At 39.9% G+C, this 576,716-nt stretch overlaps 1 protein-coding gene and 1 long non-coding RNA gene across 2 annotated transcripts; both read left to right on the top strand.

Moving 5' to 3' along the window:
* Positions 1 to 11,294: 11,294 nt before the first annotated feature.
* OTUD1 (OTU deubiquitinase 1) lies at positions 11,295 to 14,032 on the top strand. The gene has a single exon (XM_049881835.1). It carries the CDS (start codon positions 11,392 to 11,394, stop codon positions 12,826 to 12,828), a length of 1,437 nt encoding a protein of 478 aa, XP_049737792.1. The 5' UTR covers positions 11,295 to 11,391; the 3' UTR covers positions 12,829 to 14,032.
* Positions 14,033 to 246,688: 232,656 nt separating this feature from the next.
* LOC126074921 (uncharacterized) lies at positions 246,689 to 571,112 on the top strand. Its single transcript, XR_007517066.1, has 4 exons — positions 246,689 to 247,221; positions 349,805 to 349,861; positions 557,023 to 557,182; positions 571,011 to 571,112. It is a non-coding gene; the product is annotated as an uncharacterized LOC126074921 (long non-coding RNA).
* Positions 571,113 to 576,716: the final 5,604 nt, after the last annotated feature.

Genomic DNA, 576,716 nt, shown 5'->3' with positions numbered 1-576,716 from the left:
ACATTTTATACATATATCTTATACTTTAAGTTTGGTTAGTTCTATCCATGAGTAAGCTGGGATATACTCCCACATGCTTTGGGCGTAGTAGTGCTCAATAAGTGTTCGTTGAACAGAATGCTATTTTTTTTTTTTTTTAATACCATGAAGCACAAATTTTGCTGTAGCTCCCTTAGTAAATATGCATGGAAGGTTATGCACTGTGATTCACTTGATACTCTGTTTGCAAAGTACCTTAATTTCAGTAATTATTTTAACAAGTTCTCATCTTGGGGGGTAGGTAGCATCACGACCTTCACCTGATACATGACAAAAACAGGGACAAATGTTATTATTTTAATAGCTGGGGGCAGGGCATGTTTTTGAGAAAATATCTTGGTAAGCCAGTTGAGGTTTATGTTGAAATCTGGGAGCCTTGATGGTGTGCAGTGGTTAAGAGCCCAGCTGCTAACCAAAAGGTTGGCAATTCGAATACAACAGCCACTCCTTGGAAACTCTGTGTGGCAGTTCTACTTGGTATAGAGTCGCTATGAGTTGGAATTGACCCTACAGCAACAGGTTTGAGTTTGCGTGTGTGTGTGTGTGTGAAATCTGGGGACGTAGGTGCTGCCCAGAGCCCAGGCAACAGAAAGAGATGGTTAAACTAGTTTGCCTGAGAAAAACGAAAACATGATGTCTTAGTTACCTAGTGCTGCTATAACAGAAATACCACAAGTGGATGACTTTAACATACAAAAATTTACTTTTGCACAGATTAGGAAGCTGAGAGTCCAAATTCATGGCACCGACTCTAGGGGAAGGCTCTCTCTCTCTGTGGGCTTTGGCACAAGGTCCTTGTCTCTGTTCAGCTTCTGTTGCTTGGTTCCTTGGTGATCTTTATGTGGCCTGGCATCTATCTTACCCCATCTCCACTTACTTCTCTGTGCCCGATCTGCTCTTTTTATATCTCAAAGGTGACTGCCATTTGACACACCCTACACTGATAAGGCCTCATTAACACAATAAAGAAAAGCTAGTCCCAAATGGGATAATATTCCCTAGTATAAACCCACTGCCTTGGAGTCAATTCCAACACTTAATGAGCCTATACCAAAAATGAAAAAGAAAAAAAAACTAAACTCGTTGCCATCAAGTTGACTTACGGCAACCCTATAAAAAATTTTTTTAAAATTTTTATTTAAAAAAAAAAAAACAAACCCTATAGGAGAGATTAAAATTACCCTGTAGGGTTTCCAAGAAGCAGCTGGTGGATTCGAGCTGCTGACCTTTTGGTTAGCAGCCAAGTGCTTAACCACTATACCACCAGGGCTCCAATGACCCCATAGAATAGAGTAGAAGTGCCCCACAACAGTGTATAACTGCCCCCACAGGGCTTCCAAGGCTGTACGAAAGCAGACTGCCACATCTTCTTTCCTCAGAGTGGCCGATGGGTTTGAATCTCAGACCTTTCAATTAGCAGCTGAGTGCTTAACCACTTTGTCACCTGGGCTACCTCCACAAATGTAGGGGAGGAGCATTTACAACATATTTTTTGAGGGAACATAATGCAACCCATAACAGATGAGAAGAGTGGGGGAAGAGAAACTAGAAGAGAGGGAAGAAAGCAAGAGGGAGGAATGAGAGAGATACCTTTAATAAGGTGGGAGGATGGGCACTGGGTAGTGAAGGACCAGTGAGAAGCCCTGGGGTGGACAGGCCAAAGGATTTTTAAGAACAGGAATGTCTAATATGCAAGCTTAGGTGTGGTGTGATGTGAGGTACATAATGTAACTACTTTCTTATTATCTCCAAATCTTCAGTGAAGTCCATTATCCTAATCAATGCTTAGGAGGGAGCGGGGTCTTCTGTGTGCACAGGACATTGAGAAATAGACTAAATTCTATGTCTAAGTCAAGGTAGGGTAGGACAGAGTCTGAAAGTATGGTGGAAAGAAGAATATAGCATTTTTATAAATTTAGAGGAATATTGAGAAGAGCCTTGACCTTCCAATAAAGTCTGAAGTAAGGATTTAAGCTGAGCTTTCCTAGACCTCAAAGGCCTAAAGACCAGCTGACCTCTGTTTTCTCTGTCAACCCAACTTAATGCAGTCCCCACTCATTCTCTCCAAATCACCCTACTTTATTTCCTCCACAGCACCTAACATCATCTGATATTGCAGTGTCATTAGCTTACTTGTTTATTTGGTAACTCACCTCTCATCCCCAAACCCTATCCCATTAAGCTCCATGAGAACTGGGGTCTTATCTCTTTTTCACTGGCACTTAGTAGATGCTCAGTAATTATTTGAATTCACATAGATATAATCAGCCCTGTCACTAGCCCAATTGGTGCCTGTGTGAAAATCAGAAAAAGCCACCCCTTCCCCAAGATACCTTAGCATCATCGGCCAGAAAATTGTAGAAATAAACATACAATACTGTGATACTAAGAATGTGAAAGGGACTTAGGTGGTACAAGCGGTCTGCAATGGGCTGCTAACCTAATTGTTGGCGGTTGGAACCCACCCGGAGCAAGTGCAGAAGACAAGCCTAGCCATCCGCTTCTGTAAAGATTACAGTCAAGAAAACTCTACTCTGTAATACACGGGGGTTGCTGTGACTGGGGCGCCGACTGGCTGGCAGGTAACAATAAGAATGTGAATGGTATCCTTAGAGTTGTGTAGTGGTCCTAGATATGATAATGTATAAGGCTTTTTTTTTTTTCCATCTTCATGACCTGAATAAGGAGAAAATAGGTGTGATTCTAGTAGAACCTAACATTGTTTTGGGATACCTCTTCAAGTTTTCCAGAGACATTATTATTATATTACTACTAGATATAGTATCTACATCGTGGTAATGTTTTAGTACTTACCCAGTGCGGTCGAGCCGTTTCCACTCAGAGCGACCCTGTAGGACAGAGTAGAACTACCCCATAGAGTTTCCAAGTAGCGCCTAGTGGATTGGTACTGCCGACCCTTTGGTTAGCAGCTGTAGCACTTAACCACTAAGCCACCAGGGTTTCTGTTTTAGTACTTAGCATCCTGAAATTTGAAGAGAATGAAATTATTGATATAAAAATTTTAAGAAAAAAATTATAAATTTAAATATCATTTCAATAGCCCCGCTCCTCAAATATCCCTTTCATATGGGCATAAACAAACGATTTCATTAAGCGTCAACTCCTTTATATCATTTTAACAATTCCATTTTAGCTGCCACATGGAGTATCATAAATTTGTCAAGAAAATCACTAAGGTGCATAAAATGTCCATGATTTATGATATAATGTCACAAAGTAAGTGTTGTTGCTGCTGAGATATTTAAAGATAATACATAATCATCTTTTTAACTCAAGCACATAGCACAGTACCCAGTTCATATTTTTTAACAGCTTTATTGAGATATAATTCACATGCATGAAATTCACCTTTAAGAAGTGCACAATTCAGAGGGTTTTAGTATATTCAGAATTGTAAAGTCATCACCGCTATCTAATTTTAAAACATTTTTATCATCCCATTGGCTGTTGTTCTCCATTCCTCTCCCCTCCTCAGCTCCTGACATTTTACTAAGCTATTTTCTGTCTCTGGAAACCCTGGTGGCGTAGTGGTTAAGTGCTATAGCTGCTAACCCAAGGGTCGGCAGTTCAAATCAACCAGGCGCTCCTTGGAAACTCTACGGGGCTGTTCCACTCTGTCCTATAGGGTCGCTATGAGTCGGAATCGACTTGATGGCACTGGATTTGGTTATTTTCTGTCTCTATGAATTTTGCCTATTCTGGACATTTTCTTTTGTGTCTCACTTTTAGCATAATGTTTTTAAGATTCACTCATGTCATAGCATGAATCAGTATAGTACTTCATTCCTTTTGATGGCTGAATAATATTCTACTGAATGAATCGATCATATTTTGTTTATCCATTCATTGGTCGACGGATATTTGGGTTGTTTCCTTGTTTTGGCTATTGTGACTAATGCTGCTGTGAACAATGATAAACACCTGTGTTTTCATTTCTCTGGGGTATATACCTAGGATTGGAAATGCCATTTGGACGAACTGCAAAACTGTTTTCCAAAGGGGATGCACCAATTTACAATTCCACCTGCAAGGTATGAGGGTTCTAATTTCTCCCATCCTTGCCAAAGCTTGTTATTGTCTGATTTTTTTATTTTATCAGATGTGAATTAGGAAACTGGGTGGTACAAGTAGTTTTGATTGGCTGCTAACCTAAGGTTTGCATTTTGAACCCATTCAGCAGCTCCTTGGAAGAAAGGCCTGGCGATCTGCTTCAGTAAAGATTATAGCCAAGAAAACCCTAAGGAGAAGTTCTACTGTATAACACGTGGGGTTTCCATGAGCTGGGGGCCAACACAGCAGCAGCTGACAACAACAGTGAATGTGAAGTGGTATCTCCTTGTGGTTTTGATTTGCATTTCCCTACTGATTAATGAAGGCGCTCTGGTGGCACAATGGTTAAGTGCTCAGGCGCTAACAGAAAGGTCATTGGCTTGAACCCACTAGTGGCTCTGAGGGAGAAGAGATCTGATGATCTGCTCCCATAAAGATTTCAGCCTAGAAAATCCTATGGGGCAGTACTATTCTGTCCTCGGGGATCGGTATGGGTCAGAGTTGACTTGATGGCACACAACGACAGTGACTAATGATGTTACGCAGCTTTTAATGTGCTTACTAGCCATTTGTATATCTTCTTTGGAGAAGTAACTACTCAAATTGCTTGCCCTTTTTTAATTGGATTATTTGTCTCTATTACTGAATATTAAGACTTTTTATAGATTCTGGATAAAAATCCCTTAGATGTATATTTTGCATTTATTTTATTTTCTTCCGTTCTATGAGTTGTCTTTCCCCCTCTTTGATATCATTTGAAACACAAAATGTCTATTTTTGATAAAGTCCCATTTATCTATTTTGTTGTTGTTGTTGCTTGTGGTTTTGGTGTCGTATCTAAGAAACCATTACTTAACCCAAGGCCGTGATGATTTCTGCATGTATTTTCTTCTAAGATTTTTAGAGTTTTAGCTTTTGCATTTAGGTCTTTGATCCATTTTGAGTGAATTTTTGCAAATGGCTTAAGAAAGGGGTCAAACTTCACTCTATTGCATGTGGATGTTTGTTATCTCAGTACCATTTTTTGAAAAAACTGTTCTTTCTTCATTGTATTGTCTTGGCTCCCTTGTCGAAAATCAATTGACTATAGATGTATGAATTTATTTCTGGGCTTTCAGTACTGTTTCATTGATCTATATGTCTGTCCTCATTCCAGTACCACATTGTCTTGATTTCCATAGCCTGGTAATAAATTCTGAAATTGGAAGTGTGAGTCCTCTAACTTTGTTTTCCTTTTCCCCAAGATTGTTTTCATAGTAGGTTTATAAATAAATGATTATCGAATGAGTGAATAAATGGATGAATATTTGAGTTTTTTTTAATGTTATTTTGGTTGGGAGTGTGATTGAGTAAGAACAAATACTCTGTCAAAAATAAGAGCAAAGAGACTTATTGAAGGCTCAAGACGCTTCTAACCCGGAACACATCTGATCTCACAAAGTGAAACCAAACGCTCTAACATGGCAGAATTACAGAGGCATTTTTATGACGTTAAATACAACATTCTGACAGGAAGTTGCAATAACAGGAAAGGAGGAGTTGGGACAGCTCGGAGCAGGGGCTTTATAGCCAGTGGTTGAAGCAACACGAGGGCTCTTTACAGTGATTGGTTGGAAACACAAATGTGGGCTATTTGGATTGGTTACTTTAAATACATGACTAAGGGGGTTTTGCAGGGTGGTACTAAGGGTTTGATGGTTGTAGAGGGAATCCTTTGTTATGTAGTTAAGTCTGAGTAAAGTTTTGCAGGTTGCAGGGGAAATAAAAGCTGGAGTTGGGGTTCAGACCTGAGCCGATAATTCTGATATGAGTCAAGTGCCTTACTTTTGGAATTTTCACAGGACAGAAAGACCTTGGGAATTTTATTATCTTTAAAGGCATATAGCTAAGAGATGATGGTATTTAGGTCTGTGAGCAGCCCTGATGGTGCAGGGGTTAAGTGCTCCGCTGCTAACCTAAACGCTGGCAATTCAAACCTACCAGCGCTTGCTCAGGGGAAGGATGTGCCTGTCTACTTTTGTAAGGAGTACAGCCTTGGAAACCCTATGCAGCAGTTCTACTCTGTCCTATAGGGTCACTATGAGTTGGAATTGACTTGACACCAATGAACCAAAAAAAAAAAAAAAAAGACTGTTGCCCTCGAGTCAATTAGACAATGGGCTTTTTTCTTTTTTTTTTTTGATTCATTGCCATTAAGTTGATTATGACTTGTAGTGACCCTACAGGACAGAGTAGAACTGCCCCATAGGGTTTCCAAGGCTGTAAATCTTTATGCAAGCTGATTGCCACATCTTTCTCCCCTAGAGCACCTGGTAGCTTCAAATGCCCTACCTTTTGCTTTTCAGCCGAGCTCTTAGCCACTGTGCCATCAGAGATCGTTACTGACAGCAATGGGTTATCTTTAAAATACATGCCAAGATTGGCCCTATCTTATAAAGATGCTCTTGGTACCTAGGTTTCTGCTGCCTATGCTGAATCCTCTGTAATTGGCATCATGCTGGGGGCATGGCAGGTGCTCAACAAATACTCATTAATTAGTACCTTGTCCTTTTTGTTTTAACCTATTTGTTATCTATCGGCTACCCTATGATCAGCTGTTACTGTTCTTTCCTGTTTTTCTAGCCTATTCATTAACGACACATTGCATGGGGCAAATCTTGCTGCAAGAGATCTCTTTACAGTGTTAAAAAGCAAAGATGTCACTGTGAGGACTAAGGTGCGCCTGACCCAAACCATGGTGTTTTCAATCGCCACATATGCATATGAAAGCTGGACAATGAATAAGAAAGACCTAAGAAGAATTAATGCCTTTGAATTATCGTGTTGGCAAAAAATATTGAATATAGTGTGGACTGCCAAAATGAAAAAAATCTGTCTTGGAAGAAGTACAGCCAGAATGCTCATTAGAAGCAAGAATGGTGAGACTTTGTCTCACATACTTTGGACATGTTGTCAGGAGGGTCTGTTCCCTGAAGAAGGACATTGTGCTTGATAAAATACAGGGTCAGCACAAAAGAGGGAGACCCTCAACAAGATGGACTGACACAGTGGCTTCAACAATGGGCCCAAACATAGCAACGACTGCGAGGATGGCACAGAAGTGGGCAGTGTTTTGTTCTGTTGTACGTAGGGTCGCTATGAGTTGGAATCAACTCCATAGCACCTAAAAACAACAACATTCATTTACTATGCAATTATCATTTAGTATTCTATAAACTTCCACCAAATTTTTGCACAGTACTAAAATACGCTGGACAAATGATTCTCCAGAATGGAATCATTAGTAATTCTCTTCAGATGGAATAATGAGGAGATTGTTTAGGAATCATATTCGTCTCCCTTTCTTTTCCACTCTTTACTATCACTTGCAAGACCTTGCTTTCTCTTAGCTTCCAAAGGTGCGAAACAATCTCCTGTTTCCAAGGTTGGCAATGATTCCTACTCTGAAGGTTTCCTGAAGTATCACCTCCTTCTGGAAACTTTCCTGATTTAGATATAGAGTGAATACTGACTGCCAGAGTGAATATGCATTGTTGCACAACCTACCCCCCCCACACTAACTAAAAAGGAAAAAAAAAAGAAGCCTTTATGTATTTTAGAGTTTTGAATCTTCCCATCTTCGTTTAAATGCTGTTTCTAATTTAGCATATCATACTTAGCTTGGCTTCTGTGTACCTTGTCGTTAGGTGCCGGCGAGTCAGCTCTGACTCAACAATCGTTGCTATGCTTGAGCCCATCATTGCAGCCACTGTGTTAATCCATCTCATTGAGGGTCTTCCTATCTTTCATTGATATTGTTCTCCAGGGAATGGTCCCTCCTGATAACATGTCCAAATTATGCTGAGACAAAGCCTCGCCATCCTGGCTTCTAAGGAGCATTCTTCCAAGACAGATTTGTTCATTCTTCTGGCAGTCCACGTTATATTCAATATTCTTTGCCAACACCATGATTCAAAGGCATCAATTCTTCTTTGGTCTTCCTTATTCATTGCCTAGCTTTCACATGCATGTGAGGCAACTGAAAACACCATGGCTTGGGTCAGGTGTGCCTTAGTCCTCTCACAGTGACATCTTTACTTTTTAACACTTGAAATAGGTCTTTTGCAACAGATTTGCCCAATGCAATACGTCATTTGATTTTTGACCGCTGCTTCCATGGGTGTTGATTGTGGATTCAAATAAAATGAAATCCTTGAAAACTTCAATTTTTTCTCTGTTTATTCTGATGTTGCTTATTGGTCGAGTTGTGAGGATTTTTTTTTTTTATGTTGAGGCGTAATCCATACTAAAGGTTGTGTTATTTTTTTCCGTGTTTATCCCAACCTGTTAAAACACATTCTTGCTTTAGGGATTTAAAGCCTCCTGTTGTGCAAGCTGTGCTATGTACACAATGAGTACTCAGTAAATAGTATTTGAGGATTATCTTATTGTTATTAGTATTGTCTTCTGTTTTAGTACATTGGCTATGGCTACAGGTGGAGTTCAGTTTGAAGAGCTTACTGCACAGAAAAAAAAAAAAAAAACTGCACAGAGCAACAGATAATCAACAAACCCGTGATGGAATCTAAGTAAATTCCCTTTTCTAGTTAGCGATGGGACTGACTACGGGCTTCCAGTGGGGTTAGTCACCAAAACTTGAAAAGGTGGTTGGACAGTTGTTTTGCCTTCTCTTGAGTTGATTTACCTACAAGGTTGGAGTGACCTGAGCAAACCGCTGTTGCCGGGATCCTGCCAATCCTACCTCCCATAGCAAATAGAAAGCCCTGGTAGGGTGGTAGACTTGGATTGTAGTTCTGGCTTCCCCACTAACAGAAGTCTTGCGAAACTAGGTTCCCATTTATTCAGTAAATATTAATGAACTCCAACTATGTGCCAGGCACTGTGCTCAGGGATGAAAATGTAATAGTGGACAAGAGAAGGTATTTCTGCTCGTGGAATTTACATTCTAGCAGAAGGGCGTGGGGAGAGGGACCCATACCATGACCTACAGGCTCAGTTTCTTCTTCATCTCTAAAATGGTGGGACAGAGTCCATGGGTGGTGCAATCAATTAACAAGTCAGCTGCTAACTGAACGGTTGGAGGTTCAAGCTCACGCAGAGGAGCCTGGGAAAAAAAGGCCTGGTGATCTACTTAAAAAACATTTAAGAAAAATACAAATTGAAGTAAGAGGTTTTAATTCTTCTTGTTGAATATAAGGGAAGAGGTTCCCGTCCTCCCTCATTCTCCCAGAATTTACTTTAGATAAATCGTAAATTCTTTCTTTGTCTCTTTGAAAAGTATGTAAACCTGCCTCCTCCAGGATCTGGCAGCTACCTCTCTGAATTATAACTGCAGGTGATCCTTCCCTAGCAGCCTGTTTCCTGGAAGGAGATTAACATTAAATTACCTCAGGTGGCCCAGCCCCAAACTGCAAATCTCTGTCCTGTCATGAAGAGACTAGAAAATTAACAAAGTTATCTTGAAAACATATATGCAATGAGTTGCATCCGCTTAGCTATATAAAGGGCCAGATTCCTTTCCGTCTTTGCAATCTCTTTAGCAGATTGCTTGTGATGATCACATTGTGGTGTAATGCTTATTCAACAATAAAACTTGTCTATTTCTAGTTTTGTGGAAAGGTTTTCTGGGTTGGGAGTTGATATTATTTTTCAGTAGCTTTTACCGAACATGAAAAATCAGCCATTGAAAGCCCTATGGAGTACAGGTCCACTCTGACATACATGAGGTCGCCAGAAATTGGTGTGGGCTCCACTGAGATCTTTTTTTTCTTTTTTTGATGGTGACATAATCTCCAGGTCCAATTTGAACTTTTTAGACCCTGCTGATTTAACATTTGGAAATCCTGGTGGCATGGTGGTTAACTGCTTTGGCTGCTACCCAAAAGGCTGGCAGTTCAAATTCACCAGGCAGCCCTTGGAAACTCCATGGGGCAGTTCTACTCTGTCCTATAGGGCCGCTGTGAAGTCGGAATCCACTGGAGGGTACCGGGTTTTTTTTTTTTTTTTATTTAGCATTTGGTCAAAGCTTTGAAAATATGAATATTCTTTTACAAAGAGGGCAATACTAAGATAGTTCAGTAAAAATGTTTTCAATATCCTACTGTTTTTTTTTCCGGGTACTCCCTCTTCAGGATCCAATTCACGACTCACTCTACCCGTCCATAACCTATGAGTGCGACTGCACACTTTAAAAAGATTAAAAGAAAGGCTGTTTTAAGGGCTTCCTTTCGACCAAAGAACGCGCCAGCTGACTGGTAGGAGTTAGACAAGCCGCAAAGTTAGTTTCGTTTCTGCAGGGCAGAAACACCCTAGGCGGGCGGGGGGAACCACGAGGCTTTAGCGTTTTTACCCAAGAAACTAGGTCAAAAAGACGACAGTGGTGAACGCAAGCAGGAGTGATAGCCCAGGAACCTGCAGGGGACAAACACGTTTAAGGCAGCTCTGTCCTCCACACCGAGTTCGGAAGCCTCTCCGAAAAGCACGCTTTCAAAGCACTCTAGCTTGCCCCAGACAGCGCCTATCCCGCCAGTCCGCCGAGAGCGGTACAGCGCGGAAACCTGTGGCTGTGGCAGGCGAAGCGCTCCGCAGCAGTCACCCGGGCTCCGACCAGGAAGCCCACGGCCGAGCAGGCCATTAAGCCTTAGCGCTCCCCCGCCCGAGGCCCCGCGCGCGCGCCCGCCACCCGGCCCGCCAGAGCGCGGCGAGCTCAGCCGGCCACGCCCGTGACGTACGCCCAGCGGCAGGCGGGCGCGGGCCGGAGGGGGCGGGGCGAACCCTAGCGAGTGAATGGGGCGCAGCGACGAGCCGCACATTCCAGCGGGGCCACGTGACCCGGCCGCGCGGTCTGAGGTAAACAAGCCGCGGCTCCGCCCCCGGCCCCCTCCGCGCGCCCTGCACTGCTTCTCGCCAGCGGGACGCGCTCCAGCGGGGCGGGCGGCTTCCTCCGACAGTCCCCAGCGCCCGCCGCGGGCCGGAGCGAGGGGAGCGGGCACGGTGCCCCGGGTCTGCGGGCCGAGTGCGCCGGCAGGGGTCGAGCGCGCGTCGCCTCCCCGCCCCCACCGCACGCTGTGGCGCAGCAGGAATTTGGCGGGGACCCGGGCGCTATTTGCGGTTCTTGACGCTCTGCAGGAGGCTGCTGGTGGCCCTTCGCTCATCGCTATTCTCGGGGCACTGGGTCATAGCTCTCGGCCGGCAGCGACCGGCCCCCTCCCCCTGGCCCGGAGGGTGTGTCCCCGCACGGGGGCTCGCTGCGCCTATAAGGGTTGAGCGGCGGGTAGGGAGATGCAGCTCTACAGCAGCGTCTGCACCCACTACCCAGCCGGGGCACCGGGTCCCACGGCCGCAGCCGCCGCCGCGCCCGCCGCCGCCGCCCCCTTCAAGGTCTCCTTGCAGCCGCCGGGACCCGCCAGCAGCGCGCCAGAGCCCGAGACCGGTGAGTGCCAGCCCGCCGCGGCCGCCGAGCCCAGGGAAGCCGCCGCCGCCGCCGCCGCCGCCAAGATGCCCGCCTTCTCCTCCTGCTTCGAGATGGTGTCCGGGGCCGCCGCCCCCGCCTCGGCCGTCGCCGCCAGCCCGGCCGGCGGGTCCTGCAAGCCGCCGCTGCCGCCGCACTACACGTCCACGGCGCAGATCACCGTGCGGGCCCTCGGCGCCGACAGGCTGCTTCTGCACGGGCCCGAGCCCGGCGCCCCGGCGCCCGCCGCCGCCCCGCGCGGCCGCTGCCTCCTGCTGGCCCCGACGCCCGGCGCCCCGGTCCCGCCGCGCCGGGGCTCCTCCGCCTGGCTGCTGGAGGAGCTGCTGAGGCCCGACGGCCCCGAGCCCGCCGGCCTGGACGCGGCCCGGGACGGGCCCGACAGAAACTTCCGACTGAGCGAGCACCGCCAGGCCCTGGCGGCCGCCAAGCACCGAGGCCCCGGGCCGCCCCCGGGGAGCCCGGAGCCTGGCCCCGGCTTGTGGAGCGAGGAGCACCCGGCGGAGAGGAGCCCCCGGGGCTGGGAGACGGGCGGCGACTCTGCGGGCGCGGACGAGGCGCGGCGGCCCGACCCGGAGGCCGAGGCGCCCCCCACGAGGGGCGGCGAGGGCGCCCAGAGAAGCGCGGCGGAGGCGGGAATCGTCGCCAGGTCGGATCCCAGAGACGAGAAACTGGCCCTGTACCTGGCGGAGGTGGAGAAGCAGGACAAGTACCTGCGACAGAGGAATAAGTACCGATTTCACATCATTCCCGACGGCAATTGCCTCTACCGAGCGGTCAGCAAGACGGTGTACGGAAACCAGAGCCTGCACCGGGAGCTGAGGGAACAGACGGTGCACTACATCGCTGATCATCTCGACCACTTCAGCCCCCTGATCGAGGGGGACGTGGGGGAGTTTCTCATCGCCGCGGCCCAAGACGGGGCGTGGGCCGGGTACCCCGAACTGCTGGCGATGGGACAGATGCTGAATGTGAATATACATTTAACGACAGGAGGGAGGTTGGAGAGCCCCACCGTGTCTACCATGATCCACTATTTGGGCCCCGAGGATTCCCTAAGGCCTAGTATTTGGCTCAGTTGGCTCAGCAATGGACACTATGATGCGGTATTTGATCACTCATACCCTAACCCGGAGTATGACAATTGGTGCAAACAAACTCAAGTGCAAAGAAAACGCGATGAAGAGCTTGCCAAATCCATGGCAATATCTCTATCCAAAATGTATATTGAACAAAATGCATGCTCTTGAAATGTTTGAAAACCAACACCCTGGGAAAATTGCCTAAGTAGCTTGTGTTTGGAGAATTACACGAACTCAGAGTAATAGCACTTTTAAACTTCCTCGTAGATGTACTGTAGATGTAATGCCTTAATCTTGGTTTTTTTTTTTTTTTTTCCTGTTTTCTCCCCAGAGCTGAAGATTGCTGGGCACCTAAATGATGTTTTATGAGAGCTTTGGGTAATCCTACTGCTATTTATAATTTGCTGTATAAAGTTAGCACTACTTGATTTGCAAGCTAATTTCTCACAGTGTAAATTCGTTCATTCCTGGCAGTCTATTTTCTATAAAAATGTATTTTTGCACAACACTTTTAAAAATTGGTGTACCTTCATCTGTGACGTGTTCCGTTTTGACAAACAGCTTTCAGGCATAATTCCAGAGAAGTGCTTTATATGAAGTCTATCGTTTTGAACAGAGTTTGTGATTTAATAGTTATTTTATGTTGTTGAAATTTGGATTTTACAATTCTTAGATAATTATTTCAGATAGGTATCGATGAGTTCATGTTATCAGATTATTGGCCCATTCCATTTTGTTTAAACGGAAACAGATTTGTCGTTTTGGGATCTTTATTTTTCTAGAAATGGTCAGTCTTTTAAAGAAGTACTTAAGGGAACGTTGCGGGGAGATTTTTTTTTTTTTTTTTTTAGGGGTAGTACCAGCACTTACTTGAATGAGAGTCAGAGATTTGCAGATGGCAGAGTGATTCTTCTGTACTCTGGTTGATGTTTAAGTAGATTGTCTGGTGCTCTCAGTTTGTATTTGTCATTTTGTTATAGAAGGATTTTCACATGGTATAAAACTTTGTGACAAGATAAGCCTCCTGCTTTGTATAGCTACTTGGATTCACCCAAGGTATTTAAAAACTAATAGCATAAATGCCTCCAACTTTGGCAGTTATTTTATAGCAGGAGAATATTGTCTTAATATTCTCAAGGCAAAATAGGATTGCCCTGTATTATATAAAAATGTTTGTAAGCAGAGCTTATATGGTTTGCTGGGTCAAACAATGTTACCAACCTGAAATCTATCTCATTTCCACATTAACTATTTTGGTCATATTTATTAAGTAATGCAGTTTGTACTTTTTTATTTTGTAACATTTTGTGATTTTTGTACATTTCTGTATTTGTACAATAGATCAATTCTCAGCTGATGGAATGAATGAATAAAATGCATAATTTTACTTTTAAATGCCTTTTTGGATAAAGTGATTTTAAAATGATATGTCTTCTGTTAGGAACCTTTCTTACATGCACACTGTTTGCTTTTTTTTCCATGTGTGAAGTTGCCCCAGAGTAATGAGAGCGTTTTTCTAAAGCTTCAATGAACAGGATTGGGTAATCGTTACCAATTTCAAAAGGATAAATCTCACAGTGAAGTGTAGTTTAAAGGTGGAGTAACTAAAGAAATTGCTTTCATTACTTCTAATTATCATGCCTATCTAAAATTATAAATGCACCTATTGGCTATTGAACAGGGAAGTGCAAGTATTTTGTTAAGCAGCACAATGTCTGATTAAACGTCACAGGTTTGTGTTCCACGCACTCTCAGCATAGATTTAATGTTTTAAAGAGTAACTACAACCAGTGTCCTAAGTTTTATCTAGTCTGGTCTTTTGGGACCATATGAATCTATTAATTTTGAGATGTTTTAGCAGGTTTAGTTGAAAAAATGCACGTGTGTACGTAATGCTGCGTGTGTCTTCTAGTATTGCAGAATAAAAACAGCTACATTGGAATTTTTATTTTTGAGTCGGTTGTTTAGACGGGATGGCATAGACACACCTGAGCTGGAGTTCGTTGTTGAACTTCATCTTTGGAAGAATGGCCTTGGTTATCAAGGAAAGATACTTCTCAAAGGTTTAAATGTTAACCAGTCATGGATCTATTTTTTGTTTAAGGGAAGATAAGTTTTGCATCATGACTTTACTAATTAAGGTAATTTGAGGAGAAAAATACATTTATTTGAATTATGTGACTACTAAATATGGTTATCTTTTTCACTAGAGCTGTCAGATTTGGGAATTCTTAATATTTACAGAATGAAAGATGTGTTAGGTGTAAGTTCCTCAAAAGCATTAATATTTCTGTGAGCCCGTTACTATTTTAAGCGGGTTCTGTTGTGTTGCTCTGTTTCATTTTCAAATGAAAATCTCGAGTCCTTGATTTTGATTTCTTCCGGGAAGTTCCTTGTAAGGCAGGAGTGGAAGGATTTTAACTGAAATGTGATTTTTAAAAAAATAATTTATTTTTTTTGTTGAAAATACACAGCAGAACACATACCAATTCAGTTTCTACATGTACGATTCATTAACATTTATTACATTCTTTGAGTTGTGCAACCATTCTCAACCTCCGTTTCCTAGTTGTTCTTCCCCTAGTGACAAATTCATTGCCCCCTAAGTTTCCTGTCTAACCTTCTTAGTTTCTGTTGTCAGTATGATCCCATATACATAGTTCTTTAAAATAGCACAATGCTCAGGGCAGATATTCTTTACTAATTAAGCAAAATTATTGTTTGGTTTAAGGAAGACTTCAGGAGATAGTGTAAGGTTTAAGACCCATAAGTTTTTTTTTTTTTTTTAAATGTAGGTGAAAATTTACATAGCAAATTAGGTTCTCATTTAACAATTTTAAACGTTCTATTTTTTTTTATGGCATTGGTTACAATTTTCATAATATATCAGCATTCTCATTTCCATTCTGTTTATTCTGTTTCCATTGATCCAGCTTCCCTTCCCCTTCTCACCTTCTTATCTTTGTTTTTGGGTAAATCTTGACTGTTTGGTCTCATATAGTTGATTGTTTAAGGAAGCACATTACTCGCGGGTGTTACTGTTTATTTTATAAGCCAACCTATTATTTGGCTGAACGGTGACCTCCAGGAGTAGCTTCAGTGCAAAGTTGAAAGGGTATCTTGGATCAATAGTCTGAGGGGTTTCTCTAGTCTCTATTGGTCTAGTAAGTCTGGCCTTATTTAGGAATTTGAATTTTGTTCTACATTTTTTCTCCCATTCTATCTGAGACTTTCTATTATATCCCTGGTTAAAACAGTTGGTAGTGGTAGCCAGGTACCATCTAGTTCTTCTGGTCTCACGTTAGAAATGGCCGTGGTTCGTGTGGGATAGTTGTGCGGACTGGTTTCCTTAAGTCTTTGGTTTCCCTCCTTCTTTTTTGCTCCAGATGAATAGAGACCAATAGTCGTATCTTAGATGGCAGCTCCCAAGCTTGTAAGATCGCAGACGCTATTCACCAAACTAGGGTGTAGAACGTTCTTTTTATGAACTATGTTATGCCAGTTGACAAAGTTGTCCCATGAGACTATGGTCGTAATAAACCTTTAAACCTAGTAAACCAGTCTCGTGAGTTGTTTGGATGTATCTAGGAAGTCACCGTAACTGTGTTCCCCATGTGCTTTATTATATATATGGGTGTATATGCAGCACACACAAACATATATAGTATGTACATATGCCTAAAGATACACCTATGCATGCACGTGCATGTACTCACATATACCTTCCTATACACATACGTGCATGCATACCTACCTATGTAACCACACACATTGTTTTTGGTCGTTATTACTGTTGTTTGAAGTTTAATGTATTTAAATTAAATGGGTCCTAAAATCTTACTGCAGGGCAGCATGTTTTTTAGCTGTCTGGCCTAGAAGGTCTGTGTATTTCTTTCTGTGGCTTGGTTTTTGAAGAGGAAATGTAGGATTCAGTGCTCCCTTATACTCAACACTTATTCTCTACTGCCACACCAGTTTTGTTTGTTAGCAGCAGCAGTCCTGGATCACTGAAGACTGAGCAGTTAAAAGAGTTGGACATGTGGTTAGCTTTTATTTACTTTTAGCAAACATTTATTAAATAGTTAATTCCTTCAGTTACTCTTATAAAGCAGCTAAGAGGCTTAAAATTCTGAAGGGAACAGTTGATGGTCTGAGCTGAAGTTTCTTTAGTGTTTATTCTTCTCCATAAAATGGGGTAGGATAAAATCTGTAATGCCAACTGGTGTTTTCAGGCAAATCAGAATGAAAGGCATACTATTAAATTTTACTAAAGTAGTGCATAAATTAAAAGCTATGATACAACTGGCTATTAGTGTGGTTTTTCAACTAGTTACATTTAAAAACTAAAATGGCCTAGTACTTTAATATTTTGGCAGAAACCTAATTCCTGAACTTTTTTGTTCATTTTCCACTCAATTTGTTTTCTCTAAGACATTAAAAAAAACAGTATGTTTAATTGGACTGAGTATTAAATCATTCTTGATTAATGGCAAAAGGGTGTGTACATGTGATACATTAATTACATTTTTTTCTAAACCTGTGATCCAGTGCCTAATGGTGTAGAATTTTCATTGAGTATCAAGCCTTTTCTCGGAAACCACATTTTATAGAGAGGAAGAAATGCCTTAGCTCCCCTGAACTTCAGGATTGGTTAGTCTCAACTTATGTAAATATTTTCTCAAAAGGATCTTGAGATATTTTCACTATTTAAATTGATATGTTTTTCCTTATTTCCTAAAAGATGAGAAAGTGGAACTCTAAAATCTTAGCGTGGCGTTCAGCGTGGTAATACAGAGAAAAGGCATTAGACGAGAAACAGGTTTTAAACTTTCGGGACATCTGGTAACCTGATACGTAGGTAAGTGTACAGAACAAATTAAAAAATGTGTACTTAAAATATGAAACATGTTCACATTTGACAGCTATTTGTCACAGGAAATTGTAAGTCTAGACCTTAACTTTTTTTTTTTTTTTACATCGCTAGACTGTCAATGAGTGGAGCAAGTGGTTTGTGATAGACTGCTAACCTAAAAGTTGGTGGTTCAAACTCACCCACAGGCACCTTGGAAGAAAGGCTTGGTGATCTGCTTTCATTAAAAATTACAGCCAAGGAAACCCTATGGAGCAGTTTTGCTCATAACACACGGGGTTGTCATGAGTCACAATAGACTCAATGGCAACAGGTTTGGTATTTTTTTTTTAGAATGTCAGTCACTATCTCAAAGAGACACTGAGAAACTAGATGGCATTTAATTCAGTTTCATTCCCCAGATGTACTGAGTTCAACAGCCATGGACTGTGTTATGTTCCCTGTTGAATCCCTGGCTTCTGATGTAGTACCTAGCAGACCAGGTTATCAGTAAATATATTTGTGAAATGGAGAAATGAATTGGAGGGAAATGGGAGTTTTGGGAAATGGTGGGTGGATATGAAATTAACAATGATTTGACTCAAAGTACTGGGAGTTATCACTAATAAAGTAATTCTGGGCATTTTAAAAAAGAAATAGGGTTATAAGAAGATGTTAAAGTATTGCATTCCATAGTGGACGAAATAGTTTTTGAAACCAAAAATCAAGATTTATTGACTTTATCGTTGTGTCATCTTTTAAACCTTTTGAAAAGCTGAACAAAGGGAACTTATTTCAAAGTAGAACTTCAGTTCATCTGAAGCAATTTCGAAGGTGTTGCCTTGTCTACCAGAGGTGTTGCTCTGGCTTACTTTTAGGGGTTACACCTGTCCCAAAGTCCAGTCTATAGCAATTCCTAGTTGTGCTATGTTTTCTTCCTGTAGCCATTTGAAAAGGAGACGTTGGGCAGATTGCAAGCATACTTTGGACTACTGTGTCCAATACCTACTGACTGCATGCTTATTCTATCAGTCAGTGGAGCCTGGGCAAGTCGCATGAATTGGATCAGAACAGACCCACGGGGGGATAAAAATCAGTGTATTTCCTTCTACTACAAATTGAGTCCTGGCAATTATCCTACAAGTAGAGGTCAGAGAGAGAGTTCCCTACCATCAGATTTCTTGTAGTAAAACCTTATCTACCCTTGTTTCACCAATAAAACCAAACCCAGTGCTGTCGAGTCAATTCCGACTCATAGCGACCCTATAGGACAGAGTAGAACTGCCCCACAGAGCTTCCAAGGAGTGCCTGGCAGACTCAAACTGCCAACCCTTTGGTTAGCAGCTGTAGCACTTAACTACTATGCCACCAGCGTTTCCATTTCACCAATACATTTTCTAAATAATTGAACGGCCCATTTATGCATAAAATATAAAATAAAACAAAAAAAAAATTATTGTACTTTAGATGAAGGTTTACAAAGCAAACTAGTTTCTCATTAAACAGTTGGTATACATACTGTTTTATGACATTGGTTAACAACCCCATGACATGTCAACACTCTCCCTTCTCAACTTTGGGTTCCCTATCACCAGCATTCCTGTTCTCTCCTGCCTTCTAGTCCTTGCCCCAGGGCTGGTGTGCCTCTTTCGTCTTGTTTGGTTTTATGGGCCTGTTCAATCTTTGCTGACGGGTGAACCTCAGGAGTGACTTCATTACTGAGCTGAAAGTGTGTCTGGGGCCCATACTCTCAGGGTTTTTTCAGTGTCTGTCAGGCCAGCAAGCCTGATCTTTCTTAACAAAAAATAATTTGATAAAATCCTTTAATCTATGGTACATGTACGTATTTGTTTTTGCAAACTAACTGAATATAATTTAATCTTCCCATAATGACTTAAGACTCTAATGAAGGAGTGGGAGAAGTCCCTGGGTGGTACAAATGTTAACAAGCTTGGCTGCTAACCAAGCGGATTGAGATTTGAGTTCACCCAGAGACACCTCGGAAGAAAGCCCTGGCAGGTTGATTCCACAACTGCCTTGGTTCTTTTGGATGGAGTGTGATGCAGGGAAGCCTGGGGAGATCTCTGAGGTGTGACAATCTGTTGGTACTTTAAAGGATCTCGAGTGCTGGGGCTTTTGTCTACATTTTATACATTTCCTTACATTCTGATTGTTCCTTTTCACCATCGTCACCTTCCAGCCCTAATATCCCATTATGATTCCCTGAGCTTAATTAGAGAAACCAACAAACATGTTTGTTAGAATTGACTCTAGCATAGGTTTCTAATTTTGAACCAGGGTGCTCTGCTATGAGTGATATGCTAAAGATTTAGCTTTTGGTCAGCCAGAGAGCATTTTGCTTTCTTCTTTGTGTTCTTTTTTTGTGTTCTTTGGTGGTATCCTGGAAGTGCTGAATTTGTCAGATTAAGGGACTTCTGAATGTGTGCAGTGGCATATTAAAAAAGAAAACAAAACAAAACTTTCAGGGTTAGCTCTCCTAATCCTCAAAGTTGGGGCTGATTTGTCATTGCTTGGCTGATACTCTCCTTCCTCTCTACGTTGTAACCCATTATGGTATCTACCTGACATTGTCTTCCTTTTGTTTCTGCATTTTTGTGTTTAATTTTCTAGTCTACCAAGCTGTGCTAATTAAGGTCCTCTCCCTAATACCGTATGTCTGTATTAAGCTTACATGGATAAATAAGCCAGTCTTCCTCATCATGGCCTTCCATTTCCATCAGGGCAAAATATTTTTTCTCATATTGAGTAGAATGGGTGAATAAGTAGAGTGAGCACCCTGCATGATATGCTGACAAGTAGAACTTAGACAATGACAATTTGAAAAAAGGAAAAGATGAATTAATTCCAGTGGGGAATGTGTAGTTTATATTTTAAAGAAGTTAAGGTGGGGGAGGGGAAAAAAAAAAAAACCCACGGCATTTTATGTTCTATTGAACTGAAATGATTTTAGGGAGTGATGATACCAAGTAGATTGGTAGTGTATAGAGATAGCCCCAGTGATGTAATGCTTGTGGTAGTGATTGAGTCTAAACAAATACGCCACTGAGATTAGAAGTTCTCGGAATAATTTAAGGGATAGACGGGTGGTTGCATTTCTTAGCTAATCATGGTATAGAAAGGTGGTGTGCAGAACAGGTAAGTGTGAAGGGAATTTACACCAGTGTACCATGTAACACCTGTGGAGATGGTTTGTAAAACAAACTCAAATAAGGCTTTCAGTTCTAAAGATAAACAGGAAACATTCACACTATTTGCTTCTTAACAGTACAATATGAGCTATACAGCAATGAATGAAGAAGGAAATGCCACAAGTTAAATGGAAGAATACAGTCAGGAAATCCTTAGTTAGCTGTCACTTCACTGCCTTTGCCCCTTGCTGAAAAGTGCCAGACCTAAAGGGGGTAAGCAACTTAGGTTTTTAATTTAAATCTAAACAATGCTCATGTCTCAATAAACAGTAGATGCTTGAAACAGAAACCTCAGTAATTCCAGGCCAAAAAAGGCAGAGATTTAAGATGTATGTTGAATTTTTTGATATAAAATAATTCTCCGACAGATTTTTTCATTACCTTTTCTTTTATTGATAGTGGCTGTTGAGAGAAACCAGTACTACACAGAATAGCAGCCATTTGCAAAGTGGTGGTTATACTGATTTAGAAGGCAACTTGACACTATGAGAATAGATAGTGCAGTTGTATTAGTTAGGCCAAGATGTTGTAACAAAAAGTTTCTCTCTCGCTTAACTGTCTCAAAGGGCGTGGTCCAGGTTGGCAGGGCAGCTCTGCTCCGTACAGTCATTCCCCGGGGCACTTGCACTGTTGGCATGATCTAAGCCACAGGGCCACCTCCATGTCTGGATTTTAGCTGGTGACAAGGAGAGAGAGCACGTGGAGGAGGGACGGCCTGAGGCGGGGTACTTCATGTCTACTCTCCTCCATTGGTGAGAACTTAGTCACACAGCCACTCTGACCAGGAAACACCATTGAGACTGTTCCGAGGAAGAAGAGGAAATAGATTTTGGCAGAAAAATAGCAATCTTTTCCAAATCTTTATTTATTAGTTAATAGTATAGGTTTTAAATGTCTTTAAGAAGAAAATTATATATAATATTGAAATATCCTGGGAATAAAGTCAATAAAATGCACATTAACGTGTTTCACATTACAAAAATATGAAAGTGGAATTAACTGTTGCCATAATATCGGGTTCCTTGTCAGCTCCTCAACATGGCATTTGGCACAGATTAAATAAATGCACATGCAAAGCCTTCCATGTTTTGAGAAGGCTGCCTTTTTCTCTTTCCTTTCGATTCTGAATTGTTCTTTAGTATGTTAGAAATATCCTGGAAATCTGACCTCGAATGCAAGCCCGGGTTGTCTTCAGAGAGAACAATAAATAAAACTTTTTCTTCTTTAAGCTTTTACAGATCTCGCTTCTTTAGAACACTGCTGATTTTACTTCTCCTCCTTTCTCTATTTTCTTCTTTTTTATTGACCTGCTGCGTTTTCCTTTAAAATAGTTCGATGTGATTTGCTCTGCTTAAAGTTAGGTGGGTCTTTACTTTTTTTTCTCATTAAAAGGAGAAAATGAAGGTAAAGGCAGAAAATGAGGAGAGGAAAGAAAACGACTAAATCCCGCCCTACCCCCAAAAAGGAAAAGAAATCATTAATGGTTTCTTACTGACTAGCGGCTGTGGATAAAGATCATACTTAGATTTTAAGGATGAGGCTTATGCTCTGAAATTCAAGTTAATAAGAATCATAAATGGGTCAGAGAAGCCAACTGTAAAGGTAACCCAGCAAAGAGATTATTAGTAAAGTTGCTCCCAGTCTAGTCAGGGCAGCTGTGCTACACAAGCATCTCCTTGTTGTTAGTTGCGATCATGTTGGCTCCAACCTATGGTGACTCCATGTACAGCAGAACGGGACATTTCCTGGTCCTTTGCCATCTTTGTGATTATTGCTCGAGTCTATTATTTCTGAGGCTACCAAACTAGAGGGCTCATCTTCCAGCACTATATCGGACAGTACTCTGTTGTGATCCATAGGGTATTCACTGGCTAATTTTCAGAAGTAGATCACTGTAGGCCTTTCTTCCTAGACTGTCTTAGTTTTTAAGCTCTGCTGAAACCTGTCCACCATGAGTGACCCTGCTGGTGTTTGAAATACCAGTGGCACAACTTCCAGTATCATAGCAACACGCAAGCCACCACAGCACGATAAACTGACAGCTGGATGGTGGAAGCGTCTCCTTAGCAGGTACAAATGAAAAGTAATTGTGCAAAGAAAGCTGTAACTGACTCAGATATTTTCTAGTACTACTGTAGTAATGTATTGTCGGGAGGGACAGCTGGTAGTCTGTATGAAGCCTTGAGAAAGGAGAGCCAAGAAACAAATTGGTCAGTGTGTCTCTCATTTTATCTAGGTGAGAGGGTGCTCTGGGCCAGCCAAACTAATATGCTGAATTGATAAAAAGGAAAATACTTTTTTTAGAAATAGGAATATTTATTTAACAAATACTGATTTCCAGGAGGGTAGTAGGCCCTATGCTAAGTACTGTGTAGTCTCACAGACCATATATAAAAAAAAAAACTAAACCAAACTCATTGCTATTGAGTCGATTCCTACTCATAGTGACCCTATAGCAAAGAGGAGAACTGCCCCATAGGGTTTCCAAAGAGCGGCTGGTGATTCGAACTGCCGACCTTTTGATTAGTAGCCCAATGCTTAACCAGTGTGCCACCAGGGCTCACAGGTCTTTTGGTAATATAGATAATAATTGGACACTATAATAATCATACCAGTTGTCATCGAGTCACTTCCAACTCATGATGACCCCATGTGTGTCAGAGTAGAACTGTGCTCTGTAGGGTTTTCAATGGCTGGTGTTTTGCAAGTCGATTGCCAGAATTTTCTTCTGAGGCACCTCTGTGTAGACTGAAATACGCTCAGCTGCTAACGAAAAGGTCGGTGGTTTGTGTTCACTCAGAGACACCTCAGAGGAAGGGCCTGTTGATATACTCCTGGAGTACAAGTCTACTGACATAAATCGACTCGATGGCACTGGTTATAATAATTTTATCTTCTTATTTTGCTTATGAGGGTGGTCCTTGGAGTCAGGTCGGGTTGGGTTCAAGTTGTGGCTGTATCACTTACTATAAGGATGGCCATTGGTAAGTCAGTTGACCTCTTTAACCCTATTTCATCATTTTATAATGGAAAAGTAATTGTATCTATTTCAGAGGCCTGTTCTGAGGGGTAAATGCGAAATAATATGTAATGTATGTATCTCAAGAATAGAGTAAGCATTTAATGAACATTAGCTATAATTATTTAGAATCACAGAACTGGCTTATTTATACACATTGAATCTGGTTTATAGCTTTGCCTTTAAGTTTAATCCTGAATTTCTATTTTATGCTTACTCCATTTTAAGATTATTTTTTAATATTGATTGCTAGACTGATATTATTTCATTATTATTAATAGATTTTTGCCTTTATTCATGTATTTTATATTAATATTTTTATATCAGCATGTTTAAATATTAATTTCAAAACATGAAAATTATAAGTGCTTTTGAAAATAGTGAATATTGGCCAGGTTTCATTTTATTTGACTTTTTTTTTACACTTTCATATAGTTGGCATCTGTTGATAGCTTCAATTTGCTTTAAAAATCAAAACTGTTTGGAATGGACAATTTTTTTTTTTTGACTGGGAAATTTTAAATGGAATTTTGGTCATCTCTAGCACATGTATTTAAGAATTATGGGATTCTTTCCTTTGATACAATATTCTGCTTTAGTTGCCTCTTCTTTAGTATAGTGTGTCATTCACCAAATTTAATCTTATATTTGGGAAGTACCACTTAACGTTTTCAGATTCATGAATTTCATTTTATCTTCACCAACTTGCGTGAAGGAAGAAATGTGGTTCTCTCTGATTTAAAGAAGATGAAATTGAAACAGAAGTCAAGCTTTCATAGTGGTACTATGGGAGTAGTGCCCAGGCCTCTTTATTTTAGACCAGGAATGTGTTAGGTTTCAGCATATGTGTCTTTCCCAATTGATTGGTAGCAGCTGCCAGGAGCTCTGTCTGTGTTGAGAGTCACATGCAGGCTCTGTGGGAGAGTCCATAATCAGGAGTGGATTATCCAATAAGCAAGGTAAGCACGGTGCCTATCTTGTTTACCAGATGACCTGCAGTGGACACTTTCACTACAGATTAGCATGTAAGCACAAGTAAGCCTGTGCTTACTTTGTTTACTGGGTCATTGTCCCCATCAGGGATTGTAAATTTAAAAAAAAAAAGGAGGCTTTGATTCTGTCTGGAGGAAGGTGCTGTGGGCTGGGAGAGACAGATGCCAGCCATACCTAGAAGCAGAATCTTTGATGTGGTGAAAAAACGTGAAATTGTTCACTACAGATGAACTGGTACGGTGCTTACCTTGCCTATTGGATAATCCGCCCCTGTCCATAATCCATGGAAACAGAAGCAGGAAGCGGCAGTCCACGTGCTGGGTATTTGCCGTTTGTGTGTTAGACTGTGTTGTCTAATGGCCTTTTTGTGGATGCTTTGCAGAGCTGAGGAGAGCTTTATTTATAATTATTTCCTATGAAAACCCAACCCATTTAATTTTGTTACTCTTAAGAAAAATAAATATTCATGGTTCAAATTTCACTGTTAGGAGGGAGCACACAATGAAATTCTTGGCTTTAAGAAATCATTACAATTTTCAGGGCAATGCAAAGCCACAGGGGGGGATCATCAGTTTCCCCAGAGGATGGATATGTGTGTATATTATATCTTCATATGCATGTATACATGTATGCACATACATATATGTATGTATGTTGTTTGGTGCCATTGAGTCACTTCCAATTCATAGTGACCCCGTGTGACAGAGTAGAATTGCCCCATAGGGTTTCCTAGGCTGTAATCTTTACAGAAGCAGATTGCCAGGTATTTGTTCCTTGGAGCCACTAGGTGGGTTCAAACCACCAACCTTTTGGTTAATAGCCCAGAGCTTAACCATTGTGCCACCAGGGCTCCTTAGGTATGTATATATGCATTTATTATACCCATACATATATACACATGGAGCCCTGGTGGAATAGTGGTTAAGAACTCAGCTGTTAGCCAAAAAGGTCAGCAGCTCAAATTTGCCAACCACTCCTTGGAAGCCCTATGGGGCAGTTCTACTCTGTCCTATAGGGTTGCTGTAAGTCAGAATTGACTCAACAGCACCCAATAATAACAACATATACATATGTATACATGTATACAATATATGAGGTATATCTATAAACGTATATACATATACAGTGGAACCTATGAGAGCCGGCACTTGACAGTACTGCCTTGTTTTTCCAGGTCCAGCAGATTTTCAGGGTGCCATCTTTTATCTTATCACTTTTCTGTCGCTCATTTTAGTGGAAAATATTTGAGTTTTCCTTCTCTGTCAGGCTTCTGCCTTACATAGGTTCTGGCTTTTGTAGGTTTTATAGTATATTTATATACATAAATATATGCATGCACACACACAGACACAGATTAGTAGGTCTGGAATAGGGCATGAGCATTACATGTTTAAAAATCTCCCCAGATGATTTTGATGATCAGCTAGGTTTAGAAACCTTAGAATTACAGGAAGACCTTGTGGGTCTCACTCAGTGAGTGAACAAATGCTCTGTGAAATTTAGATTCGGAAAAATAAGATGAATAATTAGAGTATGATTAATTAGAAATAAAAAGGAGTATGGTGAAAACCCATAAAAAAATCATGAATAGAATCAATATGGATGTGTTCATCAGATCCTAAAATATCAGAGAGGAAAATTTATTCTGGTATATGTAAATATGCCCATATTTCTACCTGTCTGTGTAAGCGGAACAGACACTGAATTCTGAGCATTATAGAATCCTTCAGGGTAGAGCCGGTTACTAGGGGCTGATAGCTTGCCTTCTTGGGAGCTGCCCTTTGCCATCACTTCCATGCCACTGTAGACAGTGAGCAGGGGAAGTCGGGTTCACTCTTCTTCTTAAAGAGGGAGGGTGGGGTATTAGTCAGGATTCCAGAAACTTGATTCAAACTGGCTTGAGAAAAAAGGGAGGAGAGATTGATTGGTCCAGTTTGCTGAGCAGGACCCTGGCACAGCTCACACAGTTGAAGAGAAAGCTACAGGAACCAGTTCCTCAGGGTTTGGAATCAGGTTTTTTTCTCTACTTCTCATCTCCACAAGTCTCTACTTTTATTCAAACATTGGCTTATATCTTCCCTATTACATATACACAGTTCTACTCTGTCGTGCAGGGTTGCTGTGAGTTGGAATCGACTCGACAGCAGCGGGTTTGGTTTTTGTTTATTACATATACACAAGATATATCCAGTGACTTAGGGTGGCCTCTATTTAGCAACCTCAGTGAAGGAGTCCATTTCCTTGTCTCAGTGACCCTCAAACTTTAGTGGGCATCCGAATCACCTGGAGAGCTTGTGAAAGTACAGATTGCTGGGCCTGTCAGATGCAGTAGGTCTAGGGTGGGGCTCTATAATTTGCATTTTTAAGAAGGTCCCAAGTGATGTTGATGCTCCTGGTCCCAGGACAGACTTCGAGAACCACTGTACTATATTATAGGAGCCCTGGTAGCACAGTGGCTAAAGCGATCAACTGCCAACTGAAAGGTCAGCAGTTCAAAACCACCAATGGCTCCGTGGAAGAAAAATGTGGCAGTCTGCTTCTGTAGAGATCTACAACCTTGGAAACCCTATGGGGTCACTATGAGTTGGAATTGACTTGATGGCACTGGGTTTGGTTTGGCTGTATGTTAATCCCAGAAAGGAACTTTCACTGTCCTCTGAGCTTTGCACATGCTGCTTTGCTATGTCTTATTGGTCTCCTTTGTTTTCACAGTTACAGTAGTTGAACTAAGTGTTTTGCCTGCTTGTATTTATTTAATCCTCAGGACAATCTCAAGAGGTAGGTATTATTGTTACCTCTAAGTGAAGAGGAGGAGAGATTAAGTGTCTGGTAAATGTTGGCCTCTCATAAGTGTTTCACAGTATAGAGGGAATATTAGGTTTAAAAAAAAAAGGTTTTTTTCAGCATAGATCTTCCACCTCTCCCCCCTAAAATGCTTCCCCCAAAATGATGGAAAATATCATAATCCCACAAGGACAAAGAAATGGGAAAGGAGGTGGCAATAATAAAATAAAGTATGGAAACTGGGGTAGTCAATGATTTAGAAGACCAGATAGCTGAAAATTTCACCAGACTCTGGACAAGCCCAGAAGCAGGCTAGCTCTCTGGAATCTCAGAGAGAAGAAAGAATTGGAGGCACCTGGTTACCATTGATGGTGAGCATACAGGTGGCATAAAAACAGGGGTTTGGAGATGTGGCTAAGCCCTTGGATACCTTTACCAGTTCGCACAGCTGGGTGACAACCTCCTCCCTATCCTGGCAGAAACACAGGCTCTGACCTCAAGGGCCCTGGGTGCAGAGTCAAGGATGTAGGGAAATGGAGCATTAAGTGGAAAATCTACATGTTGAAAGGTGAGACCCAGCCCAGCCCCCAGTCTGAGAACGCTGGCTGCCAGTTTTACATTCATCCCCTAACACCACAGCTTCACCCCAGGCAGATTGCTTTCTGAGGCAATAGACCAGACCAGGACAAAAGACCCACAGTGATTCTCAGTTGGGATCTTAAGTAAACCAGCCCAGCCTGACCATTTTCAATGAAACCGCCAGTGGAGAAGCACTGCCTGCGCTCACAGATTGCAATTAGCTTTTTAGTGCCTCCCTCTAAAAACGTCAGTGCCAGGAATCATGAGCCCTTTTACAGTCTTTACAATGAAAGGCCACCACCTGTCTGTCAGTTTGTCATATTGCAGTGGCTTGCGTATTGCTGTGATACTAGAAGTTTTGTTAGCAATATTTCAAACACCAGCAGGGACACGCATGATGGACAGGTTTCAGCAGAGCTTCCAAACTAAGGCAGACTAGGAAGAAAACTTGTCAATGAAAACCCTATGGAGCACAGGATATTGTCTGAAATGTCATCTTACTTACTTTGGACGTGTCATCAAGGGGAACTAATCACTGGAGAAGGACATGTTCGGTGGGGTGGAGGACTGGCAAGGGTTGGGGAGACCGTCAGTGAGCTGGATTGCCAGAGTGGACGCAGCAGCGGACTCAGATGTGTGCAGTCAGGGGCTGGGCAGCATTTTGTTCTGTTGTGCATAGGGTCGCCATGATTAAAAAAAAAAAATTTTTTTTTTTTTTTTTTGAGCAGATAAAAACAAATGACAGTGAAATGAGGCTAGATTCATGTGTCTTCTACATAGGTCAGAAAATAAATTCAGGATTTAAGAGTAAATGAAACAACTAAAAAAAATGACGCGAGGAGAAAAGGGAGCAGAATACTAAGAAGGAAAGAAAATTTAAAATAAGGAGAAAAGAAAAAAAAAGTACAATTGATATCTCCAGAGAGATAAGAGAAGATCTTGGATCCTGGAGAACAAAATGCTATTTTTGAAAAGAGCTTTTACAAATTAAAAATAGCATAGCTGAAGTTAAATATTCAGTAGAAGGTTAGAAGATAAAGTTGAGGAAATCTCTCAGAAAGTAGAACAAAGAGAACAGAAAATAGAGACAAAATAAGAAAATGAGAAGGTTAATCTTGGAGGCCCAATATTTGACTAATAGGTGTTCCAGAGATAGAACAAAGAAAATGGTGGAAAGGAAAGATTATACCAAAGAACTCAAGTACAGTAGTCTCCAGATTATAAGGTCCCATGGAGTGTCAACAGGGCAGTTGTGGACAGCCATACAGGTTGTGTCCATAGACTAACGTGCCTGGTGTCTCCTAGAGTGGTACGGTGCACAACCTGTACAACTGTGTGGCCGCACAGTAACTGCAAAAAGACCCATAATGCACCATTTTCACTAGACATTTCAGGATATTAGGGATAAAAAGAATAGTCTCACCGCCTTCTGAAAGGAAAAACCAAGTCGTATCTAGAAATGTAGGAAAAAGAAAGGCATTAGACATCTCAAGAACACCATAACCAGAAGACCATGGAACAGTGCTTTCCAAATTCTGAGGGAATTCTGAATCTACAATTCTATACCCAGCTCTATCACTTAGTATTCTCAATTGCAAACAGTGGAATCCATATAGTCAGATTAAGCAGTTATTTATCAACTTTAGGTTGCTTAGGTTGCACATGGACTACTCTGCTGAGCCAGAGAACACAGGGTTGTATGCTACATTCTACCACCCATCTGTCAGTTTGCCATACTGTGGTGGCTTGTGCATTGCTGTGATGCTAGAAGCTCTGCCACTGACCAGCAAGCTCACCCATAGTGGGCAGGTTTCAGTGGCACTTCCAGACTAAGCGACTAGGAAGAAAGGCCTGGCTATCTACTTCTGAAAATTAGCCAGTGAAAACCCCATGGATCACAACAGAATTGATACAGAACTGGAAGATGAGCCCCTTAGGTTTTAACCCCATGGATCACAGCAGAATTGATACAGAACTGGAAGATGAGCCCCTTAGGTTTTTTTTTTTTTAAAAAAAAAAAAAAGGTTTTAAGGCACTACAAAATGGCCACAACAATGGACTCAAGCATAGCAGTGATCGTGGGGATGGCGTGGGACTGGGCAATGTTTCACTATGTCATACATAAGGTTGCCATGAGTCAGGGCTCACTCACAACTAAGAACAACAGCATGCCTCATTGCCAGGATCTACATTCAAACTGCTACTGTGGGGGCTGCTCTAATGAAAACATCTCTGCTATTCCCACCCAGCACAGACATCACAGCTGGCAGCAGTGATGAAGCAGCTTTACTTCTGCAGCCATCCCTCCTCTCCGGAGTAGGATGTCTCTATTTCCATTGTTCACCAAAAAGATAGATTCTGATTGCAAACAGATACTTTCTCATGTTGTTTACTTCTGAATAGAAGTCTCATACAGGTGTGTGTCACTGGAAGAGTTTAGGTCATATACCTCCTTCCCCTACTAGATGCAAGAGCACATTCTAGATTCTACCTCAAAAAAGTGAGACTCAAAATGTGGGAAATCTACCAAAGAAGAGGTGATCAAAAGATCTGGGATGTCACCAAAAATTCAAAAAAAAAAAAAAAAAAAATTACTATAATAGCAAACTGTTAAGAGTGAAGGCAGAATGAACACATTTTCAGACACATGAGGATGTAAACCAAGAAAAATTAAGTAGATCTCTCAGAAGAGACACAAGTGGAATCTCCATAATGGCAATTAAAGGAGCCTCTAGGGAGCAGCCAGTTCAGCCTGGAGCAGGAAGACAAGGGGCTTCCGGAGGGCTGGTTCCCAGGAGACAGATCACCTAATAAATTGGAATGTTATGAGACAAATTTGACACTTTGTTGAATAGTTTTGGGCTAGATTAGTGATGGATGTTATAGCTGTCAAGTAGGTTCTGACTCACAGCGAGCTCCTAAATAATAGAATAAAACAATGCCTAGTCTTGAACCACCCCTGTGATTGTTGGAATGTTTCAGTCCATTGGACAGTGTCCTATAGTGATCCACAGAGTTTTTATTGGCTAAATTTCAGAAGTAGGTCTTCAGGCCTTTCTTTCTAGACTGTCTTAGTCTGGAAGCTTCACTGAAATTTGTCCACCATGGGTAACCTTTTTGGTATTTGAAGTACCGGTAGCTTAGCTTCCAACATCATAGCTACAGGCCAGCCACCACGGTAATGACAAATTGAGACACAGATGGTGCTGATTAGTGCTAGAACATAGAAGACTAAGCAAATGGACAAACCAAAAAAAAAAAAACAAAACAAAACACCAAACCCATTGCCATCCAGTTGATTCCAACTCATAATGACCCTGTAGGACAGAGTAGAACTGTCCCATAGGGTTTCCAAGGAGCACCTGGTGGATTTGAACTGCTGACCTTTTGGTTAGCAGCTGTAGCTCTTAAGCACTATGGTTTCCAAAAGGACAAAAGGAGACAATTATTAATTTTAGGAAGAACAAAAATGTTGCACAAGGAAATATAACCAAAATGTACTAAATGGCTCAGCTTTAAAAGGTAATTACATAATCATAAAATATATACACTGAAATGAAATGTGTAATTATATTGGGAGGATGAGGGAGGGAAGTATATTTACGTGTGTGGGGGATGTAAGGAAGTTAAATTCGTATCCTCCGTAATAGAAAATAAATATATAACTTCTAAAAGTGAAAATTAAGAAATAGCGTGAGCATATTATTTTAATAAAATATGCAGGCAAACACCAGAGTAAAGGTTAAAGGAGTAAAACTGGTTCCATTGGGGAGAGGGAGGGTTATAGCAGAGTGCTATTGTTTTTTATTTTGAACTTTATAAAATATGAATATGCATAACTTAAAAGTAATTACAAATTAATAATAATAAAAATACAAATTAAGAAATTTGAATGTTTCAGCTTGAGAGTAAAATAAAAATGATGAAGAATTAAAAAACCAAAAACTAAACCCATTGCCATCGAGTTGATTCTGATTCATAGTGACCCTAAAGGACAGAGTAGAACTGCCCCATTGGGTTTCCAAGGAGCGCTTGGTGGATTTGAACTGCTGACCTTTTGACCAATAGCTGTAGCTCTTAACCACTACACCACCAGGGCTTCCGATGAAGCATTAAGATGGTCTTAATGTTCATACTCATTTCAGGTTTGTGGCATGCTCTAAATCCCAGGGATGCATTTCTTTGGTTGGGATTCTTGCAGTTGTTGTTGTTAAGGGCCGTTGAGTTGGTTCTGACTCAAAGAGACCCTACATACAACAGAACAAAATAATACCTGGTCCTGCGCCATCCTTACAATCCTTGCTATGCTTGTTTTATTTTGCTTTTTAGTGCCCATCTAAGATACAACTATTGGTCTTTATTTGTCGAGAACAAAAGAAAAAAAAAAAAGGAAACTGAAAAATCAGAAAAGGAACTGGACTACAGAACTAATTGTCTCCAAGAACCACTGCCTACTCTACCTTGAGACCAGAAGAACTAGATGGTACCCGGCAGGGCTGAATTAATCAGTAAGCACAATATGTACCGGTTTGCAGTAAGCAAGGTACTCATGGGCTTAGTTGTGTTTTCTTACTAATCTGTAGTGCACATAATTGTGTTTACTTACTAATCTGTGGTGCACAGTTTTACACAGGTGAAATTGTGCACTACAGACTAGTAAATAAACACAAGTAAGCCCATAGGTACCTTGTTTATTGGGTAATCCTTCCCTGGTGCCCTGCTACCCTTTCTGAATGTTCTGATCAGGGACATAATATACAAATCCTGATACAAAGGGAGAGAAATGTGGAACAGAACTTCAAATTCCTAAAGGATCCGGACTTACTGGACCTGTCGAGGCCGGAGTCCTTGAGACTATGGCCCAGAGTTGCTCTTCAAACTTAGAATTGAAACTACTCCCTGAAGTCACCTATAAACTGAGTAACCGTTTAGCTCAAAGAGTAAAGATGGTCAGCCTTGAGTATTGTGGTATTTTTTTTTTCTTTTTTAAAATTATGTATATAAGACCAAAGGGTTAACAGCTATTTTAAAGCAGAGATGAGAAGGTTGGGGGGCAGGGAGTTTAAATGAAAGTGAAACAACTAGAATGAAAATAACAGGAAGGTTGATAATACTTGAATGTCACCCATGTCATTGATCATTATGTCTAGAAATTGTGGAATGGGAGCCGGTTTTGCTGTGTATATTTTCACCCCAAAATAAAATTAAATATTAAAAAATAATAAGAGGTATATTTAAAAACAAAAACACTCAGTTTTAATTTGTTTTTTGCACACCCTCACCCCATTCCCCGCCGCTGGCTCTGACAGGTTCACATACCCTGGCACACAAGAACCACAGGATTCCTCTACTTCCATGACCGTCTTCCCGCAGCCTCACCACCCCAGTCGGCCTACACTCACCTCGCTAACTGCACTATTAAAATACCGCTGTGCATATATGCTTACCAAATAAACACATTCGCCAATTTAAAAGAAATAATAGAGAAAGTGACTAAACCTCTTTTCCTCCTTGGGAGTTATTTTATTTTGATTTGAAATAAATCTTAGTGGTGATTTCTTTATAGTGGTTAACGTTAAGCTTGGTTTAAAAAATAAATTAACGCTCATTAAAGACAGAGGGTTATGTTAAAGCTGTTGGTTCACATAAAACAGTTTGAACCAGCGTGTGATTGCATTAGGTACCAATAGTTTCTTTCTGTTCCTTTTTTCAAATTCATTAATTGAATTTGGGAAGAAAGAAAAGGCTCTTCTAAGCCACTTGTATTGAATTTTCTTTAAGTTCCAACATATTAATGCTGTAAACACAACACAGAATGAATTTTGGAGAAAAAGAAATTGCAACATTATGAGAGAAACTCAATTGACACAGCTTTCTCCTTTATGTCCAAGGTGTATTGTGACCCTTTGAGGTAAAGAAAATACATTAGAGCAATTTACCCCCTATGAGAGAGCATTGTATTTGAGCAGCCTGTGTGTTAATTTTTATAAACTACTTAATTTGTGCCCGTTTCTTGTAAATATATTACATCCTTTTATTTCTTTATGTTATTTTCAGTCAGTTAGAAAAGATTTTGAACTGGAAAATAAGCTTTTTCTTAATAAATAAGCCATGGACAAAGGTATCAATGAGCCCAGTCTGATGTCTGAGCTTTCCTTTAATTCTAGGCGTTCTTGACTGGTGTGCATTTTCTGGGCTTATTAGAGCGTGTAAAGTCTTATGACTCTCAGCTGATATAATGAAACCCATTAATTTCTCTTATTGTTCTGGGTGTGTTTGCTGATTCCGCATACTTGAGTCATTTGATCTAGATTCAACAGATTATATTTTGAAGGTAAGGAATCAAATGATCCTTTTCTAATTAAGTTAAAATATTTAAGCATTTTAAACATTTGGAATTACTTCCTGTTTATTAAAGATCTCTGGGAAACAGGACTGAATACACTTTTGTTTTCATTTGCCTTTGAGAGATAATCTAGCTGTCTACTAATATATGTGAAAGTGGAGTTTCAGGCTGAATGGGAAGTAGTGAGATTTGGGTTAGTCTAGTAAACAAAATGAGAATGAAGGACATTGTGGATTATTGTTCTTACTGGGTTCATGAAAACGTATCACTGGTCTGATTAAGTAAGAGCTCAGTTTGAGCCTTTAAGCTCGATTTGAAGAGTCCGTTTCTAGAGTCCAGATAACTTTCACATGCCTGACCTAGTTTCAACAGATATTTGTTAAGGAAGTGGTAGGCAAGAGAATCATAATCTATAAAGATAGTCTATGTTTTTGGAATGAATTTTATATTTTTACTTGAAATATTTTGCCTTTCTAAATGTAAACTTAAATAACAACCTAGGTTACCTTATTCTCGGATTTGCTCAAGTATGCCTTTTCAAATGGAGACTATTAAAATTGAGAGCTTTATCTGCAGTCTATTTCTGTATCATGATAATTTATCCATTGGAAAGAAGCAAGTTTGACATTTTGCGAGTGAAGCAGTGTCTTCTAATGAGGAATCCCAGAATAGAATCAGCATATTAATAAACCCGCCTATCATCCACCTGAAATCGACTGACTGATGTTTGTCAGCTCTTCTCGGATCCTGAGTGTATTGACAGTTCTCTTCTTGGTCTTTTAATTTGATTAACTGCTGGCTACTGACTTCATTAGGTGCTGTTAGGTCAAAAAGTAGTGAGCTTAGCAGAATGATAAGTGATGGTGGTTTTCTTAAATTCTAAAAATGAAGACTTAAAAATACTCTTTGTATGAATTTTAAAGAATCTCTGAAATAACGATCAATCAACAATCAAATGTCATAACCAGAACAGCTAATACTACTTGATGGATTTTTAACTAATCAGCCAACTAATGATCCTTAGCACAAATATGATGTCGCCGTAGATTATACTGTTCATCCATTCCTTCCATAGTTGAGTAACTGAACAGAATGGTACTATAGGGCATGCAAAACAGACAACTGGACATATAGACCCATTAAATATCAAACAATGGTGTCCTGACGTATGTTTATTAAGTTCCAAGTGAGTAATTTTCACAGTATAGAGCAAGGGAAAGCTTTCCCTGTGTTGAATGATTCAAGATAATCATCGGTAAGAACACAGGTCCCATATGCCCTTAGTTTTTATATCTATTGAATGGAGATGCATAATATAAAGTAGATTGCACAGTGTATGATATCTCCAGAAACAAATGAGGTTGATACTGCCTAAGCAGAAGTCCTTCTTATAGTCCATCAAATAATTTATGATTCTGGTGTAAGAATTCTGAAATGTCAGTTTGGTTGGTGAGGTTTTTGAGTTGGAGATTTCAGGAGATGATTTAGTGATGTTGGTTTGGCCTCTAGGTTCTTATTGGAGGAGGTACAGGGTTGGGGGAGAGAAGCCATAGCTTGTTTTATGAAGTCCTTACTGAGTGCTTGGAGTCCCTGGGTGTCGCAGATGGTTAACATGCTCCACTGCTAACTGAAAGACTGGAAGTTCAAGTCCACCCAGAGGTGCTTGGAAGAAAGGCCTGGTGATCTACTTCTGAAAAGTCAGCCATTGAAAACCCAACGGAGCACAACTCTACTCTTACACACGTGGGGTCCTCATGAGTCAGAACCAACTCAGTGGCCACCAGATTCTGAGTACAAAGTGCAGCACCGGTACAAAGACGGACAACACACCATTTGTAAATATGTTTTTTCATCTACATGAAGAGATAACATATAAAGATGCCAAACGTGAGCAAAATAATTTGAATATTGAGTATTACAGTATAGTGGAAAGAGTATGGACTTTGGAGTGAGACTTAGCTTCAAATCATACGTCTCCCTTGTACCAACTGTGTAACTTTAAGCCAATTGCTTTACCTCACTGAGTCTCCTCATTTTGTTTTTGTCTGAGGTAAGAATGAAGATGTTAATACCTATTTTTTTCAGCTTGTAAGAAACAGAAAAACCTGAACTACAGTAGGCACTTAATATATGTTTTAAGATTTCAGAAAGAGATTTTTAATTTTTAGAGCAAGGAAAGGCCTTCTCCATATCGAGGGAGTTAAGATAACTGTTGATAAGAAAACAGTCATTATATCCGTTTGTACTAATGGTCCCATGAATGGAGGGGAGGGAAACAAAGCTTGGAAGCATTAGCTTTCATGTTATTGAATAGTCAGAGACTAGAAAAGTATAAAATGTGCAAACTGTGAGTACAGGCAAGTGTAAAAGGAATTAGAAAGGGATAGATGAAGATGGGCTTTTAGTAAACTGGAAACGATTAGTCTCAGAAGGCTGATGAGAATGTGGATAAGCACATGGGAGGGGGTGTGACAGGAAACTGGAAATATCCATTACCTTTCTCATATGAACTGGAATTCTCTTCCCCTGCCAGGGTCGGGCCTCGGAGAGCCAGCCAAACCAGATGATCTTTCTGTTTTCCTTTTCCTAGTTCAATTTCTGCTGGACTCTGACTCTCAGCCAGAGTAACTCAAAAGGTCTCTGCTTCCAGCATCCGGCTCCTCTGCCAACTTCTGTCTCCACATCTTCAAAATCAAGGTAGAATGGTACATGTCAAATGCAGTGGGGAGCCCTGGTGGCGCAGTGGCTAAGAGCTCCACTGCTAACTGAAAGGTCAGCAGTTCAAATCTACTAGGCACTCCTTGGAAACCCAAGGGGCAGTTCTACTCTGTCCTACAGTGTCACTATGACTCGGAATCAACTCGATGGCAACGGGTTTTATTTTCCGCTTGTTTAAATGCACTGGACAAACAGCAGACTGATCCTTCGATTTCTTAGAAACAACGGTACGTGCTAAGATCGTATTTTATGCAAAGAATGTCGTGGTGTGCTGTGTAAATTGCAGAGAAGTATATAAATCGCTGTTTAATCTCAAGGAGCATAGAAAGCTCAGAATTTAAAAGACTATGTATATATGAAATGGGATTGCCCTGAGATTCAAATGATGAAATCGACCCTCAGTAGATTGGTTAAGAGAGAGGCAGTTACTCTGTGTAATGGCGATGACACAGTGCTGCACGAGGTTGTTAGGAGAAATCAATAAAAGCAAGTGAAAACGCTTAAAATAGTACCCGCCCTCAGTGTATGTGCGCTCAGTAAATGTGATCTATCGTTGCCTTTGAAGCAATAACTTGCCTAGCGATAAAAATCACCTGGGCACTTGCTAAATCTAAAGATTCCCAGACCCCTCCCCTGAAGATTCTAGTTCAATGGGCTTAAAAGGGGTGGGGGTGGGGAGGGGAACTTGAAACTGTATGTTTACCAAGGGTCCCAGACTTCTTTAGATTTCTCAAGTTTAGAAAAACACCACCTGAAAGCAGTTGTTTTCAAGTTTTAGGTACTTCAGAGTCCCCTGGGTAGCCTTCTGCTCCTTAAGTGTCCTGGGTTCGGGGTGGAACAAGTGTCCAGGGTAATTCTGATATTGGTCGTGATGGAAAAGGGTTTTATTACAGTTGAAATAAATGTCCCTTTAAAGTGATTCATTAATGTCTCGTGAACTACCCCCAGATATCAGCTCTTGGTCCAAATACCAAAATTATGGGGGGCGGGGGGACGCATGTGGATGCTTTAAAATTCAGATTAACCAGGCTTTTCCGGCCGAGATTTTGAATGAATAGATCTAGGGGGAGGGAGGTGACCCGAACATCTGCATATTTTAAGTTTCCCAGACATTTCCGTTGAGCACCCTGGTTCAGGAACCATTAGATCCTACCCCAGAACAAGGCCACTTGGTTTGTATTAACACTTCTTAGGAAAGAATGCGTTGGCTGAGAACAGGATTGGTCCCTGGAGAAGCTCAGGAAAAAAGAGATGCCAAGAGCAAGTGAAGAGCCCCAGGGCTCCTGTTCCTTCACTCTTCCTTCAAGACCTGCCCCTTAGTACCGCTTTTGGCATCAGCCAGCCCAGGAAAAAGACCATGGCCACACAGGGCATTGCTTGGCCTTCTTTCCAGGCCATAGCCCTACCGCATACCTAAGAAGTCCTTCCTGCAGGTGCCCACTGTTAGGGGTGTACCCACTAGGCTTCATACCCTGTTCACGTTGTCCTGTACCTAAATTGCAGCTCTTGTAGTAACCCCCCATCTCCCTTCTCACCCCCTCATTGCTCCACACATCTTCTGCCTGGTCCAACATGCCTCCTTTATTCCTTCCAGTCTTTCCTGTGTCCTCCAGAGCTCACATTCTGTGATCAACACATTCCTTCGGCCTCGAACTGTCTTCTAATGTTGCCTTCACCCTCTTGGCTCAACTGAAGCCCTCTCAAGTGGGGACTATTTATTCCTTCCTCTCCAAATACCCCAATGCTCTTTCTGGTCCCTTCTGGTTTCCAAAGACTTTTCGAAGTCATGACTACTCAGTGGAAGGAAAAATCATCTTTTTCCTGGTCCTTATTCACATTGCAACTTAGGAGGCTTCAGGTACATCTCATGACACATCCACCCCCCAGCCTCTTGGGTCCTTGGTAGGGTGGACATTGTTTTGTGTGTCTGAGCACACTCAGTGTTCCTAATGTGTCCAGTGGGAGGATAAAAGGGGCCAAAGGGGAGGAGGTGATGATTGGGATGATTGAATGAGCAGTACCGAAAAATCCAGAATGGGGTAAAGAGAGACATGCCTTAAACCTTTTTCTGGGAGCATTTATTCATATTAAGAAGCCAGCAAGTATTAGCAACCTCATATTTAGCTTAGGAATTGCTCTAAAATTTACATATATGCTGTGAAAGAAGTTACATTTTTAGCTATCCTTGCAGCTTTCTCCCTAAGAGGAGCCCTGGTAGTGCAGTGGTTAAAGTGCTCGGCTACTTGCTGAAAGATCAGTGGTTTAAACCCATTAGCTGTTCCGTGGAAAAAGGATGTGGCAGCCTGATTCTACAAAGATTACGGCCTTGGAAACCCTACGGGGGCATTTCTACTGTGTCCTATAGGGTCACTATGAGTTGGAATCTACTCTACAGCCATGGGTATCCCAACTAAGAGGGCGTTGGTGGGAATGATCAGCCCTGGATGCAGACAGAATGGGATGCATTGAATTAGAGAATTTAAAAACAATAATCAAACTAACCAAAAACACATGTGCCTTTTATTGTCATGTGTTGGCAATTCTAAACTATGTCAGTGAGAAAATACCCCCCCCCCCACTAAAAAAATCAATTCTAGACAGTGGCCGTGGTTACTGTTGAGTTTACTATTGAGTAAGCTTCAAATGAGCACATTTTAATTACTTTTCCTTTAATAAACAGTATCTTCTAAATGAAAGTTAATTTGGAGGACTTCCAGTTATGCTAATTCAGTAGACTCATCTACACGTGGTCATGCCCAGAGTAAGTTTGTAAAGGTTCGGTATCCCTGGAGCTTGCTTCGAAGGCAATTTCCAACCTCTGTGGCATACTACGTTTTCTCGCATTTACCCGTGAAATACGCTGTGATAACACAGGGATTGCAAAGATGAAGAAACAACTTAAGTTACTTCCTGTCTGTCATTCTATGTAACCACTCGGAGTTCCTATATGTGTTTAAAATTTAGAAGAGTGTGAATTGCAAGGTGTAAAAATAAAAGAGAAATTTCTCTTGTCCTGATTAATGTGTTCTGTGGTAGTTGAAACCAACAGTGGTAGTTTGAGGAACCGGTGATGCACCTAGCCTATCTAGCATATTTGCCCATCAGAATAGATCTTTTTTTAAAAAAAAAATTTATTGTGCTTTAGGTGAAAGTTTACAGCACAAATTAGTTTCTCATTCAAGAATTTATACACAAATTGTTTTGTGACATTGGTTGCAATCCCTGCAACTCTCTGCCTTTCCACCTGGTTTCCCCGATATCCATTTGTCCAGTTTTCCTGTCCCTGCCTGCCTTCGCTTCTTTGTTTTTGGTTACTACGTTTTAGTTACTACATTTACTACATTTTTATATAGTGAGTGCAAATTTTTACTACATAAAAATGTAGTGAGTGCAAATGTTACTACATTTACTACGCTTTTATGTAGTAAGTGCAAATTTTAGTTCATACAGGGAATATTTAATAACATTTGAATATCTTTAACATTGAAATGTCTTTTTTATTTTTAATCATAAATTATTTTAAAACCAAAGAACAAGACAAGAAATAATGATTATTAGCGATTATTGCATGATTATTTTTATCATACAAGAAGGCAAGCCCCAGTGTTGTTGAGTCGATGTGGACTCATAGCAACCCTATAGGACAGAGTAGAACTACCCCACAGAGTTTCCAAGGAGCGCCTGGTGGATTTGAAGAAGAGGGTGTTAAAAATGACCTACTCTGAGCTTGCAAGAGGCCATCTAAAATATATCTATTGGTCCCATCTCATTTGGAGCAAAGGAGAATAAAGAAAACCAAAAACACAAGGAAAATATTATCCAGTGAGCTAATAGACCACATGGACCACAGCCTCCACCAGCCTGAGCCCACAAGAACTAGATGGTGCCTGGCTGCCACCACCAACTGCTCTGACAGGGTCCCAGGAGAGCAGGAGAAAAATGTAGAACAAATTCAAATTCACACACACACACACACACACACACACACACACACACAAAGACCAGACTTACTGGTCTAACAGAGAGTGGAGGAACCCCTGAGACTATGACCCCTGGACACCCTGCTAACTCAGAGCTGAAGCCACTCCTGAAGTCCACCTTTCAGCCAAAGATTAGATAGGCGTATAAAACAAATAATAACAAGTGAGGAACATGCTTCTTAGTTCAATCAAGTATATGTGACTAAATGGACAACACCTGCTCCAAAACAAAGACGTGAAGGCAGGCAGGGACAGGAAAACTGGCCAATAGATACTGGGGAAACTGAGGGGAAATGGAGACAGTTGCAGGGGTTGCAACCGATGTCAAAAAACAATCCGTGTATAAATTCTTAAATGAGAAACTAATTTGTGCTGTAAACTCCCACCTAAAACACAATAAAATTAAAAAAAAAAAATCTATCCTGATGGCCAAATATGCTAGATAGGCTAAGTGCATCAGTGGTTCCTCAGATTACCAATGTTGGTTTCAACTACCATGTTGTTGTTGCTGTTGTTAGGTGCCGTCGAGTTGGTTCCGACTCATAGCGACCCCATGCACAACAGAACGAAACACTGCCCGGTCCTGCGCCATCCTCACAATCGTTGTTATGCTTGAGCCCGTCGTTGCAGCCACTGTGTCAATCCACCTCGTTGAGGATCTTCCTCTTTTCCGCTGACCCTGTACTCTGCCAAGCATGATGTCCTTCTCCAGGGACTGATCCCTCCTGACAACATGTCCAAAGTATGTAAGACGCAGTCTCACCACCCTTGCTTCTAAGGAGCATTCTGGTTGTACTTCTTCTAAGGCAGGTTTGTTCGTTCCTTTGGTAGTCCATGGTATATTCAATATTCTTCGCCAACAACACAATTCAAAGGCGTCAACTCTTCTTCGGTCTTCCTTATTCATTGCTCAGCTTTCACATGTATATGATGCAATTGAAAATACCATGGCTTGGGTCAGGCACACCTTAGTCTTCAAGGTGACATCTTTGCTCTTCAATACTTTGAAGAGGTCCTTTGCAGCAGATTTGCCCAATGCAATGCATCTTTAGATTTCTTGACTGCTGCTTCCATGGCTGTTGATTGTGGATCCAAGTAAAATGAAATCCTTGACAACTTCAATCTACTACCATAGAACACATTAATCAGGACAGAGAGAACATGGACTTTATCATCAATGTTTAGTCTCCTTTAACCCCCATAATAATTCAGGAAAAATCAAGGAACTCATTAAGACATCTGAGTATGCTTTGGTTTTTGACTTTCATAAACATTTGGCTTATGATCAGAGGACTTAATTTTTGAGTGGCATTTCAAGTTTGTTTATGTCTGCTCTATGGTAATTTTGGGGGTAGTTGGCTTTTAAATATGGTAAAATGTTGAAAAATATTTTAAACCTGTTGGTTATCTATCATCTTGTAATTTTTAAATGGTGATACATTCTTTGCATGGTACAGTTTAGAAAGCTGTGTAAGCTATGTCACCAAGTTTAAATAGTGAAGTGTCTTGAAAGCTGTTTTAATGACAATACTTACATGAAGGATGCAGATAGTGAAAGTTACTTTTGGAAATTTTTTTCAAAGAGTTTTTTGTGAATCTCTGTATCTCAGGTTGACAAGGAGTATTGTCTCACGTTAGTCAAGTTCTTGTTCCTTAAGTACTGTTTGACCTCCTGTGCACACACTATGCAGGCTCTGGTCACCTGCACTGTTTGAAATGTTCTTCTCTTTTTCCTCCTCCCCCTCCTTGCCCTTCTGTCCTCTTCTCTCTGCTTTTCTTCATGCCAAAGGCTTATGGTTAAATTCCCTTGAGTTACATTCCCACAAATTAATCTGGGTACAATGCAACTCCACAGTATTTGGCAAGTTGTGGTTTTGGCTTCTGTCTTCATTTCACTGGCATCAGAAATTAATCCAAGAAGCACAGAATGTAGGATTAAGATAAGCACAAATAACAGGGTTCAGGGTTCGTTATGTGCATGTTTTTGCAAAATAATCTCACCTGAAATGGCAATTGCTGTAGATCCTTGCCAAAACCAGGGATGAAGAATTTCTCTTAAAAAGCATAATTTGATTCTCTAATGTTTGCCAAGAACAGGACTCGCAGGGCACCAAAAGCAATGATTACTCAGAGTTTTTCGCTGTCCTCTTTGTTTTCTACCCAAGACCAAGTTAAGCAATACTTAGATATTCCCCTCATTATTTTTTGTGCATTCTACAATGAAATATTTCTTTTATGTACTTGGTTAGAGGTGAACTTGCAGCAATTGGCCTGCAGCTGACAGCTGGGTTCTGTGGACCTGAGTGGGTGTCAGCTCCAAAGGGCAGCCAAGCTCTGCCCTTTACCATCTCCGCAGAATAGAAAAGATAGGTGAGAGGATGTTTAATCACCACTGTGTCACCCCATGTGTGACATGTCCACTGGACAGATTTTCTTTAATAACTACTGTAACTGGAAAGGGCACACACATTTTGAACAGAGAGCACATTCTCACGGACATTTTGCAAACGTGACATGTTCTTCCCTTGTTACAGTATTTGTCTTCTGGGAAAGGAAATACAGAGCCTTGTGGTAAGTTGCTTAATTAATAGCCATAGCTTGAACAAGCCATCTTTTTTTTTTTTCTCCTAAAAAAGAGGGGAAAAAAATAATTGGTGAATACCAGGGTCCCTAGGCTCATTCAGGGGAATAGGACCAAAGGTCTCCCAGAATAGTAATGCTTTATTCTAAAATCAAGAATTAGCTTCCCAGAGCAAGAATCTTACCTGGAGTCTACGGCCCTTAGGGGAGTCCTTGGCTGGGCTGAAGGTTGCTGTAGACCCCTCTGGAAAAGGCTGCACTATATTTCCCGTATGTACATTTCATCAGTTTTTCAATAGCATCTCTGACTTTCTAAATGATCTTCATTTGCAACATTCTGGAAGGTAAGATCCCAGAAAAACCCAGTACCGTAGAGTCGATTCCGACTCATAGCGATCCTATAGGACAGAATAGAACTGCCCCATAGAGTTTCCAAGGAGCGCCTGGCGGATTCGAACTGCCGACCCTCTAGTTAGCAGCCGTAGCACTTAACCACTACGCCACCAGGGTTTCTGGGAAGGTAAGATAGTCAGCTCAAATTATACTAAAATTAATCCTTAAGTGAAACTTACAGGCCATTACCCAATTCTATTTTTCAGAGTGTTAAATAAAACAAATACTAAAGAGATAAGAGCAGTACTAGAATATGCCTGAAGCTTCTTCTTGCTTTTAATTTAGTGGAACTATATTGATTCCAAGAGCATTGCACTTAAACATATTGAAGTGCTCCTAACTGAAAAGAAAGGTAGCTACTTTGAATAAATGAATGGTAGTACACTGGCTAAGGCTCTTGGTTGTCAAATACGATGAAAATTATTTGCAGTGTTGTTGTTGTTAGGTGCCATTGAGTCGGTTCTGACTCATAGAGACCTTATAGGATAGAGTAGAACTGTACCACAGGGTTTCCAAGGAGCAGCTGGTGGGTTCAAACTGCTGACCTATTTCATTAGCATCTGTAGCTTGACTTAGCTCTTAGCCACTGCACCACCAGGGCTTCTTTGCAATGTTACCCCAAAAAACCCAAACCCAGTGCCGTCGAGTTGATTCCAACTCATAGTGACGCTATAGGACAGAGTAGAACTGTCCCATAGAGTTTCCAAGGAGAGCCTGGAGGATTCAAACTGCTGACCCTTTGGTTAGCATCTGTAGCGCTTAACCGTTATGCCACCAGGGTTTCCTTTGCAATGTTAGGTGATATGAAATAAATACTTTAGGGCAATGAGTTTATAAATGTTGATAACATTTATTTCTGTGTAGAGTGATTGAAGTTATTTTTTACTTTCTTTATCAAGTTTTTCTATATGGATTAAATTTTTTAGAATACATATTTATCTAATAAAGTATTTTAAAAGAAAACAATAAATAAAAGTGGTAGGTAATCTCTTTATTCGTATAAAACCATTGCCGTCGAGCTGGTTCCAACTCATAGTGACCGTACAGGACAAAGTAGAACTGCCCCAATGGGTTTCCAAGAAGTGACTGGTGGATTCAAACTGTCCACCTTGTGATTAGCAGCTGAGCTCTTACCCACTATGTCACCAGGGCTCCTTGTTCATATAAAAGAAACCCAATTTAAGCATTGTTAATAAATTAATATTGCTATGATGTCATTTGTAACAATAATTCCACCGCAAGTTGTGAAGTGAAAGATTCTGAAATACTAGGTAATGTTGGATCTTTAATTAGTAATTTTATAACGTTTGGGAAAATCGACACGGTGCTTGCTAGTTTAATGGGAGTTTGATAGCTGGTCTCTTTGTAAGTTTCGTATACCTCTTGAACGTAGGTTTAACTTGCTGTCACTTCTTTTAAACTAAAAGCATTTGTAAGTCACTCAAAGAGCTTGGTAGGAATCATTCCTATAATTCAATATACTGGTTTGTTTTTCTGTGGTTCCATAATAATAGTGCAATATACTGAGCACTTCCTAGAAGCTAAGCACTGTGTATGCTAAATGGTATATGAGGATTTTCTCATGCAAGCCCCTCAGCAGCCCATGGGAATTAGTATTTTCATCCCTGTTTTACAGGTAAGAAACTGAGGGGTGAAAAGGAAACCCTGGGATTCAAGAGCCTGCACTCTTTTCCATGGCACTAAACTTATTTTCAGTAAAATTAGAGAAACTCAGACTAGATTTGAGTAGTCTTCGAGTCCCAGGACTTGCGAGGGAGTCTGACTTTTTTCTTTAGGATCTCTAAGGTTTTGGACAGATGAATTTTCATGATATATTTATAATGGTGGTGCTGGTGATGATCATTATCAGGATTATAGCTAGTAGGTATTGAGCACTTACTCTGTGCCAGACTCTGGGCCAATCTTATTATTTCCTATCATCCTTATGAGAACCCTACGTGGTACCATGATTATTACAACTGAGATGCGTAGTAAGTGCCTTGTCTATAGTCACTAGCGGGGTAGTGGTAAAGCCCAAAATTTAACCCAGTCCTTGAGTGGTGCAAAATGTTAAGAACTTGGCTACTAGCCAAAAGGCTGGTGGTTTGAATGAAAGCAGTGTTTTAAGATTACTGCTGTTGCAAAAGCAGAGTGGGTTGACAGCTGAGAGCTTAGAACAGTGGTGCCGAGTGTAATCTGTGAAATTCTCCTTTTGGAGGGATGTTACTAGGTGTCCTCTTGGAAAAGGGGCTTTCTGGTCAGTGCCCAGGACATTAGCATATTAAAGACCCAAGTACTACTGGGAATTCTATTGTTACTGTTACCATTACACACTTAGCATGTCTTTTATACTTCCTATGTGCCAAGAACTGGGCTGAACACTTTAATTTACCTCACTGAATCCTTTAAGAGGTTTACATTATCATATGCTCTATTTTGCAAAAGAGAGAACTGAGATTTAGAACCTTTTATTAAGAAAAATCAGTTTAACAAGGTTTAACTTGTTTTTCTTTATTTTTTGCTTTTAAATTTTTTTTCTTTTCATTTGTGGTTTATTGATTTATTTTTACTTCTGTTTTTCATACATGTATGTCAGAGTAGAATTGCCTCATAGGGTTTTCTTGATTGTAATCTTTATGGAAGTAGGCTGCCAGACCTTTCTTCTGATAGTAGTTGAGTGCAAACCATTGGCTGTGGTTGTTTTGTCCTATTATTATTATTTTTTCAACCCACACAACATCTCAAGGGTCCAGTTCAGTGGAAAAAACTATTAGGGACATGGTAATTGAGGGGAGAACTTATTCAGGACAGATTTCCCATTGACTTTAAAGAGAATTAATTTTTTTATTATGGAAATTTCCAAACATATAGAAGAGTTGAAAGATTTCTATAGGGCCATCATGTACCCACCACCCAGCTTCAACAATGAGCAACACATGGTCAATATTTTTTTCTCTCTATCCTCTACCTCTTGTCCCCCCTTCATTGTAAAGCAAGCCCTAAGCCAAAACCAAAACCAAACCCATTGCCATCGAGTCAATTCCTCCTCATGGCAACCCCATGCGTATCAGAGGAGAACTGTCTTCCTGACTGTGATCTTTATGGAAGTACACCACCACGCCTTTCTTCGGAGGTGCTGCTCGGTCACCTTGAATGGCCAATCTTTTCATTAGTAGTTGAGCGCAAATCATTTTGCATCACCCAGGGACCTTAAGCAAGTCCCAGACATCACATTAATTCATTAAAGGAAATTTTAAAATAAATGATAACTTATCTGGATGAGAGTTATGATCCCATGCTACGTAAATATTAACAGTATCTTGGCACTTTAAAAATATACGTATCATCGCGTTTAAATCTCATAAAAACCTTTGAATTGGTAATATTTATTCACATGTTAGAAATGAGAGAACTGACTTTGAGAGGGGCCGCCGTGTCCCCCTAATTATAAAACTAGTAATGACAGAGTTGGGGCTGAAATTTAGGCCATCTGAGTCTTAACCTCCCCCCCCCACACCACAGTAACTTTACAGTTGTCAAAGAGAGAGATTTACAGTAGATATCTAGCTTTGATTTGGGGATTTTCTTACCCATGAAACCAAATATTCACTTTAAAGATATCCCTGACCAAAATTAATCCACCACCAGCCTTTCTTTTACTCAAAATTACAAATCCTTCCTTTTCTGTTCTAAAAAACCAGATTTACTAAATTTGAATTTCAAAAGATAGGGCTGGGTGGAGGGCCAGAAACCATCTTGTGACCTGATATCCTTTGATCTCAGTAAAAGGGGGAGGGCAGGGTTCAATGAATCATGTTGAGATTAGCCAATGATTGATCTTCTATATTTCCCCATCCTCTTTATAAGCTTCATTGTACTTAGCTTCTTTGAGCCATTTGCTTTTGCTGGAATCAAAATGATCTCCCTGTATGCATATAGCATAATTGCTTAGAATAAAACTTATGTTCAAATTTTGTTGACCTATGATTATTTTTAACAGTTTGTTGGTTACGATTGACCTTCAGCCACATCACTATGTGGCAAGCATGTAGGGAAAAACATCACAAAGTTTAGTAAGGCAAAAAGAGTTTTATTCGGCATATATTCAAAAAGACAAAAGTTGAGAAGTGGACAAGCATGCTTTCAGGGCGAATGTCTGCCCAAGTCCAGGGAATATTACAGAATAGACAGAAGTGGGAAAACAGAAAAACGTGCTGCCACAGCCAGGTCTACCCCAGTCCAAGGAACATTACAGAGTCATCAGTATATATTAACATTACAAACGGGCAAAACCTGTGAAAGCTTCACCTTTTCACAGACTGGCTAGAAACTGTCATTCTATGTTTTGAATTGTCTTTCTTAATGATCACTGGTACAGGTTTCAGTAACTACGGTCAGGAGGGTCTTCACTGGTCCAATAAATTTCTGTTCACTGTATGTTAATAGAAAAAGATGAAGAGTGGAAAGTCTTTTGTGTTCTGGCTTATGTGAAAGGTTCCCTAAAAGATGTTTTCCAAGATTATTCTACCCATTGTCTTTATACCTCAGGGCCCAGTTGATGTGTTCTTGTGAATCTTGTTGAGATCTTGTGAGTCCAACTCCAGCTAAGTCACATTCTCTATGTGCAAGGACAGAGAATAATGACTCCAGTATTATTTCCTAAATCTCAAGTGATAGAAAGGAACTTTAAAGTGGCTCACTCATTTTACAACCTCGTCTTCCATTCTTGGTGGGACTTCTGGAGTTTACCATCCCATCCTCAGAGCAGTAACTATACATAGTGCTGTGTTGGGAAATCAGACTATGAAACCCTCTAGGAGACTCATTCTAGTAGGAATAAGGCACTGAGTTTGGATTAGGTTAATAGGTGATGAATATATTCTTGTCCAGATTAAGTTGGTTCACTTTTTTTGTGTTACAGATAGAATTGACTCTGTGACTCATTTCCTGAATGTTGTGTTACTTTTGTGCTTAAATGTGCAATGTTTTAAGGGAGTACAAAGGTGAATCAAACATATTTTGGCCACAAGAAACTTAAAATCTAATGATAGGGATAAAATATGTACATAAACAATCATTCTACAAAGAAGAAAGTGATATATATCAAGGTCACGTAGAGATATGTTTAGAAATTCAGAATATAATAAAAATATCTACCATTTTTGAAGGTTTTCGCTGGCTAATGCTTTTCAGAAGTAGACTGCTGGGTCCTTCTTCCTGAAGATTCACAGGATGGCTGCAGAAGACAAATTAAAGTATTATCATGACATGTACAAAGAGCTGGAGATGGAAAACCAAAAGGGGACACCCTCAGCATTTCTCAAGCTGAAAGAACTGAAAAAAACTTCAAGCCTCGAGTTGCAATAGTGAAGGATTCTATGGGGAAAATATTAAACAACACAGGAAGCACGAAAAGAAGATGGAAGGAATACACAGAGTCATTATACCAAAAAGAATTAGTCCATGTTCAACCATTTCAAGAGGTAGCATATGATCAGGAACTGATGGTACTAAAGGAAGGAGTCCAAGCTGCTCTGAAGGCATTGGTGAAAAACAAGGCTCCAGGAATTGAGGGAATATCAACTGAGATGTTTCAACAAACAGATGTAGGGCTGGAGGTGCTCATTCGTCTATGCCAAGAAATATGGGACACAGCTTCCTGGCCAACTGACAGGAAGAGATCCATATATATGCCTATTCCCAAGAAAGGTGATCCCGATCAAATGTGGAAATTATAGAACAATATCACTAATATCACACACAAGCAAAATTTTGCTGAAGATCATTCAAAAACGGCTACAGCAATATATTGACAGGGAACTGCCAGAAATTCAGGCTGGTTTCAGAAGAGGACGTGGAACCAGGGATATCATTGCTGATGTCAGATAGATCCTGGCTGAAAGCAGAGAGTACCAGAAGGATGTTTACCTGTGTTTTATTGATTATGCAAAGGCATTCGACTATGTGGATCATAAAAAATTACGGATAGCATTGCGAAGAATGGGAATTCCAGAACACTTAATTGTGCTCATGGGGAAACTTTACATGGATCAAGAGGCAGTTGTTCAGACAGAACAAGGGAATACTGATTGGTTTAAAGTCAGGAAAGGTGTGCGTCATGGTTGTGTTCTTTCACCATACCTATTCAATCTATATGCTGAGCAAATAATCCAAGAAGCTGGACTATATGAAGAAGAACGGGGCATCAGGTTTGGAGGAAGACTCATTAACAACCTGCGTTATGCAGATGACACAACCTTGCTTGCTGAAAGTGAAAAGGACTTGAAGCACTGACTAATGAAGATCAAAGACCATAGCCTTCAGTATGGATTGCACTTCAACATAAAGAAAACAAAAATCCTCAGAACTGGACCAATGAACAACATCATGATAGACGGAGAAAAGACTGAAGTTGTCAAGGGCTTCATTTTACTTGGATCCACAATCAGCACCCATGGAAGCCGCAGTCAAGAAATCAAAAGACACATTGTATTAGGTAAATCTGCTGGAAAGGACCTCTTTAAAATCCTGAAGAGCAAAGATGTCACCTTGAAGACTAAGGTACGCCTGACCCAAGCCATGGTATTTTCAATCGCATCACATGCATGTGAAAGCCGGACAATGGATAAGGAAGACCGAAGAAGAATTGATGCCTTTGAACTATGTTGCTGGCGAAGAATATTGAATATACCATGGACTGCCAAAAGAACGAACAAATCTGTCTTACAAGAAGTACAACCAGAATGCTCCTTAGAAGTAAGGATGGTGAGACTGCGTCTTACATACTTTGGACATGTTGTCAGGAGGGATCAGTCCCTGGAGAAGGACATCATGCTTGGCAAAGTACAGGGTCAGTGGAAAAGAGGAAGACCCTCAACGAGGTGGATTGACACAGTGGCTGCAACAATGAGCTCAAGCATAACAATGATTGTAAGGATGGCGCAGGACCAGGCAGTGTTTTGTTCTGTGGTGCGTAGGGTTGCTATGAGTCGGAACTGACTCGAAGGCACCTAACAATAACAACAACCATTTCTGAATGACTTTGCTGTTAGGCAAGGAGCCCTGGTGGTGCAGTGGTTAAAATGATCGACTGCTAATCAAAAGTTTGGCTGTTTGAAACCAGCAGCAGCAACTTGGGAGAAAGATGTGGCAGTCTGCTTGCATAGATATTTATAAGCCTTGGAAGCCCTATGGGGTTGCTATGAGCCGGAATTGACTTGATGGCAGTGGGTTTGGATTTTGGGTTGCTGTTAGGCCAACATTTTGAGTAGGTACGTGTGTGCTATTTAATGCTTCAATCCACCTTAACAGGCTAGTACTGTCAACACTGGGTCCCTGGGTGGGGCAAACTGTTAAGGTGCTTGGCTGCTAACTGAAATGTTGGAGGTTTGAGTCCACCCAGAGTCACCGCAGAAGAAAGGCCTGGAGATTGCTGGAGAAAAGTGACTAAAAACTAAATCTATTCCCAACTCAGAAAACTCCTCCATATGAATAAAACCCATTGCTGTAGAATCAATTTTGACTCATGGCAACCCTATAGGACAGAATGGAACTGAAAGAAGAATTTTCTTATTGAATAAGTATTGAACCATAACATGATGCATCATAAGCAGTCAGGGAGATTGCAAAGACAGAAAAGAACCTGACCCTCGATATAGCTGAGTGGCTACAACCCATTCCATTAATGTGTTCAAGATAAAACTGCTAATCTCCTAGTATCTTTATGGCCTAGATAGTTTTGCAATTGGAAGCCTAGGTCACCTAAGGTTATGCTAATCTCTTTCCTGAAGCTGGAAGGTAGGGGAGAATTACTTGAAGTTACACGTAAAAGAGGTAACTGCCAAGACCTTGAAGAAACACTTTAGATTTACACACTTTTCAAAGAGATAAAGAATTTACAATGGACTTGTTGAAAACAGGCTTGGACAAAGAAGGGCAGGCTTTGGGGAGAGCCTCTTACCTTATTTTTTCAATTTGTATTTGGCCTTACACATGCTATTTCTGAAAAGCCAGCCAGTGAAAACCCTGTGGAGTGCAGTTCTACTCTGACACACATGGGGTCACCAGGAGTTGGAGTCAACTCCATGGCAACTAATTGACTTGTTGGTTAGGTTATTAACTCCAGCTACAAAATGATGAAGCCGAGTCTCAGGTGGAAGAGGCCAATTGAATTGGCCTTGAGAAATAGATTGGATTTGTACGTCTGGTGATTGGGATAGCCACAAAGCAGCACCGAAAGAGACAGGGTTTGGGAAGCAGAGAGACAACGCATGTTCAGGGATAAGGGAATAGTGAATGGAAAGGTCAAAAGCATATTCAGGACCTTTTTCTGAAATGATAAGGAAAGACACTGAGTGGAAATCTGTTGTCATGTGTATGTTGAACAAGGAACTCGCATTAGAGGCCTTAGAATGTACAAATCTATCTGGTTTGTCCTTTCTATTTTACCCATGGTTCTTACTCTTTTTCACTCTAGACAGTCTGATCAGGTTTCTACTATAAGCAATTTGCTAGCAGCTGAGCTTAAGTTAAGACCTTGCAAACCAACTATGTAATTATCTTAAAAAAAAAAAAACAAAAAAACCCCCCCCAAAACAAGCCTGTTGCCGTTGAGTGGATTCCTACTCATAGCGACCCTATAGGACAGAGCAGAATTGCCCCATAGGGTCTCCAAGGAGTGGCTGGTGGATTAGAATTTGACAGTGAGTTAGACCAACAAAGACATTTTTAATTTTATATTTAATCTTCTCTGTTTCATTTGTCTACTTTTTTCTTATTTAAGTTTGCTTGGTAAATTTTCTAACTTAAAAATTAATAGAAGTAGAGAGCTGGTAAAAGCCTGAAGCCTTCTATCTAGGTAGTTTCAGGGGGGAACTCAGAAGCTGAAGGTAAAAGGTGGTACTGTGTCTTTAGCACAACCGGGGGGCAGTGGACAACCTTTGGTTCTTCCAGCTGCAAGACAGGAGGTGTCTGAGTTACCTAGTCCTGCAGGAGCAGAAATACCACAAGTGACTGGCTTTACAAAACAGAAGTTTATTTTCTCACAGTCCTGGAGGCTAAAAGTCCAAATCAGGGTCTCAGCTGTGTTGATTTCTTCTGTGAACCTCTCAGTTTCTGGTGTTCGTTGCATCTTGGTGTTTCTTTGCTTGTAGACAGGTCCTTACGTGTAAGAAATGGAGTTTAACTCTCTTGGAATTCAGATTTCCAAGTCCATGCAGTTGGGGTAATTCACCTAGGCCATTGCCCTGAGATCTTCTTTTGACCCTGAGCCTTGAGAAAACCGGTTTCCTAAAGTCACCTTTAAGCAGGGGCAGATTACCCAATAAGCAGGATACTCAGGGGCTTACTTGTGTTTATTTACTAATCCGTGGTGCACAATTTCACCTGGTGAACAACAGGTGAGATCTTGCACTACAGATTAGTAAGCACAAGTAAGCCCATGCTTAGCTTGCTTGTCAGGTAATCTGTCCCTGCCTTTAAGTCAAACAATAGCCTAGTAAGTAGTTTAGTAAGGTCATTTTAGGAGCTCTAGTTTTTTTTAGTGGTGCAGTGATTACAGCACTTGGTGTTAAGTGAAAAGTTGGCAATTCAAACCCATCAGCTGCTCTGCTCCTCGGGAGAGAGGTGGCAGTCTGCTTCTGTAAAGATTACAGCCTTGGAAACCCTATCCCGTGGTGCTACTGTGTCCTACAGGGTCTCTGTGAGTCAGAATGGACTCAAAGGCAGTGGAGTTTAAGGTCATTTTGCCTTAGGCATTGTGCTCTTTTGAAGAATTTTTATGGGCAATCAGTTCTGAGAAGCGGAAACTCCAAGGTCAGACTGGAATCTAGTGTTTTAGGGTAAATTGTTATTATATAAGCACACCATTCTGGCCCCGTTTCCAGGGCAATGTCAATAACAGGGGGTATGAGAAGCTTTGGAAGTTCTTTCATCTTTGAGACATTTTTGCCTCCCTACTTGAAATGTTACCCTGATTTGCAAATCGTATATTAAATAAACTCCAATCAAAAATTTTTTTGGCTTAATATGGCACACATCATCTATCATCCCCCTGTGTGTAGTCAGTTATGGATTGAACTGTGTCCCCCCAAAATGTGTATCAAACTTGGGTAGGTCATGATTCCCAGTATTGTGTGGTTGTCCAGCATTTCATGATCTGATGTGATTTCCCTATGTATACCTCTGTGATGTTAATGAGGCAGGATAGAGGCAGTTATGTTAACGAGGCAGAACTCAATCTACAAGATTAGGTTGTATGTTGAGTCAATCTCATTTGAGATATAAAAGAGAGAAGTGAGCAGAGGAGTAGGACCTCATACCACCAAGAAAGAAGTGCCAGGAGTGGAGTGCATCCTTTGGACCTGGGGTGTCAGCATGGAGAAGACCAGGGGAAGGTGGATGACAAGGACCTTCCCTCAGAACTGGCAATACCTTCCCCTGGAGCTGGTGCCCTGAAATTGGACTTCTAGACTCCCAAACAGTGAGAGAATACATTTCTGTTTGTTAAAGCAATCCACTTGTGGTATTTCTGTTATAGCAGCACTAGATAACTAAGAGAGTGTCACTGTGTCCATTCTGGTCTTCTTATAACTCAGAAGTGATATTGCTTCATTAACATAGCAAAAGAAACCCCTATTTCCAAACTGGATCACATCCGTAGGTAAAAGCCAAAACCAAACCCATTGCCGTCTAGCTGATCCCAACTCAAAGCGACCCTACAGGACAGAGTAGAATTGCCCCATAGGGATTCCAAGGAGTGGCTGGTAGATTCGAACTGCCAACCTTTTAGTTAGAAGCCCAGCTCTTAAACATTGCGCCACCAGGGCTCCAGCCATAGGTATAAGACCAGGAGTTCAACACATACTTTTAGGGGATACAATTCAACCCATAACTGGAGGCAAAAGATTCCTTAGAAGTAATAGGCCCTCTTGGGGTATGAGAAGAGACAGCAATCAGGACATGACAAAGGAGAGATCTGAAAGTCAGAAAAACTGTTATAGAATTCTGAAAGTGCAGCGTTCATTGTACACCTGTCCTGTAGTGATACAGGCTGGGCCACCTTTTATCCCTTGCTTTCCTAAAACCCTTTGAGTGGGTGTCTTCCCTTGAGAATGCATCTTGATTTTGTAATGGAAGTTGGCTTTTAGACTATTTTTCTTTTTTACTTTACAATTTAAGACACAAAGGAAAACATATATACCTAATCTGTCAAACCTGAATATAGCTCTATATATTGTGGTCAGGTCTCTCTCTCTTAATTTTTGTTTAGGAAGTTATAACTGTGAAATATTTATCCCTGGCATATACAGACATGCTCTTCTGCTCTCAGAATGCCTGTGTGACTTAAACATTCTTTGCCATCACTTAGTCTGTCTTTAAACTCATTTGTTTTGAAACCTTTTTTTATTTTCACTGCATATGTTCTTTTGGGTCTTAGTATTAAAAGCTAAAATGTGAAAAAAATCCTGAAAATAGTAACAGTGTATTGGGACTTGGAGCCAAGTTTCTTTGATATTCATATATTACTGGTTTTTGAAGGCCTTACTCTCCCTGGTCTTGCATACCTTCATTGGCCACAGACACATTTATGTTTGATTAGGGGCCTGATTGCTGCTGAACCAATAATTTCATTTCTTTAAAGAACTATATGACTTGTCTATATGACATGAAATTGCAGGAAGAGACTAAATGAATCCCGAAATGAGGACTCCCGGTCAATCCTTCAGTGAGTGTTCTGTGGTGTCTGGTGAAATCAACTAAATCCTCTTTCCATAAGTCTTATCATAAACCTAGAGTCACTCATATGAATCTTATTGATGAGCAGGAAGGAAAATTGACTCTGCTTGAAGGGGGGGAAGTAATTAAATATCTTGGATTCAGCTCTTGTACTTTTGACAGAACTAACAAATATTTATTGTAGAATGTTTTCTTTTCTTAAAAAAAACTTTTTTCTTGCAATCTCTTCGTGTTGAAATATATTATCTCTCCAGAGAAGATATAGCTGCAGATTTTTTTCTTGCTTTGCAGTCTACCAACCTCAGAGAAATTCAGTGAATGTCTAAGAAACTGTGTAAGAAATTTGTCCTTGAATTCTTTTACTTTGAGCATACTATTTTATCTTTTCCATGCTCCTTAAAAAGTCTACGATATCTCTGTCTGAAGACCTTTTGTTTGTTGCATAATCGTGTGACTTCCAGTTGGTGTTAATCTATTTGCAAGCGTTTATTCTGTTCAAATTGAACATCCTGGAATTTCCTGACAGACTTAAATACTACATAGTTCTTTGGCTATTTAAGAGATTATTATTTGTCTCTAAAATGATTGTTTATAAATTAATTGTAGATTTTAAGTTAATTTTTCAGTTAGTTTTCTAAAGTTGCTTTCTTCGAAAGATATTATTTGACCTATTTTTTCTGGAAATCAGTAATGTGTCCTATAAATGCTTACATATATACTATCAATAAATGTTGAGTTGGCCCACTCAGTTATTTGTAGGGATAATATGCAACATATTTAACAATCTGTAGGGCATGGTCTTGGTGATAGAGAAGATTGCTGGATCACAAGGAGGGGGCTGCTGGGAGAGAGGCTGGGCTAGCTGCAAGAACAGGGAATGGGCAGGAATGAGGCGCTCAGGGGGCTGTGGAATGGAAGTGTCCCAATATTTTAACAACGACATGGTTATACCAGAGAAACCCAGCCAGTCAACAGTTCTGTTGTTCGAAGAGCTTGCTGAGAAAGCCAAGACTCTAGATTCCAACTCAGTATAGGCCATTTGACAAGATACGGCAATTTACAATACATTCTCATAAAGCAGTATGACATTGAGGAAAGGGCATGGACTTTGGAGTCAGATGGGCTGAGTTTGAATCCTGCCTCTATGGCTTACTATCTGTGTGACCCTGGGCAATGTTTTTATCTACTATGAATACCAATTTCCTTTTCTATAAAAGTGTATAGCAATGTCATTCTTGTAGTGTTGCTATGATGGTTACAGGTAATATGGTAAAACACCTGACACGTTACCTGGCCTGTCTCCACTGCAGTTGAGTTGATTCTGACTCATAGTGACCCCACAGGACAGAGTAGAACTGCCCCATAGGGTTTCCAAAGTGGTAAACCTTTACAAAAGCAGACTGCAACATCTGTCTCCCAATCTGGCCGATAAGATGTGTGCAATCACTGAGAATGGTTGCCGTTATTCCCTTCATTTTTGTGACCCTGTTTTATTGGGTTGCTCTTTCCTTTCTGGTCACCTTTTCTTGGGCTCTCATTTTCTGTGGATGCCATATCCATTGCTGCTTTCCTGGATTCCTTTCCACAACTGTCTTTTGTTCTCTTTCTGTATGCTCTTACAACCCTGACTTCTGCCATGACCTTTGGCAATGACTTCCCAATCTGAATCACTGTTCAGGTATTTCTCCTGAGCTCCAAATCCAACTTCTTACAAGTAATCTCTCCTTGAGTATCCTGCAGACACCTCCAACTCCACAAGTCTGGAGTTGAGCTCATCATCTTCCCCATCAACCTGACTCTTCCCAGCCTCTTCTACGTCACACCATTTATTTATTTTCTTAAACCAGAAATCTGAGGGTCATTTTGAACATTCACTACCATTCTTATACCCAGCTAAAGCATCCATTCTTGTCGATGTTACTTCTTAAAAATCTATCCATCCCTACTGTCTTAGATCAGGTTCCTGTTCTTTTTCTACCAGTAACTAGCCTTCCCTGTCTTCAGCATCAACTCCCTCCAGAATATCCTATGTACATAGTCAAGAGAGCAACTTTTTTCTTTTCGATATTACTTTCTTTTGAAATATTTATTACCCAAATAATAACTATGTATTGTAAAAAGATAAAAAATACAGATAAATAAGAATAAGAAATAAAATCTATCTATAATCCACTAACTAGATGAAAACAACTGCTAAATTTTGGTATATATTCTTTTAGACTATTTTAAACATAAATGCCAGGTAAGGTAGAACTTTAACACTTTTTGAATTCTTGATTAGGTGATATTGAAAATAAATAGAATTAGGATTGCAATTTGACCTGCACTGGGCAATTGATGGTGCATGTAAGAGCTACGGCTGCTAACCAAAAGGTCAGCAGTTCAAATCTACCAGGAGCCCCTTGGAAACCCTATGGGGCAGTTCTACTCTGTCCTATAGGGTCACTATGAGTCAGAATCAACTCTACGGCAGTGGGTTTGGTTTTTTATTGTGCTGATGTATTAAAGGCAGACTATTGATTGTTGATTGATTATTGGTTGATTTTATTTTAAGGACCACATGACCAAATCAGACACCTTTGTTGAGTTGAAGATGTGGTTTCTCCTAAAATAAATAGATGTCCTTGCTATCAATTATCCTAAACCAAAACCAAACCAAACCCATTGCCCTTGAGTCAATTCTGACTCAGTGACCCTACGGGACAGAGTAGAACTGCCCCCTAGGGTTTCCAAGACTGTAATCTTTAGAGAAGCAGATTGCCACATCTTTCTCCTGTGGAGTGGTTGGTGAATTTGAACTGCTGACCTTTAGGCCAAGCACTTAATCACTGCGCCACCAGATCTCCTTTAAATCATCCTACCTGTTGTCGTCACATCAATTCCAACTCATAGCAACCCTATAGGACAGAGTAGAACTTCCCCATAGGGTTTCCAAGGTGTGGCTGGTGGATTTGAACTGCTGACCTTTTGGTTAGCAGCCCTAGCTCTTAACCACTGTGCCACCAGGGCTCCTTAAAATCATTCTAGGAAGTGGTTAATCCTGGAGCATAAAGTTTGGAAGGCAAGCTGGGGTGAAGTAAAAGGTTTTTTTCTTTCTAACCCAGGAAGCTCTTTTTGTCCAAACTCAGGAATAAGATTCCAGGAGCATTTCCAGTGAAGTAACAGATATGGCTCCATGGAGGAAGCTGGGAACAGATAAGCATTAGAAGAAAGGACGAAGGATATGCCCCGGGCATAAGCAGTGTAAACTTGGAGTTACTCTGCCTGTGGTACTTCCTTCCCAGTATTCTCAAAACTACAGTGAGTCACAAGGAAAGTTGTAGCTACTTCCTGCTGAGCTGTGGGAATTCAAGAAAAGGGTCTGCTCAAAATCTGGGACAAAATTAAACAACTAATAAAGACAACGAGAAAGGCTAGACAGAGCAAAGATAATCCATAAGTAAATGCCATTGAAATATATTTGGCATCTGGTCAGTGACTTAAATTCAGTAGTAACAGAAATTGAGTAGACTTAGTAGATAATTGGCATATTCTCAGAACTTGTGTTACTTAATTTATTTGCACTATACGTTTTATGTTTTATAATCCTGTGTGTGGCAATAACTTACCTGAATGACCTTTAAAAGGTAAAATCTTCTTGAGGTATTTAGTTTTTATCTAGGTGATAATCCTTTGTAAAAACAAGCCTTCCTAAACAATAAAAACAATAGGGAGCCATATTTACCTTTTTTTTTATTTCATTGCTCTGAAACTCTTTGTTGTTGACTGTCATTCAGTAGGTCATTCAGTAGGTCATTTCTGTGGTTACTGGGTTCACACACAATATTTCTGTGTTGCCTTCACTGATGATGTTGCTTTGACTCTTATAGTATGATCTATTATCTTGTGAAGGATCTTGAAGCTCTCCAATTTAACTTTATCTTGTTAATGCCTCCTTGTTCTACTAGTAGAAAACAGATCTGCCATTTCCTAAGTCTCAAAAGGCATTCTTTTTCTTTTATTGTTGTACTGTAGATGAAGGTTTACAGAACAAACTAGCTTCTCATTAAACAATTAGTACACATATTGTTTTGTGACAATGGTTAACAATCCCATGACATGTCAACACTCTCCCTTCTCGATCTTGGGTTCCCTATTACCAGCTTTCCTGTCCACTCCTGCCTTCTAGTCTTTGCCCCAGGACTGGTGTGCCCCTTTAGTCTCATTTTGTTTTACGGGCCTGTCTAATCATTGGCTTAAGGTGAATCTCGGGAGTGACTTCAGTACTGAGCTAAAAGGGTGTCTGGAGGCCATACTCTCAGAGTTTCTCCAGTCTCTGCCAGGCTGGCAAGTTTGGTCTTTTTTTTTTTTTTTCTGTGAGTTAGAATTTTGTTCTACATTTTTTTCCAGCTCTGTCTGGGACCCTCTATTACGATCCCTGTCAGAGCAATCAATGGTGGTAGCCAGCTACTATCTAGTTGTACTGGACTCAGTCTGGTAGAAGCTATGGTAGTTGTGGTCCATTAGTTCTCTGGACTAATCTTTCCCTTGTGTCTTTTGTTTTTTCATTCTCTCTTGCTCCAGATGGGGTGAGACCAGTAGAATATCTTAGATGGTCACTCACAGGCTTTTAAGACCCAGATGCTACTCACCAAAGTAGAATGTAGAACATTTTCTTTATAAGATATGTTATGCCAATTGAGTTAGATGTTCCCTGAGACCATGGTCCCCAGCCCTCAACCCAGTAATTTGGTCCCTCAGGGAGTTTGGATGCGTCTATGGAGCTTCCATGACCTTGCCTTGGCCAAGTTGTGCTGGCTTCCCCAGTACTGTGTATTATCTTACCCTCCACAAAAGTTACCACTTATCTATTGTCTATTTAGTGTTTCAAAAGGCATTCTTAGGTGCCAATTATTTTGAAGAGAACAATTATATTTAAATGGCTAATTTTTTCTTCTACTTATGCTGGCCTCTGAAATGACACTGATCACGTGTACTGCATCCTACTTAGATCATGGGGAGGAGGTATTTCAAATTAACACAAAAACAAATTCAGCCATGCCATTGCTAAAAGCTAGTTTTTATTTTTTCAGGTAGGAATCTGTTATGTAAGTTACCTTTTGTTGCTTAAGAATACTCTTTTTCAAAGAGTTAAGATGAGCACTTTTCTAGCCTTTTTCTAAATCTTTTGCATTCATGACTATGAAATGGAAATGTTTTTAGTTTTCATAACACCAAGATCATGTTTGAGCTTTCTGTAATGGAATCAAATACACCAAAGGTAATTATAAATTGTTTAATGCTGATAGGATTAAATTACATGTTCATGTATATTAATATTTAAATATTTGTCCTGTCCTTCGGCCTAAGATAGCTGATTGAAGATGGATTTGTTTAAGCTAGTGGCACTCTGACTTTAGCATGCATCCAAATTGCTTGGTGAGCCTGTCAAAACACAGGTTGCTGGGTGCCACCCTGAGTTTCTGATTCAACAGGTCTAGGGACAGCTGAGAAACTGACTTTCTCCGAAGTTCTTAGGTTGACATTTCTGTTCTGCGGACCCCAGTTTGAGAACCTCTGGTTTAAACACTCAGAGGGATGCTCTTCACAGGGCTTGTGCAGGCACTGGACATCTCTGTGGCTAATGCCCACATACAGGAGAACCCCATGATTTTTCTAATGCTGATCTTTGCTCTTGTATATCCATTTAGTTTCATGGCCTTTGGAATTCTGACCCAGATGTTGGGGAGAGGGCTGATGCCATCAGCCCCAAATCAATTGTTCAGGACGTAGAGGCAGAGATAGAAGAGTTTGTCAGTTTAGTTTTATATAAATTAACTTCAAAGTCCAAGTAGAGGCATGCTGAAGGCAAATAGAATTTATACACCAGCACTCAGGAGCAAAAACAGGGGTATAGAGAGAAGGAGATCTAATAACTTACTAACTACCGAATGATAAAAACAAAACAAAACAAAGAAACAATTGTCAAGTTGATTCCAACTCATGGCAACCCAACGTGTGTCAGAGTAGAACTGTGCTCTGTAGGATTTTCTTGTTTTAGTAATTTTAAAAAATCTTTCTTATTGTTGTCGAGCCATAGGGTTTTCAATCGCTGATTTTTTTTGGAAGTAGGTCACCAGACTTTCTTCTGAGGCACGTCTGGGTGCTAATTTTTTGGTTAGCAACCGAGTGTGTTAACCATTTGCACCACCCAGGGACTACATAATGATAGATGCCTTTATTGACTCTTTTAATTGAATCCACACAGCAAGTCTCTTGAGCTTAGGTAGTAGTCTTCTCATTTCTATAGATAAAGAAGAAAACTGAGATTCAGAAATGTTAAGTATCGTGCTCCAGGCCACTCACAGCTTGTAATTGTCTGGAGTCTGAATTTGAATGTCAGTTGGGTTGTTTCTAAACTCTGTTTTCTATCTATAGATGAAAGAGTTTGAGAAGGGAAGGTAGGCATAGTGACACACACTGTAAAGAGAGCGGGTAGGATGAAGACTGAGAAAAGGAGGATTGGATTTGCTGTCTGAAAAGAGACCCTTCAGTATTTGGTTGAGGGTGTAAGTGCCTCAGCTGCAGAAGCAAGGAAGGAGAGGCAATAAGTGAAGACTGGTATTTTGAAAAGACTGGTTTCAAGAGGGAAAGACAAAGAATGTTATCTTGAGGATTAAGGTTTCCCTAATACAGGCACCCACACGAATTGGTGGATTATGTATTCAGACCTGGCCTAGTAAAAGGTTGCTCCAAGATTTTTGAATACATTGAATTGGTGTCTCTTCATGTTTTTTTCTTCTCCTGTTCTATTGGAACACTTACAAACCAGCAGGGTATTCCAGTCTTGCCAGACGTCTCCTGGCCAAATATGCTTAATTATGTAACTGGGTGAGGTGTATATTGCCTCTTATATAAGAACCGGTTTTTCTGTCATTTCTCAAGCTGGATTGGGGCTACGTTTCTTTTGCTTCTGTGCACGTGATACGTGGGGTGGGAAAGGGGGTGTTAAAAGCATTACGTGAATGGCTTTCAGTTTTAGTTTGAACTTTAGCGCTGATTAGCACTAAACTCTTAAAAAAAAAAAACCCACTTAGCACTGAGGAAATCAGCTCCGTTTTATTAAAGTGTTTGAAGGATTTAGAGAGGTATCCAAAATAAATGAAATATCAAGTTATGGATTCATATGGGTCAGTCTCTTCATAGTAAAAGTAGTGTAAAATGTTAATTTTTATTTCTGCTATGAACTCATTATTTTATCTTTTGACTTTGAAGTTACAGTGGAGCTAACTTATAAATGACTATAGATTTTTTTTCCTGCAGCAAGACTAAAAGGATCCTTAGTTGATTTATTGCTGAACTCCCAAATATTTAACAGGTAGAGCCAAGGGAATGAATAGCATATTAAATATGAAGCCAGTGTGGCTTAAATTCTTTTTAGAACCAGGCAGGTTATAAAGTAATTAATATATTATATATATTATAATATTATATATATATAAAGATACTAATTACTATCCTGGAGAAAACGATATTGCTGACATTACATGATTTCTGTGAATTGAGAGAGGTTTTGGAAAAGATTTGTGTGTTTTTTTTTTATCTGAAGCACATTCTAGTTAAGGTCACAAAACTGCTAGGAATTCTCTCTGAGGATAAATGTGAAGAGTGTGGGTGTATGTGTGTGTGGGTGCATGCATGTGTGCATGTGTGTGTGTGAAGCTGCACTCTTCTTATTCCTCCACAATATGAGGACTCAAGTGTAGACACTAAAAACTCCCCCAAGATCAGTCCTGTGTGTAGGTGAAATGAACAGCTATCCATGCAAGATTAGAGCACCAGTCACAGTTTCTAATATTTTTTTCTTTTACAAACCTATTGTGGCACTATCCTTGTCCCTCTAAGTCACCTGAAAAACTCCCAAACATTAGAACATTGCTTTGGGTTTTTTTTTTTTTTGGGGTTAGGCACCAGACAGATGACTTACCCCTAGACCACTTGAATCTATTACTAAAATATGTATATGGTACCGTAAACTCCCTGTGTCTTAATTTCCTCATCTGTAAAATGGGGCTAATAGTAGTGCCAACCTTGTTGGTAGTGTTATGAGGATTAAATATTAATACATGTAAAGCCCTTAGAACAAGACCTGGCTTAGAGTTGTTGCTGGGTGCCATTGAGCCGACTCCAACCCATAGCAACCCCATGTGACAGAGTAGAAGTCTCCATAGGTTTTTCTTGGCTGTAATCTTTATGGAAGCAGATTGCTGGGTTGTTCTCCCACGGAGCTGCTGGAGGTGTGTGAACCGCCAGCCTTTTAGTTAGCAGCCAAATGCTTAGCCATTTGTGCCACCCAGGGTTCCTTGCCTTAGAGTAAGCCTCCAATTAAAAGCATATTCTGTGAAGCTACCAGCAACGAATGACTGAGAAGAAATCAGATGCATCTTTCAATGAAGAGGCAAATTAGATAATATTGGGGTAAAAGAAGCTTGCCATGAGGGGCATATCATAATTTTGATTTATCCAGTTTGCTCAGGAGGGTATTTCTAGTGGAGACAGTGTCTCCCAATGTCCTGCCGGGGTAAAGCAGGGCCAATCCTCCGAATTACTTCTATGGGAGAGACTGTTGTCTCTGAGCACAAGCCCCAAAATTCACAGCCTTTCAGGAATACCTCTTTCTTCCACTCACGACTCAGGGTCCACCGAGAAGTTAAAGGGGGTCAGCTCCTTTCCCATGCCCTCCAGTCTTCTCCCCATATGAGAAAAAGCATGTTGTTGACCTATTAAAGCATGCATGGACAAATACTTAACTGACCTCTCACAATTAGACTATCAAAGCCACCTCCAGATATATATTTGGAAACGTTGCCATGGTCACTGTTTCCAGTTTGGGCATCTGTCGTTTGGCTGTTGCAACATGTGGGTGAGACTCTTCCAATGCCACCTTCTACCACGTTTGGACCAGCATGGTGGTGGGGAATGAGGAGCCAGGAAGAGCCTGTTATTGCTATCAGCATCCTTGCTGACTGCTTTATGATTTTAGTGTAACTGGGCAAGTCACTCGGCATCCCTGTGGCTCCATTCCCGCCTTTGTAAAATGAGGACATTGGACAAACCTCTAGAACTCCTTCAAGCTCTGATGTCATATATTCGTTTGATGACCCTGGTCACAGAGAAGTTGGCTGACTTTAGGGCTGCTATTGTATTTCTTACATATAGATGATGCAAGATTTTCGACAGAAACCCCTTCTATGCAATAACGATCTCAATTAGATTGGATCTCATGACTCTGAAGGCACTATTATAATTGACCTTCCCCTGGGCTCCATTTGTTTTAGTTTCATCCCACCCTGATCATGGCAGGTTTTGCTTTATTAATTTCCTGGAAGCACCCAAAGTTCAAACCAGTTAATCATAAATTTTTGGGGTCATAAAACTTCATGGAAGTGAGTGGTTTTAATTTCATCCAATGTAGGCTCCAAACTAAAACCAAACTGGTTGTCAGAGTAGAACTGTGTTCCATAGGGTTTTCAGTGGCTGATTTTTCAGAAGCAGATTGCCAGGTTTTTCTTTCAGGGCACCTCTGAGTGAACTTGAACCCCTCACCCTACAGTTAGCAGCCAAGTGTGTTAACTGTCTGCATCATTCAGGGACTCCATGTAGGACCAGGGTGAGACTTTTCTAAGAGGTATTGTTAAGGGTTCTTCTGTCATTGACAATTGCTTATATGGTTAATGACTTTCCAATAATCCTTTGAAGAGGGTTATTTTCCACACATGATCATGTTAAAATTTTTCTAGGCATCTGAGCAACATTGCCTCATGAAGTTTATTAGCAAATTGTCTAGCAACCATGAACAGAGGGTAGGCAAGGAAAATTACTAATATGGGACTGAGGTTGCTGTGAAATGGCAAAATTGGATTTTTTATGTATTTTGGAGATCACAAAATGGCCAACAAGAAAGGTTAATGCTGACCTCATCAGGGACTGGGGAAACTCTAAGGCGAGTATAAATGAGCTCATGGGTATTATGTTGAGCACTGATAGGAAGGAGGTTTGCTACTTGCATATTTCTAGCACTCATCAGCTTAAGTATCCTGATAGTCTCTGTAGGAAGAGCATGAGCTTGTCATTTTTTTTTGGTTATAACAAAAAACAGTCTAGTAGTTTACAAGTCCAAATTCAGGGCATGGGCTCCATGGGAAGGCTTTCTCTCTGTTGGCTCTGGAAGAAGGTCCTTGTCCTCAATCTTCCCCTGGCTGAGGAGCTTCTGGGACACAGGGACCCCATGTCCAAAGGACGCACTCTGCCCCTGGTGCTGCTTTCTTGGTGGTATGATGTCCCCGGAACTTGTCATGTTTGGATCAAAGGTTTTTTTTTTTTTTTTTCCTTTGGTAGAATAGACATTTTTATAATGTTGTCTTCCTATCCATGAGCAAGGTGTTTTTCCACTTATGTAGGTCTCTTTTGGTTTCTTGCAGAAGTGCTTTGTAGTTTTCTTTGTATAAGTCTTTTACATCTCTGGTAAGATTTATTCCTAAGTATTTTATCTTCTTGGGGGCTACTGTAAATGGCATTAATTTGGTGATTTCCTCTTCGATGTTCTTTTTGTTGGTGTAGAGGAATCCAACTGATTTTTGTATGTTTATCTTGTATCCCGATACTCTGCTGAACTCTTCTATTAGTTTCAGTAGTTTTCTGGAGGGTTCCTTAGGGCTTTCTGTATATAAAATCATGTCATCTGCAAATAGAGATACTTCTACTTCTTCTTTGTCAGTTTGGATGCCCTTTATTTCTTTGTCTAGCCTAATTGCTCTGGCTAGGACCTCCAGCACAATGATGAATAAGAGTGGTGATAAAGGGCATCCTTGTCTGGTTGCCGTTCTCAAGCAGAATGCTTTCAGGCTGTCTCCATTTAGGATGATGTTGGCTGTTGGCTTTGTATAAATGCCCTTTATAATGTTGAGGAATTTTCCTTCTATTCCTATTTTGCTGAGAGTTTTTATCATGAATGGGTGTTGGACTTTGTCAAATGCCTTTTCTGCATCAATTGATAAAATCATGTGATTCTTGTCTTTTGTTTTCTTTATATGATGGATTACATTGATTGTTTTTCTAATGTTGAACCATTCCTGCATACCTGGTATGAATCCGACTTGGTCATGGTGAATTATTTTTTTGATAGGTTGTTGAATTCAATTGGTTAGAATTTTGTTGAGGATTTTTGCATCCGTGTTCATGAGGAATATAGGTGTGTAATTTTCTTTTTTTGTGGTATGGATCAAAGGTTTTGTAGATTATTTTTGTAAACTTTTTGTGGGTAAGTATTATCTAACATACTGTCTTACCCCAAGTACCCAACTGTATTATATTCGTAATACAGGTTCAGCTACATCAAAAAAATGCTTTTTAGGGTAAAGAGAGAATTAATTTCAGCCAATGTCAGATCCAAATGAAAACCAGACCAGTTGCTGTTGAGTTGACTCCAGCTCATGGTGACCCCATCTGTTTATATATTTATAAATTATATAGTGTGTTCAATAAATATTTCAAATAAAAACCTATTCCCCTTGTCTATGAAAGAAGCCTGTATAGGTAGCTTTGAGCAACTTCATTTAAAAATTTCCATTTCCATTTTATCATTATTGTTTGGGGGCCTGGAAGACTTAAGTCATATCAAAATGCATACAACAAGAAATTTTCTTCATGCAGCTAACATCTTTCCCCCAGCTTATTAGATCTGAATACCGTCAGGGAAAGTTAAAATATAAAATGATTTCAAAAACTGTATTTGATGTAAAATGATTTGAGGTCAGTAATAGTTCTTTTGGAGTCTCTGGGTGGAGCAAACGGTTAAATGTTTGGCTACTAACCAAAAGGCCAGCAGTTTGAATTCACTCAGGGTGCCTCAGAAGAAAGGCTTGGCATTACTTCTGAAAAATCAGCCATTGAAAACCTTATAGAGTACAGTTCTACTCTGACACACTTGGAGTAGCCTTGAGTAGGAATCGACTCTATGGCTGCTTTTTTTTTTTTTTTTTTTTTAATGGTTCATTTACTACTAAACCAAACAGTTGCAGGTATGCTGCTTTCTCTCTTCCTAGGACCTCCACAAGACACAGGAATACAAACCAGCCTGTTTCTCAGTACTATTCAAAAATTGTTTCAAAAGTAATTAAAAAACTCCCAACAAAGAAAAACCCTGGTCCTGCAGCTTTGCTGGAGAATTCTACCAAACTTTCAGAGAAGAGTTAACATCACTACTACTAAACTTATTTCAGAACATAGAAAAGGATGGAACACTCCCAAACTTATTCTATGAAGCCAGCATAACCCTGATACCAAAACCAGGTAAAGACTCCACAAAAAAAGAAAATTACAGGTGAATATCCCTCATGAACTTAGATGCAAAAATCTTCAACAAAATTCTAGCCAATAGAATTCAACAACGTATCAAAAAAGTAATTCACCATGACCAAGTTGGATTCATACCAGGTATGCAGGAATGGTTCAACATTAGAAAAACAATCAATGTAATCCATCATATAAAGAAAACAAAAGACAATAACCACATGATTTTATCAATTGATGCAGAAAAGGCATTTGACAAAGTCCAACACCCATTCACGATAAAAACTCTCAGCAAAATAGGAATAGAAGGAAAATTCCTCAACATTATAAAGGGCATTTATACAGCCAACATCATCCTAAACAGAGAGAGACCGAAAGCATTCCTCTTGAGAACGGGAACCAGACAAGGATGCCCTTTATCACCACTCTTATTCAACATTGTGCTGGAGGTCCTAGCCAGAGCAATTAGGCTAGATAAAGAAATAAAGGGCATCCAAACTGACAAAGAAGAAGTAGAAGTATCTCTATTTGCAGATGACATGATCTTATACACAGAAAGCCCTAAGGAATCCTCCAGAAAACTACTGAAACTAATAGAAGAGTTTAGTAGAGTATCAGGAAACAAGATAAACATACAAAAATCAGTTGGATTCCTCTACACCAAAAAAGAGAGCATATAAGAGGAAATTACCAAATGAATACCATTTACAATACCCCTAAGAAAATAAAATACTTAGGAATAAATCTAATCAGCCATGTAAAAACCTGTACAAAGAAAACTGTAAGACACTACTGCAAGAAACCAAAAGAAACCTACGTAACTGGAAAAACATACCTTGTTCATGGATGGGAAGACTCAACATTGTAAACATGTCTATTCTGCCCTAAGCAATCTATATACACAATGTGATCCCGATCCAAATACCATTGAAATTTTTTAATGAGATGGAGAAACAAATCACCAACTTCATATTGAAGGGAAAGAGGCCCTGAATAAGTAAAGCATTACTTAAAAAGAAGAACAAAGTGGGAGGCCTCACACTACCTGATTTTAGAACCTATTATACTGCTACAGTGGTCAAAACAACCTGATAATGGTACTACAACAGATACATAGGCCAATGGAACAGAATTGACAATCCAGCCATAAATCCATCCACCTATGAGCAGCTGATATTTGACAAAGGCTCAAAATCTGTTAAATGGGGAAAAGACAGTCTCTTCAACAAATGGTGCTGGCATAACTGGATATCCATCTGCAAAAACATGACACAAAACCCATACCTCACACCATGCACAAAAACCAACTCAAAATGGATCAAAGACCTAAACATAAAATCTAAAATGATAAAGATCATGGAAGAAAAAATAAGGACAATGCTAGGAGCCCTAATACATGGCATAAAGAGTATACGAAACATTACTAACATTGTACAAACACCAGCAGAGAAATGAGATAACCAGGAGCTCCTAAAAGTCAAACACCTATGCTCATCCAAAGACTTAATCAAAAGAGTAAAAAGATTATCTACAAACTGGGAAAAAGTTTTTAGCCATGACATTTCTGATCAGCGCCTGATCTCTAAAATCTACATGATACTGTAAAACCTCAGCAACAGAAACACAAATAACCCAATTAAAAAATGGGCAAAGGATATGAATAGGCAATTCATGAAAGAAGACATTCAGGTAGCTAACAGATACATGAAGAAATGCTCATGATCATTAGCCATTAGAGAAATGCAAATCAAGACTACAATGAGATTCCATCTCACTCCAACAAGGCTAGCATTAATCCAAAAAACACAAATTAATAAATGTTGGAGAGGTTGTGGAGAGATTAGAACATTTATACACTGCTGGTGGGAAAGTAAAATGGTTGTAACCACTTTGGAAATCAATTTAGCACTGCCTGAAAAACCTAGAAATAGAACTACCTTACAATCCAGCAATCTCACTCCTTGAAATATATCCTAGAGAAATAAGAGCCTTTACATGAACAGATATATGCACACCCATGTTCATTGCAACACTGTTTACAATAGCAAAATGATGGAAGCAACCAGGGTGTCCATCAATGGATGAATGGATAAATAAATTATGGTATATTCACAAAATGGAATGCTATGCATTGATAAAGAACAGTGAGGAATCTGTGAAACATTTCATAACATGGAGGAATCTGGAAGGCATTATGCTGAGTGACATTAGTGATTTGCAAAAGGACAGATATTATATGAAAGCACTATTATAAGAACTTGAGAAATAGTTAAACAGAGAAGAAAATATTCTTTGATGGTTACAAGATGAGGGAGGGAGGGAGGGAGGGAGGGAGGGAGGGAGGGAGGGAGGGAGGGAGGGAGGGAGGGAGGGGGGATTCACTAATTAGATAGTAGACAAGAACTAATTTAGGTGAAGGGAAAGACAACACACAATACAGGAGAGGTCAGCACAACTGAACTAAATCAAAAGCAAAGCAGTTTCCTGAGTAAACTGAATGTTTCGAAGGGCAGCATAGCAGAGACGGGGGTTTGGGGACCATGGTTTCAGGGGACATCTAGGTCACTTGGCATAATAAAATCTGTTAAGAAAACATTCTGCATCCCATTTTGGAAAGTGGCGTCTGGGGCCTTAAACACTAGGAAGTGGCCATCTAAGATACATCAATTTGTCTCAACCCACCTGGAGCAGAGATTGAAGAACACCAAAGACACAAGGTAATTATGAGCCCAAGAGACAGAAAGGGCCATATAAATCAGAGACTACATCAGCCTGCCCCCACCTGTCTATCACTTTGTCGTACTCTGGGGCTTGTGTGTTGCTGTGATGCTGGGAGCTATGCCACCAGTATTCAGATACCATCAGGGTCACCCATGGAAGATAGGTTTCGGCTGAGCTTCGAGACTGAGACAGACCAGGAAGAAGGACTGAACTTCTGAAAAAAATTAGCCAGTGAAAACCTTATGAATTGCAGCAGAACATTGTCTGATATACTGTGGAAGATTAGCCACCCAGGTTGGAAGACTCTCAAAAGATGACTGAGGAAGAGCTGCCTCCTCAGAGTTGACCTTAATGATGTGAATGGATTAAAGCTTTCGGGACCTTCATTTGCTGATGTAGCACGACTCAAAATGAGAAGAAATTACTGCAAACATCCATTAATAATGGGAACCTGGAATGCACAAAATATGAATCTAGGAAAATTGGAAATTTTAAAAAATGAAATGGAATGCATAAACACAGATATCCTAGGCATTAGTGAGCTGAAATGGACTGGTATTGGCCATTTTGAATAGGACAATCATATAGTCTACTATGCTGGGAATGACAACTTGAAGAGGAATGGTATTGCATTCATGGTCAAAAAGAACATTTCGAGACCTATCCTGAAGTACAACGCTGTCAGTGATAGGATAATATCTGTACACCTACAAGGAATACCAGTTAATACGACTATTATTCAAATTTATGCACCAACCACTAAGGCCAAAGATGAACGTGCAATCAGGATGCATTGATAATTACTGGTGATTGGAATGCGAAAGTTGGAAACAAAGAAGAAGGATCGGTAGTTGGAAAATATGGCCTTGGTGATAGAAACAATGCAGGAGATTGAATGATAGAATTTTGCAAGACCAATGACTTCTTCACTGCAAACACCTTCTTTCACCAACATAAACAGCGACTATACACATGGACCTCGCCAGATGGAACAGACAGGAGTCCAACTGACTACATCTGTGGAAAGAGATGATGGAAACCTCAATATCACCAGTCAAAACAAGGCTAGGGGCCAGCTGTGGAACAGACTATCAATTGCTCATTTGCAAGTTCAAGCTGAAACTGAAGAAAATCAGAGCAAGTCCCCAAGAGCCAAAATATGACCTTGAGTATATCCCACCTGAATTTAGAGACCATCTCAAGAATAGATTTGATGCATTGAACACTAGTGACCGAAGAGCAGAGAAGTTGTGAGATGACATCAAAGACGTCACACATGAAGAAAGCAAGAGGTCATTGAAAAGACATGAAAGAGAGAAAAGACCAAGATGGATGTCAGAGGAGACTCTGAAATTTGCTCACGAATGTCAAGCAGCTAAAGCAAAAGGAAGAATTGATGAAGTAAAAGAACTGAACAGAAGATTTCAAAGGGTGGCTCGAGAAGACAAAGTAAAGCAGTATAATGACATGTGCAAAGAGCTGGAGATGGAAGACCAAAAGGGAAGAAAGGGCTCAGTGTTTCTCAAGCTGAAAGAACTGAAGAAAAATTCAAGTCTTGAGCTGCAATGGTGAAGGATTCTATGGGGAAAATATTAAATGATGCAGGAAGCATCAAAAGAAGATGGAAGGAATACACAGAGTCATTATACCAAAAAGAGTTAGTTGATGTTCAACCATTTCAAGAGGCAGCATATGATCAGGAACTGATGGTACTAAAGCAAGAAGCCCAACCAGCTCTGAAGGCATTGTTGAAAAACAAGGCTCCAGGAATTGAGGGAATATCAACTGAGATGTTTCAACAAACGGGTGTAGCTCTGGAGGTACTCACTCGTCTATGCCAAGAAATATGAAAGACAGCTTCCTGGCCAACTGACTGGAAGAGACCCATATTTATGCCTATTCCCAAGAAAGGTGATCAGGCTGAAGGAGGAAATTATAGAACAGTATCATTAATATCACATGCAAGCAAAATTTTGCTGAAGATCATTCAAAAACGGCTGCAGCAATATATCGACAGGAAACTGCCAGAAATTCAGGCTGGTTTCAGAAGAGGACGTGGAACCAGGGATGTCATTGCTGATGTCAGATGGATCCTGGCTGAAAGCAGAGAGTACCAGAAGGATGTTTACCTGTGTTTTATTGACTATACAAAGGCATTCGACTGTGTGGATAATAACAAATAATGGACAACATTGCGAAGAATGGGAATTTCAGAACACTCAATTGTGCTCATGAGGAAACTTTACATAGATCAAGAGGCAGCTGTTCAGACAGAACAAGGGGATACTGACTGGCTTAAAGTCAGGAAAGGTATGCGTCAGGGTTGTATCCTTTCACTATACCTATTTGATCTGTAGGCTGAGCAAATAATCTGAGAAGTTGGACTCTATGAAGAAGAAAGGGGCATCAAGATTGGAGGAAGACTCATTAACAACCTGTGTTATGCAGATGACACAACCTTGCTTTCTGAAAGTGAAGAGGACTTGAAGCACTTACTAATGAAGATCATAGAACACAGAGGTGTTGGATTGCGCCTCAACATAAAGAGAACAAAAACCCTCACAACTGGACGAATAAGCAACATCATGATAAATAGAGAAAAGATTGAGGTTGTCAAGGGTTTCATTTTACTTGGATTCACAATCAACAGCCATGGAAACAGCAGTCAAGAAATCAAAAGATGCATTGCATTGGGTAAATCTGCAAAGCACCTCTTTAAAGTGTTAAAAAGCAAGGATGTCACCTTGAAGACTAAGGTGCGGCTGACCCAAGCCATGGTATTTTCAATCGCATCATATGCATGTGAAAGCTGGGCAATGAATAAGGAAGACCGAAGAATTGATGCCTTAGAGTTGTGGTGTTGGAGAAGAATGTTGAATATAGCATGTACTGCCAAAAGAACGAACAAGTCTGTCTTAGAAGAAGTGCAACCATAATGCTCCTTAGAAGCAAGGATGGCGAGACTGCATCTTACATATTTTGGACATGTTGTCAGGAGGGATCAGTCCCTGGAGAAGGGCATCATCCTTGGCAAAGTACAGGGTCAGTGTAAAAGAGGAAGTCCCGCAGTGAGGTGGATTGACAGAGTGGGTGCAACAATGAGCTCAAGCATAACAACGATTGTAAGGATGACACAGGACCGGGCAGTGTTTCGTTCTGTGGTGCATAGGGTCGCTATGAGTAGGAACTGACTCAAAAGCACCTGATAATACATCAGCCTGAGACCGGAAGAACTAGATGGTGCCTGGTTACAACTGATGATTGCCATGACAGGGAATACAACAGAGAATCCCTGATGGAGCAGGAGAACAGTGGGATGCAGACCTCAAATTCTTATAAAAAGTCCAGACTTAATGGTACGACTGAGGCTAGAAGGACCTTGGAGGTCATGGTCCCCAGACCTTCTGTTAGCCCAAGACAGGAACCATTCCCAAAGCCAACTCTTGAGACAGCAATTGGACTGGATTATATAAGATAGAAAATGATACTGGTGAGGAGTGAGCATCTTGGCTCAGGTAGACACATGAGACTATGTGGGCAGCTCCTGTCTGGAGGGGCAATGTGAAGGACAAAGGGGACAGTAGCTGGCTGAATGGACACAGAAATACAGGGTGGAGAGAAGGAGTGTGCTGTTTCGTTAGGGGGAGAGCAACCAGGAGTACATAGTAGGGTATGTATGAGTTTTTATATGAGACTGACTTAATCTGTAAACTTTCACTTAAAGCACAATAAAAAGTAAAAAAAAAAAATTGTTTCAAGCTTTCAGCATGAAGTGTATTGGGTATCTGAAAGTTTTTGCATTATTTTTAAAATTAGGAAATAGACATAAAAACTGTAGACGATGGTACATATAATTAATACCCAATGTACTGACCGCCTGGTTTAGGAAGATTACAGATGAAATTGAAGCACCCTTTGAAATCCTGAAGAGCCCTGGTGGCGCAGTGGTTAAAGCACTTGGCTACTAACCAAAAGGTGGGTGGTTCAATCCTACCAGCTGCTCCGCGGGAGAAAGATGTGGCAGTCTGCTTCCATAAAGATTTACAGCCTTGCAAACCCTATGGGGCAGTTCTGCACTGTTCTACAGGGTCGCTAAGAATTGGAATCTACCTGATGACAGTGGTTTATTTAGGTGAAACCCTACCACCCCACCATCCCTTCCTCACTCCCCAGTTTATATATAATTTTACTACATACACATACAAATATAGCCCTAAAAATATGAGATTGATAGATTAAGAGTCTAATCTCTAAAATTTATTGAATATTTCAATACCTCAACAACAAAAAGACGAACAACCCAACTGAAAAATGGGCAAAGGATATGAAGAGACATTTCACCAAAGAAAAATTCAGGCAGCTAACAAACAGAAAAAAAAAACTTTATCTTGACCATTTTTATTCTTTCCACGGGTCTGCTATCTGCGTGATGGCACACTCTGCAGTGCAGACTCAAGTGTGTTGACTACCGCCGTATTTCTCTCTCGGCCAAAGGTAAACAGACAAAACCATGTTTGAATCAGAAAAATGACAACCAATGCTATGCAGACCTTTCATGTGCAAAATGTCCTTAAAACAAAACAAAATAGAGATTAAATGGTGCTGTAATTTTGACACCGTCATCATGAACTGCTGCCCATTGAAAGCGATTAACCCTGTTGTTCTTCAGTAACTGGACATGCAGCTCAATGGAACACAAAGGGCTCACAATCTGAATCTGATTTTATCTCTTTTTACCAGTAATTATTACTCAAGGGAAGAGTCAATAGATGTATCTGTAATTATACATATACATATGTATTTTTTTTTTTATATGTCCATTTTGCTCTCTTAGAAACCGTATCCTATTACTGGCACCAATCTTCCAGTAAACTAACTTTTCTAGTTCTGCAAGCTTGGTTTACCTGGCAAAAGAATGCATGAGGGCACCAGCTCACATCTATTGATTTGAAAGAGAGATCAAGCAAGAGTACTGTAGGTGATGCCCTTCATACAGGTGCACCTTTCCTGACAGGTCACCACAAATGGGTTTGGAACCTGATTATTCTTTAAAAAAAAAAGTCAGAACTGATGAAAGAATTCAACTCTTACAGCTATGCCAGAAAGTTTCCATGCCAATAAATGGCTAAGGGACCTCTAGGCATAAGGATCGAACAACAATAATTATTCCTTGAGCCAATGTAGATCATAGGATGTCTTCTTCAAGGTTGCTGTGACTTTGAAATGAGGAGCTCAGGTGACCTCCATATTGCTCTTCTCATGGCTCCAAACTACTGCAAGGTGGCTCAGGAACCACAAGGGTCTCTGCGGGGGTATGGAGAGAGAATGGCAAATGTCCATTATTGCGTCGTTGTGGCATCTCTTACATTTCTCTCACTAATGCCTAAGATGCATGTAAGAATGGTAGAGTGTGATGGGAAGAGTCCTATGGGACTCTTGAATCTCCCCTGGTTAAGTAGTTGACTAGCAGGGCCACTCATCCTAGAACTAAATTTATTATTTCTTTGACCCATAAATGATGAATCCATAAATGATTCATTTAAAAACAATGAGGGTCTGCTAGGTGCTTGAGATGACGTGACAGAGGCAATTAAGAAATGGTTCTTGCCCTTAAGGAATTCACAGTTTGCAGGAGACAATAAGTCAGTTTAGGTGGAATATGAGGAGGGCGGTGATGACAGAGGAAGGGCGCATATTCCATTTCAGGAGGGTGGGGAGAGGATTAGGAAGGGATTCTTGGAAGAGGAGACCTCTGGCTTGAATAAGAAGGGGTGTGTATGTGTGTTTGCCAAGTGAAGGCTCCTCCTCAACCGTAAGAGAAAGCACAGGTAATCTTTGGTTAGGAACACGGCAGGCGTGGCTGTATCTTAGTAACTGTTCCATTTGATTATCTCGGCTTTTATTTCATTTTATTACCGCGATAACTTTGCCTCTACTAGTGTGTACAGTGTTATTTTCAGAAGCAAAACAATTTCACTTTCTGAATAGCTTGCATGTTGTGTATCCCAGTGGACACGTAGGGTGTGTCCTCTGCATCACACTGTTGGACGGTGGCTCACTTGCCAGGAAGGAGATGTCATAAGGGGGTGACAGTGGACGTTTGTGTTCAGTTTAACTACTCTTAGATAACACATCAACTGGGGGAGACTTACACTGGCTGTAGTGTATCGGGTGATCCCAGAGACGTCAGTGTGAAACTCAGCGCACGTTATGACTGTAGTGATTTGAACAAAGTTCTATTTGTACTCGACACTGTGGGGAAGTAAAGGAAAGCAAACAATGCAAAGGCTTGAAATGAAGAAGGGCAGCCTTAGGATGGAGGCATGGCAAAGAGATGGCACACTCTGAGGGGCCCGGGGGGTAAAGGGCTATTGATCAGCATTTCAATGAATTGACAATTTCCCACAAGCAATTTTGAAAACTCTGTTTTTCATTGTTGAAAGGGAACAATTTAATTCAACATGAATTCATCGAATGCTGACTCTTGTGCAGCTACTATAATGATTGCTAGTTTTACGTGTTTGCCTCAAGTTGCTAGCAATGTAGACAGGCTCTTAAGCAGAAAGGCACATGCAATGATAGAGCAGATTTGGCTAATTGGTGAAAAGATTCTGTCCCTGCGATGTTAGTACCACTAATTTCCCAACTCAGCATGACAGAGTGAGGGGGGATAGCCAGACTCCTTCTCTGGATAAGGTTCACCACTTAACCCTGATGTACCCAGAGCTACCCATAGTTTTATCTTCATCTCATACCTCCGGTCCTGATTAATAATGCCTATCGATCTACCTCACTGCTTTTGTGATCTTGCTCAGCTGTATACAAACTCACTTCTGTATCTTATAGAACTGGGCTCTGTCTTCAAACTACCGCTGTCTCCTAACCCTCTGTCTCTCCTTTTTCCAGCTTGGTGATTCTCCGTCCTAATATTAACCTCTGCCCGATTTATCCTCAGTCCTTGGTCTTGTCCTCTTTCCCCCATTCAAAATCATCTGCTCATGTCCTGCAGTTCTTGAACCCCTATGGGTTTTGGCAAGACGTAGCTAAAATAAAGAATGAGAAAGCCCTGGTTTAGGAAGCAGTGAGTATTTGTTTATGGTGAGGGGACATTTGGCAATGATTACGGGTGATGGTTGCACAAAACGATTAATGTAACTGTTACCATTAAATTATACACCTGAGAATTGTTGAATTGGCAAATTGTGTTACACAGTAAAACCTGTGACAGCTGGGACCTGTGTAAGGTGGAAACCTGTCCGAGAGGGAAAACACAGATATTTTCCACCGAAACAAGTGGTTGAAAAGTGGTAAGACTGCACCGTGTCAAAGGTGGAAAACTTGCCAGACCTGGAAAAACAGTCAGTCCTGTCGAGTTCCGGCTCTCGCAGGTTTCGTTGTGTGTGTGTGTATGTATCTATAAACAACAATTAAAAAATATATATAAAAAATGGGGAAACAACTCACAGGAGTTGCAACTTTGTGTAGTTTAAGTTCATTAGAGCAATTTGGAAGATTACAGCCAGAATCTTGAAAGAACTGAAGGTGGCAGCAGAGGAACAAGCATCCTTCCTGGTCCCGGTGCTGATTAAAGCCAGATACAGGAATTACAGTTCCACTCAGTTTTTTCTCACATATGTATTATTTCTCTTCATTTTTCCATTTCTCTTATTTTTATCCCTTTCTAGTCCAGTCTTTTCTCTCTGAGTCTCTTTCTCCACATGCTCCCAATCACCTTTGAAGGCTCCGTGCAAGCAGTGATGGTGTTTCTTAGGTTATTTTTTCCTACCTATCAAGAAATACCAAATCTGGAATCTTGTACCTTTCTATCCTTTAAGCTTGATTTATTTGTCACAAATAAATGGACTTTAAGGACTGATACAACAAAGTACAATCTCTTTAATAGTTACGAAACTTATAGAAATTACTTTGGGTGGGTAAAATGATCAAAGATATGATCTTATGCAACTGCCTATAGAATTTTTTACCAAGTGATTAAACAGCTTGTCTCTCAATAATACTCTAGATTGAGATGGGCAAACTATAGGCCGTGGGCCAAACTTGGTCTGCTGCTGCCTGTTTTTGTAAATAAAGTTTTATTGGAACACAGCCTTTCTTATATGGTTACGTATTGTCTATGACTTTTCACAATACAATGGCAGAGTTGAGTAGATGTGACAGAGACTGTATGGCCTGCAAAACTTGAAATATTTTCTTTCTGGCTTTTTACAGAAACAGTTTGCCGACTGTTGTTCTAGGTGCCTGTGTTAGTCCACTGAGGCTAAGTCGTGCTGCTATAGCATGTAACTGCACAGCCTCAGTGGCTAATAACAAAGGCCTATTTTTCACTCACATTACATTCCTTTGAGGGTCAACTTTGAGGCTTCACTTCAGGATGCAGGCTGAAGGAGCAGGCCCTATCTGGAGTATTGCTAACTTGGGAAAGAGAAAAAGAGAGAAGGCAGAATCCTGGCAATAGCTATTAAAACTTCTCATGAAAGTGGCACATGCGATTTCCACTCACATTTCATAGGCCAGAGCAAGTTGCAAGGTCAAACCTGGGGAAGGAAATTTAATTCTTCTGCAGGGACTTCTGGTGGAGAGGGGCCTGGTTAGGGAGTTCCAGAGAAACATTTGTCAATAATACAATCTATTAATGTGCCTATTCAGTGTTTGTTAAGGATTATAAATAAATAAATAAATAAAGATGAAAACTTCTGCTAGGTCTTGGAACAGAAAGCCTAATTTTTATCGTCTCTTCCCTCATAGCATATCAGAGTCCTATGATGAGCATGGCCTCAGAATCCCATGTGTTCTGGGGGGAAAGGTGACTCTCTGAGTTTGTGAATTCCTGGTAAGACTCCTCCTTCCACTTGCCTTGCTTTTTCCCTGCCTAATACTCCCAGCCTCTCCCTCACTACGTGCTGTGAGAGTCTCAGGAGTAATTTCATCATGTCCTTATCCCTGCAAGTCAGGTCCTCTGGGAAGGTGATTTGAGCACAGGTGTTTCACTGGGAGTGCTCTCTGAATCCACACCTGTTGGGAGAAGGGAAGAAAGCCCAGTGGGGCAGAGGCTGGCAGTCACAGCAGAGGCCTCAACCGATCCTGTAGTGCTCTGAGGAGCTCTGAAGCTTTGATGGTCCTTCAGAGTGGCCACAAGTGAGCCAGGCCAAGGGGCCAAGCCTTCATACCCCTGTACTGACCAATCATTGAGTGGGACTGAGCCCAGAAAAGGATGTGCCATTGGTCAAAGTGGCTCTCTTTAGCCATGACCGATTTCTGGAGAAGGACTCAGCTTGGAGCTGTTAGCACCAGCACTCACAGCAGCTGGGACATGAGTGCTTCAGGCCTGGACGGTGATGGGGTGACCTGGTGGAGCACTACAAGATATCCTACACCTGCCTGCTCCAATCACTGGTAGGAGCGCAGGACTCAGGGCTCCCAGGTAATCCCCATCCCCTGGATTCTCATCCCCATTCGGCTTTGCATATGCCCTTTTCTGTCCCCATCACCTACTCCTCCCAAATTCCTGGCATTTCTGCTTTGCCCCCTTAAATTCAGAGTCTCCAGCAAATTCTCTACATCTGCAAATTCTCCTCTAATCATTTTCTTCATCTTGCTCTAAAGGAAACCTCACTTTCCCCTGAGGACACTGCTTTCCCAGCAGATCTCTCGGAGGGCACTGTTGTCTTGCCCGCACCCCATATACCATTGGGCAGGAAGGTGGGAGAGGCCTTCCTGTTCCCCACATTGCCACTTTCCTCCTCCCTAATAACCCCAGCTCTGAATCTCATATCAAGAGGCTATACCCCACCCACCATATTTCCTTGTTTTGGTTATTGGCAGAACAGTGGGTCATTCCCACTCATTTCCTTGAAGATTTTAGTTCCTGACTCACTGTGATTCTTTTCAACACTATTTCTGTCATAATTCTTGTGATATAAATACTCACATAGAGAATACTTTTAACACATTGGCCTCCCAGTTTGTTAACCTCCTCTCCCCTGGTGACCTTGGGCTCCACCCTTCCTCAGCCACACTCCTCCTGAATGTGTTATTATCAATAATTACACCATCCAAAACTCCAGTTCCAAGCGTCTAACCATCAGCTTCTATATTGCTAGCTCACTTCCTCTTGGATCCCAACTCCAACAACCCTTTGGCCCCATTGGGACCTCTAGTACCAGCTCTTCTCTGTCTTACACTGTTCCACTTTACCAGGCTGAGATGCCATAGTTGGTCATGACTATACTGTCAACTAATGGAAACCCTGGTGGCATAGTGGTCAAGAGCTATGGCTGATAACCAAAAGGTCAGCAGTTTGAATGCACCAGGTGCTCCTTGGAAACTCTCTGGGGACAGTTCTACCCTGTCCTATTGGGTTGCTATGAGTCAGAATCAACTTGATGGCAACGGGTTTATACTGTCGACTGCCTTGCTCTCCTTCCCCCTCCCCCGAGCCATACTCAACAGTCAGAAAGTCCAACCCTCTATATATTCCATGCTTGCACCTAGGCAACTGGACCTGGTTTGAGAAAACCGTGTGCTTTTAATTCACTGAGCTTATGTGAAGTCTTAGGTCTGTAGGTCTGAACTACCACAGTTAGTTTGTCTGTTTCCTCTCTGATTCTCCTAGATAATGCTTCCACATTTCTCCTTTCTCCTCAAACTCCCAACACCTTCTCATTCTCAGTTAGTGAGTTTGCTTCATACCTACTGAAGCAAACAGAAGATCCTTTCCACATGTTCCCACTTATCTGCATCTGTGTCCATACAGCCTGCTTTCTGTCTTGATCCTGTGAAAGAACCATCTTTGTTCCTGTCTAAATCCAACCAGCCCCCCACCTACACTTCTGCAGTAGATTCTTTCCCTTCCTACCCATTCGAGGACACTCTTCCAGTGCTTGTCTATCGCCCTTTCCTGGGAATTATTCTTATTGACTGTATTAACAGCAGTAAATAAGCATGCTACAATTCCTTTCATCTTAAAATGCTTCTCTTGACTCCATACCTTTTTGGTAACTGCCCTATTTCTCTGCTCCTCTGAATAGCAAATGCCTCAGGAGAGCTGTCTATGCTCACTGTTCGCCTTTCTAGTCCTTCATCTCACCCTTCAACCTGATGCAGTCAGGCTTTCGCTCCTTTCCCCACCAATTCACTAAAGGGGCTTCCATATTGCCAATCTAATGGTCAATTATCCTTCCTTATTTGACTTGACCCTTCAGCAGCATTTGACACAGCTGACCACTTGGTTTTTCTTGAAATATATTCTTCTCTTAGTTTCCATAGTCTCCTGGTTTTCTTTCTTTCAATCTTGCTGGCTGGTCCCTCTTGGTCTCCTTTGCATTTTCCTTCTCATCCTCCAGACTGTTAAGTGTTGCAGTGCCTCAGTGATTATTCTCAGACTTGTTCTCTTCTCTGACTAGGTGATCTCATCCAGTTTCGTGGCTTTAAATACCATGTATAGTCTGACAAATTTATTTCCACAGGCTGGACCTCTGCCCTGATCCCCAGACTCATATATCCAGTTGGCCACTTGACACTTAGATGTCTCACAAGGCAGCTCAAACTTAACATGTCTCATACCCGATCATAGCTGTCATGTGGCTGCTCTGGGGATCAAGTGAAGCAATGTGCATATTTCATATTAGACTGCATATCGTGGTAAGTGCTCAAGAAATAAGAGATATTATTATAATTGCCATTGAGTAGGTACTTAATAAATATTTGTGGAATAAATGAATATTACAGTAAATCACTAGGCTGCTAATATGTTGCCTTAAGTAATCAGTGATAATAAGCATATGTTTGTGGTACAGAGAATTTGTAATATCCTTTATTTATTTGTTCATAAATATTTATTTAATGTCTATTATCTACCAGACATGGGGAGCATTGGTGGTCCAGTGGTAAAATTCTCACCTTCTACGCAGGAGACATGGGTTCGAATCTCAGCCAATGCACTTTATGTGCAGCCACCTGTCCATCACTGGAGGCTTGTGTGCTGCCATGACACTGACAAGGTTTCAGTGGAGCTTCCAGACTAAGATGAACTAGGAAGAAAGGCCTGGCGATCTACTTGTGGATCCAAGTAAAATGAAATCCTTGACAACTTCTATCTTTTCTCCAAGTATCATGATATTGCTTATTGGTCCAGTCACGAAGATTATTGTTTTCTTTATGTGGAGGTGTAATCCAAACTGAAAGCTGTGGTCTTTGCTTCAAGTCCTTTTCACTTTCAGCAAGCAAGGTTGTATCATCTGCATATGACAGGTTGTTAATGAGTCTTCCTCCAGTCCTGATGCTGTGTTCTTCTTCATATAGTCTACCTTCTCAGATTATTTGCTGGGCATACAGATTGAATAAGTATGATGAAAGGATACAACCATGACACATACTTTTCCTGATTTTAAACCATGTAATATCCTCTTGCTCTGTTTGAGCATCTGCCTCTTGATCTATGTACAGGCTCTAAAAAAAAAAAATGAGCTCAGTTAAGTGTCCTAGAATTCCTATTCTTCACAGTCTTATCCATAATTTGTTATGGTCCACACAGTCAAATGCATTTGCATAATCAATAAAACACAGGTAAACATCCTTCTGGTATTCTCTGCTTTCAGCCAGGGTCCATCTGACATCAGCAATGATATCCCTCATTCCATGTCGTCTTCTGAATCTGGCTTGAATTTCTGGCAGTTCCCTGTCAATGTACAGCTGCAACTGCTTCATAAGGTTTTCACTGGCCAATTTTTTTTTTTTTTAATAATTTTTATTGAGCTTTAAGTGAACGTTTACAAATCAAGTCAGTCTGTCACATATAAGCTTATATACACCTTACTCCATACTCCCACTTACTCTCCCCCTAATGAGTCAGCCCACTCCCTCCTTCCAGTCTCTCCTATCGTGACAATTTTGTCAGTTTCTAACTCTCTCTATCCTCCCATCCCCCCTCCAGACAGGAGATGCCAACACAGTCTCAAGTGTCCACCTGATACAAGTAGCTCACTCTTCATCAGCATCTCTCTCCAACCCATTGTCCAGTCCCTTCCATGTCTGATGAGTTGTCTTTGGGAATGGTTCCTGTCCTGGGCCAACAGAAGGTTTGGGGACCATGACCGCCGGGATTCCTCTAGTCTCAGTCAGACCATTAAGTCTGGTCTTTTTATGAGAATTTGGGGTCTGCATCCCACTGTTCTCCTGCTCCCTCAGGGGTCCTCTGTTGTGCTCCCTGTCAGGGCAGTCATCGGTTGTGGCCGGGCACCATCTAGTTCTTCTGGTCTCAAGATGATGTAAGTCTCTGGTTCATGTGGCCCTTTCTGTCTCTTGGGCTCTTAGTTATCGTGTGACCTTGGTGTTCTTCATTCTCCTTTGCTCCAGGTGGGTTGAGACCAATTGATGCATCTTAGATGGCTGCTTTTTAGCATTTAAGACCCCAGATGCCACATTTCAAAGTGGAATGCAGAATGTTTTCAGAATAGAATTATTTTGACTGGCCAATTTTTTGAGAAGTAGATCACCAGGTTCTTCTTCCTAGTCTGTCTTAGTCTGGAAGCTCTGCCAAAACCTGTGCACTATAGGTGACCCTGATAATATTTGAAATACTGGTGTCATAACTCCCAGCATCACAGCAAAATGCAAGCTACCACAGTACGACAAACTGACAAAGTGGCGGATAATATATATATCAAAAAAAACCCCAAAAAACCCAAACCCATTGCCTTCAAGTCAATTCCAACTCATAGTGACCCTATAGGACAGAACAGAACTGCTCCATAGGATTTCCAGCGATGGGCTGCTGGACTCAAACTGCAAACCTTTTGGTTAGGAGCTGAGCTCTTAACCACTGTGCCACCAGGAATATATAATATTATACATTATACATAAGTATGTATAATATATACCATATATGTATAATTAAGTGATAAGAAACCAGAAGATGTAAAGTCAGGGAAAGATGCTCTGAAAAGATGACGTATGAGCTAGAACTTGAATGAAATGAGGAGCTTGCCGCGTAGCTATTTAGAAGATGGGATGTCCAGGCAACAGAAAAAATTAAATGCAAAGGCTCTGAAGTAAGAGAGTGATCAGTGAATTTGAAGAATAGCGAGGGGGTCAACGATGAATCAGAGTGAGAGAGTCAGCTAAAGTTAGATGATAAGTCAGAGAGGTAGCTAGGGACCAGATCATGCTGAAGCATGGAAGTCGTTTTAAAGACTTCAGATTTTACTCTGAGTGATATGGGAAGCCATTGAAGAGGTTCCAGAAGAGTGACACAACCCAACCATGTTTTAAATGGCTTATTCTGGTTTTTCTGTGAAGAATAAATTGTACGGAGGCAAGAGTGGAAGCAGAAGAATAGTTAAGGTCCAGGCTTGAAGGTGTGTAGTAGAACTGGTGGTGACAGAGATTGATAGAATTCTGCGTATGTTTTGAAAATAGAGTCAATAAGATTTGATTATAGATTGGATGTGGCTTCAGTGAGAGAAGGAAACAAGTCACAAATAATTCCTAGGGTTTGGCCTGAACAACTGGATGAACAAAGTTGGCATTACTGAGATGGCAAAAAAGGGGAGAGATTTATTTGTGGGAAAGGTGAAAGTTCTGTTTTGTACAGCTTAAGTTAACTTCCAAATAGAATTGTAGGTTAGATACATGTGTAGAGAGTTCAAGGAAGAAGCCAAAGCTAGATGTATAACTTAATAAGTCATTAGCATATAGATGGCATTTAAAGCCAATAGACCGAGATTACAAAAGGGGTGAAGGAAGAAAGAGTGGAGGTTCAAGAACCAAGCCCCACATGCTCCAACATTGAGAAGTTGGCAAGATGAAGAAGATTCATCAAAGAGATGGAGGCTGAGTAGCTAGGGACGACAGAGGAGAACAAAGATATGTTGTCTGGAAACCAAGAGAAGAACTGTTCCAAGAAGGAAGGAATGGTTAAATGTGTCAAATCCTGCTGATAAGTAAGAGGAAGACTGAAATTGATCATTGGATTTGGCAATGTGGGGGTTATAAATGCCTTTGATAAGATCAGAAAAGAGCGTTTCATTAATAGGGAGCAGAGAAATGGGGTAGTATCTAGAGGGGAATGTGGGACTGATAGAGATATTTTAAGATGGATGTGTAAATGGTGATGGAAACAATGCAGCAGAGAGTAAAAAGTTGTTGATGCAGCAGAGAGGGGGTATTTATAGAATTTAAATTATTGACTAGTTAGGAGGGAGTGGTCTAAAGTACAAGTGGAGTAGCTGATTCTACATAGGACCAAGTTCATTGTATGTGTGTGTGTGTGTGTGTGTATACTTACATACATACATACATATATATGTCTACAGGTGCAAGAAGTTAGTAGCTTTATTGGTAGGGATTATCTTTTTTTCTCGTTGAAATAAGAGGCAAAGTAATCAGCTGAGCTTGAGGAGTGGAAGGGATTTTTTGAACTTCAAGAAGAGGGAAGAAGGTGTGAAGTAGTTGTTTAGGAGAGTAGTCTTGTGTACAAAGAGTGGCAGGCACTACTGAGGGCCTGCCTGTTGTTTGTGCTCGTGATTTTAAAGAGGGCCCAGTCATCAGGGTTGTGTTTTTCTCTAGCCACATCCAGTTGCACAGGTGCAGGTAAGGAGTGGGTACAGACAGTCAGTTTGGTCACGGTTCGGTTGGGGTTTTGTCAGGCAAGTATGACTAAAGGAGAGGTGGAAATGGAATTGAGGATGTCTGCAAGGGAGTGTTTATAATGTTGACCATGCAATTTGGGCTGAGTGTGAAGAGAAGTGAGCATGTGAGTGAGGGAAATGAACAGTGAAAACAAGGTGCCAGTAGCATCAAAAATTGTTGAAGTTAGGGCATAAGAGGGAGTGAGCTGGTGATAGGGGAGTGGGATGCTTGAAAGTGGATTTTAGATTGGAGGCTTTGTTGGTAATGATTAGGACAAGGACATGACCATGGAGGTGTGTGGCTGAGGCGATAAAGGACAAAGTCCTGGCTGGCAAGGAAGTCAATGACTGACAGGCTAGTGAGTTGGGTGGGCTATAAAAGTCCCCAAGAATTATGCCAGGAATAAGGTTGGAGAGAGGCAGTGAGTTGGATCTAAAATCTTCAGTGAACGTGAGTTATGTAGAAGACTGCAAAAAATTGAGGTAGCAGGTATCTTCTAATGTTAATTTTACGAGCTTGGCTATTTCATTCAATCACTAAAGGCCTCAGTTTCTTTGACTTAAATAAGGAAGTTGGCCTATGTCATTTCCAAGGCCCCTTTTTGTTCTAAAAGTCTATTATTTGAAAAAATGTTACAACCATCTTTAAAACTCATCTCTTAACTAGAGAACAATTTAAGAGTAAATATTTCGAGTTTCCTGGCCATCTAAGGAAATCTATTTATTTCAAGCTGTAATGTATGATTGTGTTAACTTGCAAGGGCATTTTCTTATCACCAAGATAACCTAGGAAACCCTGGTGGAATAGTGGTTAAGTGCTAGGGCTGCTAACCAAGAGGTCGGCAGTTCAAATCCACCAGGCGCTCCTTGGAAACTCTATGGTGCAGTTCTACTCTGTCCTATAGGGTCACTATGAGTTGGAATCCACTTGACGGCAGTGGGTTTGGTTTGTTTTTTTTTTTGTAAGACAAACTAAGGGCCTTGCTGGGTTAAAAGAGGTGGAAGATCAGGGAAGGAGAGGCAAGATTCAATTCTACGAGTGTTTATTAAGTACCAACAAGGGAAATTTGGAGTTAATGTTGTTGGAGGTTTCACCTTTAAAGAGAGAAAATTGTATAACTGTTAGCTTATGAAATGAGACAACAGGAAGTGTTTGGCACCAGAATCCTAACTGAATGAACACCCTGCCATATCTGAGAGGACCCCCTCACTCCTCCATTCTCCTTTAACTCTGTACTCATACCTCTACTAGACCATTTCTTTCATTGTAACATAGTAATTACTTTTTTCTCTACTACCCTGCTGGGAATTTGAGCTTCATGAGTAGCGCCACGTTTTTTGATCATCTTGGCACTCATCTTCAAGCTCAGGGCCTGAAATATAATAGTCACTTGATAAATATCTACTCAGTGTAGGGCTGAATGATTGAATACATGGATGAAAGCAGCCACTCATTATTTAGTTTGAAATGACGACAACAAAAACAGTTGCCCTTGAGTTGATTCTGACTCATGGCGATCCCACGTGTCTCAGAGTGGAACTGTGCACCGTGTGGTTTTCAATGCCTAATTATTGGAAGTAGGTAACTAGGCCTTCCCTCCAAGGTGCTTCTTGGTGGACTTGAACCTACAATCTTTTGGTTAGCAGCCAAGCTCATTAACCATTTGCATTACTCAGGGACTCCTTATTTACTTTAGCCTCTGTTAAACAATGACCATTTTGTAAGCTGTAGTTAACTGTATGACTTAGGTGATTATAACTGTTTGATGTGTAAATTTGGACTAGCACATGAGAAAGCCATATGACCAGGCATTTGATGGGATTGCTGATTTCCACCGAATGCCATCCCTTCTTCATCCTGGGATTCTTTGTACCTTATACATCTGTATGGCAACAATTAGTCTCCTTGTACAAATTCCTGATTTGAGCTTGCACCATATCAGCAGTGTTTTTAGTAATCTAGATCTTTTGGAAACTCTGGTGCCAAGAGTCCTCAAAAGACCTAAAGGGAGAGTTTTGAGCAATTCAGCCCCTCATCGGCTGTCCCTTGCAGAGGTGCTGGACCGTGATTCAGATCTCCCACATTGGACAGTAGTGTGTCAGAGCAAAGTGTGAGTGGATGGAGCCTCACCAGTTCTTTATTTCTAACTGGTAGTTGTCAAGGAACCAGCTGAAACAGCCCTGGCAATACTCCGATGATGCTTTGACATAAACTTTAAGGTAGTCCTTGGTTTCTCAAGAAAAAGTCTCTCTCTTCTGACACAGCAAACCTATTCTTCGTGCCTGGGTTGGATAAGTTGGCCTCCAACACGTGGACCAGTTGTGGACTCACCTGAGGGATGAAATCATCCATTGCCTCACCTTTGCCACTCGTTGTTCTTCCAGCTGTAAGTGAGCCCTGCCCAGCTACTCCCTTCTCTTCAAGAGATGATATTTTAGTTGTACTCTTACCCAGTCTCCACCTTAGTCCTACAGCTTTTATATTTCACATCAGTGTTTTCCTGTTCACATCATACCTGGGTTGGTTTACAACCAGAAAGTGGAAATCAATTCAGTGTACATTTACTTAGGTATTAATGTGAGCCACACACTGCGGATATAGACTGGAAAAGAAAGGCTCTCTCCCCAAGGATTGCATGATCTGACAGAAATGTTACTTAGCTTCATCACCACAGATTCCATTGCCTTTTTCTTCCATCCTGAGAATTTAAAAAAGAATTTGAGGAAGTTACCGTAAGTAGCTATAAATACAGTCATGACCCTTTTTTATTTCTTTAGAACAAAGACAATATATTTTCCTATCTGATATTAATTTGGTTGGGCTGGCAATTTAGTTTTGCAGAAGAATTGTTATATTTCTGTGACTTAATTAACAGAGGGGAAAGCTTCAAGTAAAAAGCAGGGTGTTCACAGCTCTGGCAACTCAGAGTTGGAAGGAAAGCAGGCCAAACGAGCCTTGATGAAGAAAGGGAGTTGTCTACTTGGATGGTCTACAAGGTGCCATAATTAACAGAGGGGAAAGCTTCAAGTAAAAAGCAGGGTGTTCACAGCTCTGGCAACTCAGAGTTGGAAGGAAAGCAGGCCAAACGAGCCTTGATGAAGAAAGGGAGTTGTCTGCTTGGATGGTCTACAAGGTGCCATAGCTCCCTCTAATGGTCATAGTTATTGAATTACTTTGTGTACATAAAAGGTCTTTGTAACAGGTCTTCGAACTGGTTCTGCCTGGTTCAGTCATGGCTGATGAAGCAAAATCCGAATTGATGGGAATTTTTAAAATGTGAGTGAAGTGGAATGATAAGCAGAACGGGAAAAATTACGGGTAGAAGCCTTGCTAGAAACTTACTCTCCCTCTTAGAAAACAAGGGCAACATGCATGCTGCATAGCAACCAAATCTCTTAACTGGCGAAGTCAGAAACAGTGGTGCCCCACTCAAAGATGGTGGCCAACCATGCCCCTGTGAGTGTCTGTCATGCTTCATGGTGCTGGCAATAATCCAGTCTCCCACAGCAGGCCCTTAAAAGGACTCACCATGCCTCTTCTGAGTCTCCCATTCCAGGGGTTCGATCCATAATTTTATCCATTCCACTTATCATTCTGCCTCACCCGTATTTAAAAAATTTGGGATCTCTTCCAGTTTTCCTTTGTTGGCTGTGATTGAACTGGTCGAATCAGTTCGAAGTCTTGCTGGAAAATCAAAATTTTTAGCTACATTTCTGCTCCAAGAAAATAAACTCTATTTAGAAGAAAGGAAAGCTGTCTACTCCCATTGTTAGAAAGAGCTGAACCAGGGTGGGGGCTGGGAACGGTAGTTTCCTAGGTTCCACAGTGAGGTTCATTTTATGACCTGGTGTCAGCCACAGAATACAGGGTTCTCATGTGCTTAACTACAAGCACAAAAAACTTCCAAGGAGAAATTTCAGGGACTTTTGGATGATTCTCACCTCTACTCCACTCCAGTATCTTAAATAGTAGAGAGTTGATCACATTACATTTGACCAAATTTATAGCTGAAACTTGATTGGTTGCTTCTTGTTGTTTTTCACACTTTTATTGTTCTGATTATAAATTATTATTTTCCTTGATTATTAATGAAAGACTATCCAGAAAAATAGTATCAACTTCGACATAAATTATTATTTTCCTTGATTATTAATGAAAGACTATCCAGAAAAATAGTATCAACTTCACATAGGATGTGAAAAACACTAGAAGATATGTTTGCTATTAAAGAACATTTAATAAGAAAAAATGTCATTTTAGGAAACACATCTTTTTTTTGTAATTTATCCCATCTGTCTTTCACCACCATCGCTAAGCTCTTATTTCCTCTCCTAAACTGCCAACTCTTTGAAAGCGAAGCATCATTTTGCTCACTTTTGTGTTCTTCCCAATTTTTTCAACATGCCTCACACAAAGGAGGGTTTTATAAATGCTTGATTTAATGCAGTAGGTATGAAGGAAAACCCTATGAAATAAGCAATTAAGCAAATCATTGACCCACTTGTTACTTGGTGAGAAAAGTCAAATAACTTGCTAGTAAGTGGTAGAACTTGGATGCAAACTCAGGCAGTACCCCATACATACAGCCAGCTGTATGTATTAGTAGCCAGCCTTTCCCCCAACTGATATCTTTCCCCTTAGAAGTAGCCCTGTTTTTTCCACACCTTCTGCATAAAGCCCTTTTGCTGCAAGGAGCTGACTCCATTCCTGCATGCAGAAATGGGACATGCAGCTTGGGCCCATACTAATGGATATTGCCATTCCTTAGCAGAGATTATGCATCAGGGGTGGGCAGTGAGTCTCAGAGCACCTTTCCTGAGAAGTATCTGGGAAAGAAATGTCCCCACTTTTTTCTTTGGGAAACTACCTTCTTTCTCTATTCTTAGAAATGAATGGAAGCACAGCCTAGGAAACTGTGGGCAACCCAAATAGGACCAGTGGTATTGGGGTTAACCTTGCCAAGGGCAGAGAGACACAGAAGTAAACCTGGTCTTGGATGACATTGATGAGCAACTGAATAAGACCAATCCTGAATGCCACCCTTCCTCTAGCATTGAGTCAAGTGAGTTACCAAATCTCTTATTGCTTAAGCCACTTTGAGGCTTTTTGGGTTTTTTTTGGCCACTCAGTGGAAACTATTCGAGGCCACAGTTTGGGAATGTAAGATTGTATCCCCTTTCTCAAAATCTAGCTGGTTAGAGCTTTGACCATGTATAGTTGTTATGTTTGGAGAGAACTAATGAGATCTGGGTATTTAAAAGCTATGAGATAGCTGGTTCGTGTTATGTTTACAACTCTATATTCAAATAAAACCCAAATGTCAGATGCCTGAATATGAATATAAAAATACCAGGACCTGCTGTGACTGCAGCTGAAACAGAATTATGGTTCCCTTAGGGAGAATCAATACTTTTCTTTTAAGCCAAACTCAGATTCCTAAATGTACTTCCAAATGACAAATAATAAAGGGCCACTGAACATATTTTTAAAAAATACCTCTACAGAGGAAAAACAATTAGAAAATAATGCTCCTTCTCTGTTAGGAGAGTCAGAAAAAATAATCCCTCAAGCTCCTCCTATAAAGGACTTTGTTTTTCCCTTAATGTAGAGATAATTAACTTTTAGGGTGGAAAATTCGATTTGGAGATTTTTCATCAAATTTTTAAGTTGGTGATTACAAAACAAATAAAGCAAGGATAAAACCATCACCTTGAAAGAGATTTTCTTTAAGATTTCAATGATCCTAAGCTTTAGACAAGGAGCCCTAGTGGCACAGCTGTTAAAGCACTCGGCTGCTAACCAAAAAGGTCATGGTTTGAACCCACTAGCTGCTCTATGGGAGAAAGATGTGGCAGTCTGGTTCCGTAAAGATTTACAGCCTTGGAAATCCTATGGGGCAGTTCTACTCTGTCCCATAGGGTTGCTATGAGTTGAAGTCCACTTGATGGCAATGAGTTTGGTTTTATTTAAGGGCTTAATATTTTCCTTTTCAGTTTGGAGAGGACCGGACCTCTTCTTTCATCTCCTGGTACTGCATCTTGAATAATCAGATAGAATTATAAGATGCTTGTTAAAGCTGGGAATAAAATAATCATTTTCTGCTTTTGCTTTACTTGTATCAGAAAGAATAAATGGTTTCAAGCCAACCAGTGTACCTGGAGTCTCTGGAGAGTCCCGCATTTCAATAACTTACTCAAAGGAAGAATGGTTTGATTTTCAAGGTCTCTGGCCTACAGAGCACTGGAGCACTGAGCGCTGGCTGGAAGTCACTGGCCTCTAAGAAACATACATAACCACAACTCCCAGAAAATACAGCAGGTAACCTCTGAAAATGTCTGGATCAATTAAAATGAAATACAACCCAAGACTCTGATTCTTTAGACCCCATTGAATACTTGTTTTCAGTCAGCTGGTAAGATGTTAACTTATTTTATTATTGCATTTTTTTATGACAAAATGTAACATAACTCATTTGTTTTGCCTGTTAATCCCCTCTCTTTCATATGTGCTATCATGTGTAGTGTTACAGTGATACATGCATGGTATGAAAGTTTGTAGAAAATTAAAGTATAAAACATGTAATAGCAGACAGAGATATACATTTTTAAATATTTTAATTTTTTCTGTCCATGTATTGAATTAGTCTTTTAGCCATTTGAGCCACCTAGTGGTAATATACATGAAATATGATTTTTTTAAATACTGAATAATAATGTGTAAGCTTTAACAGTTTCCAATTTAATGCAAATGAACTAAGTAAAGTGAATCATAACCATATATACATTCAAGCTTTTGAATTAGTATTTGTTTAATGGCAGAAGATTGAGAGTCTTGGTTATCTAGTGCTGCTATAACAGAAATATCACAAGTGGGTGGCTTTAACAAAGAGAAATTTATTTTCTCACAGTCTAGCAGGTTACAAGTCCAAATTCAGGATGTTGGCTCCAGGGGAAGGCTTTCTTTCTCTGTCAGCTCTGGAGGAAGGTCCTTGTCCTCGATCTTCTCCTGGTTGAGGAGCTTCTCAGGCATAGGGGCCCTGGGTCCAAAGGATGTGCTCCACTCCTGGTGCTGCTTTCTTGGTGGTCTGAGGTCCCCAATTCCCTGCTTGTTTTTCTTTCCTTGTATCTCTTGAGAGATAAAAGATAGTACAGGCCACACCCAGGGAAACCCCCTTTACCTTGGATGAGGGAGGTGACTTGAGTAAGGGTTGTGTTACAATCCCACCCTAATCCTCTCAACATAAAATTACAATCACAAAATGGAGGACAACCACACAATACTGGGAATCATGGCCTAACCAAGCTGATACACACATTTTTGGGGGGACATAATTCAGTCCATGACATTAAGTATTATAAAATAGATTGTAAATATATAGCTTTTTATTTTTTTTTAATCTACTAGAGGTCACATAGCCAAGAAAATTGTAATGCATTGAAGTGTATATATTAACAATTAAAAAAAAAATTTTTTTAATTAGCAAGGCAAAAATTGTAATAATAATTAATGAAAGAGAAGCTTTCAATATGTGTAATAAGAAATGGCTATAAAATATTTAATAGAATAAAATAAATAATATGCTTTAGAACTTCTTTTAGAGTTCTCATTTCTAGCCTTGGATAAAATTATAGGCATAGAAACTAGTTTTGTATTCAAACATAACCTTCAAGAAGTGAACTGGGGTGTAGCCATGTTTTTCAAACCTGTTTTCAAGGCAATCTTCAGTCTCATGTTCTCTTATATCCAAAGATCCAATGTTAATCATTAATCTACTCAGTGACCCATTAAAAATACTCAATACTGATTACACTCTGGCTAATTTTAGATTTAACTGGGAACTGTAGATCAAACTACGTTTCCATTTTGGCTCTGTTCTGGTGTAATAATTTCTGGCAGAACCCAGTCACCAGATACTCACTGCTAATCTCACTTGTTAGAATCCACAGTAAGAAGCGTTTGCCTCATCAGCTTTTAAGGAGCCTTTTTTTCCATTTGTTCTTCCAAGAATGTCAGATTCTTTGCTTTCCTGCTTTCTTAAATTGCCATATGTCTCTAAATAGGCTTCTTTGAAATCCGAATTAGCACAGAGAAATGATAGATTTGTCTTTGAATTTATCAACCTCCCTACTTGATAGGATTGCAATGCCAGTTTATGAAACCAGCAGTGAGAATATTCTCTTTTTAATATTGTAACCCTGCTTGTCTGAGCTCTGACCTTTTCCCTTCTCATCTATGGTTTAATCAGGTGAACAGAAGACAGGTAATTTTTACAAGTGATTCCTGGAAGCAAAGGTTTCTAAAGAAGTTTAGAAGAGCAAAGTCAGTCAATCTGAGAGCAGACAAGACTGAGGAGTGATTGAGCAGAAGAAAAAAGGAATAGGCTCTAAAAGAGGAAAAGCTTCCCTGATATTTTATGGCTTTTCCTCCCTCTCCAGCATGACCTTCAGCCAGTCCCTTCCTAACACTCAACATCCACGCCATGCTGGTTGCACCCTGGTTGTGCTGTGCTAGTGCCTGTCTCAGTGGACGTGATGCTTCTTCTAGGAGCATTGTTCCCACCACCTCCACCTGGACAGCTTCACTACAGCTTAGGTGCTACTTCTTCACAAAGCCTTCCTTAGCCTTCTTACTCCATGGATACTTCTACCACAGCACTTTCTGTTGCTGTCTTGCCGCTGTCTGTTGACTTTTCCATCTTTCCAAAGTGTGCTGTAAACTCGAAGCTAAAACCAGCATCTGGATTTTGAATGAACAGAGTCTTTTATTCAACTAGTAAGCTCAAAGATTAATAAAACTATAAACTATTTTCTAATTATGCTGTTTGGAACTTATACTCTGGGCAATACCAATTCCAAAACAATAAATAAGAAAAACAAAGATGGTAGTGCTGTATTGGTATTGGTATTGGTAAAAGACACTGCAAAGGAGGAACCTCCTGCAATTATCTGCCCACTTGTAGCAGAACAGATTAATGGGTGAGAGGAATGAAATAGAAACTTAAAAAAAAAAAAAAAAAATTTTTTTTTTTTTTTTTAAGGTGAGAGGAAGACACTCATTTTATTCTGGTAGAATAACACTTGGGTAGAGACTTTGGCTCATTGTTCACTTCTAAGCAGCTGTAATAAACCTTGGCAGGCATCAGTATGAACAACTTTGATTTTCCATAAAAGACTGAAAAAGTTCTTTCCAGAAGAAAGGGAGTAGTGAATCCTACGACGACTCAAACCAAAGAGTGGATACAATGGATTTGTCCAGGTAGATCTTTTCCGTTTGTTTCCTGTTATTTTATCTGTTGGGGCTGTTTCTATCTCAATAACATTTAGCAGTTAGCTAGCAAAATATCCTTTGCTTTTCGTTTTAAAGCCAATTAAATTAGTTCTCAGGATCTCTGCACCCTGACCAGCTGAGTGACCCTCTGGAGATACACTTGCCTTTACCCTCCACAGAGGGGCGCTAGAGACACACGCTGAGGGACATCAAACTAGGGATCAAATTTTCAGCAGCATTTACTCAGCACCAACTCAGAAATTGTTCCAAAATTTCTGCAAAAAAGGCAATTAGGGGCAGCAATTTGTTTGAGAAGAGAGATGAGGACAGACTTTGTAGAGAATTCAGAAAATGTCAAGTCACTGAATCTAAGAGTTGTGAGGGTGGGGTCAATCTAAACACCTCCTGAACTCCTTTTTGGGTTGTCATGGTCCTTATTTTCTTGTTACAATATGTTGAGACATTATGGGAGATTATCAAAACAAAACAAAACAAAAACTTGGTTAAGATGAGACCTGTCCTCAAGGAAATTAGAGTCAGGGGGACAAAAACAAACAAAACAGGTTTAAGAGGCTATTAATCAACCTAGAACAATTTTCTGAGGACAACTGAAGTACATACAGTAAAGCTCTATCATAAAGTGATAAATGAGGGTCCCAAAACTCCGATAGTGTGAACATAGAATCAATGTTATTGCAAGATAAATGAAATAACAAGAAGAATTTGTACAAGATAGTTGACCAGCAATTCCAGAGTCTGGCTGCACAATTTAAATCTTTCCTGGTCTAGATGCAATTTGGTACCACTTGGTGGCCATTGTGTCCTCTGGTTAAATATCAAAGGGGATGATTCTGAGTCGTGGGTTTGGCTGGACTTTCAGGGCAGTTGTAGGGATTCTAGAAATCTCTGGGTCACTTGGTGCCCCATTCTTCAGCCCAGTGGGAGGAAATTAGGCAGAGAGATTACTAGGGTTACGGAAATGCCCCTTTCACTTCCATTTCCTAAGACAGGGTTGCCTACTATCTTTCCACCCAATCTTGCCCACTCATCCCGTGTGTCTCTCCTCCAGGAAACGAGACTTTCACCTGCCTTGTTTCCTTCTCCCTTGGACAGTGGGCTTGGGCACAGAAGAAGGCAACTGCCGATTTCCAATTGTATTTGCATTATCATGGGGCATGGTCATCAAGGGGTTTTCCTGTAACAAAATTTTCTTCCAGTTGAAAGAAATAAGAGTACTGCCCTGAGTACACAGAGACTGTTCTAAACAATTTATTTGTAATATCTCATTATTCTAATACAAGTATAGCACTAATATCATCTTCATTTTTCTTATTTATTGTTCCAATACAAATAATTATCAATATCAGTATAGCACTACCGTCTTCATTTTTCTTATTTATTGTTTCAGAATTGAGGAGAAAGAATTAAGAGATAATTGTACACTGGAGATATTTGTAAATAATAATAAGTAATGCTTATTAAATCCTTATTATATGCCAGGCAACAGTTCTAAGCAATTTATTTGTTCTATCTCATTTATTCCTTACAGTGACCCTATGAGGTCTGTACTATAATCATCTCCACTCTAAAATGTGGAAATTTAGGTGTACTACAATAAAGTAATTTTCCCAAGAGCATGTAGCTAGTAAGTGACAAAGTTGGGGACAGAAACAGCCTGTTTTATCCTAAAGACCATGCTTTTAACCATGATGTTGTTTTTAAGTGAAAGAATATAGGTTGCCAATTTTTTTTCTTTTTTTAAACTAGCTCAAATTCACAGCTGGACCATAATAATTAAAATCTCAATTGCTAGCTTTGTTATAAACGAAGAAAGAATATTAGGGTGGAAAAACCTTGTAAACACTCGGAATTTTGGTTTCTCATTTCCAAGGAAATTCTGACTTGATTTCTAATTCTACGCTCTTATCTTTTCCCAGCAACATCTTGCTAATTTACTTTTCTTTCTCTAGGATGTTCTGTTTCTCTCTCTCTCGATTCATTCCTCTTTCCCTTTAAATATGTCCGTGCCTACTCCATCTTTAGAGAAACCATAGCGCCACCTGCTCTTGGCTGTAACTGCTTCCTCTGGTTTTTTAAAAAGAACTATTCCTTCCTTAGACTTCTACCACTTCCTCAAGGAGTCTTCTCTGGAAGGCCCAAATAACCCCCTTGTGAAGTTCAAAGACATTTCTCATTTTCCTTGCTTCTTGCTCCGTTATCTTCTATAATACCATGAGTTCCAGGTCTTCTGCTGCTTTTTCTTTTTTTCACCTCTCATCTTCCTCCTACCCACTGACTCTGGGTTTTTCCCAGTGTTTATTTCTTAAAACCCTGCTATTCTTTTGATGCATTCTTCCTTTTGAAAAGCTCATCCATTTTCAAGGTTTCATCTCTGGCGTAGTGGTTAAGAGCTAGGCTGCTAACGAAAAGGTTGGCAGTTCAAATCCACCGGCCACTCCTTGGAAACTCTATGGGGCAGTTCTCCTCTGTCCTATAGGGTCGCTATGAGTCATAATCGACTTGATGGCAACGGGCTTGGTTTTTGGTTTTTATCTTATGTCTATTTATACTTTCATAATTTCCTCTTATTTGAATGGCAGTATTTATTTCCAAGTGTTTTCTGGAAATTTCCATTTAAGTATTTGCTGTCACCATTAAACTGAAAATGTACAAGGCTTAATTCAGTATTTCCCACATGGGTTCTCATGATATTAGTACTACTACTAATTATAGTATTAAAAACACTTATACAGCATGTACACTAAGCCTGGCACCATTCTAAGCACTTTGTATGTATTAATTCATTTAATCCTTAAAACAATTATTATCCTTACTTTACAGATGATGAAACTCAAAGCTAGAAAGCTCAAGCAATATGCACCCAACTGATGTCACACAGGCACTAAGAGGAGGAGCCAACATGAGTCCTAGGCAGGGTGGATCTAGAGGCCTTAGTCTTAACCCATACTCTATATTTCTGTGCCATGTTTTCTAATTACCCATGCTCAAAACTTTAGTCATCAATTTTCTTTTTCCTTCCAGTCCCATTCATAACTTCTTTCCTTTTCTTTCAAAATGACTTTGTTGTTTGTACCAGTCAGGGCCTGAAAAGAAACAGATGGCCCATTCAAATAGGACACAGAGTATGGTTAAGGAAACCAGACAAATGCTGCCTTGGTCATCTAGCGCTGCTATAACAGAAATACCACAAGTGGATGGCTTTTCAACAAAGAGAAATTTATTTTTTCACAGCCTAGGAGGCTAGAAGTCCAAATTCAGGGTGCCACCTCCAGGGGAAGGCTTTCTCTTTCTGTTGGCTCAGGGAAAGGCCCTTGTGATCAGTCTTCTCAGTTCAGGGACCCCAGGTCCAAAGGGTGTGCTATTTTCCTGGTTCTTGTTTCCTGGTGGTATGAGGTCCCTATGTCTATTTGTTTCCTTCTTTTATATCTCAAAGAGATTGACTTAAAATACAACCTAATCTTGTAGATTAGTCCTGCCTCATTAACATAACTACCTCTAATCCTGCCTCATTAACATCATAGAGGCAGGATTTACAACATAGAGGAAAATCCCATCAGATGACAAAATGGTGGACAATCGCACAATACCGGGAATCATGGTCTAACCAAGTTGACACATATTTTGGGAGGACACAATTCAATCCATGACAGATGCTGTTACCACTCCTAGTTTCGAAGGGGCAAAGAGAAGACACAGTGCTGCGGAAGTACAGGGAAAGCTGGATCTGTGAAGTAGGACCTCTCTCTCCTCATGCTCCCTGCTGGTTTTCATTACATCACACCTGGATTATTATTACTGCCTCCTCAGTGATCTTACTTCACTCCCCTCCATTTCATCCTGGGGCGCTATTACCATACCAGTCTCTCTAAGATGTTGTGTTCATTATGCCATTTTTCTTCTCATAACCTTCAAAGGCTTGCCATTGCTCCTCAGCCAGTTGGTGGTAATCTTTTAAAATCGTGGGTCCAATCTCTCTTTCAAATGCTATGTTCTGCAACTTTCCTAGCCCTTTGTTCCAATTGACCTCATTATCATCCCCCTTCCCACAAATATTCCACTTTTATATCTACATTGAATTCTACTGCTGCTTGAAGCACTCCAGATCGAGTGTCCAGGGTCTTTCCTGCTGTGCTCCGTCCTTGCTTCTGTAGGCTGCAGGCTTTACTGTAATAGGTCTTTGAGATTTATCATTGCTCTGTAGACACCCTTCAACTTTCTTACTGGGGACTGTTCATTTCCACGATGCATTCTTCTTACTCTTAGTGGTGCAACCCATCCTGTTTACTAAGACTTACCTGCTGGGATGGGATTATTCGGAGTATAGCACAGGTTTACATCCCCAAAAGATCTCACTCGACTGCCCTTAGTTAGTGCCTCTGGCTTCAGCTAGTCCACCTCAACTCTCCCTCCATCTAGGGCAATGCCTGAAAGATGGTCTTCACTTCTATTCTTTGCTCAAGAATGTCAGTGCTGGAGATGTCTGTAAGCTCTGTCCAGTTGGAAACCCTCTATGACATGCTTGAACACACTTGAATTCCCCTAACTAGCATGAAAACTGGTTCTCACAGGACTCCTGTCATCTCTCGTTTGTCATGATATTTACATATACATACATATTACCATTATTATTATCTTTCTTTTGAAGATGCTTTGGCGTATGAAAACAATTCTGTTTTAGCAACTGAAGAGAATAATTTTTGGTTCCTTTAATCCTGTGACTTTGGGAATTTTAGATGTAGTAATTCGTGGAGGGCTCTTTCCTGTCCTTTTTGCCTCACTTAAGTACAGCCGCCCTCCATGCCTCTGTTGAAACACCATTTCCCTCAGGATCCTTGAACTAGAGTAGATAATCCCCTTTTCTTTCACAGCCCTTACCACAATCCATAATTAGGTGTTTTTTTGTGTGTCATTTTTTGTTTAATATATCAGCTGTATAATTCTCAAAAAGTGAAAAACATGACTTTTGTCCAAATGTATTGTGATCACATGTCAAGGATTTACCTAACTTATGAAACTAACAGGATGATTAGGTTGGCTCAGAGCATTTGAGGAACATTTATATAGCCAGTTGCAAAAGTTATACTGAAGCAAATTTGCTATATTACGGACAAAATTGGATAATGTCCTACAGGGCAATAAAACCATAACCTTTGGGGTTTTCGTTTGTACTAGATGAAAATCATTTGCATCTATACAAGATAATCTGTAACTTCACAGAGGGTAGGCCCTAATCAATGGTAAATAATAAGTCAAATAAAGATACATTCTGCTAGAGAATTAAATAATCCCTGGGGTGGGGGTCTCGACAGCACACAACAACAGGTTAGGGGTAGGGGGCTGTTAACTAAAACTTCAGTATGACTTTGAAAAGATACGCAGCTACCCTTATGCCTTTTTTCCAAATTTTGGATTATTTTTCTTAACAAATGTCTGTCTCCTCAAGCAGAATGTAAGCTTCGTGGTGTTGAGAACCTTGTGTTCCCAAACCTTGCACAGTGCCTAGCCCAGTATTGACTCTTGTCTAAACCAAGCCCTCTGGTTTAGGGATGTGGTCTGTGATGTCTTTGTTGCAATGTCTGGTTGCTCATGTCCTCCGGGGTGAGTTTGGCTCCCTAATTGGATCTAGTCCCTGATGCACAGTTGGTCCTCCAAGGTTACCTTTGTGTCCTCCATTTTATTTTGGATTAAAAAAAAAAAAAACTATCGTGCTTTAGGTGAAAGTTTACAGCACAAATTAGTTTCTCATTCAAAAATTTATACACAAATTGTTTTGTGACATTGGTTGCAACCCCCACATTGTATTAGCACCCTCCCCCTTTCCCTTTCCACTCTGTGTCCCCCTTGTCCATTTGTCCCGTTTTCCTGTCCCGGCCTTCTTGTCTTTACTTTTGGGCAGATGTTGCCCATTTGGTCTCGTATACTTGATTGAACAAAGAAGCATGTTCCTCATGTGTGTTATTGTTTGTTTTATAGGCCTGTCTAATCTGGCTGAAAGGTGGACTTCAGGAGTGGCTTCAGTTTGGAGTTAGCAGGGTGTCCAGGGGTCACAGTCTTGAGGGCTCCTCCAGCCTCTGGAGATCAGACCAGTCAGATCTTTTTTGCATGTGTGTGAATTTGAATTTTGTTCTACCTTTTTCTCCGCTCTTTCCGGGACCCTCTACTGTGATCCCTGTCAGAGAGGTCAGTGGTGGTAGCTGGGCACCATCTAGTTCTGGGCTCAGGCTGGTGGAGGCTGTGATTCATGCGGTCCATTAGTCTTTTGGACTAATATTTTCCTTGTGTTTTTTGTTATCTTCATTCTCCTTTGCCCTGGACAGGATGGGACCAATAGATGTATCTTAGATGGCCTTTTGCAAAATTTTAAGACCCTGGATGCTACTCACCAAAGTAGATGTAATATATTGATTTTTTTCTTCCCATTTCCAAGGCACACCCATTAAGATGCTAGAATCACTTCCAGTGTTGCTAAGACGGCTTAAAAGTCAACCTTTGAACAGTTAGGTAGAGACAGGATGAGTTAGAGAAAATAGACAGACTCATTACATTGGTCATTTGGATGGTTTCTCTGGCCTTATGTCTAACAGCTTTTCTCATCTTCTTGTATTTTTCTACCCTGTATTTTTCAATAAATGCACCTTAACGTGACAGGTTTTCCAGTAGCTTACTCTGAGCTTGAGGAGTTTTAAGATCCATTCCTAAGGAAGGTTAAAGTATTTGAGGGAGGAAGAACGTGCATGGTGAAATCTATTGATAGTGAATACCCTTGGACCTTCTGAATTACCTGTGCACAGTTTTAAAAAGATTCTTTGTGCCTACTAATTTTGGAGAAAAGAAATGCAACTTTCACCCTTTTCTGTCTACTATGGTTTGTAATTAGGTGATGAAACGTACCACTTCCCAAATTCGGCAGAAATTTGCTACCTAAATGTTTCTTCCTATGTTGCTTTTTGCAGATATGATCCTAGAAATGAAAAACATCAACAGACAAGCTAAATAAAGACACAGGGAATGGAGCGGGTGGGGGAAGAACCATTTAAAAAGGAAATTGAGTCTACACAAGAACCTTCGTCTCTGAAGGCTTAGGCGTCATGCAGGAACTTATTTATCTGTCTACCTCAACTGTCATAGAACGGTGTGATGTGAAAGAGGAAGCCAGTGCTAGATGGGAGCAGAGGAGGGCTGGGTAATTTCCTTTCGCAAACACAAAGACCTTTTGTAGGAATGGAAAAGAAAAAAAAAAACCCAGAAACTGAACTTGGTGGGTTTAAGGGCTTATAAATGCAACCAGCTGAAACTTTGTAAACACTTAGCATAAAACTCATTTTTAATCTCATAAACTGAATTTTTTCCCCTAGCATATGGGATGCATAAAAAGGATATAAAACTTTAGTAAATTGAGCCTTACTTGTGCTTTATAAAAAAGAAATTGAATTGCTCTAATGGCAGCTGCAGCTGGCTTTCAGCTTCAAACAACCAGTGTAAATCTAGTTTTAGTGCTTGATTTAGTAAACACTCAGCTGCAAGCAGGCTGCGAAAAATCGCTCAGAAGGCAGAGTTTCCGTAAAGGGAGTTATGTAACCTCTGTGTATTTTGCTTTAAAACTACGTGAAGAACAGCGGAAACCCTGATTGAGATATCTTACAATTATCCTTTACTCTCTACTTAAATCTGCATAGAGTTTGCTACTCATTATACAGAGAGCTAGCACAAATGGATCCTAATAGGCCAGGAATTTAAATTTATGGGGAATACTCATTAAAAATTACAAAAAAAGAAAAAAAAATCACCGTCCTAATAACCAGTTAGGAAACCATAGTTAAGTTGGACACATTGTTTGGTTACCTCCAAGTGATAATCACAGCTTGTTTTTGATCCTGCCCTTTTCTGAGCCTTCTGTCCTGCTCCCACGCACTGAGGAGCCACCAGAAATCCTGGTTCCTACTCTGTTTAGCAAAGGCTGCACGTGCCCAGCTTGCAAGCTTTGCTAAAAATAGGGAGAAAATCTTGTTCCTGATGAACAAGATGAAATATTAAACTGCGTTTAGATATGCAAAGTAACTTTTAAGATCAGAACACTAGTGGGTCCCGAGATTTCTCAGTGACCTGGACTCAGTGGGGATTTTTGTTGTTGTTGTCATTGCTCCAATCACTCTATATATTCACTGGTGAACAAAATGAGAGTTCGCACCTTATTGCATTGCCGCTAAAGGAATCATTGAAAATAATTCTGGATAGGATGGCCAAGGTTAACCCTGGGAGCAATTCTGAATTAGGGTAAATTGGTTCCTCTCTATTCCTTCCTTAAGCCTCTTCCAATATCTCTGGCTCCTTTTTTAGCTGTCTGTCGACCAGTTCTGCCTAAGGCATTAATTGATAAGTGTTAAGATACTCTATTTCTCAGGGCTATTTCCAATTGTAAGAAAGACTCCTGAATGTGGAACAGTTTTAAGAAATGAAATTTGTATTGCTTGAATGACAGGTTCTGGGGTTAATCTTCTTGGGCAGAGGGCAACTGTTTTTCCTTTTTGCATATACTGTCAGGCTGGCTCTGGCCACAGTGTTTGGGGCTTAGACAAGTAAATTCACGTACATCCTCTCTCTTTTCCCACCATCTGGCTGCTCGGCTGCCAGCAATTGGAACCATTAAACAAATGGAGGCTTTATGAAATTTGACAAAAAGCCTGCTGCGCAGTACGGTAGGCAGAGAGAGTCACAAGCGGATGGTACTGCTCTTGCCGGCTGTTACCAGCTGAGTAACCTTTGAGAAGTCGTTTCAACTCTCTGGGCTTCTGTTTGGCTTACCTTTCAGAACTGTTGCAGGATCAAATAAAAAACATGAGAAAGCACTTTGAAAACTGTAAACTGCTATACAAGGTACTTATATTGTTCAATGTGAGTTGTTGTTGTTAGTTGGTGTTGAGTGGGTTCTGATTCCTGGCCACCCCACGTACAACAGAACAAAATATTGCCCAGTCCTGCACCATCTTCATGATCATTGGTATCCTTGAGTCCACTGTTGCAGCCACTGTGTATTTTCAGTGTCTTCCAACCTAGGGGCTCATCTTCCAGCCCTGTATCAAATAGCATTATGTTGTGATCCTTAAGATTTTCATTGGCTAATTTTTGGAAGTAGATCACCCGGCCTTTCTTCCTAGAATATCTTAGTCGGGAAGCTCCACTGAAACCTGTCTACCATGAAATACTGGTGGCATAGCTTCCAGCATTGTAACAATACGTAAGCTACCATAGTATGACAAGCTGCCAGAGGGGTGGTGGATATAGTGAGTACCCCACAAAACAAAACAAAACAATTCACTGCTGTTGAGTCAATTCTGATTCATAGTGACCCTATAGGACAGAGTAGAACTGCCCCATAGGATTCCAAGGCTGTAAATCTTTATGGAAGCACACTCCCACATCTTTCTTCTACAGTATAGCTGGTCGGTACGAACCTCTGATCTTTTGGTTAGTAGCGGAGCACTTTAACCACTGTGCCACCAGGGTTCCTGACATCGTGAGTAGTACCTTCTTATTCTCTAAAACAAAAAAAAAAAACAAATCCATTTACTGCTGAGTCAATTCTGACTCATAGCAACCCTATAGGATAGAGTAGAACTGCCCCATAGCGTTGCCAAGGCTGTAAATCTTTATGGAAGCAGACTGCTACATCTTTCTCCTGTAGAGTGGTTGGTGGGTTACCAACCTTTAGGTTAGCATCTGAGTGCTTAACCACTCCACCGCCAGGGTTCCTTTCTTATTCCCTGAAGGTACTTATCAGCTGTACCAGTGTGTTTCAGAGAAATAATGCGATCAAGTAATAAGTCCTGTTACAACTGTGGAGGAATTTCTGGATCCTGGAGAAGATTAGATCACTGATTTTTCAGACAACTTAAAAGGATGAAAACCCTGTAGAAGTTCAGGTGAAAACAGCTGGAATATTTCAGGTGTGATCTGTATTAGTCTTCTCCCAATCAGGAAGGAGGGTTCAAATAATACCACACCTCTTTTTAATATTCAAGCAAATCACCTGAGCGCCACCTGGAAGTCCAGCATTTTTCCTGTCTTTAGTTTTATTTTTAAATTTTCAATAAAAATTTTACATGCATATAGTTTAAGAAGTCAAATAGTAGTAAGAGATCTATTACAAAATTTAACTGTCTCTTGATTCACCCCTTTGCATTTCTCCCAGTTCTCTTCCCAGAGGCAACCACTTTAAACTCCTTTAAAGATCCTTCTGGCATTTATACAGCACCAAGGTTCTAAAAAATATACGTATTTAGCTATCTCTTGATTTGTCAATTTTAGACATCTTCTACTGAATTCCTATTGTGGAAGATATAGCTAGCTCTCTACACTACTGTCATTTTACTCCCCCTTTCGTATCCTCCCAATATAGTTCTATTACAATTTTGGTTAAATCAGTTTTATAATTATTCTATTATTCTTTATAACTAATAATTGTGGTATACTATGATTATTTTTCCTTAAAATTAACAATGCCTGTTTTTCCATTTGCTTGCTTACTTCTTTGTAGCTTTTTTTTTAATTATTTCTATTTCTTTCAATGACATTTTAGTAAAACTTTCCACAAGATCAACCACATCAGCTAATCTAGCAATTCTTGCTTCTATTTTCTGAGAAACTTCTCCCTAAAGACCTTTCTTCTTTTTCTTACCTAATTTTTGTCTAGGCTGGCTGAAGAGTAGTCATCCTTGGATTATTTTTGTCCCTATTCTAGGCTTGGGTGGGCCTTCTGAATTCATATCTTGCTCTTATTCCTTTTTTTTTTTTTTAACTAGAGCACATACTGTAGTAGTTTCATCTAGGTTAAAAGGATGTTATAAAACCCTCATTCACTGCTGGTGGGAATGCAAAAAATGGTACAGTCACTTTGGAAGGCAGTCTGGCAGTTTCCTACAAAACTAAACATAGGCTTACCATTCAATCCAGCAATCATGCTCCTAGGTATTTACCTAAATGAGTTGAAAATGTATGTCCACATAAAAACCTACACACAAATATTTACAGACGCTTTATTCATAATCGCAAACACATCGAAAGCAACCAAGATGTCCTTCAGTAGGTAAATGGGTAAATATACTGTGATACATTCATACAATGAAGGCTTATTCAGCAATAAAAAGAAATGATCTATCAAGCTACAAACAGACCTGGAGGAATCTTAAGTGCATATTGCTAAGTGAAAGAAGCCAGGCTGAAAAAGCTACCCACTATATGATTACATATATGACATTCTGAAAAAGGCAAATCTATAGAGACAATAAAAAGGTCAGTGGTTTCCTGGGGTTCAAGGGGAGTGTAGAAGGGGTGACAAGGTGGAATACAGGGCATTTTGGGGCAGTAAAACTATTCTATATGATACTATACTTGTGACACATAACATTAAGCATTTGTCAAAACCTATCAAACTGTATAGTGAGCCCTAATGTAAACTATGAACTTAGTTATTAATAATGAATCAATATTGGTCCATCAATTGGAACAAATGTACCACAGGAATGCAAGCTGTTAATAATTGGAGAAACTGTGTGCAAAAGGGGAGTGTATGGAAACTCCGTACTTTCTGTGCAATTTTTATGTAAGCCTAAAACTGCCCTAAAAAATAAAATCTGTTACATTTATAATAGCAGAGGGAATCATGAAGAGTTATGACCATGCCAATCTCTTATATCACACTATGTCGTTCATTCTCTATGCTCAGTGCCCAGTTATCATTAGGAATTTCTCTTCACCATCATCTTGAAAACTGCCCCCCCCTTTTTCTTTTTTAAATCTCTTCTTTTGCATCTTCTGTTGCCTGCATTCCATATTTTCTTTCTTGGCTTACTCTCTCATTCAGATGGAGGGCATCTTCTAATAGTTTCCTAAAAAGGGTGCTTGGAAAGCAATTTTTTAGAGACTTACATTTCTGAAAATGTTTTAATTTCAACTTACTTGTCATTTATGGCTGAGTATTGAAATCTAAGTTGAAAGTAATTTTCCTGCAGGACTTTGAAGGCATTGCTGCGTTGCCTTCTGGTTTCCAATGTTGCTTTTGAGAAGTCCAAAGCCATTTTGAATCTTGACTCTTTGAATGTGGTCATTTTTTCCCCTCTCCCTCAAACTCGGAGGGCCTTTTCTTTGTCTGCAGTATTTTGAACTGATGTGCCCGGGGTAAGTTGATTTTTTTCCACTGTGCTGGGCACTTAAGTGGGCCTTTTTTTTTTCAATCTGGTCACTATGAGTAGGAATCAACTTGACTGCAGTGGTTTTTTTTTTTTTTCTATCTGGAAACATGTATTAGTTCTAGAACAATTTGCATATAATTCCCTCCTCTCTGTTTTCTCTGTTCTTTTTGGTAATCCTGTAATTCTGATGTTAGACTTCTTGGACCTGTTTTCTTATTTCCCTAGTTGTCCTTCTGTTTGTCTTTTTTTGTCTATTTTCTAGGTTATCCAATTCTTACATTATATTTTTCATTTCTGTAATCATTTTTCTAATTTTCAAAAACACTTTTTGTTCTCTGAATGTTCTTTTTTGGAGCATTCTGTTCTTGCTTCATGGATGCAATATTTTTTCTCATGTCTCTGAGGATATTAATTACAGTTTTTCTTTTTCTTTTTTAAAGTATTCTATACCTTGCATTATTTTAGTCTTCTCCAAGTTGCTCTTTTCTGCTTACTTCGATCTTTATCTTCTAAGCTAGAGGGTTTTCTCATATGTCTGGTAGCCCGTGGCTGAATGATCAAGATTATGGGACTAAGAAGCTGATTAGAAGCTTTGCTAACATGGTTGGGTCTTGTTAACTTTGAGCTTCTCTGTAAGAGCATCTTCCCTTGGATCATTGCTGGTGTGCCCCCAGTGTTAGTATCTTGAAATCTTTCTCTTTTTTTCTTACTATTTTGCTATTCTTGAAGAATATTTTTTGGCTAAAATTTCAGGAACTACTAATAGCATGCACTGCAGTATCTTATTATAAAGCTGTGCCTTTGAGTAACTTTTGTTGTTGAGTAAGACATTTGTGAATCTTGTTTCTTTTGTCTTTTATTCACCTTGTAATTTATTTAACTACAAATTGTGGCTTATCACATAACGTCTCTTGGTATTGTATTCTTTCTGAAAAAGAGATTTTTCCATTGCAAATAAGACAGAGTTGTCTTTAAAACAAAGGAAATATTTCCCAGTCCCTTTACTTTCTAACACATGATTTTCATCAGCTGTTTTTCCTTCCTTGGCAGCAGCCTATAAGAAAATGACAGACTCCATTCACACCATCACCATCCATTCTGCCTCCAAAGGCTTTCCTCCCAAGCTAGCAGAGACATACCTCGACCTACCAGGCACATCCAATCAATTGATTTGCCTTCAACGGTCAGACCCAGCTTGTGGTACATCTCTCAGCCAAGGCTTTGAACTATTTCAAACTGGTTCAGTCATGGTGACAAAGCGAAACTGGAACAGACTCGAATTTTTACAATTTGGGTGATCTGGAATGATAACTGGAATGGGAAAAATTATGGGTTGAAGTGCTGGAATGAGACACTTAGAAGAGGCTTAAGGAGCCCTTTCTGGAGCCTGATGTGTGAGACTGGATTATTGCAGGACTATGGCGAGTGACACACATTCCAAACTGCGTATTTGCCGCCATCTTTGAGTGGGGCACCGCTGTTTCCCACTCTACTCAAAATCTGACAGGCGACAGGTTTGGTTGCTATGAAATGCATACGCTGCCCTTATTTTCTAAGAGGAAGACTAGGATTCTAGCACAGCTTCACCCTGTAATTTTTTCCATTACGGTTATCTTTCTGGATTACCCAAATTTTAAAAATTTGGATCCGTTCTGGTTTTGCCATGACTGAACTGGGAAGAACCAGTTCGAAGCCCTGCTATGAGCACATGAGTTGCAGATGTCCAAGTACCTAACAAAGCTGAGGAGGTGCATCATCTCCCCACATGTTAAGTGAGAAGATTTCTGATATTAAACCTAAGACTGCCCTGCCTCTCTGAGCTTCCCTTTCCTCATTTCTAAAAGGAGGATGATAATACTCATTTGCAGAGTGGTCAGGAACATTAAAACTCATAATTAGTCTGGAAGCTTCTCCTCACAGCTTTAGGGCAATTTCAACATCTGAAAACCCTATGCTCCATATTGCTTCCTTTTCCAGGCCAAGCTTTGAAATCTCCTCATGCCTTGGTGGGGAAAAGAGTCTGCCAAGAGCAAGGGCGGGACAAGGGCACCATCATTAGTCACCCCCTTTCTAAAGTGGCCTCACACGTTAGGAAGAGGAAGGTCTTATGATTATCCTTTGTGAAACGTTCTCAGTAACTCCCTATTAGGCGGTATTAGGCAGCTGTGGGGCTTAGAACAGAATACCCGTCAATCAATAAATTCTTTATTAAATATCTATAAGAATATGTGTGGAATGGAGAAGTAGTTAGCGATTAAAAGCACAAACCAAAAAAAAAAAAAAAGCACAAACTTTGAAGTTAGAAAAATTTAGATTTTAAATCCATCACTTACTGGTTGTGGGGCCTTAGGTAAATCTATCAATTCCTTATCTAAAAAATCGAGAGAATAATAATTCTTGATTTACACAGTAATGAAGATCAAATGAAATAATGAACATACATTACTTAACATAGTCTCTGAAACATTAAATTTTTAATAAAGAAGTTTAAATATTTTTATAATTTTAATTATCATAGCAACATTTGATTAAACCTCTCTTGAGATACCTCATTTATGTAAATTCATAAAAATAGGGAAAACAATTTTTTTACATTAATGGGATCAAATTATAGATGCTATCCTGTTACCTGATTTTTCACTCAACTACATGTTGTAGCTATTTGTCAAGTCAAAAAATTAAAATTTACATCATCTTTTTAAATGGCTATAGAGAATTTTATTATATAACCATCCTTTCACATGTGGATCTTTAATTTTCATCCAGTATTTTTATCATTATTATTATTATTAAAAAACTCTGGAACGGATAGTCTTATAGATACATCTTTTTGTACAAGTGCATTTTTCTCCACAAGGTAAATTCCAAGAAGTTGCTTTATGGGTCAGAAGGTCCTTAAACATTCTTATTTTAACTGAATTGGTTCTTTTAAAAATAATTTGTCATCTTTGCTTAAGAGGAATAGAAATTGTGGCCTTAATAATTTTCTCAAGATGTTACTTGTTAACAACACATTCTTGTTTTCATTTATTTGTAATGATGTAAATCCATATAGGTATAACTCTGATGACACCAAACCCCTAAAAAACAAAAACAAACAAACTCAGTACCCATCCCAAAGATAACCACTGGTACATGGTTACATAGATATGCCATGATTTAGCTGTGATCCAATTTATGGACTTTTAAAATGTTTTCAAATATTTAACATTGCAAGTAATTCTCTAATTCAAATTCTTTTATATGCTTCTTACGTACATGTATGAAATGTCTGTAGAACAGATAACTAGAGAGGATTGCTGGGCTAAATAGTATGCATAATTAAAATTTTAATAGATCCTGTACAACTACTCTCCAACAAGTTTTAAAAACTCATAATCTTACAACAATATGTGAGAACCTTCATTTTCTCACACCCTTGCCTATAGGATACTATCAGATTAAAGTAATTTTTGGTAATTTGATGGGTTAAAAAAACACACGTAAATATATTTTTAATTAATAATGAGATTGAAGGTATTTTTTTATTAACTTTTATTGAGCTTCAAGTGAACGTTTACAAATCAAGTCAGACTGTCACATATAAGTTTATATACATCTTACTCCGTACTCCCACTTGCTCTCCCCCTAATAAGTCAGCCCTTCCAGTCTCTCCTTTCGTGACAATTTTGCCAGCTTCCAACTCTCTCTATCCTCCCATCCCCCCTCCAGACAGGAGATGCCAACACAGTCTCATGTGTCCACCCGATAATCATTAGCTCACTCTTCATCAGCGTCTCTCTCCTACCCACTGTCCAGTCCCTTTCATGTCTGATGGGTTGTCTTCGGGGATGGTTCCTGTCCTGTGCCACCAGACGGTTTGGGGACCATGACCGCCGGGATTCCTCTAGTCTCAGTCAGACCATTAAGTCTGGTCTTTTTATGAGAATTTGAGGTCTGCATCCCACTGATCTCCTGCTCCCTCAGGGGTCCTCTGTTGTGCTCCCTGTCAGGGCAGTCATCGATTGTGGCCGGGCACCAACTAGTTCTTCTGGTCTCAGGATGATGTAGGTCTCTGGTTCATGTGGCCCTTTCTGTCTCTTGGGTTCTTAGTTGTCGTGTGACCTTGGTGTTCTTCATTCTCCTTTGCTCCGGGTGGGTTGAGACCGATTGATGCATCTTAGATGGCTGCTTGTTAGCATTTAAGACCCCAGACGCCACATTTCAAAGTGGGATGCAGAATGTTTTCATAATAGAATTATTTTGCCAAATGACTTAGAAGTCCCCTTAAACCATGGTCCCCAAACCCCCGCCCTTGCTCCGCTGACCTTTGAAGCATTCATTTTATCCTGGAAACTTCTTTGCTTTTGGTCCAGTCCAATTGAGCTGACCTTCCATGTATTGAGTGTTGTTCCTTCCCTTCACCTAAAGCAGTTCTTATCTACTAATTCATCAGTAAAAAACCCTCTCCCTTCCTCCCTCCCCCCTCGTAACCACAAAAGTATGTGTTCTTCTCAGTTTTTACTATTTCTCAAGATCTTATAATAGTGGTCTTATACAGTATTTGTCCTTTTGCCTCTGACTCATTTCGCTCAGCATAATGCCTTCCAGGTTCCTCCATGTTATGAAATGTTTCACAGATTCGTCACTGTTCTTTATCGATGCGTAGTATTCCATTGTGTGAATATACCAGGGTTTATTTAACCATTCATCCGTTGATGGACACCTTGGTTGCTTCCTGCTTTTTGCTATTGTAAACAGAGCTGCAATAAACATGGGTGTGCATATATCTGTTTGTGTGAAGGCTCTTGTTTCTCTAGGGTATATTCCGAGGAGTGGGATTTCTGGGTTGTATGGTAGTTCTATTTCTAACTGTTTAAGATAACACCAGATAGATTTCCAAAGTGGTTGTACCATTTGACATTCCCACCAGCAGTGTATAAGAGTTCCAATCTCTCCGCAGCCTCTCCAACATTTATTATTTTGTGTTTTTTGGATTAATGCCAGCCTTGTTGGAGTGAGATGGAATCTCATCGTGGTTTTAATTTGCATCTCTCTAATGGCTAATGATCGAGAGCATTTTCTCATGTATCTGTTAGCTGCCTGAATATCTTCTTTAGTGAAGTGTGTGTTCATATCCTTTGCCCACTTTTTGATTGGGTTGTTTGTCTTTTTGTGGTTGAGTTTTGACAGAATCATATAGATTTTAGAGATCAGGCGCTGGTCGGAGATGTCATAGCTGAAAATTCTTTCCCAGTCTGTAGGTGGTCTTTTTACTCTTTTGGTGAAGTCTTTAGATGAGCATAGGTGTTTGATTTTTAGGAGCTCCCAGTTATCTGGTTTCTCTTTGTCGTTTTTGGTAATGTTTTGTATTCTGTTTATGCCTTGTATTAGGGCTCCTAAGGTTGTCCCTATTTTTTCTTCCATGATCTTTATTGTTTTAGTCTTTATGTTTAGGTCTTTGATCCACTTGGAGTTAGTTTTTGTGCTTGGTGTGAGGTATGGGTCCTGTTTCATTTTTTTGCAAATGGATATCCAGTTATGCCAGCACCATTTGTTAAAAAGACTATATTTTCCCCAATTAACTGACACTGGGCCTTTGTCAAATATCAGCTGCTCATATGTGGATGGATTTATATCTGGGTTCTCAATTCTGTTCCACTGGTCTATGTGCCTGTTGTTGTACCAATACCAGGCTGTTTTGACTACTGTGGCTGTATAATAGGTTCTGAAATCAGCTAGAGTGAAGCCTCCCATTTTCTTCTTCTTTTTCAGTAATGCTTTGTTTATCCGAGGCTTCTTTCCCTTCCATATGAAGTTGGTGATTTGTTTCTCTATCACCTTAAAAAATGACATTGGAATTTGGATCGGAAGTGCATTGTATGTATAGATGGCTTTTGGTAGAATAGACATTTTTACTATGTTAAGTCTTCCTATCCATGAGCAAGGTATGTTTTTCCACTTGAGTATGTGCTTTTTAATTTCTTGTAGTAGAGCTTTGTAGTTTTCTTTGTATAGGTCTTTTACATCCTTGGTAAGATTTATTCCTAAGTATTTTATCTGAGATTGAAGGTATTTTTGAACACTAATGGCCTATTCATAACTCTTATCATTTTTTTATTAAGCTGTTTGCCTTTTACTTATTGATTTATAGTTTATTTTACATGTATGTTATATATATGAATGTGAGTTTCATATATTAATTATTTTTGTTTTATATGTGTTATGAATATTTTTTCTAGTTGTCTAATTTTTAACTTTGTTTATATGGTCTTTTCTTGTATAGTTTTCCAGCTTTTATGTAGTAAAATTTAAAATATTTTCTTCCTTTGGACTTTTGTGATCCTTGTGTCTTGTGAATGCGTTTTCTAGCATGAGGCTATAAACATATTTGTATATTATATATATAAATTCAGCTTTATATATTTTAACAGCTTTATTGAGATATAATTCACATACCATACAATTCACCCATTTGAAATGTACAATTCAATAGTTTTTAGTATATTCCCAGTTATGCAGCTATCACCACAATCAACTTTAGAACATTTTAATCACCCCCATAAGAAACTCCACATCCATTAGCAGTTACTTCTCATTCCCCCCACCCCAGTCTCAGCAACTACTAATTTACTCTCTGTCTCTAGATTTGCCTATTCTGAATATTTTATATAAATGCAGTCATAAAACATGTGGTCTTTTGTAACTCACTTCTTTCACTTAGCTTAGTATTTCCAAGGTTCATCCATGTTGTAGCTTAATGTATTTATAATTAGATCTTTAATTTACTGACTTGTGTAATAAGGGAAATAATTAGACATTACCTTATGTTTTAAAAAGGATATCCAGTTGTATCGATACTATTTACCGAAGAGTGCATCCTTTCTCACTAATCTAAACTGCCTCCGTCATCCATATGTATGAATCTGTTCATGGATTCCATTTGTTTATTCTTGAGTCTTTACCACACTGCTTTAAGGATTCTAACTTTATAGTATAGTTTTGCTATCTAGTAGGGCAAGTCTTTCCCTATTTTTTTTCCTAAAATTTTCTTAGTTATTCTTCCACATTTTCTTTTCCCTTTGAAGTTTAGAATTGGCTTGACAAGTTTTGTCAAAACCCTTTTAAAATTTTGATTTGAAGTTAATTTAAACAAAATAGTAGTTTTTGAAGAAATTTTATCTTTACAATATAAAAGTTTTTCTGTATTTTCATCAAATTTATAGATATATTCTTTATCTCCCTTATCAGGGGGATATTAGTTTTTAAATTGGTCATTGATATATGTTGTTGTTAGTTGCCATGGACTCAGCTTCCACTCATGGCAACTCCACGTGTGCAGAGTCGATCGTCTCCATAGGGTTTTCAAGACTAACCTTTCAGAAGCAGATCACCATGCCTGTCTTCTGAGGTGCCTCTAGGTGGGTTTGAACCACCAATCTTTTGGCTAGTAGTTGAGTGCTTAACCATCTGTGCCACCCAGTGAGTTCTATTGATTTATATAGGAAGGTCATTTACTGCTGAGGGGGGAATAGAGTTTAATAAAAAGATGAGTTCTGCTTGGACACATTCTGCTTGAGGTGTTTGTAACAGACAAAGATGGAGATAGGCACGCCAAAAATAGCACCATTAATTTCGATGAGATTTTTTGGAATCTCAGTGGGAAGTTGGGTTGTCCATAGTGTCTTTCAAAGAATATTGTTTCTGGACCAAAAATGTTTGAAACTATCTGATTTGAAAACAGTTCCTAATCTCTAGTTGCAAATCGCTTTTTTTTAAGAAGGAAGAAATCCCATAATTAACAATTTAATTTGACTTACCTCATGATAAGAGGCTGCTGGAATAAATATTATCAAATATCTGGCTGCTCATGCTCCCTACCTTCTTCCTTGGTTTCTCCAAAGTCTAGCTGCAATTGCATCCTTTAATTATTCTTGGTTTCAGTAAAGCAGTTTGTAACCTGGGTTTCCCAGGCAACCCAAGACTGGGGTTAAATGAAGGTGAAGGTAAGAGTAGACGGTGATATTTCGCTTTCTGAACACAGAAACTCTTGTAAAATCCCCAATTTCTCCATTTGAAGTCCTACTCCAATGCCTTAAGAGTCCCTGGGTGGTACAAACAGTTAATGCTGGACTATTAGCTGAAAGGTTGGAGGTACCTGGGAAGAAAGGTCTGGTGACCTACTTTGAAAAATCAGTTATTGAAAATTTTATGGAGCACAGTTCTACTCTGACACACATGAGTCTCCATGAGTTGAAGCTGACACAATGGCATTTTTTTTTTTTTTTTTTTTTACTGATTTCTAATACCTCAGGAAACCGTCAGAGCTGTCTTGGTGGGTTCTCAATCACAGTCCCCTTAGTTTTTCTGTAGAGTCTGCTATCACCCCATCTCTGGCTGAGCCTCCCGTGGTGATCTACTTCACTGGCCTCTGGTGCTCGCTGAAGCATTATGGAGGTGACTCACGGCCACTCATGGTGGCTTGTATTGTGTCCAGCACAGAGTCACACTGCTCTTCAGTTGAGTCACATGAAGTCTCTACATGTTGTGCCAAAGATGCCATGGCAAATGCACAGAACCAAAAACCCAAACCCATTGCTGTCGAGTGGATTCCTACTCATAGTGACCCTGTAGGACAGGTAGAACTGCCCCATTGGGTTTTCAAGGCTGTGAATCTTTATGGAAGCAGATTGCCACATCTTTCTACTGTGGAGCAGCTGGTGGGTTCAAATTGCTGACCTTTCAGGAAGCAGCCAAGTGCTTTAACCATTGCGCTACCAGGGCTCCTAAATGCATAGAAAAAGCATAGAAGCCCCGATTAATTCTTTGTCAACGTAGGGAAAATCTTTCCCTTCACTCCAAGCATCACATAACATCCTCCCATGGCCAGAGTCATGCCATGGTGATTTTGGCAAAACAACTGTCCACAAGGGATTGAGCAACAGGATGTGAGTGACAGCCTTATGCCCAACATCTGCCTTCCTGGCCTGTTGTCCAATTATGTGTGGGCATTGACATTGAACCAGGTTTGTATATCTGATTTCTACTCTCTTTGTCCTTGTTAGCTTCCATAAATAGACTTTTAGTGTCCCATTATTGATGCCTTCCAGATATAACCAGATGTCTGAATCCTAGGATGACTACAGGGTAGGGTCAAGCTGGAACCCCTTCTGCTCATCTAAGGAAATGATTCAGAATCATGCATTAAGCTTGGATCATGCTAGTAGGCCTGTGGCCATCTGCTCAGACTTTGTGAGGAAAGAAACAAATTATAGTTTCAAGCATATGGCTTTTGATACTAAACCTTATTGTCTTCTCTTAATAGTGAAAATGATACATTGTTTAAAACTAGGAATTGTGATAGCTTTTTGTGACTGAGCATAACAATGAAATACTATATGTTACATTTATAATTTGATGACCAAAGTCACGGAATAAATATGTGGACGGGAATGGATGGCTCATGGAGAACATTTTGGCCATGGATAAAAACAGATTGCCATTTCTTGACTCATCATTTTATTTTTATTTTTGGATTGGGTGTGGCAGGAAGTTGTCAGAGAAAATGTCTGGATAATTCTTACTCCCTTCACCCAGTACAAGTACTGATAACAATTCCTCCTGTATTTGTCTCTTTCTTTACTTCAAAGGGATGAAGATGGTTGGTGACCTCAGCCTGCCCCTAGCCTTCAGGGTCTGCTGCTGCTAATTCATTTTGACTTCTTGATTTTAAACCGATTTGAGCTTTTGGGAACATACAAAAATTAATTTTAGAGAACGCCATCTTGATGGTTTTAAAGAGTCTTACAATAAAAGGCAAAGCTAGAAAGGTGAACATCAGACATGAACTTAAGAAGCATGCTGCTCTGCTTTTAGAAGGGACTTCTAGACAGTTGTCAAACCCATCCTAATACATGTCTCAAAGGCGCCCATGGTTACATATCCTGGTGTCTCACAGGCATCATATTTAGGAAAACTTTCCAACTGTTGAAACTTAAGTAATTTATTCCTGTTCCATTTTCAGTGAAAATGGCAAATAGCTATTTAGTTCTCCTGCTCTAAATTGCATGGGGAATGGGATATAAAGGAAAGGACATAAGTGATGTTGTCAGACAAACTTGAGGTTAAATCCTGGCTTCACCACTTACTAGCTCTGTGACCTTGGGCAAGTTGCTTAACCTCTCTGAGTTTCACTTTCTTCATCTCTAAAGTCAAGATTTAATGCCCATTTCAGTAGGCAGTTACGTAAATTAAGTGAAATGATAGATAAGAACATGACTGGTATATTCCATGTGTTCAAGAAATGTTCTTCCCCTATGTGTTTATTTTCAGATGTGCCCTAAATCCAAGTCATTAGTTTGTATTGATTCCGTTGCTTATGTAGCAGATGACGTCAGCAAGGAAAGAGTTCATTACGATCGAGGAAGTCTTTAGAAACCCAGTTATAGCCTGAAGACTGGACTGACATCTAAGAGATGGAATTATTTTGCAACCTAAGACTAGTTCAGTGAGAAAGATAAATGAGTCACATTATACAATTGGCTCAAGCTAATGACAAATGAAAGTGTTCTGGTTCTTGGCTAGAGTTAATTTAATAAAATTTGTGCAACAACAGCATTAAATGCAGGGCCTTGTCTAGGGAGTTGGACTTTATCCAGAACTCACCTTTTAAAGGCAAGGTTATCCTTTCAAATCACAATCCAATTGATCTGCTTTGTGAGTGGCCCCCTTGGTGTGGTTCAGTTTCAGGGCTATTGAGAGCCCCTCTGAATTTGCAAATATTCGGCCCTTTCTCCTCCCTCCTCTGCTGTAATTATTGAGGTGATGGAAAGTTTCATCTATTTATTTCCCCTGATTAAGGTATCTGGAAAAATCACAGATTAAGCCAGAAGCAGCCACTGATACCTTAATTTGAGCTGATTTATCCAGTTAACCCTAGCAGAGACTACAGTGCTGAGGTAAATTGTGTTGTGGGAAGACAAGCGAGGCGGGAGACCTGGAGTGGGTTCCTTGAGCAGGATGCAGGAAACCTACAGGGGCTAAACTCTTAGTTGTGAGTTTTTACCCTGAGCTGCCAGGACACAGTGCTTATGTTTTAATTGGGTATTTAGATCAGTTTTGCCTTGTTCTTGAGTTCACTGTTTTCATGTTTCTGTCCTTCCCACTTGATTATAAAAATCTGAAGGGAAAGGAGCCTCCCTTTCGTAACTCAGAATTTCCCAGAGTACCTTGCACCTAGTCATTGTTGTTAGGTGCCATCCAGTTAGTTCTGACTCTTAGCCACCCTACGTACAACAGAACAAAATACTGCCCTGTCTTGCGCCATCCTCAAAATCATTGCTGTTTAAGGCCGTTGTTGCAGCCTCTGTTCTAATCTATCTCATTGATGTTCCTCCTCTTTTTTGCTGATCCTCTAACCTTACCAAGCATGATGTCCTTCACCAGAGACTGGTCCCTCCTGATAACTTGTCCAAAGGACATAGGATGAAGGCCCACCATCGTCAATTCTAAGGAGCATTCTGGCTTCACTTCTTCTGAGACAGATTTATTCATTCTTCTGGCAATCATGGTATATTCAATATTCTTTGCCAACACCATAATTCAAAGACATCAATTCTTCCTTATTCATTGTTCAGCTTTCACATGCATACGAGATGATTGAAAATACCATGGCTTGGGTCAGGTGCACCTTACCCCTCAAAGTGACATATTTGCTTTTTTAACACTTCAAAGAGGACTTCTGCAGCAAATTTGCCCAATGCAATATGTTGTTTGATTCCTTGACTGCTGTTTCTATGGGCATTGTCTTAGGCTAGGTTCTCTAGAGAAGCAAAACCAGTAAAGCATATAAATACAGACACACACACGCCCGCACACACACACACACACACACACACACACATATATCTACAGAGATTTATATCAAGGAAATGGCTCCTCACACAATTTTAGAAGCTAGAACATCCCAAGTCGGTGAATCAGAATAAAAGCTTCTCCTAATTCTCGTAGCCGCAGGGGCTGGCTAACCCAAGATCAGCAGGTCGGAGAGCAGGGCCCTTGCTCACAGGCTGTGAAGATGGACAGATCCCAAGATGGGCAGGTAAGCTGCTAGCTGAGTCTCAAGAACGGGAGGTCAGATGAACAGGAGTCAGTTGCAGTATCCACAGCAAGCAAAAGCCAGAATTTCCACTTATATTTGGGTGCAAGCCACATGACCAAGGAAACTCCCTTTCAACTGATGGGCTACTCACAGCAGATCCCATCGTGGGGGTGATTACATATAAACACTGAGAATCGTGGCCTAGCCAAGTCGATGCACAATCTTAACCATCACAGGCGTTGATAGTGGATCCAAGTAAAGTGATATCCTTGACAACTTCTACTTTTTCTTCATTTATCACGATGTTGCTTACTGGTCCAGTTGTGAGGATTTTTTTTTTTTTTTTACCTAGAAGCGTAATCCATACTGAAAGCTGTAGTCTTTGACCTTCATCAGTAAGTGCTTCAAGTCTTCTTCACTTTCATCAAGCAAGGTAGTGTCATCTGCATAATGCAGGTTGTTAATGAGCCTTTCTCCAATCCTGATGCTGCGTTCTTCACATCGTCCAGCTTCTCAGATTATATGCTGAGCATACCGATTGAATATGTATGGTGAAAAGATACAACCCTGATGCACACTTTTCCTGATTTTAAACCATGCCATACCCCCTTGTTCTATCTGAAATACTGATATCTTGGTTTATGTATAGGTTTTGCATGAGCATAAATAAGTGTTCTGGAATGCTAGTTCTTTGCAACGCTATCCATAATTTGTTATGATCCACACAGTCAAGTGCCTTTGCGTAGTCAATAAAACACAGGTAAATGTCTTTCTGGTATTCTCTGCTTTCAGCCAGGATCCATCTGACATCAGCAATGATATCCCTTGTTCGACATTCTCTTTTAATTCTGGCTTGGATTTCTGGCAGTTGCCTGTCAATGTACTGCTGCAACTGTATTTGAGTTATCTTTAGCATAATTTTGCTTGTGTGGATATTAATGATATTGTTGGATAATTGCTGCATTTTGTTGGATTAATTTTCTTTGGAATGGGTACAAATATGGATCTCTTCCTGTTGGTTGGCTAGGCACAAGGCTTCAAAATTTCTTGGCACAGATGAGTGAGTGCTTCCAACTTTGCATCCATTTGTTGAATCATCTCATTTGGTATTCTGTAAATTCTTGGAGCCTTGTTTTTCACCAATGCCTTCAGTACAGCTTGGACTTCTTCCTTCAAACCATCGGTTCTTGATCATATGCTACCTCCTGAAATGGATGAACTGAAATGCATCTAGCAGGTGCTCAATGAATGCCTGATGAATGAGCAAATAAGTCAGTGGAAGCAAAGAGGATACACAAAGTGGAATGAAGAGGCATTGAAGAAAATCTTTAGTATTTTTACCTAGAGCTGAACTTTAGAATTCCATTTTCATATAGCCGATCTTCTGTGAAATCTTTTCTATTTTCTATCTAGCTTTGGGCCTCTCTACCCCTTTCTTTTGAACTTCATGGCCGTTCGGTCATTACTTCCAATACATCTGGCCATGCTACCTCTCAGGTGAAGCAAGCAGCTTTCTGCCTTTTCCTTCTCACTGAACACTTGGCATCCAGCTGACCCTCAGAGCTATAGTAAGATATCCTCCATTTTCACTGAAATGTCACATGAGCAGGAAATAATCAGGGGTCACTGTGCTTTTGAAGTGCTGTCTCTTTAGGTTCACATTACTTGACAAAAATAAATTAATTCACTCATTAAGGTAAATGAATATTACTGAATACCAGCTATACGCAAAGACTGGAAACAGAGCGTTAAACAAGATAGATACTCCAGGAAACTACTGAAATTGATTTGTTAGCTACAACTTTGTTGCCCTGAACAATGGTTAAAATTTAATTTAGAACATCGGAATCATTTTATATTACAGAATATTTTTTTCTCAATTTTTTTTTCATTGCAATGGATTGCTTTGATTTATTCTCCTTTTTCTTATGGGAAAACCATATTCAGATATTTTTATAATTAAAATTATTTTGAGATAAACGTACACATACAGTTGTAAGAAATAATACAGAGAGATCCATATATCCTTTACCTGGTTTGCCCAGTGGTAACATCTTTCAAAACTATAAAAAAATAACACAACTGAATATTGATAGTGATGCAGTCAGGATACAGAACCTATGATCCCTCATGTCGTACTTTTATAGCCACACCTACTTCTTAACCTTCTGCTCACTCCCTTCTTAACTCCCGACAACCACTAATCTGTTCTCTATTTTTATGATTTTGTCATTTGAAGAATGTTATATAAACACTCATACAGTCTATAAACTTTTGTGATTTATTTTTTTGTTGTTCAGTATAATTCCTTGGAGATTCATCCAGGTGGTTGCATGTACTAATAGTTTATTCTTTTTATTACTGAATTGTATTCCATGGCAAGGATGTAATAAAATTTGTTTAACCATTCACCCATTTCCAGTTTTTTGCTATTACAAATAAAGCTACTATAAACATGCATGTATAGGTTTTGGTGTGAACATAAATCTTTATTTCTCTGGGATAAATGCCGAAGAGTGCAATTGCTGTGCTATATGGTAGATACATACTTAGTTTTTTTAAGACACTGCCAAACTGTTTTCTAGAGTGGTTGCACCATTTTATATTCCCACTAGCAATACATGAATAATCCAGTTTCTCAGTTTACTTTGGCAGCAGTTGGTGTTATTATTTTTTTACTTTAGCCATTCTGATTAAGGCGTAGGGGTATCTCACTGTGGTTTTAATTTGCATTTACCTAATGGCTAATGACATTGAGCATTTTTCATGTGCTTATTTACCATCTTCATATATTCTTAGGTGAACCATCTTTTTATGTCTTTTGCTTATGTTCTAATCTGATTGTTTTTATATATTCTAGATATGAATCCTTTGTCAAAGATGTGGTTTGCAAATATTTTTTTCCAGTCTGTAGCTTATCCTGTCATCCTCTTGGTAGGGTCTTTTGCAGAGAAAATTTTTTTAGTTTTTATGAAGTCCAGTTGATCAATTTTTACTTTTATGGATTATGCTTTTGGTGTCTAGCCTTAAATCCTGAAGAACTTCTATTTTTGTCTAAAATTTTCATAGTTTTACATTTAAGTTTGTGATAAAATTTGAATTAATTTTTGTTTAGAGTGTGAGACTTAGGTTGAAACTTTTTTTTTTTTGGTCTGCGGATGCCCAGTTGCTCCAATGTTATTTGTTGAAAAGGCTATCTTTTCTCCATTGAATTGCTCTTGTATCTTTGTTAAAAATCATTTGGGCATATTTATGTGACTATATTTCTGGGTTCTCTATTCTGTCCCATTGATCTATGTGTTTATCCCTCTGCCAATACACATAGTTTCGATTGCTGTAGCTCTATAGTAAGTCTTGTTCAGTATCCCCTTGTTCTGTCCAAACAACTGCCTCTTGATCTACGTACAGGTTCCTCATGAGCACAATTAAGTGTTCTGGAATTCTCATTCTTTGCAACATTATCCATAATTTGTTATGATCTACACAGTCGAATGTCTTTGCATGGTCAATAAAACACAGGTAAACATCTTTCTGGTATTCTCTGCTTTCAGCCAGGATCCATCTGACATCAGCAGTGGTATCCCTGGTTCCACATCCTCTTCTGAATCCGGACTGAATTTCTGGCAGTTCCCTGTTGATACACTGCTACAACTGCTTTTAAATGATCTTCAGCAAAATTTTGCTTGCATATGATATTAATGATGTTGTTCTATAATTTCCACATTCAGTTGGATCACCTTTCTTGGGAATAGGTATAAATATGGATCTCTTCCAGTCGATTGGCCAGGTAGCTGTCTTCCAAATTTCTTGGCATAGGAAAGTGAGCATTTCCAGTGCTGCATCCATTTGTTGAAACATCTCAATTGATACTCCACCAATTCTGGAGCCTTGTTTTTCACCAATGCCTTCAGTGCAGCTTGGACTTCTTCCTTCAGTACCATCAGTTCCTGATCATATGCCACCTCTTGAAATGGTTGAACATTGACTAACGCTTTTTGGTATAATGACTCTGTGTATTCCTTCCATCTTCCTGGTGATTCCTGCGTTGTTTAATATTTTCCCCATAGAATTCTTCACTATTGCAACTCGAGGCTTGAATTTTTTCTGCGGTTCTTTCAGCTTGAGAAATTGCCGAGCATGTTCTTCCCTTTTGGTTTTCTATCTCCAGCTCTTTGCACGTGTCATTATAGTACTTTACTTTGTCTTCTCAAGAGGCCCTTTGAAATCTTCTGTTCAAGTTCTTTTACTTCATCATTTCTTCCTCTTGTTTTAGCTGCTTGACCTTCAAGATCAAGTTCTAGAGTCTCCTCTGACATCCATCTTGGTCTTTTCTTTCTTTCCTGTCTTTTCAATGACCTCTTGCTTTCTTCATGTATGATGTCCTTGATGTCATTCCACAACTCATCTTGTCTTCGGTCATTTGTGTTCAATGCATCAAATCTATTCTTGAGATGGTCTCTAAATTCAGGTGGAATATACTGAAGGTTGTACTTTGGCTCTGGTGGACTTGCTCTGATTTTCTTCAGTTTCAACTTGAACTTGCTTAGGAGCAATTGATGGTCTGTACCACAGTCCGCCCCTGGCCTTGTTCTTACAGATGATAATGAGCTTTTCCATTGTCTCTTTCCACAGAGACAGTTGATTTGATTCCTGTGTACTCCATCTGGTGAGGTCCATGTGCATGTCACCATTTATATTGGTGAAAAAAGGTATTTGCAATGAAGAAGTTGTTGGTCTTGCAAAATTCTATCATTCAATCTCTGGCATTGTTTCTATCACCAAGGCCATATTTTCCATCTACCGATCCTTCTTCTTTGTTTCCAACTTTTGCATTCCAATCTCCGGTAATTTTCAATGCATCGTGATTGCATGTTTGATCAATTTCAGACTGCAGAAGATGGTTAAAATCTTCAATTTCTTCATGTTTGGCCTTAGTGGTTGGTGGGAAAATTTGAATAATAGTCATATTAACTGGTGTTCCTTGAAGGCATATGGATATTATCCTATCACTGACAGTGTTGTACTTCAGGATAGATCTTGAAATGTTCTTTTTGATGATGAATGCAATACAATTCCTCTTCAAGTTGTCATTCCCGGCATAGTAGATTATGTGATTGTGCTATTCAAAATGGCCAATACCAGTCCACTTTAGCTCACTAATGACTAGGATATCAATGTTTATGCATTCTATTTCATTTTTGACAGTTTCCAATTTTCCTAGGTTCATACTTTGTATACTCCAGGTTCTGATTACTAATAAATGTTTGCAGATCTTCCTTCTCATTTTGAGTCATGCCAACCTTGCTTCCTGAAAGTGAAGAGGACTTGAAGCACATTCTGATAAAGATCAAAGACCACAGCCTTCAGTATGGATCAACCATCAACATAAAGAAAACAAAAATCCTCGCAAGAGGACTAATAAGCCACATCATAATAATTGGAGAAAAGATAGAAGTTGTCAAGGATTTCATCTTACTTGGATCCACAATCAACACCCATGGAAGCAGCAGTCAAGAAATCAAAAGATACATTGTATTGGCAAACCTGCTGCAAAGGACCTCTTTAAAGCGTGGAAAAGCAAAGATATCACCTTAAGACTAAGGTGAGCCTGACCCAAGGTGTGGTATTTTCAATTGCATCATATGCATGTGAAAGCTGGACAATGAATAAGGAAGACTGAAGAAGAATTGACACCTTTGAGTTGTGGTGTTGGCAAAGAATATTGAATACGCCATGGACTGCCAAAAGAACAAACAAATCTGTCTTGGAAGAAGTGCAACCAGAGTGCTCCTTAGAAGCAAGGATGGCGAGACTGCATCTTACATACTTTGGATATGTTGTCAGGAGTGATCAGTCCCTGGGGAAGGACATCATGCTTGGCAAAGTACAGGGTCAGCAGAAAAGAGGGAAACCCTCAACAAGATGGATTGACACAGTGGCTGCAGCAATGGGCTCAAGCATAACAACGATTGTAATGATTGCACAGGACCGGGCAGTGTTTTGTTCTGTGGTACGCAGGGTCGCTATGAGTTGGAACTGACTGGATGGCACCTAACAACAACAATAGTAAGTCTTGAAACCAGGTAGACTGATTCCTCTCACTTTATTCTTCTTTTTCAAAATTGTTTTGGCTGTTCTCGTTTGTTTACCATTCCATATACATTTTAGCATAATCTTGTCTATGTCTACAAAAAAAATCTCACTGGGATTTTGATAATAATTACATTAAACCTGTGTATCAATCTGGGGAGAATTGACAACTATTACGTTGTCTTCCAATCTATGAACACGGTATATCTCTCCTTTCATTTATATTGTCTGTCTTCAGTGTTGTGTAGTTTTCATCATAAAAGTCCTGAACATGTTTTGTTAGATTTACACTTAAGTGTTTAGACTTTTGAGTGACTATAAATGATATTGCCTTTTAAAGTTAGGTATCCACGTGTTCATTAGACATGCAATTGATTTTTTAACGTGTATCTTGTACCATGTGACCTTGCTGAACTCATTTATTAGTTCTAGGAGGTATATTCCTTTGGATTTTTTACATGGACAATCGTGTCACCTGAAAATAGGGTCAGTTTTATTTATTCCTATCTAATCTGTATGCCTCTTTTCCTTTTCTTGCCTGATTGCACTAGCTAGAACTTCTAGCACTATGTTGAATAAGATTGATAAGTGTGAACATCCTTGCTTTTCTCTCAATATTGTGGAGAAAGCACTCAGTCTTTTACCATTAAGAATGTTAGGTGTAGGTTTTGTTTTGAATGCTCTTTATCAAGTTTAGGAAATTGTCCTCTATTTCTACTTTTGTGGGATTTTATCATGATCAGGTGTTAAATTTTGGCAAATGCTTTTCCTTCGTCAATTGTTTTGATCATGTATTTTCTTCTGTATTTTGCTAATATGGTAGAATACATTGATTGATTTTCAAATATTGAATCAGGCTTGCATCCCTGGAATCAACTCCAGTTTGTCATGTGTCTAATTCTTTTTATATATTACTATACATTCCCTTTGTTAAAATTTTATTAAAGGTTTTTTTTTTTTTTTTGCATTCATACTCATGAAAGATATTGGTCTGTAGTTTTATTTGTACTGTCTTTTCTGTTTATGGCATTAAGGCAATACTAGAAAATACTTAGTCTAATACTTTATGAGTAAATTGGGATGTGTTCTCACCTTTTCTATTTTCTTGAAGAGATTGTGTAGAACTGGCATTGATTTTTCTTTAAAATTTAGTAGAATTCTCCAGCAAAACCATTTGGGCCTGGAGATTTGTTTTTCGGCAGTTTTAAAATTATGAATTCAGTTTCCTTAATAGTTACCAGCTATTCAAAATTATGTATACCATATGGGGTGAGTTGCGATAGTTTGTGGTTTTCAATGAAGTGGTCCCTTTGTGTTTTTCAAGTTTATGTGTGTAGAGTTGTTTGTAGGGTTCCCATATTATCCTTTTCCTGTCTGCAAGGGCAGCAGTGATATCCTATGTTTCATTCCTATACATACTGGTAATGCTTTTTCTTTGTCGGTCTTGCTACAGGTTTGTCAATTTTATTGATCTTTTCAAAGACACCAGCTCTTTGTTTCACTGATTTTTTTCTATTGCTTTTTCTGTTTTCAATTCATTGATTCCTGTTCTTTATATTTCCTTCTATTTATTGCTTTGGGTTTATTTTGCACTTCTTTTTCTAGGTTCTTGAGGTAGAAGCTTAAATTATTGATTTGAGACTTTTCTTCTTTTCTAATGTATGTATTTGTGCTATAAAATTTCCTCTCAGCTCTGCTTTAGCTATGAACCACAGATTTTGGTGTTGCATTTTCATTTTAATTCAGTTCAATGTACATTTCCCTTGAGACTTCTTTTTTGACCCATGGATTATTTACAAGTGTGTTGTTTAGTTTCCAAGCATTAGAGATTTTCCTATTATCTTTCTGTTATTGATTTCTAGCTTGATTCCATTTTGGTTGGAGAACACACTCGGTAAGATATCAAATCTTTTCAATTTGTTGAGGTTTATTTTATGGCCCAGGATTTGGTCTATCTTGGTATATATTTCGTAGGCACTTGAAAATAATATGTATTCTTCTGCTTTTGGATGGAGCAGTCTATAAATTGCTGTTAGTTGATGGTGTTTAGTTCTTTTATATCCTTGATGATTTTCTGACTGGTTGTTCTATTAATTGTTAAGAGTGGAATATTGAAGTCTCTAAGTGTAATGCGAATTTGTCTATTTCTCCTTTCAGGTTTATCAGTTTTTGCTTCACATATTTTGCAGCTCTTGCTTGGCGTGTACTCATTTAGTGTTGTTATATCCTTTTGGTGGTGGTGGATTGACCCTTTTACTGTCATAGATAGATTTTATGTATATGTATAAGTTGTTGTTGTTAGTTGCTGCCGAGTTTATTCTGACTCATGGTGACCCCATATGTGCAGAGTAGAACTGCTCCATAGGGTTTTTAAGGCTGTGATCTTTCAAAAGCAGATCTCTGGGTCTGTCTTCCAAGGCACCTCTGTGTGGGTTCAAACCCCCAACTTTTTTTTATTGTACTTTAGAAGAAGGTTTATAGAGCAAATTAGTTTTTCATCAAACAATTAATACAAATATTGTTTTGTGACATTGGTTGCCAACCCCATGACATGACAACACTCTCCCCTTTTCAACCTTGGGTTCCCCATTACCAGCTTTCCTGTCCCCTCATGCCTTCTCATCCTTGCCCCTGTGCAACTGTGCCCATTTAGTCTCATTTTGTTTTATGGACCTGTCTAATCTTTGGCTGAAGGACAACCATCAGGAGTGACTTCAGTACTGAGCCAAAAGTGTGTCCAGAGGCCATGCTCTTGGGGTTTCTCCAGTCTCTATCAGACTAGTAAGTCTGGTCTTTATTTTTGTGAGTTAGAATTTTGTTCTACATTTTTCTCCAGCTCTCTCCAGGACCCTCTATTGTGATCCCTGTCAAAGAAGTCAGTGGTGATAGCTGGGCACACACTAGTTGTGCTGGACTCAGTCTGGTGGAAGCTGTGGTAGTTGTGGTCCATTAGTCCTTGGGACTAATCTTTCCCTTGTGTCTTTAGTTTTCTTCATTCTCCCTTGCTCCAGATGGGGTGAGACCAGTGGAGTATGTGAGATGGCTGCTCACAAGCTTTTAAGACCCCAGGTGCTACTCACCAAGGTAGAATGTAGAACATTTTCTTTACAAACTATGTTACACAAATTGAGCTAGATGTTCCCTGAGACCATGGTCCCCAGGCCTTAGCCCAGTAATTCAGTCCCTTAGGGAGTTTGGACATGTCTGTGGAGCTTCCACAACCTTGCCTTGGTCAAATTGTGCTGGCTTCCTCAGTATTGTGTACTGTCTTACCCTTCATCAAAGTTATCACTTGTCTATTCAGTGTTTTTCCCTCCCCATCTCTCCCTTCCCTCGTAACTGTCAAAGATTGTTGCTTTTTGTGTGTAACCCTTTTCATAAGTTTTTATAGTGGTAGTCTCATACAATATTTGTCCTTTTGTGATTGACTTATTTCACGCAGCATAATCCCCTCCAGATTCATTCAAGCTGTGAGATATTTTTCAGATTCATTATTGTTCTTTACCATTGCATAGTATTACATTGTGTGTATGGACCATAATTTGTTTATCCATTCATCCATTGATGGGCGCTTAGGTTGTTTCCATTTTTTGCTATTGTAAATAATTCTGCAATTTTAGGGTGTGCATATGTCCATTCGTGTGATGGCTCTTATTTTTCTAGTATATACTCCTAGGATAAGAATGCTGGATCATATAGTATTTCTATTTCTAGCTTTTTAAGGAAATGCCATATCATTTTCCAAAATGGTTGTACCATTTTGCATTCCCACCAGCAATGCATAAGAGTTCCAATCTCCCCACATCCTCTTCAACGTTTGTAATTTTCTGGCTTTTTTTTTTTTTTTGTGCCAGTATTGCCGGGGTGAGATGGTATCTCATTGTGGTTTTGATTTGCGTTTCTCTAATGGCTAGTGATCGCGAGCACTTCCTCCTTGTGTCTGCTAGCCACCTGAATGTCTTCTTTGGTGAAGCACATGTTCATATCCTTTGCCCATTTTTTAATTGGGCTATTTGTCTTTTTGTTGTAGAGGTGTTGGATTTTTCTGTAAATTTAGGAGATTAAACCTTTGTTGGTTTTGTCATAGCCCCCATTTTTTTTTTTCCCAGTCTGTAGTTTGCCTTTTTATTCTAGTGGTGAAGTCTTTTGATGAGCATAAGTGTTTAATTTTTAGAAGACCCCAGTTATCTGGCTTATCTTCTGGTATTTACATATTGTTAGTTATGGTTTGTATCCTGTTAATGCTGTGTATTAGGGCCTCTAGCATTGACCTTTCTTCTTCTATGATCTTTGTAGTTTTGGGTTTTATATTTAGGTCTTCGATCTGTTTTCAATTAGTTTTTGTGTATGGTGTGAGGTATGAGTCCTGTTTCATTTTTTTGAAGATGGGCATCCAGTTTTGCCAGCACCATTTGTTAAAAAGACTGTGTTTTATTCGCTAATTAGATAGGAGATAAGAACTACTTTAGGTGATGGGAAAGACAACACACAATACAGGCAAGGTCAGCACAATTGGACTAAACCAAAAGCAAAGAAGTTTCCTGAATAAACTGAATGCTTTGAAGGCCAGTGTAGCAGGGGCAGAGGTTTGGGGACCATGGTTTCAGGGGACATCTAAGTCAATTGGCATAATAAAATCTATTAAGAAAACATTCTGCATCCCACTTTGGAGAGCAGTGTCTTGGGTCTTAAACACAAGCAAGTGGCCATCTAAGATGCATCAATTGGTCTCAACCCACCTGGACCAAAGGAGAATGAAGAACACCAAGGACACAGGTAATTATGAGCCCAGGAGACAGAAAGGGCCACATAAACCAGAGACTACATCAGCCTGAGACCAGAAGAACTAGATGGTGCCTGGCCACAACCGATGACTGCTCTGACAGGGAACACAACAGAGAACCCCTGAGGGAGCAGGCGAACAGTGGGATGCAGACCCCAAATTCTCGTAAAAAGACCAGACTTAATGGTCTGACTGAGCCTAGAAGGACCTCAGTGGTCATGGCCCCCAGACCTTCTGTTGGCTCAGGACAGAAACCATTCCCAAAACCAACTCTTCAGACATGGATTGGACTGGACAATGGGTTGGAGAGGGATGCTGGTGAGGAGTGAGCTACTTGGATCAGGTGGACCCTTGAGACTATGTTGGCATCTCCTGCCTGGAGGGGAGATGAGAGGGTAGGGGGGGCTAGAAGCTGGCAAAATGGGCATGAAAAGAGAGAGTGGAAGGAGGGAGCAGGCTGTGTCATTAAGGGGAGAGCAATTGGGAGTATGTAGCAAGGTGTACATAAGTTTTTGTGAGAGACTGACTTGATTTGTAAACTTTCAATTAAAGCACAATAAAAATTAAAAAAAAAAGACTGTTTTTTCCCCATTTGATGGACTTTGAGCTTTTATCAAAGATCAGGCTACTGTAGGTGGATGGATTTACATCTGAGTTCTCAATTCAGTTTCATTGACCACCAATCAAAAGGTTGAGCTCTTAACCATTTGCACCACTCCGGGACTCCTTTATATATCTCTGATTCTGGTAATTTTCTTTGCTAAATCTACTTAATCTGATATTAATATAGTGACTCTTGCTTTCCTTTGATTATTGTTTACATGATATATCTTTTCCCATCCTTTTATGTTCAACATGCCTGTGTCATTATATTTGAAGTTGAATTTCTGAGAATCCCTTGATTTCCCCTTCCTTTTGAAAGATATTTTCACTGGGATTGTGGTTTGACAATTCTTTTCTTTCAGATCTTGGAAAAATTTGTGCCACTTTCTTCAGGCCTCCGTGGTGTCTGATGAGAAATCCACTGTCTTTGAAATTGTTTTTCCCGTATAGTATAGTTTTTCTTTGGCTTTTTTTCAAGATTTTTTCTTTGTATTTCATTTTCAGAAGTTTAATTTTGATGTGTCTTGATGTGGATTTCTTTGAGCTTATTCTATTTGGATTTTGATCAGGTTTTTTTAACTTGTAGGTTTTTGTCTCCTGCCAACTTGGGGAGTTTTCGGTAATCACTTCTTTGAGTAGTTTTTCAGCCCTGCCCTTTTTCTCCTCTCCTGGGATTCTGATGACACAAATATTAGATTGTTTCTTATAGTTTCACAGGTTCCTGTGTTGCTGTTTGTTTTTCTTCTCTGTTGCTCAGGTTGGGTAATTTCTATCCTATTTTCCAGTTCACTGGTTTTTCCTCTGTTCCTTCCATTCTGCTGTTGAGTCCACCACTGGACTTTTTATTTTGGTTATTGTATTTATAAGTTCTGAAATTTCCATGTGGTTCCTCTTTATTTTTTCTTCTATTTCTTTGCTGAGACTTTCTTTTTTTCCTTGTTGAGGTTTTCTGTTTTTTTTTTAATTTATTTCAAGTGTGTTCATAATTGATCTTGGAAGCATTTTTATCATGGTTTTTGTTAGATACTCCTAACATCTCTGTCGCTTGATGATGGAGTCTATTCATTATTGTTTTACATTCAGCTTGAGATCTTCCTTGTTCTTGGTATGATGAGTGATTTTTTTTTAATTGAAACCTGGACATTTTCATATTGCATTATGAGATTTAGGATCTTATTTAAATCTTCTGTTTTAGCTGGAAGTTTCTGACACCGCTCCATCAGGGGAACAAGGGGGTGGGGCTATCTTGTTACTACCAGTTGGAGGTAGCAGCCCAGGTTCCCCATTTGGCCTCTGTTGACACCTGAGGGCAGTTCCTCCTTGTTAGGGCTGGGCAGCACGGGAGTTTTAGCTTCCCACATGGTCTCCACTGATACCACAGTGGGGCTGGCCTTGTTACCTACTGGGTGATAGTGAAATTCTTGACTCTCCATGAGGCCTCCTCTGATACTGCCTCAGTGGAGTACATTCATATATTAAAAAAAAAAAAAAAGAATTCTTACTTATATCTAAGAAATAAAAAAAAAATAGATATAATTAAATTCCCTTAATGAACTTTTTAGTTTTTCATTTCTATCATCTCCCTGTTGATTAATTATTTTATTTACAGAATTCTCTTCATCTATCTGTGTCTGACAACTGCCCCAGTGCTTTTCCTTCACCCATGTTGAATTTTCATATGTGCTGCTACTATTTATATTTTCTCCCATCTTTATTCCAGTGTTTTTCTGCTTCTCCTTTGTTTTTTTTTTAAACCACAATTCACCTGCTCTGTGCCTTGCTTCCCTTTGTTTATTCCTTTTGAATGTTTGTTTGAATTCTGGGTGGTCTCTTCAGAGCATTTCACTTTTGAAATAAGCAACAATCAAAAAGGGGGTGAAGTTAAAGTGCTGAAAACAGAGGTCAGTGCATCTTGAGCTGCGGTTTCTCCTTCTGGGCCTCCCTCTGGTCCCCGGCCCATCTCAACTTGGCTGAGGAAGAGTCAATGGGACAGACGAGCTGAGGAACTAATTCGAAGACAAAACCTATTTCTTATGAGGAAGGCAAATAGTGCAAACCTCCTGGTGACGTAGTAGTTAAGTGCTACAGCTGCTAACCCAAGGGTCAGCAGTTCAAATCCACCAGGAGCTCCTTGGAAACTCTACAGGGCAGTTCCATTCTGTCCTATAGGGTAGCTATGAGTCAGAATCGACTCAATGGCACTGGTTTTTTTTTTTTTATTTTAGATCATATTTCCTTGTCTCAGTCACTTGGTTGTGTAGTGGCAAGCAGAAGCTATAAATAGATAAACTTTGCTAGAAGCATCTTAAGGAACCACCAGGAAATGGCTGGCCTTGTTCATGGTATTTTGGAAACTAGCATGTTATCAAGTGATAGTATTATCTCTAATTTCACTTTTCAAATATTGTTCACAGAAATTGTCACCTCTTTGCCAATCTCTGGGACTCTCCGAGGAATCCTTTCAGTTAATGCTTCAATCTCCTTGCTCCACACGCTCAAACTTGTGGATGGCCAAATAGGATTTAAGTGATTGATTAGCACATTTGGTTAATGATCATGATTAGATCTATTTGTTTTGTATGTAATTATCTTTTCTTGGTAATTAGAATTTAGTTACAGTAGTCATACTTGATGCAATTTTGGATAAAGATCACGGCAGTAAAATTCAGATATGTTTATAATTTTCAAGCAATTATAGAGCAATTTATCCATATCTAGAGTAGTTCTGTCTTCTGAGGGGAAAAATGTTTTTGTTATGTTTTATTTTAAAATGTGAAGTAATTTTCACTCATGAAAGAAAAGCTGATAACACCAAATGGGTGATGTTTTTAAAAAATAATGCTCCCCAACAAATTATTTGTTGGATAAAATTGATCTTAATCTAGGAAATTGTAACCTTTTCTTTGGGGAGGCATTTGAATGAGTTGGCCTTTTGGATCTATTTATTAGATTGATCTGTTTTTAGAATCCCAATTACATCATACCTGGTGTCTAACAATGAGTGTGGATATCCCTGTCCACCTGGGTTCTTAGGTTCTTAGACCCCAATAAATCATTATATTTTTGGCCTTTAGTATTCAGCTAGTGTCTGAGCAGGTATCCTTTGAGCCCCTTAGGGAAAATGCACAGTTACCTGGATTTATCCGGGTCAACTGCAGAGCCAGGGCTGAGCAGGGCTTTAGCTGCTCAATCTCTGAGTCCCTGGTCAGCCGTGTGACTCCCTGAGAACAGAAGCACCAGGCACCCAGGCCCTGGTGGTGTGAGGTGAATGATGATTCCTTCCAGGCCAACGTGGTGAAAATCATTTCCACACTTTTACCCATGTGCATCATGTCAGCGATGTTCTTCTGTATGTTCCCTTTTGGAGGAACTAGTGATGAGTGTGAGCTGCTTTTCACAACTGCTTTAAGGTCACCCTAATTGGATTGTGTGTGTGTGTGTGTGTGTGGCTATAAAGCCTTCCAAAGAAATTATTCTTTTACTCACAGCTGCATATTAATGATACTTCCTTTGGAATTTGATTAAAACAGCTTTAACTCCAATTTTTGTATGATTTGGTAGTAGTTACAGAATCATCTAAAACAAAGCTCCCAGCATGATTTGATTCTGCCAGCGACCCCGGGGGAACTTGGACACACAGAGTAACTCCCCTGGATGTGCTTTATTGGCCACCCGGCTGCTGTGAGTGGCAGCTTATAAGCAGGTGAAGGAGTCACTGCTGTGGTGGGAACTCATCAACGTCAGCACTAATGCTGCTGTCTAAACAGTTTAACTCCCTATGGCTTGGTTTTCCACAGACACTGCTGACTGTGACTGCTGGTAAGCCGAATAAAGCTGGAGGCCAACAATACAGAGACTGCTCTTAATTATTACAGGATCAACATGTCTTAAAACACATGTCCTTCTGTATTAGGGGCCAAACAACTGGACAGGGAGAGAAGTTTTTCCTTTCTCTTTAAATTAGCAAAAACAAACAAAGGATCAACAACAAAAGCAGAGCAGTTGTTGGGAGAGCTAAAGGACTTTCCCCATCTTCTAATTCTAAACTCACGGCTTAGAATCTTGAATAAGGATGAGGCTGTTAATTACTCCCCAGACTCAAGATTCTGTTTAATTGAGTCTCTCAGTCTATGAGATCCTCACTTAATCAATTGAACCTGGAATCAGCAAATAACTGGAGCACTGAGGAGACAGCAGCACAGAGCCTCATCAGTGTTTTGTGTGTCTGCCATGAATTAGCACCTTCCTTTTTATCCTAAATTAGACTCCTTAACATAATAATTATCTATCCCACACATTGAATCTATCACCAAGGTAAATGTTCTGCATGGCTAACGGCTGGTTCTCAGTACAAAAACGAGTCTTCCTTCTCCACCTTCTCTCTACCACTTCCACGTGCACATTGTACATCCTGGCCCATTGCTCTGTACTTAGGGCTGGGCTGTTACACAGGTTTTACTTTAGTGATTACATAAAGGAGTCCCAGGTGATGCAAATCATTAACACACTTGGCTGCTAACTGAAAGTTTGGAGGTTCGACTCCACCCAGAGATGCCTTGGAAAAAATCTGCCTCTGAAAGATCACGGCCATTGAAATCTACTACTCTGATATACACGGGGTCACCATGAATCGGAACCAACTTGATGGCAATTGGTAACTGTATACATTTAGATATTGTAGTGTTCCACACCAATAGCAGAAAGGAGAAAGAACAGAGAATTCAATCCGGAACAGCAATACAATAATATGGCCAATATAGATAGGAAAATGAGTTTAAATTAATAAGCCAAGAAATACAAATTAAAACTGTTTTTGTTTATCAAATTTGCAAATATGTAATAAACAGTAGGTGTTGAATGCCATTGGTGAAGGGTACTGGGGAGTTACTAGAGGCAGATAGGCTGGATCTGCATCTTAGCCCTTCTTCCTACTAGCCTGGGACCTTGGGCCAGTCATTTAATTTCTCTACAACTTTTTTTTTTTTTTAATTGTGCTTTAGGTGGAAGTTTACAGCTCAAGTAATCTCTCATGCAAAATTTTATACACATATTGTCGTGTGACAGTAGTTTCAATCCCTACAATGTGACAGCATGCTCCCCCTTTCCACCCCGGGTTTCCAATGTCCATCCAACCAGCTCCCATCCCTTTCTGCCTTCTCATCCTGCCTCCAGACAGGAGCCACCCATTTGGTCTCTTGTATCTGCTTGAACTAAGAAGCATACTCTTCAGGAGTATTATTTCATGTTTTATAGTCTAGTCTAATGTTTGAAGAGTGGGCTTCGGGAATGGTTTTAGTTCTGGGTTAACATAACGTCCAGGGGCCGTGGCTTCGGAGGTTCCTCCAGTCTCAGTCAGGCCATTAGGTCTGGCCTTTTTATGTGAATTTGAGTTCTAGTCCACACTTTTCTCCCGCTCCATCAGGGACTCTCTGTTGTGTTCCCTGTCAGGGCAATCATTGGTGGTAGCTGGGCACCATCTAGTTCTTCTGGTCTCAGGCTGATGGAGTCTCTTCTACCACTATTTCTCTCATCTGCAAAAATGGACATAATGTTAGAAAACAACCCCAGAGGGTTTTTGTGGAGATTAAGTAAAATAATGCTTATGAAGTGTCTAATTTATCATCTAGCACACTCAATTACACATTAGAATTGTGATTATTATTGGGAGCTTGAATCCAAATACACTGATGGAAGGAGGATAAACTAGTAAGAGCTTTCAGAATAAAAATTTGACATTATGTATTAATGCTTTAATGATGTATATCCATTTGACTTAATCATTCTACTTCTAGACATTTTTTCGGAGGAAACAGCACATAAAGATATGTTTCCAAGGGTGTCTTATGGTATCTGTTTATAATGACAAAAAAGGAAAACAATTTAAATATCTAAGGGTAAGGAAATGGTTAAAAATTATGGCTCTACCACCTAATAGAGTTTTACTACAAAGTGTGTTTTTGAAGATTACTTAATGGTTGACAAAAATGATAAAAAAAAAAAAATGATACTATATGAAAATTGTGGTTGTGTTTACCATACCACAATAGGGTTACCCATTATTTTGTATTTTTGTAATTAATACTTTTTTGTGATTTTAATTTTTCTGTAGTCATACAACAAAGTTTTTTGAACACCTTGTTTTGGTTTTTTGCTGTATTAGGCACTATGGGAGGTGCCATGGGTTTGAAGAAAAAAAAAAAAACCTATGACAGTTCCTCTTTTGAGCCACATAATAAAGAAACTTCAACAGGACATATTTAGCCCACCAGAAAGCTCTTTGGAAAGACCAAGAACATTTCCCCCCATTGAAAGCAGGTTTACTGGCACAGCATGGTCAGCTGAGGGAATTTCGGTTTAGGTTAAAATGATCTTAGATGGTCCTAAGTCAACTCTAGAAAACATTGACAATCTAGGGTTTCCACTACACTTCAAGTTTATTTCAGAGTAAGCTAGGGCTCCTGTCTGGACTAGGGCCCCTATCTTGGCCCAGAAACCAGCATTCCAGTGGAGCTCCCAGGAAGGACCTCCTAAGGTTGATGCTCCAGAATCTAAAGAGATTCTGATGCCTAGTATTAAAGTGAAATCCTTTGGGTGTGGCATGGGCCACGCATGGAGGATGACTCATTGGTGAACAGCAGCTGTGAAATGGTTATGTGACTCTATAAACTAGAAGCTTCTTTTATTATATAAAATCCAATTTTAGTTTCCTCAAAACATGATAAACAAAGGAGGACGTAGATGGTTGTTCTCAGCTGGAGAATTACCACAGTTTCGGATTAATGTAGAAATGAATATGAACATCAAGTTCAACCCCTTTTTTGAAAGATTGGGGAACCGGCCACAAAGACCACCTGAATTTGTCTCAGGTCACACATCTGATGAGGGGCAAAGCCTGATCTCAAGTTCAGGGATCCTGACCCTGGTCCAGTGTCATTTCCATGATGCTCCATGTGTGTGGAGGAAGCCTGTGTGGTGGAGGAAGCATTGGGTCTAGGAGGTAGGACTCCAGCTTTCCATCCCAGCTCTGCCACTAGGCAGCTGCAGAATGTTGGCCACCCTGAGTCCTCGCTCTGGTCTCCTGTTTGTTTTTTTCTTTAACCTTCCTTTAAAATAAAAGCAGCATAATACGGCTCTTCCCATCGCTAACATTCCACAGGTCTTTGGACGAGTGCCATTCATTCTATATTCAAGCAGGCAGAGTTGGCAGGTGGATGCAGATGTGTCTGGAGGAAACCGTTATGTAATGATGTCTTGCATATTAAAGACAAGCTCAATCAATGGCTTCAAGACTTCTCTAAAGAATTAATGAAGACTGAGGATCAAGAGGAAAAAAATTAACAAAAAGTGGAAAATGGTTGATAAAAGTTGCAATCCTGTGTTCACATCCACTTACATTAAAAAGTAAGCTACTACCTCACTACTCACACATTGGTTAAAATGCAGGTATCTAAACGTGCTTCCTCCGATTTCTGTAACATTATTTTTACATCTGTTTTCATTAACAGAATGAAAATCTTCATTCCGCTGTCTTCTGCTCTTGAAAAGCTAAGCTCCTGATTTTCCCAGTCCTGAGTGTCAAGAAAGGAGCCCTGGTGGCACAGTGGTTAAATGCTCATCTGCTAACTGAAAGGTTGGTGGTTCAAACCCACCAGCCGCTGTTTGGGAGAAAGATGTGACAGTCTGCTTCCGTAAAGATTTATAGCCCTGGAAACCCTATGGAGCAGTTCTACCCTGTCCTACAAGGTCGCTGTGCTTTGGAATCTACTTGATGGCATCAATGCGTTTGGGGTTAGGTAAGCATCAAGAAATTGATGAAAGGGATTTAAACTTTTCTTTTTGATTAGCCCTTTTTATTTTCTTCTTTCTTTTCTCCTTCACCTTCTCTTCCTTTTTCTGCATGTGATTCGGTTTGTTTCCAAAAGATGTTATAACCTTAGCAAAATTTTCATTAGCCTTCCCTGTGCATATTTTAATTAAAGGAAACTCATGTTTTGCATGAGTCACTGGGGATACGAAAGGCATCATGAAATGCTAGACATGCTTGTACTTTGCATTAATTTAACTGGACCCTATTTTTTTGATATAAGAACAAAAATAAGGCTATAGACTAACACCTACTCTCAGAGAAATTCCTAAGTGGCACAGTTCCAAGACTGTTTCCAATTATCTTGTGTCCTTTTGAGTTTTAAAGGACAAAGACCTAAATGAGGAATTGTACCTTCCTGTATGAAACAGAGCATTAATGGCTGACATTTTACATGCCATTAAAGAGCTGCATGCGAGGTATAATACATGCATTTCTACAAGGATCCTGCATCAATTGTATAATTTTTGCTTGGACTACTTGCATTAGTACTTTTACTAAATTGGTGCTGCTAATTTCAGACATCTTACAAAGGTTGAAATTGTAAACCAGCAGGCTTGTTCTCAAATATACAGAAACCTAATAGTCTACATTTTACTTGTCAAGCCATCTTTATCAAACATAGTGATTTGGGGAATAGGGGCCCTTGGAGTTTTCTGCTGCTTTGTTTTACCAACAAGGAAAGGCCATTTACTTTCTTTAAATGCCAGCTTCCACTTGCTATGATTTTAAATGCACGTAAAACCTTGATCTTGCGTGTCAGACCCAAGAGCCTATCTTTCTAGTGACCTTCACTTTGTTTTATTTACTTTTAAAAATCCTTCATTTTGGGGGATTTTTGGTCAGTGTGACTCAGAAATTACTCAGGTTGGTGATTTCTAAGCAGGGCTTCGAACTAGTTCATTTTGGTTCAAAGCCCTGCTGAGAACTTGCATTTCTACCCCAGATATACTGAATCAGAATCAACAGTTTAACAAGGTCCCCAGGTGATTCTTATGTATGATAAATTTTGAGAATCACTGCTCTAATAGTGGTTCTCAGAACTGGTCCCTGACCAGCAATATTAACATCACCTGGGAACTCGTTAGAAATGCAAATCCTCAGCTGGAGTTTGAACTGAAAGAACGGGTTCACAGCCCTCTTTCTAAGATAACTCCATGTGCCAAAGAACAAAATGTTACAAAAGCTGGTGGTATGTGCTGTGGTTCCTTGGTGAAGAACCCTGCACTAGCTAGGCATCCACAGATGAGCTGAAAAGAATTGATAGTTATAGGGTGTGGCCTGTGCTTCTGCTCGTAACTCCTTCTACCATCTGTTGGTGAGCTTGTTCCTGCAACTCCTGGGTGCTTAACCTGAGAAATAAAGTATGAGTGGTTCAAGTGCCCAAAGGGGAAAAATAGTGGGGGTGAACCATCACCTGATCAGTGCACACCATAACCTGAAGGTAGTTTATTAATTTACCATGAGAAATCACTGTTACAAAGTCCCTAGGTAGTGCAAGTGCTTTGTGATTGGCTGTTAACCTAAAGGTTGGGGATTCATACCTATCCAGCAGCTCTGCAGAAGAAAGGCCTGGCAAACTGCTTCCATAAAGATTAAAACCATAAAACATTATAGCCAAGAAAACCCTATGGAGCAGTTCTGCTCTGTAACACATGGGGTTGCCATGAGTTGAAATCGACTCAACCACAATGGGTTTCTTTGTTTGTTAATTATTGTCACAGAGACCTTAAGTACTCAGAATCTGCAGGTTATTCTCCATGTGGGCAGACTTAGGTACATGGGGAGCCAAAGAATAATAACAAAATTTCTACATAAGTATAAAAAAAAAAACCAGAAAATGGGAAGTTAATAGTATCCGCTTAAAAGCTGGATATATCCATTTCATAAAGGGGATGTTCTTACTAATGGGACCACAATATCTGCAGTCCATTAGCTAAACCCTTCATCCCTGGATGTGCTTGGGTAGGCACTCTTGCATTTACCTCAGTGACTCACCTTGTTCTATGTTTCTAAACCGACCAGCTCCTTTAATGATTGATACATTCTTTATTTAGAGATGTCAATACATTTAATCATATTATGGTCAAATTATCTGTGCCTGGAAGCCATTCTGTCTGTTTAAAATGATGGTCATTCATTCATCAAATATTTATTGTTTTCTACGTGGCAAGCCCTGTATTCTGCATTAGACACACAGCAGTGAGACAGACAAGATATACAGCCTAATGGGGGAAATAACAATGAAACAAGGAATTACAGTAAAGTGATAAGTGTTACAGAATGAAAAGAGAAGGAGCTATGGATCACATAATCCCTAGTCCAGTGGGAATCTAAGAAGGGCTTCTTGGAGAAAGGGATACCATATTTGAGACTCGAAGGATGAGTAGGAGCTAGCCAAACGATGTGGGCAGGGCAGGGATGAGAAGAGTTTTCTTGGTAAAAGGAATTTCATGTGTGAATGCCCAGAGCAGAGAGAGTGCAAGCTATCATCAGAGAACTGACAGGATTTCAGTGGGGCTGTAACACAGGGTGAAGGTGGTATTGCTGGTGAGCTCAGCAAGGACCAGACCATGAAGTGCCTTATTGCACCTGGTAAGGAAAGTGGATTCTAACCTAAAAGCAATGGGGAGACTCTAAAGAGCTTTAAGCAGTACAATAATGAGTAGATTTACAGCTCAGAGATCACTCTGCCTGTAGCTTGGAGAACAGATTTGAGAGAGAAAGATTAGAAAACATGAAGTCAATTAGGCAAACATGGCATTATTTCTGGCAAGAAGGGATGGTGGGTTGATAAGTTTAATCAGGGTAGTGGTAGTGAGAATGAATAAAAATAGTGTTTTGAGATATATTTATGAGGAAGAATAAATAGGATTTGATGATTAGTTGAATGTGAAAGGTAGAGGTAAGGAGGTAAGAAAACAGGAGAAATCCAGAATGGCTCCCAGGTTTTGCTGAGGTAGGTGATGCTATGGGAAGAGCAGGTGTGGGAAGCAGATGATAATTCAGGTTGGACCATGTTGAGTTTGAAGTGTTTATGAGACTGGAAGGCAATTGGATACATGAACCTGGAGCTTAGTGGAAAGGTCTGGGGCGGAGATAGATTTTGGAGTCTTAATCACAAGGACAGTCTTCAAAGCCATGAGGATAAATGGGGTCACCTGTGGAATTATGTAGAATATGAAAAGAGACCAGCATTAAATTCCAGCCTGCCTCTCAGACTGAAAAGGAACAGCCTGAGAGGTAGGAGGAGGAGGTTCAGATGAGTGGGCACTTCTACCTCCAAATCCTGTCCTGAGGATCTGTTTTCTAGAACCATTTCCTTGTTCCAAATTTCTCAGCCCAGGTTTCTCTAGAAAATATTTGGAAGCAAGGATTAAAGAAAGATTCGTGCTTCATATGGTATCTTCAAATCTAGGCAGCAAGGATGAGGAGCTATGGAAAAAAAGAAAGGAAAGATGTACCTCAATGCGAAGTGACATATTACCATGCTTGCTACCACTTCATAATGAGTGGGAAGGAGACCCAGAAGGTCACTCATAGGTGTGCGACTTCCCTGGATGGACTGCCATGCAGTACCACGACTCAGAGTAGTCTTTGGGAAATGAGAAAGTGGAGGAATTCATTTGCCTGCCCCTCTCTCATCTCCTGCTTCCCATTAGTAAAGGTCACCCCAAGTGTATCAGTCAGGTTCAACCAGAGAGGCAAAACCAATAGGAGATTATCTGTATGGACTTGTTATATGGAATTGGCTTATGCGATTGTGGTGGCTGTTAAGGAGTCTTTGTAAGGCTATGTCTCCACAACTAAAGCTGGAGCTTGAAGTCCACAGGGTGGACAGCCAGGAAGGGAAGAGTATGAGAAGTCTGGAAGTCCATGAGGATGTACTGAAACCTGCATCTGTTCTTGTTGCCTCTGACCTTGGCGAAGAGGGTGCCCTGCAGGAGCTGGGCTCTTCATCGTGAAGCTAAACACATACACCTGGCCCAAGAGCCAGGCCAGTGGAAGGAAGACCTAGGGAAGGTAGTGCAATTACAGGGCCAGATGCTGCTTCATGCCAATGGGGTGACTCAGCAGATCACTAACACCTACCAGCTACAAAATGGCTGCTTCCTTCCTTCTGCTTTTCAAATCTCAAAGAATCTCCCTTGTGGTCCATTGTGGGGCATGGCTTTTGGGATCCAGATCACCACCTAATTCTCCTCCAAGCTTCTTTCTTGGGTCAATTCTTGAAGCACAGGATCTGGTGGGAAATCAACTCCTCCTCAGTTTTGGATTGCATCATCTGGCCTCTCTCTAGTGTGGTCCTTCGTCCAAGTCTAGAAACAGTGGGAGAACACATAAACTTTGGGGAGCTGCTGATGGGGAGGACACTTCTAGAGAAAGTGCTTGCTTGGCCCTTAGCAGTAGGAGAAAGGTCTGGGAGGCAGGTGCACTGAGGAAGTCTGAGGAGGCACATCAGATCCAGCCATCTTTTGGACAATTTCAATAAAATTATACATACTAGTGCTTTTAAACCTGAGGGGAAAATGTTTTAAGATGGGGCCAAAAGATTTTGAAAGGCTTATTTTGGTTGTGTAAAAAGAAAAAATATTTCAGAGACCTGCCACTTGAAACTCACAGTTCTTCTTATGTGTTGACCCTCATATTCTTAGGGCAGTGTTCGCACAAAGTCAAGGCAGGTTTCATGCATAAACTATGCTGCTTCTACTTAGAAGTATTTGATATTAAGAAATTGTATTAATTTGTTAGATTTTATTTTTTCCATTTCAGAAACAAAACCATCCCATATAGAAAAATTTCATTGTAGAACAACTTCAAACATGGCTTAGTGGTGATAACAATGCTTTGCTCAGCATTAATAAAAAACACGAGGATCACTAGACTATTGAAAAACAGTTTTTAAAAATTGCCCCCTCTTCCCAGGCTTTGTACACACATCCTTGACCTTGTCTTTGCAGAAACACAGTAAGATACAATAGGAGACAGAGAGTCTTTGCCCTTGTAATAGCATTTCTGAGAGGCCTTCAGGTCAAGGCTATAGGTATATACAGATTTATTCTTTCTACCTAACTGTGGTTCCCTCTGATTTTCATTCTGAGTTACTACTTGTGACATATGATGTTTATATAAATAAAACTTTCTGTGGACCAAGATATTGGTAAGCTGTGTTGTGGCTTTTGTTCAATCCCGGCTTCCTGGCTGTGATACCATGTCCCTCTCTCCCACTCAATAAATTTTATCAGAATACATGTGAGTCAGAGTTATAACATGCATAAAGTACAACTATAATAATTTACTTAAAAAGTGAATAATTTGCACATTTTGGGACTTCACTGCTGAAGTGTATGTACATATACTTTAGCTATATATATATATATATACACACATACATGCATACATACGTACATGTACAGAGAGAAAGAGTGAACCCTGGTGGCACAATGGTTAAGCACTCGGCTGCTAACTAAAAGACTGACAGTTTTAACTCACTGAGTGGCTCCACGGGAGAAAAGACCTGGTGATCTTCTTCCGTAAAGATTATAGCCTAGAAAACCCTACGGAGTAGTTCTGCTCTGTCATACTGGGTCACTATGAGCCAAAAATCAACTCGATAGTATCTAATAGCAACAATAACATATACCCCACTGTTGTCAAGTGAATTCCGACTCATAGTGACCCTATAGCAATAGATTGCCAGGTCTTGTCTTCCGAGGATCGGCTGGTGGGCTCCAACTGCCAACTTTTTAGTTAGCAGCTGAGTTCTTAACTATTGTTCTACTAGTGCTTCTCTCACATATATACATATATAAATACATATGTACACATATATATTTTGCCAGAAATTAAAGCCAGATTCAGAAGAGGACATGAAATGAGGGATATCTCATTACTGATATGAGAAGGATCTTGGCTGAAAGCAGAGAATACCAGAAGTATGTTTACCTGTGTTTTATTGACTAGGCAAAGGCATTTGACTGTGGGGATCATAACAATTATGGATAACATTGCCAAGAATGAGAATTCCAGAATGCTTAATTGTGCTCATGTGTAATCTGCACATAGGCCCAGAGACAGTTATTCAAACAAAACAAGTGGTTACTGTGTGGTTTAAAATCAGAAACGGTGTGCATCAGGGTTATATTCAATTTGCATGGTAAGCAAATAATCTAAGAAGCGGGACTATATGAAGAAGAACATGGCATCAAGATTGGGGGAAGACTAAATAGTCTGTGATATGCAGATTACACAACCTTGCTTGCTGAAAGTGAAGAGGACTCGAAGCACTTACTGATGAAGATCAAAGACCAAGGCCTTCACTATGGATTACATCTCAACATAAGGAAAACAAAAATCCTCACAACTGGACCAATAACCAATATCATGATAAACAAAGAAAAGATAGAAGTTGTCAAGGATTTCATTTTACTTGGATTCACAATCAACATCCTTGGAAGCAGCAGTCAAGAAATCAAACTACGTATTGCACTGGGCAAATCTGCTGCAGAAGACCTCTTTAAAGTGTTAAAAAGCAAAGATGTCACTTTGAAGACTAAGGTGCACCTGACACAAGCCATGGTATTTTCAATTGCCTGATATGCATATGAAGGCTGGACAGTGAAAAAGAAAGACTGAAGAATCGACGCCTTAGAATTATGGTGTTGGTGAAGAATATTGAATATAGCATGGACTTCCAGAAGAACGAACAAATCTGTCTTGGAAAAAATACAGCCAGAATGTTCATTAGAGGTGAGGATGGTGAGATTTGTCTCATGTACTTTGGACCTGTTATCAGGAGGGACCAGTCCCTGGAGAAGGACATCAGGCTTGGTAAAGTAGAGGGTCAGCGAAAAACAGGAAGGCCCTCAATGAGATGGACTGATGGATGCAACAATGGGCTCAAACTTTGGAAAAATTATAAAGATGGCACAGGACGGGGCAGCATTTCATTCTGTTGCACATGGGGTCACTATGAGTCAGAAACAACTCAAGGACACCTAACAACAACAAACAACATACACACACACACAAGTTATATGTATATATTTTTTTATGATATATAGTTATGTATCACACATTTATGACATGGAATTGTGCCACAATAAGATATAGAACTAGAATTCTAAATCTTGTTTTGAATGAGAATACTCTTCGATTAAGCTTCTTTGTGTTAGGAACACACACACACACACACACACATATATAAAATATGTTGTCGTTAGGTGCCGCCGAGTCAGTTCCAGCTCACAGTGACCCTAGCACAACAGAATGAAATACTGCCAGGTCCTGCGCCATCCTTACAATTGTTGCTGTGCTCGAGCCCATTGTTGTAGCCACTGTGTCAATCCATCTCATTGAGGGTCTTCCCTTTTTTCGATGGCCCTCTACTTTACCAAGCATGCCTTTTATATATATCTATATAAAATCAATTATGATTATAGTGAGAAGTTATGGTTAGGAAGTAGTTTGAGGATTAAAAATTGACCACCAATATTCTTTTATGGTTTGATACAGTACATTATATTATTTTTAAAGTGTCAGACTATCATTTAGTCAACTGTCATGACTTTCTGGTGGGGTATAGATCAATTTTGTGCTTTGATTAACAGAACGAAAGCAAGTTCCATACTACTTTCTGAAAACCGGCAACAGCATGAATGATTGTAGGCAGCATCAGAAAGGAGTTGAAGGTTGTCTGTACCCATCTGTCATGGATTGAATTGTGCCCCCCCAAAATATGTGTAAACTTGGTTAGGCCATGATTTCCAGTATTGCGTGGTTTTCCTCCATTTTGTGATTTTCCTATGTGTTATAAGTCATAATCTTTGCCTGTGGCTAAAGAGGATTAGAGTGGGATGTAACACCCTTGCTCAGTTCACATCCCTGATTCAATATAAAGGGAGTTTCCCTGGGGTGTGGTCTGCACCACCTTTTATCTTACAGTAGATAAAAGGAAAGGAAGGCAAGCAGAGAGTTGGGAACCTCAAACCACCAAGAAAGCAGTGCCGGGAGCAGAGTGCATCCTTTGGACCCGGGGTTTCTGGGCGGAGAAGGTTCTAGTCCAGGGGAAGATTGATGACAAGGACCTTCCTCCATAACCAGTAGAGAAAGCCTTCTCTTGGAGCTGACCCCTTGAATTCGGACTTGTAGCCTACTAGACTATGAGAGAATAAATTTCTCTTCTTTAAAGCCATCCACTTGTGGTATTTCTGTTAAAGCAGCACTAGATAACTAAGACAGCATCCTTCTTGTCCATTTCTGTCCTCACAAAAATCTTTCAGGTTTTAGAGAAGGCTCTTTTGCTTGCAAGCAACAGAAACCTGACTTGGATTAGCTTAAGCAAAAAAAATGGATCTATCCGGTCTTTTTTATCAGGTCTTGTAACTGAAAAATCTAGAAGAATTCAGGTATGACTGCATTCAGAAATTCAAGTGACGTCATCAGATCTTGCTGTTTCTTTCTCTTGCTCTCATTTTCTCTGCTTTCACATACACACACACACACACACACACTTCCTACCAAAACACAGAATTAATGTAGGAAAGAAAGTTTACCTGATAGCTTTGGAAAAAAATGTCTCAGGGAAAATCTGATGACTCAACTTGGTGTGTGCTCAGTCCTGACCCAGTCACTGGGTGTAGTCAGAGGATGGGGTGTTCTGATTGACCAATTTGAGTCAGGTGGTTGGCAACCCCACTAATGGGGAAAAGGAGTTTCTGAAAAAAAAGTTCTGCGTAGATTAAAAAAACAAAAACAGAAGATGCCTATCTAATTCCTTTTTCAAGGCCATCCATGAGTCCTAGACATATGATGCCTGTAACAATGTGTCATGGCCACCAAGACCTTTCATGAAATGCTTACCAGACTTGTAACTTGGGGTAGCATTTTGCATTTTGTACCCTCCCTAGATACAAATGCGTGAAAAAAAAAATTGAGTTAACATGTTAATTGTTGGTAATGAATTAACATGCAAACTTTCTTCTAACATTTACATTCAAGCAACCTTTCATTTTTAAACCCAAAGCAGAGAGCATTCTAGAATATAAGCTTCACAAGGGCAGAAACCCTTGTCTGTTTTATTCCCTAATATATCTTCTCTGCCTAAAATAGTGCCAGGCACATAGACAGTGCTCAGTAAAATTGTTGTTTTCATAGTTGGTAATGTTGGTGGATCAGTAGGGCCACTCCAAATATACCAGAGACCATTCCATTAGCCAGAATGTTACCAAATATTAGAGCAGCTGGACATAACATTGATGGGCTCCAGCGACCCATCAGATGCCCTGTCCAACAAGGTCTCAAGCAGAACGAACACAGTGAACAACAGAGTTGTGGTATACACTTGGAAAGTAGATGAAGGAAAACAGCTGGCAAAGAAAAAAAGAAAGAGTAAGACAGGGAGAGAGGAAGGAAGGAAGAAAAAGTGAATGAATGAATGGTTTTAGGAGATCTGGGGAAGTGCCCTATTGTGCCAACTGTATGAAAATGTAGCTTTATAATTCTAAACTCTTGTCTGAGAAAAGTACATGAGGTTATAAAATTTATAACAATGCCACATACCCTCTGCCATTTGGCCTTTGGGCTCATTTACAATGTAATGGTCACAGGGCTCTTTGTTCCCCACAGGTTCCCCACAGGTCAGCGGAAGAAATACCTTCCTGTCTGATTATAGCATGTTCTTATTTAAGGAGGGGGCTCTACTGATCTTTGCATCCTGCTCCCAGATCTGGCCCTCCAATTTGTGTATTTGCTCAAATTCAGAGCTATAACTCAGAGTTTTACTCCATAATGTGGGATGGCTTCAGCATTCAGTGTCCACTCCTTAAATTGAAAGAAAACTCTTATGCTGAGAGTTTCTTGCAAATTTGTATATTATTTCATTGCTTTATAAGTTATTGCCAGCAAGTTAAATCTTTGTATTCTATAAGCAATATGATGGAGTGTGATTTGTTTTTTTCTCTAACAGATTTGTTTTCAAAGAACAAAGTTTGGATTCAAACGTTCCAAACAGGGCTGCAAACTAGTGCCTTCTGGTTCAAACCCCTGCTGAGAACTTGCATTTCTAACTAGTTCCCAGGTGATGCTAATACTGCTGGTTAGGGACGATTTCTGCAAACCACTAGTAGAGCAATGGTTCTCAAAAATGATTATACATAAGAATCTCCTGGGGATCTTATTAAATTATTGATTCTGATTCAGTATACCTGGAGTTGAAGAGCTAGTTCTCAGCAGGGGTTCAAACCAAAATGAACTGTGCAAAGCCTTGATTCCAAAGATGTTTTCTATGATTTTGTGTTATTTAAAAATGATTCATTAAACATCTGATGAACAGCTCTATTACATTTTTTTAAGCTGATTAAATTCGCATTCTGGAAGGATGGAATTCATTACCACACAATGATGTGACTGCAATATATCTTTGTAGGTGTCCAGTGTTATATGGAATTAAGTCACAATTTGCTCTACAAATTGACAGACCAGCAATCATCATTTCTCATGTATAAGTAGGCGTCTATCTTTGATCTCATCATATTTTCGGTGGTGCCAGAGTTTTTTTTTTTTTTTTAGGAGATGGAGGTAGTAAAGCAGTATTATTTTTCCAGCACAGAAAACGATGCCACAAAATAAATCACGCACAAGGCTGTCGTAATGGCCGCAATGGTTATGACAGGAAAAAAGAATAGTTATAGCTACCCTTTGGTGCACAGCGAAATAGTGAACAATTTGTTAACTATCCCCAGAGTCAATTAAACTGGCAGATGATCAGTTTGGTAGCTGCCAAGCCTCAGTGGGAGCCAATTAGAATTCACCAAAATTGAAAATGGATTAATCTGGAAAAACACTGTTAGATCTATGGGAGACAGCAAACATGCTGTTGAGCCAAGAATAATCTTGGTGGGCATTCTTTAAAGGAGATTGGTAAATAGAGGGCTGTATAGTGGTACCATGTTCACAGTGTTAGGAATGTTTCTTCTGTAATATTTTAAGCCATTACCGCCAAAGAATTAAATTAGTTAGACTTAGCCTACACAACAGGAGAGAACCATTCTGCAAATTGCAGCCATTATTAATTTTGTTCCAGAAGCAGCCTTGCATGAAACATTAGAGTGATTTTCCTTTTCTTTTGGCATTTAAACTACAGATAAACACTACAGATTGCTGCCCATGAATGCTACCTACTGAAACACTGAAGAATGTACGACAACTCCTTTTAAAGTCAGATATTCAGTTGTGAAAGATGGTAGAACAACCTAATGATGGATGTTCGTTCGTCCAGTGCTGTCAGGACGAGTTACTGCTCCCCATCTCTGAAACTGATCATGTTTTTGCAGTCATGATTGAGTTGTTGAAGAAAAAAAAGCACTCTGCGGAGTTCCACCTAACTGTCCAAGCCAGCACCAACTTGACATATCATTGGCTTACTCAGCAGCAGCAAAACCCACAGAGCAAATAGGTTAGATCCACCCCAGAGACTTTCCTGCAGCAGTAAATGGATTTGCCCTCTTTAGAGCAGGGAGCACAGTTCCAACACAATTATTCTTATTGGAACAGACTAAGGAATTTACTTCAAATGAGGTTGCTGGTTGTCCTGTGGAAGCGGTGTCACAATAAATATTCAACTGCTCTTCAGAGGCATGATTTGTTCATTCTCCCATGAAACTTTTGTGACCCATGAACTGGATATAGTCAACTTTGCTTAGATGGAGGATACTTGTGTATCATTCAGGTAGGGTCCCATTTTAATGAAGACACTTTACCATCCAGTTTTTTGCAAAGGGACCATTTTTCATGTACCAGATGTCCTGAAGCAATAGCCCTTTATTACTTGTTTACAATAAATTTTATTAAGGGAAAAATTCCAAGTGACAGATGTTGCCAGTGAATGTCCACATCAGTTTAATGAAGACATGACTTTGAAATGTATCATCATTGGGTAGCTATTTAAATGCAAAGCCTAGGAAGTTACAACTTGATAAGATGCGGTGCTTTTCAGGTTGGCAGGCAGGCATTGCAAGTTCCACATGCAGCAGAGTGTACACTTTGTCCTTCGTGGTATCCAGCCTTCCCTGAACCCAGGAGAGTGCTTGAACATAGGAGATGCTCAGAAGATTCTTCACAAAGAAGTAGATGAGCACGATGACCTGGTGTTTTCTGTGGGGCACGTTGGCTGACTGAAGGCAAAAACTTGGGTGATTGGCATCTGTCATGAGACGTAGGGACAAAGCTGGAATCTCCTATAAGGAGCAACACTTTTTATGAAAATTCATTTTCTTCCTAAAAATAATGACAGAGTCCCTAAAAAAAAAAAAACCAAAACAAAACACCAAAACCAAACCTACTGCCATCGAGTCAATTTCAACTCACAGTGACCCTATAGGACAGAGTAGAACTACCCCTCAGGGGTTCCAAAGCTGTAATCTGTGAAAACAGATTGTCACATCTTTCTCCAACAAATAGAGTCCCTACTAGGTGCAAAATACTGGACTAGACATTTTAAGTGATGCCAAGTGTGCCATTATCACAGATAACACACTTAGCAATAATTTCTTTAATTTCGTTTAAACTCAGACAATATTCAAACTTCCCTGATTATCTCAGAAATGTTCTTTTATAGTTGGTTTGCTTTTATCAGGTTCCAAACAAGGTCCACACAATGTATTTAATTGCTATGTTAGTTTTTTTTAGTCTTATAACCACAAAAACAAAACAAAAAACAAACCCAAACCAGTTGCCATTTAGTCAATTCCGACTCATGGAGACCCCGTGTATGCCAGAATAGAACCGTGCTCCATAGGCATAGTTTCCAATTGCTGTGACCTTTCAGAAGTAGACTGCTAGGCCTTCTTCCAAGGTGCTTCTGGGTGGCCTCAAACCGCTGACTTTTGGGTTAGTAGTTTAACTGTTTGTGTTACTCAGGAACTCCTTCTTATAACCGCAGTCCTTTTCCATTCATGCCATTAGTTTGCTAGACAAACTGAATCATTTATCCCGTAGAAAATTTCACGTTCTGGATCTGGTCAATTGCTTGCTCATGGTGTCAATTAACTTACTCTTCATTCCTTTATGTTTCCTGTAACTGGAATTTACGTCTAAAAAATTGATTCGATTCAGGTTGAATTTTTTTTTAGACAAGCTGAATTCATAGTGGTGCATGGTACTTCCTACAGCATCATATACCGTTCATGATAACTGGCTGTACCAGTTATTTTAATAATGCTCAGACTGGTCAGTGTGTTCACTTATCTCCATTATAAAGTTTGCCACCAGCCTTCTCCAAAAGAATACTTTTTTAATTATATGTTTATTGACAATGAATTTATTGTCAATAACTAACATTCTTGAGCCCTTTTGACCCATGCTCATCCTTGGTTTTTACGTCACGCCTTATTCCTAGCTTTGACACCAATTTCATGCTTCAGAAAAGACACCTTTTAAAAAAACACTGTTCTTTATCCTCCATTTCTCCCAACATTTTTCAGATCTTTCTTTTTACAAATTCCTTATTTTTGTTTCTACTTCTCTTCTCTGGGGGAAGATTCCTTCTTTTACCTCCTTTATTTTCTTTAATTTTTTTTTTCTCTTTCAGTGATGTCCCATTTTTCATTCTTTGCTCATGTGTTTACGCAACCCTCTTTTCTACTGACAGACACTTTCTGCCTTCCGTTTCTTTCCAAATACAGATTCCTCAGTTCTTTAGGGATAGAGCCCTTAGTAAGGCCCAGGATGCACTTTAACATGCTCTCGGCTTTAAAACTGCACAATCGCAGTGTGACATTGAGCGTTGGATGTGTTCTGGTGGGCCTTCACCTGCATGGGCCTTCATCCATAGGTTCAAGTGGCTGCTTGGAGGAGCTGCAGTGATTTTTCAGTGTCCTAGTAATATGGAACCAGCTATAACTTTGCAGGTAATGTATGCTCTTGAATTAACAATTCCTAAAAAAGCAGAAACCCTGGTGGTGTACTGGTTAAGTGCTACGGCTGCTAACCAAAGGGTCGGCAGTTCGAATCTGCCAGGCGCTCCTTGGAAACTCTGTGGGGCAGTTCTACTCTGTCCTGTAGGGTCGCTACGAGTTGGAATCAACTCCGCGACACTGGGTTTGGGTTTAATTAAAAAGCAGAGATGTCTCTTTAATGACTAAGGTGTGTCTGACTCAAGTCAGGATCTTTTCAATAGCCTCATATAAATGCAAAAGCTGGCCTGTGAAAAAGGAATGCAGAAGAAGAATTGATGCATTAGAACTGTGGTGTTGCTGAAAAATATTGAATATACAGTGGACTTCTAGAAGAACAGACAAATCAGTCTTAGAAAAAATGCAACCAGAATGATCCTTAAAAGCGAGGATGGCGAGACTTTGACTTCCTTACTTTGGACACTTCACCAGAAAAGACCAACTACTAGAAAAGGACAACATGTTTGTTAAAAAAAGAAAGCAACAAAAATGAAGGAAACCTTCAATGAAGTGGATTGACACAAAAACCACAACAACGGACTCAAACGATCATGCAGACACCATGGGTCTGGGCAACGTTTCCTTCTGTTACACATAAGACCACCATGAGCTGGTGCCAACTCCATGCCAACTAACAACAGTGATTAATTTACTTGCATTTTTCAAATTTCCACTATTTTATGTTGTAAATAATAAATAGCATGCTTTCTCAGATAAACCAGTGAGCCCAACCTTGGGAGCAAGTGATCCCCATCCTATGGGAAGATATTTTGGTGGGAGACAGAGAACCATTAAAAAGAGGTTTCTGGGTAATAGAAAATATTCATTAGGCATTAACTGGACAGGATAGTTATTATTTTTCAGCTAAGCCCATAAGTTTCCATTAACCTCTGCCCACCTCTACATAAAGGAGCATTCTGAAGAAATAATAGTAACAGCTATCATTTCATGGGTGCTTATTGGGTGTCAGTCATGTATCAGACACCACAAGCTCTGAGGTTCTGAGAAATTGTATAATTTGCTCAGGATCACACAGCTAGTGACTGTCAGGATTCGTCTAAAACAGAGGTCCCTTATACATGATGCTACATTGCTCTCTGATGGAAAAAATCTGAGAAAAGCCACAATTTTGCAATGATTTATGCACTAGCCATTAGCAATAGTAAGAGTTCTGAAACTAGAAACTTGCACTCTAAGGGCTGAACTTTTGGCAAGTAAATAACGAGACCGAGGACACTTTACAATGACGTATTAATGACAGCTCTAGAAACCAGCACTCACCGATGAGAGTCCATGATTAGAGAAGAGTTGAAGATACAGCAGTTAGGTAAGGAAGTTTTTACATGAACTGAAAGTTTTGCAGTGTTTATGTTAATTCTTGAATTAACATAATCTGCCACACCTTTTGTGTGTGGCTCTAAAGCAGGTCTAACAGTTGGTTCTTGCAGACATTATCCCTATTTGGGAGCAATAGAAGCAGAAACAAAAAACCAAGTAAGTTCAGTGTGACACTGTTCTGGCCACACCATTTTCGGTCGAAGTCTTTACCAAGAGAGAACAGATTGGTGGATTATCCCACACCCATGCTGGACTACACTGTGTATTATTTATAATTTCCTCTATATTTGTTCATAAAATAATTTAGTTTTTTAAAAACGTAAGACAACTAAACCTTGTTTGTTTTTTTACATTTTCTAATTTGAAGACTTTCTTCAGTTATTACTAAGGGCAGTTACCTGGGTGTTTCAAATGGCTATTGTGCTCGGATGCTAACCAAAAGGTTGGGGGGGGGTCCAAGTCTACCCACAGGTGCCTTGGAAGAAAGGCCTGGTGGTCTATTTTTAACAAATCAGCCTTTGAAAACCCTATAGAACACAGTTCTACTCTGGCACACACGGGGTCACCATGAGTTGGGGTCAATTTGATAGCTACTGTTGGTACCTGGACCAGGCAGACTTGACTAACTTGTTGTCACCCTCTAGGTACTGTAATAAGTTAGATTATGTGGCAATTTCTCTTAAAAAATAGCTCCCAAGTAGGGATCATGTTTGTCAAATCAACTGTTACACCTGCATCAGACCACATACACAAGCTTTAGCAGATCTACATACAAATTCTTAGCACCAATAATCCACATTAAAAACCAAAAACCCACGGCCATCTAGTCTAACATGTAATTCATGTAAAACTTCCTCACCTAACTGCTACAACAAAGATAATCCTAACTACTTCTATTTTAAAAAAAAACCAATGTTTAATTGTACCTGGGATACACCGGTTCTCTCTCCGAAAAACCAAAACACTAGTGCCAGAGCAAAAATTCAGTGCTTATTCTTTAATTTATGGGGCTATAAAGTAATTCCTTCTGAACAGATCACCCCAGGTAAAGCCAGTAATTCAAACGAGCTGCTTTTTGCAGCCATTATAGGGTGGGGGTCTTAGACTGAGAAGATGTTGAGGGTGAATCATCTGGAGATTGCCCAATTTTCTGTTTGCCTCCCTGGGTAGCCTGGCCATGTGACTCGTTAGTTAGCAGCGCCCCTGTGGGGCCACACTAAAAGGAATGTTGGGGGTCACCTGGTTTGTAGCCTGTCTGGAATTGAGACCAGCAGGCATTGCACTTCTCGGGGGTTGTTGATGGCATATACTTAAAAAAAAAAAGACCAAGGAGATATTTTCTGCTTTTGTTTTTCTAAGATTGTTTCCCTTTCTGCAGATTCTGTACCTGAATACTTAAGGTGCCCACTCTATCATTTAAAACCCAGTAAAACTTTCTGTTTCATGATTCCAAAGGATGCTCTTAGCTTTGTTTTTGTTGTCTTTTTCTATAGTTTCCATTAAGTAGGCCTTTGAGAAGAAAAACAAATTAAAAACTGTTCTGAGAAATGAAGAATCTAGTGGCAATTTTTTTTTTCATATGGAAGAAGAATTGGGGATTTGAAGTTGCTTTCATTATTGCCCTTCGAAAATCACTGAATAGCTTTTTTTCTTTTTTCTTTCTTCTTTTTCAACAGTTCAGAAATCTTTATTTTAAAGTAACCTTCAGTTTAAAAAAAAAAAAGGGCAATGTAAAACTTCAGTATAAAAGAAATCTGGACAATGTTTTAGGGCAGTTTTTCCCAGAGGGGTTTGAAGAATGAGGTGAGGTCCTGTGTCAGAATTACTAGGGTTTTTTTTCAAACAAGATGGAATTGAGGGAGGTGGAGGTGGCAGAGGGAGGGCAGAGGCCCCTTTCCTATGGAAATTGACTTAAGCTCCATTTTGCACAAATTGCTGAGAGGCTCTGTGGAGATTCATCCATTCCAGATTCATTCCTTCCTCACCTTCCTTCCTCCTTCTTTCCTTTCTCTCTCTCCCTCCCTTCTTCCCTCTTTCTTTTTTTTCTTTTTGAAGAGATTCCATTGACTATCAGACCCTACCTGCCTCCCACCAAAGAAGCTGAAAGGCCAGGTACATGTCCCCATTGCCACCTCTCACCCGCCACTTCCCCACCCTACACCCTCCACTCCCGTCAAAGCATGAGAACATGGTTATACTCGACCACTCATGTGCTCTTGTTGGAATTTTGAATTTGGAGTAAGTGACACACAGAAGCAGGGCAGCTCCTGTTTCCAAAGGCACTGGTGCCACTGGTGTGCTCCTCGGCCAGCGCCGACATGGGGGTGGTAGCAGCAGGTGAGGCTGGACCTGGTTCTCCAGTCTGCTGGCCAATTTTATGCACTACCTCATGTGCTTTCGGTATGTCATTTTCTGCTTGTATGATTCAGAGTGTGTTTCCATTGCCCGCTAAGACCCCAGCTGATACAGGCTTTTTCTGATATCTGGACCTGAAGATCTAGAAGTCAACCTGACCACTCATTTGTGGAGTGGCCATTCTAAAGTTCTGGCCTGCCCCCGCTCACCCGATTTGTCTCAGGACACTTTCCTTGCCCAAATCAAACTCAGAAGGAGAATTACATAATCACCAACATCTCACAGAGAACAAAGTCAAAGAAACATAATTTCAAGAAATAGATTCATGCCGCTTTTCCTCATCTTTTCAAAATTGATTGAATTCTCATTCTGTCATGGAGAGCAGCAGCTCTAAAAAAGTCACTGGTGTCTTGAGGTACAGTATCAGAGTTTACTTAGCTAAGCCTTGTGGAGGACAAACTTGCCAGAGGCTGCCAGTTATCTTTTCCACTTGCCCACTAAATCCACTTACGGGTGGTGAAAGTAGCAACCCAGAGCTAAGGGTGGCTATTACCTGCTAAGACATCCTGATACATAGCCCCCGAAAATGAGAATATAATTTATCCAGCACTGTGTGTTCAATGATTCTGAAAGATCCGTATGTGCTTTGTTGCAGCCACTCTAATGAGAATGCGTCAACTTCAGTTATATTCTTCTATTATCAGGTTCATTCCTGACTAAACCAGAGTTGCTGCTTTCCAGAGAGAGAGGTTCTTACTGCAGGAATATGCTTACTTGGCAGAGAGGCCTTTCTTCCTCAGGCTGGAGCTTTGGGTTAGGACTGAGCCCCTATTAGGGTAATAATCGAATCAACATCAATAAAAATCCCCCTTTTTTAATTCTCTGTTCTGACACCAGCTCCATATACAGCATTCTTTCTCTGACCCTAGCCACCCGGAGCTTGGTCAGATCCCATAAATTAAAGGGCACAGTTCTCCAGGCTGCCATGTTGGCCCAAAACTCAGAAGCCAGCCACAAGCTTGGAAGTCCTCAGGGCACCCCTCATGCCTGACCAACTGGCTACAAATTCAGGGTTTTCCCATTACCCCTTCAGGCATGCCAGCCACCCTCGCTTGTAACCTGTTGGCTTCTACTATCCCCTCAGGACTGATAATTCACTGGAACAACTCACAGAATCATGGAAAACACCGTAATTATGATTACAGCTTTATTATAAAGGGTACAAATCAGGATCAGCATAAAGAAGAGACATGTAGGTGAGGTCTGGAAGGGTTCCCAGCATGGAGCTTCTGTGTCCTAGTAAGGGCGTGTCACCCTCCTGAGAGTAGATTTCTTCCATCAACCAGGAAGCTCATGGAGATTCAGTGTCTATAGATATATTGAGAAGTTTTACATGTCAGTGTAAGGTAGTCATTATGAGCGTGTATCACGAGGTGGGTCCCTTTGGCCATGTCATTATGAGGTAGTTTCATGAGGTGGGACCCTCAGCGTGGCCACCCCTCACCCAAGAGACACCTCAGCAGCACAATCTATTAGTTAGGTGTGGTCTGGAGTTTCCACAGAAGACACTTAAACCTTAAGGGAAATCCCAAGGTTTTAGAGATGATCCCCCAGGAACTGAGGACAAAGACCAAATTCTTTGCCTAAGGCTAAATTCTAAACCCCACAGCTTCCTTCAGTGATCAAAAACCAATATATTACTTCTCAAAGCAATCTGACAGCATTCCAGCATCATTATCCACCACTGATTTCAGAAAGAAAAGAAAAAGGTCTCAGGCAATAACTTCAAGTGTGACTTAGAGGAGTGCAGGAATGGGCTGGAGCCACAGGCTGACGCAGAACAAGATGTCACATTGTTTAACAGACCAAATGAAAATGACATTCTTTCCAATTCCCTGCTGAAACAAAGGTCAAGTCTTCCAGTTTGGAGACAACTGGTGTCCCAAGGGGCCAGACTATGTAACAATCATAGGAATGTGTTGCTTACCAAGAAATTGTGAAATACACGAATGGCCGAGGATTAGCATAAAGGTTCCACTGGAGGAAAATGAAGCGCACCCGAAACCAGCCAAACCCTTATGCTTTTGTATAGAAAGATGCTGAGGATAAAAATTGGAAGTTAGTGTGAAGCAAATATTCATCTTTTCTTTTTTGTTTTGTTTTGTCTTTTTCCGCTTCAATACCCCATCTGCCTTAAGGGAGAGAAACGCACAACAAACTCCAAAGATAGGAACTAAATAGAATTTTCTCCTTAAGTAACTGAATATGCTCTAGGTTAGATAATTAGTTTAATAATTTCTTGATGAGGATGACCGATTAAGGGCAGGGGGAATCCCTGGGTGGTGCAAATGATTAAGGCTCTTGGCTACCAACCGAAAAGCTGGATGTTTGAGTCCACCCTGAGATGCCTCAGAAGAAAGGCCTGGCAATCTACTTCTGATAAATCAACCACTGAAAACTCTGTGAAGCAGCGTTCTATTCTAACGCATGTGAGGTCGCCATGAGTTGGAGCGGAATCAGCAGCAATGAGCTGGTTATGCAGAAAACAGAAGACAAAGTAAACAGAGAGTGGTCCTTAGAATTTATTTCTGGACCATCGCTTTTTGGGTGTCTGAAACCAAAGTACTTTACCTTATGCCCTGGGCTAAGATTTTTATGTTGGTTTCTTCAACATTAAATTCTTCAAGTTACATTATACATGTTGCAATTCAAGACAAACCTTCACGAATTTGCTTTAATAATAATTTGCTTTATTTTACTATTGGGTGGATATCTCTAGAGCAGATGGGTAGGCCACGTCATCATTCTCTTAGGAAGCTTTCACAACAGTGTCAGCCCTTCTGATGAAAGGACAAGGGACAGCAAAAATTTTGAGTTCTCTTTGGGAAAAAAACCCTCACCCATTCTTGGATTACAATTCCGTTTGTAATTTACTTCCTCTGTCTGTCTACCTTGAATGAGGTCTGTGTTTTTATTGATGAGTTGATAGTGTTTGCAGTTTAATAATATCCCAAGGAAGTCTTGAAGTTGTTGATAGTTTTAGCAAATTACTGGAATTTTGATGTTCTTGTCACTCACTTTTTTATGTCCTAATAATAACAATAAAAAGTACTATTTATTGAATGCCTACTATGTGCCGAGCACCATGCTAGGTACTTCACATATATTATGTTGAACTTCTGTGAGCAGCTGAACTGTCATCTGCATTTTGAGGATGAGTATGGTACAGAGATGAGTTAAGTAATTCCTGGGCCAAACCAAAAACCAAGGCACCTGCCATTTAGTTGACTCTGACTCATGCCTACCCTGGGTATGTCAGAGTAGAACTGTCGTCCGTAGGGTTTTCAGTGGCTGATTTTTTGGGAAGTAAACCACCAGGCCTTTCTTCCAAGGCACCTCTAGGTAGATGTGAACCACCAAATTTTTGGTTAGTAGCTGAGTTTTTAATCATTTGTGCCAGCCACGGATTCAGGATTTCTAGACACTAGCTGCTTTCTTGTTCGAAGCTGTATTTCTGTTTTGTTTCATAGCACGTGTTCAGGGAGAGTCCTGCTGGCTCTGTGGGTTGATTAATGCATGTTCTGGAGGTTTCTCTTCTTCATGCACACTGTCCTGCCACGTCAGTAGCTCCTCATTCTACTTCGTAATTGTTCCTGGTCCTTTTCAAGTTAAAGCTGCTTAACTCCTCTTCAGCAGGGTGTCAAAGTCCACTGTTGGCGGTTGATAGGCATTATCAGAGGCTGCAGATCAGAAGAGGCCTCATCACAAAAAGTGTGCTCTGGCTCCCAGAGATCAAGCAGCTTGGGCATTTCTATCCATCATCGTGATGAAGCGTTAGTAAGAATGAACGAATTTGCTGTCTAAATGGGTGTCTTTGACTCAAAGCCTTAAAACTATGCTAATTTGGCCTTTTATCCATTGGAAACCTGGTATTGGAATTTCCAGAAACTCTAAAAGTGTGTTGTACTTTTCTAAGTGCTGGGTTAGTTAAGAGACAGATGCATGGTATATTAATGGGGTTTCTTTAATATTTACTAAGATTTATTCTGGAATTGTTATTTTTGCCCTTTCCAAAGCAAGCTTTGCTCTCCTTCTGCAGAACCCTAAGGGGGTCCAGAGGCCTTTGAATGGACAGCCAGCCACCACTGGGCCAGAGGATAAATGCTGCCCTGTGAATTCTGAAAAACCAGTTCACAGTGTGGCCGGGCTCACAGACCAGGAGTATGAAACCTGCAGCCTGCACCAGTGGGCCTCATTGCAGGAGACATAGACCAAGCTGCAGTGTAGAAAAGACTCTCGTTCAGGAAAACCCTCTGGACACAACTTAGAATAGGAAAGAGCTCTGGTCACTACTGTTGATATAAACACTGTTAGCAGAACTGCCTACCACCTGTCTGTGAGTTCGTTGTACTGTGGTAGTTTGCATGTTGCTATGATCCTGGAAGCTATGCCGACAGTATTTCAAATACCAGCAGGGTCACCCCCATGGTGGACAGGTTTCAACTGAGCTTCCAGACTAAGATATTCTAGGAGGAAAAGCCTGGTGATCTGCTTCTCAAAATTAGCCAGCGAAAACCCTATGGATCACAACAGAATATTGTCTGACATAGTGCTGGAAGATGAGTCCCCTAGGTTGGAAGGCACTCAAAATACACAGTGGCCACAACAATGAACCCAAGCATGCCAATGATTGTGAATATGGCATTAACTGGGCAATGTTTTGTTCTCTTGTACATGGCGGCGCCATGAGTCGGAGCCAACTTGATGGCAACTAACAGCAAAGGAATTGCACCCCTCCCGCTCCTTCCCCCTACCCGGCCATACGCATTCATACTTTGGTCTCAGGCTAGTTTGACACATTTTGCTGGTCTGAAGCTTGCTTTCTCAGGCTGGTAAAGAATTCACTCCTTGAATATAAGGAAGAGAAACAGATCAGTTACCTCAGGATGCTGTGATTACAGGGTAAGGTCAGAATGGCTCAGCCATCAGGTCTTTCTTGCTCCAGCCCGCTGGGGAAGGCATGGGGTTTTACACTTTGATGGGAGCTTACAGGCCACCTCCTCCAAACTTAGGTCTGCAGTAAGAACCTCCACCACAGCATCTCTGACAGCCTCCATGGGGGCCCTCTCAGTACTGGGGTCCCTTTTTGTGAGGAAGCACATTCCTTTTGAATAGTTATATTATAAATCAAGTTATTATTTAAAATCGTGAACTAAAGTCTACTTTTTTTTTTTTTTAACTGCTGCCTTTTGGTCCTAATTTCATCCTTTCCAACCATTATGCAAGTAATCAATATTATTTGGGGCATGATTTTTTTCATCCTATTTTATGTGTTAGTTCTTGGCTTTCTGTCATGTGAAAGTCAGCTTTAGCCTTCTGACCTGAGTGGAGGGATGAAGACTTGCCTCATGAACCAGACAGCGGGTGTTCTCCCTTCTTGTGGCCCTGTTACACTTTTCATCCCTCATCTAGCCCAGCGTCAAGGTGTGGCCTGGGCACTGATTAGTCGGAAGGACACCAGCCATGAACAATCACTGTTAAGTCTCTTCAAGCTGGGAGTCTGCATTGCTTTTTCCTATTCTGCCTCCTCCATAGATTTTTAAATCTTTTTTTCCCTCTTCCTAAATTTTTATTCTCTTATTTTTCCCTTTTTTTAAATTGTACTTTCAATGAAGGTTTACAGAACAAGCGAGCTTCTCATTAAACAGTTAGCATACGTATTCTTTTAAGACATTGGTTAACAACCCACGACATGTCAACACTCTCCCTTCTTGATCTTTGGTTCCCCATTACCAGCTTTTGTGTCCCCTCCTGCCTTCCAATCCTTGCCCCTGGGCTGGTGTGCCCCTTTAATCTCATTTTGTTTTATGGGCCTGTCTAATCTTTGGCTGAAGGGTGAACCTCAGGAGTGACCTCATCGCTGAGCTAAAAGGGTATCTGGGGACCATACTTTCGAGGTTTCTCTAGTCTCTGTCAGACCAGTAAGTCTAGTCTTTTTTTGTGAGTTAGAATTTTGTTCTACATTTTTCTCCAGCTATGTCTGGGACCCTCTATTGTGATCCATGTCAGAGCAGTCGATGGTGGTAGCCAGGTACCATCTAGCCGTACTGGACTTAGTCCGATGGAGGCTGTGATACTTGTGGTCCGTTAGTCCTTTGGACTAATCTTTCCCTTGTGTTTTTAGTTTTATTCATTTCTCCTTGCTCCCAAAGGGGTGAGACCAGTGAAGTAACTTAGATGGCCACTCATAGGCTTTTAAGACCCCAGACGCTATTCACCAATGTGGAATGTAGAACATTTTCTTTATAAACTATGTTATGCCAACTGAGCTAGATATTCCCTGAGACCATGGTCCCCACAGCGCTCAGCCCAGTAAACTGGTCCATCAGGAAGTTTGGATGAGTCTATGGAGCTTCCATGACCTTGACTGGTACAGGTGGTGCTGGCTTCCTCAGTATTGTGTACTGTTTTACCCTTCACCAAAGTTACCACTTATCTATTGTCTATTTAGTGTTTTTTCATCCCTACCTCATCCCCTCCCTCGTAATCATCAAAGATTGTTTCTTTTTGTGTGTAAACATTTTCATGAGTTTTTATAGTAGTGGTCTCACACATTTTTGTCCTTTTGTGATTGACTTATTTCATTCACCATAATGCCCTCCAGATTCATCCATGTTGTGAGATGCTTTGCAGATTCATCATTGTTCTTTATCATTGCATAGTACTCCATTGTGTGTATGTACCATAGTTTGTTTATCCACTCATCTGTTGATGGGCATCTAGGTCTCTTCCATTTTTTTCCTATTGTGAACAATGCTGCAATGAACATGGGTGTACATATGTCTATTCCTGTGACCACTCTTATTTCTCTAGGATTTAGTCCTAGGAGTGGGATTGCTGGATCATATGGTATTTCTATTTCTAGCTTTCTAAGGAAGTGCCATATCATTTTCCAAAATGGTTGTACCATTTTGTATTCCCATCAGCAGTGCATAAAGAGTTCCAATCTCCCCGCAGACTCTCCAACATTTGTTATTTTCTGTTTTTTTTAATTCACGCCAGTAATGCTGGGGACGAGATGGTATCTCATTGTGATTTTGATTTGCATTTCTCTAATCACTTCCTTATGTGTCTGTTGGCCGTTTGAATGTCTTCTCTGGAGAAGTGTATGTTCATTTCCTTTGCCTACTTTTTAATTGGATTATTTGTCTTTTTGTCATAGAGGTGCTGGATTTTCCTGTAGATTTAGGGATTAGAGCGTTGTCTGATTTGTCATAGCCTAATTTTTTTTCCCAGTCTGTGGGTTCTCTTTTTCCTCTTTTGGTGAAATCTTTTGATGAGCGTGTTTAATTTTTGGAAGATCCCAGTTATCTAGCTTATCTTCTGGAGTTTGTGTGTTGTTAGTTATGATTTGTATTCTGTTAATGCCGTGTATTAGGGCCTCTAGCATTGATCCTTTTTCTTCTTCTATGACCTTTATAGTTTTTGGTTTTATATTTAGGTTTTTGATCTATTTTGAATTAATTTTTGTGTATGGTTTGAGGTATGGGTCCTGTTACATTTTTTTGCAGAGGGACATCCAGTTTTGCCAGCACCATTTGTTAAAAAAGACTGTCTTTCTTCCATTTGATGGATTTTGGGCCCTTGTCGAAGATCAGGTGATAGTAGGTGGATGGATTTACGTCTGGGTTCTCAATTCTTTTCCATTGGTCAGTGTATCTGTCACTGTACCAGTACCAGGCTGTTTTGACTACCATAGCCATATAGTAGGCTCTGAGGTCAGGTAGTGCAATTTCTCCTACTTTATTTTTCTTCTTCTTTTACTTATCCAGGGACTCTTCCCTTTCCATATAAAGTTAATGATTACTTTTTCCATCTTTTTAAAGAATGTTGTTGGTATTTGGATTGGAATTGCCTCATATTTGTAAATTGCTTTGGATAGAATTGTCATTTTTACAATGTTGAGTCTACCTACCCATGAACGTGGTATGTTTTTTCCATTTATGTAGATCTCTTTTGGTTTCCTGCAGTAGCGTTTTGTAGCATTCCTTGTATAAGTCCTTTACTTCCCTGGTTAGATTTATTCCTAAACATTTTATTGTTTTAGGGGTTATTATAAAGGGTATGGTTTTCCTGATTTCCTTTTCATCATTCTCTTTATTAGTGTATAGGAATCCAACTGATTTTTGTATGTTTATCTTGCATCTTGCTCTGTGCAGATTTTAAAATTTTACTTTCCATATTCCAAGCACGCTTTTTTAAATTTTGTTTACCTTTTTCCTGATAATGATACTGTTAAATTCTCGTACTTTGTGACCTAAATAAGTTTGCGAGCAGGAATTCTTTTGCTTTGTAAACTTTCATGAGCATATATTTTACCCTGAAAATACTGCTGTAAGTTAAACAGCAATACCTTGTTTTAGCAAAATTGAGTGCAAATAAGGAGAATTAACCCTGTTTTAAAGATGAAGACTAAGACAGACTAAGAAGAAAGGCCTGGTGGTCCACTTCTAAAAATTAGCCAGTGAAAACCGTATGGATCACAGAATATTGTCCAAGACCAACTGGCTTACGTTGGACATGTTATGAGGAGGAACTGATTGCTGGAGAAGGATGTCATGTTTGGTAAAGTGGAGGGCCAGTGAAGGCAAGTGAAGCCATCCATGAGATGGACTGACTCAATGACTGCAACAATAGATTCAAACATACCAATGATGTTATAGGACAGGGCAATGTTTAGTTCTTTTGTATATGCGGTTACCATGAGTTGGAGCTGACTTGCCAGCAACTACCACAAACAACAAAGATGAGGAAGCTCATCTTAAAACTTTTTGCATAAGTACAATTGTTTGCGTCAGATATGCGACTTGGCTTTGAAAGATTTTCATGATTACATGTGATGCATCTTGGGTGGAACCTCCAAGACCTCTGATGCTGGGAGCAGAAGTCTGATAAAGATGCCTTGACATTACTTTTAAGAACTTTTAAGAAACATAGAGTAGTGACCTCCCTTTTATGACTGACAGACACCTGGAGCCACCTGCTGCCAAAATAAACTGAAACCCCCAAGATGGGGCAGGTTTAAAATAGCATCTCACTTGTAGAAGTGGTGTTTATAAAGTCTGTATAGGACTCTCTACAGATTCTGTTTGTCATTTTGCCTTCTTTAGCTTTAAAATTAGATGAGAAATTATAAATTCACTAATTATTGTTGGAATAGACAGGCTCCAAATTCAGGAAATTGTCAATCACTTTTAGTATTTTGTAAGATATTTTTAAATTGGAATCAACATTAGAAGAAATTCCTTTAGGACAGAAAGTATTTTGTATTCTCCTTTGCTTCCCAAGTCTCTAGCACCAAGTAAGTACTCAATAAATGCTGTCAAATCGAGGAATGTATACATATGAAATGTATGAACTGAGAATTTTAAAATATGGGTACAAAATGAGCAGTCTAGGAAGCACATGAGATAGTTACAAGATTTCCCAAAATACATTCCTTGGGAAACTAACTCCACAAGTTTGTTCCCTGAAGAAAAAAAAAGCAGTTAAGTAGTCAAATAAATTGGAGAGCATGTGCATATTTTATTCCACACTTGGGGAGTCACAATGCACATTAGCATGTTATACAATCTGAGACCCTCTGCCCGAAAGAATCTGTTTGTTTGTCTGTTTTTTAACCCTGTTGTTTTCCAAAAGTACTTGACCTTGGAAAATTTCATTGAGTAATACCTTTCCTTTAGATAGCTCATACATCACCCTTTAGGAAGCACTGGACATGAAAGGAAGGAGAGGCCTGTAAGTTCTTCAAAATGGAATCTTCTACCAGAGAGATTCTGAGAATGCCAAGTCCGGGTTACTGCAAGTACAAGCCTGTGAAAAGGCATTCTTGGACCTCCCGGTGGAGGTAAGCCTGCACTGATATCCAGCATGGTCAGCTCCAGCCACCTGCAAACAGTTTGGCATGTGATTCGGACCAGTTGCCCACTCTGGACCGCACTGTCTACAGTTGGAGAGTGGATCCCGGGTCTAAGCTCCTCCGCCATATACAAGACAGGGGAAGAGCCCTGTAAAAGCTGCGTAATCACCCCCTTATTTCTTTTTGTAAGCAATTTGGCACATCAGATTTTTTTTTTCCCAAAGTGAGTGACATGTATAAAACAAAACCAAATCCATTCCCATCGAGTCGATTCTGGCTCACGGTGACTCTACAGGACAGAGTAGAACTTCCCCATACAGTTTCCAAGGAGTGCCTGGTGGATTCCAACTGCCGACATTTTGGTTAGCAGCCATAGGACTTAACCGCTGGGCCACCAGGATTTCCACATATCTTTCTCTATGTCTATATATATTTTATGGGAAAATACTACTTTTGAGCATGCTATAAACAGTCTTGAGGTCAGTTTCTATGCCTCTAATCTCTTTGGACCTATAGACATGAAAAGAATTTGGATAGGTCGCTAGCTATTGCACTAAGTTTGATTTAAATATAAATATTGCACTTCATATCCTTATAGCTTTTCCACAATCTGTTATTATAACATTCTCAGGAACTATTCCAATCAGACCATGTCCCTTTAATCGTGACTAAGCCTACTCCAAGAAAGGTGCTGGTGTCAGTTTTCATTAGCACTTTTGCTTATAGAACAAGTCTCCAAATGGAAAATGTGACAGGGCAGAGTATAAGAAGGCTCTGCTGTCAATAAATCAACAAATGGAATTTTCAAAGAGATGGCGTGTTTTTCAGCTGTCCTTAAAGGGGGGAAACAGATCAGGACTTCATATGCTTAAATGCTTGTCCATGGCCTTTTGCCAGCTTCCTCACAGGGCCTTACCACAGTTTCCAGCGTTACCAGCACTCTTATCACGTGCCACCTCTGAAGTGGCCTTTCTAATCTGGACGACTACACTGTCCTCCTTATTGAAAGAGTCTGGAAGGATATTCATGGGCCTCTTGGAATCTCATTCAGCCTAATATACTTGGAAATGAATTCGCCTGCCAGAGAACAGCTGACAAAAAAAAGAAAAATCTCGATTAAATTTTGGCTCTAAAAAAAGCTGCTCTTAATCACTTCTTAAAATAGCAGCATGCTATTTCATCATCGAACCCACAAAAATGTGCAGGCCCGAAATTTGGTCAGCCTTGTTTCACAGATGTTCATGTGAAGTCTGTATAGTGCTTTGCCACCTATAACAAAACAAATCAAGCAAAAAATCCAAACAGATTAACCAGAAAAAAAATGTATTTTTTCATAAGTCTATTCCTACAATTCCTAGTACCATTCAGGAATAATATTAGCTTTCTTTCTGGTGAAAAGATGTTTTTAAGAATTTTATTTAGCAGTCAGTAAAATCTCCAACCCAAAGATAATCATGATTATGGTGTCATGTTTGTGTCTTCAAGTGGAAAGTCTTATTATTTTGGTGAAAATATACACACAAAACATTTCTACATGTACAAGTCCATGACTTTTTTACATCCTTCATGTTGTGCCACTTTTCTCAATATCCTTTTCCAAATTGTTTCACCTTCATCAACACAAACTTATAGCTCCTAACCTTCTCATCTAATCTTTTTAGTTGGGTTGTCAATTTGATCTCAAATAAATAATTCTTTAAAAGAACACAGTGCTCAAGGCAGACATCTTTTCTAATTAAGCTAAATGATTGTTTGGCTTAAAGATGGCTTTAGGGGGTAGTTTGAGTTTAAGGTTTAAAGAGTTCCTCAGGGCAATATTTTTGGGGGAGTCATCCAGCCTCAATGGTTCCAGAAAGTTTGGATTCCACGTGAATTTGAGGTTCGGTTCCACATTTTCCCTCCTTTAAATCAGAATTCTTTCTATAGTATCTTTGATTAAATCATTCCATATTAGTAGCTGGGCACCAACCAGTTCTTCTGGTCTCATGGCAAAGGAGGCAGTTGTTTAAGGAGGCAATCGGACATGTACTCCAGTTCCTTCTCCATTACCTGACCCTCTTTCTTCCTCCGTTGCTCCAGGCAAATAAAGATCAATTGTACATTGTACAGCTCTTGCAAGCTTTTAATACCGAGTGAGAAGCCTTATAAGACACTCATTAAATAGTTCTATCAGTGTACTGCCCCAGCCCAAGCCTGTTTCTACAGTCATTTCTACATGGTCAAGTAAATTGGTCACCTCAATGGCACCCAGTCTGTTTAGGAGGAAGTGACTAGAAATCTGCCAGTTAAGAGTAATAAAACTTGAGGGCAGTGGTGGTTTAGTGGTAGAATTGTTGCCTTCCATGTGGGAGGCCCAGGTTCAATTCCTGGCTAAGGCACCTCAAGTGCAGCCACCACCCACCTGTCAGCGGAGGCTTGTGTGTTGCTGCGATGTTGAACAGGGCTCAGTGGAGCTTCCAGACTCACACAGACTAGAAAGAAAAGTCTGGTAATCTACTTCCAAAATTCAACCAATGAAAGCCCTATGCACCACAATGGTCCAATCCAATTGTGCATGGGGGCCGACTCAGCTACCAATAACTACAGACATGAAAGAAGCTTGTTGCGAGTTGGGCTTCCTGGGAGCAGATGCAGAGATGGGGACTAGTCTGCAGGACATGTTTTAGTGTACTTGAGCTCAACACCTGTGGAAGGGAAGGAACAGTAACGCAATTGGGCAGATGGAGATGCTGGGCTGAGAGGCAGTCTTAACAAAGGCCTCAGCCAATTCCACAAGAAGCTCTGAAACTGGGATGGCTCTCCAGAGTTGTCCTAGCTGGGGCCAGAAGACTGTGCCTTTATATGGCTGTGGCTGTGCTGACCAGTCACTGGGTCAGGCAGCCCTGGGGAGGGACTGACCTTCCGTGAAGCAATTCTTCAGTTGAGGCAATTCCTGATGGGTCCTGAGAGCTGAGAGGCTTCTGCAGGCAGCATGCCCAGCAGCTGGGGTGGGGGGGGGGGGGGGAGTCTTTAATCCCAGGGGATCATCAGGGCAGGCAGCAGAGCATCTATTACAAAACTTTTTATTTTTGTTTTCCAGCACAGTGGTAACTCAATTAATGAACCTATGGAAACAGAGCTCTGGTACAACAGAATGTTTAATTGTAAGGCATCTTCATGACTCAGGTCAAAGCAGTGATGGCTGGCATCCAGTGTGATGGGGCTGTTTTCTACAAGCTGGGGCACAGGCATGGCTGTAACCTCAACTTCTATTTGCTGGGAAAGTTTGAAAGCATTGTTTTGATTCTGGGGAACTTAGTAAACAATGCCCCAGCCTTGGCCTCAGCGTTTCCTTTCACTCCTCCACCACTCACAGCCTTCACAGTGATGCCTCTTCTCCCCCTCCTTACTTTAACTTCTCCCTGTGCCCCCAAAGGGCTCTTAAGGCACAAGATACTCTGGCCTATTTGATATTATTTTATTTTTATAATATTTTCGTATATTAACATCCCTTTGATATCTTCTATGAGGTTCTTAGGTAGTACAGTTTGTGCTCAACTACTAACCTAAAGGTTGGTGGTTCAAACCACCCTGTGATACCTTTGGAGAAAGACCAGGCAATCTGCTTCCATAAAGATTAAACTAAAAAACTCATTGCCATTGAGTTGATTCCAACTCATAGTGACCCTATAGCACAGAGTAGAACTACTCCATAGTTTCCAAGGAGCGCCTGGTGGATTCGAACTGTTGACCTTTTGGTTAAGTCATAGCACTTAAACACTATGCCACCAGGGTTTCCTCATAAAGATTACAGCCTAGAAAACTCTATGGTGCAGTTCTGTGACACATGGGGTAATCATGAGTCAGAATTGACTCCGTGGCAATGAGTTATGGGATATCTTCTATAGTATATTTTATCCTTGGTAATGAAATTCTGACAAGAAAGAATGTTATTGAACTTTTTCTTTTATGACAATGAAAGACAGTAAACCAGACTGCCAGGGTTTGAGCCTGGCCCCACCACTTACTAGCCATATCCATGGGCAAGTTGTTAACTTCATGTATGACGTCATCCCCAAACTTGCCTGGTGTTTGGTCATTAGTGTTCAATGAGTCAAATCTATTTTTGAGATGTTCTCTAAATTCAGGTGGGATTTACTCAAGGTTGTACTTTGGCTTTCGTTGACTTGTTCTAAATTTTTTCAGCCTCAACTTGAACTTGCATGTGAGTAATAGATGATTTGTCCACAGTCAACCCCTGGCCTTGTTCTAACTGATGATATTGAGCTTTTCCATTGTCTTTTTCCACAGATGTAGTTGATTTGATTCCTGTGTGTTACATCTGGCGAGGTCCACATGGGTAGTCGCTATTTATGTTGTTGAAAAAAGGTATTTACAATGAAAAAAGTTGTTTGTCTTGCAAAATTCTATCATGTGATCTCCGGCATTGTTTCTATCACTAAGGCCATATTTTCCAACTACTGATCCTTCTTTTTTGTTTCCAACTTTCACATTCCAATCACCAGTAATTATCAATGCATCCTGATTGCATGTTTGATCAATTTCAGACTGCAGAAGCTGGTAAAAGTCTTCAGTTTCTTCATCTTTAGCCTTAGTGGTTAGTGCGGAAATTCAAATAATAATTGTATTAACTGGTCTTCTTTAGAGGCATATGGATATTATCCTATCACTGACAGCGTTGAACTTCAGGACAGATTTTGAAATGTTCTTTTTGACAATGAATGCAATGCCATTCCTCTTCAAGGACAATACTTGGCACATAGAAAATGTTATATAAATATTTTTCTTATTCATCCTTTCTATGTTTCTTTATGTGGAAAGAAAGGGACTTGGAAAGCATGAGGGAGGAACTAATGTGCCAGAACTGTGCTAAAGCACAGAGATTGCTTTACCTAATCCTTATGATAGCCATGGTGCAGATATTATCCCCACTTTACAGATGAAGAAATTAAGGTTTACAGAGTTTAAATTGCCCACCAACACAAACCTAGTGAGTGGTGAACTGGAATTCAAGCCCATGTGTGCTGGGCTTTAATGTTTTTGCTTGTTCCATTTTGTCCTCCCGCACCCCATTCCCACCCTTTCCCCTTGAAGTGGCCTAGTGGTATTCAATTTTTCAGTGAACAACAACTGATGTGCTTGGAAGTGACACAAACCAGAATTCCTAACTCCCATGAGAACGCCCCTCTAAAACTGTTAGTTTCATTTTGTTTCTGCCATTATATAAAACAAAGAGTAATGACATGGAAAACATGACTTGACAACATCATTTATATTATAGTCTTTCCCATATTATGAACTTCATCCCTAAAACAATGCCTTTTATGGCAAAAAATATGAGCCTTCTTTTGTTGTATTGTTAGCTACAAAAATTATGCTTTAGTTTTTAGGGATTATTTGTGTTCAGATAACTCATGAACAGATATTTCTACACAGAAGAAAACCCCAAACTGAGAAAATTAATTCATAATAAGTCAAATTTTGATATTAAAATAGTTTGATCTGAGATTACGATTGACTACAAATTGCCAACTGTGCATACTTGTTAAAAATATCAAGTGTAATTAATTCAGTGGACCAACTATTTGACAACCTCTGTTAACAGGGTTTGCAGAATACATACTGGTATGTTAATTTTCAAATTAAACATGTCAAGTGGTTGTTGGCCTCATGAAAATAGCTGCTTCCCTCATTCAACAAGCTCTAAAAGGCTCACAAAAGGAAAAGAAATGGTTGTTAAATACTTACTGTGGTGGCAAAGTGGTTAAGAGCTTGACTGATAACCGAAGAGTCAGCAGTTTGAATCCACCAGCTGCTCCTTCGACACCCTGTGGGGTAGTGCTATTCTGTCCTATAGAGTTACCATGAGTTGGAATCTACCCGATGGCAATGGGTTTGGTGCCTTTGTTATGTACCAAGCACTGTCTAAACACCTTTACCTACATTGGCTTAATTCATCCTCCATATTTCCTGTAAGGAGGCAGTTGCCAGCATGTTCTAGTCCATCACTGCAGCTATTATGCCAGTACTTCTCACCGAGGGTCTCCCTTGTCCTCGTTGGCCCTCTATTTCACTAAACACGACGTTCTCCCCTAGTGATTGATCCCTCCTGATGATGTGTCCAAAGAAACCTAGTCAGACAATGATCTGTTGTGATCCTTAGGTTTAATTGGCTAATTTCCAGAAGTAGATCATCAGGCTATTCTTTCTAGTCTACTTTAGTCTGGAACCTCAGCTGAAAACTGTCCACCATGGGTGACCTTGCTGGTATTTGAAATACTGGTGACATAGCTTCCAGCATCACAGGTGTATGGATATTATCCTATCACTGACAGCATTGAATTTCAGGATAAAAGTACCACAGTACGACAAATTGACAGATGGGTGGTGGAGAGAACAAATTTGCTGTTGTTGTTGTTAGGTACCATTAAGTCGGTTCCAACTCAAAGCAACGCTATGTACAACAGAATGAAACGCTGCCTGTTCCCTGTGCCATCCTTACAATCATTGTTATGCTTGAGGCCATTGTTACAGCCACTGTATCAATTCATCTCGTTGAGGGTCTTCTTTTTCACTGACCCTCTACTTTACCAAGTATGCTGTCTGTCTTAGTCATCTAGTGCTGCTGTAACAGAAATACCACAAGCGGATGACTTTAACAAACAGAAGTTTATTTTCTTACAGTCTAGTAGGCTAGAACTTCAAAGTTTGGGCATCAGCTTCAGGGGAAGGCTTTCTCTGTTGGACCTGGAGGAAGGTCCTTGTCATCAATCTTCCCCTGGACTGGGAGCTTCTCTGTGCAGGAACCCCGGGTGCAAAGGATATGCTCTGCCTCCAGCGCTGCTTTCTTGGTGGTATGAGGTCCCCCTAGCTCTCTGCTTGCTTCTCTCTTTTACATCTCAAAAGAGATTGGCTCAAGACACAATCCAATCTTGTAGGTTGGGTCCCACCTCATTAACATCATAGAGGTAGAATTTACAGCACATCAGAAAATCACGTCAGATGACAAAATGGTGGACAATCATACAATACTGGAAATTATGGCCTAATCAAATTGGTACACATATTTTTGGTGGACAGAATTCAATCCATAACAATGCCCTTCTCCAGGGACTGATCCCTTCTGATAACACGTCCAAAGTATGTGAGATGTAGTCTTGCCATCCTTGCTTCTAGGGAGCATTCTGGCTATACTTCTTTCAGGACAAATTTGTTTTTTTGGCAGTCCGTATTCAATATTCTTTGCCAACACTATAATTCAAATGTGTCAATTCTTCTTTGGTCTTCCTTATTCATTGCCCAGCTTTTGCATGCATAGAGAACAAAGAGAAAGAGGGAAACCACTTTACTATCCTCTGTTTCCCGTTACCACCAGTGGTTGAGGCCCTCAGAAGTCTCCAAGGGACCTGTGTCCTTGCTTGAGCGCTAGAGAGGAGAGGCAGTTAGACTGGGCTGTTTCGTATTTGCTCAGATTGGAATGCCATTTTGGGTAGAGGCAACAGGTATGGGAATGGAAAAGACTGGTGAACTAATACCTGTGAGCAATATCAGAAAGAAAAACATTGACAGAGGTCAAAATGACCTCCAAAAATGACCTCAGGTAAGATAAAAATGATCTAAGTGATACTGTCACAAGAAAGTCTTAACTCAGAAGCTTGACCCTGAAACTGTGTACCTCTTGCCTCAACTTCCACTGCCTCATCTCCCACCAGTCCCACCTTAGCTCCATCCACTGTAGCACCCATACTGGGACACAGAAGCACTATAAATGCCCTGGGCCAGGGAAGGTCTTGCTGCCGCTGTTCAGAAAGTAGAACTGGCAGACGGAGGGGAGGCCCAAGTCCCACTGCCACATGGAAAGGATGCATTTCTGACAAATGAGCTTGAAACTCTGAATTTATTTCCCATGATATAATTGTAAGAAATGGCACATAGGCTTTCAGGCATTTCTGGAGCTAAATTCTAGCAATAATTTGTAAGAAATAGTTTTTTTTGTGTGTGTGTGTGAACTGCCTGAGGACCTAACAACCATGGACAACATAATTTCTATGAGGAAATATCTTCCCAATTTCCTAACAATTTATTTCAAAAAAACAAAAAACTTTTCTTAGGATGGAGCTAGCTTAAAGTTGGAGAGACATGGAAATGACAATTGAAAAAGTCTAAGAAATTTCCCCAAATAGGAACACAACAATTAACAAATGAAGTTAAAAATGGTTCACAAAAAAATACTAAAATTGACCAAAGTGGGAAAAACTTGCTTTTCTTTGAGACGAGTAATTTACAAAATATGTTAATGCTGAAATTTACTACATTGTTTTTATCAGCCTTTATCTCAGATATTATGCCTTTACCATGAGATAAAATGCACATTAAATAGATTAATTTACTTTATTTAAAAATTTATCCATTTTATTAGAAAAAAAATTTTTTTTTTATGTATACAAGTACATATTACCATTTTGCTCCTGAAACAGAAATATATACTGTGTTAAGTATCATGTCAATGTCCTCAAATTAATAAAACAACTTAAGCCCCCTACTTTTCATAGTTTACTTACATTAGCCCATGGTACTTTAATGTTGCAGCTTTCAATATTGTCTGAACCTATGCTAAGTGAGGGTTTTCTTCTATATTTTCATTTGTGTATTTCTATTCTTATTGGACCATTAATTTATGTATAGTCAAGAACTAAAAAAAAAACACTCTTGCTCACTTTCTAGGCAAGGTATGGTAGCTGAGGAAACTTGATGTTTCTTTACTATTTGTCTACATAATTGGATCTATTTTAGCAGTATGAGCTATTGCAGCTATTATGAACTGAACAATGGAGGAAGGCCAATTATTTCCAAACGTCATTTAATGGCTGCTCACCTTGCACAGATATTGCTCTTCAAAATCAACTACGACGCAACATGCATTTTCTGAGGAATTCAAGAGGCAGGCAGATCAACACCATTAAGCAGCATCATTTTCAAGTCTAGTGCCAGGCATTAAGAATCTTAGACCATCTGTACTGTCATCCTGTTTCTTAAGCTCCTGGCCAGGGCACTCAACTACACAAAAAGAAATGCAGGATGATGGTTAGGAACTATATCAAAGAATTTTTGCTCATCAAATCTCCTACATGAGAGACACGTTCTCATATGGTCTGTGTATTCAATACAGATGATTTCTTCCAGAATTAGCCTTAAAATTGGCTTGAGCAAACAGCCATCAGCATTAGGGGAACCGTGCCAAGATTAAAATCCAAATGGAAGGAACCAGTTGAAGGGGGCTGGAAAATTAGGTAATAAAACTCAGTTTAAAAATAGCAACTGAATAACAACCACTGGTATGGCCTCTATGTCTCCAGGAGTGATGTCACTAAAACAAAGCTAACGCCTAAGAGCTCCCAGGCTATCTGGCTGACTTCTCTGTGCCTTAAGAAAAATGGGGACTTGAGGGATGTTTGACTTCAACAATTTCTTACTTTGTGTGAGCCCCTATTATCGCTCACCCCAATACTTGCTGTCATTTTCTGAGTACTTACAGTCCCTCTCTCTCCTTACACACTACTTTGCTAGTGCCCCATTTTACCAATCTTTACCACCTGGTCCCACCACAGTGTATCTGACAGGCATTCATTTCCCTCAGGGCATGTCTCCCACTGAGGTAGGTTTTGAAATCAGAAAGACATGGATTTAAGTTCTGGCTTGGCTATTTATTAACTGTGAGACCTTGGGTGAACTATTTAAACCTTTTGAGCTTCAGTATGTTCATAAGTAAAATGGGTATAAGAGTAGAAATACCTAGTAATATTATTGTGAGGATTAAGATACATACTGTATTTCAAATGCTAATATGATGTATGAAAAATAGCAGAGCCCAATAAATTGAAGATACTATAACTGATTTGCTAACCCACAGTAAAAAACAAAACAAAACAACAAAAACCCAGATATTTTACACTAGTAAAAGAAAAAAAAAAGTCTTAAAAAATGTATAAGTACTCTATGAGGGAAATTATAAAATTTTATTGAGAGAAATTAAGGAAGACTTAAATAAATGGAATGACATGCCATATGCATGGATTAAAAGATTCACTAAAGACTTAAATTTTTCTCAGATCAATCTACTTATTTAATTAATACATTCGATGCAACTCAAATAAAAACCCCGATAGGCTTATGTGGGATTTACCCAAAGAATTTGGCCTTTTTCCTAGGTTCCTGAGAAATAACCTCTAAAACCATGGAACTTCTCAGTGATTGAAGTGCCTTTGCTATCGATAGGGCCACAGATCACACCTGAGGGTTTATGCTAATGAGGTGACTCTTGAGTGAGGGCCCACCAGTCCAGAAAGACCCATCATGTGCTGTCAGCCCAACCCAGAGAAGTGGGGTGGGCCTGAAGGTTTAGTCCAATCAATCACACCTACGTAACGAGGTCTCGGATAAAGGCTCTGGACTCAGAAGCTCCATGGGCTTCCTGGTGGGTAACAGACTACTATGTGAGAGGGCAGCACACCCCTTTTTGAGGCATGGAAGATTTGCATTGAGACTCTCCTAAACTGTACCATATATGTCTCTTCATTTGTATCCTTTTTGCTATAATAAGACTGTAATCTTAAGTAGAATGCTTTTCTGAATCCTGTGAGTCATTCTAACCAATTATTGAACCTGAGAGAGTAGTGGGAGCCAGCAGGTCAGAAGGGAGGGTGGCTTGGGGATTCTGGAGCTTACAGATAGTATCCTCAGGGGGTGGAGGGAACCACTGAATTTGTAGCCAACAGGTCAGAAGTGAAAAGTGCCTTGGGGACTCCCAAGTTTGCAGTTGGTGTCTACAGTCTTGGACAGACTTGTCAGTCTGGAAGACTGTGTCCTTTAATTTGTGACATCTTATCTAGCTCCAGGTGGCTAGGGTCAAAGGAAGAAGTACTGCATTAAGCAGTTGGTGTCAGAATTTAACAGAATTGGAAAAGAGGGGAATGATATAGATTTGACTTGTAATTGAATTCCTTCATTCAGTTAAAGTGAGCAGTAGAATTAATTGATCATCACAGCTAATTTTTATACTGACCTGCTGATATTAAAATTTATAAAGAAATACAAAAATTCCATAAACATTTAAGACTCTGTTGAAGAAGAATAACAAGGAGAAGTGTTTTTCTGCCAAATATCAAGACTTACTGTGAGGCTTTATCAATCATGACTGTGTGATACTGGTGAAGATGAACAGACTTATGGAAAAGAATACTGTTGTGGTTGTTGTATGTTGTCAGTTTTCAATTCATAATGATCCCATGTGACAGAGCAGAACTACCTTGTAGGGTTTTCTAGGCTGTAACCTTTATGGGAGCAGACCACCAGGTCTTTCTCCCAAGGAGCCACTGGGTGGATTTGAACCCCTAACCTTTTGGTTAGCAGCTGAGAGCTTAACTGCTGCACCACCAGGACTCCTTTTATGGAAAAGAAAAGAGATTACCCAAAACAGACTCATGCATATATTGACATGATTTATGACAAAGGAGGTACTCCAGAAGAGTGGGGCAAATGATGGTCCTTTCATTAAACGATGCTGGGATAACTAGGTACCTAAGTGGCAAAAAAATAAGGCTGGACCTCTTCCTCAGACCATGCACAAAAATCAACTCCAAGTGGGTTATAAACTTACATGTGAAAAGAAAAACATGTAAGTGTTAATACGATTATAAATATCTTCATGACACGGGACAGGATTTAAAATATGATATAAAAAAGATTGTAACTATACTAAAATGAAATGGGTATACTCAGCAAAAGACACTATAAAGAGTGTGAAAATACAAGGTACAGAGTGAGAAAATATTTGCCACCCATAGCCAACAAAGGACTTGTATACACAAATCTATTAGACAGACAACCCAATTAAAAAAAAGAGAAATGTGAAGGAAAACACACTGCATGAAAGAGGGAATCCAAACAACCAGTAAGAATATACAAAGATGCTCAGCTTCACTAATAATCAGAAAGTGCACACTAAAACCATATTGAGATCCTGCACACTCACAGATTGGCAAACTTAAAAATCTGATAATAACAAGCTTTGAATGGAATGTAGAGTTGTTTGTTGTTGTTGTTGTTAGGTGCCGTCGAGTCGGTTCCAACTCATAGCGACCCTATGCATAACAGAACAAAACACTGCCTGGTCCTGCGCCATCCTTACAATCGTTCTTATGCTTGAGCTCATTGTTGCAGTCACTGTGTCAATCCACCTCGTTGAGGGTCTTCCTCTTTTCCGCTGACCCTGTACTCTGCCAAACATGATGTCCTTCTCCAGGGACTCATCCCTCCTGACAACATGTCCAAAGTATGTAAGACGCAGTCTCGCCATCCTTGCTTCTAAGGATGTACTTCTTCTAAGGCAGGTTTGTTCGTTCCTTTGGCAGTCCACGGTATATTCAATATTCTTCGCCAACACCACAATTCAAAGGCGTCTACTCTTCTTCGGTCTTCCTTATTCATTGTCCAGCTTTCAAATGCATATGATGTGATTGAAAATACCATGGCTTGGGTCAGGCGCACCTTAGTCTTCAGGGTGACATCTTTGCTCTTCAACACTTTGAAGAGGTCCTTTGCAGCAGATTTGCCCAATGCAATGCATCTTTTGATTTCTTGACTGCTGCTTCCATGGCTGTTGATTGTGGATCCAAGTAAAATGAAATCCTCGACAACCTCAGTCTTTTCTCCGTTTATCATAATGTTGTTCATTGGTCCAGTTGTGAGGATTTTTGTTTTCTTTTTTATGTTGAGGTGCAATCCATACTGAAGGCTGTGGTCTTTGATCTTCATTAGTAAGTGCTTCAAGTCCTCTTCACTTTCAGCAAGCAAGATTGTGTCATCTGCATAACGCAGGTTGTTAATGAGTCTTCCCCCAATCTTGATGCCCCATTCTTCTTCATATAGTCCAGCTTCTCGGATTATTTTTTCAGCATACATATTAAATAGGTATGGTGAAAGAATACAACCCTGATGCACACCTTTCCTGACTTTAAACCAATCAGTATCCCCTTCTTCTGTCCCAACAACTGCTTCTTGATCTATGTAAAGGTTCCTCACGAGCACAATCAAGTGTTCTGGAATTCCCATTCTTCGCAGTCCACACAGTCAAATGCCTTTGCGTAGTCAGTAAAACACAGGTAACATCCTTCTGGTGTTCTCTGCTTTCAGCCAGGATCCACCTGATGTCAGCAATGATATCCCTGGTTCCATGTCCTCTTCTGAAACCAGCCTGAATTTCTGGCAGTTCCCTGTCGATATACTGCTGCAGCCATTTTTGAATGATCTTCAGCAGAATTTTGCTTGCATGTGATATTAATGATATTCTTCTATAATTTCCACGTTCGGTTGGATCACCTTTCTTGGGAATAGGCATAAATATGGATCTCTTCCAATCAGTTGGCCAGGAAGCTGTCTTCCATATTTCTTGGCATAGACGGGTGAGCATCTCCAGTGCTGCATCTGTTTGTTGAAACATCTCAATTGATATCCCATCAATTCCTGGAGCCTTGTTATTCGCCAATGCCTTCAGAGCAGCTTGGACTTCTTCCTTCAGTACCATTGGTTCCTGATCATATGCCACCTCTTCAAATGGTTGAATATCAACTAATTTTTTTTGGTATAATGACTGTGTATTCCTTCCATCTTCTTTTGATGCTTCCTGCATCATTTAATATTTTCCCCATGGAATCCTTCACTATTGCAACTCAAGGCTTGAATTTTTTCTTCAGTTCTTTCAGCTTGAGAAACGCCGAGTGTGTTCTTCCCTTTTGGTTTTCCATCTCCAGCTCTTTGCACATGTCATTATAATACTTTACTTTGTCTTCTCGAGATGCCCTTTGAAATCTTCTGTTGAGTTCTTTTACTTCATGAATTCTTCCTTTTGTTTTAGTGGCTCGACACTCAAGAGCAAGTTTCAGAGTCTCCTCTGACATCCATCTTGGTCTTTTCTTTCTTTCCTGTCTTTTCAGTGACCTCTTGCTTTTTTTCACGTATGATGTCCTTGATGTCATTCCACAACTCGTCTGGTCTTCCGTCACTAGTGTTCAGTGTGTCAAATCTATTCTTGAGATGGTCTCTAAATTCAGGTGGGATATACTGAAGGTCATATTTTGGCTCTTGTGGACTTGCTCTGATTTTCTTCAGTTTCAGCTTGAACTTGCATATGAGCAATTGATGGTCTGTTCCACAGTCAGACCCTGGCCTTGTTCTGACTGATGATACTGAGCTTTTCCATCTTCTCTTTCCACAGATGTAGTCAATTTGATTTCTGTGTGTTCTATCTGGCAAGGTCCATGTGTATAGTCGCTGTTTATGTTGGTGAAAGAAGGTATTTGCAATGAAGAAGCTGTTGGTCTTGCAAAATTCTATCACTCGATCTCCAGCATTGTTTCTATCACCAAGGGCCATATTTTCCAACTACTGATCCATCTTCTTTGTTTCCAACTTTCGCATTCCAATCACCAGTAATTATCAATGCATCTTGATTGCATGTTCGATCAATTTCAGACTGTAGCAGCTGATAAAAATCTTCTATTTCTTCATCTTTGGCCCTAGTGGTTGGTGCATAAATTTGAATAATAGTTGTATTAACTGGTCTTCCTTGTAGGCATATGGATATTATCCTATCACTGACAGTGTTGTACTTCAGGATAGATCTTGAAACGTTCTTTTTGATGATGAATGCAACATCACTCCTCTTCAGAGTTGTCATTCCCAGCATAGTAGACTATATGATCGTCTGATTCAAAACGGCCAATACCAGTCCATTTCAGCTCGCTAATGCCTAGGATATCGATGTTTATGTGTTCCATTTCATTTTTGATGATTTCCAATTTTCCCAGATTCATACTTTGTACATTCCAGGTTCTGATTATTAATGGATGTTTGCAGCTGTTTCTTTTCATTTTGAGTTGTGCCACATCAGCAAATGAAGGTCCCGAAAGCTTTACTCCATCCACGTCATTAAGGTCGACTCTACTTTGAGGAGACAGCTCTTCCCCAGTCATTTTTTGAGTTCCTTCCAACCTGGGGGGCTCATCTTCCAGCACTATATCAGACAATGTTCCGCTGCTGTTCATAAGGTTTTCACTGGCTAATGCTTTTCAGAAGTAGACTGCCAGGTCCTTCTTCCTAGTCTGTCTTAGTCTGGAAGCTCAGCTGAAACCTGTCCTCCATGGGTAACCCTGCAGGTATCTGAATACCAGTGGCATAGCTTCCAGCATCACAGCAACACGCAAGCCCCCACAGTGTGACAAACTGACAGACATGTGGGGGCAAAAGTTGGAAACAAAGAAGGATCAGTAGTTGGAAAATATGGCCTTGGTGATAGAAACAATGCTGGAGATCAAATGATAGAATTTTGCAAGACCAACGACTTCTTCATTGCAAATACCTTCTTTCACCAACATAAACGGCGACTATACACATGGACCTTGCCAGATGGAACACACAGAAATCAAATTGACTACATCTGTGGAAAGAGACAATGGAAAAGCTCAATATCATCTGTCAGAAGAAGGCCAGGGTCCGATTGTGGAACAGACACGTGAGTTGTTAGTTGCCATCAACCCGGCTCCAACTCATGGCAACCCTAAGTAAAAAGAATGAAACATAGTTCAGTCCTGCACCATCCTCATGATCGCTGGTATGTTTGAGTCCATTGTGGCCATTGTGCCAATTCATCTCACTGAGGGTTTCCCTTGCCTTTGCTGGCCCTTGAGTTTACTAAACATGATGTCCGTTTTCAGCAATCAGTCCCTCCTGATGATGTGTCCAAAGTAAGTGAGGTAAAGCCATGGAAAATATTCTGGATCCATAGGGTTTTCATTGGCTAATTTTCAGAAAAAGATGACCAAGCCTTTTGTCGTAACTTTACTCTAGAAGCTCCGCTGAAACCTGTCCACTTACTGGCATTTGAAATACTGGGGGTATAGCTTTCAGCATCATAGCAACACACAAGCCACCACAGTGTGACAAATTGATTTTAGGGTACATGTATTAGCACGTTGACATTCTTACAATGAGAAAGGATAAACTAAAGCTTTTTTTGGAAAATCTTACAAACACAATACTGATCAAATAAACAAGGCACAAAAGAACGCAGATGGTATATTTTTAATTCATATATATTTCAAAAACAAGAAAAACTGTACTTCGTATATGATGAAACTGTAAAGAAAAGTAAGGGCGCTAGGATAGGACCTCCCCCACCTCCACCCTCTGCTTTCTAAGCCTCACCTATCCTTTAATGCCTGGATTCAATGCAACTTTCTCTGCAAACCTCTGGATGCACCAACTGCAAATGAACTCTCCTTTTCTGACATCCCACCACATTTTATTTATACCACACTTACAGCTGATCACATATTTGCTCTTGTATTATAATTATTTATGTGCATGTTTTATTTCCCTTGCTAGAGTGCAGACTCCTTCAGCCTAGAGATCATGATTAATTTCACTTTGTGTTCTTTGCAAAGGTCAAGAACTGTGCTTACAACACACAGTCTTATTGAATGGACTCGGACACATAAACAGCACTGAGTGGTGTTGGAAGCAACCTGACCAAACTTTTGAAGGCTGGATATTACTTTGGGAGTAAAAGTGTCATGAGCTGTACAACATAATGGCTTACAGTGCTTTACCATCTGAAGGCAGTTTTATAGTTGGAGTCTGCAAAGACAGGCTGTGCATATGCTAAAGAATACTGTTGAAATTGTTTACGAAAATAATATTTTCTTTTTTTTTTTTAAGCCCTTACACCTATGGCCAATTTATTTAATTTTAAAAAAATTTTATTGTGCTTTAAGTGAAAGTTTACAAATCAGGTCAGTCTCTCATACAAAAATTTATATACGCCTTGCTGTATACTCCTAATTGCTCTCCCCCTAATGAGACAGCACACTCCTTCCCTCCACTCTCTCTTTTCATGTCTGTTCTGCCAACTGCTGACGCCCTCTGCCCTCTTGTCTCTCCTCCAGATAGGAGATGCCAACATAGTCTCATGTGACGGCTTGATCCAAGAAGCTCATTCTTCACCAGCATCATTTTCTATCCCATGGTCCAGTCCAATCCCTATCTAAAGAATTGGCTTTGGGAATAGTTCCTGTCTTGGGCTAACAGAAGGTCTGGGGACCATGACCTCCAAGGTCCTTCTAGTTTCAATCAGACCATTAAGTCCGGTCTTTTTAACGACAATTTGGGGTCTGCATCCCACTGCTCTCCTGCTCCTTCAAGGGTTCTGTGTTGTATTCCCTGTCAGGGCAGTTATTGGTTGTAACCAGGCACCATCTAGTTCTTCTGGTCTCAGACTGATGTAGTCTCCGGCTTATGTGGCCCTTTCTGTCTCTTGGGCTCATAATTACCTTGTGTCTTTGGTGTTCTTCATTCTCCTTTTAGATTTTATTATGCCAATTAACTTAGATGTCTCCTGAAACCATGGTCCCCAAACCCCTGCCTCTGCTACACTGGCCTTAGAAGCATTCAGTTTATTCAGCAAACTTCTTTGCTTTTGGTTTAGTCCAGTTGTGCTAACCTCTCCTGTATCATGTGTTGTCTTTTTTTTTCACCTAAAATAGTTCTTATCTACTATCTAATTAGTGAAAACCCTTCTCCTTCCCTCCCTCCTCCCCCGTCTCATAGGCGTCAAAGAATATTTTCTTCTCTGTTTAAATTATTTCTGGAGTTCTTATAATAGTGGTCTTATATAATATTTGTGCTTTTGCAACTGACTAATTTCACTCAGCATAATGCCTTCCAGGCTCCTCCACGTTATGAAATGTTTCACAGATTCATCTCTGTTCTTTATTTATGTACAGTATTCCATTGTGTGAATATACCATAATTTATTTATCCATTCATCTGTTGATGGGCACCTTGGTTGCTTCCATCTTTTTGCTATTGTAAACAGTGCTTCAATGAACGTGGGTATGCATATACCTATTCGTGTAAAGGTTCTTATTTCTCTAGGATATATTTCAAGGAGTGGGATTGCTGGATCGTATGGTAGTTCTATTTCTAGCTTTTTAAGGAAGTGCCAAATTGATTTCCAAAGTGGTTGTACCAATTTTTTTCTTTTTGTTAAAGAAACATAGCTAAATTTTTTCATGGATAGGATATGGAAAGGATGACTACTCACTCACTGATCTGTTCAACCATGCTCATGAATTCTACCTTTATTATTCTACCAATAATTACGGAATTTAGAATATAATAGCTATAAAATGCCATTTATTACTTTATATTTGTTTTATTTTTGTTTGTTGTTATTATTAGTTCTCACCCATACGTGCAGAGCAGCACTGCACCATAGGGCTTTCAAGGCTGTGACCTTTAGGAAGCAGATCACCAGGGTTGTCTTCCGAGGTGCCTCTGGGTGGGTTTGAACCAATAACCTGTCAGTTAGTAGTTGAGCACTTAACTGTTTGTGAAAATCATTAAAATCCTTTCAATACATTGGCTTGGAAATTTCCTATATTTTTGTTTCTTTTTGGTTTCATTATATTCCTGCCTTTTCTCTGTTGGGAAAACATTTCTAGCTTCTAGACCTGCAGAGAAGGTAGGAAATTTAATGAAAATCTATGAAAGTTTGATTACTTTTAGCTATCTCTCCTTGAAATTTCTTTGTATTTCTTAAATGTTTAATGTTAAATGATCCCTAAGGAGCTCAACTTTTTAACTACTTAGAAGTTTAATCTACAATACTCAAAATAACCACCTCAGAGACGAACATCCAAAAAGAGAGAATAACAGAAAGAAAAGAGTTGTTAATGCAGATCTCCTGTCTATGGAATCACTAGCCTCAATTCCAAATTCCTCCCTTCCTGAACAGTGCCTGCGGACAGTTTACACAACCTCCCTGTGGCCACTCAAATTCTTTTTTAAAGCTCGAAGCTTTGATCTCCCCTCTCCTCAGCCTCCTGACTTCTATGGCTATTGCCCTTGGGACAACATAGACCAAACTTGGTCGTTTCCCAACTGAGTTGTTTGGGCTCTTTCCAGAGACAGGCTTACAGAAGTTCAATAAAACAAAACAAAACAAAACAAAACAAAACAAACCTGTCCCAGTAGAGTTGATTCTGACTCACAGCGACCTGGTAGGAGACTAGAACTGCCCCAAAGGCTTTGCAAGGCTGTAATCCTTAGGAAGTGGACTGCCACATCTTTCATCCGTGGAGCAGCTGGTGGGTTCAAACTGCCCACCTTTTGCTTAGCAGACAAGTGCTTAACCACTGTACCACCAGGCTCCTTAGTAGCTCCTTCCAAAGACCCAAACCAAACCCATTGCCATCAAGTGGGTTATGACTCATAGAAACCCTGCAGAACAGAGTAGAATTGCTCCATAGGGTTTCCAAGGAGTGCCTGGTGGATTCAAACTGCCAAATTTTTGGTTAGCAGCTGTAGCTCTTAACCACTGTGTCACTGGAAAGGAAGACGGCACAAATGCAGCTTCAGCAGCCCCATCACTGCGCTTCATGGGGAACTAAAACATTTTCAAGATATGTTTTAGCTTCGTAGTGCTGCTGTTACAGAAATACCACAAGTGAGTAGCTTTAGAGAACAGACATTTATTTTCTTATACTTTAGAGGCCAAAAGTCCAAATCAGAGCCTTGTTCATGTCAATGCTGTCATTGAAGGTAGCACACGTGTTCCTTGGTTCCTTGACTTGTAGACTGTCTTCACTTGGCAACTCTCTGTGTGTCTAATCTGCTCTTTCTATAACTCAGAAGTGATTTGATTCAGAAGCCATTCTATTCGGATACCATCTAATTAACATAACAAAGAAAACCCTATTTCCAAACAGGATTATATCTACAGCTATTGTAGTTGTTTTGTGCTATTGAGTCTATTCCGACTCATGCTGACACTATAGGACAGGGTAAAAATATCCCATAGGGTTTCCTAGTCTGTAATCTTTACGGAAGCAGATTGCCAAGTTTTTTCTCCTGTAGAGCTCCTTCTAGGTTTGAGCCATCAACCTTTCAGTTAGCAGCTGAGCTCTTGACCATTGAACCACCAGGGCTCCTTTCTACAAGTGTAAGGATTTTGTCCTGCAGAAGCGGGTGTCTACCACCTTGTATACATTTCTGCAGTGGTTTCCAAATGGTTTTGATCACGTACCCAAAGGTGAAAAAATTTGAGCATGCTCTCCCCACTATCTGCATTTTTAAAAATTTACACAAATAACAATGAAAAAAAGAACCACGAGATTGAAGACATAAATGTAAATAGAATTTCTAATATCTTCTTCTCACTCCACAATGGATCACTTGTAATCCCACTTTGGGGACTATTGCTTGGGTGCATCTTGGTTAGGGTGTCTCAGCCACTAGCTGTATGTTTTGCTGCTCCTGTTGCTAGTAGCAAACTTTTCTCTGTGTTATGGTTTCTTACTACCTTCTTTCAGGGTGGATCTCCCCTTTGCTCTGCTTACTGTGGTGTTGACTCCTTCTGCCTGTGTCACATACAAACCCCCTAAGGAAGGGGGTCTGGTGCAACCCCCCAGTCGCTGTGCTGTGTGGAGTTGTCTTCTCCCCATGCCCCCAGGGAAGTGGACCAGCCTAAAAGCCTCTGTGGAATCCGGTGCTGGGCCTGGTTCAGCCATCTCCAGCCAGGGCAGAAATGCTACATTCTAGAATCACGCCAACTGTGTGTAGGTGGACATGACAGTCACTCACAGGGACCTTGCATGGCTGGTCCAACACAGGGGTACTCCTTTTCTCACAGCTGTTCTTCTTCTGGTCCTTGCAAGGGTGCTTGATTAAAGATTCTGATTTAATTCCTCCTTTCTGTATGTGGTCCTCATTCTTCTTCCACTTCAAGCATCCCCAAACCCCTCAACTTCAGTCACATGTTATGTATTAAGTCCACAAATGGCAAGGCCCCACTGTGCCTCCCTGTGCCTACCTTCTAACATCTCTAGTAATGATATACCCATTTAACTCACTCTTTGTTAATAAAAGCCTGTCTCTTGAGAAACATAATATGGGTTGGGTTAAAATCCAATATAAGTGACAGAATTTTCAGGACAAACTGGCACATCTCAGGCTGAGCTCTCTTTGTACACTGAACCCTTTCCAGGAGGTAAAAGGGTAGCTCTGTGCCTACTTCCTCAGCCTTGTTTGAGAGTTTTCCATCTAGAACCAACTGATAGCAGTAAGTTGTCCCAGTCGTCTTCCTTCTAGGATCCTATGGGCATTTGTCCAAACTGCATCCATAGCACTTGGCACACCATGGCTTCATACTACATGTCCACAGAGGGCAAGAAGACAAGGCTGCTTCTGGGTCTCACTCCATCTGTGGGAAGTTGTGTCAAGTGGTGACTCAAAGCAATGGCCCTGCAGCTAGACCACCTGCGTCCCTAATCCCAGCTTTGCCACATAGTAGCAGTGTGACATGAGCAAATCACTTAACCTTTTTGTGCCTTGGTTTCCTCATCTGTAAAATGGTGATAAGAACAGTGCTGATATGATAGGATTATTGTGAAGATTGACACTGAATTCATATACATGTATGAATTCAATGTTAATCTTATATATATATATGTAAAACCAAACCTGTTGATGTCTAGTCATTTCCAACTCATAGCAATGGGAAACTGAGCTTCCCAGAGCCTGTGACTTTCACGGAGGTGACAGGGTTACTAGTGGCAGAACCAGGTCTAATGGCTCCAAAGCCTCTGCCTTTTCTGCTGTTCCATGTTCCCCGTGGTGTGAGGAGAGCTTAGAGGGAGGCCTGCTTGTCCAGTACCTCAAGCATCCAGAACCTTGGGGAGTAGGAGTCACCCCAGGAGGGAGAGTCCAAAGTTTCCTTGACATGTCTCTTAAGCCACCTACTGCCATTCAGTTCCAAAACTGGTCATCACAAACTGGCATTTATCTGATTAGAATTAAGAGGCAGACAAATTACTGTGCTAAATTCAAGTGCCTGATGGAATTTCACCACAGGCTTGTCTTCTTCAGTATTTCTTGTTTTTTAAAAATGTTGACTCTAGTTGGTGGCTTATGAAAGAAAAATCAGAAACTCAAAGACATTTATTGTGGAGCCAGGGGAAAAATTGAAAAGAGCGAGGAGTGGGGGCAGTTAATTTTAAGGTTTTTTTTTAATCGTCTGCAAAAAGAGCTAATGCCTGCTTACTTTCTAAACCAAATGGGAGTTTGCAGAAATCAGTATTTAATGATTGAAAAATAGGTTTGTAAATAATTCAGACAAATGCTAAAAATAGCTAGACAATAAACTTTAAAAAAAATATTTCACTGTAGCATATTGCTACTATGATTTTACATTTTGACTGTGCCTTGATTTGGTTATTTCATATCACGTTTGTAATGTTTACTTCTTAAATCACAAATCAAAATTAAATACTGACTACTTCTAATTATAAGGACCTCTGGTAGCACGATGGTTAAGTGCTCTGCTGCTAACCAAAAGGTTGCCGGTTCGAACCCACTCAGACACTCCACTGCAGAAAGACTTGGCAATCTGCTTCTATGACGATTACAACCTAGAAAACCCTATGGGCAGTTCTGTTTTGTCACATGAGGTCACTATGAGTCAAAATCGACTCGACAGCACCTAACAACAGTAAAAACTCCTAATTATGAAATCCCTGGGTGCGTGCAAATGCTTAACAAGTGTGGCTGCTAAATGAAAGGTTGGAGGTTTGAGTCCACCCAGAGGTACCTCAGAAGAAAAGCCTGGTGATTTCCTTCCCAAAATCAGCCATTGAAAACCTTATGAAGCAAATGGGGTCACCATGAGTCGAAAGCCAACTGGCTAGCACCTAAAAAAAAAAAAACCAAAACCATTGCCGTGAATTCTGACTCATAGCGACCCTCTGGGACAGAGTAAAACTGCCCCATGAGTTTCCAGGGAGTGCCTGATGGGTTTGAACTGTGAACGTTTTGGTTAACAGCCATAGCTCTTAGCCACTATGCCACCAGTGTTTCAGATAGCAACTAGTACCTCCTAATCACAATGATTTTTTTCCCCATAGGTTGTTCTGAACAAATTCTCTCTGAAAGAATATTTGTTGCTTATGTGAGTAATTTGGTGAGATAATTATGATATAAGAGGGTACCACTAGTAATAATAACGTGAAATGAAGTAGCAGAAAATTTGGGATGAATTTCAGGAAAGTATCAGGATTTAGAATTTTAGATGGTATGAAATAGTCTTCTTAGGGAATAGGCAGAAATCCTGGGTGCTGAAAATATTAGTTAAGCCCCTGCATTAGTTATGAGGCTACTTATTCAGAAAGAAACATTCTGGTACTTTTTAAACACCATTCAGGAATATTCATCAAGCATACTTCTAATGCTATCTCTCAGACCTTGAGCAGGTAAGACTTTGGCGCCTGTGAGTAAACACTGAGTTTTAATTTCACCACAAGTAATTACTTTCCAAAGTAATTTTCTTCAGAAGTAGAAATGGCCTGACTCCATTTACGTACTTGGAGGGAAAGAAATTCTTACCTTAAAGAGCCATGATTTCATCTGTTCTAGAACTACAGAACTAAAGGCAAGAAACTACCTCCTTAGTGAATCTGGTGAAGGTCCTCTTGAGGAGAATCCTTAAGTCACACCAATACACAGGCCACCAACCCAGACTCCAATGTCTCGGTCTTATTCATCTGACTTGGGCATTTTTCTGGGGATGAGGATTTTTTGTAAGTTTCCCAGGTGGTTCTAACGTGCAGCCAGGATTGAGAATCACTGCTCCAGAACTGCGGAGATTTGCGTCCCCGACCCTTTACCTGCACTGCACACCTGACTCTGCTTTCCTAATTCTTGTCTTTGCCACCTCCACAGTTTCATCTGAACTTAAGGAAAATGGCCTATAATATCTCCACCAAAGTTCTTAGCCCTTTTTAATTCACTGGTCCCTTTGAGAATCTGATAAAAGCCATGGACCCTCTTCTAGTAAAATGCACATTTTCTTGGATACAATTTAAGCATGTTCTAGAACCACTGTCACTGTTACTATTCAATATTTCACAGAGGATCTAATTATTAGAATAAATCAAGAAAAAAATCAAGTAAATGATCTGGAAAACTACTAGAATTATAAAAGAATTAACTAATGGGATTGGATACAGGAATGTACAAAATTGATGGCATCTACCATTACCAGTGAGAAAATGTAAAGTCACTATCTTACCTACATAATGGCTGGATCCAGACGCTCTTATTTTGATCTAGCTGGAGCTGTTGCCTCTGTGTCTGAGCCCGGGAGGCTAGTACATGCGGCGTGTCCTGTCCCACAGAAGCAGGAGGCAGCACTAGTGAAGCCCGATGCTGTACTCTATTGCTGTGCCTATTCAAAAAGCATTTGGAGTCCAAGAGTTAAAGGGCCAAGAATATGACTCAAAACAAAAGCAGAATTCAAATAATGTAACCTCATAAAGGTTACAGACAATGCCATGCGGTGATTTGCTTAGGTCTGGGTGGCTAGAAGGGAGCTTGCGTGGTGTAACCCACAAACGCTCTGCTGCTAACCCAAAGGTGGGCCGTTTAAACCCTCTCAGTGGCTCTGCAGGAGAAAGACTTGGTGACCTGCTTCTGTGAAGATTACAGCCCAGAAAACCCTATGGGGGAGTTCTACCCTGTCATACGGGGTTGCTATGAGTCACAATCGACTTGACGGCACCCAATAACAACAACAATGGGTTACTAGAACCAACCTCAAATGCAGGGCAGATAGGATTAGCCTGATTGGTATAGCTGGACTCATCTTGGTAGCTGGGAGACAGCGGATGGACACTACTGGAGACACTGAAAAAACAAGCACAAAGTCAAAACAGATTCTCTCTTTGGCAACTGCAGGGCATGCAATATTAACTGCAAAATCTCCAGCCACATACTCTTGGAGCTCCTGGCTCCCCGAAGAAGTCCACGTCTCTAACGCAGCGCTCACCATTTTGTACGACAACTCAGTATCTGCAACTACTCTCAAGCTTTTTATTCTTTTCCCATTATTGAAGGGTTTAATTTTAGGGCGGAAATTCAAGAAGCTATATAATTGGCACATAAAAGTTTGTCTTATGGCAATTTAAATACATTTTGGTATTGAGAGAGACAAATTTGATGCTGGATTACTTTGTTTTACAAGCTGATTAATAGTGAAATATGGTTTGAATAATTGATCCTTTTAGTATTCATTTAAACTGGAATTTTTCCATTGTAGAGGAGAAAGAAACAATGGTATACTTAATACAAATAAGGAAATGCTCATCACTCCATTTTTTTGAAACATTAAAAAAAAATTGCCTACCTTTCTGTACTTGGCAGCAGCCAAAGTTAGAAAATTAAGATGAAATAAATGATGAACTAAAATAATAAAATTACTCAAAAACAGAAAGTTTGTTTAGATCGTTAACAACAGTAAACAGTGAAAAGTTGTCAAATATCAACACTGTCACCCAAAAGGCAATAGACCGAGTTTATGGATGAATTCTGTAAAACCTTCAAAGACCAGATAATTACCATTATGGACTGTTGAAGAGTATTAAAAAAGAAAAATAAACACTTCCTTATTTATTCTATATAGTTAGCATAACCCTAATGTCAAAAGTGGACAGGCATAGCACTTGAAGAAAGGCAAATTATAAGCCAGTTAGAAAATATGGATGAAGTACTTAAAATATTAACAAATCAAATCTAATAGTATATAAAAAATACATGATGACCAAGTAGGCTTCATCTCATGAATGGAAAGATGGTTCATATTAATCTAATTCACCACATTAACAAATGAAGAGAGAGACCAAATTTAATCCTCAATCTTGATGATGATTATTAAAAACACATGTTGTAAACTAAGAATAGAAGGGAACTTGCTTAATTCCAAAAAGTAAAGTTGATGGTGAAGTTTAAGGGCTATTTCCACTATAAATGGCTGTTATGGATTGAATTGTATCCCCCCAAAATATGTGTCAACTTGGCTAAGCCATGATTCCCAGTATTGTGTGCTTGTCCACTGTTTCGTCATCTGATGTAATTATCCTATGTGTTATAAATCCCAACCTCTAGGATGTTAATGAGGCAGGATTGGAAACAGTTATGTTAATAGGGCAGGACTCAATCTACAGGATTAGGTTATATCTTGAGTCAATCTCTTTTGAGATATAAAAGAGAGAAGTGAGCAGAGAAGAGAAGGACCACATGCCACCAAGAAAGAAGCCCCAGGAGCGAAGCACGTCTTTTGGATCCAGGGTCCCTGCACTGAGAAGCTGCTAGACCAGGGGAAAATTGATGACAAGGACCTTCCCCACCCTGAATTTGAACTTCTGGCTTCCTAGGCTGTGAAAGAATAAATTTCTGTTTGTTAAAGCCATCCACTTGTGGTATTTCTACTATAACCAAAAAAGCCACACCCAGTGCCGTCAAGTCGATTCCGACTCATAGCGACCCTATAGGACAGAGTAGAACTGCCCCACAGAGTTTCCGAGGAGCACCTGGCGGATTCGAACAGCTGACCCTTTGGTTAGCAGCCGTAGCACTTAACCACTACGCTACCAGGGTTTCCATTTCTGCTATAGCAGCACTAAATAACGATAACACTAGCAAAAATACAAGGATAACCACTGTCACTGTTGTTATTCAATATTTCATGGAGGCTCTAATTATTAGATTAAATCAAGAAAAAATTCAAGTAAATGATCTGGAAAACTATTAGAATTATAAATGAGTTAACTAATGAGACTGGATAGAGGAACATACAAAATTGATGGCATCTACAATTGCCAGTTAGAAAATGTAATGAATTAAAAGATGACATTTACAATTAGCAAAGCATTTCTAAGATACCTAAGAACAAATGTTCAAACCATATGAATACAATTAAAAAAAAATTTACAGGGCATACACCAAGGCCTAAACAAATATATATATATATATGTTTCCTGGGTGAGAAAATCCAATATTACAAAGACAACAACTCTACTGACAATTTATTGATAAATTAAATACAACCCTAATTAAAATTCTACCAGAAATTTGTAACAAACTTGAAAAGTTAATTCTAAAGATTACATGGAAGAGAAACGTGCATAAGAATAGCAAGGACATTTATGAAAAAGAAGAACAAAGAGAGGGATGAGGCTTCCCCCACCAAGCAGGAAATTATACTATAATTCTATAGTCAATGAAACAGTGAGGCAGCGGCACAGGAATAGACATATCAATCAGTGGAACAAAAGGAGTCCTGAGGACAACTCCTGTAAACACGGGCTTTCAGTTTCGAGACAGCAGCATTTTAAATCATTTTGAGATAAATCAGTTGATTAAACCAATTTAATAAATGGTTACTGGACATTTTCACACACATTTGAAAAACATAAAGCTAGAATCAACCTAAAGCCTGCAGGTTTACCAGAGATGGATTTTTTATAAAAGCCCCTTTAGAAGGCAATTTGCCATCCTGTATAAAAATGATAAAACAAAATTACAAATATAGGGGGGCATTTTTATAATATTGAGGCAAAGTAAGCCTTCCTAAGCAAAGCACACATTCTTGAAGTACAAAGGAAAGCAAGCAGGTTATCTCTTTTTAAAAATTAATATAAAAAGGACATAGTAAGCAGAATTAAATATAAGCAAAAGACTGTGAAAATATTTGCAATATATTTAACGGGTAAAGGATTACTATCCAGAATATGTAAAGAGGACACATAAATCAATAAGAAAAAAAACCCTCTTTTTATCTCAAGTGGCTTAAAATCTCATATCTCAAAACAGCTAAGGGATATAAATAAACAATTCATAGAAGAGGAGATGAAAACGGACAATCTCAATCTTATAGAGAACCAGGGAAATACAAACTAAAACTTAAAAATCTGTTTTAATCACCCACTTGTTAAAATTAAGAAGAATGCTTATATCAAGTATTTGGTGATGATGCAGGAAAACACACAAAAACACATATTCCTACAAACCGTAAGTGAAAGTGTGGCTTGATGTAGCCTTTTTGGAAGGTAATTTGCCATTCTGTATAGATGATAGAAAGTCCTCATCATTTGACTCATGAATTGTATTTCTAGGATTCAAGTCTTCAAAAATGTTTACACATATATTTAAAACTATATGCACAAAGATGTTCATCTCAGCATTGCTTCTCAGCTTGAAAAATTAGAAGCAATCTAAACATTCACCAAAATAGTATTTTTGTTACTATTAAATACTCCGTAGCCTTTAAAAAAAATCAAGTCACAAAACCTATAGCTAATATGATGCCATTTATGAATCCTTCCTCATCGAAATATGTGTATGTGTGCGTGTGTGTGCGTGTGTGTGTGTGTGTGTGTGAACACAAAGAAAAGGCTTAAGAAGGATCCCCCAAGTGTTGCCAACAGAGACTGTCATGAGGACAAGCCACATCTTTCTCCTGCAGTGTCTGGTGAGTTTGAACCAAGGACCTTTCAGTTAAGAGCCCAGCTCTTAACCATTGTGCCACTAGGGCTACTTATTTGAGTATTAAAAACATAAAATATAAAATAATGAGATATGAAGAATTTTATTTGTACCACATTGCCCAATGACCATGAATTCTCAACTCCTACCCCTTTCTGCTTGAGCTAACAGATCCTCTTGATTACCTGGCAGGTGAATACAAGTCTTTAGTCCTCCTCTCCATAGCAAAATCTTTCACTTGAGCACTGAGGTACAATGATGAGCTCAACAGTCAAAAGGCAAATCACAAACTGGAGAAGATAATCACAAGGCATTTATGTGAAAAGACTTATATCCAGATGATATTAAAAGTTGAAAAGAAAATTCCTATAAATCAGTAGGATAGACAACCAAATTAAAAAGAAATGGGCAGAAGTAAAGACATGGAATGGCAGAGTAAGAACCTCCCAAAATCCATATATCTGATAAGGGTTTAATATCCAGAATATACAGAGAACTCCTACAACTAAACAACAAAAAGACAAACAGCCCAATTGAAAATGAGAAAGGACACAAACATTTCTCCAAAGATGTACAAATAGCCAGTGAGCAATGAGAAAGATGTTCAATGTCATTCATGCTTAAAAAAAAAAAACACACACACACACACACACAATAAGATAACACCCTACACCCACTAGGATGGCTATCATCAGAAAATAACAAATGTTGGCAAGAATATGGAAAAACTGGAGCCCTCACTCATTCCTGGGGGACTGTAAAATGGTGCAGCTGCTGTGGAAAACAGTTTGGCAGTTCCTCAAATAATTTAACACAGAATTGCTATATGACCCAGTGATGCTACTCCTAGGTATATAACCAAAACACTTGGAAAAGTAGGGACTCAAATGGATTCTTGTACCAAAAAAACCCTGAAACCCACTGCTGTCGAGTCGATTCCAACTCATAGTGACCCTACTGGACTGATCAGAACTGCCCCATAGGGTTTTCAAAGAGTGGCTGGTGGATTGAACCGCTGACCTTTTGGTTAGCAGCCGAGCTCTTAAGCACTGTGCCCCCAGAGCTCCAATGTTTATTGTAGCATTATTCACAATAGCCAAAAGGTGGAAACAACCCAAGTGTTTATCAACAGAAGAATAGATGAGCAAAATGTGGTGTACATATATATCCATACAATGGAATGTTAATTCAGCTAGCTATAAAGAGAAATGAAGTTCTAACACTTACTATATGTAGGTGAACCTTGAAAACATGCTGAGTGAAGTAATTCAGACACAGAATGACAATACTGTTTCATCCCACTTACAAGGAATAACTAGACTAGGCAAATGAATTAGTGATGAAGGCTTTTAGTACTGGGGGAGGGGACAAGGGGAGTTATCGCTTAGGGGGTGCTGAGTTTCTGTGTGGGGTGATGGAAAACATTTGGAAATGGATAGTGGTGACAGTCGTACAACATGGTGAATGCAATTAATGTCACTGAATTATACACTTAAAAATGGTTAATGTGGTAAATGTTGTGTTAGATATGTTTTACGACAATAAAAAAAAGAGAGATGGGCAAAAGACTTTCACAGGTACTTCTTAAAAAAAAAGCGTATCTAAATGACAACAAGCATATGAAGAAACGCTGAACATTATTAGTCAGGAAGAAAATAAAAATGAAAAGCAATATGAGATACTACTCCCTATACACCCACTCAGCTGGGAGCCCTGGTGGCCTAATGGTTAAGAGCTCAGCTGCTAACCAAAAGGCCAGCAGTTCAAATCCATCAGCCACTCCTTGGAAACCGTATGGGGCAGTTCTACCCTGCCCTGTAGGGTCACTAGGAGTCAGAATTGACTCGACGGCAGGAGGTTTGGTTTTATACACCCACTAAATTGGCTATAATTTAAAGACACACTATTCAGTTTGGTAACAATATGAGCAAACCAGAACCCTAATTCTTTGCTTTTGGGAGTGTAAATTGGCACAATCACTTTGGAGACAAGTTAGCAGTATACACTAAAATGAAGTGTATGCCTCTTTTTAAGATCCAGCAATTCTACTTCACAGTATCAACCAAAAACCAAACTCGTTGCTGTCGAGTCGACTCCAACTCCTAGCAACGGTAAAGGACAGAGCAGAACTGCCCCATAGGGTTTCCAAGGCTATCAATCTTTATGGAAGCAGACTAACACATCTTTCTCCTGCGGAGCGGCTAGTTGGTTTTCCAGCTGAAGACCTATTAGTTAGTAGCCGAGCACTTAACCACTGCACCAGCAGGATTCCAAAGTATAAGTACATATCCAGCAAAAATGAGTAGAAACATCCATCAAAAGACATGTACAAAAATATTCATAGTAGGTTTATTAATAATAACAAAAAACTGTAAACCACTCAAATACAATGGAATACTATATAGCAATAAAATAAACACACATTTTAAAAAATCACCAAGATGCACATTTAAAGTTAGTTCACTTTACTGTATATACATCTCAATTAATTATTACACTAAAAAAACATTGACTAAAATGGTATTTGTTTGGGGGTGTTAGTGTGGGATCATGGGGTACAGAAAGGAGGGCCCACATAAAACAACTAGGGTAAGGCTGAGTTTGCTCCTTAGTTTTTGCAACTAAATAAAAAAAAAAAAAAACAGGGTCATCAAATTATTATTTGGTTCTAAATATTTTCACATTTTTATTAGATTACTTATTGGAGCCATGTGTTACGCTGAATTGCGATTTTTCTATTTTTCCTACTTATCTTTTTGTTATTAATTTTAACTTAATTTTGGTCAGGAAATGTAGTCTGTGTGATACCTATTCTCTGAAATGTGTTGAGAATCCCTTTATGCCCCAGTATGTGATCAGTGTTCATTAATGTTGCTTTTTGTGCCTGAAATTAACTTGCACTATCCAGTTGTTTCAGAAAGGAGCTCTGGTGGCCCAATGGTTAAGAGCTAGACTGCTAACCAAAAGATCCTCCATTTGAACTCACCAGCAGCGCTGGGGGAGAAAATACCTGGCAAACTGCTCCCATAAAGATTACAGCCTAGGAAACCCTACGGGGCAGTTCTACTCTGTTCTATGGGGTCACTATTTGAGTAGGAATCAACTCTACTGTACACAAGCTCCTCCCCCGCCCGCCCCTGGCCCAGCCCCCCACATAGCTACATTAGCTCCAGGCTTCATTCCTGTAGCCTCGCTTCCCGCACGGGCTTCGGGACTTTCCTACCAGGGTAGAGTTCGGAATTTCAAGACTGTAGGACACAGTGGTGGAGGCGGCTGAGGGACGCAGAGTGTGTGGCACGATGCTCTCCGAGGCGTGCAGGATGGGGGACTAGGAATAGGTTTCCTTCTCCCCGCCCAGCCACCAGGGCGCCACCTAATGCTGAGTTTTCATACTTCAGCGTTTGAAGCGCTCCTTGGAAACTCTATGAGGGCAGTTCTACTCTGTCCTACAGGGTCGCTATGAGTCGGAATCGACTCGACGGCACCGGGCACTGGGCTTGGGCTGGGCATAAGCAAAGATGGGAGGGAGGAGGAGAAGACACAGAACCACCAGATAGGTTTGAGGAGACACATCCTCAGGGCTACAACCAGGCCAGGGCAGTAGGAAAGGAACGCAGCAGCAAAGGCAGTCTCTTCAAAGAGGACAGATATTAAGATCTTGTTCTTCATACCTGGCTGGAAGACTGAATTCCTCCAGGTTTTGCAGAGACCAAGTCAGCCCACTGCACCACCGCAACGCTGACCAAGAAGGCGGGTGTGGCAGGTGAATTCCACGATTTTCCTCTGCTCATAGGTGCACTGCTGCCCGTAGCTGTTAGCCGTTATCGTTGACCTAGCAGTCATCCTGGTCCACTCAGATGCCCAAGAGGTCCAAAGGGAGGAGTGCATTCTCAGCCAGAATCACGAAGTGAAGAAGTCCCCCAGGGCCTGGATCATACCAATCTGTCCATAGGCCATACTGATCAGCAGCTGGTTCCCAAGTTTGTCTGTTTTGGGATTTCTAGGCTGCTTCATCATGACCTCACTCTCAGCTTGCTCACAAACCAGAGAGATGGTGGGAACCATGTCAGCGTCCAAGTCAGTGGTGACGGTCTCCAGTGGTGGTGGAATGTTTGCAATCAAAACACACCACCAAGAATTGTTGCAGGTCATACTCTGTCCATTAGACCCAGCTTGTTAATTGTATTGTTCTAATATTTTATCCTTTCTGATATTTTGGTCTTCCAGATCTACAAATGACTGAGAGATATTTGATATCTGCCACTAGAATTGTAGACCCGTCAATTTATACTTAGTCGTATCAATTTTTCCTTTACTCATTTTGAGACTGCTATGCTGAATTTAATCTTTTTTTCAATATAGTGACATTCTAGTTATGCTTTATAAGTGCAACACTGTTTTCTTTTTGTATTAATGTAACTATGCCCACTTTTTTTTTTTTTTTTCCTTTTTTGGTGGACTTACAGGGATCTTATAGGACAGAGCAGAACTCCCCATAGGGTTTCCTAGGCTGCAAATCTTCATGGGAGCAGATTGCCAGGTCTTTTCTCCCACAGGGTGGCTGATGATTTCAGCCGACCGAAGTTTTGATTAGCAGTGGAGCACTTAACTTTTGTACCACCAGAAATCTTTTTGGTGGTAGGGAGGGAGGATAGTTTCAAACTTGCACAAAAGCAGTTGAAAGAACTGTCATACCCCTTTACCCATATCCCCAAAATGTCAGGATTTTACCACACTTGCCTCTCTCTCTTTTTCTCTCTCAGTGAGGCTTCTTTAAAGGAAGGAAGGGAGGGAGGGAAGGAGGGAGCAAAGAAAGAAGGAATGAAGGGAGGGAGGGAGGAAGGAAGGAAGGAAGAAAAAAAGGAAGGAAGGAAATGTGAGTTTTCCTTTGATTACTATTTGCCTGGTATATTAATTCCCTATTTTAATTTTTAGTGGTTCTGTTTTAGTGTGCTCCTACGCATGGCATAGAGTTGAATTTTTTGTTAATCTAGCCTAATGACCTTTGTCTCTAATTGAAGAGTTTAGTCTATTTTTATCAGGATTTTTTTTTCTATGTATTTGGATTCATATCTACCATCTTATTTTGTGATTTCTATTTGTACAACTCTTTCTTAATTTTTTCCTTTCGTTTCTTGCCTTCCCCTGGATAGCTATTTTGAAATTGAACACTCCATTTATTGTAGTTATCCTGGAAATATAAATATACATACTTAATAAAATCTAAAATGAATCATTATCTTCACACTCCTCCTACATCCAACAAAGACCCTGGAACCCTGACTCTTGGCCACAGCCTTCCTGACTTACGTGTGAAAGCTGTGCAGTAGAATGAATAAAGATCACAAACTTTGGTTGATAGGGTTGTAATTAGGAATTACAAGGACAAAGTTTTTTTTTTTCCTCCTCCACCAGTATCAAGACTGATATAGTCAGGTTTCTTTTCTGTTCCTTCTGCAGGGCAAGTTTATTTCTACCTCATCTTTACTCTGAGTGTGTAGCTCTCTGGGGTCCTGGCTTCCTCCATACAGGAGTATGACCTCCTCTTAGTCCCCTACCTTGGACAGGTGCTCGGTTTTGTCTCTTACACCCTGACCCCGCATGGCCTCCATGGTTTGGAACATGGCGTCCTTGGACAAGTTGCTTGTGAGTAAGGAGTTAACACCAGGCCTGGGCTGATGTCAGGGTGTCAGAGAATAGTAGAGTCAAGATAAATGGGGAAGGTTGATTCTGTAGTTTGTTGTGTGAAACAATGCCTGTGTCATGGGAGTTATGAGTTTTGGTGTGCAGACCTTGGATCCTCATACCCAGAATGGTTGACAAGACTAGTGAAATATAGAGGCTGAAGCTTCTATGTGTCACAGTGACACACACCTGGTATCTTAATTATCTAGTATTGCTGTAGCAGAAATACCGCAAGTGGATGGCTTTAAAAAACAAGTTTATTCTCTCACCGTTTAGGAGGCTGGAAGTCCGAATTTAGGGCGTCACCTCCAAGGGAAAAGTTTCTCTCTCTGTTGGCTCTGGGAGAAGGTCCTTGTCATCAATCTTCCCCTGGTCTAGGAGCTTCTCAGCACAGGAACCCTGGGTAAAAAGGACACGCTCCACCCTCGGTTTTTCTTTCTTGGTGGTATGAGGTCCCACTCTTCTCTGCTCAATTTTCTCCTTTGTATCTCAAAAAAGATTGACTCAAGATACAACATAATCCTATAGATTGAGTTCTGCCATGTTAACATAACTGTCTCTAATCCTGTCTCATTAACATCATACCAGCAAAAAAACCAGTGCCGTCGAGTCGATTTCGACTCATAGCGACACTACAGGACAGAGTAGAACATTGACATCATATTTAAGCAGGCAAAAAAGGGTGTGTATTTGCATAAGTGCTGTATCACCCAAGGAAATGAAGATGCTGTACCTGCTGTATCTTCTGCCTCATGCCCTTCTATAATGCTAAGTAAACATTTAATTATAGGCTATTTGTGTTTCCTGTGTCTGGTTGTCAACTCAAACCTGTAACTACAGCCATGGTACTGCAATACTTAACTGCTCTATGCCTCTATTTCTTCACCTGTGAGGCAGAGATAATAAGTGTAAGAATCTCATTGTCTTAGGCTGGGTTCTTTAGAGAAGCAAAGCCAGTGAAGCGTAAATTTGACACACAACCTTAACCGTCATAGTCATAGATTATCAGAATTGTGTCCCTAGCGCATAATAAGTTCTATATGAATATCAATGGCTATTGCTATTACAGTAATTATTTTATTGACTACTTTGGATTGTTTGCAGCAGTAGGGTTGTTTATCTAGTCCATCACACTGCAGAAAATAGAGGCTCATAAATTAGATCATGAGTGCTGCTATGTAGCCAGCTTTGTTACCTGAGGCAGATTAGTGCAGCTCAGTTTGGAGGAGTCTGGGGAATTCTGTTTCAATCAGTCTCTTCTTCCTGTACTGGATACTGCTCCACAATGCATTAAAATGTTGTCTAAGAACCAGCCTGCAATCCGTACTCTATCCGTGTCTCTCATTTTTTCTCTGTCTCTATTTCGCTCTCAGTCCCTCTCTTCCTCTCCTTGATGTTGAAATGGGTTAAGCAAAACATATGAAAAAAAGAGAGGAATGAAATGATTATATAACCCACTATATTACGGATCTCCAACCCCAATGCCGGTAGGAGTGAGATGGATAACTGAATGAAGTGTGCTGGGTCAGACACTAGGGAACGGTGGGGACTGTGATGAAGGGAACCACATATGCACGCTTCTAAGGGAGGCTGTTTTTGTTGTTGTTAGTTGCTGTCTATTCAACCCTGATTCATGGAGACCCCCCGTATGCAGAGTAGAATTGTTCCATAGGGTTTTCCAAGGCTGTGAGCTTTCAGAAGCAGACCACCAGGCTTTACTTCTGACCTTCCTCTAGGTGGGTTTGACCCATCAACCGTTTGGTTCATAATCTAGCACTTAACCATTTACACCACTCAGGGGCTTCTTAAAGGGGGCTACTCCTACTCTACTCTAACCAATTGCTATCATGCAGGAATGTGACTTAAGGACAGAGAGATGCCTTTTCTGGTTTTTCCCCAAAAAGATAGAAATAAAGATTTGTTTGGTAAAATCTCCTAATTTTTAAATGCTGAAACTTTTCTGTAGTCTGTTTTAAAACCACTCTGAATGCCTAACAAAGCACATCTGCATGTTTGATCCGGCTTCTTGGCTGCCATTTTGCAGTCTGCACGTAATACTCCGCTTGTTCTCGTTTCCGAGGTTAAGTAATTATAATAGATCTCTGGATCTAAATGCGTATTTAAAATACCTTTGTTAGTGGCTAATTTACCATAATATAAAATGAATAGGACTCCATAGTAAGAGTTTTAATTGAGTAAAGATGGCACAATTTACAGGCAATCCATTAGCCTGGGAGTTAATCCATTGTGGGGTAAAGTAATATTCTTTCTTTTGTCAAAAACTCTAGTAAAAATATGATATATTCTTAGAAGCATTACTGGGAAGTGAAAAGAGAGAATAAGAAGGAATAATAAGCTAGAAATGCATGTAAAATAATAGCACATAGAAAGATAACTAAAGAAAAGATAGATTTTAGGACAGAATGTCAGATTTGTAAAAAGCATATTAATTAACACAACCTACTGAACACAATAAAATACTAATTCTTGATTTTTACTAATTTCATCTAAAAATATTACAGCTTTCTTTAAAGCAGATTATAGTTCCTGTGAGTATGTGGAAGTTCAGCACGTGTTAGGAGTTACAGTGTATCACAGAGGTAGAATTTGCCACCTGGCAAAGGGAGAACTGTACTTCAGGGCTCCATTTCAGGTAGAACGATTGAGCCTGGGGAAAACAGGGGCCTCTGGGACTAGGCTGTGACTGACTTCTGCTGAGTTTAAGACTGAGCAAAGATTAGGTACTTGAGGAAGGTGCTTGCTAATTGATGAGGCAAACAGTTGGAAAACAGTGGTGTCGCATGGTTGATGAATCTTATTCCTAGTTAAAAAAGGGAACCCAATACCTTTCATACATCACAACAGCAGGGAGTATACGTGAGATTGGGAAGAGGTTGAGTTTCATCATTTGAAACATTAGTAGGCGATACGTAAATGCTCTAATTCGTGGAGCTCCGAGTGTCTGCTTACAGACATAAAATACTTTTTAAGTGACTGTATTAGATTCCTAGGACTGCTGTAACAAAGAAATTTATCATCTCACAGTTATGGAGGCTGGAAGTCCAAAATCAATATGTCAGCATGGCTGTGTCCCCTCAAAAGGCTCTGGGGAAGAATCTTTCTTTGCCTTCTTTGTTGACAATCCTTGGCATTCCTTGGCTTTCCACTTCATCACTCCAACCTCTGTCTCCATCTTCCCATGGCCTTCTTCCTTGTGTGTTTCTGTGTCTTCAAATATTTCTCTCTTTATAAGGACACCAGTCAGGGTGGTCCACTGGAACTTTGACTTCCAGTTAACCACTATTGATATGGTTCAAGGATCAGGTGATTGCTGGCCCACTGCTACCTTCACAGCCACACACACTCGTAGAGCTGGTAACTAGACAGTGCGTTATGAAGCGTGGCCACTGCAAACATCTCACCCATTAGGGCTTGCTTGTCTGCCCACACTGTTGCTGAAAGAGGGTGTCCTCCTACCTTCTGCCTTCAAAAAAGTTCAGGCAAGTGAATCTAATTGGCAAAACCTAATTTGCATTAAAAATCCTAACGGCAAGAGAGCCTGAGAACGTGGTGTTTTGCTTTCTAACATTTCAAATAGAAGAAAGAATGAAATAGGGGTTGGGAGAGTCAGTTAGTTGTCTATCACAGTCCAAACCTCAATATCCATAAACACATTTCTGTGCACATGGAGATTTCCAAACAGCAACAAGGGTAACAATTTCCCTCCTGCCAACATTACGCAGATAGCTCCCAAAACAAAACACACTCACCCTCTTCTCAAAAAAAAGACTCAAATCCTGTCAAATGCTGTATCTATCTCTGATGATGTTTATTCCTTTTCTTGTTCAGTCACAATCCAATCCTGATATCCTATAAACCTCAAAACTAAATTATAGTTATCACCAAACCACTCCAATAAATAGAAGAGAAAAGTAGAAGGGAAAATAGAAAATTGGTTACAACATACAAATTAACATATAACGAAGCAAGGAACAAAATGTGTAAAACTGTTACAGTCCTTGGTACTACAACAAATTATAAGAATGTACCGGTATTCCTGAGTCGGAATTGACTCGACAGCAATGGGTTTGGTTTTTTGGTTTTGTGGTATTTATAACTTCCTTGTCCACGACCCATTTTCTGGATCAATTTGCCCTCAGCCAGCAATTCAGTGATCAGAATTCTGTATCTAGTGGGATGACCCAACTTTTACTCCCTAAGTGCCTGAGCCCTTCCTGGTTCTGCCAGTATTGGGTCACCGTGGTCTTTGATTAATCTTTACTCTTGAACATAGAAGTACTAGGAATCACCTCAGGGGAATCTCTGGGTTATAAATACTCCTCCCTGTCCTTGATATGTGCCAGTAACCCTATTTCTACTTGATAATCAAGACTAATCACTTAAGCTAGAGCAGTAAGCCCCTTCTGTGTCTGTTAGGTCAGTAGTATGAAAACCCTGAACTAGTGAGACGGCTGACTCATTTTTTGTTCAGTGAAATCGTGATTGTTTCATATGTTGAAGTAGCACTCCCTTGAGAAATAAGACATCTAAGACCCAGAACCCACTGCCATGGAGTCGATTCCGACTCATGGGGATCCCATATGTTATAGAGTAGAACATCTCCATAGAGTTTTCTTAGCTGTAATTATTATGGGAGCAGATCGCCAGGCCTTTCTTCTGTGGTGCCATTGAGTGGATTTGATCTGCCAACCTTTCAGTTAGTAGATGAGCACAAATCAGTTTTGCCACCCAGGACATTTAAGCAGCAAGGCTCAAATTCAGGGGGATGGGAAGCAAACATTTGCAAATAGTGCAGCGGTTAATAGCTCAGCTGCTAACCAAAAGGTCGGCAGTTCAAATCCACCTGCCACTTCTCGGAAACCCCAGGGGCAGACCTACTCTGTCCTATAAGGTCACTATGACTATGTGTAGGAATAGATTTGATGGCATGGGTTTGGTTTTTTGGTTTTATTAGGTATGAGAGTGAGAGGAGCCGCTTCCGCTCCACTGCCTTGGTTCCCAGACCCTCACTAGTTATCTGTAGAAGAAACAGCACAATATTACAGGGCTGTCCCCAGTATCCCGGGGTCTTATCTCCCAGATGACACATAAGTGAGTTTTCAATATGCCTTTCCACCATTCTGCAAGGTGTTGGAATACATAGTAAGATAGTAAATCTTATGAGTCCACTGTCTCATTCTTTCTTTTCAATTATTGAAAAATGAGTTCCTTGGTCAGAAGGAACATGGTATGAAACACTGAACACTGTGGCAATGAAAAAGACATTCAATACGTCCGTGGATGATGATTGTTGTAGAAGCATTTTGGACAGAGAAGAAAAAATCCATATCCTGAAAAATTTTATTTTCTATGAGTTGCATGTATGAGGCCAGATACAAACAGATCCAGAATGCCACTCACAGACCTGACAGTCAGCTGGTATGCAGAAGTGTGGCCATACTAGATGTAAAAATATTCACATACCTCTGTAAAAACCAAAGAAACCCATTGCCCTCAAGTCAATTCTGGTTCATAGCGACCCTATAGGACAGAGTAGAGCTTCCCCATGGGGTTTCCAAGGAGTGGCTGGTGGATTAGAACTGCTGACCTTTTGGTTAGCAGCTGAGCTCTTAACCACTGCACCACCAGGGTTCTGTACTGGTTAGTAAATAGTAGTTCCCCAAGCTCCTTCACTCTTTTCCTTCTCCAAACTCCATGGCTGTGCCTACCCCTTTTTCAGATCCAGGCAGTAGAATGAGAAAAGGTACAAATGATCTGCTTTTGTTTCTGATGTTGTTAGCTTTGTTGCTGTTGTCAGTTGCTGTCAAGTTAACAGAACAAAACGTTGCCTGGTCCTGCGCCATCTTCATGATCGTTGGTATCTTTTAGTCCATTGTTGTGGCTATTGAGTCAATCCATCTCACTGAGGGTTTCCCTTGTTTTCACTGACCTTTTACCAAACATGATATCTTTTTCTAGCAACTAATCTTTCCAATATCTTAGAGACAAAAAAGCACGCAGGCAAGGAATTTCACTTTTGTTCACACACTGTCCCTGGTACTCCAAAACCAATTTAAACAGGACCTTCTCCGTAGAGTGATAACTCCTGTAGCTTTTCCTGCTCTGTATCCATTCCTTGTGAATACATGCTAGGTCCTCACTGTATTTAGTCTGAGAAATTAAAATTTCATAAATTAAAATTTGATTCGATATGTGGTTTCCTGTGAGTTTTAGCCTGAGACTGAAGTTCAGGACTTGACATTAACTTTTCTAGCTTTGTTAATGAGCTGTGGGGAGGGAAGAGCAGGGATCCTTTACTAGCCTTGCTGTCAGACTCTCCCTCCATGGCACTAGAGCCTGGTTGGTTGGCAGGTGGGTTATCATTCACACTCGCTCTGCCCACTCTACGCTCACTGCAGGTACATCCGTGAAGACTTCTCTATTCTCCAGTATGTGGCTGGTATTATGCCTCGGTTCATGTCAGAGCCATGGAATTTATTTCCTGTTATATGTTTGCCTTACCTCAGTGAAAAAGTAGGAAAGGAGGGAATGAGATGCATAGGATCAGGCTACCATATTTGTTTCAAAAAGTCTCCAGTGAAATTTCTTTCCAAATGTTTAATATTTCTCTTGATTACAAAAATAGCATATGTTCATTGAAAAAAATAACATACAAAAATACATAGAAAGTGAGAGATTCCCTTATTCCTATCCCTCTGCCACACCTGTGATGATCACGGGCATCAATTTTACATTTATACACACACACACACACACATATGTACACATGTATATATACTACACCATTCTAATTTATTAGTACTTTTATTAAAAGAAATATTGGTGTACAATTCTACATTTTTAAAATTTAGTGATAGCTTCATTCATTTACTCATGTCTGATCATCTTTTTTAAAAAGATGGTGTATCTTAAGAAGTTGGTATTTTACCTTTTCCTCCTTGGATCTTAGACCATTCACAAAGTCTAGAAAAATAAAGAGATTGCTTAGCCTTACGGATTCACTAATTAGTTTGGAAAGCTAGAGTTGCTTTAGAGTGTTAATTCAAAATTATTCCAAAGCAAAGCAAGCTTCTTTCTTTATCTGAATAACATTTCCATGATGAAAACTTTTAAGGTTTTAAGGAAATCCATTTGAAATCCTAGAAGCCAATTTAAAGATGCTCTCATAGTAACACACTTGCCTCTCTTTTCCAGAAATAAAAGGAACGGATTTGTTAAAGGCATCCTCTATAATGTAACAACTTATTATATTAAAATTCTTGCCGTTGTTAGGTGCTTTCAAGTTGGTTCCGACTCATAGTGACCCTGTGTACGATAAAATGAAACGCTGCCTGGTCCTGCGCCATCCTCACAACCATTGCTATGTTTAAGCCCACTGTTGCAGGCATGTGTCAATCCATCTCACTGAGGGTCTTCCTCTTTTTCATTGGCCCTCTATGTTAAAATAGAATTTGTTTTCTGCTCAATGTTCAAGGATGGAAGTTGCACACAGAAGTATACAACTTGATTTTAAGATGTCACTAAGATTATTAAGCAGTGCCTGGGTAATGCAAATGGTTAATGCATTCAGCTACTAACAGAAAGGCTGGAGATCCAAGTCCACCTATAGGTGCTTTGGAAGAAAGGCCTGGCAATCTACTTCTGAAAAATCAGCCATTGAAAACCGTGTGGAGCACATTCTATTTTGACTCACATGGGGTCACCATGAGTCATAATCCACTTGAAGGCAACTGCTTCTTCTTTTTTTTTTTTTTAAAGAAAGTAACCATTCTAAAATAATGCCTTTATGATTTTCTTTCACATTTTAAAAATAATCCACGTCTACGACTCCCTGTTCTCTCCTAAATAAAAATATCCAGTCCCACAGAAATCCAACAACTACCCAGGGACTAAAAGCTTTCTTTGTGTTTGTTTGGAGAAGAGGGAATTGAATTTTGTGGTGTTGGGGATGAAGTTTGTATATAATGTGTAGCATAAATAAATGTGCAGCATAAATGCTTTTTAAAGAATGCCTGCACCTGTAAAGTACATAAATAACTGTTATTTTGGTATTCAAAGAAAATATTCTGCACAATGACATTATAACTGAACACACCACACACACACACACACAGACACACACACCCCAATTCCAAAAATTCCAATTGCTTTATTTGTAATAACTTTAAATTTGTAAGTCACTGAACCATTGTATCATCCATTTTCATTTCTTTTTATTTTATTTTTAGGTGGACTGTTTCCAAGTTGAGTAAGTCACACATTTAAAATAATTAAAAGTTTTATATTGCCAAAGAAAAATACACTCTTTCCTCCACCTTGGAGTGTGTCCTTTTCTCCTCTCATTTATCAATGTAATACTGAAAAATAGTAAACCAAAGCAGCGTTTCACTTCTAACCTTCTTGCCTCAATTTCAAGATGCAACGTGCGAATGTATGTGAGCTCCTGCATATGGGGCCTATACTCTTAGCAGAGGCATTGAAACAAGTCGATGTTTTTGAAATTGTGTTTACAAATAATTGTTTGGATATTTGTAATTGTTGAAAAAATAGTATTTCATGTTAGAAATGTGGCTGTATACAAATGGTTTATAAACCCACTGCCGGCGAGTCAATTCCAACTCATAGCCACCCTATAGGACAGAGTAGAACTGCCCCATAGAGTTTCCAAGGAGCACCTGGTGGATTTGAACTGCCGACCTCTTGGTTAGCAGTCGTAGCACTTAACCACTATGTCACTAGAGTTTCCAAATGGTTTATACAAAGGATAAATCAAGGTGGGTGAAGAGAAATGCTATGTGCTGTTCAAGGCAAATGCATCTTATTGGAAGGTGGTAGGCAATACCTACTGGTCTTAATGAGGCCATACTAGGCTATGGATCCTCTTGCAACCTGCTCCTCCTCTTGTACTCCTCCAGAGGAGAACAGGATTGGTTTGAAAGGGTTGTTTGGAGACTGACTTGTGATAAGTGAAAGGGTTTCCTGGTGGTAAGACTGAGGTGCCCAGTGAGGTTGAAGTCTGTGGTTTTGAAATGGCTTCAAGCTGTAGGTCCAGAAGGGTGTACCTATCTGGGTATGGAAATGGAGGAGGTGTATTTTAGCAATAATCCATGGTTTGTTTATACCAGGTAGCTGCTACGAAAGGCCTGGCATGCGAGGAAATTGAGTAAGTTGGCAACACGGTATTTCAGAAAATCAATAAATTGAAGTCATGAAAGATTTGGAAGAATCGGTTGGGTCATAGAGTAGAAAATTGGAATTGAAAATTCCAGAAGCTGGTTACAGGTGACCAGAAGATATTATGATGCGACCCTGGTAATATATGGCTGAAAAGAATTAAAGGTGAAAGTCATTAGAGTTGAGGTATTAGACAAGTCATCCACATGATCAATGAATAATATGGCAAGACAATATGGATAGAAAGCAAGAATGTGAGGCAGATGTCATTAATAAGTCAGGGCCTCAGTAATGAACATGAAACAGGGAGAAGACAGTGCCATTGCAGGATGACATAAGCATCAGAAAAGAGCATTTTTTTTTAATGAAGCCAGAGAATTAGTGTTAAATCTACCTCCTGACCCCAGAACAACACTGTTGGAAGATGATCAGTCTCCATTGCACAGGGTCCACCACGTGTCTGTCAGTTTGTTGTACTGTGGTGGCTCGTGTGTTGCTGTGAGACTGGAAGCTTTGCCACCAGTATTTTAAATACCATCAGGGTCAAACTTGGTGAACAGGTTTCAGTTGCACTTCCATACTAAAACAGACTAGGAATAAGGACCTGGCGGTCTACTTCTGAAAAAAAATTGGCCAGTGAAAATCTTATGAATAGCAGTGAATCATTGTCTGATACAGTGCTGGAAGATGAACCCCTCAGGCTGGAAGGCACTCAAAATACAACTGAGGAAGAGCTACCACCTCAAAGTAGAGTAGACTCTAATGACATGGATGCAGTCAAACTTTGGGGACCTTCATTTGCTGATGTGGCACAACTCAAAATGAGAAGAAATAGCTGCAAACATCCATTAATAATCAGAATGTGGAATGTATGAAGTATGAATCTAGGAAAACTAGAAGTCATCAAAAATGAAATAGAGCACATAAACATCGATAGGCATTAGTGAGCTGAAATGCACTTGTACTGGCCATTTTGAATCAGATAATCATCTGGCCTACTATGTTGGGGGACTATGGTGGGAATGACAAATTGAAGAGGAATGGCATTGTGTTCATTATCAAAAAGAACATTTGAAGATCCATCCTAAAGTACAACTCTGTCAGTGATAGGATAATATCCATATGTCTACAAGGAAGACCAGTTAATATGACCATTATTCAAACTTACACACCAACCACTGAGGCCAAATATGAAGAAATGGAAGATTTTTACCAACATCTGCAGTCTGAAATTGATCAAACATGCAATCAAGATGTACTGATAATTACTTGTGATAAAAATGTGGAAGTTGTAAAAAAACAAAAGGATTTGTAGTTGGAAAATAAGGCCTTGGTGATAAAAATGATGCCGGAAATAGCATGATAGAATTTTGTAAGACCAATGACTTCTTCCTTGTGGATACCTTTTTTCACCAACATAAACAGTGACTATACTCATGGACCTCGCCAGATGAAATACATAGGAATCAAATGACTACATCTGTGGAAAGAGACTATAGAAAAGCTCAGTATCATTAGTCAGAACAAGGCCAGGGGGCAACTGTAGAACAGACCATAAACTGCTCATATGCAAGTTCAGGTTGAAGTTGAAGAAAATTAGAACAAGTCCAGGAGATCCAAAGTACGACCTTGAGTATATCCCATCTGAATTTAGAGACCATCTCAAGAACAGATTTTTTTTTATTGTACTTCAGATGAAGGTTTACAGAACAAACTAGTTTCTCATTTAACAGTTAGTACACATATTGTTTTAAGACATTGGTTAACAACCCCACAACATGTCAACACTCTCCCTTCTCAACCTTAGGTTCCCATCACCGGCTTTCATGTCCCCTCCTGCCTTCTAGTTCCTGCCCCTGGACTGGTGTGCCCCTTTAGTCTCATTTTGTTTTATGGTCCTGTCCAATCTTTGGCTGAAGGGTGAACCTCAGGAGTGAATTCATTACAGAGCTGATAGGGTGTCCAGGGGTCATACTCTCAAGGCTTCTCCAGTCTCTGTCAGGCCAGCAACTCTGGTCTTTCTTTTTGAGTTAGATTTTTGTTCTACATTTTTTCTCCATCTCTGTCTGGGACCCTCTATTGTGATCCCTGTCAGAGCAGTCAGTGGTGGTAGCTGGGCACCATCTAGTTGTTCTGGACTCAGTCTGGTGGAGGTCTTAGTAGTATTGGTCCATTAGTCCTTTGGACTAATCTTTCCCTTTTATCTTTAGTTTTCTTCATTCTTTCTTGCTCCTGAAGTGGTGAGACCAGTGGAGTATCCTAGACGGGCACTTCACAGGCTTTTAAGACCACAGATGCTACTCACCACAGTAGAATGTAGAACATTTTCTTTATAAATTATGTCACGCCAATAGAGCTACCTGTTCCCTGAAACCACGGTCCCAGGAGGGGAAATTTTACAGATGAGGAAATTAAGGTTCAAAGAGGTGAAGTGACTTATCCAAGCCATATACCTAGTGATAGAACAAGACCAAGGATCCAGATCTTGAGTCTACAAATTGTGTATGTGTGTGTGTGTAGGTATTGGGTGTGTAATTAATTAGTGGCCCTGTTCTGCTGTGGGAGGTAGTGCTAGTATTTGGTAAAGTGAATGGTTTTTGGAAACAAGCTAATTCTGCTTTCGGTTTCCTGTTCAGCTTTACTCATTGAGGAGTATAAAGAACTTTGGACTTGCTCTTTCTTATCTTCATATATAAAATGGGGCTAACAGTGCTATTCATCTCCCTGGGTTATTCTGAGGCTTAAATGACATAATACAGGTAACATTCACTTAGCATATAATAAGTGCTCAATAACCTTTGGATATTATTGTTTTAGCTCTGGGCTTATCTGATTCATAGAAATAACTTTAGTCTTGTCACTTAGTTCTCTGGCATGGCCAGTCATTTGAGAGTTGAGAAGAATGAATACCCCACCCTGTACCCTAGAGATTGTTTTGCCCTAAGGGGGGAAGACCCAGGGTTCCCTGAAGGACTCCGATTAGCCCAGTACCCAATTTTGCAAGATAGCCCCTGTGATAGAGACAGCGATCACCACTAGACAGTTCATCTGCTTTTCCACACTTACCAGTCCCTGTGCAGTTAGATGGGGCCATGTAGTTGGTTTTTGCCAATGGGTTGTGGGTTGAAGTGACATGTATCACTTCTGGCCAGCTTTCTACCCTCTACCTCTCTCTCCTCCTGGCTTAGTGATTAAGGAGGACTTGTGTTCCAGGAGGAGCAGCTACAAGATGATAGTGTACCAGTCAGCTTGAGTCCCTGAGTGACTGTGTGGAGCAGAGGCCCCGGCCAACCTACACTGAGCATGATGAATGAAGAAGAAATAATCCTTTTTGGTGCTAACCCTCTGAGATTTTGCAGTTGTCGCTTAAATAATATAATCCATTTTGATTGACCGAGGTTTGAGATTTTACACTGGTTGTTGTTAGTTGACATTGGGTGGATTCTGACTCGTGGCGATCCCATGTGTGTAGAGTGGAACTGCTCCACAGGGTTTTCAAAGCTGTGACCTATTGGCAGTAGATCATCAGGCCTGTCTCCTGATATGCTTCTGGATGGGTTTAAACCACCAACCTTTTTTTTTTTTTTTTTTTTGGCTAGTAGACAAGTGCTTAACTGTTTGGATGGTGCACCATCCAGGAACATTAGTAGAGTAGGCTCACACTCATCTTAGGGCAATTACATATATGGAAATGCCTTTTTGTAAGAGCTCCCTCAGAACCAAACCCATTGCCTTTGAATCAATTCCAACTCATAGTGACCCTAAAGGACTGAGTAGAACTGCCCAATAAGGTTTCAAGAACAGATTTAATAAACTGGACACTAATGACTGAAGACCAGATGAAGTGTGGAACGACATCAAGGACATCATACATGAAGAAAGCAAGAGGTCATTAAAGAGACTGAAAAGAAAGAGAAGACCAAAATGAATGTCAGAAGAGACTCTGATAGTTGCTCTTGAATGCTGAGTAGTTAAAGGGAAAGGAAAAACTGATGAAGTAAAAGAGCTGAACAGAAGATTTCAAAGGGTGGCTGGAGAAGACAAAGTAAAGTATTATAGTGAAATGTGCAAAGATCTGGAGATAGAAAACCAAAAGGGAAGAACATCCTCCACATTTCTCAAGCTGAAAGAATGCAAGAGAAAATTCAAGCCTCGAGTTGCAATATTGAAGGATTCTACAGGGAAAATACTAAAATATGCAGGAAGCATCAAAACAAGATGGAAGGAATACACAGAATCACTATAATAAAAAGAATTGGTTGATGTTCAGTTATTTCAGGAGGTAACATATGATCAAGAACTGATGGTACTGAAGGAAGAAGTCCAAGCTGCACTAAAGGCATTGGCGAAAAACAGAGCTCCAGGAATTGACGGAATATCAATTGAGATGTTTCAACAAATGGATGCAACACTGGCAGCACTCACTTGTCTATGGTAAGAAATTTGAAAGACAGCTACCTGGTCAACCAACTGGAAGAGATCCATATTTGTACCCATTCCAAAGAAAAGTGAACCAACCAAATGCAAAAATTATTGAATAATATCATTAATAACACATGCAAGCACAATTTTGCTGAAGATCATTCAAAAGTGGTTGCAGCAGTATATGGAAAGGGAACTGCCAGAAATTCAGGCAAGGTTCAGTGGAGGATGTAGGACAAGGGATATCACTGCTGATGTCAGATAGATCCTGGCTGAAAGCAAAGAATACCAGAAAGATGTTTACCCGCGTTTTATTTACTATGCAAAGGCATTTGACTTCGTAAATCATAAAAAATTATGGATAACATTTCAAAGAATGGGAATTCTGGAACACTTAATTGTGCTCATGAGGAACCTGTACTTAGACCAAGAGGCAGTCCTTCCCACAGAACAAGGGAATACTGCATTCTCTAATGTGAGGAAATGTGTGTTATGGTTGTATATTTTTACCAAACTTATTCAATCTGCATGCTTAAGAAATAATCCAAGAAGTTGGACTATGTGAAGAACAGTGCACCAAGGCTGTAGGAAGGCTCATTAACAACCTGTGATATGCAGATATCACAACATTGCTTAATGAAAGTGAAGAGGACTTGAAGCACTTACTGATGAAGATCAAAAACCACAGCCTTCATTATAGATTACACCTCAACATAAAGAAAACAAAAATTCTCACAACTGGACCAGTAAGCCACATCATGATAAATGGACAAAAGATTGAAGTTGTCAAGGATTTCATTTTACTTGGATCCACAGTCAATGCCCTTGGAAGCAGCAGTAAGAAATTAATCAACACATTGCATTGGGCAAATGTGTTGCACAAGATATCTCTTTAAAGTGTTAAAAAGCAAAGATGTCACTTCAAGGACTAAGGTGCGCCTGACCCAAGCCATGGTGTTTTCAATCACCTCATATGCATGTGAAAGCTGGCCAATGAATAAGGAAGGCCAAAGAAGAATTGATGCTTTTGAACTATTATATTGGAGAATATTGAATATATCATGTACTGCCAGAAGGACGAACCATTTGTCTTGGAAGAAGTACAGCCGGAATGCTCCTTAGAAGCAAAGATGGTGAGACTTCATCTCACAAATTTTGGACATGTTATCAGGAAAGACCAGTCCCTGGAGAAGGACGTCATGCTTGGTAAAGTAGAGGGTCAGCAAAAAAGAGGACGACCCTCAGTGAAATGTGTTGACACAGAGGCTGCAACAATGGCTCAAGCATAACAATCATGCGGATAGTGCAGGACCAGGCAGTGTTTCCTTCTGTGGTACATAGGGTCGCCATGAGTCTGAATCCACTTGACGGCACCCAAAGCAAATTGCATAGGGTCGGTGAGGAAGCAGTGTCCTTCAGAGTAGAGCTAGATTTCGGTTAAGGAAGGATGTGGAATAAGTGTTCAGTGACTAAGTGAATGATGCTGGAAACTTATCTGGGTACAGAGAGTTCGAGAGGGCCCACGAGTTAGCTAACAGTGAGGGGAGCAGTGACAGGAAGAGTTGGGTGAAAGAAATTACAGCAGATGCAAGAAAGGTCTTTTCTATAACAAATTTGCTGGTATTAACATGATGTATAGTCATTTGGGAATGGTTTAGGAAAAAACAATTTGGGCCCTACTTGTAAGGTAGATACAGGGCAAAAAGCTTTCACTACCAGTGTGGCATGGTTATGTCTAGAACTTCCCTTTTTTCTCATCTAGAACATGGCTGTGCATTCAGAGAGGGAGAGTGTAATGGAAGAAGTATGTTGATCTGTTTTTCTGACCGTCTTTAGAAACAGGATAAATTCTCATTAGTCTGGGATGATTCAGGTGTGACTGCCTACTTGAAGGAGAAGGATAAATTATATCTTACAAGTGCTTTTACATTCCAATGATTTTGTGAATCTAAGCTAAATTAGCTAGGATTCTTGAGTACTATAACTATAGTGAAATATCACTATAACATTTTGTGAGAGTTTGTGGTGACCTTATTTAATCAACTTAAAAGCATGACACACAGCCCAGAAAGCGATGGTTTCTAAACTCTAAATTGAATAATATGGAATCACATTTGGTTAAACACTGAATGTGCTGCTGATGTAGAAAAGAATAAAATAAATTTAAATTCCAACTGTCTCAGAAAAGTCCAACCTATATGACCACTATATTTATAGGTGAGAATAATCTATCAGGTAGATATTTCAGTAACTATGCCTTTTTGAATAGGGTTTAACAAATTCTGATCTAGAGCACAAAATGTCCCAGTGAGGTTTCAGTAGAGTTGTGCAAATCCAAGAAATGAAAGATATAAATCTTATTGAAAGACGTGGTCTTCTCTTTCCCAGTAAGGCACTCTGGTCTTGCTTTTCTCCTGTTTTCCTAAATATTCAGCCTTATGTAGGTTCTTTGTTTCACTCAACTGTTCAGAAATACATTATCTCACTTAAAATGAGGAAGTCCCTGAGGATAAGCTGGCACCATAGCATTTATTTTCAGGGCTGTAACGCATGGAAAATTCCCTCCTTGGCAAATGTTAAAGGCTTCTCAGCATGTTTAGCCACAGGTAATCTTATTCCTTTGGGTGCAATGTGGTACTGTACACTGGAGTGTTGTGAGAGCGTTACCCAGGTAGGCAATAAACATGCTTTTAAGGGCTTATCGGTAGTATGCTGACTTAAAACAAATAATGATATCATCATTTTAAATTGTCAAGTCCCCATTCATTCTTTTCAAAGACCCTTGTAGGCTTTTCAAGCTCTCTTACCTCCTCCATGACCGTTTGCTTTTCTAAGAGGATAGCCTCAGAATTCAGGTTTGTTCTATGATGCTAAAACAAAACAAACAAGTTTCATGTGGAGAAGCCTTCTAGGCCAAGAGATCAAGTTAAGACTTTTGTCACATGTGGCAGACCTGGAGTCACCTATGAGCTATGGCTGGGCTCAAGCCACAAAAACTACATTTTGGTGGGAAGAACTTTAGTTGTGAAGGCTAGAGGAGAAGGAAAAGAAGAGTGAGAAGGGAACAAGAAGCAAAAGCCCCACCAGAACCAAAAGTGGGCTAAGGAAGGCAAGGCCAGAGCTAGACTAGAGGTTTCTGAAAGTAGGGCTATGGGAATAGAATGTGATTTCCTGTTACTTCCAAAATCTGAGGAAAAGGGATGCTTGACAATCCTTAGAAACCTAGGAGCTTTTTATGAAGCTTCCAGATATTAAGAGTGAGTTAGGCTCTATAGCCCCGAGATCCTGACCATGAAGACATTGTAAGAATCCCTGAGCTTACATAATTGCCCACATATTATCTTTTTTTTTTTTTTTAATTTCCATTCTTCACAGAGATACTTCAAGAATAAATGGTCCATGTGTACCCAGTAAAAAAGAGTCAAACCAGGAAACAGCCTCTTCTGTTGCCAGATTTGGGAGATAAGGGAACATAGGGGACACAGCAGGAATACGCGCAGACAACTTTAAAGAAGAATGAAAAGCAGAGGGCCTCAGGTGACCTCACAGGGGTTCCTCACAAAAAGCCAGCCAAGAGCTCCCTCAGGAGTTTGTGACTGCCCTCTTGGCCAGGGGATGGCAGGAAGGCTCAGTAAATCATAGGTATCTTTCAGCAGCTGTAGTACTGGGGCCAGAGTTAGCCACTCTGGGTAAAACCTTTCAAGTGCTTATGGGAAACAATTTGCTAAGTAACATAAATTTGAAAACTCTTTTAAAAATTCTAAGACAAATTTTTTTTTTTTCACATTTTATCTTCTCTGATTTTGGAATACTTCTTACAACCAATAGTAGTTTGCAATGGTTACCGGATGGAAATCATGGGATAGTTATCATCACCTCTTCATGCATGAACTTAGTTATTATTCATGACTTGCACAACTGCAACCCCTTGAAAAATTATTATTTGGAAAAAAGGACAAAAAAAAATTTCTTAATACACTACATAAAAATCCAGATAGATTAATTAAAAAATGTTTTGAAGAAAATATAGATGAAAGTCTTTCTTGGGGTAGAAAAAGTCGAGTTAAACTAAGCACTAACAATGTATTATCATTAAAACACATTAAAATTTAGAACTTTTTAAAATCAAAAACATATTAAAGAAAGTGAAAGTATTCACTACAGAATGGGTGAAAATATTTGCAATACACATGAAGAAGTGTATCTATGCATAGTATACATCAAGAGTTCATTAGAAAACTAGACAAAAGACATAAAAAGGTATTTCATGGAAAATTAAACACATACGGTCAATAAACATTAAAAGAAATGCTTAATCTTATTATTAACTAGAGAAATGCATGCCAGGACCATAATGAAATACTACTTACACCATTTACTTGGCAAAAATTAAGAAGTCTGACAATACCAAGTGTTCTAGTATCCTAGCCAAAAAATCCGTTGCCATAGAGTCAATTTTGACTCATAGCGACCCTATAGGACAGAGTAGAACTGCCCCATAGGGTTTCCAAGGAGCGGCTGGATTAGAACTGCTGCCCTTTTGGTTAGCAGCTGAGCTCTTAACCACTGCACTACCAGGGCTCCAAGAGGTATCGTGTCTTAAAGGTGTTATTTATTCATTGTATCTATAAGAATCTAAGTTGGAAAACCACTTGGAAGATAATATGGCATTAAAAAAATTTGAACTCACCCATGTCATAACTCAGCAATTCCACTTTTAGGTGTTAACCCAAGTGAAACGTTTGCACCCACTTACCGTTCTTATATGCCAGGATGTGCATAGCAGTAGTTCTTATGACAGTGAAAACTTCAGAGTAATCCTGTGTTAGTCTGGGTTCCCTGGGTTCTCTGGGCAGTAGATACCAAGCAGAATTAGATGTGCAAGAGATTTATGGAGGAAATTCCTATGGTCAAAATATTGATTAACATTAGTGTTTTACATATAAGTTGTCCTTGTTAAAATCTCAAGGACAACTACTTAAAGACTAGAAATAAAATACGTACCTTCCAAATCAGCAGAGCGGAGAAAAAATGGAATAAAAAAATCAATCAACTCAGAAGACCAGAAAGAAGAAAAATGAAATCCAGAAAAAGTTGGGCAAATAGAAAACACAAAATAAGAAGAAATAAAGCCAAATATCTGAGTGATTGCAATTAATGTAAATGAATTGAGCCCTCTAGTTAAAAGCGTAGATTGCCAGTGTGGTTCTAAAAAAATCTTCCCACACACTTGTAAATGCAAGTAAAAGTTTATGGATTTTTTTTTTTTTTTTAACTTGGCTTGGTCTGTGCTAAACTATACTAATCATGTCCGTTGTCTCTGTGTATTTAAAGTGCCTAATCCAATAGAAATTCACATATGTCTAGCCCAATAAATGACACACAGGTCAGAATTAATTTGCCTCCAAAGTTCTTTGAGACCCATCGGGGCATGTTTTTATTTCATCACTCACTGTCCTGAGGGTATGAGATATTTCAGGCCAACCCTGGAATTCTTTGAGAAATCTCTCTGAACCCCATAAAACTGACCACTCAGCCAAATACTTGTACACCGTTTTTCACTATTGGGATCATCACACACCTCAGGGTGGGACTTTAGCCTCATTGATGACAACCTGGGACTTTTTCTAAGTGGTGAATTCTTTTTTGGAGAGTCTAAGGGCTGACTCTATTAAAATATGATTCCACACTTCCTGTCTATGGTGATATTTAGTTATGTCAATTTCATAATGTCAGAGCCAATCTTATTATATGGCTGGTAGTCAGCTGTTCAGGGCAGCAAAATATTACTGACATTAAAATGCTGGGTGACTATTTATGTCAGAAGAAAAAAAATCTATTTAAAAAGAACACAGAAAGGGAAATTGGGTTAAAGAGAAAACTTTAAAATGTAGGAGATCTTATTCCTTTGCTTCTCTCTCTCTCTCTTTTTCTTTTTTAATGCTACAAGAAGAAGGTTTGAAAATTAAGTGTCGTGCTGTGCTTCTTTCTTACCCTAGAAACTAACAGGGCTAGCTCTATACCTAGGCAGATTTGAAAAGCAGAAAACAGCTCCCCTTTTCTCCAAAAATATTATCCTACCCGTTCCCTTCTGACAGGACATCCTCACATTGGGCAATTGCAATTAAGTTAAAAAGTATTTTAACAAAGTAAAACATATATGGAGCCCTGGTGGCACCATGGTTAAGTGCTCATCTGCTAACTGAAAGGTCGGTGGTTTGAACCCACCGGCTGCTCTGTGGTAGAAAAATGTGGCAGTCTACTTCCGTAAAGATTTACACTCTTGGAAACCATATGAGGCAGTTCTACTCTGTCCTACAGGGTTGCTATAGTCAGAATCGACTCGACAGAAATGACCTTGGTTTGGTATTGTGCACGTGACATCCTAGATGTCTCCTTTGCTTCAGTCCCATATTATATCTGTTGTTCCTTAGATTTTTTGTCATTCTTTTTCTCGTTTACTCCCTTATTTTTCTGCATAAAATCATTCAGTAGCTTCCTGCAAAATAGTGCGTGAGACTTGGGACTATGTCACTTAAACTTTGGGTAGGTTGGCTGTATATGGAAGTCTAATGTTTGCTCACAGTTCTGAAGCGGTGGCTCCATTGTCTTCTGGTTTCCGATGTCACTAATGCAAAGTCTAATGTCATTCTGATTCTTCATTCTTTGAAAGTAAACTATGTTTTTCTCCCTGAAAGCCTTTTGGATATTCTTTTTACACCTGGTGTTCTGAACGTTTTTAGTGATGGTCTTACTAAAAGAAAGGTTGGATCCTTTTTTATTTGTTTTTATGGGTAATCTGTTCATCATTTCAGCTCCAAAATTATATTGCCCAAATACCCTCTTCTCTGTTTTTTTTCCTTTATTTTGTTGTTGTTCCCTCTTTCTGTGTTAACCTACTATTTGGATATAGGATTTTGAATTAATATGCAATTTTCTAGAATTTTTCTTTCCTGTTTTAAATTTCTTTGTCCTGAGTTCTCTTTTCTGAGAGATATTCCTCAAATTATCTTCCAGCCTTTGTGATCATTTTTATTTTGTCTCCTTATTTTTAGTCAAGAAATCACAAGACACATTGCATTGGGCAAATCTGCTGTAAAAGACCTCTTTAAAGTGCTAAAAAGCAAAGATGTCACCTTGAAGACTAAAGTGCATCTGACTCAAGCCATGGTGTTTTCAATTGCCTCATATGCATGCGAAGCTGGACTATATGAAGAAGAAAGGGGCATCAGGATTGGAGGAAGACTCATTAACAACCTATGTTATGCAGATGACACAACCTTGTTTGCTGAGAGTGAAAAGGACTTGAAGCACTTACTAATGAAGATCGGAGACCACAGCCTTCAGTATGGATTGCACCTCAACATAAAGAAAAAAAAATCCTCACAACTGGACCAATGAGCAACATCAAGGTAAACGGAGAAAAGATTGAAGCTGTCAAGGATTTCATTTTACTTGAATCCACAACCAACACGTATGGAAGCAGGAGTCAAGAAATCAAAAGATGCATTGCATTGGGTAAATCTGCCGCAAAGGACTTCTTTAACGTGTTGAAGAGCAAAAATGTCAACTTGAAGACTAAGGTGCACCTGACCCAAGCCATGGTATTTTCAATCGCATCATATGTATGTGAAAGCTGGACAGTAAATAAGGAAGACCGAAGAAGAGTTGACACCTTTGAATTGTGGTATTGGAGAAGAGTATTGAATATACCATGGACTGCCAAAAGAACGAACAAATCTGTCTTGGAAGAAGTACAACCAGAATGCTCCTTAGAGGCAAGGATGGCGAGACTGCGGCTCACATACTTTGGACTTGTTGTCAGGAGGGATCAGTCCCTGGAGAAGGATATCACGCTTGGCAAAGTACAAAGGCAGCGGAAAAGAGGAAGACCCTGCACGAGGTGGATTGACACAGTGGCTGCAACAATGAGCTCAAGCATAACAACGATTGTAAGGATGGTGCAGGACCGGCCAGTGTTTCGTTCTGTTGTGCTGGGGGTCCCTATGAGTCGGAACCGACTCCACGGCGCCTAACAACAACAGCATATGCATGTGAAAGCTGGCCAATGAATAAGGAAAGCAGAAGAAGAATTGATGCCTTTGAATTGTGGTGTTGGACAAGAATATTAAATATACCATGGACTGCCAAAAGAAGAAAAATCTGTCTTGGAAGAAGTACAACCAGAATGCTCCTTAGAAGCAAGGATGGCGAGACTCTGTTTCACATACTTTGAACAAGTTATCAGAAGGGATCAGTCCCTGGAAAAGGACATCATGCTTGGTAAAATAGAGGGTCTGCAAAAAAGAGGAAGACCCTCAAGAGATGAATTGACACAGTGGCTACAACAATGGGCTGAAGCATAATGATTGGGAGGATGGCACAGGACCGGCCAGTGTTTTGTTCTGTAGTACATAGGGTCGTTATGAGTCGGAATCAACTCAATGGCACCTAACAACAACAACAATATCAGTAGTTCTCTCATTTTTCTGTTGAGTAGTATTTTGTTGTATAGGTTTGTCACAGACTGTTCATCCATTCACCTGGTGAGGAACATTTGGACTGATTATAGTCTTCGGTGAATGAAGCTGTTATAAACATTTACATCCAGGGCTTTGCATGAAAATAAGTTCATTTCAATCCCATCTGCCTAGGAGTGGGATTGTGAGATCATGTGGTAAATGCATGTTTAACTTTGTAAGAAACCAACAAACTATTTTCCAAAATGACGTTTTGGATCCCCACCAGAAATGTATGAGAGTTCCAGTACCCTGCAACCTCACCAGGATTGGTATTTTTAGGATTTGTTTGTTTGTTTACTTTTTTAGACATTCTAATAAGTGAGTAGTGGTATCATATGATTTAATTTTCATTCCGTAATGACTAATACTGTTGGTCATTCTTGTACATGCTTATTTACCATCTATATATCACCTTTGGTGGGATAGCTTTTCAAACATCTTGCCTATTTTTTTCTGGAGTTATTTGTTTTCTTATTGGTGAATTTTGAGAATTCTTTATGTCTTTTAGATATAAGTTCTCTGACAGATGTCTGATTTGCAATTATTTTCTCCCAGTCTGTGTCTTGTCTTTTCACTCTTTTGATAATGTTTTTCACAGAGCAGAGGTTCTTAATTTTGATGAGGTGCAATATATTAATTCTATCTTGTATGGATTGTGCTTTTGGTATCGTATCTAAGAATCTTTGCTCAACCAAGCAAAATTTTCTCCTAAAAGTCTTGTAGCTTTACATTTTACATTTAGATCTCTAATCCATTTTAAATTAACTTTTACATAGGTGTGAATTATAGGTCAAGGTTGTTTTGTTTGTCTTGTTTTTTGTGTATGTATGTCTAATTTTTCCAGCAACTTTTGTTGAAAAGAGGAGTCTTTCACCATTGAATTTCCTTGTATCTTTGTCAAAAATTAATTGACTATATTTGTATGAGTCTATTTCTGGACTTTATAACCTATTCCATTGATTTTCCTTTCACCAATACCTCACTATCTTGATTATTGTAGTTTATAATGTAACTTGAGGTCAGGCAGTACAAAGTCTCTGACTTTGTTCTGCTTTTTCAAAATTGTTTTGTGTTTATCTTTCTTTTGCCTTTCCAGTACAGATACTGGTGGAGGACACATATGGAAAGCCTCTTAAAGACTCCTAGAAATAGTCAAGAGAACTTTGCAAAGGTATCCTAAATCAGCATGCGCCAGACAACAGACTTTGATTTAAGATGTTTGCCTCTGGCCAAGATGGAGTAATAGGCATCGTATTTGCTTTCCTGCCAAAACAATTGAAAAACTGGAAAGAATATATTAAACAATGTTTTTCAAGACATTGCGTATCAGCCAATGAAGAAGAGTTTTCCCTGAGAAACGGGATACAAATGAGGTGCATGTTATGCTTGCCTCAGTTTACTGCCCATAGTGCATTTCCAGGTTTCAGTGCAAGGAGGCGAACCCAGACTAGAATTTTCTTGAATTAAAGTGATTGCGATGAGAGTCCAGGGAAGCCAAGTCCCCTAAACAGAGTACCAGAGAGAAGAATACTGCACAGAGAGAGAGAGAGAGAACTCTAGAGAATACCTTTTGAGTATTCTGCAGAGTACTAAATAACACATGCACGTGGGAAAAATATCCAAGTCAAGGGAAAGAACCACTTAAAAGGACTGGGATGTACTCTATGCGGTCTTCACATAGGGCCAGTAATTACGCCTGTTCCCACCAGCCAAACTGGAAAAAATCATAATTTGGGGGCATTGGGTACAACACTCAGGGAAGTCTTGCCTAAAAAATGGGAAATAATTAGCCTTAGACTGGGCACTACTCTTGAACTGTCTAACAAATTAGAAAATCCAGAGCTGAATAAATCAGTTTCCAAATAGTTACACCTAACAACAAACTTAAGAAGATTTATAGGAATACAAAAATACTCAGCACCCAACAAGGTAAGATTTTCAATGTCTGACATTCAATCAAAATTTACCAGGAATCGAAGCAGGAAAATGTGACTCATAATAAGTATAAAAATGCAATCAATCAAAATGGACTCAGAACTTAAACAGATGTTAGAATCAGAAAAACCATTATGATAGTTATTATAACTGTATTCCAGATGTTTAAAAATCTAGAGGAAAGGTTGAACAAATTAAGTAGAGACATGGTATAAATAAAAAACCCAAATCATACTATCAGAGATGATAACCACAATGTCAGAGATGAAAAAGTCACTGCATAGGATTATTGGTAGATAAGACATTTCAGAAGACATGATTAGTGAATGTAAAGATGTAGCAATAAAAACTACCCTAAAAGAAAGAGAGAGGGAGAATAAAGACAAATAGAAAGAGGTTGATGAAGAAGAAGAGAAGGAAAAAGAGAAGGAGAAAGAGAAAAGAAAGAAAAGAAGGAAGGAAGGAAGAATCACTGACATGTGTGATAACCTTAATGGACTAATAGATATGAAATTAAAGTCCACAGAAGAGAGAAGAGTGGGTGACACAGAAAAGTACTTGAAGACATAATGGCTATTTTTTTTTCTAAGTTTGATGAAAATTATAAATCTATAGATCCAAGATAATCAATGAGCCCCAAGAGCCCCAAGCATAAGAAACCTGAAGAAAACTATACCAAGACATATAATAATCAATGTCTCTAAACCAATGTCTCTAAGGGAGAAGAAGAAAATCTCAAAAGACACCAGAGAAAAAAGACACATTAAGTAGAAAGGAACAAAGATAAGGAATTCAACAGATTTTTCATCAGAAACTAGGCAGATGAAAAGATTGTGGAACAAAGTCTCTAAAGTACTCAAAGGAAAACACATTAACCTAGAATTCTATACTCAAGGAAATAACTTTGAATATACACAAAACTTGAATAAACACAAACATGAAGACTTAAGAATTTATCACCAACGGAGCCTCACAACAAGAAATGTCAAAAGAAGTCCTTCAGACAGACAGAATGAAAACCATACCAGATGGAAATATAGGTGTATACAAGGAACGAAGATCACTGGAAACAGTGACCATTAGGGTAAAAAAAAAAAAAAAAAAGATTTTTATTTCTGTTTGTTTAAATCTTTAAAAGATAAGTGATTGTTTACAACACCTGTGTCAATACTAACAATGTATGGTGAAGTTAATATACGTATAAATAAAACGTAGGACAATAATATTACCAAAGCCAGGAAAGGTGTAATGGAAATATACTGTTGTAAAATTATCTTACAATATGTGATGTGGTATAATGTCATTTGAATTTAAAGACAAGTTAAAGATTCATAGTAAAGTTAAAGATGTATACAACATGATAGCAATAAATTCGTACCTATCAATAACCACACTGAATGTAAATGGCTTAAATGCACCCATAAAGAGACAGACAGTGAAAGGATGGATTAAAAAAAAGACCCATAAATATGCTGCCTACAAGAGACGCAATGTAGACACAAAGACATAGGTATAGTAAAAGTCAAAGGATGGAAAAAGTATATCAAGGAAACAGTAACCAAAAAAGAGAAGTAGTGGCAATACTAATCTCGTATAAAATATGTTTTAAGGCAAAATTAACCAGAAAAGACAAGGAAAGACATTATGTAATGATTAAGGGGATAATCCACCAAGAGACATAACCTGAAGAAATATTTACACACTCAACAACAAGGCTCTAAAATACGTAAACTCTAACAGGACTGAAAAGAGAAATAGACAGTTCCACATAATAGTAGGAGACTTCGATACACCACTCACGATAAAGGGCAGAACACCTAGAAAGAAGCTCAAAAAAGATACAGAAGATCTAAAGACCAACTAACTTGACTTCATAGACATATATAGGACGCACCACTCAACAGCACCAAAGTATACATTCTTTTCCAAAGCACCTAGAACATTCCCCAGAATAGACCACATTTTAGGTCACAAAGCAACCCTCGATAAAATCTAAAATCATACTATCAGAGATGATAACCACAATGTCAGAGATGAAAAAGTCACTGCATAGGATTATTGGTAGATAAGACATTTCAGAAGACATGATTAGTGAATGTAAAGATGTAGCAATAAAAACTACCCTAAAAGAAAGAGAGAGAGAGAATAAAGACAAATAGAAAGAGGTTGATGAAGAAGAAGAGAAGGAAAAAGAGAAGGAGAAGGAGAAAAGAAAGAAAAGAAGGAAGGAAGGAAGAATCACTGACATGTGTGATAACCTTAAATCTAAAGTATTGAAATGATACAAAGCATTCTCTCTGATCACAAAGCCATAAAAGTAGATACAGTGCTCAGAGGTTGATTTATAACAATAAATGCACACACCAAAAAGAACAGATCAAAATCAAAACGTCAGCCCTACAACTCAAACATCTAGGAAGAGAACAGTAAAAGAACCCCATAGCTACCAGAAAAAAGAAAATAATCATAGATGCTTCCTAGACACATCCAAACACCGTCAGGGACTGAGTTACCGGGGTGAGGGCTGTGGATCATGGTCTTGGGAGACACCTAGGTCGATAGGCATAATGTAGTTTGTAAAGAAAATGTTCTACGTAACACTTTGTTGAGTGGTGTCTGGGGTCTTAAAAGCTTTTGAACTGCCATCTAAGATACATCTATTAGTCCTAGCACGTTAGGAGCAAAGAATAATGAAGAAAACCAAAGACACAAGGAAAATATTAGTCTGAAGGACTAATGGATCACATGAATCAGAGCCTCCACAAGCCTGAGCCCAGAAGAACTAGATGGCACTCGGCTACCACCACCAACTGCTCTAACAGGGATCACAATAGAGGGTCCCGGACACAGCAGGAGAAAAATGTAGAGCAAAATTCAAATTCACACAAAAAAGACCAGACTTTCTGGTCTGACATAGATTGGAGGAACTCCTGAGACTATTGCTCCCAGATACCCTTTTAACTCAGAACTGAAGCCACTCCCAGAGTCCATGTTTCAGCCAAAGATTAGACAGTCCAATAAAACAAACAATAACAGACATGAGGAATGTGCTTCTTAGGTCAATCAAGTTTATGAGACCAAATGGGCAACACCTGCCAAAAGCAAAGACTAGAAGGCAGGAAGGATCAGGAAAACTAGATGAATAGACACAGGGAACCCAGGGTTTAAAGGGAAATGGGGAGAGTTTTGACACATTGCAGGTATTGCAACCAATGTCACAAAAAAATTTCTGTTAAATTTGTGAATGAGAAACTAGTTTTCCCTGTAAATTTTTTCCTAAAGCACAATTTAAACAATATGTATACTGAAAGCTCTAAGCAACTGCTGAAACAAAAGGAAAAACTATAGAAAATAAACCAACAAAAGAGATATAATGGATCTATAAAAATAATCGTTTAATTCAAGATAATGCAGGAAAAAAGGAAAATGGGACAAATAACAGATGAGAAAAATAGTAAGATGGTAGATTTAAATCCAGCCATATCATTAATCATATAAACTTAAAAATCTTTGAATGCTCTAATTAAAAAGCAGAGCAGTCATATTGGCTAAAAAGTGAGACCCGATTAAAGGCTACCTGCAAGAAACTCACTTTAAATATATAGAAACAAATAGATTAAAAGTAAAAGGATGGAAAAAGATATACCATACTCACACTAATCCAAATAAAATTGGAGTGAATATATTATTATCGGAAAAAGTAGACTTCAGAGCAAAGAATAATATATGGGATAAATAAGATTATTATTATTATTATTTTTATAATTTTTATTGTGCTATAAGTGAAAGTTTATAAATCAACTCAGTCTCTCACATATAAGCTTATATGTACCTTACTACATACTCCCATTTACTTTTTTTTTTTAATGAGTCAGCCCGCTCCCTCCTTCCAGTCTCTCCTTTTGTGACCGTTTTGTCTGTTTCTAACCCTCTCTACCCTCCCTTCTCCCCTCCAGACAGGAGATGCCTTATAATGGTAAAGCCTTTAATTAAGCAAGAGGATATAAAATCTTAAATATTTATGCACCTAATAAAAGAGCTTCAAAATACATGAATGAGGCAAAAACTGACAGAACCGCAAGGAGAAACAGACAAATCTGCAAATGTAGCCAGAGAGTTAAACCTTATTGATGGAATGAGAGCAGAATTTCATTAAGTATGTAGAGGATTTGAGCTTTACCATAAGTTAATTTGACCTAATTAATTTTCAAAGAACTTTCTATCAACAGCAGCATAATATACATTCTTTCAAATACACACAGAACATTTGCCAAGTTTAACCATATTTGGGGCCATAAAACAAGTCTCAACAATTCTCTGACCACAATGGATTTAAATTATAAATAAATAACAGAAGAGTCTTTGGAGAACTCCCAAATATTTGGAAACTAAATAACACATGTCTAAACAACCTACCAATCAATTAAGTGATCAAAAAGGAAATTAGAAATCATTTTGTATTGAATGAAAAAGAAGATACAAAATATAAAAATTTGTGGGATGTCACTAAAGCAGTAGTTAAAGGAAAGCTTATAGCACTAAATGCCTACATTATTAGGTGATACGAAAGGCCTCACATCATTGGCCTCAGCTTCAACCTTAAGAAACTAGAAAAAGAAGGACAAATTATACCCAAAGTAGGCAGAAGTAGGATATAAATAAAGGTTAGAGTGAAAATGAATGAAAGGGGAAACAGAAAAAAAAAAAAAATACAATGGACTAAAAGCTGGTTCTTTAACAAGATTGCTAAAATTGATAAACCTATAGCCATATTTACCAGAAAAAAATGAGAGAAGACACAAATTATCAATATCAGGAATAAAAGAGGTGACATAAGTATAGAATCCACAGATGGTAAAAAGGATACTAAAGAAATATCATGAACAACTTCATGCCAATAAATTTGACAACTCAGAGAAAATGAACAAATGCCTTGAACAACACAAGCTACTAATGCTCACTCAAAAAGAAATAGATAACTTGAATAGCCCTATATATCACAAAGTAATTGAATTTATAGTTAAAATTCTTCCTAAAAAGAATTTTTTAAGCCCCAATTTTTTTTTTTTTTGGTAAGTTTTACCAAACATTTAAGGAAGAAACAATACCAATTCTATAAAAACTCTTCCAGAAAATTGAAGAATAGGGCATACTTCCCAGCTAATTCTATGTGGACAGCATTATCCTTATTCTCAAATCAAATAGATATATTACAAGAAAAGCAAACTACAGAACAATATACTTCATGAATATAGATGTAAAATTTAACTAAACTTTAACAAGTCAAATTGAGCAATGTATATAAAAAGATGATATATTATTACCAAGTGGGATTTACCCCAGGGATGCAGGATTAGTTTAACATTTGCAAATAAATCAATGCAATTAATCATATTCATTAACCAAAAAAGAAAATCCATATCAATATCCAATTGACAAAGAAAAGTATTTGACAAAGTCTAAAATTTATTTCTGATTAAAGAAAAAAAAATCATCAGAAAACTAGAAATAAAAAGGAACTTCTTCAACTTGATAAAATGGGTATATGGTTTAAGACCGAATGCTTTCCCCAAAGGTAAGAAACAAGGCAAGGATGACCACTCTCACCACTTCTATTTAACATCATATTGGAGTTTCTAGCCATTGCAACCAGGCAATAAGAAGAAACAAAAGGCATCAAGATCATAAAGGAAGACATTAAACTGTTTTTTATTCACACATTTTCCTATGGGAAAATCTGATGGATGTACAAAAAAATTACTAGAATGAGTTTAGAAAAGTTGCATGATACAACATTAATATACAAAAGTCAATGTGTTTCTAAATATTAGTCATTAACTATCAGATATTAAAAGCTAAAAAATACCATTTACAATAACATCAAATTTGTAAAATATTTGGGACAAATCTGACAAGCAATATGCATGATCTTTACATTGAAAACTATAAACTATTCCTGAGAGAAAATTTAAAAAAGACCTAAATAAAAGGAGAGACATATTGTGTTTGTGGGTCAGAAGATTGATAATTATCAATTCCTTCAAATTGATGTATGGACTCAACACAATCCCAGTACGGTGAAGTGAGTTCAGAGTTAATGTTACAATAACACTTCTAACTTATACCATAGTATTGGCTTGAGGAGAAATGGCCATTGTTGCCATTGACCATTAGATGCTTGACTTTGCAAAACTGCCAGCAACTCAACTTGGCTGCAACAGCTCTTGCTATCAGCAATAATTCTACTCGTAGGACTTTGCTCTGCAATCACAGCTCCTCCTAAAAGCTAGAAGTCTTTACTACCACTCTGTCCAGTGAAATGGATGTTTTATACTGAGGCTATATTCTCATGTTACTCATTTCTGAAATAAAGTATCTTGTAAGTGCATCAGGCTGTTGGCGCCAAGTTACCTGCCTGTGCTATAGCTGCAAAAAAGGCAGAGCAACTGAACTTTTTAGTGTTTAATTATGGAAACATGAAACTTACAATTTTTTTAAATAAAAAAATTAATTAAAATTAATTTTTTTTAATTTAAAAAACTTAAAGTTTTTTAAAATTAGAAGGTTGTTCAAAAGTGTTGGGGAGCCAAAAACATGACATATGTTTCATATATAAACCAAACACTAAAAATAATCAACATAAAATAGTAGGACTTAAAAAATCAAACCCATTTCCATTGAGTCGATTCCGATTCATAGAAACCATATAGGACAGAATAGAACTGCCCCATCGGGTTGCCAAGGCTGTAAACCTTTTTACATTAGCAAACTATCACATCATTCTCCCTCAGAGTGGCTGGTGGGTTTGAACCGCTGACCTTTCAGTTAGCAACTGAGTGCTTAACCACTGCACAACCAGAGATCTTAATAGGACTTTAAAACCAAACCCAACCCATTGCTATCAAGTCACTTCCGACTCATAGTGACTCTATAGAACAGAGTAGAACTGCCCCATAGGGTTTCCAAGGAGCAGCTGGTGAATTCAAACTACCTAACCTTTGCTTAGCAGCTGAGCTCTTAACTTTAGCCATGTTTAAAAGAAACTCCCTAAGTTTGAAGATAGAAATCTTTTTGTCAGTTCTGAAGACAAGAAAAGCCTGTGGTTTCCCATGTTCATTGCAGCTTTGTTCACAATAGCGAAAGGATGGAAGCAATCTAAGTGCCTATCAACAGATGAACGGGTAAACTATGGTACATACACACAATGGAATACTATGGAACGATAAAGAACAATAATGAATCTGTGGAGCACCTCACAACATGGATATATCTGGAGGGCATTATGCTGAGTGAAATAAGTCAATCGCAAAAGGACAAATATATGAGGTCACTACACAAAAATTCATGAAAAGATTTACACACAAAAAGAAACAATCTTGATGTTTAAGAGGGAGGGAAGGGGTAGGAATGGAAAAACACTAAATGGACAATAGATAAGTGGTAACTTTGGTGAAGGGTAAGACAGTACACAATACTGGGAAAGCCAGAACAACTTGTCCAAGGCAAGGTCATGGATGCTCCACAGACACACCCAAGCTCCCTGAAGGACCAAATTACTGGGCTGAGGGTTGTGGGGACCATGGTCTTGGGAAACATCTAGCTCAACTGACATAATGTAGTTTATAAAGAAAATGTTCTACATTCTACTTTAGTGAGTTGTGCTGGGGTCTAAAAAGCTTATGAGTGGCCATCTAGGATACTCCAATGGTCTTATGCCTTCAGGAACAAGGCAGAATGAAGAAAACCAGACACAAGGGAAAGATTTGTCCAAACGACTAATGGACTACAACTACCACAGCCTCTGCCAGACTGGCTCCAGCACAACTAGATGGTGCCTGGCTACCCCCACCGACTTCTCTGACAGGGATCACAATAGAGGGTCCCAGACAGAGCTGGAGAAAAATGTAGAATAAAATTCTAACTCACAAAAAAAAAAAAACAGACCAGACTTACTGGTCTGACGAGACTGGAGAAACCTGGAGAGTATGTCCCCTGGATACATTTTTAGCTTGGTAATGAAGTCAGTCCTGAGGTTCACCCTTCAGCCAAAGATTAGACGAGCCCTTAAAACAAAATGAGACTAAAGGGGCCCTGGGGAAAGGACAAGAAGGCCGGAGGGGACAGGAAAGCTGGTAATAGGAAACCCAAGGTCGAGAAGAAGAGAGTGTTGACATGTCGTGGGGTTGGTAATTAATGTCACAAAACAATATGTATAGTAATTGTTTATAGGAGAAGCTAGTTTGTTCTGTAAACCTTCATCTAAAATACAATTAGAAAAAAAAAAAAGGAAAGCCTGTGTTTTTATCTGGAACGTAGGTCCATCTCTATTCCCCTCACAGAAAGTTCTAAAAGTGTTTGTGCAAGTGGCATCCAGGGAGACAAAATGCAAAGAAAGCAGCCTAAGGGTTGCAAAAACATTTCATAAAAAATATAAGAAGAAATGACCCATTTCTCTTTGCCTAATCTGCATTGGTAGTCCTAGAGAAAATGGAGAGAACCACATTTGATTAGCACATGAACATATATGGACTATGTCCTTGGAAGTTTTTCAAAAAGAATTAGTGGTTGGGGCTATTCCCTAACCTGGTTTCCTGTATTTCTTTCCTTTTTTTTTTTATTATTATTTTTAAGGTTTCAGATGTTCCAGGGGAAGAAAAAAAGAATCAGACATCAGAGTCATTGTTAACATTGCTGTTATAATTTAAGCCATTACCAGCAGGCTTGGAGAGCAAATAAGCAAGTAAGCTTTGAAAGAATAGTGCGTTTTTTCATAGGTGTCTTGGATTTTTAAAAGAATGTCTTTGTAGTCTAAAAATATGCAATCTGTTTCTCCAGGGCACAGAGTGTGGATTTAATAGGAATATATATATATATATATACACGCATATTTGTACCCATTCAAAAGACAGGTAGTCCAACAGAAAGTGAAAATTATCAAACATTATTAATATCACCTGCAAGAAAATTTTGCTGAAGGTCATTCAAAAACAGTTACAGCAGTACATTGACAGGGAACTGCCAGAAATTCAAGCTAGATTCAGAAGAGGACTTGGAACAAGAGATATCATGGCTGATGTCAGATGGATCCTGGCTGAAAGCAGAGAATATCAGGAAGATGTTTATCTGGGTTTTACTGACTATGCAAAGACATTCGACTGTGTTGATGATAACCAGTTATGGATAACATTGTGGAGAATGGGAATTCCAGAACACTTAATTGTGCTCATGCTGAACCTGTACATAGACCATGGGGCAGTCGTTCGAATAGAACAAGGGAATGCTAAGTTTAAAGACAGGAAGGGTGTGCATTAGGGTTGTATCATTTCATCATACTTATTCAATCTGTATGCGGAGCAAACAATCCGAGAAGCTGGACTATATGAAGAAGAACGGGGCATCAGTATTGGAGGAAGATTCATTAACAACCTGTGATATGTAGATGACACAGCCTTGCTTGCCAACAGTGAAGACGATTTGAAGCACCTACTGATGAAGATCAAGGACTACAGCCTTCAGTAACGATTACACCTCCACATGAAGAAAACAAAAGTCCTCCTAACTGGACCAATAAGCAACATCATGAAAAACAGAGAAAAGATCGAAGTTGTCAAGCATTTTGTTTTACTCGGATCCATAATCAATGCTCATGGAAGCAGCAATCAAGATGTCAAATGATGCACTGAATTGGGCAAATCTGCTGCAAAAGACCTCTTTAAGGTGTTGAAAAGCAAAGATGTCACTTTGAAGACTATAATGTGCCTGACCCATGCTGTGTTATTTTCAGTTGCCTCATATGCATGCAAAAGCTGGACAGTGAATAAGGAAGATGTCTTTGAATTACAGTGTTGCAAAGAATATTAAATATCCATGGACTGCCAGAAGAGTGAACAAATCTGTCTTTGAAGAAGTGCAGCCACGATGCTCCTTAAAGGTGGAAATGGTGGGCTTTGCCTTACATACTTTGGACATGTCTTCTGGAAGGGCCAGTCCCTGGAGGAGGACATCATGTTTCGTAAAGTAGAGGGTTGGCGAAAAAAAGGAAGACTGTCAACGAGATAGATTGACACAGTGCTACAATGGACTCAAACAAAGCAATGATTGTGAGGATCGAGCAGGACTGGGCAGTGTTTTGTTACATAGGGTCGCTATGAGTTGGAACTGACTTGATGGGACCTAACAACAACAACAACACATACACACATTCATACAGTATTAATATAATTCCATCCCTACACTCTATTACAGGATTTTAATCCCCACCTAAAGAATATTCATCCCACCCGCTTGAAGAGTCTGGCTCTAGGCCAAAATCTGATGTGTGATTTTTTTTTTTTTCAGGCCCGCTCTGAGCAATTACGTGTTTTCTCTAGCAGGCCTTATAGGGGAAGCTGCCTTCCGCACATCAGACTTGAGCACAGCAACTGTACTGTGGTGTTTTATGGAGGGAGTTGCAGTCAAGGACTCAGGAACCCTCAGGACCAGCTATGCTCTCATGCAGATCTGCATTACTAGCCCAAGTACCTCCATTTGGACACCACTTTAGGGGGCCTTGGCTGAGGCACTTTTCTTCACTCTCCGTACTTTTCCATATGTAACCCCGCCCCATCTTCCTCTTTCTGGCCTATTGGTTCATAAAAAGGCAGGGGTCTTTTTTTGGGGGGTCCTTGGTAGTGAGACAAATACCCCCACCTGCACTGATCCACCTGACCCTTGCCAGGTGGCTTTCTGTGGGGGAAAATGGAATATTGGGAAGTTGCCTGTAGCTCACACTGTCACAGCAAGTGCATAAAGGCTTAATTGACACCTTTGAATTGTGGTGTTGGCGAAGAATATTGAATATACCATGGACTGCCAAAAGAACGAACAAATCTGTCTTAGAAGAAGTACAACCAGAATGCTCCTTAGAAGCAAGGACGATGAGACTGCGTCTTACATACTTTGGACATGTTGTCAGGAGAGATCAGTCCCTGGAGAAGGACATCATGCTTGGCAGAGTACAGGGTCAGGGGAAAGGAGGAAGACCCTCAACAAGGTGGACTGACACAGTGGCTGCAACAATGGGCTCAAGCATAATGATTGTAAGAATGGTGCAGGACTGGGCAGTGTTTCAGTCTGTTAGGTATAGGGTCGCTATGAGTCAGAACCGACTCAACAGCACCTAACAACAACAACAACAACAACAACAGGGCTTTGAACTAGTTCATCCTGGTTCAACCTTGTTGAGAATTTGCATTTCTACCCCAGGTATACTGCATCAGGGCCTACATTTTAACAAGATCTCCCAGGTGATTCTTAAGAATATATACATAAGAATCACCTTATAGTTCTAAGAACCTACAGTTTAACAAGATCGCCAGGTGATTCTTATCAGAACCTATATTTTAACAAGATTCCCTGGGTGATTCTCATGTATATATACTGAAGAATCACCTGGGGGATCTTGTTAAAATGTAGATTCTGATTCAGCATATCTGGGATGGAAATGCAAATTCTTAGCAGGGGGTTAAACCAGAATGAACTGGTTCAAAGCCCTGATTATTACTTTCAGTTTGGCTCTTTGTCCTAATTGAACACCTTGACACCTGGTTGTTTGGCATGCAACCCTATATACACCAATCGTTTCTTAACCTCTGCAGGGTTCCTTCCTGAAAGGTACTGTCAGGTCCTTGTAGAGCACGTGGTTCCCCTCTTCCCTAGTTCCCTATTTGCTCTTGGGGAAAGAAAGCTGGGGAAGGTCCCTCACAAGTGTTGTTGCTGCTAGCGCTGGTGCCCTCTCCCAGTGATGTGCTTCTCCACTGGAAGCCTTGGTTGGTCCATTGTTTCAGACCTGCCATGCTGTAACTCTGCATATTGCTGGTGCTGCCTCTTGCCAATGGTCCTCACAGTCCATTCCAGCTCTACTATGTTTTGCTTTGAAGAAAGAAGATTCCCTTTATCATGTATGGGTAGTCCCTGATTTACGACGGAGTTCCCTTCTGATGACCAGCGGATGTTGGTTCTGACATAAGTCGAATATCTCTTTTTTTTTTTAGTTTTATTATTGACTTTGATTATCAATATCTTTATAAATCCAATCTTTATTTGCCTTTGGGCGTTGGAAACATACATATAAATGTACAGATATATTTTGATTCTTACATATATATACAAAAAAGTACACAAATCATAAAAATTTACTCCAACAATGAAGAACAGTTGGACTGCATTTTGTCAGTTATGGTAATAATTCCACTTGTGGAAGGTTCTGGATCACCTGGGTTATCCCTGGGAATTGGGATGGCATTTCTAGGCAGAAAATTAGTGAGAGTTGTCTGTCTGTATGGTCCTTTTATTTTTTCTTCATATATTTTGCAATAACATCTCTCTGTTTCTCAAATCTGCCTATCGACTTTAGCAAAGTGATCAGCATTTGGGTCTGTGTTTTCAAGCAACTGAAGCACCTGATTTAATTTAGAAAAAACTCCAGCTAATCCTTTCACTGTAAAGTTTTTTTGAAAACTTCTCTCCTTCCTCTCCCCCATTATTTCTTTATTCTTCACCATTTCTTTCCTCTTCAAAATCCATTAAGTCCTAATCGGTCAATTTCATTTCTTCGTGATCTATGAACTGTTCCACAACAGTGATATTAAGTTCTAAATTCAGCATTCTTGCCACATGGATGATTTTTCCACCAATCTTTTCCATCATATTATCCTGATCAAATGCTTGGAGCATGTTCACAGAACTCAGCAATTTTTTTGATATCCCCCGCATACATTTTCCCATAACTTCCTCCCAGGAAGGTGCAATGATGGTCGTAAGTGTGGTTTGTCGTAACTGGAATACGTTGTAAAGTTGAGGACTACCTGTATACACACACCATTGTTGTTATTTGTTGTTACGTGCTGTCGAGTTGGTTCCGACTCATAGCGACCCTATGCACAACAGAACAAAACACTGCCCGGTCCTGAGCCATCCTTACAATCGTTGTTATGCTTGAGCCCATTGTTGCAGCCACTGTGTCAATCCACCTCGTTGAGGCTCTTCCTCTTTTCCACTGACCCTGTACTATGCCAAGCATGATGTCCTTCTCTAAGGACTCATCCCTCCTGACAACACGTCCAAAGTATGTAAGACGCAGTCTTGCCATCCTTGCCTCTAAGGAGCATTCTGGCTGTACTTCTTCCAAGACAGATTTGTTCATTTTTTTTGGCAGTCCATGGTATATTCAATATTCCACACCATTACTGAGGCCTCAATCACCGTTGCTTGTTTGCTCAGGGATTTAGAGAGGGTTTTAGTGGAGTGGTTCATTCAGTTTTATTAGTATTCTTCTCTCTAGGGCCCTGGCACAAGGCAGCTGGGATGAGAGGGTCATCTGATGACAGGCAGTGCCTTCTCAAAATCACCCCTTCCTTCCTACAGCAAAGCATCATTAAGACCTCTCTCAGTAGAAATGAGGTGAATGTTTGCAAGTTCTTTCATAGACCCTGATGGTTGCTACTATTCACAGACTCAATCTCCTTTCCACTGCCCTAGCTGGAGAGGTTGGGAAGCTAGAAACTTCATTTCTCACAGGTCCTTTACCTACGGTTCTAGATTAAAATTGTTGTTGCTGTTAGGTGCTGTCATATACTTACTTCAACTTATAGAAACCCCATGTGACAGAGTAGAACTTCCCCATAGGTTTTTCTAGGCTGTAATCTTTACAGGAGCAGATTGGCAGGTTTTTCTCCCTGGGAGCTGCTGGGTAGGTTCAAACTGCCAGCCTTTTGGTCAAGAGCTTAACCATTGCACCACTAGGGCTCCTTGGAGTCAGATTTAGGGTTCCGTAATTAAGCAGATACAGTCACGTAAGATTTGGGTGGCCAAAGTGAGGCAGGGGCTATCTTCTTGCTGGATTTGGGTGTTTCTGCTGGTGGGGAAGTTCACAGAAATTAAAATTGTTCTGCATGGATGTTTTCCTGCTTTTTGAGTGCCAAGAGACAGTTGCACCATTGCAGAAGTTGTGGAATAGGTGTTCAGTTTTGTGTTCCTTGCATGTCATTTCTGGAGGCTTAAGTCAAAGTCTTTTTCTCCAGGCCTTCCAGTGATTTCGTAAGTACCTAATTCTATGTGGAGTTCCTGGACCTTGCAAACAGTTAATGCTTGGCCTCTAATCAAAAGGTTGGAGGTTTGAGTCCACCCAGAGGCACCTTGAATGAAGGGCCTGGTGATCTACTTCCAAAAAAGTCAGCCATTGAAAACCCTATGGAGTGCAGTTCTACTCTGGCACACATGAGGTTGCCATGAGTCAGAATCGAGTCCACGGCACCTGCTTACTGGCTAATTCTATACACTAAATCACTTCTTGTTTAAAAATTCCAGAGTGATTTCTGTTTCCTGTACTGATGCTAACTGGTACACCCCTTTTATAAACAGATCTTTGGGGGTATAAGCTTAAATTCAAGCTGTCATGACCTTCCTCACCCCCAACTCCATCAATCTCACATTTCTAATAAGTATTTCTCCTTTGATATATTTTTTTCCTGCCCAGCATTGGGTCGTATATCTCTCCTGATGGTGTTTAAACTAAGAAAATGTATATAGTTTAAAACTTCAGAAGTACATGGTAGAGAACAGTAATAGTCACTGTACCCTTCTTTTATCGTTTTAATGGGAATTTCCTGGAGGACATTTCGACTTGCATTTCTCATTTGCCACGGTCTTTTACACACAAATCTGAGGATTAGTTCGAGACAGCTTTTTTTTTTTTTTAAAGCAACTGCAAGTGGAGACATACATACCTAATGATTATTTTGGTGAATCAGATAATGCTTAAAATGATAACATCCTCCCAAGTAAGCTCCATATACTGCAAAAATCAATGGATTTTGCTCTACTGGAGAGCAGGAATTGCTGAAGTGCAAACTCGGCACCTCTGCCAGGGTTTCAGCTCTGTGGGCAGCAAGCGGTTTTTTCTGGGAACTACGCCTCAGGTACATTTGCAGCAGTGTCAAAGGGATTTTTACTATATGGTGCTATATCCAATTAATTCATAAGACTGAAAATACAGACTGAGACACTGGAATTTTTGACTGCAGAAGTCCCTGTCAAAGGTTTCCATTCTGGACATTAAAATAACATTACTGCATCAGAAGAAAGCCCCTGGGGCAAAAAGCAAGGGAGGCAGGTCGCGCCTTCTTAGGTAGTAAAATGGTGTGAGGTTTTCAATTTTATGTAGTACTGCTCTTTCAACACAATATATTTTCAAATGTCACAGGTATTTTGGGTATGTAACCTGTCTGCTTAAAGCTGAGGCAGTCTGCTTCCTTAAAGATTTATAGCCTTGAAGACCTTGTGGGGCAGTTCTACCCTGTCCTATAGGGTTGCTATGAGTCAGAACTGAACCGACAGCAGTTGGTTGAGCTGAGTTGAACCTGTTTAATTGGGCCCTGGTGACACAGTGGTCAAGAGCTTGGCTGCTAACCAAAAGTTCAGCAGTTCGAATCCATCAGCTGCTCCTTGGAAACCCTATGGGGTAGTTCTACTCTGTCCTACAGGGTTACTATGAGTCAGAAGGGACTCAGTGGAACTGGTGATTTTACTAACTTAATTACCTCAACCTGGCAAGTTTGTTTCGGGAGGAGATTGGCCTTACCGCTTACCACAAACTAAGAAGTATTTATCAGCTGCGTGGTCAGCAATTTCTTTCTCTTTCCTAAGAGTTTGAAAATGAGAGGCAGTTCACTGTTTTTGCAATGACGTGAAGGCTAATTTTCTGGCTGCTGTTTAATCAGGCAGGGGAAGCTCAGCCAGCTGGCGACGGGGGCATTGTAGTCACAGTGAGTTCCAGCTGCCGATAAGTGGGTGCTCATGTGTGTCAGGGTAGACCTGTGCTCCCCAGGGTTTTCAGTGGCTGATTGTTCAGATCATCAGGACTTTCTTCCAAGGCAGCTGTAGGTGGACTTGAACCTCTAACTGTTGGTACCACCAGGGACTACTTACTATTGGTAGTTATCACTGGGTAAAACTTATCTAAATGTCCCCAGGCCCTGCCTTTTCTGTGATAAGTGAGCAGCAGTGTATAATTCTCAAGCTGTCCTTTAAGTGAGGCAAATTATACATTTCCATCTTCTTGTTCAAGTTGCTCCTTCTGGACATATATATCTTAACCATACTTAATGCTGGCTGGCTTTTGGGGTGGAAAAAGCTGAAAAGGAGATTTCTTTGAATAGTTTGCAATATGAATACTGCTTAAGTATCACCCTGCCATTTCTGCATCTTAGTGGTGGGTGGAGAAAAACCGCAGGTGCGCCTCTTTACCAGAATATAGAGTAACATATTTTTGGAAGATTGTATAATGTAGTGCCCATTATACCACAGGTTTCATGAGATAATTACGAAGCACTAAAGCAAATCAGCATACTAGACTGGTTTGAATATGCTAACATTCTAATTTTGTATAGAGGGTGATTACTGTTATTATTATTTATCGAGTGCAGTAAGTATACATAATGTTTTATAAACATGTAGGCAGACAAGGGCTGCCCAGAGGTGCTGAAGGTCTAATTGCCTGAATTAGACAATATAAATTAAAAAAGGGGGAAAAAAATCGGTGTAAATCAAAGGAGACCAGGCAGGAAAATGGAGTTAGAAGGCCAAATTCAAGAAATAGGTACTTCCAAGGCACCAAAGGAAAAAAGTAAGTGTAGTCTTAGATTCGGGTTGCTCCATACAATGCAGAAGGACTGTGACTAAGTCCATTTAAAAATACTTTCTGCCACCTTATAAGACATTTTAATTGGTTCCTGTGAACTCAGCCCTCCCCACTTGCACAGTTCTAGGTGTCTGAATCCCAGACCACACAGCACAACTCATAGGGAGCTCACAGGGAAAGTGCAAACAGAGAAAGGGCACCAGATTATAGCCTCCTTGAGGGCGGGAACCTAGTCTGATGAGTACTTGAATCACTAAATCTGTTCTCCTTGCCAGTGGATTTTTCTTGCCAGTAATGGAAAGAATGAAAACTGTGACACTAGCAGATTTGTTTTCACATATAAGGAAACCTACATATAAACTGTGTGTATATAATATGTACCAAAACCAGCTGCCATCAGTTGATTCCGCCTCATGGAGATCCCCTGTGTGTGAGAGTAGAACTGTCCTCCACAGGGTCTTCAATGGCCGATTCTTCAGAAGGAGATCTCCAGCCCTTGCCTCTGAGTAGATCTGAACCTCCAACCTTTTGGTAACTGAGTATGCAACTGTTTTCAAATTGTATAATCTATACAATTTGCCAATGTTCTGGCCCACTGGGAAGAGTACTCCGTAAGCCATGAAGAGCAGATCCAGAGAATGGTTTGTTACAAGTTCTATTTAAAAACCTATGGTGAAGTATAATTATACCATATGAGCACATATGTAAGTAAAATGCTGTCCTTTTTAAAAGATACACCAGCCAAATCCAATCTTCATCACAAAATTATTGCTAATATCTGATTATCTACAAGGGAGTTGGTTATTTAAACACTTCTTCGTTAACATTCTCATATGAAATTTAACTTAAAATTGCCTTTGGAAGCGCTACCGATAAATATATTATGTCAGATACTTGTTTTCATTATGATATTTTTGAAATTTTGCATTTATTGGTTTAGGACTTTAACTTCTTAAAAAGAAATTGGCCACTTAGTTTTTTGCCTTCAGGGTTAACTCTACCAGGATTAGAGGGCACTATTTTTTTTTTTATCCAAGCAGTTCAAATCCAAAGGTATTAATATATCATGAAGCATAAATTATTAAGATCAAATCCAAGTCCTGAGAGAAGTTGCTGGAAAATTCCAGTATTTTATACCAAATTTACTATGTTCTGAGAACAGGTGTCTAAGGTTTTTTGGTAATATTTTTCACGAGCTAGTTAGGCCTCCTTTGAAATGTCTATCTAAAAACATGTATATAGTTGGATAGACTTATTAACACTATTTTGACCATAATCTATAAATGGTATACTATAAATATGTATAAGGTAAAGTGTTAACAGATTTTTAGGGGGCATACAGGAAGATAAATTAATATATTTTCTTATTTTCCTGCCCCCTCCACTTTTTCAGAAAAATTTTCTTTGAAGAAAATGAGAAGCCATATCAGTGATAGAGGGAGCTTGTTTTGCGTAAGAGATAGCTTCTGGAAGGATAGAATTATGTTTTGCCAACATGTATTTGCTAAAGGGTTGGGTTTAGAAGCTTTAACGACTATAGAGTAAATAATGAAAAGCCACTGCTATATCAGCTTAAAATAATTGCCCCAAGGAACACCCTACCCTCCTCCTGAACAGAGCTATCCTTGCTTTATAAACGTGATGTTCTGGCTCTATGGTAGCTGTGGATTGATTTGTGTGTGTGTGTGAGTGTGTGTGAGAGAGAGAGAAAGAGTGTGTGTGTGTGTGTGTGTGTGTGTGTGTGTAGGCATAGCGCATCTTCTACCAGGTCCCTGCTGGAATGTGCCTGGTAATTGAACTGTCTGGCCACAGGTGTCCTATGTTTAAGAGCACAGCCACAAAGTATTGGCCTGTGGCCTGTTGGGCCATATTGGCAGTGCCTGAACCCAGGCTCTCCTCAACACTGATTAGGAAAAGTTGAGCCAACAGTGTTTCTTAGCTTATCAGCAATGCATACACTCAGTTTAAATGATATTCTGCATTCTAAAACCAAGAGAAAACATTTGTAACACACTTGGGTAGTTGCTTCTGAGCTCCGAACACCAAACTGTTAAACATGTAAATATCAATAGACAAACATGAAAGAATTCCCCTGGGATAAGAGCAGCACGTGGTTCTCTGAACGTTTAAATTTCCACACAGACTGAGTAACCAGTTCAGCCAACAGCAGTTATCCTGTTGAGAGTAGATTTTTCCTTTCCTATTGAACATATATAATCTATATGGAGGAAACCCTGGTGGTGTAGTGGTTAAGAGCTAGGGCTGCTAACCAAAGGGTGAGCAGTTCAAATCTACCAGGTGCTCCTTGGAAACTCTATGGGGCAGTTCTACTCTGTCCTATAGGGTGGCTATGAGTCAGAATCAACTCAATGGCAATGGATTTTCTTTTATTTGGATCTATTTGTCTATACTACATATTATATACAAACATACATTTGTTTCAGGTAGATGGCATACAGGTCCATTTAAAACAGATTTTTAAAAATGTAGTTATTATATATTTTTAAAAAATAATGAACTCTTCAGCATATATTTATTAAGCGCCTGCCATGTACCAGGCACTGTACTGGACCATGTGGAAACAAGGGCAAAATTCCTGCCCTGGAATAACCAATCACATTAAAATGTTAAAATACTTATCCTGGAGGTGTGAATGGAATGCAACAGGATATAAAGGAAGGCTTGCTTAGTCCTGCCACGTCTAATAGCCAGTTACTTATGGGTTCTGACAGCCACGCTGTCATACCTGCTAACACAGTGTCACTAGCTTGCTGTTGACATTGCACACTTGGAAGCAAAATCGTAATCCAGCTTAGAAGGTTTGCATGTGCCAGCACAGCTGCCACTTCACAGTCTTGTTTTTAAGCTGTTCCTTTAATTTCCCAATGACTTGTTTATTCCCACAATATTAATCTGAATTAGCATTTTCAGGAACAGTGATTCCCGTGGAGGAATTGCTGTCTCTGAAAAATACATAACTAGGATCTAGTTATGTAATTCTTTCATGACAGGGTGTTTTACAATTTATACCTTAAAAAAAAAAAAAAGATGGTTGCAAGAAGACTTGGAAGCTGATGACCCCATAACCTTCTCTGATATTTCCTTGTTTTAACTAGGAACATGCCTTATCTTCACTTGTTTTAATTATACTATTATTTGTTAAATTCCACCCATAATTAAGGAAAACTAATTTTGCTCAATTAGCTAGAATTCTGATTTTCAAATGTGAGAATTCCTAAGATAATGAAACCTAAGGCGGTAGACCATGAAACCGGACTTACTTCTTTTTTGTTAAATTTTCATTTGAACATCAAGATTTTAACGAAACTTACTGGTGCTTCAACCAGGATTGATTCTACGTTAGTAACTCTAAAAAGCTGAAGCCAAAAAAGAAAAAAAGGAAAGCTTTTGTGGGCAGGGGATATTTCTCTCCCCTTCTTTACTTCCCGTTTCCCATCCTTCACTCCTTCCATTAAAAAAAAAAAAATTAATGAGTAAGGTACATCTGGGCGATTGCACACTGTTCTGGATTCAGGAAGGAAAACACTTGCAGTTAAAAACCACTGCAACCCGACGTGGGCAAAATTGCTGGCGGCTGTGGTGGTCATTGCAAAGCACGCCTGACGCCTCGCTGCTGACAGCCGATCTGGCAGGCCAGGAGCGCATTGCATATTTTGTTCCAGCCGGAAGGCGGCGGGCGGCGAGCTGGCAGCTCTCAACTGGGCGTTCAGAAGTCGGCAGGGGAGCGCAAGAGGCGTGCGGGAGGCACAAGGAGCTGCGCGCTCCGCCCCAAAGATACTGCCCCAGGTCGTTGCTAAAGCACAGACACTCCAGGGACAACCTTTAGTCTTCCCAGCACCACCGTAAGAGCAGTCTTTTGGCGCCTCCGCACAAAACCCCTTCTATTTTTGTCCCCCAGGACAATTTCAGAAAACAAGGAAAGTTGGGTGGCTACTTATGTTCCTCTCTGGAGCGTAAGGTCCTGGATGGTGGTAAAGACTCATACTGTGGCCTCACCTAGATGACCTCGAGGAACACTGCTAGGAGTTCTCACCACCGTGGCCTCAGGCTCAGGACTCAAATGCAGGGTCTTGAGCCCCCATGAGCCCAGCTTCAGGCTGCCTTGACCCCTTTCACTCACTCGAGTGTGCTCTCTCAGCTTCTGGCGGAGACTCCCGAGGTACAAGCGCATCGGGGAAACAGGCGGGCAAGACCATTAGCAGTAACTGGTCAGTAGACGCAGCATCGGAGCTAGATGTCAGCTCTGAGGAAGCTAGAGGCGTCCTTGGCGCGTCAAAGCCGGCCACCTCCAGGGACCTTGTGGCGGGAGTGGAGGTCCAAGGGACTTCAAGAGCTCTCCATCTCCAACTCCGCTCCCTCCTACAGGGGCGTGAAAATCAACTCTTACGCACCGTCTATACCTTTCTTCCCCTTAAAAAACCTAACGCGCAGCTTTTTAAAGGCGTCCAGCGCAACCTCCAACTTAGGGGAAGAGCATGTCCAACTCCTGCTCTGCCACCTCCCCGCACCGCGTTAAACCATTTCTTTTAGTCGCATCCAAACTCGGCTTCCCAGTGTCTCCGCCCCAACCTGGAAGCCAGCGCCCCCGGCTGTTCAAGGCAGCTCCTACGCGCCCGTTCGCAGGACGCTCTGTTTCAGGCTCCCCCTAGGATCCAGCTGAGCTTTCCACCGGTCGCCAGCCCTGCGGGGCACACGCGCGCGGGCACACACACACGAGCTCACACTCACACGTCTTCGCTCCCTGCACCCCACCCTCCGCGCCGCTCCTCCGTGGGGCGGGGTGGGGGGAAGCGGTGACGTCAGGACTGCAGTCCCGAGGAGAGGGCTTGGAGAGGGCTGTGCGCTCCTCGGCTAGGAAGCTGGAGGCGCACTCGGGCAGCCGCCGCTCGCGCGCTCCTCCCTCTCCTCTGCACACGCTGTCACGCTCGCTGCCCGCCCGCGAGGGAGCATCGCGAGCCTCCAGGTGAACTGAAAGTCGTTTCCGGGGGGAGGACGCAGAGGGTGCTGCAGTCCTGGCGGGCGCTGAAACTGCAACTCAGCCAGAAACGACCCAGCGGAGGAGCGGGGCGCGGGGCGCGGGGCGCAGCCTCCCCGGGCTGCTGGAGGCGGCCACTGCTCGTCTCGCAGCCCAGCAAAGCGGCGGGACTCGGGCCCTGGGACTTCTGCTCTCCGCGCACTCGCGGGGAGAAACCACTCGCCACCCCCAATCTCTCCTGCGCATTTCGCAGTGGCGCTGGTGTGGGGAATGAGAGCGCGGGGCTCCAGGTCACCCCGGAGCAGAAGCCTGTGGGAGAGCAAGGAGAGGCGAGGGGGCGGCAGCCTCGGCCTGAAGTAAGTGCAGCAGAAGTTTGCGTCGGTTTCCCCGCCGCTCCCCCTAAGAGTGGGAGGTACATCTCCTCCCCTCGTCCTCGAAGGAAAGCGAGGGGAGACTTAGGAGGGAGCTTTACCCGAGAGAGAAAGTGAGCGTTACGAGACGGGGACAAGGGTCAGGAGGGCAAAGGCAGGAAAGGTTCCCGTTGGGGTGGTGGGGGTGCCAAAGAAGAGACCCCCCCCAGTTGCCGTAAGGGGCGGGGAAGGAACCCTACCCTAGGGATCTCAGAAAAGGAAAGATTTGAAGAGAGTGAAGGTGGAGGCAACCCCACCTATTCTGGTGACCTTGGTGTGCCCCCCTGGAGTGGCGAGCAAGGGGTTTCTCAGAGGCAGGAAACAGGGGTGCCACTTGGATACTGCTCCGCTTCTCACTCGGCGTTGCTCTGAGGCATCGCGTTTCCGGACGGCTGGAAGAAGCCGGCCCGGAGGTAGCGATGCTGGAGAGGGTAGGGGCGCCGGAGAATCCGGACGCGGAGGCTCAAATGGGAGGCTGGGGTCCTCCGAGACGCTCCAGCCTCGACCGAGACGACTGAGATCGAGAGAGGGGCGGGCGTGGCGCTTTGGGTGGCTACAGTAGATGTTAGTTAGGTGCCTTTGGAGCCTCAGCGCTAATTCTTGTAATTGGACGGCGTAAATGAGGGCGACAGCGCTCGGGGAGCAGGCTGAACGGCGGCGGCGGCGGGCCTCCGGCTGCTTTCCCCGCGCCGTTGCGAGTCTTCCCGGCTTGTCAGACGGTTCCAGGCAGCTTGCAAGGGTCCGGCGAGGCCAGGTCTACTGTAAAGAGACCCTTTGCGTTTGCTCACTTGTTCTTGGGGCACGTTCAATTATTCTATTTTTTTAATTCCCTTTCCTTAACTGAACTCCCCCAAGGAGGTTTTATTCTTTAACTGACCAAACTTCTAATGGAGGGAAAAAAAAAAGTTTATGGAAGCTGCGCTCCTTCTAGGATCAGAGTCCTGAAGAGGACAGGCTAGGGCAGTGCAGGTCAGCTTCCGCACCTTCTTCTCGCTTGGGGAGGGTTCTCAGGGAATTTTATGTAAAATATAATGAGATTTTTTTCAGGAAGGCAACGAAGGCGTCTTCCTCCAGCGTCGAACTCTCTGTACCTAGAAACCAGAACGCTGCTCAGCTTCTGATACCAAGGGCTACACTTTTGGAGGGGAAAAAACCCATTGCCGTCTTGTGGTTAATTAAAATCTAATCCCACTGGGTAAAACAAAAACAACCCTCCCCAAAACAACACCACCGCACCAGAAAGTCATCCTTGATGCATACTGATCCCCTAATTTCATTTACTCCTATTCATTCATGTGTTCATTGATCTAAAACACTTCATGTGGACCAACTATGTGCCAGGATTTGTGTTAAATCTCGGGCAATGAACACGATTAGTGTATGGTCCCAGGACGCAGGAAGCTTGCAGTCTATAAGAGAAGGGGTCTGGAAAGTAAGGGGGAAACATACGTCCTACAGTGAAGTGCAGGCGCTACCTGGTTTTAATCATAATGACTCATTAATCGTGTGGTCCAACATCTGCTAGATTGTGTCCTTGCTGAAGGCAGGGACACCATTATAATATTCACCTTTGACCCCCAGAGGCCAACAGTGTACCAGGCACATAGTAGGTCAAGAATAATTTCTGTTAAATGAATAAAGGAATTAATTATCCATAGTTAAACGTGTCTTAAAGATACCATGATGTATTTTGGGAAACTGTAAAGAAGGAGGAGAATGAGAGGAAAGAAAGAAACAGAGCTAGAGAAGGCAAGAGGGAAAAGAAGATGAGGCTCATTAATATTTGAAAGTATGTCTTTCACAAACAGGTTTACTTCCCATTTTCATTTAGTGGAAATTATCAACACCCAATGACTCAGTTCTCTATCTATGCAATGCATGCAGCTCTGTGGATCTTTAGATTATAACTTCTTGAAAGCAAGGTCTCTGTTAAGTTACCATGTGGAGGTCATTGTGCCAAGCTCTTGCGGATACGTAGAGAATATGGGGATTTGGATGTGCCCAGGGAAGTGGGACAGATCAATGGAAAAATACTCTAAATCACCAAAAGAATCCCTTCAAACATCTCATAATGATATTGCTACTTAATATGTACATTTCTACCCCCTTGTTTTTTTAACCGTATTTAATTTAAACGTGATTCAAATATTTATATAGATTTTACCAATGAAGGTTAAATACGTATAGCCACGACTTTGCTTGGTTTAATCAGATGAGTCCCAGTTACCATTGTACTCAGATAAATAGTGGTAAATTCCAAGGTGAGTGATAACCGTTCTTTTCCCCTTAATTTAGTTTTATTATTTTTTAACAGAATACTAAAGCTTCATATACTCTTCTTAAATGAACAGCAGAACTGCTTATCTTGCACTCCTTATCAGTGGTAATAATAATTAAGTAAAAAAAAAAAAAAAAAAACCAGAAAGTCTAGGCAGTAATCCTAGATATAGTTATTGGAGGCTTCTTAGTGCTATGTGATTTGAGGCCATTCCAGAATTTTCTCTACTTACAAAATGAAATTATTTCACTTACATGACTTAATTAGGAATTATAAAATCAGAATATGTCAATGTATTTTATTTTGGATTTTGCACTCTATCTGATGTTGTTGATTTAGTATACCAACATTGATGAGCAATCTGTAATTAATGAATAGGAAGAATCCCTACATTTTCCATTATTAATTATTTTGCAGATATTTTAAGACATAGTTGGAGTTCTAGGAAGAGCATGGGAACAATGTATGGTGGCTTAAAAATTACAATTTGGAAACAAATGGAAATACATACTAATAAAAGTAGCTAAACTTTGGGATTCTTTAACCAAACACTGAGTTGTTTCTCCTGTTGTGGATATTTAATTCAAAGTATCACCAGAACGGTACTCTTAGATCAAATGGCTATTTGAGTAAGCCTTGCAGATATGGCAAAAGTTCACTCTAGGAAAAATGTAGAACAAAATTCTAACTGAAAAAGTAAGACCAGACTTGCTGGCCTGACAGAGACTAGAGAAACCCTGAGAGTATGGCCCCTGGACACTTTTGCAGCTCAGTAATGAGGCCACTCCTGAGGTTCACCCTTCAGCCAAAGGTTGAACAGGCCCAGGGAACAAAACAAGACTAAAGGGACGCACCAGCCCTGGGGCAGGGACTGGAAGGTAGGAGGGAGCAGGAAGGCTGGTAATGGGGAACCCAGGGTTGAGAAGGGAGAGTGCTGACATGTCGTGGGGTTGTTAACCAATGTCATACAATAACGTGTGCACTATTTGATGAGAAACTAGTTTGTTCTGTAAACCATCTAAAGTTCAATTAAAAAAAAAGTTCACTCTAGGGGCAGAACTTTAGTTTGGAACTTTAGGGAGGGTACAGAAATGCTGAAGCTATAGGAGTGTGGAATTATAGTTTATCAGAGTTTATAAATCTAGTCTGGTTTTGGAGATGAGTAGACTGGGGCCTAGAAAGGTGAAGGATCTGAATTTTCCAGGATCAGATTCTAATGTACAAAAAAACCAGTTGCCATCAAGATGACTATGACTCATGGTGACCCCCTGTGTGTCAGAATAGAACTGTCCTCTGTAGGGTTTTCAGTGGCTGATTTTTTAGAAGTAGATCACCAGGCCTTTCTTTCAAGGTGCCTCTGGGGGAACTTGAACTTCCAACCTTTTGGTTAGGAGCCAAGCATGTTAATCATTTGCACCACCCAGGAACTACTCAAGTGTACAAAAGAATTCCTACTTAGGTAGTCCCCGACTTAAAATGTATTTGAGTTACAATGAACTGCAATTATGACCGTCCAGTTTTGTTTTTGTACATCTTATTGTTAGTAATATGTACCACACAGGGTGTCGTAGCTCATAATTAGCTGATGTTATCATTCATAGATGTTCACTTGCAGCGTCCAGTCTTATGATTTACTGTTCAAAACACTGCCCATACAGCAGGCTATGGCCTGGTCTACAATGAAGTTGTTGTCGGTGTTGGGAGTCGTAAGGGACAGAAAGTTGGGCAATGTTCAACTCTAACAACATATGACAATTAAACCGCCAATGTGCCTGACGGCCGTTACTACTCCAACCTCATTGTTAAAACATTGACACCAACTTTATCGCAGACTAATGAAACAGTGCATGCTGAGTGCTTAACACAGTGCCTGGCATGTAGGACATGTTTAATTAGTGTAAGACATTATTGTTATTAATATCATGTGTCACCTCTGGTCTCCTGGCCTTTTAGTCCCTCTTTTGACCATGATTATAGTCACAGGCACAGTTCTTCCAGGACCTTTAGATGTTCTTTTTGGAAATGACCTGGAAGGATTCCCAACGATTGTTTACATCTACAGCTGGAAATAATTAGGAAATAAGTGCAGTTGTCTCTCCAAGATATGGCCTGATCCTTTCCATGAAATTCCTTCTGTCTTGGGGATCTGGAAGGTTACTGTTGGGTCATGGTGTGACATCCTCCAGGTCACTGTGTCACATCCTATCTTGATATCCACCCAAGTTCTTCTCGAATGTGGTAAGGATCTTTTCCTCTAAGGGATCAGGTCGTATTTCTCAAATGGTAGTGGCAGTGGGAGCCTGGGAATAGTGTTCTCCCAGGGCGCAAAGGAGTTGATGATGGCCAATCTGTAAAATAGAGCTGTTCCTGGAACATCATTTCTTCCTGGAGTCACCTTGCCAAGTCAGGACTAAGAGCAGGAATGTCAGAGGAAACTGAGAGAGACTCCCTAGGTATCTTTTTGCTCCTGTGTTTACCTCTTACTTGTCTTACATGGCTGTTATCATTGGTTGCCTCCTGACCTACCAGATTTTAGGTGAGGAGGAGTAATGAGGACATTATCAACTAACCAATGAGGCATTACATGAAAAAATAAAAATTAAAACGATCCCTTGTAAAGTTATCCACAGGGCTAGGAACAGCATATATACTATATGCTACATAACCAAAAACCAAACTCATTGCAATCAGGTTGACTTCAACTCGTAGCGACACCATGTGTTACAGAGTAGAGTTGAGCTCCATAGGATTATTTTCTTGGCTGTAATCTTTATGGAAGCAGATCACCAGGCCTTTTTTCCTTGGAGCTGCTGAGTGGGTTCCAATTGACAACCTTTAGGTTAGTAGTTGAGGGCAAATTGTTGACACCACCCAGGGACTTTTATATGCTAAATAAACACTTCTTAATTCCTTAATTAATAGACGGTACCTGGTAAATGCACTGTTGGCTGAAATGATAGAATGTTGTCATGGTTCCACAGGGATATTGTGAGCAGGTACTGTGTCTATGTGTTCAGATTGGGTACACTATTACATCTCTATACAAATTACTATACAAACTATAAAAAACCCTCTGCCATTAGTCAATTCCAACTCATAGCAACCCTGTAGGATGGGGTGGAACTGCCACATGGGGTTTCTAAGGCTGTAAATCTTTACAGAAGCAGACTGCCACATCTTTCTCCTGTGGAACAGCTGGTGTGTTCGAACCTCCGACTTTTCAGTTAGCAGGAGAGTGCTTTAATCACAGTGCCACCAGGGCTCCTTATACTAAACTATGCAGCTTGTAATTCCTGCTAACTCAAAGCCATCACATTTAGAAGTTGACTCAACGTATAGTATTCTCAATTCTGAGTATCCATAATGGTTTTGCCCTACCAGAGAAAAATGTTATGCTTTGCCCATTTTTTGCCCTAGAAATAGAAAGAAAGCCTTGGATTTAGTACTTCTAGGTTACTGGTTCTGTTCTTAGCATTCTCTGTGACCTTGTCCAATTTACATTAGTTTAAAGTAGGTTTTCTGGAGCCAGGAAAAGTTACCACAGCAGCAAAAATGGGGCCAACAACCTTGAAGTACAACTGTGAGAAACCCATTTTCATATACCTGTAAAAGAGGTGCAGCCAGAGCTGCACGGGGATAGATTGTGTATGTGGTGTGTGCGTGTGTGTGTATGAGATATGGATTCTAAAACAGAAGTGTAAACAATCACAATGATTAAAAAAAAAAAGGTGAGAGGAGTGACTTTTAGCTTCCTAAAGAACGGGACTACGAACACATAATTTTTTTGCCTAGTTTTCAAATGTATTTTGATTTCAAGGTTTCTTCATAAGTGGGTTGCTTGGATTTCTTTTTTTCAGAGAAACAATGTTACATATGGAATTTAGGTTCCCAGCTGTCTTGGAAAAAAATCTGTTTAATTCATTGTTGAGCATTAAAAAATAATACTTTTATAAAACTACTTTTATTTTTCTTATGAAAAATAGGAGTTAATTTCTAATTAGTGAAATCCTAATTATTTCTATCATGTTACACAGTGAAGATCTAGGTTGATATTTTGTAAATGATCAGCTCCTTGACTCCTCCGGTTTATTCTATAGAACAGGAGATTATATAAGCAATTTTGGATCCCCAGCTTTTAAATTCAAGTTTATAAAGTGATGCTAAATTAATAGAGTGTAAAAAAAAAATAAAATGTATAACCAACATCAAGTATGTAGAGATCTTTAAGAATTAAGACCACTGGAAGTCAAATCTCAGTGTCTAAATATCTATCCGTGTCACTCATTGTTGATAAGGGGATGGGCACACTCTCCTAGCCTCCCACCCAGAGGCCTCTGCGTGACCCCCATGCACAGGCCAAGGGTACTTAGCTCCTTGGAGTCTCTCTGAGAGTTCTGATCTCAGCTTTCTCAATCTCACCCGTGTTCTTTGTTCACCGGATCCCCAGGGTTGGATGTTGGCATCTCATACCCTTTTGTAGAAGGGACAAAGCAATTATGGTATTGGGTTTCCTTTCTGCTTGTTTATCTTTTCCTCCCAACTGCAGTGTTCATTTTTTCTCCTTCCTTTTGGCCTCATTCTCAGATTAAAAACCTCTGGTCCCTTGAACACCTTTAGGCAAAGTGTGACTAGCCCTCCCTCTAGTGGTGATTAGTAAATCTTCCCCCTATTGCTTTGGTCCCTGCCAGGGGCTTGTTTTCACCAACTGAGACTAGAGAAAAAGGGCAATGTGGATCTACTCTCGGGTATTGGGTTCTTTTGGAGGCAGATGCGTTGGCTCTTTCTGAAGCTGCTGAGAAGTGCAAAGTTCTGAGTTAAGGAGTCCCTGGCTTGCGCTCCAGGTGTTTGACCCTGCACAGTGCCCACCAGCCTCTGGCCACTTGGTACTTTGGGCATCTCCTCCCAGGTATCCAGCGATAATAGTAGTGGGGAAAATTCTCAGAGAAAAGACGCTACCCTCCTTCCTTCTTTCCTGACAAATATTTACCTATTCTTCAAAACCTGACTCAAATGTGATCTTTTCTGTGAAACTTTCCATCTACTTCCAGTTATTCACTTAACAAACACTTATCTAACATTTATTATGCCGGGCACTGTTCTAAGTGCTTTACAAATATTAACTCCTTTAATTTTTAGGACAATCCCAGGAAGAAGGTGCTTTTATTACCTTCAATCAACACAATTGCTATGGAAGCATAGGGAACTGCAGGAACTCGCCCACAGTCACAAAGAGGCCGTCTGGCTCCATAGTCCGCAGGCGTACCCATTAAGCTACGTTGCCTCTTGCCGTGAGCTCTGTGGGCACAATTATTGACGACTTCTCTCTGCTTCCAATACCTCTGCTGTTGCACTTCCTATATTGTGTGACAGGTTCATTGAATGTTTTTCTCCTCTGATAAAATGGAGTAAGCAAATTGAAGGCAGGAATCGTGTGTTCTTACCTTCCCATCCCCAGTGTGCTGGTACATAGTAGATAAAGAACGAATGAATGGCTAATGAATAATTGAGGAAGTATAGCAACAAGAGTGGGATGGGGCCTTCTTTAGTGTCAGGCTGCACGTTTTCTAGACAAAGGAGTCCTCGAGCAGCCTCATAATTCAGGTCAGCATGATTTCTGGCTTTAGCTCATATTATTTTAAAATTTCTATTAATCCTTTGATGTGTTCTAATCAACAGTATTCCCAGTTACACAGGTGGGGAAACCCCTGCACTGGCAGGAATTATGATCTTTAACTCCATTGCTCTCTTGTCATCAAGGACAATTCTGCATCTGATATTGGTTTAAATATTCAGTTTTAAATGTCAGGGAGAAGACTTAATTTATAGCTAGTGAGGATTGTATTGGCTTGAGAAACCGGCGATGTGAAAAATGTATGTGTGCTTGTTAATCCAGTGTGAATGAGTAGGGTGGCTTCATTGATCAGCATTCACAAGGGTTTTCTGTACTGGTATAAAGTTGAGAAATATTGGGTACTATGACTTCTCTGTATTTTTAGTGTTTTTGGAAAGTTCATTATATTTTGCAGGTGGTTCAAGTTGTGCTAAACTTTTACTCAAATAAAGATTTATGCAGATGTGTCTCAATTTTGAAAAATTTGTTTCACAAAAACCTGAATTACAGATGAGGTACATTAGAAATAAATTCCATTGCAAAATAATCTTCAAAATAGTTCATCAAATATCTACAGTGTGGGCACAATGAGTCTAGGGGACTGGGTCCCCCTGCACCCCCCTTCACTCACTGGGGTTCTGTTCGACAAAGCAAAGATTGCCAGCCGGATGAAAAATAAACAGTGATTTTGCTAGTCTGTATAATCCCCAGTGCAGTGCTACATGACAAAATCTGGATTAGAATTATGGTTTAGGCTTCATTGAAAGTAGGGCTTCTTGTTCCCTCTCTTCATCTAGACCTGGGCCCCACAAGCTCAGGGGTGCTTGCAGAGGGAGAGAGGGACCAGATCTGCAGAGCAGACTCCAATACCACTTACTTAAATATGGATGAGGCTGACAGGCAGTTGTAGAAGGAGGTACGATGGACAGAATATTGGCCTCCCAAAGATGCCCATGTCCTAATTCCAAAATCTGTGACAGCTTCTTCTTGGCTCTGAGCCCCAGCTATTTTCCTCAACTATGCACTTGAGACTGTGTGCAATGACCTTCCCAGGTAGGCCCCAGGCCCTACCTGCACTGAGTGTGTATGGCCAAGTGACCTGAGCCACCCAGCTCTCCTCGCTCCAGGCCCAACTGAAGGAAGAAGCGCAGCCTATTTGTTTGCCCTGGGTCTCCTCAGCCACTGGGGCTAGCCCCTATATGACAGTCTAGGACAAGAGTTAGGGACAATGGGGAGGTGGCAGGAGGCCATGGTAGGGCAATGGCAAACCCACCCACCCACTTTGTACCCTAGTTGGCTATGTGGCTATGGCATACTCCTCTTCCACCCTTGGAATCTGGGTGAGGTGGAGATCATGTCCTTGTAGAGACATGTTCCAAGGCCTGTGATTGCCAGCCTCAGTGACACCCTAAATTCTTGGTCACCAGCTGGAAGGGGACCTCCGTGCTGCCTAGTAACTCTCCTTTGCCTCTGACCCCTATGTACCCCTTTGCCACATCACCTCTTTCCAGCCACCTCAACTTTGCATTCCATGGCTGTCCCCCACTGAACTGACAGGTGGCCTCACTTCCTAGCCACAGGAACAACAGAAGCCACCAGATGGAACCCCTCAACTCAACCTCTTGCTCTTAAGTGCAAGAGGTTAACAAACTGACAAAATGTTACCTTACATGGCAAAGGGGACTTTGCAGATAGGATTAAATTAAGGATTCTGAGATGGGGAGGTCATCCTGGATTATCCAGGTGAGCCCAGTGTAAACACAAGGATCCTAATAAGAGGGAGGCAGGAGGTTCAGAGATTGAGACGTGTTGAGGCAAGGAAACAGATTCTCCCCTAGAGCCTCCAGAAGGAATGCAGCCCTACTTGCACCTTGATTTTAACCCCGTGAGACTTCTGACCTTAAGAACTATAACGTAATAACTTTGTATTGTTTAAGCTACTAAATTTGTGTTAATTTGCTACATCAGCAATAGGAAACTAATGCAGTAGGCTTTGATACCTTCCCAGATGTGCTGGCCAAAAGGGAACAAGGAGCAAAAGAGAGCCCTCTTTGTCTGATCCCAGAACGTGAAAGACGAAATAAGCCTGCTCACTAGTAAAACGTGGTCCAGGCAATGGCAAACTTCAACTGATCAAGCCAATCACTCTTCTCTCCTAGGAAAGAATGAATAAGAAGGTATGCTTGTCAGAGTTTGGTCAGGAAAACAAAAGCTAATTCAGGCATCTCAAGTGCAAAGAAGTTTAACTCAGGGAATTAGAGACTTGTACAACCACTGGAGGGTGGAACAGCAAGTTCAGGATGATCACCTTTAGACAATCTGGAAGCGTGGGAATAGAAGGGAAACTTGCTTAACTCCCTGTATCACTCACTGGGTGGAGATGCTGAAGTCCGTGGCTCAAACCTCGCTTCTGTTGTCTGCCGACGTCCATGCACCCGTTTTCAGCCACCATCAGAGAATACAGACTTCCATCTTCCAAATCTCACATGAGACTCTTCCAATGGTCAAATCTTGCTGGGACCCTGTTGGCAAGGAAGAGATGTTGTTTCTAGACTTCACCTTCTCTGAAGTAAAAGAGAGTGCTTGCCAGGGCCAGCTGTACAGGCACGAGGGTATTATGGATTGAATTGTGTCCCCCCCAATACTATGCGTTGTAAATCCTAGCCCCTATGTCTGTGGATGTAATCTCATTTGGAAATAGGATTTTCTTTGTTATGTTAATGAGGCTGTATCGATGTAGGGTTTCCGTAAGCCAGTCACTTTTAAGATATAAAAAGAGCAGATTAGGCACAGAAACAAGCGAGGAAGCACAGATTAGGGAAGATAGATGCCATGCCACATGAAGATCACCAAGGAACCAAGGAACAGAAGCAGAAAAGAGACAAAGACCTTAACCTCAGAGTCTACAGAGAGAGAAAACCTTCCCTTAAAGCCGGTGCCCTGAATTGGAACTTTTAGCTTCCTAAACTGTGAGAAAATAAATTTCTGTTTGTTAAAGCCATCCACTTGGATATCTCTGTTATCACAACACTAGATAATTAAGACATAGGGTGAAGAAAAAATGAAGGCAGAAGTTTGTTTCTTGATAGCATGAGGCAGGAACTTAGAAAGAGGAATACAAACATCCCTCCCTACAATCCCTGGCTACAGCCACCATTATGAAAACCAAGTCAATGAAAGTCTTGACAAACTCTTGAAGGCACTACAGAGCTGTGTAGGAAACTCAATACCGGAGAGAGAAGAGAAAAATAAAAGAAGGGAAGTTCCTCAACATAAGTAATGGAGCATATACTAAACTAACAGCCAACATTATTCTCAGTGGAGAAAGACTGAGAACCTTCCCCTTGAGAACGGGAAAGAGACAAGGATGCCCACTATCACCGCTCTATTCAATATTGTACTGGAAGTCCTGGCTATAGCCATAAGGCAATAAAAAGAAATAAAGGGTATCCAAACTGGCAAAGAAGAAGTATAAGCATCTCTGTTTGCAGATGTCATGATCCTATACAGTCATGTGTCAGTGAACATCCACAATATGTTCTGTGAAATAGGACTTTATGTGATTTGGGCGTTGCGTGAACACCGTATTACTTAGGAAAGTATCTATGCTTCCTCAGCCTCTGTCCCGCTCTCCAGTCCCCTCAATTCAGTGACTTCACCAGGGCGCCTCTCCCATCCCTTCTCTGGCCCTGGATCCCCCACTCCATGCCCTTTCCTAAGCCCTTCTGCAGCGCCTGCCTCTTGGACCCTTCCCTAGCGTGCTCCACCTTCCTGAGCCCTGCAAGCCACAGGAGCCCAGCTGCACTAACCTGATTTGGAAGAACAGGCACTCACTGCATGCCGTGAACAGACTGCAGAGGTTCTGCCGAGCACAGCAGCCACTCACCCACTCAGCCCAACCACTCAGCCTGACTCATCGAGGTTCACTGACCTCTAATGACTTGTCCCACATCTGCACAGAACTCCCTTTTCCCTTCCTCCTCCCTCTGCCGCTTTCTTCTTAGGTCCAGACAGGTATATACACTTAGCCATATATACTTATATATACCATATATACTTAGCAAAGCTATATGGGACCACGGACGTACATGTGGTCAGATGTTGCCCAATCGGACTTTATGAGGCACATACTGTACATAAAAAAATCCCAAAGATTCCACAAGAAATATACTGGAACTAATAGATTCATCAAAGTGGCAGAATACAAGATCAACAAACAAAAATCAGTTAGGTTCCTATACACTAACAAGGACAACTCTGAAAAGGAAACTAAGAAAACTATACAATTTACAATAGCCCCCAAGAGATAAATACCTAGGAATATAAATCTAACCAAGGATATAAAAGACTTATACAGTGAAACCTATAAAACACTACTGCAAGAAATTAAAAGACAACTATCTAAATGGAAGACTATCCGTGCTCATGGATTGGAAGGTTTAACATTGTGAAAATGCCAATACTACCCAAAGCGATCTATAGATACAATGCAATCCTAATCCAAATTCCAACATTGCTCTTTACTGAAATGGGAAAATAAATCACCAACTTTATATGGAAAGGAAAGAGGCCTCAAATAGCCAAAACAATACTGAAGAAAAACAACAAAGTAAAAGGCCTCACACTTCCTGATTTCAAAACACACTATACAGCCACAGTAGTCAAAACGGCGTGGTACTGGTTCAATGACAGACACATAGACCAATGGAATAGAATTAAGAATCCAGAAGTAAATGCATCCATCTATGGGTAACAGATTTTCAACAAGGGGTCAAAGTCCATACAATGGGGAAGAAACGGTCTCTTTAACAAACCGTGCTGGCAAAACTGGATATCCATTTGCAGAAAAATGAAACAGGGGCCATACCTAACACCATACACGAAAACTAACACAAGATGGATCCAAGACCTTAATGTTAAAGCTAAAACTATAAAGTTCCTGGAAGATAATATAGGGAGAAACTATGGAACCTAATCGTCTTTAGAAATAGATTATCAAACACAATTACAAACACACGAACAACGGAAGACAAATTAGATAACTGGGACCTCCTAAAAATTAAATACTTATGCTCTTCAAAAGATCCTATCAAAAGAGTTAAAAGAGATCCTACAGACTGGGAAAAAATCTTTGAGAACAACATCTGATAAGGGTCTGATCTTTAAAATATGTAGAAGACTTCTACAACCCGACAACAAAAAGACAAACAATCCAATCAAAAATGGGAAAGGATGTGGACAGATACTTCACCAAAGAGGACATTCAAGTGGCCCACAAACACGTGAAAAGATACAATCATTAGCCATTTGAGAGATGCAAATCAAAACTACAATGAGATACCATCTCACTCCAGCTAAAATGGCACCGATCAAAAACACAAAACAAAAAATGTTGGCAAGGTTGTGGGGAGATTAGAACCCTGATCCACTACTGGTGGGATAGTAAAATGGTACAACCACTATGGAAGATGATGTGGTGCTACCTCCAAAAGCTAGAAAAAGACATACCGTATGCTCCAGCAGTCCCACTCCTGGATATATACCCTAGAGATCCAAGGGCAGTGATGCAAATGGACATATGCACCCTCGTGTTCATTGTAGCATTATTCACAATAGCAAAAGGATGGAAACAACCTAAGTGCCTATCGACAGATGAATGGATAAGTAAATTGTGGTACATACATACAATGGAATGCTATGCAGCTATAAAGAATAATGATGAGTTCTTGAAATATAACATGGATGAATCTGGAGAACACTATATAGAGTGAAATAAGTCAATCACAAAAGGACAAATATTGTCTGATCTCACTTTTATAAAAGGAAAAGAATAGGTATACCAGTTGTTCTGACCAGGGACATGATAGATGGTCCTGGATAGAATAGGAGAAAAACGTAGAACAAAACTCAAAATCTTAAAAAAAGGCCAGGGTTACTGGACCATTAGAGATCAAAGGAACCCCTGAGGCTATTGCCCAGAGACACCCTTTAAACCTGGGACTGAAACCATTCCCGGAGGTCATGTTTCAATTAAATAACAGATCAGCTCATAAAATAAACAACATCACTGTGCTCGTTTAAAAAAAAAAAAAATCAACTATTTGAGACCAAACAGTCAATATTTACTGTAAAGCAAAGATGAAAAGGAAGGGGAACAAGGAAGCTAGATTAATGGAAACAGAACAACCAGAATGGAAATAATGAGAATGTTGACACATTGTGAAATATGTAACCAGTGTCACTGAACAATACGCATAGAAATTGTTAAATGGGAACCAATTTGCTGTGTAAACTTTCACCAAAACACCATATTATTAAAAAAAAAAAAAATTTAAAAAAAAGGAAAAAAAGAGCGAGGAGTTAGATGAGAAATTGACTATTAATGTATAAATTTAAAATGATTGTGTTGTAATTTAACTGTAACTACTGGGTATCTCTTTTAACCTACATTAGTTCAAGGGCGCTTTTCTGTGAGGCTTTTAGCAAATAATTTAAGCAAATTAATATTCATTGCAAATGTCAGGAGCAGTTGAATTTTATTTTCATGGTACCTTTGAACTTCTGGTTTTACTGTGGAAGATCAAAGTTATCATGCAGTTATTTTTACTTCTTTAATTTGAATGAGGTTGCACATGTAACTGTTAGCTAATTATTAACAATTATAAATACGATTTAAGTAAATAAAGCAGAAACGAACTCAGCATGCCGTAATTTTTACTGCTCTCGATTAAGTTTTTTCAGAAGATTTTCATATTACCTATTAGTTCAATCTTGAATTGCCTCTTAAGAGGATAGAATTGCTTCTCGAATGCCAAAAGCAGCAAAGAGGGAGAGGAAGTTAGAGTGGAACACAGCACACAGTCATTTCGTTCAGTATGGGATCCCAGAGGATGGAGGTAGAAGGACCAAAGTTAACACTGGGGAGTTAGTAAACCAGCTGCAGTTGAGCCGATTCCAATTCATGGGAACCTTATGTGTGTCAGAGTAGAAATGTGCTCCACAGGGTTTTCAATGGCTGATTTTTCAGAAGTAAGATCTCAAGGGCTTTCTTCTGAGGTATGTTTGGGTGGACTCAAACTGCCAAATTTTCCATCAGGAACTGAGTGTGTTAACTGTTTACGCCACTCAGGGACTCCTGAGAAGTCAGTAGGGATCGCTGTAAGTTGAGTGGGAAGGACGGTCAAGTCAGAGCCAAGGCTTCAGGCCATGATCTATGGGCTTGGAAAAAGACAGGAGAAGGGGGTGTCTTAGATTAACTGAGCAGAGGATAGAGATTTAGGGAGCACATTGCTAGAGCATCACTGAATAGGACTGTTCGAAGCGATCATATTTTGGACTGTGTTTACCTGCTCAGGTACCCGGCCAGGGTGCCTCTTGCAGGCCTATTATCCAGCACAGGTTCTAGTCTGATAAAACTGTTTTTGCTTGGCTTTTTGCCCCTGACTATCACTGTGAGTAATTTCTCCATTTCTAAGACCATAAGGCCAATGTCAAGAGCTATTGGTTTTAGTACACAGTCACTAATCATTTCGGTTTTATTTCATCATTGAAGATTTTGTTTTTGTACTTCCAATAGGGCAGTCTGGTTCCTACCCATGCAGACTACTAGAGACCAGGATATAGGGTCAAACACTGTTCTTTAAACATGCATCAGCCAGGAAACATTTTAATAGTCCTGGTCATGTTTATCAGCCTTATAGAAATGATGATTTCAATAGTGGTGACCATTCTACAGATCATATTTTCAGTAAACATGGAAATGTTGCTCTTTTGTGCTCTGATTTTTAAGGTTCTGCTTAATTTCTCTATGTCTAGAAGCCTGTGTTGATTTGCATGGAGATATTATTATTATTATTAATTACACAAGACAACCCACTAGATATCTTCAGTATTGCTAATAAAGTTTGGCTTTAATTTCGACAAGAATATGTGCTGTAATTCTGGAGTTGAAAGCGTTCTATTAAATAGTCAACTTAGATTACTCTATTCCCCAGAAAAATTAATGCTTCATGATCTCCTATTTCTGGTACCTCTAGGCAATTTCATTTATATCTTCGGCTTCAAACCTACTCTCAGATCTACCTATTCAGCTCAGAAGTTTCTACTGAATTTAGACCTCCCTAAACACTGATTTTTAGGTACCCTACCCAGCTCTTTCATGGGCACCTTACTACATCATCACCCTGTTTTCCATGCCTACAGATCTGCTCTACGTTCGCCCTGTATCTAATCTGTTGCAAAGACCTGTCAATTCTGCCCCCTAATTACCTATTTTCCCTTCCCTTCCTCGCTATCCTCACTGTCACTACACTGGTTCAGTGTCCAGGATATCTCACCTGGAAATATTGCCATGACTTATTACTATGCTCTGTCTTGGGCTGGATTCCCCAGAAAGCAGACTGTGAGAGGAGGATTTGCGTGCAAGTCATGTATTAGGATGTTGCTCCCAGGGGAGACTCATGGGGAATGGGGGATGTAGGACAGGGGAGGAGAGGAAGCCAAGCCAGGATGAGAACCAGAGAGAGTTCTGTGGAGGGAGCTTCAGCCTGAGCCTGCAGGCAGGGCTGCATTAAGACTTTCCTGGACGCCTTCCTCCATAAAGAAAAAAGAAAAATGAGTAACTATGTTACCACTGCATTGGTATAAAGACAAATATAATCTAGGCTGGTTTCTATATTATATATTCATTATTATTATATTGATGTTTTCCTTCTAATTTTCAAATAAATTAAAACATTTTCATGGGCCTTTAAAGGTTAAGTGCTTGGCTGCTGAGAAGGTGGCAGTTAGAACCCACCCAGCGGCTCTATGGGAGAAAAACCTGGTGATCTGCTCTTGTAAAGATTACAGTCGATGAAACTGTAGGGGAGGCTCTACATTGTCACACTGGATCATTATGAGTTGGAATCAGCTTGATGGCACCCAACAACAAAAACAACAGCAACAAAGTATTGTGGGGTGTAGGCAGGGGCAGATTATCCAATAAGCAAGGTAAGCACGGTGCTTAATTTGCACCGTAAATAAGCACAAGTAAGCCCCTGTCAGGGATTATACAGTTAAAAAGAGGCTTTGATTCTGTAGGAAGGTGCTGTGGGGTTGGGAGAGGGACAGATGCCAGCCATGCCCAGAAGCAGCATCTTTGATGTTGTAAAAAAAAAAAAGTGAAATTGTTCACTACATATGATCTGGTAAGCAGGTAAGCACTGTGCTTACCTTGCCTATTGGATAACCTGCCCCTGGCTGCAGGCTGTGTGCCTACTGGGTGTAACGGGTAAGTCAGCCTTGCCCACTGGGGGACTCTGATGTAAGGTACAGATGTAAGACCCCATGTAAGGGCTGTCCTACCAGGGGCAATGGGATCGGGCTTTCAAACGCTGACAACTGTCAATCAGTAATAGAAGTGTTACTGGACCTTCAGGTCTCGCTTGGCAGGTCACTGAAGCACCAGTCCGGTGAAAGCAAAAGAAGAAAAACTTTATTTGGTTGCCCAAGCAATGAAGACCACCCTGACCTGCCTTGCCAAGATGGCTCTCTGACCGGCAGGCACAGGGCTTCATATACGGGGAGGGGACAGACTAGGGGTGGGCTCTTCTTCGGGGCGTGTGTAGGGGCATTGTCCATCAGGACTGGTGGCCAGCTCCTGTAATAATGCTGTCGTCATCGGGTCAGCGCAGTCGCACTGGGGCCCTGACAGAGGGGAAATGGCAGCCTCGCTCTGCCCAGCTGCCATGGGGTGGTTTCCTGCCTCAGAGAAATCCGACGGGGCCTGGAGTGAGAGCTAACATTATGCACTACAACCTCCAAAGTCTTGTTGATCGTGTCACTTCCCTGCTCAAATTCCATATTGGCTGCCTATTGCCACCAAGGCAACATTTAATTTCTGAAGCATGCCATAGAACGCCCTCACAGTCTGGTTTATCCATCCTCATCTCCTGCCACTGCCTTGCCAGTCTGAACTACCTGTAATTTCCTGAATATTCTATGCTGTTTCAAAACTCTTGCCTTTTTACCTGCTCGTCCCCTGAGCTGAAATATTCTCCTTCTTCTGTTCTCTCTCTGCTTGACTTCTGGATTAAAGGTGACTATAAAGTCATTCTCCAGATCTCCCTTTCTGAAGCCTTTGCAACTACCTGAAAAAGTCTTGATGCTCCTTCTACTACGCTCCCACAGGGCTGTGTACTGACTTCTGTTGCAACAGTTACTTGGTTGCATTGCAACTGCTATTTGTTGTTTCTCCCTCTTGATGGTTGAGAAAAGACTTGAGGTCTTTTCCTTTCTATCTCGTTGGTGTTTCACCCAATGTTTGAGTCAATGAAGTGAGTAAGAGAGTAAATACATTTGATGAAAGTACTGTGACCAGAGTGTGCATATTATATCACAGATCATTTTATTTCTGATGAGTCTGGAATTCTTTATTTTAGCTTACTCCCTCTTCACTATTGAGTATCATGTGACCTAATGGAAAAAGTCATATCAATTTTAGAGCCTCTTTTATGTAGCTATAAGTTTTTTCGTTTGTTTTATGACTGATAATGCAAAGCTTCAGATAAATATTCTAGAGAGATTTAAAATGAGCAATAAGCAAATGATTAACATGTAAATTTGAGAATTTCAGTGTTAAGACATATATATCCCTCTTCTCTCGTTTATAAATATCATATTCTTTAAAAATTAGGTAGAACTGATTCTAAAGAAGTAGTTACATGATCTAAATTTTAAATATTAAACTTGCCCATGGAAGAAAAAGTTAACATGATACTTTAATTTTTATAACATTTTATTTAAAAGATAATGTTACTAGGTGGTTCACCAAAATGACCGTTAAAAGCCATGATATTTTCAAAAAAATGGTTTTGTTTTAAAGGGAAGTGCTTTGCCCCAATTTGCAAGTTAGTGGTTGTATTTTTTTTCCTTAAGAGTGTTTTAAGAAAGCAGAAATCATGGGACAAATGATACAAATGGTATGTTTCAATTTTGAAGACATCGTTCTTTTTTATTCCTTAAATAAAGCTTTTATGGAAGTATTCTGCCTAATGTAGAATACCTGGCATTTATGCACATACTTCCATTAAATGTGAATGTGTCATGAAAATACATGAACATAATAGGCACTGCATACAAAATGGAACAAAACTGTGCTCAGGGAATTTGGAAAGTTTCTAAAATAAGCAAACAACACCTTTATTTAAATCTATCTGTCTTGATTATCTAGTGCTGCTATAACAGAAATACCACAAGTGGATGGCTTTAACAAAGAGAAGTTTGTTCTCTCACAATCTAGTAGGCTACAAGTCCAAATTCAGGGCGTCGGCTCCAGGGGAAGACTTTCCCTGTCTACTCTGGACGAAGGTCCTTGTTATCAATCTTCCCCTGGACTGGGAGCTTCTCCATGCAGGAACCCGGGTCCAAAGGACGCGCTCTGCCCCTGGCGCTGCTTTCTTGGTGGTATGAGGTTCCCCGCTCTCTGCTCACTTCCCTTTCCTTTTTTTTATTTTTTTATTTAAAGGCTTAAAAAAAAAAACAAAACCTGCTTTAAGTGAAGGTTTACAAATCAAGGCAGTCTCTCATACAAAAATTTATATATACCTTGCTATATATTCCTAGTTGCTCTCCCCCTAATGAGACAGCACACTCCTCTCCACCCTCTATTTTCGTGTCTATTCAGCTAGCTTCTGTCCCCCTCTGCCTTCTCATCTCCCCTCCAGACAGGAGCTGCGCACATAGTCTCATGTGTCTACTTGATCCAAGAAGCTCACTCCTCACTGGTATCATTTTCTATCCTGTAGTCCAGTCCAATCCCTGTCTGAAGAGTTGGCTTTGGGAATGGTTCCTGTCTTGGGCTAACAGAAGGTCTGGGGACCATGACCTCCGGGGTCCTTCTAGTGTCAGTTAGATCATTAAGTCTCATCTTTTTATGAGAATTTGAGGTCTGCATCCCACTGCTCTCCTGCTCCCTCAGGGCCTCTTTGGTGTGTTCCCTGTCAGGGCAGTCATTGGTTGTAGCCGGGCACCATCTAGTTCTTCTGGTCTTAGGCTGATGGAGTCTCTGGTTTATGTGGCCCATCCCTTTCATTTTATCTCATAAGATAAAAGGTGATACAGGCCACACCCTAGGGAAACTCCCTTTACATTGGATCAGGGATGTGATCTTAGTAAGGATTTTACAATCCTACCCTAATCCTCTTTAACATAAAATTACAATCACAAAATGGAGGACAACCACGCAATACTGGGAATCATGGCCTAACCAAGCTGACACATTTTTTGGGGACACAGTTCAATCCATGACACTATCTAAAACAAAGCTCTGATTTACAGTATAGGACATAGTTTTGGGTCAATGAATTCCCTTCATATTCATTGCTTATGCATACATTTGGTAGTAGTTCTGAATATATAAATTCATCAACACAATAATTCCCTTTGTCCTAGAGTTCCCCTGTGTTAAATAAGCTCAAAATGTAAAAATTCTGGATTGCAGACTATAAATTAAAACATATATCCAATAGGTAGTATCAGGCTCTGCTGCACCTGCAGGATGAACTTGCTTTGTCTTTCTCTGAATCAAATTACATTTATTGGACCGTTTCAACTAATGGAGGCCTGGTGGCACGGATGGTTAAGCGCTCAACTGTTAACTGAAAGGTTGGCAATTCAACCCCCCCCAGAGACTCCTCGGAATACAGGCCTGGTGATCTGTTTCTGAAAGGTCACAGCCTTGAAAACCCTATGGAGCACAGTTCTACTCTGAAGCACATGAAGTTGCCATGAGTCAGAATTGACTTCATGGCAATTAGTTTGTTTTTTGTATTTTTCCCACGTTTATACTTGGTTTTACAACCAACTTTTCCATCTCAAGACTCCCTGTTTTCCCCACCTACAACCTGGCCTGCTACTGAACACACGGAAGACTTGGGCATGATTTTATGGTGTAAGTCAATGGGGAAAGCTGGCTGACCAAGTGAACAAAGAGCAGCTTTTCAGGTCTGCATCTTGTGTGTATTAAATATAAAATCGACTCGATGGCACTGGGATATATATATATATATATATATATAGCAAAAAGGAAACATTTATGTGGGTTTCTTATTAAGGAGGAGTCCTGGTGGCCCTAGGGTTAAGTGCTCAGTTGCTAACTGGAATGTTGGCAATTCGAAACCACCAGCAGCTCAGCAGGACAAAAGACCTGGTAATCTCCCATAAAGATTAAAGCCTAGAAAACCCCGTGGGAGTAGTTCTACCTTGCCCTATAGCCTCACTGTGAGACAGACTCAACTCGTCAGCACAAAATAACAAGCTTATTAAGGGCATCTTTAAACACAAGTAGATTGTGAAAGACGAGTTTATAAAGTAGACTCCAATATACTACATAACATTTTTTCTGTAGTATCATCATGCTTGGTTCTTTTAACTCCTAATGTTTTCATTTTCCTCATATTTTAAACGACTTGAATAGAGGGTCTGCTATACTTATTTGTCATCTCCCCTTCTGCTTGCCTGTAGTGTGTGTACACACACACACACATTGACAAAATAAGCAAGCAAACAAAAACCGTACACAAAACTTAAGCTCTCCTTCAAGACTAACCCCCCTGCCCTAGTTTGTCCCGACTCCCCACAGCCTGTCTTCTCCAAAGAATTTTTTGCACGTACTGTCTTTACTTCCTTACCTTCCCTTCACCTCTAGGTTTCTGTGAACTTAAAATTCTTCTTGGTATCAAAAGGTGACCTCTGTGCTAGTGCATTTTTAGGTGATATAGTTTAAATTCTGTTTCTAATAGCTAATAAGAACCAGTATTTACTGAGCACTTATTATGGTTCAGGCGTTGTGGTAAAAACCTTACATGGAGTATCTAACTTCATTGCAACCACCGTATGAGGTAGGAATTATACCCTCTGGATAACCAAGGAAAATGAGGCACAGGGCATTTTGCCCATGCTCTTAAGCACAAGAATATAGGTTATGCTAAGGAGCCCTGGTGATGCAACGGTTAAGAACTCAGCTGTTAACCACAAGGTTGACAGTTTGAACCCACCCAGCAGCTCCACAGAAGAAAGACTGGTGATTTGCTCCAGAAAGATTACAGCCGTGAAAACCCTATGGGGCGGTTCTATTCTGTCACATGGGATTGTTATGAGCTGAAATTGACTCAGCCGCAAATCACAATAAGATCATCACAACCTTGAATAACTAACTACAGACTGTTGGAAATATACCAACTAAGAGTAAGGTCTTAAAATCAAAAGTCCTGTGTGTGTGCAGTGGTGGTGGTGGTAGTTGGAGATACTTATTTTATTATGCCCTTACATTGTTGCTAATAGAATTTAAGTCAAGGCAATAAAGATATACAATGAAAGCAGAAATAAAAATAAGAAAAAAAATCCAACAACATTTATTTAACCCAGGTTGAAGTTAGTATATAAACTGTTTGCTATGAAGTCCTCTACCCTTGAGATGTGGGCCAGAAAATTGGGTTCTGAGCTTCCTAGCAGCCAACGCGAAAATGAAAATGTCATCAGTAGCATGATCCATGTAAAAACAAACCAATTATTCAGGAAAAGTGTAGCTAATCCTAGTAATGAGGCCCTAGACCTCATATTGACAATTGCTTAAATCAGTTAGGTGCTATCCCAGGGTATGTAAACCCCCTTAGAATACATATACCTGTTCAGTAAGATTTTTCATACAGTTTCCCTAACTTTCTTGATCTGTGTTTTAGTGTCAAAACCATTATGATCGATTTTTGTTGTTGATAGGTGCTGTCGAGTCAGTTTTGACTCATAGAGACCCTGTGCACAACAGAACAAAACACTGCCCAGTCCTGCACCATCCTCAAAACCGTTGCTATGTCTGAGTCCACTGTTGCAGCCACTGTGTCAATCCATCTCATTGAGGATCTTCCTCTTTTTTGATGACCCTCTACTAAGCATGACGTCCTTCTTCAGGGACTGATCCCTCCTGATAACATGTCCAAAGTATGTAAGATGAGGTCTCGCCATCCTTGCTTCTAAAGAGCATTCTGGTTGTACTTCTTCCAAGACAGATTTTTTTGTTCTTTTGTCAGTCCATGGTATATTCAATATTCTTGGCCCACAGCACAATTCAAAGGCGTCAATTCTTCAGTCTTAGTCATTGTCCAGCTTTCACATGCATACGAAGCAATTGAAAAACATCATGACTTGGGTCAGGTGCTCCTCAGTCCTTAAGGTGACATCTTTGCTTTTTAACACTTTAAAGAGATCTCTTGCAGCTGATTTGCCTAATTATGATCAGTTAGGCTTTCTTGTTGGTTGACTTAAATCCTGTTTGCCTCCATTTTAGCCTGCTCAGTTTATGACTCATAGGTGCAGAGTAAATGGTCATTTTCTCTCCCTCCCTGCCTTATGTCCTCAGTACAGTGTGGTGACAGTAATTAAAATGAATGTCTGCAAAACAGTCCTGCATTTATTAAATCTCTTACTACTTAGAAATAACAGTTTTATTTCTCATTTTCTTTTTAGAAAATATTTCACTATGGTTTACAAAATAGCAGAAATATTCTGAAGGGCCATTTATTTACAAGCAGATTTTTTTTTTTTTTTATCAGCGAGAAATATTTTATGATTCAGGGTTTGTCCCAAGTTTTCTTTTTTCCGTGTTTAATAATTCTTTCTGCTTGCTTTGTTATTATCACAAGCCTAAAACAGTTTTTGAATTACATTATTCTTTAGTTACTGATAAATTTGTATCACAGGAAAAGAGTCTGTGGGTGGAGAAGCATCAAGACGGGGTCTAATATGGAATAAATTTACAGAGCTAGAAAGCAAGGAACAAATATAAAGGAAAACATTTACGGAGATTCGTTTAGTGAAAGAGATAAAAGTATTCTTTGTTAAAAAAAAGGACTTTATTCTTTACAATATTTTTCTTATAGCAGTTTCTATGTTTAGGTAAATAAAAGAACTATGTAACAAATAGTTTTGGAGCATCTAGAGAAACATGTCAGCAGCCATAGAAATCCATGAGTGAGACAGAGAATTAAAGACAAAGATTCCCTTCAAAAAACGTACCATTTAGCTGGATAAAATGTGCACACAAAACAAGTGTTTGCTTACCAAGACTTAAAAAGATGTGTCTAAATCCTAGAAAAATGTTGGAGAAAAAATTGCTCAGGATATGGAGGACTATCTCCCGAAAGCTCTTTGTGGAAAATGAGTTTGAGCTGTGTTTCTGAGCCTGTGCTGAACAGACTGATGGAGCAAATGGGAGACGGGCAGCCGAGAGAGGTGAGGCATGTGGAGGGACTGGGCTGAAGAGTCCTACAAAGAATCTCTCCAAAGATGAAATTAGAGAGGTTATCGGAATTCCAGGAATGGGTTAGCTCCTCCTCATTTTGTTACTTTCCTGCCCTAAACCTTCTAATTCAACTTCCTAATTGACTAGAACAAATGTATTGGGGTCTCATAGCTACGTCATGGAACTACTGTGAGAATACTGTTCTGGGATAGATTACACAGATTTTAAAATTCAGTGTAAGTGTATTAGCTACTTTGAGCTTAGAATTATTCTACTCACGTCGTTAGGCCACCCATATGGAAATGGTGTATGTTCCCTAAGGAATGAAAAAATCTGTGAGTCTAGGTTTTGCTTGGAAAATTGAAAAGATAAGAATTCCACTGACACCTTTTTAACCTATTGAAGACCCTAGGAATTTTTTTGGATTCCTGGCATTAATAATAGCTTTGACCTACCCAGTTCTGTTTAGATTTTTGTAGTCTTTAAATTTTATTTTTAGGCCTATTAAAGAAAATCGGTTTTATAATGCAATATGTGAGAACTTCATAAAGCACTTGGGAAATTAGCCAGTTTCCCTGAGCAAGTGCCCTTGAAAAGTCTGATGTAACTTCCAAAGTGACTCTGGGAGTTCCGAGTTGCCTTCAGAACCCACTCAATCGCATCCTGGTCACCTTTCCCCAAGACATGCAACCACTGGGCCAATAGGCAAGTGGGCTAGGGCCTGCTAATCCCAACATTATTTTAATGTCTTACACCTGCCTGGCTCTGCTAGCCCCCACGCACCACACAGGGTATGAGTAAAGTGATAGGTAAGGCATTAGAGTCTGTTGAAGTTAAGGTTACTGGTATAAGTAATTTCTCTTATTAACTTTTTTTAAACATATGATGAAACGTATGATGAACTTCTGCTACTGCTTTGAGTCCTGGTATATGCTATTCCTTCTCAGTACTTATAAAATATAAATAAATAAGTAACCCAGCTTCTTGATTATGTAAACCAATCCAAACTAATAATGGTAATTAAAAATGTTCTCTGAGTATGTTTACCTTTACCATAAATAAGTTGTTCAAATTTTTCAGAACAATTTTTTCAGGAAAATTTCCCAGATTTTAAAATCAGGATATTTACCTTCTAAGACAATGGAAGCCATTAGCCTAAGCCCAGCTGTTCAGAGTTTAAAAGAAATCAATCCAAATGCCTAATTCACTTGCTGTGGTACATCTAATAAACATTTCAATATTTTGCCTTTCTATTAAATTTTTTTTCCTAAATTTTATGATTTTCTCATTTCTATCTAGATTTCCTATCCTTTTGCTTTTCAAAATATCTTTTATTTTTATTAATTATTTTTAAATTTCAAGTCATTTTGGACAGAAATCCTTTCCAAATATATTTTAGCTTAGTAAATATAGTCTATTTAGATCCCTGGTTTTTAGGGTGTGCTATCCTTTGGAGTAAAAGACCACATGTGATGCAATATGCCTTATATCTGTTATCTCATTGTTGTTGTTCCGACTCGTAGTGACTCCTGTACATTGACACAGTGGCTGCGACAATCGGCTCAAACATAGCAATGGTTGTGAGGATAAAAGAATGAAACAGAATGAAAAGCTGCCCAGTCCTGCACCCTCCTCACAACCATTGCTATGTTTGAGCCCATTGTCACAGCCACTGTGTCAATCCATCTCGTTGAAGGTCTTCCTCTTTTTCCTGACCCTCTACTGTACCCAGCATGATGTCTTTCTCAAGGGACTGGTTTTTCCTGATGACATGTCCAAAGTACATGAGACGAATACTCGCCATCCTTTCCTCCAAGGAGCATTCCGTGCACCTCTTCCAAGACCAGTTGGTTCATTCTTCCAGAAGTCAACCCTGTAATTCAAATGGATCAATTCTTCTTTGTATTCCCCATTCATTGTACAGCTTAACACTTTAAAGAGGTTTTTTGCAGGAGATTTGCCCAATGCAGTATGTCATTTGACCTCTCAACTGCTGCTTCTTTGGGCATTGACCATGGATCCACGTAAAATAAAATCCTTGGCAACTTCAATATTTTCTGTGTTTATCATGATGTTGCTTATTGGTCCAGTTGTGAGGATTATTATTTTCTTTATGTTGAGGTGTAATTCACACTGAAGACTGTAGTCCTTGATTTTCATCAGTGAGTGCTTCAAGTTCTCTTCACTTTCAGCAAGCAAGGTTGTGTCATCTGCATATTGTGGATTGTTAGTCTTCTGCCACTCCTGTTGCCTTGTTCTTCATGTAGTCCAGCTTCTCGGATTATCTGCTCAGCATACAGATTGAATAAGTATGGTGAAAGGATACGACCTTGATGCATACCTTTCCTGATTTTAAACTACACAGTATGCCCTTCTTCTGTTTGAATGACTGCCTCTTGGTATATGTACAGGCTCCACATGAACACAATTAAGTGCTCTGGAATTCCCATTCTTCTCAATGTTGTCCATAACTTGTTATGATCCACACAGTCAAATGCCTTTGTGTAGTCAATAAAACACAGGTAAATATCTTTCTGGTATTCTCTGCTTTTATCCAAGATCCATCTAACCTCAGAAATGATATCCCTTGTTCCAAGTCCTCTTCTGAATTTCTAGCAGCTACCTGTAGAAAAAAAAAAAAAAAAAAAAAACCTGTCAATGTACTGCTAAAACCAGTTTTGTATTATCTTCAGCAAAATTTTACTCGCATGTGATATTAATGATATTGTTTGATAATTTCTGCATTGTATTGAATCACCTTTCTTTGGAATTGGCATGTATATGGATCTCTTCCCGTCAATTAGCCAGGCAGCTGTCTTCCTAATTTTTTCTCATAGACCAGTGAGTGCTTCCAGCATTGTATCCATTTGTTGAAACATCTCAGCTGGTATTCCATCAGTCCCTGAACCTTGTTTTTCACTAATGCCTTCAGCACAGCTTGGACTTCTTCATTCAGTATCATTGGTTCTTGATCATATATCACCACCTGAAATGACTGAACGTCAACCAGTTCTTTTAGGTGCAGTGACTCTGTATTCCTTCCATCTTCTTTTGATGCTTCCTTCATCATTCAACATTTTGCCTATAGAATCAGTATTGCAACTCAAGGCTTGAATTTTTTCTTCACTTCTTTCAGCTTGAGAAATGCTGAGTGTGTTCTTCCCTTTTGGTTTCCTGACTCTGGTTCTTTGCACGTTTCGTTATAATACTTTGTCTTCTCTAGCTGCCCTTTGAAATCCTCTGTTCAGATCTTTTACTTCTTCAACTCTTACATTTGCTTTAGCTACTCTACATTCAAGGGCAAGTTTCAGAGTCTCTTCTGACATCATTTTGGTCTTTTCTTTCTTTCCTGTCTTTTTGATAACCTTTTGCTTTCTTCATGTATGATGTCTTTGACGTCATTCCACAACTCACCTGCTCTTTGGTCATTAATGTTCAATGCGTCATATCTATTCTTGAGATGATCTCTAAATTCAGGTGGGATTTGAAGGTTGTACTTTGGCTCTTGTGGACTTGTTTTAATTTTCTTCAGCTTCTTCTTGAACTTGAATGTGGGTAATTGATGGTCTGTTCAGCAATTGGCCTCTGGCCTCATTCTGACTGATGATGATATTGAGCTTCTCAATCATCTTTTTCCACAGACATAGTTGATTAGATTCCTGTGTATTCCATCTGACCAGGTTCATGTGTATAGATGCCATTTATGTTCTGAAAAAACGTATTTGCAATGAATAAGTCATTTGTCTTTCAAAGTTCTATCATGAGATCTCCAACGTCATTTCTTTCACCAAGGCCATAATTTCCAACTACTGATTCTTCATCTTTGTTTCCACCTTTCCCATTTCAGTCACCAGGAATCATCAACATATCCTGATTGCATGTTTGATCATTTCAGACTACAGAAGGCAGTAAAAATCTTCAATTTCTTCATGTTTGGAATTAGTGGTTGGTGCATAAATTTGAATAATAGTTGCATTAACTGGTCTTCTTTGTAGGCATATGTATATTTTCTTGTCACTGACAGTATTGTACTTTAGGATAGATCTTGAAATGTTTTTTTGACAATGAATGTGACACCATCTCTCTTCAATTTACCATTCTTGGCATTGTAGAACTTATGATTGTCCTATTCAAAATGACCAATACCAGTTCATTTCAGCTCATTAATGCCTAGGATATCAATCTTCACGTGTTCCATTTCATTTTTGACAACTTCCAATTTTTCTAGATTCATACTTGGTACATTCCATGTTCTGATCATTAATGGATATTTACAGCTGTTTCTTCTCATTATGAGTCATTCCACATCAGCAAATGAAGGTCCCGAAAGCTGTACTTCATCCATGTCATTAAGATTGGCTCTTCTTCGAGGAGGCAGCTCTTCTGCAATTGTCTTTTGAGTGCCTTCCAACCTGAGAGGCTCATCTCCCAGCACTATTGTCAGACAGTGTTCCGCTGCTATATATAAGGTTTTCACTGGCCAATGTTTTTCAGAAGTAGATTGCCAGGCCCTTCGTCCTAGTCTGTCTTAGAAGCTCCACTGAAACCTGTCCACCATGGGCATGGAATGTGAAATATCGGTGGCCTTCCAGCATCACAGCAACATGTAAGCCACCAGAGCATGAGAAACTGACAGACAACTGGTGGGTTATCTCATTAAATCCTGAGCATTATCAATGAAGAAACTTTTTGTTGTTGTTAGATGCTGTCCAGCTGGCCCCCTGACTCGTGGCAACCCCACGCATAATAGAATTAAACTCTGCCCAGTCCTGCACCAGCTCCATTATGGTTTGCAGAAAGAACCATGTGACCCATAAGGTTTTCATTGGGTGATCTTTTTGAAAGTAGATTGCCAGGCCTTTATTCCTTGGTAGTCTTAGACTGAAAGCTCTGCTAAAACCTAGTCTTCTTCATAGCAACATGCAAATCTCCACTGAGAAATGTGTGGTGGGTGTGCATGAGGTGTATTGGCCAGAATTGAACTGGGGTCTCCCTCATGGATGGTGAGAATTCTGCCTCTGAACTACTGATGCCCTCCTGAGGAAACTGAGGTACAAACAAGTTAACTACCTTGCTCCAAGCCATACAGTGTTAAAGCCAAATTTGAGCTTAGTGTGTGTAACGGGAAATTTTGGAAATGAGTAATAGTGATGATTGAACAACATGATAACCGTAACTAATGTCACTGAATTGTACACGTGAAAAGTGTTGAAATGGCAAATGTTGTTACATACATATTTACTGCAATAGAAAAGAAGATGAAGCTGAAGCTTTAGGTTGTATGTCACAGAAATTCTAACTCAAACTTGCTTCAACAAAGACGTAATGCGATTTACATATCCCAGTTCCTGAGGGGCAGGCATCAGGTCTGGAATCTTGGGTTTGCACAGGTCTTGAATCTTTGTTCCTCATTTCCCCCCTTGTTTTGGCCCTACCCTGTGTGTTGGCTTCATTCTCAAGCTGGTGGCAAAATTGGCAAAGTAATCCTTGAGTCTCATCAGACAGTCCTTCGGTTGACTTCGTTACATACCTCATTGGCCAGGATCAGTTCACTTGTTCATTCTTAAACCAGTCACAGCCCAGGAGAGGGGAATTAGTTTAAATTAATAATTTGGTTTCAAAAGGACATTGGGCAGTCCACCACCCTCACCATTTTAGCTTGTCTGATTCTCCTGAACCTTCCTAGGACTATTGGTGGTTTTGATTTAGTTGTCTCTGCACTGAATGGCCTTAGGGTCTATGTTTTTTTAATTATCGCAGTTTCTTTAACTTTTCCCTTGCTGTCACTGTGAGCTGCTACTTCCAGTTTCCATCAATATGCTTGTTCCGAGCAATATTCCTATTCCTCCTCAGATTATTTAATTATCTTCTTCTTAACTGCAGTGCTCTGGGGAAGTGAAAAAACATAACCTTATTAAAGCTTTACATAAAAATAGACTAATAGTAATGGCATGCTAGTCTCCCCTAAGAATAAAACTTTAATGTGTGGATGTTGTATCACCGCTTTTAGCTGTTCAGATTCCTTTTCGCATATTTCCTGCTTCATCTCCAAGTTTCCGAAGTCAAGACTGGCTTGTGAGTAACTTCTAATTATAAGTGTTTGAAGTTACACTAAAGATCATATAATACTTTTACATTTCTCAAAGCTATTGTGAGATTAAAACCAAATCTGTTGCCATTGAGTTGTTTCTGACCCATTGTGAAATAAGTAGAATTAGAAACTTTAGCCTTCTTAAGATGTTGTCCAAGCTATTTTTCACAATACAATAGGCACTTTTTGTTGTGTGCCATTGAGTCAATTCTGACTCATAGCGATCCTGTATGACCCTATATGACTGAGAAAAACTACCTCATAGGGTTTCCTAGGCTGTAATCTTAGGTGCTATGGGACATTCTACTCTGTCCTATAAGGTCCTATGAGTCAGAATCTATTCAACAGCAATAGGTTTTTTTTTTTTTTTTTAGATCACTGGTGGGTTTGAACCTGCCAGCCTTTTTAGCAGCTGAGAGCATAACCATTGTGCCACAAGAGCTCCTTACAAGGGTACTAGATTTGTCAGTAATGAATTATAAGGTTGAAAGATATGTTAGAAATTGATTATGGAAGATTTTGATTGCTGGGGTGGATAATTCAGCAGATTCTCTCAAACTTTTATCCCTAAGTACCCATGAAAGTGGAAAGAATGAAAGCATAATCCCACAGTTTGATGGCTAGACCTAACTGGTTCTGCAAAACCCCCTCGAGTTTTCTGAGCCCTTGTGTTTAATCTTAAAAATTCATGTTAATGTTATATTCCCTCTGTAGTATGCATACAATTATTTTAACATGAACTGTATTTAAATTACTTGTCATTGAGTGAATTGATACATCAGGAGCCATCTTTTCTGATGACTGTGCCTTCATACTACCCCACAACCAGAAGTATTTGTGTATCTGATTAGTGACTTCACTCCTCCCAAGAGTGGCCCTCCCAGCTCCTCGAAGCCATTGGGCTACCTCTGTTCTACACAGTGGGAACCATCCTATACCCAATACTTTACACCAGTCTCAGTCTTTCTGCCAAACTCCTTGCTCCCCTGTCTGCTGATCTTGTGGGTTCCCATTTCTTTAATGTCTTCAACTGTACTCCTTCTTCTTCCTATCATTTTTCTTCCCCTCTAAACCACGTTTGGACACTTGTTAACCTGCATTCAGCTGTCTGGTACAGTTGGCTCAGCCAATTCCATGGAGCAGGACCAGAGGACTGAAGGTTTTTAAAAAAAATCCTTCTGGAAACTTGATATGAGAGTGGTCTATAAGAAGGATTTAAGTGGGGAACTACGGAGATAGGAACATCAGTTCAGTTAGAATGCACGTAGTTATAGTTTTGGCAAGAAAACTTGTATGGTTTGATGTTATTTTGTTAGATCATTTAGGGACTACACAGAGACCACTGACTGAACTGGGTTTTGAATTATACTTCTCTCCCTTTAGATGTTGATTATTGTGAAACTTTTAGGTATTTCCCTAAGCTTAACTTCATGATTACAATCATGCATCAGATCTATGAGAATAAGACATAATTAAATATAGTACAGCAAATGAACTAGTTGCCCCCCTTTTTTTCCAAGCAGAGTAAAATACAGAACACTGTAGTTAATGGAATAATTAATGTCCACCACTGATTAGAGTGAATTCTTTAGTTTGGAGCAATAAATGTCATTCTGCTTATATACAGGGCTTGTTTATTTATTGAACTTTTGACATACTGAAACTAACATTTTACTGTAATAAACACTTGGTTACATCTGTTATAAATTGAACTTGTTGGTTTTTCCAAGAGTAGTTATCCAACTCTAAACCAAAATTATAAGCAGCTGTCTGCTAATAGATAGGCAAACCAGCTCCCCACCTTTGCGTACTGTTGTTCAGAAATGTCTGTACCTCAAAAATCAAGTTCAAATTGATGTAATTTTTTTATCCGAAATTATGCTTTATGGTTTGTGTAATTTTCCTTCCTCACTCAAAAAAAATGAATCATTCTGCATGTGGAAAAAAGTTGTTTTTTTCTTCATGTTGTCCTTTTATGCGAATTCAAGGAAATGTTTCTTTCTCTATTAATTTCCAACTAAATTTAGTTTTTGCTACTTTTTAGTTCTCATGAGGTTTTAAATTTATTTTCCCATTCCTCCTCCCCTTGGTGGTTTCTTTTCTTTAGTGAAAACCTAGATACTGTCCTAGAACTTTTGGGAGGGTAAAACTTGTTTGTAAAAGGTAAGCCTAACATTTGAGCATTCATTTTTCATTTTCTTATTTGCTTTCTTATATGATAAAGGAAATATAATTCACCTACGAAAATCTTGGACCATAGAAACTAATAAAGAATTACTTGTAGTCCTCTCAACCCAAGAAAGTCACTATTAAAATTTCAAGATATTTAATTCCATTTATTTTTTTAGTGTTGTTTCTTTTTAAAAACAATTGTCATTACGGTATACATACATTTTTGTATTCTTTTTATCTAATGTTCATTAATATTGATTTTTTATTGTTACATATAATCTTCAAAGCCATCAGCTTTAGTGCATGTAAACCATTCCTTTGAGAAGGTATATGATGACTCACTTGGTAATATTTATGATATTAAATAGTGACATTACTTTACACAGTTATGAATAAACTATAAAATCAGAATTATCAAAAGTGGGATTTCTGGGTTAAAATGTTAAGAATAGTTTTAGATGGTTAAATGTTTTGATAATTTTCTTTTCAATAGTATTCTATTGTATGGTACTGCTGGGATTTTAGGTGTCCACATTTAACTATATGAGAGCTGACACTAGGCTTTTAAAAAGATGCTAATTTAAGTGGATAAACAGTAGCTCATCGTTTTAATTGACAATTCTTTGTAAGTAAGACTGAATCCTTTTGCATGTTTGTTTTCTTACTTCATTTTATCTTTCGTAAGTAATTCGTTGGCACTTGACAATTTACTTCATTTTTAATATTTGTTCTTATATATTTATATAGTACTGACTGCTCCTTATGATTCTAAGGAAACATGCATTTTTCTTTCCAATATTTTCGTCATGTAACATTTCATACATACAAAATATTATTTGAAACAGAAATGTAAGTTATAAAAATGGATTTATATTATTATATTGCAATTTAACAGAACCACCAACTGAACTAGAACCCAGTTAAAGATATATCACATCCCCACTTTTCATTTCTCTGTCACTTCCGTTATGACACCAGTTGTACAAGCAGCGTTTCCTCTGATCCTAACCACCACGGAGTGAGGTCGGGTCTCACAAGTTAAAGGACACAGTCCCCAAGACCGCCAAGTTGGTCCAAGACTTCATATGCCAGCTACAAGCTTGGGAGTCTCTAGCTCTCCCCTCGCTCTGACCTGCTGGCTCCCACTACTCCCTTAGGTTCAATAATTTTCTACAATGACTTGCAGAACTCAAGGAAAGCCCCGTATTTATGATTACAGCTTTATTATGAAGGATACAAGTCAGGATCAGCACAATAGGGCAAGGCCTGGGAAGGTTCCCAGTGTGGAGCTTCCATGTCCCCAAAATGGACTCTGCTGTCCTCCTACGTGCATCAATGTCTTTTACTAACCAGGAAGCTCATGAAGATTTCATGTCCAGAGATTTTGGGGGCATCTCATTATATAACTCAAACAGCCCCTTTCCCCTGATGACGTTGGTTGGTGTCATGAGGTTGCTATCAGGTGGTGAGTCTTTCTGGCATGGCCAGCCCACACTCAAGAGTCATCCCTTTTTTTTGTTGTTGTTATCCCTTTTTGCATCTTATTTAAGAAGGACTTCCCTTCCTGAAGCCATAATGACATTCTCCAATATATGTTTTTTAAGTTTCAGCTTTCATATTCAAGCCTTTAATCCTTTGGTGTTGTTTGTGTGATTGTGGTGAGTGTAGCGTGAAGTAGGAATCCAATTTTATTTTTCCTATGTGGACAACCAATTGTCTCAGCACCATTTATTGAATAGTCTTTTCTTTCTTATGTGATGCTCAAAGCCACCTCTGTTATATCTCATATTTTCATATACCAGAGGCTCAGTGTGTGGACCTCTATTTTGTTTTGTCTATCCCTAATTCAGTGCCACACTATGGTAGTTAGTCTCTGCAGTTTATAATATCTTAATATCTGGTAGTGCAAACCCCCCTACGTTATTTTTCTTCAGGAGTTTCTTGGCTATTCTTGGCCTTTGCTCTTCCATATACATTTTAGAGTTAACTTGCCACGTTCTATTAAAAAATAGTTCTGGAATTAAAAAAAATTTTTTTTCTTGTACTTTAGATGAAGGTTTACAGAACAAACTAGTGTCTCATTAAACAGTTAGTACATGTGTTGTTTTATGACATTGGTTAATAACCCCATGACATGTGAACACTCTCCCTACTTGACCTTAGGTTCCCTATTACCAGCTTTCCCATCCCCTCCTACCTTCTAGTCCTTGCCCCTGGGCTGTTGGGCCCTTTTAGTCTTATTTTGTTTTATGGGCCTATGTAATCTTTGGCTGAAGGGTGAACCTCAGGAGTGACTTCATTACTGAGCTAAAAGTGTGTCCAGGGGCCATACTCTCAGGGTTTCTCCAGTCTCTGTCAGGTCAGTAAATCTGATCTTTTTTTTTTTTGGGTAGAATTGTCATTTTCACAATGTTGAGTCTACCTATCCATGAACGTTGTGTGTTTTTCCATTTATGTAGATCTCTTTCAGTTTCTTGCAGTAGTGTTTTGTAGCTTTCTTTGTATAGGTTTTTTACATCCCTGGTTAGATTTATTCCTAAACATTTTTTTTTTTTTAGGGGCTATTATAAATGGTATTGTTTTCCTGATTTCCTTTTCATCATTCTCTTTGTTGATGTATAGGAATCCAACTGATTTTTGTATGCTTATCTTGTATCCTGCTAATCTGCTGTACTTATTAGTTCCAGTAGTTTTCTCACGGAGTCTTTTGGGTATTCTGTGTATAGTATCATATCATCCACAAATAGGAACAGCTAAACTTCTTCATTACCAATTTGGATGCCCTTTATTTCTTTTTCTTGTCTTATTGCTGTAGCTAGAACTTCCAGCACAATATTAAATAGGAGTTGTGATAAAGGGCATCCTTGTCTTGTTACTGTTTTTAAGGGGAATGTTTTCAGCCTCTCTCCATTAAGAATGATGTTGGCTGTTGGTTTTGCATAGATGTCCTTTATTATGTTGAGAAATTTTCCTTCTATACCTGTTTTATTGAGAGTTTTTATCAGGAATGGGTGTCGGACTTTGTTCAATGCCTTTTCTGCGTCCATTGAGATAATCATATGATTCTTTTTTTCCCTTTTACTTATGTGGTGGATTACATTGATTGATTTTCTAATGTTGAACCATCCTTCCATACCTGGTATGAATCCTACTCGGTTATGGTGTATTGTTATTATTATTATTTTTGATATGATGCTGAATTCTACTGGCTAGAATTTTGTTGAGAATTTTTGCATCTATATTCATGACAGATATTGGTCTGTAATTTTGTTGTTTCTTTGCCTGGTTTTGGTATCAGGGTTATGCTGGCCTCACAGAATGAATTCAGAAGTATTGCTTCCTTTTCTATGTTCTGAAATATTTTGAGCAGTACTGGTGTAAGCTTTTCTCTGAATGTTTGGTAGAATTCTCCAGTGAAGCTATCTGGGTCAGGACTTTTGTTGTTGTTGTAGAGAGTTTTTTAAATTACCTTTTCAATGTCTTCTCTTGTTATGAATCTGTTCAGATTTTTGACATCATTTTGTGTTAGTTTGGGTAGGTAGTGTGCTTCTAGAAATTTGTCCATTTCCTCTAGGTTTTCAAATTTCTTGGAGTATACTTTTTCATAATACTCTGTTATGATCCTTTTTATTGCAATTGGGTCTGTTATAATGCCCCCCCCCACACCGATTTCATTTCTTAATTGGGTTATTTGCATCCACTTGTGTTTTTCTCTTGTCAGTTTGGCTAGTGGTTTGTCGGTTTTGTTTTTCCTTTCAAAGAACCAACTTTTGGTTTTGTTGATACTCTCTATTGTTTTTCTGTTCTCTATTTCATTTATCTCTGGTCTGATTTTTATTATTTCCTTTCTTCTGGTGGCTGTGGGCTTTTTTTTTTTTTTGTGGTTCTCTTTCTGTTTGTTCGAGTTGTGTAGCTAATCCTTTGATTTTGTCCTTTTCTTGTTTTTGGATGTGTACATCTATTGCTATAAATTGACCTCTGAGGACTGTCTTTCCTGTGTCCCAGAGGTTTTGGTGTGATGTGTTTGATTCTAGGAATTTTTTTATTCCATCTCTGATTTATTCTATTACCCAGTGGTTTTTAAGCAGGGTGTTATTCAGTTTCCATGTAATTGATTTTTTTCTTTGCTCTTCCTGTTGTTAATTTCCACTTTGATGGCTTTGTGGTCAGAGAAGATACTTAGTATTATCTTGATGTTTTTGGATTTTGTTGAGGGTTGCTCTGTGGCCTAAGATGTGGTCTATTCTGGAGAACGTCCCATGTGCTTTGGAAAAGAATGTGTACTTTGCAGCTGTTGGGTGGAATATTCTATATATGTCTGTGAGGTCAAGTTGGCTGCTCGTGCCCTTCAGCTCTTCTGTATCTTCGCTGAGTTTCTTTCTAGGTATTCTTTCCTTTACCAGGAGTGGTGTGTTGAAGTCTCCTATTATTGTAGAACTGTCAATTTCTCTTTTTAGTGCTGTTAGAGTTTGTTTTATGTATTTTGGATTCCTGTCATTGGGTACATAGGTGTTTATTATAGTTAAGTCTTCATGATGGATTATCCCTTTTATCATTATATAGTGCCCTTCCTTGTCTTTTATGGTGGATTCTGTTTTAAAGTCTGTTTTATCTGAGATGAGTATTGCCACTTCTGCTCTTTTTTGGTAGCTTTTTGCTTGATGTATTTTTTCCATCCTTTGATTTTTTAATAAATTTACATCTTTGTTTCTAAGGTGTATCTCTTTTAGACAGCATATCAGTGGATCCTGTTATTTTTATCCATTCTGTTGCTCTCTGTCTCTTTATAGGTGCATTTAGGCCATTTACATTTAGTGTAATTATTGATAGGTGTGAGTTTATTGCTGTCATTTTGTAGTGGTTTTTGTGTGTGTGTGTGTGGTGCTGACATTTTCTTTGTTCCCTGTGCTGAATTCCTTCTGTTTGTGGATTTTTTTTCCATTCCTTTTGTTTTTGCAGATTTTGTTTTCACTGAGACTTTCTGTTTCTTCTTTATTTTCATGGCTAGGTTTGTTAACTTTCTTTGGGGTTACCTTGAAGTTTACCCTTGTCTTTCTAGGTTTGAACCAGTCTATTATTACTTGGCATGGCTGTGCATTCTTCTCCATTAGAAAGTTCTATGCCTACACCGTTTATTCCCTCTTTTATTGTTCTGACTATGTTGTCATTTACATATTAACCTCTCTGGTTCCCTGTTGTAATTCTTTTGGTTTTGGATAGTCTTTGAGAGTTTCCTTCCTAGGTTGGTATCTGGCTGGTACGATTTTGTGTCCTAGATTCAGGTTGTGGTCTGATGTCGTTTGTTCTTGATTTTGCTTTTTAAATAGTCCCTTATTTCTATTTATCTGGAAATGTTCTAATTTCACCATCATGTTTAAGCGAGAGCTTTGCAGGATATATTATTCTTGGTTGGAAACCCTGATGGCATAGTGGTGAAGTGCTACAGGTGCTAACCAAAAGGTCACAGTTTGAATCCACCAGGTGCTCCTTGGAAACTCTATGGGGCAGTTCTACTCTGTCCTATGGGATTGCTGAGTTGGAATATTGGCAATTTTTTTCTTTCAGGGCTTTATATATGTCATCCCATTGCCTTCTTTCCTGCATGGTTTCTGCCAAATAATCAGAACTTAGTCTTCTTGTTTCCCCTCTGTGACTTTCATTTTTCTTGAGCTGTTCTCAGGATTCTTTCTTTGTCTTAGGTTTTAGCAAGTGTGATCGTGATATGCCTTGGTGATTTACTTTTGGGGTCTATCCTATATGGGATTTGTTAAGTTTCTTGGATGGTCAGCTTTTCATCTGTCTTGATATTAGGGAAGTTTTCTGTCGCAATTCTTCAATGGCCCTCCCTGTGTTTTCAGTTTTCTCACCCTGTTGTGAAACTCTGGTCACTCAAAAATTTTTGCTTTTGATTGTATCCCATATCATTCTCAGGGCTTCTTCATTTTTTTTTCTTTCTTTTTCCTAAAACAAAGTTGTATCCTAGTGTTTGTCTTCAATTTCACTGATCCTGTCTTCCATCATTTCAGACCTGCTCCTCAGCCATTCTATGACACTGTCCATTTCTGAAATCTTCTTTACCTTTTGGATTTCTAATTTTTGTTTTTGTATGATTTCTAGTTTTGAATTTCTTTTGGCATTTTGTTCTTGTATTATTTTCCTGAATTTTTCCTTTTTTTTGGTCTGTATTTTCCATGAATTTGTCTGCCTATTCCATGACTTTGTCTTTTTTTTCCTCATTTTTGTCTGCTTTTTGCTTCGACTCTTCTTGGATAGCTCTGAATATTAGAGATTCGTATTCCCCATCAGGTAGTTCTAGTGCCTTTTCTTCTACTGCAAAGTCATCTGGTGTTTTATTTTGGATGCCTATAGGAACCATCCTGTTCTGTTTTTTAATATGTTTTGATATTTCCTGCTGTCTTCGTTATGTTCAGTAGTTATTTTCTTCGTTTATTGATTATAGATCTGTTTGTTTTGTCCTACTTTTTTGTTTTATTTGGGTATATCTAGCAAGGAGGCTGTGCATTCTTTGTTGTTTGCTCATCTGTGGGCACAATACTTTTCACCCCCTTGTCCAATGGGCAGGGCCAGTTGCTCAGCTATGGTGTACCAGGGCAGGTCCAACTGAAAGGGAGGGACTGGGATAGGTTGTTTGTAGCATGTACTAAGGCTGACAGGGCGAGCTGGGTGTCAGTGCAGGGTAGGTTCCAGTAGGCTGTGCTAGTGCTGCTTAGGCATGTGATGTTCAGCACATCGTGCAGGTAGGCAGGAGAGGGGGGTGGGAATTGTGATGTGTGGAGCTGAGATGGATATGGGAAGGAAGAGAGAGAGGAAAGAAAAATAGGAGCCAAAAATGAGCAAACAAACAAAAAATGCTAAGGGAACTTGCCATTAGAGTGGAGAGATGGGAAACCAATAAATGGAGAAAAACAAAAAGGAAAAGAAAGAAAAAGAAGAAATAAATAAATAAAAATTAGAAAAAAAAAAAAGAAGAAGAAAAGCAAAGCCCCAGGGATCACACTGGTACAGCTGCAAAGACCAGGGAAGTGACTCTGAGGCCATGCAGTGCAGCCTGGCTAGAAAGAGCTCCCAAGCCTTGAAAAGAAAAACAAACAAAGAAACAGAACACAGGAAATGCCCCCAGGGATCCCACCAGTGTGGCTGCGCAGACAGGGAAAGTAGTTTCCAAACTGGGCAGTACAGCCTGGCTAGAAGGGGCTCCCAAGCCATGAAAAGAAAAAGAAAACAAACAAAGAAACAAGACAAAACAAAGGGGGAAAAAAAAAAAAAAAAAAAAAAGGCCCTGGGGATCCCACCAGCAAGGTGGCACTGACCGGGGAAGCATTTCCCCAGCTGAGGGGTGCTTCACAGCCTTTCAAGAAGAAGCAAAGCTGGCACACAGAGCCAAGTGTTTGAGAGAAAGGAGGAGGAGGTGATGAGAGGCAGGGAGGAAACCAAAAGAAGCAGAAAAAAAGCAACACCAGGAACAAACAAATGGCACTGATGGAGCCAGTCACTGTGGGCAGGGCTCATCCAAGTGGCACAGACCCTGCTCTTTCTGGCCGGCCGAGTGACTGCAGCCAGCTAGGAAGCAGCAGAAGTAAAGCAGGAGAGAGAAGGATGGGGGATGGGAAAGCATATATCACTGATTACTGGGTGTCTTAGTTATCTAGTGCTGCTATAACAGAAATACCACACGTGGATGGCCTTAACAAAGAAATTTACTTTCTTACAGTCCAGTAGGCTAGAAGTCGAATTCAGGGTGTCAGCTCCGGGGAAGGCTTTTTCTCTCTGTCAGCTCTAGAGGAAGTTCTTTCTCATCAGTCTTCCCCTGGACTAGGAGCTTCTCTGCAGAGGAACCCCAGGTCTAAAGGACCCGCTCTACTCCCTGTGCTTCTTTCTTGGTTGTTTGAGGTCCCCAACTCTCAGCTTGCTTCCCTTTCCTTTTATCTCTTGTAAGATAAAAGGCAGTACAGGCTATACCCCAGGGAAACTCCCTTTATATTGGATAAGTGATGTGACCTTAGTAAGGGTGTTGCAGTCCCACTTAATCCTCTTTAACATAAAATTACAATCACGAAATAGAGGACAACTACACAATACTGGGAATCATGGCCCAGCCAAATTGATACACACATTTTTGGGGGGACATTATTCAGTCAATGACATTGGGTGTTCTGTCTCCTGCTGGCAACTCCATGAAGCTGTTTTCCTATACTCCCTGTCCGTTGAGCTCCAATGTGGGTGGGGCAAATCCAAGCCGCACAGACCCTGCACTTCCCGGCCAGATGAGTGATCACAGCCAGCTAGGAAGCTGTGGAGGTTAAGCAGGGGAGAGAAGGGTGGGGGATGGGAAAGCATGTATCATTGGTTACTGGGTGCTCTGTCTCCTGCGGGGAGCTCCATGAAGCTGCTTTTCCATACTCCCTGTCCTATGATGCCTGACCTGACAGGAGTTCAGGATGGCAAATCTGTGTTGCATTAGTTGATAGGAGACCTCCATACACATCTCTGCTCACTCTCTGTTCTCTGTCAGTTTCTTATTCCATTCAGTGCCTAACTGAGTTCTTTTTCTCTTCACTCGACGCTTAGGGTTACAGGATTGATGTTTGTCTCTGTTTTACTTAGTTTTCTGGGTCTTTCCTGTGGAGGGATGGCATGGTACTTCTGTCTATAGTGCCATGTTGGCTCTGCCTCCATTTCTGGGATTTTTATTTAATTGCGTTTGGTTCAGAGATTGAAATCATAAAATTTGAGCATTCAGTCCAAGAACATGGCATTTCTTTCTCTTTGAGTCTTTAATATCTTTCAAAAGAGTTTTATAATATTCTCCATGCATGTCTTGCACATCATTTGTTAGATTTATTCCTAGATTTTATGTATTGAGGGCAGAGAGCCTGTTTTAAATTCTACCAGTACTTATGTTAACATTCTAAAAGGAATTTATCCATTTGCTTTCCCGCTTTTCCTTCCCATCACCCTAATATTTATTAGTCTTCCATCAATTTAATCTGGAATCTAACAAAACAAAAAAAAATTTTGAAATGGAAATGCTTTTTCAATAAATGTATCACTTTTCATTCTGTTTTAGTTACCATTCTTGTAAGAATTAGGATTATATTTGCTAGAATATGTCATTTTTTCTCACAGTGATTAATATATTTATTTAATTGGCGCAGTGGTTAAGAGCTCAGCTGCTAACCCAACGGACAGCAGTTCAAATCTACCAGCCTTTCCTTGGAAACTCTATGGGGCAGTTCTACTCTGTCCTATAGGGTCTCTATAAGTCTGAGTCAGCTTGGCAGCAATGGGTTTAGTTTGGTTTGGTAAGTAAATAACCAGTTTCAATGCCTATTCAGAATTATTTTTTATTATAATCCTTCTCATTCTTTAAATTCATGTTTTTATTAACCTCTTGGTGAACTGGAATGTATTGTCAGTAAAATTTTGTTGAAAAGCTATTAGGTAGTAAGTACATGACTTTTTCATCTCCTAGCAGATATCTTTATAACATTATTCATTTGTAGGTCTGGTCATTTGAAGTATGTTGTCCTAACATATGAATAGTAACATAGATACTTGTAAAATTCTTGAATCATAAACTTTTCTGCTCTATGCACCATAAACTGCTTTCTTGCATGCCATTTATTGTTATGGAGTAGATATTGGAAATGAAACTGTAATTGATTTTTGGGGGGGTTTGATTGGTTAATTTTAGGACTAATTTTTAAAATCTTATGTTTAAAATTTTTATGAGGCTGTACCTTAACATTTATTGCTATTCATTAAGTGTCTCTGGAAGATGTTAAATTGTCAATTCCTCCTCTCAAGTTTTTTTTTTTTCAGGTCTGGAATGTTTTATTCTCCCACCCCTAATTATTACCCCTAATCCATGCATTTGTTCTTTTATTGGTGGGTTTTCTCTCTGAGATTTTTCCTTCAAATACGTCATGTCCCTGTGCATATTTTTCACGACTGTACTCATTTGACCTTTATTCTGGGCGTGCTTCTCCAGTTTATTCTCTGTGATTATGAGTTGTTTTTCTACATGCCTACTGATCTTATTTCATTCAGTCACTGCATATTTCATTTTGCTATGATCGAATCATATTTCAACCAGTTCTTTTTGATATATTATTTTATCATATTGGCCTCAAAATGTAGATTTTAAAAAATGTTTTCTTGTTTCTTGGAATCTGGGTGAGAGGGAGGATATTGAGGAGGCAATAAGATATTTTTCCTTAAAGCCATTATACTTTTTTTTTTCATTAATAGGAGAAATTAATGGATAGATGATTGATTAATTCAGCATATATTTGTGGAGCACTTATTATGTACCAGGCACTATTCCAGGTACTGGGGATATAGCAGTGAACAAAATAGATGAAAAAAAAACCCTACTCCTGGAGGTTGTATTCTACCGGGGGAACACGCATTTGTACATCAGATGGCGAGATGTGCTCTAGACAGAAATAAAGTAAATGGAAGAGGAAGTTTGTGTAGAGGGGGGATGTGTTGTTGTTAGCTGCCATGGAGTTGGCTCTGACTCCCAGCATCCTTGTGTATAAGGGAACAAAACGTTGCCTGATCCTGTGCCATCTTCATAATCATTGGTATATTTGAGTCCACTGTTGCGGATATTATGTAGTGTCTTCCAACTTAGGGGGCTCATCTTCCAGCACTATATCAGACAATATTCTGAGCAGGAGGGTAGGCTGCTCTTGAACTAGGAAGGTGACCTTTGAACGAAGATATGGGGAGAAGGATAGGCATTCCAGGTGGAAGAAACTGTTAGTCAGAAGACATTCAGTGGGAGCATGTTTGGAGTGTATGAGAAATAATAAGAATGTTAGTGTGGCTTGAGCAGAGAAAGTAAGGGTCAGAGTAGTAGGAGAGGACGTCAGAGGCTCCAGGTACCAGAGCACAGAGGACTTAGTAGGCTTGGCTTTTCTCTGTGTGAGACAGGTACACAGTGCAGAGCTTGGGAGGACAGGAGTAACATCACCTTCGGTTTGTTTTTATAGTATCACTCTGGCTGCTGGATTAAGAATTGACTGTAGCGGGTCAAAGTGGAGGCAGAAAGACCAGTTGTCTACTTCTGTCATCCAGGTGAGACATGATGGTAACTCAGACCAGACTGGTAAAGAGCCGAGGGCTCAGCTCTAGATAAATTTTGAAGCAGAGGTAACGTGATTGGCTGAAACATTGAATGTAGGGTAAAAGAGAAGAGGAGGAGTTAAGGCTAAGTCTGAGACTATTTGCTTGAGGACTGAAATGGAGTTGTCGCTTTCTGAACAGGGAAAAGCTGAGGGAGGATCAGATTTGGGGTCTAGATCAGGGGTTCCATTTTATATATCTTGGGTTTGAGGTACCTCTTGGATATGTGGAGCTGTGGTGGTGCAATGGTTAAGAGCTTGGCTGCTAAGCAAAAGGTCAGCAGTTTGAATCTACCAGCCACTCTTTGGGAACCCTGTGGGGCAGTTCTACTCTGTCCTATAGGGTCACTGTGAGTTCAAATCTACTAGATGACAACAGGTTCATTGTTGATCTGGTTATACATGTGGAATGGACATCTAGACAATTGGATATACTAATGTGAAGCTCAGGGAGAGGTCAGGCTGGAGAAATGATATGAAAGTCTCCAGTGGGTAAGTGGTCTTTAAAACCATGATTCTGGACGACCCCAATGGAGGAAGTTCAGACAGAGAAATAAATGTGTTTACATTTTCATCTGTTTAATTCACTTCTGAGTTTGACTTGTTCATCTTTACTTATTTCCAGAATTGTCCTGGGAAATAGGTTTTAGACCTTCTTCTTTGTGGCTGTTTATATGCAGCACATGCTTGATTGTTGGTTTTGTTTTATTTTATTTTTTGAGTGTAGCAAGGTCTGTCTGGGTCTGTGTTGGGGGAAATACAGGGTGGGAGGATTGCCCTCACCACACCTGCCTACCAGAAGTTTTCAAGATTGAATGCGGGTTGATATGAAAAACATATCCTATTGTGCCTGAGATAAAGAAGACAGTCATCAAACTCTGGTTTGCTCTTCTAGGTATGGATTTCCAACCTTTTCTTAATTTGGTTGCCCCGCACACAATCTGCCCCCTAGGCCCCCGGCCCTTCAACTAACAGACCACAAGGTTGAGTGCTGTACTCAGGCCTGGTTAATCATAGTATCCCTGGACAAAGGAATTGGTCCAGTGGTGGACACGTGGTGCAAGCTGAGCCAGTATGAGTCATTCATAGGATTGATATAAGGCTGTTGAGAGAAAGAAGCCCCCTTTTCACTGAAGTTACTAATTAATATAATCCTGGAATTCACAGTATTCACTTCCTTGTTGCATGGAGGAAGAAGGATGGGAGAACATAGCTTTCAGAAAGAGGACAAGTGAGGTGAGAGGTGAAAGAGAATGTATGTCCTAATAGCATTCTTTAAAGATTGAATCCAGCCATGTCTGAAGTCACCACATCTGTGTGTGTGTAGGATAGCTCAATTTTCTCTTTCTCTTTTTTTTTTTCTTACACTTCTTGGAATTGGTTTTCTGTTAATTTGCAACTGGAATATTTCTGATTAATTTCATGCCTGTTCAATTCTTGAGGCAGTCATTCAGATCCAGGCAAGGGAAATAAAGATCCTTAAAAGTGGCTCACTGAACAAAAGAAACATGTTCAGATGCTTATTTAACCTATCGCCCCCTCCTTTATTTTGTATGTCAGAGAAGGCGTCAGTGAGCAGTTTCAGGATCTGTGTTTCCATAAGTACATAGGCTGTAAATGCAGGGCCACCTCCTGGCTGCTTAAGCTGCCCGCCAAGCCTGGAATGGAGGTAGAGTGGTGAATGAGTTAGTGAAAGTCCTTTCTTCCCTATCCTTAATTTTAGTGGGAGACAGACATAAAACAAGTAAACGTAATATATTATAAATAACAAAGGAGAGCAGGGCATAGAGAGTGTAGGCAAAGAGGATTAGAATCTATTACGGATGGGGAAAGGTCACACTGAAGAGGTGGTGTTTGAATGACACAAGAATGATGAGTGCATGAGCCTGCGGAGATCTGGGGAATGGAGTCCAGGTACAGGGAAGAACAGGTTAGAGTTCTGGAGGTGGGAATGAGCTTGGTGTGTTGGGGAAACTGTAAGAAGGCCAGTGTGGATAGGACAGAGTGAAGGATGGGGAGAGCGGTGGTGCTGCACTGACACTGGGTCCTATTAAGCCATAGGGTGCGATGGTAAGGCTTTTGGATGTTTTTCTGAATGTAATGAGGAGCCTTTGAATAGTTTTAAGTAGAGGAGTGATGTGATTTGATTTATTTTTTAAAACTGTATCAAACTGTTCTATGGAGAACTGATTGTATGGGCATGGAGATCAGTTAGGGCTGATGCAGTGGTCCAGGTTGAGAGGCGATAGTGACTTGGACCAGAGTAGTAGTGACAGGGAGTAATCAGACAGTTGAAGATAAAACTGATGGGGTTTGCTGATAGATTAGTGTTCTGAGTAAATGACAGAAGTCAAGGATGACATATCAGTTTTTTTTTTTTCTGAATAAATAAGTCATGTCATTTATTTATATGGGAAAAAGTGAGGGGCAGATTTAGAGACAGGGTGTAAAAGAGTTCTGCTTGAGAGCTGTTGTGTTTAAATACCATTAGACCTTCCAGAAGGAGCCTGGATGGCACAAGTGGCTTGCAATTGGATGCTAACCTAAAGGTTGGCAGTTCGAACCCATCCAGATGCTCCATGGAAGACAGGCCTGAAGAACTGCTTCCATAAAGATTACAGAAAATAAAAACAACCCTACGGAGCAATTGTACTCTGTAACATGCTAGGTCTCTGTGAATCAGGGGCCAACTCAACAGCAGCTAACAGCAGCAACAACAGACCTCCCAGAGAGGTGCCTGCTGTGTGGGTTTGTCTGGAGCTCAGTAAAGAGGCCAGAGCTGGAGATACATGTGAGGAGGTCATTGACACATAGATGGAAGTAAAGCCACCTGACTAGATGAGAAGAACTGGGATGTGAGTGCAGACAGCAACAAAGAGGCGTTGGAGGCTGAACTCTGGAACAGTCTAGAAGAGGAGACAGAGCCAGCAAATGAGACTGGAGAGAGGTTCCTGCTGAAATGGAACACTAGGAGAGTAGGGCATCCTGGAGACCACGTGCACAAGTGTTTTCAGGAGACAGGAGATCGACTATGTAAAATGTTGCTGAGTGGCTGGGTAAATGAGGACTGAGGACTGACCATTGGATTTGCCATTATCATCATATAACATCAAGCAAGGCCAGGGTTTGGGCATGATGGAAGAGGTCCTAGACAGGAACTGACCATCTGTGGAAAAGGTGCAGTCAGTCCCCCTGGATGTGCCAACCACTAAAAGAAAGTGAGGATGGGCAGAGGCTGCCAAGACCCAGCCCTGTGTCTGTAAAAGCATTAAAAGTGATGGATTCAATTGCCTGGAATAAAAGCCAAAACTGGCATCATGGAAGCTCACAGAGGATGGAGAAGTGAGCCAAAAACAGGTTGCTGAGTTTATCAGTAAGATTGTTTTAGCATCACCTTTATGGTATGTTTGAAGGTGACGTGCACAGGAAACTTAAAAGATGAGCTATGTATAAAACCAAAACTGCCTCCTGGTGGGCCCCAGGGGACATATGAAGAACTTTGTAAAAAGAAGTGAGTGTTTATGCTAGTTCTTACCACAGCCTGGTTGCTAATCCCATCCAACACATATTTCCATGGTTTGCTCAATATTCTTATTTCTTTTGCAAATCACCTCTATGTTGAACCTGTGATACGTGCTAAAATTCACCTGTGGAAAAAATTATCTGATATTTAAATGGATTTGGCAGGTACTTGTTCTGAAAATCCCCAGCAAGAGTAAACATTTTTTTAAGACTCTCCACTGGAATGAACTGTTAGTTGCTTGCAACTATTTTCAAAAGAATACAATTACATTTCCTTTCGGAGATGAAGGATCTAAAGAATAGAGGAAATGAGAGCAGTTATAACACAATCATAATTATGGAACTCACATTCTGCTGTGTTGGGGGAAGCGGCCCACCCACCTCACTTCCACTGTACAATAAGTTTTTAAATTTTGGCATTGTTAAATGTGAAGGTTATGACAGATTTATGAACTGGCTAATCCCTGCAAAACAACCTATCGCCCTGAGCTATCCAGTGCTGTGAGCCTGTTTACAAATTGCATTTATTAAAACCGATACTGAAGACAGAAAAAAAAAATTGTAACCAGTAAAATTTGTACCTTCTCATATTTGGACTGGCTTTCTAGGGCAACTTTCATTGCACTGATGTTTTAATATTTGGTTTACATGACCTTGTTTTTATGTGTCATTTTTAATGTTCAGAACAAATGTAAATGTCTCCAGGCACACTGTTTGGGGAGCAATTAATTTTTCTCTGACAGGTGTCAGGGAAGACTTCAGAAAAACAAACAAACAAACAAAAACATAACATTTGAGGCAAGGCTGGGAGGATGGATAGTTCTCCACGTAGAAATATGGAACAAAGCGTTCCATGCCAAGGAAAGGTATGAGCAAAGGTGAGGAAGTGTGGAAGCAACTCGTGTGTTGGGTCCAGGCCAAGTCCAACAGGGAGATGGCAACCTTGGAATTAAGAGATTTTAAGATGGGGCCATGATGGTTAGGTGGTTTGTGGATAGAATTCTCACTTTCCATGCGGGAGACTCAGGTTTGATTTTGACCCATGTACCTCATGTGCTAAGATGGACCAGCATGAAAGGCCTGGCAATCTACTTCTGAAAGCCAGCCAGTGAAAACCCTATGGATCACAGTGGTCCAATCCTCAGCTGATCATGTGAGTGGCAGAAGGCTGGGTAGCGCTTTGTTCCATTGTTCACCAGTCGGGGGCAGACTCAACGGCAGCTAATAACAATGTAAAGATGGGAACAGGCCTATGGTACTGGTAGCTTCCTACTAGCAAGAATTTGTGTCTCTAGGTGGCCAGCTTTCCCTGGGGCAGGACTGACTGTCATTTCCTACTGTGGCCCTTTCCTGCTGCTTTTGACACTGGCGTGACGCCAGTGAAGGATCCAAACTGGTGTTGCTCAGGTCTGAAGACTGAGTGGTGATTCTAGGAAGGCTGATGGGAGCCTCTACAACCAGCTGAACCAGATGATTTTTCAGAGGAGGGACTAGGGTGAGGGGAGCTGGGTAGGTGGCAAAGGTGGGGCTTTTGGAGGCCGACTGTATCGGTTTCCTTGGGCTGCTGTAACAACGTACCACAAATGGGGTGGTTTATGAGAACAGAAATGTACTGTCTCACAGTTCTGGAGGCTAGAAGTCCGAAGCCAGGGTGTCAACCATGTTGATTCCTTCTGAGGGCTCTGAAGGATAGTCTGTTCCATGCCTATCGCCTAGCTTCTTGTAACGGCTGGTGACCCTTGGCATTCCTTGGCTTATAGATGCATCACTGTGATCTTTGCCTCCATCTTCACATGGTTGCTTTCCCTTTGTGCCTCTCTGTGTCCCCTTTCTTTATAGGACACCACTTATATTGGATCAAGACCTGTCCTACTCCATTATGACCTCATGTTAACTGATAACATCTTCAAAATCTCTCTCCAAACAAGGTCACATTCACAGGTAGCAGGGTTTAGGACTTCAACATATCTTTTTGGAGGATACAATTCAACTCATAACAATTACTGTTAACCCAGGCTGGCTCATGCCCAGAGTGTATCATGAATGGCATTGGAGAGAGACAGGCATAATCAATCACTCCAATGTCAGCCCTGATATGTATGTAATAGATGCTGTAATAGAAATGATTGTGCATGGCTATGCTAGTCCTGGATGATTTTCAGTCAAAATCGGTTGTTGAAAGCATTTACCTCTGAGGACTGAGGTAGGATGATTCTCTACTACAACTCATTATCTGTTTGTTATCTTTCTTGCCAACAAAACAGCAAGGATTTTTGATTACTTTTTTCATGTTGTCATATCCCCAATGCCTGTAACAGTACCTGGCCCATAGTACGTGCTCAAGAAGTAGTATATAACTGAATGAATAATATAATAAATATTTGAGTTAAATTATTTGGAAACAGCTTATCCAATATGCTGATTATTTCCGTCTAGGCGAAAATGTGCTAACATAATATGACTGCATGGAGTTGCTCAGTCTGTCTGGTTTAAGCCTCTGCACCTTCACAGGGCAGGGACAAATTAGGCATCTTTGGAAACTGGTTGTAACTTTTTCCTATTGCTGATTAACACAGAAAAACTGTCAAGAGATGTCAATGCATAGCTGTTCAATATGAGTTGGGAAGCTCTCACTCTAGTGAGATGCACTAATGAATGGTCTGAGAAATTTTCGCTGTATATTTGTTACAGCATTTTTGGAAGATATATTCCCTTTACCAGCAAAGCTTGTGAAGACTATTGGTAACTGTACTTGGCCCACAGATAATTTGTAGCCTTGGAAAACAAGACCGACAAGTGTGGAAGCACTCACAAAGCCCACAGTAAAATGAGTGATAAATCACAGCCTAGTGAATGGATGGTTAACCACAGGGAGACAGGGACTGGCAAAAGGAAGTGCATCAAGGCACTGGGTGCAAAATGCAAAGGGCAATGAATAAAAACATCTGTTTCAAATCCTATCTACCAAAGAATAAAGACTAATCCATGCTTGCCTTTCTTTCGTGGTTTATATTTTTTCTCCATTATTTTGCAACCTTTATAACCACTGACGTCCTCAGTGCTGCACTGAACATTCGTTCACCATGTTCCCTGTCCTCTGTTAACCCATCTTCCAGTTAGATGTCTGGGGGAGAGGCAAGTGTTCACCTTTGCTAACTTGGTGTAGCCCAATTACATGTATGAGATAGAATTTCAGTGAGAACTTACATGAGAAAACAGAGGAGCCAGGGTAGATGAGTGATGGGAATCATTCTATCCCAACTGCTGTATGGAAGGAGAAGTGGAGATAGGAATGGAAGGATTAAGCAAAGTGTGCCCAGGAATATTTCTTTGGTTAGAGAGAAGGGAAGTGAAAGACTATGGGAGGTGAAGGAAGAAATCATGAAAGCCGGCAGAAGGCCTTGAAACTAACAGGAAGGAAGCTAACGCTCCACAGGGCCCAGAGGAGCATCTTGACTCAATAGACTATCTCGTTAGAAAAGCACTTTAAAGTGCACAGCACTCATCTCATAGGAACGTGATATTTGGCAAGAAAAAAAAATCTCTCTATGTCACTGCAGAGGAAACTCACTAGAAAGAAGAGGGCTGCTGGGGAGATGACAGCAGCCAGAGATACGTCTTGAGGAATAAAATCTGAATGAAGGTAATGAAGATATTAGGTGTACCTGGGTGGTGCAAACGGTTAAGCCTAGACGACTAGCTGAAAGACTGGTAGTTTGAACACACCCAGAGGTGCCTCGGAAGACAAGCCTGGTGATCTGCTTCCAAAAGGTCACAGCCTTGAAAACCCTATGGAGCAGTTCTACTCTGCACACATGGGGCTACCATGAGTTGAAATTGACTCAATGGCAACTACCACCACCAACAACAATGAAGATGTTAGAACAAGTATTGGCATTCTATTTCTTCTAGAGCTTGGATGCAGATGGTGAGTTATCTTTTATTTCCCAATCTTCTGATCCTGGGTGACTGGGATGACTCTCAGAGACTTTCTGAAGATGAGTGGTGAGATGGGTTTCAGGAGAAAGGTACAGACTGTGGTCTTTAGTGTATTTTCAGGAAACAAAGGAAAGTTTAAGAAAATATGATGCCAACACAACTGCAAATGAGCATCTTGGGTAAGGCCAGAACATGTCAGGATGGGAGTGACTATCAAGACCATGGCAGCTGAGATAATTAAGGGAGCACATTCCTTACTAGGAAGGAATGTAGGCAAGAACCTAAAGGAACATTCACATATGGGGGGAGGAATGATGAAGACACACATTCAAAAGAGACACAAAGGTTGGAAAGATACAGAGGGACAAGGTCAGAAGTGGAGTCCTTCAGAAGCACAATCTAGACCTGGTTGGCCCCTTTGCAAATGGTCCAGCTTCTCCTGTGCACCAGGGGCTTTGTCTGTAACCAACGTGTGGTAAATGCACCCTCATGTCTGCCCGCTGTCCTGCACTCAGGTTCCCTGGGACCACAGTCTAACTAGGCCTAGGCTGGCTTTGTAAGGAGATCTGGTCCTTTCTTCCATCACCACCAGGAGTTACTAATGCTTCCTATATTGGATATCCCAAGAAGCCCAACTAATCAGGACCCTGAATGGCTGGTACCACTTCCATTGGAAACCCAAGACTAATTAGCCAGTTCCTCCAGTTTGCATATCCCTGACATTCTCTGTATTGTCTCAAAATGAAAATCCCTCCAATGTAAGTTACTTTTTCTCTCCAGCCCCACCTGCTCTGTGCTGCTTGTGCTTGACCAAGCCTTACTTGCTCCCTCCCTACAATTCTGCGCACTATGCCTTTTGGAGTACCTGTTCCCTAGTAACAAAATTCCTTCCTTTACTCTCCTCTTCAGTGGAAGCCCCCTTTACCCCTAGGTCTTAACTGAAAACTTCCTCCGTCTTAAGACTTTCACTTTTCCACCAGCCTCTTGATTGCAGGTTCTGTGAGAGCAAAGTTCATGTCTAATTTGTTTACCCAAAATGTTTTCAGCATCTAGCACAGCACCAGCACCAGCACCAGCAGTAGCAGGTACTCAAGAAATACATCTTGAATGAATGAATGCATGTTGAATCTCCTCATTTGCCCTCAACCTCTATTCTCAGAGTCAGGAGTTGGCGTTGAGACTTCCTTATTCTCTCTGAGCATTTTATTGATAATGTTTCTTCCCTTATAAACACCTGGCCCTTCAAGGCTCATGCTGCCTGGTTATAAAACCCATTACCATTATTACTGTCGCCTGCTGTCCTTCCACTACTGCCCCTCATGTAGTTAAGACTGTTGTCTGACTCCTAGTCTCTCTTCTACCCCAAGTCTTGTGTAGCTTCCATGTCCCCAGAGATCATCCAGCATTCTAGCTTTTTGGCTCCTTGGCCTCCTCAGTACCAGTGAACTTCACCTTCGTTCTCTGCAACTGTTCATATTCCTGGCTTTACCCTAGAACTTGTCATCACCTGGGGTTACACCATGTCTAATATTCGTATATGCTTTTAAAAAATAATTTATTTTATTTTTTGTTGTTGAGCATGTAAACAGCAGAACAATTTCTACATGTACAATTCAGTGACATTGATTACATTTTTCAAGTTGTGCAACCATTATCCTCCTTTTCCAAATTGTTCTTGCCCCATTAGCGTATACTCACTGCCCCCTGAGCTTCCTACCTAATCTTTTGAGTTGCTGTTGTCAGTTTGATCCCTTACAGGGAGTTCTTTAAAAATACCATTTAAATATTTTAATTAGTGTAAATTTTCAAAGGTGGACATCCAGAAACATGAAAATGTTTTCTACATTATTGTCTTCAATTTCTCACCTCCTAGATTCATCCTAGTTCACTCTAAACTAGCATTTGTACTACCAAGGTCCATCTCCTTTTTGTTAAACCCAGTACACTTTTCTGTTTCAGTTTGACAATTTGGCAGCATTTGGCAATTTTGGCCACTGCTGCCTTCTTGAAATGTTGTTTGTCTTTGGTTTCCTTGGTACTTAATCTCTTAGATTTTTCCTACCACTCCTTCTGCATCTCTCTTTATGCTACTCCGTCTATGCCCCTTTCTAAAATGTTAGTGTTCCTTTGGTGTTTAGTTTTCTCTTAACTCTACACTTTTTACCTGTGCTATCTCTGCCACTCATCTGGCTTGAATACTCATCCTCCTATAGATGTCTTAGAAGGTCCCTGGGTGGCACAAACAGTTTGCACTTGACTATTAACTTACAGGAGCCCTGGTGGCACAGTGGTTAAGAGCTGTGGCTGCTAACCAAATAGGTCTGCAATTTGAATCTACCACCTGCTCCTTGGAAACCCTATGGGGCAGTGCTACTCTGTCCTACAGGGTTGCTATGAGTCAGAATCGACTCAACAGCAATGGGTTTAGTTTTGGGTATTAACTTAAAAGCTGGTGATTCGAACCCACTCAGAAGTACTGTGGAAGAAAGTTGCACAGTCTGCTTCTCAGAAGATTATAGCCAAGAAAACCCGGTGGAGCAGTTCAGCAATGTAACATTTGTGGTCTTCATGAGTTGAAATCGACTCGAAGGCACTGTAGTTGGTTTTTGTTTGTTTGTTTGTTTTACAGATGTCTTCCAAATTTAGATCCACCTCAGACCATGCTTACACAGATATCTATGTACCAATAGGGCTTAAAGGGCTCATATTGACCTCAAATTCAACCTATTATAAACTGAACACACCATTTTTCAACTACTTCCCAAAATTTGCTTTGTCCTCTCTATTCCTATTTTCCCCCCATCTTCCTCACATATCTTTATTCTGTTAATTCTTTCCAGCTCCACTACCTCAACCTTCTTCTGACCACTATCAATTTATGCCAGACCACTATCACCCTTTTTTATACTGTTTTCCATGTATCCATCCTAATTCCATCCAATTTAATATCCAAACTGTCATCTTTGTAAAATGAAAATCCAATCATGTCATTCTCTCGCTTAAAACCTTTCTATTTCTCTGCATTGCCCTTAAAATAGGTCTATACCTTTTGGCAAGAAATACACAGCTCTTCAAAATGTAATCCAAGGTACCTTTTATGCTTTCATCTCTTGCTACTCCTTTCTCCACCCAACCCGAACTTACAGCTCTGCTGAATTTTGTCAATCTTTTTTTGTGTGTTTGTTTCATTTGCCTACAAACTGCTTTTTCTCTCTCCTCTCCTCCAACAGCCTCTTCATGGTTCAGTTTTCATGACCTCCTCCAAGGCTGGCTTTGGTGTCTTCCCTTTGTGCCTGGGCACCCACAATCCCTTCTTTCATTGCACTCATAACTCTGTCCTATCTGCCTGTTTACTCCTCTGACTAGAAAGAAAATTCCTGGGCGTCAGATACTCATACCTTGTTATCTGTTTATTCCCCAGTGCTCAGGACAATGTCTGGCTCAGTATGTACTGGTTGAATTAATGAATGACTAAGAGCCCAAATGAGAGGGTGCCACTGAAAATACAGGGAAGTTCTGTTACCAGCATCTTGGCAAAATGAGGTCATTGACCCTGTCTTGTAGTATCATTAATATTATCATTGGTACATTAAATTCGTTTCTTAGCTTTGAAAAATTTTAAGTTTAGTAGTTCATAGCAAGTCTGTACCTTGCCTTTCCTACTTTGTGACATGTTTCCCAGTGCAGGATTCCCTATGAGTGCTATGTGAGGTGTCCCGTGGACAAGAGCAGAGGCGTTGTTTGGTTTCAATAATTGAAATTGATGAAGGTTATGTACATGCTGAAGCATTTTGAAATGAATGCTGAAAATGCGTCTCCTAGTTTTAACTTCCCTACACTATGAGTCATGAGGTCCTTCCAGACGCTAAAATGTCTTTTGGGTAATGGAATGTCATCACTCCACCTCTTCCCCGGTCCCTTTGAACTTAGTTTTGGTATGAAAAAAATTTTCGATTACATCCCATTGTACACTGATTTTGGAGTTTCTGCGTGGCGCAATCAGCTAAGCACTCTACGACTAACTGAAAGGTTGGCGATTTGAACCCCCTCAGAGGCACCTTGGAAGAAAGACCTGGTGATCTACTTTCAGAAGGTTACAGCCTTGAAAACCCTTGAAGTACAGTTCTGCTATGAAACACATGGGGTTGCCGTGAGTCGGAGTCAACTTGCTGGTAACTAGTTTGGCTTTTTTTTTTTTGGTTGTACAGTGATTGGCTAAATTAATTTGTTAGTGTGGCTGTGATGGTTTTGAAAATCAAAATCGTTTCCATAGTTTAGCAAACATGGTTGGAAAAAAAATATGATGAGAAGTTTTAACCTCCTGGCTCCCTTTATTATATTTTGAGACATCTCCAGGGGCTTCTTGTCAGATTATCTGTCTTGAAAATATTTGTGACTAATTATGGGTAATGTAACCTGGAAAAAAGTCTGCTTGAGTTCAGGTTTTGAAAATGTTGAAATGAGGGAACATCAGCAGACATCTTTATGTCTACTGTTTTCATAAATTCCCTGGAAAATTATTTTTATAGGCAAAAAGTGGGTCTGGTGTGTTATTATTTGTTTTGTTTTTGCAGGTAATTCTGCATCCCAATTATCCCACCCCATTCACCCTCAAGTTTGAGGGAAGATGGGGGTGGTTTATGGTCATTTGTGGGCCCTGCGTATAGGCAGCTGGATACCAGTTCCTACAGTTGTTCAATTATCCAGTTGTTCATGTTAAGCCCAAAATAATTTTTAGAAAGGGCCAGATTGAATTTCAGTGTGAACATTTTGATCAGTCCCTGAACTCTTAGAATGTCATTCATTAGTAGGTTTGAAGTGTTGTGTTATATGGGAGGAGTGATTTAATTAATTGAAGTACTAGTAACCTTGTCTCTCTTTTGGTTCCTAAGAAGGTTTGCATTTTATTTACTCCTTGGATGTGGGCTTAATCAAGTCTTTTTTTAGAGTGGAAGTGAACAAATTCTTTGTTAGTTCCAAAGTAGGTTGATTTTGTTTCTTTGAATTGCATGGAAAAAAAAAGAAAATTATACTGTAATCCAAATGTTACTTGAATGCTGAAGAATTGTTTCTGAAGATTTGACTATTTTTAAACACCTTAACATAGGTGCCAATTAAAATAACCACACATGACACTTTTCCTTTCATTAGCTCAGAATTAAAAATCATGTTATAAATATCATTTCCTACCAATTATGAAATATTGCTTTCTATTTCTCTTAGGTATTATATGTCTATGTTTATTTCGAATTCATTTCTTTCTCTTGTATCAAATGCATTAGTTATGCTACTAATGAATATAAGCATAAAAGACCCACATTTTAATTAAGGCGTAAGCATTATTTTATTCCATGTCTTTAGATATTTTATTAAAAAAAAAAATTCTATCATGAGCCCAATGGAATAGGCATTTACTAAGAGCCATCAATGGGCCAGCGCTGTGCTAAGCTACATACGTTACTGCATTTAAGCCTTACTAGGTCCCTGGTGGAAACCCTGGTGGCGTAGTGGTTAAGTGCTATGGCTGCTAACCGAAGGGTTGGCAGTTTGAATTCGCCAGGTGCTCCTTGGAAACTCTATGGGGCAGTTCTACTCTGTCCTGTAGGGTCGCTATGAGTCATAAGCAACTCGACGGCACTGGGTCTGGTTTGGTTTGGTTTAGGGCCCTGGTGGCATAGTAGTTAAGAACTAGGGCTGCTAACCAAAAGGTTGGCAGTTCCTTCCACCAGGTGCTCCTTGGAAACCCTATAGGACAGTTCTACTCTGTTCTATAGGGTCACTGAGAGTCAGAATCGACTCGATGGCAACAGGTTTGGTTTGGTTGGTTTTTAATGCCCTTCAAAGTATTATAACATCCAGTTTACATAAAAGGAAGCTGGGGCACAAAGAGGTTGAGTAAGTAATTAAAGTTCATACTAATAGCAAGTGGTGGATTTGGGATCACGTGCCTGTGAAATTAGTAATACACACTCTACGTAGCAGCTCTCCAGTCTAGTTCTCGTATTTTGTGTGGGAGTTCAAATATTTATACATAAAGCATTTTATGCCTAGCTGAAAAGAGATTCTAGGTTTGAGAAACCAGATGTGTCTGCCAAAGAAGTAGATGCCAAGTACAGGTAGAGGAAGAACTGGTGAGACCAGTGGCACTAGTTGTAATCTGAGTATCCATGCCATCACTTAGAAGACTTGGAGGAAGAGAAGATAGCACCGTGGCACATTTTGGTCACTAAAATAATGCTGGAAAGCCTAAATAAGAACAATGTGTCTCTCCCACAAGGATTAAGAGACCATTTGAACCTCATCAAGCGTGAACACTAAGCTCATATTTGTTAATACAAATAATTTGAGAGTTTTGCACAGGGACATGTTCTACCTGTTGTGCCTGCTTTATCTGTACTTTTGTTTGTGAACATAGCCAATCAAAAGCCAAGTAGCTGCTCACGTGTTTCCTTGTTGATGCCATTATAGTAGGTTCAGAAAATTTAAGATGCAACCTAGGAATTGGATTTGAGGTTTTGCAGCCTGTATGTAGGTAGCTGGGTGGTGCAAATCTTTAAGTGCTAGACTACTAGCTGAAAGGTTGGCAGTTTGAACTCACCCAGAGATGCCTTAGAAGACAGACCTGGTGATCCATTTCCGAAAGTTCACACAGCCTTAAAAACCCTATGGAGCTGTTTTACTTGGCAATGGGGTTGCCGTGAGTTGAAATTGACTCAATGGCAACTAACAACAACAACATCCTATGTGTGTTTCAGTTGACACTACTGTCAATAATATACTCTTAATACGTTTGGGAACAGGAATCTCACTGATTGAAGCAGGGGTTATCTAACTTCTACTTTCTAGAAGAATACTGGAAACAGAATGGGAGTCTGTCTCATGTAAGCAAATTCATCTTTTTTATTGATTGGAAATAATGTATTTTTACTCAAATAATGTGCACCATTTAAGTTTGTTTGCCAACCGCGCCCTCCTCCTGTGAGGTATTTTCACAAACGCCATTATAAAACGTTGGAATAGCAGCACTTATGAAAGTACCTTGTAGGCAGAGGGTGCAGTGAGTAAATAAATGTAGAAGGTGTGCCTTATTTGCATAAAAGTACACTATCATATGTCCAGAATCCACCACCATCTGTCAGTTTGTTATACTGTGGTGGCTTGCATGTTGCTATGATCCTGGAAGCTATGCCACTGGTATTTCAAATACCATCAGGTTTACCCGCAGTGGACAGGTTTCAGTGGAGCTTCCACACTAAGACAGGCTAAGGAGAAGGGCCTAGCGATAAATATTAGCCAATGAAAATTCTATGGATCACAACAGAATATTGTCCAATATAGTGCTGAAAGATGAGCCCTCTATGTCCATAGGTGCTCAAAATACACGGTTACTGCAACAACCGACTTGAGCACACCAACAATTGTGAAAGCAGCACATGACTGGGCAATGTTTTGTTCTGTTGAACATGGGGTCGCCATGAGTTGGAGCCAACTCGATAGCAACTGACTAAATCCAAACTAATCACAATAGTTGATCAACAAAAAATAACAGCTTTTGGTGTAACAACCCACCTGAGTTTAAAAACACTTATTTTTAGAATATAAAGGAGTTCACAGATCTTAAAACTTTCAGACTTTTATTTCCAACTCTCCTTTTGCACCTTAGTTGTTTTAACCTCTCCTTGTCCTCCTGACAGATTCCTACTTACCTGCAAGGCCTGTTCAATAGTGTCCTGTCTATGAATTCTCCCCTAGTTGCTACGAAGTCTCCCTACTTGCTCGCTGCTTCCCCCCTTTTTTCCCCAGCGGAGTTGACCACTCCCTGATGGAAGTTCCCTTTACACTAATTAACAATCGGCCTTCCCCTGTGTCCCGTGCTGTGCTGTGAGTGCCTAGGGAGGAGCAGCCAGGTCATTTATCTCAGATCACCCCTCAAGGTTCTGCAAAGCTTGTGTGTACTGGAGACAATCGTGCTATGAAAGAGGGAAGGGCAAGAGAAAGTTTCCCAGGAGAATTCCCATCTCTGACTAATCTCTTTTCAAAAATGAAACCTGTGGACTGGTTATGGTGGCCTGCCTGGCCCATGTGAGTTGCATAGAGAGTCTCTTTGGAAGGAAGCTTTACGAGAACTCACAGTTTCACATCTTCTGCTCGGGAACCTTCCCAGAGCTTTTCCAGATAGTCTAACAGATAGAATGTCTTTCGTTTGTTAGTACAGTCTTTGCGGAATCTTGTTGGATAGTCTGATCCTGGCAGTCTTTAACATGGCATTTGATTCAGGCCCAGGGATGGCAGATGTCAGCTGCTGCTTCAGTATCTTCTTCCATCTCTCTACTCCTTTCGTTCTTAAAATGCGCCTGTGTCTCAAGCATAAAATGCCCCTTTTGTCTGATTCTCCCCTTAAAATTCTCTTTTGGGCCCTTGAATCCTGACATTAAGTTTGTTTTAAGTGTCTAAATGCTCCTTTTCTGCTCTGCCATGCTTCCTTCATCTCTGAGGAAAGAAACTGTTAGGTCCATTGTACTATTTCCTGCAATATTTTTTTTTTTTTATGAGCTTTGCTGATTTTTTCCATTTGTGAGCCTTCATCAATAGCATTTAATTGCTGCATTAAGAGGAGGGATAAAATCAAATGAAAGGGAGTTTTAAAATACCATGGGCAAATGATTTAAAATGACCAAATTATCAAAATAATAATTAAATACAAACTGAATTTCATCTTCATTAATATATAAATATGGAGGCAAATCACAGACTGTGTAGCTGTCGAGGCCAACACTCACTATCCAGGGATCTGCAGCTCTACCACCCCACCCAGACACTTCTAGGCCCAGCTGCCTCCAGCTGTGCCCCAGATGCCTTCCTGAGCTGTCTTAGAGCAAAGAGAACAAACAGTTTGGAAGAGAAGATAGCTTAGATCCTTGGAGCTTACTAAGAAAAATTAAAACCCTGGAGAAATTCTAGGAACCCAAATCTATGGGAAAAGGAAAAAAATAATTATGTATATATGGCAGTTCCTAACAGATCTCTTTCCATTTTCCAAGGAATTAAGATGCCTGGTTTAGTTCTGATTCGGTCACCAATTGGCCAGGTAATCTTGTCCAAGTCTCTTAATCTCTGTTTTCTTCAGTGAAAAAAATAAGTCCCTGTTGTTGTTAGCTGCCATCAAGTCTATCCCGACTCGATGAAATGTTGCCTGGTCCTGCGTCATCCTCGTGATTGGTCCTTGTTGCCGCTGTTGTGCTAATCCATCTCACCAAGGGTCTCTGTCGCCTTTGCTGGCCCTCTACTTCACCAACATGATGTCCTCCTCCAGTGATTGAGCTCTTCCCATGATGTATCCAAAGCAAGCCAGTCAGACAATGTTCATTGTGATCCATAAGGTTTTCATTGGCTGATTTTCAGAAGTAGGTTGCCAGGTCTTTCTTCCTAGTCTGTCTCAGTATAGGAGCTCAGCTGGGTGACTCTGCTGGTATTTGAAATACCAATGGTATAGCTTCCAGCATCATAGCAACACACATGCCACCACATATGACAAAATGACAGATGGGGGTGGATAAGTCCCTGATAGTGCTAAAATTCAGTAAGTTTATGACCCTATTATGCATTACAGAATGTGCGTAGTAGAGATGGATGTAGATGATCTTTTCACTGCCGTGGCCTGGAGTGAGAAGTGAAAGAAATCTTTACAACGTAAATGCAAAGAGAACAAATGAGGAATGAAAAGAGAGAAATAGAAAATACTAAAAAGCCTAGAGGGAGAAAATCTAATAGGTTATTGTGAGAGTAGAAATACCAGCAGGAAGGAAGAGAAATGTCAATAATCAAAACATGAAATTTGGCCCTGCTGGGTATCACCAAGAGCCTAATGCACTAGTTGTGAGCTAATGATTGCAAGAAGGATTCCAGTTAGCCTGAAGTAAGCCTCTGTGTCTCATGCAGTTCACAGTCATGACCCAGCACACAATGCACTGATGTTCATTTTACTTCCTAATTGCTCCCATATATTTATGTCACCTCAGGTTGTTACACGATTCTGGGGCCTGCGTTAAAGAAATATAAGGTGTAAGTATTAGGAGAGAAGATCCTATAAACAAATAAACAGGGGTCGATGTGGTTTAAATTAAAAAATAATAATAATATTGGGAATGCTAAAATTGAGTTTGGAGGTTTAATATATGATACTTTAACATTTGCTTTGAAAGGACTGGTATCTATTTTCAGATGATCAGTGTTAGATTTTGAATGTTACAATTTTTCTGAATGCCTGAGTTCAGAGTGAGTAGCTTTATTGTGTAGAAGGCAATAATAAGAACAGCATCAACACTCATAATTATTAGATAATGGTGTAAAGGGAAGATAATGATGTCTGACAGACCTCAGGCTGATTAACAACTCTTCTGGTTTTTGGCTCCGGGACTTTTGAATGAGATGCTTAACTTCTGTGAGTCTCTAGTTCCCTGCCTGTGGAAGTGACACGTTGTTGGTGTCAGTTGCCATCAAGTTGATTATGACCCATGGTGACCCATGTGCGCAGAAAAGAACTGCTCTACAGGGTTTTCAAGGCTGTGACCTTTCAGAAGCAGATCACCAGGACTGTCTTACGAGGCACATCGGGGTGAGTTTGAACCGCCAAACTTCCAGCTAGTAGTCGAGCGATTAACCCTTTGCACCATCTGGGGATTCTGCCCTAAAATAGTTATATGGATGCATTGAAAGTTTCAGGTTGCTTCTATACCCCCTGCCTGCATTGTGTGAATGAAGACTGCATTACCTTTCTGTGTTACTTGTGGTAAAAGGAAGAAAAAAATATTTCTTACAATTTGACACAATATTGCCATTTAGGTCACTTCTTCCATTTCTTCCATTAGACATACACCCAATGTATGGGACTAGCCAATTTTACTTGATTCTGAGAGTTTTCTCTCATCTTAGGTTTACAAAATTATTAACTCACTGCACAAGTACTCACATATATTTCTAGGAGTTGGCACATGCGGGTTGGCGGACATATATAATTCAAATCAAGAGGGCGAGGAGCTGAAGGCAAGTTCCAGCGTGTGCTTATTAAGAGCACTGTCTGCACCTCCCGAGATATGGGGCTTTTTCACATCAGGCACACAGGGAAAGAGGATGAGAGCGCTGACCATGGTGACTGCTACAGTGCGTGCACACGGCAGGTGAAATTAACTCTTCACCTCAATGCTGATTGATTCATGTTGTTGTTGTTAGTTGCTGTCCAGTTGGCTCTGACTCATGGCCACCTCATGCACAACAGAGAGCAACATTGCTCCACCTTGTACCATCTTCAGGATCATTGGTATGCTCAAGTCCGTTGTTGTGGCCACTGTGTATTTTGGGTGCCTTCCAACCTAGAGGGCTCATCTTTCAGCACTATATTGGACAATAAGATTCTGTTGTGATCCATTGGGTTTTCATGGGCTAATTTTTGGAAGTAGATCACCAGGCCTTCTTACCTAGTCTTTCTTAGTCTGAAAGCTCTCCTAAAACCTGTCCACCATAGGTGATCCTACTGGTATTTGAAATACCAGTAGCATAGCTTCTGGCAACACGCAAGCCACCACAGTATGACAAACTGACAGGTAGATGGTGAGATTGATTTACTCTAGTCCATAGTGTTTCCATGCCATCTGAATAGGACTGAAAATGAAGCTAATACAGAGTTTGTGACAATCTGAAAGAGCATCAGCGTGCATTGAGATGGAAGAGTCCAGGAGTAAGTGAAGCAAAGGGAACCGGAGCTGACAGTGGGCAAGACTTGGATTCTAGCAGGCACAATAGGGCATCAGTATTAACATCCCAAAGGTATCTTTTTATGTTTTGCCAATAAGGAGAAGAATAAGCCATAGGGGCAAAAAAAGAAAAAGAAAAAAAAAGTAGAAACGTAGGAAGGTTAAAAAGAATATAAGTCAAAAGTTTAATAGGAAGACCAGTCACTGTATACACTTATGTTGGGGCAGTTTGCCAGTTGGTAGTGGAAGAAAAGTTCATGTAGTTGAATCAGTATCCACTTTTAAATTTAGTTCCAAATTCAGTTACTAAATCTTAAATGTTGATGCTTTTAAAATGTAAGTGGTCAGGTCATTTAAGCTGAACTTTCTTGTTATTACATTGGAATGTTAGTTCTGATAAGCATTGTGGGAGAGTTGGGTGGAAAACTCTCTACCCTCTTCTTCATCATCCTTCTCTTCTTTGTCGTCCTCCCCACTCAGCACATGTACATTAAACGTCAGAATAAGAAGCACTTGCTTGCTATACTGCCTAATGTTTGCAACTTTCAAATCTCCAAGTTTTATCGGGGTTACTCAGTAATTTTAATTTTTTCAAATGATCACAGTAAGGGAGAATATGAAGGTGACTTGCAGAAGAAAACGTGGTTCATAAGAAGGTAGACAGTTGTTAAATCTCTTTAATTAGCAATGATTTCAGTACTTATCTACTCCGTAGGAGATTTGAGTCAGATGACAAATTGAAAATCATGCATTCTAAAAGAAGTCAGGATACTTCCCCAAGAGATTTTTATGGTTTCTAAATCAGGTGTGGCTTCATGCCCTGTAGCTGTCACTAGTGTGTTAGAGCAAGTACAGCAAATATTGATTTTAGTTTGTATGACATCTAAAGAAGAGCTTTTGTTAATGGTAATGGCCTTGACATCATCAAGTTTATCATCATGTGATTTCACTGTAGACACTACTCAACAGCAGAGAGCAATGATTTCTTTTCGAACCCCAATGTTAACTGGGAGTTTATTCAACAAATATTTAGGTTCGCGGGAGCCATTTGACCCCAGAGCTGTCATTATCACTACTGTGCTCAAGGTGCCTCTCTGGAAACATGCCATCCTTCTTTGTACAGTTGTTTCTTCAGCAAATATCATCCTGTGTCTACCGTGTGCTAAGTACAAGAGATACAGAGATAAGAATATAGAGTCCTAGCTCCTGAGGACCTTATGGATTAACTGGGGAACACAAGAACATTCAGGGTACCAAGAAAACACAAAGAAATGGTGAGTAGTTAGGTTAAGGGATGGGAGAGGGTGGTCAGAAATGGTTTTCAAAAGAAACACACACTGGAGTGGATTAGCCAGCAAGCAAGGTGCAGCACCAGCTCGCAGCAAGCAAGGTGTGCACAGGCTTAGTTGAGTTTACTTACTAATCTGTTGTGCACAATTTCAAATGGGTTTCACCACATTGTTGGCAGCAGCTAACAACAACTAGAAGAAAAAATTTGCAGGATGAGGCAACTGATTGGTGGAGAAGGGAGATGGAAGCAGCTAGGAGCACTCAGGTTTGGCCAGCTGAGTGGCTCCATTCACTGAGAAAGGAAGGTGTTGGTGATGAGTTGGATGGGGTGGGATTTTGGTCCTCCTCCCCTCCATAGTCTCCTAATGCAAAAGTGTATACATAAAGAAAGAGTATACAAAGTGTGTATAAAGAAAGTGCACACGTTAAGAAAAAGACTTAAATGAGCCATAACGCCCTACTTTGATAATAACAGGGTAAACATACACCAAAGCAAGGCCTGTGGCCAGGAATGTAAGCAGGGCTTTCTCCTTCCCCTCTCAAATAGAGGTGGCTGATTCTGGGCAGCAGATCCTGAGTGTGCTAAAGACCAAAAGGAGTGGGCTGGCTGGTTGCTCCTAGGGCCTGGCCGTGCCCAGGAGTGCTTACCCCAGAGCAACAAGACCAGCTAGAGAACTTGCCTCGGAATTAGTATGAGGGTGGAGCCTAATTCTTGTCTCAGAAAAACAGTAACACCAGCCAGTCTTAAAATGTGGTCCAGTGAATGTTTTAAGCGCCAACCAATAAGATTGTAACTTTTCTCTTTGGGAGGAACTAGTAAGAGAGTTAAGGAGCTCTGGCAGCATGGTGGTTAAACGCTCGGCTGCTAATGGAGAGGTTGGCAGTTCGAACTCACCAGCTACTTTGTGGGAGAAAGATGCAGCAGTCTGCCTCCATGAAGATTACAGCCTTGGAAACCCTATGGGGCAGTTCTATTCTGTCCTATAGGGTTGCTGTGAGTCGGAATTGAACCAAAGGCAATGGGTTGATCGGTCGGTTGGTTTGTGAGGGAGTTGAATTGGAGCAAGGACATTATCTCCTCTGTGGTCTAAGGTAGAAGCATAGGAGGGTGACAGAAACTTGTTCCTGTCCACACAACTTCCTCCACTACCAGGTACAATCACTCAGTAGACTGTGAAACAACCAAGCAGAAACATAAGCAGCGATGGATTCCTGCTCTGGAGAGAAACAACTATTTAGGAGTCATCAGAATGCTAGTTGTAGTTAGGAGTATTAGGATGGATGACGTTACCTGGGGAGAATATTTCATGAATGAGAAGGGAAGTGTATTGAGCATGGAATATGGAGGGCCAATATTTTAGTGACAGACAGAGGAGGAGGTGTCTGGAGAGGTAGGAAGAAGCAGTGTCACTGAATCCAAGAGAAGAGAAAGTTTCAAAAAGGAGGAAACAGTCAACAAACTGAAATGGTGCAGACAGATGAAGCAATGTCAGGTTTCAAAATGGCCCATTAAAGACTAAATAGGGGCCACTGATGACTGGTACAATGTCAGTGGAGAGTTGAGGGAAGAAGCCAGGTTCTGTGTGTGCAGAAGAAAAGGACAGAGGAAAAGGTGGAAAATGCAGGAGTCAGTAGGAACAGGATTGGAGGAAGACTCATTAACAACCTGCAATATGCAGATAACACAACCTTGCTTGCTGAAAGTGAAGAGGACTTGAAGCACTTACTGATGAAGATCAAAGAGCAAAACCAGTTATGATCCCTGCTCTCATGGAGCTTTCAGTCTAAGAAGAGAGACAAGCATTAAACAAATAAGCATTGAGGTAAATATATAATTACAAACAGTGTTAAGTGCTCTGAAATTGAATAAATTTAATGTGTGATTAAAGAATAAATAAAATAGAGAGATTTAATTTAGATTGAGGGTTCCCCAGATATTCTTTGAGGAAGTGATGGTAAGATATGTAGGCGTTGGCAGGTAAAGAGCTGAGGGGTTCACAGAGACTTACACAGGTAAAGTCCCCGAGATGAGGAAGAGGCTAGGCCATTTGAGCAGTACCTTGCCTGATGCTGGGGATCCCACCCTTTTCCAGCACCTTGGAACTTTGCTCCTTTGTTCCTGATGCAATGTTCTTCTTCATATAGTCCAGCTTCTAGGCACACATATTTGCTCCACATGCAGATGGAATAAGTATGGTGAAAGGATACAACCCTGACTCACGACTTTCCTGATTTTAAACCCCACAGTATCCCTTTGTTCGGTTCCAACAACTGCCTCTTGGTCTATGTACAGGCCTCACGTGAACACAGTTAAGTGTTCTGGAATGCCCATTCTTTGCAATATTGTCCATAATTTGTTTTGATCCATTTTTGTATAGTCAATAAAACACAGGTAAACATCTTTTGGGTATTCTCTGCTTTCAGCCAAGATCCATCTGACGTCAGCAACAATATCCCTCGTTCCATGTCCTCTTCTGAATCTGGCTTGACTTTCTGGCAGTTCCCTGTAGATGTACTGCTGCAACCATTTGTGAATGATCTTCACCAAAATTTTACTTGTGTGTGATATTTATGATATTGTTCGATAATTTCTGCATTCTGTTGGAACACCTTTCTTTGGAGTGGGTACAAATATGGATCTCTTCCAGTGAGATGGCCAAATAGCTGTCTTCCAAATTTCTTGGCATAGACAAGTGAGCACTTCCAGGGCTGCATCCATTTGTTGAAACATCTCAATTGGTATTCCGTGGATTCCTGGAGCCTTGTTTTTCACCAATGCCTTCAGTTGAGCTTGGACTTCTTCCTTCTGTACTCTCGTTTACTGATCATATACTCCCTCCTGAAATGGTTGAACATCAACCAACTCTTTTTGGTACAATGACTGTGTATTCCTACCATCTTCTTTTGATGCTAACTGCATTGTTCAATATTTTGCCCATCAAAACCCGTTGCCGTTGAGTCGATTCCAACTCATGGTGACCCTATATTTTGCCCATAGAATCCTTTACTATTGCAACTTGAGATGTGAATTTTTTCTTCAGTTCTTTCAGCTTGGGAAACGCTAAGTGTGTTCTTCCTTTTTAGTTTTCTATCTCCAGGTCTTTGCACATTTCAGTATATTACTTCATTTTGTCTTCTTAAGCTGTCCTTTAAAATCTTCTGCTCATCTCTTTTACTTCATCTTTTCTTCCTTTCACTTTAGCTATTCTGGCATCCATTTTGGTCTTTTATTTCTTTCCCGTCTTTTTAATGACCTTTAGCTTTTTTCAAGTATGACGTCCTTGATGTCATCCCACAACTCGTCTGGTCTTTGGTCATTAGTGCTCAGTGGGTCAAACCTATTCTTGAGATGGTCTACAAATTAAGGTGGGATATACTCAAGGTCATATTTTGGCTCTTGTGGACTTTTTTTTCTTCTTCAGCTTCTGCTTAACCTTGTGTATGCGCAATTGTTGGTCTGTTCTACAGTTGGCCCCGGTCTAGTTCTGACTGATGATATTGAGCTTCTCCATCATCCCTTTCCACAGGTGTAGTCAATTTGGTTCCTGTGTATTCCATCAGGCAAAATCCACATGTATAGTTGGCTGTTTATGCTGTTGAAAGAGGTATGCACCATGAATATGTCTTTGGTCTTGCAAAATTCTATCATTTGATCTCTAGCCTCGTTTCTATCGCCAAGGCCATATTTTCTAATTACTGATCCTTCTTTGTTTCCAACTTTTGTATTTTAATCACCAGTAGTTATCAAGGCATCTTGATGACATGTTTGATCAATTTCAGACTGTACAAGTGGTAAAAATCTTCAATTTCTTCACCTTTGGCATTAGTGGTTGGTGGGTAAATTTGAATAATAGTTGTATTAACTGGTCTTCCTTGTAGGCATGTGCATATTATCCTCTCACTGACAATATTGAACTTCAGGATAGATCTTGAAATTTTTTTTTGATGATGAATGCGAAGCCATTCTGCTTCAATTCGTCATTCCCGGTATAGTAGACCATATGATTGTCCAATTCAGAATGGCCAATACCAGTCCATTTCAGCTCACTAATGCCTAGGATGTTGATCTTTATGGGGTCCATTTCATTTCTGACAACTTCCAATTTTCCTAGATTCATAATTGGTACATTCTACATTCTGATTATTATTGGATGTTTGCAGTTGTTTCTTCTCATTTTGAGTCACGCAACTTTAGCAAATGAAGGTCCTGAAAGCTTTACTTCATCCATGTCATTAAAGTTGACTCTACATTGAGGAGGCAGCTCTTCCCCACTTGTATTTTGAGTCTCTTCAACCTGAAGGGCTCATCTTATGGCGGTATATCAGACAATATTCTGCTACTATTCCTCAGGCTTTCACTGGCCAGGTTTTTTCAGAAGTAGACCCCTAGGTCCTTCTTCCTAGTCTGTCTTAGTCTAAAAGCTCTGCTGCAGCCTGTTCACCATGGATGACTCTGCTGGTATTTGAAATACCAGTGGTATAGCTTCCAGCATCACAGCCACACGCAAGTCACAACAGTATGGCAAACTGACAGACAAGTGGTGGGCTTATGAGGCTAGAAGTCTGAATTCAGGGCACCAGCTTTAGAGGAAAGCTCTCTCTGTCCATTCTGGGTGGGAAATCCTTGTCTCAGCTTCTCTAGCATTCTTCTCAGTGTTCCTTGAAAATCCCTGCTTAGTATCTATCTTCCTCCCCATTTGTGCTTGCTTCTCTGTGCCTAAACTTTTTTTATACCTCAAAATTGAGTATGTTAAGTGTGGCGTCTGGGGTCTTAAATGCTAACAAGCGGCCATCTAAGATGCATCAATTGGTCTCAACCCACCCGGATCAAAGGAGAATGAAGAACACCAAGGTCACACGATAACTATGAGCCCAAGAGACAGAAAGGGCCACATGAACCAGAGACTTACATCATACTGAGACCAGAAGAACTAGATGGTGCCCGGCCACAACCGATGACTGCCCTGACAGGGAGCACAACAGAGAACCCCTGAGGGAGCAGGAGAACAGTGGGATGCAGACCCCAAATTCTCATAAAAAGACCAGACTTAATGGTCTGACTGAGACTAGAAGAATCCCGGTGGTCATGGTCCCCAAACCTTCTGTTGGCCCAGGACAGGAACCATTCCTGAAGACAACTCATCAGACATGGAAGGGACTGGACAATGGGTAGGAGAGAGATGCTGATGAAGAGTGAGCTACTTGTATCAGGTGGACACTTGAGACTGTGTTGGCATCTCCTGTCTGGAGGGGAGATGGGAGGGTAGAGAGGGTTAGAAACTGGCAAAACGGTCATGAAAGGAGAGACTGGAAGGAGGGAGTGGGCTGACTCATTAAGGGAAGAGAAAGTGGGAGTATGGAGTAAGATGTATATAAGCTTATATGTGACAGACTGACTTGATTTGTAAACGTTCACTTAAAGCACAAAAAACTATTTAAAAAATAGTAGAAAAATAACGTAAAAAAATTACACTATGATTGCTCAAATTTTATCATTAGTAAACAACCACTGTCAACTGTTTCCTTTATATGGCAGGTTCTTTCATTCATTTTTGAGAAAATGTCTGTTGAATACTCAACTCTTAATAATGAAGGTTCATCTGTCAGTTCTTCTTTCAAATAAAAATGTGTTCCATGAATTAAAAAAAGAAAAATTGAGTATGTTTAGAACACACCCTACACTGATAGGACCTCATTAACGTAACAAAGAAAGCCCTATTCCCAAATGGGATTACATTCACAGGTATTGGAGTTAGGATTTCAACACATTTTTTGGGGGGATATAACTCAATCCATGACATGCGCTCCTCATACTCATGATGAGGAATTAGAGTAATGGAGCCTAAGGAGGTGAGGCAGTAAATATGTTTTATCAAAAGAGTGAGATTGATTGCTACTAAATCATTCTTTCATCCCAGCTCTCTCCCGGGCTTTGCTTTAATGACCTTAGAGTCTAAGAAGCTCTCTCCAGAACCCCAGAGCACATTTGGCTTTGATATATGCAATCATTGCATGCCATGGAAACAGCCCTTTTAACTCAAAATTAATTATAGGCATTTATGCTTTCAGGGACAAAAATGGGAAATCAGACTTAATTAACTGGTAATCAGTCAGTGCTTCTCTTCCTCCTATTTTCCTTCTGCAAGTACAGTGGCAACTATGTGGAGACAACATTGATTCTGAGACGATTAGAAGCCCTTTGGAGGCTATGGATAACCATTTTGGGTCCTGCATGGGGAATTTCATGTGTGGTTTCCATATAGGTAATGATATTTGGTAGATACATGGCCATCTTTCTCATTGTGTTCCAGACCTCCCACCCCTGTTTAGTGGTTTTGATGACTTTTATGTCAGATGCTGTACTAAAACTTGCAAATCTCACTTCTAAAGTGGTTGCATACCAGATGAGCCTTGATTCATGCTATCTCTGTTCTTTGAGGCTTTAGTTTAGTTATACTTTACTTATAACGGCTTAAAAGATCCTTTCAACCTAAGCTCAGTTTTCACCTACTTCTAGGTAAAGTTCAGTCAGCTCAGTTATGATCAAAGAGGAAAATACAGGAGTTGGTGACATATCACTTCAAAAGCAATATCCAAACGTTGCTACATTGGCACCCAGAATGGGGAAGGCTTTGTGAAGAAAGTGTTTATATTGTGGAATCAACCTAAAAAGTTAGTTTCCAACTGTTCTATTGAGGGAGAGATAGTAGTTTTTCTCTACTTCACCACTGGGTCCTTCTAGCTTCCTCTAGCATCTCCATGAAACACCCCAAAACTAAACCCACTGCCATCGAGTCGATTCTGATTCATAGTGACCCTGTAGGACAAAGTAGAACTGCCCCACAGTGTTTCCAAGGCTATAAATCTTAATGGAAGCAGACTGCCACATCTTTTTCCCAAGGAGCTGTGGTGGGTTTGAACCACCCATCTTTTTTTTTTTTTTTTTAATAATAATTTTTATTGAGCTTTAAGTGAACGTTTACAAATCAAGTCAGTCTGTCACATATAAGCTTATATACACCTTACTCCATACTCCCACTTACTCTTCCCCTAATGAGTCAGCCCACTCCCTCCTTCCAGTCTCTCCTTTCATGACCGTTTTGCCAGTTTCTAACCCTCTCTACCCTCCCATCTCCCCTCCAGACAGGAGATGCCAACACAGTCTCAAGTGTCCACCTGATACAAGTAGCTCACTCTTCATCAGCATCTCTCTCCTACCCATTGTCCAGTCCCTTCCATGTCTGATGAGTTGTCTTCAGGAATGGTTCCTGTCCTGGGCCAACAGAAGGTTTGGGGACCATGACCACCGGGATTCTTCTAGTCTCAGTCAGACCATTAAGTCTGGTCTTTTTATGAGAATTTGGGGTCTGCATCCCACTGTTCTCCTGCTCCCTCAGGGGTTCTCTGTTGTGCTCCCTGTCAGGGCAGTCATCGGTTGTGGCCGGGCACCATCTAGTTCTTCTGGTCTCAGTATGATGTAAGTCTCTGGTTCATGTGGCCCTTTCTGTCTCTTGGGCTCATAGTTATCGTGTGACCTTGGTGTTCTTCATTCTCCTTTGATCCGGGTGGGTTGAGACCAATTGATGCATCTTAGATGGCCGCTTGTTAGCATTTAAGACCCTGGACGCCACATTTCAAAGTGGGATGCAGAATGTTTTCATAATAGAATTATTTTGCCAATTGACTTAGAAGTCCCCTTAAGCCATAGTCCCCAGACCCCCGCCCTTGCTCCGCTGACCTTTGAAGCAGTTTATCCTGGAAACTTCTTTCCTTTTGGTCCAGTCCATGAACCACCCATCTTTTGGTTAACATCTAAGCACTTTAACCACTGCATCAGCAGAGCTCCTTCCATGAAACGCTGGACTTTCCGATTTTCCCAAAGTAAATGGGACACAAGAGTAGCTTCTGTACAGAGATTAACCACTGTAAACCTCTAGTGGTTCCTAAGAGCCCATCTATTTTTTCAATGTCATAGAACTCAGTGGAGTGGAAAATATGATGGAGTTAAGGATTATACTGGCAGGTGACTGTGAGTCATCTTTTATGGCTGACAATATTAGTGTTGTACATCCAGGGTACTTCTGGTGAAGTTTGTCACTACCTTATTGTGACAAAATAAATTTGGAGATTATAAACTCATCACTCTTTCTGTGATCAAGCACTCTCTCTTTTTATCACCTTGATAGAAGTCCTCAGTGCTTGAAAGTTGCAAACAAGTGCACTTTGTGAGAGCTGCAGTATTATTGCAATGATGCTACTTACTACCGGAAGTGGTTATGGCATCTCGTATGCTATTGTTAGATCGACTTCAGGGATGGCTCCCAAAGACATAGCTTTGCCTCCTACTTAGCTCAGGTTGAGTATAAGCTCTCTCCTAATGTATATTACTCAATTTGTAGAGTTACTGCAGTGAATATTAAAACTTAGTTGTTTGTCCTCCTTAAACAGCATGTTTTTGAACCACTTTTTTGTTCCATACGTTTTGATTTAGGAAATGCAGACAAACTTTAATATTAGCATGTTGTTACTATGTTGCCATCGAGTCAATTCTAACTCATAGCAACCCTATAGTACAAAGCAGAACTGCTCCATAGAGTTTCCAAAGCTGTAATCTTTATGGAAGTAGACACATCTTTCTCCCTTGGAGCATGTTATGGATTGATTGAGTTCCCAAAAAATATGTGTTATGAATTCCCTGTCTGTGGTTATGATCCCACTTGGGAATGGGTTGTGTTAATGGGGCAGGATTAGGGTATATCTTGAGTCAATCTCTTTTGAGATACAAAAGAGATTCCACAAACTAGTGAAAGAAGGGAGAAGCAGGGATGCGGGAAGAGAGATTCCAAGCCGTGTGAAGATCACCCAGGAGCAGAAGCTCAAAGAGACAAGGAACTTCCTCAGAGCCAGCAGAGAGAAAGACTTCCTCTAGAGCTGGCACCCTGAATTCAGACTTCCAGCCTGTTATACTGTGAGAAAATAAATTTCTGTTTGTTAAAGCCACCCATTTGTGTTATTTCTGTTATAGTATCGCTAGATAACTAGAACAGAGCCGTTGGTGAGTTTGAACTGCTGACCTTTCGGTTAGAAGCTGAGGGCTTAACCACTGCACCACAGGGCTCCTTATATTAAGATAGAATAGCAACGATTGTGAGGATGGCGCAGGACTGGGCAGTGTTTCGTTCCGTTGTACATAGAGTCGCTATGAGTCGGAACTGACTCGAGGGCACCTAACAACAACAAAGATAGAATTGGAAAGTTATATGTTTTTGTTGCCAAATCCTCCAAAACATATTACTCCAATCCAAGCCGTTAACTTCTACAGTATGGATAGTGGTGCTTCTTGATGGTATTTTGTGATGTTCATAGTATAAGTGGTCATCTCCAGGGCTCAACACAATAGAAGTCAATTTTTCAGTCTCTTAATGTGTTTTCCTGATTAGTGGGTGGCTCCCCTCCAAGCAGTAATTTGGAGACCCAGCATCCTTTCATCTGTGGCTTTGCCATTTATGACACAAGGCTTCCCCTAGTGCCATGGAAGAGGCAAAGGGCACAGTGGGACTCACATTTCCATGGCCAGAACTCAGCCATATATAAGGAAGCCTGAGCTGTGGAGTCCAGCTGTGTGCCCAGGAGGATGAGGACAGAGGCGTGGTAAGTAACTAGCCCATCTCTGCCAAAGCTGTTTTCGCTCTTCCTTTATATCTTCTCCATTTCTTTGCAATATATCTTTTTTACTTCTTCACTGGAAGGCTTGGTGGTGGAGCTCAAACGTTGAGAATTTGAGAAAGAATCTAAAAATGTACAATGTAGTCATATTTTATGAATTTAAAATGATATGGATTTAAAAGGTGTGATTTAAATGTTAGTAAATATTAGCAGAATCTCATTTTATGTGTAAAATTTGAAAGACTAAAATATGCCAAATTAAAAAATAGTCTAAATTATATAATTTCAAAGCTGACTGGCAAACTGAGTTAAAAGTATTGATGCTATTGATACTTGGGTGTTCCACTTCAACTGATAACAGAAATATCTACTGTCCTTGGTAAGTATGCAAATCATAAATTTTTTTACATACATTCGAATCATTGATCATTATTTTCATGACTGGTGTCCTGTTTTTCAGAGTTATTCTTATTTAAGATATTTTTTATATCCTAAGACAGTGCTATGGAAACCCTGGTGGCGTAGTGGTTAAGTGCTACGGCTGCTAACCAAAGGGTCAGCAGTTCGAATCTGCCAGGCACTCCTTGGAAACTCTATTGGGCAGTTCTACTCTGCCCTACAAGGTCACTATGAGTCGGAATCGACTCGACAGCACTGGGTTTGGTTTTGGGTTGAGATAGTGCTATAAGGAGCCCTGGTGACACAGTGGTTAAGCATTCAGCTGCTAACCAAAATGTTGGTGATTTGAACCCACCAGCTGCATCATGGGAGAAAGATATGGCAATGGATTTGTTTTTTGGTTTGTTTGTTTAAAACAGTGCAGTACAAGCACTTATCAAGTGGTGGTATAAGCGCCAGTGTTGAAAAACATGCCTGAAAATCAATACCATTGAAATCAATGTTTAATAATAACAAGGAGGAGAAAAAGAAAGAAAAGAAGACTAAGTAATATTTGTGAGCATCAGGTATTAGTCTAAGCATGTGGATATATTAATCCTTTTAGTCCTCACACTAACCCTCTGAAGTAGGAAGGTAGATACTATTATTACCCCCATTTTATACATGCAAAAGCATGATACCCTGGGTAAAAGGCCACACCATCATATCACGCCCTGTTGTGATGTTCATTTAGGAATGAACAGTCTGTAAACTACTAGAGATATTGATTTTTAAAAAAAGGAGAACGAAGACAATCTTCTCACCACACCCCATGCTAGAATTAACCTTACTGAATAATGGAGAATTGTATGTTATGAACACATCCCTAATGTGCAAGCAGCTGACCTCACTCATTCTTTATACACAGCCATGGAGATGTACCCTTGTGATTTCTCCAAACTTTTGGATCTAGAGCTCTTATTTACTATTTCTGGTTTGTTTGTTTCTTTTCTTCTCTTTATGTCCTGCTGTGAAGAGCCCGCTCCATGCCCACCAACGGAATAGGGTTTCTTTTCTTTTTATTTCTGGAAACCCATGGTGGAGTTCGAAATCCAATAATGAGGATGGGAGTTAAGGAGGAGAAAAACAGGGAGGGGCTGGAGATAAGGACGAGAATCATTGGTTAGGTAATTAATTTCTTCATTCATTCATCAGTTATCAAGGGTACTATGTATCAGGCATAGTCGAAGGCTCCGGAGAGTCAAAGAAAAGGAGGAACAATCTCTACCATCAAGGTCTCAGTGTCTACTAGGGAAGACAATGTTAAGAATATATAAAGAGCACTAATCAAAGTAGGGTACAGAGATGTGTCTAACTCCCTGAGGGAATGACTTCACGTACAGCTTGTCCGGATAAGAAGGGGTCAAAGAGCATGACATGCTCTAGAGCCATTCTGTGTGGCTGGTGTATGGGGTATCCTGGAGAGCAGTATTGCCCTTAGACCTAACGACAGCCACCCCTGTCCTAGATCCTGCATTTTAAAGGGCATCATTCTGGCAAGAGGCCCATGAAGTCATGGCGACCTGCCCACCTGGAGCCCATGCTCCCTTGTGCTATAGGTAATTAGGATCCCAGTATCCTCTGCTCAGATGATGCCTCAGGCTGACCTGTAAGATCCATGCAGGCCTCCTCCACTGGCAGCCCCCTGGAGGGTGGGGCTGCAGCATAGATGAGCACATCCCCTGCCCAAGGAGTGGCCAAGGGGCGGCTATTTGTAGGGGGGTAAGATTTGAGCTTTTATATTAGCCAGGGGTGTTCACAAGCCTGTCCACAGAACTGTTCACAGAGTGAAGCCAGGGGTAGGAAGAAAAGAGGAATGAGCTACAGGCAGGGGAAACAGGGCCAGTTTTTCCTCTGCCACTGTTTCCTCTGAGGAGTCCAAGAATTTTAAATTAGCCTCTGATATTCAATTTCCTTAAGCAGGTATGTTTAAGATAGAATGAATTCATTAACCTACTGCCATTGAGTTGATTCCAACTCATAGTGACCCTATAGGACAGAGTAGAACTGCCCCATAGGGTTTCCAAGGCTATAAATCTTTATGGAAGCAGACTGCCACATCTTTCCCCTGCGGAGCAGCTGGTGCATTCAAACTGCCAGTCTTTCAGTTAGTAGCTGATTGCTTTAACCACTGTGCCACCAGCACTCCTTGAACATATTAAACAGTCTATAAACTAGATTTGTAAGTTTCTATATTCATACATAAGGTATGTGGACCTCTATTTCTACTTTTCCCTGGCCCCACTAGTGGAAGTGTGCACTTCTTGGAGAAAGTGCAGAAGGTAAAGCTGATGAGATAGATTGGTGTCAAATAGTGAAAATCTTGGTGTATCGTGCTGCAGTGCAGTGGATTACTTTATGTGGCCCTTTTAGCCATAGTCTTTATAACTCCCACCAAAAGACTGAGTGGAACTATGCAAATGAGGTGCTTGTGGCCCACCAAGTGGATTGGATAGCTTGTTAATAATATAATAATATAAATAAGGTGCATGGCACCATTGTCTCATGCAAATAAGGTACATGGAACCCTAACAAGGGGATTGGTCAGTTTTACCACCCTTCTAGGCTTAAAATGAGCCATCCTAGAGGCAAGAAGAGAGGATCTCACCAACACCAAGAAAGAAAAGCCAGGAGTGGAGCAAGTCCTTTGGACCTCGGATCCCTGCCCTGAGAATCTCCTAGATCCAGGAGCCAGAGAGAGGGAGCCATAACACGGAAGACAGCAAGAGACTGTGGCATGAGATGGGCATGAGACGCCAGGAACCAAGAGACTAGCATGAGATGGCTACAGTGGGCTTCCTGGCCCACAAAGTGAGAAAGCTGAGCACCTTCTGGCACAAGGCTTACTGGCAGAGTGGAGTGTTTCCAGGCACTTTAGCAGAGCTAAAAGAGCTTTGTAACACTTGCCTGGGCAAGGCAGAGGCTGGACTGAGAGGCTGCAAGGCTGAGGGGCGAGAGAGAGGTGTGCCTATGGGCATGGCTGAGAAGAGCCTGTCCTGATAGAAGAACTGTATCCTGAGCATTCCTGAACCTGAATTGTAACCTATTGTTTCCCTAATAAACCCCTTGATCATGAGTGTTGTCTGTGGGTTCTGTGGCCATTGCAATGAATTATCGAACCTAGCAGAGAAGTAGGGAGTGCCATGGGAAGGACATTTGGTGTCAGAACTGGTAAAAAGGTTGGAGGGTGGAGGCATATCTGACCTCTGCCTCATAAGAATCAGCCTTGGGCTGTTGATCTTGATTCTTCTTCCATCTTGTAATGTTAGAGGAGGTCGGTTGTGCCTGCCCCGCCATTTTTACACACGCCAAGTAGCCATAGAGAGGTAACAGAAAATTTAAGGAGAAGATTCAGATGTATTTCTACAAAAGAGAAAAGGTGGGCAAACTGAAGGGTAAACTAGACTGGGGAGAGACTTCAAGCAATGAGGCCAGTTAAAAGTTTGCAGTCGTTTAATTCACAGATGACAAGGAACCTACCTAAGGTTGTGGAAAAGACAATGGAAGTGAAGGTGGGATGACGAGGAGGATCTGGATTTGAGGGATATTTCTGAAGGAGAATCAATGAGCTTCGTTGATTGATTAGTAGATTGATTAATGTGTGGAATGATGGACTGAGAGATAAGAAGTTAGAACAACAGGACTCAGACACGTAGAGTCCATTGTAAACCAAATTTAAAATCGTGAATTAACTCAAGCTCTTAGTCTATTTAGTCATAAGATGGTTGCTGTTAGGTGTTATTAAGTTGGTTCCGACTCATTGGAATCGTATGTACAACAGAACAAAACACTGCTCAGTCCCACTTGAGCCCATTGGTGCAGCCACTGTGTCAATCCATCTCATTGAGGGTCTTCCTCTTTTTGCTGACCCTCTACTTTACCAAACATGATGTCCTTCTTCAGGGACTGGTCTCTCCTGATAACATATCCAAAGTACGTGAGGTGAAGGCTCGCCATGCTTGCTTCTAAGGAGCAATCCTTGACAGCAGTCTTTTCTCTGTTTCTCTCTCTCTCGGTCTTCTGATTCCAGGAGCTTCTCAGAGCAGAGATCCTGAGTCCAAAGGATGTGTTTCACTCCTGACTATTCTTTATTGGTGGTGGTGAAATCCTCTTCTTGCCTCTGGGATGGCTCATTTTAAGCCTAGGGGGATGGCAAAGGAAACCCTGGTGGCATAGTGGTTAAGTGCTATGGTTGCTAACCAAAAGGTGGGCAGTTTGAATCCACCAGGCACTCCTTGGAAACTCTATGGGGCAGTTCTACTCTGTCCTATAGGGTCGCTATGAGTCAGAATCAACTCGACGGCAATCGATTTGGCATAGCAAAACTGACCAAGCCCCTTGATGGGCCACAATTACCTTATTTGCACATTCCTACCCAATCAGTTGAGTGGGAGTTATAAGACCATGGCAAGAAAGGCCACACAAAAGCCATGCATTTCACCACAGTCAGTGCCTTCTCTCTATATTTTATAAATTCTTAATTTAAACCATTTTATGTTGTAGCTATGTTAACTTCTATAACTTCTGTAACCATAAAACATAATTATCCCTTAGACATATCAAATAACGTTGTGAAAGTAACATTGAATCACAATGACTTTCATTGCATTAAGTAAAGAATTCTAATGATTTCTTTTTAAAATTATAGGGCAGGCCATGTTCAGAAAAGAATCAAATATTAATAGAGAAATTATATTGGATCAGTGCCCAGATTCTTTAGAGAGTTCATTGAAGGTGATAACCTGGTTTCCTCTGAGCTTTAATCTGAATTTTGTGTCATTGCTAGGGCAGTTTCTGATGATAACGCTAAGCATGAGTTTGATACCTCAGTGGCCTTCTCTTAAGGGCACTGGTAGCAGTGTAGCTTTGTACATAACTTTGTATATAACTTGATTCCTTCTTAAGAAATTTAGTCAATGCTAGATCAATTAACTTTTGGGAACTATTGGGAACAATGCACATATTTAAAAATTTTCCCCTTATTTATTTTTTTAATTGTTATATAACATTTGCATGTTTAAATGCTTTCCACATGTTCAGTTTCATGACACCAATTACATTAATCACACTGTGCAACCATTACCAACGATCATTTCCCCATTTTCCATCACCATAAAGAGAAACTCAGGGCTTCCCACACATGACTCCCGGTTTTCCCCTCCCTTCTGCCCCTGGTAACCACTAATAGACTTTATACATTTGCCTGTTGTAGCTATTCCATATAAGTGAGATCATACAATATTTGTCCTTTTGTGACCGACTTATTTTACTCAGCACAACCTTTTCAGGGTTCATCCAAGTTATAGCACGTGTCAGGACTTCCTTTCTCTTTATGGCAGAGTAATGTTTCATCCATAAAGCAAAGATGTTGCCTTGAAGACTAAGGTGCATCTGACCCAAGCCATGGTGTTTTCAGCCACCTCATATGCTCTCGAAAGCTGACGATGAATAAGGGAGACAGAAGAACTGATGCCTTTCAATTGTGGTGTTGGCAAAGAATATTGAATATACCATGGACTGCCAAAAGAACGGACAAATCTGTTTTGGAAGAAGTACAACCAGAATGCTCCTTAGAAACAAGGAGGGAGAGACTAAGTCTCACATACTTTGGACATGTTATTGGGAGAACATCATGCTTGGTAAAGCAGAGGGCTAATGAAAAAGAGGAAGACCCTCAACAAGATGGACTGACACAGTGACTGCAACAATGGGCTCAAGCATAACAAGGATTGTGAGGATGGCACTGGACTGGGCAGTGTTTCATTCTGTTGTACACAGGGTCGCTGAGTCAGAACTGCCTGGAGAGCATCTAACAACAATATTCCATTGCGCGTTTGTACCACATTTTGTTTATTCATTCATCTGTCCATGGACATCTTGATTGTTTCTAAAATTGTTTTAACTATGAAGATATTAATATTCATAATCCTATGCCTAACTCATTATTACTTTATTCATATGTTTTTGGTTCTGTCAGGCCAGTCTTCCATTGTATGCGTTGTATATAGAAAAAAGGGCATATTTACTCATAGATATATATATATTTTTTAATTACCTGTGGCTTCTTAGCAAACTCTAGCATTTCCATGAAATATTAAGGCTCATTCTTATTTTAAATGCATGGAAAAAAGAACTGGGAAAACGCACTGGGATTCCTGTGTGAACTGAATGCTATGCTTTCTTTGAATGGACCCTGCCTTTTCCAAATTCTCTCTAATAAGCGTATTATTCTTGTACTTGGAAAAAGAAAACCTGTTGTTTTTTTTAAAAAGGAGAAAGATGTGTAAGGGAAATATACAGATGAGGAACAGATGGTGGTAAGGTCACAAGAGGGCATATGAGGGGTCACATGACTGGGCACACGCACTTCACTAAAATGAAATTAAAAAGCCAAGAAAAAGAAAAAAAAAAGTCAATATCTTGCCATCCTTGTGGGATGGAAAAGCAGTTGAATCACAGAAAATACTTTCTGTTTATCTCTTTACAAAGTCACTGACTACCAACATTAACTAAGGATTTGATCGTGGCAGGTAGAAATATCAATCGCTGCATAAGAAACTTTTTTATGTTATAATTTGAAGAGGTACCATTTATTTTTAGTATCTTTAAGGTTTTTAAACACAGAGGAGAGTACAGAGAATAATGGAACAGCCGCGTGCCCACTACCCAGCTTCGTTAAAACTTAAGCTTTTCGTGCCTGGTGGTACATATAGCAACCACGAACTTTTTCACTCTCTGCAGTTATTGGGAACCTGCCGCACCATTGACAGCTCATGCTGCTACAAGGCAGGGGCTTTTAGGACTGTTTGAAACCAAAGAAACAGTCATGTGGCACAAATTACTGTTTTTACAGGGTATTGTATGAGGTGTCTGAATTTGTGGTAGGAAAAATAGAAATTTTGGAAATTTTTTTTTGTTACACATATGTAACAATAGGCCCAGGCAGGGACTCTGGGGTATAATTGGTGGTACTTTATATAGACCACTGAACATTTAGGGTAGGCTGGTAGGAGGGGGCAAGGAAAAAAAAATCCATACGACCTACCAAAAATTCAGACACACTGAATGACTCAGAGTGCTTCCATTAATGAAAACACATGGTATCAACAAAAAACCCAAAGTAGAAAATAATTGGGTTACTGAAGGGTTAAGCATTTTACTAGGTTTGCTTCAGATATTATATTGGTGTTGCCAAGTAAAATTTCACAGGTAAAAATAAAGTCCCATGTGTATGCCTGCCCGATTCCATTCCTGTCTTGCCTGCCCTCCCATCCCAGAAGTAATCAATCACTACCTAGAATCTTGTGATTATTATTTCTGTGCATGTTTTTTGCACTTATATTACTTAAGTGTCTGGGCCAATGCATGTCAGGCACAGCCATTACCAGTCTGTCAGTGAAAGTTTGTGTGTTGCTGTGATGCTAAAGAGGTTTCGGTGGAGTTTCCAGACTAAGATGGACTAGGAAGAAGGGGCTGGTGATCTACTTCTGAAAGGCAGTCAGTGAAAACCCTAGGATCACAGTGGTCCAATCCCGTTGTGCTTGGGGTTGCCATGAGTTGGCGCGGACCCCACGGCAGTTAACAACGGCAGCACCAACAACAGGAGTAATGGGATCATTGACTGGGCTGAACTTGGAAGAGAATATGAAAAAATAGCTTTATTTGCCTTCAATATGTTGTGCTTGATCTGCTCTTGCCGGCATCTTGGGCAAATTCCATTGCATTCTGTTCATTTTCAGGTATTAGAACAGTTTCTTTTTCATATATTACAAAATCTAGTTCAGTCTAAATCAAAACTCTAATCGCTTATCCAATTCAAATATTTCCCCCAGCTCAGGTTAACCCCTGGGCCCTACTCTTCGTCTTTTTCTTCCAGAATCATTGTACTGCTTGTAAAAAAATTACTGAGAATGGAAACAAAGTTCAAAACAATAATAGAGATTTATCATTCAATCAACGATTCAAGGATCAGGGAACACACGGCATAAACCATGCATTCCAAAGAAATGTGGCAACACTGGGGTTAATATAGTCAGATGGGAACAAAGAAGGGTCCAAGAAGCCCAGGCGGTTTTAGCTGGTTTTCCAGAGGTTCATTAGAATGTCTTTGAAATCCTTTCTTCTCTGAAGTGTTAGTTTGCATTACTTTGTGTAAGAAGACAAATGTAATTTTTCAGGAGGGAGGGGGTCTGCTTCTGCTGAGTGGAGGCAGATGACCAGGCATCTGCTTGTCTGCAATACAGGAATTAAAGAGCGGAAACTGTCGGTTATACATAAATCTACAGAAACAAGCTAATTACTATTTCTAAAAGTTAGGTTACTTATCATCTGACACTTTTTCCTTGTGAACCAGGTAGTAGCCATGCTCTTCCGGCATGGCATAAGGGACTCTATGCCGGTTTTATCTTCACAGCCTCCTGCTTCTGGGCCTCCCTTCTCCAGGGTGCTACTGCCCAAGAGGAGGGACCAGAGAAAGGGAGAATTCTCTTATGTAACTGGTGTCACTGTTAGCTGGCAGTTGGGCCTCAGCCATGGCACCCAAATACTGGCTGTCTCAGGGACACATTCAGGGTACTTGAAGTGCCTTGTGGAGATCTTCACCCTGTGCCCTGATCATAGTGATCCTTGCTCAGTCTGGTCACTCACAACCTTCTTTAGGTGTCTGTCCATTAGCAATACCAGGTGGGATTTCTGGACCCTGGGCCCTTCACCCTTTTGGGTGAAATTCTTTAAGAACGGCTCACACCTGGCTACAACCCAGTTTGCTCAAGGGAATTATTCCCGATTTTTTCCCCACTAAATGTTAAATCCACCACCCATCTGACAGTTTTGTTATACTGTGGTGACTTGCATGTTGCTATGATGCTGGAAGCTATGCCATACATATTTCAAATGCCAGCAGGCTTACCCACGGTGGACAGGTTTCATCAGAGCTTCCGGACTAAGACAGACTAGGAAGAAAATTATGGTGATCTACTTCTGAAAATCAGCCAGTGAAAAGCCCATGGGTCACAACAGAATATTGTCCGATATAGTGCTGGAAGAAGAGCCCTCTAGGTTGGAAGGCACTCAAAATGCACAGTGGCCACAACAATGGACTCGAGCACACCAAAAATCATGAAGATGGTGCAGGACTGGGCAATGTTTCATTCTGTTGTACATGAGGTCATGAGGTTGCCATGAGTCTGAGCCAATTAACAACAGTAACAAATATTAAACATTCTTACTGCCGCCTTTTCTCCTTTCACTGCTGCCTTAGTCATCTAGTGCTGCTATAACAGAAATACCACAAGTAGATGACTTTAAGAAAGAGAAATTTATTCTCTCACAGAATAGTAGTAGGTTACAAGTCAAAATCCAGGGGAAGGCTTTCTCTCTCTGTTAGCTCTGAAGGAAGGTCCTTGTCTTTACTCCTCCCTGGTCGAGGAGCTCCTCAGGCTCAGGGACCCCATGTCCAAAGGACACTCTCTGCTCCTGGTACTGCCTTCTTGGTGGTATGAGGTCTCCAACTCTCTGCTTGCTTCCCTTTTCTTTTATCTCTTGAGAGATAAAAGGTGGTGCAGGCCACACCCCAGGGAAACTCCCTTTATCTTGGATCTCCCTGAGTAAGGGTAGTGTTACAATCCCACCCCAATCCTCTCAACATAAAATTACAATCACAGAATGGAGGACAACCACACAATACAGGGAATCATGGCCTAACCAAGTTAACACATATTTTTGGGGGACACAATTCAATCCATGACACCTGCTTTCTGCAGGCAGTAAAGATTTAAATCTTCATTGTATAAATTCCCAAACTCCTAGGGACATGCATCAAGTTCTTCCAAGAATTCTTCTTGCTCAGGTCTAAGGACAGCATGAGATAGTTGGAGTGTGATAGAGGCCAGCCCCCGCCCCCCAGCCACTACTCAGGAGTGGTCCTCTTGAGGCCAGTCTCCCCTGTCCTGAGGGAGGGAGAAGCACAGCTGTTCTCTGAGACTACTCTTCTCCCCTCGCATGGATCTTTGGCCCTCTCTCCTGCAAATTCTTCCCGAAATGGCTGCCTAGTCATGCCTGGTTTTTGGAGACGTGTCTAGAGCCTCATTTTAAAACGTATGGGTACCTATCCTCCATTTAAGCTTCGACGTTTGTCTTAGTCTGGGTTCTCTAGAGAAGCAAAATCAGTAAGTCATATACAGAGAGAGGGATTTAAATCAAGGAAATGGCTCCTGTGGTTGTACAGACTGGAACATCCCAAGTCTGTGGGTCAGGCTGGAGGCTTTTCCTGATTCATGTAGCCACAGGGGCTGGCAAGCCCAAGATCAACAGATCAGAGAGCAGGGCTCTTGTTCATAGGCTGTGAAAACTGAGGAATCCCAAGGTTGGCAGGCAAGGTGGTAGGTAAACTGATAGCTCAAGTCCCAAGAACTGGAGGTCAGATGAACAGGGGCCCACTGCTGGATCCGGAGTGAGAAAAGCCCACGTGTCTTGCCAGAAAATCCACCTACATTGGATGAAGGCCACACCCCCAAGGAAACTCCCTTTCAACTGATTGGCTACTCACAGCAGTTCCCATCATGGAGGTGATCACATTATAACAAATCTGATCACGAAAGTGATCACATCATTATATGACTGCCAGATTACATCATAACTGCCAAACCACTGAGAATCATGGCCCAGCCAAGTTGACACACACCTTAACTATCACAAGGCTTTAGTCAAAATTCTTAGACTGCAGGAGAGACTTTATGTTACTTCTCTATCCATGAAAATATTTACAATATTATTGTATTTGTTTTTAAAATTTTGTAAATAATATATGTATCATTCAACTGGTTTTTGTTATTTAGCTTATTTTATTTTTTGCCCAATCTTAAATGGTTTTGATATTTTTCCTATGTTGATATATGAACCTCAAGTTCATTTATGTTTACCTGCTGAATGTATTTAACTGTACGACTGTACAATTTATTCATCATTCTCCAGTTAGATCCCAGATTTTTACCGTTACAGACAGTGCTGCAGTTACTATTCATGTCTGCTTGTAGAGTAAATACTTCTATTCAGTGTTTAATACTATAACTTTCTTCCTGTGTGTCTCCTTTCTGCTTTTGGACCAGAAGAACAGGATGAATTACAACTCTTGAGTCTTTCTCTTTGGTCAAATGTAATGAAATGTACTATAAAAAGGAGCCCTGGTGGCACAGTGGTTAAAGCACTCGTCTGCTAACTGAAAGGTCGGCAGTTCAAACCTACTAGCCCCTCCACAGGAGAAAGACGTGGCAGTCTGCTTCCGTAAAGTCTTGGAAACCCTATGGGGCAGTTCTACCCTGTCTTACAGGGTTGCTATGGGTCAGAATGAATTCCCAAATCTCCCGCATGCATCCCAAAAGTTTCAGGAGCTTGATAAGGGAGATTGGATTATTGACAGGACTGTGGAGAGGGAGACACATTCAAAGCAGTGGGGTCAGCAACCTTTGAGTGGAACATCTGTTTGTTTCCCTGGTGGTGCTGTGGTTAAAAGCTCAGCCGTTAATCAGAAAGGTCTGCAGTTGGAATCCACCAGTTGTACTCCTAGGAATCCCTATGGAGTTCTACTCTGTCAGGGTCACCATAAGTCAGAATCAACTCCATAGCAACAGGTTTGTTTCCTGCTTGGGTCAGAATCGAGGGGGATGGGGGCGACAGATTTGGCTGCTATGTAACGCATACCCTGCCCTCTTTTACGTGAGCAATTACTGAACCATTCCTGAAATGTTCCTTACCAGTAGAAAGCCCTGTTTTTAAGCTGACCACTATAAATAGCCTCCAGGGTTGCTTACTCAGAACATTAGCACATAAAGCTCACTCAGTGTGAATGTGTTCAGTCAAGGCCAGGTGACTAATAGATACTTAACTAGAAGTTAAATTGACTGCAGGTTCTAAGATGAACCCTCAGTATTGAATAATTGTCAAGACTGGTGTTTTATGTTTACCCTCTCCTTTAAAAGCTCTACTATGTTTGAATATTAATATTCTAACACACCCTTTTTAATGTATATGCTTTCTAGGATTTTCAATAGCTTTTTCCTTCACACTAGGTAATCGCTTAAGGCACGCTAACGGGAATAGTAAATATTTCAAAGAAATAGTAGGAAAAAAAGTACATGACAGGAAAAATAGGGAGTCGTGATCCTTCCTTATGTGACCAAGTTTTAAAAACCAAATCTCTTTGCTCACAAACCTATTCCATCTTATGCATTCCCAATGCTTCCGATATTTCTCTCCTGGACTATTAAACAAAAAAACAAAACAAAATACTGTCTAATGAATCATGCCATCTCTGGGCCTGCCCTCATTTCAGTCTCTTTTTCCAGCTACTACCAGAACGATTTATACCCCTGCTTAAAATCCATTATGGCGTCTTGTCATCTGTAGGATAAAGCAACAACTTAGTCTGATGTAAAAGATCCTTCATGATCTGAACACCGCTTCTCCAAACTCCTCTTCTATACCCAAAGGTGCCGTAGGTCTCTAGACCCTTTGTCCAGAATATTCTTCTTTTCACTATCTGCCTGACTATCTGATCCTATAAGACTCAATTCCAAAGTGCCCTGCACTATCTCAGAGCCTCCTCCTGTGTCTACATAACCAGGAGCCTCCTCCTCTCTGTGCCCCAGGCCTACATGTTCCTTGCTTAAGGCACTTGACAAAGTTTTGTCATTAGGAATGTGTTTGCCTCTCTTACTGGACTGGGCGCTTTGAGAGTGGGGACTACCTTGAAATATTAATCTTGTTTCTTTTTTTATCATTTTTAATTTATATATTTATATAAATGTTTATATTATGTTATACTATACTGTCCTACACTACACTACGCTACACTATCTTACGCACCCACTGCCATCGATTCTGACTCATAGCGACTCTACAGGACAGAGTAGAACTGCCTTATAGAGTTTCCAAGGAGCGCTTGGCAGATTCAAACTGCCAACCTCCTGGTTAACAGCCGTAGCACTTAACCACTACACCACCAGTGTTTCCACATACTATATTATATATTATATATTAATTACTGGGAACCCTGGTGGCACAAACAGTTAAGTGCTTGGTTGCTAAACAAAAGGTTAGTGGTTAGAACCCACTTAGCAGCTCCAGGGGAGAAAAACCTGGAGAGCTGTTCCCATAAAGATTACAGCCAAGAAAACCTTACAAGACAGTTCTACTCTGTCACAAAATCAACTTGATATCACCTAATAACAACATATATTCATTATTGTATTTTTATATACACACACCCCGGCTTTTCGCTCCGTCTTATATTTGCTTTGTGAGCTTGGACATGTTCTTTACCCTCAAGACTTCAGTTTGAGGAGGTTGAGCCAAGTCAGGTTTTGTGACCTTGGAGGAATCATTAAAAATCTCAGCCTCAGATTGTTCATTTATAGGCTATGATGATTTCAAGAGAAACAATAAGGCCGTTTCTTCTAAATCCTTGTTCTACCCTTGTTGTTGTTGTTGTTAGGTGCTGTCGAGTTGGTTCCAACTCATAGTGACCCTATGCAGAACAGAACGAAACGCTGCCGGTCCTGAGCCATCCTTACGATCGTTATGCTTGAGTTCATTGTTGCAGCCACTGTGTCAATTCACCTCGTTGAGGGTCTTCCTCTTTTCTGCTGACCCTGTACTCTGCCAAGCATGATGTCCTTCTCCAGGGACTGATCCCTCCTGACAACATGTCTAAAGCATGTAATATGCAGCCTCGCCATCCTTGCCTCTAAGGAGCATTCTGGCAGTACTTCTTCTAAGACAGATTTGTTCGTTCTTTTGGCAGTCCATGGTATATTCAATATTCTTCACCAACACCACAACTCAAAGACCTCAATTTTGGTCTTCCTTATTCATTGTCCAGCGTTCACATGCATATGATGCGACTGAAAATACCATGGCTTGGGTCAGGTGCACCTTAGTCTTCAAGGTGACATCCTTGCTCTTCAACACTTTAAAGAGGTCCTTTGCAACAGATTTACCCAATTCAATGCATCTTTTGATTTCTTGACTGCTGCTTCCATGCGTGTTTGTGGATCCAAGTGAAAAGAAATCCTTGACAACTTCAATCTTTTCTCCGTTTATCATGATGTTGCTCATTAGTCCAGTTGTGAGGATTTTTGTTTTCTTTATGTTGAGGTGCAATCCATACTGAAGGCTGTGGTCTTTGATCTTCATTAGTAAGTGCTTTAAGTCCTTTCCACTTTCGGCAAGCAAGGTTGTGTCATCTGTATAACGCAGGCTGTTAATGAGTCTTCCTCCAATCCTGATGTCCCATTCTTCTTCATATAGTCCAGCTTCTCAGATTATTTGCTCAGCATACAGATTGAATAGGTATGGTGAAAGAATACAACCCTGATGCACACCTTTCCTGACTTTAAACCAGTCAGTATCCCCTTGTTCTGTCTGAACAACTGCCTCTTGATCTATGTAAAGGTTCCTCATGAGCACAATTAAGTGGTCCGGAATTCCCATTCTTCGCAACGTTATCCATGATTTGTTATGATTCACACAGTCAAATGCCTTTGCATAGTCAATAAAACACAGGTAAACATCCTTCTGGTATTCTCTGCTTTCAGCCAGGATCCATCTGACATCAGCAATCTATCCTTAGCATTAGAAAAATACCTAGCCTAGACTGGCTGCTCAATGTTTGTTGAATAAATTGAAGGAACAAAGGAAGAAAAGAAGGGAAGAGAATGGAGAGAGAAAGGAAGGAGGGAAAGAAGGAAGGAAGGAGGGAAGGAGGAGGAAGGAAAGGAGAGAGGAAGAGAGAAAAGGAGGCAGGAAGGGAGGGAGGGAGGGAGGAGGGAAACATCTAACCATGCCAGGCATTTTTTGAGATCTACATGGGCGAGGGTAAGACCCAAACAACACTGAATTCTGTTGGAAGATAGGAAAAGAGGAGGAAACATATGCTGGTTTGGCAACTAACAGTGTTTAATGGGACACAAAAAGTGTTTTATAGGATACAAAAACAAATCACACATGAAACTTACCCTCAAGCAGCTTTCTCTATTAAGGGAGATTAAAATATGTGCCTATGTGACACTACAAAGCAAGTAGTGAGATTCGTCTGGGGCAAAATAGGCAATGACCTCTATAAAAATTCACTGAATGAATAAATAACTGAGCAAACAGAACTATAGATGAAATTCTTGTGGCACTCCAGAGGAGCAGTGAAGTAAATCTAGCTGAGAGGCTCTGGGAGGGGAGAAATAGTACTTGAGGTAGACCTTGAGGACAGGTAGAATTTAGATAGTGTGGATATGGGGCAAGGGTTTGAGTGATGCGAGGATGGGGAGAAGGAACATTCCAGGTAGAGTGAAAAGTGGAGATGGGTGAATGGGCATGTGGGATTAATTCAGTTGGGCCAAACAGCTCAGTTTTGATGGCTGGCCATGCCTCTTTCTTTACAAATTCTGACAATTTACCCGTTGCCGTGGATTCCGACTCATGGTATGACCCCCATATGTTACACAGTAGAACTGCTCCATAGAGTTTTCTTGGCTGTAATCTTTGCAGAAGCAGATTGCCAGGCCTTTCTTTCCTGGTGCTGCTGGGTGGGTTTGAACTGCCAACCTTTAGGTTTGTAAAAAAACCAAAACCAAGTCAATTCCGACTCATGGCGACCCTATAGGACAGAGTACAACTGCCCCATACGGTTTATAAGGAGTGTCTGGTGGATTTGAACTGCCAACCCTTTGTTTAGCAGCCATGGCTCTTCACCACTACGCTACCAGGGTTAGTAAAAAAAAAAAACAAAACAAAAAAAACAGTGCCGTCCAGTTGATTCCGACTCATAGCTTAGTAAAAAAAGTCACGTGCAAATCATTTGCTACACCCAGGGACTAGACTTTCGTTATTCTCTTATCTTGGCTTTTCTACTGCGTGGTAACCACCAATACCGTTTCTACTTTCCAAAAGCTTAAAAATACATTCAAAAGTGGGCAAAAGAATGCTAGTTAAAATCGTGACACGTAGCAATTGCACTCCAACCTTGTTTCATGCAACAAACCTGGGGATTTGGCGGCAGCTCCTGTCAGTATTAAGTGTGGGTGATGGCAGAGCTTTCACAGCCTTTGTTCTTTAATGAAGGACCGCAGATCCCTTAGCCAGAGTAAACCAAAGGCTAAATGAGGTGCTAAACTCCACAGGCTCAGTTAACCCAGATAGCTCACTGAAGTGACACAGCGTCAGACCACATGGCACTGCACTTTCTGCTTCTGAGGCTCGGAAGTCCCAGTTCCTGTAGTGAGAGGCTATTTTCCTATCATCGCATCTTAACCTTTAACAGTTGTGACGGCCATCTTGTGGGATGCTCACTGATCTTCGAAAGACAGTGAGAAAGGGAAAGTATGTTTTCTGTTTCAAAGGACATTTAAAACATGTTGAAAGTTTAACAGCATGATCTTTCCCTTTCTAGTAATGTTTTTTAACTTAAAGTAAATCTCTGAACCATTTTTTTTGCATTGTAAGCAATCCTATAAATGATAGTATAAGTGGAAGTTCAATATATTTTTTAAAATATTGTGAAAAACACCATTACCTCATCTTTATGAATCATTATACCAAGGAAAATTAGTCGATGTTCAACCATTTCAAGAGGTAACATATGATCAGGAACTGATGGTACTGAAGGAAGAGGTCCAAGCTGCTCTGAAGGCACTGGCGAAAAACAAGGCTCCAGGAATTGATGGAATATGAATTGAGATGTTTCAACAAACAGATGCAGCACTGGAGATATTCACTTGTCTATGCCAAAAAATATGGAAGACAGCTTTCTGGCCAACTGACTGGAAGAGATCCATATATATGCCTATTCCCAAGAAAGGTGATCAGGCTGAAGGAGGAAATTATAGAACAGTGTCATTAATATCACACGCAAGCAAAATTTTGCTGAAGATCATTCAAAAATGGCTGTAGCAGTATTTCGACAGGGAACTGCCAGAAATTCAGGTCAGTTTCAGAAGAGGATGTGGAACCAGGGATATCACTGCTGACATCAGATGGATCCTGGCTGAAAGCAGAGAATACCAGAAGGATGTTTACCTGTGTTTTATTGACTATGCAAAGGCATTTGACTCTGTGGATCATAACAAATTATGGATAACATAGAGAAGAATGGGAATTCCAGACCACTTAATTGTGCTCATGAGGAACCTTTACATAGATCAAGAGGCAGTTGTTCAGACAGAACAAGGGGATACTGATTGGTTTAAAGTCAGGAAAGGTGCGTGTCAGGGTTGTATTCTTTCACCATACCTATTCAATCTGTATGCTGAGCAAATAATCTGAGAAGCTGGACTATATGAAGAAGAATGGGACATCAGGATTGGAGGAAGACTCATTAACAGCCTGCGTTATACAGATGACACAACCTTGCTTGCCGAAAGTGAAAAGGACTTAAAGCACTTACTAATGAAGATCAAAGACCACAGCCTTCAGTATGGATTGCACCTCAACATAAAGAAAACAAAAATCCTCACAACTGGACCAATGAGCAACATCATGATAAACAGAGAAAAGATTGAAGTTGTCAAGGTTTTCATTTTACTTGGATCCACAATCAACACGCATGGAAGCAGCAGTCAAGAAATCAAAAGATGCATTGCACTGGGTAAATCTGCTGCAAAGGACCTCTTTAAAGTGTCGAAGAGCAAAGATGTCACCTTGAAGCCTAAGGCGTGCCTGACCCAAACCATGGTATTTTCAATCGCATCATATGCATGTGAAAGCTGGACAATGAATAAGGAAGACCGAAGAAGAGTTGACGCCTTTGAATTATGGTGTTGGTGAAGAATATTGAATATACCATGGACTGCCAAAAGAACGAACAAATCTGTCTTGGAAGAAGTACAACCAGAACGCTCCTTAGAGGCAAGGATGGTGAGACTGCATCTTATATACTTTAGACATGTTGTCAGGAGGGATCAGTCCCTGGAGAAGGACATCATGCTTGGCAAAGTACAGGGTCAGCGGAAAAGAGGAAGACCCTCAATGAGGTGGATTGACACAGTGGCTGCAACAACGGGCTCAAGCATAACAATGATTGTAAGGATGGCGCAGGACCGGGCAGTGTTTCATTCTGCTGTACATGGGGTCGCTATGAGTCAGAAGCAACTCGACGGCACCTAACAACAACAACAATGGGTTATCTTGTGTTTCCACATGTTCGCCAATCACACTGGTTCTCTGGGATAATTTAAATACGGAGAAATTCTCTTGTCTGACAATAGAACAAGAGTATATGAGACTCTAACAGATTTATATTATTCAACTTTCAATAAACGCTGGTTACCTGCCATGTCGGAGTTCCTGGGTGCTCCAAATGTGCTTGCTGCTAATTAAAAGTTTGAAGGTTTAAGTCCACCCAGAGGCACCTTGGAAGAAAGGCCTGGCAGTTACTTCTGAGAAATCAGGCATTGGAAAATCCTACGGAGCACAGTTCTACTCCGACACGCATGGGGTCACCATTAGTTGACTCTGTGGAAACCAGTAAGTCCTGCTATGTCTGGTGCTAGGCTGGGTATTATGGAGGTACTAGTACAAAAATGTCCCTGAAAGTATCTTGGAGGGGTCAGGAGAAGCAAACAGGGTCTCAATTCTGTCATGAAATTAAAGATTGTGGTAAAAGCAAGATCCTTCAGTTCTTTAGTAAAGTGCTTACTGTGACATTATGTTTTGCTTCTGTTCCTCTCCTCTGCCATGTGAAGTTGTCGATTAATAAATGAAAGGTCAGGTGACGAATGATTTGCTTTCTGAGGAGGTTTTGATGGAAACCTGGTGGTGTAGTGGTTAAGAACTATGGCTGCTAACCAAAAGGTCGGCGGTTTGAATCCACCAGTCGCCCCTTGGAAACTGGGGCAGTTCTTCTGTGTCCTATAGGGTCGCTATTAGTAAGAATCGACTTGATGGCAACAGATTTTTTGGGGGGAGGGGGTTTGATGTGAGTTGTTCAGAGTGATTATGTGTGTGCACGTTGGCAACAGCAGTTTCCTTACTGTGCTCATTTGTGTGGCTAGTCATCATGTGCAGTGCTTGTGAGCCAGCTCTGTAGGGAGGGGCAGGACAGGGACAGGGAGAAAAACCAAAACGGATGTGACACCAAACATCCAAATTATGCTCTTTCATGATTTAAACACTCAGTGGCATATTCTAGATAAAGCTGTGTGACTACTTAATTGTCATTCCCAAGGTCTTTTTACTTAAGGTTTCAAATGGCCACAGAACTCAGTGACATTAAAGAGAGGAGCGGCAGGTTTCAGGAGACTCTTTTTAAATACGTTTCTTCACAGTGTGAGGGATAAATGAACTTTCAATTAACAATAAAATACAAAGCTCTTTTTTGCGTTTCTGTACTTCTTAATAAGACTTTTATTGAGACCAAATGAAAAACTTTGTCCTTTCTGTTCCTTTCCTCTCACTGCCAAATAAATTTGTGAGGGAAGAGATGAATAACTCCTATTTAACTGAGTTTTTTGTGTATTTTTAAGGACTCAGTAAATGCTATCAAGAAGTAATATGATTGGCAATGTAGAGTTTTCTTTTTTAACTTTCTAGATCATATTTGATATTTTAAACTTTCATTAAATGCATTGACCCTGAGGGCCGTTACTGAGAAATGACCAGTGGAACACATATTTCTTTAACCCTTACTAAGTTGTCAATGGAGTCCCTGAGTGGTGCAGACAGTTAATGTGCTTGGCTGCTAACTGAAAGGTTGGAGGCTCAAGCCCACCCAAGGGCACCTAGGAAGAAAAGCCTGGTGATCTACTTATAAAGAATCAGCCATTGAAAACCGCATGGAGAGTAGTACTTCTCTGATATGCATGGTGTCGTCACGAGTTGGGGTCAACTTGACAGCAACTGGAAAAAAAGTTATCAATATGTGGCCCTATTTATTAGGAGATATTACAGTACATGCCATGTAGAAATTTTGTTGTGGTGGAAATTACTCATTTTTAAAGAATAAGTGATGTTTCCTCATTGCGCTACCAAGTAAAATAAGGGGGAAAGGATTATTTGTGAAATCTGTAAATCTCTTGGTGCATCGCTTTCGTTCAAAAGAGTTCTGTTAATATCGTTTGTTGATCTAGACATTCTTGAGCTAATAACAATATCTTCCTTTATTATACAGGAGTCCCGTTGATGTGATCGTAAGACATGAGGGGCAGGGAGGAGAAGCCTTCTGTGATTCTATGATTAAGTCTTTCTTTTGATGAACTTCTTCCCTGGGCTGTGACCTTCAAAAATCCTTCCTGGCTTTTTTTTTTTTTTACTCTTAAGTGAGACAGGAATGTTAGGAGGGACTCCCAAAAAAACCATTGCCGTATAGTCAATTCCGACTCACAGCAATCCTGTAGGCCAGAGCAGAACTGCCCCACAGAGTTGCTGTGAGTCGGAATGGACAAGGTGGCAGTGGGTTTGGTATTTTTGTTTGTTTTCACCTTTACAGAAGCAGACTGTCACATCTTTCTCTGGCAAAGAGACTGGTGGGTTCCAACTGCTGATCTTTATGTTAAACTGGACACTTAACCACTGCACCACCAGGGCTCACAGAGGGGACTGGAGGTGGGTATTTCCCTTCTCCCACACTGAAGGCTAGAGGTGACTGGAGTTGGGAATTTCACTTCCTCCTATCAGTTAGGCTGTGGTAAAATTCAAGTTGCTTAGGCTCTGGTAAAATATTTTCTCATGAGGGCAGGCTGTTGATAAGGATAATGATATGTTCTACCTGTTTCAAAATAACCCAGTGAGATGGGGCAGGAGGGAAGTGAGTGGGGGTTTAGATGAAATAAGTCTGGCCATGTATTATTAACTGTTGCAGCTAGGTAATGTCAACATAAAGGTTCACTGTAACATTCCATTTCTATATATGTCTGAACATTTTTGTAATACAATGCTTTTTTGTGGGGGGGGGAGGATGTGTCCCTAGGAGAAGATAATGTTAATATAATACCCACAAAACAATTATCACACCTAAATTTTTTTTTAATTCCTTAATATAATCAAATTTCCATTCATTTCTCCAATTTCCCCACTTATTTTATAAATGTTGTTTTATAGTTTGAGTACCACTTTTGAATAAAGGGAAATGAAGAAAATTATTTAAAAAATAGTTTTCATGTGAATTTGTGTTCTTGAGATGTACCATAATCATTTCTGGCAACTGCCTCTCAGGAATTAAAATGGTAGCACCTTAAATATTGAAAAATATGTCTTTAGTACTTGAATTTCACAAGCCAGTTGCTGGATACATCTGAATCCCAGCGCTGTTATCAAAGGAGAACATCACCTTCACTAATGGTGTGATAGGCTTCCACCAAATAAGAACTGGTCTTTTTTTCCCCCCCTTTATCCAGACACTATCATTTTTTTTATCAGTTAGACATAATTTAAGATAATTTGTTTTATATTTCCAGTTTCATATTTAGGAAGCCTATTGAAAAGATTTGCCTTTGATTTTCCATTTGAACTACATCTGCATCACATTCTGTCTGGAAAAAAATATTAATATCTCTTCATGACCTTCAGTGAGAAAGGGACAAGTGCCCTAGAAATGAATGAAATCAAAAATCTCTCTTTTGGGTGATCATTTTATGGTATGTTTTATCTTTGCAAACCAGGACACTAGAGGGCAAAACAAACATTTGACCGGTCCAGTGGGGTCAGGAAAAGGGCAAAGCTTCTCACTTTCTGCCATAGCTCTTCCAGGACAGTTAAAAGTAAATTGTATTTTCAGAGCCACACCATGCCTTAGATGCCTTACAGAAGTATGTTATTTAAAGAAAACTACAGTGAATCCTTTCAGAAACTGAGCAATACATTTTTTTTGAACTTTGAACAAGTGTTATTAACTTAGTTCTTTTGTAGTAAACTTTCCATAGCAGCCTTTTGAAAGTCATGACTATTAAAAATATTGCTGTGGTCTTACTCTTTTTGTCTTAAAGAAGGAATGGATCTGGGTAAAACTCTAAGCTTCTATGGCTTTGTAACTGCTTTGTTCGACAGAATTCCTGTGCTATTATCGCTGTTAAAGATCTTGATTTCACAATACACCAATACAAGATGCATTTTTCCTGAGATGTATTTGCTTTCTTTCTCTGAGTCAGTGTTATGCTTAAATGGAGCCAGTGGGTATTTTTTTAGCCATTTTTCATGGTGCCTTACAAATTGTTAGGCCAGTAGGTTGAGTGATTGTCCAGGAAGTGATTGTCCCCCCAGATGATGTCACAGAAGAGATGAGTGAAGGTTTGTACATAGTTCTCTTCTATTGCGTGCTTTGGATTCCCACCACTCTACATACCCTACCATCTAACTCTGTTCAGTTGTCTCACCGTGGTTACAAAGAGAATCATACAAACCAATATGGCTGACCCAGGGAACCCGTTTACACTCATGGTAAGGCAACTCTAAAGGCGTCCTTAAACTGCATTGGCGCCACCTGGAATTATTATGCTCTGCTGCAGATAAAATAAAACCAAACCACTTGCCATCCAGTCATTCTGACTCATGGTGACCCCGTGTATATCAGAGTACAATTGTACTCCATAGAGTTTTCAATGGCTGATTTTTCAGAAGTAAATCGCCAGGCCTTTCTTCCAAGGGGCCCCTGGGTAGACCAAACTTTCAATCTTTGGGTTAGCAGCCGAGAACTTAACTGCTTATACTACCCAGGGATTCCAGAACAAGGGCTAAGTATCCACTAAAAAAAGCTACCTGCTACACAGGTGAGAAGAAATTATGTACTTTTCTCTGCACTTTGGTCTGTAAATAAATACCTAAGGTGAAGTTTAAGAAAATTTTATCATCTGGTATTGTTAAATGATATTTTTTAAAGTGAAGGCTTTGAAAGTTCAACAATTCCACTTAATAAGCATTTGCTTATTTTTAAAAGCAGTAATTTTATAATAGTCAAAATGCCTTTGATGAATGACTCTTAAAATTAATTTCACCTTATTTGAACCACAGGGAGAAAAGATCAAAATGAAATCATCTGCTTTACTTTTAAGTGCTTTTACTGACAGAAGCCTAAATTGCAGGCAACCCCTGGATTATAAACATCCAATTTACAGACAACATGTACTTGCCGTTTAATGTTATGTAAATTTGTCCTCACTTTGAAACGATTAAATCAATCCCCAATTACAGCAAATCCAACGTCACAATCCCCTGCACTTACTGCACATGCAGCTTTTAAGTCACTGAAAAGGCTTTGAGCCTTTTCTTGCACTAAAAACCCAAAAAAATGAACCCACTGCCACTGAGTCAATCGCACTCACAGCAACTCTGTCTTAGGCTGGGTTCTCTAGAGAAGCAAAACCAGTAAGGCATATATAACATATATATGTATGTATGCGTATATATGTATGTATGTATTGTATAGAGAGAGAGAAAGAGAAAGATTTATCTCAAGTAAATAGCCCACACGGTTGTAGAGGCTGGCAAGTCCCAAGTCCATGGGTCAGGCATCAGGCTGATTGGAGGCTTCTCCTGACTCACTTAGCTGCTGCTGTTGTTGTTGTTGTTAGGTGCCGTCGAGTTGGTTCCGACTCATAGCGACCCTATGCACCACAGGACAAAACACTGCCCGGTCCTGAGCCATCCTCACAATCGTTGTTATGCTTGAGCCCATTGTTGCAGCCACTGTGTCAATCCACCTCATTGAGGGTCTTCCTCTTTTCCGCTGACCCTGTACTCAGCCAAACATGATGTCCTTCTCCAGGGACTGATCCCTCCTGACAACATGTCCAAAGTATGTAAGACAAAGTCTCACCATCCTTGCTTCTAAGGAGCATTCTGGCTGTACTTCTTCCAAGACAGATTTGTTCGTTCTTTTGCCAGTCCATGGTATATTCAATATTGTTCGCCAACACCACAGTTCAAAGGTGTCAATTCTTCTTCAGTCTTCCTTATTCACTGCCCAGCTTTCACATGCATATGATGTGATTGAAAATGCCATGGCTTGGGTCAGGTGCACCTTAGCCTTCAAGGAGATGTCTTTGCTCTTCAATACTTTAAAGAGGTCCTTTGCAGCAGATTTGCCCAATGCAATTCGTCTTTTGATTTCTTGACTGCTGCTTCCATGCATGTTGATTGTGGATCCAAGTGAAATGAAATCCTTGACAACTTCAATCTTTTCTCCATTTATCATGATGTTACTCATTGGTCCAGTTGTGAGGATTTTTGTTTTCTTTATGTTGAGGTGCAATCCATACTGAAGGCTGTGGTCTTTGATCTTCATTAGTAAGTGCTTCAAGTCCTCTTCACTTCCAACAAGCAAGGTTGTGTCATCTGCATAACGCAGGTTGTTAATGAGTCTACCTCCAATCCTGATGCCCCATTTTTCTTCATATAGTCCAGCTTCTTGTATTACTTGCTCAGCATACAGATTGAATAGGTATGGTGAAAGAATACAACCCTGATGCACACCTTTCCTGACTTTAAACCAATCAGTATCCTCTTGTTCTGTCTGAACAACTGCCTCTTGATCTGCGTAAAGGTTTCTCATGAGCACAATTAAGTGGTCCGGAATTCCCATTCTTCTCAATGTTACCCATAATTTGTTATGATCCACACAGTCAAATGCCTTTGCATAGTCAATAAAACACAGGTAGACATCCTTCTGGTATCCTCTGCTTTCAGCCAGGATCCACCTGATGTCAGCAAAGATATCCCTGGTTCCATGTCCTCTTCTGAAACCAGCCTGAATTTCTGGCAGTTCCCTGTCGATATACTGCTGCAGTCATTTTTGAATGATCTTCAGCAAAGTTTTGCTTGCATGTGATATTAATGATATTGTTCTATAATTTCCCCATTCGGTTGGATCACCTTTCTTGGGAATAGGCATAAATATGGATCTCTTCCAGTCAGTTGGCCAGGAAGCTGTCTTCCATATTTCTTGGCTTAAACAAGTAAGCACCTCCAGCGCTGCATCTGTTTGTTGAAACATCTCAGTTGACAAACCCAAGATCCACAGGTCAGGTGGCAGGCTGCTGGATGGTGGCTGCTAAGGCTGATGAATCCAGGATTGGCAAGTAAGACGGCAGGCTGCTGGCCCAGGTCCCAAGAACTGGAGGTCAGATGCTGCAGGATCCAGAGCAGAGCAAAACCCTGCGAGCCTTGCCAGAAAGTCCACCTATGTTGGATGCAGGCTACACTCCCAAGGAAACTCCCTTTCAACTGATTGGCTGCTCACAGCAGATCCCATCATGGAGGTGATCACATTATATCAGATCTCATTATGGAAGTGATTACATCATTAAATGACTGCCAAACTACATCATAACTGCCAAACCACTGGGAATCATGGCTGCCAAGTTGACATGCACCCTTCACAATCACAGACCCCATAGGCTGTAAATCTCTTTGGAAGCAGACTGACGCATCTTTCTCCTATGGAATCAGTGGTGGTTACGTACCGCCGATCTTTGGTTAGCAGTCAATCCCTTTGACCACTGCACCACCAGGGCTCCTTTTTCTTGCACTTGTTCCACTTACCTACAAATTCGACTTAAAGACGCCGTCAAGACCGTATCTGTCTCGTAACCCAGGAACTGCCTGTACCTCTGTCGGCTTTGCACCCATAGTAAGGGCCTATGCTTTGCGCTTGCCCGCAGCCTGCATGGTAGATTGGGGTTGATGGCAGCAGCAGTGGCTGCAGTGCAGAGGAGAGCAAACAACAGGCCCAAACAACAGGTGCTTCCATATGAGACATTTTACATGCAAAAATGTTCACAGTTAATGTCAGCACGCTTCAGGCTGCAGATTCCTGGCCAAGGCATTGTCCCTTGCCAATAATGTGCTCAGTAGAAGTGCATTTAATAGTAACAAGCGTATGAGTGACTGGATTTTCTCCTAGAAGTACTGCAAATTGTCCATGAAAAACAGTAACAGAATTGGAGGAAGATGAGGGAAAGACCAAGGAAGGTATGAACAGGAATGCAGCTTCTTGACTCACACAGACATCTAACCGTTAGCCAGAAAGCCATCAGCGCCGTGGAATAACCAAGTGAGCAAATGCACCAAACAGATATATGACATGTGCTATCTGGGGGATGGAGTCCCTGGATGGTGCAAATGGGTAAGCACTCAGCTTGGAGGTTCTGGTACACCCAGAGGTGCCTCAGAAGAAAGTCTTGGCAATCTACATCTGAACAATCAGCCGCTGAAAACCCTATGGAGCACAGTTTTACTCTGACATACATGGAGTCGCTGTGAGTCAGAATCCCCTTGATGGCAACTGGTTTTTATCTATTGTCCAATGGTTCAGAGATGTTCGTTTCTGGCTAATGGCCACCATCACTGATCATAAAGTACTTCATGTTTTGGGGAATATCCTAACACATATGGAATGGACGGTTTTAAGGTAAAAATATTCCATACAATAACTTGACTTGTGAAGTAAGTTGGGAGGAAGGGAGCCGACCAGTGTGGTTCTGCGTTCTACTGGCTGTGACTGTAGAGCTAGGCTCAAGTCCTCAGTAAAGAAAAACATACTTTCTCTCAGGCTCTTGCTTACAAAAGCAGAAAAAGCTGTTGTCAGTGTTTTCATTTAGCTGACAAAATTGTAGTTATTAATTTTAGTATTTGATTTTTATTGACAATGGTGACTCATTTCATATATCATACATGCTTTGATTTTCATTCTGTCATATTTCAGGAAAAAAAATTTAGATTTCCTGAAATACATATGGAATATGTGATTTTTCCAGTGTTGAATAAATCTGCCTTATAGAAAGACGGAGCTTTTTTTTCTGATGGTGTAGTGGTTAAGAGCTTGGCAGCTAACCAAAAAGTTCACAGCTTGAATCCACCAGCTGCTCCTTGGAAACCCTATGGGACAGTTCTACTTGGTCCTATAGGGTTGCTATGAGTCGGAACTGACTCGACAGCGATAGGCTTGGTTTTTTGGGTTTCTTAATATAAAAATAGTTAAACAAAAACAGATCCATAGTTAATTAACCTTGGAACCCAGGCTCCCTAAAAAAAAAAGGGGGTCTGAAAATCCCCTAGAAAACATATGATTTTAATGGACATGAGCATTTTTCTTTGAATAATAAATATGTAAAGATAGTCTTTTATCTGATTGTCAAAGTATACTTGAAAATCACCTAATTTTACTACTTGTAACGTGGATATCAGTTGTGCCGCCGACTGTTTGAAGTGCTGTTTAAACTTGGCCTGACTCAGTTCCCCATCTTGTGACACCCCAGAGACCCATGTGTGAGTGCTGGGAAGCCGTGGGCCCTCCTTCCTCATGGGACCCTGGGCCTCAGTGCTCCTGCCTATGTGCCGGCAACTTCTGCTTCACCCTGCCCCAGCATGGCCAAAGAACACATCTCTTCAACAATCAGTTTCTGTAAGAAAATCAGTTTCTAGCAGGTCCTGATTGTGGTAGCCTTTATTGATGATTTGGGGGCTGTGGAAGGGATCACTCTGGAAGTGGCTGCCTTTAACATCTCCTTGGCTCTGCCTCCCTCTTTCCTGTTCTCTTTTTTTCCCCTGTGCTTATTGAAGAAGAAAATTTGTCTTGTTAGGCCTCATCAGTCCTCTTGGGAGTCTCAGCTTCCAGCTCAGTGCCTACCTAGGTATTTTCCAAGGAAAATTTGGAATCTAAAATGATGTCCATTGTGTTATGTGCTACACAAAGATTTCGGGTTAAACCCAAGGGACATGGTGTGTGTTAGAGAAGAGTACTAGCCTAGAAAGCCCAGATGCCTTGGTTCTGATAGCACCGCCTCTTACTCTGTATGACCTTGTCTAAGTTTAACCTCTTTAAGCCTCAGTTTCCCCCTTTGTAGAATGGAGCTAATAATATCAGCTTCCCTTCCTCAGAAGCTGCCTGCTTGTTTGTCTTGCACATTCCCCTGATATCCTTGAGGGCAGAGCAGTTCCAGAGCCTGCCTTCAGCCAAACACTGAGTAGGCTACACGCAGTAGGACCTCACCCAGGAACCCTTCCTTCCTTGGAGGGCAGAGCGATTTGGGAACAACCACTTAAGCACTTTGTAAATTGTATATTTTAATACAAATATTGGCCATGCTATCACGTGTGTCTGGAATATTCTAGCCATATCACCCTTCCAGATGAGAAGCCTGCGTAGACATGGGGGTGTTATCAGGCTTGAGGGATTGACAGGGAGGACCCTTTCCCCGTCACGATGATAGCGTGTCTTCACTGAACACTTGCAAGCCTGATGCCACTACCCACCCACTGCCGTCGAGTCAATTCCGACTCATAACGACCCTGTATCACTAGGCGCTTTATATTCATTATCCATTTACTTTTCGCAGTTAGCCTGAAGATATTTTTTATCTCTATTTCAGAAAGAAGGAAACTGAATTTCTGAGAGATTAAACAACTTGCTCAAGGCCACACAGTTAGTAAGTATGTCTGATTCCAAACTTAAGTATGTCTGACTCCAAAACTCATGATTCTGTTACGCCATATTAGAGTACAGATTGCCGTTCATCTGAGCTGACTAGTAGCATCTATACTTTCTATAGCTGTCTGATCTCTTTAAATATATATATTATACATATGTATGTGTATATATACATGTGTATGCCAGTTGTCGTGGAGTCAGCTCTGACTCATGGTGACCCCGTTTGTGTGTTAGAGTAGAGCTGTAGGGTTTTCAATGACTGATTTTCAGAAGTAGATTGCCAGGACTTCCTTCGGAGGCAACTCCGGGTGGACTCAAACCTCCAGCCCTTTGGTTAGCAGGCAAGGATGTTAATCTTTGCACCACCCAGGGACTCCTCTTGAATCATAGAAGGAGATTTAAACTCAGAGGAGTGATATATCAGAAGACCTTTAGGATCACTGCCACCTACAACATTATAAGAGGTGATGAATCTACTTCAGCCACAGGTTAAACTGGGTGCTTGAGAAAGGAAATTATTATTTTGCTTCTTCTGTTGGCACAACGGTGCCTGGAGTGTGACATGAAAGGCCGTCCACGAAGACCTGGGAAGAAAATACTAGGCAGGAAGAGGATGTTGCCAGTCTCTTAGGGCCTGGAACCAGCAGAGCACACTTCCGCTGCATCTAGTGGTCAGAGTAGTCAGTCACCCATCTAGGCTCACGACGAAGACAGAGATCCCACCTCTGCATGGAAGGAGTGTCACAGAATTTCTCGTCATCTCTGAGCCTCCACAAAGTGCATTTATACACACACAGACACGCACGCTCACACACACACATACACACGCACACACACGTACACACATATACACGTACACATACACATAAATATAAAATTTCAGCTAGTCTGTCCTCCTAGAAGTAGAAAGGACCATTTGTAGGAGCCACATGTCGTTCTCCTACCTGCCCGACCTCTGTCTATCACCCCCAGCATTTTCTTGGAGCTGGAGTGATTGGCCCATGACTTCTCTATGCTACTTCAGGTTATTTCTAATAATGCACCCCAAGTTGTTGGAGCTACACACGTAGACTGCCACTTTGAGCTCCTCGATTGTCTGCTAAGAACCAAGCAGAAAATGTAAGGATGGTGTGCACGTAAGGCTCCCTAGGGTTTGTTGTGTATCTCATGGAACTAAGAAAGACAGGGAGACCATGTCCCCCCATATGTTCTGAAACATACAGTGATTCCTGCTGGATAAGGCGTACTCGTTCTGTTGATAACATCACAACCAGTCGGTTCTTGGCAAGCAACACCCAACTAGGATGCTCAGTTTGGCTGAAGTGTGGAGTCCACGGCAGGAGGGTGAGAGGTGATGCCGGAGAGCAAAGAGGTGCAGGTCACAGAGGCTTTGTTAACCAGCAAAGGAGTGTAGACCTCATCATCAAAGTGTTTATTGGGATCATGTAAGATAACGTTTATGAAAGTGCTTTGCAAGCTGTGAAGTACAACACAGATGTGCAGTATTGCTCTTATAATTGCTGTGCTGTGTATTTTACAATGACTCAGCCTATTGCTTCCAACTCTCCTCTGATTTTTGGACATTGCAGAGCAGGTGGTCGCTCTGCAGAAAGTGTGAAGAAGGCAGAATGCTCCTGTCATCACAGGATTACTGAGAGAGAAAAAAACAGCTGCCTTCGGTGTACTCTTTTAAGGAATTAAACCGAGCCTGTTGCCATCGAGTTGATTCCAACTCTTAGAGACCCTAGGATCTACTAATTAATTTCTGATTTTTCTGGGGGAATCAAAGAAACTTCCTCCAGGATTTTTCTTGGACTTATTAAAACTCATTCTGATACTCAAGGCCAGTAGGATTATATATGAAATAGAAATGTTCTGTTAAATGAAACCTAGAAGCTACCATTCGCTGCTAAATGAAAAAGCCTGAGGACCACTCTCTTTGGAATGTCAGATTTAAAATACGGAAAAGGGCTTATGTTCAGAAAGGCAGTGTAGAGGGTAGGGTTCTGTTAGACTATGAATTAAAAATACGTTAGCCCTCCAAGAAATGTCTTTCTAAAATATAAACAAGATTAATCTTTGAGTGATTTCTTTTTCTTTGCCTGTATGATATTTTTTTCTGGGAGCAATTTTGTTTGCTTTGAGAGCTCTCATCGTCGGGTGCCTTAAAAATCTCCTGCTTGTTTTTTCATCTGTTCACAGCCCACCAATCCCCCACCCAGCCTCTCATGTTTTCACAGCCACAGAAGATCAAAATTTATTTAAATAGGAGGGGGAACACCCATAAAACAGAACAAATAGCATCACAGGAAACGAGACACTAATCCCTACTGTATGGATTTCTATGTTTATTTATATCATGACTTTATCCTTCAATGTATTTGAGGTCGTTCGTAAAACCACATATAGTTTACCACTTGCTATGGAGTTGATTCTAACTCGTGGCGACCTCGTGTGTGTCAGAGTAGAACTGTGCTCCATATAGGGTTTTCAATGGCTGATTTTTCAGAAGTAGATGGCCAGGCTTTTCCTTCAAGGTGCCTCTGGGTGGACTGGAACCTCCAGCCTTTCAGGTAGCCACAGAGCATATCAATGGTTTTCATCACCGAGGGACTCTCTGCAGGTAGTGCAACAGGGTTAAATAAATCCCCTGAGGGAGTGGGGACCAAGGAGAAACACATGGGTTAAAAAAACGGCAAAATTAGGGTAGGTTTAGTGCAGTGGAAAGCATACCATGTGGTTGTGTACCCTTTCTGGAGTGGGACCTCAGATGGTACCAAGTTTCTCAATGGCCATAGCATTAATCACAAGGTCCCTGGTAGCTACAAGAAAATGTAAAACCAACTAGCTCTTCACATAAGCCACTTCTCTGAGACCTGGGCTGCAGTGAGATTTCACTGGGTGTGATGGACAGAAGTGGATGCCGTGTGGTCAGCTTCTCTTGCCCTCCCTCAGTGAAGGCCAATGGTATAACACCAGCTCTGGAAGAGCATGGTCCACATCAAAACTCTCTGATGGTTTGACTTGATCTGAGGGTTTAACCAAGATTATCCAAAGCAGTGGAGTTAAGGACTAAACCTTTTTGGAGTTATGGATTTCTATAATAATAAGAATATAGAATTAGGAGACACTTTGATCAGGCTCTTGAAGTGGTTTGTGAAGCAGATTCTGTATAAGCATTAGTCACCACGAAGCAATATTGAGCTCACAGAGTTTTCCAAAAATAATAATTCTGCTAATAGCTACCTGTGTGACCTCTGTGACAGGCACTGTTCTAAGACCTTTACACGGATAATTTCATTTATTCTGCACTCCCTGTGAGGTAGGAACTGCCATTACCATCTCTGTTTTACAGGTAAAGGAACTAAGGCACCGTTCCTTTCCACAAAATGTACAAATACTTTATTTCAGTTGCATTTCTCCATAAGCTGATCTTGTGGAAAAAGGTACTTTTTTTCACATGGAAAGGCTGGACTACAGTTGACTCAGATTTAAGAAGCCAGATAGTCAGGAGGAAAAATCATCAAATTTAGAAGGGATGTCTGACACAACAGTGGACTTATAATTTGGGGTAAAAAGTAATGTTGTGGTGGTGTGTCGTTGAGTGGATTCCAACTGATGGCAATCCTATGTGACAGAGAACTCTTTGTACACTTTGTGGAAAGGAACTGTGCCTTAGTTCCTTTACCTGTAAAACAGAGATGGTAATGACAGTTCCTACCTCACAGGGAGTGCAGAATAAATGAAATTATCTGTGTAAAGGTCTTAGAATAGCGCCTGTCACAGAGGTCACATAGGTAGCTATTAGCAGCATTATTATTTTTGGAAAACTCTGTGAGCTCAATATCGCTTCATGGTGACTAATGCTTATACAGAATGCACTTCACAAACCACTGCAAGAGCCTGATCAAAGTGCCTCCTAACTCTGTATTCTTCCTAGGCTGTGATCTTTACAGAGGGGCCCTGGAGGTGCAGTGGTTAAGAGCTCAGCTGTTAACCAAAAGGTTGGCAGTTTGAATCTACCAGCCACTCCTTGAAAACCCTATGGGGCAGTTCTGCTTTGTCCTATAGGGTCACTGTGTGTTGGAATCGTCTCGACGGCAATGGGGTTCTCATGTTTATGGAAGCAGATTGCCAGGTCTTTTCTCCCGCAGAGCTGCTGGTTCAAACTGCAGACCTTTAGGTTAGCAGCAGGGTGCTTAACAATTGTGCCACCAGGGCTCCTGAAAAAGTAATAGCCCTCATGATAAATGAGATGGACTCACTAATCTCTTGTAGTGGATACTGTGGTACACCACCCAGGTGAGGCACTCATATCCCCAGCTGCTGGGAGAGTCCGCTGCTGATGGCTCAAGCTGAGTCCTTCCCGAGGCATTGCGCTCTGCTGAAGGGAGCTACCTCGGGGAGTTGATGCCCCCTCTCCAGAGGCAGCCCACATGCTATGACTTGTCAAGGCAGGGTGCAAGGGCCCAGCCCCTGTACCTTAATCTGGGGTATCTCCGAAATGCCACCCCCATTCCAGACCTCCCATGGGATCAGCTGGGGCCTCATTTGAAACTAAATGGCAGTTCATTCCTTCCCTACACCTCTACCTTGCTCCACTCCCTCCCTGATTGATGTGGGTCCCAAAGGCACTCCCCAGTAGACATCAGACAGACACATTTTGATCTCAGAGCCAGCTTCTAGGGGAAACTGACCTATGACATCTGCCTTTGCTTACTGTAGTTCTTTTTTTTTTTCCATTTTAAATCAGGAAAAGATTGCTTTATGGCTTCGCCTATGATGTCTAATAAATCATATTTTGTGTATAGCTCAATTTTGTTGTATCCCACTGCTTTGTAGGAGAACTATATCTTAAACTGCATCTAGATGAAACTACCATGAGAATGCTATGATTTTACTGGGTGGATTTGTACAGACACACACACCCATTCACACAGACACCCAGACACACACATACATAATCAGACATTGATATAGTTTCATATGTATATGTGTGTGAATATAAAATTAAAATTACTACATGTAGTTTCATAGATGTAATAGATATGTTGTTGTTAAGTGCCGTTCAGTCGATTTCAACTCACATCGCTATGAATTGCCCCATACGATTTTCTAGGCTGTAGTTTTATGAGAGATTCCCAGTCTTTCTCCTGCAGAGCTGCTGGGTAGGCTTCAACCTCCAACCTTTCAGTTAGCCGCCAAATGCTTAACTGTTGCACCACCAGGGCTCCATATAGTAGATATAAAAGAACAAAGGATAGACATAAATACAAAAGTATTTTTTATACATAAAATCATTTTGTGTAGCTCTATTAAAAAACAGAAAACCAAACCTGTTGCTATCGAGTTGATTCCAACCAATTTTTTTTAAAAACCAATAGTGACCCTAAAAGGACAGAGTAGAACTGCCTCATAGGGTTTCCAAGGAGTGGCTGGTGGATTTGAACTGCCTACCTTTTGGTTAGTAGCTGTAGCTCTTAACCACTGTGCCACCAGGGCTCCGTGTAGCTCTCTAGACATATAGATATAAGTATAAAAAAAAAAAATAAGTATAGACATAGACAAAAATATAGCCATAACCAAAGGCGTATTTTCTTTTTGTGCTGTTAGGCCTCCGTCTGGATCTTGGGTTCATCCCAGCACTTCTTTTTTTCCTTGCTGCCAGTGCTTTACCTTTATCATATTAGGAGGTCAGGTAAAGTGAAACTCTTCAAACACAGCTTAAATCAGCTGCCAGGATGCTTCAGGGAAGGGTCTAATTATATTCCACAGGCATGCTCCAAATCCTGCAGCGGAGTGAGGGAATCTCTCTTTCTGAGCCCTTGTCACTTAGTTTTGCCTTTTGTAGAGGTGAGTGTGATGGGGGTTGGGTCTGAGATGCCCTTGAAAGTTGAAAATTTCTTCTCTTTGCATGAGTCCGTCCAGGCTAGAGGGCCCCCTCTCTCAGATGCTTTGCATTTAGTTAACGTAATAGCCAACAGCCAGATTTTTTGAAATAAGAATAAATGTTGGACTTTTTACTTCTCTTTAAAAATTTTTTTTTCATTTTCTTAAACAGAGCATGTGCGTGTGGGCAACATGAACACGGGTCTTGTCCTGTGTGCTTCTAACAGTCTGAATTCTGCTCTGAGTTACTTTTCCATTAGCACTGCTAGAACCATGGAGATCAAGGTATCCTCTCTGTCCAGGGTCTCAGCACCCTGGTACTCACTGATGAGATAGCTGACAAGTGAAAGTGTGCAGTCTGAGACAGCGTTGTTGTTACCTGCCATTGGGTCAGCCTCTGACTCACAGGGACCCCAGGCACAATGAGATTGGAACTTTGTTATCCACAGGGTTTTCATTGGCTGATTTTCAGAAGTAGATTACCAGGCCTTTCTTCCCTAGTCCTTCTTAGTCTAGAAATTCCAGTGAAGCATGTTTAGCATCATAACATATAAGCCTCTACTGACAAACAGGTGGTGGCTGTGCCTGAGATGCGTTGGCCTGGAATCGAACCCTGGTCTTCTGTATTAAAAAAAAAAAAAAATTGCCGTCAAGTCAATTCCAACTCATAGCAACCCTATAGAATGGAGTAGAATTGCCATATAGGGTTTCCAGGGAATGGCTGGTAGATTCAAACTGCTGACCTTTGGGTTAGCAGCCGAGCTCTTAACCACTGTGCCACCAGGGCCCTGGTCTTCTGTATGGAAGGTGAGAACTCTACCACTGAACCATCACTGTTCCCCCCCCGCCAAGACAATGGACCAGAGTAAATTATTCCTGTTAGTTCTCTAGCCAGCTGATTCAATCATCATGTCCTGACTGAATCCTAGATTTGAACTCAGGACCAGTGGCCTAAAAAAGGATGGTATAAAGCAAATATTTTGAGTTAAGATCTCTGATCAGTGGAATTCCCAAGACATTCAGCCCAAAGATGCCTGAGAGTTGACTGAGGTAGGTAGCTGACTGAGAGTTGATTGTGTGCGTGTGTGTGCGTGCGTGTGTGTGCGCACACTGTATGGGGGAAAGAAGAGTGGAGAGAAGGTGTGGAATGAAAAAGCGTTATTGAAAAGAATGTTCTCTTACTGCTGAGCTATTCCACTGTTATGTGAGAATATTGGTAGAGGTAAAAGGGGTGCATATCTAAGTATAAATTAAAAGTGACGGATAAACAAGTCCAAATTGAAAAATAAATAAGAAGTGAATGGTAAAATATGAATTTTTTACATTAAATTTGCTGTACTTTTCCATAATAGCATAAAACAGGAGACTCAGAAAATAATTTGTCATTTCTTCAGATTCTGTCCTAATTACAAAAGCTCTGTTTACCTTGGTGATGACCTTTTTTAATTTTCATCAGCCTTCCTGAGGACACTCTTCTGCATTCTCAGAATTGTGGTGTGGAAAAAAAAATTCTCAAAACAAACATCTGGGGGGTGTTTTTTTTTTTTCTTCTGGTATTCACATTTCATATTCTATCACTTTCCTCTGCTGTCTCTTCTAGAAATAATGATTTTTTTGCTAGCCTAGTTGAATCTTCTTAGGTTTGAACCAACTGTCTTCACTTTTTTGAATGAGTTTAATTGGCACTGCTACTTTTTCTTTTTTGCCGGCACTTTGATGATTGCAATCAACTCCTTTTTGGCCTTCACTGTACATTTTCAAGTTATTGATTCACTTGCTATGTGGTATATAAATGAAGCTTACAAATGCAATTTCTTTGGTTCCTAAGGTATTTTTTTTTCTCCTTCAGTTCACTGATGTTCCAGCAATTTTAACTCTACATTCACAATATCTTGGCCCATTAACAACTAGGATTTATTTGGGCACGGTGAACTGTATTTCCATGCTCTAATGAAGCACACAAAATATAACTGCTATCTTCTCAGCAGGCTACCCGTTCTAAAGAGGGCAGAACAAATGTTCCCTTAGAGAGAGAGCTAGGCCCTGAGAACTTAATGAACTCTTAAGGTACTACCCGGACAGGACTGCTGCACCAGTGTGGAATTCGATCATCCGCTTCAGTTGGGTCAGCGGCTTCTGTCTGTGCAGAGCCTCTCTGGCCTTTGCAATGAACAGTTTCATTCTTCTCTTTGGGTTCTGTTTAGTTTAGTGCATAAATGACCTGGATGGCATAGTCAGCTATGCTTTCAAACCCCATTTGCACTTTTGGAAATAGAAAATTAACAGGTTTTGAAGGATTCACAGCCTGGAAAATATAAAAATATAACTAGCTAGGCCATGTTCAAAATGGGGCTTTGAACTGGTTTGAACCACTGCTGAGAATTTGCATTTCCACCCAGATGTACTGAATCAGAATCCACATCTTAACAAGATCCCCTGGTGATTCTTCTGTATAACAAATTTTGAGAACCACTGCTCTGCTAGTGGTACTCTGAATTGATCCCTAACTAGCAGCATTAGCATTGCCTGGGAACTTGTTAGAAATGCAGATTCTCAGCATTGATGCTGATGTCTACTTTCTACCATATACCGAAATGAATTCTAAATTAATCATAGATATACGTGCTAAAGTTACAACAATAAAGTTTTTCAAAGATAACAGGAAAGTAAATTCATGATATAGCCAAAAATTTCTTAAACTGGATGCAAAAGGACATTGTGATAAGAGCAAAGATTGAGTGATTAGACTTCGTTAGAACTGAGAACTTCTGTTTACTCTCACCGTTCAGAGAGTAACAAGGCTAACCATAGAGTGGAAGAAAATGTAATGCGCCTATTTATTAGAGTCCTCGTATCTCGAATATATGTAGAACTCCTAGAAATCAATAAGAAAAAGGTAGACAACCCAATCAAAACCAGGCAAAGAGTTGAACAGGCACATCACAAAAAAAAAGGATCAAAGTGGCCAATAAGTATATGAAAAAGTATTCAACATTATTCATCAGGGAAATACAATTGAAACTAAAGTCAGAAGCACCTACAGAATGGCTTTTAAAAAGTGGGGACGATACCAAGTGTTGGCTAAGATGAGGAGCAACCAGTACTTTCATATGCTACTAGTGGGAGTGTGAAGTGGAAAACCATTTGGAAGTATCTGCTAAAGCTGAATAGACACACACCCAATGGTGCACCAGCTCCATTCAGAGTTATGTACCCAACAGCAACATATTCATATATGTCTCAAAAGACATGTGTAAGAATATTTATGGCAGGGTTATTCATAATACTCCCAGCTAGAAACAGCCCAAATTTCTATCAAGAGTAAAATAAACTGTATATATACATGTATAGTGGAATATTATACAACAATGAAAAAGAACAAACTACACAGAACAACATGGATGAACCCAACAGACATAATGTTGAGTGAAAGAAGCCAGACACAAAAGAGAACATATACATGTTTCCATTTATATAGCTTTCAAACAGAGGCAAAAGTAATCTATGAAGATAGAAGTCTAAATAGTAGTGATAGTAATGACTAGGAAGGGGTGCAGAGGAGTGTTCTAGGGTGCTGGCAATGCCTTGATCTGGGAAGTGGTGACATGAGTGCATTCATTTTGTAAATATTCATCAAGACATACCCATAAGATATGTGCCCATTACGTGTTTATGTTGTGCTCAACGATAATATTAGCAAACAAACAAATTATAAACACAAAGCAACACAGTGTATATACAGAGAGAGTGAGAAAAAGTGAATATATGCACTGGGACTAGCACTGGACACCCCAATTGTACACCCAAAGAGTGAAAGCTTGGGAGAGAATATATGGACTTAGACTGGAGTCGTTCACCCAAATTTATAAAATTAGTTGTCTTCTTCAAGGCAAGAGGGAAGGGAGTGGGATTGGAAAGAGAATAAGGGGGAATTCAGCTTCAACTGCAATGCTCCATTTCTTTTTAGAAAAAAAGAGTTATATTTAAAGTAAGAATTACATTATGTTATGTTTATTCTTTGTTGTGGGTACGTAAGTGTTTGTTATATTATTTCCTACATTTAAGTGTGTTTTAAGCTATTTTTAAAAACTACAGTTAAGAAGGGAACTGGCGTTAGTCCTCATCGTGTTGTGGGGATGAACTGGAGGGGAAAGACTGGACTCAGAGAAATGACTTAGGAAACTGTTATACTCTTCCAGGTGACAGGCGGCGACATGTGAACCAGGGTGATGGGAGTGGGATAGAGTGAGAATGAACTCCAGAGACATTTAGGGTGGAATTATGAGAATTGGGTGATGGCCCAGATTAGGAGATGGGGGTGAGCTGAAGTCACTGGCCATTCTGAGGTTTCCAGGCCTGCTTACTGAGAGGATGCAGTGCCATGTACTAACTGAGATGTAGAGGCAGGAGGAAGTGAGTATTTAGAGGAGGAATGGAGGATTGAAATGTAACAAGTTTGGGATGGTGGCTGAACACCAGGAGGAAATTTCTCTAAGACAACTGGAAATATCGATCTGATCTGGTAGACATGTATATGAAATAATATCTGGAAGTGACGAAGTTATATATGATTGCTTAGGAAAAGGCAATGGAGTGAGAAATTATCATTTACCTATGCCACATTTTTTGAAATTTTGTGAGAGAATATGTGTAATTAGGTCTATGTACTTACTACTTCCAGCTTTCATTAGAGTTAATTCATGAGAACTCCTTGAAAACAGGGAGTTTATTTTTGTGTTTCATTTTTCTTAGCACAGGCCATACTAGGAATTAATATAGGGTTCCTGGATAAAGGGGTTCCTGGGTGGTGCAAATGGTGGATGCACTCAGCTGCTAGCCAAAAGTTTGGCTGTTCAAGTCCACCCAGGGGTTCCTCAGAAGAAAGCCCTGCTGAGGTACTTCTGAAAAACCAGACTATGGAGCGTGGGGTCACCATGAGCTGGACTCCATGGCAACTGTACTGCACCCCCGCCACCCTGGGTGAATTAATCAGAATATTCTCACTTTTGTTTTTTTACTTTTATTTTTATAATTCACATACCATTCACTCATTTAAAGTATACAATTTGGTGGGTTTTAGTATATTCGCAGATATGTGCCACCACCACCACAATCGATTTTAGAACGTTTTCATTACTCCAAAAGAAACCCCATTTCCTTTAGTTGTCACCTGCCAACCCTCCCTGCTCCCAGCTCCAGGCAAAGTAGATTCCCCGGTTCTGGATGTTCATGTAAATGGAATTATAGAGTATGTGGCCTATTGTGGTTGGCTTTTTTTGCTTAGCACAGTGTTTTCAAGGTTCATCCATACTGTAGCATGTATTGGTACATTTATTGCCAAATAACATTCCATCATATGGATATACCACATTTTGTTTATCCATTTGTCCATTGATGGATTTTTGTGCTGTTTGCACTTTGGGCCATTGTGGATAACACTGCTGTGAACATTCATGTCTAAGTTTTTGTGTGGGCATAGGTTTTCATCTCTCCCAGGTGTATACCGAGGAGTGGAATTGCTGGGTCATATGGTAATTCTATGTTTAACTATTTGAGAAACTGCCAGACTATTTTCCAAAGCGACTGCACCATTTTACATTCCCACCAGCATTGTATGGGGGTCCTAATTTTGCCACATTCTCACTAAACACTTGTTATTGTCTTTCTTTTTATTATAAGTTATTATAGTTTTTATTATAGTAAACCTAACGGGTATAAAGTAGTATTTCATTGTGGTTTCGTTTTGCATTTTCCTGATGCCTGATTTTGTTGAGCATCCTTTGTGCTTTGGCCATTTATATGTCTTCTATAGAGAACTATCTATTCAGTTACTTTGTCCAGTTTTTAACTGTGTCATCTTTTTATTATTGAGGGTCGGCAGTTTGAATCCGCCAGGCGATCCTTGGAAACTCTATGCAGCAGTTCTACTCTGTGTTATCGGGTTGCTGTGAGTCGGAATCGACTCGATGGCACTGGGTTTATGCATTATAGATACATGTCCCTTATCAGACATATGATTTTCAAAAATTTTCTCAATTCTGTGGGTTAATTTTTCATTTTTTTGGTGATGGCCTTTGAATCACAAAAGACTTTAATTTTGATAATGCCTAGTTTATTCTATTGTCACTTGTGTTTTTGGTATCATATCTAAGAAACCATTGACTGGTCCAAGATCACTCTCCTTGGGTTTTTAAAAAATAACATTTACGAAAATTTTGTTACTTTTATAACCTTTTGTTTTGTATTATTATAGTCTTTTTTATGCATATGTATCTTCTTCTGTCCCACACCGCCCCCCCCATTACCTATCTTTAAGTAGGATCTTCATGTATATAATGGTTTGATCTTGTTTTTCTCACTTCAAACTGGGTAGTGAACATTTTCCAATGTCTTTCAATGGATTTTTAAAACATTCACTTTAAATGGCCATAAATCCCGCTATTTAATTTATGTACCATGATTCATTTAATCATTTCCATATTCTTACATATTTATGAAATGTTTTCAATTTTGTGGTATTATTATTAAGGGTTAGTGAATATGCACATAGGTATGTCTTGGTCCAAGTACCTAATTCTTTCCCTAGACTAGATTCTAGTTTTAAGAGATAGAGTTGCTAGGTCAAAGGGCATGAACATCTTTCTAGACTGAATGCAAATTGCTTTCCAGAAAGTTGTGCCAATTCACACTCTAAAAATAAGTGCCTGTTTCATTGTATCCTAATCATTATGAGCATTATTCTTAAAAATCAAGTAGTAATTTTATGAATATCTCTCCTCTTTGATGCCCAGCCCCTTTCATTTATTAAAGCTGAGACTGCAGAAGCCATAAATTCTGCCAAAGCTTTCACAGGTTTCTGTGACTCTTTGGTGACTTCACACTTTATTTAAAAGGCATAAAACAATTACCAGGTCATTATTGGCAAAAGTACTTTATTTCTTTACGTCTAGGAATCATGTTTCGTATTCTTGGGATTTTGATTCCATGACAGCTTTTTGTGCTAATACAATTTCTAATGAATAATTTAAAATAGAGTTGTAAAAATCACCGCCCTTCTCATGGACTTCCAGAAGAACAAACAAATCTGTTTTGGAAGAAATATACCCAGAATGCCTCTTGAAACAAGAGTGGTGAGATTTTTGTCTCACTTACTTTACTTTGGACATACTATCAAAAGGGGCCAGTCCCTGGAGAAGGACATCATACTTGGTAAAGCAAAGGGTCAGTGAAAAAGAGGAAGACCTTCAACGAAATAGATTGACACAGTGGCTGTAACAATGGGCTCAAACATAGCAACGACTGTGAGGAAGGTGCAGGGCAGGGCAGCTTTTCGTTCTGTTGTACATAGGGTTGTTATGAGTTGGAACCAACTCTATGGCACCAAACAACAACATTTTTTCTTTCAGAAGGACACCATGTAAATCTGCTTTCCAATGACTCCTTGGATACATTGGGAGATTTTTGAAAGATGCTCATTATGCCCAATTAAATACTGGTACTTATAACTCAGTCTTTGCAACATATTCTTTTGTGTCTCATTTAGAGTTACTATTCATACAGTACAGCTTTTGCCTAATTTATTTTTTAAAATACTTCATTGAGTTTTTGATGAAAGTTTGTTCCCATTTAACAATTTCTACAAATATTGTTCAGTGGCATTGGTTACATTTTCCACATGTGTCAACATCTTCAATATTTCTGTTCTTGTTGTTCTGTTTCTGTTATTCTTGTTCCCATGCCCCTCGCCACCGCCTTGTTACCTTCTTATCTTTGCTTTAGGGTAAATGTTGACTGGTCTCAAATAGATGATTGATCAATTTTCATATATATATATATATATATATATATATATGAAGCACAGTACTCAGAGATGATATTGCTTATATTATGAGCCAAACTGTTATTTAGTTGAAAGGTGACCTCTGGGATTAGCTTCAGTTCAAAGTTTAAAGGGTATCTCAGGGCAATAGTTTTGGGAGTTCCTCAGGGCTCTACCCGTCCAGTAAGTCTGGATTTTTTTTTTTTAATTTTGTTCTACAATTTTCTCCCATTCTATCCAGGACCATCTATTGTGGCAAATGGTCAGAATGGTCAGTAGTGGTAGCCAGGCACCATCTAGTTCTGTTTTCTGGTAGATGAGGCCATGGTTCAAGCAGACAATTGGTCCTGTAGACTGGTTTCTTCTTTGAATCTTCGGTTTCCTTTTTTCTCTTTTGCTCCAGACAAACAGAGACCAATATTTGTGTCTTAGGTGGCCGCTTGCAAGCTTTTAAGGCCCCAGATGCTGCTTACTAAGCTAGGATGTAGAACATAAACTTTATAGAATATTTTCTGCCACTCTTATGCACTGCTGGTGGGAATTCAAAATGGTATAGCCACTGTAGAAAATGATATGACACTTCCTTAGAAAGCTAGGAATAGAAATACCATATGATCCAGCAATCCTACTCCTAGGAATATATCCTAGAGAAATAAGAGCTGTCATACAAATAGACATAGGCACGTCCATGTTCATTGCAGCAGTATTTACAGTAGCAAAAAGATGGAAACAACCCAAGTGCCCATCAACAGATGAACAGATAAACAAATTATGGCACATACACACACAATGGAATGCTACGCAACAATAAAGAACTATGATGAATTTGCAAAGCATCTTAAAACATGGATGAATCTGGAGAGCATTATGCTGAGTGAAATAAGTCAATCACAAAAGGTCAAATACTGTATGAGACCACTATTATAAAAACGCATGAAAAGGTTTCCACGCAGAAAGAAACAAATTTTGACGGCTACCAGGGAGGGGAGGAGTGGGGATGGAAAAACACTAAGTAGACAATAGAAAAGTGGTGACATTGGTCTTGAAGGGTAAGACAGTACACAGTACTGGGGAAGTCAGCATGGCTTTACCAAGGCAAAGTCATAGAAGCTTCATAGACACATCCAAACTGCTTGAGGGACTGAGTACTGGGCTGACAGCTGGGGACCATAGTCTCAGAGGACATCTAGCTCAGTTGGCATAACTAGTTTATAAAGAAAATGTTCTGTAGCCTACTTTGGTGAGTAGCATCTGGGGTCTTAAAAGCTTGTGAGTAGCTGTCTAATATACGTCTACTGGTCCCAATTGTCTGCAGCAAGGGAGAATGAAGAAAACTAAAGACACAAGGGAAAGATTAGTTCAAAGAACTAATGAACCACAACTACCACTGCCTCCACCAGACTGAGTCCAGCACAAGATGGTGCCCAGCTATCGCCACCGACTGCTTTGAGAGAGATCCCAATAGAGGGTCCTGGACAGAGCTGGAGAAAAATGTAGAACAAAACTCTAGCTTACAAAAAAAGCCCAGACTTATTGACCTGACAGAGACTCAAGAAATCTCGAGAGTATGGCCCCCGGACACCCTTTTAACTCAGTACTGAAGTCACTCCTGAAGTTCACCCTTCAGCCAAGTATTAGACAGACCCATAAAACAAATAATAATAGCACACGTAGTTCAGCCATGTGTGAAAGACTCAATGGGCATACTAGCCCAGAGACAAAGATGAGAAGGCAGGAAGGGACAGAAAAGCTAGACCAATGGAAATGGGGAACCGAAGGTCGAGAAGGGGAGAGTGTTGGTGGACATGTTGTGGGGTTGGCAATCAAGGTCACAAAACAATATGTGTATTGTTTAATGAGAAACTAGTTTTCTCTGTAAGCTTTCACCTAAAGCAAAATAAAAAAAAAAAAAAGAAGAGGAGAAAGGTCAGTCCAGGCACAAGCACCCATTGACAAAAGCAAGAAGGAACCATAGAAAAAGAAGGGAGCCCATGTTTATCAAGGTCCAAACTTTTTTTTTTTTTTTATTGAAAATCCAAACATTTGACCAACACTGTCTGATTTAATCCTTACCACTGTCCTATAGGGTTACTAGCCACTTTTACACACACACACGCACACACACACATATGGCTGTATCCCCAGGCCCATCTGACTCCAGAGCTATGCTCTCTCCTAATCAATCACACTGCCTCCTACAGGAGCTCAGAGGCACATGCAGCACAGGGGCTCAGAGAGACCTTCAGGGAGGCAGAATTGGGGTCCTCATTCCTCTAAGGCGAGTTTACCCAAAACTCAGAATATTTGGGTTGGATAAGAGCAAAAGGTTAGCCACCTGTGGGAACCACATGCCCAGAAGGGGCTAGAATGTTAGAAGTGGCCAGTAAGGGCTCAGCGCCAGCTGTCAGGAAAACCCAGCTCATAGCGACTAATCCTCCCCCATGTTTCTGGATAACCGAGGCTTTAGTGTTACCGTATATATCCATTCAGATTTCTGTCTGGTTTACTGTTATTTCTCTTAGATTTAATTTTATTTTCTCTAATATTTTATAATTTTTTTAAAAAAGTGATTGTGAAAGCAACACAGCATGATTCCATTTCTATGACATCCTGGGAAAAGCAAAATATTGAGAATAGAAAACAGAGCCGTGGTTGCCAAAGACTGGTGAAGAAGAAGGGGCTGACGACAGACAGGCAGCACAGGGGAAGCTTCGGGGGCTGGTGGAATATTCTGTGTCTTGAGGATGGAGGTGGCTACACGACTGTATGCATTTGTCAGAATTTATAGAACCGTACGCTAAAAAGGAAGAATTTTACTTTATGTTAAAAAAGTGAATAAAAGCATTAAATTTTAAGATAATAATACATATTCATTGTGGACATTTAGAAAATACAAAAAGATAGAAAAAATATAACTCAGCATCTCAAATTTCTTTCCTAAATTTCTTATGCAGAGATAAACTGTTAACTTTCCTTTTTCCTTCTCTTTCTCTCTCTCAGTAAAACTGGAATGAAATTACACATTAGTTTTAGGTCTTTCTCTTCCATTAACAGTGTGGCATTATAGCTTAGTAAAGAGCACAGGCTCTGGGGCCAGACTGCCTCAGTTTCTTCATCTGTAAAATGGGGATAATAATGCTACATCAATGTTAGCTTTTATTATATTGTGAGTATTTTCCCAGATATGTTGCCAGATGATTAAATGCTCTTAAAAACAAACAAACATACAAAAACAAAAGAAAAAAAATATGTTCTGCCGGTTGACCGAGATGTCCCACGAGACTATGATCCTTAGGCTTCAAACCCAGTAAACCAATTCCGTGAGGTGTTTGGGGATGTCTCAAAGGTATCAGTGACTTTGACCCCTATGTGCTTTATTGTATGTATTATATATATATACAAACGTGTGTATAGATACGCCGACTGATACATCTATACATCCTCACATATATATACATATCTATCTTCCTATATCCATATGTGCATAGATATCTATCTGTAACCACTCGGCATGTTTTTTGGTTGTTACTGCTGTTGTTGGCAAACTGTGTGTGTTATGGCATTTACCAATAATGTGCCTTATTCTTCTGTATTTCGTATTGTCATCCTTTACCTTGGCTAGCTTGTGCTCACTTCACTGACATTTGGTGTTGCCTTTCCCATCACCAAAACTAACAGGTGTCTACCATCTAGAGAGTGATTCCCCCTCCCATTCCTGGTAATCACTGAAGAACATTGATTTCTGTATGTATACTTATTTTTGTCTTTTTATAAAAGTGGATCACACAGTATTTGTCCTTTTGTGCTTGACTTATTTCACTCAGTATAATGCCCTCCAGATTCATCCATGTTAGAAGATGCTTCCCAGACTCATCATTGTTGTTCTTTATAGTTGCGTAGTATTCCATTGTATGTATGTTCCACAATTTGTTTATCCATTCATCTGTTGATGGACACTTAGGTTGTTTCCATTTTTTGCTATTGTGAATAACACTGCAGTGAACATGGGTGTGCATATGTCTATTCCTGTCACTGCTATTAGATCTCTAGGGTAAATACCTACGAATGGAATTGCTGGATCATAGGTTTTTTTTTTTTTTCTAGCTTTTGGAGGAAGTGCCATACCATTTTCCATATTGATTTTACCATTTTACAATCCCGCCAGCAGTGGAACAGGGTTCCAATCTCCCCACAACCTCACCAGCATTTGTTGTTTTCTGATTTTTTGATCAGTGCCATTTTTGTAGGGGCGAGATGATATCTCATTGTAGTTTTGATTTGCACCTCTCTGATGGCTAATGATCACAAGCATCTTTTCATATGTTTGTTGGCTTCTTGAATGTACTCTTTGGTAAATTGTCTGCTAATGTCCATTGCCCATTTTTTCACTGGATTGTTTGTCTTTTTGTTGTTGAAGTTTTCTATGTGTTTTAGAGATCAGACCCTTATCAGATATATCATTCCCAAAGATTTTTTTAATCTGTAGATTCTCTTGATAACTTTTTTTGATGAGCATAAGTATTTAATTTTTAGTAGGCCGTAGTTACCTAGTTTGTCTTCTGTTGCTCATGGATTTGTATTTGTGTTTGGTAACCTATGGCTAAAAACAATTAGGTCTCATAGTTTTGTCCCTATATTGTCTTCCAGGAACTTTATAGTTTTAGCTTTAACATTTAGGTCTTGGATCCATTTTGAGTTAGTTTTTGTATATGCTGTTGGGTATGGGCCCTATTTTCATGTTTCTTTAAATGGATATCCAGTTTTGCCAGCATCATTTGTTAAAGAGGCTGTTTCTTCCTCATTGAATGGACTTTGACCCCTTGTCAAAGATCAGCTGCCCATAGATGGATGGATTTACTTCTGCATTCTCAATTCTATTCCATTGGTCTATGTGCTTTTTGTTGAACTAGTACCAGGCTGTTTTGATTACTGTGGCTGTATAGTATGTTTTGAGATTAGGGGGCATGAGGCCTCCTACTTTGTTCTTCTTCAATATTGCTTTGGTTATTCATGGTTTCTTTCCTTTCCATATAAAGTGAATGATATTGTTTTTCCATTTCAGTAAAGAATGTTGCTAGAATTTGGATTGGGATTTCATTATATCTATAGATATCTTTGGGTAGTATTGACATTTTACCAAAGTTAAGTCTTCCAATCCACAAACATGGAATGTTTTTCCATTTATGAATGTCTCTTTTAGTATCTTGCAGTAGTGTTTTATAATTTTCATTGTACAGATCTTTTACATCGCTGCTCAGGTTTATGCCTAGGTATTTTCACATTTTTGGGGCTATTGTAAATGGTATTGTTTTCTTGATTTCCTTTTTGGAATTCTTCTTGTTGGTGTAAAGGAACCCAACTGATTTTGTGTGTGTGCTTTCGATGAAAGTTTACAGAGCAAATTAGTTTCCCATTCGATAGTTTGTACATAAAGTGTTTCATGACCTTGGTTTCATTGCCCACAATGCATCAGCACTCTCCAATTTCCGCCCTGGTCCAAATGATTTTTTGTGTTGATCTTGTACCCTGCTACTTTGCTGAATCCATCTATTAGATCCATCAGCTTTCTGCTGGACTCTCTGGGATTATCTATGTGTAGGATCATGTCATCTATGACTAAACATAGTTTTACTTCTTACTTTCTAATTTGGATAACCTTTATTTCCCTTTTTTGCTTTATTGCTGTGGCTAGAATTTCTAGTACAATATTGAATAAGAGTGGTGATAGTGGGCATCCTTGTCTCATTCCTTTTCTCAAGGGGAATGCTCTCAGTCTTTCTCCATTTAGGATAATGTTGGCTGTTGGCTTTGCATATATGCCTTTAATTATGCTGAGCAATTTCGCTTCTATTCCTATATCGCTAAGAGTTTTTATCAGGAAAGGGTGTTGGATTTTATCAAATTCGTTTTCTGTTTTGATTGAGGTGATCATGTGATTCTTTCCCTTTGCTTTATTTATGTGGTAAATTACATAAATTGATTTTCTGATGTTGAATCATCCTTATATGCCTGGTATGAATCCCACCTGATTTATGGTGTGTGACTTTTTTGATATGTTGTTGAATTCTGTTGGCTAGAATTTTGTTGAAAATGTTTGCATCTATATTCATGAGGGATATCGGTCTATATTTTCTTTTTTTGTGGTGTCTTTGTCTAGCTTTGGTGTCAGTGTGATACTGGCTTCATAGACTGAGTTGGGGAGTATTCCTTCCTCTTCTATGTTTTGGAAGAGTTTGAGTAGAGTTCGTGTCAACTTTTCTCTAAATATTTGGTAGAATTCCCTAATAAAGCCATCTGGGCCAGGGATTTTGTTGGGAGTTTTTTGTGACATCTTCCATCTCTTCTTTTGTTATGGGTCTGTTTAGATTTTCTATCTCCATTTGTGTTTAGTTTAAGTAGGTAGTGAGTTTCTAGAAATTTTTCCACTTTATTCTAGGTTTCTACATTTGTTGGAGTACAGTTTTTTCATAGTATTCTGTTATGATCCTCTTTATCTCAGTTGGATCTATTGTAATATCTCCAATTTCCTTTTCTGTTTTAGTTATTTGCATTTTCTCATTTTTTTTTTCCTTTGTCAATTTGGCCAGTGGTTTGTCTATTTTATTGATTCTTTCAAAGAACCAACTTGTAGTCCTATTGGTTCTTTGTATTGTTTTTCTGTTTCATTTATTTCCGCTTTGATCTTTGTTATTTCCTTTCATCTAATAGCTTTGGTCTTTTTTTGTTTTTTTTGCTCTTTCTTTTCTATTTGTTCGAGTTGTTGGGTTAAGATGTTGATTTTGGACCTTTCTTCTTTTTTAATGTATGCATAAAATGAGATTAAAAAAATCTGTCATAGAGATGGCTTGAGACATGTTGGTGTTGTTTTGTGGGAGGTACAGGAATAGTTGACAGAAATGAATAATTTAAGGCAAGAATCTAGTTATGGGAGGAATAAGTGAATCATCCTGCTCACTATATTTGGGTGATGTCCTTGATGGCAGGGACACTGTCTTACTCTTAAAAAGTGAGGCAATTAATGGCACAGGTTCCAGGGGAGAGAAGAATGTTGGAGCCCAGGCACTGCCACCTTCTTGCTGTGTGGCTTTGCATCTGTCTTAACCATCTGTCTTAACCAGACTTAGTGTAGCTAAGCCCTTGCTACCGGTTAAAAATCAGTTGACTCTGACTCATGGTGACCCCATGTGTGTCAGAATAGAACAGTGCCCCATAGAGTTTCCAATGGGTGATTTTTCAGAAGTAGATTGCCAAGCCTTTCTTCCAAGATGTCTCTGGATAGACTTGAACCTCCAAACTTTTGGGTAGCAGCCAAGCACATTAACGATTTGTACCACCCAAGGACAAGCATATACTAGGTTCTCAATAAATGTTAACTATTTTCCATTACTGATCATCTCTGTATTCTGAACAGTACAACAAGCACAAGGGATGGCTGATAACAAGTACTCAATAAAATTTATTAAGTGAACAAATGAATAAGTTATGGAAAAGCTGAGAAGAAACTGGGTATGGAAGGGGCCTCCCGACTTCACATATTATAGACCACTCATAACCCTCCAATCTCAAAATTGACCCATCTCATGTTTGAAACTTTCCTATGCTGTTATCCACTTAGGCTTCCTTGGTAAGATTTCCTTCTGAAATAAGCCATTATTTGCAGCCTTCATGTTTCTATTCTTCTTGCATTCTGCTTTGGTTCTCCTATTTTAAATCATTTAGCAGATAACCAAAAAAAAAAAAAAAAAAAAATCACTTAGTGTCTGATTTAATCAAGAAGAGCAGGATAAAGTATGAAAATTCAGTGTGGTTCCGAGCCTTGGCTTTGTTGAAGGCTGCAGAAAGGCATAAATTAAGTGACCTTTCCAGATCAGGGTTTTATGGCTCTGGTAAATTCCCCGGGCTTAGCAGTTGTCAGTGAACAACATGCAAGTGAGTATATGAAGATCCTTTCCAATGTGTGTGGATGAGATAATGGATTTGACAGTGCCTCGAAAAAAGTTTTATGTTTCTATAAACCTAAAACATCATTACTATAATGTAGGCAATGTAAGCACAACAAAAATATGAAGGAGTTAAAATTGAGGCAAAGATTTTCTTTTTTTTAAATCATTTCATAAGAGCTGACACATGGAGGGATTGTTAGAGGTTTTGTGGTCCAGATATCTCACTTTTATTATGTATGAGGAAATAGTAAAGTGACTTTATCAACATCACATCATTTAAAACTCAAATCCTGTTACCCCATATAAAAATAGTAGGTGGTAAAAATTAATGATGTAAAATGTTCATAAAAAACTATTATTTAGCTTCACAAAGCAAGAGAAGATTAAACTTTCATCCATATATTTCATTTACAATGAGTTTGAGTGCATTTTAAATGTTATTGTCCTGAGGTAAATGAAAAAATCTGAAATATTTCAATTATGAAGACTTCATTGAAATTCATCATTTTAGTGTTTTGGAAATGTTTGTGCTGTCTAAGCAGTACAAAATTTAAATTCTTAGCCTCCAAGCTGTTAAGTTAGCTAAACAGTCCCTTACTTGCACGGAAGGGGGCTGCCTTCCCTGGAGGTTAAGTTAAATTGCAATTAATGAAGACTAATGAGGTCTTTTAGGGACTTCCTTTCTTTTCCTTGGGTTCCCAAATTATAAATTAAGCTATGTCCCTTATACAAAACTTTTTTTAAAAAAAAGTATTTCTTGGTAACCATCATTCACATTACCTGGAGTTATAAAGGTCTCATCTACAAGATATTTAGTGACATTTTGAATACACAAAATCAAACACTGGGTTGCAAACATATTTTGTAGAAATGTTACTTTGATCTTTAAACCAAAAAAAAAAAAAAAAAATCTTGTCCTTGTCGCGTTGATTCTGACTCATAGAGACCCTATTGGACAGAGTAGAACTGCCCCATAAGGTTTCCAAGGAGCAGCTGATGGATTCAGATTGCCTACCTGTGGGCTAGTGGCTGAGCTCTTAACCCCTGTGCCACCAGGGCTCCACTTTGATCCTTAGGAGGAGCAATTTCCCCCACAGTCATTTTTGGATGATAGTTCTCCTTTATCCAAACCTATCTGGTAGGGCTAGGGGTGGAAAGGAGTGAGAAGTCTGAATCTCTTTGTTGTGTGCTGTGAGTCGATTCCAAAGAATAGTGACCCCATGTGACAGAGTAAAATTGCCCCATAGAGTTTCTAAGGCTGTAATCCTTAGGGAAGTAGATCTCCAGGTCTTTTCTCTCACAGAGCCACTGGGTGGGTTCCTACCGCCAACCTTTCGGTTAGCAGCAGTGTTTAACCACTGCACCACGAGAGCTCCTCTAAATCACTTTAGAGAACGCTAAAAAATACCACATTTTATCATTATAATTTGAAGGGCAAATAGACACATAGTTGGAGGTTAAAGCATTTGTATTCACACTAACTGAGGAGGCCTCGTCAGGAGACAAGCGCCGGAAATTGGCCATTGAGCATTCATTAGTCTTTATCGAGCACAGTGAGGTTCACATGGGTTCTGGAAAAGAAGCGAAGGCAAAGAGAGGAAAATGGGGAAAAAGATGACTCTGCTTTCTCAGGCAGCATATACCACTATCACTGCTGCCGTGAACTTGAAATAACAATGAGGAATACTGACTATGGATGGCAGAAGTACTTGACATCAGATCATCCTACACAGTTGGAAAGAAAGATGAGTCTTTTCTCCTTGCCAAAAGACAAAGTACTATTTCTTCTAAAAGTGGTACTCTAAGATTATTATATAACACTCGTTTTAAATGATTTGAAATAATTTTAATTGGTACTTACCTAGGAGACTCTATCACTTCTCATTTCACCAGCTCCCTGACTGCGGCACAGTGAATTGTCGCTCATTGGCAGCTGCGAACCCATGATAAGACAGGGTGATGTACATGAACGATTTCTTCTTTGGAAGAATTCATCCAGAAGAATTGTCAAATTATTTTTAAATGGCTGGAGTTCTTTTTGAAACATTGCAAGAGAAGTTTAAACTTCACGTACATTATTACATGGCATTGCTGTTTGATAGAATGTTTGAGCTGGGACATACTTGAAGGATTGTCTTTTCTAAAGAAACCCTTTTTTTCCCCTTAAAGGAAATAACAGGGAGAGGTTAAGTAACTTGAGGGATAAAAAGTATTTTCAAGGATAAAAGGAGCCTTCAGAAATCCAAAAGGTGATAGTTACTGATTGTATAATTGACTGTGGGGAAGATGGAAGAGTGTTTAAGATTTCTTCCACACTGACAGATGGGACATTGGAGGTGGGGGCAAGGGAGAAAGGAGAACAGACTTTTAAAAGAATGGGATGAGTACTTTCTGGCTGTTTCATTGACTTTGGTTACAATGTTGAAACAGTGCTAGTCTCATTTTGAGACAGTATTTCAGAAGGGGTTTTGGCTGATAGTAATGTAGGCTTTCTATATTAAAAAAAAAAAAAAAGTTTTTTTTTTTTTTTTAATGTAGGCTTTCTATATGAAGTATAGGGCTAGGCTCTCCTTCGGAACAGGCACATGGGAAAGGCTTCAAGGGGCTAATTCGACCCAAAGTTAAAAACATTTTACATATATTTAAAGCGTAAATTTTGAGTAACTCATTCTCTAGATTCCCTCTTGGCAATCTCCCCAGCATGAGGACTAGGAAGGAAGATTCAGGAATCTTAATTGGGTAAGGTTTGGGTAAGGAAACCAAGCAAGACACAGCACATTCAGCGACAAAGGCCAAAAAGGAGGCTCAATATCTGCTCCAAGGAGCCCTGGTGGTGCAGTGGTTAAGTGCTCAGCTGCTAACCAAAAGGTCAGCAGTTCCAACTCACCAGCTGCTCCTCAGGGTAAACTTTTACAGCTTTGGAAACCTTCTGGGGCAGTTCTACTCGGCCCTATATGGTCACTATGAGTCAGAATTGACTGGTCAGCAACGGGTTTGGTTTTAGTTTTAGCTCTGCTCCATAGCCTCTTCTCTCTCATTAGTCCTTGTCTGACCATGACAATGGTGGTCAGAATCCGCTGGTGAGAGAGCAGGGCCTGGGTTGCCATGGCAATGATTTGGCCTTTGGCAGGATTTAAGGGACTGGAAAGAGGCAAATGAGATAGGTGGAAGGGGCTGACCAGACTCTTGAAGAAATCGCTGCTTTTGTAAGCTCTCCTGAAAATGGCAATACCTGGTGTTTAATTTCTTCCCCTCTGAGGAACTTTCTAATAGTCCTGGGATTATTTTGCTGCTCTCATTATCATCAATAAGGCAAAGAAAGATGTGAGAGCTTATAATGATTTCACGCTTATAAAATATTCTTTATACGCTAAATAGATTGCTGGGTGGCGCAAATGGTTAACACACTCGACTGCTAACCAAAAAGTTGGAGATTTGAATCCACCTAGAGGTGCCTCAGAAGAAGGTTCTGGCAATCTGCTTCTGGAAAACCAGTCATTGGAAACCCTGTAGAGCACAGTTCTACTCTGACACACATGGGGTCACCATGAATCAGAGTTGACTCCTTGGCAATCTTTTTTCCTTTTTAATACCAAATGTGTTTAAAATGATTGTCATTATACTGGTTTATATTACCTTATCCATATAAGTCATAGCACTCCATTTTAAAATCTGAATTATTTGCATAATATTAAATTTTTATGCTTTAAATTCATTAAGAAAGCAACTGAGAGGTGGTTGAGCACGCATTCTGTGGAAAGGGCTGCTCATTGGCCCTTATATCCATTTCCCCTTCTTGCTCACTGACAAAGCCCCAATTTTAGCTGGGTACATAGACACCATGACAAAAGACTACATTGTTCAGGGTCCCTTGTAGGGCCAGATGATTAGGTTTTAGCTAAGGCAATATATGCAGAACTGTCACTGGGGACCTCCAAGAGGTCATCTTAAGAGGAGTGTGCCCTTTCCTGTCCTTCTTCCTGGCTGAATTCACAGGAGCTGGATGAGCTGTAGGAGCAACCTTGAACCCAATGTAATATGGGAAAGGTGTAGCGCAGAAGTGTAACCAAAGAGACATGGGTCCCTGACACCATGGAGCTGCCACACCAGCCTTGGAGCACCTGCTGTGGACTTCTTTAGGTGACAGAAAAATAAACGTCTATCTCATTTAAGCCACTGTTACTTGGGGAATCTCCAGATACATCCAGCCAAACCTAATTCTATACAATATATATCCTAAAATATTTAGCACATATAGAAAAATCATCAAGCAAAAGTTTTTCAATGGACACAAAAATATGTATTTTATGTAATATTTTTATGATGTCATTGCAAATGGCGATTTGTCTTGGTGGTTTGAAAGTCTCTGTGTCATGATATTGAACTTTTAACCCTGGTTTTCCCTTGCATGGTGGGTACAGTCTTGGAAAGAACACTGGACTGATAGTTCAGGCATCTGAATTCTGTGCCACCTTAGTTATTTATTGATGCTATGCTCTTGAATAAGCCACCTTGACCTCAGTTTCTCCCTCCGTAAAATAAAAATTCAGGATTACATCATCTCCATAATCCTGCCAACCTCTGCAGACTATATGAAACTACCTGTTGTTAGGTGCCGTCAAGTCAGTTCCCACTCATAGTGACCCTATGCACAACAGAAGGAAACACTGCCCGGTCCTGCTCCATCTTTACAATTGTTATGCTTGAGCTCATTGTTGCAGCCACTGTGTCAATCCACCTTGCTGAGGGTCTTCCTCTTTTCCGCTGACCCTGTACTCTGCCAAGCATGATGTCCTTCTCCAGGGACTGATCCCTCCTGACATAAAACTACCTACGTACTTCCTTTTAAAACCATCAAAACAGATTCTGGGTTCCAGTCACCTTTCAGGACTCTTTTCTGTGGAAGCATACATAAACAAATACTTATGGAGTGCCTGGTGGATGTAGACTATTACCCGATTACTCATTATTTGGGGTATGTATGGGGACGTGTGCCACAATGCTTACTTTCAAGGTCTTTACATTCTAATTGTATAGAAATTTTGGCAAATATAAAATCACAGAATTTTGATTTTGAATGGTTTTCTCCTGTCTCCTACTCAAATTCTTCTATTCCACACTTCTCCTCTTATGAAGTTCCACAAATTAAATTGACAAAGGTGTACTAGCTATGTGGTTTATAGACTGCTTACTGAATTCCAAAAATCTCATTTAATGCCAAGAAATACAATTCTATTATTACCATCTAAAACTATTCAGATTGAAATGATAAATGGCCATCCAAGCTCTCTCTAATTAACATTAAAGCATGCTTCAGCTCATTTATAAAGCTACATATCTACAAGTGCAAAACATCCCATTATTAACTAAATGCCCAAGTGTTGAAAGAGTTGTTGGGGGCAATTAAATCAGTAAAGACTTTCCAGAGGAAGTGAGTTTTGATCCAGAATTTTAGGAAGGTAATAAACAGGGTTTGTCAGAGAAGTGGGGAGCTTCTCCCAAGGCGGGTGAATGGTATCCACAAAGACTCTGAGATGGGAATCATCAAATGGGATGTGGCAGAAGGCAGACATGTTGGCTAATGCTGAGTGCAGGGAGGAGCTGCAAAGTTGCAGGCGCTGAGAGCTTTCCTGCCCTGACTTTTTTATTAGCGTGAAATACTCCTTTGAATCCCTGTGTTTGTTTTGCATATAGAGGGAGCTCATTGGATTTTTCTTTTTTTTCACATAGAAGAGATGGATGAGAATATGACTCTGGTGGAAGTAATTTTCAAGATACAGAGCAAGGAATGGCAAAATCATAGCTGCAAGAACGTGCCCCCTTTGTATGGCAGATACTCTGTTTGCATATTTAGGTTTTATGCTTCACTGTGTGCTTCTGTGGTGTGGATGAGATAAAGTTGCAGAAGGCACTTCGAATTGCCTGACTTTTGAAAGTTAAGTCAGCTGTGACTTTCCATTAATAAAGTATCTTCATGGGCTTAATTTTCTTGCAGCTGTGTGTATGTGAGTGTGTGTGTGATATTTAATGGAAAAAGAATAAATAGGGAGCAGATTTATTGCAAATGGTGTGTTTACCTGAGTGTATCATCACTGAAATTATCATAGATATTAGAAGTGGAAAAACATCATGGTGCCTCAAGTTTCAGCCCCAGCCTCTTCCTTTTGTAGCAGAAACCTGCTCGAGAGGGCTATGACAGTGCCTAAGCACTGATTTGGACATTGTTACAGGAATAAAGCACATAGCCACAGTTTCAGATAACATACCATGAGCTGTCGACAGCAAACTGGGACGCCCAGTTAAAAAGTAACGCATGCAAACTACACAGTAAATGTTAGTTTGAGTTTTTTGTTTTCTATTAAGGCATGGAAGAAACAGCCCTTCCTGGGTCTTCTTCTGAGGTTCTCTGCAATCTTGCTTGTAGCTGGTAAAAATACCTGTGCACATCAACACCACAAATGCCCAAGGAAACCTTGAGAAGTAGAGGTAAGCAGGGCCCTTTCTTGGATTCATGTCACTCACTTTCCCTCATTCACACATACACATATAGCTGGCATGAATCTGCCCCAGAACAGTCCTGTAAGAAACACCACATTGCTTTATTTTTCTACATCTAAATAAATCTTGGTTTTAGCCTCTGTTGGTGAGGTTAGCCAGATATTAGTCATTATTGGAGGCCCCCTTCTCCTGTGGGTGCTATTCTGCAGTTCATATAATTTAGAGGAAGGGCCTGTAACTCTTCAGTCCGTTTTTGTAGAAATTTCTCATTGTTGTACTCTCAAGGCCCCTGGGTGGTGAAAATACTTTTCAGTTGCACTTTGCTGCTAACCAAAAGGCTGGCGGTTTGAACGCACTCAGTGGCACGATGAAAGAAAGCCCGGGCAATCTACTGTAAAGATTACAGCCAAGAAAACGCTACGCAGTATAGTTCTACTCTAACACATGGGGCCGCCATGAATCAAATCAACTTGACAATGGCTTGGATTTTTGGTTTTGATTGCAGTAGCAGGAACAAGAAAATAAATTCACATTTTAATAGATTATCTTGCGATGCACACAGCGTAACAGTGTATAGGAATTTGCGGTGGATGGGAGCCAAAAAAAAAAAAGAATTTCTTGGCCAGTAGAAAATGGGCAAATTTTTTGGTTTGTTTTTTGTTTTTACTGTTGTTCTTTTGTCTTGTAAAGTGTAAGAATTTTTTTTAAGGTTGGCTTGACTGATACATCGAGTTAGTGGGCAGAATCAACTAGTTGTTTCTGCATCATGAATGCTTGAAGAAAGCAAAATGCACAGTTTAAGTGTCCTTAAATGAATGAGAGAGAAATGAAGCCAAATGAGATTTTCCCAAGGACTTCTCTGAGAACAAGAATGAACCAAATGTTGGTAGCAGTGATGCCCGCCTTGAGAACTAATCCCTCTAGATTGCTATGTTTTTTCTTTGACCTGAAAACATGACAATGATTGAAAAATCAGTTAGCACATACTTCATATTTCCACACTTAGCCTAAAATAAAGATAAGGGAGGAAATCTTTTTTTATTTATTAAAAGTCACTAACTAATGAATTCCTACTCCTAAAATTAAACAGGGTTAAATATAAGTTAGGAGCCCTGGTGGCACAATGGTTAGGTGCCCATCTGCTAACCAAAAGATTGGTGGTTTGAGCCCACCCAGTGGCTCCTCGAGAGAAAGACCTGGTGATCTGCTCCCATAAAGATTACAGCCTAGAAAACCCTGTGGGGCCTCCCTACTCTGTCACATGGGATTGCTATGAGTTGGCATTGACTGGATGGCACCCAACAATTACAACAATGCCTGTATTAGTTTTCTGTTGCTGATGTAACAAACTGTCACAAATTTAGTCTTAAAACAACACCCATTTACCATCTCATAGTTCTTGTAGAGGAGAAGTCTGGATAGACCATGACTCTTTTGTGTCATCTGTCATACAGTATCACAAGGCCAAAATCAAGGTGTCCACAGGGCTGCACAGGGAAGATCCACTTCCAAGTTCAATCAAATTGGAAGAATTCATTTTCTTGCAGTTGTAGGCCTGAGGTGCCCATTTCCTTGTCAGCTGTCAGCTGTGGCCACCTTTAGCTCCTAGGGGCCCCTCTTTGGTCTGTTTTGCATGTGGCCCCCTCTGTGCAGACCCAGCAATGGCCTTGAATCCTTTTCACGCTTGGAATCTCTCTGACTTCCTCTTTTGCTGCAGCTGTTCTGCCCCCAGCTGGAGAAAATTCTCATTTTTAAGAGCTCATGTAATTAGACTGAGCCCAGCTGGAGAATCCAAGATAACTCCCTGTTTTAAAATCTGTAACCTTAATTACGTCTGCAAAGTTCCATTTGCCATGTAATGTAACGTATTCACAGGTTCCAGGGATTAGGGCATGAATCTATTTGGGGAGTCTTCCTGCCTACTACAATGCCTTTTTGCAGAAAAAGAAATATGTAACATTCAGTTCGCCTGCATTTAAGTTGAAAAACCAGAAACATAAAGCTATTCAATAAAAATAGCAAAAAAAAAAATTGAAATTTTATTTTAGCCCCAGGTAATGGCAAGTTGATATGAGCTTCACGGGAAGAAGATAGTAGAGAATCTAGAAGGGGGAATTTATTTTGAAAAGGGACAAGGGGAAGAAAGATAGAACTTCATAGATGGAGGAGGCCAGAGTCATGGAAAGAGAAGGGAAAAAGGCATGGAGAAGGAAAGGGGGGAGGAGGGGAGGTGAACAAACTAGAAAGAAAAGTAGAGGGGAGGTGAAAAAGAAGGAACAATATATAAAGGTTAAAAAGATATATAAAGGCAAGTAAAGGAGAAAAAAGATATTTGAAGACATGCAAGGGAGGGAAAAGTTCAGTAGACTTTAAAGTGAAGGTAAATTGAAGATCATTTGAGCCTAAGGGCCTTTATCACCTATTAATGGGTGACCACACACTCTAGTTTTCCCAGGACAGTTCTAGATTACACTAGGCATTCTGGCATATTTATTAGTAGCATCCCTATGAGTTGGAATCAACTCAACGGCAATGGGTTTGGTTTTTTTTTTTTTTGTTTGGTTGCACAGTGGTTAAAGCTCTTAGCTGCTAACCAAAAGGCTGGCATTTCAAACCCACCAGTGGCTCCGTGCGACAAAAGACCTGTATTCACGTATTCATGATTACATGTTAATTAACCTATGTTGGTGAACACATGTATAAATCATGGTGATCAATGAATGAGCATCAGACTTTGGCTTTGATCGAGCTGTGTCTCATGTTGCTTTGGTTATTAAGCTACATATAAAGGTCTTGCCTTACAGTTATTACACTCAGCAGGAGTGGTTATTTAACTACGAGATAGTTTCAATTTTGGTCTAAATAAAATTGACTTTCATAGACTACATTTTATTTGCAAATAATCTATGTGTTATCCTGGATTGTGCTACCTTCAGGAAATAATAAATAAAGGAAATATCCAATTTTCCAGAGATTGAAATGGTGTGAAATGCCCAGGTCTGGCAAAATGGTGAAGTTGTAAAAACACAAATGTAGGTGTCAAGCAGACAGGGTTCAATTGCTACCTTTGTTCCTTAGGCACTGTGTGACCTTTGGCAAGTTCCTCGAACTTTCTCGTACTCAGCATCTTCATGTGCAAAACAGAGATACTAATATTAACCTCTGGGTGAGGGAGGGAGTGATGAAGATTAAATGAGATGATATATAGAGATTCTTAGCACAGTCTCTGGTATACAGGCAGCATTCAGAAATTATTGCTTACTGTCACATTCCTCTTTGGTATAGTCTGTTAACCTAGCTGAGCTCCAGCCTCCTCACCAACCTTATTCTGAACCCTAATTTTGTGATCAAAGACTTGGTCTATCTAGAGCTAATATTCTTTTATATTGTCCTAAATATATGTGGGAGATGTAGTAGCATAGTGGTTAAGAGCTTGGCTGCTAACCAAAAGGTCAGCAGTTCAAATCCACCAGCCACTCCTTGGAAATCCTAAGGGGCAGTTCTACTCTGTCCTATAGGGTTGCTATGAGTAGGAATCAACCTGACAGCACATAACAACAACTATATGTGATTTTTTTTTTCAATTATACCATTAAGGGCTATTTTAAAAAGTTTAAGTATTTTATATCATTTTTAAAAGCAATAATAACAACAAATTTAAGAAATTTGAAACTTCATATCTGGCACAGAAACAATAGAATTTTAGTATGTACGTTATATTTGTCATTTAAATAACCAATGCTCCTTTGTTGTAGTTCAGAGGTCTTCTGGTGAAGAACCTGAAATTAGTCATTCTTCTTCAAACCAAAAAACCAAACCTGTTGCCATCGAGTCGATTCCACTCATAGGGACCCTATAGGACAGAGTAGAACTGCCCCATGGAGTTTCCAAGGAGCGCCTGGCAGATTCGAACTGCCAGCCTTTTGGTTAGCAGCCGTAGCGCTTAACCACTGCACCACCAGCGTTTAGTCATTCTTCTCAAAAGCAGTAAAAATGTCCTTTGTGTTGTATTTTTTTTTTTTAGTAAAATATCATTGATTAATGACTCCTTCTCTAAGATGCTCGCCTGTGGCAGTGACCGCTAGCCTGGGGCTATAGCTCCAGTTAGAGTACTTTATGTCCAGGGGCTCCTCTAATGCTGTGCACATAAAGACTGACCTCTGTTTTGTCGCTGCTGTTCTTCTGTGTAGAGCCTGTTGTAATTTTACAGCTCTTCTTAAACTCCCAGAATGCTAAAAGGGCCATCTTGTTCCACTATTTTTTAAACGCCCCTACATAGTGTCTGGTTTCATGCTGTGGTTGAGAGTTTTTTGAAATGTTTCTCTGGCCAAACTCACTTGTGGTTGCTGAGATTTGAGTCCCCGACAGTGGTATCCTTACCCTTCATACCACAAACTTTTACTGATCCCTGCCAAATCATAGGCTCTTGTTGTGGGCACTATATGGGAAATAAAAGATGACTTAGGATTTGGTCCCTGACTTCAAAAAGATTAGAATCCTGTGAGAGGTGGAGATGAGTAAGCAGATTCAGTAAAGCAAGGCAGACAGAATACAGCGTTACAGTAGAGGCACCAATGGCGCGCTACATGAGCCTGAATACAGCATTGTCACAGAGTCACCAATGGCGCGCTATATGAGCCTGAATACAGCATTGTCATAGAGGCACCAGTGGTGGGCTATATGAGACTGATATAGCATTGTAGTACAGGCAGAAGCAGCGTGCCAAGTGAGCCTACAGTGGTGAGTCTCAACCCTGGCTACATGTCAGGATCACCTGGGAGGACATTTAAAAACGCTGATGTTCATTTTCCATCCCAGACAGATTCAGTCTGTCTGGTGGTGGGGGTCAGGGCATCAATGTTCGTAAAACTCCCCGGGTGATTCCAATGTGCAGACCAAGTTGAGAATTATTGGCCTAAAGAAAGGCCTGACTGGCTTTGTGGCTTTTGGTGGTGGCTACTGAGTAGATCAGGCCTTGTTTCTCTGCAGCACCTCCAGGTGGGTTCAAACAGACCACCGTTAGGTTAGCAGTTGACTGTGAACAATTCATGCCACCAGGAACCTTGGCTTCAGAGACAGTAAAGCCTTAGTTACCCTTGTTTTCATTGATTTCATGTACCTTCCGCCATGGTACATAATTGGATTTTGATGAGCTCAACTTTGCTGTTGGTAGGGAACTTGTACAATCAGTGTCCACTCAATAAACATTTGTTGATAAATGAATACTCATTTTTTCTAATGCCACCCATTTTTTTCATAGCAAACATTTATTGAGCACCTACTATCTATCAGGAGCTGTACTAGGTGGTGGGGACAGAGTAGTAGTCCAATAGCACCTCTGCCTAAATATTTAAAGTATTTCCCACGCTGTGGTTTCTCTCTATCAGAACCATCTGGGAAGCTCGCTAACAGAGCAGGCTCTTGGATCCCACTCCAGCCTACTGACTGAGTCTCTAGAGTGAAGCTTGGGACCTCCTCTGTTAACAAGCCCACTAGATGATTCCTATTCACATGAGGGCCTGAGATCCCTGAGTCACTGCACTGCAAACCCACAATCACAGGGCAGAGAGGCGGAGAGTGCTGTGGGCACTGCATCAGAGAGGCTGCCTTCTCCTGGGGGACCCAGGAAAGGGTCCTGGAAGGTAGCCTCCGAGGTCATTCTAGAAGGGTGACTATTTGTTCACAAGTGAGGCATGAAGGAGGGGCAGTCCAGCCAGAGGGAAACTCTCTGTAAAGTCAGAGAAACTGAATGAATAAGGAACATTTGGGAGTCTGGAGCCAGATGGTGAAGGGGTCTTTTGTAATTTTAAGTTAATTAAGCTTTACTGATTTCCTGCAGTGTTCTGAGCACTGTGCAAAAAACAGGGTGGTAAACTGCTCAAGGAACAGGGTGTTCCTGGTCTTGGCTTGGAGCTTTTCTTTTGTTCAACAGTGACGACGTCCTGTCTGTGCCAAGCATTGGAAGTGTCCCAGAGACCCAAAGGCCTTCTTGATTCCTGGTGCTGTAAACCACACTCCAGTGTACCAGTGTCTCCACAGGAAGGGCACAGAGCTGTAACTTGGGGAGCCAGAAGAATGCCTCTCACACAGCCTTGGCAGTTAGGGTAGGAGGAGCCCCCATCTCCAAACACCTCCAGGCTTTTGGACAAGGCAGTCCTGTCTGGGAGGATGTACGTGGGAGCTGGCTAAGTAAGACACTCCTGGAGGTATCGATTGTCATCCTATTAAACTGGTTGTTTGGTTTTATACCACTGTTAATGCCAGCCTATAAACATTATGAGTAAAACAGGCTGGGTTTCTAACCTGGGATTCTAACCATCATTTATAACTTTTTGTCCAAGGGCAAGGGTAAATTATGTTCTGAAAATTAAATATTTAAAAAAAATAACTACAGGTATTTTTTAATTGCTCACTAGGCATCAGGCCTCAGATGCTCTGAGCTTTACATTTATCTCTCATTAAACCAATTAAAGCCTTTGGTTACCCAGCTCTAAGGCCCTGTCTTCCACTGCTCACTAAAATGAATCTTCAACCTGGACCAGCTACCAGTTGTTGTGTTGATTCCAACTCATGGCGACCTTGTGTGTATCAGAGTAGAACTGTGCTCTATAGGGTTTTCAATGGCTGATTTTTCAGAACTAGGTCACCAGGCCTTTCTTCTGAGGTACCTCTGGGTGGATTCAACCCACCAACCTTTCAGTTTGCGCCACCCAGGAATGCCCTTCTCATTCTCATTTATTTCTTGCACCAACCCTCTGAGATATGTAACATTATTACATCTTTTTTTACAGATCATGTGCCGTGTAAATAATAGAGTTGGATTTGAACCGAGGAATATCTAGATATTAGAAACTGAGGCTTAGCGACCTGGCCAGGCTACTTTGCAATGTGGCTTCTTATTACATTGGTGATTTTTTTCTACCTTCATTCTTTACATACATATCTCACAGTCTCTGTTGGAGCTTTGGTGAGTAGTTAAGGCAAATAGATTAAAAATACACAAAATGCCCTAGGATAACTGGGAAGAAAGAAGCTGCCCTCTTTTTTCTGTCCTCCTACAATGCCTATTCCTATACATAGCATCCTTTCTCCTGAGCACTGTTGCCTAATAACCAGATAATGGGGTAAGAAATTGTGAAGCTGTCAGATTACTCTGCTTCAAAGAGCATTTTCTAAATATAGTGACCCTAAGATGATTCTGACTCTGCAAAACAAAATTTAAAAAGTTAGGATGAATCAACTGAGTTTTGAAAATAAGTACTGTGATGTATCAAGCGTATCCTTTGATCATGTATTTTTCCCTGATACCTAGGTAATTGCTTGGGGCTTGAATAATAATTTACACCTAGCCAGTTGGCTGTCCTCATCACCTGGAAAAAAAAAAAAAAAGCCCATTGCTTTTGAGTCGATTCCGACGCATAGCGACCCTATAGGACAGAGTAGAACTGCCCGTCCATCGGGTTTCCAAGAAGTAGCTGGTGGCTTCGAACTGCCCACCTTTTGCTTAGCAGCCAAGCTTTTAACTATTGCACCACCAGGGCGCCTCACCCCCTCGAAGAGGGGGTAAGCTATCAGCCCTGTCTGTTCTGTTTGCAGGTATTATGTCCACGGGGGGAATATAGAGGCTGCTTCGGTGAGAACTTACAGTTAAAACCTATAAAAGAGGAAAGCTGCAGAAACAGAATTCCTTCACAGCGATCTGGGGTTTCAGCAAATATCCGGTTATTATGTATTGGCCCCTTTTTTATACAAAGGATTTAATTATTTGAACATTTACAATTTTTCTGCATGGTTTGACATTTCATCCAACTGTTTTATGTTTATCCATTGGATAATCTAAACATGTTCTCTCTTTCCAAACTAGTACCAATCTTTACAGTCATTTGAGATGATTCAATTATATCGTTATTTAAGCAATACTCTGTTGGGTGTCTTCTATGTAACAGGTATAGTGTTTGCATTCTTCTTGTGCACGTAGTGACTTCGGAGACCAACGGGTTAACAAAGTGTTGCATAGTTGTTAGGCATTTCAAAATATTTATAGTGAAGATATGAATTTACATGACCTCTTACTAAGAAGAAATTAATTGAACTCATGCTGTGAAACTAAATAAATCAGTGCAAAGAAAAATGGTAGGGTTTACTGGCAGAAGTAATTAGACGGAAGAATCCTTCTCTGTTGTACTCAGTTGCCTCTGGTTTGTTTCTGAGTGGTTGCTAATGTTTAAATCTCTGGGCTGCCAGATTTTCTACTATTTTGCCAACAACATTTTCTCTACTCGAAGTGTTACTGGAAAGCTAATCAGATACAGTAATTGATTTAACGACAGAATGATTCAATAGTTGCAATTGTGGGTAAGATCTCTTTTCTTTTTTTATACATAAGGTAAATGATCAGAATAGCAGTCCTCATTCTCCTTTAAAAAGAAGAATTGTCTGCATTCAGATTTGTTTGTGGGTAAAATCTAATGTTTCACCCACAGAGCCCTGTGCTGGAGTATAAACACAGTCCTTCATTAAAGACTTGGCCTCTCTTAAGAGAGTAGTCTGTAAGGGAATCACACACACACACAAAAAAGTTGCCATTGAGTCAATTCCAGCTCATAGCAATTCTACAGGACAGAGGAGTTTCCAAGGAGTGCCTGGTAGATTCGAACTGCCGTAGCTCTTAACCACTGCACCACCACAGTTTCCTAAGAGAATCACATAGATGCTTAAATTGTATGTAATTAAAACGACACAGCCTTAATGAAAGGTGGCCATGTCTAGGTCTCTTTGTGAAGAATTCAGTAGTAGAAGTTTGTATGCTTGCCCATTGCTCTGATAAAGGGTACAGGATTCTGATTTTAGGAACCCTCCCTCTACTTAAACTGCCCACCTCAGTCCCTAGCACCAGGCTTCTGATGGTCAACATCCCGTTCTCCCCCCTTAGAACCAACCACACAACTAACCAATTGTTGTGACGTTGATTCCTACTCATGGAGATCCCATGTGTTTCAGAGTCAAACTGCACTCCGTAGGGTTTTCAATGGCCTGTCTTCAAGGGTCCTCTGGGTGGATTCCAACTACCAAAATTTTGGTTAGTAGTCTAGTGCTTAACTGTTTATGCCATTCAGGGACTCCTTTTCTCCCTTACAGTTATGTGCAATATGGATGGATGAATGAATGGACGGACAAATGGATGGACGGACGGACGGATGGATGGATGGGTGGGTGGGTGGATGGGTGGAAGGATGGATGGATGGATGGGTAGGTAGATAGATATATAGATACATAGATAATTATATAATTATGTGTATGCATATATGGAGGAGCCTGGGTGGTGCAGTGGTTAAAGTGCTTGGCGGCTAACCAAAAGGTCAGCGGGAGGAACCTGAAACCGTCAACTAATAGGTTCTCGTCAAGCAGACTAGTGAGTTGAAGTCAGCCAGACGTAGGGTTGGAAGAACAGAAAGGTTTATTCACAGTTTGCAAACTGGGAGACAGGCAGGGTCTCGTGACCTAAGGCTGCCGGCTCCCTGAAACAGGGCAAATTTGCTCCTTTTATAGGGAGTGACATACATACGTATGAACAGTGAGGGAGGACCTTCGGTCTTGTGATGTGCACACAGTCTGCATAATTTTAGTGAATGGGTTTTTGCATACGGTTTTAAAAATACTGCTCACAGCCCTAAAAAAATGGCAATGGTTCACTAGTGCCCCCCCAGGAAGGTCATATAGCGGGTAAATTAGAAGTCAGTGTGCCTGCGCCTCAACCTCCTGCCCTAAGAAGAGAAGGAACCAGGGATACTGCTGTAAAATTGTAACAAAAACATAGCAAGAGTAGACTTTCCTGAAAAATAACTGTTATGGGATGGTTAATAACCCTTTCATGACTGCCTGCTTCAAACCCACCAGCTGCTCCACAGGAGAAAGATGTGACAGTCTGCTTCCATAAAGATTTACAGCCTTGGCAACCCTATGGGGCAGTTCTACTCTGTCCTACAGGGTCTCTGTGAGTCTGAATTGACTCAATGGCAGTGGGTTTGGCTTGTGTGTGTGTGCGTACTTAATTCATATACTACAAAACAGACAAACAAATTTCATGTCAGAGCTTGAAGTGTTAAATGTCCGCACTTCTTGAGTTGAAATGTTTGTTCACAACCCACAGGGTTTGTGGTAAGGGAAGAGAGTGGGGTGGGCAGGAGACACCCACCCTGCTGGACCTCTGAGTTGAGTTGGCCTCTGCTTGTAGAACTATCTTCTTTATTGATTCCTGGATAATTGGCAGCTCCCTACCCCCCACCCCCCGAAACTGGGTCATCTCCAGTGAAGGGTCCCCTCCATTTCTGCTCACCAGCACTAGTTTCCAACTGTCTCCACAGCTGCTCTTTATATCCCCAGTTGTACACTTCAAGAATTTTTATTAAAATGAAATGTGTGCATATGATAGTAAAATTTGAATAGTACAGAGATGATAATGTAAAAAATAAATATCTTCTCTCCGCACTGAATTCTCGTTCTCCTCCTGTTCCTGTGTTCTTCTTGTGATCATGCATCTTCATAATAATGCCCAGAGAACGTGATTATACCTCTAGGTTTTGATTTGCTAACTTTAAACAGTATATATTGACTCCCTGCTGTGAACGATGAAGAATTTGCATAATTATATTTCTCCCAATTCTAAAGAAAGTTCTGTTTTATCAATGATCCATTTATTAGTTGATTTTATAACCTTAGATAATATACTTAAATCTTTTTCTCTTAATATGTTAACCTCAGCGATTGTATCTAGACTCCTCAATACAGCTGTATAATGGGGGTAATTTTAACACCTGTTTTATAAGGTAAAGGCATGTAATTAGAGGTACACAAAAATGAGGATTAAACAAGATAATTCATTTAAACTGCTTAGCCCAGGGCCTGATACATAGTGAGTGGTCAATACATTTAGCTGGTATTATATGAGGGCAGTTAGCCTTGCCCTCACTACCCAAGCTGAACATCCCAGCTTCTGTCAGGTAGAGCAAGACTTTTACGTTATCAATGTTTATGTTGTTTATATTCTCAACTGCAGGTTTTCTTGTTGACAGAAAAATAAGTGCATGCCTTCACTTAATTACTGAGGTCATCTAGCTCATTAGTAAGCAGCTTTGTTATATTTGAAGACACTGTCTTTTGATTTTCTACCCTAATTTGCACTGATTGCTTTCTGGGCCTACTGCATCGTTGACGTATTGGTGCCCTTTTCATTGCCCTCTTGATCGAAGTCCACTATGTTTATAATCTTTTTTCACTTTTTTAGTTTCATGTATTCCAAACATTGCTTACCTGAGAATGCCTTTACATTTTCGTCATACTTGATTAACGGTGTGGCTGGAGACAGAATGCTAGGTTCAGAATCACTGTTCTCAGAACTGTGAAGGCATTGCTTCCTTAACTTGTAACATTCAGTGAAGCTGATGAGAAGTCTAATGCCAACTGATTATTGTACTCTTTAGGTTGCTTGGTTTCCTTCCTGTCTGGAAGCTTTAAGATCTTTTTATCTGAAATGCCGTGAGGATGTTTTTAAACATAGGGAAATTTCTGCATTCTACTTGGTACTCTGGGAAATACTCTCACCATTATTTGTTGTTAGCTGCCATCCAATCACCCCCAACTCATGGTGACCCCATGCACAAGGAAGTACAATGTTGCCTGATTCTGTGCCTGTCCCAGGTTGGCTGGTGATCTGACCTTTGTGATCCGTAGGGTTTTTATTGGCTGATTTTCACAAGTAGATTGCCAGGTCTTTCTTCCTAGTCTGTCTTAGTCTGGAAGTTCCACTGAAATCTGTTCAGCATCATAACAACACGCAAGCAAGCCACACCAGACAGATGGGCGATGGCTATGCATGAGGTACATTGGCCGAGAATTGAACCCGGGTCTTCCACATGGAAGGCTAGAATTCCACCACTGACCCACCAGTGCCCTCACCACCATTACTTAGCTCATTATTCTTTCATAATAACTTGGATTATTTCTCATCTTATCTCTATTTTATCTTTCTCTTTATTGGTTACTGTTAATGTAACTCATGTTAGATTAATATTGATCCTTATGGTTAATCTCTATGTGTTTTAACTTTTCTCTCATTGTTTTTGTCTCTGTATTTTTATTCTATGCTACAGATTTTGTTGGCTTCTCTCTTACCTCATTTATTAATTAAAAAAATTTTAGCAATCATATTTTGAATACCTAAGAGCTCATTCTTGTTTTCTAATGAGTATTTTTACTGTAGCCTGTTCTTGTTTTATTGATATTGTAACTTACTGAAACACTCTGAAGATGCTGGTTAGATTTTTTAAGACCATTTCTGTTTATTGAATTCTATGTTTCCTCTAATGTCCACTGTTATTTTTATTATTCTTGCTTCTTCTCTTTTCTCTCTTAAATATACTGGAATTGGTTTCTATTTACAAACAAAGGACTAAGTTTTGTTTGTTTTTTAAACATAGGCAGGTGGGATAGGTGCCCTCTGAGTTTATGTAGATCTCTCTCTATAGTTTTTGCACAAAATTCTCTCCCACGCTGAATAGTTTCAGTCTGCAGAAGGTGTAGGCTGGCGGTCTCTTGACATTAGGATATGTGGGCAAGAATCAGGCAAACACACTGAGCCTGAGTCCCCCAACCCCGTCCCTACCAAATAGGGACATTGTTTGGGAGCACCCAGGAGCCTGGCTATCACCCAGAGAAGGATACAGTTGGTAGGAGGGTATCTTTACAGGTGAAGAAGCTACGCAAAGGCACTAAACCCACGTCAATATAAAGAACAGGAATGAGAACTGAATTTCCTACTGAGCAGCAGGCTTCCCATTCTACCTCTTCCAACTGAAGTTATCTCTGTGTTAAAACAGGACAGTTAGTCTTTCCATGAATATGACTCCACAGAATATACATTTTTAACAATACTCTGATAGATTTCATTACGCAGGAAAGTTTAAACCACTGATTGATACTAAAAGAAGTTTTCTGATCGTGTTACCCTATAAAAGGGCTGGGAAAAGTGATTTGACTAAAGAGCATTTTGTTGCAAGCCATTTCTCTTTATGCAGAACTCAGCTTTGTAAACATAAAAAGGTGCAGTCTTACATAAAAAAACAAAAAACTCCTTACTAAGCCGTATGAGAAACTGGGAGATGTTCTTGATCCTCTTCTTGCTGCAGTATATATTTCAGGACCAAAAAAAAAAAAAAAAAAAGATCATGTTTCATTATTTTTATCAGGTTTCTGGTTCTGGAGTCTTGCATATATTGCTTCCATTATATTAACAAAATAGTCAAAATAATTGTATATTTAAATGTAAATAGTAACTGAAAGAAGTCACAGCAGAAATGTAAAATTTCTCTCTATAACCACTAAAATATATACATATATATTTTATACATATATTTACTTTTTTTTATTGTGGTGAAATATATATAACAAAGCATCTTTCAATTTACCGATTTTTGCATGTACACTTCAGTGGTGTATTTACATTCCCCACGTGTACCATTGTCACCACTAATTGTGTCTAAATTTTTCATCATCCTTCATAGGAACTCAGTACATGTTATCAGGAGGCACCAGCCCTGGGAGAAGAACATCATGCTTGGTAAAGTAGAGGGTCAGTGAAAAAGAGGAAGACCCTCAGAGAGACGTGTTGACACAGTGGCTGTAACAAGGGGTTCCGGCATAGCAACGATTGTGAGGATGGTGCGGGACGGGGCAGTGTTTCCTTCTATCGTACATGGAGTTGCTGTGAGTTGAAACCGACTGAACAGCACCTAACAACAACAACAAAAAAAACAACAACCATTTAATCAGAAAGACGTTTAAATTCCACTTTCCCCCTCCCACCTGCCCCTGATATCCAGTAATAAACTTTGGTCTCTATGTATTTGCCTATTCTAGGTATTTCATGTAAGTGTGAGCCCTTCATTTCAAAGCCTGTATTCATTTTCCGCAGAGCCTCTCTCCAGGTGCTTGGAGGCAGCGCATTCCTATATGGATGGATTTTAGGGTTTAGAGCCCTGGACAGGAAGCCCGATCACACTCCACGTACTAAGACAGAGAGTGAGCTGGGGAGAATTAAGAACTCTGGAGTTGGCAGCCACATAATCATAAGGACCCCAAACAGGCCAACTCACTCCCCAGCGTTTTCCGTCCCCGCAGGTACTAAAATACGATATCACTTTAAAAAGGAAAGTTGGCATCTGCCTGGCTCAGACCGGAGTGCTTCCATCTTCTAATTCCCCAGTTCTAACCACTAATATTATAATTTGTGTTCCTCTCCCTCTTCGCCCCATTACCTTCATCTCCAACTTTGTTTTTAATATTTGTTAATTAGAGTTAAGAACATTCTGAAAAAGAGTTCTTAAAGGCTAAAAATGGTTACTTTTTGAGATAGCATTACAACAGATTGCAAACCTGCAAAAATCTGGAAGTAGAAAACTAAGTGAGGCTGTGTTGATTAGAATAAGATATATTTAAAAGTAGACAATTATTCATAATTACTATTTGCATTCACAATTAATCAGAAGCAGGCACTGAAGTCCAAAGGAAATTGCAGGGCCAGAGAGACATGTGGAACAGCCTTGGGTAACTTTCTACAATCTTTCTTAGCTTAGGCTGAGCTCCCAGAGAACTGGTAAAGGGCTAACCCATGGTCATCGAGTCGATTCCAACTCGTAGAGACCCTGTAGGACAGAGTGGAACTTCCCTATAGGGTTTCCAAGGCTGTAATCTTTACGGAAGCAGACTCCCACATCTTTCTCCCATGGAGCAGCTGGTGGGTTTGAATCACCAACCTGTCCATTAACCGGCCCATAGTAGAATGAGGTTTTGGAAAAAAATTCTGTGAATTAGTCTGGAACTTCCAGAACATCCATCCCTATAGCTGTGCTGAAGGTACCAGAAATGCTACAAGTCTTGGCTCCTAACCATTCTGCTACTCTTGTATGATGATGCCAAAAACAAACCCGTTGCCATCAAGTCAATTCTGACTCATAGTGACCCTACAGGACAGAGCAGAACTGCCCGTTTTTTTCTTTCTTTTTTGTCTTTTTAGTGACCTTTTACTTTCTTCATGTGTGATGTCCTTGATGTCATCCCACAACTCGTATGGTCTCCGGTCATTGGTGTTCAGTGCGTCAAATCTATCCTTGAAATGTTCTCTAAATTCAAGTGGGATATACTCAAAGTCGTACTTTGGCTCTTATGGAGTTGTTTTAATTTTCTTCAGCTTCAACTTGAATTTGCATATCAGCAGTTGATGGTCTATTCCACAGTCAGCTCCTAGCCTTGTTCTGAGTGATGATAGTGAGCTTTTCCATCATCTCTTTCCTCAGATATGGGTAAGGTCCACATGTATAGTCGCCGTTTGTGTTGGTGAAAAAAGGTGTTCGCGATGAATAAGTCGTTGATCTTGCAAGACTCTATCATGCAATCTCCCATTGTTTCTATCACCAAGGCCGTATTTTCCAACTACTGCTCCTTTTTCTTTGTTTCCAACTTTTGCATTCCAATCACCAGTAGTTATCAATGCATCTTGATTGCATATTTGATCAATTTCAGGCTGCATAACTTGGTAAAAATCTTCAACTTCTTCATCTTTGGCCTTAGTGGTTGCTGTGTAAATTTCAATAATAGTGCTATTAATTAGTCTTCCTTGTAGACGTATGGATATTATCATAGCACTGACAGTGTTGTACTGTAGGATAGATCTTGAAATGTTCTTGAGACAAGACAAACCCCCAAATCTATTGCCGGGAAACAAATTTTAAACCCTGAACCAAAACTATCCCATGAAGTCCTCTTTAAAGAAATGTCTAGCTCAATAAATAGAGAATATCAGCCTTGACCACTGTGCCCTTTTAAAGAATTAAATATTTGAGATCAAAATGACAACCGCTAACTCTAAAGCACAGATGAGAACTTTATGGGGCAGAGTCTAAGCTAACGATGGTGAAACAATATGGGCAGAGATAGTGAGAATGGCATCACAAAGTAAAGTATGTAACCACTGTCAATAAAGTATACATATAAAAAAATACTGATTGGGTGTATGTTTTGTTGTTTATATTTTCACACAAAAAATGGTTCCTTTTACTTTTATTTGGTCTTTTTTTAAAATATTTGCCTCCATTCTTTAATGATAATCTAAATAAGTATAAAATTCTAGATGAACAGTAAACGTTTGCATTTGGAATATACTGCTTCCCTGTTTCCTGATTTCTATAGTTGCGGATGAAAAAATAAAAATAAAGTTAGTCTAGTGTCAGACTTTTCATCTTCAGATGTTTTATACTTTCGGTACACGTGTTTTTACTTTTGGATTCATTTTTATTTAACTTTGTCAGTAGTTACAGTATACTTTCATTCAATGTCTTTATACAACTTTTGAAAATCCTCACCTATTCTCTCTTCGAGTATTGCTTTTTGCTCTTCCCTAGATTCTATTTCTTCTGAAATTTCTATTGTATAAACGATGTAGCTTCTCAATTTTTGCTTATTTATTTTTAAGTGTGTATTTTTTTTTAAAGTAGATCTTTTCAAAATCTACCTTTCTTGTTCTACTTCAGTGCTCTTCAGTTTTGTTTCATAGTTTATTTTTTTCTTTCCTTCAGTGAATTTTATTTCTTCATTTTTCTCCATGAGTAAATCAAATGTAACTATATTTATTTAAAGTTTTTTTTTTTTTTTTTAAATCCGTTCCATAAGTAACATTCAGCTATAGTGAGTTCATGTTCCTATTGTTTGTTTGGTTTTTCACTACCTTTCTTAGGATTCGTTTTCTTTTTGTGTTATAGAATTTAGATTTGTAGACTCATTTTGAGTGAGAAAATTTTGCTTTGTTTATCTGCTTACTCCTTCCTGTCTAGCATCATATGGATGCCTCTACCAGCCCCCTTTGGGAGCCCTGGTGGCACAATGGTTTAAGCACTTGGCTGCTCATCTAAAGGTTGGTAGTTTGAACTCACCTAGCAGCTCCTGGCAATTCGCTCCCATAGAAATTTTGGCCTCTGTCATAATAGGATTGCTGTGTATTGGAGTCAACTTAATAGCACACAACAACAATACCAGCCCCCTAGGCTCCTAGTCCGGAACTAGCTTTTATAATCATGTTTTGAGGTTTCTGCTCCATGGCAACATAGTAATGTTGTAGATCCACTTTGGCTCATTTACTAGACCCGAGGCTTTTTCTATCCCTGCTGGCTTACCTCCTTAAAAGCCAGATACTTCAAATAACAGTGTGGCAGCCAACATCAGGTTCATTATTCAACTCCTGATATTTACTGAGCTCCCAGTATGTCCCAAACATTATTCTAGATGTTGGTGGTTCAGCGCTGAAGAAAACACAGCCCCTGTCCTTAAGATGAGCTGGCATTCTAGTTGAGGAAACAGAATAAACATGCAGTCTGCAGTATGTTATGGTAAGTACTATGGAGAAAAAAAAAGAAAACAAAGTAAGAAGAATAAAGAGTAAGGGTAAATGTTATCTTATATAAAACGATCAGGGAAGACCTCTTAGGAAAAGTGATATTGAGCAAAGACCTGAACTGGTGATGTAAGCCATCAGACGTCATCATACATTGAGTGAGAAGCATTCCGGGAAGAGGTAACAAGTGAACAGGCCCTGAGATAGGGGCACATTTGCAAGGCGGCCAGTGAGGCTGGAACTGTACTGAGCAATCAGGGTGGAGGCAATAGAGGTAAAGGGAAGTATTTTGAAGATAAAGCTAAAGGATTTGCTAATGGGTTAGATGTGGGATATGACAGAAAGAGAGGAATCAGGGCAACTCTAATAATTGTGTTCTGAGCAATTGGAAAATTGAGTTGCTATTTGCTGAGATGGTGAGACTGTGGGTTTGTGACATGTAGATTGAGGGGAGGACCTGGTAGGAGGAGGCAGAAATCAAAGTTTTGGAAATATCCATTTAAAATGCCTACTAGATATAAAAGTGGAAATGTGAAGTAGGCAGTTGGATATATCCTGTGGAATTCTAGCATGTGGTGGTTAGACCATGAGACTGAGTGAGGTCATAGAGGAGAGAGTATAATCAGAGAATTCTAGAATCAAATCTGAGGACCAAGCTGTGAGTTCTGCCTACATTTGTAGATGAGGGAGGTGAAGGGGAACTGATATAGAGGACTGAGGAGAGGCCACTGAGGTACCAGGAGAACTAGGAAAAAGTGGTGTTTAAGAAGACAAGTGAAGACAGCATTTCAAGAAGGAGAGATGAATGCTATCAGTCAGGAAAATAAGATGAGGGTTGAGAATTGACCACTGAATTTAGTAAATTAAAGCTCATTGATAAACTTGCCGAAGTTGACTGATGAGTTTATATTCGATTAAGGAGAGGAAGGGAACTGTTCCCAATCGCTGGAGCTTTTTATTCCCAGGAGATGAACATTCGTCTGCTAGCATCTGGACTAGCACACAGCAGGGCATGGCCTTAGCCATTTGTATTCCTGCTCTGTTTCTGGTGTAGGGGAATAATTTTTTTAAGCCCGGCTATGTTGTTTTGTTTGCTCTTTTTCTACTTGATCACATTGCCATGCATTTAGAGCAGTGGGGATATGACAAGGTGTGAATTTACTATACCATTTTGACTTAAATTTCATTCTGCTACATCATTAACTTTCTTACTACATATTCTTTTTATCTTCTAACCTTACCTGGATCACCACTGAGGATGTAATTTTTGCAGTTACTTTTTCAAATGGAGATCCCTTTTTTTTCCACTCTAGGTTGGTGTTCCTATCAGACCACATTGATACTGAAAGTCATTTCTCCTTCATTTATGCTCATCTCATTTAATATACACCCCTCTGTTCCTCCTAGAACTTGTCACTTATCAACCTCCTGGCCAAACGCTCTTCCCACCCTCCACCCCATTCAAGGAAGTTTTCCTGCCTGGTTCGCAGAGCTTCTTTCCACCCAATGACCTGCCTTCCTCCTGGGTGACTTCAATGTTGATAAAGATGGCTCAACCAGTGCTCTAGTGATTTACTTACCTCCAAAGTCGTCTTCCACTCTACTCAAGCCATGCACTCCAAAGGCCTTTCCTTTGTTTTTACCCAGAACTCTTTCATTGTTGAAATTATACAGGTTTCCAGCAGTCTAAAGCAATTATTTTAATACACTGGTTCTTTAACCACTTCAGCATGCACACTACTGTCTTCTAGATTTTCTCTTTATTTACCAGTCAGCTGTTTTTGGGTTTGTGACTCCTCCTCACCTAGCTTAGACTCTGTGATCTATTCCTTCAACCAAACTCTTTAGCATCAGCCCAGCTCCCTTGTTCTACTGTCCTTCTGTTGCATCTGCCAAGCAACCTATAGATCTTCCCTTTCCAGATATGATGCAGGAAAATCTAACCCCTCCCCAGGTTGGAGGGTTCCTGCAACTCTTTCTTTTTCTCCTCATCTTACAACTGATTTTGTATCTCAGGATTGAATGTGGTTGTTAGTTGCTTTTGAGTTGGCTCTGACCCATGGTGATTTTATGTGTAACAGAATGAAACATTGCCTGGCCCTGGGCTATCTTCACAATAATTGGCATGCTCAAGTCCATTGTTGCAGGCATTGTGTAGTGCCTTCCAATCTAGGGGGCTCATCTTCCACCACTACATTGAACAATATTTTCTTGTGATCCACAGGATTTTTACTGGCTAATTTTCAGAAATAGATCACCAGACCTTTCTTCTTAGTCTGTCTTAGCCTGGAACCTCCACTGAAATATGCCCACCATTGGTTCCCCTTCATCTCCCCCACCCCACCTATAAACATAGGCAGAACTCATAGCTTGGTCCTCAGATTTTATTACTTTCTCTGACTACATTCTCTCTATCTGTGATCTCACTCAGTCTCATGGTCTAATACCCTACTGGTATTTGAAATACTGGTGGCGTAGCTTCCAGCATCATAGCAAAACATAAGTCACCATAGTGCGACAAACACACACAGGTGGTGGCAGGTTTAAATACCCCAGCATAAATCTGTCTTTTTCTGCCCCAGCCAGATTGTTTTCTTTAAAACTCATGTGTCCAAATGGGTATGGAAAGAAAAGTGTACTTTTAATTGGTAGAGATAGGTAGAAAAGATGTCCCAGCTGCTTCATAACACCTACTGTACTTAGCTGATGAATTCCCTCATTTGACCAGGGAAGGTTGCTAAACCTGAGATAAGGACGCCCTGTGGGCATAGATGGAAGTCATATAATGTCCTGTCCTTGGATTCTGTCCATTATCGGTAGCATATCTGGTACATTATTGACCAGCATTCCTTATGTCCAGAGTTCTTGCGATTATGCCTTTCTTTCAGTGTTATTTCGAGTATTTCAATAAGAAGGTGGAAAAGGGTGAATGTGACATCACTAACTGCTTTTCACCTTAATGTGGAGTCTATATTTTTCTTTGTTCTGTCCGAACAAGTTCCTCATGGGGACAGTTAAGTGTTCTGGAATTCCCATTCTTCATAATGTTATCCATAATTTGTTATGATCCACACAGTCAAATGTCTTTGCGTAGTCAATAAAACACAGGTAAACATCCTTCTGTAAGGAAAGGTGTGCATCAGGGCTGTATCCTTTCACCATACCTATTCAATCTGTATGCTGAGCAAATAATCTGAGAAGCTGGATTATATAAAAAAGAACGGGGCCTCAGGACTGGAGGAAGACTCGTTAACAACCTGTGTTATGCAGATGATACGACCTTGATTGCTGAAAGTGAAAAAGACTTGAATCACTTACTAATAAAGAGCAAAGACCACGGCCTTCAGTATGGATTGCACCTCAACATAAAAAAAACAAAAATCCTCACAACTGGATCATTAACATTACAACAAATAGAGAAAAGATTGAGGTTGTCAAGGATTTCACTTTACTTGAATCCACAATCAACACGCATGGAAGCAGCAGTCAAGAAATCAAAAGATGAATTGCACTGGGCAAATCTGCTGCAAATGACCTCTTTAGAGTGTTGAAAAGCAAAGATGTTACCTTGAAGACTAAGGTGAGCCATGGTATTTTCAATCACATCATATGCATGTGAAAGCTGGACAATGAATAAGGAAGACTGAAGAAGAATTGACACCTTTGAATTGTGGTGTTGGCAAAGAATATTGAATATACCACGGACTGCCAAAAGAATTAACAGATCTCTTTTGGAAGAAGTACAGCCAGAATGCTCCTTAGAAGCAGAATGGCAAGACTGCATCTTACATACTTTGGACATGTTGTCAGGAGGAATCAGTCCCTGGAGAAGAACATCATGCTTGGCAAAGTACAGGGTCAGAGGAAAAGAGGAAGACCTTCAGTGAGGTAGACTGACACAGTGGCTGCAACAGTAAGCTCAAGCATAACAACTATTGTAAGGATGGTGTAGGACTGGGCAGTGTTTCGTTCTGTTGTGCATGGGGTCGTTATGAGTCGGAACCGACTCGATGGCACCTAACAACAACAGCAACATATTTTTCTTAGAAGTTATAGACTGGTTCTAAAAATGATGGGGTAATGGAGGGAAAGAAGTACGGAATAAATAATTAATGACCCTTTTACATTATCTTCAAACATGAAAAAAATTAAACATGAAAGAAATTCTCCAGATGGAAACTGAACTTTTCACCTACTTAGTGCATTTTAGATGCTTCTTAGTTGATGAAAGCTACATTTATTGTAGGTTATAATACATTATCCCTAATTCTTCAGTATTCACAGATCATCTCCAATCTATAAAGAAATTCATGGAAATGGTCATAATTATTAAGATGCTATAAAATATTTGAATTTCCTAGATTTGAAGATTTCAACAGAACTGATAGTATTTGACTCCCTTCATAGTGATCTTCTGGTATTTGCAATTTTTCCATATTTTGTTTTAAGAGGAAAAAATAGAATAGCAGTCAAGAGTGGGAGCTCTGGAGCCAGACTACCTGAATTAAAATTTCAGGTTTGCCACTTTCGATAATTTTACTTACCCTGTCTGTACTTCCATTTCCTCATCTAAAACATGGGATTACTAGCATCGTTGTTGTGTGCCATTGAATCAGTTCCAACTTGTAATGACCCTACATGGCAGGGTAGAACTGCACCATAGGGCTTCTGAGGCTTTATGGGAGCAGATTACCAAGTCTTTTCTCCCTTGAAGACACTGAGTGGGATGGGTTAGCAGCCAAACGTTTTATCATTATGCCACCAAATAGTATATATAGGGTGTCTTGAGTGGGAGGATGAAACAAATCCAGAATGCACACAAATGCAGAAAACATGTATTATTTGTGTAAAATACAGTATATGCTCCTTAGAAGTGAGGATGGTGAGACTTTATCTTGCTTACTTTGGACACTTCATCAGGGAAGACCAACTGCTTAAAAAGGACATCATGTTTGGCAAAGTGTAGCATCAGCAGAAACGAGGGAAACCCTCCGTGAGAAGGATTGACACGGTGGCTGCAACAATGGGCTCAAACATACCAATGATTATGAAGATGGCACAGGACCAGACAATGCTGTGTTATATACATAAGGTTGCCATGGGCTGGAGCCAACTCAACAGCAATTAACAACAACCACAAAGCATTATTATGTATGTAATTATTATTATTATTAGTTCTATGTGATAAATCTAGGTCTGTTTAGCAATTCCTGTTGTAAGCGATTTTTTTCATAAGGCTGTGCAGAAGCCTGAATGTTAAGAAGCCTGCTATACAGACCAGAAAAAAGACCGTGCCAGAACGGAGAGATAGTAATTGTATGGCCCTGAGACAAGAGTGCACTTGCCATCCTCAAGGAGCACAAAGGCCTGCATAGCTCTCGGTGAAGTAGTACAAAATCCTTGATGCATGTTAACAATATCTATTTTAATGCACCAGAATAGTTCATGTATGTTGCAAAGTGTCCGATTCATTCGTGCCATATAGTATACCCTGGAATGATCTGATAGACTTTATATCTTTTGATATATACTATTCATGATGAAAACGGAGCTAACTATTTTTATTCTGTTTTTTTCCTTTTCTTTAAGAAATTTTAAAAGAAAAACCAGTACCTGACTCAAAAATAATAGCTTCTATTTATTACGTTCTGGTACATATTATGATTCTTGGTTGCAAGACACAAAAACCAGCTTGAATTAATTGAAACCTAGTATTGTTGTTGTTGCTGTTAGGTGCCATCAAGCTGGTTCTGAATCGTAGTAACCATACGTACAACAGAATGAAACACTGCCTGGTCCTGTGCCATCCTCACAGTCATTGTCATGCTTGAGCGTGGTGTTGCAGCCACTGTGTTGATCCATCTCATTGAAAGTCTTCCTCTTTTTACTGACCCTCTGCTTTACCAAGCATGATGTCCTTCTGCAGGGACTGGTCCCTCCTTATAACATGTCCAAAGTATGTGAGATGTAATCTTGCCATCTTTGCTTCTGAGGAATATTCTGGTTGTACTTCTTCCAAGACAGATTTGTTGAGGGTGATTCATTATGGGAATATTGGAGTGTCTCACAGAGCACAAGGACAGAGCTTAGGTTAGCTGGAATCAGGATGCCAACCCCATCAGGACGTGTCTTCTTTACCTCTCCATATCTGCTTTATTCTTTCTAACGGCTGATCAGTTTTCTGTTTTCTAGTCTCCATGGTAGGAAAAAATGGCTTCTGCCAATAGCTCCTGAGTTCACAACTTTTCAGTTCAAGGGGATAGCCAGCTTGCTCTCCAAATTCCCAGGAACAACAACTATTGGCTGCATTTGGTCAGTTGTTCACTGTTGAACCAGTTCATAGGGTCATTGTACTAAAAGGTCAGCTCTCACAGGCAACAGAAGGACAAGCCAGAGATAAAGGCAGTTCCTCAAAGAGGTGATGGACATATGGCAATTTCCAGAAATGGAGTGGGCGCTGGGTAGGCAAAATAATAATTTTGACACACACATGCTCTTTAATTTAATACTCATCACAAACAAGAGGCTGAGAATTCACTTGTCCACCATCTCGTAGTATGTCAGTAAATATTGCTGGGGTTTAAGCCCAGAACTGAACTACTTCAAAGTTTGTATTCTTAAACACTATGCTGTGTAGCAAACTATTTTTACCATATGATACTAAATGAAATGCAGTGCCTTAGTGTGATGATATGAGTGAACTTCTGGACTTAAGAAGGAAATAAACTTATCTTAGCAGAAAAGTTCCCAAAATCGATTTTAGGAAAATACAATAATTAGGAGCTTCAGACCTACTGTGGGCAAGCATGGGTTTGTTGCAATAATTCTAAGTGTGAACGCTGAGGTGAAAAGAATTAAGTGGTAGGCACTAGGAAAATGTTTATTTCTGACAAAGAACTAAGAGAAAGAAAATAACTCGGATTTTAGAGCATTTTCAAAAACAAGAGTCAGTAAGCAGAAGTTGAGAGAGGCCTCCAGCACATGAACGTTCTACATGAAAACATTGAAGGCTAACTGTGAAATAGAATAATCCATCAGTGTTATCAGCGTGAATGTCTTGGGTTTACTGTTCAAAGTGACATAGCTTGGGCATTAAATAATTTTCATTTCTGTCTGTCTTACGAAGGAGCCCTGGTAGCTCTGTGGTTAAGTACTCAGATGGTAACCAAAAGGTCAGTGGTTCCAACCCACCAACTGCTCCGAGGGGGAAAGATGTGGCAGTCTGCTTCCATAAAGATTACAGCCTTGGAAACCCTCTGGGGCAGTTCTGTTGTTGTTAGGTGCTGTGGAGTTGGCTCCAACTCATAGTGACCCTATGTACAACTGAACAAAACACTACCCAGTCCTGTGCCATCCTCACAATCCTTGTTATGCTTGAGCCCGTTGTTGCAGCTACTGTGTCGATCCATCTCATTGAGGGTCTTCCTCTTTTCCACTTACCCTGTACTTTGCCAAGCATGATGTCCTTCTCCAGGGACTGACCCCTTCTGATAATATATCCAAAGTATGTGAGACATCATCTTGCCATCTTTGCTTCTAAGGAGCATTCTTGTTGTATTTCTTCCAAGAGATTTGTTCATTTTTTGGCAGTCCCTGGTATATTCAATATTCTTCACCAACACCACAATTCAAAGGTGTCAATTCTTCTTCAGTCTTCCTTATTCATTGTCCAGCTTCTGCATACATATGAGGTAATTGAAAACACCATGGCTTGGTTCAGAAGCATCTTAGTCTTTGCTTTTTAACACCTTAAAGTGATCTTTTGCAGCAGATTTGCCCAATGCAATGTGTTCTTTGATTTCTTGACTGCTGCTTCCATGGATGTTGATTGTGGATACAAGTAAAATGAAATCCTTGACAACTTCAGACTTTACCCTGTTTATCATGATGTTGCTTATTGGTCCAGTTGTCAGGATTTTTGTTTTCTTTATGTTGAGGTACAATCCATACTGAAGACTGTGGTCTTTGATCTGCTCTGTCCTATAGGGTTACTATAAGTTGGAATTCGACTAGACAGCAATAGGTTTGGTCTGTCTTGCTATGTAAATCCCTTACCATATTGTGGTAGAATTACCCTGTAAGCATCTAGATACTCTTAAGTCACTTAAATTCAACCCATATCCTTCCCTGGCCTTCTCTTTGATTCTGTTCTTCCAAGTATATTCTGCTAGTTTCTAGAAGCAGATTCCCATTATTTGGCCTTACTTAAGGTCTTACCCTTTGAGGAGGATATCTTCCATTTGCCCCTTGCTCTATCCCTTGGAAGGCAGATCTATCAACTTTCTTCTTTGCCCTCTGGCTTCCCTTTAGGTTTGACCAGTGGGGATAACTAGCAAGGAATCAGAGGGAAAGAGGGCACTGTTATGGATTGAATTGTGTCCAACAATGTGTGTCAACATGTCTAGGCCATGATTCCTACTATTGTGTGATTGTCTTCCGTTTTGTTATCTGATGTGATTTTCCTATGTATTATAAATCCTACCTCTATGATGTTAATAAGACAGGATTAGAGGCAGTTACATTAATGAGACAGGACTCAATCCACAAGATTAGGTTGTATCTTGAGTCAGTTTCTGTTGAGATATGAAAGAGAGAAGTGAGCAGAGAGATAGGGGGACCCCCTACCACCAAGAATGAAGAATCAGAAGGGGAGCTCATCTTTCAAACCCAAGATCCCTGGGCTGAGAAGCTTCTAGGTGAAGGGAAGATTGAAGACAAAGACCTTCCCCCAGAGCCAACAGAGAAAGACTTCCCCTGGAGATGACACCCTGAATTTGGTCTTCTAGTCTCCTAGACTGTGAGAGAATAAATTTCTCTTTGTTAATGTCATCCACTTCTGGTATTTCTGTTATAGCAGCACTAGATAACTAAGACAGGCACCTGAGGTCAGATTATTGCTGACTGTGTTCTTCAGTGTAGGTTGATATTGGTTGGCTTAGTTCGTTGGGGAAAACCCATGTAAATTTCTCTGAATCTTTTCTTTTGGGCTGATCAGATTTTGTAAAGAAAGCTCAACCAATTCCTTCTTAACCATATAAACTTGGCTGCAGTGTACATAGAGGAAGAGGGCTTGAGGGTCTCAACATTCCTTAGATAATGTTTCATTTAATTCCTCTTTATTCAACCTTATACTCCATCTTCTCTATCTTCATTTGTGTCTGGGGTCTCCAAGTCTCAAGTTACTCTGTTAAACCCTCTGTAGAGAATAAACCCCCCATTGTATGTTGGCATAGGGGAGGGGCAGCTGTGTGAAAAAGAATATATGAAGATTAACTGCTTCTTAAAAATCTTCAATCAATCCTCCTATATTTGGCAACTTCCTTCATCGCCACTTCCAGAGGACTCAGTGTCACAATTTCTTGAAACTTTTGATGGGTTCCAAGATGTAATTCATGTTGCTGCTCTGCTTTTCCCAGCGGCTTAGGATCCAGCCTTCTGGAGTCTCCTGTGGTTTCTGTTGTCTATCCTTTTCTCTTTGTGAGTTCATGCCTTTTAAAAAATACTTTAATTTTTGTTGTAGTGGAGTTTTGGAAGGGAGTGGAAACAAGTGCGTCTTCTGTTGTCCATCTTTAACTGATGCATTCTTACTCTCCTTCAGTCTACTCAATATAGAGCTTCTGTCTCCACTGTACTGCCCAAATATCCCTTGCTAAGTTGCTAATGACATGTGTTGTCATACTCAAATTGCATGCCTCGTTCCCATCTTACCTGACGTCTCAGCAGCACTTCGTCGTGTTGACCACTCCTCTTTGAAAGAGTCTATTTTCTGGATTTCAAGGCATACATTCTCCAGGCTTTCTCTAGCTTTTTGACCCCCTACTTCTCAATATCCTCTGTGAAATAAGCTAATAAGTACTGGAATTCCTCAAGGCTCAGTTCTAGCCCTCTTATTATCTCACTCTAGACTATCTCCATAGGTAGTCTTAACCATGCCTTTGCCTTCAGTTTCCTGCCATTTCCTGATGACTTCCAAATTTATATTTACAGCCAGATATCACCTCTGAATTTCAAATGCCCAGTCAGCATCTCTACATAAAGGACTCAAAGGCACCTCAAAAATCAATATATTCAAAACTGAACTCAAGGGCTCCCTTGCAATACTCCACACACACACACACACACACACACACACACACACCACCTATGTCAAATCTTAGGTCTCTTCTAACATCTCCTATTTCAGTGAAATTGTACCATCATCATCCTTGCAGTTTGTCCTTGAGTCACCTCTTAGAGGACAGTATCCGTTGAGAGTTACATGGTCCCACAGTGGACTTTCTGTGAACAAGACATGCACCTTTGTTGTGGCGAGTGACTGAGATGCTGAGATTGCTCGTTGCTCAGAATGATTTAGTTCATTCTGATTAATATAATATACGTCATTTTGTAGTACATATTCATTTTAGTTACTAACTAAATGTCTTCCTTATTCACTAAATTGTTAGCTGTAGTGGTATAGAAACTGTCTGTTTTTTGTATCCCCAGAACCTGGCATGATCTTGGCAAATAAAAGTTGCTAAAAAAGCAAAAGCATATGTGTTATGAATGAGGAACCCTGGTGGCACAGTGGTTAAGCATTCGGCTGTTAACCAAAATGTCAACAGTTCAAATTCACCAGCCGCTCCTTGGAAAGCCTATGAGGCAGTTCTACTCTGTCCTCTAGGGTCACTGTGAGTCAGAATCGACTTGATGGCAATGCTTTTTTTTTTTTTTTTGTAGTGAATGAATAAGTAAAAGAAAACATACAGAGTAAAATGGGGATACAAAACGGAATGAGAACGATAAAAAAGAAAACATGAGGTTTGATATTATTGCTGATAAAGTACCTTAAATAGTCAGCTTGCAATAAATACCAATAGGAAAAATGAATAAATGGATGGATTTTTGCTATAATTTATAACATTTTACCAAGGGAAGCCTTAAAAAATAAAAATCTTCAATCTAGAAAAAGAAATGTTGGAAATGAGCTAGAAAGCAGGATGGAGTTGCTTTTTCTGGAAAAATTTTTTTTGTCATTTACCCAGGCAATCACCATCTGTCCTAATTCTGATGTATCGGGAGCCTCAATAGCAGCTAACCAGTTGTTGTCCAGTTGATTCTGACTCATGACGATCCCATGTGCATCAGAGTAGAACGGTGCTCCATGGAGTTTTCAATGGCTGGTTTTTCAAAAGTAGATTGCCAGGCCTTTTTCCAAGGTGCCTCTAGGTGAACCGGAACCTCCAACTTTTTGGTTAGTAGCTGAGCGCTTAATGGTTTACATCACCGAGGTACTCCCCAATAGCAGCTAGTTGGGACAAGTTCCTTTGCTCACCCTCTCCTTGGAGCTCAGCACCTGGGCTTTATGTGAAAATAATGGGGGAAACCAGGCAGCTGGAGTAGCACTTGGTTAACAGAGTGTTACTCTGCCCTCCTTCGGTTTCAATCCTTCCTAAGGATACTCTGAAAGCTCTCATCAGGATAGCATTCTCCTCAACACAGCTGAGCTGCTCGCCCTTAACTGCTGAGCAGTTGCTCTCGCTGAGTTTGCTCATCCCTCTGGCTCGCTAGCTAACTGTCCTCTGGTCCCCAAGATTGATCAGAAGACTTTCGGTTCAAACTCGCTCTCAGCTGTGATGGCTTAAGTTCTACCAGTGTGACAGTCTCTCTGTTGGCCTTTCTTTCTTCTCCCAGGAGTCCTTTGCCAATTTCCAGTTGCTTATAAACATTCATGCATACAGCCATGGCAATCTGGCTACTTTACCAATCTGAATATCCGGTAAATCCATCCCTCAGAGACTGCTGTGAATTTCTTTTTGTGTGCTCAAGCCTGGGAGGCTATTTTTAAACACAGTTTACAAATTGCATTCTGGAAAATGAGATGGACCAAATTCTAGCATTTCCAATAAGTAAATGCCTGAGAGTCCACCCCATTAAAGAGTTTTTAATTAAAAAGAACAACCCACAGGTGCCTCGTTGCTCTAGTATACAGGGTAATTGCATAGGCTTGGGAGGAAAAAGAATAGTTCACTCCATGGTTAACAACCCCTACACAAAATTAACCCTAGCAAAGAGCTGGGGTGGCCATTAGAGACTTAAGGTAATTTTGCTTGAAGTGCCACCAGTCTTCACTTTTATTTCTGTAAGTCTCCCAGAATAGCAAAGGAAAAAGTAATCATGGCCTCAATTCTTTTACTTCCCCTCCAAGTAAAAAGAATGGCAGCAGACCACATCACTGCAGAGGCAGAAAAACAGATACAGAGCTGTGAATAGGGATAGAGTAATTCTCCTCTTCACTACTAAACTCTGCTCTTCAGAAAGGAAGGGACAAAGATTAACACAGCTTTACAGGTTGAGTACCAGGTAGAATATCTCAAATATAGTAGTCTTTCAATAAATGTTTATTGAATGAAATTCATGTGTGATTTTGCAGTGCTTTCAGTTAATAAATTATTATCTCAGAAAGAGAAATTCTCTATGCTTTATTAAGTCATGACGGACTTCCAAAATCAAAACCAAACCTGTTGCCGGCAAGTCCACTCTGATGCATAGTGACCCTATAGGCCAGAGTAGAACTGCCCCATAGGGCTTCTAAGGAGTTCGAACTGCCTACCTTTTTGGTTAGCTCTTAACCACTGGACCACTTCAGGGGTCAGTAAATTTTATTCCTCAAGCTACCAAGTGTTTCCTCGGTCACCTCTACTGAGCATCTTGTCAAATGCAATTGACAAGTTGACCTTATTTATTAGAGGAAAAAGGACAGGACTGAACAGGAGGCCAGAGATAGAAAGGAATGGGGCCAAATAGTCATTAAAGAAATGATTTGCTAGAAGCAGAGTTTAGTCTTTAAAATGATGATCTTTAGCTGTACTTAAAAGAGATTTGTAGATTTATCCATGACTGTGTGCATCAAGCCTGTCTCTGCATCAGAATCACCCAGGGAGTTATGGGTCCACCCGAAAAATATTGAATCAGAAGCTGCAGGGCTGGGGCCTAGGCATCTGCATTTTATAATAAAGGGTTCACTTGTTTCTAGTTAGAAAACCATACTGTCTTCAAGTACATCTAGTGAGAGTGGAGTGCCATCCCTCCACCTTTAGGAAAGAAGTGGGAATATTTTCTCAAGAACTTCAAGAGGAATCAGTTGTAATACCATAGAAGAGAAAATCAACTTATAATTTTAAATTAAATTTTTATATGTTGTTTGGTGAAAGCTACAGAGTTGGTAAAAATCCTTCTGATTTAAAAGTTAAGAAGAGGGAAGATAAAGTTTTCTTTTGTATGTACCAAAAACATGTTAGACATTTCAATCTGGTTTTAAAAAGAGAGTAGGCCAAGGGAGGAAGAAAGAGACCTCAAGCAGGAGACCAAGCAGAGAGGAGACAGGCCAAGGTGAGCAGACACGGAAGGGGGAGGAGGAACAAAAAAAAAAAAACAAAGGGTGTGCTAATTGGTAATTTTCTCTAGGGTGCAGCAGGAAAGATTACCAAAAAGAGTGACTGGCCACTCAAGGAGGGGAAGCCAAGACTAGATCCTCTTCTTCCCCTGGATCCTCCTATGATAGAGTGAGAAAAGCTGGATTCTACCTCAGCTCTGCCATTAGTTCGCTTGTCTGGGGAAGATAATTTAATCTTGCCAAGTCTGTTTCCTCTCCTGAAAAAGGAGAGGGATGGGAAAGAGTATTGATTTTCAAAAGTATTTCACATGAGAGCCTTTATTTCTATGTCACCATTTTGATGTCATCATGAGGAACCCAACCTGATGGCAGCTATAATTTTAGCATCCATCAATGGGGGGGGAAATAATGCCACCTAAAGGACTACAAATTTAGATCTCCTTTTAATTAAATTTCATTTTAGTAACCACAGCAGCACTTGCATAGATTTTTAAAAATTGTTTGTAATTTTATTGTGGTAAGATGTATGTAACAAACAGTTTGCCTTTTTAACCATTTTTAAGTGTACAATTCAGTGGCGTTAATTACATTCATCATGTTGTGCAATCATTACCACTATCAGTTTCCAGAAAGTTTTTGTCACTCCAAACAGAAACTCAGTACCCTTTCAACAATAACTTCCCGTTCCCACCTTTCCCTAGACCCTGTAGCCACTAATGAGCTTTTCTCTATGTATTTGACTATTCTATTTTATATAAGTGGGATCACATAATATTTTCCTTTTTGTGTGTTTTATTTTTCTCAGCACAATGTTTTCAAGGCTTGTCCATGCCATAGCTTGTATCAGAATTTCCTTTGTCTGTATGATTAAATAAGAGTCCATTGTGTACATATGCTACATTTTGCTTATCCATTCATCTATTGATGGACACTTGGGTTGTTTCCACCTTTTGGCTATTGTAAATTACACTGCAATGAACGTTGGTACATAAATATCTGTTTGAGCTCCTGCTTTCAAGTCTTTTGAGTATATACCTAGGAGTAAAATTGCTAGGTCATATGGTAATGCTATCTGTAACTCTTTGAGGAGCCACCAAACTGTTTTCCCCAGTGGTTACATTATTTTACATTTCCTCCAGCAATGCACGAGTGTTTGAATTTCTCCACATCTTCCCCAACACTTGTTATTTTTAATTTTTCTAATAATAGCCATCTTTGTGGGGATGAAGTTTTATCTCATTGTGGTTTTAATTTGCATTTCCTCAATGACTAATGATGTTGAGCATCTTTTCAGGTGCTTACTGGCTATTCATATTTCTTCTTCGGTGAAATGTCTGTTCAAGTCCTTGCCCACTTTTAAATTGGGTTGTTTGTCTTTTTATTGTTGAGTTGTAGGAGTTCTTTATATGTTCTGGATATTAAACCCTTATCAGATATACGGTTCCTAAATATTTTCTCCTATTCTGTAGGTACTGACTTTACTTTCTTGATAATGTCCTCTGCACAAAAGTTTGTAATTTTGATGAAGTCCAATTTATCTATTTTTTCTTTTATTGCTCATGCCTCCTTATCAAGATCTAATGCCAAAAACTAAGTTCTGAGGCATTACCATATGTTTTCTAAGAGTTTTATGAGATTCATTCTTATATTTAGATCATTGATCCATTTTGAGCTTATTTTCATGTATCGTGTGAGGTATGAGTCCAATTTTATTCTTTTTCATGTGGATATCCTATGTTCCAGCACAATTTGTTAAAGTGATTATCTTTCCCTGATGGAATGGATTTGACACCCTTGCTGGAAATTAATTGACCGTAGATGTATGCGTTTATTTCTGAACTTTCAATTCTATTCCATTGGTCTATATTATATATATATATTACATATATATCCTTATTCCAGTATCACATTGTTTAGATTACCGTAGCTTTATAGTATGTTTTGAAATCGGGAAGTGTGAGACCTCCTATTCGGTCATTCTTTTTTAAGATTGCTTTTTGGGGCCCCTTGCAAGTCCGTTGGAATTTGAGGACTGACTTTTCCATTTCTACAAAAAAAAAAAAAAAAAAAATGCTCTTGGAATTTTGATAAAGATAGAGTAGAATTTTATATACATTTTGAAAGTACATGTATATAAATCTTTGTAACAGATCAATTTTATTCCATAAATTCTGGTATATTAGAAATGTCACTTTCCTTTTTTTTTCTTTTTAAATCAACTTAAATCTGGTGCTGAATATCACAAAAATTATTCTGTCAGGATAGTGGGAAATTGTATTGCAGTCATTATTGGGACTCTGCTTGAATCTCTGGATCCCTTCAATCTTCAACCCACATTGATTACTATTGAAATATTCATTGTCCAAAATCACTTGGTCCTTTTTAAAGTTGTCTCATTTTTGATTCTCTGGGCATGGTAATCTTTGCCATGTCTAAAACTCCTAGTTGTAGGATCTGGCCCCCAAACATACCAGAAATGGTACTTCTCATCTCATTGGTTCTATTTCCTTTCCAGTCTACTGCGCAATCCCCATAGACTTTCATACCTTTCCCAGTATGAACAATTTTCCTTCCTTTGATTTAAAGCTTCCACCTCTTTGCCTTCCCATAACATAACCTTTCCAAGGAATCCAATGTTTTTGATAATAAAACCCAGGAAGGAATTCAAACCTATCCTGAGCCAATGGAACACAGAGAACTGGGCTACTCTTGGAGAGGAGAAGGGAAAATGAAACACAAATTATCTCAATATATTATAATTTCACATGTAATATATATGTGGGGGTGTCTGTATGTGCACATATATACTTAGATCATTTATAGACTCATAGTTCCTTTGTTATGACAGCAGCCTGAAGTCCATGAGTTGGGAACTTCTGGACTAGAATCCCTAAGATCCTTTCTAGCCGTAATGTTCTGTGCTGCTGGGATCTCTTTTGCTCTTGGTATTGATTGACCTTGACTGAGAGCTGCTGCAACTTAAAGCTTCTAACAATAGGCACTAAACTCTGCATGTGTAATGATAGGAGTGACTTTGAATGGACTTGTCATTGTTGGTTGCTTGGTTGATTGATTGGTTTTCTAACCTGAGGTGAAATAAAAATATATTCAGTGTCATATTTGGTAAAATAATGGCAAAACTACCTTCCACTAACCACATGCCTTGAGGCATACTCAAGGGATAACCACTGTCTACAGCAGTCAGACTACGGCTGTGATATGTGGGGTTCTTCCACATATAAACGGCAGTTCTTCAAGATTCCATATTTAAATCTGAACTTTATTACCTTTGGCCATGCCGTGTTGCAGAGCTTTCAAGACAAAAAACATGTACTGTGTGTACTTCAGAAGAGGTTATATGCTTTCAGCAGAATTCCTAAATACACAGTTACTGCATTTTAGAGATGGGCTTATTAGCCTCATAAAAGCATCACTGTGTTTAGACTAAATTGTCTAAAATGACTACCCTGATATTTTTTTGGCAGCCAGTACAAAAACAATTACTCAGGGTCACAGACTTCTAAGGTTTTAGCTTCTGATTAGAATATCATACAGACTTTCAAAGTCTTATGCTCCCTCTGTCATATGCTTTTTTGAGTAATAGCATTTGCAACCAGGATGCTGAACGTCACTTGTCCATGACTAAGAAGGGTGAGGGTAAAAGGGGAGCTGATGGACACGGAAGCTCTGTCTCTCTTATGTGCTGACTTCCACGGCCTCTTCCTCAGAGTGGGGAACAGCTCTGAAATTGGGGTTTACAGCCCAGGGCAGTGTCTTCTTGCACAGTTCTCCATGTCTTTCTCTTGTTGGGGTTGAGGTAAATGCACATTTTTTGTCTTCAAACTAAACTCTAACTGACCTTAATGGTGAAATCTTGAAAAATTTATACCTCTGGTTTCCTAGGTGATAATTTAATATCATTACTCCTTGCTTCCAGCCTACTTGGAAACTATTGCATTTCACGTTGGTCCCCTTTTTAGTGCACTTTCCATTATATAACTCCCATCAAGGCTGACAGGATTCCCTCGCCACCTTTAAAAAGTGCATCATTGAATGACATTAACATTGCATAGGATAGTGGGATACCTATATGCAGGACCAGCCAGGTTTAAAAATAAATGCATTCAACAAAATTTTAGAGTTAAGAAGTGCCTTTTTTTTTCTTTTATCCATAAACAATTTAAGCATCCAGTTTTTGGAAACCATTCAAATATGTTACTGCTCTAATAATAATGGAGTCCCTTGATGGTGCAAATGATTAATATTCTTGGCCGCTAACCTAAAGATTGAAGGTTCCAGTCTACCCAGAAGCTCCTTGGAGGAAAGTCCTGAAGATCTACTTCCAAAAAAATCAGCCATTGAAAACCATATGGAGAACAATTCTACACTGGAATTAACTCAATTGCAAGTTTTTTTTTTGTAATAATATAATAAAAGTGATTGTTACAGATCTAATCATGAGGATTGAAACTCTCTTTTTGGCTTGCTTTCAACTTGCTATGGGCAAGATAAATGTCAGGCAATATTAACATTTTAAAATGTTCTTTCGTATTTTGTTTTTCTGGGAAAGGGCTCACCATCCCTGTGTTTTACAAGGAGCCAGACTCTTCAAAGTTCTTGATAACATTTACTATATCTAATAATGAAAGCATGAAACCCACACGAAGAAAGACAGACTTTGTGAAATTTCAAGCTGACTGGGATTGCCTGATGAAATACACAAATGCAAGGAGTCCTGGTAACATAATGGTTAAGGACTCAGCTGCGAACCGAAAGTTTGACAATTTAAACCCACCCAGCGGCTCCATGGGCGAATGACCTGGCAATCTGCTTCTGTAATGACAACAGCCTGGAAACCTCTATGGGGCACTTCTGCTCTGTCACATGGGGTTTCTATGAGTTTGCACTGACTCCACGACACCTAGAAACAACAACAGAAAATGTAAGGATCTGAGAGATGGTTCCGATTGACAGTCAGTAAGAAAGGGGGAACCCCAGTCCTGCAGCCACAATGAATTTTCCCAACAACTGGACCAAGCCTGCAAGTGAATTCTTTCCCCAGAGCCTCCAGGTAAGAGCTCAGGCTTACAGAGGCCTTGATTTCTCACCTTGCGATGCCCTTGTGAGCATTCAGCGTTTGGAAATAGAAATGAATTGAGTCACCAGGATTTCTGACCTGTAGAAATAGGAATAATAATTGTGTTGTTTAAAGCTGCTTTGTTTGTGATAATTCATTGTAGCAGCGATAGAAAACTAATACAAGTAGGAACCCTGGAACCAGAGTCTTAGAACTGGTCAATATTGTAAGCAACAAACCTCTGAGTTAATTATGAATAATATCAAACCATTAGACTGCGTGTACCTGATCTTGACATTCAGGTGTGTGTAGGTAAATTCAGAGCAGCTTAAAATGCTCAGTGGTTCCAAAAGTGTTGGATGGCGTTTTACACCTAATTTCTCTTTGCCTAGCTTCTTTCATCCCATACTAAACTGGATTTTTGCTATTGTAAGAGGTATTGAAAATATATATTAATAAAAATGAACCTTTATTTCAGTGAACTATGAATGCATATATTGAAAATATTTTTATTGTGCATTTTAAGTTAAAGTTTAAAAAAATTGGATCTCAAAAATTGGGAGAGACAGCTATGCCTTAGAGAGAGAGAGAGATCAATAAAAGTTGTTCTTACTGAGGTACATAAGTGTCTGAGGTGATTCACGAATGTCCATAACTCATGTTGACCAAACACCTTGACATTCTGTCCTTGACCAATCATAGCTTTTATCTCTGTCTTTGTCACCACATGTTTCTCAGGATTAGTCTGTAGGGAATTCTTGTGATTACTCATATTTTATCCAAACAGATTGAAAAATGTTAATAGAAATCAGTAGACAAGAAATCAGGTTATAAAACTCTCAGTACGTTGTTGTTATTGGGGGGAAATGCCGTCTCTCTAATCATGGACATCACAGCTCCTCTAGGACGCCTTTGGGTGCTCAAAGCTACCATACGGGGCAAATGCATTCACTCAGTGCTTCTCAATCTGAATGCATTTATAAGGTCCTGAGGAGCTTTGTGAACCTATCAATGCCCAGATCCCACCCTCAAATTTTCGAATTTAACTGTTCTCGGTTGGGTCCTGGACATACATATTTCTTAAATATTTCTCAGTGATTATTAAGTGAAATCAAAATTGAGAACTACTGGCTTAGCCATCGCCTAAGGCATTCAGTGACACAGAAGTGGCTTAGTCAGGGTTTCAGTGCATCCTAAACAGAACTGATATGAAACTTCATAATTAAAAAAAAAAAATTCTCTCTCTATTTCATTCATAAAATTCCCTGAAATTTGTTGGAGGAAAGCAGTGTAAAAGTTGCAAACAAATAAAACTAATGAGCAAAATCCAGTTTCACGATATGATTTTCTGCAGTCAGTAATTGTGTGTATGTACGTGCGAGGGAGAGAGAGAGAGAGGTCATTAATAAAGCACTTTGAGCCCTCAAGAGAACTGATTATCTCCACATGATTTTCTCTTTCAACCCACCACACACCCCATGCCTTTGGATAAAACATTACTCTTCCCTCACTTACACCTCCCTCCTTGGAAATTCAAGTTCCTATCCTCTTCCAAAAATCTAACTTGAACCTCTTCACGTGCACAAAGTGTTTCACAGTTGACCTCACCCCACTGTCTAGTCTACAAGGGTTGAGTGCTCTGTTTCTGTGCTACCTTCACTTGTGCTCATTTGAATACTACGTGGATGTATGTGTGTGAATGGGTATGTGTGTGTATTATATACGCATAATTAAGTTACGAGTTTCTTGGGAAGAGTACAATGCTTCCCAGCTTTACTTCTTAATTCTTTTACAAATCTTTATTGAGCTCCACGGTCCTGCCTCAGACCCTTGGGCCCCACGGACATATTTTTGTTTATATCATGCAATATTTCCATTTTGCTCTAGACTTTTTTTTTTTCGTGTATCTTGTTACTCAGCTTCCTGCCTCAAACCTCCCTCCCTCCACAATAATCAGTATTTTTGGCGTGGTGCAAATTTTTGTTCATACAAATGTAAGTACATATGCATAGAGTTTTTGGTTGTATCTATGGAAATGATATTATACTTTATACATTTGTTTATGACTTGCTTTTTCTCACTAAACAAGCTATCATGGATATCCCTCCATATCAGTAGCTACAGATCTAACTCATTCTTCTTGATAGCTGTGTAACATTTTGTATTTTATATAACAATATGTATTTAACCATAATTGATGGATCTTCAAGTTATTGTCAGGGCTGCTTTGGGGGCAGGAGATCACTACACTAGGTATTATTGGATTATTTTCTTAAGCTGTAGTGTCCACATTTCCACAACAGAATGTGAAAGAACATTTGTCTGTGTCCTGACCACTACAGGGGTTTAGTATTTTCTGTAATTAATGCCATTGTAATTAATGAAATATGCCACCTTACTGTACATTTATCTTGTACTTCCCAGACTTTTCATCTATTTATTAGCCATTCAGATTATTTCTTTTGTGAATTGTATTCTGAGAACTGAATTGTATTCTTTGCCCATATTTTTACTGGTTTCTATGCCCTTTTCTTATCAATGTATATATTATAGAATTTAACTATTAACCTCTCGTGTGTTTTGTAAACACTTTCCCCAGTCTATCATTTGTCATTTGACATTGCTTATAGAACCATTTATCATTCTAAGCATTTCTCTTAAGTTTCTTTTTTATAACCAAAACTGCCTTTTCCTTTGTAGCTTAGGAGATTCCTATTTTACTTAAAAACCTCTTTCTTTTTTAATGTTGAACAATTATTCTCCTAAACTTAATTCTATTTAAAAATTTTTTCGCATTTAAACCTTTAATTCATCTAAAATTTATTTTTGTACACCCACTCTTCACTTACTGACATGGTTAGGTTCCAAAGACCAGGCATTATGCAAAAATTGGTGTTATGTGAAAATGGAGAATGACCACATCAGATCACAGAATGGAGGATGACTACATCATTACATAACTGCCAAATTACATCATTACATAACTACCAAAACTTTGAGAATCATGGTCCAGCGAAGTTGACATATAACCTTAACCATCACAGCCAGCGTTGCTCTCACCTATACCTCAGCGTGAGTTACTGCTGTATGTATGTCGTTAATGCACAAGATAATGGGATAGTAGATTTTTTACCATAGTTGTAAATGCAAAATTTCAGCTAACAAGGTAGTCGGTAAGTAAGTAGTAAGTGTATTCGGTGTAGGATGAGATACAAATTTGTTTTCCTCAAAATGGTTAGTCAATGGTGGCAGCAAAATTTAATAAACTTTATTAATTTAAATTTAGAAGAGAAAGGATTAAATAAGCCATCCTTTTTCTTCTACCATCTTTGTCACTTGTCAGTTTTCCACGGATACTCAAATGTTTTTCTGGATTCTTTATCAATCTATTTGTCTGCTCTTGTGTTGGTTTGATTAAAGAAACTTTATAAGTTTTATAGCTGGTAAGGAAAATTTACTTCCTCCTCGGCCTCAAATGCACACATAATGTATTCTTGTATCTCATAAATTTATAACATTCTTAGAGACTTATTCTTCCATGCAAACTTCAAATTACTTCATTCAAAACCCACCCCCCAACAATAATAACCTCTATTGTACTAATTCTCTAGAATCCTACTTATGATTGCTTTATATTATCTGTTATTTGGATGAGAGACATTGCTGTTTTCTTAATATTACATAAATCTCCCCAACTCAATAGAAGTTATTTGCTGAACCAATATTATAATAGTTACTTTCAGTTGATTGAACTTCAGGAAAATTCCCTAGTTGGGTTTGGGCGATACTATTTTACTGAGTAAAAAGCACCAAAATAAAAGAGGCAAACATACAGTAAAATAAAATTTTATATTTAAGGACGTTTTGCTCTGTTACTGATATGGACCTACTATTTCCTGTCAATATGTCATTGTTAGCTACCACTGAGTTGACCTTGACTCATGGTGCCCCCATTCAGAATCACCATTGTGATCCATAGTGCTTTCACTGGCTGAATTTCAGAAGTAGATTGCCAGGTCTTTCTTCCTAGTCTTAGTCTGGAAGCTCTCTGAAACCTTTTCAGCATTACAGCAGCACACAAGCCTCCACTGTCAAATGGGTGGTGGCCGCACTTAGGGTGGGTGCATTGGCTAGGAGCTGAGCTTGTGTCCCCCTTCATAGAAGGTAAGAATTCTATCACTGAACCACCACTGTCCAAAGAACCAGGGATCCCTTCCCTAAGGACAGCCAAAGTGATTAGGTGGGTTATTTTAATCTTGTTGGTTTCTGGGGGCTGCTGCACACTTGGAGCCCTGGAGGCACAATAGTTAAGGCTCAGCGGCTAACCAGAAGGTAGGCAGTTTGAATCCACCAACTGCTCCTTGGAAACCAGATGAGGCAGTTCTACTCTGTCCTATAGGGTAGCTATGAGTCAGAATCAACAGGTTTGGTTTTTTTTGTTTGTTTTTTTGTTGTCTGCTGTCTTCCTCTAGGGGACGTGTTTTCTTTAGGGGAAAGAACGACCTTAGGAAGAGACTATCTCCCAAATATACCCCACACTGTACCCTACACAACCCTTTGGAGGATGACACCCCATGAGATTCTGTGATGCCCTCTCTCTCACCCTCCTGGACTGGCAGCACTGTTTTCAGGCCTTTGCATTTTGCAGAGCCACAGTAGAGGAAGGGCCAAGAGAGGCTGGCACTATAGGGCTCTTGTCCTTGGCACAATTACAGTGTGCACTTTCACGCACTTCCTCATTCCCTCTGATTGAGCCCTGTTTTTGTATTGATGTTTACCCTTTCTCAACCTGTAAAATAACCCCAGACCACACGGTTTTCTTTGTTGCGGGAAAAGAAGCCCAGATGTACAGCTGCTCAGTTAAGCCAGCCTTGGCAGGAAGGATTCGAAAACAGACCAGCAAATAGGCTGAGCAAAGTCTGCAAAGATTACTCTGGCCCAAGGGCACAGTGACACTCATTTCACTGCGCCCATTGTGCCTGGGGTTCTCGGAAGAACGGGCAAGTGCATTTGTTTGAATCTCTGTCCTTGTCTGTATATATCTTTGTATGAGGATTTTTTTTTTTTTTTAATCCATCTGTTACCAAACCACGATGCCCCTGGCAGGCTGCCTCAGTCAAGCTGCAGTGGTTAGTTCCTTGTTTCTTCTGTGAGTTGACATTTTCCAACATCTGCAGCCTAGATACTGAGCGAGTAAGTGGCTATCAATTCACTCAGGGAGAAGACCCTTCATTTCTCCTGTGACCTGTTCCAGGACACAGTGGCAAGGCCCAAGCTGTCTGTCCTCTTTATTAGTAAAGTGTCCCAGCTATCTAGCCTGCTGCACTGTCAGAATGTCTGCAAAAGCATTTTCTTGCATGTAGTAGCTAATAAAAAGTTATCGCTAGGTGTCACAAGTTGGGGCTATTCTATCTGTACATATCATTGAATAATATTTGAAGAAAAAATACCTTCGCTTTAGAAAAGCTAGAATGGCTTTTATAAAAATAGGCCTGATCTAATGTCAGTTTTCTGCCTGAATAAAAGTGAATGAATATTAAACATGGCTGCAGGCAGTCTTGTCATGAGAACTAAAGATTTTCTGCTGTAATAAATAATTAAAAAAAAACAAAAAACACAAATTTTGCCTAAGCAACACTAAGCCCCAGTATTTTGTAAATGTGTGATTAGTCCCTGGTATGTATATCTGTAGTTTAATGTGTGAATGTGAAATATAGGTTTTAGAATAAGTAGCATGTATTTTGAAACAGCGGTAGAGCCGCCTACCTGTTCCAAGATGGCCGAGTGGCTAAATGAGGAATAGATGACTCTTCAAGGTGGGAAGATGGTATATGTCTTGGAAGAAAAGTGAGTCACACCTAGCACTACTAAATTGGTTATGCACTTGAATAACACATTGTGTCTCTGCTGAAGGAAATGCAATATGGCGGTGTGAAAAGAGCATTGGACTTAAATCAGCAGACTTGGTCTCAGGTGGGTGGCAGCTCTGTTACTTGCCAGTTGTGTGACCTTGAGCAACTTATTTATATTCCCTGAGCATCACTTTTATCAACTTCAAAAGGAAACTATCAGACTAGATGGGCATTCTAAGCTGTGTTATTTTACGGTATGTCTGGTGTGTCTCAGTCAGGTGTGAGGTAAGTAATTTATGGCTACTAGTAATAAAGTTCTGGAGTTTGCAAAAGATTTATGTTTGTAGAGCAGATAAGTTTAGCTCTATGATGTCATTTTCACCAACACACCTTCTGAGATGGTTTCTTGAGGGGAAGAATAAAGTGTGAGTTATGGTTGCAACATTCGTAAGACAAGTGCCACAGCTGCCGAGAACTTTCAAATGACTGATTTCATTATTTATGTGCCTACAAAATGCTTTCGTGGTTACCACTCCCACAAAGTTTCTGGCTATCATTGCCTTACCGCCAGCAAATACTTTTGTCAATGTTTTGTCAGTATTTTGTCATACCTGGGCACACCCAGAAAAATGTATTAGCCCTTGACTATGGCCCACCATGCGTGAACTGTTGGATTGGATTTTCCCTAGCATTCTTCCCAGTTAACCATTCTTTATCAGTCACAAGTGAGAATTTTCACACATCAGAGCGGGATGCTGAGGAAATAGATTTGGACTGTTTCCTGTGGCAGAAATATATCTGGAGGCAGAAAAGTCTCCGGAAATTTCTGCTTCTCTTCTGTTTTTGCTGCTGACCACTTGACCATGGAGACTGTGATTTCCTGATGTTTGAGTACTTTGAGGTTCAAATGCCTTAATTTCATATCCTAGATTGTCTTTGCCTCAAGGCACCTGAAGAAAAGTATGTAATATTGAGTACGGCCACAATGAGTCACCTCCTCAACTCTCACCCAACACGTACACTTAAAGAAACCCCAGTAGATGCATAAGACAAGGACAAGAGGTGGTGATAGCCTTCAAGATAGTGAGAACTCAGAGGTACTGAAGAACCACCAGCACAGTTCAGCTCCTCTTCTTTGAATATGGACTCTGTCTCTTTTCCCACAATCATTGGCAGGGCTCAAGCCCAAACATCTCCCCCTTCCATCCCCCACTCCAAACTGATCAATTACTAGTTTGCCATGCCTTCGAGGTATGGTGATTTGAATGACAAGTCAGTTTTTCAGTCATCAGTGGTGATGTCTAACTCTAACCTCAAGTGATTGCAAAGATTCAGTAACTTACGAAAACTCAGTAACAATCAATAACCATTTGTTAATAACCAGAAAAATAATAGTAACAGTAGCACCAATTTGTCATTTTAAATTTCCCATTCCCAAAGGAGCGTAGAGAGTCATAAACATGCCAGGCACTGTGTTAGGCACCAGGAATCAATGACAATGAATCCTGATTGATAGCCATACGGACTCACAGACTCATTTGTGTCAGTGGAGACACAGTCCTCTCCAACAGGATTCAGCTTTCCTGCAAAGGTCAAATGCCCACTTTGTTTCCAAATCTTTACATGATGCATTTGCCCATTTGGAGGGGGGGGGGAAGAAATCAGGTCCCCAAATTTAATTCAAAAGAGATATTGCAAGCATTATTCACAATAGCAAAAAGATGAAAACAGTCTAACTGCCCATCAACAGATGAGTGGAGAAACACTATGGTACATACACACAATGGAATACTTTGCAGCCATAAAGAAAAATGATGAGTTCTCAAAATGTACTATAATGTGGATGAATCTGGAGGATATTATACTAAGTGAAATAAGTCAATCATGAAAGGATAAATACTGTATCATTTCACTATTATAAAAAGACAAGAATAGGTATACATACAGAAAGCAATATCCTTTGGTGATTACCAGGGATGGGAAGGAAAGGGAAGAGAAATCGCTTTCTAGATAGTAGACACTTGTTAGTTTTGGTGATGGGTAAGGCAATGCTGAATAAAGGTGAAGTCAGCACAACTTGACAAGGTAAATGGTGAAGCTAAGAAGTACACAAGCTGATTTTGGTAAAAGCCACAACGTATAGAAGTTTTCGACAACAGTAATACCAATCAAAAATATGGGTGTGGTTACATAGGTAGATATGTATGCTTATATATGTTTAGGTAAGTACATATGAATGTATGGGCAAATATATATACATGTTTTTGTGTGCCACATACATATTCATCTATAAAATAAAGCACATAGAGGGCATAGTTACGGATACTTCCTAGATATAACCAAACACCTCACGGGATTGGGTTAATGGGTTTAAGGGCTTAGGACCATAGGCTCGAGGGACAACTGGGTCATTTGGCATAACATAGCTCATAAAAATAATGTTCTACATCCAAGTTTGCTTGAAAAATGCCTGGGGTCTTAAAAGCTTGCGAGCAGCTATCTAATATACACCTCTTGGTCTCTACATGTCTGGAACAAAAGCGAAAGAAGGAAACCAAAGACTCAAAGGAGGAACTAGTCTACAGGACTAATAGCCTACATAAACCATGGCCTCACCTACCTTGAGACCAGAAGAACTAGATGGTACTCAGCTACTACTACAGATCGTTCTAACCAGGGACACAATAGAAGGTCCTGGATAGAATGGGAGAAAAATGTACAACAAAACTGAAATTCGTAAAAAAAAAAAGGGTAGACTTACTGGACTAGGAGAGACTAGAGGAACCCCCAGGACTATAAACTTGGAACTCAAATCACTTCAAGGGGTCATCTATCAGCCAACAGGTAAGAGTGGCTCATAAAATAAATAATATCACCTGTGAGTACTATGCTTCTCTAAACAATCATCTAAATGGGACCTAACGGTCAACATGTGCCCTAGACCAAAGATGAGAAAGTAAGGGGGGACAAAGAAGCTAGATTAAGGGATTCAGAACAACCAGAACGGAAATAATGAGAGCGCTGTCACATTATGAAAAGTATAACCAATGTCACTGAATAATATGTATAAAAAACAAAAATATAGAAATGGTTAAATGAGAACCTAATTTGCTATGTAAATTTTCTCCAAAATCACAATAAAATATTTAAAAAGAACTAATTAAAACTTCAATAACTAAAACCCGTAAACCTATAAATAGAATAATTTATAATTTTCTTAGGTAATAAAAATAACTAGTTTTAAAATGAAAAAAAAAAAAGAGATACTGCAAGTATTTGTGATCGGAAATCACAGAAGCATCAAAGTGACACTATGTGACCTGTGAAATCTAAGATAAGCTGAGGAAAGTGAGTGTCGTCACTCCAGAAGGCAAGGGCTTTGTGGGAGTAGATGAAAGGAGGAGAGACTGCTGGAATGAACTTGGAAAGGACAAGTAGATTTTGAAAGACTTAGGAGAAATAGGTAGAAAGTTAAAAAGTTTAAACATCACTGCTTAGTCTCACTCTCAACTTTTAGGAGAAAACACTTTCTCTCAACTTTGAGTGAGCAAAGGAAGCTGCCAGGTTGGCTGTGCTGAGCGGTATGGCGGAAGCAGTCTCCCCTAAGACTGCACTAGCCTTGCCAAGATTGCAGAGAGCCTCATTTACCACTGCTCAAATATCTGCACTAGCTGGTGTTCACATTAAGGGAAACAATTAGCAAGTTAATTAATTGTGTTTTTTTCCTTGCTTTTCTATTTTCAAAGCCACTTTGCCTTGATCGGTGGCACAGGCACTTTTGTGTGCTCACTGAGCTTGGTTCCAGGGTTCAGAATGCAAGATGTGTGAAAATATAAGGTTTCAGGAAAGCAAGCCAATGAAAGCAAGCATTTACTTTCTAATGACAGTAATCAGCAGAAGTGCTTTTTGTCATTTATACACTTGTTTTATAGAAGTAGAAACAGAGATGTATTTTCAATCGTCTTTCCCAGAGTTTGTCATTAATTGGCATCTGCTATTTCATCATAAGGAACATCCAACAGTACCATTTGAGATCAGATTTCTAGCATCTTCAGAATGAGACATAAGCCACAATAAGCAAGTGAACACCCTGAAATAAAGTACCGGTAAGAGCTTGGCTGCTAAGGCTAACCAATAGCCTGTGGGGCAGTTCTACTCTGTCCTGTAGGGTTGCTATGAGTTGGAATCAATTCCACGGTAATGGGTTTTGGGTTTTAAGTAGCAAATATCTGTCACAAAGCCCATGCATCTCACTCACTTAGAAACGTAGAGCTTCTCACTGGCTAGAAATCATGTGAAAAATTAGGAACCAAAATGTTGTTGTTGTTGAGGTAGCTAGTGGTCATTGAGCTGGCCCCTGACTCCTGGTGACCCCACACACAATGGAATGAAATGCTGCCTGGTCCCGCACCATCCCTAGGATGGACTGGAGGCTGGGCTATTGTGATTCATAGGGTTTTCACTGGCTGGTTTTCAGAAGTAGATCACCAGCCCTTTTTTCCTAGTCCATCTTAGTCTTCAAGCTCTGTTGAAACCTGTTCAGCATTATCGCAGCACACAAGCCTCCCTTGGCAGGTGGCGTCTGCATTAGAGGTGCCCTGGGCAGGAATGGAAGCCGGGTCTCCTGCACGGGGGGCAAGAATCCTACCACTGAAACCACCACTGCCTACATGGGAACCAAATTAGAATCAAGATATTTTGATAGTGGAAATAGGGGTCAGAACAACAGAGTGTAAGAAAAATAATCTGGGGCCATTAAATTTGGGGACAAATAACATTTCAGAGTTTAACATCTTCTTGGAGCACCTCAGCCCTTAACTGAAATAACTGCTGTTCATACTCTTCATCCCATCTTCTCAAGAACAAGATCAAATTATGTTTAGTGGACACTAAAGAAAACAGCATTGTGAGTGATGTTCCTTATAAATCAGTAAAAGTGATATTTTTCTAAAGATGACTCTAAAAGTAGTATCATTTATCTAAAAAAAGGAATTTATATGGACTGTTGTACATAGGCTCGCTATGAGTCAGAATCGACTCAATGGTACCTAGCGACAGTAACAATCTCTCCTGTGAAGATGCTAGGTGAAGCATCGCTGTATATAGTTGAGCGTATCACATCCTGCCTTAACTGTAAATTAGGTATCATACTCCCAGTTTTAGGATGAGAAAATGAGTCATAGTAAGGTGAAGGGACTTAAGTAATGTTTTTGTATTCTGGGGCCAATCCAAGGCATCTTTCATCTCTCCTCCTGCTACTGATCTCATCCTCTGCAATTTGGAGAGGAAACAGAGGGCCCCATCGCTGTTGTCTTCTTGGCCAATCAATCTCTCTCTCTCTCACACATTGCTCAGAACTGAATTGAAAGTTAAAGTACCCTTTCCTTTAGGTAAATGCATGTTACAAAGTTTCAATATTAGACCATAGTTAGGCAAGAAAACACTGCAGGTACGCTCATACACCGCATAACGTCTGTTCGGGCAATGGCAGACCACATAAACATCCGTGATCCCATAAGGTTATAGCAGAGTTCAAAATCCTGATCAGAGAACAGAGAACGGGATGTAACTGGACGTAGTGAATGCAACAGCTTCCCTCACGCAACACATGAATCTCATGTCTGTTGTATACAAAGCATTTGTGCTGCCAGGCATATAATGGTACACTACATATATAACCTACAATACATGTGTCTTGATAGTCGTAATAAACACCTGTTACTGGCTTGTGTATATACTGTCCTGTACTATCTATCATTATTTTAATGTGCACTTTCCCTACTTACAAATAAAAAGTTTACCATATAACAGTGTATGCTTCGACTTGGCAGGCAGCAGCATCCAACCTCATGTATTGCCAGATACATCAGCTGAAATACGGTGCTGTATGTGTGCAGTGTCTTGGCTATTTAGTCAATACAGGTACACTACAGTATCCCATACAGCTTTGATAAGTATATAATATTGTGTTCACACAACGTCCAAACACATAATGTCCTATTTCACAGAACATATCACGGACGTTAAGTGAAGCATGACTGTATTATGATAGCAAGGCATTTCAGTCAAAACAGTCTAATTCAGTTGGCTATTGCATAGTGGCCACAGAGAGATGTATCATTAATTGAGCACTTACCCTATACCAACTATGCCAAGCACTATACTTGATATTACACAAATAAGAACACATTCAGTGTTTTATGGTATCTTTTTTTTTTTTAGTTCACCAAAACTGGTTTCTGTTTGATACTTATGAAGTTGTGTTTTGTTTTTGCCCCGACTTTCACCCTCACTCATAGTTATCAGACCTCAAGCTCCAGCTTCCCCTACTAGTCTGCTGTGAGTCATCATAGACTTATCTAATAGTTCCTCCTTGAAAGGTTTTACAGTGTTCACCCCTAGATTACCATACACTTTGCATTTTCTGAGCAAAACTCAGTGCCTCCTCTCTCTCACTGGCCTCTCCAGTCTGCCAAGTGGTAGGCACCGAAGTCTGGCTGCCTGTACCCTGACTGGTGGGTGGTGGGGAGGGGGTGACACCAACTTTAGTGACGCCACTGCCTGGGCGGCCCCTCCCACGTTGTCACTGTCCCTATGGCAGACCCTGGGGTCATTTTGATGTCAACCCCTCTGAGAGTGTCAGGGGGTGAAGCCCACACCCCCTACACACCCTGCTAATGATACCACTGCACTTAGCCATTTATATGCTAAATTATCTCTCCCAGATGTTCAGGTGTGTCCATTCACCATTTAATTAGTTCATGAGATCAGGTGACCGAAGTCCTGCCTCTACCATTAGCTACCTTTGAGACCTTGACTTATTCACTTAACATCCCTGGACTTCAGTTTCTTTACTACTTTAACAGAAGGTGGGTCTCAAGCTCTCTAATGGTCCTTCCAGCTAAAATTCTGTTATTTGATGATTCAATTCCTATCCATCATAGTTACGTAGTCTTTACTCATTTCTCCTTTATCTAGAAGAATGCTGGAATTATATTTATGTAATTATATTTATCTAGATTTTTTTTTAAATACCCAATGCTGGCCATGACTCTGGACCAATTAAATCTGGAGGTAGAGTCCCAATATCACATTTTTCAAAAGTTAATTCTAATGTGCACCAAGAATAGTGAGCTACTAGTTAAGCCCTGATTTTACTTTTGGTGTGTGCAAATGATCAGGCAGAAAGAAATGGGAAAAGTATTCTGAGAGCCCTCTTTACTGACTGGAGGGTCCCAGGAGTCTGATAGGAGGAAGGTAGTCAACAGCAAAGGGGATAGAGTAGCTTTCAGAAAATATTATAAAGGAGCCATGATTTTCTAGGTGCAGAATATAACCCTTCACAGGCTTGGCTGGTAGAGTTCCTGAATACCCAAGCAAAAGAGCGTTCGGTCTTCATTTAACCACTTTTTCAATTTCTTCTAATAAGTTTCTCCATGAAAATGCACCTCCAATCTTACAAGACAAAGTAGCAAACGTAAAAAATCAGTTGCTATCTAATCGATTCCTATTCATGGTAACCCCATATGTGTCAGAGTAGAACTGTTCTCTGTAGGGTTTTCAATGGCAGATTTTTCAGAAGTAGATCACCAGGCCTTTCTTTCGAGGACCCTCTGGGTGAACTAGAACCTCCAACCTTTGGTTAGCAGCCAAGCATATTAACCATTTACATCACCCAGGGGCTCCATAGGGAACAAGACTGCTTTATGGACTATGCTTTGGGGTCCACATTGCTGGACAGGAGCTTCTGCACAAACTTGGACACATCTGTTATAATTCTGGCCTAGTGTCCTATGTTGAAAGATCTCCCCTGTCATAAACTCTGCTTCCTTGGAAAGCCATCTATAATGCAGTGCTTTTTTTCTTGACTATGAAAGTTTTACCTTTCTTCCAATAGAAAAGAAATGGTTACATTTAAAGCAATATATGCTTAGGGCTGAGACGGCCATGAAACTCTACGACTATATTTGATGACACCAATAAGGGGTGGAATGTAAGAATCATATTTGGAGTGAAAGGTGGCATAGTAGAGCGGAAAGGGCACTGGTTTATGCCTCTTCAATCTCACTCAGCCAATGGCATCACCAGGGTTAGTGTCAACCAGTGCAATAACTCATGGTGGTTCCCCCCCCCACCCTTGAGCAGGGCCGGCTGGTGAAAACGCTCTCTGGTGGGTGCAGTAACCCAGCCCTGCCTCCCTCCCAACCCCTCCCCCCTTCCACTTTCTCCCTTAGGGCCAATCGCCACGCTGGGCAGCCCTGCCCCTCCCAGTGCAGCTCCCTGCAGAGCCTCCTCTCTACCATTGGCCTCTCCAGTCTGCCAAGTGGTGACCACCAAGGTCTGGCCACCTGCACCCTGAATGGTGGGTAATGGGGGGGAGACACCAACCCTACTGAAGCCACTGCCTTGGTGCCCCACCTCAGTGGCACACTCCCTGTGGCAGACCCTGGGGCCATTTTGGTGTCACCCCCAATGAGAGTGTCAGGCGGTGTGGCCCACACCCCTAGTGATGCCACTGCACTCAGCCACTTAGTAATTTGATCTTACCAACTTCTTTTTTTTTTTTTTTAATAATTTTTATTGTACTTTAAGTGAAAGTTTACAAATCAAGTCAGTCTGTCACATATAAGCTTATATACCTTACTACACACTCCCATTTACTCTCCCCCTAATGCGTCAGCCCACTCCCTCCTTCCAGTCTCTCCTTTTGTGACGATTTTGCCAGTTTCTAACCCTCTCTACCCTTCTATCTCCCCTCCAGACAGGAGATGTCAACACAGTCTCAAGTGTCCACCTGACACAAGTAGCTCACTCTTCATCAGCATCTCTCTCCAACCCACTGTCCAGTCCCTTCCATGTCTGATGATTTGTCTTCGGGAATGGTTCCTGTCCTGGGCCAACAGAAGGTTTGGGGACCATGACCGCCAGGATTCCTCTAGTCTCAGTCAAACCATTAAGTCTGGTCTTTTTATGAGAATTTGGGGTCTGCATCCCACTGATCTCCTGCTCCCTCAGGGGTTCTCTGTTGTGCTCCCCATCAGGGCAGTCATTGGTTGTGGCCGGGCACCATCTTGTTCTTCCGGTCTCAGGATGATGTAAGTCTCTGGTTCATGTGGCCCTTTCTGTCTCTTGGGCTCATAGTTGTCGTGTGACCTTGGTGTTCTTCATTCTCCTTTGATCCAGGTGGGTTGAGACGAATTGATGCATCTTAGATGGCCGCTTGTTAGCATTTAAGACCCCAGACGCCACACTTCAAAGTGGGATGCAGAATGTTTTCATAATAGAATTATTTTGCCAATTGACTTAGAAGTCCCCTTAAGCCATAGTCCCCAAACCCCCGCCCTTGCTCCACTGACCTTTGAAGCATTCAGTTTATTCCGGAAACTTCTTTGCTTTTGGTACAGCCAGTTGAGCTGAGCTTCCGTGTATTTTGAGTATTGTCCTTCCCTTCACCTAAAGTAGTTCTTATCTACTAACTAATCAGTAAATAACCCTCTCCCACCCTCCCACCCTCCCCCGTTGTAACCACAAAAGTATGTGTTCTTCTTAGTTTATACTATTTCTCAAGATCTTATAATAGTAGTCTTATACAATATTTGTCCTTTTGCCTCTAATTTCACTCAGCATAATGCCTTCCAGGTTCCTCCACGTTATGAAATATTTCACAGATTTCGTCACTGTTCTTTATCGATGTGTAGTACTCCATTGTGTGAATATACCATAATTTATTTAGCCATTCATCCGCTGATGGACACCTTTGTTGCTTCCAGCTTTTTGCTATTGTAAACAGAGCTGCAGTAAACGTGGGTGTGCATATATCTGTTTGTGTGAAGGCTCTTATTTCTCTAGGGTATATTCCGAGGAGTGGGATTTCTGGGTTGTATGGTAGTTCTATTTCTAACTTTTTAAGAAAATGCCAGATAGATTTCCAAAGTGGTTGTACCATTTTACGTTCCCACCAGCAGTGTATAAGAGTTCCAATCTCTCCGCAGCCTCTCCAACATATATTATTTTGTGTTTTTTGGATTAATGCCAGCCTTGTTGGAGTGAGATGGAATCTCATCGTAGTTTTAATTTGCATTTCTCTAATGGCTAACGATCGAGAGCTTTTTCTCATGTATCTGTTAGCTGCCTGAATATCTTCTTTTGTGAAGTGCGTGTTCATATCCTTTGCCCACTTTTTGATTGGGTTGTTTGTCTTTTTGTGGTTGAGTTTTAACAGAATCATACAGATTTTAGAGATCAGGCACTGGTCGGAGATGTCATAGCTGAAAATTCTTTCCCAATCTGTAGGTGATCTTTTTACTCTTTTGGTGAAGTCTTTAGATGAGCATAGGTGTTTGATTTTTAGGAGCTCCCAGTTATCTGGTTTCTCTTTGTCGTTTTTGGTAATGTTTTGTATTCTGTTTATGCCTTGTATTAGGGCTCCTAACGTTGTCACTATTTTTTCTTCCATGATCTTTATCGTTTTAGTCTTTATGTTTAGGTCTTTGATCCACTTGGAGTTAGTTTTTGTGCATGGTGTGAGGTATGGGTCCTGTTTCATTTTTTTTGCAAATGGATATCCAGTTATGCCAGCACCATTTGTTAAAAAGACTATCTTTTCCCCAATTAACTGACACTGGGCCTTTGTTAAACATCAGCTGCTCATATGTGGATGGATTTATATCTGGGTTCTCCATTCTGTTCCATTGGTCTATGTGCCTGTTGTTGTACCAGTACCAGGCTGTTTTGACTACTGTGGCTGTATAATAGCTTCTAAAATCAGGTAGAGTGAGGCCTCCCACTTTCTTCTTCTTTTTCAGTAATGCTTTACTTATCCGGGGCTTCTTTCCCTTCCATATGAAGTTGGTAATTTGTTTCTCTATCACATTAAAAAATGTCTTTGGAATTTGGATCGGAAGTGCATTGTATGTATAGATGGCTTTTGGTAGAATAGACATTTTTACTATGTTAAGTCTTCCTATCCATGAACAAGATATGTTTTTCCACTTATGTAGGTCCTTTTTAGTTTCTTGCACTATTACTTTGTAGGTTTTTTTTTGTATAGGTCTTTTACATCTTTGGTAAGATTTATTCCTAAGTATTTTATCTTCTTGGGGGCTACTGTGAATGATATTGATTTGGTTATTTCCTCTTCAGTGTTCTTTTTGTTGATGTAGAGGAATCCAAGTGATTTTTGTATGTTTATCTTATAACCTGAGACTCTGCCAAACTCTTCTATTAGTTTCAGTAGTTTTCTGGAGGATTCCTGAGGGTTTTCTGTGTATAAGATCATGTCATTTGCAAATAGAGATAATTTTACTTCCTCCTTGCCAATCCGGATGCCCTTTATTTCTTTGTCTAGCCTAATTGCTCTGGCTAGGACCTCTAGTACAATGTTGAATAAGAGCAGTGATAAAGGGCATCGTTGTCTGGTTCCCGTTCTCAAGGGAAATGCTTTCAGGCTCTCTCCATTTAGAGTGATGTTGGCTGTTGGCTTTGTATAGATGCCCTTTATTATGTTGAGGAATTTTCCTTCAATTCCTATTTTGCTGAGAGTTTTTATCATGAATGGGTGTTGGACTTTATCAAATGCCTTTTCTGCATCAAGTGATAAGATCATGTGGTTTTTGTCTTTTGTTTTATTTATATGGTGGATTACATTAATGGTTTTTCTAATACTAAACCAGCCTTGCATACCTGGTATAAATCCCACTTGGTCGTGGTGGATTATTTTTTGATATGTTGTTGAATTCTATTGGCTAGAATTTTGTTGAGGATTTTTGCATCTATGTTCATGAGGGATATAGGTCTGTAATTTTCTTTTTTTGTGATGTCTTTACCTGGTTTTGGTATCAGGGATATGGTGGCTTCATAGAATGAGTTAGGTAGTATTCCATCATTTTCTATGCTTTGAAATACCTTTAGTAGTAGTGGTGTTAACTCTTCTCTGAAAGTTTGGTAGAACTCTGCAGTGAAGCCGTCCGGGCCAGGGCTTTTTTTTGTTGAGAGTTTTTTGATTACCTTTTCAATCTCTTTTTTTGTTTTGGGTCTATTTAGTTGTTCTACTTCTGATTGTGTTAGTTTAGGTAGGTAGTATTTTTCTAGGAATTCATCCATTTCTTCTAGGTTTGCAAATTTGTTAGAGTACAATTTTTCATAATAATCTGATATGATTCTTTTAATTTCAGTTGGGTCTGTTGTGATGTGGCCCATCTCGTTTCTTATTCAGGTTATTTGTTTCCTTTCCTGTATTTCTTTAGTCAGTCTGGCCAATGGTTTATCAATTTTGTTAATTTTTTCAAAAAACCAGCTTTTGGCTTTGTTAATTCTTTCAGTTGTTTTTCTGTTCTCTTTTTAATTCATTTAGTTCAGCTCTAATTTTTATTATTTGTTTTCTTCTGGTGCCTGATGGATTCGTTTGTTGCTCACTTTGTATTTGTTCAAGTTGTCGGGACAGTTCTCTGATTTTGGCCCTTTCTTCTTTTTGTATGTGTGCATTTATCAATATAAATTGACCTCTGAGCACTGCTTTTTGCTGTGTCCCAGAGGTTTTGATAGGAAGTGTTTTCATTTTCGTTGCATTCTATGAATTTCATTATTCCTTCTTAATGTCTTCTATAACCCAGTCTTTTTTGAGCAGGGTATTGTTCAGTTTCCAAGTATTTGATTTCTTTTCCCTGATTTTTCTGTTATTGATTTCCACTTTTATGGCTTTGTGGTCTGAGAAGATGCTTTGTAATATTTCGATGTTTTGGATTCTGCAAAGGTTTGTTTTATGACCTAATATGTGGTGTATTCTAGAGAATGTTCCATGTGTGCTAGAAAAAAAAGTATACTTTGCAGCAGTTTGGTGGAGTGTTCCGTATAAGTCTATGAAGTCAAGTTGGTTGATTGTAGCAATTAGGTCTTCCGTGTCTCTATTGAGCTTCTTACTGGATGTCCTGTCCTTCTCTGAAAGTGGTGTGTTGAAGTCTCCTACTATAATTGTGGAGGTGTCTATCTCACATTTCAGTTCTGTTAAAGTTTTTTTTATGTATCTTGCAGCCCTGCTGTTGGGTGCATAAATATTTAATATGGTTATATCTTCCTGGTCAATTGTCCCTTTAATCATTATGTAGTGTCCTTCTTTATCCTTTGTGGTGGATTTAACTTTTAAAGTCTATTTTGTCAGAAATTAATACTGCTACTCCTTTTTTGCATATTGTTTGCTTGATATATTTTTTTTCCATCCTTTGAGTTTTAGTTTGTTTGTGTCTCTAAGTCTAAGGTGTGTCTCTTGTAGGCAGCATATAGACGGATCATGTTTCTTTATCCAGTCTGTGACTCTCTGTCTCTTTATTGGTGCATTTAGTCCATTTACATTCAGCGTAATTATAGATAAGTATGTGTTTAGTGCTGTCATTTCCAACTTCTTTTTAACCTTCAAAGTCCTCCATTTTCATATCTGTGGAAGAGGAAGTATGACAAGATCATCTCTAGAATCCCTTTTAGCAGTCATGTTCTGTAGTTTTAAGCTTAAAAAATTTTTTTTTTTTTTTTTTTTATTACTTGCTGCGCTTCCTTTGGCTAATGAATGGATTGCCTGTTCAATTTTCCTCTTTAAGTGATGTGGAAATTTCTAAGACTTTTCTGAGGTGTGTTCCAGTGTGAGGCTGAGAAGCTCAATGGTCATCTTCCCGACAGCAGGCATTACACCAAAGGACCGAATTAGCCCCAATTATATTACTGCATCCTGTTTGATTGTTCACTTTAATTTCATATAGGCTTTTATATCTTTAGGAGAAAAAAAATGTTTTTTTTAATGTGCTGATATATAAATGCCTGCTGTCGGGAAGATGACCATTGAGCTTCTCAGCCTCACACTGGAACACACCTCAGAAAAGTCTTAGAAATTTCCACATCACTTAAAGAGGAAAATTGAACAGGCAATCTGTTCATGCTGATATATTATATAAAAATAATAATTTTTAACATTTCTCGGACAGTTCCCTTGGATCTTCAGTTTAACGTTTTCTGTCTAAGAGTAAAACTCTTTCCACAGCCAAAAATATTGAATATTGAGTGAAGGAGACAACTCCATAATCTTCATGTTTGTATTAAGAGAGTGTATGCCTTGGTATCATCAGATGTTAACATATTTTTACCTTAAGTAATTCTAGTATTATAGCTTCCCTAGAAATATATTTATAAGTTTTTGTGGACCATGTATCTTTTGCCCTGTCAGCTATGCACAAATCGTGTCTTTAAAAATCAGAAAACTAATTCTCTTTGATAGCTTCTGAATAAACATTCATCACCAAAATCTTTAGCATTGGATATAAATTGACACTTGAATATATGACAGGCTTTTAAAATCTGTCTTCTTAGTTGGCTAGCATTTGTTTTATCATATACCAAATAAATACAGGTATGTAAAAAATTCATATTGTGATGACAATATTCATGATAGAGGAGTTCACAGACACAGCTCAGTCTGGATTTGCAGCCACATAAAGACACACTGGTTTTCTACCGTTTCTTGTCAGGCTCCCACAGAGGCATCATGGGAGCCAGATTGCCCAGGGCACACAGTTCAGCTGCATCAACAGCGAGTGCAGAGAAGTTACCAGGTAACACAGGAACATATTGTCACGGTAAAGAGGCTCAAATGCCCTCTTCTTTTTCTCCTGGTAGGAAGGCTTCAGAACAAGAAAACTGACTTTTGAAGACAGCTTGGCTCTGTACAGTGCGAGACATTGAGTCAGATCATGGCAAGATAAAATCTAGACATGAGTTATATTGAAATAACATATTTCTCAAACACAGCATTTTTCGAGAGCCATGCTTATCTGCCAAAATGTTTTATCTGTATAGTCAAACCAGTAGATAGCATCGAAAAGCGGTGTTTCAGCTCATAGATTTAGTCAACTCTTCCCTCTTGCTTAAAAAGATCACACTATTTTTCTCTTGATTCGTTTATATAATTTTACTTCCAGAAGAGTTTGTTTGCTAGGAAATAAAAGTTTCAGTCATTCATTCAACAAATATTTATTGACTATTTACTCTGTTCGTGTTTTGGGTTCTATTTCAGATGCCGGGTTTATCTATTTCAGATGCAGAGTACAATGTTGTCCCTCTTGGAGCCTGTATTCTAAGTGGGAGAGAGAATTAATAAAGAAATGAGTGTAAGATGAGGCCTGTCAGCTTGCGACAAAGGCAATGGAGTAAAATAAGGCAGAAATGAGGAAGGCATGCGCCAGCGAAGAGAGTCTACTGTTGTAAACAGTGTGGTCGGGGAAGACTCACTGAGTGGGTGACATTTGGTCAATGAATTCAAAGAAGTGAAGAAGCAAACCATGTGCCTATTGGGCTAAAAGGGCTGGGGGGGGGGGTTAGATTAGGGTTATAGTAATAGAAGTGGAAAAAGTGATAGGGTCTTGAACTATTTTGGAGGTAGCAATGACAGGGTGGAAACCCTGGTTGCGTAGTGGTTAGAGCTATGGCTGCTAACCAAAAGGTCGGCAGTTTAAATCTACCAGATGCTCCTTGGAAACTCAATGGGGCAGTTCTACTCTGTCCTGTAGGGTTGCTATGAGTCAGAATTGACTTGATGGCAACGGGTTTTGTTTTGTTTTAATGACAGGGTATTCTTTCAGATTGCATATGGACTTTGAAAGAAAAAAGAACTCAGGGATGACTCCAAGATTTTTGGCTTGAGCAACTGAAGGACAGACCTGTCATTTACTGACATGGAGAAGACTGCCAAAACAAGATTGGAAGGGGGTAGAATTAGGAATTCTTTCAGAGCTGTTAAGTTTGAAATGCTTATTAACATCAAAGTTCAGAAGTCAAGAGAAAAGTTGGATATTCAAGGATGGAGTTCAGGGGCAAGATCTGTGATGAAGAGGTGAATTTTAGGATGCCAGTCATTGGATAAGGTGCTCTGGTGGCACGACGGTTAAGTGCTCGGCTGCTGATCAAATGGTTAGCAGTTCAAAACCACCCAGCAGCTTCACAGCAGAAAATCCTAGTGATCTGCTCTCATAAAATTTACAGCCGAGAAAACCCTATGGGTCAGCTCTGCTCTGTCATATGGGGTCACTGTGAGTCAAAACTGAATTGACTATAGCACCTAACAACAAGTTATTAGGTATGAGTCAGAATCGACTTGACAGCAACGGGTTTGGGGTTTTTGGTTTATTTAAGGCTGAAGTTGAATGAGATCATCCAGGGCAGTGATTCTCCACAGTTGCCCATCTGTACCCTTAGGAATTCTTCTTTAATTTATGGCGTGTAGTGGATTTTAGGAAACCCTGGTGGTGTAGTGGTTAAGTGCCATGGCTGCTAACCAAAAGATGGGCCGTTCTAATCCACCAGGCACTCCTTGGAGACTCTATGGGGCAGTTCTACTCCGTCCTATAGGGTCGCTATGAGTCAGAATCGACTCGACGGCAGTGGGTTTTTTTTTTTTTAGTGGATTTTAGAAGAAGCCCTGGTAGCACAGTGGTTAAAGTGTTTGGCTGCTAGCCAAAAGGTCAGATTCCATAAGATTTAGAGCCTTGGAAACCTTATGGGGCAGTTCTACTCTGTCCTATAGGGTTGCTATGAGTTGGAACCAACTCGAAGGCAGTGGATTTGGGTTTTTTCGGTTTGATTTTAGTGGATTTTAAAGGAGCCCTGGTGGCACAGTGCTTAAGCCCTCAACTGCTGACTGAAAGCTCGGCAATTCGAACCCACAGGCAGCCCCTCGTCAGAAAGATGTGGCAGCCTGCTTGTATAAAGATGTACAGCCTTAGAAGGCCTATGGGGTAATTTTACCCTCTGCCCTCTAGGTCACTATAAGTCAGAATTGACTCCACAGCAATGGGTTTGGTTTTGGTTTAGTGGGTTTTAGACACTGGTAGTTTTCAGTACCTCTCCAGGTGATTTGTATGTACGGCCTGAGTAAAGTCCAGCTGATTGAGACAGCAAGTGTGCTAGAGACAAGTCACAAGACAGGGTCCAGGGCATGCTAACACATAATGGCTGAGCTGATGAGGAAGAACCAGCAGAGAGAAGGAGCTACGGTGCAGCAGGAGGAATGTCAGGGAGTGAAACATTCCAGAAGCCAAATGAACAGTGTACTAAGGAAGAGGGAGTGATCAGCTGTACCCAATGCTGCTGACAGGCAAAACAAAATGCAGGCTGACAATTGACCACTGGATTTAGCAATGTGGGGTCATTGGTGGCCTTCATGAGAGCAGTATGAATGCAGCAGTGAGGTGATAGCTTGATTAGGGTGGATCAGAGAGAGAATGGGGCAGGGGGGAGTGAAGCCAGATCTTATGAGGGCGCTGTTTTGAAGAGCTTTTCTCTTCAAAGGGAGAAGAGAATGGAGAATTCAATGGAGGGGAAAGTGGGGACAAGAGAGTTTTATTTTTTTAAGACAGGAAAAATAACCGCAAATTTGTATGCAAATGATCCAGTAGAGAGGGGAGAAATGATGATATAAGGGGGTGGAGGACTGGTGGAACAATCCCGGTGGATAGGGAAGGGGGCATGTTTGTGATGTGTGTGTGTGCAGTGGATGGTCTCCTCTGGATGGGAGCGAGGCCAGTTTCTCCATGCAACTGGAGAGAAGGTCGCAGTCTGTGGGACATTTGTAGGTAGGTGAAGGCTTACGGTAGCAGGTGCTGAAGGATGCCTGCTTCTGTTTTCTCAGTGAAATAGGAAGCAAGATCTTCAGATGAGATAGAGGAGGAAGAGGAGCTAGAGGCTTGAGGAGAGAGCAAACTATGAAATACTCATCAAGGAAAATGAAATAGTAAATGGACAACGGAAATGTAGAATTGATGGGGCAGTCCAAAAGTTTGAGGTGAGGCCCAACGGCATGGCTGCATGTGTGTTTTCCAGCCACATTCAGCTGCTTGGGTGCAGGTGCAGAGTAACTGAAGAGTTAGACTTAACCAGGGTGCAGTTTTTGCCAGATGAATATAATCAGGAAGAGTGGACCATAGAGTCGAAGCTGTATGTAATGCCCTGATTATACTGATGAACCATACAATTAATGCTAAAAAAAAAAAAAAACACCCAGGGCAGTTGCCATGGTGTTAATTCCAACTCTTAGCAATCCTATGTGTTTCAGAGTAGAAATATCCTCCATGGCGTTTTCAGTGGCTGTTATCTTTTGGAAGTAAATCGCTAGGACTTCCTTCTGAGTATTCTAACTTGGGAGAAAGTGACGACACCGGGGGGTGAGGTGGTAAAATTAATGAATTGGAGGTCTGGGGAGGGTCAAAAAGTTGCTGAAGTCAGCGTCCTAGTAGTTCATTATGGCATGAAACGACTGTCTATTTTGTTGAAAGGTAAGCATATTCACTGCCAAAGCTGATTTCACTTTGAATCTACTTAATTAAGTTTTCAACCATTAAAATGAGTTAAGTTATGCAAAAAGCCCATAGCTTTGAAAATTAGCATGCTTTCCTTCACTTACAATTATGAAATGAGTGTATTAGTGTATAATCTAAAAACAGTTAGTGATTGCTAGAATACATCTCTGTAATCGTGTCTTGTAATAAATTTCCAAAGACAGAATTAAGCTATCTTGGGCACTTCTTAAATATTTATGCTTCTTTGTAACCCCAGTGATTTGGGAAAGTGATGACAACTTAATGTATCTCCCCGCCTACTTTGTAAATGACTTTAATTTTACTAAATTGCTAAAAAGGGATTCACTGTGGCTAACAAACACTTTTCTAAAATCTAATTGATAAAATTGTCTTATATACGACTGATGCCAGAGCTATAAAATGCTTGATTTTGATAAGTTTTATTCATTACACTTCAGAATTTCTCTGTGTGAATGGAATTTATCGACCCCACAACCCAATCTAACAACCGGATGGAGTAGTTGTATACCTGTGCCATGGCCGGCTTCCCCAATTGATTAGGGGTACTGATGTCCTCTAGTGTTAGGACTGGGCATGACAGGCCCATGTACAGCTGTCCTTCCTGAAACAACCTTGTAGCCAGGTCACTTTGCACAGACTCTGTCTTGCCTGATCCCAGCTTCTGTTCCTTCCTGCCAATGCTAGGATGCTGGATGCCCTGGCCTGCCTACCCACCAAGGTATAATCACTCCACAAGTGTGAGACAACTTGAGGTTTTGTTGTTTTTCCCTTTCTTTAGGATAAAACATGGTGTCCAGTTCTGCAAAATGGGATATCTCTTTATGCTCTTAAAAGTTTTATCACTTTTACCACCATTAAAGTTTAAGTAAAATTTTGAATAAATTTAAAAACAGTAGAAGTGCATACAAAACGTTATGCAATTTCGAGGTTTACCACATACCCAGCCAGAGCGGTATGACTGGATGTTTGCTTCTATTTCTCAGTTTGGGAACTTTGTGACGTCAGTCTCCTCCCATGTTCAATCTCTTGGCCCATACCACAGGCATGGCTGGTGCTTCTGAGGCTTCATCCTTGTGTTCAAGGGCAAGTTAAAAGCACTCACTACTGTTCTTAAAGAGTCCCTGGGTGGTGCAAACAGTTAAGTGATCAGCTACTAAACAAGAGATTGGCGATTTGAACCCACTCAGAGGGACCTAGGAACAAAGACTTGGTAACCTGTTTCTAAAGATCATAGCCATGAAAACCTTATGGAACACAGTTCTAGTCGGCTACACATGATGTAGCCATGATTCAGAATCGACCCGATGGCACCTGGTGGTGGTGTTCTTAAGATTCTCAAGCCCAGGTGCATGACCTGCACTCTCACTTTCCAATCAGGTAAGTCTGGAGCCTAAATAAGCCTACCAAGGTGACTCTAGGTTCATTTATGCATCCAGTCCTCAATCAACTCTACTTGAACTTCAACCACTAAAATTATGCTCTGTTACAGGACTTTGACAAAGTTGTTGTTAGGTGTCATCAAGTCAGTTTCGACTCACAGTGACCCTATAGGACAGAGTAGAACTGCCCCATAGCTTCCAAGGAGTGCCTGGTGGATCCAAACTGCCAACCTCTTGGTTAGCAGCTGTAGCACTTAACCACTATGTCACCAGTGTTTCCATGGCCTATATATATAGGGTATAATGTCATCGCTTTCCTCTTCAAATTATGGTAGAAGAAAGCTACAGGCAGTCCTCTATTTTCATACATAATGTGTTCCTGAAGACGTGAAACATCAACTGTAGGAAAATCGAAAAAGAGACTTTTACATTATAAGGGATTTCTATTTCCACAGAGATTAGAAAAAAAATCTTAATTCCTAATTGTATTTCACCAATAATCTTCAGTGATATGGTTTTAATATTCAGAGTGTAGTGTTTAATTTCATCCTTCCTAATTAAACAGAAGAATAATTAAACAGAAGATTTGCTTCTAATGAGTGTTCAGTTCAGGCTAAAGATTTGAGCTATTTTGTTCAACAACCTGGGTACCTTATGAGTCCAATCAGAGCTCTCACTCTGTTTTTCCTTCATTTTCTATAAAATAATCAGGACAAAATGCAATAGCATATTCGAATTCTTACGTAAACTCTCCCATGTAGACGAAGATGGCAGTGCCGTGGTACCCGGCCCATCGTGCAGCAGTCATGCCACCATGTGGAGTGCAGAAAGTTTACTCATCCCCCAAAGTATCAAAGTGTGGCAGTTTAGGTGATTAACGCTCAAAAAGATGGTTGTATGAAAATCTGGCATGTGAAAGTCAGAACAGAATTATTTGTCTATTTTCTAAAGCGGACTCCAAGAATAGAGAGGAGAAAGAGTTGAAAGGAAAAGAGGATGCAAGTTGTTTACAGTTCCCCTCACACCTCCATCAAGTGATGGATGGGAAACATGATTCAGTGATCTGTGGCATTTGTATTACGTGTTTTGTTTTGTTTGGAATGGAATCAGGGAGTAATTTGTACACAATTTATGTATGTATGTATCTATCTATCTTATCTATTTGCAATTATGGAAGAAATTGTCATAGTAATTTAAAAAACAAAACCTGAACTTAAATCTATGTTCACCATTCAGGGAAACAAATGGCTTCTCAAAGAGCTACTCCCAGCGATATTTCTAGTGCAAAGTGTCCAGCTCCGAACACCTCCTACTTCATGCTGGGTTCCAGCATGTTCATAAATTCTCCTCTTTCTGAGGAATCCTATGGATGGGAAAATATTTATGTGACTCCTCATGAAAATGGGTTAAAGATGAAGGAATGTGGCTGATACCATAGTTAATAAATTCATTAGACAAGAATTCATAAAAGCTTGGGCAGAGGTGATGAGCAAGAGATTACAAGACAGAACAACTGCTAGTCGTGGTGGAAGAGTTCACAATTTAGGATGGACTTAGCTAGAAGGATAAACCACATCACACTTGTACCCAGAATGCTTTGCTTTACGTCAACAGCCTCTTCAATTCATGTTGCATTTTTTTTTTTTTTTTAAGCAAATCAAAGGCACTAAACCAGGGCCAGATGTATTCCTTGGATTATTACGATCACTTTGAGAGCCAACCAAATAACAATATGATCTACAAAAATTGCATTTCCTTGAACTGAGTAAAATTGTAATTGTACACTGGCCTGAAACTTCCAAATTGAGTTCTAGGTCCACTTAATATCCTCATCATTCTGCAGCCTTAGGGAAATAACATGAAGGAAAGGCGTAAGGCTACACAATTTCTCAGGTTTCCGGCTTCCAAAATTTATACTGTGGAGAATAAAAGGTAGGGTCCGAGTGAAGTATTTTTGCCCCTTGCTATAAAGCAAGTAAACAAAAACACAAGTTTGCCTCTGAGCATTGGTTGCTGTGCGCAAAAGAAAATATCTTTAACCGTTTCTTACCAGTCCTTTCTGACTCTGAAGCCTGAGAGTGTGCTCTGTGAATGTCCAGAAATGTCAGACCACAGGCAACCTGCCAACAACAGGCAAGAGGCTATGCCATCAGCCCAGCGACTGCCTCCTTGTCCCTTCTTAGAGAGGCAAATAGGCAGGCCAGAGCCTTAGTTCACACAATCTCCATCTTTGAAACCAATTTGGCTTCTTAATACATTGTCAGTTCAATAGTGTGTTTTGCTCTCAGGAGCAAAATTATTTTTCAAGGTAGGGAGGCCTCTCACTCTTACCAGTAGCCAGAGCATTATCCAGAGAAAAATAAAATTCAGCCACTATAATGCATAACCTGCTGCTTTTCCAGTTGCCTCTCTAATTATCCTATCACAGGCACTGACATGCAGCAGAATTAGAGGAATTAATCCAGCAGGTTTGTCCTTCACTGCAGACGTCAGGTTTGTTCCAAGAAACTCACATATTAGCATCCTGTTCTGGGGAATAGTCAAGGGTCTGGCACCTGCTGGTTTCCCCAGGATGTCTATGAGCAGGGGTCTCTTCAGTTACTCATTAACTAGCTCTCAGTCCCTAACTTGTTGCCTGGAAGTTTAACTTAGTATCATTTGGGTTGGGTCGCCCCTGCCACCTCTCCTCTCCCGTCAGTCTGATCTCACCACACTGTTCTCTTCTGATGGCTTAAATTGCTGTTTTTGGAAGGAAGCATTTCTACTTACTACAGCCAAAGAAACTGAATGTTCTTTGAGTTTTATAGTTCACAGTGTACTGTTTTAAAGCACCAAGCAGAAATCTCTAGATAGGGACAATGATGGAGAATAGATTGAAGATAAGAGACTTCACCAAGGGGAGTCTCAGCAGGAAGCCATTTAGGGGACACATTGGCATGGCAAGTGGTTCTTTCACCAGCTCATTTATAGACTCTGACTCCGTAGGTTCAGCACATGTGTCTTACTCAACTTTGTATCTCCAGCGCCTAGCCTTGTGTTTGGCACTTACGATGTACTTGACAAATATTTGTTGAACTGAACAGAACACAGGTGCACACAATTGAACCAGGACACATGGTGGTCAACTGGTGACTGAACACATTTGATGATGGAACCACGAAAGAAAGAAGGAAATAACTTACCACCTTTCCTTTTATTCCCAGGAGTCCCTGGGTGGCAAAAACAGTTAAGTGCTTGACTACTAACTAAGAGGTTGACGGTTCAAACCCACCCAGAGATGCCTCAGAAGAAAGTCCTGGGGGTCTGTTTTCCAAAGTTCACTGTCATGAAAACCTTGTGGAGCACAGTTCTGCTCTGACACACGTGTCGTGAACTAGAATCAACCCAACGACAGCTGTTTATTGTGTGTTTGTTTAAACTACCATTATTTGAGTTAAAATCAACCCAACAACAGCTTTTTTTTTTTAATTATCATTATTCCTAGAAATCTTTGCTGTATTCCTTTTTGAAGCTATGTACGTAATGTAACCCATTTACGCGATTGGTTCTAAATTGAGCTGCCTTTCAAATAATTGAAGTGCTAACAATTATTTTACCCATATTTAGTGGATTATTTGTGGAATCGAAGGTGCCCTGATGAAATAGTTATTTCCCATAATCCCTTCCCAAATGTGAAGCACTGCTTGCAATTCGAAATGTAATTACATGTATTTCTGGCTCAGCTCTGGACACTGTAGTGTCGGGGATGTTTTCGGTGATGCTTTCTGCAGCTGTTAGTAGATAAATCATTATTTTGATGTTGGCTGCTGTTCGCCATCTGCCTATCCATCACTAAAGGAGTCCCTGGTTGGCATAAATGGTTACGCACTTGGTTAAGCACTGAACAACTAGCTGAAAGGTTGACACTTCGAGCCTGGAGGCGCCTCAGAAGACAGGCACGGCAATCTGCTTCTGAAAGTTCACAGCCTTGAAAACCCTAGGAAGCAGTTCTACTCTGCACACACGGGGTCGCCATGAGTTGGAACTGACTTGCCGGTAACTAACAACAACAACATCCTTTACTACGAATCCAAAAAAAAAAAACCCAGAAAACTGACCCAATAGTGACCTTCCCATGATTTCCCACAGCCGTGGGCATCAGGCACCACTGTTATTGCTGACTCAGTGAATGTCAACATGAGTTATCTTCATATTGGGATCAGAAAACAATATTCTTCCAAAATGCATTTCTTTCCAAGTCTGGTGCTTCAAATTGATTCCAAATGCTGCATGTATGACTTTCCCTATCAGTCAGTTGCTTTGCTGTCAAAGCCCTTTCTGAAATCACAGTCAGGAAAAGTAATAGCAGAAGTAGGCACATCAGTCAGAGGCCAGCATGCCCCTTCAGATTAGGTGATCAGACTGACAAACCTGCTGGGCTTTGGTAAATTTATTTCAGTTTTAACATGCTCACTAGAGTGCAGCAGAGAGAGAAGTTCTGCATGTTCTTTGAGTGTTATCTACCACTGAAAGCCAAATAACTCCCTTAAATCCATGGGCCCTGAACAGAGAGACACAAAGTTCAGATTCAGGTTCCTATCACATGTGTTCATTACCTGAAAAGACCTGTCTTTGCTTACCAAGGTAGCCCGTTTTAGGATGGGCGGTTACGATCTTTATTATATTTGTTAAATATTTCTTTTCTCTGCAAATGGGATTTGATAACAGATTAATAGTTATTGAGGAACTACGAGCTAGGGACATTTTGTAATTTTTTTTTTTTTTAACTTTTAAAGGCATGTACAGCTGGAATGTTAGTTACTTTGAAGTTGGGAATTGAAAAGCAGGGAAACCCTCGGTGAGATGAACTGACACGAGAGCCACAACAACAGATTCAAACACACCAACGAATGGTCATGAAGATGGCACGGGACCAGGCAACGTTTCATTCTGTCATGCATAAGCGTGCCATGAGTCGGAGATGACTCAACGGCAATTAACAACAGCAATTACTGTACCAGCCTATCCATAATGTGAAAGATTCAAGGCGCTTCCTAATTTAAACTTTACCACTGAAATATTTCTGGCTATGTCTTATAGGGAAAGAGATCAGACGTCAGGAAACCTAGATTTTAGACTTGGCTTTGTGAACGTTGGCACATCCTTTAAGCATTCTGAGCCACAACTTCCTCAGCTGTAAAAAATAAAAATATAATGGTATCTCACATCATTGCTTGATGATCATATACAATAAAGTATGTTAGGGTATTTCTAAAATATATATGTAAAGCATTACATAAGCTTTTATGTTTAAAGTCAGAGATGGGTGCAGAGAAAATGGATTGCATAACTGTTGTGCGAGGTTTTGTTTTGTTTCTCTGTAAATCACTTTGATTTGAAAATTTTCTATTCCTGATAGTCTTATAACAAAGAGTCATTTGAAAAAAGAAAGAAAAAGAAACACAGCTATAGGCAACCATTAGGATAAGTTAGAATCTGTGTTCCAAAGAAAATACGGCTTTCACTTCTCTGGCCTGAGGGGTCAATATCCACAGTCACACAGAAAAAGAAAAAAAATTGTATTGTGAATACAAACCAGTCCTCAAATTTGCTTACACTGACTGCAATCAGGTTGTAAATGTACTCATTTTTAGTTATCTCTTTTATACCAGCTTTTCTTGATTTATTTTCAGTGAAAATAAAGATTTTTGGGAAGACCTAGATGTGATTGCCTTATAAAAGAATATGAATTAAAAAAAAAAAAACAACTAAGATGTCTTACCAATGACTTGCATTGTATTTGCTTTTGGAAAACCTGACATAGATATTATCCTGTTATTGGGCAGTATATATGATATATCTCTTATAAAATAGTTTTCATTGTGGTTTTTACATTTGCAAAACAGAATGCAATCAAGTTTGGAATTTTGTGTTAGCTTCCCAAACATATCCACCTGTATTAAATAGGATGTCGAAGCCACATGCAGGGAGAAGCTTAATAGCCATCCCTTTAACTCGTTCACCGGGCTCATACCTACCTGGGCTTAGACTTTAGGACCAAGTTGAAGAACTTAAGCATAACTCTAATGTGATCTCCTTCAGTAACCATGAAAAAGGACACCAAGACTGAAATTACGACAGACATTTACTTGAATTGCCTTTTCCCTCTATCCATTTTATCATCATCACTCTCGTTTAGCTTTTTCTAGGCAGAAATTAGTGGACTATACCAGTCTTGAATTAAAAAAAAAAACTTGTTCAAGGTTGAGAAGGGAGACAGTTGACATGTCGTGGGGTTGTTAACCAACATCATAAAACAATGTGTACTGTTTAATGAGAAACTAGTTTGTTCTGTAAACCTTCATCTAAAGTAGGATTTAAAAAAAAAAAAAACTGTTTCCGTCAAGTGGATTCTGACTCATAGCAACCCTATAGGGCAGAGTAGAACTGCCCCATAGGGTTTCCCAGGAGTGACTGGTGGATTCCAACTGCCAACCTTTCAGTTAGCAGCCAAATGCTTAACCACTGCGCCACCAGGGCCCCTAGTTATATACCTGACAATCATGAAGATGGCACAGGACCAAGCAATATTTTCTGTTTCACGTAAGGTCACCATGAGTCAGAAATGACTGAAGGGCAGCTAACAACAATAACAATATCTGATAATGTATCTAATAGTATATGGCTGGATTTTGAAATTTAGGGGCAATATTTAATATGTTGTTTCACATATAACATCCAGTTAGACTTTTTTTTTTTTAGAATTTGAGTGTGGAAAACGAAGGTAATGCACAAAAAGCAAATGAGACTGAAAGGACTTCCTAATATTTTTTTAAGTGGAATAAATTGTTTTAAATGACTTTTGTACCTTTTGTTCAAAAATAGTTCTGCTAATTGCAAATCAGTCTATACTTAGAAACGTTTTAATAGAATCATTGATGTATAATCTACACCCATTTTAAATGAACAGTTTGCCAAGTCTTGACAAAATCAAGATCTAGAACATTTTCATTACCCAGAAAGTTCCCTCTTGCAGACTTTCATTCAATCCAATATCTCCCCACCCCCAGTAGCCACAGATCTTATTTTTACCACTATTAATTAGTTTTCCTTCTTTTATGGCATCATATAATTGGAATCACACTGCACAATCTGTGTCTGGTTTTTTTTTGTTTTTTTTTGCTCAGCATGATAATGTTGAGAGTCATCTATTTTGTGGCACAGATCAGTAGTTCATTCCTTTTTACTGCTGAATAGTATTCCATTTTATGCATATACCACAATTTATGTATCGGTTCCCCTTTGATAGACATTTGGGTGGTTTGCTTTTTTTTTCTATAATTTCTTTCAGCAACGTTTTGTAGTTTACACAGTGTATGTTTTGTACTTCTTTTGTTAAATTTATTCCTACACATTTTTTAATGTTATTGTGAATTGTTTTCTTAATTTCATATTTGGATTGATCTTCACAAGTGCATAGAAGCACAATTGATTTTTGTATATTAATCTTGTATTGTGCAGCCTTGCTGAACTCTTTTATTAGCTCTAATATTTTTATGGAGTCCTCGGATGGCACAAACAGTTAAGTGCTCAACTATAGCCAAAAGGTTGGCAGTTGAATCCTACAAAGAGGTGCCAAGAAAGACAGGCCTGGCAACCTGCTTCCAAAAAGTCACAGCCTTGAGAGCCCTATGGAGGATTTCTGCTCTCACACAGAGGGCCGCCATGAGTCAGAATCGACTCTATGGCAACTGGCAATAAGAACAATACTATTTTAGTTGATTTCTTAGGATATTTATATACAAAATTATGTTATCTAAGAATAGAGATAGTTTTGACTCATCCTTTCCAATCTGAGTGCCTTTTGTTTCTTCCGATCACCTAATTGCCCTGGCGAGGAGCTGTGGTGGTGCAGTGGTTAAGCACTCAGCTGCTAACCCGAAGGTTGGTGGTTCAAACCCACCAGCCGCTCCACGGGAGAAAGCTGTGGCAGTCTGCTTCTGTAAAGATTGCAGCCTTGGAAACCGTATGGGGCAGTTCTACTCTGTCCTATGGAATCGCTAGGAGTTGGAATTGACTATATGCCTTTTTTTTTCCCCTCTATTTTCAACATTTTCTCTTTATCTTTGAATTTTAACTATGATGTGCATAGGTATGATTTTCTTTGTATTTAAAGAGCTGCTATGGGGGCATTCTGAGCACTTGGATCTGTCAATCTTTTTGTATCAAATTTGAGAAATTTTGGTCTACTATTTCTTCAAATATTTTTTACGCTCTCTCTTAATCTCTTCTTCTGTGATTTCAATTACATGTATATTAGGCTATTTGATAGTGTTCCACAAGTCCCTGTAACTCTGTTCATTTTTTACTATAGTCTTTTCCACGCTCTTCTTCAAATTGGGTAATTTCTACTGATCACTCTTTAAGTTCACTAACCCATTTCTTCTTCCATGTCCAATCTGCTGTTAATATTTCATTTAGTAAAATTTTCATTTTGATGATTGTGCTTTCCAGTTCTAGAATTTCTTTTTTTAGTATAATTTCCATTTCTCTTCTGATGTTCCTCCTTAGTTGACTTATTATGACCATCTTTTCCCCTTATGTTCTTGAATGTATTTATAAAAGCTGCTTTAAAATCTTTGTCTGCTAATTCCAATATATGGATGGTCTTAAGACTGATTTTTTTCTTTTAAGTATAGGAGACATCTTTCCTTCTCATGTGCGATAAATTTTGATTATATGTAGGAAAATGTGATTTTATTTTCTTTCTCTGAAGTATATTGATTTTTGGTCTTGCAGGCAGTTCAGTTTCTGAATGATCACAATGAAATTGTATTGAGCTTTTTAACACTTCGTTAGATTGAATCTGTGGGAAGTCCAAGGTGTTTTCTGAGCAGTTTCAAATTGCCAAGTCTCCAAACTCTGGCTCCCCTGTGGATCTTGATGAGATGTGGTTTTAGATTTTGTTAGGCAGATCTAGTGGAAGCCTTACTTTAGATTGTGGCCCCTTCACCTAAGACATAGCCTTTCTGGTGCCTCAGCAGTGTCAATATTGTATACTGGGTTATTATGAAGGTCTCTCCATTCTGATTGATCTCGAACTCCAAAATCTCCCAGCACTTTTGATCTCAGTATCTTTGGCTATTAGCCCTCTAGCAGCAGCTCTTTGATAAGCCTTGTGTATTGCTCTGCTCATGCAGAGCCCAACTCTGGACAAAGGACTTTTGGAGAACACACACTTAGCCCTCTGGTCCCATTTTTCCCACACCTTGGCAGTTCTCGTCCTTCTAGGACATAGCTATGAAGGTTTCTACAGCTTCAACAGCCTCAAACTTCCTTTACTCCTTAGGTCCATAGAAATGCTGTGCTTTGCTTGAGCTTTCCCCTTTGTGCTGCAGTCAAGAAATTGTCCACGGGCAGAGTTCCAGTACGATCATGAAACTCACATCATGAGTTTCTCTTGTCTCAGGGATTACATTCTCTTAAGCTTTCTGTTGTCCGCTGCTTAGAAATTGTTGTCTCATATATTTTGTCTAGTTGTTTATGGAAGGAGATCTGGTCCAGCTGAGGTTAGAAGTTGAGGTCCCTACATTTTTCTCATAAATTCCTTCAATCTGTCTTTTTTCTTAACCCCCAGGTGTTAACTGTCTCTTATCCATTACTTTTTTCTGTTATTTTTCTATTCTCAGAGGTATTTATATTTCTTAATTTAAGATAATTTAGTTTCTCTTTGCATTCTTATTTGCTTAAAAAATGAAAAACCACAAGAAGAACCAACAAAATATATGCTCCTGTACTTTGTGAAAGATAAATCATTTGTAGTGTTTACAAGGCCAGTACCTATAGTAAGAAGCAATTACTCATTTTTTTTCCTTTAGTTTATAAATCTCTACAGGTTCTTAAAATGAAGTATTTCTGAAATTTTATCTAAGTATATGTCGATTTTTCTTTCAGATTTACAGCTGATGTTCACATACGTATATAATCATGAATCTAACCCTGGTGATAAAAATAAACAAAATAAAAATAACAACCACGCTACATTCAGTATAATAGGTATCTTTTGTCTATTATTTAGTGTTTGGAACGTAAATGCCATTCATTTCAACAAACTTTTAATCAAAGCTAAAGAATAGAGAAACATTATTAAATTCACTAATATCTGTTCAATTTGAAAATTCCCTTTTAAATATTGCTTGTCGTGTAATAATACATAAGAAGGTTTATTTTAGGAGAATATGGGTAATGTTTAAGTAAACAATACCTTTTGTGAGATTTTCCTTTAATCTGGTTTCTTCTAACTAATGGGAATAAAATTACCATTAACACAGTAAACCAGAAGGCTGTTTCTAGTCTCCAGTGGCACACTTTGGAAGCCTTGCTGAGTTTTGTAGTACATCTGGTATAGCCAAGTGAGTCATCTTTCATGATATGTTCAGTGTCTGCTTGCCTCAGGACAAGGCATCTCCTGAGGAACTTTGGCCTCTCAAGTAACAGAAACATGGTAAATCAGCCTTTGAATTAAGGGTTATTAATGACATGCATTAAGCATCAGCTTTCATTTCCTCCAGGGAGGAGAAATCTCATGGACAATTTGCACAGTGTACCTCATTTATTGTGCTAAATGTCTTTTAATAATGATGGCTTGCTTTTTAATTTTATTCAAGATTCACAAATTTGAGAGAGTCATTTGTTCTATGTTACAAACAAAAGATACTGCAGTTGAGAATTTTGATAAAGTGAAAAAAAAAAAAAACCTACAAAATAAGTAATGCTGCCATCAACAAACCATGACCTGGTGGTAAAACAAATGAATTTTTTGTAACTTATTTGTTGTTGTTTTTGCTAATTCTATAATCATCATCCACACTATAATTTATATTTATAATTTAGGCACATCTTTAGATTTTTTTTTAATAATTTGTATTGAGCTTTAAGTGAACGTTTACAAATCAAGTCAGTCTGTCACATATAAGCTTATATACACCTTACTCCATACTCCCACTTACTCTCCCCCTAATGAGTCAGCCCTTCCAGTCTCTCCTTTCATGACAATTTTGCCAGTTTCTAACCCTCTCTACCCTCCCATCTCCCCTCCAGACAGGAGATGCCAACACAGTCTCAAGTGTCCACCTGATACAAGTAGCTCACTCTTCATCAGCATCTCTCCTACCCATTGTCCAGTCCCTTCCATGTGTGATGAGTTGTCTTCGGGAATGGTTCCTGTCCTGGGCCAACAGGAGGTTTGGGGACCATGACCACCAGGATTCCTCTAGTCTCAGTCAGACCATTAAGTCTGGTCTTTTTATGAGAATCTGGGGTCTGCATCCCACTGATCTCCTGCTCCCTCAGGGGTTCTCTGTTGTGCTCCCTGTCAGGGCAGTCATCGGTTGTGGCCGGGCACCATCTAGTTCTTCTGGTCTCAGGATGATGTAAGTCTCTGGTTCGTGTGGCCCTTTCTGTCTCTTGGGCTCTTAGTTATCGTGTGACCTTGGTGTTCTTCATTTTCCTTTGATCCAGGTGAGTTGAGATCAATTGATGCATCTTAGATGGACACTTGTTAGCATTTAAGACCCCAGACACCACATTTCAAAGTGGGATGCAGGATGATTTCATAACAGAATTTATTTTGCCAATTGACTTAGAAGTCCCCTTAAGCCATAGTCCCCAAAGCTCCGCCCTTGCTCCGCTGACCTTTGAAGCATTCAGTTTATTCTGGAAACTTCTTTGCTTTTAGTCCAGTCCAGTTGAGCTGACCTTCTGTGTATTGAGTATTGTCCTTCCCTTCACCTAAAGTAGTTCTTATCTACTAACTAATCAGTAAATAACCCTCTCTCACCCTCCCACCTTCCCTCCCTCCCCCCTCCATAACCACAAAAGTATGTGTTCTTCTCAGTTTATACTATTTCTCAAGATGTTATAATAGTGGTCTTATACAATATTTGTCCTTTTGCCTCTGACTAATTTCACTCAGCATAATGCCTTCCAGGTTCCTCCACGTTATGAAATGTTCCACAGATTCGTCACTGTTCTTTATTGATGCGTAGTATTCCATTGTGTGAATGTACCACAATTTATTTACCCATTCATCCGTTGATGGACACCTTGGTTGCTTCCAGCTTTTTGCTATTGTAAACAGAGCTGCAATAAATATGGGTGTGCATATATCTGTTCATGTGAAGGCTCTTATTTCTCTAGGGTGTATTCCGAGGAGTGGGATTTCCGGGTTGTATGGTAGTTCTATTGCTAACTTTTTAAGAAAATGCCAGATAGATCATCTTTAGATTTTTATTTCAGCAAGTGAAAAACTTATTTCTGAATGAATTTCTGACACTCCATATACTGTAAGGGGTTTTTGATATGTATTCTCACTTTCTTTTCTCCCCACCCTCACCACGCCTCAAGGAGGTTTTTACCTCATTATAATGTCTTCTCTTCAGGCTGCAGATAGAGAGCTTTCTGGTGGCCACTGTGGTGCTATTTCACTCTTTGGTGAGTCATATCTGATTTTCATTTTGGTGTCTTAATATTTTTTGGACAATCCTATAGTTGGATAATGTGTGCTAATGAACAGTGGTGAAGAATAATTTTGATAACAAACTCATGTTTCACCAAATGAAGTGTTGTAGCAGACTGTTGTGGTGGAAGCATCCCCAGAATTGGGTTAATCTCTTAGGGAATGTCTTGAGTAGCAAAACCCAGATGGCAATTGTCTTCTGTGCAAAAAGTCTTTAAATTTGAGATGTTTTGCATCATCAGTTATATTTTTAAATTCTTGAGGTTTCCAGGAACCTGGATATGGTGATACACACACACACACACATATATTTACAATGCTGAATCAAATGAAAATAATTTTTTTTTTACAATGATAGTTTTATTGAGAGTGTATGGTTCTACTCTGTCCTGTAGGGTTACTATAAGTCAGAATCGACTCTACAGCAAGAGGTTTGGGAGTTTTTTGGTACAGGACAGAGTAGAAATACCCCATAGGGTTTCCAAGGAGCACCTTGTGGATTTGGACTGCCGACCTTTTGGTTAGCAGTCGAGCTCTTAACCACTGCGCCACTAGGGCTCCAGCTGGCAGCCTGGAACTCTTAAATTCCCTTCAGCCTTTATTGAAGTGTGAATGATAACAAAACCAAAACCAAACCCCTTGCCATCAAGTTGATTTCAACTCATAGTGACCCTTATAGGGTAGAGTAGAACTGCCCCATAGAGTTTCCAAACAGCTCCTGGTGAATTCGAACTGCTGACTTTTTGGTTGACAGCCATAGCACTTAACCACTGTACCACCAGGATTTCTGGATTTCACCAGGGCAAAGATTTTTAGTTTTATTTGACATAAGTCAAATTACCATCCCACACACAACCAAAAAGGCTATTATTTTCTTAAATATAAAAAAGGCTTTAAATTTTCTCAGTGTGTTATAAAAAACTAACTTCTTAAAGTGGTCTGTCGTGGCATAATATTGTATTTCATAATAAACAATTTTTTTTAATGGTTTTAGAATAAAGTCCTTTCCTGGATTCTCCATTTTCCTTCTTTTTCAAGTAAAATTCTATTTTCGGCTAGGCTAATGGGGTGTAGAGAGAAACTGCCAGAGCATGCACGATATGACTGTTTTCTCCGGTGCCAGTGCTTGGCCGTTGCTAAGGGAGTGTTAGAAAACAGTGGCTACTCAGATTTTATTGAACAGGCTGCACATAAATTTTGACTCTAACCAGGAGATTGTTGCTTTATTGCAAACAAAATGACTTTCTAACTTGGAACTTGGTTCCATGTATTCCATCATACAAATCTCAATTCTGACGTTCAGATCACAGCCTTCTGACTTGACAAAAAAATTTGTGTATCTGTAGGATTTATGTATTGTACTTCTTATTGTAATTTTATCGTAAATGTTTGTATCTCTATAAATGGTAAGTTTCACGTGTGTCTGAGATTTATCAAAATGGATTTATTCACTGCATTCTTCAATTTTCTTTAGATCTGATCAACATGGTATTTATGTGTTAAGCCATGTTGATGTCAATAGCTGTCGTTGGTTAATGTTCACAGCTGTGTATTATTCCATTATATAGCTGCTCCATAACCTATTTATCCATTTCATTTTTATGGGATTTGCTCCCAGGATTTTGTTTGTTCATTTGTTTGCTTTACAACAAACGCCACTGTGAATAATCTTGTCACCTTGTTCATGTCATGTGTTCCTGTGCGAGGCATTTTCTGAAGTATAAACCTAGGGAAGTGCTGAATTGTACAGTATGTGAATTCTAACTTTACTAGATAATGCCAAATTAATTTTCAAAATGTTTATACCAATCTACATTCCCATATGATAGTTTTGTCACTTCATGTCATAGCCAGTACTTGATATTATCAGAATTTTTAATGTCTGCCTATCTGCTGGGTATGAAATGGTATCTCATGGTGGTTTGAATTTGCATTTCTCTGATTACTAACGAAGTCTGAGCATCTTTTTGTATGTCTGCTTTGAATCTTCAAATCCACTTTTGGATTAGAAGAGAAGACATACAAATTGAGGGAGAGAAACAGAATGTGCTCTATATCTAAATTGTAACTCTGTAAATATAACTGCACAGTTGACCATAATTCTGACAGGATTTTTCTCTACTGGAGCATGTTAACTATATAAACTGAGTACTGCCCTTTAGTCCCCTGTTGACTGATTTCCATCCTTCTGATGCTGCCTGGGAATCCCTAGTGGCATAGTGCTACGGCTGCTAACCAAAAAATTGGCAGTTCAAATCCACCAGGAACCCCTTGGAAACTCTATGGGGCAGTTCTACTCTGTCCTATAGGGTCGCTATTAGTCGGAATTGACTCGATGGCAATGAGCCTGGCTGGGCCTTGATGCTGCGCCGGACCTTTGAATGAAAAAGGATTCACATGGTTTAATAGCCAGGCTGTAAGAAAGCTCAGAGGACCAGAGTCTACCCTTTTATACTGAGAAATATGTTTGAATGTGTATATTTATGTGTATGCATGTGTGTCTTTTACTGATATATACACTTAAATATCACACACAGTAAAACACAATTTTCATGAAACAATACATTTACTAGGTATAATACAATTTTACATTACTACTTTGATTTATTCTAGTCTCCCTCCTTTCTTTCTCTTTCTTTGTTTCTTCCTGATTGGCAACAACCAAATTTATAATCCACAAATGTGGTGGTTCTCAACGGGGATGGTACTGCTTCCAGGAAATGTTAGGCTATTTGTGAGGACTTTCCTGGCATTTATGCCAGGAACCAGGAATATGATATATGGGACAGTCCCAAACAATGAAGGGTTCTTCCCTGTATCACCATACTTTCAATATTTAGGTGATTACTGGATATTCATATAGGTTAAAAAAAAAAAAAAACTATTCAGAAAGAACTTTTATTTTCATAGTTTACATTTTGCATAGTTTAATGTATAATATGCACTTCTATTCCTGGATTTATGTCAGTCTGTCTTGTAAAATCATGGTCTGTCATACCCACTGAGGTCGAAGCTCCTTGTGGACAAGACTGGTGTAGTATATACCTGGATAGCCTTTACAAATGCTTGCCAAAGGGTCTGTATTTAGGAGGAAGGGAGGCAGTATTATAGTAAAATCAGAGACTTTAGTTAGAGAAAGACTTGATTTAAATTCCCACCATGTCATGTCTGGTTGTTGTAGACTAGGGTAAGTTATAAAGCTTCTCTACCCATCCAGTACTTACCTGCAAAATGAATTAATAATGCATATATCATGAAGTTTCTGTGGGGACTAACTAAAGTGATGTCTGTAAAAGAGCATAGAATTGTTAGCTGCTGTTTAGTCGGCACGTGACTCATGGCGGCCCCATGCACAATGGAATGAAACATTGTGTGATTTTGCACCATCCTCATGATCGATTGTGGATCAGATCATCGTGATTCACAGGGTTTTCACTGGCTGATATTTGGAACAGATTGCCAGGCCTTTCTACCTAGCCTACATTCACCTGGAGACTCTGCTGAAACCCGTTCAGCATCATAGCAGCACACAAGAGTCATAGAGTAGGTGCTCAAAATATAATAACAGTTATTGCTGATAATAATTATTTTTAAGTAATAAATGTTAGGAATACATAGTTGCCTTACCAAAAAGAATTAGTCAAAGTTCAATCATTTCAGGAGGTAGCATATGATCAAGAAATGACGGTACTGCAGGAAGAGGTTCAAGCTGCACTGAAGACATTGGCAAAAAACCAGGCTCCAGGAATTGATGGAATACCAATTGAGATGTTTCAACAAATGGATGCGGTGCTGGAAGTGCCCACTCATCCGTGCCAAGAAATTTGGAAGACAGCTACCTGGCCAACAGATTTGTGCCTGTTCCCAAGAAAGGTCATCCAACCAAATGGAGAAATTATCCAACAATATCATTAATATCACTCACAAGTAAAATTTTGTTGAAGATCATTCAAAAGTAGCTGCAGCAGTACATCTACAGGGAACTGCCAGAAATTCAAGCTGGATTCGGAAGACGGCATGGAACAAGGGTTATCACTGTGGATGTCAGATGGATCCTGGCTGAAAGCAGAGAATACCATAAAGATGTTTACCTGTGTTTTATTGACTATGGAAAAACATTCGACTGTGTGGATCAACAAATTATGGATAACATTTTGAAGAATGAAAATTCCAGAACACTTAATTTTGCTCATGAGGAACCTGTACACAGATCAAGAGGCAGTTGTTCAAAAAGAACAACAGAATACTGCATGGTTTAAAGTCACGGAAGGTGTGCATCGGGGTTGTATCCTTTCACCATACTTATTCAATCTGTATGCTGAGCAAATAATCCAAGAAGCTGGACTATATGAAGAAGAGTAGATTGGAGGAAGACTTATTTATAGCCTGTGTTATGCAGATGATGCAATCTTGCTTACTGAAAGTGAAGAGGACTTGAAGCACTTACTAATGAAGATCAAAGACCACAGCTTTCAGTATAGATTACACCTCAACATAGAGAAAATGAAAATCCTCGCAACTGGACCTATAAGCAACATCATGATAAATGGAGAAAAGGTTGAAGTCGTCAAGGATTTCATTTTACCTGGATCCGCAATTAACGTCCATGGAAGCAGCAGTCAAGAAATCAAACGATGAATTGCACTGGGCAAATCTGCAGCAAAAGACCTCTTTAAAGTATTAAAAAACAAAGATGTCGCTTTAAGGACTAAAAGGCACCTGACTCAAGCCATGGTGTTTTCAATTGCCTCATATGTGTGCGAAAGCTGGACAATGAATAAGGAAAACCAAAGAAGAATTGACACCTTTGTGTTATGGTATTGGTGAAGAATATTGACTATACCATGGACTGCCAAAAGAACAAACAAATCCGTCTTGGAAGAAGTACAGCCAGAATGCTCCTTAGAAGCAAGGATGACGAGACTTTGTCTCACATACTTTGAACATGTGATAAGAAGGGACTAGTCCCTGGCAAAGAACATCATGCTTGGTAAAGTGGAGGGTCAGTGAAAAAGAGGAAGGCCCTCAGTGAGTTGGATTGACACGTGGCTGCTGTAATAGGCTCAGGCATAACAACGATCATGAGGATGGCGCTGGACCAGGCAGTGTTTCATTCTATTGTACACAGGGTCACTATGAGTCAGAACCAACTCAACGGTACCTAACAACTACAACAACAAATCTTAGTTCATTTCCTTTGAGCCATTTTGTTCTACTATTTTTATTTAACCATAAGAGCAAGAGCTAACATTTACTGAATGCTTGCTTTACGTCAGACGTAAAAACTTTACATGGATTACTTTCCTTAGGTTAATATTTGCTACAACTTTATAAAGTAATCATAATTACTATCCAGCTAAGAAAACTTAGGAGAAAAGAGTTTCATTAAGTTAGTCACAATCTCGTAGTAGATAGGGGAGACAGGGTTTGAAGGAAGTCTGATGTCAGCATCTATGTCTTAATTATTTTGCTGTTTGTTTTTTTTTTTTTTAAATCCCTAAGACAGCCTTCCACATTGGCTGGTTTCAAGTTTGATAAATCTTTTATTCGTCGGAAAATAAATTATACTGATATAAAGCAGGAATCAATGCCTTGTGTCCAAGAACATGAACATAAGACAGTGTGTAAAAGTGTTACAAAATGAACTTATGTTGGAAATTAAATCCCAGCCCCCAAATTTAATTTGTGACATAGAACTGAATCTCTTAAAGAATTTTGCTTTCCTAATAGAGTCATATCATTAGTCAAGTGAGAACTGACATAGTAAAGAGTTAGTATATGTGGGTATGAATCCAGATGGCAGAATCAAGCATAAGCGTAAAACTTCAGCCAGGCATGAGAGTTGTATAACAGTACTTTAAATAGAGTTTTGATACTGAGGCTAGAGTGAAGTACAGCGCTGATAGGTCCAGTATTTCTTGTATCAGTTCTCTGCATTCTGGTCCAAAAGGTAGGGTGATCCAGTTCACTCAGAGGCTCCTCGGAAGAAAGACCTGCCGATCTCCTTCCAAAAAATCAGCCACAGAAAACCCTATGGAGCACTGTTCTACTCTGACACACATGGGGTCGCCATGAGTTGGAATCAACTGGATGGCAAGTGGTTTACATGTCAAATACAAACGTCTAACCTCAAGGAGATGGAGCACAGAGTCTGGATGGGTGGATGTGAACTCATCACCACTCCTGGAAGTACAATTCAAAGTATGTCACCCTTCTGAGGCTGAAGCTACTTGTTTATGATGTGTTGTTCGTATATGATGAAGTTATTCACGAGTGTGTGTGGTGGGGGGGTGGTGGGGGGGGGAGTGCAGATGTCCTGCTGAGCTCCTGAAGCAGCTCACAGCAATATTTAACGGAACATCAGATGGCAGGGAAGGCTATGCATTACATGATCTCATATTAGCCAGTCCAACAACATTGCAAAAGTGCTCATGATGATTTAATTTTTCTGGGAATGACACATGAGGGCTGTTGAAGCACAGTAAAGTTCAGACAGGCAGAAAAGGAGCATCAGCAAAGCTGAGGCCTGGGTAAAGTGGCAGAGTGCCCCACTGATTTGAAAAAAGGATCTGTGAGGTCAGTTCATCATAAGGTGCACGTGGACCATAGATTAGATAATACTGTGGAAGGGGAATGTTAGCAGAACAGCCGAGGAAAAGATGGAAGACTTACCGAGAAAGAAAGCATTTGGAGGAGAAGGGAGAGGCTGTTAACAACAGGAGATTTCTAAGTACGGTAGACTAGCTGAGCTTGGGGCCAGTTTCAGTGAAATCTTTTAGCTCCTTTACATTTTGAAAGAATACACATATGTAGGAAAAAAGAAAACCAGCACGGGTTGCCGTAGAGTTGACTGCGACTTATGGCGACCGAGGTGTGTCAGAGCAGAACTCTGCGCCACAGGGTTTTCAACGGCTCAATTTTGGGGAGGTAGATCACCAGGCCTTTCTTCTGAGGCACCTCAGAAGAATCTACTCGACTCCCCAACTTTTTGGGTAGCAGCTGAGCACGTTAACCATTTGAACCACCCAGGGATGTAAGTTTCTTACAGTAAGATGAGAAAAAAGCTTAAAGATTTCTCGGTGATTCTTGTCATTTGCTCACACAAACACCAGACATGGGGCTGAAGATAAGGAGCTTCTTCCTCCAACCCTTTATTTTTTTTGTTTGTTTTTTGTTTTGGCATTTCTTTGACACTTAAGCACAGTGAGCTTATTAGTATGGATCAGGTATGGGTGCTCCTTTGATGGGCACGAGAAAAGCCTTCTAAAAAGTCTTTCTACCCCTGGAATCTGGGGACTAGTGTAAGGTGTTTCTCTTATATTAAATGAAAGAGAAACAATTCCATATAAAGTCACTGAGATAACATCATAATATCAGGAGTTAGCAAACTAATTTACTCAAAACCTATTTCCTGTGCTAGAATTCAAGTTCATTACCATGTAGCTCTTGAAGTAGGAAGTTTCTGTATATTGTCAAATATTTTTTGTTTAGCCCCTCTCTACCCGTGGCTAACAGTAACCTAGAGGAGTTCTACAAAGTGAAAGACTTTTTGTATGTCTTCAGCTTGATGACGAGCCATGATTGTGCTTTCAAAGATGTGCCAAATGTAGATGCAGTTGGGATTCAAGATATTTTAATATCAAAAAGAAAGTATTGCATATATATTGCCTTAGAACACAGTGAGTGTTCTGAAGACAATTGATGATGGGAGGTGAGATGATAGAAGGAGCTACCTTACCTGCAGTCCAGTATATTTTCATGCTACCATGTTTCTTCTGTCAGGCATTTTATGGTAACAAGATCTTAAAAGATAGCTACAATAATTATAATTAACATTTATAGAGCATGTTATAGTTGGTGGAGCCCTGGTGGTACAGTGGTTAAGAGCTACGCTGCTAACCAAAAGATCGGCAGTTCAAATCCACCAGCCACTCCTTGGAAACCCTACTCTATTAGACAGTGTCACTACGAGTTGGAATTGACTTGATGGCAGTGGGTTTGGTTTGGGGTTATAGTTGGCAAAAACTTTCCTACTTATTTGTATCAGAATAAGCTAAGTTTTGCTGCACTTACAGTAACCTCCAAAATATTCTTGGCTTAATGTAACAAAAGTTTATATTTCGTTTGTGCAAAGTCTGCTGCTGGACAAGATAGCTCTCTAGAGCACCAGTCAGGGGCTGCTTTTGCTTGTGGCACATCCAAACCAATATGTACTCCCAGAGTCATCACAGCAGGGAAAGAAACGGCATGAAAAAGCATGCATAGTTTCTTTAATGCTTCCAACTGAAAGTGATGGCGTCCCTTCTGCTTAATTTGCATTGGCCAAATCAAGTCATATGGCCACATCTAACTGTGGGATTGGGAGGAACTTCAATCTTGTGATCCAGCAGGAAATGGAAAAAAGAAATACTGATAAGCAACAGTGATATCTACCATACCTATATTATCTTATCTAGTCTTTCAAAGAGTTCTAAGAAGGTCGTCATTTTATTATTCTTGTTTTGCAGATGGAAGAAAAAAGAATCAGAAAGGCTAAATAATTTGCCCACAGTCACCCAGCTCCTAAGAGATGGGCCAGCATTTGACCCCAAGGCCTCTAACTCTGCGTTGCTATTCTTCCCATCTACCACAGTGATGGAGTCTACTGCTGAGAGCCTGTGTTTAGGGACAGGTTCACGTTAAATTGTTGCTTTGCAGAATAACCACCATATGGTCAAACGTGTAGCTCTACCTAAAGTATCTGTACTTAGCTGTCCATTTGAAACTGATGTCAGGAGGGCGCTGGTTATTATATTGTTACAGAAGAAGATTCCAGGTGAGATGAGGGAAAATCTACACAGGCCATTGGAACACATGCACTGTCTGCTGAGAAGCCCAGAGAGTACAAACACAGAGAGAAGCTAGAGCTCCGCTCTACAGTTCTCTCTACTCATGGACTCACCCTCTGTGTGTCCTGTACCAAGGAGCCTGGGGATAAAGGAATTCAGTCATCATTGGGCCTTCCTTCTGGGGCTAGAGTGTGAATAATTGAAGAGGTTCAATCACTTGCCCAAGGTCTTAGAGCTAAGGGGTTGGCATGGGGAATGAGAGTCCAGGCCCGGTGATCCTCAAGGAGAGCTCCTTCAGTTGCACCACACTGCCTCTTAAAGGGAGCCCTGGTGGCACAGTGGTTAAGCACTTGGCTGCCTCACAGAATGCATTGTCAGGAACTTCGAAGGGCAGATAAGGGGAGGGAGAGGGACATGTTGTTTGCACCTATCAGATGAAAAGAGCCCATTCATTGATGAAAGGGGGAAGGAGTTAAAGGCTATCTCATTAATCAGATAGTAGTATTTATTATCCGACTCTGGGTGATGCAAATAGTTAACTAGTTAATGGGCTAGGCTGCTAACCAAAAGAAGAAAAGCCTGGTGATTTAATTCTGATTTTTAAATCAGTCGTTGAAAACCTGTGGTGCACAGTTCTGCTCTGACACACACAGGGTTACCATGAGTCAGAGCTGCCTTGATGGCAGCTGGGTTTTTTTACTCAATATCATCTCCCAACATATTTGAACCATTAAGCAATAAATGTGAATCATTGCTCCAACCTTCCAAGACTGAAGTTGCCACTGCAGGAAAACATGCACACACATGTGAAATGAAGTGTGCTTAAGATAATGAAAGAGAAATGGAGAACGAAATTATATTTATAGGTGTTTATGGCTCTTGGTTGTTGTACATGACTTTAGTTTTTTGTTTTTTATTTAGGCAAAAAGTACTGTAGTTAGGGAGAATTTTTGATTTGTGCGAAGAAGTCCTAGTTATTAAAAATATTTCACAAACTCCCAAGTTTGTTATTTCTTATAAACTTATGTCTAGGAAAATAGTTCTGGGAAGATTGCTTTAGAAAGTTGAGTGTCTCCAGGATCAAATCCTCAACAATGCATTTTGCTTCTCGAATTGCTAATGGGTAATGAGTCCAAAGTGTACTAGGGTAGTCTGTAGGGTAAGACAACAACACTGCAGTTCTTCTCACCAGAGTTCCTACAGGTGTGTGGACAGCGACAGAGAACAGAGAAGAAAAGTCTGGCTGAAGGGCCTGAAGTAAAATCCTCCATCCTGGCAAAATGTCTTTATAATTAGTGGTCCTACAGACCAGTGTCACCATAATTGAGTTTTACTTAGATTTTTTATAAATGCCTTTGTTAGAACATGTGTAGTTTAGTGGGCTAACTTCTATTACAGGGAGAATATTTATGAGGAAAAAAAATGTCCTTCTCAATGACTCAAATATTTATACACTGAAGTATTTAGGATACCCATGTTTATGAAGCTGTCTGATGCACCTTAAAGCACTTTATGGATTTCTGTATATAAATAATTGACATGACTGCACACCATTCTCCCATACTTACTAAAGCAAATGGCCTCAGGGCCTTTATTGGGCTGCTGCTTTGCTTGAGTTATTCAATAAATAGGCTATATCTATCTTCCTTCCATCCTCCTCTCCTTTTTTTTTTCTTTCTTTCTTTAATAAGTAATTATCGAGGGATAATCATGTGTCTGGAGCCCTGGTGAAACAGTAGTTAAGAGCTCAGGCTGCTAACCAAAAGGTTGGCAGTTCAAATCCACCAGCCACTCCTTGGAAACCCTATGGGGCAGTTCTACTCTGTACTATAGGGTCTCTATGAGTAGGAATTTACTTGACAGCAACCAAAAATCCAAAAAAAAAGGAGCCTTGGTGCCATAGTGGTTAAGAGCTCGATTGCTAATCAAAAGTTCAGCAGTTCGAATCCACCAGCTGCTCCTTGGAAACCCTATGGAGCAGTTCTACTTTGTCCTGTAGGGTGGCTATGAGTCAGAATTTACTGGACAGCAATGTGTTAGTGTTTTTTTTTTTAAATCATGTGCCTAACCCTCTTCTAGGCTCTGAAAAAATAGCAAGCTCCAAGGCATAACTCCCTTCTCATGGAATCAACATTCAAGAGTAAAGGGAAATGTAAACAAGTAAACAAACATATGAACAAGTTAATTTCAAGGAATAATTAGTGCTATGTGATTAACGGAATAGGGCTTGGTACAGATGCCAGATTGGGTGGTCAGGGAAGGAATCTCTGAAGAGTATGCATTTGAGATGTGACCTGGATGACCATTAGGACACCTGAGGGAGTATTCTAGGCATAGGGGGTGGTAGCTGAATCAAAGGCTGTGCGGGATTCTGTGTGGCTGGAGCAAAGATAGTAAGTGAAGCCTCAGCAGTATGAAGAGATGCCCAAGGTCACATATCTGGTAAGTGAAAAGCCAAGATTCAAATCACCTGGCTCTAAGTTCAGAGATACTTCCACAGCCATATAACCATCTACAAGATGCTTTGGCTGATCTTATTATCTGCCTGCCTCTGACCCTCTATAATCTTGAAATGATAGGACATCACCCCAAACATGCTTGGTTTCTCAGGACTGCCATCACAGAGTACCACAAACTGGGGGACTTGAAACAGGAGAAATTTATTCTTTTACAGATTTGGAGGCTGTTGTTGTTGTTGTTAGGTGCCATGGAGTCGGTTCTGACTCATAGTGACCCCATGTACAACAGAACGAAACACTGCCCAGTCCTGTGCCATCCTCACAATCATTGTTAGGCTTTAGCCCACTGTTGCAGCCACTGTGTCAATCCATATTGTTTAGGGTCTTCCTCTCTTTTGCTGGCCCTCTACTTTACCAAGCATGATGTCCTTCTCCGGGGACTGATCCCTCCTGATAACATCTCATTCTCCTTGCTTCTAAGAAGCATTCTGGTTGTACTTCTTCCAAGACAGATTTGTTCGCTCTTTTGGCTGTCCGCAGTGTATATATTCAGTATTCTTTGCCAGCACCACAATTCAAAGGGGTCAATTCTTTGATCTTCCTTATTCATCATCCAGCTTTCACATACATATGATGCGATTGAAAACACTATGGCTTGGGTCAGGCATACCTTAGTCTTTAAGGTAATATCTTTGCTTTTCAACACTTATTTAAAGAGGTCTTTTGCAGCATATTTGCCCAGTGCAATGCACCTTTTGATTTCTTCACTGCGGCTTCCATGGGTGTTGATTATGGATCCAAGTAAAATGAAATGCTTGACAACTGCAGTCTTCTTGTATTTATCATGATGTTGCTTATTGGTCCAGTGGTAAGGATTTTTGTTTTCTTTACGTTGAGGTGCAATCCATACTGAAGGCTGTGGTCTTTGATCTTCATCAGTAAGTGCTTCAAGTCCTCTTCACTTTCAGCAAGCAGATTCTGTCATCTTCATAAGGCAGGTTGTTAATGAGTCTTCCTCCAATCCGTTCTTCTTCACACAGTCCAGCTTCTTGGACTATTTGCTCAACATACAGATTGAATAAATATGGAGAAAGGGTACAACCCTGACACACACCTTTCTTGACTTTAAATCACACAGTATTCCCTTGTTCTGTTCGAATGGCTGACCCTTGATCTATGTACAGGTTTCTCTTGAGCACAATTAAGTGTTCTGGAATTTCCATTCTTTGCAATGTTATCCATAGTTTGTTATGGTCCACACAGTCAAATGCTTTTGCATAGTCAATAAAGCAGAGGTACATATCTTTCTGGTATTCTCTGCTTTCAGCCAGGATCCATCTAACATTAGCAAGGATATCCCTGGTTCCACGTCCTCTTCTGAATCTGGCTTGAATTTCTGGCAGCTCCCTGTCGATATTCTGCTGCAGCCAGTGAATGATCTTCAGCAAAATTTTACTTGTGCGTGGTATTAATGATATTGTTTGATAATTTTCACATATGGTCAGATCACCTTACTTGGGAATAGTCATAAATACGGATCTCTTTCTGTCAGTTGCCAGGTACCGGTCTTCCAAATTTCTTGGCATAGACGAATGAGCACTTCTAGTACTGCATCTGTTTGTTGAAACATCTCAGTTGATATTCCATCAATTCCTGGAGCCTTGTTTTTTCACCAGTGCCTTCAGTGCAGCTTGGACTTCTTCCTTCAGTACCATCAGTTTCTGATCATATGCTACTCCTGCAATGGCTGAACGTCAACCAATTATTTTTGGTATAGTGACTCTGTGTATTCCTTCCATCTTCTTTTGATGCTTCCTGCATTGTTTAATATTTTCCCTGTAGAATCCTTCAATATTGCAACTTGAGGCTTGAGTTTTTTCTTCTGTTCTTTCAGCTTGAGAAATGCTGAGCATGTTCTTCCTTTTGGTTTTCTACCTCCAGGGCTTTGCACACGTCACTGTAATGCTTTACTTTGTCTTCTCCAGCTACCCTTTTGGAGGTTAGAAGTCTGAAATCCAGGTGTCAGCAGGGCCATGCTCTCTCTGAAAGTTCAAGGGAAGAACCTGTTCCATGCCTTTCTCTCAGCCTATGGTGTTGCCAGCAACCCTTGGTTTGTAGACACGTCACTCCAGTCTCTACCTATAGCATCACATGACATTCTTTGCGTGTCTGTCTCATCTCCTCTTCTTTTTTGTTTTTTTTAAATAATTTATTTTTTGTTATTGTTGAGAATGTACACAGCAGAACATATACCAATAAAGCAATTTCTACATGTACAATTCAGTGACATTGATTACATTCTTCAAGTTGTGTAACCATTCTCACCCTCCTTTTTCTGAATTGTTCTTCCTCCATTAACATAAACTTCCTTCCCACTAAGTTTCCTATCACATCTTTTGAGTTGCTGTTGTCAGTTTGATCCCATATAAAGCACATGCTCAAGGCAGATATTCTTTGCTAATTAAGGTAAACTTTTATATTGTTTGGTTTTAAGACTTCAGAGGTTTTCTTTGGTTTAAGGTTGAAAGATTATCTCAGGATGATAGTTTCACGGGTTCACCCAGCGTCCATGGCTCCAGAAGTCTGGATTTCACAAAAATTTCTTATTCTGTTCTACGTTTTTTCCCTTTTGATCAGGATTTTTCTATAGAATCTTTATTCAAAACGTTCAGTAATGATAGCCAGGCACCATCCAATTCTCCTCCTCTTGTTATAAGAACACCAGGCATTTTTGATTAGAGTAAATCTTAATCCAATATGACGTCATATTACTTGATTACATCTGTGAAATTCCTGTTTACAAACAAGATCACATTCACAGGTACAGGAGGTTAGGTCTTCAACATGTATTTTGGGAGGACACAATTCAACCCACAACTCAGGTCCTGTAGATGTTTTCTATTAGAACTGTTTTAATCTATTGGCAGCTTTACAGCATCAATGAAATTCAAATACTTTGCCCTTCTCCTTTTACTGTCATATATAAGGACAGATACTATAAGAAGAAAAGGGTTTTTAACATATATGTGTGTGTGATTGTGTTTACAGGGATTTTGTTTCTCTGCCTAGTCATTCTTCTTCCCCACTCTATTCCAAAATTTTTAAAAAAGGGTTTGAGAATGAAAATTTAGTCTGTTATGGGTGTATCAAAACTGGGCCAACATCACCCAATGCTTTAGCATATCGTTTGATGGAGCTGGTCTTATCTTCCATTGGAAGGGCGAATGTCTAGGCGTGAGGTTGATTATTGTCCAGTTAAGACAGGTGAGGATGTGTGATGCCTTCATCAATAGGTAAAATTTTAAGACAGTGTATAATTAATTAGTCAGTTGTCTTTCAATGTGATTGGAAGAATCCAATCCATTTTTCAGAGGGAAGAACCTGAGATCCAGGGCGAGAACAGCAGAGATAAGAAAACGAGCATTTGGGTACTGGTGCAGTGACAGGAGACCAGGAATAATGACTGTCAGCATCTCTTCATTGTCCCTTGTAAGCACAGTGATACAGTCTTGGCCTGTTTCTGCCACCCTGTCGCTGGTATTTTCCTTTAAAAAAAAAAAAAAAATTGCTGTTGAGGCGATTCCAACTCATGGCAACCCCACGTGTTACACAGCAGAGCTGAGCTTTATGGAGTTTTCTTGACTGTAATCTTTACAGAAGCAGATCACCCACCATGCCTGGCCTTTCTTCTGTGATGCCACCAGGTGGGTTCAAACTGCCAACCTTCCATTTGGTAACCAAGAGCAAACCATTTGCTCTACCCAGGAACCTGATGTTTTCATTAGAACATCAGTTTCTCTCCCAGGTAAATCTATATAGTATCCAACATAACATTACCAGCAGGAAAAACTAAAGAAATGTTATTTTCATTCAGTTATCCTTAGTAACAAAGATCACCCCCTGTAACTGTCTTTTCCTAAGATGATCTGTGAGTTCATGATGACTTGTAACAGACAGACAGCCAAAGTCTTCATCAAGACCTTCCTTTTGCTGGGAGGAGTTCCCCTGAAGACTCTGCATTAGTCTCCTTTACTGCAGGGCACAGGCAGTTCTAGGGAATTCTTTGGGTCAGCGATACAGGAGTTGTCATACTGAATCATGTCTAGAGAACAGACATTCTATGAAGTGCCTGCATTTATATTGGCAAGAAAGACTGTTTTAGTTCCATCTTACTATTTTTTTACTGAGTGCTTTTTCTATTCCTAGAAAAGAAAAGGAAGCATTCGTTTTCTCCATTATTACCCTGGCCCCCACAACTTGCCTTGTTAACTTGCATGCAAGTCTGTGAGCTCTTTTTGGTTGATAGTGAGGGGGAGTGAGGAGAATGGGAAGATTTAGTTAATTAACTACATTAGAGGACAAGGGCTGGAATGAAGAGATAAGTGATGGGGGTACCCAGAGGCCACTGGCTAGTCCTGGGTTGGCAGAGCGCATGGCAGGCTGCCAGGGAAATTCCTGTTTCCAAAATAGTGCTAGCGTTCTTTTTGGCTTATACTCTGAGAGACTGAAAAAATCAACTAGATTCTTCAAACAGACGAATGAAAATGTGGTGTCACTATGAGCCGGAATCAACTCAACGGCAATGGATTTGTTTGTTTTTGGTATCCCTTTCCTAATTCTACCTTTACACATTGGAAAGGAAGATGGTCAAAGAGGAGAGCAGCTTTGGGGGCTGAGGAAGAGCAGATAGCTGCTTCCTTTTCCTTTCCCACCTTCCTCACACATACAAGGCACATCTAGCCAAACTGTACTCGCTCATTCATCCTTCATTCACTTAACTAACATTTATGAGGAACTTACTGGAATCCAGACACTTCCCAGGTGCTGGGAATGCAGCAGTTTACAGACACACCCCCTGCACAAATGGAGGGCTGGGACACGATGTTAACCCACTAGGCTAGAGAAGAAGGAACCTAACCTAGTCTGAGGCCCAAAGTAAGGCTTCCCTAAGAAGGAGACCTTTAAGCCAAGGCTTGAAGGGTGAGTAGGCCTTGGCCAGGCTGCCAGGTGGGGGAAGACACTTCCAGATTGAGGGACACTCAGTGGTAAAGGCAGAGTACAGCTTACAAAAGGGGTTTGCACAAGGATGTGATGGGACATATCTGAGACCAGTCACCTGTGCACACATTTCCAACTTTCTCCTCAGTCTTACTACAAAGTTTTAATGTCAGCTCATACTTACCCACCACAACTCGAGGGGTGTGAAAGTCACCCTCCCTCACCCTTCTGTTGTCTCAGCCCAGGCTTGGGGACATTGTGGGTACCTGTGAGTGTTCAGGGCTTCTCCAGACCTCCTTGGCTGCATCTGGGGTGATCCAGCTTTCCAGTTAAATCTACTCAGAAAAGGAAGAAATGATCGTCTGCCGAGCTGACCCTGTTTTCATGTGTGATAGCCACTTTATATCCAACGTATATACAGTCCAAACTCCCAACCCAGTGCCAGGACTGGGTGTGGTGTAATGCCCTCAGGACAAGGGGTGAAGGCTGAGACTCAGGTGGAGTAGGGGGTTAAGGAGTGCAGTGCTGTTTGAGCTACCTGTGGGCACTTGTAGATGCTGGTCTGATGCTGGGCTACTCAAGGGAGATTTGGGCCCTAGGTGTAGGTTTAGAGTCATCAGATCTATTTATTAATTGAAGACACAAGATTTCTCAGCCAGAATGCCTAGAGTGAGAAGGAAAGAAGTTACAGACTACAATCTGAGGTCATCAACACTGAAGCAGCAGGCAGGAGAAAGAGAATTCTAGCAGGCAGGAGAAGGAGAGAGAAAAGAAGGAGAAGGAGGTGAAAGAGAGGTAAAGGGAGGAGGGAGAAGAAGGTAGGGAGGGAGAGAGTAGCAAGGAGGGGGAGAGACAGAGGGAGGGAGGTAGAAAAAAGAGAAGAAGAAAGGAAGGAGGGAAGGAAGAGAAAAAAGGGAGGGAGATAAGGCAGGAGGGAGAAACAGAAAGAAATAGTTTCAGGGGGAAGATGAAAATCAGAAATTGAGATTGCACAGAATCTAGGGGAGGAGGTCAAAGCTGCGGAGGAGTCATGTAGCTAAGGAACAAGAAGCAGCTCTTGGAATTAGAAACACGTGGGCCGTTAGCAACCTTGGCAAAAGCTTAGGGGTTGCAGTGGGCTGAGGTGTATGAGGCCAGACAAGAGTTCATCTGTGAAGAAGGGAAAGAGAGGGTGATAGCTTAAGAAAGACATGGATTTGAGAAAGCTTTTGTTGTTTTTAAGATTGTAGACACCTGGATATATTAATATGGTATTGGGAACAGAAAAAGAACATTAGGGGAAAAATGGTGAGATCCAAGTAAAGTCTAGAGTTTAGTTAATAGCAACATACCCATGTTGGTTTCTTAATTTTGGCATTTGAACCATGGAAAGGTAAGACGTTAACATTAGGGGAAGCTGGGTGAAAAGTGTATGGGAACTACATGTACTATTTTTGCAACTTTTCTGGAAATCTAAGACTACTCCAAAATAAGTTTTTTTTTTTTTTTTTTTTGATGTTATTGGGAAGGTGCCTCTGGAGATGGACTAGGAGATTTAGGAGAAAGAACTGCAAGATAGGTAGTAAGGTGTGGTCGATGACAGGACCTAGGAGAAGGTGAGGGCAGAGAGGGAAGTACTTTTTTAGATTTGACATTGGAAGGTCAAGGCAATCCCATCAATGATATCTCCTTTCTCTGTGAGAGAGAAGGTGCTGTCATTGGCTAAGATGGGGCAGGAAGGAAATGGAGGATTTAGGGAGTAGAGAATTCCAAAAAGCCATAGTGTATATAATAAGAGAGAGAGAGAGAAAGTCCCTAGGATATGTAGAAGACTTTCTGAGTAGTGGCACTTTATTGAATGCTGGTTATCAATATTCTACTCTGTCAGTTAATAATATCCAGCCTCTGGTTGTATATACCACAATCAAGGTTAATGTCAGACTGGACACTGGCTCCATTCTAATGGAAGAGTTCAACTAAAGTAGTTTTATAGGTTGACTAATGGCCAATGAGGGTGAGCTAAACTCTCTGTTGTCTAGATTCATAGTAACTGACACAAAATGCTTCTATAAAATTTTCAAACTTCACTTAAACTGTGGTTTTGAAGGAAGTTAAAGTGGCTCAGTTGAGTTGAGCTCTTTACTGATCATCCTCTGCCTCCTTCTTTGGCTCTGAGCAGTTCCTACCCAGCAGTCACAACCAGCTCAGTTGGGCCCCTCACCCCGTGCATTCTCCAGCATCCCACCCCAGTCTACCTTAGTCACCCCTTCACTCTATACTCACAGCGCTTTGTAACTTCTTCCCTTGGGGGTGGCATTTATCCCAGTGTATTGCAATCACTGCTTTTCCTAAGGCTTTGGAGCTAGGGTAAAATAAACACCAAATCAAAAAATCAAACCCACTGCCATCGAGTGGATTCCGACTCATAGTGACCCTACAGACCACAGTAAAACTATCCCATAGGGTTTCCTAGGCTGTAATCTTTACAGAAGTAGACTGCCACACCCTTCTCCCATGGAGCAGCGGATAGGTTTGAACTGCAGCCAAGTCCTTTAACCACTGAGCCACCAGGGCTCCCATAAAATAAACACAGTACCTTTGAAATACTAAATACCAAAGCATTTCCTAGTAAAGCCTATTAGAAGTACAGATTACAGGGTTTCTCACCCATGTTGCCCAGGACCATATCCTGGCAACCTGATGAGCCGAAATTGGAAATTTTGACTTAATTTTTTTTTTTTCTGTTATAGAATGTAATGAATCTACTTGGCTGCAGCAACATAGAATGTGATATGTGTACACTAGTTGGGTCCCACAATTTTAATATTTTAGGTCACACCTCCAATTCATTTTAGTGTGTTAATGTCGCCGTGGTGGCTACCATGCCCAAAGTGAACAGGAAATAGTGAAGGAAAACTCAGGTGGAAACACTGCACACAGACCCTAAATGGATTCACTGTGCAGAATGAGAGTCTTGCTGAATTGCGGTTTCCAAAACCAGTGTTATTTTATTTACCAGAAAAGAACCACTGTTGTATTAGTCCAATCAGACACCAGGGCAGTAGGGTTTCCAGGATGGCAGAATACTGAGGCCTTTACTTCTCATTCTGAAATTCTCAGATTGCTTACCCTGCAAATATTTGTCAGCAAGCTGACAGTCCAGTCAAAAGAGGGCAGTGTAAGGAGGAAGTCGAGATTCTGGACTGCAAGGCAGGGCCAGGTGTGTGTGTGTGTGTGCGCACGCATAGGGACAGGTGTGTTTGAGAGTTGTGGAGACAGAGAGGCAGCAAGATTAAATAACAAATCACTGATCTGGAGCGAAGGACTGTGACTGTGTGAGTCAAAAGTGACTCACACTTTAGCTTGGAGATAACATTTCACCAGAGCTTGTCTGTCACAGGCAATATAAAAGGTCAACAAAAAACAGCCAGCAAGAGAATTTCAAGGAGGTTGCACAGGGCTCTCCCCAACTGTCCAAGCAGCTGTCACTGACAAATGATATCTGGTGCTCTCTCCCACAGCTTGTCATTTACTCTGTCCTGAGTATGGTCAGCAAGGGAGGACAAGGAAATCCAACTTCATTACCTAAAGCTATGAAGAGCCTGTGATTCTATCTTTTCTTTGATGAGATGAAACCATTTCAGTACTTAGTTTTTAGGTTTGTGATATGTGTTATATACCCCTATAGATGTATGTGGAAACCCTGGTGGCGTAGTGGTTAGATGCTACGGCTGCTAACTAAAAGTTCAGCAGTTCAAATCCACTAGGTGCTCCTCGGAAACTCTATGGGGCAGTTCTACGCTATCCTATAGGGTCGTTATGAGTTGGAATTGACTCAATGGCAACGGGTTTGATTTTGGTTTATAGATGTATGTACAAATATAATGAGCTAGATAAGTTTTCACTTACATGTATTTAAATAGATTTTTTTTCAATTGAGTGACAACCTATTTTTTATCCCAATTTTTCAGAAAAAAAAAAAAGAGGCTACTGAGAAATTGAATCATCTCATCAATGTGAAAAGGAAATGGAAAAAGAACCAGTGACAGATGGATCTTGTCATGATAAGGTAGCATAGCTGACCCTTTGCCTGTCCTTTCAGGAAGTCATTTTTAACAATGATGACCTTTGCACGAGGACCGCTGCAGAGCGAGGTCGTGGCTGAGATCCCTTGGGAATGTCTTTCCCATAGTTGCACTGTGAGCCCTTTGCTCCATTGCAGACCTACTGCCAACTGTAGAATGCTGCCAAATCTTGCTCAGGTTTACAAAAACAGCAAAGTTCATCATGCACCCAGCATAGGACAGAACACAAATAACTTTACAACCCAAATGTAGTGGCAGTTTTGCAATCTTCAAGAATATAAAGAAAAATGTACCAAACAAACCAGTTATCATTGAGTCAATTCTGACTCATGGTGATCCCATGTGTGTCAGAGTAGAACTGTGCTCTATAGGGTTTTCAAAGGCTGATTTTTCAGAAGTAGATTGCCAGGCCTTTCTTCTGAGGCACCTCTGGCTCAACAAGAACCTCCAAAGTTTCCATTAGCAGTGGAGCAGTTTAGCCATTTGTACCACCCAGGGACAGTCAGTGGCAATAACAGAAGAAGAAGAAAAAAACAGCAGAGAGCGAATGTGCTGAGAGCAGACGTTAAGGACCTTGTCTTTGTACCAGTGGGACTGCTACAGGGTCAGAGCTGGTGTCCCTAAGCCTTATTAGAGGCCACCCTCGTGCAGGTATTAAACAAGCATGTGGGAGTGGATGCCAGGTCTCTGGGGAGATAGAGGGGGAAATAGAATCTACAGCAGGGCAGTGTGGGCAGACAAGAGTCACAAGTGCAAATGGCTCATTGTCAACCTGTTGTGCTGAGAGAAATAGAAATGACCTGCCCAACCCTCCCCTTCACCCAGTGTTTATTGGCATTGGATTGGGATTGACGTGCCAAACGGGACGAAGGTTTATCTCAATGAATAGTATCTGGAAGATCCTAGTCAGGACGGTAACAGATACCAAATGTTAGGCATGTAGATTTGAAGCTAAGGTCACAGCCTTTGAATGTGGCTACAACTTCCCCTCGCTAGATCCCTAATGGGCTGTGGCTAGGCATATTCATTTACCGTTTCATTCATTCATTAGTTCATTCATTCAACAAGTATTTATTCAGACTTACTAATTGCTCAGGAGCAAATGACAATGTCCATTAACCCAAGTCTTTGGTCTCAAACCCCATTCTGCTGGTCCTGGCTGAGGATAGCTGGCCTGAGTCAGGAGGAGTCTCTCTGCCTACACATGGAAAACCCAAAAGTTCTTCCCCATGCCTCCTTTTTCCTTGGTCACCTCATTTCTGCGGGATTTTTTCAGGGCAGAGCACCCACTTGGGTCTGCTGGCAACCCCAAGGCAAACAAGGAGTTTGGTTGGATACAATTCAGAAAGAAAGGGCTTTCCAGAACGACCTATTCAAGAATCAGTCCTCCAAGAGAGGGCTCCAAAGAAGGTAACCGTCAAGAGTCCTTGCCTTGTGGACACAGTGGTCTTTAACTCTGGGCTGCACACCCAGCAATTCTAGGATAGGAAGGTCTTTAGCTTTGACCTGGTCCCTGCCAGTGCTTCCCCCAAAGCAGTGACCCTCAGCCTTTTCTGCCCTAACATGCCCTAAAGAAGACTCAAGCAAAGGGGAAAAGGATGAGATGCCCTTTGCCAGTGTTTTATTTGGGGCCAAGCTTGGGGATGCAGATGTAGAGGTGGGGGGTCAAACACTCTCTCTTTTAGTCTCTAGCCATAACAGCTACTGTGAGGATGGCGCGGGGTGGGCAGTGTTTCATTCTGTTGTACACAGGGTCACTATGAGTCGGGACTGACTCCATAGCACCTAACAACAACAACATCCCCTTGCAGCAGTCCTCTCCTTTGGGAAGACCTCTGATTGGCTGGGCTGATTAAAGTGTATTTCTTTTCTGTACCTGAGCTTTTTAGGTGGCCACAGAATTCATTGGTCTCTCTTAGTTCTTTCAAGTTGATAAATAAGGATGAGGTTGTTGAGCCACTTTAGATTTGGGCTTAGAATGATTAGACCTCAAGGTTACAAGAATCTTTGAGGACATTAAGGCTAATTCCCTCTTCCATTCCCCTAACTGCCTGGGAGGTAGTTGTGTGGTCTCTTTGAACACAATTAGTGATGAGGGATTTTTTACCTAGAAGATCCTGCAGTCCCCTAACAGTTCTAATGGATCATGAAGCCTTAAAAATCTCTCAGAACTTGTTATCTCTGATTATTCCCTCATTCTGCTAGAGCTCTGCTACCTTTACATAATCTTGGATGGAAGAAATAAACCCTGAGAGGATGGAGGCAGACTGGATTCCTTTCTGATGCCTGGCTCTTTCTAGCTATGTGACCTTAGACACCATCCTATCGCTAAGCTTGGAATTTTGGGTTCAAGGGGGTGTCTAATAAAAGAACATTCCCCAAATAAAATCTATTTTATTGTATAGAATGGCTATACATTAGGCTTTTGGTCAAATATTTTCAGAATGGAATATATAAACCCTCCATCCTTACCCACAATAAATGCTTCCTGAATGTTCTCTTGCTTTGAGCTTCCTGAATGTCACCTAGTTTCCATGCCCGTGGTTCTGCAGCAGATTCGTGCTATAAATGTGCTGTTTAGGCCTCCAGAGACGGTGAGATTCTTTTTCAGGCTTAGTTCTGAAACTATTGTGCGATAAACCAAATGTCACATTGAACATCAGACTTGAGAACCAAAGTATAAAAGTAAGCATTTGTGATGATCAGCTAATTGAGTCCTGGAAAAAGTTTTAACCACAAACCTGCCTGATCTAACCACTGAAGGACTGATGCTGCTCCGCTTTGGTTCAGATACAGCTACTTGGTTTACAGCGAACCAGCCAACAGAAGTTCTTGGCCGAGGTTAACTTGCTGTCTGTGTAAAAGCATCGAGTGAAAGAAAAAAGCCGTTGAGCCCTCTACCTCTGGAGGCTTAGCTGGCTCTCACAGAATCATCAAGCAATTTGGTCTCTCTTTGAGACCCTGTGCTTTTGTATTCTACATGCAAACCCCATTTGTAAGCTCCTGCTGAGTAGCACAGAGCGGGGTCCCTTGAGAGTGCTTTAGGCTCAGTGGGGCCTGCTTCCAGATTCACTGGTGGAGGGAACATTGTTCCTGTCTTTGTTTTGGAAGCAAAGAACACATTCTAATGGAAAATGCTGCATTTAAAACCTACCTGAGAAAGTAGCTTCCCAGAAATTGCAGTGTTTTGATTTTAGGTTTTGGTATCATACATTTGAAGTCTGTGGGTGGTGAAAACAGTTAATGTACCTAATCAAAAGGTTAGAGGTGAAAACAGTTAATGTACCTAATCAAAAGGTTAGAGGTGAAAACAGTTAATATACCTAATCAAAAGGTTAGAGGTTCGAGTCCACCCAGAGGTACCTTAGAAGAAAGGCCTGGCAATCTACTTCTGAAAAATCAGCCACTGAAAACCCTATGGAGCATAGTTCTACTCTGCACGCATGGGGTTGCCATGACGTGGGGTCATCTTGATGGTAACTGGTTTGTTTTTATTTTATTTGTTTATTTTTAATCTTATTCTTAGCTAATAACCATATATCTTATTGATCATTTATCATATAAACATATACAAGCATTCAGTTCATAAATAGTTATTGAGTGCCCTCAGTGAGATGGATTGATACACAGTAGCTGCAAAAATGAACTCAAACATACCAATGATCATGAAGATGGTGCAGGACCAGGCAATGTCTCATTTTGTTATCCATGGGGCCACCAGGAGTTGAAGCCAATTCGATGGCAACTAACAACAACAACCGTATCCCAACTGTTATTCTAGGCCCTGAGGATAGAGTATTAAGTAGAGCATACCAAGGACCTGGCTTTCATGAAAGTTATATTTTAGTGTTGTAAATAGTCAGTGAGCAATGAATTACATACACAGACACACACACACACATGCACTTAGATTGTTCTTACTGTGTGCCACCCTCTCAACAACCTTATGAGGTAGGTACTACTATTATCTGCATTTTACACCTAAGGAAACAGAGGTAATTGCAGCTAAAGTTTTCACACAGTAATAAGGAATTTGAAGCCAGACAGTGTGGCTCCAGAGGTCAGTTTCTTATCCTGCCCACTGAAGATTAAAATATGGTGAGAGAATTGCTGCTGGGTGGTTACTTTAAGTGGGACAGTATCAAAAGTCCTCTCTATCTGAAGAGATGACCTGCAAGCTGAGTTCTGAATAACAAGAAGTGAACTCTGCAAAGATGGGGCAAGGAACAGCGTGTGCAAAGGCTCTGAGGCACAAATAAGCTTGGCATGATGTAGGATCAAAAAGAAGACTAGCGTGGCTGGCAAGTCAGAGGAGAGAGGTATAGATGAGCTTGTTTAAGTAGAGGTCAAATCAGCTAAGGCTTTCTAAGCCAAGGAAAGGAGTTTGGAATTTAAAAAAAAAAAAAAAAAAATTCTACACCAAAATAAAATAAATTTTAAAACTCAAACAAAAACTTTTCATTTACTGTTGATTATTTTTACATGTTTTCTTCACAGCTAACCACCATGAAGTCTACACCAGTTAGAAAGAAAAAAATACGGACATACAGAAATCAGGGATCTTAAAATTAAATACAGAAAAATATCAGACTGTAACACCTGTTTCTATGTCATCTTTTATAACCTAATTATTCAAACTAAAAACGGTTGAAATTCCTAATGAATGGCAGTAATGCTTCAATAACAGCAGTATCCACATTTGTTCTATTTCATATACTTTTTTTCTCCCAATTCTAAGGCAGACATTGTCTCACATTTGGATGCTTCTAAAATTGGCTTGCAGCTTACAATCAAGATGTACATGTATATACTGCCAAAACAATTGACAGGGTTATTCAGAAGTTACAATTTCTGCATCTTGCTGGGAAATGGCAATATAGGAATTGAGCTAGTCACAATTTCAACAGAAACCAAAGTCAGAGAAATAGATTTTTCCAGTGATTCTCTATCTTGAGTATGTCTCCCTCAGCTGTGTCCCTTCCACTGGTCTCCTGAAAGATCCAAAATTATACGCAATTTCTAGTTCAAATATCTCATTGTGTTTTTCAAAATTAAAGAACAAAAAACATGTCTTATGCCTGGTGGGAGTATCATCATCATATGGAAGTGAGCAACAGAATATTAGATATTTTTCTATAGTTTTCTACTGTCCCTACTTCTAGCTAACTCACCCTTGCTACTTCTATCATACGTCACTTACAACAGGTAGCATTTTTTTTTTTTAGGAGTCAAATACTGGGTTAAGTTCTTTACGTGGATTACCTTATACAATTCTCCTAACACTCCTGTGTGGCAGATATTGGTATTAACATCTCCATTTTATAGATGAGCAAACTGATCCCTAGAAAGATTGAGTAACTTCTCCTTGGCAACATAACCAGAGAATGGCAAAGCCGGGATTTGAACCTGGAGGGATCAGCCCTGGAAAAGCACATCATGCTTGGTAAAGTACAGGGTCAGTGGAAAAGAGGAAGGCCCTCAATGAGATGGATTGACACAGTGGCTGCAACAATGGGCCCAAGCATAACAACAATAGTAAGGGTAGCACAGGACTGGGCAGTGTTTCGTTCTTTGTTACATAGGGTGGCTACTGACTCAACGGCACCTAACAACAACAAAATCCTAGCTTTGTCCCTCACCACCTGGATCCTTGCCCTTCATACTTGTATCTAAAGATTCCCAAATTTTTGGAAATTCACTGAACTCTGTGCCAAGGCCCCTCAATATCACACTTCCCTCTACCCTGCCTTGAGCTGGTCATAATTTTACCTCATCTGCAGATAAAACGTAAACTGCTGGAGGCAGAAATTATGTCTTATCGTTTTTCTGTGCCCTGCCCAGTGTCTGACACAAAATCTCTGCGTGATAATTATTGGTAGATGGATTATCCCTGTTCAGGTGTAGGGGACCTTATCACATGGACCTGGAAGAGTTAGCTTGGCTATAACAAATGAGCACCATTTTCCTTTCTCATTAGTGCTGTTAAATTTATCTTCTAATATTTTACTAATATTTTATTTTAATATGGAAGATGTACAATTTCTTAGAACTCTTGCGTACCAGCCAGAGCTCTGTCAGGGAACAGATGGTTCACTCGAGGCAGGTAATTGAGGAGAGTTTAATAAAAGGGCTGTTTGCAAAGGTGTGAGCAGAGTTTCAAGGAAAGCAGCAAAGGATGGTGCAGTTCTCCAGGGCTAGTGGCCGCAGAGGGAGTCCCTGGGTGGTGCAAAGTGTTAGTGCTCTCGGCTGCTAACCCGAAGTTCAGAGGTTTGAGTATGCCCAGAGGTGCTTGGGAAGAAAGGACTGGTGATCCACTTCTGAGAAATCAGCTATTGAAAGCTCTATGTTTGAAAATCCACAGTCCTACTGTGACACACGTGGGGTTGCCAGGAGAGAGTTGACTCAACGGCATCTGGTAGTGGCTGCAGGGAGCTGTCACCACCCTCCTGCCTGGACTCTGGCGATAAAGCTAATAGGACAAGACCAGTTGACAAGAGCAGTGCCCTTTAGTCAAGGGAAACAACCACAGCAGCCCTGTAAGGAGGGAGCAGGAGAATAAATACCCTGACTTCTCTCTCCTCCCACTCCTGGATCTCCTGCCTCCTATTGCTGAAGGTAATTGGAGGCTGGTGGGCAGTGGAGCCCCCTGATGCTCCTAGAGCACAGAAGAAGTGGAGAAGGGAGATGAGTACCTCTGGAGAAGCAAGCAGATGATTTTCATCACACCTTTTCAGAAAAGCCAAGACTGTACTCCTGCATGGTCCAAAAATGTAATTGATGAAAATAGCATCGCTCTCACTTAGTCAACACAATAGTCATTTATTCAACAACTAGTTGCTGATTGTCTCGTCTATTCCAGGCACTGTTAAATTGAGCCAGAATCTTCTGCTTTCTAAATTGCAACTTTAGAGACTCTCGGACACATTACTCTTCAAAGACACTCGTGCAATATAATGTACCATCAACTCCAGGGGCCTAGCACACAACTTGAAATAAATATATACATGGGCAGTGTTGAATTATTAGTTAAATCTTACACACACACACCTCTCACAGAGGCCGTTGAACCTTATCTCTTTGGAGAATTTTCCTTATCATTTTTTAAATAGTAATATTTTAATCTCGTTTTTACCTTAAACCATTCACATATTTATTTTTACATTAAAAGCACATGAATAAATAGATTATATCAGCTATTAATTTCTGATTTGTAGATTATAAAAGAACCTACTGCACATCTGAATAAGTCTCTGTAAGGCCTCTTGGCCTAAATTAATACTTGGGATAATGGTCAAGCAAAATAAATAAATGAATGAAATTGTTCAGAAGAATGAATACATATGAAGGTGAAATTGGGGCTCTTTGTGTAAGTAATAGCCTTGATTTTATGTTGTTACTGTGGCAGGAAAATTAAGTACCATATGAACCTGTTATGCACAGTTAATTAGTCGATTAGCTAGAACTAAGCATGTCTTCGGAGCCCTGGTGATGCAGTAGTTAAGAGCTTGGTTGCTAAATAAGAGGTTAGCAGTTCAAATTCACCAACCACTCCTTGGAAACCCTACTCTTTCCTGTAGGGTGGTGATGAGTCAGAATCGACTTGATGGAAACAGGTTTTTTTTTTTGGTAAGGGTGTCTTCAGTTTGTTGTACTGTGGTGGCTTTTGTGTTGCTGTGAGCCAGAAGCTATGCCATCAGTATTACAAATACCAGCAGGGTCAAGCATGGTGGACTGATTTCAGCAGAGCTTTCAGACTAAGACAGAGTAGGGGGAAGGACCTGGCAGTCTACTCCTAAAAAGAACTAGCCAGTGTTGAATAGCAGCAGAACACTTTCTGACATAGTGCCAAAAGATGAGCCCTTCAGGTTGGAAGGCACTCAAAATACGACTGGAGAAGAGCTGCCGTCTCAAAGTAGAGTCAACCTTAATGACATGGATGAAGTCAAGCTTTTGGGACCTTCATTTGCTGATGTGGCATGACTCAAAATGAGAAGAAAAAGCTATAAATATCCATTAATAACTGAAATGTGGAATTTACGAAGTATGAATCTAGGAAAATTGGGAGTCATCAAAAATGAAATGGAATGCATAAAGATTGATATCCTAGGCATTAGTGAGCTGAAATGGACTAGTATTAGCCATTTTGAATCAGACAAGCATATGGTCCATTATGCCAGCAATGACAAATTGAAGAGGAATGGCGTCACATTCATCATCAAAAAGAACATTTCAAGATCAATCCTGAAGTACAACGCTGTCCGTGATAGGATAATAGCCATATGCCCAAAAGGAAGACCGGTTAAAAAGTCTATTATTCAGATTTACACTTCCACGGGCTAATGCCAAAGATGAGGAAATTGAAAATTTTGACCAACTTCTGCAGTCTGAAATTGATCAAACATGCAGTCAGTATGTATTGACAATTACTGGTGATTGGAACGTGAAAGTTGAAAACAAAGAAGAATCAGTAGTGGGAAATTTTGCCTTGACGATAGAAATGACTTTGGAGACGGTATGATAGAATTTTACAAGATCAATGACTTATTCATTGCAAATACTTATTTTCAACAACATAAATAGTGACTATACAAGTGAACCTCACCGTATAGAAAGCACAGGAATTAAATTGACTATATCTGTGGAAATAGAAGATGGAAAAGCCCAATACCATCAGTCAGAACAAGGCCAGGGGCTAACTGTGGAACAGACCATCAAATGCTCATATGCAAGTTTAAGTTGAAACTGAAGAAAATTAAAACATGTCTACAAAAACCAAAATAAGACCTTGAGTATATCGTACCTGAATTTGGAGATCATCTCAAGAATAGATTTGACACATTAAACACTAACCAGACAAGTTGTGGGATGACATCAAGAGCATCATACATGAAGAAAGTAAAAGGTCATTAAAAAGACTGGCAAGAAATAAAAAACAAAACGGATGTCAGAAGAGACTCTGAAAGTTGCTCTTAAATGTCAAGTAGCTAAAGCAAACAGAAAACTTCAAAGGGCCACTCCAGAAAACCAAGTGAAGTATTACAATGAAATGTCCAAAGACCTGGAAATAGAAAACCAAAAGAGAAGAACACGTTCAGCATTTATCAAGCTGAGAGAACCAAAGAAAAAACTCAAGCCTTGAGTTGCAATAACAAAGGATTCAATAGGCAAAGTACTGAACAATGCAGGAAGCGTCATAAGAAGATGCAAAGAATACCAAAAAGAATTGGTCAATGTCCAACCATTTCAAAAGGTAGCATATATCAAGAACCAATGGTATTGAAGGAAGAACTCCAAGCTGCACTGAAGGCACTGGAGAAAAACAAGGCTCCAGAAATTGACAGAATACCAGTTGAGATGTTTCAACAAACAGATACAACGCTGGAGGTGCTCCCTTCTCTATGCCAAGAAATTTGGAAGACAGCTACCTGGCCAGCTGACTGGAAGAGATCCATATTTATGCCTATTCCAAAGAAAGGTGTTACAACAGAATGCAGAAATTTTCAAACAATATCATTAATATCACACACAAGTAAAATTTTGCTGAAGATAATTCAAAAACAGTTGCATCAGAACATCAACGGGAAACTGTCAGAAATTCAAGCTGGATTCAGAAGAGGGTGTGGAACAAGAGATATCATTGCTGATGTCAGATGGATCCTGGCTGAAGGCAGAGAATACCAGAAAGATGTTTACCTGTGTTTCAGTGACTACACAAAGGCATTTGACTGTGTGGATCATAACAAATTATGGGTAACATTGCAAAGAATGGGAATTCCAGAATTCTTAATTGTGCCTAAGCAGAGCCTGTACATAGACCTAAGAGGCAGGTGTTCAAACAGAACAAGGGGATACTGCATGGTTTAAAATCAGGAAGAGCATGTGTCAAGATAGTATCCTTTTACCATACTTATTCAATATGTATAATGAGGAAATAATCTGAGAAACTGGACTGTCTGAAGAAGAGCTCACTCAGCATCTGGACTGGAGGAAGACTCATTAACAACCTGTGATATGCAGATGATACAACCTAACTTGCTGAAAGTGAAGAGGACTTGAAGCACTTACTAACAAAGATCAAAGACCACAGCCTTCAGTATGGATTGCACCTCGATGTAAAAAAAACAAAAATCCTCACAACTGGTCCAATAAGCAACCTCATGATAAATGGAGAAAATACTGATGTTGTCAAGGTTTTCATTTTACTTGGATCCACAATCAGCACCCATGGAAGCAGCAGGCAAGAAATCAAAGGATGTATTGCATTGGGAAAATCTGCTGCAAAAGACCTCTTTAAAGTGTTGAAAAGTAGATGTCATTTTGATGACTAAGGTGCACCTGACACAAGCCATATTTTCAGTTGCCTCATATGCATGCAAAACCTGGACAGTGAATAGGAAGACCAAAAAAGAAGAGATGCCTTTGAATTATGGTTTTGACGAAGAATACTGAATATACCATGTACTGTCAGAAGAACGAACAAATCTGTCTTAAAAGTACAACCAGAATGCTCCTTAGAAGCGAGGATGGTAAGACTTGTCTCACATACTTTGGACAGTTTGTCAGAGGGGAGCAGCCCCTGGAGAAAGGACATCACGCTTGGTAAAGCAGAGGGTCAGCAAAACAGAACAAGACCCTCGACCAGATAGACTGACACAGTGGCTGCAACAATGGTCTCAAACATAACAACGATCGTGAGGATGACGCAGGCCCAGGCAGTGTTTCGTTCTGTTTTACATAGGGTTGCTGTGAGTTAGAACCAACTGGATGTTGGTTCTGACAACAAGGGAGGTTTATAATCTAAGTGCTCTGAGGCATTGTGTTAGCACTTTGACGTTGCTTATGATTGTTATTATTTTGCCTGTTTCGCTTCCTGTATAATAAAATCAGCATATTCTCTGCTGAAGATTGTGGCAGTAGGATCTCTTTGCATGTATTCTGTTTACACATTCCTTGCAAGCTGTTTAATGACACTCTGAAGGGAGAGCTGATGACAGAATTTCAGAGTAAAAGATATTATTTGAAAAGCCTAAAGGGCATCACTTTCTAACGGAAAGGGTGAATCAGTTTCTAGTTCAGACTAGGAGGTGCTTCTTGAGAGATGACCCATCCCTGTGCCTAGAGCAAGGTTCCCACATCTCTGAGCCTTCTCTTTTCAACTGTAAAATTGTTGCCCTTACTTTGAATGGTCACCAAGATTTTTCCAGCTCCAAAGCTCCATGATTAGCTGCTAAACAAAATATTAAGTGGTATTGAAGTATATATTTAAGTGTCCTAGGATAAAACATATTCAAAACAAAGCACATTAATTGTATATAGTATGTTACCTGGTGTTTCCAGCCTCCATAAAGGGACATGTTTATCCAAATATCAGACATCTGCCAACCCGAGACGTCTGAGGGAAAAACACATCTAAACATTCAAATCATTGTCAGCAACATCACTCTTAAAACATTTTTTAAATAATTTTTATTGTGCTTTAAGTGAAAGTTTACAAATCAAGTGAGTCTCTCACACAAAAACCCATATACACCTTGCTACACACTCCCAATTAATCTCCCCCTAATAAGACAGCCTGCTCTCTCCCTCCAGTCTCTCTTTTCATGTCCATTTCACCAGCTTCTAACCCCCTCCACCCTCTCATCTCCCCTCCAGGCAGGAGACGCCAACATAGTCGCAAGTGTCCACCAGATTCAAGAAGCTCACTCCTCACCAGCATCCCTCTCCAACCCATTGTCCAGTCCAATCCATGTCTGAAGAGTTGGCTTTGGGAATGGTTCCTGTCCTGGGCCAAGAGAAGACCTGGGGGGCATGACCACCTGGGTCCTTCTAGTCTCAGTCAGACCATTAAGTCTGGTCTTATGAGAATTTGGGGTCTGCATTCCACTGCTCTCCTGCTCCCTCAGGGATAAACCAATACATTTTATTTTTTCTGTCCTCACTCAGTGTTCATTGGTTCTAATTTAACGTGGCACTCTCAGTTTAACATACAATAGAATTTAAAGTTCTGGAGGCTAAACTATTTGCTCCCTCAGACCCAATTCTATTAGCCACAAACTAGAATTAGATAAACGTAAACACTTAGAAATGCACATAATGATGGCAAGGAAAGTGAGGTTTCAGAACCTGGATCTGAGGAAAAGATAAAACAGATAAAATGTAGACAAAAATCTATAAAATTGCAACACAAATTAAAATTTATATTACTGTCCCTGTATCATTAATTACAGTTTAAATTAACATTATCTCTAAAGATTTTCATCACAATGATTAAATTTTCTTTTATATTTCGGTGCTATAAGAAATGAGCTCCAAATATGTTTTTGAAAAAATCACTTGTATAAAATAACTGGAGCCCAAATGATGGTGGATAAATGCCAACATCTCAACAGGAAGCAGATGGCATACCTAAATTAGGATAGTTCTAGATGGTTCATTAATAAAGGGGCTGATTACAAACGGCCCAAAGGCCAGAGGAAGAGTTTACTGGAATCAGGAAGGAGACAGAGTAAAGTAGAAGAGGTGACCTGCTGAACTTTGGTCAACGGACACAGCAGGCATGAGGTGACCTCACAGGAGGGAACCAGGTGTGTAAATTCTCTGGCCTCACTCTTCTCACTCCCTCCTATTTACTCCTGGGGCTCCCCATTGGCTGGGCCCAACTGAAAGCCAGAGGTCATGAGAGTCTATTATGTCAACCAAATATGGGAGTCTCCAGTGGCTGAATGGTGGAGAAGGGTGGAAGACAGATTTCAGGGTCAATGGAAGACATCTGGCAAACCACACACAGTGGGTTGAATTGTGTTCCCCAAATAGATATGTTGAAATCCTAACCCTGGTTCTTGTGAATATGACCTTATTTGGAAATAGCATCTTTGCAGATACAATCAAGTTAAAATGAGATTTTTACTAGATTAGGGTGGGTCCTAATCCAATGACTATTGTCCTTATAAGGTAAAGAAAATTTGAATGCAGAGACACATAGGAAATAACATCATGTAATTACATAGGCAGAGACTGGAGTGATGCAACTACAAGCCAAGGATTGCTGGCAACCATCAGAAGCTAAGAAGAGACATGGAAAGATTCTTCCCTAGAGTCTTTAAAGGGAGAATCGCCCCGCCAATATCTTGATTCAGACTTCTAGCCTTCAGGACTTTGAGAGAAGAAATTTTTGTTATTTTAAACCATGCAGTTTGTGGTAATTTGATACATCAGCCCTACAGAACTAACACCCTACCTACAGCAGTCATGCTGTTCAGAGCTATTATGATATAAAATATATAGTTGAATTTTTATTCAGTTGATTCCTTTTTTCAAGGGGTCACAGTCCTAAAGTAGGGTGCATATGATGTAATCATAGGGATGGAAGTGTTTGGGAGTGAGCGTGAAGTGTATGTACTAGGACTAAAAGATAGTATTCAAAGATCCCTGGGTTGGAGAGTAATACAGTCACTTGGGAAAATACTTCCCTACTTGGCTGCTCTTTAGCACATTGACCATTCCATCTTCTGGTTTGCCTGGGGCTGAGTCAACTCCTTGTGTCTGAACTGGCTTGTAGTTGTCCTCCTTTCAGACTCCACCCTCTGATACCATACGCATCAGCAGCACTGCCTCAAGTCTGTTCACCAGAATCTGTACCTACCCCAGCCCCACTATCTCGGGCTTTATGCGCTGCTTTCAGCAAAGCAAAAGCCAGATAACAGAAAGGTTACTGACAGAAAGAGCTGTAGAACAGCCAATTAGGCTACTTCTTTGCTTCCCTGTAGCACCTTGCTGAATTTGGCATCATCATTAATAAGTGGAATCTTCTGCTTCAGGCCAAATTGAAGTAACAGGGGCCAAATTTACCTCTAGCCTGAAACAGCTAATAAACAGGGAAACAATGGAAACACTTGGAATAGTAAGTGTTTCCACCCGGCAGAATATGAATACCTGATAATACATAAACCATCAGAAAAAGTACTCAGAAAGGTATTACCTCAGTACCCATTGCTGTCGAGTTGATTCTAACTCATAGAGACCCTATAGGACACAGTAGAACTGCCCCATTTCCAAGGCTGTAAATCTTTACAAAAGCAGACTGCCACATCTTTTCCCTGTGGAAAAGCTGGGGGGTTCCAACACCCAACTTTTTGGTTAGCAGCAGAAAACTTAACCACTGCACCACTAGGGCTCCTTATTGCCTCAGTAGTGAGGAAAAATCAGCCCTAGATTAAAGTCTGTTCTGGCCTTGCTTAACTAAGCTTTAACACATGCCTTGAAAGTATCGAATTGTCTCCAAGCAACTAAACTATGTCCCAGAACAAAGCTCAGGAATATATGTATTTTTAAAGTATATATAGTATCTAACTAAGTAAAATTCACAATGTATGATGTTCAGTCAAAACTTAATAGGCATTCTAGAAAGCAGGAAAATATGACCCATAATGAGAAAAAATAAATAAATTCATTGAAACGAAGTCATAAATGGCACAAGTAATATAATTAAGATAAGACATTAAAATAATTAGATAAGGATTTTAAAACATCTATTATAACTATATTCCATATGTTCAAGAAGATAGAGAAAAACAAGCATATTAAAGAGAGACATGAAAAATACACTGTTAAAATTATGTACTGTAAACCCTAACAGCCATTAAAAAAAAAAAGTATAGCTAGTATGCCAACAAAATACATGTAATGGTATAATAAAAAACAATCTAAAAGAAGTCAGAAAAGGAGGAAAAATACCAAAGACCAGATGGGACAAGTAGAAAACAAATAGCAACATGGCAGATTTAACCCCCAACTACATCAAAATTCACATAAATGTAAATGGCTTAAATGCCCCAGTTAAAAGGATGGTCTCTGTATATAGATGCATACATATACACGTTAAACATGCACATACACATTTTAAATTTAAAGACACAAATAGATTAAAATTAAAAGGATAAGAAAGGATACACCATGATAATACTAGTCAAAAGGAAGATGGAATGGCTATATTAATACTAGATGTAGTAGATTTCAGGGGAAAGAATATTACCAAGGATAAAGAGGTTAATTTGTCAATGATAAAAGTGTCAATCATCAAAAGGATGTAACAATCTTACACATTTATTCACCTAATAACAAAGCTTCAAAATATATTAAGCACTAACTTAGGTAACTAAAAGAACAAATAGCCAAAACTACAATTATAGTTGAAGATTTCAAGATCTCTTGCTCAGTTATTGAAACAAGTGGACAGAAAATCAGTAAGGATTTAGAAGACTTGAACAAAGCTTCAACCAAATTGACCTAATGAAAATATATAAAATACTCTACCCAACAAAAGGAAAATATACATTCTTTACATGTGACATGGAACACTTACCAAGATCAACCATATTTCAGGCCATCAAACAAGTCTCAGTAAATTTAAAATGATTCCGTCATACAAGGTATGTTCTATGACAAAGATGGAATTAAATTAGAAATAAATCTGGAAACTCCTCCCCAAAACTGGAAACTAAATAATACATTTCCAAGTAAACTATGCATTAAAGAAGAAATCATAAATATGTAGGCATCCAGTCTATAAACTCCTTATGACTTTTATCATGACATTTGAACTCAAAGTTAACCATATTTCTATTTATGTTTATGACTGTACCAAACTAAATGAAACAATCAAAAAGTGATAATTCCCAAAAGAATGAGCAAGCAACTTCTCCCAAGTTTCTTCACAGAGCAGCTGTCTCTGCAGGTGGCTGCACATGAAAGTGATTCAGACACCTACAACTTAGCTAAAGGTAAAGGCCATTATATGCATCCTATTTAGTCACGGGAAAAAATATGGAGATGAAAACTTCAAATTATTAACAATAGATGTTTAAGTAGTAAAAGTGCTGTAATTTTTGTTTTTCTTGCTTTATTTTTTATAATTTAACATTATTCTATAGTGAGTAGATAATATTATTTATGATAAGAACAAAAAGAAAAGATCTTTCTCATTAAAAACACAAATATGGAAGACTTCTGGATCACTACTTGGGGAATAGATTGTGTTGAACTAATTGTCCTGAAAATAACAAGTATAAATCTTGAAAATTATAAACAAAAACTATTTAAAGTCATTGTAGTAGAGTGACAAAAAGCAAGCAGACACTGGAAAATATTTGACCCTGGAAAAAGAGAACCACAAAATAACATTTGCATGACTTTTGCCCTGAAGCCAGTCCCCTGCTTGTCCAGCACTGGGTGATTGGAACTCAAATATAGTTGCATTTATACTGATTTGACTTGTCACAATAGCTGGAAATCAAGGGAGAAAATTGCAGGAGGAGGGAACCACTGAATGCAGAGCATAAAGATTTGCGTATGAAGTCTCCTCAACTTCTTGGTTGATCTACTGAACTCTACATTCATAAAAGAAATTCTAAGGAACCCAGCAGAAAGCAACAGATGAAAGGTGGAAGAAGTTGAGTAGATATTTAAGGTACTACCTGGCCCAGAGGAGATAGTTTGGAACTTAAATTCAGCCACATAAAAGAGATTTTGTAATCCCAAAATTTTCCTTAAAACTTCAGAAGAGCCAAGCCTTAGAAGTCAAGTCCATATCTCAAGACTATACTGTAAGACTAAGAGTAAAACTGAATCAGATCTGTCCTAATAAAATGAAAAATAGTCCTCCACAAATGAACAATATTCAACCAGTGATTTAACTGCCTGCTGCAACAAAAATCTACACTCTTCAGAGGAAGCAAGCAGAATTCAAAGCTTCGTAATATGCCATTCCCAATAACCAGTATATAATCAAAATATACAAGACATACAAAGAAATTGTGACGAGGATTCAAGACAAAAAGTAGTCAATGTAAACAATCTCTGAGATTTCACAGGTTTTGAAATTAGTAGACAAAGGCTTTCAAATAGCTTTTATAAATATGTCTCAGGAGATAAAGTGAAATATGGTAATAGTGAGTCAACAAATGAGGAATATCAGAAGAGAAATTGGGAAGTTTCAAAAAGAACCAAATGAAAATTCTAGAACTGAAAATAGCAATAAATAAAATGAAAAACTTTCATTGGATTGGCTGAACAGAAGATTGGAAGCAGCAGGAGACAAGGTCTGTTAACCTGATTTCAGATCAGTAGAAATTATGCACTATAAAGAACAGAGAGAGAAAATAAGCAGAGCTTCAGCAAGAGAGGAAAACGGAGCGGAAAAAATGTATTTGAAGAAAAAGGGTCAAAAATCTCTAAAATTATGAAAAATTTTAATTTACAGCTCCACAAATCCCAGGAAACTCAATTCTGGTAAATCAAGCACACACACTGAAGCTCATCATAGTATCACTGCTGTGTATAGAAAAGTGAAGAGAAAATCCTGAAGTCAGCCAAAGAAAAGTGATATATGCCAGGGAACAACGATAGGCAAGGATGTTTGTTTTCCTCACTTGCAGTCATCATTGTCCTAGAGACCCTAGCCAAAGCAACATGGCAAGATTTGTATCTATCTGTCTGTCTATCTGTTTGTCTATCTGTCTATCTACATCTATATAGTAGCAGCAAACAGGTGTAATATGAAGTTTTTAAAATAAAAAACAACAACAAAATACTTAGGAATAAATTTAATGAGATGTGAAATATTTATAAAGACTACAAAATACTGTCAAGAGAAATTACAGGAGAACTAAATAAATGGAAATGCACACCATGTTCATAGATTGGAAAGTCAATATTATTAAGATGTCATTTATCCCATGGCTTCTCCATAGATTCAGTGCAAGCCCTATCAAAAGCCAGTAGGCCTTTTTTGGTAGCAGTTGACATGCTGATTCTAAAATTTAAATGGGAGAGTAAAGGCTCTAAAATAAGTAAACACTCATTGACAAAAAACAGAGATGAAAGATCCATACAACCTGACTTCGAGAATCTTTTAAATCCAAAATAATCTGGACGAGAACAGAACAATCTAGGACTAGACCTATACATACACGGCCAATTGATTTGTTACCAAAGCAGCAAGCCAATTCAATGAGGAAAGAAAGTCATGTTCACATATGATGTAAGAAGAATTGGATATATAATGAAAAAATAAACTTTGACATCTGCTTCATCCCACACACAAAAATTAATTTCAGATGGATAATAAGCCTAAACATAAAAACTAAAATTCTGAAGCATCTAGAAGCAAAAATAGATTAATCTCATTACCTTTGCTAGGAAATATTTCTTAGAAAAGATATCAAGAGGACTAAGCATAAAAGAAGAATTTGACAAATGGGACTTTATCAAAATTAAAAACTCTGCTGATTAAAAGATGATAGATATTTAAAATAAAGAACTGCATTTTGAATATATAATAAATTCTATAAAATAATAACAAAAAGACAAAAAATCTAATTGAAAAGTTGGGGAAAGCTTAAACTCATACTTCACCAAATAAGGTATACAAACACCCAATAAATACATATAAAAGTAGTCAACATCATTGGCCATCAGGGAAATGCCAAATAATTCCGTAACAAGACATCATTCACACCAAATGTTATTAGGTACCATAGAGTTAGTTCCAACTCATAGTGACTCCATAGGCAGAACGAAACACTGTTCTGTCCCCGAACCATCTGTACAATCATTGTTATGTTTGAGCCTGTTGTTGCAGCCTCTATGTCAATCCATCTCATTGAAGGTCTTCCTCTTTTTGACTGACTCTCTGCATTACCAAGCATGACATCCTCCAGGGGCTGTCCTTCTAGGTAAAGCGTCCAAAATATGTGAGACAAAGTCTCACCATCTTCACTACTAAGGACCATTCTGGCTGGACTTCTTCCAAGGCAGATTTGTTCGTTCTTCTGGCAGTCCATGGTATATTTAGTATTGTTTGTCAACATCATAATTCAAATACATCAATTCTTCTTTGGTCTTCTTGATTCATTGTCTAGCTTTCACATGCATATGAAGCACTTGAAAACACCATGGCTTGGTTGAGGCACCTTAGTTCTCAAGGTGACATCTTTGCTTTTTAGCACCTTAAAGATGTCTTTTGCTGCAGATTTGCCCAATGCAATACGTCATTTGATTTCTTCACTGCTGTTTCCGTGGGCATTGACTATGGATCCAAGTAAAATGAAATTCTTGACAACTTCAATCTTTTCTCTGTTTATCATGATTTTGCTCATTGGTCCAGTTGTGAGGATTTTTGTTTTCTTTTTTTTTTTTATTTTTATGTTGAGCTGTGATCCATACTGAAGGCTGTGGTCTTTGATCTTCATTAGTGAGTGCTTCAAGTCCTCTTCACTTTCAGCAAGGAAGGTTGTGTCATCTGCATAAAGCAGGTTGTTAATGAGTCTTTCTCCAATCCTGATGCCCCGTTCTTCTTCTTATAGTCCAGCTTCTCGGATTATTTGTTCAGCATACAGATTAAATAGGTATGGTGAAAGAATATAACCCTGACACACACCTTTCCTGACTTTAAACCAATCAGTATCCCCTTGTTCTGTCTGAACAGCTACCTCTTGATCTATGTAAAGGTTCCTCATGAGCACAATTAAGTGTTCTGGAATTCCCATTCTTCACAATGTTATCCGTAGTATAAATTCTACTACTAAACTACAAAAAGACAAATAACCCAATCAAAAAAGGGCAAAGGATTTAAATAGACTTTTCACCAAAGAGGATATTCAAATGTCTGACAAACACATGAAAAGATGTTTAACATCTGTATCCATCAGAGAGATGAAAATGAAAACCACAATGAGATACCACTTCACTCCCACTAAGATAGCTAAAATTAAAAAAAAAAAAAGGGTAAAATAATAAATGTTGCTGAGGATATAGGGAAATCAGATAACTATTTGCTGGAGGGGAATGCAAATTTCTGCAGCTGCTGTGAGAAACAGTGTGGCAGTTCCTCAAAAAATTAAAAATAGAACAACCATATGACCCAGGAATCCCACTCCTAGCTAAGTATATACCCAAGAGACTTAAGAGCAGGGATTCGAACAGGCATATGTAAACCAATGTTCATTGTAGCACTATTCACAATAGTAGTTATTTTAAGGGTCCACCTCCGAAGGATTCCACACATAGGAGGTGGTAAGACTTTTAGCAAGGGAAAAATGGAATTTCAATTCTTTCATACGTAGGCTCTTCTCACAAAGGCTCTGTAAATCCTTGTATCTATTTTCAGCTCTTGGGTAACTTTAAAGCCTGGATTTTACACTCCGAGAATATTTTACTATGGAACTTAGTCTAGTTGTTAGTAAAATTCCACATAGATAATATTTATTAAGCATGTAGAACTCATTTTGGCCACACCCATATTTTATAAAACACTGCTCACCCCTCTCTCGGGCAGCTTTCTGTAAGCTTCTGCTAAAAGAAAATAGACACAGGCTGTGTGCCTCCAATTCCACGCAATTTGTTGTGTTAAAAAAAAGAAAAGGAAGATAGCAGATAGCTATTTGGCATGCAGAAGAAAAGTTCATGTAGAACAAAAACCAACCAACTACATGTTCCTTTTTCACTGGCTTATATTGACAAAATTAGAGTTGCTTGGATAGGCAGTTTCTATAATGTTTGTCTTAGTCACCTAGTGCTGCTGCTATAACAGAAATACCACAAGTGGATGGCTTTAACAAAGAGAAATTTATTTCCTCATAGTAAAGTAGACTTAAAGTCCAAATTCAGGGCGTCAGCTCCAGGGGAAGGCTTTCTCTCTCTGTCGGCTCTAGAAGAAGGTCCTCATCCTCAATCTTTCCATGGTGGAGGAGCTTCTCAGGTGCAGGGACCCCGGGGTCCAGTGGATGCCCTCTGCTCCTGGTGCTGCTTTCTTGGTGGTATGAGGTCCCCCACTCTCTGCTTGCTTCCCTTTCATCTCTTGAGAGATAAAATGTGGTGCAGGCCACACCCCAAGGAAACTCCCTTTTGGATCAGGGAGGTGACCTAAGTAATCCTTTTAACCACAGGCAGAGATTATGATTTATAACACATAGGAAAATCACAAAATGGAGTGCAAATACACATGGCCTAATCAAGTTGACACATTATTTTTGGGGGACACAATTCAATCTATTGCAATATTCAACCAAAAATAAATAGAAAGGAGAAGCAGAAAGTCCTATACCATTAGGGCTTCCTGATTTATTTCAGGGTCTTAAATTGTATACTTGTTTCCTCTATTATATGCATATTTGTTTAATTAAATTTCATATTTGACCCATGCATATAACCATTGTTGAGTTTAAATTCACCTGCTCACAATAATGAACAATTTTCCAGCAAATACAATTGATTTCTTCATCTTTGTTAGAACAACACTGTGTAGAAATAATCACTGCTCCTTAAGTGTTGTTTTCGTCTTTCTTTTCCTTATATATTATTTTAATACTTACCTTCAGGGCAACATCATCTTCACATAACAACTTACATACGGGCTCATCAAGAACCCATGAGATCTCATCTTTCCAATGGATAAAAGGTTTTGATAATATTCTGGGTTGAAGAAGGGATGGTAGAATTCAAATATAAGGATCAAATGTGTATAATGTGAAAATGAATATATTCTTCTCTAATGAAACATATTTTTGCCTGGAGAAAAGGTCAGTTTGAATCATTTAAGTAAAAAATGCTTCAAAAAGAGCCTTTGTTTAGCAGACCAAAAGTAGGATTATGACTTTCAAGTAATGAGTATTGATGTCACTAGCCAATTCTCATTTCTATGACTTGCAATTAGAGTAATCACATTATGGGAAATTCATAGATAACCGACCCCAAGCTTGATTAGCCAGCCCTGTAAATTTCATCCTATACCAAAGCTCTTCACCTAAATACTCCAAATCAGCAAAGATTAAAGGTTTTCATTTCACAAACTTCCCTCCCCTCATTTTTTTTTTCAACAAGAGATATTAATAGATGGTGACTCAGTGGGAGGAAACTTCAGTAGAGTTAACATTGTCATTAGATTTTTGTCATTCATTCAGTAAATGTATATTGAGTCCTCTACTGTGTGGTAAGTACCATTCTTAGCACTGAGGCACAACAGGAAACTGAATGGACAGTAACTCCGCCCTCATGGAGTTTTTTATTTTAAAGCAGGGATACAGATAATAAACAAGATAAGTACATATAGGGTGTTGCAGATAATTGGTGATAAACAAGGAGAAAAGTTAAGAAGAAGGGTCCAATAAGGGCAAAAGGACCTAATCCAGTTTTGAATAACTGAGGCATGACTGCATTCTCATTGTCTCCACAGCTTTGACAGACAAATGCATTTTTTCCTAATCCATAAACATAGGTCCTTCCAACTCTGGTCATTTACCCAATTTCCTTTCATCCATTCTAACAAAAGTACAGAGAAGACTTCCCAACGTGTCTGTGACCTAATATGCTATCTCATCTGAGCTCTTATAGATGGTACTATACAACACATTGTCTCTTGGTTTGCCTTCATGAGGTTGGTTAGACTGGGTCCTTGTTTCTTGGCACCAAAGGAAACCCAGTAGAAATACGGCAAGTTAGTCTGTTAGTAGATAAGAGTACACATTCAGGAGAAAACCACCTCAGTCCAAATCCCAGCTTTCACCAGCTGTGTGACCTCAGGCAAGATACTTAACTTCTCTGTGCATCGGTCTCTTCAACTATAGAATGGAATTGTTAATAGTAGTTACCTCAGAGAGTATATACATATATATACATATATCACTTAAAACAGGGCTTGACAAATTATTTATTAAATAAAACAATATGAAGAAGACTGATTTGGTACTTGTTCACCAGAGCTTCAAATTTAGGTTGGGTTGAAGGTTGTATTGAACGCTGTACTACTCACTCCTCAAATACTGCAGGTGAACACTGTTTTATCAAATACCTTGGAGTGAGTGACATTAGATCTACTGCAGTTTTCTGTGAGACTGAAAGTGAAGATCGATGCCGTATCTCCCACTTATGCACTGGTTTTGAAAAGAAAATCGTGCCCACATATATCAGAAAGTGTCATTTGTTTTTTCTTCTTTGTTATTCTCCCTACCTAGAAGGTAAGCTCCATATGAGCCTTTTATTTTATCGTTTTTGCTTTTGTTGTTGTTGTTTTTATTTATGTAACCCAAGTGCCTAGGATAGTGTTTGGCATATGGCAGGCATTTAGTATATTGGAGAAATAAATAAATAAACAAAAAGTACATGAATAGATGTCTGAGGAAAAAAAAAAACCATTGCAACTCATAGCGACCCTATAGGACAGAGTAGAACTGCCCCATAGGGTTTCCAAGGGGTGACTGGTGGATTGAAACTGCCAACCTTTTGGTTAGCAGCCTGAGCTAGTAACCGCTGTACAACAGGGCTTCTGGCTTATTCACAATTCCTGTAGGGGGCTCTATAGTTTATATTTTTATCAAATTTATTCATTGCGGATTATTTATTGAATACCAACTATATACAAGGTAATCTGCTAGACTGTGAGCCCTCAAGGAGTCATAATTTGGTAGAGTAGATAAGAAAGGTACATAGATAAATAATGCAAGGTAGAAAGTGCTAGTCACTCTGAAAGGGGGAAAAAACTGGGAATAATCAAGCGGGAGAGACAACTAGAGAAATCAGAGATTTCTTATTGGTCTTTTACCTTTTAGGGATACTTGGACTGATTCGAGGTTCTCCTGTGAAGTCTCCTTAAATAAAAATTTTGAAAATTAGTGTATTTGTCAAGTTCACAAGCTGCGTGGAACCATGACAGAAAAACACCCAGGGAGTTCTAGTAAAACAAGTTACCCCGGGACACCATCATGTACAAAAGCAAGTAAGCACTGAAGAGTACAGGTGTCTTCTGGGAGACTCTGATGATGTTTTGTAAGTCCAATTATTTTTAGTTGATTCCTATGTATTTACACTTCCAGTGGTTCTGTTACTTCTCAGAGTTATTTATGTGATTTAATTTGCAGAAGTACACAAGATTGTGTGAGAATTTCTCTGACAATGATTAGTTACATTTGTACAGAATAAACATTATAAATGCATTAAATCCAGATACCCAAAAGAAATTACAGCTATAAATTTCACTTACTAGAAAAAATAGACAGCAGCCTTTCTTTATTTTTTACCTTTTTTTAAAGATATAATCTTTATGATATTGAAGAAAAGATTGTCTAGGTTTTTTTAAGAAACGACTCTACCGAAAGTCATTTATGATAATGATAACACAGGTACTGTGAACGAAAGTTTTATTTAAAAAAAAAAGGTTGAAAAGTATTCATTTTGTACACATAAAGCAACCAAGAAAAATCCAAATGAGAAAATTACAACTTCTTTATAATTAAAAGTCTCTACTTTGCTAAACCATCTTCAGTTGCAACATGAAGTGAATCCAGTGCAGTAGGATGACAATTATTGAATCAGAATAATAGCCAACATTTACTGAGCACTTTCTATTCAGTTGCTCTTCTAAGATCTTTACATTGGTTAACTCATTGGATCCTTAGCATCACCCTGTGAGGTAGGTGATTTTATTATTTCAGTCATATAGGTTAATAAATCATACTATATTTTACTTATTTATTTACTTAATGTGTATTTCCCCCCATTAGGATACAAGCTTCATGAGGGCTCAGATTTTTGTTTGTTTTCTTTCTGTTTATTCCCAGCATCTAGAACAAGGCCTAGTATAGAGTTGTAGTTGTTCTTAGTTGCCATTGAGTTGATACCAACTCATGGTGACCCCATGTATGCAGAATAGAATGCTCCATAGGGTTTTCAAGGCTGAAACCTTTTGGAAGCAGATCACTAGGCCTGTCTTCCAAGGTGCCTCTGGGTGTGTTCGAACCACCAACCTTTTGGCTGGTAGTCCAACATTTAACCATTTGCACCACCCAGGATCTCCATATAGTATATATCATAGAGTAGGCACTCCATAAATACTTGTTGAATGAATGAGTGAATATTTATTGTGCTGTGCCAGTCATCTCGTGAGTGCTGGGATTTCCACGGTAAAAGATGCTGCCTTTGCGCTTCAGAAACTTGCAGTCTAGGGCGGGAGAGAGATACATAAACAGGACGTTATGGTTTGGTGTAAAAGGTACTACCGTGAAGGTAGGAACTTGAGGAGCTGCCTGTGTGACCATGTGGACCCAACCCAGCCTTGGAGAGGTATAGCAGCCTTATTGGAAGAAGTAAGAGCATCTAAGCGGTGACCTAAAACCACACGTTATTGTTAGTTGCCATCAGGTTAATCCCGACCCATGGAGACCCCATGTATTATAGAATAGAACTGAGATTCATAGGGTTTTCTTGGCTATAATCTTAATGGTAGCAGATTAGCAGGCTTTTCTTTTGCAGTACTGCTAGGTGGGTTCGAACCACCAACCTTTATGTTAGCAGACGTTTTGTGCCACCTAGGGACTTTTAAGACCACATAAAACCAAAACCAAAACGAAATCTGTTGCTGTCGAGTTGATTCTGACTCATAGTGACCCTATAGGACAGAGTAGAACTGCCCCTTAGGGTTTCCAAGGAGCGGCTGGTGAATTTGAACTACTGACCTTTTGGTTAGCAGCAGTAGCTCTTAACCACTGTGCCACCAGGGCTCCTAAGACCACATAGAGGTAGCCAGAAAAGTAGGGATGGGAGGAGGATGTTCTAGGCAAATTGAAACAATAAAGAAATGGCTGAAGGATAAGAGAGAGAAAGGTAGGTTTGGGGAACTGTAAGGTTGTTATAATGTCCTCATTTTAATTTGAGAAAATCGAAGCTCAGAAAAGTAAAATAATTGGCCCAAGGTCACATAGAATCAAGGTTCTAACTCTGTCCTGTCTGCCTTCATATGCCACAGTTTTTCTACCCCGCCACATGCATGTGGCCTCACAGATCAGAGTTTACCAGTGTATCAAACGAATCCCCTGTTTATGTGGCTATAGCTCTCCAAATGGAAAATAATTGTTCTGATTCTTGCCTACAAACATTAGTCTTATTTCTTGCTATTTAAGATATTCCTCAGGGAACCACAAAGTTAACTTTTCAGTTTGTTTTTTTTTCCGTGTCCTGTAGACTGGGACCAAGTTAATTATAGAGGAAGTCATGTTCACTTTCTCAGGACACCAGAGATTCATTTTGTGGCTTATATGTACATTCAATCAGTGTAGCTTAAGGACTGGAAAAATCCATGCAAATTGCAAAAGAGCTGATGGCTCCCCTGAGAAATAGCTATCACATGGGGATAATCATCCCTGTACTAACTTATGCAACAGGAACAGATTAGTCTTGAAATATCAGTGGTTTAACACAGCATAAGTTTATTTTTCCTTCATGTAAAGTCTGATGCAGGTCAACAATGGGTCTCTTCCACACAGTGTCTCAGGAATCCAGACTCAGTCAAAATGAGACTTTGCTATCTCAACATATGGTTTCCCAGTTTGCAAAGCCCAGGAAAAAACTGTATAGAAGTGACACACAGTTCTTGAATGCCTTGGCCTAGATGTGCCACACACTACTTCCACCGTGTTTTATTGGCTAGAAAAGTCATATGGCTTTTCTAAATTATAGGAGTCTGGGAAGTGGGGAAGTGTAGCCTTCTTGTGTTGCTAGAAGGGAGAGGAGAACTAATAAAAGGAAGCATTAGGGTCTCTACTACACTTGGCTCCACCCCTTACTTAGTCAAGTGACTATTGGCAAGTTAGGTTTCTCCATCCATAAAATAGAAATAATAATAGCTCTACCTCATCTGGCTATTGTGTAGATCAGATGAGATAATATACATCAAACACTTAGCACAGAAATAGTATATGACAAATGTTAGGTATTATTATTGTTGCTGACTAATTGATTGACCCAGTAGGGAATAATATTAGGAATTGATGCACGCACTCCATATCTGATCTCTGAATTACTTGGTAGAGACCCTTCAGCACCAACCAGTTGCCCTCAAGTCAATTCTGACTCAGTGACCTCACGTGTGTCAGAGTAGAACTGTGCTCTGTAGTTCTCATGGATATGACCTTTCAGAAGCAGATCTCCAGGCCTTTCTTCTGAGGCACCTCTAGGTGGGCTCAAATTACCAACCTTCCAATTAATAACTGAATGCTTAACTCTTTGCACCACCCAGGTAAGGGACAAGAACTAGTTTATTTCCAAGAGCCTTTGAGTTTTTTCCCAACAACTACTGAAATATCATGAATCTGTAATTTCTAGATGAAACTCTTCTCTTGCTGTGAAACCAATACTCTCTTGATTTATGCCAATTTTATCCAAAGAATGAGATGAAAATTCATTTGTGCAATAAGATGTCAGTTCTTTGAGGGGTTTGTCATTTTCTACACCCATGGAACAAGACCATGCTGTGATTTTTCAAGTGGCTGCTTTGCTTTTATTTAAAACCATCTGGAATTTTCTTTCTCTGGTAAGTCAATTGCCAGAAAAATTAAAGTGAACACACCCAGCAGGCGGGAAAACTGTTGAGTCCTGGCTATTAGTTCAAATGTATCAATGAAAAGGGAGGGAAAGCCAAAAGACATTGATTACCTGCTTTGATGTGAACAATTGACATAATGTTTCGTTTAATCCTCACAACAGATTTGTGAGGTTGGTCTTATCCTTCAGTTTACAGATGAGAAAATGCAATCGCTAGAGGGCTGAGTATCTGATCCAGGTTCTCAAAGCTAGTAAATGGCAGGGCTTGGTTTTGAGTCATGCTTCAAGAGAGAGGCAAAATATATACGTATAGAAAGAACATACACTTTGCATTGAGAAAGGGCTGAGTTTGAATGCAGGCTTTGCCACTTACACTGTAGTAGGCCAAAAAACTCAATCCACTTCCTTCATCTGTAAATTAAAGATGACAACAACAATAACTAGCACTTATAGAGGGTTTATCATGTGCCAAGTTTTTTTTATGTGCTTTATGTATATTAACCCACTCAATGCATACAACCATCTGATTGAAGTACAGAAAATTATTACTCCTATTTTACAGAGGTCAAAACTGAAGCAGTCAGAGATTAAGCTACTTGCCCAAGGTCCACAGCTAGGAAGTAGCAGTGGCAGAATTCAAACTCAGCACACTGGCTCCAGAGCCCATGCCTTCAACTCCTTCCTCTACTCCGCTCGAGGGACTAACGCTATGTAGAAAGATGAGAGAACATGTAACATGCAGTGTTTCCCACAGTGGGACCTCAGCAAGTGCACATCGTCCTCACCCTTGTCACCATTTCTCCACTCTACAATACCGAGATGGTATTTCCAAGGGGGCGTATCTGATGTCTGCTCGCCAAGACAGGGAGATTTGGTCTGGGGGCCAGAGAGAATGACTCTTCACTCCATTAGTCCATCAAAAGGCTCTCCTTCTACTTTTTATGTTCTCTTGGATTCTATCCTTTCCTGGACAAAGGGATCTTCAATTTCTCTAATCTTAAGTAAATCAAAGGGGGCAGTGATTCGATTCCCGACCAATGTACCTCACGTATAGCCACCACCCATCTGTCATTGGAGGCTTGCATGTTGCTATGATGCTGAACAGGTTTCAGCAGAGTTACCAGAGTAAGGAAGAAAGGCCTGTAAGTCTGCGTCCAAAAAGCAGCCAGTGAAAACCCTGTGGGTCACAAAGGCATCATTCTGTCGTTCATAGGGTCACCATGAGTCGGGGACCCACTCAACAGCAGCTAACAACAACAAGTAAATACAGTTTGGGATAGGACTGCCTCAGTCTCCATTAGTCTGTAGCAGGTGGGTTGTCTGGCCCATGGAAGAGCTTTGAGTGATGAAATGGGAGAAGATTAAGGAGCCAAATCATGGCATTTGAGAAGACCATCCATAAAACGATGAGTTAGCTGGGTTGTATAATTGCTTAGAGATTTTATCATACATTTGGTTTTTGCTAATGGAGAGCTTAGCTATAATCCTCTTAAAATGATTCGTCATTATTCCTGTTGCTGGACTAAGTTATTAAGAATATTCTCCTTTCAGTTCATTATATCACAGAAATCTAAGAAATGAAGTTCTATTTTCAGATGAGCAGTCAAATGGAAAGGAGTAAGAGAAAGTGTGAGAAGCCTGAAATCTTCAGATAAGATAAGCTGTCTGATGAATTTGGAGGAAATAATGAACGAGGGAACCACTTGCTAGCTGAACAGAAAGATGATTAACTACATTGACTACACAAAGGAGGGTAAGTTATGAAATAGACTCAGTGAAGACAAGTAACACTCATAGCCATTTTGTTAGGTGAACCCATAAAGGAGCTACAATTTATAAGCACTCTCTAAGGGTCCTGTTTTAATCTTCTTTCCTTTCTAACACCGACTTTAAAAAAGTAAAAGTTGGGGTTAAATGAGAAAGCTGTCTTTCATAATACTTTTATGTTCTTATATCTTTTGACAGATTCTGACCCCAAATTTAAGACCTAAAAAAAAAAAAAATACAGTACACACGCAAACTCGTTGTAGCATTACTACATCTCATACGAAGTGCTGTGTGTCCCTGGTAACTTATGGGAACGTGACAGTAGTTCAATTCACTAAAAGTAACTGAAGATATTTTCTGTTCAAGGCAGTAGGCTAATTATCTGACTGCATTAAAAAAGATGTCTGCAGGAGTCACTTTTTAAAAAAAACTTTATCGTGCTTTAAATGAAAGTTTACAAATCAAGTCAGTCTCTCATACAAAAATTTATATACACCTTGCTATATACTCCTAACTGCTCTCCCCCTAATGAGACAGCAAACTCCTTCCCTCCACTCTCTATTTTCGTGTCCATTCAGCCAGCTTCTGACCCGCTCTGTCCTCTCATCTCCCCTCCAGACAGGAGATGTGTCTACTTGATCTAAAAGCTGCAGGAGTCATTCTTGATGCTGCCTTCAAACTCCCATCTAATCAGTTTCCAAACCCTATTGATCTACTGGAAACCCTGGTGGCGTAGTGGTTAAGTACTACAGCTGCTAATCAAGTGGTTGGCTGTTCGAATCCACCAGGCGCTCCTTGGAAACATATGGGGCAGTTCTACTCTGTCCTGTAGGGTCGCTATGAGTTCGAATCAACTCGATGGCAGTGGGTTTGGTTTTTTGGTTTATTGATCTACTAAAGGAGCCCTAATGGTGCGACAGTTAAGCAGTAGGCTGCTAACTGAGAGACTGATGGGTTGATCCCACCCAGTGGTTCTACAGGGAAAGACCTAGCTATCTGCTTCCATAAAGACTACAGGCTGTTCTACTCTGTCACGTGGGGTTGCTATGAGTCGAATTAACTCTATGGTGCCCAACAACAACATTAATCTACTACAAGTACTGTAGCCTTGACTTCCTTCCAGATACCACCCAGTGTCTAGCCTGCACCGCCACAGCAGTTTCTCATCCACTCCCCACACCTCTTCCCTTCCTCTGAACAGCAATCCACCTTTAAAATGAAAATCTCAACATGCCATGCCCCTATTTAGAACTTCCATGATAACCAGGTGCTCTCAGGCTAAGGATCAAATTCACCTCACACCTTAAGGAGCCCACATGCTCTGGTCCCGGTGGACACCAGCATCGTACATGCCCTTTATAGCTGCACTGTTCTCCAGCTGCATTTGCTATGGTCATTCCCACCAATGAGCCCTGTCCCTTCCTGCCGGTACCCTTCACACAGCTGCTTCCTCTGCCTGCACCCTGACTTTCTCGAGCTAATTACTCTAGGTGTTTAGTTTATATACTATGTTCTCAAAAAAAAAAAAACCCAACTCACCTTTCCTTCACACCCGCTCCCCATCCAAGCTGTATTTTTCTCCCCTGTCTCTATCATCACAGTTTATTGGAATAGTTAATTGTACATTTCATTTGCAACCCCACAAAGATGAGCCTCCACGAGGAGGGTGTTGATTGCTGCATCCCCAGCGTCTAGCACAGTGCCCCACACATGAACCAGACCAATTGCCATCCAGTCAACCTGACGTATGGCAACCTCATGTGTGTCAGAGTAGAATTGTGCTCACAGTGTTTTCAGTGACTGATTTTTTTGAAATTAGGTCACCAGCCCTTTCTTCCATGGTGCCTTTGGGTGAACTAGAACCTCCAACCTTTCAGTTAGCAGCTGAGCACATTAATGGTTTTCACCACTCAGAAACTCTTCTGCCCTACACATAAGCGATGCTAAGCATTCATTCAATGAATAAATGAAATGACTTACCATTCACTGAGAGAAATAGAATATATGCCACTAACAGCACAAAGCAGAAAGAAAGAAATACTGCAGGAAGTTCAGATAAGAGAGCCACTAATTCCCTGTAGTGGGACCGAGGGAGTTATCCATAGATTTAAAGTAGACTTTGAAGGATAAGGGGAATTAAGATAAGCAAACTAGAAGGAAAGACCTTACTATTCAAAGATAGGCACTTGGCCAAAGGCAGGCAAGCTCATGACGCTTCTGAGGAATGGTGAAGAGCCTCATAGGGCTCAAAAATAAGGGGCTATAGGTGGAATAGAGACAGACAGCCAAAGCGGAAAGAGGAGCCAAAGGAGACCTTAGGACTAGCCTCTAGACAAAAGGCAGGCTTTAACATTTTTATGAGGGAAAACGGCACCACCTGGATGACTTTAGCAGCAGCTTATGGATAGGTAACCCACATGAAAAATACTGAAAGCTTGAACTAGACTAACGGTGAAACAAATAAAGGGGCATAAAAGTAGGGGAACGGATTCAAGGGATAGTGCAAAAGAAAGAGGTGTCTTTCCACACTGAACTCAAATACAAGTGTAATGTAAGATTTTCTTGAGAACTTCTGCAACTTTTCCCCCCAGTGAGCTACTAATTCATTTGAAACAACTTTTTCTGATTTTTCTGGGAAATGAGAAAGAAAGAAAGAAAGAGAAAGATTGTTTGGATTATTGTTTCAAGTTGCAAGGGCGAGAACTGTAACTCCAACAAGTTTAGGCCAAATGGGGAATTTACTGGCTCCCGTTGCTTGGAAGGACCGATTTACTGCTGGAGACACACTTTATTTCATGCCATCTCTCATTTCTGCTTTACTTGGGATATCAGCTTCCCTCTCTCAGACAGGCTTTTCCATGAGACTAGTACTTTCTGGACTTTTGCCAATGTTGTCACTACACTTAAATTAGATACCATTAGAAAATCCCTAGAGAAGGACTCTTAGTGACTTAGTTAGTGTTCTGGGTCCATTCCCGGGGCCTGGAAGAAGTGCTGTATCCCAGAGCCTGACGTGTTCTCCTGGGGTAGGTCTCTAAATAAAGATGGGTTCTGATTTGAAAGGAATCTCTGGGTGGTGCAGTTAATGCACTTGGCTGCTAACTGAAAGGTTGGAGGCTCTAGTCTACCCAGAGGCACCTCAGAAGAAAGGTCTAATGGTCTACTTTCCAAATATCAGCCACTGAAAACCCTCTGGAGCACAGTTCTACTCTGATACGTGAGGTTGCCATGAGTCAGGATCGACTTAACAGTAACTGTTCTTTCCCCTTTTGAAAAGAAGGAAGTTTCTGGTAAGACAAAACAATATAGGTCCACCACAAATACCATGGTCCACAGCGTTAGAAGTGCTGATTATCTCCATATACTTGTGTGCGTAGATCACCATTCCTACCCACAGGTCTCTTGGCATAATTTGCCTGTCTTATCATAACCCAAAATATCTCCTTGAACACGCCCTACATGTAATTTGCAGAAAATAAAAAGCCTTTTCCCCTTCTCTTACAGATCTTGAGTTTGGCTAACTGTAAGATTATGCTCACCTTTAAACGAATTTGGAGAGCACTCTTTTTCATTCAAGGAAAAAAAAAAGAATATTTGCGTAGAAAAGGAAATAGTTGAACACTTGATATCTCTCTTTCTTCTGATCTTACCTTACTTCAGAGTTGAATAATGTCCTTCATAGCCAGGGGGAAGTAAGTAAATGGAATTAATATTTCACTTAGGAAATTTAAGCAAAACGAAACAAATACTCATTAAAGTTCTGAGAATCCAACCCAGTTTGATACACCCTAATGGGCTCATTAAGGCTTTATTCCCTCCGTAAGTTCAAAATAGTCTATTAAAAAGATCCCCAAACACATGAATATGGGCTAACTGCTTAATAATGCATCTTTTATTTCATGTAATCACTTACATAATTTCTTTTATAGCAACAAAATAGGAGTTGACAGCTGTGAACCTGGGCAAATGAATCTTAGGGTAGATAATTTAAGACATGTTATATTTAAAAGAGATATCTTGATATTCTTTGGAACTCTAAGTCACTAAAATATGAAATTACACTGCATTAAGAATGTTCAAATTACATTTTATGGATTATAAATTGTAAGATTTTTACAGAGCCTCCAGGGAATTTGTATTGGAAGCCATTCTGTAGAATTCCATAAAACACTTTAAAGGTAGGAATTTTCATGGGTCACTGAGAACTTCTGTAGGGTCCCCATAAAAGTGCAATTTCCATAAAATATCATGTTATTACATTTTCAGTTTATTTATCTTTGTCCCTTTCCTCCAGCTGTAACCTAGCAATCGTGCCATTTTTTACTTTTTTATGTTACTTGCTTACAGTTCTATCCAGATGTAAATCTGTACCTTCATTAGATTTCATGTGGACTTTTAAGCACCCTGTTATCCAAAGATAATATTTGAAATGGCACAGAGAAAGGTTTTTGTGAAGCTATTGGCCCACGTGCCATGAGTTGGGAGCAGGTTCAAACAGAGACTTTTGAAGCTTTCTAAATAAGATTATATAGCAACAAATTTCATGACAGCTTCTATAATTTTAGAAAAGTTATTTGGCAAAGAGAGCATTGCCTTCAGAGTTGCCCCTGGTTCTTTCTGTGTGTACCTCGGATGGCTGGAAAAATCACACTTGTTCATGTGTTATTACACCGATAAATTCTCCTAAAAATAACCCCTAAGCTTTTTTTTTTTTTTTTTAATGTGGCAAATCAAATTAAACATATCTGATTAGGCCTAGAAAAACTGTTCTTCTTGGCAGCAGCTGAGCTAAGATGGGTTGAAGCAGAGAAGGAGTGTCTTCTGCTGTGAAGCCTTTTTTGGCTTCAGAATAGATTTCTCTGTCAGGCTGACCACCCAGGCCCAGGACGGCCAAAGGTATTATGGGACATTACTCACACAGAGAGTCTCCGGACAGCACAAATGGTTAACGAGTTTCCCTGGTAAGAGAAAGGTTGGTAGCTTCAGTCTACCCAGAGGCACCTGAGAAGAAAGGCCTGGCCATCTACTTCCAAAAAACTAGCCACTGGCATAAAAGTTTCCTAGACACATCCAAACACCTTGAGGGACCAAGTTTCTGGGGCTGGGGGATGGAGATCATAGTCTCAGGGGACATTTAGGTCAACTGGCATAACATAGTTCATAAAGAAAATGTTCTACGTCCTACTTTGGTGAGTAGCGTCTCGGGTCTTAAGAGCTTGCAAGTGGCCATCTAAGACACACCTGTGGTCCCATCCTGTCCAGAGCAAAGGAGACTGAAGAAAACCAAAGACGCAAGGAAAAGATTAGCCCAAAGGACTAAAGGGCACGTGAACCACAGTCTCCACCAGCCTGAGCCCAGAAGAACTAGATGGTCCCAGGCTACCACAACCAACCGCTCTGATAGGGATGACAGCAGAGACTCCCAGACAGAGCGGGAGGAAAACAGAGAACAAAATTGAAATTTACAAAAAAAGAAGACTTAATGGTCTGGCAGAGACTGGAGGAGTCCCTGAAACTATGGCCCCCAGATACTGCTAACCCAGAAATGAAACCACTCTCGAAATCCACTTTTCAGATAAAGATTAGACAGGCGTATGAAACGAAAAAATTAACGCACGTGAGGAACGTGCTTCTTAGTTCAATCAAATATACAAGACCAAATGGCCAACTTCCATCCTAAAGCAAGATTAGAAGGCAGGAAGGGACAGGCACTGGATGAATGGACTCAGGGAACTGAGGTGGAAAGGTAGACAGTGTTGTCACATTGTGGAGATTGTAACCAAAGTCACAAAACAATATGTGTATACATTTTTGAATGAGAAATTAACCTGAGCTATGAACTTTCACTTAAAGCACAATAAAATTAAAAAAAAAAAATTTGGCCACTAAAAATCCTATTGAGCACAGTTCTACTCTGATACTACACATGGGTAGCCATCAGTCAGAATCAGCTCCCCCCCCAGCCACAAATTGAAGGAAAAAAATATAGTCACATCAACTATCACTGTTGTGTTTGAAGCTTTCTCAAATCAAGACATGTAAATATTGCGAAAAGTTGTTCTGTGATTCAGACCAGCTGGGGAAGAGTTATAGCTTAAATTGGTAAAAATAAAAATACATACATATATTTGGAGCCCTGGTGATACAATGGTTAAAGGACTTGGCTGCAGGAGAAAGATGTGGCAGTCTGCTTCAGTAAAGATTACAGCCTTGAAAACACTATGGGGCATTTCGACTCTGTCTTATAAGGTAACTATGAGTCAGAATTGACTCGATGGCAATGGGTTTTTTGGTATACACACATACGCACACACACACACACACCCAGGTATATATATGAGTATATATGTATATGAATATGAATATATATATCCCTCGGTGGTATGAATGGTTTCTGCTCAACTACTAACCTAAAGCAGCACTTCAGAAGAAAGGCCTGGAAATTTGCTTCTGTAAAGATTACAGGCAAGAAAACCCTAAAGAACATTTGCAGTTCTGTGATATGTGGGGTCACCATGAGTTGGAATTGAGTCCACAACAACAGGCTTTATATACATACGTATACTTGTATATATTTGTAAATTTAGAATGTCTTTTTAAAAAGAACTTAAGCTTTGCCTCACAGCTTGAGCAAGCAACATGCCCTGCCCAGGAAAGGGCTTCCACACTTCCTCTGGGAATGAGTGACCTGTACATCCTGAGAACTAGACTGATAGCCATCTCATAAGCAACTGCGTCTATGGTCTCACTGGCAAACACCCTACATGACCTTCCCCTAGGTCAGCAGCAGCAGCATAGTGGAGGCTTGTTTAGCCTTGGTTAATGGAGCATCTTGTGTGTTGGATATCTTTCCCATTTCCAGCTAGTTTTCACCCAAGAGTCTGGGCCTTCTACAGGTGTGTTTGGAAAGGGCAGGAGATTGCAAGGTGGTGTTGGAAGAAGTTTGAACTCTGCTCCAAGCAGAATATGACCAGAACCTCACCCTGTCAAGGGTGCTTATGGGAAATTTAGGAAAGCAGGAAAGGAAGGAGGAGAGCAAAGGAAGGAGCAGCAAAGGGGCTTTTTAAGTAACTCACAGACATCGTCAGCACTGGGTAAGTGCAAATGCTGCCTTCCACTGTAACTTGAAGTTGCATAGAGTGAAGTTTCTAGCACTTCAGGCTAAAGATACACGAGAAAGGCCACACTTTGTGCCTACAGGGCTTTCCCAGATTTCAGCATCTTATTACCCTATGACTTTAAGAGACGCCCATTTACTTTCAACAAGGGTGGGTAAGGGGGTCCTCTAACTGACACTGCTTTAATGGCCTATCCTTGACATGCCATGATCATTCCTGAACCATAGCATCATGACCTGTTTTACCCCAGATTCCAACGTTGCTCCTAGGCCATGCGTCATGGATGGACTGGTGAGGAGGCCACTGGCCACCGGAAGAGCTTCACTGTGAGTGACCTGTGCTATTTGACAGTGTCGCATGATTAGAAAGGCCCTGCGCTTGGTTTAATGCTCCACTGTCACTGTCTTGGGCTTCTTCATTTTTGAACAAGGGTTCCCACATTTTAATTTTCTCCTGGGCCCCACTAGGTATGTAGCTGACTCTGGCTGATGGACAGCAAGGAACTGTGGGCACCATCTCTATGGAGGTCTGGAAAGTATCATTTATTTGATTAAAATGGATATCAAAGATGGGGTGTAGGGGGGTATGGGACTTTGGACATCAGTGAGAGAGCAGCATTTGGGGAAAGCCTCTAGAAGAGTGCAGGGGCAGAGGGTGGGGATATGGTAGGGTGCCCCAGCAGGCTAGACCACTGCCAGGAGAACCCTCTTTGAGCCTACCTGGACCCTGCTTTCTCAAGCAGCAGCAGTCATGCTGACCCACCTGCCCTTAGCTTTAAGGCAACACTCCCCTGCTGCCCTGCCCTGCCATTTGCGTCCTCCAGTCCTGATAACAGTGAGACAGATGTGTTTGAAGTAACCGAATTAAAAAAAAAAGTGTTCTCATCCCTTCTAGTATACATTAAGTGACTATTTACCCAAGCTCCATTCTTCCCAAACCTCATTTCATCTTCCAGAAAAACACGAAGAAGGCTAGAGATTATACATTTATAATCAAGACTGGTGGGGCTCTCACTAACTGTTCTCCCAGTAAAAGTAATAATCTAGTGAGAAGCTTGTGGTAACATGATTATATAATTAATTATTCAAATGAACATTATTAAACTATCAGAAGCAGTTCTATTCTTATTCTCTTCACTAGGCAAGCCATGTACCTTTTCAAAAAGTGTATGGTGTTTGGTTAATGAACTCTTTCTTTTAAAATATAAATATTATTAATGAATAAATATTGCAAATATGGCCAATCTGGGGTTATCACAAATCAAAATAAAGTTGAATTTTTAAAAGAATATACACTTGGGTATATTATATTGGGTATATAAATCCTTCCTTTAAACAACTCTTCAAACAAAAAAATGAAAATAAATTATAAAAGAGGTAGAAAATAATAATCATAAAAACATCATGACCCATGAAAATCCAAGAGGTATGACTAAGCATATAATCTCTAATGTTTACATTTCTAAAACAAATAAAAAAGTGTCCAATTCAAGAAGTAGAAAAATTATAAATAGAAGTAAGAAAACAATAGGCAAGCAGAATCAAATGAACAAGGAAACATAAAATAATAGAATTAATAAATAAATCCAAAAGTCCAAAAACCAAACCCAGTGCCATTGAGTCAATTCCAACTCATAGTGACCCTATAGGACAGAGTAGATAGCTCCCTTAAAAATTGAAAGAAATTGGGGACACAGTCACAGATACTTCTCAGACATAACCAAACACCTCACTGGGTTGGTTTATTGGTTTGAAGGCTTACAATCGTAGTCTCGTGCGACAACTCATTCAACTGCAATGACCTAATCCATAAAGTTTATGTTCTAGATCCTAGTTTAGTTAGTAGCATCTGGAGCCTTAAAAGCTTATAAGCGGCCATCTAAGATACATCTATTAGACTCTACTTGTCTGGAACAAAAGAGGAAAAAGGAAACCAAAGACTCAAAGAAGAAACTAGTCTGCAGGACTAATTGCCTACACGAACCTCATTTATCCTGAGGACAGAACTAAATGGTCCCTGGCTACTACTACCAACTGTTCTGACCAGGGACACAGTAAATGGTCCTGGATAGAATGGAAGAAAATAGTAGAACGAATTTCAATTTCTTTTTTTTTTTAAAAAAAGGCCTGACTTACTGGACCAGTAGAGACTAGAGGAACCCCAAGACTATTGCCCTGAGATATACTTTAAACATGGAACTGAAACCACTTTTGGAGGTCACCTTCCAGCTAAATAACAGATTGGCTCATAAAATAAACAATATCACCTGTGAGTACTATCATCCTTCAAAAAAAAAAATCACCTATATGAGATCAAACAGTTAACACTTACCCTAAAGCAAAGATGAGAAGGTCAGGGGAGTCGGGAAAGCTAGATTAATGGAAATGGAATAATCAGAACGGAAATAATGAGGATGTTGACACAATGTGGAAAATGTAACCAATATCACTGAACGGTATGTATAGAAATTGTTAAATGGGAACCTAACTTGCTGTGTAAACTTTCACCAAAATCACAATAAAATATTTAAAGAAAAATAAATTGAAAGAAAAAATAGAAAATGACTGACTGGTCTATTCAAGGAAAGAAGGAAGTATAACTCAGAAGATCAGAAATGAAAAAAGGAGAAATAAGGAATACAGAAAAATAACAGCTAAGAAAAGAATAATTTGCATGACTCTACAAATAACAATGAAAACCAGAATGAAGTGGTTTGTTTTCTAGGAAACAAATACTACCAAAACTGACTTTCAGGAAAGAGAAAAATCTAAATAAACCAAGAGATGGAGAAGAAATGTAAAATATTATCCCCTTCCCCACACAACACTCCCATACACACATACAGGTTTGGATAATTCACAGCGGGGGACTATTTCTCACCTTCAAAGAAGATATAATGTGTGTACTCTATATATGTTTCCAGAGCATAGAAAAAAGGAGAGAGTGGTGTTGGTGGTGGTGGTTTACCATTCAGCCTCCCTCGGAGTCACTGGTGGGATCAAACTTTTGACCTTTCAATTAGCAGCTGAGCTCTTAACCATGGCACCACCACGGCCCTTTAGAAAAAAAATAAACGCTTCCAAATTCTTCTTAAAAGGTGGCACAACAGTGGAACTAAAACCTGCCGATGATGGCAAACACAAAAAAGAAATCTGGAGGACACTGTTGTTTATAAATATGAATGCACAGTATTGAGTATAATATTACCAAATATAAGTCGGCAGTGCGTTAAAGAAATATCTCACCACAACCAGATGAGAGTCATTCCAGCATTACAAGGATGGTTCAATAATACAAAATCAAAACAAACAAAATTTACTTTTGTCTTTACCGTTCACATGAAAAGGCGATACGGATTTTCATGAAATTTAAAGGGTATGTTTGGGATGGTAGAAACATAATATAAGCTACATGGCTCTGGGGAGTTACCCCAAGGACAGGACAACCATCTTCCAGAACGGTTGAAAAAACAAACAATGGCTTAAAAGATATGTCTCATGTCAGTCCAAAGGCACGAGAGTAAAAGTTATTTTTCACAAGGAAATTGTATCTCCCATGCAGCCGGGGGAGGAGCAGTGGGGATTTGTTTGTATAATGATGGTTGAGGATTTTCCAAAACAGCACTAATGAAGCCAGCTAGGCATAAAAAAAATAGGTACTCCAATATTATGCTTAATATTAAATGCGGTGACATGCTTACTGAAGACAGAAACAATTTAAAAATTCCCGCTGTTACCATTTTATTTAACAAAGCTTTTGAAAGATTAGTCAAGGTAACTAGACAGAGAAAAATTAAGAGCTGTACGTATTAGGAAGGAGAATAATTTTTAGTTATTTACACATGTACACATACACAAATACAAAAAGTGGTCATACAGAATCAACGACTCGAATACAATAGGCTACAAAGAGACTCAAATTTATGGATGTTATGAAATGTTTGTGCTAACAGTGGAATTTCAGGTAGTTGAGGAAAGTTAGTGTAGGAGTTAGCCATTTTGAAAAAATAATAAAGCTGAATGTCTACCCCCATTTGTTATACTAAAGGAAACTCCAGAAGTATCAAACCATAAAGTATCAAAAGAATATATGGCTTTGCTTATTTCTAATCTCGAAGTGGGGAAAACCATTTTTTTAAGATGATATAAAACTTAAAGTCGTAAAGGAAAAGATTAATAAAGACCGTATAAGATTTTAGAAAATTCTATGACAAACTATATTATAAAGAAGCTAGACAGTAAGCAGGAGACATGTTTGCAACACCCAGAACAGGAAAAACAAATTCCTTTAATTTTCCATAGGAAAAAAATCAGTAAAAGAACAAGAAATTCACAGAAATACGAACGGTCAATAAATAAATGAAATGATGCTTAGATTTCCTTGTAATTAAAGAAATTCAATTAAAAACAGAAATATGTCAGATTTCACTTATTAGAATTTCAGTATTGGCAAAGATGCTTATGGGAATGTAAATTGATATGACTTTTGAGGACAATTTAGCACCATAATTCTCTTGTAAAGAACTTTTCCTGTATATATACTCACAAAGCCCAGTTGCTGTGGCGTTAACTCAAACTCACGGTGACCCCATGTCAGAGTAGAACTCTCTAGGATTTTCAGTGACTGATTTTTTGGAAGAAGATCACCAGGCCTGTCTTCTGAAGCACCTCTGGGTAGACTCGAACCTTCAACCTTCTGGTTAGCAGCCAAGTGCTTAGCCATTTAGACCTCTCAGGAGCTCCATACTCACAAAGAGATAGTCCAAAAAGTAGAACAAAGTATAATTATACCAAAGTATATTCAATGCAACATTGAATGCAATAGAAAAGGCTGGAAGCATTCTAAGTGTCCTCGATGAGGAAAATAAATATATTATAATGCATTCATAGAAGAAAATATTAAAGACCTGTTGGCAATGAATGAAGGAGATAGGTATATGCTGGATAGGGAAGGCTTTCTTAGCAGTATGGCTCATTTCCTTTCATTTCTTGGCTCATGTAGACTGGCTTTATGTAATTTGACTTCTGGAAAGCATCCAGAAAGTACCTTCTTTTTTGGTTGTTTTTAACAATTTTATTAGGTATAATTCACATATCATATAATTCACCTACTTAAAATATACAACTCAGTGGCTTTTAGTATGTCCACGGTTTTGCACCATCACCACAATCAGTTTCAGAACATTTTTGTCCCTTTTAAAGAAACCTCGTACACATCAACAGTCAGCTCCCCATTACCTCCCAACTTCCAAGCCCTGGTCAACCACTAATCTAGTTTCTGTGTCTACATATTTGCCTATTCTGGGAATCTCATATAAATGGAATCATACAATATGTGGACTTTTGTGATTGTCTTCTTTTGCTTAGCATATGTTTTCAAGATTTATCTGTGTTATAGCATGTATCAGTACTTTATTTCACTTTATTGCTGAGTAACATTATATTGTATGGATATGGCACATTTTATTTATCCATTTACCACTTGATGGAGATTCAGATTTTTTCCACTTTCGGCTTTTTATGAATGATGATGCTATGGATATTCTTATACAAACTTTTAGATGAACATCAGCATTTATTTCTCTTGGGTATATACCTAGAAGGGGAATTTCTGAGTCACACAGAAACTGTATGTTTAACAAGTTGAGAAACTGCCAAACTGTTTTCCAAATTAGTTGTATTATTTTACATTTCCGTAATGTATGAAGGTTCCAATTTCTCCACATCCACGTCAACACTTGTTATTTTCTGTCTTTTTGATAATAGCAATCCTAGTGGGTGATATCTCATGTGGTTTTGATTTGCATTTCCCTAATGACTAGTGATGAGCATCCTTTCATGTGCTTGTTGGTCATTTGTATATCTTCTTAATAAAACTCTAACTCATGTCGATCCCATGTGTGTCGGAGTAGAACTGTGCTCCATAGAATTTTCAGTGGTTGATTTTTCAGGCTTTTCTTTCAAGATGCCTCTGGGTAAGCTCTAATCTCCAACCTTTCGGTTAGCAGCCAAGGGCATTTACCTTTGCACCACCCAACGACTGCATCTTCTTTATTTATTTTTATTATTTTACTGTGTTTTTGGTGAAAGTTTACACAGCAGATTAGGTTCTCATTTAACAGTTTGTATACATATTGTTCAGAGACATTGGTTACATTTTTCACAATGTGACAGCATACTCATTATTTCCATTCTGTTTTTTTGTTTCCATTAATCTAGTTTCCCTGTTCGCCATTATCTTCTCATCTTTGGTCTATGGTAAATGTTTACTGTTTGGTTTCATTTAGACGATTATTTAGAGAAGCACAGTCCTGATGAGTGATATAATTTGTTTTATGAGCCAATCTGTCAAAGGGCTGAAAGGTGACTCCTGGGGATGGTTTGAATTCCAAGTTTAAAGGGTATCTTAGGGCGATAGTCTCAGGGGTTCCTCTAGTCTCTACTGGTCCAGTAAATCTGGCCTTCTTTTAGGAATTTAAGTTTTGTTCTGCATTTTTCTCCCATCCTCTCCAGGACTGTCTATTGTGTCCACTGTTGGAAAGGTCGGTAGTGGTAGCCAGTTACCATCTAGTTCTGGTTTCAGGATAGATGACCCAAGGTTCGTGTAGCCATTTTGTCTTAATTTCTTCTTCGGTCTTTGGTTTCCTTCTTTTTCTTTTGCTCCAGGTGATTAGAGACCAATAATTGTATCTTAGATGGCCACTCCCAAGCTTTTAAGACTGTAAACATTACTCACCAAAATAGGATATAAAACATTATCATTACAAACTATATTGTGCCAACTGACCAAGTTGCCCCACAAGACTATGGTTCTAAGCTCTCAAACCCAGTAAACCAATCCTGTGAGGTGTTTGATTATGTCTAGGAAGTATCCATAGCTGTGCCCCCCGTGTGCTTTATTTTAAATAAGAATATATATGCAGCACACACATACGTGTATATACATATGCCTACAGATATACCTATATGTCCACATCTGTATATTCATATGTGCCTTCCTATACATGTACGTGAATACATATCCATGTAACCATACACATATTTTTAGTTCTTATCACTATTTTTGCAAAATTGTATATATTATAGTATTTACAAAATCTCTTATTGTTATGTACTTCTTAGTGTCATCATTTACCTTGGTCAAGTTCTGCTGACGTCACCCTTATTCAGTATTGCCTTTCCCATCACCAAAATTAACAATGTCTACTGTCTAGAAATTAATTCCCCCTCCCTCTCCTTCCCATCCCTGGTAACCACCAAAGAACATTGCTTTCTATATGTATACCTATTCTTGTCTTTTTATAACAGTGAAATCATACATTATTTGTCCTTTTGCAATTGATTTGTTTCACTCAGCATAATGTTCCCCAAATTCATCCACACTATATTTCGAAAGCTCATCATTATTCCTTACAGCTGCATAGTATTCCATTGTGTGTATGTACCACAATTTGTTTATCCATTCATTCCATCCTTTTTATAGAAATGTCTATTTAGATCCTTTTTTCCGTTGGATTATTTATCTTTATATTATTGAGTTGTAAGATTTCTTTACTTATTCTCTATACCAGTCTTTTATCAAATATTTGCTTTTCAAATACTCCTATTCTGTGGGTTGTCTTTTCACTCTCTTGATGGTATTATTTGCAGCACAAAAGTTTTTAATTTTGATGAAGTCAAATTATCTATTTGAATAGATAAATAGAAATTTATTTTTCTCTTGTCACTTGTGCTATTGGAATTGTATCTAAGAATGTCTAATCTAAGGTCACAAGGATGTACTCCTATGTTTTCTTCTTAGCGTTTTACCATTTTAGCTGTTACATTTGGGTCTATGATCCATTTGAGTTGATTAAGAAAACGGTCCAGCTTCATTCTTCTGCTTTTGAATTTCCAGCACCATTTGGCGAAAGACTTTTCTTTCCTCTATTCAATTGTCTTGTCAGCACCACCTATGATTATTCTAGAATCAAATGTTGATTGATGGTTCATGAATTTTTATGATCTTTTTGTTAAACAAACATTCCTTTCCTTGTGAAAGAATTTACATAGAATTTACATTACTTTTTATGAGAAATTTACTATAGGTTTTTGTTATACTCCAGTTTTCATACTCATTTGTCAGTATTAAGATTCTGCTTGAATTGAAAAAGCTCAATTTGAAAAGCTATAGTCTTTGATTTTTCTCTATCACATTAAAATTGTGATATCACTTTGTCTTTGTCAGCTGGTGCTGATGATTTAAAAGTTTGTATACCCTTATTACTTAGGCACACAGAAAATTATATGTAGGAGAAAAAATAGCCCTAGGGAGGAAAAATGAAATTATTGAAGAATTTTATCCTGATCATCAAATGTATAGCTACCATTTATCAAACACTTACTCTACACTACAGAGATTATCTGATTCAATCCTTAAAATAATCTATTTTACAGATTAGGAAATTCCGGTTAGAAAATATAAGTGATCTCCCTAAAGTCATGCTATTTGTAAATGGTAGAGCTAGGATTCAAAGCCAAGTCTATCTGAATCCAATGTTCTATTTGAATTCAAAGCCAAGTGTATCTGAATCCAAATGTGAGGAAAAATAGCTTTCTGCACATTTCTGAAATGGTTTCCAGCCTCACAGAGGGATCATGCTGGAATTCTATAAAATGACATCATATGTTAAAGGAACAAATATGTATGTATTTGACCAGAGGAAAAAAGATTTTGCCCAGATCAAGGAAGATCAGGTAACAAATTATAACTTGCTGAATACACTTCAAGAAAGCACACTGCTTGCTTACTGCGAGGATTCTTCCTTATCCCAGGCAATTACAGGTAATGATGAGAATTTGTAGTTTCACGCTGTGAACCTATATGCTTTCCCCAAGTCTTAGATTTCATGCCAGTCTTGGTCAATACTCCCCTCCCCACCCACCGCCCCACAGGACCACTTCTGATCAAGAAAGAAAGTGAGACTTGAGGAAAATTCTAATTTTGCCTCTTGGAGGAAATACAGCAAGATCCTCACTAGTCTTGCATGTTCAGCTCTGTAATGGCCCTAGAATCAGATGTTATCCAAATACATAAGCAATAACAGGAAAGAATGTGACTGATACAGAAGGAAATTTGGGTTAAGTCATTGACCAAAAGAAAACAGCATTTGCGTTGACTGTGTACATATCCCAGACTGAAAAACACCTGTTTAAAGGATTTACCCACAGCTCATTATTAAACCTGTGACATAATGAAGGTATTACTATTGGGTAGAAAAATAACAGCACATGTTTTGAAGGCCTGGGTTTGAAGCCTATTTCCAACAATTGTTAGGATGCTAACCTTGGAGAAATTATAAAACTCTTTGTGTGTCAAATTCCTCATTTATAAAATGAGAGTGTTATAAACTGTTAAATATTTAGCCTGATATAGAGATTAGAAGTCTGAGTTTTGCACTTATCCATACCAAAAAAAAAAACCAAACCCATTGCCATCGAGTCGATTCCAACTCGTAGTGACCCTATAGGACAGTATAGAACTGCCCCATATGGTTTCCAAGGAGTGCCTGGCAGATTCGAACTGCTGACCCTTTGGTTAGCAGACATAGCGCTTAACCACTACGCCACCAGCAGTTATCCGTAAAGAAAAAAAAATTATTATTATTATTATTTTTAGCACTTATAAAAAAAAAATACCAGGGTTTAAATCCTAGCTCCTTCACTTTTCAACTGTGTGATGCTGGGCAAATAGCAGGCTTCTCTGAACCTTGGTTTTTTCTTTTACAAATGGGGATAATTGATGGAATTTTTAACAATTAAAAAAGAAAACATATTTAAAGCACACAAAATTGAACCTGGCTCATATTTCATGCTAAAAAATGCATATATATGTGATTACTACTACTGCTACTGTTACTATGTGAAACACCTAGTGCAATGCCTGCCATGAAACAGGAGCTAAATATATACTACTTCTGTCTCCCAGCTTATAACTTGAAAGAATATTCTTAAGTTTAATGATTATTATTCTCTTATTATCCTCCTGGCTCCTTTTCACGCTTCATGAGTTCTGGGTGTAGCTATATGGTTTCGTCCTCTTGGGGAGGTAACGTCAGAGTTTTAGTTTAATTACTCACCAGAACGCATTGCAGAGAGCATGCCCTTCCTGGGTTGAGGATTCACACAGTGGACACACTCAGAAGTACAGGAGCTGGAGTTACCAGTGCCCGTGTTCCTTACATGGGAAATGTGCACTTTCAATTTAGGAACACCATGGGAGCCATTGGTCCCAGAGGCAGAGACTACTTTTATTGAGAGAAGTTGGCCCCTGAAACGCTCTTTGCCAGCTGGTTTTACCACACCCTCGCACCTCTTGTCTGACTTCCAGCTCGCCTTTCCCACTGGAAGTGAAATCTGAAGTTTAGGGAAGTGCTTGGCTGGCAGGCAGACAGGACACATTTTACAAAAAGCCAAGTATCTGAAATTAAGATTTCAACCTGCTGTCCCGGCAGTAGCTGCTTCCAGCTTTTACTTCCTATCCTGAAACCAAATTAGAAAGCTCCTTTGAAAATCAAAGGTAAAAATGAAGCAATTCCTTGGTACTGATTAAAATGCACAGGCCGGTGCATCTTTAACTCCGTCACAGGAGTCAAAAAGAACTCAAAAAGAGGAATTTGAATCATTTACCAGGGTAGAAGCGATTTCTCACGTAAGATGCTGCGGTGGGAAGAAATGTGAAGGCCAACTATTCCAGGATAATGTGGAGACACCAACAATTATATACAGAGCCTCACAGGTGCAAAGACCTCACAGTACCACTGAACAAGAACACAGCTCCATATATTTGACTCCCTGGAGTAAGGAATTTGTCTTCCTTTTTGCTTTCCTTGATTTTTGAAAATGTCACAATGCACCCTTGTAATGTAAGTCCTTTGTCTGGCAATAGAGATTCTCCCTGGTGATTGTTACACCCCCATGCCTGATTCCCATTTTGACCCACTGCACTCATTTTCAGACAACGTCTCAGGGCTACACATGCGGACTCTAGGAATTCATTGGACTGTTTAGGCACTGCTCCCATTAGCAACGTGTGCCTATCTTTTGATTCATCATCCACAGATTCAGAATTAATTCAGAGACTCCTCGCTCAATGTCAGAACTGAATAGGACTCCATGGATCAACTAGTCTCAAACACTCATTTTTAGATGAAGGATTGAATTTAATCTTAGGTAGATAAAAGTGATTTGTCTGAAGTCACCTAAGCAGCTTGTAACAAAACTGGGACTAGAAATCAAGATCTTTTTTTCATTATTCCAGACTGTTCCTCTCCTATTACTAAGTAGTAGGAATTTATTGAGCAGCAGCTTAGCTGGGCGCATTCTCCCTCTACAAAGATTATAAATGGTCTATTCTCAAATGAACTACAAATGTCGAACTGTTAATAGCAATTTAGGCATATTATAATATGATAATTTGTGCCCACAGATACAATTTTGATTTATAGGCAGATGACACATACATCTATGCCAAAGTTCTCCCTCTTGATCAAGGCTCACATAATATTTTGTATACAAGATCATATTCCTCAATAATCAATGCGTATTTAATGAGTGCCTGCCAGACACTCAGCACTCTTCCAGGTACTGTGAAAACCAGAAGAAAAACAATATCAATATAGAAGAATAAAGATTCCTATAGAGGAAATTTAGAAAGAAGGAGTCCAAAGGCTTTGAATCCCAAAGTCATGTTGGATCCGGAAGTGTCCATGGCTGCTAATGGGCAGGTGGGAGGACAGAAATTTTATGTAGAGTTCTCCTGAAGACCATATTATATCACATTGACCAGGTCAGGGGAAAACTCTTGACACTTCAAGATGAACTGTACTTCACTTTGATTAAATAAAGACTTTGTGTGTGGGTTTAATTTGCCCTAATGGAGTACAGGAGCAAAGTCATTTGCAGTCAGAGAGCTAATAAAACCCCATGAGACACTACTTTCTTTCTCAGCAGGATAATAGCTAAAAGTTAAAGATGATTATGACTTCTAGTCTGTGAACCCTTCTGCTGATGGAGATCTTTTTCATGTGTGTTTTATATCCAAAAGGAACGATGAGTATCCTTGAAAAAAATGTCTCTAGAATTAGGTTCTTCCTGGCTCCATAAGGATGATTTGTAACCAAAGGTTTGGAAAGAATTTTGATTTAGTGGCAAGGAGAAAAGCACATCTTGAAATAATTTCAAACTTTGTCAAACTTCCTTTCTTTAATGAGTTAAATGCCATCTTCCATCCCTACATTTTTAGAATGTTATAAATTTATCTAATTCTGAAGTTTATGAAACACTTTCATTTTCCTGTGGAGAGTGGAAGGGAGGGCCAGTACCATTACCTTCATGTTATAGATGAAGAAACTAAGATTCAGGGAGGTTAGGCGGCTTGCCCAAGGTTATACAGCTAATAAGTGGCAGAGCTAGATGAGAACCCAAGCCTTCACAGATTTAATCCAGTGCTCTTTCTGTCATACTCTAATGCCCTAGAGTTAGAAAGAGGAAAGTATGATTAAAGAAAGGGTTAGGACTGATGGATACGTACCAGGGTAATCCAGCTTCCTGAAAACTAAAACAGTTGGAAAAGAAAATCCACTCCAGTTTTATATGTTTTAAAGCTCTCACCAGTGTTATACAAAATAAAAAATTAATGAACACCTGTAAAAGATTTCATTGCCCAGATCTCTGGAGCCACAATTTAAAGTTAGTTATTTTCTATATTAACAGCCACTCCCAATGATGCTTCCTTTTAAATTAATGCAGATGCCAGGTAATTTGGAAGAGACCAAATAGACCAGGAGGAGATACTCATATTGCTCACTCAGCACCCCTCTAATTTGAAAAGAGAGCTTCAGGAGCAGTAACTACCATTGGAAATGTATCTGGGGTCATTACATGCACAGAAGCTACTCCTTAAGGATAACATCTTCTGTTTCTTATCCTTCAGAAAAACTCGCAGGCTCAGAGTAATTGTGGAATAGAATTCCATTATCTCAATACTCCCACTGAGTTTCTTTTCAATCTCAATTTTTCAAACATTTTCCTTAAACATGACTCTGCTCCAGCCCCAATAAGGGAGTTGAATGACATATTTTGCTCATAAGATGGCAAAGATCATCATCACAGTGATTTCAGATGAGAAATGGAAATGTCCTAAGTCTGAGATCTAAGCTTAGTACTGAGAGACTTGCTCAACATTCTGCAAACCGCCCAAACTGTGTCTTTATTCTCAAATAGCTGAGACTGCAGCCTACCTGGCTTTAACCTTCAGCCTGACCTCCCTCCAGGAAAGAAAACCTCCTAAAGGTTCCCAGGTTATTGCATTATTCTTCTTCTTCTGATCAGAGACATAATTATTTCTGTGAACAGGGAACAAAGGAAATGTGTGGGTGTCTTTTCTGGCACTGGTTTGAAGTTATTCTGATAAATTAGCCTAAATTAGAGCAGAATTCCTCAAGTGAAATGAATATTTCATGTTGAATTCATGTCAGGCCTTCATATGTTGTGCCTGGTCCTCTCCTGTCTCTCTCTAAGTTTGCTTTTGAAGTACAGCATTATGGATATTGTAAAATTAATGGATTTCAAATATTAACCATAATCTCTGCACCTCTCTAATACATAAAATGTGCCTATGCTCTATGGGGTAGTTCTACTCTGTGCTATAGGGTCGCTATGAGTTGGAATCGACTTGATGGCACTGGGTTTGTGTTTTTTATGCTGCCCTACAAATATAATACTAACGTATAATGTACATTTTAAAGCATACACAGAAAATAAAACTAAAGGTAAGATAACTATAAATAGCAATTGTATTTTTTCCTGTACTTCAATGATTTATCTTAAGCGCTTCCACACCCAAGGTGTTAAAATCCTCATATGTTTGTCATGAGACCAGAAGAACTGGATGGTACCCAGCTACCATTACTGAAGATTTTGATCAAAGATTCTATAAAACAGTCCTGATGATAAGGGGAGAAATGCAGAACTGTATTTGAAATTCTTGTGGATTCCAGACTTTCTAAAACCATGGGAGCTGGATGAACCCCTGAAACTATTGACCTAAGATAGTTTTTAAACCTTAAACCAAAAATATCCCCTGAAGTCGTCTTAAAACCACACAATAGTTTAGCTCAACTAGTAAAGAAATATCTGACTTGAGCATTTTGCTCTTTTGAGAACTACCTATATGGGATCAAATTAGCTACAGCAACTTGAAAGATTACATAGGAATCTTAGGGAACAGTGAGTATGTTAACGGGAGAGGAACAACTCAGAAAAGGATGGTAAGAATCATTGCATAACTTGAAGAATGTAGTCAATGTCATTGAATTTTATATGTAGAAATGGTTGAATTGGTGTATATTCTCAAGAACAATAACAAGATTAAAAAAAAATCTTCCTTTGAGGCCACTGGGCTAAATATGTTTTATTTGCCATTTTCTCTCTGGTGGCCCTATTGAAGTATGGTATTTTCTGAAACGATAATGAAATTTTGTTTCATCCAGATATGCATTTCAAATGATAGCATTTTAGATTAAGTCTTCATTTCAGAGAATATTTCCCAAAATAAATTCTTTGCAGTTTTAACAACTTCATCTAAGAATTATAACCATCGCTTTTCTCTTTAGAAAGCATCTACTAGATTTAGTCAATCAAAACTTTACCTCATGTTCCTTGCTCAATATAAGCAGATTGCAAAGTCCCCATGTCCTTACACATAAGGTGACCTTTGATTCAAAGGTTAATTTTTATTCAGCAAGCCTTTGTCACATCTATAAGCAGGTGAGGGCCAATCTCAGAACAGATAATAACTTCATAAGATTAAAAAAAAAAAAAAAAACTTCTTTGTTACTCTCTGCAATAGCTCTGATATTAATTTTTTGTAGTCAGGGCAAAGGACCTTGTTATTCAGTCTGGATCTTCTGTCCTTTTTGCCTAGAAATACATTATCTTTCTTTGCACAAATCAAGACCAGCCCTACTGGTGAGCAATCTGTGCTTGGAAGAAACTTTTACAGGCCTCCTAACCTAGCAGAGAACCGTGCCTGGGCCTGGGCTTTTCACCTCTCATCATGTCTTGGGTTTGCTCATAAAAGTCCCAGTTAAAATTCAAATATATCAGTAACGTTTTCAGCTACTGCTGTCTTGGAAAAATTAGAACAGATGAGTTCGACAGCGCCTTGAGAGACAGAAAAAAAAAAAAAAAAACCTTTTTCTTAGTAGTGATCCCTTGACCATTCGTGCCACCCCGGGACTCTTTTAAGAGATTAGGACAGGTATATTTTAATGGGACCAAACCAAAGAAAACCATGGAGCAGGCAACATAGTTCAGCCTTGGACAGGGAAGGGAAAGGAAGCAGGAATCCCTCAGAGCTGACCTAGAACAGAATGGTCTGCCTCTAGCGACAGTGAGCCATGTCCCTGAAAGCTGGCGGATATAGTTACAATAGCTTACATAGCACAATACTATTTTCAGAGTGTTTTCTTATCCATTACCTCCTTTCCTTTATTCCCAATAATGCTATGAATCCTGCGAAGTAGGAGAACAAGTTATAATTTACAAAGAAGGAAACTGCGTACCAGAAAAACAGTATATCATTCCCAAAGTCACACACCTGAATACAAGTAGTGGAACTGGTGTAAGGACCCAGGTTTCCTGAATTTAGGTTGGTGTTCTTCACAAGACAATGTTTTTCAAATGATTCCTGAAAAACCCCTCACAGCAGTGGAGGTGGCCGTGCACCCTGTTGGCTATCAGTGTAGATTCAACAGGCCAGTGCAAGTGCGGCATTTCCTTGAAGTTTTATGTTTTACCTTAAAAAACACTGGTAAGTTTGTATTTTACTCTGTATTAATCTTTTATTTTCCTCATAACAAATAACCTCAAAAATCTCAGGGGCTTACAATATTCAAAATTTACTTTCTTATTCATGGGTTTATCAGCTGGTTGTAGCTGTGTGGACATGGCTGGGATTTGCTGGCCTTGGGCACAAGTTGTGTGTTGGGTTCAGGTCTGCTCCACATATCTTACCATTTTCCTGGGACTAGTAGCTACCCAGGGCATGCTATACTCATGGCAGAGCAGAGACGAGTAAGAGGAGCAAGTGGAAACAAGCAATACTCTTAAGCCTTGACTTAGAACTAACAGTTGTCACCTCCACCCTCTTTCCAGTGACTGGAGCATGACATACATCCACGGCCAAAGTCAGGGAAGCAGAATATGTATTCTACTCGTTCTATACAGCAAAGTCACATGACAGAGTAAAAAACTGGGACAAATAATCCAATCAACCATTGTCTTCTCTCTGTGCACCTCCCCCCACACGTAAAATATATTCATCCCCATAATATGACCCCCAAAAGTCTCATCTGAACTAAATATCAGGTTCCAAATTCTGAATCTCATGATTGTCATCTGGCCCAGATGCAGTTCTTCTTGATGTAGAGACTTATGAAGCAAAAAGACAAGTTACCTGCCTCTTCTCAGGTCTACACACCACTCCATATCTAGCATATAATAGTGGAGGAAGGACAGGTTAACTGCAAAAATCACTCCCATTTGAAAGGTCAAGGATGAGTCACATAGAAGACACTAATCCATGGTTATTCTGAGATCCTATTAGGCAAATGTTGGCAGGTCATAGGGGTTGGGAATGTTCCTTGATTAGGCCCAGTTCTGCTGCTTGGGAACAGCTTCCAGTACATTCTTCTCCATTGCTCTTGGCTGTACCTGCCAGGAGGTCCTTCCTTTTCCTTCATCTTTCATGGCCACATCTAAGGAGAGCACTGGTGAATATGACCTTCCTGGTGGCTGAGCAGCTTTCACAGGTTAATTATCATCTATAGACTGATGGGTGCCCTCAGTCTTTCTATAGTCAGAGTCTCTTTTAATTAAGACTGGCAGTTTTTTTACCAATATAATTGTCTTGAAGACTTTGAGCACTTGATCCAGTCAGTTCCATATACCTAAGCCAGACTCACTATTCTTCTTGGGCATGGTTCTCTCTATAGACTTAATATAAGTCCTTTGAGCTTAATAGTTTCTAAGGGACCATATCCTTAATCTTTGTAGAAGCACTTTTCCAGCTTAAACTTTCTACAAGGACCACCTTAACCTTTTTGGAGGTCTTTAAAAAAGTATAAATACCAGGGTTTTGATTTATGTTTGCCTTGAAGCTGTATTTTAACGACAGTACCCTGGATTCAACCTTTCTCTAAGGCAGTGGCTTAATGACTACATTTTTGATTTGTTGAGAAACAGCATCATTTTCCAGCCCCACAAGTCTCAAAATGTCTGGGCTCTCTATTCTGTTTACAAACTGGCCTTTTCTGAGTTCATTGCTTTCTTGTAATACCTTACCAAAGGAACAAGCTCATTCTGTGGGCATTGTGCCTCAAAACTTTCTCACCCCGTTGAAACCCGTTGCAGTCAAGTTGATTCTGACTCGGAGCAATCCTCTACGACAGAGTAGAACTGCGCTATAGGTTTTCCAAGGATGTAATCTTTACAGAGGCAGAATGCCACTTCGTTCTCCTGCAGAACATGTGGTGGGTTTGTACCCACAACCTTTCGGCTAGCAGCCTACCACTTAACCACTGTGCCACCAGGGCTCCTTCAGAAATAAGTGATGCCTCTTAAAGCCCCAGGCCAGAAATGAGCTCACTGTCACTCTGCCCACGTTCTATTGTCCAAAGCATGTCACATGACAAAACCCAAAATGACTGGAGGCAGGGATGTTTCTCTGCCTACTCTATTGTTCTACAAGTCACGTGGCAGAGAGAGGGAATAACTGAGACAATAACCCAACCTACTATGCATTTCGTGATGTTCTATTATAATAGCTTAATATATTATTAACCCCAAAGACTTGGAGAAAGTTGACATTCCAGGATTATCTCATGGCTTTTTGTGCTCCTGGCACTGTGCCAAGTACGCCTGTAGGGTGCATTGCTCTCCAGACTGGAAAGCAGAGATTCACAAAACTGTGCCTCAAGCATTAGGAGGCCTGATGATCTTGCTGGTGCCTTGCAATACGGATTCTCTGATTCTATGACAAGAGGTAGGGGACTCTGAACACAAACTGTATCCAATTCAGAGTTTTGCCTTGGGCTGGTCTGAATCAAATCATGTCACTTCTGAAATGTGCCCTCACATGCTCCCTGTCTTCCAGCAACAAAATTACGAGGAGGACTGAGTGAATGTGAGAGTTTTCCGTTGAAGATATGTATAGACTGTTGTCTACATGCAGTGCACCGTGCACAATAGGTGATGTCTTTTACTTACTGATTCATTGAACAAGCACCTTTTATGCATTTATTGTGTGTCAGACACGATGCTAGTGGCTGAGAATATGATAATACCAAACAAAAAACCAAAACCCGTTGTAGTCAAGTAGATTCCGACTCATAGTGACATTATAGGACAGATTAGAACAGCCCCATAGTGTTTCCTAAGCATAATCCTTATGGAAGCAGTTGATGGGTTTAAACCGCTGACCTTTTGGTTAGCAGCCGAGTGCTTAGCCACTGTGCTACCAGGGCTCCTTTATGATAATACAATGGTTAATAAAGAGTGGTGCAGGGACCCTGGGTGTCCCTGGAAAATTTGCAGAAGATTCTGAAAGTCCAAATTATTTCCATAGTAATACTAAGAACTTATTTGTTTGTTTGTTTTTACTTATTATCTCATGAGTACTGAGTGGAGCTGTTATCAATTATCTCAGACACTAAAGAGATTTGCAAAAATGTGACACAATGCCACTCTTCTCACTATTATGGGGAGAGGGTTTGGAAAGTGCAGTTATTTTTCATAAGTGCAGCCCCCGGGATGTGAATGAGATTCATCCCTAAGTCTGTCTTTAAGTCGAATTTGTAGGTAAATTGGAACAGTACATGCAGTTCTTATTTAGCATCAGTCAAATATTTGCCTTAGTATATAGTATATATTTTACCTTTCTGTGTATATAAAACCCTTAAGAAATACTTCCAGGCTGTGCAGTGTTTTCTTGAGCCTCACACGTTCATTATTACAAGGCATTGTATTTAACTCAAGTTTTTAATATAACAGGATATATGGCTGTCCATTCTTCAGTACAAGCTGTCCGTAAGTCAGACATTCATAACCTGGGGACTGTCTGTACTTATGTTAATATGTAATGACTCTATTATTGCTATTTTAAATGAATTAATAAATAATACTTTTTAATTTTCACAGACTTAATTTCCAATATGGTAAAAATTGATAGACATAATCCACATAAACAAAATCTCTTGTTTGGGTCCTCAATAATTTTTAAGAATGTGAAGGATCCTGAAACCAAAAAGTTTGAGAACCACTGTGAAAGTAAATGAATGAAGCATCGATTCTTCCTTGTTAGAGCGTTTACCAAATTATCAGTGGGCAGCCTGGTAACACCCACCCCCTTCTATGTGCCACTCCTGTCACAGGATCAGAAGTCCATTTCCTGGTATCCTTTGCCAGAAGAGTTCAGATTACATTCTGCCAATATGAAGCATTCTTATAAAAGTTGGAAGAGAAGCAGAGGCCAAATTGTCACTCCATGGACAGCAGACATGGCGATTTTTCAGCATCTCTGAGCATTCCTGTAGTTACCACGTTCAGTAATTCACACAGCCGTGATTATCACGTAGACTTGTCTGTGGTTCCTGACATTTTCTGACTCTCTTAAAGGTAGTGGCAAACCTACATTTGCATCTCTCACCCTTTCAACCTTTTTCGTAGCCATCTAGTTTCCTTATTTATATCCCCTCTGCTTGGAATACCTAGAGTGGTTTTGTTCTCCAAAACCGGCTTACTCTGCAGTTGGGAAGTCAAACAAGAACAAATTAAGTAAATAGATATACAAATGCCCACCAACTGTGATAAGTACCATGAGGGAAACAAAATGTGTGTCATAACACAGACTAAAAAAATAAGCTACTTTACTTTAGATTTAATCATGTATTGAAACGCCTAAAATACATGAGAACTACATAGTCTGTTCATTTATGTTGATTGCGTATCTGCTTTATCTTTTCTAAGAAGGCATGTGTTTTTTTCAAGTTTCAATGCATGTTGTTGTCGTTGTTGTTCCGTGCCTTCGAGGCGGTTCCAAACTCATACCAGCTCTACATACTGCAGAACGAAACGCTGCCCAGCCCTACGCAATCCTCATAATAATTGCTCTGTTTGAGCCCGTTGTTGCAGTCACTGTGTCAGCCCATCTCTTTGAGGGTCTTCCTCTTTTTTGCTGACCTTCTACTTTACCAAGGATGGTGTCCCTCTCCAAGGACTTGTCCCTACTGATAACATGTCCAAAGTATATGAGATGTTTCTCCAGATTTGCTTCTAAGGAGCATTCTGGCTGTACTTCTTCAAGATACGAGGAAATAAAATCATGAACTTACGTTGGAAAAATGACATTGACTTTTGAGAAATTAATATTGGTGTACCTTGTCAAAATGATTTGTGAATGTGTTATAAAATTTTGCAGACTCCTACCATATGGAAATGTTTTACACAGAAAATCTTGGGAACATGATTTAGAATTTTGGTATGTAATACCTTGTATAAAACACTGATTTGTTGATGTGATCAATTGGAAAGCAAAATTTTCATTAATTTTTAAATTTACTGAAGTTTTTCTATTTCATGTAATCCTCTAGAAATTTTAGCACACTCTGTGTTACATGAAACATAAATACTGAACGGGACAGAGACCTTGAATTTCAATATGGAAATATGTTGTGCTTTGGCTTTGCAGATATAAGCAACATTCACCATCAATAATGACTTAGTTTATATACTTTACCAAACTTGTAAGGAAGTCATAAGTATCACAATTATATTTATCAGGTAAGATGAATGTGGGGTGTGTGTGTGCACACAGTAAAATTACCAGTAACTAGCTCATATTAAGTCAGTCTTCACTCATGATGACCCCATCTACATTAGAGTAGAACTATACTCCATAGGGTTTTTAGTGGCTGCTTTTTCAGATTACCAGACCTTTCTTCCAAGAAGCCTCTCAGTGGACTCAAATCTCTAACCTTTTTGTTTTGTTTTTTGACATCTTTTTTTTTTATACTTTAGGCGGAGATTTACAGAATAAACTAGTTTCTCATTAAACGGTACACATATTGTTTTATGACATTGGTTAACAACCCCATGACATGTCAACACTCTCCTTTCAGCTTTCCTGTCCCCTCCTGTCTTCTAGTCCTTGCCCCTGGGCTGGTGTGCCCCTTTAGTCTTGTTTTCTTTGATGGGCCTGTCTAATCTTTGGCTGAAGGGTGAACCTCTGGAGTGACTTCATTACTGAGCTAAAAGGTTGTATGGGGGCCATATTCTTATAGTTTCTCCAGTCCCTGTCAGGCCAGTAAGTCTGGTCTTTTTTGTGAGTTAGAATTTTGTTCTACATTTTTCTCCAGCTCTGTCCAGGACCCTCTATTGTGATCCCTGTCAGAGCAGTCAGTAGTGGTAGCCCGGCACCACCTAGTTGTACTGGATTCAGTCTGGTGGAGGCCATGGTAGATATGGTCCATTAGTCCTGTGGGCTAATCTTTCCCTTGTATCTTTAGTTTTCTTCATTCTTCCTTGCTCCCGAAGGGGTGATAAACCAGTGGATTATCTTAGATGCCCACTCACAGGCTTTTAAGACCGCAGATGCTACTCACCAAAGTAGAATGTAGAACACTTTCTTTATAAACTATGTTAAGCCAATTGAGCTAGGTGTTCCCGAGACCGTGGTCCCCACAGCCCTCAGCCCAGTATTGAGTCCCTCATGGAGTTTGGAGGCGTCTATGGAGCATCCATGACCTTGCCTTGTACAAGTTGTGCTGGCTTCCCAGTAATGAGTACTGTCTTACCCTTCACCAGTTACCACTTATCTATTGTCTGTTTAGTGTTTTCCCATCCCCATCCCGCCACTCCCTCCTAACCATCAAAGATTGCTTCTTTTTGTGTGTAAACCTTTTCATGAGTTTTTATAGTAGTGGCCTCATACAGGAAACCCTGGTGGCATAATAGTTAAGTGCTACCCCTACTAACCAAAATGTTGGCAGTTTGAATCTACCAGCCGCTCCTTGGAAACTCTATAGGGCAGTTCTACTCTGTCCTGTAGGATCACTATGAATCTCAATCAACTGGACAGCAATGGTTTTGGTTTGGTTTGGTTTGGTTTTTTCCAGGTCTCAAACAATATTTGTCCTTTTGTGAATGACTTATTTCACTCAGCATAATGCCCTCCAGATTCTTCCATGTTATGAGATGCTTCGCAGATTCATCATTGTTCTTTATCATTGTATAATACTACATTCTATGTCTGTCTGTACCATAGTTTGTTTACTCATTCATCTGTTGATGTGCATCTAGGTTGTTCCTGTCTTTTTGCTATTCTGAGCAAAGCTGCAGTGAACATGGATGTGCATATGTCTATTCATGTGACAACTCTTATTTCTCTAGTTTATATTCCTAGGAGTGGGATTGCTGGATCATATAATATTTCTATTTTTAGCTTTCTAAGGAAGCACCATATCGTTTTCCAAAATGGTTATATCATTTTGCATTCACACCGGCAGTGCGTAAGAGTTCCAACCTCCCTGCAGCCTCTCCAATGTTTGTTATTTCCTGTTTTGTTTTGTTTGTTTTTTATTCGTGCCAGTAATGCTGGGGTGAGATGGTATCTCATTGTGGTTTTGATTTGTGTCTCTTATGGCTAGTGACCATGAGCCCTTTCTCATGGGTCTTTTGGCCTCTTGAATGTCTTCTTTGGTGAAGTGTCTATTCATTTCCTTTGCCCATTTTTTAATTGGGTTATTTGTTTTTTGTTGTAGAGGTGTTGGATTTTCTTATAGATTTTAGAGATTAGAACTTTGTCTGACTTGTGATAGCCAAAAATTTTTCCCAGTCTGTAGGTTCTCTTTTTACTCTTTTGGTGAAGTCTTTTGATGAGCATAAGTGTTTAATTTTTAAAGAAGATTCCAGTTATTTAGCTTATCTTCTGGAGTTTGTGTGTTGTTGGTTATGGTTTGTGTTCTGTTAATGCCGTGTATTAGGGCCTCCAGCTTTGATCCTATTTTTATTCTATGAACTTTATAGTTTTGGGCTTTATATTTAGGTCTTTGATCCATTTTGAACTAGTTTTTGTATATGGTGTGAGGTATGGGTCCTGTTTCTTTTCTTTTTTTTTGCAGATGGACATCCAGTTTTGCCAGCACCATTTGTTAAAAAGACTGTCTTTGCCCCATTTGATGGACTTTGGGCCCTTGTTGACAATCAGGTGACCATAGGTAGATGCATTGACATCTGGGTTCTCAATTCTGTTCCATTGGTCAATATATCTGTCATTGTGACAGTACCAGGCTGTTTTGACTACTGTAGCTGTATAGCAGGTTCTGAGGTCAGGTAGTGAGAGTCTTCCTACTTTATTCTTCTTCTTCAATACTGCTTTACTTATCTGGGGCTTCTTCCCTGTCCATATAAAGTTAATTAGTTTTTCCATCTCTTTAAAGAATGTTGTTGGTATTTGGATCAGGATTGCATTGCGTTTGTAAATTGCTTTGGGTAGAATTGTCATTTTCACAAAGTTGAGTCTAGCTATCCATGAGTATGGTATTTTTTTCTGTTTTTTGATTTCTTGTGGTAGTGTTTTGTAGTTTTCTTGGTATAGGTCTTTTATGTCACTGGTTAGATTTATTCCTAAGTATTTTATTTTTTTTAGGGGCGATAATAAATGATATTGTTTTTGTGATTTCCTTTTCATCATTCTTTTTATTGGTGTATAGGAATCCAACTGCTTTTTGTGTGTTTCTCTTGTATCCTGCTATTCTGCTGAATCTTTCTATTAGTTCCAGTAGTTGTCTTATGGAGTCTTTTGGGTTTTCTATGTGTAGTACCATATCATTCACAAATAGGGACAGTTTTACTTCTTCATTACCTATTTGGATGCCCTTTATTTCTTTTTCTTGCCTTATTGCTCTAGCTAGGACTTCCAAAGCAATGTTAAACATGAGTGGTGATAAAGGGCACGCTTGTCTTTTTCCTGCTCTCAAGGGGCATGTTTTCAGCCTCTCTCCATTAAAAATGATGTTGGCCATTGGCTTTGCATAGATGCCGTTTATTAAGTTGAGAAATTTCCCTTCTATACTTATTTTATTGAGAGTTTTTATCAGGAATGTGTGCTGAAATTTGTCAAATGCCTTTTCCATGTCGATTGAGATAATCATGTGATTCTTTTCTTTACATAATGGATGACATGGATTGATTTTCTAATGTTGAACCATCCTTGCATACCTGGTATGAATTCTACTTGGTCGTGGTTTAATGTTTTTTTGATATGATGCTGAATTCTATTGGCTAGAATTTTGTTGAGAATTTTTGCATCTATAATTTTTGTGTGTGTGTGTGGTGTCTTTGCCTGGTTTTGGTATCAGGATTATGCTGGCTTCATAGAATGAATTAAGAAGTATCACTTCCTTTTCTATGTTTGAAATAGTTTGAGTAGTACTGGTGTAAGCTCTTCTCTGAGAAGAAGAGAAAGGAGGGGGAGGTAGTGAGAGGCATGGAAGAAACCAAAAGAAGTGGAAAAAAGCAACACCAGTGACAAAGAAATGGCACTCAGGTAGTTGGCCAGTGTGGGTGGTGTGAATCCAAGCGGCATGGGGCCAAAGCTCATGCCTCCTGGCCAAGAGACTGCAGCCAGTGGGAAACAGAGGGGCCTGAGCAGGGGGAAGGAAGAAGTTTTGGGGGGTGGGAAAGCATATATCACTGGCTACCAAGTGTTCCTTCTCCTGCTGGGAGCCCCGTGAAGCTGCTTTCCTGTACTCCCTGTCAGCCGAACTCCAGTGTGCATGGGGAGAATCGAAGCAGCATGGACCCTGCACTTCCCAGCTGGTTGAGTTACCACATCCAGCTAGGAACTGGGGGAGGTAGAGCAGGGGGAGAAGGATGAGGGGTGGGAAAGCGTATATTGCTGGTTACCGGGTGCTCTTTCTCCTGCTGGGAGAGCCATGAAACAGTTTTCCCACACTCCCTGTCCAACAATCTCCAATAGGAATTGAAGGTGGTAATTCCATTCTGCTTTAGCTGATAGGGGACCTTCACATGTATCTCTGCTTGCTCTATTCTCTGTCCGTTTTTTATTCCATTCAGTACTTGGCTGAGCTCTTTATCTCTTTATTTGACACTTAGGGTTCCAGGATTGACGTTTGTCTCCGTTTTACTTAGTTTTTAGAGTATTTGATGTGGAGGGACAGCATGGTGCTTCCATCTATGGCACCATGTTGACTCCCTCTCTCCAACCTTTTTGGTTAGCAGCTGAGTATATTAAACCATTTGTACCACTCAGGGACTCCACAGTAGAATTAGATTTCCTTAAAATTAAAAGCTGTTTTCTGAACAGAAAAGAATGTGGCATGAAGATACAAAACTTTGTAATTAGAAACAACCTTAAAAGTCAAATATCCAAACCAATTCATTTTCCAGATTACAAAAATAGAACGGACTTATGACTTGTCCAAGGACACACCTAGGTGCAGCTACAGCCTATACTTCACAGCAGATAGTGGAACCCAAGACCCACCAGCAAGAAGACAGAGCTTAATTTTCTGGCATTTCTATTATAAAAACAATAGACATTTTTCTGAATGTAAAAGTTGCTGTAGTGTTGTAAATACTTTTTTAATGATCGCACATTCTTTCCTAGAAATTATTATGAGTCCTCCCCTCCCTAACCTCACCCCTTAAGAGGGGTGAGGGAGCTGTCCTTAAGGAAAGTGAAAATGCATCAACTCGAAAGTGTATTTCTTACACTTTTAATTAGGGATTCTTTTTCAGGAAGGCTACATGCTGTAATGGGAAGAAATTTGGTGCCAGGTCCAGCTTCAAATAACTGTAAGTCACAGCTTATAGTTAGAACTTACAGTTATTTGAAGCTAGATCTAACACCGAATTTCTTAGTAACTTACATCTTTTTTTGTCCTACAGACCTGAGAAGACAGCTTTAAAGTCCAGGGAAACCTAATTCTACTGTACACACAAGTAACTGCAAGCTACTTAACCATCTTGAGCCTCAATTTCCTAGTCATCAGATAAAGGTGATAATACCTGTCATGGATTGAATTGTGTCCCCCCAAAATATCTGTCAGCTTAGCTGGGCCATGAGTCGCAGTATTGGGTGCTTGCCCACCATTTTATGTGATTTCCATATGTGTTGTAAATCCTATCACTATGATGTAATACGAAGGATTACCACCAGACATATTGACGAGGTCTACAAGATTAGGTAGTGTCTTAATCCAATCTCTTTTGAGATATGAAAGAGAGAAGTGAGCGGAGAGACATGGAGACCTCATACCACCAAGAAAGCAGTGCTGAGAGCATAGCGCATCCTTTGGCTCTGAGGTTCCTGTACTGAGATGCTCCCAGACCAAGGGAAGACTGACAAGAAGGACCTTCCTCCAGAGCCAACAGAGAGAAAATGCCTTCTCCTGGAGTGGACTCCCTGAATTTGGACCTGTAGCCTACCGGACTATGAAAGAATAAACTCTTTGTTAAATCTATCCACTTGTGGTATTTCTGTTATAGCAGCACTGTGGTGACTAACATAATACCTAACTTTTAGACATAGCATTCATTTTACAATAAATGAACGTTAAGTGCTTTGGTTAGTACCATCAGATCATAAAAAACCGATTGCCATCAAGTTGATTACAACTAATGTCAACTTTATGTGTGTCAGAGTAGAAATGTACTCCATAGGGTTTTCAATGGTTGATTTTTTCTGAAGTAGGTTGCCAGCCCTTTCTTTTGAGGTGCCTCTGGGTGGACTTGAACCTCTAACCATTTGGTTAGCAGTCAAGTGTATTAACCATTTGTGTCACCCAAGGACCCCAACACACAATGTTGTTGTTGTTAGGTACCATCATGTCAGTTCCGACTCATAGCAACCCTATGTACAACAGAACGAAACACTGCCCTGTCCTGTGCCATCTTCGCAATTGTTGCTATGCTTAAGCCCATTGTTGCAGCCACTGTGTCAATCCATCTCATTGAGGGTCTTCCTCTTTTTCATGGACCCTCAACTTTACCAAGAATGATGTCCTTCTCCAGGGACTGATCCCTCCTGACAGTATATCCAAAGTATGTGAGATGCAGTCTCTCCATTCTTGCTTCCAAGGAGCATTCTGGTTGTACTTCTTCGAAGGCAGATTTGGTGTATTCAATGTTCTTCACCAATACCACAATTCAAAGGCATCAATTCTTCTTTGGTCTTCCTTATTCGTTGTCCAGCTTTCTCATGCATATGAGGTGATTGAAAACACCATGGCTTCGGTCAGGCACACCTTAATCCTCAAAGTGACAACTTCACTTTTCAACACTTTAAAGAGGTCTTTTGCAGCCAATTTGCCCAATGCAATCCGTCTTTTGATTGCTTGACTACTGTCTTCATGGGTGTTGATTGTGGATCCAAGTAAAATGAAATCCTTGAGAACCTCAATCTTTCCTGTTTATCATGATGTTGCTTATTGGTCCAGTTGTGAGGATTTTTGTTTTCTTTATGTTGAGGTGTAATCCATACTGAAAGCTGTAGTCTTTACTCTTCATCAGTAAGTGCTTCAAGTCCTCTTCACTTTCAGCACATAATGGGTAACTAAAAATAATAGTTCTTGCATGCGTCCGTTTTGGAGATTACAGAAGGAACAAGCAGTGCAGATAAGTTAATTCTATATCACACTCTTCATTATGTATAAAAAAAAAACCAAAAAACATAGTGAATCTCAAAAATGCTTGGGAGTTGGGCGTGTTGCAAAGTGTCTTCATGGAGATTATTTCAGCGGTTATGAGCAATGCAGAGAGGAGAAGAGAACTGGTTGGTTAAATGTATTGTTTCCTAATTTTAGTGGAATCATGGTACCTATTTTCCAACTAAGCGAAGTGCTATGAAAAGCACCACACAAGTCAAAGGACTGGATTTTCATCTTTTTATTTATTAATTCTGCTTAAATCTTTCCCTTTTCTACTTCTTTTGATTATGGCTTTTAAAGGACATTTTCATCTCTTCCCAGTAAACAGCAATATAATATCCTTCATCATTAAATAATTATCTTAGTTATCTAGTGCTGCTATAACAGAAATACCATAAGTGGATTGTTTTAATAAACAGAAATTTATTCTCTCACAGTTTAGGAGGCTAGAAGTCCAAATTCAGGGTTCCAGCTCCAGGGGAAGGCTTTCTCTCCCTGTCAGCTCTGCGGGAAGGTACTTGTCATCAATCTTCCCCCGTCTAGGAGCTTCTCTGTGCAGGGACCCCGGGTCCAAAGGACATGCTCTGCTCCTGCTCTTCTTGCTTGGTGATAGTAAGGTCCCTACCTTCTCTGCTTGATTCTCTCTTTTACACCTCAAAAGAGATTGACTCTAGATACAACCTAATCCTGTAGATGGAGTCCTGTCTCATTAACGTAACTGCCTCTAACCCTGCCTCATTAACATCTTAGAGGTTAGGATTTACAACACATAGGATAATCACATCAGATCACAAAATGATGGACCACCACATAATCCTGGAACTCATGGCTGAGCCAAGTTGACACACATTTTGGGGGGACACAATTTAACCCATAACAATTATTAATAGCTTTTTTTAAAACAAGGTAGTATTTTTGCTTATATTTAATCAAAATAATCTACATTATTTTCCTAATTCAGTTTTCTATGTGTATATTTCCCATCTTCTAATGATTAATTGTATCTTTGTGTGCTGAAAAAAATAGGTTACCTAAAATATACTTAAGGGAAGCTTTGTATTTTTTCTAAGTCCTTTTATTCAAAGAAGTCACAGTTCTTTAAAGTAACATTAGCTTTGTAAAAATGAAATTGCTGTAGGAAGAACAACAGAGCCATTATCAAATGAAAACTAAGGAACTGTGCTTTGGTTATATTTAAATTGCTGCTCTATAACATCTTTCTAGGAGGTGTTGATGAGCAAATCAATTGACTTCCTTACTTCAACTGGTGGCATTAGGTGTTAACATGCAATAAACTGAAGAATAGGGTGAAAGCTGGAGAGGAAAGAAGGTATTAAAGAGGAAGGAAATGAGATGTACAGGAAGGAAGGAGTTATAGAAGAAGGAAGTAGGCTATAGAGGATGAAAGAGATGAGAGAGGAAGGAAGTAGGTTATAGAGGAAGGAAGGGGTTATAAAGGAAAGAAGTGGATTATAAGGGCATAGGATAGTAGAGCTGGAAGGAACCTTGGAGATCAATCTAATATTCCCAGACCCTCATTTTGTGAATGAGGAAATTGTAGGCAAGTGAGATAAAGTGATGATAAAACTGAGAACCTGCCCTTGTGTAATCAAGAGCTGTGTACCAAGTGTGAAATGGAGGCCCCTGTCCCTGCTTAGGAAACGCTGGTAGAGTAGTGGTTAAGAGCTATGGCTGCTAACTAAAAGGTCGGCAGTTCGAATCCACCAGGCACTCCTTGGAAACCCTATGGGGCAGTTCTACTCTGTCGTTTAGGGTCGCTCTGAGTCAGAATCGACTTGATGGCAGTAGGTTTAGTTTTTTTGGTTTGGTCCCTGCTTAAATTAAGTTTAGAGCCAGAATTGTCAGGTTTCGCTGTCTATGCTGATTGGGTCATCAAGCTAATTGGATACTTTCCTAATCTCTACTCAAAATTGTGCTTTGTAAACCCAGTCTGTGTGTCTACTGGAAAGTGAGGGTTAAGTCCTGGTCCTGTTTGGCTACCTGGACAACTCAGCACGACACACGTAGTTGCTTAGGTTTGAGCTGAGAAACTGTATTCCTACAATTCTGTTTCCATTAGGTTTTCTGGTTTTTCATGTAGTCCATCACCTTTTACTAAACTCTATTGTATGCATCCCCCTCAAAAATCAAACCAACCTGTTGCTGTTGAGTTGGCTCAGACTTATGGTAACCTTGTGTATAACAGAACAAAATGTTGCCCGGTCCTGTACCATCTTCATGCTCCTTGTTATGTTTGAGCCCATTGTTTTGGCTATTTTTTTTTAACCCATCCCATTGAAGGTTTCCCTCATTTTCACTGACCCTCTACTTTTTTTTTTTTTTTCCTACTTTACCAAGCATGATGTCCTTTTCTAGCAATGGTCTTTCCTGCTGTTGTATCCAAAATAAGCAAGTCAAAGTCTCGCCATCCTCTCTTCTAAGGAACATTCTTGTGTTTTTTCTAAGGCTGATTTGTTTATAAAGTCCACAGCATATTCAACATTCTTTGCCAGCACCACAGTTCGAACCCATCAGCTCTTCTTCTGTTTTCCTTTTTCATTATCCAACTTTTGCGTGCATATGAGGTGACTGAAAAGACCATGGCTTTGGTCAAGTGCACCGTATGTCATCACAGTGACGTATTTGCCCTTGAACACTTTTAAGAGATCTTTTGCCCAATGGAATACATCATTTGGTTTCTTGTCTGCTGCTTCCATGGATGTTGGCTGCTGATCTAAGTAGAATGAAATTGTTGACATTTATCAAGCTTGAAAATTAGCTAATGAAAACCTTGCCCTTAAAAAAAAAAAAAAGAAAGAAAGAAAAGAAAACCTTGCCCTTTAGGAGCTTATAATAATATTAGGATATATTAGATGGATGAAGAATTGAGGTCATGAGCCATGTTCCTGTGCCTGCATTTGTGACACAATCAGTGCTCTGGCTCCAGAAAAGGGATGATTTCTGCACATTGGCCTGGATTTGAACTGGACCACAAAATTTAGAGAGATTCTGGATATATGAAGGAGACGGGGAACTGCATTCTAGGGAAAGGAACAGCATGCTCACACACTTTAAGTTGGTGATAAACACCATATATTCCAGGATCACAAAGAAAAAGAATCTGTTAGGGTTGGAGCAATTCATGGTGTGGAAGAGTGGGTAGGTATGTTTTAGGGAGACTTGAATACTAGGCTGAAGCACTTTAAATTTATCTCATGAAATATAACAATCCTATTCCTTACAAGCCTATGGGTAAAAAATATTGTTAAAATATGTGTCAACTTGGCTAGGCCTTGATTCCCAGTATTGAGTGATTGTCCACCATTTTGTCATCTGATGTGATTTTTCCTATGTGTTATAAATCCTACTTTTATGATGTTAATGAGGGGAGGTTAGAGGCGGTTATGTTAATGAGTTAGGACTCAATCTAGAAGATTAGGTTGTGTCTTAAATCAGTCTCTTTTGAGATATAAAGGAGAGAAGTGAGCAGAGACATCGATACCTCATATGACCAAGAAAGTAGAGCCAGGAGCATGCGTCCTTTGGACCCGGGGCCCCTGAGCTGAGAAGCTCCTAGATCAGGGGAAGATTGAAGACAAGGACCTTCCCCCAGGTCCGACAGAGAGAGGAAGACTTCCCTTGGAGCTGACACCCTAAATTTGGACTTCTAGCCTCCTAGATTGTGAAAGAATAAATTTCTGTTTGTTGAAGCTATCCACTTGTGGCATTTCTGTTTTAGCATCATAGACAACTAAGATAAATATCACAGTTTTACAGCTGTGGAAACTGAGGTTTAGTAAAATTAAGTAACTCATCTCAGTGGCACCAATCTGCCTTACTTCTGAGCTTATGCCCTCTCCATTATATCCTGACAAGACTGTTTGAACTTCATTCTAGAGTCAGAAACCATTTGAGTTTGTATGTAGGTGAGTGGTAAAATAGAGCAGATGCTTAAGGAAGATTAATCTGGCCAGTGGAATGGCGAAGGAATTGGAGTAAGACAGCTAGAGTACAACAAATCAACATTTGCATCATGCTTTGCAGATTACATAGATTGTCTCATTTTATCCTCACAGATACCCTGTGATATAGTTATATAAACACTGTCCAAATTGTCAATGATAGCAAAGGCTAGAAAGATTAAGTAAATTTAATGTCACATACTTATAAAAGGGTGAATAGAATTTGAACTCAGATCTTTAAGTCCTTGGATTTTCCCATTATGTAACTGTATCTGTGCTGCAGTATCCCATTCAAGTTGTAGTAAGAACTTGGATTTGGGTGAAGTAACATAGAAATAAAACATGTTTTCAATTTCTTTTCACACAAACTATCTTTACAGAATTTTCTACATTGCCTGGGAATAATTTGTTTGTCTGTTTGTCTCCCTCAGTAGATTTGAGCACTTTAAAGACAGGCTCTTGTCTTATTCATCTTTGTAATCTCAATACATGATATAATGTCAGGCACATAGTAGGTGCTCAATAAACATGAATGAAAGAACAAATGACTGCTACTTAAGACTGATTGTGTCTGAGTAGTAGGCAAGAACCAAAGATGATACTGAATTTTCCAGCCTCATGATATTAATGAGAAGAACAGAGAGAGTGAATGGGAGAGGTGGGGGTTTTTTTGGATGGTGGGATGAAAATTAATTCAATTTTCGGCATACTGTGTCTGAGATAAGGAAGTATTCAAGTGGAAACTATAAAACACTGGATCTCAAGTTACTTTTTCTCTTTGGGTCTTTAGAAGTGGGTTTTTGTTTTTGGGGGGGTGGAGATCATTTTGTTTTCAAAGCATTATCAAATGCTTTAAGTCTTTGAAGCCGATGGAGAATAAAACTCTCTGTAATCTAATACTCCTCCTCCTAAAAAAGAAAATATTTTTATCTTAAAAGGAACAAGACACTTCTCTTGTGCACTTACTCTAAGTTCTATGAGTGTACTGTGCACAATATGCCCTTTAACTCTGTAAAGCTTACAGCAAAGCTACGAGGTACTTGCTATCATTATCTCCAATTTACATGAGAAAAAGTTGAAGTCTTGAGAGGCTAAATAATGTCCCTAAGGTAATATTTCTTACCTATTATTTTCTCTAAGTAATAATAAGTGGTTGAGCTAGGGCTTGGACTCCAATATCTTGATCCTAGGGCTCACTCTTAGCCACTGTACCATAAGACTTGTTCAAAGTAACTTCTTGTCTGAGAAACTCCTGGACTGTATGGAGCACCTAAACCAAAACCAAAAAACCAAAGCCAGTGACATTTAGTTGATTCCCACTCATAGCAATCCTATAGGGCAGGGTAGAACTACCCCCATAGGGTTCCCAAGGAGTGGCTGGTGAATTTGAACTGCCAGTCTTTTGGTTAGCAGCCGAACTGTTAACTACTGTGCCACCAATCAAAATTTAAGTATTGGGGCAGTAGGTTTCCAGTTATAGTAAGTAACCTTTTCATGGTATAAAAAAAACACCAAACCCATTGCCGTCGAGTCGATTCCGACTCATAGCGACCCTATAGGGCAGAGTAGAACTGCCCCATAGAGTTTCCAAGGAGTGCCTGGTAGATTCAAACTGCTGACCTTTTGGTTAGCAGCTGTAGCACTTAAGCACTACGCCACCAGGGTTTCCGGTATAGAGAAGATAAATTGCCTTTCGATCCATTGAAATAATGACACAGAGCCAGGTTGCCTAATCATCCAAAACTCCATCATTTTATGAGCTGCTCCTCTGGTAAAAAATTACTTTCCTGCCTTTGCAGTGATATAAAAGAACCCTCGCCAAACCACATCACTGAAACATCTAGGGTGCTCTGGTTGTGCTCCCCATGTGGGTTTAAAAGTCTTCCCTCATTCTCTCTCTCTTTTTTTAAATAATTATTTTGTTGTTGAGAATATACACAGCAAAACATACACCATTTCAACAGTTTCTACACGAACAATTCAGCGACACGGATTACTTTCTTTGAGTTGTGCAACCATTCTGCCCTCTTTTTCTGAGTTGTTCCTCCCCCCCAACATAAACTCTCTGCCCCCTAACGTGTCTGTCTAATTATTTGAGTTGTTGTCATCAATTTGATTCCATATAAATAGACCTTAAAAGAGCATAAAGCTTAAGACAGACATTCTTTACTAGTTAAGCTAAACTACTGATTGGGTTTAAGAAGACTTCGGGGCATATTTCTGCGTTAAGGGTTAAGGTTTGAAGATTATACCAGGGTAATAGCTTTGGGGGTTCATCCAGCCTCTGTGGCTCCAGAAAGTATGGATTTCATGAAAATTTGAAATTCTGTCCTGCATTTCCCCCCTTTTCATTAGGAGCCTTCTACAGAATCTTTGATTGAAATGTTCAGTGATGGATATAATCAATGTCACTGAATTGTAGACGTAGAAATTGTTGAATTGGTATATGTTCTGCTGTGTATATTCTCAACAACAAAAATAAAATAAATTATTTTTACAAATCTTCAGTAATGGTAACCAGGCATCATCCAGTTCTTCTGATCTCATGGCAGAGGAGATAGTTGTTCATGGAGGCAATTAGCTACACGTCCATTTCCTGCTCCTATTCCTGACTCTCCTTCCTTTGTTGCTCCAGGCAATTAGAGACAAATTATTATGCCTTGGATATTCACTTGCAAACTTTTAAGACCCCAGACGCAATGAACTAGGAGGTCGAACAGAAGCACTAAACACGTTATTAGGCCACTGTTCCATTAAAAGCATTACCCTAAACCTCCAAGTTAGGTAACCAAATCCCACGAGGTGTTTGGTTGTACAAAAGCAGCTTCAGCAGCTACTCTTTTTTTTTTTTTTTTATAAATATCTATCACACAACTTTATCTAATTCAACTTTTTACAGGTATAACAACTTATTGACAGAAATTACAATAATCTGCTGTGCAACTCTACCCTTAATCAATGCAATTTTTCCATCACCATAAACCGAAACTCAGTGCTCCATAAGCAGTAACTACCTCACACCCCTCTTTTACCTCCTCCTGCCCCTCGTAACCACTGTTAAACTTTGGTCTCTATGTATTTGCCTTTTCTTGTCTTTTTATATAAGTAAGATCATATAATACTTGTCCTTTTGTGACTGACTTATTTTACCCCAGAATAGTATCTTCAAGCTCCATCCATAGTGTAGCACGTATCAAGACTTCATTTCTCTTATTATCTGAGTAGTATTCCATTGTATGTACGTACCACATTTTGTTTATCCATTCATCTGTTGATGGGCATTTAGGTTTTTTCTACCTTTTGGCTGTTGTGAATAGTGCCGCAATGAATATTGGTGTACAAATCTCTGTTTGAGTCTCAGCTTTCAAGTTTTTGGGGTATATACCTAGGTGTGGAATTGCTGAGTCATATGGTAATTCTATTTTTAGTTTTTTGGGGACAGGCCAAACTGTTTTCCACAATGGCTGTACAATTTTGCATTCCCACCAGCAATAGAGAAGGGTTCCAATTTCCCCACATCCTCATCAACATTAGTTATTTTCTGGGTTTTTTTGTTTTTTAGTCTTAGCCATCCTATTGAGAGTGAAATGGTATTTCATTAGTGGTTTTGATTCACATCTGTCTGATGGCTAATGGCTTGGAACATCTTTTCACATGTTTGGTGGCGATATGTATGTCCTTTTTGGTGAAATGCCAATTCACATCACATCTTTTACTCATGTTATGATTGGGTTATTTGTGTTGTTGTTAAGTTGTCTAAGTTTTATATATATTTTGGTTATTGGATTCTTATTGGATATATGGTTTCTGAAGATATTCTCCGAGTTGGTAGCTTGTGTTTTTACTTTTTTTGTAAAATCTTTTGATGAACGAAAGTTTTTAATTTTCATAAGGTCCCATTTATTTATTTTTCTCTCTCTTTTTTTGTTTGTGCTTTTGTTTTGTTTTGCAACAATAGGCTCAAGCATAGCTTCAATCATCAGAATGGCACAGGACCAGACAGTGGTTTATTCTGTTGTACACAGGGTCACTATGAGTTGGAACCAACATAATGGCATATAACAACAATGATCATTTATTTATTTTTTCTTTTGCTGTTTGTGCTTTTGTTATTATATTACCTAATCCATTGTTAAATGCTAGGCCCGACAATGTTGCCCCTGTATTGTCTTCTAAGAATTTTATGGCTTTAGTTTGCACGTTTAGGTCCTTAATCCATTTTGAATCTGTTTTTGTGAATGGCATGAGGCATGGAGCCTGTTTCATTTTTCTGCATGTGCAAATCCAAATTTCCCAACGCCATTTATTAAAGAGACTCTTCTTTCCCCATCAAATGGACTTAACATAAAAATCTTCTCTTTATTGGTACTTCATTGTGGAAACTATTTTGGCAAATATATATTCAGAAATATGTTCAAAAAGTGAAATTTCACTAAGGGAAGAAACTAAAATGTAGTGGACCTCACAGAGTAACAGAGAAATAGAAATGGTGAGGTTTGAACTTCCGGTAAACATATCAAGATTATGTGTGACTGAAGGAGCCCTGGTAGCACAAAGGTTAAGCACTCAGCTGTTAACCAAAATGTTGGTGGTTCAAACCCACCAGTGGCTCCACAGGAGAAAAGACCTGGTGATCTGCTCCCATGAGACCCTATGGGGCAGTTCTACTCTGTCCTGTAGGTTTGCTATGAATCAGAATTGACTCAATGGCACACAACAACGACGTGTGTGATTGAACCAGAATGAGATATAATGCTCTGCCTACCCCATAGCAAACCTCTGAAGAGTCAGAAATGAGGCCTGCCAGAAACAGGAGAGCAATGGAGGCCGATAGAGGGAGAATAGCTAATGGAAATCACTGAGAACGTGTTCAGAGCCTGATCTGAGGTTGAAGACTACTCCGATAACATAAGATATGTTTATTTAGCAGGTAATAAAGGGCCAGAGAATCCAGTTCAGTGAATTTTTTCTTGGAAGCCTTCACGGAGGGGTAAGAAGGAACATGTCCTGGGAGATGATCTGGAAGAAAAGTCTGTTGTCTCTTTAATTGTGGTGCGGCCCCATAATTGCCCTATTGGCTTCTCCTTCCTACTGGACCAGGAGAGCTTGTCTGGGGTCATGGCAGGGTCTCAGACTTTCCTTCTCCACTGAGCTTACAACTTCAGAAGGAGAATGGGGATGGAGAGAGGGAGTGATGGCAACCCCGCTTAGCCAGACAGAACAACTGATCCACACTGATGAACAATGGAATAAAGAACATCATTGCCAACCCCACTTTACTCTTCTCTGTTTATGTGTCATTTAAGAGCCGTTCACAGTCATTTCTCCTCATGTTCCTTCTCTGAGAGCTTTATTTTTCCCCCACCTGTGTATGTTAACTAAATGGCAAGCCTTGAGGCTCCCTTGAAGGCCTTCTCTCCTTGCTCAAACTGCTCAAACCCATCAAAACCCATTGTTGTTGTTGCAGCCCAGTGGGCTACAACTCCTGGTGACCTCACATACAGCAGAATGAAATCTTGTCCTGTCCTGTACCATCCTCACTATCGTTGGCATGCTCAAGTCCATTGCTGTGGCCACTGTTTATTTTTGGTGTCCTCCAACCTAGAAGGCTCATTTTTCAGCACTATATCACACAGTGTTCTATTGTGATCCATAGGATATTTACTGGCTAATTTTTGGAAGTAGATCACCAGGTCTTTCCTCCTAGTCTGTCTTAGTCTGAAAGCTCTGTTGAAACCGGTCCACTGGTGGCGTAGCTTCCAGCATCATAGCAATACATAAGCTACAAGTAGAACAAATTGACAGACAGGTGGTAGCCTCCAACCACAGCTAGAAGTAATCAGCACCATGGGGGACTTCACTTGAAACTCTTGTGACCAAGTAGTTGTCCAGATATTCTAAATTTCCAAGAGTTCGAAAGTCTGTCTGTCTGAAGCCAGCATTTCCTAAAGAGATACTGGATAGGGATGGTTCTTCTGAGTCTGCCTTGGTTCATAAGCATTCAGGGAGACAAAGAAATAGTCCTGAGGTTAAAAGTCCTAGTGGCTAGGGCATATGACAGCTCACTGGTTTATTTGGAGAGCTCTAGAGGAAAAGGAGGCAATGTGAGTGGTATAACCAGTTAACTGTGGGTTGACCTAGTGATGACTAGGCTGTACGCCTAACCCAACCTGGCCTAGAAAACTCGTTGCATTAAAAAACTTTCCCTGTTTCTAAGCCACAAGTTTGACTACTGAAGCTAAACATGACCTCAATTGTCTTTTAGCTGTCATATTGTACCTGGATTGGGGTGTGGATACATGGGAGTCTGAGGCATGAGGTTAGGTAGCTGAGAATCAGAGATGGCTTATGAATAAGAAACTTCCTTTGTGTTGACTTTAGGTGTCCTAGAACAATGTCATTGCCCAGCACCATCTCACACACAGGCCTTTCAGAGTTGCTGGGTTCTCCAGTTGGAATCCTAACATCACCTTTACGCAGTTTGCTTTCCTCCTTGACACCCATGGCAAGCTTTAGACAAATGAGAAAAAAGCAACAACTGAGAGTTGAGGAGGGGCCTGAGGCCTTTCTTGAAAGTTGTTACGGAAGCCAAAAATCACTTATGGGTCTTATGGGTTTTAGGTGGATAGAATTCCTGAGAAGTTGATGTGTGACAACCACCAGGGGGCAGTATGAAGCTGTTTCCACTACTCATTACCTCAGGCTTGACCGGAGTCAAATCCAAACCACACACACTTTTCAGTTCCTGTGTGGGAGCTTCATCAAAGCCCTTAGGCTGTATTTAAACATAAACCTGGAAGCATCATCAGGAGCAGGTTGGATTTTCTCCTCATACGAAATTCAGTTTTACTGGTAGCATGTCGCCATTTATTTTCTTATCTGAAATGGCCAGTTTTTTTACTTCTGGAAGATTTGAAATAAGGACTCATTACTTACAGTTGTGTAATGCCCCTGCTCTAAGCTATAAAACAAAAAACTTGCTTTGCAGTGTTTTCTTAAAGCTTTGTCTGGAATCCATGTAATGAAAATTTAAAATTACACAAGGGCAGCCTGACATACCAGAGACGGATCCATACTCAGATTAATTTTTTACTCACCTCCTACCATGCGTCAGTTAGAGGTATAATAATGTGTGAGACAAGGTTCCTGCCCTAAGGGAGCTTATGGTCTCATGGGGGAGTCAGACAAAATCACAGAATCACAGAGGGTGTCACGGGGGAGTCAGACAAAATCACGGAATCACAGAGGGCATCATGGGGGAGTCAGACAAAATCACAGAAGATCCAGTTCCCTAGCACCTTGGTGTACTCAGCATGCTGGGTTAGTTTTTGGGAAAAAAAAAAAAAAAAACCTAGTCAATTTGGAAAATGAGAAGAAGAAAAACAATAATCATTTTTGGAACTACCACAGCTCAGGAAATCTGACATTTCATAATCTCAGGCCTTTACATGAATTTTCTACATTATCAATTCCAATAGGGTCAATGAAGGCATGCAGTGTGTATGTATGTGTGTGTATATACGTATACTTAAAAGTGGATAGGTAGACATAAAAAAAACTATTAAGAAAGCATTTTTCCCTTTTACTGAAGTATCTCCAACTGCCTAAGTAATGTTTTCTCAGGGAAATTTTGCAAATATGTGATATGTGAGAATAGATAAAGATTGAAATGGTGATTCAGGGACTGTCTCATGAAAGCATTGAGAAATTTGGAAGAATATTGAGTTTTCAGATTGAACCAGTAATTAAAAAAAAAAAAAAGGTCCCTATGTTATTGGACCAGGTGCTGCCTTCTTGCCTAATGTGTCTTAATTTTAAACAGCAAAACTGAGCCCTTATTTCTTATCAAGGTTAAAAGTATGGTTGAGTGCACGAAGCACAGAAGAGGGATTTAGAAACTCTCAATGCCAGTCCCAAGTCTGTTATTGACTTTGGGACGTCTTTTAACCTCTTGTTTCTTCTTCCTCCTGGGTAAAGTGGAAGTAATAAAATGGTCCATCTCCCCGGGATGCTGTGATTAATGTCACAAATTATGGCAATTCACTTTGCACATTCAAATTGGGATTCAATTGCTCATGCTGACCCATAGCAAAGGGGCACACATCCTGCTTCATGAAGAAGAGGCCTCTCTGCCTCCTTCCTCTCCTACCTCCACCCCCTGAATATGCCCAGAAGCTCCTAGAGAGCCACCCAGCACTTTCTGCCTCCGTACCTCTTTATGTACAGCCAACACATGGCTATTCCAAAGACTTTGGATGTTGTGATCCATAGGATTTTCACTGGCTGATTTTCAGAAGTAGATCACCAGACTTTTCTTCCTAGTCTGTGTTAGTTTGGAAGCTCCACTGAAACCTGTTCCACATCACAGCAACATGCAAGTCTCCACTGACAGATGGTTAATGGGTGTCCATGAGGCACATTGGCTGGGAATCTAACCTGGGTCTCACGCATGGAAGGAGAGAATTCCATCACTGAACCACCAATACCTCTAGAAAGACATATTATTTTTACATTCTTCAAGAACCAGGGACTGCTACAGTCAAGTTTTTGTAATTATTTTTATGCCCCATCTTGCCTCAGAGTGGGAATGCTTTATTATATATGAAGAAGACAATTTCCTTATGTGAGAATTCCACCATTCATTCTGCCATTACTTCTTGTGGTAGATTTCTCCCACTAGACAGTGAGCAAGAAAGCAGAAACTGGGCTGCTATTTTCTTTACCTACTATGTACCTGGCAACTGTCACAATGCCTGGTTGGTACACAGTAGCCACCAGATAAATGGTGGTTAAAAGAATGGTGGGAAAAGTCAGTTGGTTCACTTGAAATTACAAGTCACCATACCAAAGTGCCCGTAAACTTTGCATGTTCCATGAAGATCTAAATAATAGAATCAGCCAAGAAATAATAGGTTGTAATACTAATAAACTTTATCTCAATTTATATATAAATAAAAAGTTAATACATTCAAAGAAGGTGACTTTTGAAAAATGAATTTTTTGAAAATGAATCATTTGAAAAATGATCTTTTTTTTTTTTTTTTAGCAGTCAGATTTCTCAATAAGCCTGAGTGCCCCAGAATACAAAATTACTTGGAGAGATACTAGCTCAAACTTATATGGTTGAATTTCCAACTAAACCTAACTAGCTTACATGGGAAAATGTAATTTCAGTCAGAAGGGTTTTATTCTTGTTTACTCCTAACCATCCAAAATATCTGAAAATGTAAAGGTAGAAAGAGTAGATACAAAAGCCTTCAAAACCAGCTGTTATTTCTTAGAAGCCTGGTGTTACCTGAGAGTTGAAAAGCGGCATAGCTTAGCCGCCTAACGTTTTTCATATTTAGACGTGATTCCCAAGTCTCACCTACAAATGGTTTGTGCTGGGATTTCAGTAGCTTGTTCCCTCAGTGCTCTTTTAGGAAGAAGTGGCCACATTTGAAGACTTCCTACCAACTTACAGAAAGCTATTACAAAAGGAAAAAAGAACTTGGCATTATTTCAGGAGAAGAGTTATATTCTCCTAGATTCCCACATGTCCCCAAAAAAGCCATTGTTGAAGGGAAAACAGATGATTGCTTGAAAGAAAATCTAAGTGTAGAGCCATTTACAAAAAGAAATGCTTTATTTTTTTCAAGTTGCTTGGATCCATATGCAATAAAGAGTTTTGCTAATCGTTTTCCCTAATTGCTTTGGCTAACTCATATTTGATGGAAAAAAAAATATTGTGAAAGCTGCAGTGAAATATAAGTTGCTCTCCCATGTAATTAGTTTGTTCTGGGGGCGCATTTTCATTATTAAAATAATTCGTGGTAGGTAGTTATAAGAGTAAGGTTCAAGCTGGAAGACTTCAGGATAATATTTCTTACAAGAAATCCTCTCTACCACGGCAACTCATTTTATTCCTTGGTTTTCAAACAGATACTTTACATCTAAGCCCAGACATACATATCTAACAGGTCGAGGCCCTGGACTATCTGACAGTATTTCTGTGTCATTCCCTTCATGGGGGGAATTAAAGGCTTCAGGTATCAGTGGTCATGTGTTTTCTTTCAGAAAACCTATTTCTGGGCCCTGATTCTCTTTCCTACTTTCCTCTCCCTCCCAGTGCCAATCAGACTACAAGGGAGATAGAAGAAATGGTAGCAGATGGATGGAGGTCATAGTCACGCCCTTAGCTGGTGTGATAACTCTTTTGGGGATGTTGACTGGTTTTATCCATCATTCCCTGGAGCCAAGAGAAGGAGGTTTTCATCTTTTTTTCTAAAGCCAATCTCTGCCTGTGCTATGGATCCCACTCATACCAACCCCCCAGGAACTTCCTCTCAACTATTTTCAGTTTTATCTTCCATTTGACTCTTTCTCCTTTGCCTTCAAACACAAGAAAGTTCATTTCTATTTTTTTTTTTTTTAAAAAAAGGACTTAACTTTACCAATGTCTTCAAACAAATGTTCTTTTTTTTGTGCCTTTATTTCCTTGGATCCACATCCTGACTTTTAAGTACTTTGCAGCCTGGCCTTATCCTGCAATATCTTTATTTCTTGTATGTTAATTCAATAAATTCAAACCTCCATACAGAAAAGGACATCAACAGATTACCTGGTTTTAATCCATAACTTTAGGCGTCCCCGCCCATTCATTTTCTTTCAGAGAACATATTTGCAGGTCTCTGTTTATCTTTCCTGTTTCATTCTTCCTCCTGGTGCCAATTTGATTACAAAGGAGGTAGAGGGAATGGATGGAGTCTCTCTGGGTGGCACAAATGGTTTAGTCCTTGGGCACTAACCAAAAGGTTGGCAGTTCAAACCCACCTAGAGGAACCTTAGAAGAAAGACCTGACAATCTACTTCTGAAGGGTAACAGCCACTGAAAACCCTACGAAGCGCAGTTCAACTCTGACACACATGGGGTCACCCTGAATTGGAATCAACTCAACAGCAACTGATTTGGTTTGGTTTAGAGTGAATGGTGAGGAACAGCTGGACTGATTCCCCAATTTTTAGACAAGACTCTGGGGCCAATGGCCAGAGGAAGTTGCATCTTTGAATAAATCTTATGGTACTTGTCTTAGTCCTCAGGTTCTTCAAACTTTCCGCTATGTTTGATACCGTCCAAAGGCCAGTTGGACTTCCATGATACTGTGTTCTGAATTTAATCATGATCAACAGGAAGGAGTGTTTGGGGAACTTGAAACTTATAAAACGTCTCGATCCTGTGGCTCAACAGAATGCCTTCATACTACATTCAATTTCTTTTATCTTGTAAATGAAAGCACGATCATAACTAATAGAGAAGGTTTACTGACTTACAAACAATTCAGAGCTTAGTGCAGGTTCTAGAAATAACATTTGACGATGGTTCTTTAGTTAGGCTCTGGAAATATTTCCAGGAGAAAAATGAGTCATTGACTGAGCTTCTATATAGCAGACAGTATGTTTAGTTATATATTCAAATATACAATATTGGATCTCTCTCATTACAACAGTTTTATATTCATATTTCTGAGAATAGCTCTGTTACTAAAATATCCGTATATAATTTTATCCTATTTTTTTCTACTTTTCTTCTGACCACTAATATTGAACAAATGGTAAGAAAACACTGTATAGTATCTTAAATGAGGATACAGATGAAGTGTAATGCATTGTTGTATGTGTGTTTGGTGGTGTTTGCTTTGTTTAGCGTGTTGGTTTGAATAGGAAGATGCGAAAGAACAGGATGAAGCTGCATGTTTGCCCTGGGAGGACTCTTGATTGCAAGATTTAGAAGTTGAACTGAGCTATGAATGTCTGAGTTAAAATCTTAGCCATTTGATTCAGAGTCAGTATCTTAAAAAAATAAAGTCAAACCAGTTGCTGTCAAGTCGATTCTGACTTGTAGCAGAGTCAGTTAGAGTAGAACTATGCTCCACAGGTTTTCCAATGGCTGATTTTTCAGAAGTAGGTCACCAGGCTTTTCTTTCAAGGCTCCTTCTGGATAGACTTGAACCACCAGCCTTTTGGTTAGCAGCCGAGCACCTAACCATTTGCAACACCCAGGGCTACTACTTTATGCTGAACTTTATCAAGGAGGATGGCTGTAGTATTCACAGAAGAGGAGATGTTAGCTCCTGTATCTTGAAGGCTGGATAGGAGATTTTCCAGGCAGATTCTGAACTTTCCAGACAGAAGGAGTCACAAACCACACCCAGGAGTTGTGAGAGAACAGAGCTGAATAAACAACTGAAAGAAGTTCAGCATGAGTGGGGCACTGGATCCTTACAGAGGGTATGGTAGGAAATGAGGCTGGGAAAAGAGACAAAGAGGCGAGACCTGTTAATGAGCAATCTTATGGTCTTCTCTCTAGGTGTGGACATCATTCCCTGGGAGATGAGGAACCACAGAAGGGTTCCGAGAGGCTCAGAGTCATGGCTCTTGCCCTCTGCCCATCGTCGGTGCTGTCAGCTAGAAACTTCCAGTTGTGGCCCATGTTTGCTCACAGTTCTTTCCATTTTCATTCCTATTCTCTTCTCCCTAGGGCCAGGCAGGAGTCCACCAAGAATGGGCCTGGGTCAGCTCCAAGCCTCAAGCCTCGTGCTTTTTTACTCAGAATTGCCTCAGCCTCTGACCACTGAGGCACTGTTAGAACATTCTGAAGGCTTGCAGCTTTTCTTCTTTGAGGAAATGTTTTTGCTGTTCAGTCCCCCATAGACTCCCAGAGTGCTCCCCATGCTCTAATGGGGACCCTCACTCCACTTTAGGTTCAGACGTTAACACTGCTTCATACTAAACCAGCAATAACTAGCAATGAATTAAAGACTAAATTAACAAAAACCCCTACTTTTTTACTCTTCCAATAGTATTTCTTTAACTCTGACTATCATCAACTATTTCACATTTGAGAGAAATCTCATCTTAAATTCTTGTATTTCTATCTAGTCTTTAAGGTCCATGGGTAGCACAATTGGTTTGTGTGAGGCTACTAACCAAAAGGTTGGCAGTTCGAATCCACCCAAAATCACCATAGAAGACCAGTCTGGGGATCTGCTTCCATAAAGCTTACTGGCAGTTTTACTCTGTAACAGATGGGGTTGCCATGAATTGGAATCAACAGCAATGGGTTTGGGACTTTGTTTATTTTGGGGGTTATCTAGTCTATGCAGACAGTTTGGTTTTCTCAAGAGAGAAAATTTGACCATAGCCAGTGGACCAGAGGCAGAAGTTCTATTGCAAAAGGGGGCAAGTTTCGCAATTGCTTCTCTCATAAATATTGTGCTACCATGGATAACCCTTGATGATTAACATGCCACTGTGAATCACGGGACGTTTTCCGTAATTCTACCACAACTGGTAATTCACAGTTGTCGAACAGTAAAATTTCATTCATTCAGACTCAGTAGTTTTCATATTCCTCTTGTTTCAAATTTTTAAATCAATTACTTTTCAGCTTCTTTGAAGTCTATGTTTATTTAGCAACACTTTCTTCCCAAATCTTACAGAATATTTGGGGAGCAATATTCAAAATATTTGGAGGCTTTTTTTTTTTTTTTGGAAGACAAGATTTTTAGGTAATCTGAAGGACCCTCAATGCACTTATTTATTTCTTAACAACCACAGACTAATTGCAAAAACATTTATTCATTCACTATAACAAAACTCATTAAGGATGTTCACTTAACCATATTTAGTAGTGTAGCTGAAGTTACTCTGTGCAAAAGTAATAAAACTACTATTTGAAAATATATTATAAAACACTTCTCAATTGCTTTCCCTAACTAATTCAAATTTGTCAAGTTTGACCATAGAGAATTTTACTACAAATATATTCAAGCAATAGATTACCATTATTCATTACTTCCCAACAAGCCCCAATTGCCAGCAAATAACCCAAGGTTTATTTCCCCGTCCTATTACAACACCGGAAACCCTTGTGGCGTAGTGGTTCAGTGCTACGGCTGTGGACCAAAGAGTCGGCAGTTTGAATCCGCCAGGTGCTCCTTGGAAACTCTATCGGGCAGTTCTACTCTTTCCTGTAGGGCTGCTATAAGTCAGAATCGACTCGACGGCACTGGGTTTTGGTTTTATTACAATACCTGCACTGTGCTCATACAATTTTTCTATTTTCTTATATATAACTTTGTCTTATTCTGGTTCTCTTCTGCTTTTCTGTCATATGCAGTGGCATGAGTAGGAAGGGGAGAAAACGGAGTGGAAAAGCAGCCACTAGCACAAAGATTTTGGGGAAGGGGACAGAGCAGACTAACACAAATGCTTGAAACAGGGCTGGAATTGGGCAAATCCAGGTCGAGGGTAGGGCTCTGAGCTGTGGGACTAGAAAAGACCAGGAGGCCCGTGTGGTGTCATGGGAGGCCAGAGCAGGGTGGTTGCATGACGGGACTCAAGAGAAAGGAAAGGATGGCAAGCACAGGAACAGCTGAGAACTTTTTGTCCCAAATAGTAAGCTCATTCACACAGAATCTGAAACCATTACAAACACAGAAACAGAGTAGCCATTAAGAGAACAGACTCTGGAGTTAGGCTGACTTGGGTTTGCAAGCAGGCTCTGCCACTTACAGTATGACTTTGGACAACTTACCTGACTTCAATGAAGCTACTAATACTCAGCTTGTAGTGTCGTCATGAGGATTCGAGGAGGTAATCTGTGGAGAGCAATGCTTGGAACGCAATATAAGCTAATTATTGCCTTTATCACTCATAAAGCAATCAAATAGTCATGTTTAAAATATTTTATTCAGAAATATTATCATTCCTTGACTTCGCAGATGTTCTGCATAACTGAAATTTTCACAGACTTTGAAGTCAGACCAACCTGGGTTCAAATCCTGGGTCCACTGCTCACCAGGGATATACCTTTTAATCTCCATGATATTCTCTTTCCTTGTTAGCGATATGGGATCAAACCTACCTTCCTCCTAGAGTTGTTGTTAGGATTCAAAGTGACAATGAATTGAGGCACTTAGTAGGGTGCCTTACCGAAGTGCCAGGTAGTTGGTATAGACATTTTAACTTTGTGGTGTTTCACGGTCACCCAGTGGAACTTGGTGTGGTGAGTGGACAAAATGCAGTCACAGATATCAAAGGAAGAGCCAGAGTATTTAAGAACATGCATGAAGTCTCACATTGAAGTGGTAGTAAAGTCAAGGTTAGAATATAGAATTGCAGAGTTAGGGTCAGGGGGAAGCATTCCCTACTCTCCAAGACCTTATAGGTTTACTTTATTGGTAACAAAACTGAACCCAGAGGGAGTAAATAAACGACATCAGATTTTCTCCCATCCTAGCCACCTGGGTTAGAAAGTTTCCAATGAAATACTTTGGTGCCCAAAAGAGAGTTAAAAAAAATTTTTTTAATGTAGTAACACTCATAACTAGTTGAACTAGGCACAAGAAATATTCTAAATTATATGGACTTAGCCAATATTTTAAAAGTTTAATAATGTGGCCATTTTAGGGTCAAATCGTAACAATGTGTTTGTGATATATTTTAATAGTGTTTGATGATTGCTTTTTGGTAATTTCATCCCTAATTGTGTTTACAGCAAGAAATGTGATCTTTGGACCTAATAAACCTGTTGCCGTTGCCTTGATTCCAGCTCATAGCAATCCAATAAGGCAGAGTAGAACTGCTCCATAGGGTTTCCAAGGAGCGCCTGGTGGATTAGAACTGGTGACCTTTTGGTTAACTGCCAAGCTCTTAACCACTGCTCCACCACCAGGCCTCCTTGAACCTAATAGGTGTTTGTTTAGATAAACAAACTTACATTTGGTGAGTTGCTGTCCTAAACAGTTACACTACTCTGTGTGCACCCAGTTCACTGATATCAACTAAAGCAGCACAGCTTCCAACATGGCGGAAATCTGATGACTGTCGACGAAGGTTAAAATGTGGAAGTTCACTTTCCTGGGGCTCCTCAACAGGCCTGGAATCTTCCTTCACAGAAGAGCAGCCCCTCAGCCTCTTACATAATTTCAAAATCTTTAGTCCTCGGAAATTTTGTTTAGACAGAAACCTTTATGTTGGGCAACTCGTGGTCTTCAGTGGTCCAGCCTCCCCAACCCGTGCTCAAGCCCCGTGGTTATTTCCCATTCAGCACAGCTGATGGAACCAGGCATCTCGGCAGCTGACTCCAAAAATGATGCGGCAGTGTCAGAGGTCCCAACAACCCCTCGCAATGGGAGCAGAGAGGCAGATTTGAGATGCTCAGCTGCTCACACAGCCTCTCTGATGCTCCCTTGGCCTGTCCTGATTTTCTTCCACCCCAACTACTTAAACTTGCTCTTATTTTCATGGTTGCCCTAGTTAAATGTGTTTACCTTCTTTTGTGTGTCCAATTAATGTTTTGGGGAAAACACTGGAAAGGTGAAAGGTAGAGCCTCTAACTTTGGGAGTCGGTATGAATATGTGTGTGATTACAAGCCGTCTTGTGCTACACACACCCATGTTACTCTTTGTTCCTTCCTGTGTTGGCGTAGTGGTTAAGTGCTATGGCTGCTAACCAAACGGTCAGAGTTCGAATCCACCAGGTGCTCCTTGGAAACTCTATAGGACAGTTCTACTCTGTCCTATAGGGTTGCTATGAGTCGGAATCGACTCGATGGCACTGGGTTTGGTTTTTTTTTTTAGTGTTTTTTAATTAGTGTGGGTTTCTAATTACTCAACTAAAAGTTGGCTGGTGGGAACCATTACATTATTATCTATATTTTACAGATGGGGATACTGAGGCACTAAATGTATAGCTGGTTTACCGTGCACTGCCTGCGACCCAGTGACAGAGTTGGAACTGCAATCCAGAGCCCCTGGGTATTGCCCAAAAGACCACGCTAGCTACTCTTCTGCTGAGCACAACTCCTCTTTACTTTTATTTTAGGTAAGGTCTATCTTTTTTATTAAATCATAGAATGAACATTCATCATCTTGACAATGAATGAATTATGAGCTCAAGGCCCATGTATGAAACTCGGCTTCTGTTAATCCCCCCCCTGAGCCCACTGGAACAAAATGTCTGAGTTGAGCCATGTGATCTTCCCACATGCATACATTCTGACGTTCAGCTGTTTTATTTTTTAGCCACCCTTTCTTTGGTCTTGCAGGCAGTGACATCGCCATATGTATTACCTTTCAGACCATGTTTTACATTCATTTATTTGCCTGTCTTTGTCTTCGGGTTCTGGTGTGAAGCCATCATAACAACTAAAGAATAAGAAATAAGAATAAAATAATTCAAAGAATATGAACTATTGACAAACAATATTGAGACCTGTATAGTATCTGATGGATTTGTCTATGGAGTGAATAGAATGAATCAAGAATAAGACTCTGTTTTAAGCTCATGTGACTTTGATCAAAATCAGTATCCCAAAAAAAGTAACAAAATAATTCTCCTAGCTTTATTAAGGTTTTTTTTTTGCTTTGCCCAAATTAGCATATATAAGTGAAATTAATTGTCTGAAATGGAAAGATGACTGAATTGACACCCAGCTTTAGATGCATTCGTTTGACCCAAATTCTGAGCAGAAATCTATAAGTTTAATTAATGAAAGAAGAATAATGGAAGTCATTTTTTATTCTGTTACAGAAGTCCACATAAGCCCTCACTATTCTAACACCAAATTGTAAAAGTCTAATATTTAATTTGAAGGAAGATTAAAAAAAACTAACAAACCTGTTTTGCTGTTGAGTCGATTCCAACTTATAGTGACCTTATAGGGAAGATAGGAAAGAGAAAAGATAGATCTTGTCCACGTACAATCTTTATTTGCCTGAGCTGTTAGTTTAGGGAGCAGTGTGGATCAACACACGGGCACATCTCAGAGTGCCTAAGAACAGAAGGGTCGCAGACATCATGGTCTGAGAACCACAGGCAAGAAGCCATTGAACTTATGCCTGAACAGCATCAGAATAAGGCAAGTCAGGGCTTCCACATTTGCACCAGCTCTGACTGTGGAAGTTCACTGAGAAATAGCAAGGGTCAGGCTTGCAAAAGAACTTCAGAATTCAAGAACCAAAGAGGGCATTTTGCTTCCTTTTGTAAAGCAACAGTGTTGGTGGAACACGGTTGGATGAAGGAGGGGATGGGGATGCTTGATTTTGTGCAACTAGAGAGCTGGTTAGTAGGTTCCTGTTTACTCTCTGCCAGAAGCTGAATAGACTCCAGAAAGGGAGTTGAGAAGTCCTCTGTGCTCCTGGTGATTTACTCTGATTTCCCTTTGTAGGCATATGGATTCTATTTTCAACTGTCTCTATAAATACTGTTGTGACTGACTCTCTGCCAAACCAGCTACCTTTCTCACCCCAGGGAGAAGCCAGAGATCAGACATTCCTACACTACAGCCCCATTAGACACTGTAAGGAGAGGGAGCCGATTTGGCAGTCAAAATGATGTGTGGATTGCATCTTTAAAGAGCCAGGCCAAACTTAGAGTCACTGAGCTACCATAAATAACCTGGGCTCCTCTCTCTTTGTGTGGTTTGAACTGGAATGCCTTTCTCTTTAGAGTTGTACAAGCAGCAAGGGATCAAAGAGTCAACTGTTTATGGGTGCATAGTTCATTACAAAGTCATTCGGCTCAGCAGGAGGACTCTGGCAAAGCACTAATAATTCTCTCTCATTACTATTTTGTTGCATGAATTGATGTTGGAAGGCACTAAAAGAACTTGCAACTACTTTAAATAACTTAAAAAAAAATAAAGATTAAAATTCACGTTGAAAGGAGGGTTAAAGCTTAGCTGGCATCTTTTTAGAGTATGGAATGTGGTAGGAGAAAAGAGGAAGGAAAGAAATTGACCCATTACCACATGGAATGTGGTTCAAGAATAATAGAAGGCAGAACAGTATCCTGTGTAATTTACTTACTCTTGGTAAGCATTATAGAGAGCCTTTGATAAGCAGAGCAGAACATACGTGGGGATTTTTTTTAAGCCCCAACTAGATAATGTATTTGAAAATCAGGCTTTTGAACTAGTTCACTAGAACGTAAAGAATAAGTGTGTTTCAAATTATAGCATTAGTGATGTTACAATCCCAGGATTGTGGACAATAACAATGATACAAAATAATAACTACTATTTATTCAATGTCTACTGTGTGCCGCATGCTGTTGAGTGTACGTGATATCTTTTATTCCTCACAAGCATACAAAGGGAGGTGTTGTTATCCCCATTTGATGCCCAAGGAAAGGAGACTCCACAAAAGTGCTTTGCCCAAAGTCACAGCTTGGCTGCTAACCAGAAGTTCAGCAGTTCGAATCTACCAGGTGCTCCTTCAAAACCCTATGGGACAGTTATACTCTGTCCTATAGGGTGGCTATGAGTCGGAATTGACTTGATGGCGATGGGTTTGGTTTTGGTTTTTAGCCTATAGTTAGTATTTCTGCCTCCTAGATCCTCTTCAGGAAGCCCAGGTGGTGTAACAGGTAAGCACTCAGCTGCTGACTGTAAGGGGGCAGTTCAAAACCACCCAGCGGCTCTGTGGGGAAAAGATCTGGTGATCTGTTTCCATAAAGATTACAGCCTAGAAAACCTTATGGGGCAGTTCTACTCTGTCACATGTAGGAGTTATGAGAGAAAATCAGCTCCATGGCACCTAACAATGACAGCAACAGTTCCTCTGTCTATCTCTGTTACAGGAGCTGCTAAAGCTCTTTTATTCTCTGAGTGTCATGGATTGGATTGTGCCCCCCAGAAAGACATGTTGAAGTCCTAACCCCTGGTACCTGTGAATGTGATCTTGTCTGGAAATAGGATCTTGGAAGATGTTATCAATTAAGCTAATGTGAGGCCATACCGTGGTAAGGAGGTTCCTAATCCAATCTGAGTGCTGCCTTTATATGAGTAGAGACACAGAAACACAGAGTGAAGAGGCCATGTGACAAAGAGTTATGTTCCACCTGCAAGCCAAGGAACACCTGGGGTTAACGAGAGAGACAAGGGGAAAGATCTTCCTCTAGTGCCTTCATAGGGAACAGGGCCCTCCCAAAGGCCCAAATTCAAACTTCCAGCCACCGGAACTGTGAGAAACTAAACTTCTGTTCTCATTTGGAGCCCTGGTGGCACAGTGGTTAAGAGCTTGGCTGCTAACCAAAAGGTTGGCAGTTAGAATCCACCAGTCGCTCTTTGGAAACTCTATGGGGCAGTTCTACTCTGTCCCATAGGGTCACTATGAGTCGCAACCAACTCTAAGGTAATGGGTTTGTTTTTTTATAAGCTACCTGGCTCATGGTATTTTGTTATGGCAGCCCCAAGAAGCTAAGGCACAGAGCTTGGGAGTTTTGATCTCACAGAGCCACCCTAATTTGTGATCGCAGTTGCTGAGGCTGTGGTATATAATTTCCCAGTCCTACTTCACTGCATTCACACTTCACTTGCCTGCACTGTCCCCCTCTGCTTGTAGAACTACTACAGACCACACACAGGTCTTTGCCCAGGAGCATACCCTGGAATACTTGGTAAAGTACTTCAAGGAGGTACTTTATCAGGCCTAGTCTTAAAAAAAAAAAAAAAGCCATTCGATATAGTGCAAAGAACTCAATGGTTAGAGTTGTCCAAGTCTCAATGACTATGTAATCCCCTGAAGCCTGTGTCTTTGTCACCACTAAAACCTGCATCATAGGAATGCCACAAGCATCAAATGATTGGAAAGCTGCAGGGCTCTACAAATTTTACTTTCTTTCTCATTTCAGTGCTGCTACCCTTTTCTCAACTCATCTCTTAAAGTTGCTTAAAAAAATAAATAAATAAAAGTAGTTTAAAACGATCAAGAATAGAAACAAATATCCCATCGATTCTTTTCTACAGATTTATTTGAATCACAAATGAGAACATCATCCAAAACCCTGTGGATTTTCCCCTCCCCAAGTTTTCTTGAAAGATTTCACACGCATAGTGTAAGAAATTATGAGTCAGCCTTCCCAAGTCCTGACTTTAACAGTTGCAAAAATCATACACCAGGCAGCACATATGTTCTCTGTTCCATGAGAGGAAGAAAATACATCTGCTGAAAAGAAATGGGAAGTTTAAAACCAGTTGAATTATAATACCTTCTTTTCCTCTCTGGTGCTTGAAGGCTTTTCTGGCCCTGGCCACCAGGTTTCCATGCTCATAAAGCATGTGTCACTTCCTCTATGGGAACTCTCTTGAGATGAGCCCACGCTACACTTACTCACTACCATTTGGGTTGGGCTGGCCATGGAGTGAAGGCACAGGAAGTACAGAATGACCAAAAGGTGGGACTATGGTTCAGAAATAATAAATCAACTAAAACCAAAACCAAACCCTTTGCCATCAAGTGAATTCTGACTCATAGTGAACCTATAGGACAGAGTAGAACCACCCCATAGGATGTCCAAGGAGGCTGGTGGATTTGAACAGCCACCTTTTTGGTTAGGGGCTAAACTCTTAACCACTGTGCCATCAGCAGTACCCATTTTTTTTAATGCAAGGCACTCAAAAGTTGTGAATCCATTATCTCATTAAGTTCCTGTGACAATCAATACCCCTGTTGCTTTCAAGTAGGTTCAGATGCATGGCAACCCCAAGTGTTGTGACTACCCTGAAGCAAATTGCCAGGCCTTTCTTCTGAGGAGCCTCTAGGTGGGTTCGAATCGCCAACATTTTGGTTAGTGGCAGAGCACTTCACCATTTGTACCACCCAAGTGATGCCGGAGGTCACACAGCTAGTGAGCCAGGCCTGTAAGTGTAGCAGCACATACCTGGCCTCCAGAATATTGGAAAAGTCTTTTCTTAAGGGAAATTGTCCTCAACAAAGCATAGGCAGGAGCCCCCTAACATCGTAAAGGGGCAGATGGCTGGCAAGTGCTGTTGCTTCTGTGTTAACACTGTAGAAATCGGATCTGGATCCAAACAAGTTGTGGGTTTCCCTTGAAGCAAAACAGATCAATTACAGAGAAAATGAAACGCTCACCACAGTGCTCCCCTGAAGAAATGTTAACCTCGCCTCATACTGCCTTGCCCTCCTTGCATCTCACTGAAGCAGCTCTGCTCTTTGGTAATTGGTATTTGGTTCTTCTTATGCATCATCAGTCTGCATGTATGTATTCATTAAATTGTGTAAATAGAAACTGATGTGATGGAAGAGCCAGAGCAGTCTCAGCCAGAGAATAAAGGCTTTTCTAAACCAGCATTTCTCCCATAACATCTGGGTAGATGTTTTCTGTGGGCTTCCTCTCCCCCAGTATCCACTGGCATAGTACCATGATCAGATAGAATTGACAATGACATTTCATTTGACCAACAAAAAAAGAAAGAAGGAAAAAAAACTTTTCTTTTTCTTTTTACATTTAACAGCACCTAAAAAAAAAAAAAAAAAGGCAACTTGAAAAACACTTTGAAAACTGATTTCCATTTTACGGTCTAAAGCCGACCTAAGGTGTATCTGCAGACAGGTGACGCCAGTTTGAGTCGTGCTCTGAGTCTGTGAAGTGGATCACATCGCCTTTCTGACAGCATTTCAGGATTCATCACAAAGGACACTGAAACAGTGGTTTTAAACTCCTGTGGAAATGGGTTACAACACAAATCCTAAAGAGAAAACCAACCAGGTAAACCTGGGGTCTTGGCTCCATGTCAAAACTCACAATTTGAAATCCCAGGTCATTCTTTTAGAAACTTCCTGAGTCAGACTTCTCTGGGCCCATCCTCACCAGCCACAGCCACAGACCCTGTGGCTTCTTTGATCCTGTTAAAAACTCAGCCAAGAGGCAAAAGGTTAATGAGTGCCATTTTGCATAGAACTATCAGGCAGGATGAAGACAGGGCAACAGAAAAGGAATTCCTCAGTCCTAGAAAACCAGGATGTTTGATTTTAAGATAGGAGAGACTCTTCCTTCTGGTTTAGTGAGTAAAACTCTCCCTTGTGCCTTTGAATGAGGGATTTCCCTAAACACAATACTGAACTCTCTTTAGCCACTAACCATGGATGCCTGGGATTAAAAAAAAAAAATAAGAAAGTTAGAACTATCAGAGGAAGCTGGAATAGAATCCCTATTATGATGAGCTGTAATTTAGAAGTACCCTGTGGAGCCAAGAGAGCCAGTTAAGCCTTTTAAAACATAGCTTTAAAAACTTCAGCTAGATTAAGCTATCACTGGCTTCCATATGTTTCATCAGTAGCAAATGTGCCTTTTTCAAGTGGAAACTTTATTTTATCTATTTATTTATTTTGGTCACTGATCGCATCCTAATCCATACCATTTTGTTTGTTTGCCTATGATTTAAATATTTCATTGAAAGCTCTGTGCCATCTGATTACTTGAGTGGCTCAGTTGTGTGTAGACAGCCTCACTTATCTCAAAGGAGACTCAGAAATGTCTTGCTCCGTTTGGACCATGTTTCAGAGACATTGGGATTTAGGGAGACCTCATGACAGTGAATCTTACGCCTGAGGCAAAGGAAGAAAGCAGTTTATGGAAATAGGAACTGGGGATAGAGGAAAAACTTGGCCTTAAACCATGGCAAGAATTACCGTTGGGGAGGGAGATGGAGATGGGGGGAAGAAGTTGAAGAGAAGAGACATTGAAAGTAGAGAAAAAAAAGTAGATGTGTTCATAATGAAACTGAGAGTCAGTACCAAGATTTTTCTATTAAGCGTGGGATGTGTCACTGTCTGAGAGTGTTCAACATCACTCCTTCCTCTGAAGTATGGCACAGAAAAACTCACGTGAATAAAATGTCATCTGCTATGCCTTCTTGAGAGGCAGTAGGTAAGATACCCGTACTGTCTGTAGAACATAATAACATGATTTTTATGTGACTTGAACCTTGTTTATTTGTTTTTTTCTGCCTCATATAAGGTCATGATGCTTTGTTTCCTGGACACCCAGAGCAAACAGTTTTGATGTTAGATAAATAGTATCCATAGGGATTATTGTCTTAAACCAGGGGGCATTTGTATGTCCTGAATTTAATGGAATTTAATAGCTTATAGGAAACCCTAGTGGTGCAGTGTTTAAGTGCGACGGCAGTTGGAATCTACCAGGAACTCTTTGGAAACTCTATGGGGCAGGTCTACTCTGTCCTATAGGGTCGCTATGAATTGAAATCAACTGGACAGCAATGGGTTTGGGTTTTGTTTTGTTTTGTTTTGTAACAGCTTCTATAGTATGTGATAGCAAGAAAGAGATTTTTATTAGCTGACTGAGAGAAACTATGTGTTTTCATATTCCATGCATGAGATAAATTTGTCCTATAGGCAGAAAATAGTTTGCAAACCATTGCTTTAAACAGGGTAGGAGAAAGTAGGCTACTTCAAAAATAGTAGCTTGTTTGCATTCATTTGCTTGTTGGAAACAGAAGACTGAAATGAGAGCTCCTGTATCATTAGTCCACTATGTGAAGAAATGAGAAAGTGTATATAGGGGACCAAAGCTGTAGAAAGAATTTCCTGTAATTCCAGGTGAACATGATAAATTGTACCATTTTGCCACTTAATGGTATATTAGATCAATACAGCTTCTAACTCGTGAGCTTCAGTTAGAAATCTCAAGTCTGATGGAAAATTATATTTTTAGTATTTCAGAAAAGATTCTCAAAACTTTAGGAAAAATAATGCTGGTGAAATATGGCCAAGTTGTACCTTCACACATGAAAAGTGTACTTTTTTTTTCTTTTCTAGGAATTTGAAAATCATTTTGAGTACTAAGGGTTTTTAAAGCAGTGTTAAGACCACACTAAACTGCTGCTAAGGAATAAGAGTCGTATGAACCTCTCTTTCTTTTCTTTTTTTTTTTTTTTAAGAATTAAAGTAATGTGAAGTACTTAGAACAGAGATTATCACAAAATGTTCAATAAGTGTTAACCATCTTATAATATTGTTATAGTGAAATGTTACTCCAAAATAATATGTAATTATCAAATTTGTTCTAAACCATATACCATTTTCTTTTGAATACCATAGTCATGACCCTGCCATTCTTACAAAACCCTAGAACAGAGTAAAAGATAGGTAACAATGAGGAAAAAGGAAATTCCAAGGACTGTAAAGATACTTTCATGAATTCTCCAAGATATTTCCTATAAAGGACTATAGAATTATTTTTGCTTGGTCTATGTTCATATAAGTTTCATTAGTAGCTTAAATCTCAGTAGATTAAAACAATAAAGACTTATTTGTTGCTCATGCCATAGTTGCATAGGAATCATATGGCTCTCCCAGGGTTGTCTTTTATATAGTTTCTTCCATCTTGTGGCCTCTACACTCTAGTAGAAGGGAAAGAGATTGTATGATTGTTAGAGATGCTTATGTCCAGTCCTAGAAATAGCAATGTATATTCCAGTCACATTCTTTAGACCAGAGCCTAGTCATAGGGCCATAAGATGACATCAGAGAGGGATCACTTAACTGCAATGCAAAGTAAAAGCCACACTCAGTAAAAATAGCAAACTTGATATGGAATGTATAAGGGAAATGTGCAGTTCTGCATCCTGAGGTTGTGGTTCTATTTGGGGTGTGCAGTGGACAAACAAGAAACCTAACGTGGAGATCGTAGTAATGAGAAAGCTAGAGAAGTTCCAAACACCCATGGTTGATTGGGAAACTATAGACAAAGAGAGGCAAGACAAAAGTAAAAGTCAAAGCACACTTTAAAATGTCTAGAGTTTGAATACGCTCCCCAGACCATACACAGCTCCATCAGCAGAGAGTGGAAGCCTTACAAGTTTGAGGTGTTTGAGCATAATCTTTGCCCAACCATTGGTTGACTACTAAGCTAGGTAGACACAAGGACAAATCCCTAGGAAGCCAGACTGAAATGTAAAAATAATAATTAATCAAACAAACAAAATAAGCAGAAATATCAATGCTGCAGAAAGCTAAGAAGTCTAACTCCACAGATTAATTCCAGGCAAGTTACTAAAAAAAATAAGAATAATAAAACACTCAGGGAAAAAATCAGAATTGTGACATTATATTATCTAACATGCCATTTTTCAACAAAATAGTGTAAGGCATGCAAAAAAGAAAAAAAAAAAAAAAACTCAGGGAAGTGTAACCCATATTCAGAAAAAAGAGCAGTTAACACAAACTGATTCAGAGAGTGTGACCAGATAGTAGGTTTAGCAGACAAAGACTTCAATATAGCTATTATCAATACGCTCAAAGAATTCAAGTTAACAGTGTTTAAAGAATTCAAAGAACATATGATGACAATGATTCAACAAACAGGGCATCTCCATGAAGAAATAGAAACTATGAAAAAAATCAAATGAAATTCTATATTTGAGAAGTAAAAAGATCAATATGAAAAATTCATTAGATTATCTCAGTAGCATATTTTAGATGGCAGAAAAAAAGAATGGGTGAACTTGAAGATAGATCAATAGACATTACCCAGTCTGAAGAATAGAGAAAAATGAGCAAAGCCTCAGAGATCTGTGGGAAAGCAAACATCCCAGCATATGTTTAATGAAGCTCCAGAAAGAGGGTAGAAAGTGAAAGGGACAAAAAAAAAAAAAAAAAGCTTGGAAAAATTAATGGCCCAAAACTTCCCAAATTTGATGAAAATCAATAATCTACAGATCCAAAAAGTCCAATGATCCTCAAGTAGGATAAAACCAAAGAGATTCATGCCTAGATTTAAAAAAAAAAAAAAAAATTCCCATCTAGTCAATTTTGACCCATAACGACCCCAGAAGATAGAGTAGAGCTGCCCCACAGGGTTTTCAAGGAGTGGCTGGTGGATACAAACTGCTGGCCTTTTGGTTAGCAGCAAAAACCATTTAACCACTTAACCACTGCACCACCAGCCTAAATATACTGAAAAAGCCCAGATATGCTGAAAAAGCCCAAAGACCAAGAGAAAATCTTGAAAGTAGCAAGAGAAAAATGACTTAACATGTACAGGGCATCTCATAAGAAACGATGGGGGCTAGAAGACAGTAGAATGTCATATTCAAAGTGCTAGGGGAAAAACAACTTGTCAACCAAGAATTCTGTATCCAGCTAAACTATCCTTCAAAATGCAGGAAAAATAAAGACATTCTCAAATTATCAAACGATAAGAAAATTCATTACCAGCAGACCTGCCTGATGACAAATATTAAAGAAAGTATTTCTGCCTGAAAGGAAATGACACTAGACAGTAATTTGAATACAAAGGAAGAAATGTAGCACTCCAGAAATGGTAAATATAAAAGACTGTTTTGACATTTTTATTTTCTTCTCTTAATTTCTTTAAAAAATTATAAAGTTACATAAAGTAATAATTTAACATATTCTTGGGTTTATAACATATGCATATATAATATATATGACAATAATAGCACAAAGTTTTTGAAGAAACTATATTGGAGCAAAGTTGTTTTATTTTGCTGGAATTAAACCAATTGACGCCTTTGACTTATGATATTGGGGAAGAATATTGACTACACCATCGACTGCCAGAAGAACAAACACATCTGTCTTGGAATTACAGCCAGAACACTCCTTAGAAGAGAGATGACAAGACTTTGTCTCACGTACTTTGGACATGTTATCAGAAGGAACCAGTCCATGGATTAGGACATAATGCTTAGTAGAGGATCAGCAAAAGAGAGGAGGATCCTCAACGAAATGGATTGACACAGTGGCTGAAACGATGGGATCAAGCAGTGATTATGAGGATGGCAAAGGACCAGGCAGTGTTTTATTCTGTTGTACATAGGGTCACTATGAGTCGGAACCAACTCAATGGCACCTAACAACAACAAACCAACATTAACCTGAAGTAGATTGTGATAAATTAAAATACTTATTATAATCCTTAAAGCAATGGCTAAGAAAATAACACACAAATATATTTTAAAAAATAATAAAGGTGTTTAAAAAATTAAAAATGGTCCGCTAATATTCCCTTAAAAAAAGAAGACATTAAAGACAAACAGAGGAAGAAAAATTGGTATGAAACATTTAAAAAAACAAATAACATAATGGAAGGCATAAACCTAATCCCCTAAAGAAGAGTAATATGACTTATGCCTTCTATCAGAACATCAGTGGGAACTTTGTGAGGTGGAATGATACCTTCAAAGAGCTGAGAAAAAATAACTGTCATTCTAGAATCATATACGCAGCAAATTATCTCTCAAGGATGATAGTAAAAAAAAGACATTTTTTTCAAAATAATAAAAAACTGAGAGCATTTTCCACCAACAGAATTTCACTAAAAGGATATACCTAAAGCTGAAGGAAAATAATTTCAGAATGATTACTTAAGATATAAGTTTTAATATTTGCTCATTTTACTGTGTATGATGGACTTCAGTAATTTTTAGAAGTCAATTATATTTCCATATAACAGGGACGAACAAAAAATGCAACTTGAAAACAATATCATTTTCCTTAGCACAATGAGTATAAGACACATAGGAATATATCTAACAAATGTTGTACAATTTGTAGAATATTATGACACATAATTAAAGGACATTTTTTAAAACTTAAACATGAGAATAAATGTAAACAAACAACTGTAAAACTGTTTATAGTTAAACCGACAATCTGACAACGATGCTTAATTTGTAAGGTTTTAAAACCCTTTTAGACCCCAATAGCATGCAAGTAAGCAGGATTATTGAAATAATATTTTGAGGGGTACTTGTAACTGTTCTGAAGGAAGAGGAGGGAAAAACTTTGGTTACCTTTAGAAATTTTAAAGGTAAATATTCATGATTAAATTTAAATGGTAAATACAAATGAAATAGGGGAAGTATAGAAAAAGAGGAAAATATAAAAAAGAATTTAAAAGTCTAAGCAAAGAAAAAGGAACAAAGAAAAATCAAGATAAATAGAAAGGACAAAATAAAAGCGAATAAAAAATTTCAGTAATCATAATCCATGTAAATGAACTATTAATGCAAATAACTACACTACATTAACAGTTTACAAGAGAAAAAACTATATGATTATCCCCCAAGATTTTTAAAAAAAGAATAAAAAGTGTATGACAAAATTCAGCAATCATTGATGGTCAAAACTTAATAACAACTAGGAATTAAAGGAAATGTACTTAATCTGAAAAAAGGGGTATCTACAAAAACCTACACAACTGTTATAATCAACGGAAACATTGAAAGAATTCTCTTTATCTTCAAGAACAAGACTCAAATGCCCACTATCACCATTTCTATTCAGCATTGTACCTGTGAGCCTAGCCATCACAATAAGACAAGAAAAAAATAAATAAAAGCAATAAAAATTAGAGAGGAAGAAGCAAAAGAGTCATCATTTGCGATATTATTTACTGTTGTTAGGCGTCGTTGAGTCTGTTCCTACTCATAGACCCTACGTACAACAGAAAACGAAACACTGCCTGGTCCAGCACCATCCTCACAATCATTGTTATGCTTGAGCCCATTGTTGCAGCTCCTGTGTCAGTTCATCACATTGAGGGTCTCCCTCTTTTTCACTGACCCTCCGCTTTACAGAGCATGTCCTTCTCCAGGGACTGGTCCCTCCTGGTCCTGTCTACCTAGACAATCCAAATAAATACATATATTATTAGAGCTGATAACAGAGTTTATTAATGTTGCTGTACGTAAAAACAAGCTGCAAAGTCAACTGTCGTTTCCAAGTGTAGCTGAGCATGTGGAAAACCTGGAGTTTTCACACTTTAATGGGTGAGGAGCAGGGACGGATTATCCAATAAACAGGTACACACAGGCTTAATTATGTTTACTTACTAATCTGTAGTGCACAATTTCACCTGCTTTTCACCCATGTGAAATTGTGCACTACAGATTAGTAAGTAAACACAATTAAGCCTGTGCATATCTTGTTATTGTAAGCCCGTGCTTACCTTGCTTATTGGTTAATCCACCCCTGGTGAAGAATGTAATTTTACAACCATCCTAGCAACCTATTTGCCAATATCTTTTTTTTATTAAGATAAATGGCAACCCCGGTGGCGTAGTGGTTAAGAGCTATAGCTGTTGGCCGAGGGGTCGGCAGTGCGAATCCACCAGGCACGCCTTGGAAACCCTGTGGGGCAGTTCTGCTCTGCCCTATAGGGTCGCTGTGAGTCGGAATCGACTCGATGGCAATGGGTTTTGGGTTTTTTATTCAGATAAATACATATATACACTAAAAAAAAAAAAAAAAAAAAACCATTGCCATCGAGTCGATTCCTGACTCATAGAGACCCTATGAGAAAGAGTAGAACTGCCCCATAGGGTTTCCAAGGAGCGGCTGGTAAATTCCAACTGCTGACTCTTTGGTTAGCAGCTGAGCTCTTAACCACCGGGCCACAAGGGCTCCATACATACTCTACAGCCCTTCAATTTCCCTTCTATGTATATAACCAATGGAAATAAGTGCTTATGTTCCTCAAAAGACTTCTACAAGAGTTTTATTCATAATAACAAAAAAAAGAAAATAGCTCAGGTAAATAAATTGTAGTTTATTCATATAATTAAATACTACATAGCAATGAAGAAACAGCAAACACATACAATAACATGGATGAGCCTCCCAGACTTAATATTGAACAAAGAAGGCAGATATTAAAAAGCACATATTTATCATTCCACTTATATGAAGTACAAAAAATGGCAAAGTATATCTATGTTGCTATACATCAGAGTAATGCTCCCTTGATGGAGGTGGATATTGACTCAGAAGGTGCATTATTGATGCTGGACATAATCTATATCTTGATCTGAGTAGTATATACATGTATCTTTAAAATTTGTTGTTGTTGTTTTTTTTAGTTGCTACCAAGCCAGCTCCAACTCATGGTGATCTTATGTATAACAGAATAAAACTTTGCTTGGTCCTGTGCCATCCTCGTGACTTGGTATGTTTAAGTCCATTGTTGTTGCTATAGTGTCAATCCATTCATTCAGGGATTGTTTTTGCCTACCCTATGCATTACTGAACATGATGTCCTTTTCTAGCTCTTAATCTTTCCTAGCGACATGTCCAAAATAAGCAAGATGAAATCTTGCCATACTTCCAAGGAGCATTCTGTTGTATTCTAAGGTTAATTTCTTCATTCTTCTCGCAGTTCACAGTACACATATTCAATATTTTTCACCAACAGCACGACTCGAATGGATCAATTCTTCTGACTTTTATTTAGACAACCAAAATCTCCCCAACTTTAATTTATTTTAATCAGCTTTCCCATCCCATATGGAGGTATAATTTACAAGTAATAAAATCACAAATGTTAAGTGTACAATTTGACAGATTTTGATAAATGCTTGTAGTTGATAACCACCACAATAATCACGATATGGAAGACTTATATCATTCCAAAATTTTCCATTGTGCCCCTTTACCGTCAATATCCTTCATCAACTCTGGCCCTAAATAAATGGGATCATACAGTAGGTAATCTTTTGTGTCTGGTTTCTTTCACTTATAACAATGCTTTTGACATATCTCCATGTTGTTTGTTTTATCAGTAGTTTATTCTTTTTTTTATTTTTGAATACCTATTCAGCAGTGATGGATATTTGGATTACTTCCAGTTTGTGGCTTTTATGAATAGACTTGTTGTGAGCATTTGGGTACAGGTCTATGTGTGGACATAGGTTTCAATTTCTCTTAAGTAAAAACCTAAGACTGGAATTGCTGGGTCATAAGGTACCAAAAAATAAGCATATATCAAATTTTGTAAGAAATTGCTAAACTGGTTTTTCAAAGTGGTGGTGCTATTTTCATTTCCAGCAGCAATGTGTGAGGGTTCAGTTTGTTCCACAATCTCACCAACGCTTGGTATTGTCAGTGTTTTTAATTTCATTCCAGTGGGTATTTTCTGGTAGCTTATTGGAGTTTTATTTTTCACTTCCTAAAGCAACAAAATGATGTTGAGCATCTTTTCATGTGCTTATTTGGCATTTGAAAATCTTCTTTGGTGAAGCGAGTATTAAAATGTTTTGCCCATTTTTTAATTGTGTGTGTGTGTCTTTTATTCATTTGCAAGTGTTCTTTATATGTTGTGAATACAAGTTGTTTATCAGATACATGTTTTGGAAAGTATTTTCCCACACTATGCATTTGCTGAAAGGTGGCTTTTGAGAAGCAAGTTTTAATTATGATGAAGTGCAATTTAAAAATTTCTTGTTTTCTGTTTCACACTTTTTGTGTCCTAGATAAGAAATTGTAGTCTAACCAAGGCCGCAAAGATTTCTCCTATGTTGTCTTACGGACTTGAACTGCCAACCACTTGGTTAGCAGCTGTAGCACTTAGCCGCTTCGCCATCAGGGTTTCATGTTATCTTATAGTTCTAAATTTTGGTTTATGATCCTTTTGAGTAGATGTTTATGTTTGGTGTGAAGTAAGCCTTGAGGTTCACGTTTTGCCTATAAACATCTAATTATTCAAATTGGATTTATTGAAAAGACCATCCTTTCTCCATCAAATTGCCTTGATAATGTTTTCAAAAATCAATTGTGTGGTTCTGTATGTGGACCGTCTATTGTTTTCCACTGATCTATATGTCATTCTGATGCCAAATACACTTTATTGATTATTGTAGCTGTATAATAAGGCTTGAAATTATGGAATGTGAGTCCTCCAATTTTGTTCTTCCTTTTCAAAATTGTTTTGGCGATTCTAGGTCTTTTGCATTTCCATATAAATTTTAGGACCGATTTGCCAATTTCTACCAAAAAAGCTAACTAGGTTTTGGCTGGGGTTTCAATGAATCTGCAGATCAATTTGGGGAGATTTGAAAACATAATATATAGTGTTCCAATTCATGAACATTTGTCTTCCTTAATTTCCTTCAGTTAAGTTTTGTAGTTTCCAGTGTACAGGTCTTGCACATATCTTGTTAAATTTATCCTTAAGTGTTTCACTTTCTTGATGCTATTGTAAATGTCATTTTAAAATTAATTTCCAATTATTCATTGCTAAAATGTAGAATATAATTAATTTGGTGTATTGACCTTACTAAACCTTACTAAACTTACTTATTAGTTCTAGTAGGTTTATTGTAGATTCTTCAGGATTTTCTACATAGGCAATCATGACATTTATGAATAAAAATAGTATTACGTTTTCCTTTCCAATATGAATGCATTTCATTTCTTTTCCTTGCATTATTGTATCAGCTTGAAGCTTCAGTAAAATGCTGAATAGTAGTGGTAAGAGCAGACACCTTGACTTGTTCCCAATCTTAGGGAGAAAGATGTTAGCTGTAGGTTTTCCATTGATGCCTTTTATCAAGCTGAAGAAGTTCCCTTCTATTCCTAGTTTATTGAAAGTGTTTATCATGAATGGGTGTTGAATTTGATCAAATACTTTTTCCGATTCTACTGAGATAACCATATGATTTTCTTTCTGAATCTGTTAAAATGGTGACTTACATTGATTGATTTCCAAATGTTAGAGCTATGTTGTGTTTCTAGGATTTATCCTACTTGGTCATGATGCATTATCCTTTGTAGATATTTCTGGATTCAATCTGCTAAATTTTTCTCTTTTGAGACTTCTATGCTTATTTTCGGAAACCCTGGTGGCATAATGGTTAAGTGCTATGGCTGCTAACCAAGAGCTTGGCCTTTCAAATCCTCCAGGCGCTCCTTGGAAACTATGGGGGCAGTTCTACTCTGTCCTATAGGGTCGCTATGAGTTGGAATCAACTCGATGGCAGTGGGTTTTGGGTATGCATATTTTCATAATGAATTTTTATCATTTTCTTTTAGTATAATGTCTTTATCTGGTTTTTGTATTCAGGTAATTCTGGCCTGGTAACATGAGTTTGAAAATGTCCTCTATTTTCTGGAAGAGTGTGGGTAGACTTTTTGTTATATTTTCCTTAAATTTTTGGTAGAATTCACCAATCAACCATCTTAGCCTGGAATTTTCATCATGGTAAGAATTTTAATCACCAATCCAATTAACTTTAATAGCTATAGGGTTATTACCTATATCTTCTTGAGTAGGCTCTAGTACTTTATTGCTTTAAAGCAGTTTGTAGATTTCATCTCAGCTGTTGAATTTGCTGGTTTAAAGTTATTTATAATAATTCTTTTCTGTAGTAATGTCCTTTCATTCTTGAAATTGGTAATATTTGCAATTCTCTTGTTTTCTTGATCAGGTGGGCTAATCTTACCAATTTCATTGATCTTTTCATAGAACTAACTTTCCTCACATTGATTTTTCTCCTTCGTTTTTCTTTATCTTTTTCACTGATTTTTGTTCTTTATTATTTTCCCCCATGCTTATTTTAGATTTAACTTGTTCTTTCTTCTTTTTTAAAGTGGAAACTTAAATCACTGGTTTGAGACCGTTCTTATTTTCTAACACAAGCATTTATAGTATAAGCCTCTATAGTATTACAAAATGCTATAGGTTTACTTTTAAGCATACTTTAGCAACATCGCTCAGTTTTTTATATGTCATGTTTTCATTTTCATGCAGTTCAGAATGTAATTTCCCTTGTAATTTCTTCTTTCACTCAGAGGTTATTTGGAGTTCATTGCTTAATTTTGAAAGATTTGGGAATTTTTCAAACTTCTTTCTGTTATTGATTTCTAAGTAAATTTATTTTGACCAGAGAAAATATTCTATATATTCATATCTTTCTTTGCACTCTTCATTAATATTTGGCCCTGAAAATTCTGACTTTGCCTCTCTGAACTGCGAACCCAGCCCCATCAGTTCAGGGAGATTGCTGGACTCTGAGTGTCCCTTCCATGTACCACGGCCTGGAAACTGTCTCCAGATAGGAAGCTGGGCCATTTGTTGAGTTCACCTCACTTGTCTGCCTTCTCTCCGGACTCACTGCCCTCTGCTACCTATTGTAAAATGTCTGAAAACCATTGTTTTATATATTTTGTCTGTTTTCCCAGCTGTTTAAAGTGGGCAGATAAATCCGATCCTTTTTACTCCATCCTTGCCAGAAGTACAAGTCAATAACTTTTTAAACTCAATTATGTTTCCTTATAATAGCAACAGATGGAAAATGCAACTTTAAATTGATACCATTTTCAGTAGCCAAAACAATATAAGGTATCTAGAAATATGTTTAACAAAAGATATGTAATTTCTACAAGAGATACATAGACTATTATAAAACATGGTTAAAACACATTATTTAATACCTAAATAAATGGAGAGAAATACCGTGTTGATGGATAGGAAGACACAATATTATAACTATATCTGTGGATTCAATACAATGCCAGTGAAGATCCTGTAGCTTTGTTTTGCACAGAACTTAACAAGATGATTCTAAAATGTATATGTAAGAGCAAAAGTTTAAGAATACCCAAGACACTCCTGAAGAAGAAAAACCAGGCCAAGCAAGACATTCCTGAAGAAGCCCCATTGCCTAACCAGATATCATGACTTATAAAACGAGTCAGATTTGCATAGTATCTAAGAGCACATTCTCTGTGGGTAGATTGTCTGTGTTCCTAATCCTGGCTCAGAAATTTACAACTATTTTTCTCAGCCTCATTCTTCTCTTCGATATAATAACCCTGACCACTTTGTAGGGTAATGATGAGGAAGAAATGACATGTGAAACATGCTAGGAACAGTGCCTGACGTATAAATTGCCAACATGTATTAGCTATTTGTATGATTATTGAACTCTAGTAACTAAGACAGAGCAGCACAGAGATGGACAAAGAATCATACGTAAATGCAAACTAAAAAACGGCAGAGCTGAAATTTCAGATTAGTGGGAAAAGGATGGATTGTGGTGTAGAAAATTGACTATCCATGTGGGAAAAAAAATCCTTTCTTCACACTAAAAACAACTCAAACGTCCATCAACTGTAGAATGGATAAATATGTTCACGACGTGAAGCATTATACAAAGAGAAAATTAGTGGACTACAGCTACATCACGTACATAAGCTTATGATTCTCAAAAACATAATGCTGAGCTTAAAGGCAACTCTCAGAAGGTGGACTATATGAAGAACACAGTATCAGGAATGGAGGAAGACTCATTTTCCACTTGTGATGTGCAGATAACACAGCCTTGTTTGCTGAAAGCCAAGAGGACTTCAAACCCTTAACGATGAAGATCAAAGACTACAGCCTTCACTATGGATTACACCTCAACATAAAGAAAACAAAATCCTCACAACTGGACCAATTGACCTAGATGTCCCCTGAGACTATGGTCCCCAGACCCCAGTCCCAGCTACTTGGTCCCTTAAAGTGTTTGGGTGTGTCTAGGGAACTTCTATATTTTTGCTTTGGACCTGTTGTGCTGACTTCCCCTATGTTGTGTATTGTCCTTCCCTTCAAAGTTGACTCTTGTCTGCTATCTAAGTTAATGATTTACACTTCCGCTCCCTCCCCACCCTCATAACCATCGATGTTTTTTTCTGTGTGTAAACCTGTTCTTGAGTTCTTGTAATGGTGGTCTCACACAATATTTGTCCTTTTATGACTGGCCTATTTCACTCAGCATAATGCCCTCCAGATTCACCATGTTGTGAGA

Source organism: Elephas maximus, chromosome 4 (assembly GCF_024166365.1).
Source record: "Elephas maximus indicus isolate mEleMax1 chromosome 4, mEleMax1 primary haplotype, whole genome shotgun sequence".
Taxonomy (NCBI): Eukaryota; Metazoa; Chordata; class Mammalia; order Proboscidea; family Elephantidae; genus Elephas; species Elephas maximus.
Note: the sequence above shows the minus strand (reverse complement) of the source record. Positions and strands in the feature narration are given on the sequence as shown.

Excerpts from the sequence above, each read along its gene's own strand:
- OTUD1 (XM_049881835.1), top strand. The coding sequence starts at position 11,392 with ATGCAGCTCTACAGCAGCGTCTGCACCCACTACCCAGCCGGGGCACCG.